Source organism: Crinia signifera, chromosome 6 (assembly GCF_055691185.1).
Source record: "Crinia signifera chromosome 6, ASM5569118v1, whole genome shotgun sequence".
Classification (NCBI taxonomy): Eukaryota; Metazoa; Chordata; class Amphibia; order Anura; family Myobatrachidae; genus Crinia; species Crinia signifera.
In genome coordinates this window covers 268,307,643-268,836,855 of record NC_139222.1, presented here as the reverse complement: position 1 = coordinate 268,836,855, position 529,213 = coordinate 268,307,643, and the positions used below count along the sequence as shown (strand labels likewise).

At 45.1% G+C, this 529,213-nt stretch overlaps 5 protein-coding genes across 9 annotated transcripts in view; 1 reads left to right on the top strand and 4 right to left on the bottom strand.

Moving 5' to 3' along the window:
• Nucleotides 1-22,617, bottom strand: part of HPS1 (HPS1 biogenesis of lysosomal organelles complex 3 subunit 1) — a 48,875-nt gene extending 26,258 nt beyond the window's left edge. The window contains exons 1-16 of the mRNA XM_083150229.1: nucleotides 22,421-22,617; nucleotides 20,433-20,544; nucleotides 19,557-19,653; nucleotides 17,479-17,592; nucleotides 17,026-17,160; nucleotides 15,094-15,236; nucleotides 14,606-14,714; nucleotides 13,830-13,990; nucleotides 12,999-13,101; nucleotides 11,639-11,708; nucleotides 10,959-11,014; nucleotides 10,700-10,867; nucleotides 6,962-7,129; nucleotides 6,056-6,123; nucleotides 1,442-1,573; nucleotides 425-557 (exon numbers count right to left, since the gene is read on the bottom strand). Of these exons, the coding sequence (XP_083006355.1) occupies nucleotides 425-557; nucleotides 1,442-1,573; nucleotides 6,056-6,123; nucleotides 6,962-7,129; nucleotides 10,700-10,867; nucleotides 10,959-11,014; nucleotides 11,639-11,708; nucleotides 12,999-13,101; nucleotides 13,830-13,990; nucleotides 14,606-14,714; nucleotides 15,094-15,236; nucleotides 17,026-17,160; nucleotides 17,479-17,592 (1,560 nt within the window). The 5' untranslated portion in view covers nucleotides 19,557-19,653; nucleotides 20,433-20,544; nucleotides 22,421-22,617. The remainder of the gene's footprint in view (nucleotides 1-424; nucleotides 558-1,441; nucleotides 1,574-6,055; nucleotides 6,124-6,961; nucleotides 7,130-10,699; nucleotides 10,868-10,958; nucleotides 11,015-11,638; nucleotides 11,709-12,998; nucleotides 13,102-13,829; nucleotides 13,991-14,605; nucleotides 14,715-15,093; nucleotides 15,237-17,025; nucleotides 17,161-17,478; nucleotides 17,593-19,556; nucleotides 19,654-20,432; nucleotides 20,545-22,420) is intronic.
• Nucleotides 22,618-52,497: 29,880 nt separating this feature from the next.
• Nucleotides 52,498-385,866, bottom strand: HPSE2 (heparanase 2 (inactive)). 4 transcript variants are annotated; one of them, XR_014444637.1, is made up of 16 exons: nucleotides 385,573-385,866; nucleotides 381,348-381,496; nucleotides 349,991-350,186; nucleotides 316,470-316,557; nucleotides 301,258-301,409; nucleotides 271,474-271,635; nucleotides 140,556-140,729; nucleotides 136,012-136,183; nucleotides 119,678-119,725; nucleotides 99,554-99,647; nucleotides 98,215-98,321; nucleotides 90,928-91,042; nucleotides 68,535-68,680; nucleotides 67,236-67,382; nucleotides 55,948-56,328; nucleotides 52,498-53,104 (listed from the first exon to the last, which is right to left on the bottom strand). XR_014444637.1 is itself a non-coding variant. In XM_083149563.1 (15 exons), exons 6-15 carry the CDS (start codon nucleotides 271,565-271,567, stop codon nucleotides 56,163-56,165), a joined length of 1,263 nt encoding a protein of 420 aa, XP_083005689.1. In that variant the 5' UTR covers nucleotides 271,568-271,635; nucleotides 301,258-301,409; nucleotides 316,470-316,557; nucleotides 349,991-350,186; nucleotides 381,348-381,496; nucleotides 385,573-385,866; the 3' UTR covers nucleotides 54,824-56,162. The 4 variants fall into 4 exon arrangements, 3 of the variants coding, with proteins under 3 accessions (XP_083005689.1, XP_083005690.1, XP_083005691.1); XM_083149563.1 differs by lacking the exon at nucleotides 52,498-53,104 and having other exon boundaries at nucleotides 54,824-56,328; XM_083149564.1 differs by lacking the exons at nucleotides 52,498-53,104; nucleotides 385,573-385,866 and adding an exon at nucleotides 384,622-385,436 and having other exon boundaries at nucleotides 54,824-56,328.
• On the top strand, nucleotides 384,759-435,842 carry CNNM1 (cyclin and CBS domain divalent metal cation transport mediator 1). Of its 2 annotated transcripts, XM_083149561.1 has the most exons (12): nucleotides 384,762-386,257; nucleotides 406,964-407,107; nucleotides 410,756-410,896; nucleotides 412,341-412,510; nucleotides 419,243-419,342; nucleotides 420,703-420,750; nucleotides 424,454-424,516; nucleotides 426,782-426,945; nucleotides 428,683-428,866; nucleotides 429,068-429,178; nucleotides 430,931-431,047; nucleotides 432,045-435,842. In XM_083149561.1, exons 1-12 carry the CDS (start codon nucleotides 384,859-384,861, stop codon nucleotides 432,119-432,121), a joined length of 2,718 nt encoding a protein of 905 aa, XP_083005687.1. In that variant the 5' UTR covers nucleotides 384,762-384,858; the 3' UTR covers nucleotides 432,122-435,842. The 2 variants fall into 2 exon arrangements, with proteins under 2 accessions (XP_083005688.1, XP_083005687.1); XM_083149562.1 differs by lacking the exon at nucleotides 424,454-424,516 and having other exon boundaries at nucleotides 384,759-386,257.
• Nucleotides 435,843-440,275: 4,433 nt separating this feature from the next.
• On the bottom strand, nucleotides 440,276-454,801 carry GOT1 (glutamic-oxaloacetic transaminase 1). The gene is made up of 9 exons (XM_083149566.1): nucleotides 454,527-454,801; nucleotides 450,545-450,726; nucleotides 448,442-448,565; nucleotides 447,544-447,656; nucleotides 446,341-446,445; nucleotides 445,096-445,246; nucleotides 444,693-444,858; nucleotides 442,268-442,410; nucleotides 440,276-441,706 (listed from the first exon to the last, which is right to left on the bottom strand). Exons 1-9 carry the CDS (start codon nucleotides 454,642-454,644, stop codon nucleotides 441,567-441,569), a joined length of 1,242 nt encoding a protein of 413 aa, XP_083005692.1. The 5' UTR covers nucleotides 454,645-454,801; the 3' UTR covers nucleotides 440,276-441,566.
• Nucleotides 454,802-500,460: 45,659 nt separating this feature from the next.
• LOC146009314 (uncharacterized) lies at nucleotides 500,461-517,675 on the bottom strand. Its single transcript, XM_083149560.1, has 2 exons — nucleotides 517,549-517,675; nucleotides 500,461-504,639 (listed from the first exon to the last, which is right to left on the bottom strand). The coding sequence occupies exon 2, from the start codon at nucleotides 503,623-503,625 to the stop codon at nucleotides 501,211-501,213; it is 2,415 nt and encodes an 804-aa protein (XP_083005686.1). The 5' UTR covers nucleotides 503,626-504,639; nucleotides 517,549-517,675; the 3' UTR covers nucleotides 500,461-501,210.
• Nucleotides 517,676-529,213: the final 11,538 nt, after the last annotated feature.

The following is a 529,213-nucleotide window of genomic DNA, read 5'->3' as shown; positions in this document are numbered from 1 at the left end:
TATCTTCCTCTGCGGGGGGGGGGGGGGGGGGTGCTAGAGTTGGAGGTCGGACAGACAGCAGATGAGTCTTCCGGCTCGCGTCCGATGAGTACGGGACCGCGCATTGGACCCGATGGGGACATCAAACAACCTCCGATTTCAGCAAGATCCCTCGGGATTGGGTGAAATCGGCCCAAATTGGAAAAGGGTATTGACAAAGAGCAAATCAATGGCTGATGCATTACTCTCTCAGGCTACAGTGATCTGCGGGTAACTGGCTGTATGCTGCAGCTACAATTACACACCCCGCTCTGTCCTTTCTTCATAGAGGAAACTGCAGGTGGGATCCATGTCCAAGTGTGGATGGAAGCAGCCACCTAGTGTCCGCTGTGGGAACTACAGGGAGCCTGTCTGAATTTCGAACAGCCACCTTTCATTACTGTCATAATTCCTCTGTCCCTCTTCCTGCTGCAGGGAAATCGGAGGCATTTGCAGATGCAAAAAAAGGATATGTGACCATCGTGATGTTTCTTTTACTCTTCACCAGCAGAAACTCCTTCCAGTCCGCCAACTTCTCCCTGGAAATGGAAACACATGAATTCCTCCTATCTCCCACACGCCCAACCTGGCTCCAGTCAAATCCCACAACCACCCATTCAAACGTCTTATCCGCCAGGAGCAGGCTTACATCATATCTCTGGCTGCACAGTCCCAGTCAGTCTCCCTCTGTACTACATTGCACCCAGGTTCCCCCCTACCTCCAGCTCTGCCATGTAGACAGGGGGAGGCAGATAACTGGTGACTGAGCACTATACAGACTGCGTATACAGCAATATTCCATCCAGGCAGCCCAGATCTCTCTTTCCAATCCTGCTTAGAAGGGGGGTCTCTGCTTTACATTTAAGTTTAGTAATGAGCCCGTCCCCACCATTCACTTACACCCATATATGTATCCTAGTCACCACCTGCACTAACCAATGTTGCAAAAGGTCCCAGGCTTACACAAGGGGGTTATTCTGGTTCACTCGCAAACGCAAATTAACTCTCAGATGGACAAAACCATGTGCACTGCAGGTGGGGCAGATGTAACTTGTGCAGAGAGAGAGTTACATTTTGTACTTCAAACCGATATCTATATTGCAGTGTAAAAATAAAGCAGCCAGTATTTACCCTGCACAGAAATAAAATAACTCACTCAAATCTAACTCTCTCTGCACAAGTCACAACTGCCCCACCAGCAGTGCACATGGTTTTGTCCACCTGAGAGCGAATTTGCCCTTGCGAGTGAACCAGTATAAGCCCCTGGATGAAGGACTTCTAAATGAATTACACAGCAAGGTAATGGTCCTGTTCTCAGAGTAACATGGTGCCTACTACAGCGTTACCAGGGAATAAAGCAGGGACCCATCACCATAATGCTGCCAGTTACCCATAGCTACCGTATAAATGTCCTGCCACTTACTGCACGCGTTTCCGGACCCGGGTCTGTATATTTAGGGATAAGGCGTGCGTCCCACTGATGGGAGAGGCCAAGAACAGCTGCCGGTACACGGAGCACAGCTGGCGCTTCACATTTTTGCATGCATGAATGAGCCTGCGAGGAAGACAGAGGATCCGTTACCCACGGTGCAGAATGTGAGGTTAGACTTATCTAACCTTCTAAAGACAAGCAGAGACAATGCTCATATCAACCAATCAGATTGCAGGAGTCGAGGGGGGCGGAAATACCTGGCTCGCTCTGTACCACCGGGGGAGGGCAAGGCTTGCTGGCCGGCTGCTGTGTGTATACTGCAGAGTGGTAAGGTGGAACACTGGCCCACAGCTCAGGGTAAGGGCTGTGGAGTGGGAGTTATGGGGTACGGGTTAGGCTGCGGGAGGGGAGGTGTTTAGGATTAGGCTGAGGGAGGAGATGATTAGGGTTAGCTGTAAAACACTTGCCAAAGATTGGCGGCATTTTCTATTCTGACTGTCGGGATTCCATACCCAACCATTATACATAAAGGGGGAGATGTATCAAACCTTGGATGAGAGATTAAAAGCACCTGCCACTGACATTGACAACACAGCCTGTAAAATGACAGTTAGAAGCGGGGTTGTCTAGTACTTTATCTCACTGCAATGTATCACTCTCCAAGCATTGATGCAAATATGCCACAGCCTGATTGGCTTGTACTTGCTTCTCTTCATCTCTCTCCAAGACTTGATACATCTGCCCCATAGGGAGACGAGGGAAGCCAGAAAACCATTGCCCAGGAGGTTTGTTAATGTCAGTGAAAAGGCAAATTCATGTAATATGCATTGTGTCATCTAGGCCAGTGGTTCCCAATATGGGTGCTGCAGCATACTGGGGTGCACCTGGGCACTTCATGGGGACTCCTTTATATTATTTATGATCGGTGTAATAGGATAAACCAGTGCTAGTGGCTAAACAGAAGGGAATCCTGTCCTAAGTCTCAGAAACCCAAAAGGCTAAATATAGTATCAAGGGCAGTATAATGGAAACTACTGAGGAGGAGGAGAGGGATCTAGAAGTCTACAAGTTACTTAAAGGCAGGTCAGGCTGCATATGGAGAGGAATCCGCAGCACTGGTACAGCCTCATCTACAATACTGTGTCCAGTTCTGTATAGGTCACTGGTACGGCCTCATCTACAATACTGTGTCCAGTTCTGTATAGGTCACTGGTACGGCCTCATCTACAATACTGTGTCCAGTTCTGTATAAGTCACTGGTACGGCCTCATCTAGATACTGTGCCCAGTTCTGTGTAGGTCACTGGTATGGCCTCATCTACAATACTGTGTACAGTTCTGTATAGGTCACTGGTGCGGCCTCATCTAGAATACGGTGTCCAGTTCTGTATAGGTCACTGGTACAGCCTCATCTAGATACTGTGCTCAGTTCTGTATAGGTCACTGGTACGGCCTCATCTACAATACTGTGCCCAGTTCTGTATAGGTCATTGGTACGGCCTCATCTAGAATACTGTGCCCAGTTCTGTATAGGTCACTGGTACGGCCTCATCTACAATACTGTGCACAGTTCTGTATAGGTCACTGGTACGGCCTCATCTACAATACTGTGCCCAGTTCTGTGTAGGTCACTGGTACGGCTTCATCTACAATACTGTTTCCAGTTCTGTATAGGTCACTGGTATGGCCTCATCTAGAATACTGTGCCCAGTTCTGTGTAGGTCATTGGTACGGCCTCATCTAGAATACTGTGTCCAGTTCTGTATAGGGCATTGGTGCGGCCTCATTTAGATACTGTGCCCAGTTCTGTATAGGTCACTGGTACGGCCTCATCTAGAATACTGTTTCCAGTTCTGTATAGGGCATTGGTACGGCCTCATCTAGAATACTGTGTCCAGTTCTGTATAGGTCACTGGTACGGCCTGATCTAGAATACTGTGTCCAGTTCTGTATAGGGCATTGGAGCGGCCTCATCTAGAATACTGTGTCCAGTTCTGTATAGGTCACTGGTACGGCCTGATCTAGAATACTGTGTCCAGTTCTGTATAGGTCATTGGTACGGCCTCATCTAGAATACTGTGTCCAGTTCTGTGTTGGTCATTGGTACAGCATCATCTAGAATACTGTGTCCAGTTCTGTATAGGTCATTAGTACGGCCTCATCTAGAATACTGTGTCCAGTTCTGTATAGGTCACTGGTACGACCTCATCTAGATACTGTGTCCAGTTCTGTATAGGTCATTGGTACGACCTCATCTAGAATACTGTGTCCAGTTCTGTGTAGGTCACTGGTGCGGCCTCATCTGGATACTATGTCCAGTTCTGTGTAGGTCACTGGTGCGGCCTCATCTGGATACTATGTCCAGTTCTGTATAGGTCACTGGTACGGCCTCATCTAGATACTGTGACCAGTTCTGTATAGGTCATTGGTACAGCCTCATCTAGAATACTGTGTCCAGTTCTGTGTAGGTCATTGGTACTGTCTCATCTAGATACTGTGTCCAGTTCTGTATAGGTCATTAGTACGGCCTCATCTAGAATACCGTGTCCAGTTCTGTATAGGTCATTAGTACGGCCTCATCTACAATACTGTGTCCAGTTCTGTGAAGGTCATTGGTACGGCCTCATCTACAATACTGTGCCCAGTTCTGTGTAGGTCATTGGTACGGCCTCATCTAGAATACTGTGTCCAGTTCTGTATAGGGCATTGGTGCGGCCTCATTTAGATACTGTGCCCAGTTCTGTATAGGTCACTGGTACGGCCTCATCTAGAATACTGTTTCCAGTTCTGTATAGGGCATTGGTACGGCCTCATCTAGATACTGTGTCCAGTTCTCTACAGGTCATTGGTACAGCCTCATCTAGATACTGTGTCCAGTTCTGTATAGGTCATTAGTACGGCCTCATCTAGAATACTGTGTCCAGTTCTGTATAGGTCACTGGTACGACCTCATCTAGATACTGTGTCCAGTTCTGTATAGGTCATTGGTAGGACCTCATCTAGAATACTGTGTCCAGTTCTGTGTAGGTCACTGGTGCGGCCTCATCTGGATACTATGTCCAGTTCTGTGTAGGTCACTGGTGCGGCCTCATCTGGATACTATGTCCAGTTCTGTATAGGTCACTGGTACGGCCTCATCTAGAATACTGTGTCCAGTTCTGTGTAGGTCACTGGTGCGGCCTCATCTGGATACTATGTCCAGTTCTGTGTAGGTCACTGGTGCGGCCTCATCTGGATACTATGTCCAGTTCTGTATAGGTCATTGGTACAGCCTCATCTAGAATACTGTGTCCAGTTCTGTGTAGGTCATTGGTACGTCTCATCTAGATACTGTGTCCAGTTCTGTATAGGTCACTGGTACGGCCTCATCTAGATACTGTGACCAGTTCTGTATAGGTCACTGGTACGGCCTCATCTAGATACTGTGACCAGTTCTGTATAGGTCACTGGTACGGCCTCATCTAGAATACTGTGTCCAGTTCTGTGTAGGTCATTGGTACGTCTCATCTAGATACTGTGTCCAGTTCTGTATAGGTCATTAGTACGGCCTCATCTAGAATACCGTGTCCAGTTCTGTATAGGTCATTAGTACGGCCTCATCTACAATACTGTGTCCAGTTCTGTATAGGTCATTAGTACGGCCTCATCTACAATACTGTGTCCAGTTCTGTGAAGGTCATTGGTACGGCCTCATCTACAATACTGTGCCCAGTTCTGTATAGGTCATTGGTGCGGCCTCATCTACAATATTGTGTCCAGTTCTGTATAGGTCATTGGTGCGGCCTCATCTAGAATACTGTGTCCAGTTCTGTATAGGTCACTGGTACGGCCTCATCTAGAATACAGTGTCCAGTTCTGTATAGGTCACTGGTACGGCCTCATCTAGAATACTGTGTTCAGTTCTGTATAGGTCACTGGTACGGCCTCATCTAGAATACCGTGTCCAGTTCTGTATAGGTCACTGGTACGGCCTCATCTAGATTACTGTGTTCAGTTCTGTATAAGTCATTGGTGCGGCGTCATCTACAATACTGTGCCCAGTTCTGTATAGGTCATTGGTACGACCTCATCTAGATTACTGTGTCCAGTTCTGTATAGGTCACTGGTGCGGCCTCATCTAGAATACAGTGTCCAGTTCTGTATAAGTCACTGGTATGGCCTCATCTATATACTGTGCCCAGTTCTGTATAGGTCACTGGTACGGCCTCATCTAGAATACTGTGTCCAGTTCTGGAGGCCATATCTCCAGAAGGATATAAATACATTATAGACTGTACAAAGAAGGGAACAAGCACTAACACTGGGGGGAGGTAGGTTCTGGGGAAATCTGTGGAAAAATTACATCACAGAAAGGGTAGTGGACAAGTGGAATAGCCTCCCATTAGAGGTGGTAGAGGTTGAGACGGTAGAACAATTTAAACATGCTTGTAGACATAAGGACATCCTTACAGAGACCTAGGGATTAATTGGGGTTGAGGTTACCTAAAGGATAAACAAGAGGGGCAGACAAATGGGCCAAGTGCTTCTTTTCCTCCAGTCACATTCTATGGTACTGATTGGAGTCATTACCTTTTGCCTATTGCTCATGTACACTGATGGTACTTACTCATCCGGTGTCACAGCCTCGTTTCTGGAGAACGCTTTGCTCTTGAATTCAGTCCAGGCGTTTTGTAACTAAAGAGATTTTACATAAGAGACTCTTTGAAATAAAATACGTTTTGATATAATGTATGTACAGTAAGGGATTACAGGAATCTATTTGCACCTTTTTTTATTCTTAACCTTTAAACAGGAGAATAGCAGAATCTTTTTAGTCCCCAATTTGCATCTCTCTATCTATCCATCTATGTTCCCCACACCTCTTAGATTGTAAGCTCTTCGGAGCAGGGCCCAATTTACTACCAGGGCCTTTTTTCTGTACATTATTTGTATTATGATCTATTCAGCATACATCTATGAATAATACAATGTGTGCGCACTTTATATATAAACAATAAGAAGACAGAATTCATCAATGACAGAGATGCCGGTATATGTATATATGGGTATTGGAGAAACGATTGGCTGTACGGAGTGAGGAAGTTTTGGAGACCAGAAAAAAAGTGTAAATTGTTCCCCCCTCTTAAACGCCAATGCCTCTTGTGTGCGCCCAATACTCTACAGTCCTGGTTAGGGTTCTCAAATTCTTGTCTCATTGCCCAAACCAGAGTTTTCATGTATTTCAGCGCACCTATCAGGAAGCTATGAGCTATGATACGTCCCGCAGCGGCTAATTGCACTAGAACGGAGCAACAATTGGTTGCCATCTAGTGGCGGTCACAGTATAAAACAACAATTAAACTCCCCTCGAAGTAGGATGGTTCCAGGTAAAACGTCTCGCACACTGCCATATACGTTGTGTTGTGTCAGTGAGTGAGATATGTGTATACCCTGGCTACAACCCACATACAGAAACTAAACAGCTCATAAAATGATATAAAAAGTGGGTAACACAACTGCAATGCGACCTCACCTGAACTTCACGCCCACCAAGACTTTTAACAAACCGGTCTGTCCTTTGCTTCAGCTCCACCATTAGCGCATGTGACCGTACAACCGGACCCTCCGTCAGCTTCTTCTCCATCATACTGAAACCATCTAAGAGCTGGTACAGGGGCAGAGCGATGTGGCTGCCGGAGAACTGTGGAGACACCAGAGATCCCCAATCAGTAAGAGCCTTATACACTAGTATGATGATCTCATTGTGGTTGTAAAGCACAGTATCATCGTCTCCATAATCACAGATTAGCCGTAGTCTGGTACAGTGCACCGGGCAAGCAGGAAACGTATGGCAGGCGGTACTTGTTCTGTGGCCACAGGAAGTGATGTCATCAGTAAGCGTCTACTTTCAGATAGTAAAGGTCATCCCAGATCACCAGGAACATTTACACTATTTTGCGCCTGCTGTGTACTGGTCTTTGCTTGAAGTATAAAGATGGAACCGCTCTCATTCAGTGGGGGTCTGGCGGTCAGATCGCCACAAGTCATCCGTCGGAAGGGAACGCGTGCATCACCTTATGACAGAGCTCCCAGTCGGTCCCCGCTGCTGCCTCCCTGCACCCCCCCCTAACCCTGCCCGCCTGCCTCCCGGAAGCGGGCAGGGTTCTAGACCCCCGCCACCTGGAAACTGGGGTGCGCGTGCGAGACATTCGCACGTCCCAGTCAGATAGAGCACCTCTCCGACGGCAATCGCCAGCAGGGGCATTCTGGCGAGCCCCGGCGCTGGCTGAGAGGCGCTCCATCTGTATGTGTGTGGCTTGAGATAGGCACTCAAAGAGCGATATCCCTTCTGTTAGCAATACATACTATGGTTGACCATAACACTGTCCATCTAGACAGCATCGATCCGCTAGAACATAACCCACGGGTATCAAACACAAGGCCTGCGGGCCAAATCCGGCCCGCGCAGCCGTCGCCAGCCTTCACCTTTTGACGCCTCCCACCCACGCGTCTGCAGAGAGGAAGGAAGGCAGGCCGAGTCGGGGGGCCGCAGCAGGACAGGCCGCGGCACAGAGAGTGGAATTGAAATTACTGGAGCCGTAGCCGCAGCAGCAGTAAAAAAGCCTGAGGGATAAAATACAGTAAGTTACATAAAAAAAACAATATATTTGGTGGTGGTGTCATGGCATTACTTTTATATGATACAGGGGGAGCAGCCTGTGGTGTCATTATTATTGTACAGGGGGAGCAGCCTGTGGTGTCATGGCATTATGCCATGACACCACAGGCTGCTCCCCCTGTATAATAATAATGCCATGACCCCACAGGCTGCTCCCTCTGTATCATATAAAAGTAATGCCATGACACCACAGGCTGCTCCCTCTGTATAATAATAATGCAATGACACCACAGGCTGCTCCCCCTGTATAATAATTTGTGTCATGGCATTACTATTGTTATATTATACAGTGGGAGCAGCCTGTGCTGTCATTGCATTATTATTATTATACAGAGGGAGCAGCCTGTGGTGTCATTGCATTATTATTATACTGCGGCCCTTTAAGGGTGACCAAACTGCTGATGCGGCCCCCGATGAATTTGAGTTTGACACCCCTGACATAACCACTTCACTGTTGCCTGCAGACACTCATAATTGTACCTATAGTAATAACCTTGTATACAGACCAAGGGCTCCACCTAGTGACAACGATAAATGGTTAAATACTTCTCTCTGATAACGGGTTCTCATTCATATTCTCAGTATATGCAAAACGTTTATATATATATATATATATATATATATATATATATATATATATATATATATATATATATATATAATATATTATATATATATATATATATATATATATATATATATATATATATATATATATATATATATATATTAGATATATATATGAAATAGATAAAGGAATCCCCTGCGCAGGTGTGACAGCAGCAGACCTGTGTACCTCCAGGAGAGCAAAGCGTTAAAGACATCAAGGGGTATATCCGGATCAAGGGGTATATCCGGATCTACCTTGGTTCAGGCTGACGCGGACGTTACATCAGGATCTGGTAGGGAATTTATGGCCATTTATGGTTTTCACTAGGTGGCGCCCTTGGTCTATACACATTTTACATTACTACAGTATTGCTTCGGGTTAAGGTTTACCAAGTGTATTCACTGTAGGTTGCCTCTTGGGTGTACATTCAGATTTACTCATTATTGTACCGCTGACCAGACCTTCGCTGAAGCCGTTCATTATCAGCACATGCGCAAATACAAATTCGCCCAGTTCCGAGTGAACCAGAATCAGGTGAGTCTATTGTCCTCAATGTTTACCGTTAGTCTGTGCTTCATTAAGAGAGCTTGAACAGCACACCTAGAAACCCCAGTCTGCTTTGAAATCTTTGCCCTGGAGAGACCTTGCTGATGCAGTATAACTATCCTGTGTCTTGTTGCTGTGCTCAGTCTTGCCCTGGTGTGTCACCTGAAACGGTCTACCACAACCTCAACTTTGTAGCAGTTTGTCTGTTCCTCACCTAGTTTTAAGCCTCCTGCACAGCGGTTTCTGTTTTAGTTACTGGCATATGAAAATGATCATTATCAACTGATTGGTTAATCATACACCTGACTATAATCCTACAAACTCCCTGACTAGGGGCCTAATTCTGGTTTACTCACAAAAGCAAATTCTCTCATGGAGCAAACCATGTGCTCTGCAGGGGGGGCATATGTAATATGTGCAGAGCGAGTTATATTTGGGTGGGGTTTGTACTTCAAACAGATATCTATACTGCAGTGTAAAAATAAAGCAGCCAGTATTTACCATGCACAGAAATGAAATAACTCGCCCAAATCAAGCTCTTTCTGCACATGTTACATCTGCCCCCCCCTGCGGTGCACATGGTTAGAGAGAGAATTTGCTTTTGCGAGTGAACCATAATCAAGCCCTATCTGCCCTAGAAGAATTAATGTGGGTTTGGAGGGAAAAGGTGGTCACACCAAATATTGATTTGATTTACATTTCTCTTCTGTGCATTCCCTTTACATTTTGTTAATTGCTAAAACTGTTAACACTACTAATTTTTAAAGCATTCCTACTTTGTATAATTTTTTCCACACTGGCATTAGCACAGTATTGTAAAAATCAAACCATATTAGTCAGCAATTGAACCTAGGGTGGCCAATCCTGAGATTGGGATCGGTGGGATCCCAGGATTTCACCTTAAAATTGCCGGGAGTAGACTGTGCGCAGTCTAATACCGGTCAGCGTCTGAGCACTCGCTCAGATGCTGCCCGGCTGCTCCCATCCTGGCTGTGTGGTTCTTTGCAGTGTGATGCGGTCAGAGGTCACGCTGCGTGTCACACTGTGCAGCTCGCCGGCCACACCCCTTGCTCTCCAGTTACTGATTCTCTCCAGTTCAGGCCTCACCTCCGGGGATTCACAGACCCTTTTGGATGTACAGCTGCTCCCAGACACTCTGCCAGTCCAGGGATTGAGCCTTTTAAATCCCTAAAAAACGCCCTGGGATTGGCCTCCCTACTTGAACCCGTTACCTGGGTTACCAGTTTCAGGTCACAGCTGATAAGATGAGTGGGGATTGTCCCTAGTAACCACTGTACTACAGGCACAAATCACCCGCCACGTTTTCAGTGCCATGCCTGCAGTTTGTGCCAGTCTATGACGTCCAGCCTCACCATAATTACATTATACTCTGAGCTATGCAGACAAGTCTCCTCAGCCCGACATTCCCGGCTAACCTTTGTCAGAAGAACCAGAGACATCCCGTGCCACAGCGGCAAGCAGTACATAGAATGTGGCATCATGGGGCAATAGCCCTCTTTCAGGTTGGCATCCAAAAAAACTCTCCTCGTGTTGGTAGATTCAGGCACAGGACCAGCCAGAGTCTTCAGACTGTCTTCCGCAATCTAAGGAGCGAGATAAAGAATCGCTTCAGTTCTGAAATCCTAAGTGGTATCTAGTAACCTAAAGAAGAGACCTTTACAAGGTAAAGTCTACCTGGATTTCAGGATCCCCAAAACTAGACGAGTCATCATCCATCCAGCTGCCACCGCCTTGTATTGCAAAGAAATAGATTATTGTTGGTGTCATATAAATAAATGATAAGACATACATACAGATATAACGGGATGTAGTTATAATCCTGGCAGTTGGGAAGCTGGCTGATGGAATCCCGACTGCTGTCAGAACACCGACGCTGGAACTTCGACAAGTATCCGGAAACCGATAGACGAATCCCAACAGCCGGCATCCCGAATGTAAGTAAGCTGGGGAGGGTTAGGATCAGGGTGTGTGTGTGAGTGTGAGATTGAGTGTGTGTGTGTGTGTGGAGGGGGGGGGGGGGGTGTAACTGAAGATCTAAAAACACAGCAACAATTAGCAGAACAGTTCTTAGTACACAATACAGCTGGGATGTAGGGAAGCAGAGGGGCAGGTGTCAGTGGTACATATGGATGAACACAAGTGAGAAGGGATGCGGGTATAGATGGTAGATGGGTAGGAGAGCTGTAATTGATGTGTGAGAAGAGGGCTGTGAGAACAGGAGGGCCCTGCTCCAAGGAGCATATAATCTAAAATATAGACACTTACATATTATACATATTAAGTATTAAAGCTGTATTAGCTGCATTAATCATGCACAGAATGTTATTGTACTTCACCGCTCTCCTGAAACTCACCTAAGCTGCTGGTGCTGGGAGATGGGTTTGGGGTGTAATACTCCTCTGAGGGTGCGTTTTCTTCTGCCTCCTGTAATACCAATAGAATGTTACTTTATATAGCGAGCAGACACTCATGTACGTATTCACACAAACATATAATGTCATACAGTACTTATTCATGTTAGGGAGTCAGGAAGTGTAAGAATATACGCTAATTCAATGTGTTACACTTTTCTATGCAAGCTTCACCAGCAGCAGTAACGTGCTTCATAAAGGGGTAACTTGTGCTCACTCTAGGATTTTTTTAGGGCAGGGTGATCACTGGGAGGGCATACCTTTGCCATGCGCACATTAGCCAGAAAGGGGGTGTGGCCTGGTAGTAGGGTTGTGGTCCCACGACAACCCCCAATTCCATCACTCTGGGGAGTTTGGCAGTGGCGTAACTAGAAATTTTTTGCCCCTCTGCAAATAAAGTTTCTGGTGCTGCGCCTCAGGTTGGTAAAACAAACAGGGCATTAGGCAATATGCCCCACACCGCAGAGCCTATAACACATTATACCATATACTGTATAACCGAGAAGATGTCTGATTGAGGCAGGGAGGATGGTGCCAGGTGAGCAGCAGCAGCTTACACGGCGATGTCCTCCTGTACCTTCTCGCCACTCTCACCTGTCCCGCCACCGGGCTGGGTGAGAGCAGCTCGCCGGCCCCGCCGCTGCGCTCACCTGGTCCCCACACCAGCCAGGTGAGCATCAATCAGTTGCCAAATCCGACATCCGGATTTGGCCGCTGCATTGAATAATGGATGCCGGATCCATTCCATCAAAAGAATTTCGGAATGGACTCGGCATCAATTGAATATACCCCTTTGTCTCTAGGCTGCGCTTACACAAACATCCCCCCAGTAATCATGCAGGAACGTAAGTAACATCCCCCCTCCCCCCCACCCCACCCCACAGTATGGACGCAGTATAGTTGTAAGAAAAACTCAGCGGATACAGCATAATACTAGTGAGGTTTGTTGCTCCACTTTACCCACACACGTTCCTCCTACATTCTTGGCTTATTGGCTAATTACGCACTTACTTAAGAGGTCAGGTGATTACAACGGTTACGTTTCACCCCGCAAACTTTGTATGTAAATGGCCCCTCTGTGTTTTAAACGAAATATGTGAATTTTGCATTACACTTTTATAACGGATTCTTTGGGGCTGCAGTAAACATTGTGACTCTGTCTCTGTACTTTCCCAGTAATGGGAACGTGCAACGCTATAAATACCGATGTAATGCGGCTGGAAATAGCTCCTCTGAGCTCACACGAAAGCGGTGCGTGCTGATCACACTGCCGGCTGCGGGGGTAAATATAGGGGAAGCTTACCGGGACACACTGCTCCTCCAGCACATTGAATCCTGGGTACAGATCCTGGACTATGAGAATTAAGGAGAGGAGGTCGGCCGGTCTCAGGGAGCTGGCATTCCGACTAAATACAGAAAGAATAGGAATCCGTTACATGGAAAAATACATGACATGTGGGACATAAGCAACCTCCTGTCCCTGGATCTGTTTATTGTACGTTTATTTGTAGCCGGAGTCTGTCAACGCTGGGAAAAATCATTTTCCATCTACTCCTCTGCTCTATGAGGTGAATTACCGCCAGTGACCACTAGACACCACTTGACTGACCAAATTTTGTGTGCAAAAAGAATAACAGAAAGTGAAAAAAAAAATTGCAGGGACACGGGTCTGTTTTGAACTTGCTGGATATGGAGAGAGCTGTGAAGACAGAGATTGGAGGTAGGAGCTGATAGGGACTGGTTGTGGGGTGGCGACAACTCAAAGTAAAAGCAAAAACTGTCACAGCTCAAAGTGAAAGTACACTGCAGAGGCCGTCACTTTTATGGGCTTTTAATTAGTATTTACTAAAGGTTGATTCTAATCAATTTCAGATCGCTTAAAAAGTGAACAATGTTAGCTTCCAGGGTTAACGCACCCATTAAGTAACGGATGAGTTTATTTCTATTTATTTTGAAATATTAGTAAATGTGTGTTCTAACCCTGGAAGCCCAAAATCGATCAAATCGTCCGTCATGTAATATAACCCAGGATCTGGGGTTTATGATCCTCTATTGCACTTTGACGGTATCTCACAGTGGGCAACAACTTGTGAAATCCATTAATACAGACAAACGTGGAGGTTCCATGTGTCACCTGGAGAAGAGCGCCAGCAGTTTGGTGTTGACCAAGATGAAGGTGTGCAGGACCTCCTCGCCGCCGCGCTCGTTGCTGCTGTTAATGTGCTGCACGATTTGCTTCTCCAGGAACTCGATGCATTGCTCGCACAGCTTCGGGTGGATCAGACGCTCCACGGCCTGTGACAGCAAAGCCCACGAGTCAATGACTTACAGTAGCATGCAACTGCTGCACCGATTGTGCTCCTAAGGCCGGTTCCGATTTCAGTCCTAGAACCGCTTTATTCTCCATGGGATACATTTAGTAAAACCGAGGTGATCAGCGCCATATTATATTACAGGGACAAAGCAAACACACTTGAGGTCACTGCGCAGACCCCGAATAGTAGGTCATATGGACAGCAGACCCCTACTCCAATCGGGCCCTTTGTGTGCCACCAAATTGATCTGTTGGATGGAAAACTACTTCTTTGGGTGCTAACTATAGCGACGGAAGTTACATTTATCTATAGTCTGTGCAAATCCCCCCCCCCCCCCGGTTCTTATGGTGGGGGTTTGCGAATGTACGAATATGCGCATTCGCAAACCCTGGGAGCAAACGCTTCCAACGGAAGGGGGCGGACGCAGGGGACCGATCAGCGTTTTATGGAAACTTAAATCAGAAGTTCAAATGTTTAAAAAAAATAAAAAAATATCATTCATGCAAAAAAAAAAAAAAAAAAGTTTTCTTACAATGAAGGAAACCAATAAAGAATCCAGAAACGTGAAGCGGAAAATTAAAGTTGGGACGCTTACCTCTATTGCAAAGCTTTGATCCTCCACGTGGAGACGGCTGTATGTTAGGAGCAAGCTCTGGAACGTTTTCCACACAAGGTTCCGCTGATCGGAATCCGATGGTCGCAGCCTGCGTCGGAAAGACAGAGACAGGTAGCTCGTTCCTATAAAGTATTACACGATTGGAAGAAAAACCAGGTCCTCGTTCTAAAGCTAGCAACATCGGCTTGTCCGGTACGGTCACCTTGCTTATGCAGTGCATGTATATGCCGTCACATAATGGGCCCTATTCAGACCTGCTTGCTAGGCTGCATTTGTCCGCAACCTAGCGAACAGGCAAACCCCCGTCTTTGCATGCGAGGGGATGTTTACGCTTACATGTCCCCCTCACATGTGGCCGTGCAAAGGAAAAATCATTCGATGTCATGTGACATCAGCTGCTCCCGCCGACCCGCCTCCGTACCCAAGGGAAAGCCCAGAAAATTGCCGGGGGAATCATGGACACGTACTCCCTTCTGATTAACTGGCTGTCCAACGTGACCAGGCCGAAGTGCACCTCGGTGAGTCTCTTCAATACAAAGAGCTTCCGGCGAAGGTCGTCCTCATTCTCGGAACCGTCTCCGTTCACGGCAATGAACAGACATTCCCCAAACTGCGGAGAGGAAACACAACAGAGTGAGGCTTAGAGCTCCAGTAAGAGATCCTATTCTGAGACACCCACCAATCCCTGTACAGTGACATTATAAGCCACACCCTGCCCGCCGGTGTAATGACCTGAGAACAGCTACCTTGCTGGACTGCCAATAAGAGATCACATTCTGAGACACCCACCAATCCCTGTACAGTGACATTATAAGCCACACCCTGCCCGCGTGTGTAGTGACCTGAGAACAGCTACCTTGCTGCACAGCCAATAAGAGATCCCATTCTGAGACACCCACCAATCCCTGTACAGTGACATTATAAGCCACACCCTGCCCGCCGGTGTAATGACCTGAGAACAGCTACCTTGCTGGACTGCCAATAAGAGATCACATTCTGAGACACCCACCAATCCCTGTACAGTGACATCATAAGCCACACCCTGCCCGCCGGTGTAGTGACCTGAGAACAGCTACCTTGCTGCACTGCCAATAAGAGATCACATTCTGAGACACCCACCAATCCCTGTACAGTGACTTTATAAGCCACACCCTGCCCGCCGGTGTAATGACCTGAGAACAGCTACCTTGCTGGACTGCCAATAAGAGATCACATTCTGAGACACCCACCAATCCCTGTACAGTGACATTATAAGCCACACCCTGCCCGCGTGTGTAGTGACCTGAGAACAGCTACCTTGCTGCACAGCCAATAAGAGATCCCATTCTGAGACACCCACCAATCCCTGTACAGTGACATTATAAGCCACACCCTGCCCGCCGGTGTAGTGACCAGAGAACAGCTACCTTGCTGCACTGCCAATAAGAGATCCCATTCTGAGACACCCACCAATCCCTGTACAGTGACATTATAAGCCACACCCTGCCCGCGAGTGTTTCTGTCTGACATTGGCAGACAGACTGGAGAATGTACCAATGTAATGCAGGGATTGGCTTTGCTTCCTGCCAGCACTGGGGTCTTGGGTTCGACTCCAACCACATGAATATTTGACCCAATATATGAGACTGTATACTATAGCACAGACACCTTGGCTAATCATATTTTTGCAAAAATGTGTCCTCCGCATTTTATATACAAGCAGGACACTGGATTATTGCAGTGTGCTGGTGAAAACCATGTGTGTTTTCTTGTCTAGACAACCTCCCACCAGCCCTTACATGTACCCATATAAGACAATAACCCAGCAACCTGCACTGTGTACTGAGGCCGGGACTGATGTGGATGACTACAGAACAGCCCCTCTTGTCACATGAGACTCTGCCAGCGGAGGGGCTTTTTTTGGACGCAAATGGCTCTTAGTGGCAACACAATGTGACTAAGGAGACCAGAAGACTGTGCTGACTAAGACATATTTTTGACAAACACCCCCCCAAATGTGTGACACCACGTCTAAGGATGGCAGTTTTGAGGGACTTACCATGTGCAGTTTCATGAGGTGCAAGGAGAAATCTGCCAAACTGGCAGCCGCGTGGCACCACAGATCCTGTATGAATGGTGGCATCGTGTGCGATCATCAACCCCAATTCTATTGATCTTTTATATAATATGACAAGGTTTTTCCATTTTCATTGCTCCAGGGAACTGTCCAGCATCAATTGAGATGTTGGGCTGCCCCAGGAGAATTGTTGAGCTGCAGTGCCGGATCCTACACTGTGACAGGAGCGGAGTGCTGCACGTAAAGTCACAGAGCAGAACTGCCTCCTGTTACTGAGGAGGAGCCACCATATCCCCCCCCCCCCCCATAGCCGTTTGCACCTGCAGTACAGGACGGGACTTACCATGTGCAGCACACACAGGTGGTCATTCTCAGTGGTAAAACACGTGTACGTATCAGTGATCTTGTCCAGCAGCGTGACGCACGAGATGATTAGAGGTGCAAAGAGCGTGTTGATGCTGTCACCAAACGATGGAGACTAGGAGCAGTAAATGGATACGTGTCACAAAGAAGCATTACATTTATGGAAATACGGATCAATACACAAAACACCTGAAACTCCCAGAAAACGTCCGGTTACTGTCCCCAAATACCATCTTCCTGTCGCTCAAATTGTGAGGGGATTGCGATCAGATCCATACTCTATCTCTGTCACTATTTGGGCTACAATCCGTACACACGCGCAGTCATTCGATAATGACTCAAATTCGCACATCAGTGATAAACTCTGAATAACCCCCTGAACCCGTATATAGTTATGTATCATATATCGGAGAGCAGGTTATTGTCACCTTACCTGCAACAGCTCATCGGAAACAGAGAATCGCCTGTTAAGGCTCCTTTCAAACGCTTCATCGGCCCAATAGAATAGGACTTCTGCGCCATCGGAGACTATGAGAACACATTTCATCTGCCAAAGACACACACATTATAATACATGAACAAGGAAATCGTCCTGCATGGCAAAAATTATATCTCCATCACGGGAATATGACTTTCAGGGGGTGATGCGATTAAATGCAAGGGTGCAATCACGGCCATTAACATTGGTACGTTGCCCTTATAAGCCACAGAGGTGAGTGATGTGCAGAGTACGTATATAGAGGATATTTATTTATTACCAGTTATTTCTATAGTGCACACCTATTCCGCAGCGCTTTACAGAGACTATTTGAATATTCACATCAGTCCCTGCCCCAGTGGAGCTTACAATCTATAATCCCTACCACATGTACACGCACACACAGACATTCTAGGGTTAATTTTGTTGGGAGCCAATTAACCTACCAGTATATTTTTGGATTGTGGGAGGAAATCAGAGTACCCGAAGGAAACCCACGCAAGTACGGGGAGAATATACAAACTCCGCACAGTTCAGGAAATTTTGGAAATAGAACCCATGACCTCAGCGCTGTGAGGCAGTAATGCTAACCATTACACCATCCGTGCTGCACCGTATATATAACACATGGTGGGGATAGAACCCATGACCTCAGTGCTGTGAGGCAGTAATGCTAACCATTACACCGTCCGTACTGCCGGGATATGTGCACAGCCGAACATTGGTGCGAGTTGCTAGGATGTCACATACCCAATTTGGGCCCTAGTAATGGCTGCTGGGTGTTCGAATCTCAAATGACAAGGGGACATGTCTCTGGCAAGTCATGTATAACTTGATGGGTATTATTTCTCTCCCCTTCAGCCATCCGGCAGACGTTTGCCTCTCGTTAAGCAGCAAACGACCTCTGCTTAGCGAGTGGTAATGAATTAGACCCTTAGAGAGAAGCATTGAGATACACTTAGGGCCGGGGTGGCCAAACTTGTCCTCAAGATCTACTAACAGTTCATGTTTCTCAGACAAATCTAGGAATCTATAGTAGGAATGAATGCAGCAGGTTTGAAAATGTGACAGTTAGTAATGACTACATCTGTGCACCAGCTAGGGAGTCTGAGAAATGTGACAGTTAGTAATGACTACAGCTGTACACCAGCTTGGGAGTCTGGGAAATATGACCGTTAGTAATGACTACAGCTGTGTACCAGCTAGGGAGTCTGGGAAATGTGACAGTTACTGTAGTAATGACTACAGCTGTGCACCAGCTAGGGAGTCTGGGAAATGAGACAGAAATGACTACAGCTGTGCACCAGCTAGGGAGTCTGAGAAATGTTACAGTAATGACTACAGCTGTGCACCAGCTAGGGAGTCTGAGAAATGAGACAGTTAGTAATGACTACAGCTGTGTACCAGCAAGGGAGTCTGGGAAATGAGACAGTTAGTAATGACTACAGCTGTGTACCAGCTAGGGAGTCTGAGAAATGAGACAGTTAGAAATGACTACAGCTGTGCACCAGCTATGGAGTCTGAGAAATGAGACAGTTAGTAATGACTACAGCTGTGTACCAGCTAGGGAGTCTGGGGAATGTGACAGTTAGTAATGACTACAGCTGTACACCAGCTTGGGAGTCTGGGAAATGTGACAGTTCGTAATGACTACAGCTGTGCACCAGCTAGGGAGTCTGAGAAATGAGACAGTAATGACTACAGCTGTGCACCAGCTAGGGAGTCTGGGGAATGTGACAGTTAGTAATGACTACAGCTGTGCACCAGCTAGGGAGTCTGGGGAATGTGACAGTTAGTAATGACTACAGCTGTGCACCAGCTAGGGAGTCTGGGGAATGTGACAGTTAGTAATGACTACAGCTGTGCACCAGCTATGTGGTAGATCTCGAGGACCAGTTTGGCCACCCCTGCCTTAGGGTGCATCTAACTCACAGTACAGGTCAGTTGGGTCAGATCTAGCTTGAGTTACGATACAGAGATGACGACGCATGGGTAACTGGCTCCAATGGATTTCTATGAAGATCTTCACCCACCGTGTATTTCCTGGATGTGTTCCTCTAATTAGTCCTATGCAGCAGTCTCCCAGGTCCGCGGTGTACAACGTACAGAAATCCTCTCCTCCCTTAGCACCTTTTACGGATGAAATACGATTTACTCAACGCGTGACAGAATAAACATTGGTACAACATTGGACATTTCACCCTTACTAGGGTAGAGGAATAAGGCAGTCCGCAGCACCGTACATACAGAAACGGAATACATAGGGATGACTGATGCGCGGGATGTCAGTATACCAACAGAGGGAATCCAGACAAGGGTACAGTACATATACTAACCTTCCCCCTGCCCCCTCCATAGCCTAACCCTCCTCCCCTGCTGCCAAACCCTGACCCTTCCCCCCAACCTGCACAGCCTAAACCTAACACTCCCCCCTCCAAAGTCTAATCCCTTCCCTCCTGCAGCACAACCCTAACCCTCCCCCCTCCGCAGCCTAACCCTCCTCCCCTACAGCCTAACCCTCCTCCCCTTCTGTAGCCCAACCTTAAACCATTAAAACCATACCCACGCCTCTCAACAGGACTCATTCCTGGAGGGAGAATATGCTCTGTTTCTGGACTTCCATGCCAGTGACAGTCCAAAATTCAGATAGGGGAACCAGACCCAATTGTCACCTTAAACACCACAGTCTGGGACTCACTGACTCCTCTATTTAAATTTTATACAGTGGTGCAGTCTCATCTCTGCAAATGTTATTGGCAAGGAAGTCCAGGAGTAGAGCATTTGGTCCCTCCTGGAATGGGTCATGTTGGGAGCTATGTTAAAACCACAGATGTCAACCACTAAATATAAAGCACAAACAACGCTGGTGGGTACCGGCCCCTAACTTACCAGTGATTCCCTTCACTTACCGGAGGATATGAAACCAGTATCAATGAGACAGAGCCCAGACTGACCCGGGAACACCCAGCGTTATATCCAGCAGTAGGAGGTAATGGCTGCCATTGGTCATCAAGGATGGGGCTGTGAAATAACAAACAAGAGACCTGTAACACTGCAGCACACTATACAACACTGAGACCAGCACAGACAAGCCAGCCACATGGCGCAAAGCAGGACATACCTACCCCAAGTGCAGTAATAGCAGGGACTGTACAGAAGTAGGCAAGCCAGCCACATGGCGCAAAGCAGGACATAGCTACCCCAAGTCCAGTAATAGCAGGGACTGTACACAAGTCTGGGAAGGAGCCTCTGCACCATTTACCATAACAGAAGTAACAGCAGCTTCCCTGATGGCAGGTGAGCAGCGGAGGTTTTACAGAGCAGGGATGAGGCTGAGGCATTGCAGAGCATCGTCCCTGCAGTAAAGAGCAGCAGCCCCTGGTCAGGGATGAGGCATTGCAGAGCATCGTCCGTGCAGTACAGGGCAGCAGCACCTGGTCAGGAATGAGGCATTGCAGAGCATCGTCCCTGCAGTACAGAGCAGCAGCCCCTGGTCAGGGATGAGGCATTGCAGAGCATCGTCCTTGCAGGACAGAGCAGCAGCCCCTGGTCAGGGATGAGGCATTGCAGAGCATCGTCCGTGCAGTACAGGGCAGCAGCACCTGGTCAGGAATGAGGCATTGCAGAACATTGTCAGTGCAGGACAGAGCAGCAGCAGCACCTGGTCAGGAATGAGGCATTGCAGAGCATTGTCAGTGCAGGACAGAGCAGCAGCACCTGGTCAGGGATGAGGCATTGCAGAGCATTGTCAGTGCAGGACAGAGCAGCAGCCCCTGGTCAGGAATGAGGCATTGCAGAGCATTGTCAGTGCAGTACAGAGCAGCAGCACCTGGTCAGGAATGAGGCATTGCAGAGCATTGTCAGTGCAGGACAGAGCAGCAGCCCCTGGTCAGGGATGAGGCATTGCAGAGCATTGTCAGTGCAGGACAGAGCAGCAGCACCTGGTCAGCATACCCTCCAACATGACCCATTCCATTAGGTACAAAATGCTCTATTCCTGGACTTCCCTGCCAGTGACAGTTACAGAGGTGGGACTTCAGCCCAGTCCAAAATTCAAAGGGGGGGTCACATCAACTGCCAGTGAGTCCAGGACACAGATTTTTTTAAAGGTGGCAGTAGGTGTGGCTCCCCTTTTTGAATATTGAACAGTGGTACAGTCCCAACTATGTAACTGTCACTGGCAAGGAAGTCCAGAAACAAAGCATTTTGTACCTAATGGAATGGGTCATGTTGGAGGGTATGGGTCAGGGATGAGGCATTGCAGAGCATTGTCAGTGCAGGACAGAGCAGCAGCACCTGGTCAGGAATGAGGCATTGCAGAGCATTGTCAGTGCAGCAGCACCTGGTCAGGAATGAGGCATTGCAGAGCATTGTCAGTGCAGGACAGAGCAGCAGCACCACCTGGTCAGGGATGAGACATCGCAGAGCATTGTCAGTGCAGGACAGGGCAGCAGCCCCTGGTCAGGAATGAGGCATTGCAGAGCATTGTCAGTGCAGGAAAGAGCAGCAGCACCTGGTCGGGGATGAGGCATTGCAGAGCATTGTCAGTGCAGGACAGAGCAGCAGCACATGATCGGGGACGAGGCATTGCAGAGCATTGTCAGTGCAGGACAGAGCAGCAGCACCTGGTCGGGGATGAGGCATTGCAGAGCATTGTCCGTGCAGGACAGAGCAGCAGCACCAGGTCAGGGGGTGGGCTGAGGCATTGCAGAGCATTGTCAGTGCAGGGCAGCTGGACCTGGTCAGGAATGAAGCATTGTCCGTGTAGGACAGAGCAGAACCTGGTCAGGAATGAGGCATTGCAGACCATTGTCCGTGTAGGACAGAGCAGCAGCACCAGGTCGGGGGTGGCCCGTGGCCGGGCAGAGGCAGTGTGAGGGAGCATGAGGAGACATACCTGGATCTTCATCTCTGGGACATTGGCTGCAGACAGTAGCAGCGAATTGTTGTGTCCTGCTGCTGCCACACTTCCTGCACTCAGACATGTGATGCACATACCAGCGTCATGTGATCTGCACCCATGGGGAGGAGGAGGAGAAGGGAAGTGTGTGCAGTGCAGACACTAAGCACTCAGCAGCACACCAAACACAGGCGCAACTTGCGCTGTAGCTGCACAAATCTCAGCAGGATGCACACCACTAATGGTATCAACAAGCTGACTAGTTGCTGTGGGCAACGTCTAAGCTTTCTCAAAGCCAGGTGTGACATATACTGTACATGTATTATGTTTACAAAATGACAGGAGCTGATTGGCTGGAGTGGTAAATGGGGGTTTAGTTTCTCCTAGGTGTCTGGTTCCCTAATACTGGTCCTAGCAAGGAGTCCCATTGCCACAAGCATGCAAAACATGTTACACCATGACCACACCTTCCCGCCTCCTGTTGTCATATGATGCACATGTATGACAAACATCCATCATAGGCTGATATTAGACGATCTTCACGATAACGACATTGTAACAATATTATCGTCCAGTGCATGTATGCTCTTTATAATTATCAATGCGCGTTCCTGCGGCTCGTCAGCGCTGTACATGCAGGAAGACAGGTTCTGTGGCAGTTTAAAACCAGGTGAAAGCCATCCACAGAACCTGTGTAATTAATATGTGTCCCGGATTAAAGGGATGAGTTGGTAACCCTACATGCTAATGCTGCAAGGTCCCCGCCATAGTCGATTATTGCGCCTGACACCGTCACCCCCCGATATTTTTACTGTTGAAGCAAATAAATACAATGAGGACAAGGAGCAATTTGGACCTGGGCAAAATCATGGAAAACTGTGTGTGCATCAGGTACGAGGTCCTGATTCAAAGGTGGATGCCTCCAGGCCGTGGAGAGGAGGTGGTAGGGATGGCCATCGTTGCCTTTGCCATCGATGGTTGCCATCGTTGGCAAAAGTGCAACTGACCATCGATAGTGTATAACCATTCTATGGATGACCATCGATGTTTTTGTATATCGATGGTCATCTATTTTCTCTGATTGAGTGGCCTGTGGGCCAATCAAAATACGGGGGGCGGGGCTTCGCAGGTGTCGGGGGTGCTGTGTCCCGGCACTGTAAGGAAAAAGCAAAAACAAAACTATTCGTTTAAGCTTTACATCGATGGTGGGAAACCATCTGGTTCTCCCCCATTGATGTCAAAACTATTCGACATCGGCCATAAAACATCAATGATTTCTAATCATCGATGGTCGATGGCCATCCCTAGGAGGTGGACAACACTGCACTTTCACTGGACAAAGGCTCCGGGGACCCCTGGAATATAAAGCCATTGCCTTATTTGTCTGCATTTTCCTGTAGACAATTTCATTCGGTGAGAGTCTGCTGTAACACACCTTTATTTTTATTTCATATTGTGAATAAATCAAGCGGTATTACACAGGACTATGTAAAAACCGGACCCGGACTAGACTCCGGACCACCGGACAGGACATCAAAATCTTCAGTCCGGAGCTTGTAGGGTCCGGTCCAGGGGGGGTGTCTTGTCCAGGGGGTCCCTGTGATAGCTATCACCAGGGACATGGGGGAGGGGAGATTACAGCTTCCCCGTGTGGTCCGGACAGTCCGGTTTTTACTACATGTCCAGACCATACAGGGAGGCTTTATTCTACCCCTCCTCCTCTACCTGGTTACAGGTGTCACAGTCAGCCCCCTCGGACCGGACACCCCCAGACAGGACACCCCCCAGACCTGATGCTACAAGCTCCAAAATGTAGGGTTTGATGTCCGGTCTGGGGGTTTTGTCCTGGTCCAGTTTTTACCCATACACGTATTACACTATACCAGCTTCATTCTTTTTGCATATACACTGAGTGGATTTGCATTGCATTGATGACTGCCCGGTGACGTTAGCGCTCCCATACAAGTGATTTATGTCTACTTTTAATAGTAGACCAACTTAAATGGTACGGGTCTCAATACTCCAAATATTGTTCCTACAGTATTTAGAAAGGATAATTAATTGTGAAAACAATATTATACTATTGTATCCCTTTTATGTTTTCATTTTGGGTATTATCCTGAGTGAGAAAAAATCGTGAAAAATACTTCTATCATCCCAAGGATTATGTTGGTATTTTTTCTTGTATCCATGGGTGTGACTACAGTTGGTGCAATGGGTGCCTGGACCCAAGTTACAAAATTGCCTGGTAAGCATTCTTGTCTAATACATTACCTAGGATGAATTGGATGACATTACAATTGCAGTGAGAGCAGTGTGTAGTGGGTGTGACTTTGAGGAAACTGTAACATTGCATAATTTGAACTGAAGGCGACTGCAATGTGGCCTAATATGAACAGGAGAGCTCCTTACTGTACCTAGTATGTCATAATCTGATATGCTCATTGTAATTCGGAGGGCACTATAATGTTACATGGTGAGCACCGTAATGTGGCACAATATTAAATAGGGGCACCATTGTGTGGCATAAAATAAGCCGGGGCACTAAAATGTGGCATAATTTGAAGGGCACTCTGATGTGGCACACTATAAACATGGGGCACTGTAATGGGAAATAATATAAAATGTGGACACTGAGGGCAGTATTGAATGAAAAAAATTCTCTGTGCATGGCGAGAGATTTTTTCTCTCGCCATGCACTCTCCCTGTTCCAGAGCCTCCTGCTCCCACTATTCAATGTATTTAAGACTCGCCGCCACTCGCGGCGAGTCTTAACCCCTGCAGCGGACGAGCGTCCGCGGCAGGGAGCTTTCAGGGAGCCGGGGGACGGAAGCAGCCAGAGAGATTGAAGTCTCCCTGGCTGCTCCAGAGGAATGTGGAGGGGAGGAGGGCTCCCCGGGACCCAGGCAGCACAGGCTGCCCCCCCCTATAGCCAGCGGGGGACCCAGTATTCACTGCACCCGATCGTGCATATTAACGATCGGGTGCAGTGAATATATGAATATCTAATGAGCAGCTCGAGCGCTTCGGCCCACATGAATAAAAATAACATGCCCCTTCACAGAAAAAAAACCTGATTTTTTGACACCAAAATTTAAAAAAAAAACCTTTTAGTTTAAAAGTTCACATTCCAGCTCTCCATCAAAAGATGGAGAATTTCTACACGGAGAGAGACGGCGAAAATCACTTAGAAAGACGGTGAATATTTCACATTGAATAGGGTGGTTCACTTTTGGAGAGGAAAATGCTCCGTCCAAGGTGAAAAAAGCAAAAATTCTCCATAAAACACAGAGAATTTTTTCTCATTGAATACTGCCGTATGTCATAATGTGAATTTGGGATACTGTGTGGCATAATGTGTAATATTAGTCCTACAATGCCACAATAAAATTAACTAGGGCACTGCTATGGGGCATAACATTAAGTTCATAAAATAAGCTAGGCACTACTATGGGGCATAACATTGATTACAGCACTACTATGGGGCATAACATTGATTACAGCACTACTATGGGGCATAACATTGATTACAGCACTACTATGGAGCATAGCATTGATTACAGCACTACTATGGGGCATAACATTGATTACAGCACTACTATGGGGCATAACATTGATTACAGCACTACTATGGGGCATAACATTGATTACAGCACTACTATGGGGCATAACATTGATTACAGCACTACTATGGGGCATAACATTGATTACAGCACTACTATGGGGCATAACATTGATTACAGCACTACTATGGGGCATAACATTAAGTTAATAAAATAATCTAGGCACTACTATGGAGCATAAAATAAACTAGGGCAGTATTCTCAGGCATAATCTTAACTAGGGCACTTGAATGATTCAGCAACTGAACAAGTGCATTACTATGTGGCATAAACTAGTAACTTCTGCAGAGAGGTGTCTCAAGAAGCCATATTTGCCTACCCTTCCAGAAACTACGGGAGGCTCCCAATTTTTGGCATAGTGACCCGAGCCCTGAAAAAGTAGGCGGCTTTCCCACATTGCATGTTATTCATGGGTAATTGTTGGAGCCACAGGAAGGGGCGAGGCTAACTGCATCATTTAGCCCCTCCCCTTCACGGCAGTGTTTCCATATGTTGGGGGTGGGGCCTAATGGCGAGACCTTCCGGGACAACCCCACTGAAGTGCACTGCAGTGTCTCCTCCTAGAGAGGAGGCTTACAATGTAGGTGGTACTGTGATTGTATGCCTTAACTTAAGGCATACAATCAGATGCGATGCGACGCGATTTTTCGGCAATATCGCATAGAATCGCATCGTGACCAAATCGCATGCGATGCGATCAATGCGATTTTCCATAGGATTCAATGTTAAAATGGTCCTGTTCATTTCCCCACTATCCAAGTGGGCATAGAGTTGATTTTATATAGCGTGGCAAGCGCAGCGAGCCACCGAGCCCAAAGCGTGGCGAGCGCAGCAAGCCCCGCGAGGAGACGCGGATGATTACTTAAAATGTATTCTGCGGGCGCTCGCCACGCTTCGGGCTCGGTGGCTCGCTGCGCTCGCCAAACTATATAAAATCAACTCTATGCCCACTTGGATAGTGGGGAAATAAACAGGACCATTTTAACATTGAATCCTATGGAAAATCGCGTCCATCGCATCGCATGCGATTTGGTCGCGATGCGATGCGATTCGATGCGATTTTTCCGACCCGATCATAAAATCGGGCACCCAGTTATTACACAAGTACCAAGTAGGCAAGAACCACTGGGACAAGGGCCCCTTCAATATGTGGCTATGGGGCCCACATTTCTTGGTTGGCAAAAAATGCATTAGGACAGACCTATACCTCCCAACATTTTCAATATGTTATTTGTATTTGTTACATGAAATGGGGGGGACCTCTGCCAAAGGGGTGTGGCTTTGTGGAATGGCATGCCCCTCTGTATTCCATTAATAGAGACAGGGTGTCTACCCACCCCTTCCATCCGCTGGACACTGCTGGGAGAGTGAGACAATCCTAACAAAACAGGACTGTCCCACAAAAAAATAGGAGGTATCCAGACAGAATATATTTATCCTATGTATTAGGTGCTCTGATTATTGTCCCGTTGCTTCTCTCCCCCTCCCTGCAGTATATGGCAAGTTTAAATCTGAATCAATTCACTCCAATTCCAGTTTCTACAGAGCGCACACACCCTGTACTGTACATCAATGTTACAAATGTAAGTATAGATTATACTGACCAGTAGATGGCGCCAAAGGACTGAGAATAGTTCATATATATTTTATAGTCTTTGTTAAATTTCTAGTAAGATAGGTAGACATTCCCTAAAATGTTCCTATGTAGGTAGTGAGAAGGGGGGTGGGCAATAGGGTGGAGGTTTGTGTGTGCGTGGGGGGGTCTAATCTGGGACCCCTGTGGTGACCTTTAATAAGATGTGGATTTAGTTTTTTGGTAATTTTTTGTAAAAAAATGGCCGAATTTGCGAGGTAAAAAAAAAAAAAAACAGTGGGGTCCCCCCTCCTGAGCATAACCAGCCCTGGGCTCAAAGAGCTGGTCCTAGTCTCAAAAAATCATGGGGAAAACCGACTAGGGGTCCCCCAGAATTTTTAAAACCAGCACCAGGCTCAACGGTTGGTCCTGATTCCCAAAATACGGGAGACAAAATGATCTGGGGTCCCCGGTATTTTAAGAACCAGCACCGGGCCCAAACAGCCAACAGGGTATGACCTGCTCACGAGCTGAAGGAGCCGCCGATCCGCCGCCGACCGGCACTGGAAAAGCACCTGATCCGCTATCCGATCGCGACCTGCACCCACTACAATGATCATTTCTGAGATCCTACCTGCAGCAGGGAGGATCTCAGAAAAGACCTAACGACCCGCGGGGCCGCGCATCGGATCGGGATCGCATCAAAAGGGCAGCGAAATGTCCCAAAACACGGCTGATTTACATACAATCGTCCGAGATTGTATCTAAAGTGGCTCGTTTTGGGCCATATCGTCCTGGTGTGTACCCAGCATAACTGTCAACATGGTGATTGGTGGATTTCTGGAACTATCCACCAATCAGAGTCCTAACATGGATCATTTTTTTTGTTTGTTTTATTTCTGAGAAGATTGTTCGAGAGGTTTTGTTTGTTTTAGGAACCTCTACATGTGTATCACTATGTAATAAAATGTTCCTAAGAGTGGGTGTAAGTGTATCTGACGTATGCCAGGCCAGACTCATATACTGCGGGTACAGGGATTCGGTATGAAATCCCGACAGTCAAAATCCCGAATGGGTCATAATCCCGACAAGGTCAAAATCCCGATATTTAAAATACTGACAAGGACAAAATACCGAAATCTAAAATCCCAACATGGTCAAAATACCGACATACAGATGGAGTACTTCCCATCTTGGCAGGGGATGGCGCTGGCGATGCCAGCCGCCATCCCCCGCCAGCGCCATATCGATGGCGAGAAGGGAACGAGCGCGCACGAGAGGCGCTTTCAGCCGCTCCCCCGGGGTCCCCGCCGCCTGCCCGCACCCCCCCCTAACCTCCCCTAACCCTGTCCGTCTCCCTGAGGCGGAGACGGACAGGGTTTCCGTCGCGCTGGCGACGGAGACTGAGACGCGCGTGCGCGTGAGACGCACGCGCGTCTCATTATGATGGATGGCGAGGCTGCTGGCGGATCGCCAGCGGGGACGTTCTGGCGATCTGCCAGCAAGGATGTAGCCTGCTACATCTGTATAGGATGTACAGGTGAAACAGTCAAAATGGTTTTTTTCACTGTTTTTTTACCCAAATGTCGACACAGTCGACATGGACACAGTTGGAAGTGAACCGCAGCCCCTCGCTTCGCTCTCTATGCTTCGGGCACGGTGCCTTGATGCGCTTAGCACACTATTTTATTCTCCCACCACCAGGGCCGGTGCAAGCCTCCCCCTCGCTCCAGGCAAATCCTCCGCCCGCCCGATGCACCCCCCCCCCTGCGCGTGCTTCGGGGGGGGGGGGGGATTTGCTGGCGATACTGCAGCAGCCGCCCGCACTTCAGGGGGGTGGTTGTGATGTGGGCAATACTGCTGCCGCAGCAGCCCCCACGTCCAGGGGGGAGGGCAGTGTTGATTCAGAGGCGGGATGGGGGGGTGGGGGAAGAGGGAAGCCCTCTGTCTTACCTGCTCCCCGCTCCCAGCTTTTTATGGTACCTCTCCTCGGCGGCTCATTACTGCCCTCCAGTGGCCGGCGCCCTAGGCAAATGCCTAGTCCTGCCTAGTGGTGGCGCCAGCCCTGCCCACCACGCCCTAGTGGATGGTAGGGCATGAAATACCGCCTGTCGGCACATTTCGGGTAAAAAAACAGTGAAAAACCCATGTCGACCTCGCGACCTGTCGACCCAAAGTCATGTTGACTGTTTCACCTGTACATTCTATATGTCGGTATTTTGACCCTGTTGGTATTTTGACCGTCGGGATTTTGACTGCATCCTGGGTACAGAGCTAAGTATGTGCAACTTTGCATGCCCACACCCTTAGTGCTGTCTCTGTAATTATACATCTGCAAACATTGCCACAAATGCCGGCCCCATAATATTCTCTAATGACTAGAATGTAAAGGAGTTCTATCATACCACAACCGCTGCATATAGTGCACACATATTCCATAGGGCTGTACTAGAAACATAGAATGTGACGGCAGATAAGAACCATTTGGCCCATCTAGTCTGCCCCTTTTTTACCCTTCAGGTAATCTCAACCCTATTTAATCCTTATTTCTTTGTAAGGATATTCATATGCCTATCCCAAACATGTTTAAATTGTTCTACTGTCTTAGCCTCTACCACCTCTGATGGGAGGCTATTCCACTTATCCACTACCCTTTATGCGAAGTACTGTAATTCTTTCTAACATTTCCCCTGAACCAACCTCCCTCCAGCTTCAGTGCATGTCCTCGTGTTCTATTACTTATTTTCCGTTGAAGAAAATGTCCCTCCTGTACTATGTTAAAACCCTTGATATATTCAGAGGCGTAGGGAGGGCGGATTCCGGGCGCTGATTGGTGGAATGGCGCCGCCGGCCCGCCCCCCCTCCGCAAATAATCCCTGCAGGTATCATACAGCAGCCGTGGGCAGCATGTGTCGGCGGCTGCCCTGCCCGGCGCCTGCTGCTCGGTCTCGATCAAATAAGTGTCTGGTCCGGGGGGCAGGGTGTCATCTGCTACACACAACTCCACCTTCCCAGGCCAGCGCCTCCCGAGTCCCGACCGTCGCAGGCAGGCAGGCACACAATGATCCTGCTGCTCCCATTGGCTGCTCAGCATTTAAGGGATATGGAGTAGCAGGTGTCAACAGAATATGTGTCTGCCTCCATAGCAGGCTACAAAAAGATGGCCGCTGTACAACCAATGGGGAGCCAGGTTTCCTTTCCATGGAACGCAGGGGTAGAAAAAGGGGGCTTGCTATCAAAGGAAGAGGAGCAGCACGATGAAGAGACACCCACGGACTGGAAGAGAGGGCAGAGGTGAGCAGTGTCTCCTAATATATATATATATATATATATATATATATATATATATTTGAAAGCCACTCCCTTAACACCCCTTTCCCTGTGAGAAGCTGGGCCACTTGCTTGTGCCTGTCCCCCAGGCTGAAAGTTGCCAGTCAGCCCCTGTTACAGCGTCTTATATAGCGCAGCAGATTCTGTTACAGCATCTTATATAGCGCAGCAGATTCCGTTACAGCGTCTTATATAGCGCAGCAGATTCCGTTACAGCGTCTTATATAGCGCAGCAGATTCCGTTACAGTGTCTTATATAGTGCAGCAGATTCCGTTAGTGTCTTATATAGCGCAGCAGATTCCGTTACAGTGTCTTATATAGCGCAGCAGATTCCATTACAGTGTCTTATATAGCGCAGAAGATTCCGTTACAGCGTCTTATATAGCGCAGCAGATTCCGTTACAGTGTCTTATATAGCGCAGCAGATTCCGTTACAGTGTCTTATCTAGCGCAGCAGATTCTGTTACAGTGTCTTATATAGCGCAGCAGATTCCGTTACAGTGTCTTATATAGTGCAGCAGATTCCGTTAGTGTCTTATATAGCGCAGCAGATTCTGTTACAGTGTCTTATATAGTGCAGTAGATTGCGTTACAGGGTCTTATATATCGCAGCATATTCCGTTACAGTGTCTTATATGGTGCGGCAGATTTCGTTACAGTGTCTTATATAGCGCAGCAGATTTCATTACAGTGTCTTATATAGCGCAGCAGATTCCGTTAGTGTCTTATATAGCGCAGCAGATTCCGTTACAGCGTCTTATATAGTGCAGCAGATTCTGTTACAGTGTCTTATATAGTGCAGTAGATTGCGTTACAGTGTCTTATATGGTGCGGCAGATTACGTTACAGTGTCTTATATAGCGCAGCAGATTTCATTACAGTGTCTTATATAGCGCAGCAGATTCCATTACAGTGTCTTATATAGCGCAGCAGATTCCGTTACAGCGTCTTATATAGCGCAGCAGATTTCGTTACAGTGTCTTATATAGCGCAGAAGATTCCGTTACAGCGTCTTATATAGCGCAGCAGATTCCGTTACAGTGTCTTATATAGCGCAGCAGATTCCGTTACAGTGTCTTATATAGCGCAGCAGATTCCGTTACAGTGTCTTATATAGCGCAGCAGATTCCGTTACAGCGTCTTATATAGTGCAGCAGATTCTGTTACAGTGTCTTATATAGTGCAGTAGATTGCGTTACAGTGTCTTATATGGTGCGGCAGATTTCGTTACAGTGTCTTATATAGCGCAGCAGATTTCATTACAGTGTCTTATATAGCGCAGCAGATTCCGTTACAGTTTCTTATATAGCGCAGCAGATTCCGTTACAGTGTCTTATACAGCACAGCAGATTCCGTTACAGTGTCTTATATAGCTCAGCAGATTCTGTTACAGTGTCTTGTATAGCGCGGCAGATTCCGTTACAGCGTTACAGCGTCTTATATAGCGCAGCAGATTCTGTTACAGTGTCTTATATAGCGCAGTAGATTGCGTTACAGTTTCTTATATAGCGCAGCAGATTCCGTTACAGTGCCTTATATAGCGCAGCAGATTCCGCTACAGTGTCTTATATAGCGCAGCAGATTCTGTTACAGTGCCTTATATAGCGCAGCAGATTCCGTTACAGTGTCTTATATAGCGCAGCAGATTCTGTTACAGTGTCTTATATAGAGCAGCAGATTCCGTTACAGTGTCTTATATAGCGCAGCAGATTCCGTTACAGCGTCTTATATAGCGCAGCAGATTCCGTTACAGTGTCTTATATAGTGCAGCAGATTCTGTTACAGCGTCTTATATAGCGCAGCAGATTCCGTTACAGTGTCTTATATAGTGCAGCAGATTCCGTTACAGTGTCTTATATAGCGCAGCAGATTCCGTTACAGTGTCTTATATAGCGCAGCAGATTCTGTTACAGTGTCTTACATAGTGCAGCAGATTCCGTTAGTGTCTTATATAGTGCAGCAGATTCCGTTAGTGTCTTATATAGTGCAGCAGATTCCGTTACAGCGTCTTATATAGCGCAGCAGATTCTGTTACAGCGTCTTATATAGCGCAGCAGATTCCGTTACAGTGTCTTATATAGTGCAGCAGATTCCGTTACAGTGTCTTATATAGCGCAGCAGATTCCGTTACAGTGTCTTATATAGCGCAGCAGATTCCGTTACAGTGTCTTATATAGCGCAGCAGATTCCGTTACAGCGTCTTATATAGCGCAGCAGATTCCGTTACAGTGTCTTATATAGCGCAGCAGATTCCGTTACAGCGTCTTATATAGCGCAGCAGATTCCGTTACAGTGTCTTATATAGCGCAACAGATTCCGTTACAGTGTCTTATATAGCGCAGCAGATTCCGTTACAGTGTCTTATATATTTCAAATGTAACATGCCAACACATGTTATCCACGCCCCCAATTCATTACCAGGGGGGGGGGGGGGGGGGCGCAAAATATGCCCTTGCTCCGGGCACCATGGCACCTAGCTACACCACTGGATATATTTGAAGATTTCTATCATGTCCCCCCTTTCCCTTCTCTGCTCCAAACTATGCATGTTAGGATCTTTTAGTCTATCCAGGTACGTTTTGTGATGTCGGCCATGCACTATTTTAGATGACTGTTGGAACGCGACATTTATATGAACAGCCAAAAGAAACCAGACATGTTTTGAGGATGACCAGCTTATCACTGAGATCAGTAACACAGCCCCAGTGTCCAACATATAATATGTTCTCATATCCAATGTCAAACATAGTTCCACATCCCTGTCCGATACATAACAGATCCTCCAATGCTGTCCAGCAGCTGGTCAGAGTCCTCAGAAGTCTAACACAGGGTCTCTCTCTATTAACCCTTAGCAAACTAATAAGACAGAGACTAGGGGAAAGAGACTGTCACTTCCTGGGCAGACTTGGATATTTGGGAAATGTTGGGTAAATACCATTTCCGTGGTCCCTGTAGACCACCCATCCGCCTGAACTCAATACACTGGCTGTCAACACCCACCCGTGTAATGGCAGTATCTGTTATCCCTGATTTAGGCCATTTAATCTACAACAGATCATTTTCCTGAAGACGTTAAAGACTGTAGCACTGATTGTATCAGACCCCAGGGACTGCACAAATCCAATAACTGTCTATATCCAGTACTCTAAGTTATTAAATCCTAGAAGCTTATTAACCCTTTGAGTGCCAAGTGAATTTGCCAAAATAGGTGTGAAAATTGCCAAAACATATTTATTCATTATAATGACCTTATATAGGAAACATAATATATTTTCACACATTTTTTATTTGAATTTATATAACAAATGCGACGCTGGCATTTTTCGACATCAAATAAAAGATTTATTTGCTAAATTGCCTACGTACAGCGTGTATATCGCTGAGTATTTGTATACGCACATGTATGTAGAGTACACTGGTCCACGTTGACAGCTTTCCGTTTGGATCTTATCCAGCTGTTCCCCACCTCGGCAGGCTCTCAGGGCGCTGTCATGCGAAACGCGGGGCTCACACGTGATATTCCTGATGCTCCGCAGAACGCGAATGTAATACCTTCCATCTGTTCTGATTTCCTATCGTTCTGTTGGGACAGTTTCTCAGAGGGCATTGAATGATGAGTTATACAAGACAGAATGTGGAAAAATATAATAGAAGCTGGCTGCTTTGAAATATATCTACTTTGGGGGCGCAGCGGAGAGGACGCTCCAAGGAAATGTGGACTCTTGCTGTTACTTTGCAGAAGGTAACGAGTAACTGAGATCGTTTGACACCTTCGCTGGTGGAGGGCTTGCGAGACACTTCAAAGCGTAAGACTCACATTATACCCATCAGAATATACAGTCATTTATAATATGTTCTGGCGCACACGGAGACATGTGCTTATTGGCATGCTGAAATCAGATTAGGCCTGTGGTCTGGTTCTTATATCAGATCCCCCTTCTCCAGCCCTTCAGCTCTTCAGATAATGGTTTCAAAGGAAACAACTGGCTGCTTTGGAAATACTGTACTTTGTGCTTTTTGTTTCAGACGACTAACAATCCATAAATCACTGATATGTGTTCTAGTTGCTGATATGGAATAGACGATCCGCAGAAGTTATTCATTAATGTCCTAAAAATATTTGATTAAAGCATATTATCACTTTGGGGTTTTATGATGATATTAGGTCATGCTGGATAAACCGCAGGATCCTGGGATCTCCCTGTTTTAGGGTAGTACTTAAAGTTACCATCACTTAGCTCTTCTATTCATGACTGTGGTCTGACATCAGGGGTCTGAGAACAATAGCACACTGACATCTTTGGTCTGAGAACAATGGCACACTGACATCAGAGGTCTGAGAACAATGGCACACTGACATCTGGGGTCTGAGAACAATGGCACACTGACATCTTTGGTCTGAGAACAATGGCACACTGATATCTTTGGTCTGAGAACAATGGCACACTGACATCAGGGGACTGAGAACAATGGCACACTGACATCAGGGGTCTGTGAACAATGGCACACTGACATCTTTGGTATGAGAACAATGGCACACTGACATCTTTGGTCTGAGAACAATGGCACACTGACATCTTTGGTCTGAGAACAATGGCACACTGAAATCAGGAGTCTGAGAACAATGGCACACTGACATCTTTGGTCTGAGAACAATGGCACACTGACACCTTTGGTCTGAGAACAATGGCACACTGATACCTGGGGTCTGAGAACAATGGCACACTAACATCAGGGGTCTGAGAACAATGTCACACTGACATTTTTGGTCTTAGGACATTGGCACACTGACATCAAGGGTCTGAGAACAATGGCACACTGACATCTTTGGTCTGAGAACAATGGCACACTGATATCAGGGGTCTGAGAACAATGGTACACTGACATCAGGGGTCTGAGAACAATGGCACACTGACATTTTTGGTCTTAGGACAATAGCACACTGATACCTAGGGTCTGAGAACAATGGCACACTGGGGTCTGAGAACAAAGGCACAGTGACATCTTTGGTCTGAGAACAATGACACACTGATATCTTTGGTCTGAGAACAATGGCTCACTGACATCTTTGGTCTGAGAACAATGGCACACTGACATCAGGGGTCTGAGAACAATGGCACACTGACATCAGGGGTCTGAGAACAATGACACACTGACATCTTTGGTCTGAGGACAATGGCACACTGATACCTAGGGTCTGAAAACAATGGCACACTGACATTCGGGGTCTGAGAACAATGGCACACTGACATCTGGTATCTGAGAACAATGGCACACTGGCACCTGGGGTCTGAGAACAATGGAACAATGACACCTGGGGTCTGAGAACAATGGCACACTGACATTTGGGGTCTGAGAACAATGGCACACTGACACCTGGTATCTGAGAACAATGGCACACTGACACCTGGTATCTGAGAACAATGGCACACTGATACCTGGGGTCTGAGAACAATGGCACACTGATACCTGGTGTCTGAGAACAATGGCACACTGACATTTGGGGTCTGAGAACAATGGCACAATGACACCTGGTATCTGAGAACAATGGCACACTGACACCTGGGGTCTGAGAACAGTGGTACACAGACACCTGGGGACTGAGAACAATGACACACTGACATTTGGGGTCTGAGAACAATGGCACACTGACACCTGGTATCTGAGAACAATGGCACACTGATACCTGGGGTCTGAGAACACTGGCACACTGACACCTGGGGTCTGAGAACAATGGCACACTGACACCTGGTGTCTGAGAACAATGGCACACTGACACCTGGGGTCTGAGAACTGACATCCCTTAACCCACTTTCTAAGTGCCTAACCCGCCCTCCCCATATCCTAACTTTAACTTTCCCATGCAGCCTAACCCAGAGTCCTCTTCTAAGGTCCAGGAGGGAAACATTCTTTAGATGAACGGAAGTGTTGGAACACGATGACATGCAGTGACACTGGGGGGAGGGCGGTTCAGGGGAATCTGAGGAAAAATGACTTCACAGAAAGAGTAGTGGACAAGTGGAATAGCCTCCCATCAGAGGTGGTAGAGGCTAAGACAGTAGAACAAGTGACACACACATGGGATAGACATAAGGATTTTCGATACGCTGCGCAAGCACATTGATGCTCAATGCTGGATTTCACTCTAGGGGGGCGGCAGTTTAACTCTGTGGAAATTTGTGGCCGTGCGCTCAGTTCTGAATTCCCCCTACGTTTCTATGAACTCCCAGGTGCGTCGTGACTGTGCTCTGTGTGGCATTGGAGATAACTGCGCTACAACTGGTTCTATTTATTAGTGGGGAATCTGGGAAGCCAATCAGGTGCAATTTGCATGCTGTTATCAGCCAACCGCACCACTCGGGGCCACATGATTGTTGAATTAGCGGACCCGTGTTATTTGTCCCACAACATATGTGCCTAAATTGGACACACATGCTGTTGTGCAGATAGGGGCCCAGATGCATTAAGCTTCAAAAATAATAAACAAGCAACCAATCAGCTCCTATCTGACATTTTTCAAACACAGTGACACATGGCAGGTAGGAGCTGATTGGCTGGCTGTTTACCACTCTACATTTTATCACTTTTGAAACTTAGTGCATCTGGCCCAAAGGCTCTACCATGTAGCTGCCTATGGGTCTTGGAGTCTTGGAGAGAGATAAATTAGAGAAAGATAAAGTACCGACCAATCATCTTTTAACTGTCAATTTTCCAGCACAGCCTGTAACATGACAGATAGCTGATCGGTTGTTCCACAGGTTCTCAAACTCGGTCCCCAGTACCCCACACAGGTCATGTTTTCCAAGTCACCTGTGGATTTTTAAAATGTGACAGTTGGTGACACGCAGTGTACCTGCCGTGTGACTTGGAAAAGATAAGTCTGATCTGACCTTTATATGGGCCGGAGATGGCAGTACATCTACAATGTCCACATGGCGGGATCTGTTGTATCCGGTACCCGGAGCAAACAGTCTGCATGGGATTCTTGCCTGATTTTGAGCTTTAATATGTTGTCAGATAAGATGGCACTCTGTCGTGCAGTGTCCTTATGGGGGAGATGCAGCAAAGCTTCTAGAGTGTGGAGTAATGGACAATAACAACCAATCAGCTTCTACCTATCATTTTATAGATTGTACTAGATAATGCTAGCTAGAAGCTCATTGGTTGCTATGGGCAACTTGACCCATTTCACTCCGTTTTAAAAGCTTTGATCCATCATTTCTCGCAGGCATATCATTACTTCTACGTCTGGATTTCCTCCTCATTATAGGCCTGTGGTGCCCGTTGGCGGAGTTGCGGTATAAAAATAAGCGGATTCTAGTTTCAGCCTCCATCCTGTACAGTAGCGTATGCCGGAGGGCACGAGCACCGAGACGCCCATTTTCTGTGTACACAATAGCACTGCTAGTGATAGCATACAGTACACCATCACGTACACCATTGGCACTGCACCTACCTATGGCATACCTTCTACGAGTATTTGTGACTGTCCCGCATCCCACCTGCGGGCAGCAGTGTTCCGTAGGCAGTTGGGAGTCCGCCTGACCAGAGGCGTAGCAAGGGTGGAGCCGGCAGAGCACACGCTCCGGGCGCCGGAAGATAGCAAGGCGCCAGAGCTGTGCCGGCACCGCCAGCATGTCTGCTCCATTGCCCGCTCCCCCACTCCGCTGTGTTGCTATGTATAATTCATATCTCCCGCTGGCAGGGCTGCCACTAGGAATTTTGGGGCCTGGAACTGATTTCCAACCTGGGCCCCCCTATTTCCCTTCCTCCCTCCCTTCACTTACTGCCTGACTCCTGCTGCAGGTCCTGAAGCACAGGTTTCTTCAATGCAAGACGCCGGTGGCCAATTAAAATGCAGCACAGGCTGGTGAGCCAATCGGAGCTCGTATACCTGCAGCCGCTCTGATTGGCTAACAGTGCACAAGCTCTGATTGGCTCAAAAGCCAGTGCAGCATTGTAGAAGCATTGTTTGCGGTGGGCAAAATGAGCAGCCTGGGCCCTTCCAGAGGATGGGGCCCGGGACAGCTGTACCCACAGCACCCCCCTGTCGGTGGGCCTGCCCGCTGGACCGCGCTAGTCAATGGGCGCTTGCAGTCCAGCAGCCAATCAACTGGTGGCTGCTGGACCGCGAGCGCCTATTGGCTAGCATGGTCCAGCGGGATATATGAATTTTACATAGCAGCACGTCTCCCGGACACATCGGAGAGCTGGGAGTGGGCAGGCCCGGCGACAGGGGGGGGGGGGGGGTTGCCGAGCGCACGCATGCTGCATCTGTCAGCCCCTGACGGCTCGGGCGTTAGGGGGGAGGTGAGCGGCTGGCTGGCTGGCTAAGTAAGGTGTAATCCCTCCCTCCCTGCTGCACACTACTGCTCCCACCCTGCTACACACTACTGCTCCCACCCACCCCCCTCCCTCCCTCCTGCACACTACTGCGACCACCCTCCCTCCCTCCTGCACACTACTGCTCCCACCCTCCCACACACTACTGCGACCACCCTCCCTCCCTCCTGCACACTATTGCTCCCACCCTCCCACACACTACTGCTCCCACCCTCCCTCCCTGCTGCACAGTACTGCTCCCACCCTCCCTGCTGCACACTAGTGGCGGTGCATTGAATTGAAAATAGCGGGCTGCTGCAGAGTTTTGTCCCCCTTGGCAACGAGCAAATTCAGTCCCCCTTGGCATCAAGCATGAAGCCTCTTGGCATCGAGCATGAAGCCCCTTGGCATCGAGCATGTAGCCCCTGGCATTGAGCATGTAGGTAAGTGGCACTTATGTGTCATATGTGTAATGGCCATTATAGTGTGTGTGTGTGGTATAATGTTGGTCCGTGCCCGCTTTTCACTGCGCAGGAGCCTCACCTACTACAAATTGGGGGGGGGGAGGGGGGGCGCGAAACATGCCCTTGCTCCGGGCGCCGTGGCACCTAGCTACACCACTGCGCCTGACACTCGCTGCTCTGCTTAGTGAATAGATGCTGTGCACACGCACCGTCTAGTCGCAGAGAAATAGCGCTGACCATGCATCCATAATAATGATGTCAGTGGGAGGCGTGGCTAACGATAGCATTTTCCTCACAAAGCCACACCCACATTCGGCTAAGCCAGGGTGCTTTAAGTAGATGGGGCTTTACAGTCATACAGATGTGTCGTCATATATGTCTGCTGCGTTTTATGAGTGTGTGATGTCAGCACCGGGCTGGATCTGCCTCTGTCCATTGCAGACACCCAGTAAGTCTGTGGCTACCCTGAGCCGGCTATGACTGGCACCCAGTGAAAAAAAAAACGTTTGATGGTGAGCGATGGGTTTTGAACAAGGTGGGATTTCACTATTGCAGGGCGGCGTCTACCAGATCTGCACATTTGCAGCCGTGCAATCAGGTCTGAATTACCCCAAATATACAAGTGGCATATATCAATTACTCAGCATAGACTCTTCATACATTCGGCCGTTTCGCTGTGTTCTGTGTAACAGTTTATACTGCTCATCATTCATCCTCTTCCACCACATGTGCAGGACACAGCAGCCAGGCAACCTGTGGATTTATGGCCCTCGTGTAACTACAAGTCCCAGCATGCCATCCAGCCATTTGCGATTCCCCAGCAGCTGGAAAGCCACAGGTTGTCCATGTGTGGTGTGGAACACGTATAATGTATTGCGGATCAGGTTACGGGAAATAACGTCCCGGTTATTACCATGAGGTGACAGGAGCGGGAGCCTGTAAAGGTTACATACATTTATTCACCTGATGAGTTTTACTTCATTTGTAGCGATGATACAGGAAGATGGATGCCGGCGTTATGCTGCTGTTGGTACTAGTTACTGACAGTGTTGCCAACTCTGAAACGTAAAACAAGCAACTGATGACTAAAAAACAAGCCCAAAACAAGCCCAATCTAATCCTAAAAAGCCCAAAAACAAGCCCAACTTACATTTGATTAAAGATAGATATTTTACGTATTATTTATACAATCTACATGTAATGTCTTTACAATGATATTTTATCAGTACAAAACTGGTTTTTGAAGAATACTATAACACTTCCTGCTTCGCCTCATTAATGAGAAATATTTACCATACATGGGGCGGGATGTACTATTTACCACATTGCTGTAGCGGTCTGCTCGCGCTGCTTTCGCAGCCTGTTCGTGGCGTTCCCGACTTCGTCTTCCCCGTATGTAACATTTTTTATGTTACTTGCGGTCACAGCTGAGAATGCAATCCACTAGTCTTGCTGGCTGCATGATTGCCGCGCATGCGCATCCCCATCTGTGGATGCCGTCATGCACACTAAAAGCCAGAGAGGATAGGAACGGGTGATAGAGTGGATGGCTGAGCGTAGAGGATGGCAGGGAGCACAACTGTGGTCTTCATTAATGTAAGTTGTGTGCCATCTGCTTTTTAAACTGTGTGCTTTGTGAATAAATTAAAGGAAAAGTGCTATACTTTGCAAATTCGCCAGGTATATATAGCGAAATTAAAATCTCTATTGTCCTCAGCGGCTGCTCTTAGTACATCCGAGTCCGCAATCTGTACATTTGAATTAATAGGCTGGAAATACCGCAACGGAAGACTCGCGGTATTTCACAATGTGGGAGAGATGCGATTTTTTTTTGTGTGGGAAACCTTATTAATACATTAGAGAACACTTTGCCACCACGGAAAACATGAAATAACGTGGCTAAATAGGATAGTACAATCCCGCCCATGGTGCGACAGGCGCTGTACGTTTTATACTATATCGCATGCATTTTGAATGCAATGAGATGCAATGCAATCTAGTGAGCACATACTTTTTGTGCTGTGCAATGTGCGCGGGAGCGCACATCACACCCGTTAAATTGTACCATGTGTGGACATCTTAAGAAAAGATAGAACAATCTTACTACAAGCATCATTGTTAGCAGCAACATAGATAATGGGAGTCATTACCATTTCTATAAGCCTAGTTCTCACCTGTGTTTGTCCCTTATCTCTGTGCTGAATAACTGAATTACAGAGAAAAACAACACCAAGCCCAAAATAAAACAAGCCCAAAACAAGCTACTAAAAAAAATTATAAGCCCAAAAACAAGCAACAAGCAACCATTAAAAAAAATAAGCAACTCACGAAAAAAACAAGCCCAAATCCGCTTGTTTCAAGCTGACTTGGCAACTATGGTTACTGTATGGACGGGCTTCCTGCATGAGAGCGGGGGCCTTCGGACCCCTGAGGGGCGGCACATATGTGACGGCTGCTGGACATAATAATAAATCACCACTGGCTGTGTGAGAAAGGGCCACAGTGGGAAGTGTGTAAGTGAGACAAGTCACTAATGTGTGCCCCTTTTCTCTGTCTGACCTTTAACCTGTAACTTTTGCAGAGAGAACCCAGTTAGGTGGGACAGTAAAACTGGAAGGACTTGGGACCTTATTCTGGTCCACACGCAAAGCTGCAAATGGATGTTAAGCACAAACATTGCTGGGGGGAAAGCCGCTCAGTGCATACACACTGAGCAACATCGCTGGGGGGAAAGCCGCCCCTCCATCGGCCCCGGGCAGGGGGAAAGCCGCTCAGTGTGTATGGACCTTAAGACACCTCTCTCTCGGACAGCTGACATCCACTGAAGTCAGCTGCCCGCCCCCCCGCACACGCACTTACATGGGAACGCCCAACGTTTTCATGGGAACTCCTATGAAATGCTTGGCGTTCCCATGGGCGCGACCCCTCGCTGCTGCACCACGCCCCCCACCCACACTGGTAGGTGCGAGCGGAACGGTGAACAAACGGTTCGCCTTACCCGCTCGCACCAAGCATCTGCAAGTGCGCATAAATGCGAATGAGCATACACAGGTGCTAAACATCACCCCTCCCCCATGCGAACGCGTGGGAGGAGCGACAAAATCAGAATCACCCCTCCCCCCTGACCAGTATTACCAGTATTACAAAGCACCGTAGCCTAGATGTTATATACTTCCACATAAAAAAATTAGGTACTTATTTCCTAGCACGGCGCCCGTCGCAGGTGATCGCTTACCTTAACTTAACGTATGCGATGGACGCGACCAACGCGATTTCAGGGCTATTTTTAGCCTTTTCCCCTACAATAAAAAAATTGCGTCCATCGCATGCCTTAAGTTAAGGCATGCGATGCGACCGATGCGATTTTAAATAGGGAACAATGTTAAATGGGCCAATGGACCCGATTTTTCATTGTATACCCACCCTTATGGGTATTTGACATGACAAATACCCCCCCCATTGTTAACGCCACCCAAAGCGTGGCGAGTGCAGCGAGCCCGCGAGGGGCGGCGGTACCTGTCCTCCAACCTTTTCATACCCCCACTATTCACGTCGGCGAGGAGTTGACTTTATATAGTGTGGCGAGCACAGCGTGCCACCGAGCCTGAAGCGTGGCAAGCGCAGCAAGCCCCGGGAGGGGACGCGTAATACCTGTTAAGTAATGCGCGTCCCCTAACGGGGCTCGCTGCGCTCGCCACGCTTCAGGCTCGGTGGCACGCTGTGCTCGCTACACTATATAAAATCAACTCCATGCCGATGTGGATAGTGGGGGTATGAAAAGGTCGGAGGACACATACCGCCGCCCCTCGCGGGCTGGCTGCGCTCGCCACACTTCGGGTTGGCGTTGATCGTGGGGTCGCGTTAACAATGGGGGGGGGGGGCATTTGACCCATCAGGGTTGGGAAACAATAAAAATTGGGGTCTGGGGGCCATTTAACATTGGGGCCAATGTAAAATCGGGTCTCAGGGACCATTTCACATTGATTCCAATGTAAAAATCGCGTCGATCGCGTTGATTGCATCGCATGCGATTTGGTTGCATGCGATGCGATTATCGCGATTTTTTTGGACCCGATGGATACAATCTTGATCGCAGGCGCCGTGCTAGGAAATAAGTACCAAAAATTATTTTGGATGTTGTAGCCTTCCATAAATTGGGTGGCTTGCCTGCCCTCCCGCCCCCCCCGCCCCCCCCCAGAAAGGTGGGCAAGCCCCTGGATCCCCTTCCTGTACCCCCTAAGCCAGTCAAATACAGTCAATTTGCGGCTCTTTGGGGAGGGAATAAAACGTGATTTTAGCCCCATCTTCTCTCCCACATTTGCTGTAATGGACGACCGGACTTAGTAATGTCCGCTGTCGTCCCCTGTCTCCCTTAAGTGCTGATGAGGATCTCCTCTACAGGCTTCTCCTGGGGAAAAGGTAGGCAAATATGAGTTGGGAGTTATGGCAGAGATCATCATTCTGGGTCACATGAAATATCTTATCCAGTCACATTCGTAATACTGACACATTGCTAGCACTACTCCCAGAGGCAATGGAGACTCATGCCTCCGGGCTCCAAGCTCTAAGGGGGCACTTGATGGTTCACAGTGGGATCCAAGTGTGACCGCTGCTCTTCCAATGGAGCTTTGTGGCGCAATCAATGGTGCACCCTCCACTGCTGCTGGACTGTGAGGTAGCACTGCCCGGTGACCATTGATTCATGCTGCAGATGGCTGAATCTGGTGAGCCTGACAATGATTCACAGTGGGAGGTGGGCACCAAATGTCAACTTGTCTTCGGGCAACTGGGATGACCTTACACCTCCGTGCTATCAGAATGATAAAGTGACTATATGCTATTCTGTTTGTGTACTTAATGGCCCACTAACTATGCGGCCACTGCTGAGGAGGGTTGGGGAGGACCCTCTGCAGGTACGTTTTTGTGAAATGTAGGCCATAGGCTGCAGCGGCGGCTTTAGCTGCTGACTTTACATTCCGTAGCTCGGTAACTCTGACCTACGGGGGCACAGTGGTGAGAAACAGCAAGAATCTGTCTGACTCAGAAGTGCCCAGTGTGCCGCATATTTTCTACATCGCAGTTTTCCGACATTTCCCATATGCAGCCACATATGATGCAATGTGTGACTCAGAGGGGCAGATGTGAGGGGCCTGGTGAAGTGGAAGGTGATAACACAGCAGCCAATTAGCTCCTAACTGTCAAGTTATGGGGTCTACACATAGGGACATTTTCTAAGCGATCTCACTAGATCGCTTAGAAAATGCCCCCACATCGCTGTGTGTGTGTAGGGGCACAGCGATAGCAATGCAGGGCTCCAGGCGCTGCTATCACCACGGCAATTCATATACAGCACGCCAGTGTTCTCAGCGGCCCTGACAGATCGCTCAATGGTACATCACTGTGATCTAGCATTGCTCAGAACGCTCAGCTGCACACATCACTACGTGTGTAGGCCCCATTATACATCTGCCTCATAATGAGGCCTAGATTGTTACTTGTGCCTCAGGGATGCAGTCAAAATCCCGATGGGTCAAAATCCGACGGTCAAAATACCGACAACCATTGACCGACGGTCAAAATCCCGACAAGGTCAAAATACCGACATTTAAAATCCCGACATGGTCAAAATCCCGACAAGGTCAAAATACCGACATTTAAAATCCCGACAAGGTCAAAATACCGACATATAGAATGTAGACAGGTGAAAAAATCAACATGACTTTCGGTCGACAGGTCGCGAGGTCGACATGTTTTTTTTTCACTGTTTTTTTGAGCCGACATGTGCCGACAGGCGGTATTTCATGCCCTACCATCCACTAGGGCGTGGTGGGAGAATAAAATAGTGTGCCCGAAGCATTGCGAGTGAAGCGAGGGGCTGCGGTTCACTTCCAACTGTGCCCATGTCGACTGTGTCGACATATGGGTAAAAAAACTGTGAAAACCCCATGTTGACCTTGCGACCTGTCGACCGAAAGTCATGTTGACTTTTTCACCTGTCTACATTCTATATGTCTGTACTTTGACCATGTCGGGATTTTAAATGTCGGTATTTTGACCATGTCGGGATTTTGACCGTCTGTCAATAGCTGTCGGTATCTTGACCGTCGGGATTTTGACCGTCGGGATTCCATACCGAATCCGTGCCTCATAGTAGGGGGAATATTCCTCATGTATAATGTACATATCTTCCATCAAGAGGCCGCAGCTTGTCTCTTCCCTACTGTTACTATCATAGCTTAAGCATTGGGGTTTTTTTTGCAACTGGCGGATGCATTTGCATCATCTGAGGAGCGGAAAGGGGGTGATGGAGGTTTCTCACGAGGAAAGCTTTCAGCCGCAGGATCCACTGAAGCTCTGGTAATAAGAAGCGTATGACCCGTCTGTCTGGACGAATGCCTGGTACGCCTTGCTTTTCTCTCTCTCTTACCCACTCAAAGTCTTTCAGTGGGGATTGCCAAAACTGCACTTGTTCCTGGTTTGTGAGCGGAGGCCTGCAGAGTAATTAGGGATGACAGGCACTACAGAAATATGGCTTTGGTTTGTGCCCCCCTCTCCGGGATCCTAATAGAGCCTCTGACAAGTTGGTGGCAACACATTACTCGGAGAGACTTTCTCCCAGGACAGCCGCGAGGATGTCAGACATTAGCGAGGTTGCTGTTTTGCTGACACAAGCGAGTATCGCATCCACAGCTTAGCTCCACGTTAAAAGAAAATCACAACTAGGAGATGATAAAGCAAAACAGAACGCGTCGCTTTTTGGGGGACTGGAATGCGGAGGATATTGACCAGAATAAAACGGTTCCATTTATGGTAAATCGCACTAATTAAATACACAGCTCAGGGTTCAGAGGTCATGCAAAATGGTTAAAGCGCTCTTTGAGTTTCAGGGGGAATAGAAGATGGCTTTTCTGTTTCCATTTTGTTCTGCCCGGACAAGTTTACCCCTCTAGGCACTTTCACTATGAAGGGTTTGGTTACAGCCCTGTAGGCTCTTGTCTGAAGACAAGTCTGACTGCGTACATCAAGAGAACCACTTGGCGCACCTGCTGGTAAGAGGGGTCTCACAGGACGCAGACTAAACTGTATCCTTCATCAGTCCCCCTTAGATCACACAACACGTTCTGTTGTTCCAGGAGTAGACTCTGAGAATCCGGACTGCTAGAAGGGAATCGGCCTCATTATATTTACAGATCTGGTTTTGCTGAAGATGGAATCAACTACGTGAAACAACTATTGCCCCCTTGGGCAATCAGTTTGGAGGAAAAGGGAAACAAATCCTATTAATAAAATAAGGTTACTATAACCAATGAGATTTAAGAAATCATTTCTCTATTGCATTCTAAAAAATTATAGACCGGATATGATTGGTTGCTATGGGTAATGCCAACACTTGTCGGTATTTAGAAGCTTTAGTTAATCTACCGCCATCTCATTGCCGTAACTAGGGGGGGGGGGGCTGGGGGTCACGCGCACCGGGCGCTGGAGGGGGGGGGGCGCTATCAGGTCCGGGGACTGCCAGCGGAGGTTCGGTCACAGGCAGCAGGGTTCCGGGTAGCCGCTGTAGCGGCAGCTTGACTCCGTCCGTCTCTCCTACTAGTGCGGTGGCGGGAAGCGCTGGTGATGACTTTGAAAAGACTTGCCGGACGCTGATTGGCTGAATTCAGCCAATCAGCGTCCGGCAAGTCTTTTCAAAGTCATCAGCGCTTCCCGCCGCTGCGCTAGTAGTCAAGCTGCCGCTACAGCGGCTACACCAGTCCCCGGAACCCCGCTGCCTGTCCCCGGACCCCCGCTGGCTGCACACAGGAGGTATGTATGTTGTCAGCAGGGAGGGGGGGGGGGCACCAAATGACTGCCAGGTGCCGGAAGCCCTAGTTTCGGCCCTGGCCATCTGTCCGAGAGGTAATGCGCATGCTTCCCGCTGGTTATCGCCGGGGACACAGATCAAAAGTGCATTGAGATCTTTGCAATTTTGACAGGGATACGGGCAGGGAGTGGAGGCAGGCTGCTGTGGATGGGCAGGAAGCGGGGGAGATGGGCGGAGGGTGCAGAATGGGGCGAACGAGCATCTCGTGTGTGTGCACCCCCTTCTGTCAGAGGACATCTGTATATAAATACGGCAAATCACCAAATTCGGCTGATTGTAAATTAGCGGATGCCAATTTACCAGCCGTATTTTACATTGAATGGGTAAGAATTCGTACCCATTCGATCTCAGTAAATTTCCCCCTGTGTACTGTATATCAGGTAGGTGGTGGCCACATTGCTGCAGGTGCTTCTGCCCCTTTTAATAGACATCAAATCTATGGTGGGTACACACTAGAAGATTTTTGCTAACAATGTGCCCAATACAGGGGCGGATTGGCCCGCCGGGAAAGCGGGACATTTCCCAGTGGGCTGGTCGAGATCTGGGCCGCCGACCATGCCGCCAGGGCCAGTGCTATCAGTGCCGGTGCTGGAGGCATCCTATACGTGGTGGCCGCCATCATGCGGCGGCCATATTTATTTTGGTCTATGCTGCCCTTCTATATGACCTGGGGTTATGGTCTACACACCCCTGATTGCAGGGGTTGCGGGCTGTGTGCTGGTGCACAGGATGCTGCTGCAGCTGCCTCTCTCCTCCGTTCAGCACACGGCACTGAGTAGTGTGTGCTGAGTGGGGGAGAGAGGCTGTGCTGCTGTGGCAGCCTCTGCTCTCTAGTCCCAATGTCCGGTCTCTGCAGCGGGGGAGGAGGGTGCTGGACATTCCATCAGACCCGTGTAAAAAGTACCCACTCCCTCTCCTCCTCACGACGGTACTGAATACAACACAATAAACAGACGCCCTTAAGTGGACCCTTAACCCCTTGAGTGGTGGGTTTTCCTGGGGTAGCCCCAGAAATACTCACCACTGAAAGGGGCAGCCGCTGCCTTCTGCAGCAGCCTCTGCTCCCCTGGGGCTGTTGCCGCTGCCGGCTGATTGTGGCCGCTTGGGGGAACTATATACTGTATGACACTGTTAATAAATAAATGATAAATAAATAACGATTAGCCGAAATGGATGAATATTATTTATTTTTAAATATTACATCACAGTTTACAAATGAATGATTGTTTCATATTTACCTATGTTTAGAATAATCACACGCTCCATAATAAAATATGATTTTTTGTGCAAAGAAAATATTAACAACTTTGAACAGAACACTTCCCTGTAAATTATCCCATCTAAACAAAATCTGTTTTAAAATCTCCCCTTTCTTTCTGAAAAATATAATTTATTACAGAACATTTACAACACAGAGATACAGCATTTAATTCCCTCTCCAATATACATCATAGAATTAATACAGAGTTATCGATTCAGAGGGAAACAAAAACACATTACCGTATAAAAGGGAGGTACCTATTGCAATATAAAAACTTATACTGTACATGTATTTCACCTACAAAAAGAAGTCATGGGGGTTGAATTAGGAGCAAGTTAAGTCCCGCAAACAGTTCTTACAGCAAATTGAATTGCAATTCAATTCCAAACTCACATTGCATTTTACGAGGAGATCTGCTTCTATTTTGTGTGCAGAACCCATGGCTTGTTATTGTTATGTTGTACTGATGGGAGGAGGATTTAAAAACTTGTAGATACTTTAGGAGCTACTGTAAAATAGTTTTTTTTCCAACGTTTTACAAACTTCTATAAAAATACAAAAAAAATTTTTCTCTATTGATACTGAATTAGACCCATGTCCTGCAAGCTCAGTTGCGCATGTTTTGTCATCCATGATTTTCACGCCCTTCCCCCCAGCTAATGGAATATCGTCCGTTCAGGTGATGTCAGCATGTTTCCCATGCCGCTGCTAACTCACACCTAATTGAATTGATCCCTTGAAAGTATAACTACTGTATGTAAAGATGATGGTATATAAGATGTACAATGTCTAGGTCTACAGTCATATGGTCGACCACTAATGGTTGACAGTGAAAAGGGTGACAGTGTCTAAAGTTCGACAGTGAAAAGGTCGACAGGGTCCAAATTTCGACACTCAAAAAGTCGAGAGGGTCAAAAGGTCGACAGTCAAAAGGTTGTCAGGGTCAAAAGGTCGACAGCCAAAAGTTCGGCATGATCAAAAGGTCGACATGGGTTTTTCATGGTTTTTTTGGTGCCTATGTCGACAAAGTTCGACATGGACACTGTCCAAGTGCACCGCGTCCCCTCGCATGGCTCCCTGCGCTCGTCATGCTTCGGGCTCGGTGACTCGCTGCGCTCGGCACACTATTATATTCTCCCTCCACGCCGTAGTGGATGGTAGGGTATGAAATACTACCTGTCGGCACCTGCCGGCTCCAAATTTTGTTAAAAAAATGCATGTCCACCTTTTTCATGCCGACCCTTTCCATGTAGCCCTTTTGACCATGTCAACCTTTTGGCTGTCAACCTTTTGACTCCCTTGACCTTTGGACCCTGTCAACATTTTTGACTGTCAACCTTTTGACCCTTACATTGTCGACCTTTGGACCCTGTTGACCTAGAGTCACTCTATCATGAGCACGGATAAGGTATGTAAAACGCACCTCTGACATTTATATTTAGGGCCAGATGCTCTAAGCTTCAAAAGTGATAAAATGGAGAGTGATAAACAGCCAGCCAATCAGCTCCTGTCTGACATTTTTCAAACACAGGCTGTGACATGGCAGGTAGGAGCTGATTGGCTGGCTGTTTATCACTCTCCATTTTATCACTTTTGAAGCTTAGAGAACCTGGCCCTTAGTACTAAGTGGTTGGATTGGCAAAGCTGCTTCTTGCCTGAGGTTCTGACCGCCTGATTTATAATCCCAATGCAAAGCCGGGTGAGACATGCGCTTAATATTATTGCAACTTTAAATATCAGAGCCAAACCCGTAAACAAGCGCAGTGCTTAGTGAATATAGCCCAAATTAATTATCACCAATAACAGTGATCAGCAAACAGCAAAACTCTCTGAATCATACCGTATATTAGGTACTAATGAGATTCAACAAGCCTTCTAAAAAAGGACGTAAAGTAGTGAAGAAGTTGCAATAGCAACCAGCTTCTAGCCATCATTTCTTAGAATATATTAGATAAATGACTAGATTAATTGGTTACTGTGCCAACCTCTCCTCTATAGAAGGTTGGACACCACGGGATTCAGCCTGTGTCCCGAATTTGGTACAGAAACAGCAGACCCCCACAAACACGGCCAGGATTACCTTCCATGCACTATGTAAGAGGATGAATGATGCTTCTTAGCAGCAGGGTTAGTGGGATACCAAGGTCCAAATGATCCATTCTCCAAGACTTGTCTAAGAATATCATTGGGCGCCTGGACAGGTCCTCCAAGAAAGACTAGAACTTTGAAAGCAACGACCAACAGATATTCTATGGTAATGGTATGCCACCAGGCATTTCTATGCACTTTCCTGGATTGTGACACAGACAGGGCCATAGACATTGGCACAGGGCCTGGGTACTGCATGGGGGTGTGGCCAAAAATATATATTATCCACAGGATACCGGCATTCAGATAGAGCTGGGGTGAGGGCGCGAGGTGAATGGGTCACCCAACAGCATCTCACCTTGATCCAAGAAGTGGGTCCCTCTTTTTTGGGCAGAACAATGGGCCTTATTCTAGTTCACTCTTTCTGACAAAATCCTTCTTAGATGGACAAAACCATGGGCCTTATTCTGGTTGGTGCGGTCCGTTCCGAATTATTTTGGAGGGCGCTTTTTAGCCGTCTGCGCATGCGTAGGCAACGCAATGCGCATGTGCCACGCATGGTCTACGTACTCGTTCTCACTAATACCGTACAGAAATGTCCACCGAATTGACTCTGGAAATATGGGCATAATATGGGCGTCATTCGGACCTACACAAGGGCGTGGTTTCAAAGTGGGCAAAACTGGGCGATAATATGGGCGTACACGAGGGAGTGCACAAACTCTGGTAGGCGTGCATTCGGACAGCAAACGAACCAACACGCATGAAATATGCGGTCTTCATAAGCAAGTTTCACTTTGCGGAGACCACTTGTTCATGCACTAGGCATTCGGTTCGCCCAATTAGTACGCCCGCACCTGAATCACTCTCAGCTGAACACAATACAATCCACTCCTCTACTCATTAGTGATTAATTACACTCTTTTCATAGCTTCAATTGGAAGCATTGCTGCCTAAATGGACCATTACTAAATACACAAATATATGCTGAAAGCACGACTACATTTTTGCTATTTTACACACATTTACACTGCAAGCAATGGGCAGAAATGGGCATAAGTGTGTCATGTGGCAGATGTATGAGTTCAGATAACAGGTGTGAGTTTTGCGGAAATACCCCGCATCGGTGCATACGGGCAGCTTCCCGTCCGTTCTGACGCTGTTAGACCGTGCAGAATCTTTGTGTTGCCACCGCACACGCACGGTTTGGTTGTTGTCCGAAAACACACCCTCTTCTTAGAGAGTGAGTCCGTCCAAATGCGGAGGACCTGTGGGCGTTTGTTCTTACAATGTCCGCACAGCGTGGCGTTCGGTCAGCTTCGAAAGAATTCGGGACGGACCGCACCAACCAGAATAAGGCCCCATGTGCACTGCAGGTGGGGCAGATGTTACTTGTGCAGAGAGAGTTAGATTTGGGTGGGGTTTTACTTCAAAGTGAGATCTATATTGCAGTGTAAAAATAAAGCAGCCAGTATTTACCCTGCACAGAAACAAAATAACTCACCCAAATCTAATTCTCTCTGCACATGTTACATCTGCCCCCCTGCAGTGCACATGGTTTTGTCCATCTAAGAAGGATTTTGTCAGAAAGAGTGAACTATTATAAGGCCCAATATTCCTAGTTATATTTGGGAAAACGACGAGGGTGCAAGATGTGGTTGGGGGACACATGTTGCCCAGTGTGTGCCAAGCACGACATTCATACGTATGTTTTCTGTTGTCTTATATTAAATCATTTTAGAAAACGTTACAGCTCATAAGCTTGGACAAAACAGGAAAACTCTTGACCCCTATTTGGTTCTCAGTCCAGTATCATAATTCAGCGAATCTCTCCAACAGGGCTGCTGCATTGCAAGCTGCCACTCTCCTGCTGTGTGTGGCGTTTAATGGAAGTAGCATTGAGAAAGATGACCCACAGACCCTTCCTGCCCGGGGAGAGCCGAGCGGTCGGGGTGCCATGTAGAATTTTAGAACAGATGTTTATGAACATGTTTCTGTCTGATCTCAATTAACATTTTACAATTTCTGCAAATTCACGGTACATAAATTATCTGTTTGGCACTGGTCTACAGCTGAATATTACCTTCGTCCATAGCCCACGCAGAAGCAGGCAGGAGCACGGAATAAAGAATTACTGGTCACTGGCAGCTCTGACCTGGAGTAGGACACAAATAATCACCGCAGAGATAAAATGTAAAACCTACAACTGCGAACTGTAACCTTATATTTAAATGAGAGTCACTAAAAACCAAATGCAACTAAAACGGTAAAATAAGACAAAAACACAACATGTTGATGGACATTTGTCTTATAACCTCGTTAAACTACAGAACTACGGTACGCACAGCCATCTTGTATGACAAAAACAAGGGGATAGGATCATTGGATACACAGCAACTAAGTCTACAAGCATTAGGTCGACACCACTAGGTCGACATGCATGAAGGTCGACATGACTGAAGGCCAACAGGGTCATTAGGTCAACATGGAAAAGGTTGACAGTCAAAATGGTCGACATGGGGTTTTTCACTTTTTTCGTCCTGAATGTTGACACAGTCGACATGGACACTGAAACGTAGCGATGCACTCGCCATACTTCAGCAATAGTGCCTCGCTACACTCGGCACACTATTTTATTCTCAAGTCGATGGTAGGGCATGAAATACCGCCTGTCGGCACATGTCAGTCCCAGAAAAAAATGTGAAAAACCTACTGCTTGTGTCGACATAATGACCCGGTCGAACCTAACCCATGTCGACCTTCCTGCATGTTGACCTTCAGTTATGTCGACCTTCATGCATGTCGACCTAGTGGTGTCGACCTAGTGCTTGTAGACCTAGACAAGAGTGCTATGGTGTCTCACTAGGAAGGAGAGCTTAGTTTTGTTACTGTTTCCCGTTGTTACATTAAAATCCAGCGTTGCAGACATCGGACAGATGTCCCTATTTGTAGAGCTTAAGTTCTTTCCAATGAAAGACTGTGTCCTGGAAATGTTGGAACTTATTGAGGGGCAGATGTACTAAGTCAGGTGAAGTGATACAGCGGTGATAACACACCAGCCAATCAGCTGTGTATGAAAAATGATAGTTAAGAGCTGATGGACCAGGGCGTTATCACCGTCCGCTTTATTACTGCGGAATCACCACTTTATCACTTGCCCAGGCTTAATACATCTGCCCCATGAATAAAAGTGTCTCTATGGCACAATGTAGAATCTTCTGCTGTGCTCCCCACAAGACTGCTATAGCCTAAGGAACTATTTGCTCTGGATTAGAACAATTGAGGGAACGGTTTGCTATTTTGGATGTGTTATTCATGACAACAGTTGGGCAGGTAATGACAGTTTGTCTGTCCTCTGACCCCTCCCACCTGTGTCAGAGATGTTACAGCCAGTGTTCCGGCATAACACGCATACTGTACACAGGGGTAGGAAATGTAGAGTGATAAACGACCAGCCAATCAGCTGTCAGGCTGATTGGTTGTGTATCACTCTGCATTTTATCACTTTTGAAGCTTAGTGCATCTGACCCTATGTGTGCTAATAACACTTCACCCCATGTAAGAAAGCAGTGATTACCAGCAAATGCCGGGGGTGCTTCACACCCGTCAGTATCGGCGCTGCTATCATAACATAGCACGCCAATATTGCAGGCAATCTATGAACAGGCATGTAACTGACCGTTCTGATAACAGCAGATATCGTATTCCACCGCTGCAACTGTCGTTACCCTATCACCACAGGTTACTGCGGGCCAGATTCTCTAAGCTTCAAAAGTGATAAAATGGAGAGTGATAAACAGCCAGCCAATCAGCTCCTACCTGCCATGTCACAGACTGTGTTTGAAAAATGTCAGGTAGGAGCTGATTGGCTGGCGGTTTATCACTCTTCATGTTATCACTTTTGAAGCTTAGAGAATCTGGCCCTGCATCTGTTAGCTCCGCGCTGCATGGGAGATCTTGTGATGCTTGTGAGTTATCACACGTGACATGCCCAGTGGAGACCGCCAGGTAGTGAGACACGGCGCCTCAGCACATCTCGTCAGTAATGCTCTCGGGAAAGAGGCGGAGCAGGAAGCGTAATAGCGGCATGATATCTGCGCTATAATGCATCTCCCCCCCACTGTCTCCAAACGCTCCTTTTACTTGCCGTACATACTCATCACAAATCATCTCATGATGGCACGCAGATTGACAACATTACAACATTATTCACAACAATAAGATGTGTCGGCATAGATTTACGGAAAATGGCACACAGGGATGCACAGGCCGCATGCAGAAAAAAATAAAGTACTCTGCAGGAGAGAAAAGATGAGGTCGCCCAAAAAGTGCAATGATAAAGATGAAAAGGATAAGAGGTAATGCCAAGTGTGAGCTATGTGATAAAATCAAGTGCTGATAAAATAATTTGGCAGGCTGAAGACAACGTGTTGTTGCAATATATACTGTACATTCATCTACAATAGGAGTGTGTAGTGGAGGATTTCCCATTAGGCACATGCCTAGGGGTGGCACTTGCTGTGTGTGTTTGTGTGTGTGGTTTGGTGTGTGTGTGGCACATGCTGGGTGTGTGGGGGGGCACATGCTGTGTGTGTGGGTGGCACAGCACGCCCACTTGCATGAGAGCCATGGCAGGAAGATCGCAAGATGGTTATTTTTACTTTGTTTTTGTCATTACAACAATTTTTATTTTGTAACCGGTGGGAGGGGAGGGGGCAATGCCAGTGAATTGTACTGGCAGAGGTGGGGTGAGGTTAGCATGGGTTTGGCCTTCAGAAGGCACTAACAAGAAAGGGGCCAGTGACGTGATGGGGACGACCAATAATGTCGTGCCTGTGGGCGGCCTGACCCCACAATTCTCCCCCGGGTGTCTGAGAGTGTTTGTGCGCTGGTTCATAGAATAGGATGATGCACGGATTGGGCAGGGAACATACAATTCTTAAGAACAATTAATCACTTATGACCTTTAAACACAGAACGTACTAGAGGGTGACAGACCTGTCATTATCGTATGTCCCATACATGGGCCTCTGGCTAATCTCTAGCCGCAGCTTATACAGACACAAAACTTGCAGATGGCGGCTTGCACATAATCTGCCCTGGAGACATTTGCAGGCCCGGGGTATTGTAGAATGAGAAATTCGGGCGTTTGGCCGTTTGGTGACTGGCGCCTTTGGTTGTAGCAGTCGTATGAAGTTATTTCAGGATTATAGCTACCGATATCTGCAAGCCACGGCATTGACATTCTTGACCACATAGAAGCCTATGCTCAGTGGTGGAATGACAAGTGTACGGCCAGGTCGTAACGGTCGGGGCTTGAGTTCTGGAAGAGTTCCATCATCAACCAACACCAGCTGCTGTCCGTTAAGCTGCACTGACCTGAGGAGGAAATATGAATTCATGAGTGCATTATAATGAGACATAGGACTTTATACGCAATAGTGTAAAGGATAACTAAACTAAACACTTACAGTACCAAGAAAATGTCAAATAGTCTAATCATTAAGAGTGTGGAGTCTGGGGGGGGGGCACTCGCTGTATTACTAGTCCTCCCCAGTGATGGAAATGGGGTGATTTCGCGAGGGCATGCCTTATCTCTATGGCCTTTTGGGCACATGCCTAGTCCCAAGCTTTGACTCTCATATGTTGCGGGTTATGCTTTTATTAGGGGATGGTATCAGGATCCCGGCACTTGGTATGCCAGTGGTGAGAAAACACTGATATTCAGGATCCCGATACAGAGTGGGTAAGTATCATAACGCTAACCCCCTATCCTTCTAACACTACCTACCTGCAGCTTACCCTAACTCCCCCTCCACACACACACACACACACACACACACACACAGAGACTAACCCTAACTCCCCCTCCACACACACACAGACTAACCCTAACTCCCCCTCCACACACACACACACACACACACACACACACCCTAACTCCCCTCGACACACACACACACACACACACACACAGCCTAACCCTAACGCCCCCTCCACACACACACATACAGCCTAACCCTAACGCCCCCTCCACACACACACATACAGCCTAACCCTAACGCCCCCTCCACACACACACACACACACACACACACACACAGCCTAACCCTAACTCCCCCTCCACAAACACACACATACATACATACATACACATACACACATACAGCCTTAACCCTAACTCCCCCTACACACACACACACACACACACACACACACACACACACACACACACACACACACACACAGCTTTAGGCATTTGCCTAGGGCGCCGGCCACTAGAGGGCGGTAAAGAGCTGCAGGAGAGCAGGAAGAAGAAAGCTCTGCGCTGCCAAGTACGGCACCTGACCCAGGAGTTCATACCAGCAGGGAGCAGGTGAGCTGTATGCCACCCGCCCCCGCCCCTGCCTGCATCCCACCCGTGGAGCAGTGTTAAGCCCACTGCCCTCCCCCCCCTGTGCTGGTCGTCAGAGTAAAGTAAATCTTCGGCGGGGGAAGCACCCGCACACATCTCCCTCCCCTGGAGCTAGTTGGCAATCAGCGGCAGGCGCCCGCTGCCCCCCCGCCTTTGATAGTAAGCCGCAGAGAGGCGCGCACCCCCCCCCCCTGTAATCCACAGGTGGTGCCCGCTGACAACCCCCCCTCCCCCATAAGCCTCCCCTGTGGACCGGGTCAGAGCGGGTGAGGGGGGGGGGAGGGTGCTGGGGCGGCAGGTCGCCTGGGGCGATGACAGGGCTTGCACCGGCCCTGGTGGTCCTCCATATACAATAATGTCGCAGTGGTGATGGGGGGGGGGGGGTATAACACACCGACAGTCGGGATTCCGACAGTCTGTAGCCCGACGTCGGAATCCTGACTGCACAGCGGGGGGAGTGCAATGAAGCGCAATGAAGGGAAACCAATCAGATCCTGTCTATTATCTTCTAGATGGTGCTAAACAAATAAGAAGTAGATTCTGATTGGTTGCCCATAGCAACAGCACATGTGATGTAGAATACACATCTTAGTAAATTTCCCCCAAAATGTCACGGAAAGTGGTCTTTATTCAGGACAAGTGCTGCATTTTCCTCTGTCCTATGCCAAGTTATTAGAGCTCAGCTTCATTAGAATAAATAATGCTCATGTATTTCTTGTTAGCTCTAAACTTGGGTCTTGACGCCCGATCCCTTTGTGTTGAGAAAATTAGAAAACACAATTAAAAAGCATAAATAAAATATGCAAATGTCCCGAAATATATATTTATTGCCTGAAACTCAAATCAAATATTTAACAGACGTAACATTTGATCACCCAGCATTATAAGTATTTCATGTTACCACTAGAGGGAGCCCTTGCAATGTGTAGGAACCAAAATAAATCTTTTCCTAATATAATATCCAATCATTTTAGCCCATGAGTTAATTATTCACATGAGTTGTTATCTATCGGAATCTGTAAATAATAATAATAACTGGTGTACACTATATTTTAAATTGAATGAGTTATGTCAATACAGAGAATGTGCACATTTCTGAAAAACATATTTATACACGCAGTGAGATTTAATGCAAGTTTATGTATTATAAGGAATAATGGGACAGATGTATTGCGTCTGGTGAAGTGATAAATTGGTGATAAAGTGGAAGGGTTATAACTGTTGTTGCTCATAACCGTCATTGCTCATAATTGTCATAATGCACATAACTGTCATTTTTAAAACCCAGTCTGTAACTCCACAGTTAGGACCTGATTGGCTGGTGCATTATCACCTTCCACTTTATCACGTCACCAGGCTTAATACATATCCCCCAATATACCCATACTGTTACTTAAAAAAAAAAAAAAAAAAATATATATATATATATATATATATATATCAAAAACAATAGTGTTATACAGCACCAAAATAATAAACGTCTTTCTTATATAGCCATAATCAACAGACTTTATCTTAAATATAAAACATTTATTAAAAAACAAGCTTTAAAACAAGCTTTTTCTTGGATTTATATTGGCCGAATTATCAGATTATGAATCATAACAAGTACCCAACGCGTTTCGTCTCTTTATGAGACTTCATCAGGGGTGTGAGTTTTTATATGAATCTTTAAGGATTCAGTAGGATTTAACATAGATGGGAATTCAATGTATTTCTCATCCACAATTGTCCAAAGTATAAAATATATGAGATTTTACTGTAGATATTTTATCCTAAACTTGTAATCTACAAATCAGTTTATCCTTTTCTTTTATCAGTTGAAGGTGAGAACAATTTTTAGGTGAGTGTTTTATTTAAAAGTGGTGTAACAATCAAAAAATATGTCCAAATATATAGGATAACCACATAAAAGGGAAAACTTTTTTGTTCTATCCTCCAAATTAGTGAAGTCCCTTTTTCCTTTATATAGCTTGAATCAGGGTTAAAAAGTCCCCTTCATGAAGCCTGTGGATGATAAAATTATGAGACTATTACTCACCTAAAAATGGTTCTCACCTTCAACTGATAAAAGAAGAAGATTAACTGATTTATTATCAGTAGATTACAAGTTTAGGATAAAATATCTACAGTAAAATCTCATATATTTTATACTTTGGACAATTGTGGTTGAGAAATACATTGAATTCACACCTATGTTAAATCCTAATGAATCCTTAAAGATTCATATAAAAAAAGTGTCACACCCCTGATGAGGTCTCATAAAGAGACGAAACACGTCGGGTACTTGTTAGGATTCATAATCTCAAGGAAAATACTGCCGATATAAATCGAAGAAAAAGCTTGTTTTAATGCTTGTTTTTTAATAAATGTTTTATATTTAAGATAAAGTCTTTGTTGATTATGGCTATATAAGAGGAAAGAAATTTAATATTTGGGCGCTGTATAACACTATTGATTGTGATATATATATATATATATAGAGAGAAACACAATGCAGCGGCACTCCCACAGGACTTTCACCCAAATAACTGTCAGACCACTCTGGGGTTCCGTTCGACGTTTCAGTCGGGTAGACTTTTATCAAGAACAAGGCGTATGCCTTGTTCTTGATAAAAGTCTACCCGACTGAAACGTCGAACGGAACCCCAGAGTGGTCTGACAGTTATTTGGGTGAAAGTCCTGTGGGAGTGCCGCTGCATTGTGTTTCTCTATCTGTGGTTCGTATGTACCCTGATGGCACCCGGGCAAATATCTTGACTTAATTGGTGGAGTGCCAGCCTATTGGATCCTATATATATATATATATATATATATATATATATATATATATATATATATATATATATATCCGGTACTTGTTTCCTATCTGGGCGCCCACGATCAAAATCGCGTTGATCGGGGGTAAAAATCGCGGTCATCGCGGGTAAAATTGGATGGTCGCGATGCCCGCGATGACCGCGATCACCGCGATTTTCCCATAGGGAACAATGTTAAAAAAGGCTGATTGACCGCGATTTCACTGTTAAATGGCTCAATTGACCCGATTTGGCCATAATAACCCTGAATTAGGCCCAATTAACCCTTAAATGTCACCCCCAAATTTTGACGCCACCCCACGATCGACGCCAACCCGAAGCGTGGCGAGCGCAGCGAGCCCGCGAGGGGCGGCGGTACGCGTCCTCCGACCTTTTCATGCCCTACTATCCACTAGGGCGTGGTGTGAGAATATAATAGTGTGGCGAGCGCAGCGAGCCACCGAGCCCGAAGCGTGGCGAGCGCAGCGAGCCCCGCGAGGGGACGCGGATACCTTCACTGTGAAGGCCGCGAGGGGACGCGCATAACTGTGAAGGTATCCGCTGCGCTCGCCACGCTTCGGGCTCGGTGGCTCGCTGCGCTCGCCACACTATTATATTCTCACACCACGCCCTAGTGGATAGTAGGGCATGAAAAGGTCGGAGGACGCGTACCGCCGCCCCTCGCGGGCTCGCTGCGCTCGCCACGCTTCGGGTTGGCGTCGATCGTGGGGTGGCGTCAAAATTTGGGGGGGATATTTAAGGGTTAATGGGCTCTGTGGCCCATTTAACATTGAATCCTATGGCCAAATCGGGTGGATTGAGGCATTTAACAGTAAAATCGGGTCCATCGCGGCTTTTAACATTGATTCCTATGGGAAATCGTGAGCATCGCGTCGCGGGCATCGCGGGTGCATTTATGGCCGGCCGCGACGCGACCGACACGATTTCAAAGTTTAACATTGGTTTCAATGGGAAATCGCGGGCATCGCGTCGGTCGCGTCGCGGCCATACATAAATGTACCCGCGATGCCCGCGACGGGCGCCCAGATAGGAAACAAGTACCATATATCCAAACCTGGACCGGCACTCCCCACGAAATAGCAATATAGCTGCGTGCCTTTGTAGAGAGATTATAAACAGCAGGGTCCCACCTTCCCACAGGTAGCTGGAACAAACCCTCTTGAAAACGGGGTGTTACCCCGAAACGGCCCGTCGAGGTCAATAAAGCAATTCCGTTATACCTCATGCTGCAGTGACGTGTTTGTTCCAGCTACCTGTGGGAAGGTGGGACCCTGCTGTTTATATATATATATATATATATATATATATATATATATTAATTAGAATCCACTTTTTCTGGTTGAATTTTTTTTTTCTCTTCTGTCAGCAGAATGCTACAGTGGGTTCTGAAGCCAAACTACGGAATGTGACAGAATTTTGGCAATCTAAGAGCCCCTATTAAAACCTATGGGGTCTTCACTTTCATCAGCACCATTTGTACCTTTAACATTCCGAAGCCAAGGACATTATTTCAGAGTCATTTTACAGTGAAGATTCTTATGGGGTCAGGGAGAAAAAACTCCACTGCCAGCAGATGTAACAGTGAAACAAATGTATGTTATGATGATATTTGGTGCAATGAATTCATTAAATGTTGGCAAATTGTTTTGGCCACAATTTGGTTGTCTGCGCTGTTTACTTATTAAAGTCCAACCCCGTATCTTTGTGGTCTCTTTTGTCTCTCGCTTAAGATATTTTGGGAGCGATGTATAACTGTTTTGTACAATAAAAAGATCATATTACCGTAGCTGGCTAAAGTGTTTAACACAAAATCCAAACATGTCCAAACCTCTTTAAGATTAGGAACATTTGTTTGGAAATGTTGGAATCTCAATTTTCTACCAATCTTTACAGAAGAGTTAAATGTTTGGGTTTGTATCCAGAGGTCTGGATGAGGAACTAAATCTCAGGACATTAATCTAAGCCAGGACTGACACACTAAACACTGCACAATATTCCTGGTGTGATGTCTGCGTTCTCCTCTCTTTCACTCTTTTAAGTGGGTCATGGGTAGAATTTAGAATTTTAAAAGCTGCGGCTTTGAAAAATGCTCCACAATATTCCAACTGGCCGTATTTAAAACACTCTTGTAACTTATTAAGGAATACAGCTACTAGCAAACTACCAGAATACACCCAGATATGTAGGGGGTGTAGTGGGGACAAAAGAAACAGCAAACCCAGCTCATTCCGATGGAGGTTTATAAATAAACGATAATAATATTAATCAACTGAGCATGTGTGACAATCTGGTTGTATGAATTGCCAAATTGGACACAGATCTGGCTGTTTGATCATCTGCCCCAAATGGTGTTAGGGAACTCTCTGCCTGTGATGAAGTGAGGGCAACTAGGATGGGTAAAAGGATTAAGGATTAAGTTTGAAGGACAGACCCAACCCTGTTCCAGATTGTGACTTAAGGTTCTTCTCTACTTCCCTGCAGTGGGAGCCATGTTAAGGGGTGTATATTCAATTAAGTGTGGCAATGGTGTAACTATAAATTAGGTGCCCTCCCATGCAAAAAGTTTCATCCCCCCACCTTTTATCCATATCAGGCACCAGTAATAGCATAGCAGTCCCACCAAGATGCAAGTCCAGAAGGGAAGCTATATAATACATAAGTGCCTCAGAGGGTTATGTGTGTGGTATTTAGATATGATAGGCTTGCCTGAAGAGGTGAGTTTTCAGGGAACGCTTGGAGGCTAGTGGAGAGTCTTGTTGTGCGTGGAAGGGCATTCCATAGGGTGGTAGCAGCCTGATAAAAGTCCTGATAATGGAAGCAGTCATGAGGCAGCCATGCTGTGTTTACATATTAGCTGTATGGTATTTCATAGCCGTGTCCCTGTGGCTATGTGATAATGTACAACACCGAATCAGGCCCATTATTCTTTAAAATGAAACAATGCAGCTTAAATACATGGACTGGACTACTGTCTTAGTTGTGTATCAGGTGAGTGATAGAAGCATCGGTCCAATGCGTTGTGCTTGATGTCACAAGTGGGCAGGCATTTACGTGTACCCAGTTGTGATGTCAGCCACCAGCGGCCTCTGTAGAAAGTGTCTGCAGACCATCAGTACACACAGACCTGCAGATATATCGGCCATTGGCTGTGCTGCAGGCCCATGCAATATATCTGGGTTCAATACTGTTAATAGACATATCGAGGATACACATGTGCTGATGCGCCTATGATATATCGGCAGTTCAGTTGAACAGCCGATATATCAGCCAATGTACAGTATACCCACCCATGAGGAGTCCACAACTCATGCATCCTAAGGTGTTCCCATCATTCTGCCTGCAGCCACTGAAAGGGGTATGGGTAAACACTGAACCGGACTGAACCCTGGAATACCAGACCGGACAGGCTTCATTCATCAATATATGTCATACCTGTCGCCAGGGAGAGGAGACGGGGGAGAATACAGCCTCCCTGCATGGTCCAGGGGTGTAACAAAAACCGGAACGATCTGAACCACACGGGGAGGCTGTAATCTCCCCTTCCCAATGTCCCTGGGGAAAGCTGTCACAGCCCCCCCCTCCCCCCTCCCCCGGACAAGACACCTCCCGGACAGGACACTACAAGCTCCGGAATGCAGAGTTTGATGTCCGATCCGGCGTTCCAGGGTCTTGTCCGGGTCCGGTTTTTACTTAGTCCCTGCTCAAATACATGCATACTGTAGTTCAGTTTTGCTGTATTCCTCTGTCAAATAGTAGACACACACACAGCCCAGCCGAGCTGTAATGATGGCTTTCTATATACATCCAGCATACATAATAAATATCACCCTCTCTCCTGCGGGGACTGTCTAGCCTTGTTTTTAAATGTCGGGAAGAGAGTGGATCCATATGAAATTGGCTTTTACTACACGAGTATAACTTGGGACAGTGCTGTAACTGGTGTCCTGCTATGCGTTGCTGGAAAACAGAGCCAGAGACTGGGGCGCACTTGTTTACATTCTACTAAGCAGCCAGTTTACTGGCATCATAAATCCAAGGAAGCTCTTAAGTACACAGTCCTATATCTGGGAGGTCTGCATTTCTCATCTGATCCAGGTTTATCCATAGGTAACGCACAGGCTGAGTGGGTGAAGTGTTACGAGAGTTATCTTGTGTACTTGAGAACTGTCATAAAAACGCATATAGTGCCATGAAAAAGTATTCAGCCCCCCCCCCCCCCCCCCCGCCCTATTTCCACACATTACAATCTGGAGTCTGTGCCTATGTGCCTGACTTCCCATCACAGCACTGGCTTCTGAGGCTCATTCAATGCCACAGTCATCTCAGGAGCGGTGTATCCTTATCCCATGTCTGAGTGCAAGGGCGGCCATGTCTGGACAGTGTGGCTGCAGTTCCCCTACTTCTGTGCCGGAGGTCCATTCATTTCTATCACAGTCAGGTGGAATCAGTGTGTTGCTTTTAGATATGTGCGTTTCGGTTTTCTAGAAATCCAAATCCTCTGAGTCCTGGTTCGAATTTTCTTGAGGTTCAAAATGTGGATTTTGAGTTCTGTGACTTTATCTGGTTTTATCGATTTTTATGAATGATTGCGATGCATCAATGAAGATGATAGCGCTGAAATTCCAACCGTTGGAAATGTAAGTCTGTGGGGTGGATTAGGGTTACGCCAGGGAAGGGGGGGTGGGGGTAGGTTTAGGCACTAGGGCTGGGCTGTGCGGAGGGAGGGATAGGCATTGTGATTCCTCATATTGGATCTGCCCCCTCCCAAAAGACCTGCAAATTGGAGCATAATGCTGCAATGGGTGGGGCCCAGGGGGTAAAGTTAGGGGAGCGGGGTGTAACTGAGTACTACTACCTGTAATGGAACTAGTTCCACCTCCATGTTGGCCCTAGACAGTAATTCTAGCAGAAAGGGATGGGGGGTGCCAAACACCCTTCCGCTAGCCATGGCTCTGCTTAACATGGGAGGGCAGAATTAGGTGGCAGAGGGAAATAAGTTCCAGGCGGAGAAACGCGTTAAAGGACTGACAATGCAGCCGTCTGCATGGACTCTATTGCCGCCTTCCTATCCGCTGCTGACACCAGTCCAGTGACGGAACCCTGAAGGGCTGCCTATTTTGGAAAAGCACCAGCAGCCGGGTCACCACGGCACGGATGCAGGACACTATTACAGCGGAAGCAAGGCTGGCGAGCTAAGGGTCGAATTAACGCACCACTCTGCACGTTATCCTTACTCACATCTGATTGGCTAATATTGGTAACTAACATTTATCCATCTTTATTGGCATGCAAGCATTTTTCAAGTTAACATCTAACAGCTGTCAGAGAGCTCGTTGACTTGCCTCTAAAAAACTGGATTTACTAACACACTAATTCTAAAGCCTACTTACCATATTAACGGAAAGTTTATTTTTACCTTTTAGAGAAATGAATATCTCTTGTTTTAATTAATTTTTTGTATTTGCTGTATATTTCTTTAAATGGCCAGTGATTGCTGTTTATTGTCTATGATAGGAAGTAAAAATGAATTGTAATATTTATCTCTGGATTGGCGCTGTTCTTTTTTTCTTGTTTGGTTTCTGTTTGATTTAAGGCAGCGGTGGGGAACCTCCGGCCCGCGGGCCGTATACAGCCCCCGGAGCCGGTCTTTGTGGCCCGCCAACCCGCCTGACGACTGTGTAGCGATTCAAGTACAGGGGAAATCTCACGAGAGCTACCGACCTCTCGCGAGATTTCCCCTGTATCAGACTCCCTGCACAGAGTCTGGACCACACGCTCACACAGACCGGCGACTCATAAACTGCGGCAGGCGCCGGAGCGTGGGACAGCTGCCGCAGGGCGATTTATAAGTTGTTTTTTTTAAATGGCCCCCGAGGCATTATGCCTCAATGCAAACGGCCCTTGGACCTCAAAAGGCTCCCCACCCCTGATTTAAGGGGTGGAGTACTCCCTTATTAAAGAAACAGCAGCAGATCCAGAGCTCCGTCACTGGTCCTACCTCTCCAGGTCCTATAAGCCCCGGGTGGGGCTCTGATTGTGAGTTGAAGGCCTGTGGTTCATCCAGAAAGGATTTCTTGGTACCCAGAAATTCCTCTTGCATACACCATGGAGAACATGGCATGAGAGGTGGTGTAGACCCCTCCATTTTGGTTGTCTACCTATAAACCACTAAACCGAGGATTAATTTTCCCAAAAGCAGCCTCACACATAGCAGTATACATCACAGTCCCCATTATAATATTTCCCTTCACCTCCTTCCAATGGTAATAGATCCCCATAATCCCATTACTTCCCCCATGTCCAGAGTACAATTTGAAGAAAACCCACCGCTCCTAGTATCTGCAAATCCCCCTAGGCCTGCAGTGCTAGAAACACTATTTTGCAATATTAACCATACTTTACACCTGGAGAGGAGAAGCAGAGGCTGTATGTCAGGGACGGGGACAAAGGCAGGTGTCATCAAGCTTGGTGCATCACTTTAGCGCCAAGAGAGAAGCAGGGGATGTGGGGGAGCATTCGGGAGACATCACCACCTTTCCAGGGGCTGCGAGGGCCACCTGATTTTCAGGAGCGTCTTGTATGTTCCTGGAGGGTAGGCAAGTATGCCACGAACCCCCCCCCCCCCAGGTGTCCACAGATAATTTTACAACACAGAGGAGAGTGTCACAGGGGGCCTGAAAATTAGTCCGTTTGTTGATCAGCCAAAGTGCTCAGAGGTAAACTCCAGTTCTCCTCTTTGTATTTAATTGTAACTTTATGCCCAAAGCATGCGCACCAGAGCACCAACGCAATTTAGCAGTGATGGTAACAGCCAGAGATCGCTACATCACTGCCTCCGAGTCAGATAGGGAAGAGATCCGTTCTGTGCAGGTGCAAGCATGGTGGACAGGGAACCAGAGGGAAGAATGAATTGGTATGTCAGATTATGCAACCCCTGCACCAAAACTATGGTACCCCTGCACCCAGAGTATGTAACCCCTGCACCCAGAGTATGTACCCAGCATCTGGAGTATATAACCCCTGTAAGCAATGCTGCCATTTCTTATACTCACTTTGATTGGATTCCCTCTGACCCATGTGGCTGGAGGAGATACTGGTGGACAATCTTATCTCTCAATGTTCCGGCCAACTTGATTTTTTTCCTTAATCGATGTAGGTTTATGATATAAAGTGTTATTGATCCTCGCACATAATTATGGCTAAAATGAAAAATAAAAAAAAAATAAAGAAAGATGTTAGTATCAGACAATATGAAGAACCTTCCATTAGATGTCTGTCTGCTCTGCTGCAATTATAGAACGCAGAGATAGAACCGGGAATTCAGTTTGTTTCTTTTTAAATCAAATGTATCTTTATGGAAGCATGACATATACTTATAAATCATTTCACAGAAGAACGCTTTCCATGTGTGTATATTACATCACGGGATAATTGTTTAAAACACTGGGCTGCCCTGTGATTGGTTGAGAGAGCTCAGCCAATCACAGGGCAGCCCAGTGTTTTAAACAAATCTGCCGCCACCGCTGACTCCCGCCGCCTGCAAGCGCTACTGCTGGCATACACTACTCCGCCGCCCCCTGCCCGCCTTCTTCCAGCACCCGATGTGCCATCGGGTGCTGACTTTTGCACCCAAAAATGTGATCGGATTTGATGGACATCGTACTACGATGTCGCATAGAATCCCATCGTATAAGTATATGGGCAGCATTAGCCCTTGGTGCATTGGTAGGCTATTATGAGGACTGATATTTACACAGCGTAGGCAGAGGCAAGAACCTCAGGCCGTGTGGACTATAAATGGTGGTTTACCCTGGACACCAGTGGGAGGTCACTGCAGTATTGATAGATAAAAAGAGCTTGCTTTCCGCAGTCAGCAGACAGTGGCCCTTATTCTGGTTCATTCACAAAGGCAAATTCCTTCTCAAATTGACAAAACCATGCTGCACTACAGGTGGGGCAGATGCAACATGTGCAGAGAGAATTAGATTTGGGTGGGGTTTTACTTCAAAGTGAGATCTATATTGCAGTGTAAAAATAAAGCGGTCAGTATTTTCCCTGCACAGAAACAAAATAACTCACCCAAATATAACTCTCTCTGCACATGTTACATCTGCCCCCCCCCCCCAGCAGTGCACATGGTTTTGTCCATTTGAGAAGGAATTTGCCTTTGCGAGTGAACCAGAATAAGGGACAGTGTGTAAGTAGTAAGAACAGGAGAGATGCTTTCTGGGCTGTTCTCTTCCTGCGCTGTATGTTTGCCACCACATTACACTGCAGCTCTGTGCATGTGTCTCCGTGATAGGGCATTCATTTGTACAACTAGTAATGGGCATAGTCTTTTGTATACGTACTTGTGGTGGCTGGTACAGTGGGCATAGATGCGCAGTTTGTCACGTATGACTTTTCCTGGGCGAGGCTTCCTCTGTATACCAGCTACGTGAACAGCTAATACTTTAGGACCTACAAGCCTCTTAAAAACGATTGCCAACCAATAATCCTAAAATAAAGAATAACAGCAATTCAGCAACAAAAAACAGCGGCCTCTTGTACAGTTAATTAACATGTTTCCATGGAAACCAATCATATTTTATTGAAATTTGTTTTCTTGAGCCATATTATTGTATTTGAATATCACAGTGACGCTGAGGGAGTGAGCACAGAAAGACATTCATTATTGCTGCCATTATTACATGATACTGGACTGTATTACAGGTATATGCCGGGAATTATTATTTGTATTATTATCCTTTATTTATATGGCGCCACAAGGGTTCCGCAGTGCCCAGTTACAGAGTACATATAATCAAACAGGAAAAACAGTGACTTACAGTTGAAGACAATACAGGACAAATAAAGGGTAACATAGAAACATAGAATTTGATGGCAGATAAGAACCACTTGGCCCATCTAGTCTGTCCCTTTTTTAAACATGTTGCCTCAAACCATATTTGATTCTTATTTTTTTGTAAGGATATCAATATGCCTACCCCAAGCATGTTCAAATTGAAGGTGATAACGAACCAGCCAATCAACTCCTAACATTTATTTTTCAAACACAGCTGATTGGCTGGTGTGTTACTTATCACCTTCTCCTTTATCACTGGTTTATAACCACTTTATCAGGCCTCTATACATACCTCCCAACATGTTCCTCTCCAGGAGGGACACAATGCTCTGCTCCTGGACTTCCCTTTGAATGTATGACATCACCTGTGTTGAACCTGATTAATTGATAAGAAAGGCGTATCACCACAGGTCCAGGAATAAAGCATTGTGTCCCTCCTGGAGAGGGTCATGTTGGGAGCTATGCCTATGTAACACCTGCACCCAGAGCATACGCAACAGCAAAAATGTTCTCCACTGGGCCCGAATTTGGCAGCGCGTCCATTTGTGAATGAGCCCCAATGTAGCGGCTGATGAATAGGCCACAGCAAGGGTTCTGCACACTCAGTATACTGTGTCCCTACCAGCAGCTGAGAGGCACCCCGATCTAGGGGCTGCTTTGATGCTGCTCATCGCTGGAACCGGCTACAGGCACAATGTTGTCGTAAAGATATTAATAGCAATTTAAGCTTCGGAACCTGGATGAAATTAGGGCCTAATGAGTAGCTGTGTCTGATTGTTCTTTTTATTACAGCAAGTGCAGGCGCAGCAGCTGGATGGAATGACTGCGATGTGAGTCATTAGTAGAAATTCAACACATGATTTCCTTCTGCTTCTTAAGTTAAACTCCCTGGTGTTAATACGCTCATGATTCCTTATTCTCATGAACATGCTCATTAGGTTCCACACTCTCTCTCTCTGCTTTGTATTAAGTACAGCCGCTACAGAGCGCTCCAGCACACGGTAATTGTCCTCCATTCACATTCTCAATCAAATCATTGGAATGTACGAAAGTTTCCTTAGTAAAATATTTAACATATTTTTTTATTTTTTTTAAGGGATTCTTTATAGACCATTTATTAACAGAATATAATTAAATCAGTTCTGTAGTGTTCCAGGTTACATACATTCCCCCATCATTTACACCTCAGCATGCAGTACATACATACCCCCATCATTTACACCTCTGCATACAGTGCATGCCCCCATCATTTACACCTCTACATACATACCCCCATCATTTACACCTCTACATACATACCCCCATCATTTACACCTCTACATACAGCACATGCCCCCATCATTTACACCTCTACATATAGTACATGCCCCCATCATTTACACCTCTACATACACGCCCCCATAATTTACACCTCTACATACACTCTCCCATCATTTACACCTCTACATACACACCCCCATCATTTACACCTCTACATACACTAGTGCAACAAAGGAAAAGTCTCACATGCACTTAAAAGTCCTGAAATATATAGGTGATCCTTCACAGGGCTCCCAGCCTTTTCTCATACACGCCCCCATCATTTACACTTCTACATACACGCCCCCACCATTTACACCTCTACATACAAGCCCCCATAATTTACACCTCTACATACACACCCCCATCATTTACACCTCTACATACAAGCCCCCATCATTTACACCTCTACATACACACCCCCATCATTTACACCTCTACATACAAGCCCCCATCATTTACACCTCTACATACAAGCCCCCATCATTTACACCTCTACATACACACCCCCATCATTTACACCTCTACATACACGCCCCCACCATTTACACCTCTACATACAAGCCCCCATAATTTACACCTCTACATACACACCCCCATCATTTACACCTCTACATACAAGCCCCCATCATTTACACCTCTACATACACGCCCCCATCATTTACACCTCTACATACACGCCCCCATCAAATACACCTCTACATACAAACCCCCATCATTTACACCTCTACATACACGCCCCCATCAAATACACCTCTACATACACGCCCCCATCATTTATACTTCTACATACACGCCCCCATCATTTATACTTCTACATACACGCCCCCATCATTTACACCTCTACATACACGCCCCCATCAAATACACCTCTACATACAAACCCCCATCATTTACACCTCTACATACACGCCCCCATCATTTATACTTCTACATACACGCCCCCATCATTTACACCTCTACATACACGCCCCCATCATTTATACTTCTACATACACGACCCCATCATTTACACCTCTACATACACGCCCCCATCATTTACACCTTTACATACACGCCCCCATCATTTACACCTTTACACACATGCCCCCATCATTTACACCTTTACATATAGAACACGCCCCCATCATTTACACCTCTACATACAGTACATCCCCCCATCATTTACACCTCTACATACACGCCCCCATCATTTACACCTCTACATACAGTACATGCCCCCATCATTTACACCTCTACATACAGTACATACCCCCATCATTTACACCTCTACAAGTCGTGTATCCCAGGGATCTATCTTTGGACCAGTGCTCTTTACTATGGTGACATCACAGATGGTACTGAAGGGAACGTATGCCTTTTTGCAAATGACGCAAAGGTTTGCAACAGGGTAGACACACCAGGAGGGGTAAATAAAATGACTGATGATCGAGGTAGATTAGAGGAATGGTCAAGAGCATGGCAATGACAGCTTAATGCTAAATGCTCCGCCGCCTCCCCACAGGTGCCTGCAGCCCCCCCTAATCCTGCCTGTCTCCCTGAAGCGGAGACAGGCAGGAATTCTGCTCCCCGCCGCCGAGAGACGGGGGCCCGCGTGTGTGTGTGAGATGCTAGTGCGTCCCCTTCAGATAGATCGCCTCTCCGCCAGCTCTTGCCAGCAGAGGGGTGACCCTGGCAAGGGCTGGCACTAAATGAGAGGCGTTCCATCTGTAGTAGTCACTATATCAGGTGACTTGAGGCAGGGAATCAAAGGAAGACAAATCAGATGCTTGGTTGCATAGGGAGAGGAATCAGCGACAGAAAGAAGTAATAATGCCATTGAGTATCACCTACATAATACTGAAATCTGAAAGGACTCATTCATTTGCCAAGAGATGTGGTATAGACTGAGACATACCCAAATCCCCACCCTTAATCCTAATCTAGTACCCTAAAACTAATACCCAAACCAAACCCCTAACCTTAATAACCTAACCCTAAAAGGAAAGACTTGATGAGCCCATCGGTTCTTATTTGCCTTCAGATTCTATACATTATTTCTATGTAGCTTCTAGAAGAATTTCCTATGACAACATTTAGGGGATGACATAGGAAACTCGACAAATAATGTTTTACGTTATAAAACCAGTAGTTCATGTCAACACATAAATCCAACCAAACATCTCCATTCTATTACACAACGCAGTTTATTGTCTTCAGTTCCTTATAACCATATGTTCCCCCAAGCTGGCTAATGGTAAAAGTATGAAAGAAAAATGTGTACATTAGGGTCCTCCTGTTCCAGCATCAGACGAAATTAATAAAATGAATAGAAAATGAAATGACAGTGGAATAAAGCCACAGGGTAGATGCAATGTATAGCACAGAATACACTGCCGGTGATCTACCAGGAGCAAGCAGTACAACATGGAGTGGTGCAGTGGAGTTTTGTGGGTTCTGCACAGAAATGTATTAAGTGCCAAGATGCCCCCTTGCCTCCCTGCCCTTCCATATGTTGCCTGTCCAGCAAATGGTTCTCCCCTTGTTTGTGACGAGCCAGTGGCGTAACTACAGAGGGTGCAGCTGCTATGGGGCCCGAACTGTTTCCAGGGCCTGCAGCCCCCTCTGCAGTCTGCACACTGAAGTCTGCCCTAAACGGCTTACCACTCCAATTCATGGCCATTTGGGGGAGGGGCTAAATGCTGTAAAGTGCCCACCCCCATCATAAACCTGTGGCTTAGTGCTGTGCTCAGGTTGCTGCAATGAGATAATGCCCCCCCCCCCCTCATTCTCTCCCATTCTCTGTCTCTCTCCCCTCTCTCTCTGTCTCCCTTTCTGTCTCTTTACCCCTCTGCCCTCACTCTCTCCATCTCTCTTTCCTCTTTCTCTCCCCTCCTCTCTCTCTCTTTCCCTCTCTAACCCCCCACCATCGCTCTCTATATAGCTCTCCCATTGGCATAACTACTGAGGGTGAAGGTGGTCCCAGAGCACTTGCAGTGCCCAGCTCCCCCTGCACCCACTCAGTTGCTAGTGAGACTCTGGAATTTTCCCAGTGCCCGCCGGTCAGTGTAGCGAGCAGTGGTGTCGAGTCACTGCCACTAATAGAATTGTGTGGCTGTGAGTGAACTTCCCCCACCGGTAACCGTTGGCTGCCTGTACTGCTGTAGGCAGGGTCAGCCTTCCAAATTCTGCAGGTACACAACTGCTACCTCATTGTGTGTGTAACTGCGTGTGTGTGTGTGTGACACCCAGTAATCCTCTCCCAGCTGTGTCTAACAGTGGACACCCCCTACCCCTGTGTGTGTGACAAAAAGTATATGGCCACATTTAGGATCCACCTCTGATATATAAGATGTAAAGTATATATAGAACCTGGATCACAGCTACAAGAGAGATAAAGGGCCTTTTCTGTCACAATCCCATCACTGTGACAGTCCATTCTAGAGGGATCTAACTGCTATCACAAGCAGCACTGGTTTGTCTGGATCTTTGGGCAGTTTGAAGGGATGATCAGGCTATAACACAACATGTCTGTGCCCTGGGACAGCCCTGCTGACCAGTGGCGTTTTGAGTGACTGGCAGTGACTTCCTATTGCATACCTCCCAACAGTCCCGTAAACCGCGGGAATGTCCCGGTTTTCGGGGACATTCCCGCGTCCCTCCCGCGGCCGGCAGTGTCCCTCGGCGAGGGGGGGGGGACTGTTGGGAGTCCCCCTGTCGGCTGGTGAGCAGCGGGGAATAAACGCTGTGCAGGGGGCCGAGGGCATGGCTAGAGGCTCACAGAGCCTCTGGGACATGCCCCCACAGCGTCAAAGCGGCGCGCAGTGCCCTGTCCCTCCTCCGGCTCCCAAGAAGTTGGGAGGTATGCTATTGGAAGTCCGACCTATCAGTCTCCCAAGGCAGTCCCATTGGTAGGTGTTCCCTCCCTTCTAGGATGCCTCTATGGCAGTGTTTCCCAAACTGTGTGCCTTGGCACCCTGGGGTGCCCTGTGGGACTAACAGGGGGCCCTGGGTTGGTGGTCCAGGACCAATTCAAGTATTTTATGTCTATTATAATAGTCAAATTGTGGACAAACACAAGGATCCTAAGGATGAGATATATTAACTTAATATTTGTTTTTGACTTTATCAATGAGAAACTTTAGCCTAATGGTGCCGCAAAAACCTTTCTGATGCTTTAGGGTGCCGAGATTCAAAAAACTTTGGGAACCCCTGCTCTACGGGCTGCTTTGTCTGCTGTCCACAGAGTTAGGGACAAGCCCATGCGCAGTACCAAGGACGGAACTGTGTATGCGCCAGTCCCGCTGCTGACCACCAACCAGGTCATATAAGAAGGGATCAGCAACAGAAGATGAGCTCTGCAGAATGCCAGATGTCATTCTAGGCAATCTGCATGCCAAATACAGGTGCCAAATGGGATGAGATGAACAGTATGCAGAAGTGTGAAGCACTGGCACTCAGTGAATTATATTAATTTAATTACAATATAGAAACTATAACCATATAAAATGCAGATATAATTCAGATATATTAAATCTAATTAATTGGTTAAAGAGGTACAGTAGTATGCCACTGGGGGCGGAGCCGACGCAATTCGCTGTCAATCATTTCATCACACTCCCTGCTGTTTAACTAGAGATGCAGAAGTGAGCAATGTACTTAGGCTGATCTGTCCCGAGTGTGTGCGTGGTTGCAGCTGGAGAACTAGATTGTCAGTTCCAGGGACTGAAAGGATGATTAAGACGCTGCTTGAATATAACGGTGCTAGGTACTTGTGGATTATCACGGTTCCCATCGCATGCCATATATAGTGGCATGCGATGGCATGCGATTGGATGCGATTTTAGCCGTTTTTTATCATTTTTACAAAATCGCATGCGATCGCATCGCATTTGATCGCATGCGGCTTTTTAACAGAAAAGCATCCAAATGCATTGAAATGTCCCCTCGCGGGGCTCGCTGCGCTCGCCACAATTTCTATTCTCAACTCCACGCCGACGTGGATAGTGGGGGTATAAAAAGGTCGTAGGACGCGTACCGCCGCCCCTCGCGGGCTCGCTGCGCTTGCCACGCTTCGGGTTCGCGTTGATAGTGGGGGTGGTACAGCCTCAAAAATGACATTTGGGGGCCATTGAACATGTTTGATACTAATTTCAATGCATTTGGATGCTTTTCTGTTAAAAAACGCATGCAATGCGATTTTTTGCTATGCGATGCACATCGTGGGAGCCGTGATAATCCACAAGTACCCGGTGCTACAAGCACAACCTAAAACTAATAGCCTATTCTGCACAGAAACAGATTAATTAATATTTTCTGCAATACAAATTAGAGAGCAATCACCGTATCCCCCCCCCCCCCCCCCCCAAATTAAACCATCTTTATCCCATCTTTATGCTCAGAGGGATGAGGCTCCTATATGTCACCAAGTGGACAACCAGCCTGTTTGATACAGCGGCGACTGATCTCGTAGTTCAGGTTCCACATCTGTCAACAGTCAGCTGACCTCGCACAAAGACGACATGTGGAAAAGTCTTCATCAGGAGCAGGAATGAGAGGTTCGGATTTCTCGCCGCTGTTACCCAGCACAGGTATGTTCAGCTGCTTTCATCTTCCTGATAGCTCCCACGGGAAAAAAGCAGCCGCTACACCTAGTCAGGTCAAAGTCTGGTCTTGCTCTTTCTTTCAGTCCCTGTAGCTTTTAAATTGTTTAACAATTTTCACCTGTCCGTAACTGTTTTACACTGTGGGACACCATTTGCCAGAATGGAAGTAACTGTTTTCAAAGCTCTGCTTTAAAGTACATTAAGCAAAGTGGGCTTGAACATGGAAAATAAATCACGGCCGTGCTGTTTTCTTTGGAGCGGACGAGTCCTCGGGGTTCTGCTTAACAGGCTCAATTTCATAATATCGAAATAAAATAAAAAGAGAACAGAGCTGTATCAGACCTCATACACATGGGCGTTATTGTAAAGCATTTAAACCTGACATTCAGGTTCACATGTAAAGTGGCTGCATTGCCGTCCTGAAAACGAATGAGGATTTCTGCCTCTGTTCGGTCAGTCCCATTTATGTGGCCGCATCGCAACCAGTATAACCGCTTTTGAGAACAGCTGTCATCATTACTAGCACACCAGCGCTATCCTGGGTTCTTAAGATCCATATGAAATAACCAGACGTAAATATTTATCTCTGAATAGACTGCAGCTCATTTCTTATATCTGCGAAAACCCTGTGACCAAACCGTTACACAACTGTCACGTTATAGGCTGGGTTTGAAAAATGATAGTTAGGAGCTGATTGGCTGGCGCGTTATCACCTTCCCCTTTATCACTTTACCAGGCTTAATATATCTCCACCATATTCCTCCTTATTTACATTACACCACACCTTATTGCTCCTTATTTACATTACACCAAACAGTATTGCTCTTTATGCACACTGCACCAGACATTAGTGCCTTTATACATGTTACACCACACAGTCGTGTACCTTATACACATAATGCCACAGAGAAATAGCGACCCTTATGCACATAAAGCCACATAGTTATGCTGTTTACACCTATGCCACATATGCTCTGGTACTGCTCCTGACAGAGCGTCCCTAGGCATGTGACTGTAAACTAGGCAAATGTCTAGGACATTTAGAATGCCTAGGAGCATGCAGCTTATAAACCTGAGCCAGCAGCAGCAGGAGGTGCCAATACAGGGAGCAGTCACAGTGGAGGCAACAAGAGACAGGGAACAGAGATAGTGGAGGCAACAAGAGACAGGGAGCAGAGCCAGGCAATGCAATAGGCTGACTATATAGTTTGACATTTAGGGTGGTTGGCTACCAAGGAAATACATAAAGGTGTGAGCCAGACCTCAACAGATGGACTGGCAAAACCAGAATACTGGGCCACCCTACCTCTAGAAGCAAGCCATGATGGTAGGGGCACCTGGTACGCCAGTTGGCCAACATGAAAATATACACAAATGTCACAGTTTTATGTTTAACTCTGTAGAAGGCCTAATGAGCCCGATGTACTAAGCTTGAAAAGTTATAAATTGAGAGTGATAAACTAGCTCCTATCTGTCATGATACAGGCTGTGTTTGAAAAAGGACAGGTAGGAGCTGATTGGCTGGTGGTTTATCACTCCCCACTTTATCACTTTTTGCAGCTTTTCTCACCCATTGTGAGAGACAGGACAAAGAGATTATAGAAATGGAAGATTACAAATGACAGACAAAACTGATACTCTCTAATTTTAAATGATACAAAATGCTGAAGATGCCCAATGGATTGGAAATGGAACCCAAATTGATGCTTAGTAGACGAACCCCTTGAAAATGTAGGTACGTTTACAGAAGAGGGAGATTGTTGTCTTTAGCGCTAAGAAACGATTAAGGTAAAATGATATTTCTAGAAATCTGGTCCTGAAGTATATCGGGAGCCAGTACCGCTCAGTAGTAAGGTTCAGAGCTGTGAACGTGGCACAGTTGTGCCCCTCCTCAGACTACTCTGCAGCCGCATAACTACAGAGGTGGCCACACAGATCCATCCAACCCGACCGGAACATGATTAAAGTGCACGTACGTAAATCCGAGCAGAGCATGTCCCAGGCACCCATACAATAAAAAGTCCCAGGGTTTTAAAAACAGGTAAAATAAGCATAAAATCTAAACTGGAGGAGACACCCGCCGGCTCCAGGCCTGCGTGACACCCGGCGGCCCCCCTAGTTAAAGCCCTGTTCATGCCCAGCTGTGTCTTGGCAGCATTACCATCCATTACCCCCAGGAATTCCATTTTTACCCCATTTGGGGAGATTTACCCCTGATCCCTGACTGTTGTTCTAAACAGCGTTGCTAGTGGAATTTCCCTCCAGTACATTTGAAATAAACTATAAAAGAACAATTATAGCTGCTAAAGAACAAAACGTGTTCTGCTAAATGCTGTTTTGCAACCAAATGGCCATGTTCCGGAGTTGGAAGTATAAAAGCGGGCGTATATCCGTATAGTTTACATGCGCTGTAGAAATGAACCGCTGACTGCACATGCACTCCACCAGTTTGCACATGGCCTGCCAAAGGAGCACTCTTTTAGTGATATAAGCGTTTCTGGGCGGCAGCTTGGCGGCTACCATGAGTGCGGGACGAACTGCTCTCTCCTGTGGGAGTCTCATGGGTGCGTAAGCGGATTTCCATGCTCATTCGTAGTGTGAGGACGCAGATGGAACACCTGTTTCTGATGGATCTTTCACATCCAGCACGAGATGAAGTCCCAATACTAATGAGGACAGCTGCCGATGTAATAACAGTGGGCGGGATGGACTTCCTCATGCAGACGCATGGATATTTGGCATACACAGGCGGATCCTCATAGTACATCCGATAGTAAACAGGCTGCCGCACCCATACTGCGGAGGTATCAGACTAACAATCTGCAGATTATTGTGTTATGTGTGAGGAACAGAGCTGGCCCGGTGGCAGCTACTGTGCGGTTCCTTCTTCTGGAAAGAGTTGTGCAGATTGGGATACTCCTTGCTAGGCCCTGATAATCACCTCTCCCTGCACCCACATCTGAGATTAAGGACCAGATGTATCAAGCTTGAGAAAGTAGAGAGTGATAAACCACCAGCCAATAAGCTCCTACTTGTTGTTTTTCAAACCCAGCCTGTAGCATGGCAGTTAGAAGCTGATTGGCTGGCTGGTTTATCACTCTCCATTTTATCACTTTTTGAAGCTTCATACATCTGGCCCTACGTCTCAGTTCTAGAGGTTTACAATAACAGCATCCCCATCATATTTCATACACCATATTTGTTTTTTTCTGAGTACATTTGGATGCTGACCTAAAGAACCCACCTCATTCCACCTTTGTCTGTCTCCAACACCTTCTAATCACAATGCTATTATAATTCATAACGGACTTATTTATTGATACGCTTTCTATTACGTAAAATCCTCAACAGGTTTGGCTCAATGGTTGTCTTGATTTCTGGAGTTAGCCATTGATTGCTTTTCGGAGGTCCCCCCAAGGGAGAAGGTACAATTACACCATTGGTGGCAGCGGCGTGGAACCCAGCCTAAAGAGGGCCCAACTCCAGCCCCAGGCCTCACTGACTCTCCCCAGGCCTCACTGACTCACTCTCCCCCTGCCCCCCAGCCCCCCCCCCCCCCACTGGTTCTCCCACAGGAAGATGGCGCCGCAAATGGCTGCCAAGGAAAATGTGCACTCAGCCTACGTAACCCTATGTCTCCCTTGTGATAACCATACTGTCTCTGCTATACTGTGCTGTCTTGCTCTATTGTTACCTACCTGGCTGCTGCAATGACCAGTGGCGCCGCTGATGGCTGCCTAGGTGCTGTGCAGTCGGCAGGTATGTGTTCCCCATGTGATAAATATACTGTCCCTGTTTATATTGCTACCTACCGGGCTGCTGCAACGACCAGTGGCGCCATGGACGGCTGCCTAGGCGTTGTGCAGCTTTGACGAGTATGTGCTCCCTGTGTGATAAACTGTACTGTCCCTGCTTATGTTGTTACCCACCTGGCTGCTGCAACGACCAGTGGCGCCGTTGATGGCTGCCTAGGCGCTGTGCAGCCCGGCGGGCATGTGGTTCCTGCATGTAATGTCTTAATGTAATGTATGCAATGCCCCCCCCCCCATCCCTGCCTGATGCAGCACTGTAATCCACAAAAAATTCCTAGTGTGCGCAAGCATACATGGCCAATAAAGTTGATTCTATTCTATTCTATTCTATATGTGTCTTGCAAAGAGATTCTCTCTAACATGTATCGGGACTGTTTATAACACATTCTACCCCTCTGCCCACCTTAATTACCAGATCAGCCAGTTCACTAGCCCTACTTATCGCAGAATTAAAGCAGATGACGCCAACTTATAGTACTGTCTTTGGGGGGGCGCATTGGTCAGCAGCTTCAGGGTAACAGATTATTTGTTATGTGCAGTGGTTTCTTCTCTTTACAGAAGATTTTAGGGCTCTTTGTCCCTGAACAGAGATTATCTAGGGTATAAAAAGGCTTTTACTTGTGATTAGCACTGCAAAAAAAAGGCCAATCAGCAAGTATGGGAATTTATGGAGACAGCCAATCAGGTGGGGAGCTCCTTAGGAGTTAAGCCCTGATTGGTTGAGAGGAGTTCCCTCAGTATTGGAGAAGAGCCACATATGAGTATATACAGCTGTGGCTCTTCCAGTCCAGGTTCTCATGGATCTTTTTTTTTTTTTAACCCCCTGGAGTGCTACTGGACAAGAGGACCGACCTGTGGGAGAGAGTATGGCAAGGTGAGTATGATTGTATGTTATTAAAGTTTTACTGTTCTGGTTTTTTTTTTGTTTTTTTAACATTGGTCATGCCATGGGACTTTTAATGCCATGCATGATGGGACTTGTGGTTTTCCAAGTCCCTGCATGCGGGGGAAGACTTGCCGGGACTCTTAGTTCCACAACACAATCCAATGTTATTTTATTATTATTTTTTTTTTACACAGGTGAGAATGTGACCTTGAATAAAAAGTGTCCCCCAGCTGTGGCTGTTGAAGCCCAGTGCTGGTTCCAAAATATCGGGAACCCCTATTCTTTTTGTCCCCCTGTATTTATGGAACCAGTCCAAGAGCCAATAGCTGGTTTCTTGAATATAAGGGGGACCCCAGTTAATTCCCCCCCCATATTTGAAAAAAAATGCACACTCCCCTTACTTATAAAATGACACCTTTACTAAAAAATTGCACAATGGTTCCAAATAACTTCTTGTTTTCCCAAGGGATGTCTCATGTCCTTGATAAGTGATAAGTGATACTTACATTCAGATGTTGTATATTGGAGCATTGTCGTAAAGCACCAGAATTAGGGCTCCAATTGTAAAATAATGTGAAGTGACAGTTAGGGCTTAACGTGACATTTATATTGTACCTAATACACATTTGCACCTCTACGATCCCACAAATGGATGCAAACAGCAATTATATGGAGGGGGCGCCCTATGAATCACTCATAAAAGACTTTAATCGCACCGTGTTTCAGAAATTCCTTATGGGCAAATCATAAATGACTTCCAGTATTGTTCATGCTAGGATTTCTGCATACTGCTGGATGTACTGGCCACTTTGGGCTTGTGGTGCTAGGAGCACAAATACAGCAACCATTTATACTGTCACTTTTTTCTACGGCAGAATGAAAGGAATCTGATAGGAGCTGAATCTGGTTGTTATGAAATACAGGACATTGTGTATATTGTACCATGTTATTACAATCCTGGAGCAGGCCAAGACCTCATGCATGGGCACATTATATTAGATTACATGTATTTCTTTCCCAACTTCTTGCTTGTTTCCAGAATTGTTTCCATTATAATAGACCCGGGAACAAGCATAAGTAATAAGCCATCGCTGCAGGTCACGCCAGTTCAGGAATCAGACGTCAAAAGTTAAGGGGAGGCCTGGGTGATATCTGTATGTAACATTACCAAGAAGCGGAGATCTCATGTTTAACAATCTTATGGTGTGTACACACGGTGCGATATGGCTTCCGATGTTGCCGATATAGTGAACATCGGAATCATACCTAACAACAGTCCCGATTTGGGCCCTTATTCTGGTTGGTGCGGTCGAGCCGCATATGCGGCTCCGACCGCACCAGACGAATCCCCGCCCACCATACGGTTCGCCACGGCCGTCCGTACACGGACGGCAGGCGAACCGCACGAAAATGGTGGAGGCGTACGCCTCCACCATGCTGGGAGCTGCCCCCTGCATTCGATGGTCGACGACCATCGAAGGCAGGACCGCACGCCGCGGCAGCTCCCGCAAGCTGAGACCACACGGACAATCGTCCGTGTGGTAGCTTGTATGGGGGCTGAAAGCTGACATCCGGCGACGTCAGCTTTCCGCCCCCATGAGTGGCGTCATGCCCTCATTACCATGCGTACGCCCCGCGTTTGCATGGGAACGCCCATGAAACGCGGGGCGTACACATAGGGAAATGAGGGGATGAAGCCCCTCACGCCCCTATACGCCCCCTTTGCGGCGTCTAAATTTTTAACACGGAGAATTCCCCTGCACATGCGCAGAGTGACCTCTGCGCATGTGCAGAGAGAAAACATCGGCGGTACGGCCGCACGCGGGCCGTACCGAGCCGATTAGAATAAGGGCCTTTAGCGGGACAGTCCCGATTATCAGGGCCTGTCCCGCTGTCCCACCCGCGGGCGGCAGTGTCCCGCGGTGTGGGGGGGCTGTTGGGAGTCCCCCCTGTCAGCTGCTAAGCAGCGGGGAATAAACGCTGTGCGCATGTGCACAGCGTCTATTCCCGCAGCCAGGGGGCTGGGGGCATGGCTAGAGGCTCACAGAGCCTCTGGGTCATGCCCCCATAGCGCCAAAATGGGGGCGTGGCCTCGCGGGGGAGTCGTGATTATAGACCACGCCCCAAATTAGCCCAACCCCCTGAAAATTTCGGCACGCCTTAGGCGCGCAGCAGCAGCGTCCCGCCTGCAGACCTGGCAGAGTTGGGAGGTATGCGGAAGCCATATCGCATGCCGATTGTGTACTTTTTAGGGCTTGAGCTGCCGATGCGCACTCCCGTGTGAGCACAAATCGGCAGCGACATAGTGAGGGCAGGCAAGACTATATAGTGCAGATCTACACTATATAGTCTTTGTGCCTTACATACTCACATAGCTCCGGCGGCCAGAGGGGCTTCTCCTGGGGCTGCAGGGCTGATGCGCAGTGAACCAGAAGTCCGACGTATAGAGGAGGGGGGGGGGTGTGGCCTCTGATGCATGCATGGGGGGGCGGCAGGGGGGAAGCTGTTGCTGTGCCGCGGCCCTGGGTGTGAGTCGCAGCACCCTGCCATCTGTGCCCCTGCCCGGCACCTGCAGCGGCGTGAGGATGGTGACAGGTATTGGTACTGTCCTCTCTTCTCTCCTTCATGCTGTGCGATGCGAGTCCCGATGTGATCAGATCGTATCGGGATTCGCATCGCACAGCATGTCGACCGTGTGTACACACCATTACAGAACCAGCAGTGAGTATCAACACTTTGCTTAGTCCGATAATCCTAGTCCCTTTACAAGGGCATAACTGGGACTCCCTGGGCCACATACCAAATTTTGAGAAGCCCCCCTCCCCTTGTACAGGGTTATACAGGGGATAAAAGGTGTCAAAAAACATTCACACAGGGTTAGGAGGGTACACAATGTGATATGCGGGAGGGGGATGTTTTTAAGGTACAAGGTGTCCAAATACACACAGACATGAGGTAGTGGGCCACAGGGGGGGTCACACACAGAGGAAGATGGTACAGGGGGTCACACTGAGGATTGGGGGGTAGGGGCGAGAAGGTGTCACACACAGGCATAGTGGGTTCAGGGGGTCTTACAGAGGAAGGTTGTAGAGCAGGGGTAGGCAAACTACGGCCTGCGGGCTGGATGCGGCACGCGACCCGATCCGGACTGGCCGGTACGTAGTGTTGGTGTAGTCGTGACATGCGGGGGGGGGGGGGGGGTGCAACTCGGGCTAGGCTCTCCGGTGTTTGCACGCATGTGCGGCGCAGTCTTGTCGAGCCTCCGCCAATGATCAGCCTGTGCCAGGCGTCAAGTGCGTCCCGGCGCACGTGCAAAAGGCTCTCACGGATGGTAGGGCTGCATTCGGCACCATTACGTGGTGTTTGCAATAGATTCAGGTCCAGTGGCAGGTGCGTGAAATAACTGAGGGGGGCATGTGTGGAATTACTATGGGGGAGGAAGTACTATGGTAAGGCCCATTTGCACCTAGCAGTGCGTGTGGGGGGCAGCCCATGAAAACGCTGGGCATTCCCATGTAAATGCACCAGTGACGCTGGGGGCGGGCAGCTGACGTCAGCGGCTGTCAGCTGCCTGCCCGCTTCCCATACAGGGAGCCCGCAGATCACAGCCAGACCAGAGAGGCGTTTTAGATCTGTGAGAGCTTGCAAAATCATTCGACGGTCGCTGTAACCGCACGCAAGGCTGCGGATGGATGTTTATGCTCCATTTGCATGTGTGCGGGATATTTGGCGTGTGGACGGCGGCAGCGGTCCACGCATAGATGACACGCAAAGCTGCATTTCATCCTTGACAAAGTGGATTCTCGGTTTAAAACCGGTTTAAAATCTGATTTGTAACGGGTGTGGGGTGTTAGGTCTACACCAATTAGGTCGGCAAGCATTGGGTCAACACCACTAGGTCGACAGGCAGCAAGGTTGACATGGGTCAATGCCGACATGGGTCAAGGTCAACATAAGCATTAGGTCGACATGGCCAAGGACGACACTCAAAAGGTTGACATGGGGTTTTTCACAGTTTTTTGACCCGATTGTCGACACAGTCGACATGGACACAGTTTCAAGTGCACTGCACTGCACTATTTTATTCTCCCACCACGCCCTAGTGGATGGTAGAGCATGAAAAATACCGCCTGTTGACTATCGACCTAGCCCATGTCGATCTATTGACCTGTCGACCTAGACACATGTTGACCTTGCTGTCTGTCAACCTAGTTGGTGTAGACCTAATGACCGTATCCCCTTGTAACTACTGACTTGAATAAGTCATATCTATAGGATTCCCTTACTCGCATGGGTTTCCTCCGGGTACTCCACAATCCAAATATACTGGTAGGTTAATTGGCTCCCAACAAAATAACCCTAGAATGTCTGTGTGTGCATGTACATGTGGTAGGGAATATAGATTGTAAGCTCAACTGGGGCACTTGCATACCCTCCGGGAATGGCCGGGAGGGTCCCGCAAATCGGGCCCCCCTCCCGGCCCCCCGGGAAGGTGGGCAAGTCTCCCACATTCTAGCCACATCCCTCCTCTCCCCCTTCCCCATGGTATATATTTCCAAATTTCACGGGTCCGCAGGTGTGGCTAAATGATGCGAATCGCGTCATTTTAGCCCCACCCATGAACCCGCAAATTAATGAGGCTGCTGGTTGTGGGGGCGGGGCTTAGTGACATCAGCCTCACCCCGCCCCCAAAACGAAGCCTCGTTTAGCCCCCCTTCACTTCTCTCCGGGCTTCTCCCGGAGAGGAATTTTCAAAAGTTGGCAAGTATGACTATAGTCTGTACAGCGCTGCGGAATATGTGTGCGCTATATAAGAAACTGTTCATAATAATAATGTTGTTATTAAATGGAAAACTTTATAAATATGCCGCTATCTGTGTGTGTGTGTGTGTATATATGTAGATTCTAGATACAGCAACATGGCACCATGCCGAACAGAAAGTATGTCCGAGCAATGTTACTCGTTCTCCAGGAAATAAAATGCTAGATCCCAGCATTATTGGGTAAGTGCTGATAGTGTGAATACCATAAATCACGTTCTCTGTGTAAGACGCAACGGGAAGCAAGTCCGCACCATTTAGATTTCTCACTTTTTGACCTCAGGTCTCACCACAAAATATCTGTTGACATTTTTGGTAACACGGTTTCTCTTCATGTGCCCAAGCTGTTGATTTGTTTAGTCGAGATAAAACATTACATTTTGTCTCATGTTTTCATAAGATTTCAATATCAAAGGTAACACTCTCCATCTGCTTTCAACATGTTCCTTCTGACATTAACTAATGTCTCCTATTAGTAGTTAAAGGGGCCAATCTGGTGAGAGCAGTTTCCAAGCAGAGTTCAAACAGGCCACAAGGAGAAGCACATTCTACGCCACCTCCTTAAAACTCTTTGTCTATTGTTTAGCCAAAAGTCCTGGGGAGCACAGGAGAGAATGTTTATCACTTATCTCTGGCATAATAATGTAAATAGACATTATCGGTGCTTTACAAATCAGCGGATTAAACTGATCTTGGAAACCTGATCAATAATGGCTTCAAAGAGGTTGACAGGAATAAGATGCACCTGTTAATTACTGATTTTATTAACCCATTAATTCTTTGTAAGTAACAAGAGATTAATGCACTCTAATGCTGTGTACACACGGGGGCGATTTTGTGTAATATCGCGGGCAATATGGTCGCTAAGCGACCATATTGCCCGCGATGGGAGTGTGCACCGGCGATATATCGCCGGGTGCGCGCTCCCGTTTTTGCCCCTGTGGTGATCGCTAGTTGCAGGAACATGCTCCTGCGACCAGCTGATTACCACTGCCGGGCTCCCCCCGGCAGTTTCTTTTTCATCAGCGACACTGCCAAACTCTAGACTGACACAGTCTCCTCTCCGCACTGTGACAATAAAATAATACATCACATCTACTGATTATAAGATACAATAAGTCACACTGATCACGTGATATTAAGTCACACCTACTAATCAACATTTAATAAATGCTGCCAACCAATCACGGAGTAATACATCACATCTACTGATCAAATAATAATTAATCGTACCAACCAATTACATGGTAAGAAGTCCTACCTATCAATCAAAGCATTGAAAATATAAAAAGTAACACATATTGATCAAATTATAATAAGTCGCTTACAAGATAATAAATCACACATCCTATCATATAATAATAAGTAACATATATCGATAACAAGATAACAAGCCACACTTACTAAACGAGAAAAAGAATACAATCTTTGGCGCAAATGAGGGCTGCCCTTAACCAAACTGGGAGTTACTTTCCCAGTGTAGAATAAACAGTGGTAAATTATCAAGTCACACTTACTGATCACAAGAACAGAAGTTGCACCTAACGATTGAAATCACACCTACCAATCAAAACATCATGAAATCACACCTACCAATCACAAAATCACACCTACCAATCAAAACATCATGAAATCACACCTACCAATCAAAACATCATGAAATCACACCTACCAATCAAAACATCATGAAATCACACCTACCAATCACAAAATCACACCTACCAATCTCAATATAAGTCACACTTACCACTCATTGTTAACGATATTGTCATCTTCTGGACATGCAGGTCAATCTGCCAATATTGCACATGCCATTTGCACCCATCGTGCAGTGTGTCAGTGTGAAATCACAATATCTTTCCTGATCAGCTCAAGGGAAATTGTTCACCAATAACTTTCGCCTTTCATATCTTCTAGTGTGTATGGGCCTTAAATTGACCAATTTCTCTGTAGGACCAATTTATGTCTGTTTTCCATGTCATTTGCTCCCAAACATTTCCAGATTTTCATTCCAACCAGCCAGATTGGAAAGATAATCTTCCAGTGTGTATGGGCCTTTAGTCTCACCTGCCAATCACAAAATAAAACACACCTGCCGGTCACAAGATAAGTCACTCTTGCCGATCACAAGATAAGTCACACCTGCCGAAAACAAGATGTGTCACCCACCAATCACAAAATAAGTCATATCTGCCAATCACAAGATAAGTTTTACCTACCACTCACAAGAGGAGTCACACCTGCCAATCATAAGGTAAGCCACACCTGTGATCACAACATAAGTCACACCTACCACTCTGTAGTGAAAACTGGGGCTTCGTACTGTATGCCCAAAACACTCTATTATTGTACTCAATTGTACGATTTATTGTATACCAAAATACACACAGAGACAAAAAATAAAAAATCAATTATCTAAAAAATGTGTCTCATGTGTGTATATGGTTTAAGCAGCGTGAAAGGGAAAATTGCCAATTCCCAATGTAAAAACACAGAAAGAGAGAGATATACACGCGCTGGAAACAATGTATGTGAAAAAGAAAATTAATTTATTATACACAAATTAGCACTGGCCAGTGTTGCCTAATATTTAATATAACAGATATAAAAAACAATATATATATATATATATATATATATATATATATATATATATTGCACATTAGTTGTTATTAAAAGACCTGACTAATGGTTCCTTTGATAAGTGTCCTCCATGAGGAAGTTACCTACCACATAGTCACCTACCACTCGCAAGATAAGTCACACCTGCCAATCACAAGGTAAGTCACACCTGTGATCATAACATAAGTCACACCTACTACTCACAAGATAATTTACATCTGCCAATCACAAGATAAGTTACACATGCGATCACAAAATAAGTTACTCCTGCAGACCTTGTGACCAATGTTTCATTAAAGGGGATATGCGTGTTCAGATACCCATGGTATTCAATAGAAAGTTAAGAAAATCGTTGATGGATTTTTACCACAAAAACCTGCGAGTAAACAAAAAATGATGCCAGTGAGCGAGCCTCCATGGACCTGCCCAGGAACACCTCATCCTGCTGGTGGCACCTTCTGTCCTCCACCTAAACACCGGCCACAGGATCCTATAGATGAAAAAGTTGGTGATCCAACACCTAAGTTGCTCTGCAATCTAATATATTGGACCAATTAGGCTAATTGGTGTCCAGGGGTACTGAAGCAAGACCCAACAGTTTTACAAAAATATTGAAAGTACCATAACCGATTTCCTTTCCTTGAATTAAACCTTGTTCCCGGAAAACTCTGCACCATGGGGGTTTTCAACATTTCCCCCGCAGCTGAATATGAACCTTCGTTATCGTATGTAATTCCTCATACAGTGGTTACAGGCTTGTGATAGAAGCTGGGAAGAGCACAGATACACATGTTTGTACTTTGCTTCATTAAATTAACTTAAAAGTGCTCTGAACCCGGTAATCGCCCAATGGCTGCAGTATGTCATTTCTCAGGATGCGGAACGTTGCGTTTTTGAAAGAGAGTAAGTGCTGCTCTTAGAAGCAAACATTTGTCATCTTCCTGGGGCTGAAGAGTAGCACCTGCCAGCACTGGGGAATGTACGGCCAAGCTGTTGAGCTTAAAGACATGTACACACTATACCAGTGGTTCCTAAACTTTTTGAATCCCGGCACCCTAAAGTATCAGAATATTTTTCACTGCACTCCTAGGCCAAAAGTTGGCTTTTAATTTCAGGGAAAGTATTATATTAGTTGTGATTTAAATGTTTTCCTTAGGTCCAGTTATGTGGTGAGAAACATGATTCACATCTGTTTACCTACATATTCTTAATTAGAAGCCACAAGCACTGTTTTTGCCTATTTCATTGGCAATAAATAACTTGAATTGGTTCTGGACCACCAACCTGAGGAACCCCTGCAAGTACTCCGATGCACCCCAGGGAGCCTAGGTGCACAGTTCCAGAACCACTGCACTATACAATTATCTGTCCAATCTGTCAACTATTTTTTCTATTCATTTGTTTGTTTGGGAGCCAATGATTGATTGTCACTAAAGCCCCATATTAGGGCCCGGAAAAGGATGGGGGGGTGGGGTGTCATGGGGTCAGGACCCCTGGGCCCCCTCTATCTATGGCCCCCTGTGGTCGGCATGTATTCTAAAAAATAATGTTTTTTTGTTTTTGTTTTTTTAGCTAATGATTTTGTGCACGTGAGTGGGATAGTGCTGCAGCTTCACCTATCTGCCAACATGACAATGATTAATGGTGCTGAGCATCAGCGGCCAAGGCACACTGACTTCACAAGTGTGCAGTGCATTACTGGGAGTTGTCCCATGAGACTTTGCACAAGAGGTCAGAGGCTGAGAAGCTTGTGCTGAGCTCTGATTGATGGAGCTCATCACATGCTTCTCAGGCCCATGGAAGACAACAGCAGCAGCAGCCTCATTATGGGAGTGTTTTTATTCAGTGGCAGTGCTTAGCCTGTGAGGTCTCCTACAGCGTAATGTACAGAGGGACAAACACAGGCTTTTCATGTGGTATGTGTGTGTGTATATATATATATTTATATAAAAGTTTATACTGCCTTTATTCTGTGTTTTGACAGTGTAATAGTCCCCCGTGCAGTTTGCGGCCTGTAATGACAAGTGGGAGGAGGCCCCCTTGTCTAAAGCGACTCAGGCCCCCCGAAGGCTTAATCCGCCCCTGCCCCATATACACAGGGATATTACAAACAATGCCGCTCATTTGGGCTTTTCATTTGTAATATCATCCATTGTGTATACTTAATATTGTTAACGATATCCCTTGCAGGTTTTTAGCGATGTCCTCCATCATCTATACATGAAGCTCAATTTGGACTAGATCATCAACAACTACATGATGTCACTGAATGATATTGTTAATGATATTGTTCAGTGTGTATGCACCATATTTTCCGCCTTGTAGATTTAGGGAAACCATTGACGATATCGTTTGTAAATGATATTGTCTAGTGTGTATGGGGCTTGTACGTTACCAGATTTGCATTTCAACCTGCCAGATTGGACAGATAATTGTGTGTACCCAGCTTAGGGCTAGTATCACACGAGCTGTATAATGACAGTGTATGAAATGTCCATTATGGTCTTTGCAGCTCCCAGGCTGCCGCAACACGCTGCAATTCTTATCCTACAAAACTATTACGTTTGCACGCTACGATCTTGAAATAAATATTCATTGTACACTGTCCGTGAACGCATATAAACGCAATGGGAAAACATTTCCCTTTTAACATAAATATTCCACTAATCATTGCTAGGCCAATCACCCTAACTGTACTGGTGGAAATATGATAGGGCCGATTCGGCCCGGCTGTAGCCCTGGCATGTCTGACAATCATTTTCATTATCCCTATAGTATCGGGAGCTAGACATTTCTCTAGGCAGAAGACAATTTGATGGCCTCATTATATACAGATATACATATGAACAAATCATTACCGTTATTATAACCTTACCGGCAGTGGGTTAAAGTTTTGATCCACCAGATGGTTGTACCCATGATCAAAGAATGAGTGCCGAATCACAACATCAATCCCTTGATTGGCTGACATTCCTAACGTATTTAGCCACCTAAATAAGAGAAAACAAAATCAGATTGAGTCGCTGTAAATAGACAAAGATGAGGCTTATTGTTTCATCAGCATCGCTTATTAGATGAAAATGACAGAGAACGAAGCTGCTGACTGCTGTTTCCTATTCTGTGACCCGGGCATAACGTGGCAGCGCGCACAGCTACCTACTAGTACATCTGCCGTCTTATAGCGTCATACTAATACGCAATCACTGCCACGCACATCCACTGCAAGCTGTGCGTCACTCCTTATACACGCAGTATGCACACAGCTGCGGCTCTCACACATTACACATTGCTTGTGGTTCTAAGGTTTACTTTAGATATGAAGTAAAACAATGACACATTAATGCATCCAGTAAGGACAATCTACAGCAACGGCCTGATTCAGACCTGTGTGCTAGGCTGAGGGTAATAGCGGCCGAGGGAAAAGGTAAACGCTGCCCGCACCCGGCCGAATGCCCGCATGTACGCAAACACATCCCCTCGCCTGCTACCAAGCGGGAGAGAAATCATTAATGTTCGCTGACCATCGACTGATTTTTCTCCTCTTCAATGATAATAATCGCAATGCCTGCGTTCTCTGGGGGACGCCCATAAAACGATGGGAGTTCACCTACTCCCGCCCTCTTCCTGCTGCCGCCCCTCCCTTCCCGCCGGAGCTCCCAGGGTTTGCGCATACCCATAATCAGGCATGCACAAACCCTGAACATTGGGTGTGGAGCCGACCGCGGCTTTAAGACCGTGGTTGCAGCTACAGGAACATGGCCGCCGGCCTCCTGCACTGAGGCCATGTCCAGGGCCGTAACTAGGGGAGGGCCCCAGCCGCGTATCTTAAGTGACTGTCACTCACTGGCAGTGACGACGCGCGGGTGATGTTATGACACCGACACCGCTGCCGCCCACCCATGCGTCTGATATGGGGGGAAGAACCGACGGGTTGAGGTGGCCGCGGCGCAGGAAAGGGCAGAGAGGCGGTAGCCACAACACAGATGTGGTGACTGGCAAAAGGCAGCAGAGACACAAGAGACGCCACACCTCAGGTGACATTATCTAAATGACAAACACAAATAGATAATATTTCTGCCGTTCGCAGCCTGTGGTGTCCTCCTGATATTATTCAGGGGGAGCAGCCTATGGTGTCCTCCTGTTATTATGCAGGGGGAGCAGCCTGTGGTGTCCTGGTATTATTATGCATGGGGAGCAGCCTGTGGTGTCCTGGTATTAATATGCAGGGGGAGCCGCCTGTGGTGTCCTGGTATTATTATACAGGGGAAGCAGCCGGTGTTGTCCTGGTGTTATTATACAGGGGAAGCAGCCTGTGGTGATCTGTTATTATTATTATTATGATTATACAGGGGGAGCAGCATGTGATGTCCTGGTATTATTATGCAGGAGGAGCAGCCTGTGGTGTCCTGGTAGTATTATACAGGGGGGAGCAGCCTGTGGTGTTCTGGTAGTATTATACAGGGGGGAGCAGCCTGTGGTGTCTTATTATAGAGGAGGAGCAGCCTTTGGTGCCCTGCTGTTATTATTAAACAGGGGGAGCAGGGGGATTTCCTAGCCCTCAATCCCCCCCCCCCCCCCCACACCTCACGTCTGATGGTGCAAATATTGAATTTTTTTTCTGATCGCGATCATAGCTATTTTGCCAAATGCTCTTGGCACTCAATGGGTTAAAGAAAAAAAGTGCAGGTGCATTTATTGATTTGACGCATTGGAGACCGAATCCCCTTTCCTCAAGACGGTCCCCGAAATGTCACATCAATAAATGCACCTGCACTTTTTTCTTTAACCTATTGAGTGCCAAGCAAATTTGTCAAAATAGGTGTAAAAATTGCCAAGCAAACATTTTTATTCATCATAATGACCAGTAATGGTTACCTTATATAGGAAATATAGGGTGACATTTAATGAAATTTGAACATGTGATTTTTGTGATTTTTAGGCAAAAATCTCACTTTTTTACGAATTCGCATATTTAATGAGATGCGAAAATGGCAAAAAATTTGAAAGTGCAATTTTAAGTCGCACCGGAACTCGCATCCAGAGGTTTTCCCGTTGGAAAGTATACAATTTGCATATTTTATGAGATGCGAATTCGGGAAAATGTGTCTAAAAATCACCACACATGCAGACCAGGTTCTAACAGGTAAATTGGCTAGAGCCCTGCACAGATCATTGAGATCTGTGCATGGTCCTGGGTAAAAAATGTGTAAAAGTTTTTTTTTTAAATGGCGTGGTTGGCCGATGCGTCTCCATGGAGACGCATAGCTCAGCCCTGATTGACTGAGCTATGCATCTCCATGGAGACGCATCGGCCAAAGACGCTAGCAGCCTCTGTAGCACTGGGACAGCGCTACAGAGGCTATTATCTGTGCAGGAGAAAGCCGGCTCACCCCGATGTCCGTGCGGGGGTAGCCGGCTCTGCAGCAGAGAGACCAGCGCTGGACCCTGGATTGGTAAATATGTTGGTGTAAAAGTGAGGTGTGTGTTTGTGTGTGTAATAAAGTTATACTTTTCTGTGTGTGTGTGTCTTAATTTAACATTCTTTTTACAGGTGGACTACAAGTTCCAGCGGGCCTATTAATGGCCAGCATGCTGGGACTTGTGGTTCTCCAAGTCCCAGCATGCGGGGAGGCCTGCTGGCACTTGCAGTTCACCTGTATAAAGCAATGTTAGGAACGTCTGATTTAACCCTATCAGGCCGGCATCCAATGCCCTGGGACGCCGGTGACAGCCCTGGGCTTCAGCCCTGGACGGGTGAAGCCTGGAGGGGGGAGGACCCCTCTATTTGGGGAGTCCCCACTTCTCCAGGTACCCTGTCCAAGGCTGACCAGCCACGATGCTCAAGTTTCAGCTGGGGGACCTTATGTCAAAAGTGTACCCCGGCTGTAGCATGACACCGCGGGCTATTAGAGCACCGATGCTGGTTTCAAAATACGGGGGACCCCCAGATTTTTTGTCCCCCAGATTTTTGGAACCAGGACCGGTCCAAGAGTCCGGGGCTGGTTTCAGAAATATGGGGGACCCCTACGCTTTTATCCCCCGTATTTTTGGAACCAGGTCCAGTTCAATGAGCCCGGGGCTGGTTATGCTCAGGAGGGGGGACCTCACGCCAATTTTTTTTAAAACACAAATTCGCACATTTCCTAAAATTCGCACATTTTCATGCCTAAAAATTGCAAATTTTCATGACTAAAATTCGCACATTATCGCACTTAATCGCACTGTTTTTGCCTGGAATACGCACCTCATTAAATATGCAAATTCACTGCAAAAATAAATAAATTGATTTTTAGAAATGTGCGATAATGGGCGAATTTGAAAATGACTAAAAATCGCATTCTATTAAATGTCACCCATAATCTTCTTTTACACAACACATTTTATTTGAATTTATATTACAAATGTTTTTGAATATCTCTGACAGAGATGTTGGCACTCAAAGGGTTAAGCTAGCATTTTGAGCGCCGCCTACCTCTTTGTAACTGTATATAGTGGTTGTATTCCCTGAAGGAGGGCACCTAAGCCAGCTACCCCAGTTGGGAACAGTTGGATTGTCATATATATATATATATATATATATATATATATATATATATATATATATATATATATATATATATATATATATATATATATATATATATATATATATATATGACTGGTGGCGTTGCTGAAGCAAATCGGTATTACATCTACCGTCTTTCAAACAACGCCATACCAAATTTCAGATTCATTCATAGGTTAGTTTTTTTTCCACCACGACAATGCACCGGCTCCCTCATCCAGAATTGTTGCGGCCAAATTGCATGAATTGCGCTATGAATTGTTGCCGCATCCACCGTACTCGCCCGACTTGGCTCCCTGTGACTTCTTTCTGTTCCCTAACCTGAAAAATTGGCGCACGGGAAATAAAATTCAGCTCAAATGAGATCATCGTCGAGACTGAAACCTACGTGAGTTTGACAAATCGTATTTTTTAGAGGGTTTAAAGAAATGGCAGGGATGTTGGGAACAGTGTATTGCCGTGACAGGAGATTAAGTTGACAAATAAAAAATTTTGAGAAAAATATTCGTGTTCATTCTTAACACAATTTTGGATATGCAAAAATTGCTCAGTGTGTATGCACCTTTACAGAAATTAACTCATTTTAGGATACTGATCAAATGTTGAAGTTTGATTTATAGGTATATAATAGTATATAGGATAAATATATTAGTGGCGTATTTCTCAGTTATGCATCTTCCTTTTCATTAAGATCATTAGTGAAGAGAACATTTATTTTGCTTTGGATTGGATGGCGTTTGATGTTGGTTTAACCCTTTTACACAGAGAGCATGGTACATAGAATTCATTTCTCCACATCATTTTTGCAAACCACGAGGATTTAGAAATAAATCTCAGTACTCCAGGAACGCTAGGTTACAGATGTAAAAAAAAATTGGACACATGGTTGTAGATTTACGAGCCAGCGTGTTTCCAAAGCCGCACAGTCATGATGGATTTAAAACGACAACAGAAATAAAAGTTTAATCAGACTTGTCCAGCATTTACTTCAATTGCCGTTTAAAATCTGTCAGCGTTGGTTAGTAAACCTGCCCCTAAAAGGTTTGACCGTAAAAATGCCACACAATCTATAACAAGAAATTAGATTCTAATTGATACCAAAGATTGTTACTGATTGATTGACGCTGTCAGGGGTTAGTTCACATTTGCACTTTGTTACTTTATAACCCCCAACGTCATATGGCTTTACTAGACTATAGGACAAAGTTTGGGCTTTCTAACCTTACCATGACAATTGATTGTTACAGGGTTAACTACAGCCACTGCCCGGATCTGTAAAATGATACACTAGACACTGGAATGAAGGCTTCTTAGCAGTCAGACTTGTTCAAATGACCTCCCGTGGAATCAATTTGAAGATGAAGACAAGCTTGCGGAGGTGTTGTGTATAATTTTCTACTCATAAATGCTTAAAGGGCCTTGTGATCAATGGAGAACTCTAAACACAAATAATTATGGCTGCCCGGGGGGCTCTCACCAAGTAGTCACCAGTAGGAAGTGTGGTTTAACTAGAGTTCTCTAATCCTTTTCTCAGTTTCTTCATTTACAATGTCACCAATGCCAAAACACGAGCTTTATTGCTTAGTTACAGGCAAATTACACCAATCTGGCAACCAATTGCCCTTTCCAACTCCAAGGTTGTGAAGACCATAAAGGAAAGCGTTCTTCTGATACCTTTGATATCTGTCTTTGTGTTTTATGTCGGCATGCTCATTAATAAATACCAAGTCTAATGATATAAATGCGGGACTAGAAAAGTCGTAAACAGCTGCGTTGCTATAAAACAGTCCAGATGCTGAGAATTATTTATAGTGTATATTTATAGTAAGGTATTCACATGCCGTCAGCATTTATATATTTCGCAGAGGTTAATGGTTTTGCGCTCGCTGAAGAGTTAACAGACGCAAAGGATGTGATTAGCGAGGGCTGACACACACGGTCACTTGTGCTAGCGGAGGTGTAGCCATTGTAATCTGTCTCCAAATTGCTTTTGCATGTGTGTTACAATAGTGCTCGCACAAAAGGGAGATGTTTTACCATGGCTTCTATCCCAGTGCAAGTATGGTGCAAGCTGTGATATCGCACAGATGTTACACGGGACCTGGTGCCAAAATATTGCATTGTATTAGCTCAATGAGGTTAAGAGGTAAAAATCAAACACAGAGAGAGGGATTTTTTGTTGTTGTTGTACGCAGTAAATGCTATTTACAAACAGTATAATGTTCAAGGGTGCATTATGGATTTGAGCAAATGAGCCTAAATATCTGCACCTTGTATACTAAGGAGTCTGCAGACATTGCAAACTTATACCCGTTTCACACAAATAACCCTTGTCCGATCCAGGTTGTATTCATGTCGATCCGGGCCTCTGTGCTGTGTGAAAGGGCCATTTGAAAATAAAAACTGGTCCAGCAACCCGGCATTCCGACCCAGGTTAATCCTGGGTTGCTGGGCAGTGTAAACGGGTAACCCAGGTCACACTAATGGGAGGAGTCAGTGTCAGATCCAAATGCTTCCTCCTTCCCTCCCATGCCCTAAATGACGCGCCACCGGTCTGCCCCCTTTCTGACGTCAGTGACCCGGCTTATTGTCGGATCGCTATGGGGGATAATCAACGCACCCCGGGAACGACCCGTGTCCGAATCCCGGATGCGACCCGGCATTTGCGATGTGAAAGAGGTATTACAGATCTGCCCCTTGGGTGCGTTATAGCTCACAGACAATGTCTAAGTCGACAGTCAATAGGACAATCTCAAAAGGTCAACATGTGCAAGTTGGAGACTAGAATGCCATGCACAATGTCGACCTGGAATATGAAAAGGACGACATGAGTTTTTCATGTTTTTTTGTGTCAGGGGAAGTGCTGTCCCTGCTGAAGTGATGGCGCAAGAACACCTACAGCTGTCAAATCGGAATTCAGTTCTCATACTGCCCCCGCTTATCGGCATGCCACTGGGAGGAGCCTGGGCCAGTGCCAGGATTTTCAACACCTCCTGCAAACTATCAATGTGTGCCCTACCTCCCATACTTTGTAAAGGGACTGTGCCCCTTATTCACTTTACGTCAAAAAGTAGTGCCCCTTATTCATGCCTTTTTGCTCACCTAGCATTGCAACATGGCTTGTCCTGGAGCAGAGTTACTTTCTTACTTTATTCCCAAATCAGATATGAGGCTCAGAGTCACTTACAGATACATATGTTGCTAGAAAGGGATGTTACATAGACAGTGTCTACATGCAATCGGAAGACAGGATCAAACGGTCAACATGAAAAAAGATCCACATGATCAAAAGGTCGACATGGTCAAATGGTCAACAAGAAAAGTTAGACACATCAAAATGTTGTGTTTTTTTCATTTTTCTTGGTGTCAATGTTGACACGTGTCAACATGCTTCACTCGCCATTCTCCGGGCCTGGTGCTTCACTCTCCTGGCACTTTGCTTGGCAGGCTTTGCCCACGTGGATGGTACAAAAAGTCCAATAAATGAAAAAATTGTGGAAAAACTCATGTTGACCTTTTCCTGTGTCGACCTATTGACTGTCTATATAGACACTTTAGATCTATGACCCAGAAGGGAAAGGTAGCTCATGTACTTACAGGAATCCTGCTGCATATGTGTCTGATAAGTTGTTTGTGCCTCTAGACCACGGCGCGCCCACTCCTCCGAGCCATACCTTCTTCCCCGGGGTGTGCATGTTTACCACCTATGTACAAAACACATCAAACAAAACAAAATGGACATAGATGAGAATGGTCCTACAGTGACCATGCAGAAACGGAGGAACTAACAATAAGATTCTCATTGCCATATGTATAGTGCAATGCAGTACAAATCCAGTTTACCCCAGCAACAGAGCTGCGTGAAATATGGCAGAGATAGTGGACATGTCTTGTTTCCTCCATTACATCCAGAAGTATGGAAGATAAACGCTCCTTACAATGGGCGCTACATAAAGGTTATTCTGCGGCCATTGTTTCTGCTAATGGTTTGTCTCTCGCTGATGGCGAATAGAAGGGTGGGGTTATGGGACCAGGATGGGAGAAATGTGGTACTTTGTAAGGTATGCAATTAACATCCTGGTGGTTTGGATGCCGGCATTCAGTATACCGAAGCAGGCATCCTATCTACCCTCGCAACATCGGGGCCGGTACTCCGAATAGATCAGGAAGCCGACACCAGAATACCAACAGCCGGGGACACAATCTGTAAGTATCCAGGCAAAGCTAGTGGGAGCCCGGGGGCGGGTGGGGAGGGGGGGGGGGGGTTGTAACTTTATGCACTAATAGGGGGACTTGAAATTAGGCTGTGGGGAGGAGAAGGGTATGGCTAGACACTAGCGGGGAGGGTTACGTAAGGCTGTGCGTGTGTGGAGGGGGGGTTAGGTTTAGGCACAAATGAGGGGATTTAGGGTTAGGCTGTGGGTAGGAGAAGGTTATGGTTAGACACTAGTGGGGATGGTTACATAAGGCAGTGCGTGGGGGGGGGGGGGGTTAGGTTTAGGCACAAATTAGGGGATTTAGGGTTAGGCTGTGGGTAGGAGAAGGTTATGGTTAGACACTAGGGGAGAGGGTTAGGGTCAGGCTGCGCGCGCGGGGAGGGGGGTTAGGCAGCTCGAAGGGAGGCTTAGGAGGGTAGGCTAGAGGATTAGGGTGCCGTTCCGAGCCCCTGTCAATATTGGGATGCCAGGGTCAGTTCTATGACTGCCCACATCCTAACTGCCAGGACAGCGTATGTATCCCACCTGTAATACAGGAAGTAAACCCAGAGCGATGTGAGCAGGGTTCCCTAACCTGGTCCAGTAATGGGACCCCTTTACTGTGCAAGATTCCCCATTTATAATTTGCACAACTTCCCCCATATTATCGTACGCACCTACCTACCGGCAGATGGGATATTAGTAAACAGAATTGTATCATTTCTAAGAGAAAAACTCACTTTCTGAATTTTTCGGATCTGGTCAGACAGCGCGTCCAGCAGTCGCGTCTTCATAAAGTCCGTAGCTTTACCCACTCGTCCGTCAATGTTATAACTACAACAAAGAAATCAAAATAGGTCACGTGAATGGCGTGACTGTATTCTCAGCAGAGTTGCTGTCAGCAGAGTACTTTGTGTGTAAATACAATTGCACACCAGCAGCAGCAGCAGCAGCGCTGCACACTACACCTACGTGTGAGAAGTCAGTTTACGTTCTGGAGAAACGAGTAGAGGGGAGCCAGAAGCCACGGGAGGCGACGCTGGTGGCCAACCACAGATAAATATATGAGCAAGAAATAAAATGTAATAACAATACCAGTTGCAGCTCGCTACTGGCTCAGCTGTGTGGGGATTTTTATAACTGCAATAATATTTTCACTGGACCTAAAGTGAAATCTGCCATGTTGAAGTATCGCTGGCCAGTTTGTGCTTTCCCAGAAGTGTGGGAGCGAGGCTTCGCTACTGTGATTCTTTGGGAGGCTTGAAGATAATCACCAATGGACCAAATAAAACATGTAGCGGGAGAACTAGAAAAGGATTATAGATATAGTATTTACAGACAGACATTTACTGCAGTACTGAGGATTTTACTTAATGACATGTATGGTCATTTTAGAAACACATTTTTGAAATAATAATCCCATACAGTGGATAGTATTGAGCTTGGGGCCCTGGAACAACTGTTATAACCGTTTATTGTACATCAGGAAGTCATTCTATATGCTTTACTACAGCGTGCTACTACTAGATTTCCAAAGAGTTTGCTGTTGCCTGTATATTATACTGAAATTTGGCAAATAAAAGGGTCTATTTATTATTACACATTGCTTATCTCAGCAATACAATCAGGACACTAACCACATCCCGTTAATTGCTAAGTGACATTAAATAAATGGGCAATAAGGATATTCTTTATTTCCCCCTAGGTTTCGACATTTTCTCATTTTAGAGCAGGGGAGAAAATACAAGAGGAAAGGCCTTAACCAGCGTAACAAATAAACCCCAAATATAGGCTTCTAAATGCGGACCCCAAGGCACCCCAATGGTCCATATCCATAGCTCTGCACAGATAAGTCTGGTTAAATCAAATTGACTGAGTACTAATTAAGGCACCTGTGGCAAAGCATGGATACACCTGGGGTGCCTTGAGGATCGTGATTGGGAACCTCTGCCAGTAGCCCCTTCTTTTCAGTGACACCTCTAAAACTAAAGGTGCCCATACACTAGTAAGATTTATCTTCAGATCTGGCTGGTTGGAACAAAAACATGGTTATGGATGAGTGACAGTTTGTCAGTTTTCCAGCATTTGCAATCAAATGGTCAACTGTCATTTGCTATCATCCATAACCATGTTTTTGTTCCAACCAGACAGATCTGCAGGTAAATCTGCGTGTGTAGGGCCACCTTTAGTTGAACATTTTGAATGATTAAACTAGCCATACTGTTTTGATTCTTCTCAGGTCAAAAAGTGTACCATAATCAAACTGCGCCAAGTAGCCATGTACGGTATCAGAGGGACCAGTACAATTACAGCTGGTGACAATAATAAAATATGTGGACAAACAGGGGAGCAACCCTGTCCACTACCACATGACTGACCCTAAGGATGACGGTTTACCACAATTTACAATCATTTTTCCAAATTTCTCAATAAGATAATATTGTCCTAGGGTGCTGTGTAAGAAACATTGATACTGAAAAGTTTAGGAACGCTGCCTTGCAGCATACCTCCCAACTCTCCCGCTTTTCATGGGACTGTCCTGACTTTTTGGTGGTGGCAGTTGGGAGTCCCACCAGAGCCGAATTTCCCATTAGGCACGTGAGGCACGTGAGGCACTTAGTAAATATGTATTCATAATTAAAGAACATGTCAGTTAGTGGCTTTTTTATAATTATATTGGCTATTATCAAATGAGGGCTTATAAGTAATCAATAAAAATAGTACAATTAGGTGGGGGAGGGGGGGCGAATGTTAGTGCTGTGCCTAGGGGTGCCCTCATCCCTAAATCCGCCCCTGAGTCCTACCCGCCTGTTGCTGTCAGCAGGGAATAGACGATGTGCGCATGCAGTGGTTCCCTGAACCCAACAGGCTGTGACCGATGTTCTTGGCACACTGGGAGATATAACAGTAGGACTTGAATACTCTGGAGATCGATGGTATGTTATCAGTCTGTGAACGGATGATAACAGGTAGCTTGGGAGCAGGTGATGTCAGGTGTGTCTGGGAACTGAATGCAGGTATTTGGCCTGGGAGCCAGGAAGGTATGTTGGCCTGTGAGCCACTGGAAGTGATTATAGGTCTGGGAACCGATGGTAACAATTATCAGTCTGGGAACCGATGGCAGAGTTCTTCGGCCTGGGAGCTTGCAGTTTGGTATGCCACGGTGGAATAATCGGTCTAGGAACCAATAGTAGCACTATCGGCCTGGAAGTCGATGGCAGGCTTAGGCTGGTAGTCTATGGTGACCTCTGCTGAAGATATCCTGGGCAAAGCACAGACTCTGCAGGTGGAACGCTGGAGACGATAAATAGCAGGAGATGTCTGGCAGGGGATGTGTTAACCATGGAGCTGGCTAGCAGCAGCAGGACACAGGTCTCAGGAACAGTTAATTGGAACAAGGATTAGCCTGAAGCCATGGTACGCTGACTTTGGAGAGTATCACAGGGAACAGACAAGTTGTTCAAGGCAATTTGGTATTCTGGGAGCCTTACTTATATCCCCCTTGGTCCCCTGTGATTGGCTGCAAGCAGCAGCAGCAATTAACCAGAACAAGGAAGTGTTACCTTTGCTCACCTTGATCATGTGACTTAGGCCCTTATTCAGATCTGATCGCAGCACAAATTCGTTCTCAAAATGGGCAAAACCATGTGCACTGCAGGTGGGGCAGATGTAACATGTGCAGAAAGAATTACATTTGGGTGGGATGTGTTGAAACTGAAATCTAAATTGCAGCGTAAAAATAATGCAGCCATTATTTACCCTGCAAGAAACAAAATAACACACATATCTAAAACTCTCTGCACATGTTACATCTGCCCCGCCTGCAGTGCACATGGTTTTGGCCATTTTGAGAACAAATTTGTACTGCGATCAGATCTGAATAAGGGTCTTAGAGCAAAGGTCAGAAAAACTGTGTTTGCAGGTAATCTGTAGGTGAATCCATGTCAGCTGACATCAGGTATCACGGCGACGCCCATGCAAGGCGGGACTGGCGTGGGATGCCGACGAAGCCCGAGGTGACAACAGGGGATAACATTGGAACATCCTGCCATGGACACTGATGGAACGGACAGCAGGTCTACGTCGCAGGACACACCGCAAATACTGACAAGAAGCCATCTGCTGTATCACATACCTCCCAACTTTTCTAAAGTGGCTTATGCAAATGAAGGTGTGGCGTATGCACATGAGGACTGCGCCCCCATTTCCCATCCTCTCAACCGCTGAATAGACGCTGTTCACATGCGCATAGCATCTATTCTGTCAGGGTGGGGGGACTTCCAACTGCCCCCCCCCCCCCCCCCACCCGCCACGGGACCCTGCTGGCCCTGGGCGGGAGGCGGACCATCCCAACAACGGGACCGTTGGGAGGTATGTATCATTATACAGAGCCAGAGGCGTAACTAGATATTCGTAGGCCCCATAGCAAAAGTTTGTAAGGGCCCCCTATTTAGCAACTGATGGTGATAAATGTATGCAAAACATATTAGTTTGACAGCAAAGATGGGCCCCCTTCAGCTCTGGGCCCCATAGCAGCTGCACCCCCTGCTCCTATGGTAGTTACGCCCCTGTACAGAGCTATCACTGCTGCTTACAAATATATGTGCACTATATAAATAACTGTCAATAAATAAATAATGTTGATCATTTACCGACATTCAGAGCGATCATAAAGTGCTATTAGGATTATGTATGGCAGCATGTACAGTATAGCCGAATAATGTTGAGCATGAGGCTAACTGGGAACTCTGGAATTCGTACATTAATTGGAGCCTAGCACAGTATTTAATCCATACATGAACTGCACTGTGTAGGGAGTCAAATGATATCAGCCCTACTCAGTGTACTGCTCTGTTCTTTTAAGTATGACATATGACAGCTCGTAAGCGCCAACAGTTTCAAGACATATATTTCGGTAACACTGGCCAGTAACCTTTCAGCACACCGTCTTCTGCTCCATATTTCCACCAAGAGCAACCTATGACCTCACTTTTGTGTTCAGGGTGTCTATGTGCAACAATACACTGCACTAGAAGGACATCCCCCACAAAGACTGAACGGAAACGCGAAATCTCAAAGGTAAAATTACCGATTTTTCTTGCCAGTTTTTTTTTCCTTTTCCAAAATGTTCTAAACCCCCCTCGTTATTTCCCAGCTAGGAAAACAATCCGTTTCTAAGTATCATGTCTGATTAGAGCAAATTAATTGACTTAAAAAGAAATTCAAGACGTAATTGTGAGCTCCTGTGAGGTTTGCGGCAATGAAACGGAGATGTGTGTATAATTGTTCCTGGTGGGGTGTCTGGATTGTGTAGCCCCAGAAACCTGCCCTGAGGAATACAGCCACAATCATGGCGTTACCATACGTTCTACAGATTGTGTTTCTGATTTGTACACACCGTATAGAAATGATACATGGAATTCTTGGGTCTGTTTCAAACATTCTCTAGTTTGGGAAACAAAATTATTCCTCGAAATAAAAGCATTAACATTTACCTTAGCCGTACTTTCCTACTTTTTGAAAACTAGTTTCAGGGAGATTATAGTTGGTAATAGAATTTTGCACAGCGGCGCCCCATTGAGGGGGCGTGTCATGCTTTACCCAAAGGGCGTGTCTAGTTCCATATATGGAGAGATTGTGAAAAGAGATTGTGGACGTGGCACCTAGAAACGTGGCTGTGTACTGTTACATCATAGCTGAGGTCAAAGAGAGAGGGGGGCATCCCACGCCACTATTCCCCTCTCCTGCAAGCCGCGAGAGGTGGCGCACACATGTCTGCTCATATCCCACAGCTACTTTTATTGGACATTAAACGAGCAACAACTGAAAATAAGGAAACAACACAATAAACCCGGCACAAACTAATAAAGTTCCTCTCTATTTATGGGGGGGGGGGGGGACGTAGAACATAATCTAGTCTTGTCTAGTTTCGTTTTCTTTGAAGTTTAATTTGTGTCCTACTGAATAACAGCTGAGTGCATTCATTTTTTCGCCTACCGGCAGAGGTCTGTCTCTTACCTCGGACTCGCACATGTCAGTTAAGACTGACTTTTATTTCTGAAGGGGAGAGAATGAATGTGATGGTCGGCGATGGTCATTCTCTCCCCTTCAGCCACATGCGAGGGGATGTGTTCTCATACACATCCCCTTGTATGCTAGCGAGGGGATGCAGGCGGGCAGGGGGAATGGGCGGCTCTGACCTATTTGCTAGGCTGCGAGTGTACGCAGCCTAGCGGACAGGTCTGAATAAGGCCCTTAATTCATCTATATAAATACTGTTAAACACATGAATAGCGAGTGACGCACAAATAGAAAATAAAGGCGGACATACACTACTACGAGGAGTCGCAGCAGTGTATGGCCATCCGATCCCCCTTAAGCCGCCGTGACATTCCCAGGTGACAGGATCGCATGTGATACATTGCATGGGGTCCTTTTAACATGTGATGTCTCACATGCGACCCAGTTCCCAGCCACTGGGAGGGGGTCTGAGTAGGAGGTCGGATGTGCAAGCAGGTCCGACCTCCGACTCCGATCCAGTGCCCATGAGACCGTGCATCGTATTGGATGGGATGTCGAACACGTGCAAATTAGGCGAATTTCACCCAATTTTTCAGCCCTGATTCGTCGGAATCTGGTGAAATCGACCCAAATCGTATAAGTGTTGGGGGGCTTTAACATAGTGACAAGATGTGCCCGTCAGGGGGCTCTATCCACTTGGTACCAACTACCTGCATGAGTATATTTCTCTTCTAGGGCTCTGTACACAGGGGCCTGATTCAGCAATGAATTGAAATGCAATGTTGTATCCAAACAGTATTATATTTCGGTCCAATATTCAGGAGGGGCACGCAGGAGATTTCTCAGTAGAAGAGACACCTCCTCATGTATTTGTGATCCTAGCACTGCAAGCTGGGATCAAACAATGGCCGTGATGTTCCACGCAAATTACCAGCGGAGTACACTCTAGTTTATTCAGCTGACCAATGAAAGCGGGGACTGCGAGGCCAGGAAAGTTGCGTGGTAACATGCAAACCCTTGGCTCTCCCCTACCCAGGGCCGTCTTTTCGTATGGGCTTAATGGCCACTTGCCCCGGGAACCCAGGTGTATAAGGGCCCTATGCTGATAGCTGAGGATCCCCTTTTTTCAGGGATACCAGACATTTGAAAATCGGCCCATGGGAACTGGAGATATCCAACTTCAAAGCAGCAGTCCTCATCCGACCTGGTAATTGCACTACTGTACTGGTGTACAATATTATATTTTTGTCAATGGATTGCTGTGGCTCCTGATCTCTGATCCCCAAGTCCCCAGCACCTCCTGAAAGTTGGGTCTCTAGGTTTTTATACTATTGAAGGCTAAGAAATCTATTTCCCTATAATGGCAATATCTGCAGTCAAACAAGCTGCCCTTCCACCGGAAAATGACGAATATTAAGCCCACTCCATTATCCAACCCTCCCCTGCATATAAAACACCCCCTACCTCCCTGGAAGTCATTTACAAGGGACCCTTCATTCAGCTCAGTGCCCCCTTCCACCCGTTAGTGTTCACCCTCCCACCACCTGTGCAGTAAAGGAGTAATTAGCAGAAGTTACTGCTCCAGGTCCTACATGTTGAGTGGAAGATAGAGCACCCCCTGCCACCCGTGGGACATCAAAGCTGCTGCTGATAGCACCCCCTACCCCTAGGAGGGGAGAATGGGTAAGGGCCCCAGTGCATTGCTTTGCCTAGGGGCCCACACTGCTGTTAATACGGCCCTGCCCCTACCAGAAAATGGGGGAAATATGCCTTCTTTCCTGGGAAAGCAGCCCCCATGCGCTCAACGCCACTGTCAATCAGGTAACATCAAAGGGGATCTAAGGGCGATAATGCAGGATTGGTTCTGCGCCTTGTCAAACCGCAGATACCCAAAAACAGGAATCTGTGTGCGACCACATGAGTGCATGGGTTGAAGGTGCTGATATTAAAAGTTGAGCTTGCACCCAGAGTTATATTACCTACTAGCAATTGACTTGGGATTGCTACACTGTCTCTATATACCCCCTGTCTTACTTCCCGTGATCATCTTCCTGTCTCCCTCTGTCACATCTGCCCCTCTCTCCCTCCTTTTCTCTCTTTCTCCTGCTTCTATTTCACTACTCTTTCCCCTGTGTCTCTCTTATTTTTAATGTCAGTCTATCAAGTAGTAAAAATAATGGAGATGTGTACCAAAGGGGAGGTTGCTTGTAGCAGCCAATCAGCTTGCATCTATCATTTTATAGCATGTGCTTGATAAATTCAACCTCGAAAAATGGTTGGTTCCAGACAGTGATGCTTATGAATGGGGCATACACCAACTGAAGCAGAGGTTACCCCTGGATTTAAACAAGACAGATGTTTTGCATGTCACAGATACTTCAGTCTCTTTTCTAATTACACAAACCTGTTACTATTAATAGTAACAGCTTATAATAAAAATCTGAAATGATTTATTGTTGCCGTTCCAGCATAGCCCTGGAATTTAGTAAATTAGGTCTCTATAAATTGGTCTAGGCTGGTTTGAAAAAAGGAAGTGAGGTCTTCGAAACTGTGTCCACGTCGCAAAGCAAGTCTGCAGCTGAACCCAAGGCAAGTTCCAGGTGCAGGCCTTTCTAGGACTCAGGGGGGAGAGGCAGAATTGCAGCTGGGTGGGGAACAGCTGCCGATTGCACAGAACTTGCAGCCAGTAACAGCAAAGCATTGTTCACCTTGCGCACAGAGTCCCAACATGTGTGTCAGGACACATTACCAGACTGGATGTGTCACAAGGATTTAGGAGTAGCAACTAGCAGAGTAATCTGACACAACACAATGGGGATTGTATTTAACTATATAACTAGGTTTGTAAATTGTATATATATTTCTTCAATATTGGGGGTAATGTGATAATATATCAGCAACGGCCGTAGATTGTCGAGATTGGGCCGTGATCACAACAATTCACACCCATTATCGGCAAAACGGGCCCGACGGCACTGAATAGGCACCCGCCGATATTTCCCCTTTGGAAAATAGCGGCGAGGATTGAATACGTCCCTTTGTCTGTGCGCCCATTTTTGTCCATTTTCTAGTGTTTGGGATCAAATATTCAGTTGTCACTGCTCATATACGTGACCAGAAAGATTGGACAGATAATTTTTAGTGCGTATCCAGCTATAGATGACACCACAAACAGTGCAATGTTGTTAATGATTTCACTTGAAATCGGTGCATGCTGTCACTGACAATATAGTCAGAAGTCTACTGCATATGTAGACAACCTATGGGGGTGTGCATATGGGGCTTAATTCACCTTGGATCGTTAATTTGCGGTTGACTGCAAGTACAGTATATAGTCGCTAACCGGGATCCACTCGCAAATCCATTCGCAATTCCCAGAACATGGAAGAGTCTTTACCATCTATGCAAATGTGAGTAGGTCTGAGGCTGCCACTAATCTGTGACTGGGACCGCCTGGAAGTGCTCAGCGCTGATATCAGAAACTGCCCACAAAAATCTTGTATAATGTGTGCCCAGCCCAAACTTGTCATCAAACAGACAGATCGATTATCTGAACATACACTGTCTGTCTGTCTGATGGTGGGTATATCCCAGGGTTGCCTACCCTCTCAGAATGGCAGGGAGGCTCCAGAAAATCGGGTCCCCTCCCGACCCCCGGAAAGGTGGTCAACCCTCCCGGATGCAAATCGCGTCATTTAGCCCTGCCCCTCCTCGAACACCTGTGAATTGCGGAATTTGCAGTGCTGGAGGTGGGGCTTGATGATGTCTACAGCAGGCCCCACCCCCCAAAGTGCTGCTGACAGTCTTATTTCCGGGCTTCTCCCGGAGAGGTGACTTTAAAAGTAGACAACCCTGGTATATTCACTGTCAGATCCAGGCACAAATTATTTGCATCTGTCTGGCATGCTGAAAGATTCCTTATTCCTGACAGATAATTGTTGCTAGGTTACATCCATACACAATTATCATATAATGGTTGCAGTGTGCGCGGTGCACACGGGTCCCTGGGTCCAGGGGGCCCACACCGCACCCATATATTATACTTACCCCTCTGGAGGCCCGTGGCGACTGTCACCGAAGACAGAAATCACTAAAAATGGCAGCCACAGCCAGAATCTAGTAACTGTCAAAATGATGGAACAAAATAGCAGTAATGTTAGTGCCTGGGCAGCACATGAATTGGTCCTTTGGGTCATACTTGCCTACTTTTGAAAACTAGTTTCAGGGAGATTATAGATGGTAATAGAATTTTGCAAAGCGCCCCATTGAGGGGGCATGTCATGCTCCACCCAAAGGGCGTGTCTAGTTCCATATATGGAGAGATTGTGAAAAGAGATTGTGAACGTGGCACCTAGAAGCGTGGGTGTGTACTGCTACATCTGAGAGGAATCTTTTAAAATGACTTATATACAAATGTAGATGAGCCACAAAGCATTTAGTAAGAGTTACTATACTTGGTAAAGTGCTGGGAAATGGTGCTGATGATTCAATGTAAATGTATCTGTCTCTCATTCCTTTTCCTCCCAAAATGTAACAGTGTAATGTGGGCTAGGTGACATGAGGGAGATTGCTAGACTAATCAGGGAGAGAGGGAGATTGCAGCTATGTCAGGGAGTCTCCTGCAGAATGCAGGAGGGGAGGTAACTATGATGTAACAGTGTAATGTGGGCTAGGTGACGTGAGGGAGATTGCTAGACTAATGAGGGAGAGAGGAAGATTGCTGCTATGTCAGGGAGTCTCCTGCAGAATGCAGGAGGGTAGGTAACTATGATGTAACAGTGTAATGTGAGCTAGGTGACATGAGGGAGATTGCTAGACTAATGAGGGAGAGAGGGAGATTGCTGCTATGTCAGGGAGTCTCCTGCAGAATGCAGGAGGGTAGGTAACTATGATGTAACAGTGTAATGTGGGCTAGGTGACATGAGGGAGATTGCTAGACTAATGAGGGAGAGAGGGAGATTGCTGCTATGTCAGGGAGTCTCCTGCAGAATGCAGGAGGGGAGGTAACTATGATGTAACAGTGTAATGTGGGCTAGGTGACATGAGGGAGATTGCTAGACTAATGAGGGAGAGAGGGAGATTGCTGCTATGTCAGGGAGTCTCCTGAAGAATGCAGGAGGGGAGGTAACTATGATGTAACAGTGTAATGTGAGCTAGGTGACATGAGGGAGATTGCTAGACTAATGAGGGAGAGAGGGAGATTGCTGCTATGTCGGGAAGTCTCCTGCAGAATGCAGGAGGGTAGGTAACTGTGGTGTAACAGTGTAATGTGGGCTAGGAGACATGAAGGAGATTGCTAGACTAATGAGGGAGAGAGCGAGATTGCTGCTATGTCAGGGAGTCTCCTGCAGAATGCAGGGGGTAGGTAACTATGATATAACAGTGTAATGTGGGCTAGGAGACATGAAGGAGATTGCTAGACTAATGAGGGAGAGAGCGAGATTGCTGATATGTCAGGGAGTCTCCTGCAGAATGCAGGAAGTTAGGCAACAATGCTTTGGGTGCTACTGTATCTAGTGGCTGCCATGGCGCAATCACTTCAATTCCCCCCATAGAGGCAAGGAGCAGCATTAGCCTTTTATTATATAGGGTTGGCTGTTCGGGTCGACAATTGCAGAGTGTAGGACATTGATAAAATCAGTAATTTAAAAAAATCTATAATCCTATTTAAATATAAACTCTCCGTCTGACTGTTGTGATAACTTCCCACTGCCAGAACCATCTCCCTGCTTCAGAGACTATGGGTACACCTGTGTATTATGTCATTGTACAACCCATCCCCCATCTAATAGCGATTGTGTGCGCAGACGAGCAGATAGACATCAACTATGTCTCCAGTTTATTCCTACAACAGCCTGTCTTATCTAGATGCCAGATTTAAGGATGTGGAAGTAACACTTATGTGCTTTCATTAGTATTGTTGCTTGAAGGAAATAGAATCTCACAGGAATCTCATATTCCAAGATATGTTCTCACAAAGCTTTCTGCTAGAAGATGGACATACGCCTCACATGTATATTATGGATACAGAACGTATATTTATCAATACTGCAATAAAAATAGAAAGATGCCACAATTATCGCCAGTTCTTCCATGCTTTCCTTTTCATTCTAGCCTTTTGGGATCGGTACATGTTTAATATATGATGCATTGTATCAGTTTCATGTGAATTCTCCAGCTGCTTCGGTGAGAAGCAGGAGGTTTTAGTGATTTCAAATTGCCGGTGTGTGGTGGAGGAGGCGGAGGAGGTATGGGGGACAGTCGGTTGTGGTACGGGACTCCGACAGTCGGGATCCCGACAGTCATTATCCCGATGTCGGGATCCTGACTGCCCGGAGTCAGACAGCACGGCGAGCGCAAAAAAGCCCCTTGCGGGCACGGTGGCTCGCTACGTGAGCCACCTATTCTATTCTCCCTCTATGGGGGTCGTGAACCCCCACGAGGGAAAATAGTGGGTGGCTGTCGGGCACCCGGCTGTCGGCATTTTGACAGTCGGGATCCCGACATCGGGTAAACGACTGTCGGAATCGCGACTGTCGGGAACCCGTCCGGCACCCGGGACAGTGACGGGCTGGACTGGGGATACAAAAGCACATGGGCGTAATAACATGGAGCTACAGCGCCAACTGGGCAACCTAATGCCAAAGTCTCCTTGACGTGCCAAAAGCATTAGATCCTACATGGCAGTTGTATGACCTTCATTACATGCACATGGGCCGTATGACTGTCGAGTTCCTGAGCACTTATACACGTGTATTCAGAAGCATTACAAGGGGAGCTACATGTGTACTAGCCTAGGGTACCTGGAACCTTTCATCAGGCCCTGGATGAACCATTGGTAGCACAATCATATGGTCTTAGTATGGCCCCAGAGTGAACACTTTGCTTTTGGTGAAGCGCCCGTGTGGCTTCCAAGCCCACCCCCATCATATTACCTCTCAGAAACACCTCTACATTTTTCATACCCTGTGTCCGATTCTGTGCTGCGTCTCTGTGCTGCGTATCTGTCCAGAGCAATATAGCGGGCAACGAAGACAGTCAAGGACCTACTACATCCTGGCCATGGCTTGTTTAACCTGCTGCCATCAGGCAGACGCTACAGGGCTTTTCCCACCAGGTCCACCAGAAGCCTAAAAAGTTTCTCATGAACGCCTCACTGTCTAGTCGCGCCATAACCCTTTGCACATAATCTAAAGGTGGCCATACATCTACAGATCTATTGTCAGATTGGGCTGGTTGGAACAAAATCCTGGTAATGGATGAGAGCAAATGACAGTTGACCATTTGCTTTGAAATGCTGGAAAACTGCCAAACTGTCACTCATCCATAACCATGTTTTTGTTCCAACCAGCCGGATCTGACAATCGATCTGTAGATGTATGGCCACCTTAACACAGTGTCCCCTCGGAATAACTTTCTGTATGACTGTACATGTTCCCCCACCTGTTTATACTGTATGCTGTTTACTTGTTACCCACCTGGCTGCTGCACAGCAAACCAAACACAAATTCCTAGTATACGCAAGTATACCTGGCCAATAAAGCTGATTCTGATTCGTACATATCGGCACTTCCTCCACCTCTGTCTCAGTCCCTTATACATGAACAAATCCTACACCCCTAGCTAGACGCATTTAGTGCTGCCAAATGATAGCTATCGCACTGCTTAGCAAAACATGCTGGAATACATTCCATTACTGTTAGGGAATAGGGGGGGTGAAGGCTACAAGAGAGCGGTTCGTGATAAGAGGGGGAGGGGGTGAATCTCATTCAAAGTGATATGAAATATTAAGTTGCCAGATTCTGATTCTTGTGTATTTTTCTTTCAGAATATAAGATTGCAGACCATGAGGTTCCCAACGGGGCTGTAAATTACTTTTCCAAGGCTGGAGAGAAAGAAAGACACCTATAGGCAAACAATTATTCCAGCCAATTTTATATTGAAGAATGCTAACATGTCATTTACAAGATAGAGTCTGAATTAATTCCTTTTCAACAGCATCTCGCTAGGGTATATTATCTATAGAAACTAGTTTTCTGTCAATCCATTCAACAAGCTCTGTAGAAGAAAAAGTCATAGGATGGTATTATACATACGGGAATATACCAATAGAACCCTAGGGGAGAATGAACTAAGATGGGAGTTCTATTGGGTAGGGGTCATTGGGTTGACCCAATGTAGGTCAACAAGTATTGGGTCAACCACTGAAGATTGACATGGCTTAAGGTGGCCATACACACGCAGATTTATCTTCAGATCTGGCTGGTTGGAACAAAAACTTGGTTATGGATGAGAGCAGATGACAGTTGATCATTTGCTTGGAAATGCTGGAAAACTGAAAAAACTGTCACTCATCCGTAACCATGTTTTTGTTCCAACCAGCCAGATCTGAAGATAAATCTTACTAGTGTATGGGCACCTTTACAGTAGGTCGACACCTGAAATAGATCTACATGGCTAAAGTCAGCAGGATCGAAAGGTTGACACAAGCATTAGCTCGACAATGGGAAGGTTGACAGTCAAAAGATCTGCTTATTCAAGCTTACATGACTTTTGATTTTGCTCTGTTTCTCAATCTGACTCTGTTCTGTTTGCATTCATGCTGCCAATGAGTCTCCGCATTGCTGGCTCACCTTAAGTCTCCTGAATTCATGCCTCAGATCGCAGATTCCCCCCTGTCCTTTCCTCCAATTAATGCAAGGCTGGGAGGAGGTAAATATCCTGCTAACAGACTCAGAAACTGTCTTCAGTAACTTGTCTACCGGCTGCATGTTCCGGATCATCATCGCTGTACAAGCTCCTCTTACTGACACCTGTTCTGGACGCTTGTTGCTATCAGACAACAGTTCTGTTGCTACTTCGCTCCTGTACCTGGATCCTGTTTGTACTTCAAACTGTTACCCGCATTTAGCCCTTGCCAGACTTCCAAGCCGCAACCCAGACCTCCGTTGCTGAGCTGCGGTACATTACCATGATCCAGTTTCTAATCGCTATTGTCGCTACCCCGTCTTCAGCAGCTATCCAGACACTGTGTGAGATCCGGCTCAGTCCCGCATCCTGTTCCCAGTCACTGTTGGTAACCTGCCACTATCCGGTCCACAGACGTCATCCGGTTTCCAGCTGGCTTTCTCCATCTAGTGCCATTAACATGCTGTCTTGTGTCCAGTTGTTTATCAGACCTTCAGCCGCAGTGCAGCAGTCAAGTCTCCAGCCCTGAGCGCCTAGCTTTGCAGTGTTCCCGGGTCCTGCTTTTGTTGCCTATTTAAGTTGTTTCCGATGAAGTTTTCCGCCGAGGAGGCCATCTTAAGTTATCCTGTATCCTTGTTTCCTGTTATTCACAAAGGAGTAGAGATGTGCGGCGGCCACTTTTTCGGGTTTTGGTTCTGGTTTTGGATCTGGATCTCCCTTCGTGTTTTGGATCTGGATTGGTTTTGGCAAAACCACCCTTGTGGGTTTTGGTTTTGGATCTGGATTTTTCTGAAAAAAATGCTAAAAATGGCTAAAATAACAGAATTTGGGCCTGTTTTTGCCCCTAAAGTATTATTGACCTCAATAACATTAGTTTCCACTCATTTCTAGTCAATTTTGATCACTTCACAGCCTACAAAATTGTTTTAATTTACTGTAGTTGGACCAAAAGGGTATACCGAGGTAGCTGGATGACTAAGCTAAGCGACAGCAGTCGGCATCACATACATGTGGACCTTACACTTCCAACCTGGCAGAGCGGCACTGCAGGGGCAGACAGGGTGGCAGTTTAATAAACTATCCCAAAAAAAGAGAACTGCTCCAAACAGCAAATACAAAGAGGTATCGGCCTTGTCATGACTGGTGGTAGCAGCTTCAGCACTCCCACTATTTCCTCCTCCATCATCCTCCAAAAATGTGTTTTTATTTATATTTATTACTTTTATTTATTTTTCTTACTTTACACTGGACACAGCCTGTCACACTGGACACAGCCCCTTGGACACTGGACACTGCCCCTGGATACAGCCCCTGGACACTGCCCCTGGACACTGGACACAGCCTGTCACCCTGGACACAGCCCCTGGACAATGGACACAGCCTCTGGACACAGCTCCTGTACACTGGACACAGCCGTCACACTGGACACAGCCCCTGGACAATGGACACAGCCGTCACACTGGACACAGCCTCTGGACACCGCCCCTGGACACAGCTCCTGTACACTGGACAATGGATATATGTCACGCTGGACACTGGATATATGCCGTCACACAATGGTTAGATGTCACACTGGCCACTGGATATATGTCGTCACACTGGACACAGGATATATGTCGTCACACTGGACACAGGATATATGTCGTCACACTAGACACTGGATATATGTCGTCACACTGGACACTGGATATATGTCGTCACACTGGACAATGGATATATGTCACGCTGGACACAGGATATATGTCGTCACACTGGACACAGGATATGTCGTCACACAGGACACAGGCATAGGCGTGCGCAAGGGGGGTGCCAGGGGTGCACAGGCACCTCCTAAATCATAGCTGAGGGCTGGGGCTTTCCAACGAGCCCAGCCCCGTGTCTCTAGCCCCCTGGGAACCGGAGATACTGCCAGGCAAAGCTGGAACGTTTTCCCTATAGGATAACATGGGACCCGCTAATTCCGACCCCCACCCAGTTCAATGGCTGCCAGTTCCCCCTTCGGCATCACTGAAGCTCGAGGTTGATTTCAGTCGAACCCAAATCGCTGGGCCTTCAATCTGATACCAGGCGGATCCATATGGATTATTTGATTCCAGGGATATTGAGGTTAAACCGTTTTTTTTTTTTTTTGTATGTGTGTGTGTGTGTGTATACTATGTGTGCGGGCGGGCATTTGCCCCTGGGCACTTGGGGTACAAGTGTCCCGTGCCCGCCACAGCCTCCTTCCCTTTTGAGCGGCTGACCAGATGCTGCCTGCCGCTGACAGGTAAAGTAGCTTCAGTGTGCGGCGTGCAGCATCCGGCCAGCAGCTCAAAAGGGAAGGAGGCTGCGGCTCCGGTGGGCATCTTATAAGAAGAGTGCACAGCGCTACCCGGAAGTGTGGATTCACGGGAGCGCTGGTGTGCAATGCGCACCCCCAGCAATGAGCATGAAACTCCCCTTGTCAACGAGCATTTAACCACCCCCTTCCCAGGGAGCATGTGACTCCTGGCAAAGAACATTTCACATCCCCCCCCCATGGCATAATCTGTAATGGCCATCACAGTCTGAGGCGTAACGTGTAATGGGCATCATGGTGTGAGGCGTAACATGTAATGGGAATTACACGTACAACGTGTAATGGGCATTATGGAATGTGGTATACTATGTAATGGCTGTGTGATGTGTAATATGCATGTAAGTATGTGTTAATTTTTGGCGCGCGCCTTCGACGTGCACAGTCCCTATTGTCCCTGTTTTAATAATATTTTTTTAAGCCCTAACATAATGTGTAATGGGCATTACGGTGTGTGGCATGTGTGATGGGCATTATTGTGCGTGACATTATGTCTAGTGTGTTTCATTATGTGTAATAAAAGGAGATGATGAACACGCCCAGTAGATAGTGATGGACACGCCCCCTCCAATGGTGCACCCCCTAATAAAACGGGCTGCGCACGCCTATGGACACAGGATATATGTCGTGAGTGACTCGTGACACTGGACAATGGATAAGATATAGGCCGTCACACTGGACACAGCCCCTTGTATTACTGCAGCCCCTGTACACAGTGTACTACTCAGCAGCACTGCAGCCCCTGTGTGTGAGCACTGCAGCACTGAGTTAGTTAGTTAAATCACAAAAACACAGGGTTCAGGGCTAAATAAATCACAACACAGGGCTTAGGGCTAAATAAATCACAACAGGGCACGGGCCACAGGACAGCCCCTGGACAGTGGACACTGCAGCCCCTGCGTGTGAGCACTGCAGCACCTAGTTAGTTAAATCACACTACAGGGCTCAGGCCTATAAACAGTCACTGACTCTCAAGTCTACAACACAGGGCAGTGAGGGCAGGTCACGGAGCACAGCACAGCACGGAGCACATGGCACGGAGCACAGCACAGGGCAGTGAGGGCACAGGTCAGGTCACGGAGCACATGGCACAGAGCACAGCACGGAGCACACGGAGCTTCCCAACCACCCTCTTCCCTCTCCAAGATTGGAGTGAAGATGGCGGGGCGCGCGTGCGTCTTTTATAAGATCCCGCTCCCGCGAGAATCCGACAGCGCGATGATGATGTTCAGCCTCGTTATTGGTCCGGAATTCAGGCGGGAACTCCCGAGCCGGCACGGATCTGGCCTGGATCCCTGATATTCGGATCTGTCGGATCTCGGGGATCCGGACCCGCTCATCTCTACAAAGGAGGCCATGTTAAGTTAATCCTGAGTTTAACTAGTTTTGTTATTGCCAAAGAGGCATACTTCTGTTGTTTTACCTAGAGACTTTGCTCAGTTGTTCCAGTCCAGGGACTCTACCTATAGGTTATACTGCAATATTCTGGTATCCTCAGATTCAGTCCGCTCCACTGTGCTCCTGTATCTTTCCGACTAAGTTATCAGACAGGAGTTCTGTTCAGTTGACTCCTCGTATACTAGGTTAACGGAGGGTACTTTCTGCAGAGGGCTGCGACCTGCTGACCAGATGCAGCCAAGTCTCTAAACTTCCTTGCAGGGGTCCCTAGTGAAAACCGCTGGTCAGTTAGACCCCGTGCCTCTGTTAGGAAGTTCTGTCAACACCCATGTTACCTAGTTTATGTGCAGACATTGTATCCACCACAGCTCACCTATGTCGAAACTGGGTTCCCAAAAATCCACAGTTGTGACACTCTTCATTTGTCCTCATCCTGCCTGCCTGTTGTTTAATATATGTTGTTCCAAAGATATGTTAGCTCAACATTTGCCGTGACTTATTTACCTCTGCCTTCCAGGTCTGCCAGACTGTTTGCTGGTTAAACATCTTCTACAGAATCCAACTTAGGGGTAGTGATCAATTAGAAGAGAAGTAACATCGGGAACAAGAACAGCAGCTTGTTTCGGCTTATCCTTACATAGTATAAAAGAGAGTCCCCTAATCTTGAAAACCGCAGTTTTCACTATTGTGTAGTGCAGTTCTTGAGGAAGTTTAAGGTATATTAGCCATTAGCCTATCCAATATGGGAGCCGAGCAATAATAATTTTGTGAACCAAGTTTATCATTGAAGCGTGCCATGCGTGCTTGCTGTTTAGCTCGCTCATCAGTATATAAAGCATAGAGGAACGAACCTGTGGGAAGCATGGCTGGGTCGTTAGTTAGAGACAATTGGAAAGGGTGGGGTGAAGCAATTAGCCACAAGAAAGCATTGTGGATAACTGAATTCCCCCTTAATCTACTTTACTCTAACCTACAAAGGCCTTACCCATTCCTGCCACCTTCATACCAAACTATGGCCCTTATTCTGGTTGGTGCGGCCAGAGCCGCACACGGTGCTCTGGCCGCACAAACCAATCCCCGCCCACGAGACGGATCGCCACGGCCGTCCGTACACGGACGGCTGGCGATCCGCATAAAAATGGTGGGGCGTACGCCTCCACCATGGTGGGAGCTGCCCCCTGCATTCGATGGTCGTCGACCATCGAAGGCAGGGCCGCACGCCACAGCAGCTCCCGCAAGCTGAGACCACACGGACAATCGTCCGTGTGTTAGCTTGTATGGGGGCTGAGAGCTGACATCCGGCGACGTCAGCTTTCCGCCCCCATCAGTGGCGTCATACCCTCATTAGCATGCATACGCCCCGCGTTTGCATGGGAACGCCCATGAAACGCGGGGCGTATACATAGGGAAATGAGGGTATGAAGCCCCTCACGCCCCTATACGCCCCCTTTGCGGCGGACGAAATACGTCTGCGGCGAATGGGGCTGCACATGCGCAGATTGACCTCTGCGCATGTGCAGACTAAAAACATCGGCGGTACGGCCGCACGCGGGCCGTACCGCACGATGCAGAATAAGGGCCTATACACTCCATCCAGTCCTCTACACTCTACCAATAAGTGGTGCCTTAGCACCCACTGATAACCACATGTAACTCTCACTTTCTCTACAACTTCTCTTGTGACCCTCATGTCCAACAGGACTGTCCATCTCCCTCTAGAACAGAGGTGGCCAAGCCTGTCCTCAAGATCTACCAACAGTTCATGTGTTTTAGGCCACCTGTGGATCAATAGTAGGAATGAATGCAGCAGGTTTGAAAATGTGACAGTTAGTAATGACTACAGCTGTGCACCAGCTAGGGAGTCTGGGAAATGTGACAGTTAGTAATAACTACAGCTGTGCACCAGTTAGGGAGTCTGGGAAATGTGACAGTTAGTAATGACTACAGCTGTGCACCAGTTAGGGAGTCTAAGAAATGTGACAGTTAGTAATGACTACAGCTGTGCACCAGTTAGGGAGTCTGGGAAATGTGACAGTTAGTAATGACTACAGCTATGCACCAGTTAGGGAGTCTGGGAAATATGACAGTTAGTAATGACTACAGCTGTGTACTGGCAAGGGGATTTGGAAAACGTGAACCGTTGGTAGATGTCGAGGACCGGTTTGGCCACCTCTGATCTAGAATTTTCAACCCGAATATTATTGAAACCTACTGTACCAGTTTTTCACATAATTATAACAATAGAAAACAATGAATCATGGTTGGCTAAAGAAAGGTGTCATTTAAAGCCAAATCTACATCCTAGTGGGTATATGACTTCTAAAAACATTATATAAAAGCTAAACAAAAGTAAAGAAATCCATTAGGAGACCTGTATAACATATAAATTAAATAAATATTTCATAAAAATCAGAATACCTACTGTTGCCAGGTAACTGCATCCACTGCTTTGCCAGCGACCTTCATGAAACTGCAACACAAAAAGAAACACTTTTTTAGTTGATATTGACATTTTTAATTGATGCCGGCTCATGTCAAAACCTTCCCTTCTGCAGCACACATCCAGTAATATGTTGTAATGTTTCTTCTTTGTGTATATATCACATGGGGACATGATAGCAAATGATATATACATTTTATATGACAATATTCAATAATAAAACATAAATGGTGGAATACAAAGATAGGTTATACCAGGCTGGATATGTTTTCAGTGGAGAAACGGTGGTTGAGAGGTGATATGATTGGTTTGTTCAACTACAGGATTGGGAATCATATGGAACTGGGAGATGATTGGTCACTAACAGGCTTATACTTAGGACACGCGGGCATGTACTGAGGCTCGAGGGAAAGAAATTCTGTACTGAATTAAGAAGAGGATTCTTCACCAATAGAGCAGTGACATTCTGGAACTCATTACCAGTGGGGGTGATTACGGCAACTACTGTTAATGTATTTAAATCAAAACTGGATACATTTTTGGCCACTAAGGGAATCTTATAGATGTGACTTACTCAAGTTAGATAGGTTGAACTCGATGGACTAATGTCTTTTTACAGCCTTATTTACTATGTTACTATGAGTTACAGTACTGTAATTTCTTACTTGGAATTGGAAAACTATTCAGGCATTTAAGCAACTAGTTGTGTATCTTGTTCCAACAGGTAACCATTTTTATTGTGTACCATGTACATTTATTCTCATTAGGTTTTTATTGTGCCTTTAATACTTGCACAACAATGTAATAGTTTGGAAATTAAATTAATTTGCATACTCTACATTATATATATATATATATATATATATATATATATATATATATATATATATATATATATATGTGTGTGTGTGTGTGTGTGTGTGTGGTTACATCCGTGCTACTCTCAAGCCAACAGGTGTGGTGTACTAGATCTAGAGTACACAGATAGATCCTCAATATGTTGACTGACAGCCCCGTCCCGGTTTCAATTCAGCTCAACATTAACAAAAATCCATTTCCAGTAATTGTTTCTTGTACAGTATATGTGCTCTTGCTGACATACGTACTCCCTTTATCACAGTTTATTAACAAATGAGTGTCATGTTGGGCCCGGGGACATAGTATATAAATGAGGCTTATCAGCTAAGACAAAAAGAACAGTAAATGCAATTTAGTATATGGAAGAATCCAATATAATAATGTTGTAATAATGTATCCATGTTTTCCAATGCAACTGATTTTTGTATGATTTTGAACCATGATTATTTTATTATGAACTAAAGCAAAACAATTTGTCAGTGGCGCCCACACCGAAGACCAATTACAATGCACACAGAGGCTACAAGCATGCAGTGTGACGCTAGCTAAAGGCCTAATAACAGAATATGTGAACTGATGACAGCTGTCTACTTGTTGCAATAAAATAGGATTACTTACTTGTTACTGATGTTCTCCACAGATCTACTCTTTTGAACAATGCCGCACTTCCATGGACCTGGCAACCACTGATGCTGTACATTGTCAACAGTCTAAGGGTGCATTTGGAACGCATTTGTCTGCCAACATCAGCCCCTTTTTTTCCCCCAAACGCGTCGATCCCATGCTACCGCCTTCACCTTTGACCGGCCGTTGGACCAAGGGGATCTGAAGATAAAGTGGAGTATGTTGGGTAAGTGCAGGTTTGTAGAGATGATCAATGCAGAGAACATCAGTCACAAGTAAATATAAAACTGGGGGAAGTGGACCAATAAGAATAGGGCTTCTTTCTAGATGAAACATTACACATTAACATTGCAGAATGGCGGAGGGGTGCTTTCCATATTGACGGCAACCTGATTTGCAAATCATTGTTGTATCGTTTCCTGAAGTCTCGCAGTCGGAAGGTTTCTGATGTCATGTATGTGTCACGGCAGGCAGTGAAAATTCACATTTTGCAAGTCAGCTCTGGATTTTCTTGCAGACAAGTTGATGTTTTTGAAGCCAATTTGATATGTTTTTTTTTTTATCTCCACCAGATATCAGTGTACCCATTAACAATGATTTACAAATCAAGTGGGGGAATTAATTGTAAAACAATTAGGTGCATTTGATCTAAAAGTACAATTCATTTTAGAATGACATTTAGCACATTATACAGTTCTGTTCTTTGACATGCATGGTCATGCTGTAAGTATTTAGATATCATTAAAGTACCTTTCGGTAACAAATTGGTCAGTATGACTCCATATTTAGATATTGTGAAACATTCAAACATATTAACTTAAGGTGCCCATACACTAGTAAGATTTATCTTCAGATCTGGCTGGTTGGAACAAAAACATGGTTATGGATGAGTGACAGTTTGTCAGTTTTCCAGCATTTCCAAGCAAATGGTCAACTGTCATTTGCTCTCATTCATAACCATGTTTTTGTTCCAACCAGCCAGATCTGAAGATAAATCTGCGTGTGTATGGCCACCTTTAGACACATACATTTGAAAAGTGCCAAGACCAAACAAATGATGTTTAAAGCTTAACAAGTATATTGGGAAGTATATTGGGAAAAAGAAAGCTACATCTCAAAAATAAATATTTAATGTAAGCCATATTCTTTCTCATCTATCTTTGCAGCAGGAACGGGTTCCTTTAGTTCCGCCCCGAGCAGGCATCACCACACCTGCATTATCAGGGGAACGCCCTGCTACCGCCCCCTGCCCGCCCCTTTCCCTCCCCTCCTCGATTGAATGGCTTGGTAGTTCGCTCTCGGGGTTTGCCCATGTGCATATAGACGCACGCACGTGAGTAAACCCCAAACATCAGGGAAGGGGCTGAATTCAGGAAGATACATGTGAGTCATTGCAGTATGATACACAAGCTGCCATACGGCATCTTTGTAGCACTGATCCGCTGTATGAATGAGACCGGTCAGTGTCTTATAGGGAGGGGTGGGAAGGATGATTTTGTCCTGGATGAAGTTCCACCACTGACCACATACACCTGCATCTTCTCCATCTTTTTTTCCTTTTACAGAAAACTGGTCCTAACTTTAATGGTACTATAACAAAAAAGAGCCTTTAACAAAAACGACCAATAATTATTAGTTAAATAAAATAGTTACTCTGGCCGCTCATGAAAATTGGAACGATTTTGGGTTGGGGGTATCGAATGGCTCACAGACAATATCTAGGTACATTCAATATTTTGACATTATGGATCGCAGACAATGGGGGTATTTAATCCCCGCCGCTATTTCCGATGGGGGAAATATTGGCAGGTGCCCATTCAATGCTGTCTTGGCTGACAGCGTTGAAGAGGCAGATCGACAGAACGGGCCCGACTTTAGATGCTGTCGGGCCCGTTTTGCCGAGAAAGGCCGTGAATTGTCGTGATCACGGATTGATCTCGACAATCCACAGCCATTTATGTGGACACGCCCACTTTTTGACTATCGGCAGGCGGGACATTGAATCCCACCTGGCGATTTGCGGTCAAGCAAAACGGAAATGGACCATGGTCACGGCTGTCGGGACGTACCGACAGTCGTGACCCGGGATTGAATACCCCCCAATGTCTAGGTAGACGGTCAATAGGTTGACATCGACAAAAGGACGACATGCACTAGGTCAACACTGACAAATGGTCGACACATGAAAAGGTTGACATGCATTTTCACAAAATGTATTTGGACTTTTTCATGCATCCACGCTAACTATGCAAGGGTACAAACTACACTTATTGGGGTTCCACATGCTCAGGGGTTGACAATGATACCATAAAAATGTGAGAAACTCATGTCGGCCTGTCCATGTAGACATTTTGTGTGTTTTAACTTTTTTGACAAACATACGCAGCCTAGAGAACAGGCCCATTGTTTGTGCATAATGGCCTTAGCACTTAGCATCGCACATTACTCATTACCATGGTGTTATGATCACAAATATAACATTTAATTGTGACGTAAAACTGGATCAGTAAAAAAGGGCAATTGTCACTATGAAATGGTCCGGGCATCCTTAGGTTTCGATGTGCAGCGTCTCAGCTGTTGCAACATTAGCAATACTGTCTCAGCGGGACAGTACTGGGAGCCTGTGGGGGTCTTTTCTTAGAAGACAAATTATTATTTTGAATATTAAAAGCCATTAGCTTGTAAGCATAGTCGGGTAGAATGGAGACATAATAAGTGGACAAGTAATCTGGAACCGTCTATGGATTTATGCTCCTCATTGTAGAGTATGTGACGTTTCTGGGGACGATGAGCAGAGCAATGTCCTGATCTGAGCGCATGATCCATAAAATAATTATCTTTTTGCAGCATGGATCAGGAAAGGGGGAAGGAACTGAGCGAATTTGGAGACGTTCCTGATTTTTGGCTCTCGCATGAGTTTTTAGCTCCACAAACGGAATCCAAACTTACTTAACCTTGGACGTTGCCGGAATCATTACTCCGTCTTGGCAACAATAATGAATACACAATCCACATTAATGTGTTCATAACCGATATCATTTAAAAATAAATTTAAATATTTGTTGCTTCAAATAATGGTCTCCCTGATGGCTCCCTACTTTCAGCAGTTACAGAAAATATAATAAGTCTCAAATGAGCAATATATTGGCATAAAGACTGAAAGGTTCTGACTAATGAGCAGGGCCACAGCCATATGTGAATTATCACATGCTTTAAGGCAGGCATGGCCAAACCGTGGCCCTCCAGCTGTTGTGAAACTACACATCCCAGCATGCCTTGCCATAGTTTTAGCATTCCATAATAGCAAAACTGTGAAAAGGCATGATGGGACTTGTAGTTTCACAACAGCTGGAGGGCTATAGTTTGGCCATGCCTGGTTTAAGGTGATAGTTCTGGAGACTGACAGCATCACTTCTGGGGGCGGGGGCCTGATGTAGACGTCATCAAGCCCTGCCCCCAGCACTTAAAATCCCCCGATTTGCAGGACCTCGAGGAGGGGGCGGGACTACATGACACAATTTGCGTATTTAGCCCCACCCCTCACCGCGAAAAGCCGCAAATCGCGGTAATTCAAGGAGGCGGCCAGGCAGATTGCAGAGGGTGAATCCGGGAGGATTGTACACCTTTCCAGGGGGCCGGGAGGGGGACCCCATTTTCAGGATCCTCCTGGCCAATCCGGGAGGGTAGGCAACCCTGGAATAACCTTCTGTAAGAAATATATACACTGGATTATTCCATGCGTTTGCATAATGTGGTCTAGAAGAATTGTGTAAGCAGAACAAAAATACTATGATATACCTAAGAACCATACATGTCCTGCTAAGTACAAAAAATTTTGACCGAATTGTTCCATGACACTTATGTGAAAATGTGCTGGGGCAGGGAAGATGCTGTTACGGTGCGGTATAGTACATTATAAATTCCACTAGTTAAAAGCCCGTGAAAAAGACTGCTTCAGCAATGTACTTTCACTTTGAGCTGTGACCATTTTTACCACCATACTTACCTACTTTTGAAAACTAGTTTCAGGGAGATTATAGTTGGTAGTAGAATTTTGCAAAGCGCCGCATTGAGCGGGCGTGTCATGGTCCACCCAAAGGGCGTGTCAAGTTCCATATATGGAGAGATTGTGAAAAGAGATTGTGAACGTGCCACCTAGAAGCGTGGTGTGCACTGCTGCATCTGTGAGGAATCTTTTATAATGACTTATATCCAAATGTAGATGAGCCCCAAAGCAGTTAGTAACAGATACTATACTTGGTAAAGTGCTGGGAAATGGTGCTGATGGTTCAATGTAAATGTATCTATCTCTCATTCCTTTTTTCCCCAAAATAATTAACAGTGAAATTTGGGCTAGGTGAAATGAGGGAGATTGCTAGACTAATGAGGGAGAGAGGAAGATTGCTGGGTACTTATGTAGTATCTGGGCTGCCGATTTTTTGATTGTATGCCTTAAGTTAAGGCATACAATCAGATGCGATGCGATGCGATATCGCATCGCATACGATGCGATGCGATGCGATGACCCGATTTTTCCATAGGATTCAATGTTAAAATGGACTGAGTCCATTTTAACATGGAATTCAATGGGAAAAAGGGGTCCTTTTCATACCCCTACTATCCAAGTGGGCATGGAGTTGGATATAAACCTGTGGCGAGCGTAGCGAGCCACCGAGCCCGAAGCGTGGCGAGCGAATCGAGCCCCGCGAGGGGACGGTATTCTGTGTCCCCTCGCGGGGCTCGCTACGCTCGCCACGCTTCGGGCTCGGTGGCTCGCTACGCTCGCCACAGGTTTATATCCAACTCCATGCCCACTTGGATAGTAGGGGTATGAAAAGGACCCCTTTTTCCCATTGAATTCCATGTTAAAATGGACTCAGTCCATTTTAACATTGAATCCTATGGAAAAATCGGGTCCATCGCATCGCATCGCATCGCATCGCATGTGATTTGGTCGGGTGCGATGCGATGCGATGGACCCGATTTCAAAATCGGCAGCCCAGTTACTACATAAGTACCGATTGCTGCTATGTCAGGGAGTCTCCTGCAGAATGCAGGAGGGGAGGTAACTATGATGTAACAGTGTAATGTGGGCTAGGTGACATGAGGGAGATTGCTAGACTAATGAGGGAGAGAGGGAGATTGCTGCTATGTCAGGGAGTGTCCTGCAGAATGCAGGAGGGGAGGTAACTATGATGTAACAGTGTAATGTGGGCTAGGTGACATGAGGGAGATTGCTAGACTAATGAGGGAGAGAGGGAGATTGCTGCTATGTCAGGGAGTCTCCTGCAGAATGCAGGAGGGGAGGTAACTAACTATGTACCACTTTTAGCCCACAAACGCTCCACCCCACCCCACCCCGCCCCCTATCTGCTCCTACCTCCATTCTCTGTCTTCACAGCTCCCTCTCTCCATATCCAGCAAGTTTATAACAGACCAGTGTCCCTGCTAAATTAGCTTTCACTTTCTGCTAAGACATCTTTTAGCACACAAAGGAGCAATCTGTTGAGTAGAGTGGCCTCTAGTGGTCACTGGCCTTACTTCACCTTCACCAGGGACTGGTTTTGTTCAAATCCCAAAACACTGACTATTTTGTAAGAAAAAAAATCTGACAATTAACTTTTGGCTTACATGTAGGTAATAAGGAAGTGAGGTAGGTAAATAGTTCTATGTAGCTTGAAATGTGCTGAAAATAATATTCTTTTATCCCAGCTGTCGATTACTTTTCTGAGCTGAGATATTGCATTTACCCGAAACATCCGCAACAGTGAATAATGTCAAACTGCACTGAAGCTTTGCATGTGCAGTAGGGACATGGGATCCAAGCCCGGAAGCAAAGTGTTAAGGTGCATACACACTGGGTGATTTCACTCAGCGTGTATGCATAGGGATGTTGGGTAAAATCACTACGCTGTAAATCGCTCATTGTGTACTCACTGAGCGATTTTCGCCCATCCAAGCGATTTTCCCGGGGTGGGCGACTTTTCCTAGTGGGGATGCTATGGAAAGCCATCCAACCCGTCGCTCGTCTGTTTGTAACACGAGGAGCTGAGCGGAGGTGGCTGGCGATGATGCAGGAGAGATCATCACCGATTATCGCAGGCCAATACACACTGGGCGGCTTTTGAGCTAAAAGCTACACAAACTGAAAGCCGAGCTGGTTCCAGCTGAAAAACGTGTAGAATAGAATTTCCTTTATTTGTCTCACAATGGAGAAATTCACATTGTTACAGCAAAGTGCATAGTAGAGATAGAATAAATAGCATAATAAAAACAAAGAAACCAAAACAAAGTACAGAACCATGGTAAGTAGAAATATGTAAATATTTATTGCACAAGATTGGCGTAACATAAGAAGTAAAGCGCCGTACACATGGAGCAATATACTGCTCAGCGATATGTTGCGGAGCAATGTATTGCTCGGTGTTCCCTTTTTCATCAGCGACCAGAGATGGCTGCTGATGAATAGCAGACATTGCCAGGGGAAGCAGCCGATTGCCGAGGGAAGCCGCTGGTTGCAGGAGCATGCTCCTGTGACCAGCGACCACCCCAGGGCTGGTCGCGGGAGCACGCTCCTGGCGACAGTTGCCCCGTGCACACGGAGATATGGTCGTTCAGCGAGTCATATCCCCGGTGATAATGGCTAAAATCCCACCGTGTGTGCAGGTCTCTAGATGTATGCAGGAATGTACCGGGAACCATGCTGGTTATATAGTCTAACTGCAGCAGGAAGAAAACACCTGCGGTATCTCTCCGTAAAACATCGAGGGTGAAGCAATCTATAACTAAAGGAACTAAGGATGCTAACTTGTCAATTATTCTCATCTCACCCACCACCTCTACCGTATCCAAAGGGGATTCCCAAAACAGAACTGGCTTTCCTAACCAGTCTGTTTAGTCTCTTGCTATCGCATACCCTCCAACTGTACCGAATTTGCCGGTACAGTACCGTTTTTTAACAGTCTGTACCGGCAAATCCAGTTTGTACCGAATGTACCTCTTTTTCTGTCACTACACTTCCTCCGAGTCCTCCTGGAGCTCCCGGGCCCGCTCCGGCGTGGGCTGCCTGGTCCGCTGGCTCTCCCTTTTCCCCCTCCCGTTCCCATCAGTGTATTGCGAGCTGGCCCGTGCATCATGACGTCACGTGCCGGCACCGCGCACCCAGGGGAAAGGCCATGCGCAGACTGAGAAACCAGTGAGGGCGCCAATCTTTGTGGGGGAGAGGGGTGCGGTGGGCAGCTGAGCCGCGGCGCATGAGGGGGTCCATCCCACAGATCTGACTTTGCAGCGGACCGTCCGGAGCCTCAGCCTGTGCCACACATCACAGATGATCCACTACAGCGCAGAGCAAGTAGGTGGCTCTGCTCAGCAGGCTACTTCACTCCAGTCTTCTTGTCTATCCATGTGACCTGTTTGCCAGGCCTGCAGCTCATGTCACAAATAAGTATACTTATTTATTAACTAATTATATTAAATAATAATTATTTAATACTAGGTGATTCATCGCGCCCTACGGGCGCTCTTCACACCGGCGTAAGGGGCTACGCCCCTTAATTTGTGAACATTTGTATTGTGAGAAATATGGTTAGAATTGTATGAAAGATGCCCTGTATTGCAGCTTCTGGCAGTGGGTGAGGGTCCAGCGTGGCAGCACAGGAGTACCGGACGGTGGCCCTGAGTCAGTGTCTCCTCCTACTGGGTGGGAGTTAGGGTGCATGAGAGCAGGAGGCTGGGATATGAGGCATGATAGGGGTATGTGGGCAACACAGCGTCAGCGATTACCCAGTGGTGGAAGTTACGGTTCAGGAGAGCAGGAAGCTGGGTAGTGATAGGGGTGTGTGAGTATACGGGGGACTAAAGAGGGTGGTGGACACTGTGCAGCTTCTGCCAGTGGGTGAGGGTCCAGCGTGGCAGCACAGAAATACAGGAGTCAGTGTCTCCTCCGACTGGGTGGGAGTTAGGGTGCATGAGAGCAGGAGGCTGGGCGGTAAAGCATGATAGGGGAATGTGGGCAACACAGGGTGAGCGGGTCTCCACTGGCGGAAGTTACGGGGCAGGAGAACAGGAGGCAGGGCAGTGTCCTCCCACATTGATGGCAAAAGTATTCAACATCGGCCATAAACCATCAATTATTTGAAAATCATTGATGGTCGATGGGCATCCCTAGAACTGGAGGAGGGTGGGGGACAGTATGCAGCTCCCGGCAGTGGGTGAGCGTCTCCTCCCACTGGGAGGGAGTGAGCGTGCATGAGAGCAGGAGGCTGTATAATAGTGGTATGTGGGCAAGACATTGATAAAAGTTGTGGCGCTGGTGCAGGGGGCAGTGGGGAACCTGCAGTGCGGCAGCCAGGGCCGGATTTCCCACCTAGGGGCGGTACCTGCTTGTGGTGGTACAGGATCCCCCATTGTCACGGGGGTACGTGAAATGCGGGAGCGGGGACCGCGGTGGTCCGCTGGGGGGTGGAATTGCTGGAAGGGGGTCTGGGGGGTCTGCAAATTGCGGGAGGGGGGGTGGTGTGTGGGGATCCGCGGTTAGCGGGAGGGGGCGGGGGTCCGCAAATCGTGGGCGGGGGCGCGGGGGGGCTTGAATCGTGGGAAGGGGGGTCCGCAAATTGCGGGAGGGGGGTTGTCGGGGTTAGTGAATTGCGGGAGGGGGGGTTGCGGAGGTCCGTGAATTGCGGGAGGGGCGCGTGGGGTGCCGTGAGTCAAGGGGGGGGTGGTGCGGGGGTCCGTGAATCACGGGAGGGGTCATGAATCGCAGGAGGCGGGGGTCGTGGGGGGGCTGCGAATCGCAGGAGGGGGGGTGTGGGGGGTTGCCGTGAATTGCATGAGCGGGGCGTGAATCAAGGGAGGGTGGGCGCAGGGGGGTGGTGCGGGGGTCCGTGAATCGCGGGAGGGGGCATGAATCGCGGGAGGGGGGGTCGTGGGGGGTTCCGAATCGCAGGAAGGGGGGTATGGGGGGTGCCGTGAATTGCGTGAGGGGGGCATGAATCGCGGGAGGGGGGGTCCCCGAATGTGTGAATTACGGGGCGGTCGCAAATCGCGAGAGGTGCCGAGGGGGCCCGCAAATCGCAGGAGGGGGGCGCTACGGGGGGTTTCGTGAATCGCGGGAGGGGGGGTCGTGAGGGGTTGCGAATCGCAGGAAGGGGGGTGTGGGGGGTGCCGTGAATTGCGGGAGGGGGGCATGAATCGCGGGAGGTGGGGTCCCCGAATGTGTGAATTAGGGGGCGGTCGCAAATCGCGAGAAGTGCCGAGGGGGCCCCCAAATCACGGGAGGGGGGTGCTACGGGGGGTTCCGTGAATCGCGGGAGGGGGCGGCGCGAATTGCGGGAGGGGGGTCGCAAATCACAGTAGGGGGGGGGTCGCGGGGGGCCCTTTTAATGCCGGGAGGGGGGGTCGCAGGGGTCCCGCGAATCGCGGGAGGGGAGGATGCAGGGGTCCTGCGAATCGCGGGAGGGGGCTCGCGGGAGGGAGGGGTCGCTGGGGTCCCGCGTTTCGCGGGAGGGGGTGGTTGCGGAGGTCCAGCGAATCGCGGGAGGGGGTGGTCGGGTCTGGGACGGATATTAGACAGCACTTACATCGACAGCCATTACATCGACACCATTAGTTCGACAGCTCAATAGGTCGACATGGTTTTAGGTCGACATACCATTAGGTCGACAGCTCATTAGGTCGACATGTTTTTAGGTCGACACTGCCATTAGGTCGACAGAGTCTATGTCGACAGTCAAAAGGTCGACATGGGTTTTTCACTGTTTTTTGGCCGAAATGTCGACACAGTCGACATGGACACAGTTTGAAGTGTACCGCAGCCGCTCGCTATGCTTCGGGCACGGTGCCTCGCTGCGCTCGGCACACTATTTTATTCTCCCAACACGCCCTAGTGGATAGTAGGGCATGAAATACCGCCTGTCGGCACATGTCGGCTCAATAAACAATGAAAAAACCCATGTCGACCTTTTGACTGTCGACATAGACACTGTCGACCTAATGGCAGTGTTGACCTAAAAACATGTAGACCTAATGAGCTGTCGACCTAATGAGCTGTCGACCTAATGAGCTGTCGACATAATGACATGTCGACCTAATGGAATGTCGACCTAAAACCATGTCGACCTATTGAGGTGTCGAACTAATGGTGTCGATGTAATGGCTGTCGATGTAAGTGCTGTCTAACAATAGTCCGAATACCGGGGTGGTCGCGGGGGTCCCACGAATCGCGGGAGGGGGGTCGCGGGGGTCCCGCGAATCGCGGGAGGGGGGGTTCGCGTGGGTCCCGCGAATCACGGGAGGGGGGGTCGCGGGGGTCCCGCGAATCGCGGGAGGGGGGGTCGCGGGGTCCTGCGAATGGCGGGAGGGGGGGTCACGGGGGTTCCGCAAATCGCGGGAGGGGGGGTCGCGGGGGGCCCGCGAATCGCGGGAGGGGGGTCGCGGGGGTCCCGCGATTCGCGGGAGGGGGGGTCAGGGGGGGTCCCGCGAATCGCGGGAGGGGGGGTCGCGGGGGGGGGTCCCGCAAATCGCGGGAGGGGGGGGTCGCGGGGGGTCCCGCGAATCGCGGGAGGGGGGTCGCGGGGGTCCTGGCAGAGGGTAGGGATGTGCAGGAGTAATGATGGATGGTGGCTGTGGAGTAATGGTGGATGGTGGGCGTGTACTGTAGCCCTGGCTGGGCGGGGGAAGGTGATGTCAAGGGGGTGGAACGTCAGACACATGAAAGTGAAACTGTTCTACACAGGAACGTTCTCCACAGGGGTTGAGTGACAGATCTGGCTAAATATATAAGAGATACTTAGTTAATAAATAAGTATACTTATTTAATATGCCCGCAGCCCACCAAGCCACCATGTGACATGAGCTGCATCAGGTGCTGGGCCGGGTGCCTGGGGACGTGACCACGCCCACTTTACAAAAGGACACGCCCACTTTACCCATGGCCACGCCCCTTCCTAAATGTGTACCGATTTCTGCCCTTCAAATATTGGAGGGTACAGTATGCTATCAGCAGATGGAATGCTGCTACCCCAGCAAACCACCCCAAAGAATATAGCTGATACCACCACAGAGTCAAAGAAAGTCCTCAGTAGTGCTCCCTGCTCGCTAGGATAAGTGAAAGCAAAACTATTCATTTTGCATATGTGAGTAACAGCATTATTATCACAAATGTGAGATGTTATTAATATACCCTCAAGCCTTTTTTTTTCGACACTCGGTAACCAGTAGGCTAATGAGCACATTTGGTAGAACAGCAACACCAGGAGGTTGATCTGCTGACTGCTGTCAATTCACAAGCCCCAGCATTTTATCTTACTGTATGTAAAGTCGGCAGAACACATCGATGCCTTGAAAACAATACTGTTTGGGCTGCAGGAAGTGAAGCGTGTGTTCTAAAACAAATATTAGTAACATTTAAAAATCGCTGAATACATCTGCCAAAACAGTGATTTGTGAGATCATTAGTTAAGGAATAAGGTCGGCTTTGGGATATCTGTACCGCAATAAACCAGAAATGAGAATTATTCCGGTTTTGAAGAACTAGATGACAGATAAAATTCAACAGGGCTTAGCTCTGCGTGCTACCACGCGTAGAAATGAGTAAGTAAGATTTTACAGGACAGAAGATAAGTAGAGGACATAACTTATGTAATATGAAAATGACGAAAGTAGAATCAGATCTGAAACACATGAGATTGCAGCATACGGTGCATCATACCGTATAGGAAATACACACTAATATCTGTAAACAATTACTGTACGCCTCTATAGACGGAAAACATATTTCTTAAATGATTTTCTGGGGGAAAAACTTTGGAGAAATGTTGCACCTCTGCAGCAAATCTGATTATATTATTTGAGGTTTAGGTGCTCAATGCCCCCAATTTTGACGTCCGATTGATTGTATGTAAAAAGAACAGATTGTGCATGTTTTCAATGCTATTTCGACCCCGACGGTCGTTTGGTCGCTTTGGAGATTTTACCTGCTGCACAAAAGATTCCTCATCGCACGATCATTGTCGTTCTGGTGTGTACCCTTCATATGTCTATTCCCAGGTAGTGTGAAAACTCACCCTACCAGCTGCAGCTGTAGCCCTCCAGCTGGTGTGAAACTACAAATCCCAGCATGCCTTGCCATAGTTTTAGCACTCCCTAATAGCAAAACTGTGACAAGGCATGATGGGACTTGTAGTTTCACAACAGCTGGAGGGCCATCGTTTGGCCATGTCTGCTCTATGCAGTAGCTTTTTTTTTTTTACCAAGCTCTGTTATGTGTCTCACAGCTCAGACTGAAGACTAGCATGTGAAACGTACTCCCACGGCAAACCTGGTGTAAATGTCATAATGTGATTTATTTCCAATTATTCTCCTTTACAATGCTGTTCCATGGAATCTCTCTTTAAAAATGACATAATCTTGACATTGGTCTGGGCAGCCGTGGAATCAGAAAATATCACGGGGACCTCGTTCCAAACCCAGATTATTATTACGGTTTATTTATATGGCGCAACAAGGGCTTTGCAGCACCTAACAATACGTATATATGAGCAAAACACAAATAATGAATTACAGTACAAAACAATTTAGGACAAGAACATGGTAAGTAAAGACAGTTGCATCAGGGGACAGGACACTGAAGCAATTATCAGGGTGGCAGGTATATACAGATGTAGCCGGCCACATCTTTGCAGGCCGCCAGCGGCCGGCTGCCGCCAGGGGCGCGCGCGCAAGAGATGCTGGCGCACCCCGCTGCCTCCCCCACCATCGGTGCCGGTCCCCCTTGCCGCCCCAACCCCCCCGAACTGGGCAGCGTCTCCCTGAAGCGGAGACGGGCAGGGAGACGCTGCCCAGCCGCCGCGATACTGGGACGCACGTGCGTGTGAGACGCACGCACGTCCCAGTCTCTATCGCCGGCGCACGCCAGTGAAAGGGATCTGGCGGGCGGTGGGAATGAATGAGCGGCACTACATCTCTATGGTGTCTTAGCTTTGCGTGTATTCCTAAGGGTAAAAAGGCGGGCAGCTGACATCCGGTGATGTCCGCTGCCCGCCCCTAGCACCCACGGCACTGGGTGAGTACCATGGGAACGCCCGGCGTTTTCATGTTCTCATGGGAAAGCCAATGAAACGCTGGGTGTTCCCATGGGCGTGACTACCCACCACCGCCGCTCCCCTAAAGCTACAGGAATTGAACACATGGTACGGTACTTATGTATTAACTGGACTCCCATGTTAAATGCACCCCATTTTTTCATACCCCTACTATCCAAATACGCATGGAGTTGATTTTATATAGTGTGGCGAGCGCAGCGAGCCACCGTGCCCGAAGCGTGGCGAGCGCAGCGAGCCCCGCGAGGGTTTTTGGTCTCATAAGAAAAACGGGAGCCCAGATATTACATAAGTACCCATGGTACTTATGTACTAACTGGGCTGCCGATTTTGAAATCGGGTCCATCGCATCGCATCCGATGCGATGGACCCGATTTTTCCATAGGATTCAATGTTAAAATGGACTGAGTCCATTTTAACATGGAATTCAATGGGAAAAGGGGTCCTTTTCATACCCCTACTATCCAAGTGGGCATGGAGTTGGATATAAACCTGTGGCGAGCGTAGCGAGCCACTGAGCCCGAAGCGTGGTGAGCGTAGCGAGCCCCGCAAGGGGACACAGAATACCGTCCCCTCGCGGGGCTCGCTTCGCTCGCCACACTTCGGGCTCGGTGGCTCGCTACGCTCGCCACAGGTTTTTATCCAAATCCATGCCCACTTGGATAGATGAATCCTATGGAAAAATCGGGTCATCGCATCGCATCGCATGCGATATGGTCGCATGCGATGCTATATCGCATTGCATCGCATCTGATTGTATGCCTTAAGTTAAGGCATACAATCAAAAAATCGGCAGCACAGATAATACATAAGTACCGAACACACTAATTTCGGTTACTGTTTTGACTTCCTTCTTATTTGATTCTCACCTGAAGCCCTTAATGTATCTTTGCTAAAGGGAGGAAGAAAGTTTCCGAATTCCAGTCCTCAAGTGTCCCCAACAGATCATTTTAGTACCTGGACATGCCTAACATGGACTGATGATACAAAGTAGTCAAGCCCTGATCTCTTACAACAAACATTATTATTATTAATTATTATTATTATTATTATTATGACCCTTGTGCCCCGGAAGCAATTGTGTTGTGGAAAAATTAATCTCATGTCGTGGGCATTGAACCAATCAAATTCTATATGTCAGCTGTGAAGATCAATGTAGTTTACACAGTCGCCAATAGCCGGCTCTGTGTACAGTCAATTGAATCAGTGGGGGGATTTGTCATCTCTGCCATGGCCGCACCTGCGCTGCGGATGACTCGCCTCTGGTGCTCAGCCAGTGGACAGCGTCAGGCAGCATCATGTCAGTGCGTCAAGCGGGTGCCGGCGCTCACACAGACCCAACTGTGGCTTGCTCCCCCAAGTGGCAGCTGGGGCTGCCTTACAGTAGTTACGCCACTGGGAGGAACGGACCTTATCCTCTTCAGTGCAGGGCAGGATGAAGTGACTTAAGAATAGCCTGTGTTTGGAAGGGGGCAATAGCCCCAATCGCCCCCCTGCTGGATCCACCACTAGCTCATAACTGAGTACTTAGATTAATGTGTGGGCCCATGTGTCACCCTGTTGAAGCTTAGAGATGTCCGTGCGACCACAAAATGTATCCGGTTGCCCGTCACTGAAACAAACATTAGTCTTGATTGACATCAGCTAATATGCAACATAATACAATTTGCAACAGTTCCCAGTTTATGGACTTCTATGCGTTACACATATACACATCCACAAATATTAGTAACTTACCCATCAAGAAGCATTATAACGTTCTTCTTGGGTCGTCCAATATTAGGGCCATATAAGTTTGCTTTGGCGTAGGTCCTGATGGACTGCAGCAGGTTCCTGAGCTGGACGTAATCCTTCCCGAGCTGGCTGCCATTAATAGCACGACTATTTAATGTCCTATAATTGTTGGGTTCTGCAGGAAGGAAATGGCATTATTATTATTATTATGGAAAATGACATCAATAAATAAGTAGAATATTTGGTTATTAACAATTAGTTGAGTATTGAGTTATTTTATAAAAGTTGTGCTTACAGATACAGCAAAGCAAGGTGTGAGCCTAAAGTAATAAAAGTCAGTCTAGGGGGCGGGCACTAGATGTCATGTGACATCAACCACCCGCTCAGAGCAGGTAGCAGGTTCTCAGGGGAACACTGGGAGTCAGGGCCGCCGACAGGGGGGTGCCCTGGGTACAGCTGTCCCAGGCCCAGCCTCTGGAGGGGCCCGGTCAGCTGCCCACAGACCCCTGCACCCACACCCAGCCTCCCCCACCTGGCAGCCAGGCATGCACAATACACAGTGCAGCCTGCAGAGCACCGAGCCTAGGACACAGAGGGGCTCGGTGCTCTGCAGGCTGCACTGTGCAGTGTGCACGCCGGACCTGACTGTGGACACTGAAGGAGCCGGCGTGGGTGATGCTACGTAATGGGGACGGGGGAGGCGGGGTGCTGTCATGCAGGGGGGAGGGGCGGACGGCTGGAAGTATGGTGCTGAGCCGCTGGGGGCCCAGACTGTAGGTCAGTCCCGGGCCCCAACATTTCTAGTGGCGGCCCTGCTGGGAGTTCCCCTGCTCCACCCCCCTGCCCGCCCCCTTCTCTCCCATCACAGTGTGAATGCCTTGAAGGCATTCGTACAGGGGGTTTGCACATGCGCATATTCACACATGCGCAAACCCCCACCAGCGAAAACAGGGATGAATTCGGACCCTACCAAACTGATCTGAATCGGCCCCAAAAATGGTTCAATTGAAGCCTAAAGGAAAAAAAACCACTTGATACATTCCATATAGGCTATGTCATGCCTTCAGCAATGTTTGTTACTGTGCATCTATCTTATCTCTGTGTTTGCATTATGTTATCAGCCCCATCTAGTGGTCAGCGCAGAAGTGCTGCAGCTCAACTGTGAGCCTCACAGCCCACCATAGTAAGGTTCTCAGTGTCTTCTGGGTAATAGAAAACTGTGATCAGAAATGGTCTTACTTCTCACATGGGACCTTATTCAGGTCCGTTGGATAGTGCACATGCATTCGCACGGGGGCACGTTCGCATGTGCAGACGCTGGGTGCATGCGAGTGTACAATGGCTGCCCAGCGGGCCCATTAAAGCAGGCCGCCGCCCAAGCTGTTGGGGCCCATCATTCTTTCATAGTAGGCAGCCATAAGGCAAGAGCTGAAGTGTCTACAAGGTGGTTCCTGTGGTTTATTCTAAATCTGCTCTGTGAAAATAAACTGTAGAAGTGATAATATGAGGATTACAGAAAGGAGAACAGGTGTCTCCGGTCGGCCACTGAATGTAATGATTATTATTCTTGGTCTGAAGCCTCCATCCTTCTTCCACTTAAAAGCGGACAAGCAGAATGAAAAGCATTCTGGTTCTGTAACCTCTGCTGCCCTTTGGGTGTGAAGTAAAACAACCTGACAACCATTAAGGTGATGTTACAAGGAGCTCACAAATGATTCGGCATTGGACAGAGCATCACTTGTAGATCATTAGCAGGACCTGCACTAAATACTTGTGTCTGTTTTATGATATTTATACATCAGCTGCCTTTGGTGAATGTGTTACATCAATCTAGAAAACATTTGGTCCTATCATCAAACCAAATGAGAAACACAGCACGATAAGCTTTGTGTAATGATAAAGGGTTCTTTAATGGAAAATCTTAGCATTCTGAAGCAGCCTGTGAAATGATGGGACGTATAATGGGTAAGAGTGATGTATCCCTATTAATACAAGTCCTGATGTGGTTGGTATTTCACAGCTGCAATGTAGCGTACCACCTCTATTGCTGCAGAAGGCATCGGTAGTATATGCTCGTCTCCTGCATACATGCATCTATGATCCAAGTATGCATAGGGCAGCACGGATGGTGTAATGGTTAGCATTACTGCCTCACAGCACTGAGGTCATGGGTTCCATTCCCACCATGGCCCTAACTGTGCAGAGTTTGTATATTCTTCCCATGCTTGCGTGGGTTTACTCCGGGTACTCCGGTTTCCTCCTACAATCCAAAAATATACTGGTAGGTTAATTGGCTACCAACTAAATTAACCCTAGAATGTCTGTGTGTGCGTGTACATGTGGTAGGGAATATAGATTGTAAGCTCCACTGGGGCAGGGACTGATGTGACTGTTCAAATATTCTCTGTACAGCGCTGCGGAATATGTATGCGCTATATAAGAAGCTGTTAATAAATAAAATAATAAATAATAATCGGACCACTATCACAGACCCTGAGCTTGGTACATGCTTGTACAATTGTTAAAAGCTCCTGGTTGCTGTACCTACTCTGCCCTCAAAATGCTTCATCGTGATCAGCTCTCCAACCAAAATGTGACAGTAGAGTTGATTGGACAGCACATTTGAGGGGTGATTCAGGACCGCTCGCAGTGGTGGTTTGCCGCTTAGAGAGCAGCTTAACGCCACCCGAACTGCACGCGGGCCTCATCCTCTCTTAGGACACCACTGAGCAACCCATTAATCATGGTGCACTATGAGCGACCTTGCTGCCCCAGATCTATATATGCGCAGACAATAAAACATGGAAATAGCATCCACATCTGAATCAGCCCCAGGGACTTCTATGTTCTACAGCAGGCAAACTGTGGCCCTCCAGCTGTTGTGAAACTACAAGTCCCATCATGACTTGCCACATTTTTGCTATACCTCCCAACTTCTGTGCTGATGAAATAGCTTCCGAAAAGGGGGCGTGGCGTATGCAAATGAGGGTGTGGCTTATGCACACAGCGTCTATTCTATTAGATTGGGGGGTCTCCCAACTGCCTCCCCCCGCAGCGGGACAATGCCTGCCGTGGGTGGGACAGCAGGACAGGGCCCGAAAATGAGGACTGTCCAGCTGTAATCGTGACAGTTGGGAGGTATGTATTAGGGAATGCTAAAACTATGGCAAGGCATGCTGGGATGTGTGGTTTACAACAGCTGGAGGGCCACAGTTTGGACATGCCTGTTCTACAGTATTCACCATGGAAGCTGGAACAGCACTGGAATTTCCCTGCAAAAGTGTAATGGTTGTGTTAGTTCTTTTCCTGGTGAAGCCATTGTAGCATAATCATGAAGGGGATAACATGGTTCTCAAAGCCATTTAGGATGGGTCTGCATTAGCCTCTCAGTGCAAACCCATTATGAACTAATACCCATGTTACCGGTGCTGTGTACTGTATATATAACAATTGTTCAAATGACTAGTTTGAATGATTATGGTTCTGTATATCAACCTGAATAATGATCGTTCACAGCCTGAAAATGGCAGAACAGCAGTCTGTATGGTTTGGTTATCAGACAAGTCCGGTCCACTTGTTCAGCCAGCTTCATGCTGTGAATGGAGATTACTTCCATACATCCTGCAGTCTACTGTACATGGAGGACAATGCCTGATCAACCAATAGGCTGATTAGGCTACTGGGGCAAGCCTTGCAGGTGACAGCTGAGGATTAACATGAAAGCCTTATTTAGTTCATGCTTGTTAGCTGTCGCCCGTCCTGATGTACTGTGGGGGGTAAAGTTCCTAGGGCGTCTCCAAGATGGCTGTGCCTATGGGGCAGATGTATTAAGCCTGGCGAAGAGATAAACTGGAGATAAAGTGGAGAAAAAGTGGAAGGAGATAACCCACCAGCCAATCAGCAGTGTTTTAAATATGACAGTTGGAAGCTGATTGGCTGATGCGTTAACTCCTTCCACTTTTTCTCCACTTTATCTCCAGTTTATCTCTTTGCCAGGCTTAATACATCTGCCCCAATGTAACTTACTGATGGAACCATTACGTTATGTACATTGTGCTACAGCGCCAGCTGGGCAGCCTAAAGCCAAAGTCTCCTTCCCATGCCACAAGCATTAGATCCTACATGCCAGGTGTATGACCTTCCTTACATGCACATGGGCAGTCTGGCGAGTCCCTGAACGCCCGTACACGTGTGCTTAGCAGCATTACAAGGGGAGCTACATGTGTATTAGCCTAGGGCACCTGGAACCTTTAATCAGGCCATGATGGAGGAGCTTTGATTATCAGGCAGCCACCGCTCCCTTCGTCCTTCGTGTTGTCTATGACCAGCTCAAGTCCTTCTATACATTGTGTTTTAATTAACGTTCTCCGTTTACAGTTCAAATACCAATATTACCGGCAACACTCCGCAAAGGACGTTTACTGGGGAAAACAAAGCATACAATCTGGCCCTGTACTTGCAATGCGGTAGATGGTAACAATGGCTGAGTGGAGCAAGAATGTTCCCCTGCTAGCGTTCCACAACTGAGGAGGCTTCCTCTTACTCACCATTTCCTAATTCCCATGAAATGTTGTACTTCTTGCTGGCGCTGTACTTTAGTAAGCTGAGCACGCTGGAGCCGTTCCAAGAATTATCCGAGTTTCGCCTAAGAGCGTTCAGTCCAAAAATCAGATGAAGTCCAGAGCAGTCAACAAAGTTATAGAGTTTGTCAAGAGACCTGGCTGGGAGGAAACAAGAATCTCGTAATGCATTCTAGCGTTTCAATAGAGAACCCAACAGCAATTCAGCAGACATGATAAAGAGATTAAATGCATTAGCTCTGGGTTCGCTCCTGTTAATGTCTTAGGCTTGCACTTATTATGTATTTATTGGACCTTGCTCAGTAACGGTATTCCAGTAATGTGATGTGTTGAGTGTCCACTACATATGTAATAAGGGGCCAGTTTCCCTCTTCGGAGAACACGAGTGTTCTACGATTTGCTAATAGGCTTAATGCTGCCGTCCAGGCTCTGATTTATATTATTAGAGTTACAGGGGATGCTACAATGTGTAACTGTAAGGATGATACTGATATGTGGCTACCGCCATGTTTCAGGGGAGCCAAGACATTAATAGGGGACTAAGTAAAAACCGGACCCGGACAAGACCCTGGAATGCCGGACCGGACATCAAACTCTGCATTCCGGAGCTTGTAGTGTCAGGTCCAGGGGGTGTCTGCATAGGCGAATCTAGAATTATGGTAATGGGTGGTCCCAGATATAGACATAACAGTAGGAAGACCTTTGACAAAAAAGGGGCGTGGCCTCATGGGAAGGAGGCGTGGCATCACAAAAAGGGGTGTGGTATTACACTTTAGACCATACACAGTAATGCCCATTACACATTTTAGCAAACTCCGTAATACCCATTACACATAAAGCCACACGCCGTAATGCCAATTACACATAAGGCCACACACCATAATGCCCATTACACATTGTGCCACATATCATGATGCCCATTACATACTATATAACAAACCGTAATGCCCATTACATATTTGCCACATAAGTGCTGCTTACCTACGTGCTCATTGCTAGGGGGTTCTTGCTTGATGGCACCATAGTACCCATTACACATGATGCCGCACACCATAGTACCCATTACACATGATGCCGCACACCATAGTACCCATTACACATGATGCCGCACACCATAGTACCCATTACACATGATGCCGTGCACCATAGTACTCATTACACATGATGCTGCACACATAATGTCCCTTACACATGATGCTGCACACATAATTCCCCTTACACATCATGCTGCACACATAATGCCGCTTACACATCATGCTGCACACCGTAATGCCCCTTTGAAATAATACCCCTTTCACAACAGAAAATGCAGGGATTTACCCGGGAATATGGTCCCAGGATCATGCAGGGACATTCCCAGGTTGACCCTTTATACACCAGCCTAGTCCCTGCATTTTCTGGTGTGAGGGGGAGAGACAACCACTCTCCTCTCCCTACCCCCCTTTAACAAACCAGCTATATCTTTGGAACCAAATGACCCATTTACATGAGACCAGTATCATATTGAAGAACTTTTGAGTTGGCTTCGAATGATTTTGGTACCGTGAAACTGGGCTGTTTGGTTCCAGAGAAATCTGCCCTCAAAGAACATAAACAGTCATGAAATGACATTTAAGAAATGAAAAAAAAAACGGTTTAACCTCAATATCCCTGGAACCAATTAACCCATATAGATCCAGCCTGGTATCAGATTGAAGGCCCAGCGATTTGGGTTCGACTGAGATCAACCTTGAGCTTCAGTGATGCCGTAAGGGGGAACTGGCAGCCGTTGAACTGGGTGGGGGTCCCATGTTATCCTATAGGGAAAACGTTCCAGCTTTGCCTGGCCGTATCTCCGGTTCCCAGAGGGCTAGAGACACGGAGCTGGGCTCGTTGGAAAGCCCCATCCCTCAGCTACAAAATGGGCTAATGGGTGGTCCTGTGCACCCCCGGACCACCCCCTAGATTCGCCTATGGGTGTCTGTGATAGCTTTCACCAGGGACATGGGGAAGGGGAGATGACAGCCTCCCCATGTGGTCCAGGCCATTCCGTTTTTTGGTACATCCCTGGACCATATAGGGAGGCTTTATTCTCCCCCTCCTCCTCTCCTTGGTGACAGCTGTCATAAACATCCATTCGCAGGCTGTGGAACACCCACATCCTTCGTTGATCGCCGACCATCGAATGATGTGAAAGGCCCACACACATCTAAGGTTACTCTCAGGTGAGTGGACATTCGGGAGGAAGTGGGCGGGCAGCTGACTTCCGGTGATGTCAGCTGCCCGCCCACTTCACCGGGCGATTACCACGGGAACACCTATGAAACGCTGGGCGTTCCCATGCACGAGTCCCCCCGGGCTGCCACCCCTTGCCCGCAATGTTGGGTCCGTGCACCCGGCAAACAGCCTGTTAGCCGCGGCCACACGCACCCGGCGTATGCATTTGCGCAGAAATGCGTATACGCCCACCATCGGTCCCCCGTGCGCTCGCACAGGGGATGCGAATGGTCCTGAATAAGGTCCGTAAAGTACATGCCATAAATTTCCAATCACGAACCTAATAAGCCTAAAAGGAGGCGACCAAAAGCGGTGCAGGGCAGCAAGTATCACCCCGATTTTAGCTCCTGTATAAATATACCATTTTTTGGTGCTGTGCCCAATATGTTTTTATCCGAACCATCAACAAAACGTTACCAGCAGCGGCCTGGACATTTTTATTTTCGTTTGTGAAAAATTAGATTATTTAATGGTGTCTCATCTCCGTTATCTCTTCTCAACAGAACTCGACTGTCATCTGGATTATATCTTCCCCAGACCGCTGACACCTGATACATTAAAGGACTATGTGAACATCAAAATCAGCGCTGATGCAGTCCAGCTCTCCCTTTATCCCCACTTACACATCTCCAAAAGATTATGAGTGGACATAAATAATGTCTATATAATACTGTAAAAATTTACACTTACTACATATATAACCACTTTAGATCTGGCGAGGTATTGGGCTATAGATAAAAGGTCTACGTGTTTGGCAGCCGGGAGAAGGGCTACACACCGACTGGATCACATCACACAGGAATATAGATACACTGTGCAGTACACAATGTACACAATTCACAGACAATCCCCAGGTCGGTCTGGCGCATAATAGAGCACACATTGTAATGTACAGTATCTTTTGCTTCATGGCCGTATTCAGTTCTCTGCGATATAGGGGGTGATTCTGTTTGACTCACAAGTCATAAAATTAGCTGCTTAGAGAGCCTTCTAACGCCGCCCGCGGGAATGCCCACCCCCCGGCCACGGTCCGCACATCCCCACCGCTTTGCGAATGGATGTTTTGCATATATTTGCAGGGGAGGCGTACGGGTCCGAAATCCTTCGATGGTTGCCGATCATCGAATGATTTTTACCCTGTTCGCAAATCTAAGTCAATGTGGACTGGCCTAGACTTGTGGTGTCCAGGTACGAGAACATGGTGGGAGGCTCATGTCCTGTGACCTAAGGAAAGGCAGGTGCCCGCCTGTGTTCGTATGGGGATACCCAGCGTCATCCACTATTTTGTGAGTACGCCCAGGAGACGCTTGTGAAAGCCCCATACCTGCCTCCATCCCACCCCCTCTGTGTGAATGCATACCTCCCACCCCCTGCCCGCGGAGGGAGGGACCCGGCGGAGGCACGGTGGCATGCGCCTGAAGGCGTGGCCTACACTTGCGCTGCTCCTGCAAGAGTCTATTCACGAGCAACAGGGGGGGGCTCTCACCTGCCCCCCCCCCCCCAAGCCGCGGGACACCGCCGGGCCCAGGCAGGCAGCGGGAACGTCCTCAAATACTGGAAAGTTGCTGCAGTAACTGGGACAGTTGGGAGGTATAGTGAACAGCACGGGGACTATGCAAGTCGCTGAAGTTGCCTGCAAAGAAGTGGATTAACATTGGTCCCCTTTACGAATTAGCTGGGGACCGGGCAGGCCAGAATGAGGACCATAATGTGTGGCTGGGCACATACCGGAACAATATGTTACCCCATATTGTTACGGAAGCCAGATTTACTACCTTATTATTATTATTATCCTTTATTTATCTGGCGCCACAAGGGTTCCACAGCGTCCAGTTACAGCGTGACCCAGATCCTGTTCACTGCAGTGAAAATACACCGCTGGGAGGTGCTGACAACTCCCAGCGCCGCCCCGGCCAAGCCTCCACATGACGCCACCCGCCCGACTTCATTCCGGATCGGGTGGCCAATGTGAAAGTGTACATTCCTGGGGTAGTGTCCCGGGAAGCATCCGGGAACACATTCCCGGGTATGACCCGGGTGTGCGAATGTGAAAGGGGTAGGAGTCCAGGGAGAAGTGGTGCTTGCGATCAGTGGTGACCAATCATTCGATGGCGAGCGGCTTGCGATGGAATTTGGACATTTTCACTCCTTCCCTAACACATCTCCTTGCATGTGGCCGACCGGGACAGACGTCATTCGATGGTCGCACACCAGGGGGCGGGCGCTGACATCATGTGACATCAGCCACCTGCCCCGAGCACGCATCGTCACGCCTGTGTGCGCAGGGGAACGATCAGCATTTTTATGGGGACGTCCATAAAATGCTGGGCGTTCCCCTGCTGTCGCCCCCATGCCTGTCCCCATTCCGCCCCTTCTGGAGCGAACGGCTCAGCGAGTGTGGAACTCACCAAAACCGTTCGCTCCCGGGGTTTACAGATGCGAGTATTCGCGCATGCCCATGTGCAAACACCCCACCATTGAACACAGGGCCAAATTCGGGTTTAAAGGAACTGTGCTGAATCGGTCCGATTATTCATGTCCATTATACAGACAGAATGCTTTGATGTTTATTAATTAGAGTAATTGCCTCGTTAGGGAGCGCAGGCAGCCAAAATGGCGCACGGAGCGGCATAGGGGGGCGGGGCAGTGGCGTACCGCAGTCCGAACGGCATGAGGGTCAGGGGGCAGGCAGGTATGCCTGACCCCCCCCCTTTTCACACCGGGGGCTCCGGCCAGCCAGTCAGGGAGAGCAGGGGGGAGTCTGGCCGGGAGGGGTTTAAATAGCCAGGCCAGTGGGGGAGGCAGCATTCAGCACAAGCAGAGCCAGGAAGCAGACCTCCCCAAGCAGCATCAGCAGCTTACAGCCGAAGCACAAGCCACTGAGAGGACAAAGGGCAATGTCTCCTTACCTAGCTTTGAGCACCAAAGGGGATATCCATCAGCCAGGGACCAGAGCAGGGTATTAGCAGTCTTTGTCATACTGCTTCACAGCTGCGGGCAAACGGCAAAAGTGTGGAAGGGGCTTCAGCGACTGAGGCAGCATACAGCCAGCATCCATACGGCTCGAGAGGAGAGGCCACAACCAGCATATCAGCAGCATGAAGACATGGCTCAGGCAGAGGATACAGACGGAGGAGCGAAAATCACCAGCGGCATCCAGCCAGGGATCGGAGCTGAGCAGCAGCAGTCTGTGTCATCCCGCCTCGCAGCTGCCGGGAAAACCGCAATAGCAACGTCGTCACCAGAAGACATGGGGAAACCTATCCACGCCATCTGAGTGAGTACAGAAGCAGAATCCAGCCATTTGCCATACAGCTCCCAGGCCTGGTTCCCATAGCCAGCATGAGCACGAGGAGGAAGTGGGGGAGGAGTCCAGCAGGACAAAGGCAGCAGCAGATTCATTGAGGAAGCGGGGGAGGATTTCAGCAGCAGCAGAGGAGTTCGGCCAGAAGGGGCTCCCCCTAGTGGCCGCATCTCATCAAAGCGTTCAACATTCACCAGCGCAGAGCAGCTAACACCACAGCGCAGCAGTAAGGGCCGGCTGCAGCCGCACACTTCGTTTAGAAGAGGCAGGAGCAATATTTTTATCAGGGTGAGCATGTTTATCAGCACAGATGGAGGGGATACAGCAGAGGGCATCAGAGTCCGCCTATGTGCGGCGTCAGGAGCCGGGCAAGGAAACACGGCGAGGCTGGGGCCTTGGCGACACTCGTGGATCACCAGATAGGAGCACATCACCACAGATGAGCAAATACCCACACGGAAGGAGCACATTCATCAGGCCGAGAAGGCATCAAGGCAGGCCATCTGGCCACAGCGAACAGGCAAGGACAGCAAAGTACGGGCACCGCTATGATCGGCGTGGCTTCAGCATTCACGTCGTCTCAGCCAGAATCCATTTGCTCACCTCCTTGCGCATTGTTCGGCGTGGGTAACGGGTGGCATGAGAAGAGGGTTTCCAAGATCGAAGCAGGAGCAAAACAAACGACGCACAGGATTTGGTAAGACAAATGTTGATAACCTGAAAAACGTGTAGTATGCCGAGGTAGATAGTATACAGAAAGTTTGCAATACTATGTACTATGCCATGAGCTGTATATACATTATCCAGAATGTTAGCAATGGTAGTTACTGTTTCCCTTGTGGTGCCTTATAAATAAATGATAATAATAATGATAATAGTATGCCAGTATGCATTATCCAGGATATAATATGCCAAGAAAGGGAGGCAATAATTACCCAGAATGTTAGCAATGCTAGGTAGTATGCCAAGGGACGTAGAATGTTTAACAATGCTAGAAAGTTATACATTATGAGAACCAGAATGCTAGCAATGCTATGGGCGACGCTGTAGGGGTGCCTAGGATGGGTTGCAAAATGCACTTATATTAAAAGGCAGGGCCTTATAGCATAACCCCTGTGGCACCATATAAAGGAAGGATTATTATAATAATAATAGTAAGCCAGTATGCATTATCCAGGATATAATATGCCAAGAACGGAGGGCAATAATTACCCAGAATGTTAGCAATGCTAGGTAGCATGCCAAGGGATGTAGAATGTTTAGCAATGCTAGAAGGTTATGCATTATGAGAACCAAATACTAGCAATGCTATGGGTGATGTTGTAGGTGTGCCTAGGACGGGTCAAAAAAGGCACGCGTCCCGGTACAGAGTGACAACAAAACAACATATGTGCAATCTATATTAAAAGGCAGGGCCTTACGGCCATCAAGAGGGGTATAATTTAGCCACCGTAAAACTGTTTTTAAGGACATTGGCTATGGATTGTCGCGCGCAATGAAGTATAATGGACAGTTTAAGTCATTCCTGAGAGACCATAGGAATTCCTTTGTTATACGGCCAGAGGGCAGGTGAGTAGTTGCCACGGTTTTCACGGCAAGAAGTAGCCCTGCTGGCCTAGGAAGGAGGGGGGAGGTGGTGTCCCTCACCCCCCAGGGTGATAACAGCCACACAGATCCTATGCTGGGTCTGGGAGGAAGGGAGAGGGGGGGGGGGTTGTGTACCTCTCACCCCCCATAGTGATAACAGCCACACAGATCCTATGCTGGGTCTGGGAGGAAGGGTGAGGGGGGTTGTGTTCCTCTCACCCCCCATAGTGATAACAGCCACACAGATCCTATGCTGGGTCTGGGAGGTAGGGAGAGGGGGGGGGGGGTGTTGTGTTCCTCTCACCCCCCATAGTGATAACAGCCACACAGATCCTATGCTGGGTCTGGGAGGAAGGGAGAGGGGGGGGGGGGGTTGAGTTCCTCTCACCCCCATAGTGAGAACAGGCACACAGATGCTATGCTAGGTCTGGGAGGAGGAGGGGGGGCTGCGTTCTCCGCACCCCCAAAGGTTGGGCAATCTGTATTGCATATGCAGGGCCATAGGGTATGCATGGTTAGAGAGATCAGTACAAGTAATGTTCTCATGGATATCATGGCATTTCAGGGAAGAGTTGGGAGGCAAGGGGGGAGTCCCGGCAGCGCAGCATCCCCTTGTGTGGAAGGGCGCAGGGGAGGGGCAATCAATCACCCCTCGTGCCACGGCAACAGCCCCAACATCGCTTGGCTGGAAGAGCCCAGCAGCATGCCCTTGTGCATGTGGAGCATTGGTAAATGGTCAGAACAGGGCAGAGCGTTAGCAAACAGGCAGGCAGAATGGATTAAGGAAAAGGGAGCGTGCCTAGGGATGGCAGCAGTCAGGTAAAAATTGTTTTCAGCACAGCAGCGTAGGTCTGCAGCCACGGTGCAAGGGGGCACCACAGTAAGATGGATGGTTTTGGGTCAGTTACAGGGCACTGACCCGAGCTACCTACACCAGCCAAGGGGTAAGGGACATTGGAACATCGGCCGAGGTGTTAGTTCACTTACATGGCTTGGTAAGCCCGGATGGAAATGCAGGGCCCTTCTTTAAAGGGCATGCATGTTTAGTCTCCAGCGCTAAGAAGCACAGCAGACAAAGGGGATAATTAGCCAGCAAGAAAATCTGCAGCATCAGGGACTGGCAAATACATGGGCGGGCTTAAGCCATCAGGGAGATTAGCACGAAAATGGCATAGGGTAGGAAGGCAGCGCCTTACCTAACCCCGCCAATTTCGGTCCCAAGGGGTACACCAGGGAGGCCCGGGCTCAGCCAGCACCCGTCATTTATTGACTCAGCGGTCAGGAGGATAAGAGCGCAGGGCCAGGGAGCACGGAGGCAGACGTTTAGACATTAATTCAGCTTTTAGGTTGCACCCTCAGCGTTTGAAGGCTTTTTAGCCTCAAAACTTTTAGCCTCATGGGAAGGAGCTTGACGTCTGTTTTCATAGGAAAAAGGTTTGGTTAGAATTGCGACATCTCATGGGTTTCGCTACCAAGCATTCGGCTCCTTCCCGCAGGAGCGCATAGGGTCAAGGGCGATAGCATGCCTCCGATGAGATCCGGCGGGGCAGGGACCCCCCGGGTCATCGCTGTGCTGTCACTTGCGGTGAAACCTACAGAATGCCAGTCCTGCCAGAGGCGCGGGGGGGGGGGGGCATTACGTTCCCCCCGTACCGGGCCACAGAAATTGACATGGTCATTCCCCCAGTGGGAGCCTGGGTAAAAGTATTAGGGCAAAGAAAGTCATGCCGCGGGCAGTCAGTATTAGGAAGTTTAAATTCCAGTTATTCGTAGATGCCGCAAGGGCCAGAAGCTGCGGAGCTGATGGTCCACCGGAAGAGCGGTGGGCGCTGAGGGGAAACCCTAGTGGGAGGCCATGGAGCAGCATGGAGCTATGCCCAATAGTTGTGCCAGCAACAACTTGGGCAGAGAAGAGCTCACCAACAGACTGAGTCAGTCTGGCGGGCGACAATCGGGCAGTTGTTCAGGCGGTGAACAGCCAGCAGGTAGCAGCACCGCCGCTCATTAGGTGTCCTGGTAGTCGGTCGCAGCATCCCGGCACAGCACCAATATTAAGTTTAGGCCAAAGGAAGGCGCCGGGAGTGGGAAACGATAGGGAACGTATTATCCAGCCGTAGCTAGGAGCACGCAAGGTAGCAACTCCCCATGCGAGCGCAACAGAACATGGAGGGCGTACAAGTCTGCCCAGTGAAGCTGGATTCAAGTGAAGGGCAGCTGCAGGAGGTAAGCTTCCAGGCAGCGGCTTGCCTGATGATTCTAAAGGGGAAGAAGGCCGCCAAGGCCTGGGTGAGCGCCATGCGGGCGGCCATAGGTGTGTCGGGAATCTAGATTAAGACAATGCAGAGTCTTTTTCAGTGCAAGCAATAATAAGGGGCAGGACATGGAAAAAGGCAAGCATTCGAGCCTCGACATCTAGGGGTAGATATTCATGCTAGAAATGTCGACAATCCGGCCAGGTCACATTCAGTGAAGCAGCACAGGGGCCTTTAGCGGTGCATGCCGGGTTACCGAGCCCCTAGCAAGAGCTAAGCTCGCTGTGGGGATGGCGGTAGCGCAAAAAATGTGGCGGTAAGCAGCAGCAGGGGCCAGTGCAAAGTGCATAGACACAAAACGGATTGGGAGGGTAGAAGCTGGGCGCAGCCGTACGGGTGCAACGTGGCAGCTGTACAGGCGCAACAAGGCCTCGGCATGCCCGGGGCAACCGGCCCCGACTACATGGAAATCAGGCCGCCGGGTGAGGAGCAATGCCGGTGCATAGCAAGGGCTCCCCCCCGGACAAGCGACAGTTTGCAGCAATTCCAAAGAGGGCATGTTGGCTAGCAAATCGAAAGGTTTGGCACACAACTCAGGCAAGCTATATGTGAGGCCGGTCATCAACAGTGCAGCACAAGCGTGCCGGGTAAGCACAGGGCCCAAAGAGGAGAGGCATGTACGGAGCGGTGGCCATTCCCGCATGAATAGGGTGGAGGCCAGGGCTGCAACTAGACCATATGGTCAGCAGCCTGAACTAAGGTATTTTTGGTCAGACAGGTGCACCTGTCGCTGGGCGATAGAGACCCGTTCGGCAATGCACGGCAAAGGTGCCGGGGGGCTAAAATAAGTGGAGGCGGCAGGGTGGGGGTTTTTCGGCCCCTGGGCAGGTAGAGGGGCCTCAGTGGCGGGAAGAAGCAGTGCGCAAGGCATCGGGACAGGAGGAGCCAGCTGAGGTTTGCAGATTCACCCTCGGTCGGGCCGCACGCCAGGCTCCAGCTGTCGACGGCGGGCCAACCGGCTGCGCGCCAGCCAACGGGTGATCGGCGGGGGCTGGCTCACAGGTAAGGGGCGTAGCCAAGGGCCTACAGCGTAGGCGGGGGGCACGCCCCACGGTTTAAGTCAATGTAGGCCATTGACAGGTTTCTTGCCTTGCCCACTGTTCTCTGTCCCTACCCTGCAAAAGGTAATTAAGGTGTGGTAAATAAACTGTGGCCAATGATTCAATCCCACGCACTGTCTCTGAGTATGATTTCGGTTGGGGTTGGGAGTGAGGTTACACGAGGGACACAGCACACAGCCCTCGCACCCTTATGCTCTTTATGCACGTTAGCGGATAGTGTATTATGAAGCATGAAAACGGAACAGAGGACTCGCTCAGCTTTTGTTAACATTTCACAATTTGATTATTTTAATTTACAGCTACCATGAGATAAAGGAGGCCCCAACAATGCAGGAATCAGCGGAGTAATAAGTAATGTGTTTATTTGTCTTACGGGATCACAGAGACTCTGTCTGGCACAGACTCTTCTTCACAGACGCCGTCATTCATTAAAAGTCCAGCCCTGTATTCAAGTCATGTTCCTGAGCAGTTTGTATGATTGTGCTGATGAATTCTTTACGGTCAGTAATAACGTTTACATAAAGTCCCTGTGTTTTCCTGCAGTTCCCCAGTGAATTTACCATTGTATACTGTCTCATCCACCAAAGCACCAGCTTAAGATGGCATCTTACCCCAAATGCTGTCACGTGGAAACCTGCTTGTGTCAAAGACAGTCAGCAATTTCATAGCAGCTTCCAGTATACAATCCATACCTCCCAACTGTCTCCCTTTCCACGGGAACGTCCCAAATTTGGGGGGATGGTCCCACGTCCCGGCAGTGGCCAGCAGTGTCCCACGGCGGGCTATTCACCAGCTGGGCAGCGGTGAATAGATACTGTGCGCATGCCCGTGGCCTTTTGGGAGTGATGCAATTTGAAGGCCACGCCCCCTTGCTGTAAGGTCACGCCCCCAAATTTCCGGCAGTCCCCTCGTCGCTGCTTGGAAAGTTGGGAGTTATGAACAATCATTACTAGGATCTAAGCTATGATGGCAACGGGTCAGCTGACACATTTGATTTGTTTGGGGAATTTTGTTGCTCTGAGCCTCAGGACAAACATTGGTTGTGTTGTGCTTTATATACAGCAGTTGTTCTGTCTATATCACTATATTCATCAATAAAGCTACATAGCTCCCAACTGTCCCGATTACAGTGGGACAGTCTGCTACTGTAATTGGACATGCTGGTCTGGACAACCTTGCAGTATATTGTAAGCCAGTATAGTATTATATATTACTCTTGGAGTCATTTGATTGGTTTGTGAAGGTACAGTAATATGGACGGGCAGATGTCTGTCGGGGGTGGGGCGGATGACATCACAGAACGTCAGCAACCAAACCCGTCTTCGTCGTAGCGATCGCAAATAAAAGTCAGTTTTCTCTTACTTCTATTTGCGAAGGCAGGAAAAATCATTCGATGGTCATCAACCAACGAATGATTTCTTCTGCCAGCGGAGGCATGCAAGGGGATGTGTTCCTGTACACAGTCCCTCGCATGGTACGCAGGGGATTCGGCATTGAGGTGGGGGGGGGGGGGGGCGGGTATTTGGCAGGGCAAGGTCTTTAAGCTGTAATATTTGCAGCTTACCGAGTCGATCAGAATGAGGACCCTTTTTCCTAATCGCTGGCTCACAACGTTCTACACTGTATATGCAATATCTTTCCATCTACCAATGCATGATGAAGGAAACTATGGACCTTATTCTGGACCATACGCACCAGTGCGAATTCGCACAGATATGCAATTTATTTTACTGGGTTTTTTTTGCGAGTGGCGACCATCGAATGATGTGGATGTCGCCCCATAGGCCGCGCAGGGTGAAGGCATGTGCGAGCGGCGGGCGGGCTAAAAATGACACGCAGCGCCGTGTGTCAACCAGAATCACTGCCAAGGAGTATATTAAAGGACTGTTTATTAATATAACCAGAACAACTTGAGGTGAACACAGCCTGTATATTCTGTTCTTATTACTGTACCTCTGTACGAAAGCAGTTCCTGTAACAATGCAACATTTAACTATTATACAGTATATTGGTATGAAATATTTTGCATTGAAAAGACAACCCATTAAGGTTCTATGTTGAGGGCATTGTGTTATGTAAGCACAGCACACCAAGATGCTGTTGTGGGGAGTGTATATTCATTTTTGTCAGCGGTGTAGACTTTGGAAGTGAACATGAATTGAAAACTTCAAAGGGGTTTAAGGGAACCTCCTAAGGGAACTGCAATTCCTCTCTTCCAGGCTTCTTACCATAGTGTTTAGGAAATCGGGCTTGTTAGCCTCAAAATACCATCATGAAATCAGTTTGGAGTTTGACGGAAGTTCTGTGTATTTTTTTTTTCCAGCTAATTACATCCTTGTTCTCTCCAACACTCTTTGCTTTCAAGAAAGAGGTGTTGGTATGAGGTTGGGAGACGCTTCAGTTTTAAGTGGAATCAGGTGTCCCTTTCCCTTTAGGGATGTCTGGAAAATGTCAGGGTCCTCGGAGTAACAGGTAATGGCAGATTAGCAGCAGAACTTTGCTCCTGCTAGGCTTTAAAGCTGCCCATATTTTAGAGAACATATTTCAACATAACAATAATAGTGCTCCAAGGTCCATCCTGACTGAGTCAGACATGCGCAGACATAGATTTCAAACAAATAATTTGTAATGCACGGGTGCCTGCTTTATGTGTTTGGAACATACAAATCTAAATCATAAACAGAGTTATGGTCTTGAAGATTTTAGTTAAAAAATTATATTACAATTATATGAAGGTATCACCAACATTTCAGCAGAGAGAACCATTCTTTCTCCAGGGCGTAGCAAGCATACTATGGATATTATACTCTGAAGAAAGGAGGTTTGAATAATCTGTTTTCATATATTCTTTTTTTCCTTAAAAACTTGCTATAACCCAACAAAATATAATGCAAAGAAAAAATAAAACAAACAAATAATGGGCCAACCTGATCCCCCAATCAAACGCTGATTGGTGGCCATCGATGATCAGGATCTGTTGGGAATTTGGAGAAATTATACATGTTAAAGTTCCCAATCAGCTGATTCAGATCATTGTTGTCCATGATCTGGCCAGTATCTGCAAATCAGGAAAATCCAACATGATGAATATTCCTAAACCCTGAGACCTGGGTCAGGAGGTTGCAGCAGATGTATGTGTAGTGACAACAGGCCTAGACATAGGCACCATCATTTTAAGATGCAGCCAGATCTTTCCTCAGGACCGTATCCTTTACAATAGATGAGGAACTCAAGAGTAAGTGAACTTTATTTCATCATTATATTCATAGACCTATAGTGAACTATAGTGCTTTCACCAGAGGCACAGGGGACTTGGGGCCATTTTTTGCTGTGTCCTGACTTCTCAGGAAATTCCAGCACTGGGCTGACCAGTTTAGGACTGGTCTTAGTTATTACAACACTGTGTTTCCCCCTTCTGTAGCATCAGCTTCCACCCTTGACTGGTCCATCCCATTGATGGTTATTGGCAATAAGAGGAACCCAACATTGGTCTTGTACAGGGTCAACAGTTAGCAATATCAAAACTACTGCTGCCAGGACTGCAAATGTTTACATCCAGTATTGAAGGAATATAATGGAATTCTAACATCAAATAAAAGTTGGGTACACACCCAAAGATTTATCTGTCCAATCTTTCTGGTTGTATAAGTCTGGTAATGTATAGGAACAAACGACAATCAGCCATCTGCTCCCAAACATTGGATAATGGTCAACGGTCATTCAGAGAGATTCCTTAAATCCATTTGATTTAACAAATTTATATGAACAATTGTTTTTTGTCCATTTTCCAGCATTTGGGAGCAAATGGTTGACTGTCAAATGCTCACTATATTACCCGATGTTTGTTCCCACCAGAAGTATAAGATGTCGACAGTGTCTTGGACAACAGTACATAGGTTGACACCAAAAGTTTGACATGCACAATGTCGACAGACAAAAGGTTGACACAATCAAAAGGGTGAAATTATAAAATGGACATACTTTTTTTTTTTTTAAATTGTAGATTTCATCACGTGGACTCCAAATGAATGTACCACATCCCCTCACTTTTCTCGCCATGCTTTAGGCAAGGTGCCTTTAACCGCTACCGCTGCACTCAAGAAAGAAAACAAGTCCCAAAAAACTCATGTCGACATTTTCATGTGTTGACCATTGGCATATTGTCCTTTTATTTGCGTCAGCCTTTTGTCTATGGGGACCTTGTGATTGCAGATCATATGGTGTTGACTCACTGACTGTCGACAATATCGACCGGATATCCAGACAGATAAATACTAACTTAATCCTTTTAGGATCTATTGCATTTAGAGACATTCCAAATAGACTATATGGACATACAGTAAGTATTTGGATGTCTGACAATTTCCACAAGATTTTGAAGTGTTTCTGTGGTAATTTGTGCTCATTCATTCTCTAGAGCATTTATGATGTTGGACGAGAAGGTCTGGTTGACAATGTCTCTTCTAGTTCATCCCAAAGGTTCTCGATGGGGTTGAGGTCGAGGCTCTGTGTGGGCCAGTCAAGTTCTTCCGCATCAATTTCATCAAACATGTCTTTGTAGTCCATGCTTTGTGCACTAGGGCACAGTCATGTTAGAAAACTATGTTCCCAAAACTGAAGCATAGCATTGTTCAAAATGTCTTGGTATGCTGAAGCATTAATATCGTCCTTCATTGGAGATAACGGACCTAGCCCAACCATTATCCCTACTCAACCAAAATTTATAGTGGATATAATGTCAGGAAGGTAATGCTCTCCCAGCATTTGCCAATCCCAGACTCATCCATCTGACTGCCAAACAGAGAGGCGTGATTCATCACGCCACAGAACACGTTGCCACTGCTCCACAGTCATCTGTCGGTTTCTTTGCACCACTCCATGCAACGCTTGGCATTGGACCTGGTGATGTGTAGCTTGCATGCAGCTTCTCGGTCACGTAAACCCAATCCATGAAGCTCCCACCCCACAGTGTTTGTGCTCACATTAAGGCCGGTGGAATTTTTGAATTCTTTAGCTATGGAATCAGCAGAGTGTTGGAAACTTTTGCGCACTATAGACCTTAGCAGTCGTTGACCATTCTCTTTGATTTTACGTGGTCTTCTGCATCGTGGCTGAGTAGTTGTCCAAACGCTTCCACTTTTTAATAACATCACTTACAGTTGACCATGGAATATTCAGCAGGGTTGAAATTTCATAAATCATCTTATTGCAAAGTTGGCAACCTATCACAATACCATGCAAAGGCGGCATCCTATGATAGCACTACGCAAAGGTGGCATCGTATCACAGTAAAATGCAAAGGTGGCATCCTATCAAGGGAGCACTCCTGAAGTTGTTGAACTTTTCAGAATGACCCATTTTGTATCACAAATATTTGCAAATGGAGACTGCATGGCTAGGTACTTGATTTTATACACCTGTGGCAACGGGTCTGATTGAAACACCTGAATTTAATAATTAACAGGTGAACAGGTGTGGGCCAATGCTATCACAGACTCACATACTCTCACATACACATTTTCTTACGAGCAGCACAATTTAAATATTATAAAAAATATATTTATATGCTAACCCACTCTAGGCAATCTGCCAAATCTAGAACCTGTTAATCTAATGGGCCCTCTGGTCTCCACTAATCCTTTGAGTTCAATTTTAATGGCACTACTAACCTACAGGTGTAACACAAATGTCACACTATAAACTTACACAAAGTGTAAAACTAACTGCATGTCTTGGGGTGAAATGTCTGGAAATAGTAATATTTTGGCACCATTCTATTCATCTGCCGGTAGTTAACGACAGTGTTCCTGTTTGTGTATGTGTTAATCCTGGCTGTACGTTCAACTCTACCCAACAAATGCTTAATTCAGGAGAACTCTGTCTCATTACCATTGTCTTTAAATAGTTAATAGGATGCAAACACCTTTAAATCAACCAGTAAGAGAATTCCCAGTGCAGCCGATAAAACTATAGTGAGAGAGAGAGAGAGAGAGAGAGAGTGAGAGGTCTGGCACTCACTGTGCCTGCCAGCGCAACATATCTCCAGGGCTGGTGGAAGGACGCACGAACGTCTCAAGTGCTTGCATGTCCCATTGGCGGACGGGGCGGCGCAGGACAGCAAATGGCATGTGACGTGCAAGGAGCCTCTCTGAAGAGAGAGACTCCACAAGTATGTTTGTATGGGGCGTAATAGTATTATGGTCATGGCCAGTGATCAGGTCATGTTGGGGTGTAGTGTCCTATGTCTGTATAGGGTGTAATAGATGTATTATGGCCAGCGGTCAGGACATGTTGGGGTGTAGTGTCCTATGTCTGTATAGGGTGTAATAGATGTATTATGGCCAGCGGTCAGGACATGTTGGGGGTGTAGTATCCTGTGTCTGTATAGGGTGTAATAGATGTATTATGGTCAGTGGTCAGGTCATGTTGGGGGTGTAGTGTTCTATGTCTGTATAGGGTGTAATAGATGTATTATGGCCAGTGATCAGGTCATGTTGGGGGTGTAGTGTCCTATGTCTGTATAGGGTGTAATAGATGTATTATGGTCAGTGGTCAGGTCATGTTGGGGGTGTAGCGTACTATGTCTGTATAGTATATAATGGAACTGTTTTATGGCCATGCAGAGAATAGGGCTCAGGTCATGTTGCAGGTATAGTGTCTACTGTATGTCCCTATTGAGTGTAATAGAATAGTACTATATCATGTCCAGTTGTCAAGTCATGCTAATGTTCTGTCTGCAGGATATATGTATTAAGAACCCTCTGAAATGAAGACTTTCTACAGTATACCTGCTCACTATAGCCACAGAAAACTAATTTCTGGCAACTAATTGAGAAATCACAGTAGGCTCAGCACCTTCCCTCTCTGTGATACTGGATGTCAGCATTCAGAGCAATGGGAGGTTTCTGTACTCCCTGAGCTGACATGAGGACAACTGCATTATGGTTTCATAAGTGTATTTCCCCAGTTGTCCATTAGTACATGTGTCAGCTGCCTAACCAGCTTCCTTGTATACACTTGGACTCAACTTAGGCTTCCAGTTCCATCTTCAATGAAAAGATGGCTGAAGTAACAGGGGGCAGGATGCTGGAGTGATAAGGAGGAGTCTGGAAAGATAGCTGGCTGGAGTGACAGGGACAGAAGGCTGGAAAGAGAGCAGGCTGAAATAATAGGAGGCTGGAAAGAGAGGAGGCTGAAACAATAAGTGGAAGGAGCCTTGAGTTACCCTGCAATGACATGGGACAGGAGGCTGGAGTGACAGGGGGCAGGATGCTGGAGTGATAAGGAGGAGTCTGGAAAGATAGGTGGCTAGAGTGACAGGGACAGGAGACTGGAAATAGAGGAGGCTGAAACAATAAGGGACAGGAGACTGGAAAGAGAGGAGGCTGCCTTGAGCTACCAAGGGTAGGAGGCTGCAAGGACAGGGGGCAGGAGGCTGGAGTGACAGGGGACAGGAAGCTGGAATGACAGGGGGCAGGAGGATCTAGTGACAGGGCAGGAGGTTGGAAAATACATGGGGCACAAAGCTGAAAAGAATGACAATGGACAGAGAGAGGCACTAGTTGCATTATGGTGGAGAGACACAGGGGGGCAGAAAGCTTGAGGGAACTTGGGGCAGAAGATGACACAAAAATACTAGTCTGGGTAAACCTCCATTGTGTGGTGATGATGCCATTGTTCCTACACAAATAGGCACAAAAGTGATCTCGAACATGAATGCTGAATACCAACAGAATACTCTGTCTGCCCAGGAACAATCTTCAGAGGTTGCCCATTGCAGAGAAACCACCATATAGGTAAGTTGTATTTTTGTAAAGTACACAAATGCACAAAAAAACTTTTCTTTTTCTTTGTAAGGGTCTCACCAAGGGGACTTTTATCCCTTTGCTCTACTTGGTCTACAACAGTCCCTACCCATAATTACACCTGTAAAAATATGGTTACTCAACGTTGAATGAGGTTAGTCCCCTTCAAATATGTAGCCCCATTAGTAGCTTTACTGTGATATCACCAGATAATATAGTTTTCCATAGATGGCGGAGGGTCACATTGTGTCATTTAGTATCTCTTCCACACACAATGCGGGCACCCTGTCTGGAAAGAGGGGAGTCTCCACTTTCAAAAGATATGACCAATTAATAGCGGAAACGCCTAGTTGGCCCCACTGCCTGGGGACCACCACCTCCTCGAGGGATCAGGTTAGAGACTGTACACTTCCATATCATTATACTCATGTTACACCTTATTATTTCTAGTTTATAAAATGGAAAGCCTTCTTGGGCTGCCATATTTTCTGTACATACGCCAAGTGTTTAAATCTGGTATATATGTACACTGCGCAGCATGTACTGTACATCCCCCGCCCCTGTCTGTTATGGTGGCTGCCGTTACTGTGTACAATTGTACACAGTAACGGCAGCCACCACATCAGACAGGCGTGGGGGATGTACAGTGCATGCTGCACAGTGTACATATATATATATATATAATTTTAAATATTGATATATATATGATGATGTGGGAGATGTGCAGCCATTGTATAGGAGTCCTTGCCATGATGTGGGGGGATGGTGGGCCACAGCCACATGGTGCTGGCGTTACACCTTCATAATTGATGTGTTGCCATGTAATATATCCACATACCCCCAACCAGTCACAGCCTCCTCTCACCCGAAAGATAATATGCACTCCCGACTTCACTGCTCCACTGCTCCCTCCCTCATCCGGCTCCTCTCTCCGGTTTCAGCTACTCTCCTCTCAGCCGCAGCGTGTGACGAGATGACGTCACACGCATAGGAGAAGCTTAAGCAGGGAGCCGGGTTGGACCAGCAGACATTGCTGCTTCCCCTGATGTCCCAGGCCATGCCCCCGCCCGTCCATTCGCCAGCCAGCCTGCCCGTCCATCCTCCCGGCTCCCGGCAAGTGAGAAAGTGAGAGTAATTGCCGCGCTAGCGCTTGGGCAGCGGCAAACCAGGCGGGCCGCATAAAAGTCCTCAGCGGGCCGCATCTGATACGCGGGCCGTAGTTTGAGGACCCCTGGTTTAAATCAAGATAAAAACCCTTTACTAAGGGGGATATTCAGTCCGTGACGATTTTTCAGAGAGTACAAAAAATCTGCCCTATTTGATGACTCTGTTTAATTTACATTCGACCTATTCAATCCAAGTGCAGATTTTTCGACAAATTTTCCGAAAAATTAGCACGTGCAATCATGTCTGAATTACGCCCTTAATTTTAACATTTTTGTTATAAATATATACCTTTTTTTTATTAACCAGAATTTTAATTGGCTAAGAGGTATGTAACAAGTTAAAATAGATAAAATTGTAAGAGATAAAGGGGCTGATTCACATTGACCCGCTAAGCAGCGTAAATTCGCTGCTTAGTGAGCCATCTAACACCGCCCCCACCACCCCCACCATCTTGTGACTGCCCGCCCCCACCATCTTGTGAACATGTCCGCTGCATTGCGAATGGATGTTTAGATAAACATCTATTCGCAGGGGTGCGTACATGGGCAAAATCATTCGACGGCCGCCGACCATTTAATGATTTTTCCCCTGTTCGCAAATATGTCAGTCATCACTGACCTAAATTTGCAATGTCCGGCCCCGAGAAAAGGGCGGGCACTGACGTCATGCCATGGCAGCCTCCCGCCCCCAGAAGCCATCGGCCTGCCTGCACTGGTATGGGGACTCCCAGCATTTTCCTAAACACACCCACCATTTTTGTGGGTACGCCCAAGAAATGCTGGGTGTCCCCACGCAACAGCCCCCTGACCGCCTCCATCCCGCCCCTTCCCCTGTGAGAACACTTTATCGACTGTGCAAGTCGCCGAAGGGGTCCGCACAGCAGCCCTGCACATGAGACAATACGCATGCGCAGAGCAAAAACATCAGTCCCCGATGCGAATACAGGAACCGTGCCAAAATGCTAGCCTATCAGCTTCTACCTTACAACTAACAGATGGTTTTAAAAAATGACAGGAGCCCATCCAAGTTTTAATACATACCCCCTAAATCACACCCTCTCCAATGTGTAAGCAGGTGCTCTCCCATTGTTGTGCCAGGTATTGGAATACTGTAGCGATACTCATACACCACAGTAGGTTTACATACGCAAAGTAACATAAAACTGATCATATAAATTCCATTAAACAAACGCTCAGACGATAGCTGGAGTCTGCAGATTGATATAACAGATTGACAGTCACCTGGCTTTGGCTTCGATCCAACTTGATCTGTACAAAAGCATATAAACCCAATCTATCCTTAGTAATGTTCCTTTTCTGTCTTTCTTACATTTCTCTGTGGTATAATAAAAGTGAATAGAGAGAATAAAAGGTGGCTGCAGACTTTGTGAAAATAATACGCTTAAAACTCAATCCAGGCCAGCAACACGTACAGTGCAGACAACCCTCTTTAAAAAGACAGGATTTTCCCCTTTGGAGCGTGAAGCTGTTTCTGTCATGCACAGAGTTTTCTGTGCGCAATGTCTTCATGTACATAATGGCAGAAATCACTTTGCTTTCCCTTCACTTGAGGATCTTTTTTAACGTTTCTGTTTAACTTATCTTTAATAGTCAAACAGAGAAACGTTCACAGTTGCAGTACTAGAAGAAGTGTGTCAGGTCCTGTAACATAAATGCTACAGATCCACGAGTAAGAAAACACTGTAAATAAGTTTCCAGTTTGACTTATACTCTATTTTAAAAATGTGGTTGGATTAAATGTTTTTTTTTTTTTTTTAAATGATGAACCATAGTTTGATGGCATAGTTGGCTACCCTCCTGCATTCTGCAGGAGACTCCCTGACATAGCAGCAATCTCCCTCTCTCCCTGATTAGTCTAGCAATCTCCCTCATTTCACCTAGCCCACATTATGTAGCTGTTTTTCGGCGAACAAGGAATGAGAGATAGATACATTTACATTGAATCATCAGCGCCATTTCCCAGCCCAGAAAGGGGGGGGGGGGGGGGGGGGGCAAGCCTCCTGGAATGTGGCCAGTCTCCCGCGCCCCCCCACCCCCCTTCCGTCGGCAGGGGGGGGGAGGGTCCGTGGGAGCAAATGATGCGAATCACATCTTTGTAGCCTGCCTCCCGCTGTGCAATGCCTTAAATACAGGCATTGCACGGTGGGGGGCGTGGCCATGAGGACACGATGATCCGCTGTCCACCCGCCGCCATCCCGCCCCATCAGCGGCCCCGCCCCCCTGCCTCACTGAACTGGCTGCCCTCTCCCGAAGTAAGCAGACAGAAAGTAGGCAACCCTGGTTATATCCCTGGATGTTTTTATCTAATAATGACTGTCTAGCCTTAATTTAAATGTCATTATTGTATCTGCCGACACCACCTCATATGGAAGAGAGTTCCATATTTTACTGGCGTGACCATAATAAAGCCTTTCCTTCCAAGTGTACTAAACCTGCATGCCTCATGTCCTAGTAACTGATTTCAAAGTAAATAGGCTGCCGTTGTAATTGCCGTTAATATATCTGTACATGTTACGCATGTCACCCTTAGGCGTCTCTTTTCTAGTGTAAACATTTCCAATTTGGCTAGACTTTCCTCATAGCTTAAGGTCTCCATCCCTTTAATCAGTTTTGGTTGCCCTTCTCTGGACTTTTTCCAAAGTTTATCAACACAATTTCATACCTCCCAACTTCTTCACTGCCCGAAGTGGGCCGGCAGTGGCCCGCGGCGTGGGGGGCAGTTAGGAGTCCCCCCAGCATGAAGGAATAGACGCTGTGCTCATGCGCATAGCGTCTATTCAGCGACACAGAGGGCGAAAATGGTGCGTGGCCCGGCAGGGGGACATTATTTCGCCCCCTTTCCCACCACAGCGCGGGGGCTCCTAAATGCCTCCCACGCCGCGGGACACTGCCGGCCCCGGGCGGGGGGGGGGGACGGGACGACCCATGCTATGCAATGCAGGCTAGGGATATCGCCCTTGTGCTTCCCACGCAGCAATGTGTGTATGGGTGATATGTGCTAACCAGTGTTCTCTGGCAATCTTACTAGATCTTGGCTACATGAGCGTCGCCGTTGCTCAGAGGTATACAAACACGGAGCGATCTGTGCTTAATTTCTAAGTGATCTAGACAGATCGCTAATAAACAGGGCAAAAATCGGGGTATCGGTAAAAACCAGAACCGAGGACAAAAGAATGACCAAATGGGTGCGCAATTAAACCAGCGTGCAGCTATAATCCAATTCACAGAGTAGAAACACCTTAGACTCCCCAAAATGCAATACAAATGGAAAGGAGGTGAATAGGAAGTAATAGCGTTCAATGGTAGCTATGTGTCAAGGTGATCAGACGGTGAATCCTGGACTGAGCCCCCCTTGTTTCCGGATCAAGGAACCCAGACTGAGGGAGGATCCCCAAACATCATTTGCCTGCTGCTGTGCCTGGGACCACATTGTTTATGCTTTATTACAAGTCACTATATTGTAAGTGGATTTGGCATATTAAAAGCCTGTTTGATTTTATTGATCTGCACTATGTTGCTTTCTATTATGTCTCCCCTGTGTGTTGAACAGGGGAGCATTGGAAAAGATTGGATAATCTGGATAATTTATTATATACAATCCACCTGTGACCTCTTGACAAGCTGTACCTGGTTTTGTATATATATTTTTTAACTTTGTTTATGCAAGGTCTGATCACCTTGACACATAGCTATCATTGAGCGCTATTACTTCCTATTCACCTCCTTTCCATTTGTAAAAAACCAGACAGAACCCTGGAATGAGGTGTGCCTGTCTGGGGGTGTCCTGTCCAGGGGGGCTGCCTGTTATAGCTTTTCACCAGGGACATGGAGAAAGGGAGATTACAGCCTCCCCGTGTGGTCTGGACTGTTCCGGGGTCTTGTCCAGGGCCGGTTCTTTCTTAGTCTCCTAAAATCGGCCAGTGTGTACGCCCCTTCACCCAGCTAGCAGAATGCAAACAAGCCATGCCGGTATATTAATGACACATTGGCTTTGCTTGGGCGCTGAAACCCAGGCACTTTAAAGCATTAAACCAGTGAATCAACTATTGTTTAAATGCAAGTTGCCCATCAACCATGGTAGAGTGAGGGGCCCAGCACAGCTGTACCCACAGCCCCCCCTATTGGCGACCCTGACGCCATTTACTATACTTTTACACCAGAGGGCACCCACCTAAGCTGCTCATACTAAGGAGAGTGCCAGGCTGTTCTGCAAAATATATATACTTGTAATATTGCTGTGCCAGTACTTCTATTGAATTATGCCTGTTTTTCCCTCAAGCAACATGGTGATCACTACAAGAAGGGTGAGTGTTTTACAATGTATTGCTGCCCTGACGAAAAAGCGATAAAGCTTTGAAACGTTGGCATCATTTGGCGTCTCCTTGGCGTCTCCTTGGCGTCTCCTTGTGTGGTTTATTTCTGAGTGCCGCCGGATCATACGTGTATATATATATATATATATATATATATATATATATATATATATACACACATGCTTAAAATTGCATTCAGATATTTTTTGTAAAACAGCATGTTATTATTAATTTGCATTGTTGGTTTGCACCAAAGGAGTGCTGATTTAATTAGCAAACCATTATTGTGATTTAGTAAAGTGACTGTGTTAATATACACAAGTGACGGAGGAGACAATGAGCAAACACTGCAGGGTAAATCCCACAGCTACGCACTAATCCCTCCACATTAATTATTCCCAGAAACATCACATTGGTTACAATACGCATTACAGTTTTTAAACAGTGTCTCTGTAAGGAGGGGGTGAAGGAATGTGTTTTACACACGTGCACAAGGAAGTGTATAATGCGGGTGTATTTTTGCTAACCAGATAATATTTTTGCTGTCACCTGTGAGGTCTGTTTGTCCCCAGCTGCTAATGAGCTTGGATAACTTCCAGAAGTCTGGGATTCATCCTCAGGTAGTAAACGTTTGGATGGTAGCCACGGGGTCTGGTTTCAATATTCAGATGGTAAAGCATTTGTATTACATGCATGGGATCTGGATCCAGTGCCCACTTAAAATCTTCCCTTCACGAAAATCAAGAATGTGTCATTGCGGCCAGCTCGTACAATCACACCAGAACCAAGGCTATCCTCTGACTACTCCTCTACCGCACACCCACAGATTATTTCTGAATGTCAAAAGATAGATACGATGACCCGAGAAATGCTCATTCCCGAACAAAACAGACTCCCGTTGCCAGCTTTTTTTGCTGAAAGAATGAGTATTTTTCCTGCGTTTTACAGCAGATGTCTGAAAATGCCTAAAATCTATGATGTGTGTTTCTAAATGAGCTGACAGCTGGCACTATTGCACTAGATCTCAGTCCTGGTTTTACACAATTTAGCTAAAACACTTTGCTGTGATCTTTATGATTTATCAACAAACAGCAGTGTCTGGAATGATTCTGAACATTCCCGAAAAGGCCAGAAATCCAGAAATTTTCAGTACTTGAAATAGTTATCTACAGTATGCAAAGAAAACATAAAATAGGGGTATACATTATAATAATCCGCCTTTGGAATATTTAGCACAGCTTGAATAGAGATAAAGGGCCTAATTCAGTACCGCTTGCTAAGCACCAGTCATTTGCTGCAAGCAAGCGGCATAACGCGAGCCGCCTCCCCCCCCGCCGAATCCCCATGCAAGTATATGTACGCTAACACGTCCCCTCGCATACGGCTGCAGGTGAAAGAATTTGATGGTTGCTGGCCATCGAACGATTGCTCTCCCCTTAAGTCTGTACTGACCTTTATTTCCTGTCTGCCGAAGAGGGGGCGGGTGCTAAAGTCATGTGGCATTAGCCGCCCGCCCCTGGCAGCCATTGGCCTGTCTGCGTTACCAGGGGAACGCCCAGCATTTTAATGGGGACAACCATAAAACACTGGGCGTTCCCCTGCTCTGGCCCAATGTTCGCACCCGCCCCCTCTAAAGCGAACGGCTCGTGAGTGTGAAACTCGCTGAAGCAGTTCGCTCCCAGGGTTGACAAATTAACCCCTTCCTGACAGAGCCAGTTTTTGCGTTCCTGACAGAGCCCTTTTTTTCAAATCTGACATGTCTCACTTAAGTGGGGATAACTTTTTTTTGCTTTTACTTATCCCAGTGATTTTGAGATTGTTTTTTCGTGACACATTGTACTTCAAATTAGTGGTAAATTTGGGTCGATACAGTCTGTGTTTTTTTGTGAAAAATACCAAAATATCGTGAAAAAATGGAAAATTTAGCGATTTGCAAAATGTTAAATTTTCTGCTTGTGAGACAAATAATCTTACCACTCAAAATAGTGAATAACTAACATAGGCCATATGTCTACTTTATGTTGACATCATTATTTCAACTTCCTTTTAATTTTTTGGGACACTAGGAGGCTTACAATATGAATAGCAAATTCTCAAATTTTCAAGAAAATTTCAAACACTGATTTTTTTAGGGACCAGTTCAGTTCTGATGTAACTTTGAGGGACTTGTATGTGAGACACCCCCATAAATGATGCCATTTCAAAAACTGCACCCCTCACAGTATTCAAAACAGCATTTTGGAAGTTTGTTAACCCTTTAGGTGTTTCACAGGAATTAAAACAAAGTGTAGGTGAAATTTCAAAATTTCTTTTTTTTTGCAGATTTGCAATTTTAATACATTTTTATAAGGAACACAGTACATTTTACTAGAGAAATGTGACTAAAAATTGATTCCCCCAATTCTTTTGTTTTCATAAATATCCTATATGTGGCCCTAGTGTGCACGGTGACCAAACCACAGGCTTCATAATAGAAGGAGCACCTACTTGATTTTGGAGCCTCCTTTTTATGAGATTATTTTTTAGGCACCATGTAGGTTTCAAGGCACCATAAGATGCTAAAAGTTAGGAACCCCCCCACAAGTGACCCCATTTTGCAAACTACACCCCTCAGGGAATTCATCTAGGGGTATAGTGTACATTTCAAACCCCCAGGGGTTTCACCAATTGTGGTACAACTGGGCAGTGAAAATGAAAAATTATTTTTTTTACACAAAAATGCAGTTCTGGCTCCAAATTTGTCATTTTCAGAAGGTATGAAGGAGACAAAGCACCCCAAAATCTGTGCCCCAATTTCTCCCGAGTACGGCAATGCCTCACATGTGACCAAAAAATACCAGTTGGGTGCATGGCAGGACTCAGAAGGGAAGGAGTGATTTTTGGATTTTGCAGCTCAGATTCTGGTGGAATTTTGGTGGGTGCTATGTCGCATTAGCAAGACCCCCCAAGCACCAATACAGTGGAACCCCCCCACAAGTCACCCCATTTTGCAAACTACACCCCTCAGGGAATTCATCTAGGGGTATAGTGTACATTTCAAACCCCCAGGGGTTTCACCAATTTTGATACAAGTGGGCAGTGAAAATGAAAAATTACATTTTTTTACACAAAAATGCAGTTCTGGCTCAAAATTTTTCATTTTCAGAAGGTATGAAGGAGAAAAAGCACCCCAAAATCTGTGCCCCAATTTCTCCCGAGTACGGCAATGCCTCACATGTGACCAAAAAATACCAGTTGGGTGCATGGCAGGACTCAGAAGGGAAGGAGTGATTTTTGGATTTTGCAGCACAGATTCTGGTGGAATGAATGGTGGGTGCTATGTTGCACCAATACAGTGGAACCCCCCCACAAGTCACCCCATTTTGCAAAGTACACCCCTCAGGGAATTCATCTATGGGTATAGTGTACATTTCAAACCCCCAGGGGTTTCACCAATTTTGATACAAGTGGGCAGTGAAAATGAAAAATTACATTTTTTTACACAAAAATGCAGTTCTGGCTCAAAATTTTTCATTTTCAGAAGGTATGAAGGAGAAAAAGCACCCCAAAATATGTGCCCCAATTTCTCCCGAGTACGGCAATGCCTCACATGTGACCAAAAAATACCAGTTGGGTGCATGGCAGGACTCAGAACGGAAGGAGTGATTTTTGGATTTTGCGGCTCAGATTCTGGTGGAATTTTGGTGGGTGCTATGTCGCATTAGCAAGACCCCCCAAGCACCAATACAGTGGAACCCCCCCACAAGTCACCCCATTTTGAAAACTACACCCCTCAGGGAATTCATCTAGGGGTATAGTGTACATTTCAAACCCCCAGGGGTTTCACCAATTTTGATACAAGTGGGCAGTGAAAATGAAAAATTACATTTTTTTACACAAAAATGCAGTTCTGGCTCAAAATTTTTCATTTTCAGAAGGTATGAAGGAGAAAAAGCACCCCAAAATATGTGCCCCAATTTCTCCCGAGTACGGCAATGCCTCACATGTGACCAAAAAATACCAGTTGGGTGCATGGCAGGACTCAGAACGGAAGGAGTGATTTTTGGATTTTGCGGCTCAGATTCTGGTGGAATTTTGGTGGGTGCTATGTCGCATTAGCAAGACCCCCCAAGCACCAATACAGTGGAACCCCCCCACAAGTCACCCCATTTTGAAAACTACACCCCTCAGGGAATTCATCTAGGGGTATAGTGTACATTTCAAACCCCCAGGGGTTTCACCAATTTTGATACAAGTGGGCAGTGAAAATGAAAAATTACATTTTTTTACACAAAAATGCAGTTCTGGCTCAAAATTTTTAATTTTCAGAAGGTATGAAGGAGAAAAAGCACCCCAAAATATGTGCCCCAATTTCTCCCGAGTACGGCAATGCCTCACATGTGACCAAAAAATACCAGTTGGGTGCATGGCAGGACTCAGAACGGAAGGAGTGATTTTTGGATTTTGCGGCTCAGATTCTGGTGGAATTTTGGTGGGTGCTATGTCGCATTAGCAAGACCCCCCAAGCACCAATACAGTGGAACCCCCCCACAAGTCACCCCATTTTGAAAACTACACCCCTCAGGGAATTCATCTAGGGGTATAGTGTACATTTCAAACCCCCAGGGGTTTCACCAATTTTGATACAAGTGGGCAGTGAAAATGAAAAATTACATTTTTTTACACAAAAATGCAGTTCTGGCTCAAAATTTTTCATTTTCAGAAGGTATGAAGGAGAAAAAGCACCCCAAAATCTGTGCCCCAATTTCTCCCGAGTACGGCAATGCCTCACATGTGACCAAAAAATACCAGTTGGGTGCATGGCAGGACTCAGAAGGGAAGGAGTGATTTTTGGATTTTGCAGCACAGATTCTGGTGGAATGAATGGTGGGTGCTATGTTGCACCAATACAGTGGAACCCCCCCACAAGTCACCCCATTTTGCAAAGTACACCCCTCAGGGAATTCATCTAGGGGTATAGTGTACATTTCAAACCCCCAGGGGTTTCACCAATTTTGATACAAGTGGGCAGTGAAAATGAAAAATTACATTTTTTTACACAAAAATGCAGTTCTGGCTCAAAATTTTTCATTTTCAGAAGGTATGAAGGAGAAAAAGCACCCCAAAATATGTGCCCCAATTTCTCCCGAGTACGGCAATGCCTCACATGTGACCAAAAAATACCAGTTGGGTGCATGGCAGGACTCAGAACGGAAGGAGTGATTTTAGGATTTTGCGGCTCAGATTCTGGTGGAATTTTGGTGGGTGCTATGTCGCATTAGCAAGACCCCCCAAGCACCAATACAGTGGAACCCCCCCACAAGTGACCCCATTTTGCAAACTACACCCCTCAGGGAATTCATCTAGGGGTATACTGTACATTTCAAACCCCCAGGGGTTTCACCAATTTTGATACAAGTGGGCAGTGAACATGAAAAATTACATTTTTTACACAAAAATGCAGTTCTGGCTCAAAATTTTTCATTTTCAGAAGGTATGAAGGAGAAAAAGCACCCCAAAATCTGTGCCCCAATTTCTCCCGAGTACGGCAATGCCTCACATGTGACCAAAAAATACCAGTTGGGTGCATGGCAGGACTCAAAAGGGAAGGAGTGATTTTTGGATTTTGCAGCTCAGATTCTGGTGGAATTTTGGTGGGTGCTATGTCGCATTAGCAAGACCCCCCAAGCACCAATACAGTGGAACCCCCCCACAAGTGACCCCATTTTGCAAACTACACCCCTCAGGGAATTCATCTAGGGGTATAGTGTACATTTCAAACCCCCAGGGGTTTCACCAATTTTGATACAAGTGGGCAGTGAAAAAGAAAAATTACATTTTTTACACAAAAATGCAGTTCTGGCTCAAAATTTTTCATTTTCAGAAGGTATGAAGGAGAAAAAGCACCCCAAAATCTGTGCCCCAATTTCTCCCGAGTACGGCAATGCCTCACATGTGACCAAAAAATACCAGTTGGGTGCATGGCAGGACTCAGAAGGGAAGGAGTGATTTTTGGATTTTGCAGCACATATTCTGGTGGAATGAATGGTGGGTGCTATGTTGCACCAATACAGTGGAACCCCCCCACAAGTCACCCCATTTTGCAAACTACACCCCTCAGGGAATTCATCTAGGGGTATAGTGTACATTTAAAACCCCCAGGGGTTTCACCAATTTTGATACAAGTGGGCAGTGAAAATGAAAAATTACATTTTTTTACACAAAAATGCAGTTCTGGCTCAAAATTTTTCATTTTCAGAAGGTATGAAGGAGAAAAAGCACCCCAAAATATGTGCCCCAATTTCTCCCGAGTACGGCAATGCCTCATGTGTGACCAAAAAGTGGCAGGACTCAGAAGGGAAGGAGTGATATTTGGATTTTGCAGCACAAATTCTGGTGGAATGATGGTGGGTGCTATGTCGCATTAGCAAGACCCCCAAAGCACCAATACAGTGGAACCCCCCCACAAGTGACCCCATTTTGCAAACTACACCCCTCAGGGAATTCATCTAGGGGTATAGTGTACATTTCAAACCCCCAGGGGTTTCACCAATTTTGATACAAGTGGGCAGTGAACATGAAAAATTACATTTTTTTACACAAAAATGCAGTTCTGGCTCAAAATTTTTCATTTTCACAAGGAATGAAGGAGACAAAGCACCCCAAAATATGTGCCCCAATTTCTCCCGAGTACGGCAATGCCTCACATGTGACCAAAAAATACCAGTTGGGTGCATGGCAGGACTCAGAAGGGAAGGAGTGATTTTTGGATTTTGCGGCTCAGATTCTGGTGGAATGAATGGTGGGTGCTATGTGGCATTAGCAAGACCCCCGAAGCACGGTGAAATTATGAACCTAATATTCCATAGATGTGTGGTATATTTTAAAACACTCCTTTATACATAGGCCGGGTTTGTCGGGGCAAGTGTCACACTGGAAAATAGTTTGCTTTCTTATTCCCTTTTTATAGCAAACTTTGCACCTTTTTTGTGTCCTGCCCTTTTTTCCAGTGGAGGGGATTTCATCAGGAAAATGCTGCCCTGGTACAATACGGGGGCCAGTACTAGAAGTACTGGGGCCCTCTGCCTGCTGGTTCCCAAATATTAGGCCCTTTATGACTTCCTCTTGAAAGTGCATAAATGTCCCCCTCTGGCCGGTAGAACGGAATAGCACGTAAGCGTTATACAGTGCCATCTGGATGATATACACGGCCACCTTCTTGTACCAGATTTTTGTTTTCCGCAGGGCACTGTACGGCTTCAGTACCTGATCTGAAAGATCCACTCCGCCCATGTACCTATTGTAATCCAGGATACAATTAGGTTTTGAGGTGTGGGTACTGGTACCTCGTACAGGGACGGAGGTGGTACTGTCTCCGTGAATTGTTGTCAGTATAAGGACATCCCTCTTGTCCTTATATTTGACCAACAACATATTTTCGGTGCATATTCCCCTGCTTTCACCCCTTCTCATTACTTGGGCAATGTGCGTTTTTGGGAGGCCTCTTTGGTTCTTGCGCACAGTACCGCAAGCTGCTGTACCTCTTGAACCAAGGGCCTTAAACAGGGGGATGCTGGTGTAAAAGTTATCCACATAGAGGTGATAACCTTTATCCAGGAAGGGGTGCACTAAATCCCAGACAATTTTCCCACTAACACCTACGAGGGAGGGGGGGCATTCTGGCGGTTGAATTCTTGAATCCTTCCCTTCATAAACCCTAAACCTGTGGGTGTACCCTGAGGTGCTTTCACACAGTTTATACATTTTTATGCCATACCTTGCCCTCTTACTGGGAAGGTACTGGCGGAATTTAACCCTTCCTTTAAAATGTATAAGGGACTCGTCGATACAAATAAATTTTTCTGGGATGTACACCTCTTCAAATTTGGCACTGAAATGATCAATGACCGGCCTGACTTTGAATAGCCGGTCAAAGGTGGGATCATCTCTGGGTGGGCACTGTGCATTATCGGTGTAATGTATAAATTTAAGAATTGTCTCAAATCGAGTCCGGGGCATGGCCATACGGTAAAATGGAGTACTGTACAGAACATCTGTACTCCAATATTGCCTAATTTCTGGCTTTTTTACTATGCCCATATGAAACACCAGACCCCAAAACGTCATCATCTCTACTGCATCTACAGGGGTCCACCTAGCAAATGATGACGTGGGGTTTTGAGCAATAAACTGCTGGGCATATAAATTAGTTTGGTCCACCATTAAATTTATAAAATCATCAGAGAAAAATAATTTGAAAAAGTCAATTTCTCTGAGACCTGTGGAATCAAATTGGATTCCTGGCATGGCCAAAAACTCAGGAACCTGGGGCTCAAAATTGTCTGGTGGTGGGGTCCATACGAGATCAATTATTGGGGGGGGGGTCTCAGCTGATCTACGGGGGCGTCTTTGAGGGGGTCCCTCATCACCAGAGGAGGAAGAGGAGCTTAAGGCGAATCCTTCAAATTCCCCGCTTGCATCACTGCCTGTGTCAGAGTCAGAGGCAAGCATGGCATATGCCTCCTCCACTGAATACATTCTCCTGGATGACTGGGAGGACATTTGGGAGGACATTTGGGAGGACATTTGGGATGCCATTTTTATTTTTGTGTTACAGGTAGTGAAATGTTTCAACACGTGTATAGTGTAGGGGGGGGTACAAACTTTATTTCAACCCGGGGGGTATGTAGGTTGTAGTGTGTATGTAGTGTGCAGGAAAAAAAAATACTTTATACAAAAAAAAAAAATGGAGGGGTTAAAAAAAAAAAAAAATTGAAGGGGTTAAAAAAAAAATTGAAGGGGTTAAAAAAAAAAATTGAAGGGGTTAAAAAAAAAAAAAAAAAAGGTCCTGCGCCAAAAATTGAGCACAGATGTTGGTCAGTAACGTCTGTCACTGAACAGCGCTCAAAGGCAACAGGAATTTGATCAAAAAAAAAAATATATAGATCAACCCTGTGCCGAAAAAGATGATCAGTGATGTACGTCACTGATCAGCGCACAGCGGCCACAGGACACCCACAAAATCACAGTGTGTGTAAAAAAAAAATTAAAAAAAGACCCCACAGCACACACACAAAAAAAAAAGGTGATCAGTGATGCGACACTGATTACCAGTGAGGTGCAGCAGGTGCACAACCTTTGGTGCAACTGACAGGTATATATAAAAAAAAAAAAACCTCTGTACCCCCAAAAAAGTTGCTGATCACCTCAGATATAGTGATCAGCACAAAAGGCGGGGGCAGCAGCCAAAAAATTTAGCACTCTCTATCACTCTCTGTCACTATCTCTCTCTATCTCTCTATCTCTCACTATCTATCACTCTATGACACTGCAGCAGCAGCACTGACAGGTATATCTATATATAAAAAAAAACCTGCGCCCCCAAAAAGTTGCTGATCAGTTAATTTATACTGATCAGCACAAAAGGAGGGGGCAGCAGTCAGTTATATCAAAAATATATAGCACAATCTGTCACTATCTCTCTCTATCTCTCTCTCTCTCTATCTCTCTCTATCTCTCTATAACTATCACACTGCAGCAGCACAAAATATAGCACTCTGTCACTAGGCCTCTCTATCTATCTCTCTCTCTCTATCTCTCTCTCTCTATCTATAACTATATCACACTGCAGCAGCACAAAATATAGCACTCTCTGACACTATCTCTCTCTCTATCTCTATCTCTCTCTATCTCTCTATAACTATCACACTGCAGCAGCACAAAATATAGCACTCTGTCACTAGGCCTCTCTATCTATCTCTCTCTCTCTATCTCTCTCTCTCTATCTATAACTAGATCACACTGCAGCAGCACAAAATATAGCACTCTCTGACACTATCTCTCTCTCTATCTCTCTCTATCTCTCTCTATCTCTCTCTATCTCTCTCTATCTCTCTCTATCTCTCTCTATCTCTCTATCTATCTCTCTCTATCTATCTCTCTCTATCTAGCTAGTACACTGCAGCAGCACAATTTCACAGGAAGGCACAAGTAGTAACAGGATCCAGGAAGCAGTGATGAAGCAGCGATCAGGTAAGTATGGAGCAAGCTATGGAGCAAGGTTCTGGTCAGTATGGCGGCAGGGAGGTACGGTGACCGCACTGCACGCTATTCCAGACCGGAATGGCGTCTGCAGTGCAGTCACCGTTAGTTTAAATCCCCCTCCTTGGCTGTGATTGGTCCGTCGGTCCGACGAACCAATCACGGCCTTTGGGGGCGGGCGGGGTGCGGTGGGGTGACACCAGTGTCACCCTTACACCCCGCGGTGATTGGTGCTGTACTTTACAGCACCAATCACCTCTGATCCCGTGTCACCGGCGAACGTTATTCGCCGGTGACACAGGAAAACGCTGTAATTGGCTGTTCACACTGAACAGCCAATCACAGCGATCGCCGACGGAGGGGCGGCATCGCAGCCCCCCCTGGGCATGCACGGACATGTCTGCTGTCAGGGACAGCAGACATGTTGAAACTGTCACCGCGTCTATAGACGCGGTGACAGTTAAATGCCATGACGTACATTTACGCCATGTGTCGGGAAGTACTTCCCGACCATGACGTAAATGTACGTCAAATGTCGGGAAGGGGTTAAAGGGCAACTTTTTTTTTTTTTTTGTGTTAATGTCGGTACCTGTTGACATGGACCCCCAATTAGTCTAGCGCATAACCTCCCATTCCCAATCAGAGTCCATGTGGATTTTAAAGTGGGAAAAAGAATGAAAATAAAAAAAACCTTTTCATGCGTTTACCCTTTTCTCATTGACATTTTGCTTGTGTCAACCGTTTGCCAATTTTGACCTTTTGCATGTCGACCTATTGGTGTCAACCTATCAACCGGATACCCAGGGCCAGATTAAGCACGGGGCGACAGGGGTGGGCGCCCCGGGGCCCCCACACATCAGGGGTCCCCACATCTGCACTGCTGCGGATGTGGCGGGTGGGTGGAAGGCAGCAGGCTCGGGCAGTGCAGGGTGGGCAGGGAGTCCCTGCAGCAGCTGTGCACTGCAGTCAGTGGCGGGGTCCCTGCAGCGGATGGGAAGTCAGCGGTGGGGTCCCTGCGGCAGATGGGAACTAGTAGCGATACTAGTTCCAATCCGCCGCAGGGACCCGGCTGCTGACTGCCCATCTGCCGCAGGGAACCCGCTGCCTCCCCAGTGCTGCATGGACCCCGTTGCTCAGGTACCACCTGCCAATTTTGTTGTCCAGGGCCCCCAAAGACCTTAATCCAGCCCTGCCGATACCAGAATGGAGACTGAGCATAGCAACCAGTATGCAGAAATCTGGCTCCGTCAGTAAGGTACCTGCTGAGAATAGTTATGAATAATGAAGAAATAAGTAGCAGGATTCCTGGTGTGCTCATTCTGCTGAGGGGAAGCCCCAAATAACGGCTTTGCCAGGAACATCCATTCCAGCGTGTCTCTGTGACTGTCTGAGCATTGGAGACAAATCTGAACTTTATAATTCATCATTAAGATGTGAGTTGGATTGACAGACGGAGACAGGTGTCTGCATATTGCTGTATACCGGCTCACTGTCATCCCCGGATAGTACAGCAACAAGTACTTTTAGATTAGTATATTTGGGTATAATCCAAAAAGAGCTTTGGGAGAGATCTTCTTTCCTGTGTTTATAAAAAATTCAAACTCATGTACCCTGGAGTAATGAGAGTTAAACAAAGCCCGAGAAAGACTAATAATGTGTAGTAAAGATTAATGAAATATTGTAATCACAAATGACTAAAAGCTCTTATTAAATAGGCAAGTGCGAAAATTCTTGTTTGAACCAGGTTGTTGGTTGGGCATGAAGCCATTCAGAAGAACTATTCAGAAAGGTCCACGCCCCCTGCCCATGAGGCCACACCCCTACCCACGAGGCAATGCCACTTTTTAACAAGCGTAAAGACCATGTGCCCTCCTGCACCAAATTTCAAAGGAGGTAGGGACAATAGTCGGCTCAACATATTTCTGCCATGTATTTAATTGTTCCTTCGATGCTCGTCAATGTTGCCCGATAGCGGCTATTCAATTGTTGCTGGCTGTCTCTTCAATGCATGCGCAGTGGAAGCCTGGATGTGCGTCAGAGTGAGGGGGGCGCTGTAATGGAGTAGGAGGGGCTTTCAATAGATGGGGAGGGCCAGGCAGACCGGGGCAGAGATTAAGGTAACCCGGACCATTATACAAACAGAAAACACATACATACATACATACATACATACATACATACATACATACATACTGTATATATGCAATCTAAATAATATGGATTTTTAAGTCTCATATGATTTTGTGTTGACATACGCTCCATTACTTAAAAACTGATCATTCAGCCACCTACTCATTTTAGCACTAGTCATTATAGTATTTTTCGGTACGGATTTAGAAGAAAATGAACTTTAGTTAAATAATAATATTGCAGAAAATGTAGAGTTTTCTTATTCCACTTTCGAAACGTACAAAGAGAAAACCGTAAGAAGCTGGTTTCATCATTACGCCTTTGTATCTGGTGCTCAAGATTTCCTTCCAGCGGCTCCCAGCGCCCTACCATGAGTTGCAAAGGCTTTATCTACAGTCTGTACGCTGGAAGCTAAACATGGATGTCACCAACCATAACAGAAATATATCCTGTGTTTACATTTTTCTACTAGTGCAAAAAGATCAGAAGAAATATGTCAGATGTAATAATAATTAACATCATTTTGTATAATTCTTTAGACACCTGTTTCTTGACTATGACATGTGTAACGTGTTAGCAGAAGAATACGGTTGGCAAATAGTATCTTGCACAGCTCTGCAACAAACCCCCCTGTATGCACATTCTTGTTCTTTTATGTACTTTACAATGCGCAATACGCCCTTAGATTACAGCTGTCATGTTATCCACCACATATACTTGTCACGTACATTGTTTCTTAATTGCAGTGCAATGATATGAACAAGGCAGATGAAATTGAGCTAATAGACTGTAAAAGAATCACGCCACACGTTCATGTATCCAATAGTTTATTTTCCTTTAGCGCACAGTGTAGACATTTACTGCACGTGTTGCCAAACCCAAGCTGTAGCAGTTGTATACTGTATGGATTTAAGTTTCCTGCCACCTGATACAGAAACGCTCTGTATATACAGTAAGTTGCCGTTGAACGATCTAGAACAGTTACATTGCTCCTACAGTATTAGTGTTTTCTTGGAACCTAACAGAAACCATTATTATACATTTATTATATTAGTTTATTGCTGTTCTTTCTACAGAGCCTGCCTAGGCTTATACAATGAAATGTCAGGACTGTCATACTTGGAAAGCACGTGGCCAGTGGCCCTTATTCTGGTTCACTCGTAAAGGCAATTTCCTTCTCAAATGGACAAAACCATGTGCACTGCAGGTGGGGTATATGTAACATGTGCAGAGAGAATTAGATTTGGGTGGGTTTTTACTTCAAAGTGAGATCTATATTGCAGTGTAAAAATAAAGCAGTCAGTATTTACCGTCCTTTATCACCCACCTATTTCCCCAGCCTCTTAAAGCGGTCCAGATTGTCTGGCTGCATTGCTCCTGGATTACTTCTTTAAAGTGGTCGTGCACAGTAAGAGACCTGTGGTGATCTTCACTGTTCAATTGATTGGGCACCGCCAGAGATTGACATCTGCTCCCTGTGGCAGTAAGAGGATAAGAGGTGGCTCAATTGCGGCGGAGGTTAAGGTGCCTAGACACTTGACCGATTTGGGCCGATTTCGCCCGATCCAAACGGATCGGGCAGAGAAATCGGCCCAAATCGGATGTGTTGGACATCCCCACCGACCCGATGCGCGGTCCCGTGCGCATCGAGTCGGACCCTACAGATTGAACCTGCTGCCGGTTCAATCTGTCGGATAGGACCCATCAGTGGCACATCGCGGGTGCTTTTTAGCCAATCTCAGCCAATCAGCACGCGGCCAGTGTTTTCAAACCCAGTAGCGCTTCGCCCGCCGCCGCCCGGCGGATATCGCTAGTTCTTTCCAAGTCACTGCAAACCCCACCAACTTAATACACAGCACCGCAGGGACCCCCCTGCCCGCTCCTGCCAGCTCCCCGGGGTTATGCCTGCAATAAATCACATGCGATTTATTGCATGTATAATTTGCCACATCAAGTGCCAAATCGTAAGTAGTGTATGGGGACCTTTACTCCCGGCGCTGGCTCTCACTACAACAGAGCCACGCCGGTTGTAGCGACTAGAAACCGCCATCTACCATCATACCGCCCCCTCCTGCCTGTGACGCTATATATCTACATTGGGGAGATGTTCTGATCCTGTTTGACGGAGCCATATTGTCACATTATATCATTGGTACCATCAATGCCTTAATCAACCAGCTGTCCAATACTCAATTGCTACAATCTATTAAGGATCTGTTATGGATACAATTCTTTAATCTGGAGCCATTCAATCCGGAAACAACGATTACATAAATTATTGGAAGCTCCCCACTTACAAACATCTAGATGCTAACTGGCATAAAGTGGGTAAGAGCTCCAGAGAATGAATCTATTAGTCTGGGGTATTAACATCAATTGGTGTGGTTCAAATATTGGACATTTTATGTTTATTATGCTTTTTATTATATTTTTGATTTTATTAGTGTAAGGGGGGTATTCAATCGCCAGCGAGCATCTCCTGTCATGGAGATGCCCGCCAGGCCCTATTCAATGCTGTCTTTCCCGACAGCATTGAGCAGGGTATCTCGGCAGAACGAGCCCAACATCACAAGCTGTCGGGCTCTTTCTGCCGAGAACGGCCGGGAAGTGATGAGCTGCCGCCTGCAGCTCGCCTCTTCCAGGCCGCAACTCGCGGCCACGCCCCCTTCTCATCCCGCTGCAGGAGGGACATTGAATCCCGCCTGCATGTTCTCGGTCAAGCTGACCGAGAATGTGACTGGGTCACAGCGGTCGAGTAAGCTCGACTGCCGTGACCCTCACATTCAATACCCCCCTAAATGTCATTATTGTGTCTTTTTAAAATGTCTTTAAATTGATTATTATATCGATTAAATAATTTACAGATCAATATATACAATCAGATGGGATTTGCACTTGAAATTTATTGCAAAGGCATCACATTTATTATCACGCATGTTGCGGTGAGAGAGAAGAAACTAAATATCACAGCAAATAATTGCAAACATATAATCCAATACTGCAGGCAACAATGTTATTATCCACACTTGCTACATTTCCCAACGTATATAGTTACTAATGTTCTGTAGTAGAAATATATGGCAACAAGCATTTAAGCACATATATGGAACTAGCCACGCCCTCTGGGTGAAGCAAGACACGGCCCCTTGCATACAATTGAACATGAAAATGAATAGTGTTAAGTGAATCTATGATGTTTCTCCTGCAGGTAGCCCGGCTCTGATAAGCAAAGAGCTGGAAGAATTGTGATTGCGTAATGCCATCATACTGATTAAAGTTCTATGTATAGGATTCTATGGAATCCCCCAAATGTGCTATGGAGGAGTCACAGCAAGTGACAATAAGGGGGAATTGACTTTGAATGGTTAAGAATTCACGGCTGGGAATTGCACATCGGAACTTTACTCAACACAAGGGTCAATTTTGTTCATTTTGGAATGAAAGTCAGGGTAGAAAACACAAGTATGAATCAAAAGTTCATTGGCCAAGCTTGGCAGGACTTTCCATAGTCACCAGGACAACTCTGCAAATTTACTATTATTTGTATAGCAAAATCGGATTTTAATTCAGCTCAAAATACGAATGGCAATTACAGTAGATCACCTTTTGCCATTCGAGTTTTCAGAAGCTTGTATGGATCAGTGAGATCCGTGCAGTGATTCTGTTTGTAAAAATAAAAGAAAGAGGTAAAATAAAATGAAAATTTTTCATGGGGTTCCTCCTCCCAAGTATTTGAGCCAGTGCTGGTTCCAAAAATATAGGGGGGGGAACCACAGTTGCAGGACACTTTTATATAGGTACCTGTGCATTAATTCCACAACTAGTGAGCCCGGGGTGGGGGTCCCTGGGGGAGTGGGGACCCCCAATAAAAAAAGAGGGAATGATTTTCCCATGGCCAACTTCATGTGGCCCGTTACAGTAAAAAAAAAAATCTTTTTGTACTCACGTCCAAATGTGGTTTATAAAGAAATTTTCTAAGTCACTAATTTTTTTTTTTTTTTATTATTTATAAGCATCAGTGTTACTAGAAAAAATGTACCCTTGCGAAACAGGGGCTGGTCACCAGTATATATATATATATATAAATATGTACAAGAAAGGATGAAAGAATGCAAATAACCTGTTTATGCTCCCTTCTTCCCCTTCTGTGTCACCCCTGTCTGTCTAACCCTCCCCTTTAGAATGTAAGCTCTCATGAGCAGTGCCCTCTCTCCTCTTGTGCCTTTCTTACAATATATAAACCTCTGCCACCCTGATAATTGTTGCAGTGTCCTGTCCCCTGATGCAGCTATCAACATTAACCATATACTTGTCCTAAACTGTCTTGTGCTGTAATTCGTTATGTGTTTTTGCTTATAACAATGCTCTGTAAAGCGCTGCGTAATATGTGTGTGCTATATAAGAAACTGTTAATAAATAAAATAAATAAATAAAGAAGGCATTCTAAAACGTTAATGACATCTAGGACTCTGTATCCAGCTTTGTGATAAGTCGCGCCGCTGTCTTGTACCTTGGGGTCATTGTGTTACACTTTCCCCGAAGGACACCAGACGCAGCATTCAGTCCTTTGTATCTTACACACATATATATATATATATATATATATATATATATATATTTATATATAATCCACCAACCGGCACTCCCATGATATTACCAATACATTGACAGTGTTATAGTCCAGCATACCATGACTGCACTTGTAGACTTTTTCAGAAATAAAGAGGCTGGATACAAAAGCACTTGTCATAAGCCTGATGACAATGTAACTAAATATACAAGTGCTTTTGTATCCAGCCTCTTTATTTCTGAAAAAGTCTACAAGTGCAGTCGGTATGTTGAAGCATATACAGTATATATATATTGCTATTCACAAATAGATCAGTTAACAACGCAAATGATCAATTAACTAATGACAGAAAAGCTCCAAGTGTTTCCCGATTGTAATTTTGTTACAGCTATAGTGGATAATTCTGCAGTATACAATGGAAATTGCCAATACTGCATTAACAAATGAACGTTGTTGTATTTATTTGAGCCCCATTATAACTGCTGTCTTGCCCTATAAGCACTATAAATCTGTTTATTTGGGCATTTATATACTATTACAAATACAAATACACCACCATACATTGCGGGGCCTAGGACTGAAGGAATAGGCAGCCCCCCACCAGGCAAATTATTATGCCTTTTAGTCTTTATGTTTGTAAATGTTTTCACTATCTGCCTCCATAGTTGGCATTCTGGGTGATATTTAATGGGATGAGATATCCCGACTTTTGTGACTTTTAGCAAAAAAAAGGTAGAAAAAGGTTTAACTTAATAGAATGCAAATTGCCGTAAAAATCACACTTTTTGCTGTGAAAATTGCACTGAACTGTTGATGTTTCAACACACTTCAATTCACATTCAGATGTTTTTTTATTAAAAAGTATACAATTCCCAAATTTAATATGATGCGATTTTGGAAAAAAGTTAACAAAAATCACAAAGCAAACAGACCAGGTTCTGACAGACGATTTTGACAAAACCATGCACATATCAGTGCAATCTGTGCATGGTTCTGTCCAAAAACATGTGTAAAAGTAAAAAAAAAAAAAAAGGTGTGGGGTCCCCCCAACCTAAGCATAAACAGCCCTGGGCTCATAGACTCCTGGTTTCAAAAAAATCACAGGGCAAATTTGAATAGGGTCCACCTTGATATTTTTAAAACCAGCACCAGGCTGTTGGGGCCCGGTGCTGGTTCCAAAATATGAGGGACCCCTATGCTTTTTGTCCTCTGTATTTTTGGTACCAGATCCGGCACAATGAGTCCGGGGCTGGTTTTGCTCAGGAAGGGGGACCCCACACCATTTTTTAAAAACTAAATACAGCACACTTACATGTGTGCAAAAAAAAAATCACACGTCCAAAAATCACACATTTTCTATACTAACAATCACACTTTTTCCTTACTAAAAATCTCACTAAATCGCATGCAAATTCTGACTTTAAATACTGGCTGCTTTATTTTTACGCTGCAATATAGATATCAGTTTGAAGTACAAACGCCCCACCCAAATCTAACTCTCTGGACGTGTTACATATGCCCCACCTGCAGTGCACATGGTTTTGTCCATTAGGAGAGCAAATGTGCTTTGCGAAGGAACCTGAATCACCCCCAGTAAGTCAGTGGTGTAACTATAAATTTTGATCCGCCCAGCCAAAAATGTTGTGGCCGCCCCCCCCCCCCTCCCAACTTTGAAAAAGGTAATAAAGTTACCGAAACGTCAGACCTAAGCAGTTGTTGGTCTGCATTTATTCTTCATATTGGAAACCCCATTTGAGTGCCGCCCCATTGTGTCTACGGACACTTACCTGTATATTGCATTGTATCAGGAGGGCACCACGGTTGTTGAAACGTGCCTATAATATAGTGCCATCTCTACCATCTGTGATGGCGGTAGATGGTAGAGATGACACTCCATTCTCATTAGAGGGTAGCGGCGTGTCAGTGCGGCGGGGTAGCGGGATGCTATTACAATGTTTATAGCACCCCCTCCCCCTTATTCACCTGATAATGACTATAGCCAGCTCTTTCCCCCAAATTCACTTGCCTGGCATCACATATCTGAAAACTTACATTAAATGTGCTGCCTGATAAGTTTTTGGTGGTGACTGCAGTGCAGGAAGCTGGATCAGCAGGGGAGGCTGACTCATCTTCTGTGTGTGGGCGCCAGGGAGGTTAGGGTGCACACACACAGACCCCACTGGTGCAGACAGGACTCTCCTCCTGTGTCAGCTCAGCCACCGGGGAGCAGCAGCCAAATGTCAGTGCGACTGTGCACTGACACCCACACAGACCTGCTGGCGCTGACACCTCCTGTGTCAGCTCAGCCAGCAAAGAGCAGCGGCACAGCCAAATGTCAGTGCGACTGTGCGCCGGCACCCACACAGACCTGCTGTCACTGACTCCTCCTGTGTCAGCTCAGCCAGCGGGGAGCAGCGTTGCAGCCAAATGTCAGCGCAACTGTGCGCCCACACAGACCCCGCTGTCGCTCGCTCCACCAAGCAGCAGCAGGGTCTGCCTTACAGTAGCTACACCACTGCAGTAAGTATTATAAATGGAAAAATATATAAAAATAAATAAATAAGAAAAGTAATGTATACGCATTCTAATCCTAAAGGGTTATGGTATAAAGTTCCATGTAAGAAGGCTTAGAGTCCTTAATAAGTCAGGGGAGCAGGGCTTAAAATGGTCATGCAGAGGTGGGGGAACTCATTTTGCTCTGCCACCTAATTACCCATCTCCCCTCCCCCCTTAGACAGAGACTGGGCCAGTGGTAGGCCATTTGGCATCCCCCTGCAAACTTGAATGCTTTTCTGTATGAATTACTGTGCAGGGTCAATGTGGAGGTTTAAATGTTCCACCTCACCATTAGACGCGGATTACTTTACATGTATTCCGCGTCCCCTCACGGGGCTCGCTGCGCTCGCCACGCTTCCAGCTCGGTGGCTCGCTGCGCTCGCCACACCATATAAAATCGACTCCGCACCAACGTGGATAGTGGGGTAATGAAAACGTCGGAGGACGCGTTTCGCCATCCCTCGCGGGGCTCGCCACGCTTTGGGGTGGTGTTAATAGTGGGGGGGGGGGGGGGCCTAAAACATCATCTGATGTCATACAATCATTTTATGGTATAGGTAATGTCATGCCATCGCACACCCTATAAAATCGCATGCGATCGCATGCGATTTTACGGGAGGTGCGATGCCATGTGGTGCGATCCCCCGGGGCTGAGAGAGCAGTGAATAAATTACATAGGAAAATCGCATCGCATCGAATTGCGCATCGCACTAAAATGGCCCATGCGATGCGATGCGATTTTCCTACACAGAATAGCCCACTAAGCAAATTGCTTAGTGGGCGCCGTGATAATACACAAGTACTCTACTACCAACTATAATCTCCCTGAAACTAGTTGGCAAGTATGCTGTATGCATGATCTGACATTCCGATTTGCCGGAAATGACAAATCATGACAACATCGTTGTAGTTTGTACCCAGCCTTAACCTCTGAGTTCATACATGCAAATATGTCTATGTTTGTTCTTTCCTGTATCATACATATCTAAGTAGAAAAAAAAAAACATCAATAGGATAATAATAATAATCAAGAATCAAACATAAAGCCTCTGCTGTGGGGTGGTGTCATGGTTGTGCTCAGCGCACTTCATACAGAGACTGCAGTGATACTGATGATATTGTTTGCACTTTCTGCACCGGGCATCTGGTATGTTTCAAAAACATAAAAACATCTAAACTGAAAACTGTCTTAAATAAAAACGGAAATGTTCCAATCCAAAATCTCTAATTCAAACCATGTCCATAATTCAGAGTAAGTATTTTTAAAAGAAAGTTAAAGAAAAGAAAATGTACTGTTGCACGTCACAGAGATCACAATAATAAACAGAAAGCCTTGCCAGAAGAGATGCCATTCTATCCGCGCGCACCCCCCCCCCCCCCCCCCCCAACTGCAGAGACATGAGAGTCCACCAGCACCGCTCAGTTCCAGGCAGAGGGTGGAGAGAATACACAAGGCACAAAAAGCAAACAGTTGTAATGCAAAACGCATGCTCTTAGCTGGATTACTGTTATGGATATAGCCATGCTGTAAAAAAATATGTATCAGAAATCAGGAAGGGTTTTCTTTTTCCTCCTCTGGATAATACTTAGCAGAAGTTTTTAGCAGTAAAAGGTTTAGTTGAAAATTGCCAGCACAGTTCTGTACATAAAATACTCAGCGTTCGTCTGTAATGCAGAGCTTTTATGTAGATTGATTAAAACAGAGCATCTGCTGTTGACAACACCAATAAAAATTGTAACTGTATTCAAAGTCAAATGTAATAAACTACCTAAAACACCAAGGGACCTATTGGGGAGGGGGGTATCCACAAAGTTACAGTAATAACAGTAAATACAGTGACTCTCCTCCTAGATAAATTCAGGGGGGGTGCCGGATGACTCGCCAACAGTTGCAATTCCAACCAACCGGGGCTACTGTCCCTTGTGCGGGTCCACGACCCCCATAGAAGGAGAAAAAAACTGTGGAGAGCAAAACGAGCCAACGAGCCCATGAGAGGCTTTTTTTGCGCGCACCCCCCCCCTACCCTGTCAGCATACCCAAAGCCATGCAACTCACGTGAAGCCACTACTGCTCTCACAAAGCCGTGCCTGCTCTCACAAAGCCCTGCCCATCACCTGAGGCCACTCCAACTCTCACAAAGCCAAGTCTCTCACATGAGGCCACTCCCGCTCTCACAAAGCCAAGTCTCTCACATGAGGCCACTCCTGCTCTCACAAAGCCATGCCTCTCACATGAGGCCACTCCCGCTCTGACAAAGCCATGCCTCTCACAAGAAGCCACTCCCACTCTCACAAAGCCATGCCTCTCACATGAAGCCACTCCCACTCTCACAAAGCAATGCCTCTCACATGAAGCCACTCCCACTCTCACAAAGCCAAGTCTCTCACATGAGGCCACTCCCGCTCTCACAAAGCCATGCCTCTCACAAGAAGCCACTCCCGCTCTCACAAAGCCATGCCTCTCACAAGAAGCCACTCCCGCTCTGACAAAGCCATGCCTCACACATGAAGCCACTCCCACTCTCACAAAGCCATGCCCGTAACATGAGGCCACTCCCACTCTCACAAAGCCATGCCCATCACATGAGGCCACTCCCGCTCTGACAAAGCCATTCCTCTCACAAGAAGCCACTCCCACTCTCACAAAGCCATGCCTCTCACATGAAACCACTCCCACTCTCACAAAGCCATGCCTCTCACATGAAGCCACTCCCATTCTCACAAAGCCAAGTCTCTCACATGAGGCCACTCCCGCTCTCACAAAGCCATGCCTCTCACAAGAAGCCACTCCCGCTCTCACAAAGCCATGCCTCTCACATGAAGCCACTCCTCTTCACACAAAGCCATGCCTCTCACATGAGGCCACTCCCCTTCTCACAAAACAATGCCTCTCACATGAAGCCACCCCCTCTTTCACAAAGCCATGCCTCTCACATGAAGCCACTCCCACTCTCACAAGCCTTTCACATGAGGTCAGCCCCTGGAGCTTGTGGAACCATATAAAAATGGTGTAACGGTTAGCACTACTGCCTCACAGCACTTAGGTCATGGGTTCCATTCCCACCATGTGCGGAGTTTGTATATTCTCCCTGTGCTTGCGTGGGTTTCCTCCGGGTACTCTGGTTTCCTCCCACAATAAAAAAATATACTGGTAGGTTAATTGGCTCCCAACAATTTAACCCTAGATTGTCTGTGTGTGTGCGTGTACATGTGGTAGGGAATATAGATTGTAAGCTCCACTGGGGCAGGGACTGATGTGAATGTTCAATTACTCTCTGTAAAGAGCTGCGGAATATGTGTGCGCTATATAAGAAACTGCTAATAATAATAATAATAATAATAATCTAAATATGTAGGAGTGATTTTCTGGGGTAATTTCAAGTACCGGAATGTGATTGCACCAATATATGAGGCAGATAAATTAATACATTCGCAAATAAAAAAGGCAAATAAGCCCCGTGCTTACTTAGAGCAACTCTGCTTTAGAACCGTATAACATGATTTAGTGGTCCATGTGTGCAGTAACACATTAAGCACCCACCATGTGACGTTAGCGGTTTTCATATCTTACAATAATCACTGAAGAGGTGACATGAGTTATATCTCTGTCCGGAAGGCATCAATATGTAGAGAAATATGTTTTCTAAAGATTACCTCTCATATCCCAACAGGTGTGAGCAGGAACTGTGTGGCCCTCTGTCGCCCTCCCACCATGAAATGTCCAGGGGGAACATGTCATTCTCTCATGATCGATCTTCTTAGATGATCATTTCCGCCAATGAGTCGGGGTATAATGACACAAAAATGCTACGCTTGACACCAAATGAAATACAGAAAATGAGGTTCTCTCAAGCTGCAGTTCCATAGATAACATTTAGCCATACACCAGTGTACGGAGAAGAATTGTTTATAATCAAAACTTTATTATATAATTTATTGGGGGGGGGGGGGGGGGAGTATTTATAGTGATGCTGCTGGTCTCAAATGTATGAGGCAGATCTGGTTTTCAGATGCTCCTTAGTTGCACACAAGCTGATTATTATGAAAGCATCCACAGGTATTTGCTATATACTGTATTTGACATAATTTACAGGTCCATTTATTAATGTTGTTTTTGGTACTAGTTTTAGTTTCATGGCGGCAGCATGGCCGCGCGTACTTCCGGGTTTGGCGCTGGTCAAACTTTCTAAAATAAACTAAATTAACTCCATGCCAATGTGGATAGTTCATACCCCCACTATCCACGTTGGCACGGAGTTGATTTTAGATAGTGTGGCGAGTGTAGCGAGCCACCGAGCCCGTAGTGTGGGTGAGCGAAACACAAACACAGGAAGGGGATTTCTGGTTGCCCGGAAACCACCCTCCTCTTAGCAAGTGCTCTTTAAATGATGACAACAATAGCACTGGTGTATCATATGTAAGTGTAATGCCGCCCATACACGCTGCGATTCCCGGCGGTGCGATGTGTGCTTTGAGGTGCGCGCTCCTGTGGCACCTCATCGCACAGTACAAAAAGTATGTGCTGCACATACTTTTTGTACTTGCTTTTCATCGCATCGCATTGCATGCACAAGGCATGCACAAGGCATGCAATGCGATGTGATGGATGCTATTTAAGCTCGGAACGCACGCCGGGATCGCAGCGTGTATGGGCAGCTTTAGGGACAAAGCAGAGCTGCTGCACATGCCCAGTGTACCAGCTTCTTCTCCCACATTTACTGCATGTGTGGACCTGAGCCCTCAAACATCGCAATGGAGAGCAGCTGCCAGGAGGAAGAGACAGGGTCATTACCATGAAGTGGGAGATTGTAAGCTTAGAAAGTGCAGCACTGGTTCTATTATGTTTGTGTATTTATTTATTTATTATGTTTATTTATTATGTTTAACCTTTTCCAGGGGTCCTCAAACTATTTGCTCTGGGACCCCATCAGACAATAAAAATAATTACAGGACCCCAGTAAGTTACTGCAGAAGGTCATCACATCACAGGTGTAGTCAGCAAACAGCACATACATGGCAGCATTGTGGAGGCACAAAATGATAGGAGGAGTCTAAAATATGCAAAAGATTTCAGACTCCTTGAATCACTGACTGAGATTAGAAAAGTCATCAGCCTGATGGTCAGCAACATGGAGTCGTGACCCTATGCTGAGAAGGTTAGGACCCACTTTGGGGTCAGCACCCACAGTTTGAGAACCGTTGCTATAGACCAGGGGTAGGCAAGTAATTTTTAATAGAGTCCGGATATTTCAAATTATTTTGATCGAGGTCCACAAAATCAAATATCTATAATGTAATATATGTCCTGATGACGAGCTGAGGCTCGAAACGCCGTAGACACAAATAAAGAATTGTTTTGCACTAAAGACCTGGAGTGACGCTTCCATCCCACAACTGTATACATAGGGTTAACTTAACCCAGGAGCTGGCACCCAGGCAAGAAAAGGACCCAGTAAGTCGGCAGAGTGACGGCCTTCTCCACAAATGAATATAATGTAATTAATGTTTTTATTTTGGTGCTGAAACTTATACTAAGTTCCTTAAAATGTAAGTATAAGTTTCAGCACCAAAATAAAAACTTGAGGCTTAAAACGTTAAAACGAGCCTGCACCGCTGGGTAGCTTGATTTCAGTCCATCTTCTGTGCCGTTTTATTTGTTTGCTGGGTGCTCGGGGCTCCTCCACATTGCGGTGCACGGAGGACTGGGATGCACGCAGCTCCTCAGCCTCCACATCTGTCACTTCCTGCAACGCCGCATCAGCCTGCTCACGTGACTCATGTAACCAATCGTTATATATTAGTGGCACCATGGTGGAGGAAGGAAGATGGATGCGGTGGCCTCTCTGCATCATTGCAACGCGACTGCTATGCTACTGTAGCGCTGCGGCACTAATCTATATTCTAGAGAAGGTCCGGTTTCCTGTACTTTGCGGCCCGGAGTCGGCCTACTGTTGCTATATAGACCATCTGTATTAGGGTGGCCAATCCCGGGATCGGGATCGGCGGGATCCCGGGATTTGGCCCCCAAAACGCCGGGATTTCAATCCCGGGATTGGAGTTTCCAATCCCGGGATTTCGGGATTAGATTGCGCATGCGCGCAGTCTAATGCCGGGCAGCGTCTGAGCATCGCAGTGTGATGCCGCGCCACCTGCCCAGCCAGCAAGCCCACCCGCCCGCCCAGCCAGCTATGAACCCGCCCAGCGAGCCCACTCGCCCGCCCAGCCAGCAAGCCTACCCGCCCAGCCAGCAAGCCTACCTGCCCGCCCGCCCAGCCAGCAAGCCTACCCGCCCACCCAGCCAGCGCGAAGCCAGCCAGCATGCCAGCACGCCAGCCCGCACCATGGACAACCCGTCCCCCCACCCAGCAACCGGACTCCTGGCAACCCTGCTGCACCCTCAAATGAAGGTAAATGTGGGGCAGCTAGGGTGTCTTTTTATTAGGAAAGCCAATCCCGGGATCCCGGGAATCCCGGGATTGAGCATTTTTCAATCCCGAATCCTGGGATTGAAAAAATGCCCCGGGATTGGCTTCCCTAATCTGTATTGTTAAATATTAATACTGTATTTTATACAGTATCCAGTGCATAAGAAGACCACATTTCAGGGCTGTTACCACTCCCTCAGACTCCCGGACTTAGGGCCTTATTCAGTTGGCCATTATGGAGCTGCTCTATCCAGATACAGCAGTCTCACCGCAGCCATTATGGATTCAAAACGAGACTGCCTCTTCCCTGGAAGTGAGCTGAGATGCTGGGGAGGAAGAGACGGAGGCTGCCTATGGGTTGTGCAGACGCACACACCACACTCTCCATGACTATGCCCAGGGCCGGCGCTACCCACTCAGCAGCTCCTGCAAAGCAGGGAGGCGCCATGCTGAAAAGGCGCTGTCTCCCTCCCTGCTCTGCTAAAGCTGCCTCAGCCCTCACTGTCACTGCCTCCTGCACGCCACCCGCAGTGCCTGTCTGACAGCGGGCGGCAGTATAGAGAAGCTGAGCAGCTCCCTGCACCGCGCAAACATTGTCCTACTCCTGTGACCTGCCCCCTCTTCCTCACGGACACTTGCGCTGAGGCATTTAGCGCTGTCTGTGAATGCCTGGATGACATAAGTCCGGATCCGCCCCCTACCCATTGCTCCCTGCGCCTGTCAGCTGTCAATCAAATGACGAAATGGAAGCAGCGCCACCTCACCTTCCTTACCTCTTCTCAGTGTGCTGTGCCAGTGCCGCTGCCAGTCCTCAACACTCCGCCCCCTCTATCTCCTCCCCTCTTCTTCCATCTCCTCCATCTCTCCCCTCCTTTTTGTACTGCTTTCGGATCGCATCGCACACACACTGCATGGATGCCGTGCGATGCGATCTAGCCCATAACGTATGAGATTCTCGCAGCGTGTATGGGCACCTTTAGTGCCTGCAACATTTTGCGGACACAGCACTGAGATGGTGTATGCATACATGTACATGCACCCGAGATCCTCCATAGGATCGCATGTTGCATACACTCCCACAATCGGGCTGCAGTTGGTTGCAATATGTATGGTTTGCAGGAGGGCGCCAGACACCCTAGCACCGGCCCTGACTATGCCAGTACTAATAGTAAGTGTACTTGCTCTTTTATGTAATATTTGAATAATAATTATTTGAGCAGTTAAATCATCCGGGGTTGGAAAGTCTCATGCTGAATACTGAATTGTGCTGCGTACTTATTCTGTGGAACATATTTGAGGTAAAACACAACCCTCGGGATGGTTTATATGTCGGCTGTTTCACGGTTTTTGATTTCACTAAGTATCTGGTTTGGCAATGTGGGAAATGTGGACAGTAGTTGAAAAAAAAAATGATTTGAGAGACATTCATTAAACGTTGCAGCTGGGATTGTTTCTAGTAGCAGCGAGAACATATAACTCAGTAGCTGTCTCAGACTCACAGGTAAAGACCCAAATTATTAAATGTGTCCCTGGAAATTTTGACAATTACATTACAATTCCTCTTAATGTCAGTGATATTAGTAATTGCATATTAATAATTGCATGTGGGTCACATTAGCAAAGGCTTGGACTCTCCTACGGCTGCTCAGCCTCCAGGAAGACGGAAGTTTGGCTGGGCGGGTATTGTGAAGGTATTTTTTCAGCTTTATGATTGGCACTTTGGCCTGTTCATTAAAAGAGAACCCTCTGCACTAACCCTTCTGTAAGCACTGTACAGCTTACTGGCACTTCAGAGTCCTATGAGGTGTATAAAAGCATTCAGCCGAAAGCATTGTGTATTTAAGCTCTAACAGAAATCCTCAGTGACTTCTATTAATTATACAGTAATGGTAGGGACTGCATTGTCCCATCCATTATCTGCTCATTTTAGAATTATGTTTATTGAGAAGAGGATGAGAGTTGATTTTGATTGGTGTGTCCCGATTTAAGGGTTCTGTCCTACAATTTAGATCAGTGGTCTCCAACCTTTTTTGGGTCGGGAGCTACTCGCGACAAAATAAACCGCCCGAAGAGCTACTAAAGTAAAAAATGTTAAAAAATCTGCATAATATAAAAAAAAATGTCCTTTACACATAATGCCACAAACTGTAATGCCCCTGACACATTAGGCCACACACTGCAATGCCCCAGACACAATATGCCACACACTGCAATGTCCAATATGTCACAAACATACCTCCCAACACTGTAGGTAGAGGTGAAGAGACTCCATTATACATATGCCACACCGTGATGCTCCATTAATCATATGCCACACACCGTGATGCTCATTAAACATATGCCACACAAATGATGCCCATTACACATATGCCCCACCTTGATGCTCATTAATTAATAATCATCAAGGTATCTGGGGCATATGTCACACACATGATGCCACACACATGATGCCATTATACAAATGCCCCACAGCGTGAAGCTCATTATTAATGAGCATCAAGGTGTGGGGCATCATGTGTGTGGCACATGATGGCATCATGTGTGTGGCATCATGTGTGTGGCATATGCCCCACACACCTTGATGATTATTAATTAATGAGTATCAAGGTGTGGGGCATATGTTTAATGGGCATTATTTGTGTGGCATATGTTTAATGACTCATTAAACATATGCCATACACATGATGCCCATTATACCTCAAGCAGTGAAAACGGAATGCAGGCTGGAGTCACCCCTAATGTATTGCGCACACACAGTTTAAAAAAAAAAAAATTCCCTAACGGAGTTGAGGCTGTGGCGTCGATAAGAAAGTGCGGCATGTGCGGCATGTTGGGGACGTCAGGAGGTCACTGCCGCCAAGTGAGGAAGCACTACGCGGCAGGAGGTCACTGCCGCCGTCAGGTCCAGAAACGTGGCATTAACTCAATTTCTGACCTCCTGCCGCCAAGCAAGGAACCGCTACGCGGCAGGAGGTCACTGACAGCCCCGAGCTACTGTAAAACACCCGGCGAGCTACCCGTCGCTCGCGAGCGACGGGTTGGCGAACGCTGATCTAGATCATAGTTACCTCCCCTCCTGCATTCTGCAGGAGACTCCCTGAAATAGCAGCAATCTCCCTCTCTCCCTCATTAGTCTAGCAATCTCCCTCATGTCACCTAGCCCACATTACACTGCTACATCATAGTTGCCTCCCCTCCTGCATTCTGCAGGAGACTCCCTGAAATAGCAGCAATCTCCCTCTCTCCCTGATTAGTCTAGCAATCTCCCTCATATCACCTAACTCACATTATACAGATACATTTTTTTGGGAAAAAGGAATGAGAGACAGATACATTTACATTGAATCATCAGCGCCATTTCCCAGCACATTACTAAGTATAGTATCTCTTACTAACTGCTTTGGGGCTCATCTACATTTGGATATAAGTCATTTAGAAGCTTCCTCTCAGATGTAGCAGTACTCACCCACGCTTCTAGGTGCCACGTTCACAATCTCTTTTCACAATCTCTCCATATATGGAGCTAGACACGCCCTTTGGGTGGAGCATGACACGCCCCCTCAATGGGGCGCTGTGAAAAATTCTACTACCAACTATAATCTCCCTGAAACTAGTTTTCAAAAGTAGGCAAGTATGATCTAGATTGAGGCTGAGTTGGGAAGCACGTTCCATTTATCTGCAAATTATGACACGAACACGCCCCCTTCTGTCCTTCTGTGACAAAGACAGGCACCCATGTCCCAGACTTCACACTCACGGTGTTGACACGCATATAAACCAGTGATAGGCAACCTGTTCAGGGGCCGCAAGAGTGACCTTCAACCGTTGCAAGGGTTATATACAGTATTGCCATTACTGACAATAATAAATAAAAACTATTTCCTATCAGTGATTTTGCAGATATAACCCCGCTGCAACAAAGTGTCCTTACAAACTACATAAAAATGGTAAGTCTGTACGATGCACAGAAGTTACAAATCCTACATTGTTTACGGTTTTAAACTATTTGAAATGTTGGGAACTGTGCCCCTATTGGGCTCCTACTACAAAGAGCTGGCAGAGCTGGCACTGTAGAGGCCGGTGATTAAACTTTTTCCTAAATAACCAAATGTGCCCAGCTATAAACAGAACATGTAAAAAAGAATCACTTAACAGTGAAAACACGTGAGTGCGGCTGAGCCAGACTTGCTCACATTGTGATAAATGATATAGATGCCTGTGAGGGATATTACTATGGTCTTCGCACATGAGCAAATGGTGATTATTATGAACGCTGTTTTGTCAGTGACAGGGGGGGTCAACGGGGACATCTGTACCCAGACCAACTTTGTGATGTGCCCCAAGGGGCTCTGGGGCTGTAAGCATGGATGCAACAGTGCAGCGCCTAGCAATGGTTTCTATGGCGCCATCCGGCCACTCAAATGCCAAGATTCCTCCAAGGGAACTTACTCGGATCCCAATCCTGTAACCACCCCTGGACACCAGTACTAAGGTGTTTAGTGACATCACACGTCACCCCAAACTGCACAACGCACAATTAGTGCCAGGTTAAGCCTTCGGGGGGCCCCCGGCACTTTAGACAGAGGAACCCCCTTGCACTTGTCATTACTGGCCTCTCAGGGGAATATTACACTGTCAAAACATAGAGTAAAATGCAGTACAATCTTGGTCAATGGGTAACTGCAGGGGGGAATAATATTATATATATACACAGTATATACAGTATACACATACATACATAAATACATACATACCACATGAAAAGCTTGTGTTTGTCCCTCTGTACCTTACACTGTAGGAATGTAGGAGACCTCACAGGCTCAGTGCTGCCACAGGCTCAGTGCTGCAGATTTTTATTACATTTCATAGTGAATATTATGTTTTGTTTTTGTTTTGTAGTAATAAAAATACACATTCAGGGGGAGATGTATGAAGCAGTGATAAAGGAGGTGCCTGGCACTTTATCACGACCAATCAGCTCCTGGCTGTTAATTTACAGGCTGGGTTTAAAAAGGGACAGTTAGGAGCTGATTGGATGGTATTTAACTACCAGGTACTTTATCACTTCTTCTCCCTTATCACCGCTTCATACATCTACCCCACAGTTGGTTGGTGCGTTATCTTCTTCCACCTTATCTCCACTTTATCTCTTCACGAGGTTTAATACATATGCCTCAATCTGAGGACCTCTCACAGCAATGTTGGCACTTAAAGGGTTAAGATAACTGACGTTGACAGCTCACGTCCTGCGTACACTGGTGGCACACATAAAACACATTCGCATCACTCTAAAAGCTATGTAGTCTTACTATTAGGCAGCAAAACAGCACTTATCAATACAAACTGCTCAAATATCAATCAATATATACTTGGAACTAGAGGTGTGCGGTTCGGTTCTCAAGAAATCTGAATTTACCCAACTTTTGTGAGGCCAAACCCGTCCTAAATCATTCAAGGAGATGTGATCCAAACCCAGTCCCAGTTTGGATCTTCCCGTGGTTTGGAATTCGGTTTATGAGATTTTTGGATCACGTAAGTTATGGTTTGCAGAAATTACGTGATTTTAGCTATTATCTCTTTCGCTGTTATTATATTTTTATCAATGATTTTCACCTTTTTTAATGATTATTAACTGAACCAAAAGCAGATTCTGACTAAAAACACTTGAGGGTGGTTTTGCCAGAACCCAAAACATGTTGAAGACTTACAATTAATAGACAGGATTCAGAGCACTTGGAATAATGTGGCTTGTAATGAGGGGTAGATTTGTTAACTGGCGATCAGAGCGATATGCACTATCCCCGTGCGTTATAGCAGGGGATAGCGCTTCCCCTGATCAGCGGTGTAGCTAGGTGCCATGGTGCCCGGAGCAAGGGCATATTTCGCCCCCCCCCCCCCGGAAATGAATTGGGGGTGTGGCTAACATGTGTTGGCATGTTACATTTGAAATATATGACACTGTAGACGAATCTGCTGCGCTATATAAGATGCTGTAACGGAATCTGCTGCGCTATATAAGACACTGTAACAGAATCTGCTGTGCTATATAAGACGCTGTAACGGAATCTGCTGCGCTATATAAGACACTAACGGAATCTGCTGCGCTATACAAGACACTGTAATGGATTCTGCGGCACTATATAAGACACTGTAACGGAATCTGCTGCGCTGTATAAGACGCTGTAACGGAATCTGCTGCTCTATATAAGACGCTGTAACGGAATCTGCTGCGCTATATAAGACACTGTAACGGAATCTGCTGCGCTATATAAGACACTGTAACGGAACCTGCTGCGCTATATAAGACGCTGTAACGGAATCTGCTGCGCTATATAAGACACTGTAATGGATTCTGCGGCACTATATAAGACACTGTAACGGAATCTGCTGCGCTGTATAAGACGCTGTAACGGAATCTGCTGCTCTATATAAGACGCTGTAACGGAATCTGCTGCGCTATATAAGACACTGTAACGGAATCTGCTGCGCTATATAAGACACTGTAACGGAACCTGCTGCGCTATATAAGACACTGTAACCGAATCTGCTGCGCTATATAAGACACTGTAACGGAATCTGCTGCGCTGTATAAGACGCTGTAACGGAATCTGCTGCTCTATATAAGACGCTGTAACGGAATCTGCTGCACTATATTAGACGCTGTAACGGAATATGCTGCGCTATATAAGACACTGTAACGGAATATGCTGCACTATAAAAGACGCTGTAACCGAATCTGCTGCTCTATATAAGACGCTGTAACGGAATTTGCTGCGCTATATAAGACACTGTAACGGAATCTGCTGCGCTGTATAAGACACTAACGGAATCTGCTGCGCTGTATAAGACACTAACGGAATCTGCTGCGCTATATAAGACGCTGTAACGGAATCTGCTGCGCTATATAAGACGCTGTAACGGAATCTGCTGTGCTATATAAGACGCTGTAACTGAATCTGCTGCGCTATATAAGACGCTGTAACGGAATCTGCTGCGCTATAGAAGACACTGTAACTGAATCTGCTGCGCTATATAAGACGCTGTAACGCAATCTGCTGCGCTATGGAAGACACTGTAAAGCATACTTGCTGACTTCTTAGCTGGGCTTTGCGGGAGAGAGGGGGCGTGGGAGCACTTAATTGTAATTTGGATAGCTCCGCCCATGGCCCCACCCCATTTACAGCATGTAAATGGGGCGGGGCCATGGGCGGAGCTATCCAAAGTACATTTCAGAGGGTACTTTTGAAGCTGCGTGGGGGTCTGTAGTGAGGGGGGCGGGGGTTTGAGAGACAGCATGAGCCTTATTAAAGTAAACAGCGTGAGCAGAGGGAGAGAAGCAGGAGGGAAGTGCCGAAGCAGCCAGCCGCTAGCTTACCATGTCATCTGCGGCGCTGCTGGGCTGCCCTCTCTCTGCTGCTCCGGAGTCCTGCTCGTGCTGCTTCCTTGGCTGCCCCATGCTGTGCTGCTGCTGCGGATCCTCCTTGCTCCTTCGATCCTCCTCCCGAATGTGCACAGTGCTACTGCTGCTGGCCGGGAACCTGCACCGCAGGAGGAGGACATGATGGACTCGGCGTGACTTTCAGCCCGCCGCCCGGCCTCACCGCAAGTAACGCTTGGCGGCGGGGACCGGGCGAGCAGGCTGGGAAGGAGGCAGGCGCCGGGCAGGGCAGCCGCCGGCGCTGCCCGGGCGTACGCCACAAGTAGCGGGGATCATTTGCGGAGGGGGGGCGGGCCGGCGGCGCCAGCCAACCAATCGGCGCCCGGAGCAGGAGCTCCGGTGGCTCCGCCCTCCCTACGCCTCTGCCCCTGATACATGACACACGCAATGCAGGTACTATATCGGCGGCGCTACGGGGGAGGAGGCTTAGCGCATCTACTATATTTTATACTGCGCGCCTGTCTCCTACCTAATGTATGAACGGTCAGCAGCACTGACCGTTCTGCCCCCTGCAGCTATCGACTTCGACAGCTGCAGGTGGCGATGCCCTATCCCCACAGCAGGGACAGCCCTGTCCCTGCTGTTGGCTCTGGGCTGCGCTGGAGATCTCGTGTGAGTAGCGGGATTGCTCGCATGCCCAGTCCATCTGGCCGGGGGGAAGGAGACAGCGTCTCAGTGTAAACTGATGCGCTGTCAACAGGTGGAGGCATCGACGGAGGGGGGAGTTTGCGCTCGGCAGGCAAGATTTTAGTACATCTTGTCGGTCTCCCCTCCCGCTTCGCCTCATTAATGAGGTGAAGCAGGAAGTGTTATAGCAGCGCAGAGCTGATTGGTTAATAAATCTGCCCCACAGTAACTGGTTTTCATTACAACACAATATGCTTTTGTCAGTTCATTGGACAAAGCTAGTCACATCATTAATAGACACATAATTCCTAATAATACAATTTCTATGGACAAGTACTGTACATGATTATACTGGAGAACTGGAAAGGCTGGATACTGCAAACCTGTCATAAAGGTGCCCATACACAGTGCAACAGGGCAGTGCGATGAGATATGCGCTCCCGTGCACAGCACATCGCACAGGTCATAAGGTATATGCTGCCCGTGCTTTTAGTACTAGATAGGGATGGCCATTGTTGCCTTTGCCATCGATGGTTGCCATCGATGGCAAAAGTGCAACTGGCCATCGATAGTGTATAACTATTCAATGGATGACCATTGATGTTTTTGTATATCGATGGTCATCCATTTTCTGGGATTGAGTGGCCTGTGGGCCAATCAAAATGCGAGGGCGGGGTTTTGGGGGTGTCGGGGGCGGAGATATGCTCCGTGTCCCGGCACTTTAGGGAAAAAGCAAAAACGAAACTATTCGTTTAAGCTTTACATCAATGGTGGGAAACCATCTGGTTCTCCCCCATCGATGGCAAAACTATTCAACATCGGCCATAAACCATCAATGATTTCTAATCATCGATGGTCAATGGCCATCCCTAGTACTAGATTGCATCGTATCTAGTACAAAAAGCACGGTGCTGTAACGCATTGTATGCTTTTTGTACTAGATGCTATGCAATCTAGTACTAAAAGTATGGATTTCATCACACCGTGTATGGGCACCTTATGGATTGTCCGTTAGGAAGTCAGAGGCTTCCTGCAGTCCTTGTATGTACTTACTGTATAATAAAGTGACACATATGCTGCCTGCTGGACTTTGATCATATAAGTAAATATGGGTGCAGGTCCATTAAAACATTGGACAACAACAGTGGCAGTTAATGCACATAGCATTGCTGGGAATTGTAAACCGAGTGCTGCAAAGACGGGTATCCGGAAAATACCTGTAACGCGAAACAATGAAAGTTTTGCAAGCGCCTTTTCCTTTCTGGGGGGCTTTCAACAGTTTGTTTCCATTAAAGCTGCAGTTAATGGCTAACATATAATTTATGTTTCAAGAATTTGTCTTTCTATAAATCGTGTGTAATGCCAGCCATCCCCCAAGCCCCAGTAATAACCCCTTGCTTTCTCCTAATTACAGACTTCAGGTGCCTGGGGGTGCTGCCTTTAGCCTCCTCCAGGTGTGAGTGTCCTTGATAATCAATTTGCGAGTCCCTAGTATATCGTACCAGACCAGCTGCTGTACTGTAGCGCGCATGTCCTGCAGTCCAATTATATATATATATATATATATATATATATATATATATATAACATTCTCAAACATTTATTCTTTACATAGTTACAATCTATTGCTCACTGCTTGCAAGTGTGTGAGTGCATGCACACAGATATACTCATATACAGTGTGCGACCAATACATGGAAAACTCTCAGTGCTTACTGTATATTTGATATTTACTGTGCACTGTATAATACTATATGGTAATGATGTCATATTTAAGAACATTAATAATGGTTTTCACTACAAGCAAATCATTTGAAAATAAGATTCAAGCATTATATGAAATAATAACTTAATTGTGATAAATATCATACCATTACTACAGTCACTTCAACACGGACAGGAAGGTTCAATAATAAGCAAAACTTTCCACACATTAACCTGAAAAGATGATCAAAAGCATCATATCCAAATATCTCTGTGCTTTGTAATGGCCCCTACATGCCCCTACGGGTTTAATACGAAATCCCGCCGAAATCCCGACAAGCGGGGGACGTGGATGGCCCCCCTTTGCGGGCTTGCTGCACTCACCACGCAGCTGGCCCAGTGCCTCGCTACGTCATGGACACCCATAGAGGGAGAAAGTGTCAGGATTTCGGCGGTCGGGATTCCGGCATCGGGATTTTGAACGCCGGGATTCCGACCGCCGGGATTATAACTGCATCCCGCCCCTACATCGCTCTGTGTGTAGGGGCCATAGCGATAGTGATGCGTGGTCCGCGTGTCGCTATCGCTCGGAGATTAAAATCCAGCATGCTGGATAAATCTAGTAATCGCCAATCAAGGCCAGTGTTCTCCCCGTAGTACACTGGCCCTGACAGATCGTCAGCACACAGCACTAACACATCACTGTGCAGAGGACAGAGGACAATCTTCCTCTGTCCAATGTCTGTGTTATTTTGCCCATAACAATCTTTTCCTTTTATTGGCCAGTCACAGATATGGCTTTTTCTTTGCCACTCTGCCTAGAAGACCAGCATCCCGGAGTTGCCTCTTCACTGTAGTCTCTAACGAGCAAACCCAATTATGTTAGCACAGATGAAAATGGGTTTGCTCGTTAGAGAAGCTATAAAACTGGCCTTCCTTTGAGCTATTGAGAATTCCCTACGCCTTGTGACTCAGGGTCATCCCGACTTCTACCAGGGTTGTCTGAAGTGTCCCATGGGGATCAGATACTACATCTCTTCCCGTGAGGGGAGAGCTTCAGTACCAGGGGATCAGAGCATCCCAGGGCAGCAGGGCACGCCTACAGCCCAATGAATGGTAAAAAAACACATAAAACATAAATAAATAAGCCCAAGCCAAAAGGCCAGGGTGGAGTTCTAAAAATTGTCCCTGCCCTAGCCAGAAGCCCGGGGTAAGGGATTGGCAATTGAATAATCACAATTCATCGTCTGCAAAGCTACTCGGTCAGTCACTTCATTGGTTACCTGTATTCTACCGTATTCAATCCAAAATTATTTTACTTACACACAAAGTCGCCATAAACCAAACTACACCAACATACATATCTTCTCTTATCTCAAAATATCTTCCAACCCGACCTCTACGCTCCTCCCAAGTTCTGCGTCTCTCATCCACACTCATTACTCGCTCCCATTCCCGATAGCAGGATTTTCTTTGGGCTGCATCCACTCTGTGGAATGCCCTCCCAAGCACAATACGACTCTCCTCCAGTCTCCAAGCCTATAAGCATTCCCTGAAAACTCATCTCTTCAGGCAAGCTTATCAAATTCCAGAACCAGTCACAGAACCTTGCATTCTGGTGGAATCAATGCAATAAAGAATATAGTATCTATTCTTAAGTATCAATGCCTATTTCCCTATAGATTGTAAGCTTGCGAGCAGGGCCCTCTTACCTTTTGACTGTCTGTAAATACCCTGTTTGTTGTATCACTGTCTCCTTTTGTAAAGTGCACCGGAATATGCTGCGCTACATAAGAAACTGTTAATAAATAAATAATAATAACTATGCCTACTTATACAAAACCATTGGCTGCTAGACCTGCAGTGAATGACAACCGAATGCGGCAGCCCACTGAAGGTGCTATAAAGACACTTGGGGAAAGGACCCCTGCACTTTAATAGTTCACAGACACGGGGCTACAATTTATTAGTAGCCAGTAGGTTGTATCGTTAACAATTCTAAAGGTGGCCATACACTGCTGTAATGTTTCGCAACAGTGTACAGTCAGCCGATACCCGGCGAGCCGTCTGGGACCTTCCCGATATGGCACTGCTCCCTGCCCGGCCCGCCGCTGGGAGGGAGGTCCCAGGTCGGGTGTTTGGATGGCCAGCAGGTCCAACCACCGACTAAGGTCCCACGCACACAGGACCGCGCATCGGACCTGAGGGGACATCAAACTGACCCAACTTGGGCCAATTTGAGGACCAGATTCGTCGGAATTAGTAGTAGTAGTGCCAGTTACATATCATGAACCCAGTAAGGCCCAGTTGTACATATCATTGTTACGTAACTTCGCTGGGTTTAGACTGATTCGACAGCTGGCAGGTGGGAAAAGGTAAGGCGTGAGCCCGCAGCTGGGACCGCTGTTTATAACGGCCACAGCGAAACCTACACTGACTCTGTTGAGTCCCCCGGGCAGATGGAATACCCCTGCAAGTGCTAGGCTTCGCCTGTAGCCGCCGCATTCGACAGAGCCAGTTAGGCCGGCTCTGACCCCGATGCAGCCAGGTGTTAGGTGTAGACAAAGGGTGAGCGATCGCCAGGGGGTATCTCAAAAGGATGGTCTGACTAAAAGGGCCTAGCTGGGAAATAACCCCTGACTACCGGCACCAGGCCAAGGACGGGGATAGCGACCCAGTCGCAGACACAAAAGATACAATAGGGAATCTGGGAACGGGGACACACAAAGACAAGTGATTCCCCAAAGCCGGGAGCAGAAGAAAAGGGGTACACCCCTGCCTAAGAAAGCTAGGGCCACAGACAACAACCAAAACAACTGAAAGGAAGACACAACAGCAAAATGGTGAGCCCACGGAGGGGAACCGCCACGGAGGGCAAAGGAGCGGAAAAGGGAAGAAACACCGGGCTCCGAAGGAGCACTTACGTGACCCACAGGTGGATGACGGATGTGGATCTGACGCAGGCTCTGATCCGAGGCTGGAAGGCAGACCAAGTCCAAAGGGGCTGCAGGAACAGAAGGACACTGGAGCTGCAGGAACAGAAGGACACTGGAGTGTCCAGGAGAGGAGGTACTGGAACTGAAAGGGCTCCAGGGACCGGGTGCTAAGGCTTATGCTTTAATCAAGCAAAGAGCTATAACCGGCGTCTGTGCCCAGCAGACGCCGGCTATTTATTTAAACATCGCGCCGCCTGCGTGACGTCAGGCGCGCGTTCTCTGACAGCCGGGCGGAAGTTCGGGGACGTTGCCTGGCAACGCCCCGACGCCCGTGCTCAGAACGAGGCTTGGTACGTTGCCCGGCAACGTCCCCCGCCTCCAGCCTCTGTGCCAGAACTGCCGTCCGTCCGGGTGCAACAGATCCCGGACGGCGGCACGTAACAATCATGTCTCCAGAAGTGCCAGTTATAGATGTCCCTAGTAGTGCCAGTTACATATTACGTCCCCAGTAGTGCCTGTTACATACCATGTCCCCAGTAGTGCCAGTTACATATCATGTCCCCTTTAGTACTGTTAGAAAAAAAAAGTACATTCTGGAAACAATGGTTTTCTGAATAATTTGTATAATGGATATTTGGATAAGGGGTTCTCAAACTACTGTATAGGAACATCAGAAGAAATAATCAGTATCCATTATCTAGAACTCATCTGTGACAGCCTTCCTGATGGATTTGCCATCCTTATGCATGCATGTGGAGTCGACACACATGTCTTGGAACCAACAATTGATAAAAGGTAGAAAGGTGGACGCTAAGGTACTGCCATGTAAAAGTATCATCAATATAGCGCATATTGTGAAACAAATGATAGGAAAACACAGAAAGGTTCCTTTAATAAATCATTACAGATCAGAGGGCAGATATAAAAAAAAAACGTAATCCATCGAGCCAACGACAAATTAAAATTCAGCAGGAAAATTCAGGAGAAAAAAAATATTTGTCTAGATTAATTGCATTATGTCGATGAGCGTGGATATTTCATGGGTGGAAGAATCTGATTTGCAGCGGATGAGTTTATTCTGCATTCCAGTCTCTAACCAGATACAGGTGATAGCCATCAGCGACCAAAATAAAACAGTGGGGCTTCACACAGAAATTAGATGTCTGCAAGATTCCACCAAGAGACCCAACATCACACGAGCAGGACCTTAGCTTGATCTATTTACAGAGAATAAGGGAAACAGTTAAGTAGGACCAGCACCTGGGACTCATTAGAGCAGGCAAAGCAGCTGGCAGCCCTTTAAAACCTTTTGTAGCCATGCTGAGGGAGGAAGGAAAATAGGGGAAGTGTTTAAACTTAGCAGACCCCCCTCGGCCCTCCCATTGCCGCGAAACCTAAGTAAGTGTCTAACGAGCAGGTTGCATTAGGAGACAAAAGGAGAACAAGGCACGTTAATCATGAAGGTGATAACTTCACCAGATATTAATGAGTAACACAGGATGTATCAACACATATTAAAGAAGTAAATTAAACAAAGTGGGGTTCATACTTGGAAACGCACCTGTAATTGTTTAGAGATGTACTGAAGCAGATCATAAAACATGGAGGAATATCATTAATAATTGGTAAGTTGTCCTATGATGTCAACAAACATGAGACAAAGCTATAGGTGAGGTATTAAATGTGGTGCAACATATGCCTAATATAAAACACAGGACAAGCTTCAAAAAGTGATAAAATGGAGAGTGATAAACAGCCAGCCAATCAGCTCCTACCTACCATGTTACAGGCTGGGTTTGAAAAATGACAGGTAGGATCTGATTGGCTGGTTGTTTATCACCCTCTACTTTTTGAAGCTTGATATATCTTACATAGTTACATAGTTACATAGTAGGTAAGGCTGAAAAAAGACTTGCGTCCATCTAGTTCAACCTGGTATAGATATCCATTGCTGATTTGGTAGGTTCTGGTATTTTACATACAAATTATATTTCTTATTTGTACCCATGGATGTTTTTCTCCAGTAAATGTTTGTCCAACTTTGCCTTGAACGCATTTAATGAGCCAGCTGTTACCACCTCTCTGGGAAGAGAGTTCCAGAGTTTGACTGTTCTGACCGTAAAGAAATTCTTTCTACTAGCTGAATGAAATCTTTTTTCTTCTAATCTATACTCATGCCCTCGCGTCCTAGATTCCTTTCTAGTAGAAAAGAGGGTGCGTGACAGTTCCTTATATTGGCCCTTGATATACTTGTACATGTTGAGCATGTCCCCCCTTAAATGTCTCTTTTCTAATGTAAATAGTCCCAAATTGCTTAATCTCTCCCCGTAGCTTAAATTCTCCATTCCCCTAATAAGCTTTGTTGCTCGCCTTTGGACTTTTTCTAATTCTATGATGTCCTTTTTATAGTGTGGGGCCCAGAACTGTACTCCGTACTCTAGGTGAGGTCTCACCAATGCTTTATATAGTGGCATAATTACCCTCGAGTCCCTAGTTTCCATTCCCCTCTTAATACATGCCAGAATTTTGTTGGCCTTTTTTGTAGCTACATTACAATGGGCACTACATCCTAGTTTGCTGTCTATTTGGACTCCTAGATCCTTTTCAAGTATGGAATTACCCAGTTCCTCTCCACTAAGGTTGTGTCTCCCAAGGTGCATAACCTTACATTTATCTACATTGAACCTCATCTTCCATTTTTTGCCCACTCATCTAGAATTGCAAGATCATTTTGAAGCATGGTGACATCTTCTGATGATTTGATGACTTTGCTAAGTTTTGTATCGTCCGCAAAGATGGATACATTGCTGAGTAACCCTATGCCAATATCGTTAATAAATATGTTAAACAAAATGGGCCCCAAAACCGCAACAAAATGGGCCCCAAAACCGAATATCTGTCCCATAATAAAATTTAACTCTTAATTGGTCCGAAAAAATATATTAATCCTCTGACTCATCAAAGGATGGACTTCACAAGACCTCTGTGGTATATGGCACCAAGATGCTAGCAGCAGATCCTGTACCTTGCAAGGTGGGGCCTCTATGACTCTGATCCCTTGGTCTTAATCAGACTGAGACCTGGGAAATTTGGAGGCCAAGCCAACACCAAGAACAGGAAGCAATATCACCAAGAACAGGACGCAATACCTTGCTGAAGGAGGCCTCTACCATCAGGAATACCATTGCCATGTAGGGTGTACATGATCTGCAATAATGTTTATATAGATGGTATATGCCAAAGTAACATCTACTAATGCCAGAACCTAAAGTGTTCCAGCATAACATTTCTCAGAGCCTTCTTCCTATGATGCCATCCTTAAACCAAGGAAAAGACGCACATGACCATCCACATGATATAAAATAAAACATGATTCATCAGACCGGGCCCCCATCTTCCATTGCTCCATGGTTGAGTTCTGACACTCACATGCTTTTTGTAGGTGCCTTCTAAATGGTATTTATGGGTCAGCGTGGGACCTTTGACCGGTCTACAGCTACACAATCACATACACAGCACGCAATGATGCTGTGTTTTCTGACAGCTTTCTAGCATAGCAAGAAGTATGGGATGCCAGTCACACATGACTATTGTATAGAAATGTGGACCCACATATATTTTGTAATGTTCAATAGGTATAACTTGGAGGTGTGCTACCGATGGACATAAAAGAATACAGATAGGTCAAGAGAGAAAGTATGTCCTTATGTTGGTGCACCAATCGTTATTAAAATGTAACTTTTATTAAGTATCATATAAAATTGCGAAATAAAACACAAACATATAAGAGAAAGATGACAAGACAAGTGTTTAAAAATAAGGTGGAGGGCAGAAAACACACTAGAATTCACTTGGATATTTAAAATAAGGTGTGCAACACTCTAGAAAAATTAGTACAGGTAGATCTCTGATTAGAATATGTTGTGCAGTGTTTTCACTTTAATACAAAACAAGTGTCTGTTAAATTCACCCCAGTTTACACTTGCATGGACATGTAATAAGTCTCTCCCTCAATGGAGTCTGCAGTACTGATACTGGGTGAATTAACGTTGACACAATGGTGAGCCATCCGTAACGGGTCTGTATTTAAAGGAATTCGACTGAGAGTAGCGCCTATGCCTGTAAAACCATCACTAGTGCCGAGATACCGTGCACTGTGATGGACAGTCCGGTGGTACCTGCAATTGCTTTCCAGACACCAGTGCCAGACTCGTGTGCACTGTGCTGGTCAGTCGTAGTGCAGGTACGTAGCGGCTCTCAGTCACGCCTGAAGCTGCCAATCAGCGATTTGTGTATTTTTAGCCCCTCCCCGAAGAGCCGTAAATGCCGGCATTTCACTGGCACAGGTAGGGGATGCGGGTGCTAATGCAGGGGGCCCCATTAATTATGGGAGTCTTGCCCACCCTTCCGGGAGGGGGACCCCATTTTTGGGACCCTCCCAGCCATTCTGGGAGGGTTGGTAATTATTGGCAGGAATTTACTCTGGCATGGCCGCATATACCTAACGCTGGGCTCTGAAAACTATCAGCTGTGTTATAAGGTAAATATGAATAAAGCCCAATGTCTGAGACCAGCTTAAGAAACACATAAGAGGAACATTAGGGCAGATGTAGAACCAGCGTTAAGTGCAGAAATGCACTTAACGCTGGTTAACTGGGGGGATTTCCTCCAATGTATTACTAGTACACCTAACGTGCACTAGTGACAGCCCGCCGAGTTATGCTCAGCGGGGTTGTCCTCTGTAACTCCCCCCCCCCCCAGTGATTAGCGGCCGGGGTGATGTATTAACAGCCACCCAGGCATAAAATTGCCCCAGCCGCTTCGCAAGCTCAGGCCTATCCCCCACTGCTGGGACAACGCTAGCCCTGCTTCTGGCTTGGTCTGCGCTGGAGATCTCGTGGTTTTAGCGAGATCTCGTGCATGCCCAGACAGCCGGGAGGGGGAAGTGCATCCTGCATGTGCAGGACACTGGGGGAGCCGTTAGCGCTGGGCATAACAGCTCTCCTTATCAGCTTGGGGGGGGGGGGGGGCGGTAATACATCTGCCCATAACGGGTGCCCGCTTCTCCACGTTATGCTGGAGAAGCGGGACCCGTTATTTAAAAAACTTTATAGGCAGTTTGATACATCTGCCTCATTGTCTGAGTGAGATCTCCAATGTTCCAACTTGATTACATGACAGAGTAAAGAACACATCTGCTGAAAGCTAAGCTTATATCTGCTTTGTCTGTAGCAGCATCTTTCAGGTCTTCATAAAGGCTTGTTCTTACTGCATACATCTTACTTATGGTGTTACATGAAGAACTGCAGGACCATGGTGAAACGAATGACAAAGAACGTGCATTTATCTGCCTTTATTCTATTATGACTGATTTTAAATATCTATACGTCAATACTTTTCTCTAAACAATGTTGCAGCGATGTTAAATCTCCCTTTTCAGCAAATCTTTGTATTTCAAGCACGTCATTAAATCTGCTTTTGGCATGAAGACAAGAGTGCAGTGGTGGCGGGAAGGTCAGTGCAATTCCAATCAGCTCTTTAACTCTGCTATAAGCCACGTACACCGGGGGGTGATTCAGGTTTGATCGGAAAGGGGCTAATTTGTCCCTGTTCCGATGGTGGGGGGTCTGTGCATGAGCATGGGCATACTTGCTGAGGTGCTTGCACAGGTAGGGGAGGGAGGGGGCATGCAGGGGCAGGAGCAGTGGAACCCCCATGTTTTATGGGCGTCCCCATAAAAATGCTGGGCATTCCCCTGGGAATGCAGATGGGCCGATGCCTGCTTGGAGTGGTCAGCTGAAATCCGCGACCATCAAATTATTTCTCTTTCCTTTGGCCATGTGCGAGGGGATGTGCTCTTGGACACATTCCCTCGCATGTTGATGGTATGCGGGTGGCACTGGCAGCGGGTGGCACCGGGGCGGGGCAGCTCTTATTCACTCGCTAAGCAGCAAACGAATGCTGCTTAGCAAGTGGGTCTGAATCAGGCCCACTGTACAATGTGCAGCACCGTCAAAATTGTTACGATATTGGTGGCACTGCTCAATGAATAACTCACCGGTAAACACGGAACAATACAGTTAATGATATCGTTCAGTGATGTCACCGATACCCACCGAACATTCAGTAACTGACGATATCACCAGATGTGACTGCATGTTCAGATGATAGGGGTAATCGTTACCGATCTGTGGGAGCGTGCATTGTTACCGATATAGTTTACACACTGACACAATGATACCGTTATCGTGCATAGCTTTCATTAAAATTGGATAGTGTGTACCCAGCTTCACAGGTCTGTTGCTACAAAAGTCTCAGACATACAGTACCAACCCCAAAGTGCTAATATGGAAGTGAAGCAACATAGTAATGTGCTCATGAAAACAACAATAAATACGGCATGATGTACTGCAACATTTAACGTGGTGAGATGTTCAAACCTCTTTACACCTGTTTAATGTTTTACTGCTGCGTATCTTCTTTATGACACCAGCCTAAGTGTAGTCAACAAGTGTATTTATTATTTATTTATTAACAGCTTCTTATATAGCGCACACCTATTCCGCAGCACTTTACAGAGAATATTTGAACATTCACATCAGTCCCTGCCCCAGTGGAGCTTACAATCTATATTCCCTACCACATGTTCACACACACACACACACAGGCAGTCTAGGGTTAATTTGTTGTTGGTAGCCAATTAACCTACCAGTATATTTTTGGAATGTGGGAGGAAACCGGAGTACCCGGAGGAAACCCACGCAAGTACGGGGAGAATATACAAACTCTGCACAGTTAGGGCCATGGTGGGGATAGAACTCATGACCTCAGTGCTGTGAGGCAGTAATGCTAACCATCACACCATCCGTACTGCCTTTAATTGTGGTTGTCGCAGTATTTAAACACTGGCAATGGCAGCCCAACTTGCACAATTGGACTAGCCGATTCACACCCATATTTGCTGAAAATTGCTCAATACCCTATGGCAGTGGTTCCCAAACTGTGTGCCTTGGCACCCTGGGGTGCCTTGGGGGACTTGCAGGGGTGCCCTGGGTTGATGGTCCAGGACCAATTTAAGTTATTTATATCCAATATAATAGTCAAATTATGGACAAACAGAAGTACATTTTGTCCATTACCACATGTAACTGATCCTAAGGATGAGATATAAACACAATTTATTTAATTTAATATTTGTTTCTGATGAGAAACCTTTAGCCTAGGGGTGCCACGATAAAATTTCTGATGCTTCGGGGTGCCGTGAGTCAAAAAAGTTTGGGAACCCCTGCCCTATGGGGAAGGGAACATTTTGAGCAGGATCCTACTGCAGTAAAGTGCGGCGGGTGTTACACGAATTTGGACAGGTGAACAACTTGTCGGCAATTGAATTTCATCCTATAAATCTAAGGGGGTAATTCAATGAGCTCGGTCTCACTGTATGACAAGAAGTCCAAGTAAAGAACTAATATTAAGAAATATGACCAGTAATAAATTCTTCCTTTGCAGCCGAAAGGTCAGTCATTCAGACAATTATCCTCTCACAGAGAAAGTCTTTCAGCTTTCTTCCCCCAAACTTGAAGTTTATTAATCTCAAAGACTGCACTTCAGTTTTAGGAAATCAAATTAACATCTTGGTGTCACAGTTAACAAGAGACCTAAAATCCTATTGTCCTTCTGTCCTTAACCCTTTCAGTGCCAAGTGATTTCTTTTATTCATCCCGTGATGTTTACCTTATATAGAAAATATAATTTCCTTTTTTTACACAAAAAAAAATTATTTGAATTTATATAACAAATGTGAGCAACGCTGGCAGTTTTAGCTGTTATTTTCCCCATCTCTAACAGAGATTTTGGCACGCAAAGGGTTACCGAGCCATTTCAAAGTGGTCAGGTGATTATCTCAGCATATCTAGGTCACAGAGTCACCGGCCTGGGAATGTCAAGCAAACTGTTTTATGCAGTCATCAAAGCAAATTTCTACATATTTTAGAATTCGGGGAAATGAATGGCCTGGTTAGGCTACAAGAAATGCAGAATGGGTATGAATTATAATTAAGTGATATATGGAGAACATATAGTAACTCACTTGATCTTGAACTGTCCATTACTCTGCCTTGTTCCATCTGCAAGCTTTATATCTAGTATTAGTTTCATTTTTGGTTTATGACTGTATCTGCATTATATCCCATTCCCTTACACCACGTTTTATTAGTACTAAGAAAAGTTTGTGCTGTTCCTCTAAATTAACCCACAGGTTTGTTATGAGGACAAACTACTGCTTCCTGCTAACCTTGCTAGAAGCCTAAATAAGTACAGTCTGCAGGAGAGCAGGCACTTTGTCGTCACCCCTTCCCAGAGCGACAAACGGGTGCAGCCCTGCACCGACTTGTGACGCCACTGTGTGTGTAGAGTGTATATAATGGGTGCAAATGGTGTTGCCAGAGTTGGGCATTGAGAATTTGGTGGCAATCTGAATGTGGCCGATTACATATTTATCAGCATGTTGGATCTCGTCTGTATGTAAAAGAAGACAAGCTTTTTCAGGTGTTAAAGTGAGAACAGCTCTTGTTACCCAAGTGGTCAGTGCCAAAATCTCCTTCCAGAAGAGAAGTGCAGCCAAAGAGCTCTAAAATATATGCAGTACTGTGTGTCACCTAATGGCCACGGTTCTCCCAACACTATTTAGACATAGCCAATCAGGACAAACAGTATGCAATCTATCAGAGGGTTTTGCCGTATTTTGAATTGTATTACTGTCATCCTGCATTCAGGTAAATAACCGCTGCCATCATTACAGGATTAACGATCTCTTATGTCTTAGATGCGATTCGTTCAGTTCAGCGCCCAGAACCCGGCTAAGGGAAAGCAGGTGCAGATTGGCCAAGTGCATGCGAAGGCCCATACACACTGGGTGACTTTGGTCTGAGTTTTGTCTTTTGAGCGGCTTTCAGCTCAAAAGCCGCCCAGTGTGTACGGTGCTGCTGCGCGCTCCCACATCATCATTTCCCAGCCGCTGATCTGCTGGTAATACCTGCAGTGAAGCAACGTGGGTGGACGGCTTTCCATAGCATCCCGCTATGGAAAGTCATCCACCCTGAGGAAAATCATTAAAACGGGCGAAAATCTCTCAATGTGTATGACCTGAGCAATTTTCAGCCCAGCGATTTTCCCCATCATCGCTGTCCATACACGTTGGGCAAAATTGCCCAGTGTGTATGGACCTTAAGACAGTTTGCATAAATGTCTGAGCTGTGACTTGTCTACAGAGGAAATAAGGTGCAAAACTCCTTGTGCATTGATGTTTCCTTATCATTCATATTATTAAGATGCATAATTCCTAACCGTTATGTTAGGAACCATCTCTGCCATCTGAAAAAGTGTAAAGATTACGGGAGGTAGAAATTGGCAGACTGTTCAGGGTTTTATCAAAGTCCAAATTTATTTATTATTTATTAACAGTTTCTTATATAGCGCACCATATTCCGTTGCGCTTTACAAAGGGGACAGTGATACAACAAAACAGGGTATTTACAGACAGTCAAAATGTAGGAGGGCCCTGCTCGCAAGCTTACAATCTATAGGGAAATAGGCATTGATACATAAGGATAGATACTGTATTCTTTATTGCATCGATTCCACCAGATCCGTAGACAGAGAAACAACCATGAGGTTTAATAGGACTACAGTTTTGTGGTATTCACTCCTTCATCAGGACGATTTAGCTGTGGAAAGCGTGCAAAATATAAACCAAACACAACTTACCCCTGCCCCCGCGCTATATAAGAGACTGTAAATAAATAAATATATACTAGGCATCTCACCTCACCTATTCATCAAAGCGTACCCTTCCACTGAATAAACCAGCTGGTTCTCCAACCCCTTGCCTGTTTACATCCTGCTATCTAACCACCACCCACTCGCTTGCACCTCTTGTAATCTGTCTGTCTCCCCTTCCAACTAGATTGTAAGCTCCTCCGAGCAGGGCCCTCTTCCCTCCTGTTGTCAAAGCCCACTTCTCTTCACATGTAACTCACAGCTCTCCTATACTCCAACACTCAGTGACCATCTTCGTCCGCATACTCATCTCCATCATTGGCCTCAAGCCTAGTTGTATGTTGATTGAGTCCTCACTACTTACATTTAAGCTGTAATGTGTATTGAACTGTGGCACTCTTTATTTGTACTGTATTTTTGTTATTTATTCAATGTTATGCCAAGCTTTGTCTCCCTGTATTGTTCCTTTGTACGGCACTGCGAAACACTTGTGGCACCTTATAAATAAAATTATAATAATAATAATCCCATGTGAAAATTTTGCATGCGAATGGGCCAAAAGTCAATTTTTTTACTTTGATTTTTAAACAAACAATACAATGTGCAATTATAAATTAACAATTCGTCAGAAGTGGAGAACTTCCTCTTGAAAATGGTGTATTTATCGATTTTAGTTAAGTATGAAGGGAGAAAAAGGGTCAATCTCCATAAATCACCTTCTATTTATTTATTTTATTTATTAACAGTTTCTTATATAGCGCAGCATATTCCGTTCTAGAAATAATATATATGATTTGGTAAATTTTATTTGCAGTCGTCATTTTCACAGTGCCTTTCTTTATACCTCTCATCGACCCTAGCCTTAATGATATCAGCATTAATAAGAATTGGTATAAGATAATATACAATGCTCAATAAAGTTGACTTTAGGAATAATGCAGGAGGTAATATGACCAGGATCTATCTGCCAGGTGCCGGATGAGTGACTGACCATCAGAATTCCGACAGTCGTTTCTCTGACATCGGAATCCCAACTGTCAGCAGCCCAGCGAGTAGTGGCGAGCACAGGGAGCACGCAAGGGCCTCCAATGTGCTCATCCCCCTTTCAGGCTCCTGCCAGTCGGCATTCTGATGTCAGAGAAACAGCCGTTGGAACTCCGACTGTCGGTAAGTTACCCGATCTGTCACAGGTCACTTGGAAAGGACTAATTCAAAGTTTAACTGTAGATGATAAATATTGGGAATTTTTCTGTGTTCTACCTGGAAATCCTTGCCTATTCCTAGCCCTAAGAGATAAGCCAATTAACTGGGATGTGTTTAGCAGGTATGCGGAAAGGATGCTGGCATTTACAATACTGACGCCGGTATCTTGACTAGCACCCAAAAGACCAGTGCAGGAATTCATCAATGAGGATACTGGTGACATAATCCATCTGCCGGCATCCCGATCGTAAGTATGGGAGTTGTAGGCTCTAGCGGGGGACTTTGGGTTAGGCTGAGAGGGAAGGTTAAGAATACACTGCGGTGAGGGGGGTTAGGCAATTAGAATGGGGGTTCTTTTAGGTTGCAGGACGGGAGGTTTAGTTTTACGCAGGAAGGGATAGGGTTAGGCTGTAAGTGAGGGAGGGTTAGACTATGGGGAGGGATGGGCAAGGTAAGCATACTGACCAGACCCCTGTCAGTATTCTCCGCTCATCTGTATGTACTACAATTGACTATAGCCTCCAAACATTCAAGCGTTCCCTGAAAACTCACCTCTTCAGGCAAGCCTATAATGTTTAAGTTCTACATGCATAACCCTCTGAGGCACTTATGTATTATATAGCTACCCTTCTGGACTTGTAACTTGGTGGGACTGCTATGGTATTACTGGTGCCTGTCCTTGTGTTTCCCCCTATATCCCTATAGATTGTAAGCTTGCAGCAGGGCCCTCCTACCTCCAAGTCTGTATGTTGTTACCCAGTTTGTTTTATCACTGTCTACTATTGTAAAGCGCAACGGAATCTGCTGCGCTATATAAGAACCTGTAAATAAATAAATAAATAAATATAGTGTTCCCGTTAGGCTGTTTTAGCGGGGCGCTGCGCCCTGCCCAATTTTTTAAAGGGCAAAATACGCCCTGCCCCTCTCGCAGCGCCCCGCTAAAACAGCCTCACGGGGAAGCCCAGCGTCGCCGTAGACGGCGATGCCCAGCGCTTCCCCGGCAGCATAGTGGCTTCAGAGGGGCCGGTCCCACCCCCTTTGATGATGCCGGCGGCCCGGGCACGCCCATTTGATGATGCTGGTGGCCCGGGCACGCCCCTTTGTTGACACCGGCGGCCCGGGCACGCCCCTTTGATGATGCCGGCAGCCCAGGCATGCCCCTTTGATGACGCCGGCGGCCCGGGCACGCCCCCAGCTGTGTCCCGGTCCGCCCCCGGTGCCCTGCCCGGTCTCCATCCTAGAGTGAACACTATGACTAGTTTCCCCAAAAAACAGTGGTGGCTCTTACCGCGATGCCAGTGCCCTCTAGCATCGCCACCGCCTGTGTCTACTAGTCCCCGCTGCTGGTCTGACCCCTGTTGCGGTCGTCGGACCGGCACTGGCGCAGTAGCTTCTTTGGTACCGCACATGCACTGGCCCCCAGCCTCTATGGACTGCTTCGGCAGCAGTCCATAAATGCATATTCACGGTCCCGGGTCAGGATCATGCGCAGTATTGTCCTCAGCATGCACAGAACGCGTTTTTATGGGTTGCTGTCGCAGCAGCCGATACAATCATCCCGGAGGGAGGGAACATATTCCAATTGGACTGCCTTGCGTGACTGGCAGAAAAGACGTCCAATAGGAATCCACTGCCAGTTACAGTGAAGCCAGTGCAGTCTCACAGACTACATCTGACTTCACAAAGTGGCGGATTCTACCTTATGCAGCCCATAGGTGAAAACCGCCACTGCCAATAACCATGTTTTCTAATACTTGTAATACAGGTTCCTCTGCCTATCAAGTTCCCATCAACACTTCATGCTTCCTATATCAGTGTGGGCAAGTGGTTTACGGTTCGCTGCAATGCAATGACAGAAGGGTAAACACAATGATACAATCAAGTGATTTCAAAAGGAAAAGTTATCTCATTTGTATACTCTTGCAGCTAGCCGGACAGCCTTGCACATGCCTTGGTTCTGTCTCGCAGCTGTACAAATCTATCCAAAACTATTTAAACAGTTTGTTTCTTGAGGTTTCTCAACATAAATACACCACCATTTAACAAGGTTGTTTACACATTGAGAAGACTTTTTATATCTTTGATTATTTCTCTTATTTTATTTTTCATCTCCTCACATGAAATGCATCAATGCTGCATTGCTAAAAGAAACCCCTTCTAATCCCGGCATAGTAACACATGTGGGGTATGACATTTCCTCGCTATACAGGCATACCATTCAGGGATGTTATAGCTGTGTTGTGGTGCCGTAGTACTAAGGGTTGTGTTCATTGGCTTACACAACAGGGAATAGATTTATGCTGTTTAAATGTTTGGCTATTTGCTGAGTTCTCTGTATCTGTAACATTGTGTCCTGTGAATGAGGACAGCCTGGACGGGCCCTGGTAAAGCTGGGGAGAGGAGGTGTGCCCTAATTACAAATGGCTGACCATATCACTTTTTAAACGACCCCAGGAAATAGGGAAGCCTTACGTGGCCTACACATGGGGCGATTGTAGCTATTTTTCTAAGCGATCTGACTCGATTGCTTAGAAAATTACCCTACATCGCTCCGTTTAAAAAAAAAAATTATTCGCCCACCATCCGGCTTCTGGTCCCATCCACCCCGCTCGGCTCTCAGCATCCCCCCAGCCCCGGTTCTCTGTGTCCCCCCGCATCGGATGCGATACATTGTGGGTGCTAAAAAGCACCCAAGATGTGCCACCGACAGCTGCACATGAGATTTATCTTACGTGCAGCACATATGATATCCGGCTTCGGTCCAATGCGCACAAGGCGGGCATCGGATCAGATCGGGAGTCATACACATTCACCCGGTCTCTTGACCCAATCTGCCAGAAACGGGTGAAATCGGGCCCAGATCGCATAGTGTATGGAGGCCTTTTGTTTATTATTGTCGTCATAGGTGCCGATTTATTTTTTTGCTGGTGGGTGCTCAAGCAAAAAATATAGAGGAGTGGCTTCATGGGCAAGGGGTGTGGCCACAAAATAATACCAATTTATATTACGGAGCACAGTTGTCTCCAATATTCAAATTACGGCAACAGAGTTCCACAAAAATGCCCCCACAGTCAGGTTCTCCGGGGACAGAATACACTCTTCCCAGCATACTGTTTCCCAGGGTGGCGGGTCCGGCAATTTGGGTGCTGCAGCCGCAAATTAGCAAGTTAATATGGCGGCCCAGCAGCGGAACTCGGGCCCGTGGGTGCTCATGAATTTCCATGGGTGCTCGAGCCCTTGAGCACCCACAGAATCGGCACCTTTGATTGTCGTGACTCATAAGAAGTAACAATTCAGGCCAGGAGTTTCGGAGTAGTGCATTTCCATTATTCTACAGTATATAAATGTAATAACAGTAATACTGGTTCCAGTGCTGTAAGAGCATACTAAAAATAAAAAATCAAGTATTCGCAAAATACTACTCATAAACCGTGTCATATAAAATCACGTAAACAGTGCTTCAGTTCCATTCACAATAAATCACAGAGCACAATCTGTGCTTGTTAAAAACGGCAATATTTCTGTCATTCATCGAAAGGTAATCTACCAAGAATAATTTTCACTTCTAAAAAAGGCATTCATAAGCACATAACTCCAAAACAAGGAGCGTGATTTATGGCCAGTCTTAATAGCGTAACATAACAACAAAATATAATCCACTTTCCTATAAACTTCATAAATCTCCCTGCTCTTCCGTTTAGGTAAAATGATACACCTGAGCACATTTATTGATAGGAATATTATGGTTTATGCCGTGTTTTCGTAATTCGCTCTGTATTTTCAGGCTCCTCAAGCAAGAATCATAAAATATAATATGCTTGGCATGAATTAATATTGTTTCCTGAAGCCTTGTTTAATACAAATGTTAACATGCATTACAGTAAATATGTAACTTTTTATTGGCAATTTAGATTTAAATGAAATATAAGTGTAATGCCCCGTACACACGGTTCGATCTGGTCTATTTTTGCTTATACGTGTTGAGTATCCCTTATCCAAAATGCTCGGGACCAGAAGAAGTTTGGATAATGGATTATTCTGTATTTTGGAATATTTTTATATTTGAATGAGGTATCTTGAGGTATTTTAATTTTGGTTGTATGAGCACATCGAATGCATGAAATACAAATATATTTTATTTGTGCATAAAACAAGGTTTTAAAACATGAAACGGTACTTGTGTATTTTGGCGGCGCCCCCGATGTCCGTCGTACGACGGACAGATCGCATCGCATCGCATGCCATGCACCCGATGGCATACGATGCGATGCGACGCGATTTTGACCCCCTATACGACCAAAAATCGTATAAGCACCCTAAAGGGTGCTTTTGAGCACCCAAATGGGTGCTTACAATGTTAAATGCACCCCCACGCCACCCCCCCACTATAAACGTGAACCCGAAGCGTGGCGAGCGCAGCGAGCCCGCGAGGGGCGGCGGTACGCGTCCTACGACCTTTTCATACCCCCACTATCCACGTCGGCTTGGAGTTGAGAATAGAATAGTGTGGCGAGCGCAGCAAGCCACCGAGCCCCGCGAGGGGACGCGGATACCTTCACAGGTAAACGCGTCCCTTCGCGGGCTTCACAGGTATCCGCGTCCCCTCGCGGGGCTCGCTGCGCTCGCCACGCTTCGGGCTCGGTGGCTCGCTGCGCTCGCCACACTATTCTATTCTCAACTCCACGCCGACGTGGATAGTGGGGGTATGAAAAGGTCGTAGGACGCGTACCGCCGCCCCTCGCGGGCTCGCTGAGCTCGCCACGCTTCGGGTTCACGTTTATAGTGGGGGGGGGTGGCGTGGGGGTGCATTTAACATTGTAAGCACCCAATTGGGTGCTTAACATTGTATAAACACCTATTAGGGTGCTTATACAATGTTTAATCGCATCGCATCGCATCGTATGGCATTGTATGCCATGTACAATGGCATACAATTTCAAAATTGTATGCCATCGTGCACTATCGTACGATATCGCGTCGCATCGCATACCATCGTATACGTTATGGTATGCGATGCGATGGGCGCCGCCAAAATACACAAGTACCCATGAAACAACGTTTGTGTACAATCCCAGACACTGAATTTGAATGGGGATGGGGTATAAACCTTACGGTGTCACCCTGCGCTTAGAACACACTTAATGCTAAGTATTTTAGCTTATAAATGAGCACTTAACGTCTTTAAATGTTAAGCACAAAATGTTTTATTATTGACTTAAAATTCTTACAACGTTATATATGCATAAAATCTTATACAAATGATAATATTTATGCTAAAATTTCTGGAAAATGTTAAGAAAAAATATATATGTGTGTATACATAAAAATATTCAATACAGAATGATATATTGTAATCTGTTATATGATAAAAAAAACTTCCTAGTACCGGTACACATACACAATGGGGTGTGGGTACGGGAAAGGGGTGGACTTACAAAGACTGACAATTTAGAGTTCCTTAGGATTCCTTTTAGCAAGGGTTTTCTGATTGATGCCGATGCAAGTGTAGGTGGTAAGGTTGTACCTTTAGTCCGGGTGTGTGGAGAGTGTCTGCCGGCAGACTCCCACTTTTTTCCGTCCTGGCGTGGGCGGTATTCAGCGGGTCTAGGGATGCACGTCCTCGACTTGTTTCGCCTATATAAAGGCTTCCTCAGGATGACTGAATTTGAATGCCAAGCTGTCATGTCCTTGCACATATTTAGTGCCAGTTACATGTTCATTCCACAGTACTGCCAGTTACAGATTTAGGGGGAGATTCTCTAAGCTAAAAATGCGGTAAAAACCCTGTTATCGGGTTTTTACCGCATTTTGGGATGCTGTAAGCTTCCCCCGCCGGGTTAACGCGGCGGGGGGCATCGCCAAAAAAATCTGGCGATGCCCCATAGAAGCCAATGGGCTTCTACCGCATCCCACCGCCGCCCCGCACCTTTTTCCGGGCAGCACAGAGCTGTGCTGCCCGGACCTGTGACCTCCTCCCTGCACTGATCCTCTTCCGGGTGCAGGGAGGAGGAGAGCCCGGCGCAGCAGCAGCAGCACCGGGTGTGGGAGGGAGGGGTGAGCCGCCGGGACCTGCTGGGACCCGGCGACTCTCACCGCAAAGGACAGCTCTTAACGCAAGACATGTTACAACATATGCGATAATATGTGATAATTATAAATGCGATGGGCGGCGAAGGGGGCGGAGATTCTTAGAGAATCTCCCCCTTAGCCAGTAGGTTTTTAGCAAAAATTTTGGATTTTGTGGTTTTCGGAATAATTTGGAATAAAAATTGAACGGTTTTCAGCTGAATAGGCTGTGCAGGCAAGACTATATAGTACAGATCTCTGCTATATAGTCTAAATTGAATGTGTACACTGCTCCGTGCGTTTCTTCCTAAATGCTAGTTGAGATAAAATCCTTATGAAGTTGGCCACAAATAGTGCCCAGAAACCAAGGCAATCATTTTGGTTTTACCAGAGATCTGCAAATTAAATCACGTGAACCCAATAAAGAAACTTAAGACGCAGCATATCATCCTAGAGTCCCCGGGAGCTTCCCAGGCGGCAGGATTGCATGCGATATATCGCATGTGGTCCAACTCCATTTACATGTGATTTATCACATGCCTGCCCACTCCTCACTGCCGGGAGGTTGTCCGAGTCGGAGGTCGGACGTGCAAGCAAGTCCGATCTCTGACTCAGTTCCGATGCACACGGGACCTCGCATCAAATCAGATCAGATGTCAAACACCTGTGATTTGGCCAGCTACTAGCCAGGTCATACACAAACAAGCGCAGTATAGATCAGTGGTAGCCAAACCAGTCCACGGTCCACGTTTTCCAAATCACCTAGCTGTTGCACAGCTGTAGTCATTACTAACTGTCACATTTCCCAGACTCCCTAACTGGTGCACAGCTGTAGTCATTACTAACTGTCACATTTCCCAGACTCCCTAGCTGGTGCACAGCTGTAGTCATTACCAACTGTCACATTTCCCAGACTCCCTAACTGGTGCACAGCTGTAGTCATTACTAACTGTCACATTTCCCAGACTCCCTAGCTGGTGCACAGCTGTAGACCTTACTAACTGTCACATTTTCATATTGTCGAGGAGATATAGGAGTATGATTCTTGGTGGGAAGAATGGTACAATGAGATTATAGAAGGCACGTTATTAGTCTATAACTGACACATGAGGAAATGCTGAAATGATGTACCTTTATACCAGGACTGTATTTGCCTCTTACTAAGGGACTCTCATTGAACCCAGTCATCATTTGACCCCTTGCGCTGGTTCTTACTAACAGGGGTGATATATGAGACTGATGAGCAACAGCAGATCCCTACCTTCTACTTCCTTCTAAAGTGCCCTCACTATTTTGGCCTCAGCTTTAACATTCTCTCATTCGGTCCGTTCACTGCCCTAGAGGCACACGGCCGAAAAGCAGAAATGGTTGAGCCCAAATGAGAGCATCTCATATCCTTATTTCTACTTCTATTTTTTGATTCTATCCCGCATATATATACAGGTTGTGAATTAATGCTCAGTATAGACATGATATATGAGTAGAAGTAAATTCATGCTCAGTGTAAATACGATATATGAGTACCAAGCCGAACCGCTAAAAGTACCGCAGAAATATATACTGTGGGTACCCCCCATGACAGTCATTAAGAAACATCATATTTCGCCATAATTTTATGGTCTTAGACTAAATACTTTTTGATTCTTTCCACATTTATTATACACCTTATTTAATTCTAAACACACGATATTTTTTCTTTTTTGTCACGCAAACAAAAAAAACAAAAAATTAAAATCAGCCAGGCGATTATAATGCCTCATGGGATGATATCCCTTTATTGAGAACATGCTTTGACCACGGCTGACACAAATATTATTTGATAAAGTTTCAATTTGATTGAATTGATACTTTATCAATTTGTTCTACTGAGTCACATACAGATCTAATATCTCTCCTTTTTCTGTCTTGAACCAAATACACCCTTATAACAGTGTTGGAAGGTGTTCAGAGAGTCCCCCTATAATAAAAACTTTTAATAAATATAAAAAAACTTTTTTAAACTAAGTTGTGCCCCAACAAAGAGAGTCATCTGTTTCTACCCTGTATATAACTGTCACATTTCCCAGACTCCCTAGCTGGTGCACAGCTGTAGTCATTACTAACTGTCACATTTCCCAGACTCCCTAGCTGGTGCACAGCTGTAGTCATTACTAACTGTCACATTTCCCAGACTCCCTAGCTGGTGCACAGCTGTAGACCTTACTAACTGTCACATTTCCCAGACTCCCTAGCTGGTGCACAGCTGTAGTCATTACTAACTGTCACATTTCCCAGACTCCCTAGCTGGTGCACAGCTGTAGTCATTACTAACTGTCACATTTCCCAGACTCCCTAGCTGGTGCACAGCTGTAGACCTTACTAACTGTCACATTTCCCAGACTCCCTAGCTGGTGCACAGCTGTAGACCTTACTAACTGTCACATTATCAAGCCTGCTGCATTAATTCCTACTATAGATCCACAGGTTGCATTAAAAACATTAACTGTTGGTAGTAGTGGCGGCTCTTACCATTTAGGAGGAGGGGGCTACCCCAATGTGCCCCCCCCCCCTCCACTGCCGCTGCCCCCGGCACGATCCCCACGCTGCCCCGGCCGCCAGTCCTCTGCACGGAGCCAGCTAATGCGCAGTAACTTCATACATGCTGCGCATGCGCTGGCCCAAGCCTCCTTTGCAGCAGCCCCCAGAGGCTTAATTCGGTTCCCGGGTATGGCACATGCACAGTATCATCTGCGATACTGTGCATGCGCAGCACCCGATTTGGGGGCTGCCGCGCATTTGCGCAGAGAGAGGCATCCCGGAGGGAGGGAACACCGCCCAATGGGACTGCCTTGAGAGACTGGCAGGTCAGACTTCCAATAGGAAGTCACTGCCAGTCACATTGATGGCAGAGCAGTCTCACAGACTGCACCTGGCTTCACTTTAGGCAGAGACACATTGGTAAATTTTACCTGGGGGGGGGGGGGGGGGGGGGGGCTGCAGCCGATCTTGAGGACTGGTTTGGCCATCCCTGGTGTAGATTATAATATGCTGGAGCTACGTAGAGAAAATATTACTCTAGCAGCCAAAGTAAAGCTTATATAGGGAATCCCGACTGAAACAGCCTCCATCTGTGATGGTAGCAATAATCCTATAGAAGAGGGGAAGGTGACAGTCAGCAGGGTCAGCGTGAAATGACTAGTGCTTTAAATGTGCCTACTAAAATTAGGCCATGCCCCATTAAAAGTACCTGGCCTCGGCCAGGATCTCTGCTGCCCTGCCCCTAATATGTAATATTCCCCATGTGTAATATTCCCCAGCTGTATTCTGCATATGGACTTTAATGCCACTTCAAGGGCACAGATCACATCTCACTGACAAGGTTACAACCAGGAAACACATTAACCTTGGACATGAGTGTAGGTCAACATGCAGTAAGGTCAACATGGGTTAGGTCGACAGGGTCATTAGGTGGACATGGGTTAAGTCGACAGTCAATACGTCGACATGGGTTTTTTCACATTTTTTGGGAGCCGACATGTGCCGACAGGCAGTATTTCATGCCCTACCATCCACTAGGGCATGGTGGGAGAACAAAATAGTGTTCCGAGCATAGCGAGCCATGTGAGGGGATGCGGTGCTATGTTTCAGTGTCCTTGTCGACTGTGTCGACATCAAGAACAAAAAAATTGTGAAAAACCCCATGTCGACCTTTTGACTGTCGACCTAAACCATGTCGACCTAATGACCCTGTTGACCTAACCCATGTCAACCTAGACTCATATTGACTTTCCTGCATGTCGACCTAGACTCATGTCGACCTAATGGTGTCGACCTAATGACTGTCGACCAACATGCTGGTAACCTAATTGATCCATACCCATTAATTTTATATTTACTAAGATTGCGCCAATTTCCAGGAAGTAATAAATGGATTCTCCTAATTTATTTGATACCTTCTCCGTTCACAACAGCCAAGATGAAGACTAGAAGAATGCCAAGATAGAAAATATGTGTCTTTAGTACCAGATGACACCGATAAAAATGATACGTCTGTGCCTGGCATTTTATTTGTTTCTACAGATTTACAGTACGTATGTTGTAATGCGTAGGAATGCTTCGCCAGGCCTTTCATGTGTACCCGTTCACTAACAAAGAAGATATAAATAGCTTTTGCTTGTACGTATATTTCTTCAGCATGTGTCAATCAATCTGCCCAATACAGCATCATATGCACAAGATTCCACTTTTATAAACTAAACATATAGAAACACATGGGCCATTATTGCTTCTTTGAACATAACCATGAAATCCAGTACTGCAAAGCAAGTACATTCCAACTTATACCCCTTTTACACCAAAAATCCCGGATCCGACCCGGCATTTGGAAGAAGGATCCAAGCCGGGTCGGATCCGGGATTTACTCCATTTACACTGCGGTGCCCACCTGCAGTGTAGACGGAGGCGGCGCTTGGAGATGACATCATCTCCAAGCGCCGGAACAGCGGTGATCCCCGCCGGATACACCGATCGCCATGCTGGGGGCAGCCCAGCACCAAGTTTAGCTGCTGGGCTACCCCCAGCCCCCGTGCACCCCCCAGCCGCCGTTCGGGAGGTAAATGGATGCCGCACACAGGCATCCGTTCACCTCCTCTGCTGCTGCCGCTGCTGTCTGCAGAGTATAGCAGACAGCAGCGCAGGCTGTCTGTGCCCCCCCCCCCACCGTCCAACCTGCGTACGCTGCGGTCCGCAGGTTGGACGTCCCCCATTGATGTAAATGGGAGCCGGGTCATCCAACGCAGTGTACCCATTTACACCGCCCTCTACCCAGGTCCTAGCCGTGTTGTACCCAGGTCAGGACCTAGGTAGAAGTCCCGTGTAAAGGGACATGGCGTGACACATTTACACCGCCTCTGACCCGGGTCTGACCCGCCGAAGACCCGGGGTTTTGAGGCGGTGTAAAAGAGGAATTATTGTTTTCTATTTTGTACCTGGCTGGAGGGGAGGGGGCCACAGTCAGCCAATTGTGCTGACTGTGGTTGGAGGCATTGTATCTTGTGTCATGCTCCAGAACTGTGCGCACACACGTATGGAGAGTACAGTCATTTGTATTTTATGTTCAATAACATAAAAGGTGCAAGTGGGCTGTAACAGTGTGTTCTCAGGTCGGCAAAGGTCAGTGAGGTCATGTCCACACAAGGTGGCCTATGCACAGTTTGATGCAGGTGGTGATAGGCCTACTTTCATGCATATATTTGCACTTGGCCCTCATTCTAGTTGGTTTGCCCCGTTGAGGATTCGTAACCGATATATAAAAAAACTTGAAAACTTGCATAGTCTACAAGGCACTCGCAGTGGAGTGGGCATAAAGGAGCCGGGCAGTACCCATGCTATTGCTCTTGTGCGCCCAGGAAAATGCTGGGTGTCCCCATGTGAACGTTGGCGGCTACCTGGCTTTGGTGGGTCAGGTGGCTGGCGTCACCAGATGTCAGCTGCCCACCCTGTTACTGAGCAGGGTGCCGCTAATCTAAGTGACCAGGGAGTGACTTAGATTAGAAAGCGCTTCTGAAATCATTCGATGGTCGGCGACCAGATTTCGAGCACCCACGCAAGGCTGCAAATAGATATGTATATGCAAATCATCCATTCGCAGCAGTGCAGGGAAAAAATGAGAATAGCGGGGGGCAGGTGTTGGGGACAATGGTAGTTGGCACTACAAAGCCTGCAAAGCAGTGAAATCATGCTATTTTGTGAGCCAACCAGATTAAGGTAAGTCTACTTACTGGACCCCTGTCGGGATTCCCTGCATTGTTCTGCCGGCCACGGTTTTCTGACTGCCGACTTCCACACCACCGGTCATTCGTATGTATTCCCTTGCGGATATACTGTATAAGGGGGTTAGAAAAGTCAAAGGGGCAACATAGGGGCCAGTCTAGAGGTTTTACAACCCTGGGCATGCATTCGAAGATTTTGGCAAAGTTCCCCCTGAAACATGGCCACGCCCAACCTCTACCTTGTAGCAGATTTTGTCCCGATCCTTAGTATATCCCCAGTGTTGATGGACACTGGAAATTTGTGGTTCTCCAACAGATCCAAAACTATAATAATCCCACCATGGAACACCCAGAGAGAGCAATGTGCCACTGAACGATCTGTCAGGGCCAGTGTTCTCCATGAGAACACAGGCCTTGACCCCGGCGATTAACTTGATTTATCCACCATGCTGAATATTAATCACGGGGCAATAGCGACGCAAGAGGATCCAGTGAGTTTGCTTAGAAAATGCCCAGGGATCGCTATGTGTGTAGGCCCCACGAGTCTATGACACTGCATTCCTTTTACAAAAGAATCTAGAAAAAGGAAAGTCTAAAGTTCGCCGAGCATTGCATACTGTTTTATAGCTGCAAGGTTTGCTGGAGAATATAACGATAGCAGATACTCAAGGAAAAAGACTTCTCACAGACCCTCTATTTGTATAACCTGTTTCCATGCTATGCCGTTTAACAGACATTTTAAATTAAACAAATTGTTCCATGTCCCTAGGCTAATTGTACTGTATTTTTGTTATCCCCCCAGTGCACTAATGGAATATAAATCTCTATGTTTAATCAGTACAGCTCTAATCTCTTCACTGAAATGTATTTGAGATTGGCAGGGATCACACATCAGGGATATCTCTATGCAATCAGCGCAAAGCACAGGTACAGTTACTTCAAAAATACAGACTCGCAGCAGGAAAACTAGATACGGAACCGCAGAGAAAGAAAATAAATGTGTTAAAAATTAGAAATGCATAGCTGGATCTCTATTTATTTTTAATCATTTCTTTAAAACATGACATTGAGCAAAGACGTTCCCATCCTAAAATAAAACAACTAATTCTTACTGTAAATTCCCCGACCCGATACTCACTGCTGTTATTTTACACTCAGTGGGGAGAGCCTTATGGTTCCAATAACGTTCATTACCGAGTTCAATGGGAGAACATAATTTAATTTAAATTCAAGTCTTTATTAATGCCAGCTTCTAGTGGAATTTTATCTGTGCTTTAATTGGAGTCATTACTTCTGAAGAAGAGAAAGTGGACGATTACATCCATGTTTGGGATGAGTATCGGTAACATCTAAGTCTGGAAAAAAAACAATTGGCCTTCCTTTAGTGATTTCACATCATTGTTTTACTTAGTATAATGATAATAATACCACAGTAAAAAGGAACCAAGACATTTTAACTTTGCTTTAAGAAAAGGAGTCCTTATCCGAAGCTAATTACTATCAGATCTCTTGCTCGGAACATTAATGCGTTAACTTAGCAAAGATAGGCTACTGTACAGTTGGCCATGAAATGTCACACTGTCTGAAACAGCAGGAACATCATGAAGCCATTACATCGTACACTGCCAATTTAACAGTCCTACTAAAGTAAAAACATCCACTGGAATGGAAAAATCATTGAAGCAGGAAAAATATTACATAATGGCGGTCCGACAAGTGTCCCAATGGCCGGAAACAGCCTTCCTGAGTTTATGAAGCCTCTGGACCTCTGGACTGTATTGCCCCTTTTATGGTGGCTGACCTGCTAACTCACACCTTACATGAAAATATTCTTCCTGTGGATTTCTGACACAAAGAAAAAGAAAAATGAAAGCAGCTTAGAATGTAATTTGAAAATAGGAAATATTATTTAATGTTACATATCGCTATTTAATGAATTGCAAAGGTAAATTCAATATAGTTGTACTTATTTAATTTGGAAGTTTCTTAGCGAAGACAATTTGGTGGTGGATACGAGAAAACTTTGCATCTCGCATTAAAGTTTACAAAATTATAATGTAATATCTTAGGTGATTTATAATAAACTTCAGTGGATTTATGAAACTGTGCCCCCTTGTGGTAATTCACATTCAAAGTGTGTGACTGCACATGTCCATCTCAAGTGTCATAGATAGATACATCCAGATGTCAATACTAGTCGTATCTTTCCAACTGGTCACATTAAACCGTGGTAAATTGTGGGAATATTTCCTATGAACCAAATTAAATGTTATTACAGCCCATTTCTCTTTTTGGTCAAGTTGCTTGTGATTTGGAGAATGTTTTGATGTACGAGGGAGTTTCATAGAGTGAAAAATCTTGTAACCAAGAATGCGAGTAGGTAATGAGTGTGGACAAGAGGAAAAGATCAAGGCCAGAACGTGGGCTTCAATTTAGGAAATATTTAGGCATAGCAGTTTAAAACGGTCCGAGTTTGCAGGAAGTGACGGATGCCGGACAATCTCAGACTTATATTTAAGCGGCAATGATTTACAAACCGTGGTTTTGCCTTGAAATGTGTTTAGCCAAGATTTGGCTACAGATGGAATTTGGAGTAAAGAGGACAGTTCCCAGCAAAGACTGACACCCAGACAGAAAGCTTTATGGGTAAAGGCTAATTGTTGTGTTGACAATAGAAATGGCATTGTTGAGCAGTTACTGTACAACATCTGCTGTATGACTGATTCTGTTATTAGATTAGTTCCTATAGACTGACTTTGAGGTGGTGAAAAGACATCCAAAATTAAATTATATAGATGATTTGATGAGACAACAAATATAAATGTGAGATACTGTATAGAGAGGACCTATATATTTGAGGATCATTCTCTTATTGGGTTTCCAAGAGCACTGTAATCTTTAATACAATTAAATATTTTCTAAACCTTTGCACGCTAACCCCTCCAACCACCATCATTGCTCAGGATATTACTTTCCACAGTACTGCAAAGTAGAAATAGACAAGTTCCAACGTGAAGTGTTCCTATCTCCTCAACCTGCTGAAAACCTCTCAAAGCCCTTTGCACCTTTTATTCCTTTGATCCCACAAGTGAAGATGGGATATCTACTCTCTTCTCCTTCCACAACCTGTCCACTTACCACTAACCACTCACCAATTGCAGCATTACCTAAAACCTGTAATGTCTCTCTATTCCCACTGCGTCTTTCCATAATTATTCAAGCACACAATAATTGCTCATATCCTTAAAATTCTAATTCTGGACTAGACTGTCTCAGATTACTATCTCACATCTCAACTACCATGCACCACTAAACTACATGACAGACTTACATGCAGAACCTATTGTACCACGTCCAGTCAGGGCCTGTTTCCAATACTTCCCAGTGACTGCACAGACTAAGGTGGTCACTACTAAGTCTACATGCCATTACTCAATCGCTCTTACACTAAGGGGTATATTTACTAAAGTGCAAGTTTTTAAAGCTGGAGACTCAAGCTATTAACTTTTAGAAGGTGTTAGAAAAATGGTAAGTAGAATTTGATTGGAGTATGGGCGCCACCTCCTCTGCTAAAATACCACACTTTAGTAAATACACTCTTCTTGTGAACCTCTCTTCTTCACTTGAAACTGTTGACCATTCGTCTCATGCAAATGCTGCATATCCTAGGTCTTATTTACCCTGTACTACACTGGTATCATCCTATTTATCAAACCCTTTTTTTCTTCAGTGTTAGCTATCCTAGGTCAACACATAACACTGACTCAAGGAAGTTTAGAAAGTGCACTTGAAGGATCCATCTATTCTACTTACAATATCCACATCATAAAGTGAAGTTTGAAAAAAACAAAACAAAGTTGTTTCTAAATGGAATGTCAATGTAAGTGATTACTACTAATTATTAATACAATTTAGATAATACTGTAACTTCATAGCCATTAAACGTTAGTGTTTCTTAATGGCTTAGACATATTTTAGTATCACGAAGACTATTTTATAATTGCCTCGACTATACACCATCTTCACCAAGACAGCTGCTGTCCTGACAATAGTTATCTGATATATAAATGCACAACATACTTTGCTATTGCTGTAATATTCAGCAATAGACCCTAAATCATTTATCTGCCGAACCTCTCTGGCAGAAAGACACTGAAGTGAATGCCACCTCTGTCCAGTAACCCTATGTCTGTGTTCACAATATTCTTGCCCAAGGGCAGTTCCTTACGCTTTTCTCAACTAATGTCTATGACATCCGTAATAGGTTTAAGTAGCATTTCCTTTGCAAGGTATCTCTTATGGTTATACTTATGGTCATTAAACTCCTTAGCATACTGAGTCTCTTGGCCTCATAGCCTACCCTACATACTGTATAGGAACCTACTTGATCAAATACACAACATGATTTAAATGACAAGTTAGGTATTAAGATAGGATGTTTCCCATGTGCATTCTCTGCCCCCCATCCCCTCAACAGCAAATTGCTGAATGTTAGGGAAATGGTGCAGTGGTAATTTTCCCCTATGATTTTCTAACTGCGCATGCGCAAAATGATGGGAAATAAGGCATCGTAGTGCTGTCGCTGCTGACGCGGGACCCCAGAGATGTAAGTACTGTAGAAATGGGTGAAGCATCTCCTGTGAGGGCCCCCCAGGACCCATGGCCCATGTGCACTTTACAGACACTGCACTAATTATAGATGCACCACTGCAGAAGGGGGTCTTGTGCTTCCCCTTAACCTTCCCATGAAGAGAATTCCAATTCACACAACTATCAATTCTATAGCATCTACCAAGAACAAACTTGGATTCCCCCTTTGTACTATTACATATGTGTCCTACCAGGAGCTTGTGTAACCAGAATGGCATAACAAGTGTAAAGTGAGTCACACCTCCCAACATATTGGTGGTGTGAAACGGGATGGAGAAGCTGTGCCAACATCCAAAAAGGGACGTGTGATTGGCAAAAGGGGCATGGCTTTGTGTTAATGATGCCATTGCGAGCCATGCCTCATTATTTTGGCATGGGTACGCCGGCCCACCATTCCCAAGGTGCGTTCCTTCGCACTGGCTGCGTATGGATGTCTTACAAAAACATCCATTGCAGCATGCAGGGGAACACCCACATCATTTGATGGTCGGCAACGCACATGTGCATGCGCAGTAATACAACATTGGTCCCCGTTCGAACGAACAGCGCAGCGAACAGACCTGAATAAGGTCCCATGTGGGGGACAGCCTAAAAAAACTTGATTTCCCCACGCAAATCGGGACAGTTGGGAGGTTTGCAGCTGTCAGTCAGGTGCCCACCAAGAACAACGCTGGTGTGGGAGGAGCTCTGACATCATTGCTGGCCCCGATCTGGCATTTTCTATCGCAGCACCCAGTAAATCTGTGGCTACTCAGCAACTGCACATACGGAGAAGGGGGGGGGGGTGCATTCAATGGTGGAGTGATTGCAAATGGATTTTGCTAGTCTTCGCATGGCAGCAATGCCATTCGGAGCTGTGCACAGAGGTGGGATTTCACTCTAACCGCTGGGCTCCAAAAAGTAACAGCCCAACGATCAGGTCTGAATTAGACTCATAGGCCCTTATTCAGATCTGATCACAGTACAAATTTGTTCTCAAAATGGGAAAAACCATGTGCACTGAAGGTGGGGCAGATGTAATATGTATAGAGAGAGTTAGATTTGGATGAGTTGTTTTGTTTCTGTGCAGGGTAAATACTGGCTGCTTTATTTTTACACTGAAATTTAGATTTTAGATTCAGCACACCCCACCCAAATTTAACTCTCTATACATGTTATATCTACCCCACCTGCAGTGCACATGGTTTTGCCCATTTTGAGAACAAATTTGTACTGTGATCAGATCTGAATAATGGCCATAGTTTTATTTAATTTAACAAAAACCAAGAACCAGTTTAAAAATCCATGGTGTGGTAATGTAAATATGTAATTTTTTATATATTTAGTCTTTTTGAATAAATTTTTATTAAATCAAATGAAGTCCCTCAACAAACTCTGCTGTTGTAGTATAGTTCCTGAGCATTGAGTGACTGCATGCAGGATGAAATCTGCTGCTGAAGACATCTTGAAGCAATAAGTCGCTCCCTCGATGACACTTCTTCAACACCTAGTAAATCTGACCTCTTCTTTCATCTGTCATTACAGAGCATCACATGACTTACTAAGCGGCAGATTGCACCCAAATTTCGCTATTTACTGCGCGAAGCGACTGCTCCCTCAGATTGATTGCTGATATTACATGTGTTTAAATCTATTTCCTGTCACCTTCAAATTTGGAGGTCAGTTGACAGGAAGTCATTGTGCTGTCATGAAACACTCGTAATGTAATTAATAATTTGTCCTGTAACTATTTCAGGCCGTTGCTGCAATGCTTTTGTTCTCCCTAAATTATATTTATTATTCACCGACAGAGATAAATATTATTGTACGTAGAATAACTGCGCTGCCACTGATGCCTGTTAGTGTATGACAAGAGCAATTACTGTGATACACTGAATGTACGGTGAATGGATTGTAAAATGCGGTAAAATGGTCAGAAAAAGCATGGGCACTAACACAGCATTCCCCTTCAGTGCAAGCCCTCCACAGATGATACTGTTATATTGTCACCAGTTATACTTAGTCAAATAATGCTGACTTAAATGAATTTAACTTATGAACTGCAGGGGGTTACGTAACATAAGTTGTATCATGAGTCCTATAAGGAGAAAAGGGTACTTATGTAATATCTGGGCTCCCGTTTTTCTTATGAGACCGCGTCCCCTCGCGGGGCCCGCTGCGCTCGCCACGCTTCGGGCATGGTGGCTCGCTGCGCTCGCCACACTATATAAAATCATCTCCATGCGTAGTTGGATAGTAGGGGTATGAAAAAATGGGGTGCATTTAACATGGGAGCCCAGATAATACATAAGTACCGAGAAAAGTGCTATATAAATATCATTATTATTATTATTATTATTATACAACAACAAAAAAAGCGACAGATTCAATTTTTTTTTTTATATTTTCACTAAAGTCTCTCTTACATTTAAAGGAGGTATTCAATTAGGTGTTAAGAAACATTGGGAGTGAAAAACATCCGCAATTTTTTCCCCAGTGTTTATCTGATATATTTTTGGGGGGTTTCATCAATTTGGTCACCTCCCCCCCCCCCCCCCCCCCCAAAAAAAAAAACACAAAGGTTCACTAAAATCTGTGTGTCTTTGCTAGAAACCACCCTGTTTTCTAATGAATAAGAACTTTGTTTTCTCCTTTATGCTATTGTTCTGTTGCAGGGTCCTTTATTGTGTTACTTACCTCGTGTACAACTTTATAGTACTTTTTTATTTTATAGTACCTGTTTTATGAATGTTTTTAAAATAATCATTTTTTTTTTTTTTACTATTATTAGGACACCTGAGGTTGCATTTTCCCCCACTTTTAATTAACCCTTTAAGTGCCAAGTGACTTAGTCAAAATGAGTCATTTGTATTCATCATAATGACCTGTAATGATTACTTTATGTAGGAAATATAATAATTAGCTGTGCTAATGTAGATGCTGCCTATGGGCCTGATTCAGACGAACTCGCCTAGTGAACATGTAAACACCGCCAGCTGAATGCCCCCCCCCGCCGCATGAATCCCCTCTCTAGTATGCGAAGGGATGTTTACACTAACACGTCCCCTCGCATGCCGCCGCAAGTGGGAGAAATCATTTGATGGTCGCTCACCTTCGAATGATTTCTCCTGCCATCGCTAAGAATTGTCAGCCTGGACTGACTTTTCAAGCGTCCGCTGTCACCCAAATTCGGGCGCTGATGTCATGTGACATCAGCGCCTGCCCCAAGCAGGCATCACCATGCCTGCATCTGACGGGGACCACCCAGCGTTTTTATGGGGTCACCCATAAAATGCTGGAGGTTCCCCTGCTCCAGCACCCTTCCCACCCCCATCATTACCACTATGGAGCGAATGGCTCAGCGAGTTCGTTCCCGCGGTTCGCGCATGCCCAAACCCCTAACCATCGGACAGGGGAGTGAATTTGGCCCGAAGCGAGCTCATCTGAATCACCCTCACTATGTGTTAAAGGAAATAGTATTCTATTTTTTTAATATATATATATATATATATCATGAGTGCAAGTAATGGTCAACATTAATTGGAATATAATTTTCAAACGCTTTGTAAAAGTTTTTCTGGCCATAAATATAATTTGTTTGAATACAGTTTAAAATTTGAGTGGATGTCAGAAATCGCAGGAAGGAAGCTGATAACTCTCCTCATAGTGCCAAAGTCTGAGATTTATACCCAAGCAAAGTATAATCACAAAAGCAATTTATGATGTATAAAGTGACAGGAGCAGTCTGGTCAAACCTTTGTAACTAAATAGAGGGATATGTTTGTAATGTTTATCTTCTGGACAGTTATACTTTACAGTATTAGAGGATAACTTGTGTTCTCTGCAATGGCTGTTGGGAATTCAAATATAATTGTAGGTATTTTATTAAACCCAACACAACACACTAAAAGCAACAGACCTTTGTATCAAATGGGTTAGGAACAGGGCTTAAAGTGAGGAAAGGTACCCAAAAAATGAAGCTAAAGTGGTTTACAAAAGAGGTATCAACAACTAGTGTAAAAGCGAAAAACCATAGCCTTTAGGAAATATAAGCAAAAACAAAATAATAACATAGAGGTGTATCTTGCCAGACAAAAGGATTCTAAGAAGATAATCAGATGTGCAAAGGTAGAAGCTGAAGAGAAAATGGCACAGTCAGTACATAAAAGGAGCAACATTTTTAGGTGTATAAGTGAAAGGAGAAAATCAAATGGAGAAATAATAAGACTTAAGGCAGTGAGAATCTGGTGGAGGATGACAAGGCAATAGCAGATCATGTAAATAGGTATTTTTGCTCAGCACTCATTACAGAAGAACAGGGGAAGGACCACAGTTCAGTTGCAAAGACACTTATAAAAATCTGGTAGATGTAAGTTAATTTAGAAGGGAGAAGGTCCTACCAGAGCAATAAAATATAATAAACGATCTTAAAGATGTCTTGGTAACACCATTTAAAAAAAAAAATAATATATATATATATATATATATATATATATATATATATATATTCAACCAGTCTCTAGCTACAAGTGCAATTCCAGAGGACTGTATTTGAGCAAATGTAGTCCCACTGCACAAAAGAAGAAGCAAGTAACTTCAGACTAGTAAGCCTTACATTTGTAGTATAGAAAGTAATTGAAACACTGTAAAAATAAATATTAGTTGAATATCTTAAATCAAACAACTTACAGCATCCCAAACAGCATGGATTTATTGTTGGATCATGCCAAACAAATGTTATAGACTTCTTTGACAACATGACTAATAGATCAAGTGGGCCGTAAATATCGCATACCTAGACTTTAGTACAGCATTTGACACAATCCTACATTGCAGACTGCTAAATAAACTCGAAAGTGTGGGATTGGATGATAGAAGTGTGCTTTTTAATATCTTTTTTGGTGACATTGCAAATGATATTGAAGGTGACACAAAGATATTCAGGGTAGACACACCGGGAGGTTTAAAACAAATTATTTATGATCTAGGTAGACTTGGTCAACAAAGTGGCAAATTAAATTCAATGCAAAAAAAATGCAATCATGCACTTCTGTGAGGAGGAGGAGGAAGGGTATTGCAACAAAGGCAAGTCAGGTGCTTGGTTGGTTGCATAGATGAATCAGAGCAGGAAAAAATAAGTACTGTAATAATGCCACTGTATGGGTCATTGGTACGACCTAATCTAGAGTACTGTGTTCAATTCTGGAGGCCATATCTCCAGAAGGATATAAATACATTAGAGACTGTACAAAGCAGAGTAACTAAAATGGTGCATGGCCTACATCACAAAACTTAGTATAGTCTGGAGCCGAGAAGGGAAACAGGGGACATCACAGAAACTTTCAAATATATCAAGGGTTTTACAAAGGTACGGAAACAAAGTATTAGAATTCAAGGTTTTGCACTGACACTGGAGGGAGGCTCAGGCGAAATTTAAGACAAAAATTCTTCACAGAAAGGGTAGTGGACAAGTGGAAGAACCTCCCATCAGAGATGGTAGAGGCTAAGACAGTAGAGCAATTTGAACATGCTTGGGATAGGCATATGAATACCCTTACAAAGAACTAAGGATCAAATAGGGTTGAGGTTACCTAATAGATAAAAAAAAGGGTCAGATTAGATAGGCCAGGTGATTCTTATCTGCCGTCAAATTATAGGTTTCTATATAAGTATAACAAACTTCTTATAAAGGGCCTGATTCAGAGGTGGGCACTAATCCCAGCATGACCTTTCACGTAGAGTGGCTGAGAATCAATGCTAATGCAATTTGTACAGAGACCCCTACTGGTTGAGGGCCAGATGTATCAAGCTTCAAAAAGTGATAAAATGTAGAGTGATAAACAACCAGCCAATCAGCTCCTACCTGCCATGTCTTAGGCTGGGTTTGAAAAATGGCAGGTAGGAGCTGATTGGCTGGTTGTTTATCATTCTAAATTTTATCACTTTTGAAGCGTGATACATCGGGTCCTAAGTCTCTAATCCACCACTTTAAGTAATAATTCCCACTTTAGGCTGCATATCAGTTGCATCATCAGACATTAGATCAGCCCTATTGCCCCCTCTGGCAGTAATAATCTGGATACATGCTTAGTGTGACACATGCGAGGTACAAAGAATATAAACATAGCGTACACCAATGAATTGGGCCCAAAGTGCAAATAGCTTGTACGCCTCTAATTATACTATTCAAGAAGAAACAGAGCTGTTAATTTTTATTTTTTTAAAGTAACAAAAATTCTAAACTTTATTTTTACAAATCAGTGTCTCCAAATAAACAGAAAAAGTCAGGTAAGGCAATAAAGCTTCTCAAAAACAGACAGATTATGGCCATCAAACCACTGGTTGTTGCCAATTTTTCAAGCATGATTTAATATTTGCATGCCGCTGAAGAGGACCCTGAAGGCTGCCGTGGACATCGGGGGATGAGATAAGTATGAAAAAAAGGGGAGGGGGTTTAACCAACACCCCCCCCCCCCCCCCCAAAAAAATAAATACATACATACATACATACGCAGGCGCGCCAATGACATCACCGGCATGGGACCAGAGATGCTGCTGAAGAGGATGGCTGAAGGCTGTCGTGGACATCTGGGGAGCATCGGGGCACCACCAGGGAACCAGATAAGTATAGAGAAAAAAAAAATATTCCAAAATCTGGAACTATCCCTTATCCAAAATGGTTGTGGTCCTGAGCATTGCGGATACTCAACCTGCACTATTCTTTAGTAAGTGAAGAGAAAAAGTGTTACTCTCCCACAGGTGCATTCTATTAGATTAGGTGACTCAGAAGTACTCACAGAAACTTTACTATTTTTAAGTGCACTAAAATCTTCCAGATAGTGGGAATTGAGGATGTGTGTTCTTGAAATTTATACCTAATAAAACAGCTGCATCCCTGCCACATTTGGGAGTTGTGGTTTTCCTCTTTGCGAGGATATCATGCAAACGCACAATGTACAAAAGGGAGGGGGCTCCGACTTGGTCTGTCCTGAAATACAACTTTTCCATTCTCTGTAAATTGGTCAAATCCTTTTAGAATTACAGAGCTAAGTCCTAGGATTTGCGAACACTCTTAAAAGTTGAACTTTGGAAGAGAGTCAAAACGGCAATCAGCCTGCTGGATCTATGGTAATATGTAGCTGTCAAGGTGAAGGCATTAAGAACAGGCAGGTTGTGAGATTTATGAAACCTATGTATACGTGTGAAGTACAGGTTGCTTATTAGCTGTGTTACTGCAAGTCGTTTATTAAAAAAAGATGTGCTGAGGGTTCTTTGAATCGCACACAGTTATCTTCTTATTAGATCGGAGGAGATAAATGGCACTCAAGAAAACCTTTGCATTTAACGTTGACATCAGTCAGAGGCATAGGAAATCCCTTGCATTGTAAGGCTGGCCCATATCCCTGACATGACTGGTGATTGTGTACCTTTATACCAAATGTTGACAATGCTGGGACTATTTCCAATACATTTATAAGGAAAATGTGTTATAGGTCCTTTAGCCTTGTTACTACTTCAGGGTGACGTGGATATTTTATGGTCCCATTCTAATGAGGAAAAAATAAAAATCTGTACTTGTTTCCTAGCACGGCGCCACCGATTTTAATTGTATGCAATCAGGTTGCAAAAATCGGGCCAATCGCATCGCATGCAACCAAAAACCCGATTTTTTACATTGGAACCAATGTTAAATGGTCCCTGAGACCCGATTTTACATTGGCCCCAATGTTAAATGCCCCCCAGACCCCATTTTTCATTGTATGCCCCCCATTGTTAATGCCACGATCAACGTGAACACGAAGCGTGGCGAGCGCAGCGAGCCCGCGAGGGGCGGCGGCGGTGGGGGTATGAAAGGGTCGGAGGACGCGTACCGCCGCCCCTCGCGGGCTCGCTGTGCTCGCCACGCTTCGGGTTGGCGTTTATCGTGGGGTAGCATTAACAATGGGGGGGCCCTGCGGTCTGTCTACATACTCAGCAGCCGCTGTCTAGACTCCACGGTATTCCCCTCTGCATTTAAATCATCGGAGACTGTGCTGTCATTCCTACCAATTAACCTGGACAGTGGACCCTGGATATGACAAACTTAAAGGTATCATGCATTAACGAAAGTTTGAAAAAGATCTGTATGTGATTGAGTTCTAACAACTAACTTATTCAACAATATACCTTTTATCCACTGTGATCATATTATTCTCAAGGATATGTCCAAAAATTAGTTTCTGATATCATTATAACTTGGATACCTGTTGCTGAGAAACTAAAGCTAATTGTGAGCCTTTAAAGAGCCCTATGAAAGGAATTTGCTCTTTATTACCAATTCAACTGCAGATATAAGGGTGGCCACCCCTCCCCACTACCTTTAGTGTCTTTTAGATATTGTTATTTACTATAAATTGTATATTTTATTATGGTGTTATATATATTTTTTTCATGAATTATATGAATAAATCATTATTGGTTTTTACCAATTAAAGTTTCATATGTGCGCTTTATCAAAAGTGTTTCTTGATAAAAATATATAATATTTTAACAAAATAAAAACACTTCAGTGAAAGAAGGAGTGTTATTTTTAATAGTGTCACACATGCGCTCTCTAAATATTTCTTGATATTTTATTTATATTTTTACGGGTTGTTTTTTTTTTGGGGGGGGGGTGGGGTAATTGCAGAAAACTCCCCATTTGAGAGCAGCAGGTGTCACACCTACCACTTTTTTTGAGATATTCTGTTTGATTCTGTGCGCCTGATTCTGGTTCTCCTGTTCTTTCCCACTCGGTGTGATAAGTTGGCGTGTGTCTAAATACATCACACGTCACTGCTTTGAATACATCGGTGAGGGGAATACACGACCCAGTTTGTATATTATAATACCCAATAGTAAAGATGGACAATTTAATCTCAAGCGCTCAAACACCGTCCTGCTGCTATTAAACCTTCCAAAGATAGCTCAACCATACACTATCGATAAAAAAATTCAAAAATATGTAAGGTATATCACAGCACTGGGCTAAATGTTTGAAATACACCTGGGCCTTAAAAAGACTTCGTTTGGAAGGAGCAGAGGTGCAGTGAACTGGGGAGCGAAAGAAAGGGCTGGAGATTTAACCAGCGCATTTACTATTCAAGCAGTGCTGCCAGGAGGAGTGCACTGTTTTATGCTTTTAGTAGCAATAAGATACCACGGGGATTCCCGGGAATAACATCTTCCCCTTGTGGTTATTGAGTAACAGCATAGACAATTACCCCAAAGGTCCGGTGGGCTCCGATTACCCATTTTGTTTCCTGCACCTGTGACTTTTTAAAAAATATTTTTGTTTTATGATCGTTGGTTTTGTGTGGATATAATAAAAGGACTTTATGAACTTTTAAAGGAGAATGTTACTTAATGGATCATCGAGATAACATATTAAATTCACTGGACTTGCATATAAAGGCAGGTATTCAATGCGGCCGGCGAGGAGGATTGCAGAAAACCAGCGATACTCGATGCTTAACTCCCGCGCCGGCCGCTCACTCTATTCAACATTCTGGGTAAATCCTCGCCGTCACTGTGACGGTGAGAATTCCCCAAAACAGCGAGACCCGCGGCTAATGCAGAAAACTCGCTGTATTTAGCCGCGAGTCTCGCTGCTTCTGGAGCCGCATACGCCGATTCCCCCTCGCTCAAAAAATGGAGTGAGGGGGAATTGGCGTATGAGGGGGGGGGCGTTGAATACTGACAGGGTGAGTGGTGACAGCGAGCAGGAAGTCCTGCTCGCTGTCGCCGCTCGCCCACAACATTGAATACCTGCCAAAGTCTTTTCAAACAACAATACCCCTAATTTGTGCTCAATAATTAATATACAAAAAGGCAGCATTCTTCACTAAGGACACTGTTAGGGAGGGACCAACATAAACTAAATAGAAACAGTAGCGAAGGCTTACTGTTTCTATATTTATATATATTACACCATAATACACAGCCACATATAAATACCACAGTGCATATACATACCATAATACCCAGTCACATATAAATACCATAAGGCATATATATATATATATATATATATATACCATAATACATAGCCACTTATAAATAAGGCATATATGTATATACTGTACACAATAATACCCACCCACATATAAATACCACAATGCATATACAGGGATTGGTACTAAATCCCGGCGGTCGGAATCCCGTCGTTCAAAATCCCGACGCCAGAATCCAGATCTCCGAATTCCCGACAAGGATCGCCCCCCCTTGTGGGCTCGCTGCGCTCGCCACGCAGCGGGCCCGGTTCCTCGCTACCCTCGGCACACTAATTTATTCTCCCCCTATGGGTGTCGTGGACACCCATAGAAGGAGAAAGTGTCAGGATTTTGGCGGTCGGGATTCTGGCGTCTGGATTTTGAACGCCGGGATTCCGACAGCCGGGATTGTAACTGCATCCCCATATACATACCATAATACCCAGCCACATATGAATACCATAAGGCATATATACACCATAATACCCAGCCACATATATAAATACCACAATGCATATAAATACCAAATGCAATGTTTCTACTGACTGACTTTAGTCTTTTGCTTTTCATTTTTATTTAGATATAAATACAATGGTTTCAGAATTTTAAAACAAACTCATTTTATTCTCAGTTTAAGGAGTAGATTTACCAAAGTTTCTAAAAGTGAAAAAGTGGTCGTAGCAACAAATCCAATTCTCTCCCCTTTATTTCTATATTGCATTCTAGAAAATGATAGAACTGTTGGGAATGTGGGTGAGCACACCAGCGGTTATTGTATAGGCAATGACCAGTCCAGCAGCTTAACCAAGCTCTGTGCTTTGTTGATACACAAGTCAATGTACAGCTGTACTCACTGTTACGCTGCTTGGATGAGTGATGGAGCAGGGACTGTGGCAGAGCAGGGGTGTAGGCAGCTCTGCAGCCTTCTTCTAAGGCAGGGATGGGGAACCTTCAGCACTCCAGCTGTTGCTGAACTACACATCCCAGCATGCCCTGCAACAGTTTTAGTATGGCCAAATATCAAAACTGTTGTAGGACATGCTGGGGTGTGTAGCTGGAGGGCCGAAGTTTCCCCATCCCTGTTCTAAGGTAATGGAACAGGGCTCTGTAAACAGTGGGGTGAAGTTGGGGTTCTCAGGAGCAAAAAGGAAAATGTCCGTCCTCTAAAATGTCACACACACACAATGGCAAGATGGCTCCACACATGCACAGATACACCATCGTCATCCATCTTGGTTAGTTAATAAAGCTTCCCCAGAGGAGCAATTTTGTGGGAGACTGCACAGTAGCGTACTTTATTTCTAACTAGAACCCCGATTGGTTGCTATGGGCAACACCACTACTTTAGAAACTTTAGGAACTCTTACCCTATGGCTTGGATTTAGGGTATGAATACCTCTAAAGCTCAGAACACTGATGAAACCCTCTTTCTCCTACAGTAGACCTCCCATTCCCTTGCTGTTCGTTATCACATGATAAGTAACTGACATGTACTGTTATACTGTAAATACTAGAATGCCAAATTCCATTCTTCATCTCCGAAACCTGCATTGCTGAAAACAGCACACGCTTACTAAGAAGCATGTTTGAAACCTGTCCTTACCTGTATATTGTACAGTAGGAATTCTGTTATTTGACTGATGTGTTGTTTAGCACCAGATGTAACATTTGGTTACATTTGGTGATTCTGCTTACTTACAGCACCTTAGTGTTTGGGTAGGATGTCATAAAAAATGTCTACATTCAGAAAGTCAGCACGGGAATGTTGACATGTAGATTATATCAGCATGTCAAATGCTGACACTGCCAGAATGTCAGCTTTGTGCATGCCGCATACTAGCCCTAACTCTAACAGTGCCCTAAGCCTAGCCTAAACCTAATCACAGCCCAACCTCAACAACAGCCTAACTCTAAGCGAATAACATTTTCATAACATAGGATCCTATGGTGGGAGCTGGCACCTGATTGGCTGACGTCAGTGGGATTCTCCTTTGCTTTCTGGGAGGAGCCGCATGGTTAAAGCACACGCAGCTCCTCAGTCTGCTGGTACGGGTCATTCAGTTTGTTTTGTTTAACCCTTGGATGCCTACTTGGACCAAAGAGGACATGATCTACAATGGAACTAGGTGAATATATATATTTTTTTCACCGGTCCATAACAGATTTCTATGTGGGAACATAAGTAAGTATGTATCAGTGTCAGAGTGCATGGATGTAATTAAAGATTTATTTTCTATGGTGTGTTTTTGTCTTTATTTTAGCATTGGTCCTGCCTTGGATCTCCAAGTATCGCGATGTGGGGAAGTCTTCCTGGGACTTATTATTCCACAGCAGAACTCAATGCTATTTTTATTGTATTTTTTTTACACAAAAAAGACTATCAATCTGGTACCCACTGCCCAGGAGTGCCAGGGATAGCCCCAGGTTTAGCCCTGCCATGGGTGGAATGGGCTGGACCCCTTTATTGGGGGGTTCCCCACTCTCCCAGGGACCCTGACCAGGGCTGACCAATCAGTAGGTAATGTTTTGCTGGGGGACTTTGCACATTTATGGTGCTAAAAAAACACCAAATACCTGGTTTGTCCTAAAAAAAAAAATCACACCTTATTAAATGTGCTTTTTATGGCCAAAAATTGCACATTTGGTATGTTTCTCAATAAAGACTGCAGGCTGACTAGAATAAGCACAGAAGAAGATTTCCAGGGACCTCCGCCTTTTGTACTACTAGTTCTTGCTGGACATAAAGGTATTTCATGGTCACTGAGGATGAGTAAGACGGGGAAAGCCATTTCCAGTAATACAATGTATGGTAAAAAAAAACTATTTTCTTATTACAAACATTTATTTAATTTATCACTGACCTAGCATGAAAACGGATACCACTGTACATCGTATATACTGTATATATGTATACTGTATATAAGTGGCGTAAATTCGTTACAGTTGCCCAGAGGCAAGATACATATTGGTGCCGCCCCCCCCCCCCCACACACACACACACAACCATATATAACCTTATATAAATTATATGTTTCTGTTAAGAAATATAGGGCCAGATGTATTAAGCCTATCGAAGAGATAAACTGGAGATAAAGTGAAAGGAGATAATGCACCAGCCAATCAGCTGTGTTTGAAATATGACAGTTGGGAGTTGATTGGCTGGTGCATTATCTCCTGCCACTTTATCTCCAGTTTATCTCTTCGCCCGGCTTAATACATCTGCCCCATAGATAGATAGATAGATAGATAGATAGATAGATAGATAGATAGATAACACATATATCTTTAAGAACTCAGCCACAGAAGCAATATCTTTGGCTTTTAAGTAACTGACTTAAACTTGCAGGCGGAGTAGAGGTGCCCCCTTGGGAGCAGGAGCCCGGCGGCAGATGACTCCATTGCCTCCCAGTGTTCTGCCTCTGCTGTATATATTGAACAAATAGTCATGTGCTTAACCATCACAGAGAATCTTATTTTACCACAATGCTGCTGCTTTCCCGTATCTGCACATTTAAACTTTGATAGAAAATGCTTGTATACCTTTTCAGAAGTAGTTTTACTTCTGTATTTATTGGATAGTTACTGCCAGAAAAATCTGCTCCGTTGGACAAACGTCATAAAGAATACCGCAAGTGTGAGCCGTGTGTGTCGGAAGGCCTAGCAACATAAACATCTTTATACTGCATTCCTAGCCAACACCTTTGTTTTAGCATGGACTGGTCTGCCCATTGGGGTTCCAATAAAAATAATCTCCTAAACAGCAAGCCAAGAAAACATATGTGATCAGTTGGAATTTAAATGTGCAGCATTTCATCCAACAGCTACCAACAGCAGGAATTCTGACTACATCTTGAGGATCACCTATTTAGGCCGAGGCAGGAACTTGATTCAAATTCCAGACTAGCATCATATATTCTTTTTTTGGCAAGTATAAGGGCCAAAACACCTGTGCTCTAGGTGTGTAGGGCCTGCTATAAATAGTATATAGCAAATAAATCACACAGAGGCAAAAATACGTGTACAGCTACATGCAAAGCCTATTAAAATATTATATATTTATATTAACATAGCAAACAAAATGCAACTTCTAAATCACACAGTTTATGTATTTAAAGCAAGGGCTCCTTCACATGTTGTCTAAGCAATTAACATGCCGGCATGGTCAAGGCATACATGCCTACCCTCCCGGAATGGCCGGGAGGCTCCTAAAAATCGTGTCCCCTTCCCGGGCCCCCAGGGAGGTGGGTAAGTCTCCTGTATGCTCCCCAATGTCCCCGCATCATCTGGAGCCGTTGAAACAAATTCCAGGATTCATGGGTCCGCGGGGGAGGGGCAGAGGAAAAAGCATCCCCTGCATATTTAAAATTATGATATTGCAGTATATATATATATATATTTTTCTTTATACTGCTTTGGCTTTGTAGTGTTTGTATTTGTATTAGTGTAATGTAATTTGCATTTTCAAACAATTTGCTTTCTGACAAACAACATGCACAAGTATATAAACACATGCAAAATAGCGTAATATGTTAACAACTTTTAATTGAAGCCTTTGGCAATGAGAAATGTTTGGAGGTATGTTTAGATGATTAGTAATGCAAGCCTCACAACTAATTTCCAGGATGTACGATTCAGTATAGTTCAGAGAGAAACCCAAAGCTGCCTTTAAGAATTTACTGTATTTCAGGGTTAGATAAAATTACTTTTGCCCGGCCATCACAGAATCATCTCCACACAGGAGGGTATCCTATTGCCGATGGTAATTTTCCAAATGGCAAAAAAGAGGCTAACTTCACGATTTTATCCTGATATTATCGGACTTTCCCAGTGGTTCCCAAACTGTGTGCCTAGGTACCCTGGAGTCCCGTGAGGTTATTGCATAGGTGTCTTTGGCTGGTGGTCCAGAACCAAAACAAATTATTTTTGTTAGAAGGTTAGGAACCACAAGGCTATCCTATTGTAGCCCATTTTTGTTGTGCAGTAAACTACCCATTATCAGCTGGAATAAGTTCCCAGATCCACACGTTATCGCTGGAAAAAAACGGGTCTCCTTGGGCTGCTTTTCAGGAACTACACATATCCCGGATAAGTGCCGGCTTTGGGGGATCGGCAGGCGGCATCAGTGCTAAAGGATAGCCCCAGGCAAATGTATTATCAGCTGTATATTACCACTGCTAATAGGATATGGCTCATAGTGTATGTTCTATTATGGTGAAATACTCCAGATTTTATGCCAACCTGTTGTTTGTTTGCTGCATGCAATGATTTGGTCCAATCTATGGTTCCTGGTCTTTTAAGTTGGTGATATAATTTTTACAATTGACATTTCCAGCAGTATATACTGTACATGGCAGTAACTAGGGCTGAGCTTGTTACAATAAACTTGTATCTATCTATCTATCTATCTATCTATCTATCTATCTATCTATCTATCTATCTATCTACATGTATAGCAAATGCAGAATGCATTAATGTACATTTAATGCTTGAGGATCCGGACAACGGGTCTACACCAAAAAGGTCTTATATAGCGCACCATATTCCGTTGCGCTTTACAAAGGAGACAGTGATACAACAAACAGGACTATTGCAATAGTCTCCTAACTGGTCTTCCCAAGAACAGACTCTCACCACTGCAATCCATTTTAAATGCTGCTGCTAGGCTGATCTTCCCTGCAAGACGCTCATCGTCTGCTGATCCGCTCTGCCAGTCCCTTCATTGGTTGCCTGTATCTTACCGCATTCAATATAAAATACTTCTACTCGCATATAAAGCTATTAACCATACTGCACCAGCATATATCGCTTTACTTATCACAAAATATCTCCCATCTCAACCACTCACAAGATCTGCGCCCTCTTCTGCACGGATCACCAGCTCCCATTCACTATTACAGCACTTTCATCGGGCTGCTCCCATCCTATGGAATGCCCTTCCATGCACAGTAAGACTCTCCACTAGCCTCCAAACTTTCAAGCGTTCCCTGAAAACTCACCTCTTCAGGCAAGCCTATCATAGTACCACACGCATAACCCTCTGAGGCACTTATGTATTATATAGCTTCCCTTCTGGACTTGTAACTTGGTGGGACTGCTATGCTATTACTGGTGCCTGTCCTTGGTTTCCCTCCTATATCCCTATAGATTGTAAGCTTGCAGCAGGGCCCTCCTACCTCCAAGTCTGTCTGTTGTTACCCAGTTTGTTTTATCACTGTCTACCATTGTAAAGCACAACGGAATCTGCTGCGCTATATAAGAAACTGTAAATAAATAAATAGATAGATAAGTTAAAAGAGAAAAAAATCTCAAATGATACAAAATCCTCAAAGAGAAATGAGGGGCCCAATACCATTGTAGAATAAGGGGAAACCTGTAACACATTCTCACCGATCTCAGTGATAGAAGACATAACTTCTGCTCTCTGTCTTTCATGCCAGCATGAGTTTTATTTGCATATCGCTACATAAGCCAATACTACATTTGATGAAAAACACATGCTTTCATCTTTCAAGAAGAGGGGAAAAAATTGGATGTGTCTCTTTCACAAATTTATAGAAGAAAAGAGACTTTAATGGGGTTCAGCTTGTTAGGAGGCAAATGATAAAAGTTCAAGAGGAGCTCTGGAAAAAAAATAAAAACCTTTTCATATACACTGTTGCAACTGGAGAAGCATGACGAATGGGAAGCATGTCTAGGTTTTTGTTTTTCCAGAGAGATCAACACAAAGGGGATTGCCTAACGTGGACTGATTGTCCACAGCTGGGAGACCACGAGGGTGCCATCTGGATTTTAGAATTGATGTTTCTCTCCCAGGTGAAGTGCCATTAAAGAGAGCAAACCCAAAAAAAAAATCCCATGTTCTTTCGTTACATCATTGATTGTCTGGGTGACAGGTGACATCCAACGTAAGTAATCGGCACTGACACAGCCGTCCGCTCACCGTGCATACTGCGAGCGCCAGTCACTTGCTGGAAACGCTTTGTTACTGGAAATGATGCTATAAACTTTTAGTGTTGGATAAAATGCTGGAATGACAGACAAAATTAGGTAGGCTCAGCCATTTGTTTCCTTCCCAGCATGATACTGTGCGGTCCAATTTTGCTTCCTAGCTCGCCCCAGACATATGCGTTTCATTAGGATGCACAGACCTGAACTTGATCATTCTTGCTGAGCTACAGAATAAAACCCTGCGCATCTTACTGTGATTTTAGTAGAAGACCAGCTACATCCTGGCTATAGACTGTTTAATATGCTGCCATCAGGCACATGATATAGGGCCGTTCCCACCAGGTCTTCCAGAAGCCTCAAAAGTTTATTTCCCCAAGAGGTCCACCTGCTGTCACTTGAACCGGCAAAAAAAGTGACTAACTAGACATTGTAATCTCCTCTGCATGTAATTTACTCTGTGTTCCTCATGATATATATCCCCCGTCCCCTCCTCCTGCTCAAATATTACCTTCCTGCACAGCAAACCAACACAAATTCCTAGTACAGGTTGAGTATCCCGTATCCGAGTATCCGTTATCCAAATTATTCCAAAAACCATACATTCCAGAAAGTGAAAAAAAAAATTTTTTTTGCTAAAAACTCACTGGGGACATTTGTAACAGCATCACTGGGGACATGATATGTAACTGGCACTATATATGTGCAAGAAAATGATTGCTTGGCATTCAAATTCAATATCTGAGATAGTACACAAATTTTGTTTCATGTTTTGAAACCTTGTTTTTTGAACAAATAAAATATATTTGTGTATTTTATGTGGTAATAAAATATATTTGTGTGTATTTTATGTGTTTATACAGCATACATGCAAGATACTTCAAAATACATAATTGAAATATTAAAATATTCCGAAATACGGAATAATCCGTTATCCAAAATTCTCCTGGTCCCGAGCATTTTGGATACGGGATACTCAACCTGTATTCGCAAGTATACAGATGGAGCGCCTCTCAGCCAGCGTTGGCGATTTAATCTGTATCTGGCCAATAAAGCTAATGCTGATTCTGATTGAATCACCCTGGGCGATATATTGTACGATACAGGTATCACTCATTTTGGCACTTCTGGGCTATATCTTTTAAAATATCGCCCAGTGTGTGCTCCAAATGATGAACCATGCGAGCTCCCATGGGCTGTTAACAAACCCCTTCCCCCCGTAATCTGTGAATGCCACCTAATCTGACAATATCATCAGCGACTGCATGCACAACCGTGGACACGGTGACGTCACTGAAGGATATGACATTGGGTACTTGTTTAGTTTCACGGCGGCCGATATCTCAGTTTGCATGAATTTTAGGCCATCTGTCTAGGTAGAACATACAGTAACAAAGCTTTATCCACATTAAACAGATCTATTCCTTTGCCATTATTTAATACTTTTATTGGTAAGCTGCTCAATCAGAGGTCTGTCATTCAGGTGCCAACAGGGAGGGGTAAATCTGGTTAGGAAAGAAAAACAGTTTGTATCCCTATTGCACACTGAATGAGAAATATACATATAATAATCAGACAATACAGAATTATTGTCTGATTAATAATAATACAGATTATTATATGTATATTTCTCATTCAGTGTGCAATAGGGATACAAACTGTTTTTCTTTCCTAACCAGATTTACCCCTCCCTGTTGGCACCTGAATGACAGACCTCTGATTGAGCAGCTTACCAATAAAAATGTTGTGCAGTTGAGAGGCATAGATGGGTCAGCAATAGGAGGGATTGCTGACACCTGAGTGCCATTGGAGAAGCCAGGGGTATCTCCAGGTAAGCTGGCTCTCAGATGTTGTAAAGCCATTATCATGTGGCCTTACACTGGGCTATTAGGCCCATAAATTTGTTATTGTGCATGGGATGGGTTTGGGAGTGTGATTCCCCCTTTGTTGGTATGGCTGGTCTGCTCCAGGGTAGCACACCCTAACACTTTATTAACATTTATGTTTTTTCCCTATTGTATGTATTATTTTAATCACACCTTCACCTCCCTACATAGCACTTATGTGCTTCTTATTTAACACTTACTAATTTTCATTTGTGTGCTGCCCTGGAGTAGTCAGCCTGTGTCGGCATGTTGGGGGCCCACACCCCAGACCCATACCCAGTGTTAGGGACCCCCAGTGACAGAGACGCCTTGACGTACGGCCTGGGGGCTTAACCCTATATCTGCAGATATATGCAACCAAGATCTCTGTATTGTCTGATTATTATATGTATATTTCTCATTCAGTGTGCAATAGGGATACAAACTGTTTTTCTTTCCTAACCAGATTTACCCCTCCCTGTTGGCACCTGAATGACAGACCTCTGATTGAGCAGCTTACCAATAAAAATGTTGTGCAGTTGAGAGGCATAGATGGGTCAGCAATAGGAGGGATTGCTGACACCTGAGTGCCATTGGAGAAGCCAGGGGTATCTCCAGGTAAGCTGGCTCTCAGATGTTGTAAAGCCATTATCATGTGGCCTTACACTGGGCTATTAGGCCCATAAATTTGTTATTGTGCATGGGATGGGTTTGGGAGTGTGATTCCCCCTTTGTTGGTATGGCTGGTCTGCTCCAGGGTAGCACACCCTAACACTTTATTAACATTTATGTTTTTTCCCTATTGTATGTATTATTTTAATCACACCTTCACCTCCCTACATAGCACTTATGTGCTTCTTATTTAACACTTACTAATTTTCATTTGTGTGCTGCCCTGGAGTAGTCAGCCTGTGTCGGCATGTTGGGGGCCCACACCCCAGACCCATACCCAGTGTTAGGGACCCCCAGTGACAGAGACGCCTTGACGTACGGCCTGGGGGCTTAACCCTATATCTGCAGATATATGCAACCAAGATCTCTGTATTGTCTGATTATTATATGTATATTTCTCATTCAGTGTGCAATAGGGATACAAACTGTTTTTCTTTCCTAACCAGATTTACCCCTCCCTGTTGGCACCTGAATGACAGACCTCTGATTGAGCAGCTTACCAATAAAAATGTTGTGCAGTTGAGAGGCATAGATGGGTCAGCAATAGGAGGGATTGCTGACACCTGAGTGCCATTGGAGAAGCCAGGGGTATCTCCAGGTAAGCTGGCTCTCAGATGTTGTAAAGCCATTATCATGTGGCCTTACACTGGGCTATTAGGCCCATAAATTTGTTATTGTGCATGGGATGGGTTTGGGAGTGTGATTCCCCCTTTGTTGGTATGGCTGGTCTGCTCCAGGGTAGCACACCCTAACACTTTATTAACATTTATGTTTTTTCCCTATTGTATGTATTATTTTAATCACACCTTCACCTCCCTACATAGCACTTATGTGCTTCTTATTTAACACTTACTAATTTTCATTTGTGTGCTGCCCTGGAGTAGTCAGCCTGTGTCGGCATGTTGGGGGCCCACACCCCAGACCCATACCCAGTGTTAGGGACCCCCAGTGACAGAGACGCCTTGACGTACGGCCTGGGGGCTAAACCCTATATCTGCAGATACACGGTATTGTCTGATTATTATATGTATATTTCTCATTCAGTGTGCAATAGGGATACAAACTGTTTTTCTTTCCTAACCATTATTTAATACTCAATTAATGTGTCTCAAATTATTTATCTTAATGGGATATTTTTTAAAGTATTTAATTAGTTTATTATTGGGGCGATAATGTTACATTGTTAAGAACATGATATTTTTGAAGATTAATTCATGATAGTAGTACAGGTTGAGTATCCCTTAACCAAATATCCGTTATCCAAATTATTCCAAAAATCATACATTCCAGAAAGTGAAAAAAAAATCTCGCTACAAGCACTTCTGAGGACATGATATGTAACTGGCACTACTGAGGACATGATATGTAACTGGCACTACTGAGGACATGATATGTAACTGGCACTACTGGGGACATGATCTATAACTGGCACTACTGAGGACATGATATGTAACTGGCACTACTGAGGACATGATATGTAACTGGCACTACTGGGGACATGATCTATAACTGGCACTACTGAGGACATGATATGTAACTGGTACTACTGAGGACATGATATGTAACTGGTACTACTGAGGACATGATATGTAACTGGCACTACTGAGGACATGATATGTAACTGGTACTACTGAGGACATGATATGTAACTGGTACTACTGAGGACATGATATGTAACTGGCACTACTAAGGACATGATATGTAACTGGTACTACTGAGGACATGATATGTAACTGGTACTACTGAGGACATGATATGTAACTGGCACTACTGGGGACATGATCTATAACTGGCACTATTGAGGACATGGTATGTAACTGGTACTACTGAGGACATGATATGTAACTGGTACTACTGAGGACATGATATGTAACTGGCACTACTGAGGACATGATATGTAACTGGTACTACTGAGGACATGATATGTAACTGGTACTACTGAGGACATGATATGTAACTGGCACTACTGAGGACATGATATGTAACTGGCACTACTGAGGACATGATATGTAACTGGCACTACTGAGGACATGATATGTAACTGGCACTACTGAGGACATGATATGTAACTGGCACTACTGAGGACATGAGATGTAACTGGCACTACTGAGGACATCTGTAACAGCACTATTGAGCACATGATATGTGACTGGCACTACTGGGGACATCTGTAACAGCACTACTGAGCACATGAGATGTAACTTGCAATACTGGGGACATCTGTAGCCGTGCTACTGAGGACATGATATGTAACTGGCACTACTGGGTACATGATATGTAACTAGCAATACTGGGGACATCTGTAGCAGCACTACTGAGGACATGGTATGTAACTGGCACTACTGGGTACATGATATGTAACTGGCAATACTGGGGACATCTGTAGCAGCACTACTGAGGACATGATACGGAACAAGCACTACTGGGGACATCTGTAACAGCACTACTGAGGACATGATATGTAACTGATGTAACTGGCAATACTGGGGACATCTGTAGCAGCACTACTGAGGACGTGATACGTAACAAGCACTACTGGGGACATCTATAACAGCACTACTGAGGACATGATATGTAACTGGCAATACTGGGGACATCTGTAGCAGCACTACTGAGGACATGATACGTAACAAGCACTACTGGGGACATGATATGTAACTGGCACTACTGGGGACATCTGTAACAGCACTACTGAGCACATGCGATGTAACTTGCAATACTGGGGACATCTGTAGCAGTGCTACTGAAGACATCTAGTACAGCGCTACTGGGTACATGATATGTAACTGGCAGTAAATATGTGCAAGAAAATTATTGCTTGACAATCACATTCAGTATCTGAGATTGCACACAATTTTAGTTTCATGTTTTGAAACCTTGTTTTATGCCCAAATCTATATATATATATATATATATATATATATATATATAAATCGATGTGTGTATGTTCCCTATGGACTCCAAAATGGCTTGACCAATTTTGATGACATTTTCATCTTCAGATTAGCCCAGCGGTTGATCCTGTGAAGTTTGGTAGCGATCGGATTAACAGAATTTTTTTTATGGCAATTAATTGATCGCACCACAAATGAGATTTCGTTCCCGCCAAACTTCTGTCAAATGCAACTGAATATTCAAGCCGTTGTCGACAACGTATTCCCAAATCTAACAACCAACTACAAAAAAACGGATTGGCTGTGCGAACGTGCAATTTTGGCACCATAAAATGATGATGTCAACAAGTTTAATGAGCAAATTCAATTGAAACTGCGCGGCAAAACAGTCAAATACAAATCGATCGACACACCAATGGATGAAGAACAAGCCGTCAATTATCCAATTTAATTTTTTTATTCATTGGAACCACCCGGAATGCCACCACACATATTAACATTGAAGGTTGGATCACCGGTGAGGCTTATTCGCAACTTAAACGCACTAAAGTTGTGCAACGGAACCAGATTGACCATCAGCACTGTACCTATAGATATCTGCTAAAACTTTGTCACATGACCGCCCCCATCCATCCACCAGAAGTCATCTGGCTATAGATAATTAGTGCTTCCCATGCGAAGCCGGGGCGGGTCGCTAGTAAAATATATTTGTGTGTGTTTCAAGTGTTTGATGTGTTTGTACAACATAATTTCAAGATATCTCAAGATACATCATTGAAATATAAAAATATTCTGCAATACGGAATAATCCGTTATCCAAAATTCATCTGGTCCCGAGCATTTTGGATAAGGGATACCATATCCTCCAACATTTCCAACTAATAAAACAGGGGTGTGGCCATAGATAGAGGGGCGTGGCCTTGACCATTTTACTTTAAACTACATGTCCAATTTCTTTAAGCGTTCCATTTTAATATAAATACTGTGCTGGCTGTCCCTACCTCGTCCACTGTGCGTGGTCTGGCCATAAGATCGCCCACTATCTCCGCTGTCGGGTTCACCATGCTGCGTTGACGTCACGCCGCACCGGAGGTGGCGGCTTGTGCTGTAGCGGCTGGGACTTGTAGTCTCTGCACAGCCGTGACACCCGCCAACCACAGTCTCTCCCTGAGCAGGGGGAGCTGAGCCTGTCACAGCCCTGCGCCGTGCACCCTGGGAGATGTAGTCCCGGCAGGCCGCTCCTCCATACTCCCTGGGGAGCAGTCGGCAGTATAATGAACTACATCTCCCAGAGTCCCTCAGTAAGAGCCAGAGCTGATGTTAAAAAAACAGTACAATCGGTACAGTTTATTTTAGCCGGTACAGATCGTTAAAAAACCGGTACTTCACCGACTAAAACGGTACAGTTGGAGAGTATGGGATACTCAACCTGTACTTTTAGTGGCACAAGTCTTTAATATAAATAAACAAAAAAATACTATTGCCTGCATCATTTTAAATGTTATTATTATAGATATTATTGTCAAGAATAATAAAATATTAAAATAATTGTGACTCACCTAAAATTTAGTATTAATTAGTGACAACTCAATAGCGGTTCACCTGTTGACACATGAACTCATGAACACCCAACTGTCTAGTTGTGCCATAACCCTTTGCACATAATCTAACACAGTGTCCCCTCTGAATAATTTTCTGTATGACTGTACATGTTCCCCCACCTGGTTATATTGTTTATTGTTTATACCATATGCTGTTTACTTGTTACCCACCTGGCTGTTGCACAGCAAACAGAAAACAAATTCCTAGTATACGCAACTTAAACGCACCAAAGTTGTATAGTGCCGCTCATCTTTGCAGGGGCTGGCGGTGGATTTGCATCGCGCCAGCCCCCTTCAGTCACCGGAAGGGGACACGCGCGCATGAGACACGCGTGCGTCCCCTTACAATGCGGCTCCCCCCCGGGTCCTCACCGCCTCGCCTCCAGTCCCCGCCACGTCCCTGAAGCAGAGATGGGCAGGGTTCCCATCCCCCTGCCGACAGGAAACTGAGACGCGTGTGCGTGTGGGACGCTCGTACGTCCCAGTCAGATATATCGCCGCTCGCCAGTGGTGGGTGGTCTGGCGAGCCCCGGCGCTGGATGAGCGGCGCTACATCTGTACCTGGCCAATAAAGCGGATTCTGTCTAGGTGGAAAATCGACTCCTTTTTATACTTGATTCCAACTCAAAATCAGCCATAATGTGTTCAAACTATTACTATTTGATATAATATAGGAGCTTTTTGTGTAGACAGCAGAGAAGAACTAGCTGCCTGTTTCCAGTCCTAAAGGTGCATACGCACTGGGCTTTTTATTTTCAATGCGTATGCCGAGCGATCATGTGAAAATCTCTGGCCGGAAAATTGCTCGGTGTATTTTCACCTGGGCCAAGGGATTTTCACAGGGGGTGAACCACTTTCCACAGTAGGAGACTTTGAAAAGTAGTTTATTAGGCTGGTAAAACAGGCCGGCGGTAATGAAGGTGCGCACCACAGCACTCTCCGCTTCTTGCCCGGCCATACACACTTGTGCTAGTGTTTTTCAGGGAACTCCCAGGTGAACGATATTGTGCATACACACTGAACGATATTGTTAACGATATCATTCAGTGACATCAACCTGACATGGCTGTCATTGCCGATTCAGTCAGGAGATGACTTCATGTAGATATGTCACACCTTCCATAGGAGTGTGTGCAGTGGCGTAACTAAGTTTTGGGCGCCCCCCCGCCGCCGCCCCGCCAGGCACCCCCAATCCCCCGCCGCCCCGCCACCCATGCAAACCCCCCCCCAATCCCCTGCAGCCTTACCTATCGCGCTGGTCCCGGCGGCTCCGTTCTTCTTCTGCGGAGGACCACCACAAAATGGCCGCCCCCATACAGCAGACAGTTTCAGAGAACTGTGTGCTATATGGGGGCGGCCATTTTGTGGTGGTCCTCAGCAGAAGAACGGAGCCTCCGGGACCAGCGAGATAGGTAAGTCTGCGGGGGACTGGGGGGGGGTGTAACTATAGCACCACAGCCCCCGGCGCCCCCACATGCACAGTGCCCCCCCGCGGTGGCGGGAGCTGCGGTGCTATAGTTACGCCGCTGAGTGTGTGGCGGAAAGGGGGGGCGCAATTGACAAGGGTCGCTTCACCAGTGCAAGCTGCTGCTTAAAACCCGATTTTAGTGGAAACAGGTAACTTGGACATACAACAAATAGCAGCGCTAGTCCCTATAACTACTGGATTGACTTTACAAAAGCAATGATAATTGAAAGGTATTATTTCATTTATTGTACCACTTCATATAAAATAGCACTGGATAAAATAAAATAATATATAAAATGACATGCAGAATTAGTACATTTAAAAAAGGGAAAAAGGCATGGCTTCATGCACAGACGATGGGGGAAGGGGGGCGCTAACGGATCACGGGAATATGCATTGTTAACGATATATTACGTACACACTAGATAATATGCATGATAATCTTGTTAACAATATGGCTATTGTGCATATTATCAGCAAAAATCGTACAGTGTGTACACACCTTAATTATTCTCTGATAATTGCTGATTTATTCAGGGGCATTTTGAGCACTTTAAAAGACTTATCTACTGGTTAAAACAATAAGGCAATCCAGGACCAGTACTGCAGGAAATAGCAAACCTAAAAGATATCCATACACCTGTGAGGTTAATGAGATTTTGGAGATGGAGCAACAGTTTTGTTCTGTACTTTTGCTTCATCTGTGGCATTTATAAATGAGTTACTTGCAGTTTTTTAACTACCTTGAATAGTACAGAGATGTACACATTTGTACAGCATATGATTTACATCATGTTTCATTGGAGGTTTTGTCCTTAGAGAAACTTGTGGAGATGTGCAGGAAAGTCTGCAAAATTGCCATACCATAATTCTTGACAATGGGACTGATTCACGGTTGCAATCAATACAATGCCGGAGACAGGCGCAGTAGATGCTGGACTGGTGTAGTGTGGATGATGGAGTGCCCGGACCAGCCCGAGGATCAGCACAGTACTCGGATAAGTGGGCATTTCACTTCTTCGACAGATAAGCTCCCACTCGTATATATGAGGAATGCTTAAACTATCATTTGCATATTTGAGCACTGTAACATGGGGGTGATTCAGTGGTTGGTTTGCAAAAGCAAACTCCTTCTTTAATGGACAAAACCATGAGACTTATGGAAAGTACGTCAGAAACTAAAGTGTGTGCAAGAATCTGCAGTTGTCTTTAAGGGAATAGAGACAACCCACAGTTTGTTGCACATTCACACTCAGTAAATCCTGATAAAGGACAGAGGTAGAAATGTTGGGGGAAACATGGGAAAATGATAAAGTCTCAAGCATCTGCGAGATATAATAAAGGTCTAAAACGGCTTGAAGGAGGAGACAGTATATATGATTATGAACCGAGGACTTGGGAAAAGTAAACCGGGCTCCAGAGAGCACGCCATAAGTTACCGTAACAATTGAAGGCTATACTAGAGAACAAAGAAAGACGTAGTGAAATGGACAGTGCTAGGTGTCCAGAAAGCTCTGCAGAAGGATATATATCTGGGCACAACAGTGTGCATGTGAGGATGTGCAGAAGAGGACTGACCATGGTTGCTGCTAGTAGCTAATTTGTCTGTTGTAGAGAATGAGAATCAATTTACTTCTGGCCATGGACATGATATAGATTTGGCAATTAGAAGAAGAAGCTAAACCAAATAAAGCCTGTACACAGAACAATATGACAAGGTTTCACATCACGATGGGATGGAAGGTGCGGAGTCAAGACACACAGTAGACGATAACGTGAACATTTTGCTGATTCTGATGGAATGACAAAATCTTCATGTTGCCAAGTGAATACACACTATGTCGCTGGTGATGTGTGCTCCACACACAGCATCAGTGACATCCTCCATCATTTGTACATGCAAGATGACTGAGTACATTGCAAGAGAGGGCCATCGGGTACCCAGCACTGCACAGTATGATTCATGAGAAAAAGAATGAAGTGCTGATGCAATAGTGCCAGGTCAGTGGCGTAAGTTCATCCCAGTTGCCCGGAGGCAAGATAAGTATTGGTGCCCCCCCAAATAGCATATTCAGTAAGGCGTCTGTCTCCAGTAGGGTCATGGGATCTAACACAGGGTGTGACATTTGAAAAAAAAATGGGTACTTGTTTCCTAGAACGGCCACAATCGCGGGCATCGTGTACCTTAAAGTTAAGATACACGATGCCCGCGATGGACCCGATTTCCTTTGAAATCAGGTCCATTTTACTGTCAAAGGCAAAATCGGGGGCATCGCGTCGGTCGCTGCTATTAACATTGCCCCCGACGTAACCGACGCGATGCCCGCGATTTTGCCATAGGCTTCAATGTTAAAATATTTTTTAACATTGAAATCGGGAGCATCGCGTCGGTCTTGTGCCATTATAATGGCACAAGATGAGATGGACTTGATTAAGTCCATCTCACATAGGAAACAATGTGAAATGGGCTAATATGACCCATTTCACATTGTATATGGCCCCGTCGTCACCCCACGATTGACGCCAACCCGAAGCGTGGGGAGCACAGCGAGCCCGCGAGGGGCGGCGGTGCGCGTCCTCCGACCTTTTCATACCCCTACTATCCACGTTGGCGTGGAGTTGAGAATATAAAGTGTGGCGAGCGCAGCGAGCCACCGTGCCCGAAGCGCGGCGAGCGCAGCAAGCCCCGCGAGGGGACGCGTATAACTTCACAGGTATACGCGTCCGCTCGCCACGCTTTATATTCTCAACTCCATGCCGACGTGGATAGTAGGGGTATGAAAAGGTTGGAGGATGCGCACCGCCGCCCCTCGCGGGCACGCTGCGCTCGCCACGCTTCGGGTTGGCGTCAATCGTGGGGTGGCGGCGTTGAGGGGGTAAAATTGAGGGTCTGGGGAATCCAATGTAAAATAGGGTCCCAGGGACCCTATTCGCATTTGATTGAATGTATAAATCGGGTCGATCGCGTCGGTCGCATCGCATGCGATTTGGTCGCATGCGATTTGGTCGCATGCGATGCGACCGATGCGATTTTTCTGACACGACCACCCCGATGCAAATCGGTGTGGCCGTGCTAGGAAACAAGTACCAAAAATTGTTAGGAGGGGGAGTCAGCCACATTAGCAATATCAACTGCTTTCATTTGACTGATTCAAACTTGCAGGGGAGGAGAGGTGCCCCCTTGGGAACAGGAGCCCGGCGGTAGATGACTCCATTGCCTCCCAGAGTTCTGTCTCTGTGCAAGGTAATAAAACAGGACCAGCACATGCCAAGAGAGGATGCACAGTACAGCCTTGTCAGAAGCTTAGGACAAAGGACTATGGGAGATGAGACCACTGTATGATAGAAGGGTGGAAAGACAGTAGAGGATGCTCTGGTTTTTGTCAGTTTTGAAAAATCACCAGAGGCTGTACCACCAGACTTGGCCCCCTTGGGGTAGGAAAGGGGCATCTTTGAAGGTAAAGCACTGGCACTCTCCACTTTAAGCTTGATGCATCTGGCCCCTTATGTCCCAGGCAGGAGTAACGATGATGTCTTGGGGACCCAGCGCAGATCTCTCCTCTGCAGACAGGACAGGCTGTGAGTGAAGGAGAGGGCGGTCCAGGCTGCCTCTAAGCTGGAATATGAGCCTAACATGGCTAGAGGCAGAGGTTCAGCCGGCGGCTGGGGCAGGAAGCATGGCTTTGCCAGAACCCTTTAAGGACACTATGGATTTATCCATCCGGGAAAATAAGGGACTTTTATTTTGTTGTTCAGTAGAAGTGACGAATACATCAGGACTTTACACAGCAAGGGTTCAGCACAGTCACCGTGTTACAGCAGCGATAACCACTGTTTAGGATGGCTGCCGTGCCTCTACACAGCCGCACCACATGGTGACAGCATAAGCTGATCCAGCTGTAACAATACATACAGCACAAGCTTGTGCAAGCAACTGATGGTGTGATTTTTCATGCAATTCGATCCCGATTTGATAGTAATCAATTCGGGATTGAATCGAATAGTACGCAAAATGTATTTGATTTGACTATATAATACAGATCTGTACTATATAGTCTTGCTTGCCAAGACTATTTTTCTATTCCATTTACACTACACGGGAGCACGCATTGGGATCGAATCTGCATCAAATGTAGAAAAACCATTCAATGCCAATTCAATTTTCTATTCGATTTTGCTTCTATAAGCAAAATCGAACAGAAAAATGGGCATATCTCACCATATGTGCCCTATATAAGACTATGGTGCTTGTAATAGAGCAGCAGTGCAGCAGCTAGTAATGATGAGTCAGTGTGATCCAATACATAAGGGGTGGCCAAACCTGTCCTCTACCACCAGATCTACCACCAGTTCATGTATCTCAGGCAACCTGTGGATCTATAGTAGGAATGAATGCAGCAGGTTTGACAATGTGACAGTTAGTAATGACTACAGCTGTGCACCAGCTAGGGAATCTGTGAAATGTGACTGTTATACCCCTTTCACATCGCACTTTTAAAACGGTAAATTGCCGTTTTTTTCCCTTTTTAAAACGTTTAAGCCTGCACTGTGAATGCACCACAGCCGATTTACCGTTTAAAGTTAACTGGCATTTCGAACCGTGTAAAAAGCAGAATCCTACACGGTTCCTTGCCGTTTTTTGTGCAATGTGAATGTGTACAATGTGTCTGAAACGGTATTCAGGCAAACAACACAAGCTACAGAGCAAAATGACAGGCAATGTTGACACTCTGGCTTGAAACGTGTTCGTGATGAACCGGTTTCACTGCTATGTTGAATGAGACTTAACCGGTATTTAAAACGGTAATCTGCGGCAATGTTAAGGCTCTGACCCAATTCAATTACCATTTTAAAATACCGGTTTTTAAAACGTGTCGGCGATTTGAAAGTGGTATTAGTAATGACTACAGTTGTGCACCAGCTAGGTGATCTGGGGAATGTGACAGTTAGTAATGATTACATCTGTGCACCAACTAGGGAGTCTGCGAAATGTGACAGTTAGTTATGACTACAGCTGTGCACCAGCTAGAGAGTCTGGGAAATGTGACAGTTAGTAATGACTGCACCTGTGCACTAGCTAGGGAGTTTGGGAAATGTGAGTTAGTAGTGTCTACAGCTGTGCCTTAGCTAGGGGATCTGGGGAAAGTGAGAGTTAGTAATGACTACAGTTGTGCACCAGCTAGGTGATCTGGAAAACGTGGACCGTTGGTAGATCTTAAGGACCAATTTGGCCAGCCCTGCATTACACCGTCTGCAGGCCCCTTAATTGCGGCAGGGTACTGGTGCAATGTACCGCTGTTAGTTCTGCCACTGGAAGGAAGGGCTGACAGGCTCAATGACAGTCAGCAGCCTCATCCTGTTCACAGGCATACTGTTTAAACAAAATACAATCCTCACAGGGAGATCGGAAGCAGAGCAAAGACTGAGATGACCCGGCATAGTAACACATATCTTTGAAGCATGTTGTGCTGTAAGTGACAACTAAAATGTGCCAGCGTCACAATGTTTATAATAATTACTTTATATTCATGATATGAATTAGGTGTGATGGGGAAAGGTATGCATATTTATTTTGTATTCTGCAGTAGGCCCCGGCAACGGGACTACATGGAGAGCCTTGCATACCCAACACTGCTAGATGGTCTGCTATCTTCCAACTCACCCAAAGCATCAAACATAAGGGAACATATACAGTATGGTGAAGATATTCTTTCCAATCGAGGCAAAAATAAAATAATAATAATAAAAAAAAAAAATATATTCTTTACTCGTTTATAGTTTATACGCACAAGTGTTTGCAAGTGCATTTGTCACACTCTTCAATAGCCAATAAACATTGATCTGGATATGATAACACATATATCTACACTCCCCATTCTAGACACCGATAACCAATCATTTTCTTTGCTCTCGTGTACAACACACTGTTGCCTATTTATATTGTAAAGTAATACAGCTACACTGATGGATGCATGAAGTCGACATGGGGTTAGGTCGACAGGGCTATTAAGTCAACATGGGGAAGGTCAGCAGTCAAAAGGTCATTGTTTTTTGAGCCGACATGTGCCGACAGGCGGAATTTCATGCCCTACTGTCCACTAGGGCGTAGTGGGAAAATACAATAGTGTGCCGAATGTAGCGAGGCACCATGCCCGAAGCATGGCGAGTGCAGCGGTGCTACTTCTCAGTGTCCATGTCGACTGTGTCAACATTCGGGTAAAAAAACAGTGAAAAACCCCATGTCGCCCTTTTGACTGTTGACCTTCCCCATGTTGACCTAATGGACCTGTTGACCCTGTTGAGTTAACCCCATGTCGATCTTCAGTCATGTTGACCTTCAGTGGTCAACCTAATGCTTGTCTGTCCAATGATCCATAGCCTTACGTAGTGCAGTTCTCAAGGAAGGTTACGTTATATTAACCATTAGCCTATCCGGTATGGGGGCCGAGCAATAACAATTTTAGTGAATCAAGTTTATCATTGACACGTGCCGCGCGCATGCGGCTCAGCTCACACGACAGCATACAAATTGGGGAGGAACGCGGCGCTCGGCCATTTACCCATCTGAAGCAGGGCCAGGTCGCTATTATTATTATTATAATGTAATTTATAAGGTGCCACAAGTGTTTCGCAGCGCCGTACAAAGGAACAATACAGGGAAACAAAACTTGGCATAACATTAAATAAATAACAAAAATAGAGTACAAATAAAGAGCGCCACAGTTCAATACACATTACAGCTTAACTATAAGTAGTGAGGACTCAATCTATTTCACAGAATATGGTTCCGAGAAGACTGGATGCTAATTTAATGTAAAATGGCATAGTCACAATTAGGGTGGCCAATCCCGGGATCGGGATCGGTGGGATCCCGGGATTTGGCCCCCAAAACGCCAGGGATTGGAGTCTAATGCCGGGCAGCATCTGAGCGGGTGCTCAGCAGCTGCCCGGTTGCTCCCGTTCTGGGCAGGGCGGCTCTGCGCAGCGTACCGACGTTAGAAGTCACACTGTGCAGGCCAAACAGGCTGCCTCCATGCTGTCCTCGGCCTGAACACCCACCCAGCAACAGACCAGACCGCCGGCGCACACCCGCCCAGCAGCGGATCAGGCTGACAAGCGGACCAGCCGCTCACCATCAACCCAGCTCGTCCTCCCACCCTGGCTCCATCTCCCCTGCTCGCCCAATCACCCGGCTCCCGGCTGCACCACGCATCTGTAAGTAAATATGCGGGGAGGCTGAGGCGGGTTTTTTATATTAGGGAAGCCAATCCCTGAAATTCTGGGATTGGGCATTTTTTGATCCCGAATTCTGGGATTGAAAAAATGCCCCGGGATTGGCATCCCTAGCCACAACGAAGAATACTGTATGCACTCGGGTTAGTAGTACCAGGGGTGTATATGCAATTATGTACAGTTTTCTTTAATATAGTACTTAATATTTTACCAGGAACTAAAAATACCCATTTAGTCACATGGCAGAAATCTTCAAGACCAGATAAAATACGCACAATTTTTACGATCTGACATTTTTATGTTTAGACACATAAAGTATTATAATCGGACAAGACGTACAGAGGACACGACTAAACAATAAATTTTATGAGCACAAATATTATTGGAATTGTGACTGTTAAGGCAAATAAAGACCCCCAGCTGACAGATTTATTCCTATTAGCAACCATTAGTCAGACATAAAAACATAATATTTAGAAAAGCTGGTTGGATTTAATAAAATATTTTCGTTACGCTTGTCTGGTAATTTCTGTTGTCTAGTGACATTATTAATATGTAAACTTGTTACAGTTTCAAACGGTCTGGAAACAGAATCAAAAGAAATATTCTTATCCTGAAAACATTTTCAATCCTGTCATTTAAAAAAGTAGTTTAGTACTAAAAGCACAATAAACTTGCTAGAAACCTATGTATCTGTTATTTTCTTCTTCGCAAACTATCATCTAGGGCAGGGGTCCACTAACTATTTTGCTCTGGGACCCCATCAGACAATAAAAATAATGACAGGACCCCAGCAAAGTACTGCAGAAGGTCATCACATCACGGAGATGGGCAAAACGGGTCACTAAGAAGAGCTGGGATCAAGTGTTTAAGTCGCGAAAAGATCCGGATCTTTTAGACGAGTCATATACTCGCTTTGAAAAAGGGGGTAATTTGATAATATCGAAGCATAATTTGTTTTACAATCATTTACTGCCATTTTTTAAAACTTTTTTTTATTTTTTTTTAAACAGTGAGCTGAACAAATAAGAACATACATGACCAAGTAAAACACTGATCGATGACTGGGTGCAGAATCGCCATCAATGGCAACCATCGATGGCGTCTGCACCGATGGCCATCTCTAGCAGCAGCAGCCTTGTTATTCCTTCTTTCACTTGCAGTCGCAGTACTGAACTCAGGGGTTTATTCTAGTTCATTCTTTCTGACAAAATCCTTCTTAGATGGACAAAACCATGTGCACTGCAGGGGGGCAGATGTAACATGTGCAGAGAGAATTAGATTTGGGTGAGTTATTTTGTTTCTGTGCAGGGAAAATACTGACTGCATGATTTTACACTTCAATATAGATCTCACTTTGAAGAAAAACCCCACCCAAATCTAATTCTCTCTGCATAAGTTACATCTGCCCCACCCGCAGTGCACATGGTTTTGTCCATCTAAGAAGGATTTTGTCAGAAAGAATGGACTAGAATAACCAGTCTCCAGAGTTAGTACATCTCAGCTGCCACAGGTGGCAGTGCTGAGCTCAGGCAAAATGCATTGTAATGAAAAACAAAACTGAAAGAATGACAGTTCACCTTTTTTGGAATCGGCGGCTCACTTACTTTTTTATGGGATCTGTCCGAAAGATCCGCTTCATTCGTGAACGACTCTTCTCTAATGTGTAGTCAGCAGACAGCTCATCCATGGCAGCATTGTGGATGCACAAAATGATGGGAGGAGCCTCCTTGAATCACTGACTGAGATTGAAAGAGTCACCAGTCTGATGGTCAGCAACATGGAGTCGTGACCCCATGCTGAGAAGGTCAGGACCCACTTTGGGGTACCAACTTCCGGGCAGGGCCGGTGCAAGGCACCGGAGCGCCCCAGGCGAGTCAGGGTGGGGGCGCCCCGGTGCCGGGGGGGGGGGGGGGTACCTGTCCTGCGGCGCTGTGTATTTAAATCTGGCGGCGGAGGCAGCGGGGGTCCCTGCAGTCCATTAGAAATAACGAGCGCTATCCGCCGGGCTATGCGGAAGCGCTTCTAGTGTGAAAACACTGGCAGCACGCTGATTGGCTGAGATCAGCCTGCGCCGTGCTGCCAGAGTTTTCACACTAGAAGCGCTTCCGCATAGCCCGGCGGATAGCGCTCGTGATTTCTAATGGACTGCAGGGACCCCCGCTGCCTCCGCCGCCAGATTTAAATACACAGCGCCGTAGGACAGGTAACCGGGCGGCACAAAATGCCGCCCTCCAGTGGCCGGCGCCCTAGGCAAATGCCTAGATTTGCCTAGTGGTGGCGCCGGCCCTGCTTCCGGGACTCTGACAGGAGGCCGAGCGCTAAGCTGCACTCGCAACAGGTTCTAGTCTCCCTCTATAGGGTTGTGGATTCCCATGACGGAGAATAGCCCTTGTCAGTCAGGTTCCTGACTGTCGGACATTTAAAAGTCGGTATTCCGATGTCAGTATAATGACATCGGAATCCTGACTGTCAGAGCATCATCCGGCTATGATGGTGAAACCGTTCATGGCTCATCTGAGCCAAAATGTGGGCGTGAGTAACTGCATGGACTTATAGCTTTCTTCGTTGAAATCTAGTAACAACATGTCACTGATTCCTTGTGAATTTATAGTATGTTACAGTGGTTCAGTCCACAAAATTACTGCCCCCGCTGTAGGTCCAATTCATACTATTTTTTTTTCTGGCAGATCAGGCCAAGATATCAGGTGAAATCGGCCCAAATCGCATGTGTCTGACATACGATCCGATGCGCAGTCCTGTGTGCATCGAATCAGAGCTGGGGGTAGGGAGTGGGAATCAAATATGATCCTGCCAACCAGGAGGGTCCTGGGTGGCCGAAGGAGGATTGGATGCAACTTCTTCCAGTGGAGAAGTCACATAGTGTATGGGCACCTTAAGGGAAAAGCCTTGAGAGGAGACTCTCAGCTGCACTTTGGGAAGCGGTGGCGGAGGCCTGTCCACATAACAGTAAATCCCACTATTCCTGGGTCTACGTGGAGGACGATGGGCTAAAATGTTGCAGTTTGTTGTCCAGAGGCTTGCCCACCTTTCTGGGGGCCACGAGGGGGACTTGATTTTCATAGGGCACAAGTGAACGCAGGCGCCACATAGCCTGAGACTTAACAGGGCACCAATGAAAAAAAGGCACATCCGGGCTAAAGCTGATGTCACACATCCTCCCCTAAGCCGGCTTGGTACAACAGCATTTTCCCCGACACTCCCAGCTTTTATCTAAGCACTCCCAAAAAACGGTCGGTCTCCACCCCCACACGCCCACTCCTTGTCAATAACCATGTAAACGGGCAGCGAACAAAACTAGTTACAGGATCTCAACGACGAACCGCCTTACGCATGTGTGATGATCGATAATTGACCGATGTGCGAATTTGCAGCCGTGCGGTCTGAAACGGGCCCTGAGGGCATAAATATATTTTTACAAACAATGTAAAACATTAACTGTGGGAATCCTTCATATAAACATGAGCGTGACTGAGAAAAGCATTAAGCAGTTGCTAACACACCAAGATAACAAAAAATAAATAATGGTATCAGTGTTTCTGTTCGCTCAGACGTTTATGCGCCTGCAGATCTGAGTGCCTATGAGACATAAGGAATATTTATCAGCGGATATATATATTTTATCTCGTTCCCGTCCATTAGTGTCTAATATATGTTACAAAAAAATGTGCCATTTCTGCGACGTTTCACCTCATAACTGTACATTCACCTGTTAATTCAAACAACACTGCCATGAACAGTACATAGCCCCGACTGTGTCTGTCTGCTATTATCCCCTTAATATTTACTGGGTTCATGCAAAGTGCACGCTCGCGGAAAGAAAAACAAGGAAAAGTCACATTTGGAAAGGCCTACACATCTCCTCTTATAGGCATTGCAGCGGATCAGACAGTACAACTGTCCTGTCCCTTATCCTTACCGGTCTATCTTGCTTTTATTTTCAGGGGGTAGACATTACAAGTTTATTTTCAATATTGTAGTTAGGGCCAAGGGAGAAATGAAGTACATTTACTATAATATAAAACTGCCTGCCAGATTTCAGATTTATTTAATGCAACGCTGCTGCTATGAGGTCATTTGGTATTTCAACCCATTAGGTGATGCCGGCGATTTCAAATAAAAAATAAATACGGGGTTAGAGGTGTCCTGCAGAAGTTCAGCTGTTGGAATTGTCTTAATCTGAGTAATATGAACCTTACTTGCGGGTGGTAACACGAATGGATAAACATTGCTCTCAGATACTGTAGTACAGGGGTTCTCAAACTCGGTCCTCAGCACAAGGACACAGGTCACCCAACAGCATACTTGCCTACTTTTGAAAACGGGTTTCAGGAAGACTATAGTTCATGGGTCCTCAAACTGCGGCCCTCCATATGTTGTGAAACTACAAATCCCAGCATGCCTTGCCACAGTTTTGCTATAAGGAAGTGTTAAAACTGTGGCAAGGCATGCTGGGATTTGTAGTTTCACAACATCTGGAGGGCCGCAGTTTGAGGACCCATGCTATAGTTGGTAGCAGAATTTTGCACAGCGCCCCATTGAGGGGGCGTGTCATGCTCCACCCAAAGGGTGTGTCTAGCTCCATATATGGAGAGACTGTGAACAGATTGTGAGCGTGGCACCTAGAAGCGTGGGTGTGTACTGCTACATCTGAGAGGAATCTTTCAAAATGACTTATATCTAAATGTGGATGAGCCCCAAAGCAGTTAGTAAGAGATACTATACTTGTTAAAGTGCTGGGAAATGGTGCTGATGATTCAGTGTAAATGTATCTGTCTCTCATTCCTTTTTTCCCCAAAAAATGTAACAGTGTAATGTGGGCTAGGGGACATGAGGGAGATTGCTAGACTAATGAGGGAGAGAGGGAGATTGCTACTATTTCAGGGAGTCTCCTGCGGAATGCAGGAGGGTAGGTAACTATGATGTAACAGTGTAATGTGGGCTAGGGGACATAAGGGAGATTGCTAGACTAATGAGGGAGAGAGGGAGATTGCTACTATGTCAGGGAGTCTCCTGCAGAATGCAGGAGGGTAGGTAACTATGATGTAACAGTGTAATGTGGGCTAGGGGACATGAGGGAGATTGCTAGACTAATGAGGGAGAGAGGGAGATTGCTGTTATTTCAGGGAGTCTCCTGCAGAATGCAGGTAACTATGATGTAACAGTGTGATGTGGGATAGGTGACATGAGGGAGATTGCTAGACTAATGAGGGAGAGAGGGAGATTGCTGCTATGTCAGGGAGTCTTCTGCAGAATGCAGGGGGGGGAAGTAACTATGATGTAACAGTGTAATGTGGGCTAGGTGACATGAGGGAGATTGCTAGACTAATGAGGGAGATTGCTGTTATTTTAGGGAGTCTCCTGCAGAATGCAGGGGGGGGAGTAACTATGATGTAACAGTGTAATGTGGGCTAGGTGACATGAGGGAGATTGCTAGACTAATGAGGGAGAGAGGGAGATTGCTGTTATTTCAGGGAGTCTCCTGCAGAATGCAGGGGGGGAGTAACTATGATGTAACAGTGTAATGTGGGCTAGGTGACATGAGGGAGATTGCTAGACTAATGAGGGAGAGAGGGAGATTGCTGTTATTTCAGGGAGTCTCCTGCAGAATGCAGGGGGGGGGGAGTAACTATGCCCAACATGTGCACTCATTACTGACTGACACATTTTAAAAGATCCACAGGTGGCGCTAATTATTTCACTTGATTCTGTGAGAGCATGCACTGTGTGGGGTCCTAAGGACCAACTTTGGGAACCTTTGCTGTAGTACATATACCCAGTCACTCTTAGACAAGTCACTCTTTTTAGATAAGAGGCAGGGACAACTTGCATTAAGCTCACATAAGTATAAAGGAGCACACTGAATGGATAACCGCTGAACAGGGCTTCCTTTAGATTCCAGAACTGTTCACCATAGATACATTTTACCCCAAAATCAATTCTAATCTTTTCTTTTGCAAACATACATTTCCAGATATCCACTGCAACGTATTTTGGTTCATCTCCTTGTCTTTAAAACATTGAATACAGATAAGGGTTTTCCAGATTGGCCAGCTGGTGGGCTCAAATTGGGGGGTGGGGGGGGGATCTGTGGTTGGCATGTTTTTAAAAAATATATACAGTATATTTTTTATATTTTTTATAGCTAAAGGTTTTGTGCGTGTGAGTGGGGTAGTGCTGCAGCTTCACCTATCTGCCAATGTGACAATGATTAATGGTGCTGAGCATCAGGAGCCAAGGCACACTGATTGCACAAATGACTTACTGGGAGTTGACAAGAGGGCAGAGGCTGAGAGGTTTGTGCTGAGCTCTGATTTGTGCTTTTCAGGCCCTTGAAGGACAGCAGCAGCGTTATCACCAGCCATTTTATCACTTTACCAATCTTAATAAATCTGCCCCTCAATAGTGTACACTCTGTACCTCATGCTGCCTTACCCCCGGTGGCACCACTATTTACAGTGCTGCCGCGTGAGTCACAGCGCTCATTGACATGGCAGAACCCCACATCTGGCTCCTCCTCCTTTTTCTGGGCTGCTGGGAACATAATGTGACCAATGTGATTTCATGCTCTCTGGTGCCAGTGCCCCCCCCCCCTCCCTGCCGCATCTCGGTCCATCCTGGCAATCTATTACTATAACTATATCTATTACTATAGCTATGATCACAGTGTAGGCTGATGCTGTCAATATGCAATAGGATCATTGTTGTAATAAATATTTTAGCACAGGAGAAATCAGATATTTATAAATCTGGAGCGTTTTCCACTGGCCTTTTGGCTTTTCACTGCTCAGTAAAATATCAAGCTAAAAAGTTATAATCAAAGGATGAAATAATATATCGATCTGAATTAGTCTTCTGAGATCAGCCAAGACACTATCATAACATATTTCTAAAATGCATTAAGGTTCTTATACACCTCTAGGAACGCTGCTCACGAGCATCATAAGATTTGTGATGGACGCAGCCTCTCGGTGCTCTGTACATCTATTGGCCTACAGAGACATGGGGGAGCGCTACAACTGGGCCAGGCTCCATAGACTTTTGACACACACCCTTAATTTTTCAATATCTCCTGCCTGAGCCATCAGTGTATGGGGCCTTGCCACAATAAATCTCAGATGTATGGGGGACACAGACACTTTGCCGGGAGCAAAACCCAAATTCTTTCATATGATAGAAGATACGGTGGTGGATCAATAAGTACCTGTGTTTGAAGACAGGTGGCATTGCTGAGGAAAGTTGGTATGACCTTCGTGAACTACCATCTTTCAAACAACGCCATACCAAATTTCAGATTAATTCATAGGTTAGTTTATTTTTCCCGCCACAACAATGCATTGGCTCCCTCATCCACAATTGTTGTGGCCAAATTGCATGAATTGCGCTATGTATTGTTGCCGCATCCACCGTACTCGTGCTTCTTGGCTCCCTGCGACTTCTTTCTGTTCCCTAACCTGAAGACATGGCTCGTGGGAAAAAAATTCAGCTCAAACGAGGAGGCGTCGAGACAGAAGCTTATGTGGGTTTGGCAAATCATATTTTTTAGAGGGTTTAAAGAAATGGCAGGGACGTTGGGAAAAGTGTATTGCCGTGAAAGGAGATTATGTTGAAAAAGAAAGAAAAAATTTTGTGAAAATTTTTATTCTTCATTCTTAACACAGCTACTTAATGATCCACCCTCGTAGGTTTTCTACAGCCGAAGATTGACTCCTCTTACATTAATGAAAATAAATAAGTAGTTTTAGCATCAAAATCAAACAGTAACCTATTGGCATCAGATTGTGCATGGCAGAGAAAAGTCCAAGACTGTGTTTGTAAAGAGAGTAGAACTGTTCGTCATAAGGTTGAGTGTACTGTCTACAAAGTGTAAAGGCCCATTTACACTGGGCGACTTTGAGCTAAAAGCCGCTCAAAACAGCATGTTTGAGCGGCTTTCAGCTCAAAGCCGCCCAGTGTGTATGCCCCGGCGATGAGTGCTGCTGCGCGCTCCCGCATCATCTCCGGGAAAGCCGCTCATCTGCTGGTAATACCAGCAGATGAGTGGCTTTGAGGACGGCTTTGCATAGCACTCCGCTACGCAAAGCTGTCCTCTCCCCAATGCAATTTTAAGTCCAGCACATCACAGACAAATAAATGTGTGCTATGTATATATAATGACATTCAAAAGGAGGCGCACATTTCATGCTCCACATCTAGCTGTCCATTAAATAATTATTATTTTGATGTTTGTTTGTAATATTGTATATGGTCCATCATATACAATATAAATACCGTACTTATATAATACTTGACAATGACATGTTTGTAATTGGATTGTTTAACAGTAATGCAAATCTGAGAGACGACATAAGGTTTATTTATCAGCATAATACATTATAGCATCTTGTGGTTATACATTAGTGCGGTGGCATGGAAGCTTGCCCCCCCCCCCCGGAGGACTTCAATCACAAAGCGCAAGAGGAGGGAACTTACACTGTCTTGTCACAAACAGCCAGGCATTAGTAAATAATCTTGAATTCTTACCTGTTAGTGTCAGGTTACTATAGGTGTTTGAGAACTGTTCCTTCAGTAAAACCAGATGCATCTGAGCTGCCTTCTCCCTCTGCAGTTCCAGCATGGTGTCTGGATGCTGAGCTATTTTGCATCCCTTCTGTTTGTCGAGTGAGATATCACTGCGAACAATATCTGTAACAAACCAAACATAATGTATGAAAAAATATCATTGTACATGCGTTTAATTCACAAGACAAGCAGAAGACGAGTACAATATTGTGCTCCTAGAGATGACATGTACACTCTTGGATGGAACCCATCCTCAGTTATGTTCCTAAGGGGTGTATAATTGATGGTGGCCAAGAGTAAATAAACTTTTTGATGATGCTGACGGTGACACAACCATAACTCTCTAATTACTTATGATTGTCTGCTGGCCTTTTGCCCATTGCAGCCAATGACAATCTGGAGATACACCAACGTATGTCCGCCATATGCTGGACACTGCTGTAAGCACCCTCAGTACGGACAGGCAGGTTACAACAGCATACAATACCTACTTTGGCAGCAGCTAGAACTCTTACAGAAGAAGACCTCTGTATCACATTTACAGCTTCCTGCTATGCTTACAAGCCAACTGTCACTTACATTGGTGCTGAGGGGGACAAGTGTCCACCATTGCAATGCTTAGCACCCCCTTTATGCAGCGCATGTCTATGACTCCCCAGATATTGAGACACTTCCCCAGATTTGGCCATACCCCCAGTGCAAGAGCCCATGTACAGGCTCAACTGCCCTGGCTGTATTCATACCATGATAGGGAGTCATGTAACAGCCTTCAATAATAAGTACAGCCGTAACTGCAGTCAGTTAGCCCATATTTGTGAGTAACCACCCACAACCAGGTAGCAGGGCATGGATCACCATTGGGTAGGCAGGTGTTTCGTAAACAGTCTGATCTCATACCAGACTGCCATTAGGAAACTTGCTTCTAGTTTTGTAGAAGTGCAGAGAATGACATGAATCCCTTAAAAGCGAAGAACGAAAGTAATCCCTTAAGACCCTTTATAGTGTTTACGCCAAAATTACTACTCTGCTTTGAACTTGGTCTTCATTGCTAATAACTCTGTAGGGTAGAGTTGTCATTGTAAAGAATATTCTATTTCCAAAATGAAAAACTTAATACCGATGATACCCCTTAGGTTGAATAAGTTGGATCTAGCACTATGTAAGAAAAAAAAAAAATTTACAGGTTGAGTATCCCTTATCCAAACATCCGTTATCCAAATTATTCCAAAAACCATAGTCTCCAAAATGTACTTTGATTTTTTGCTAAAAACCTACTGGCTACATCTGTAACTGGCACTACTGGGGAAATAACATGTAACTGGCAGTAAATATGTGCAAGGACATGATTGCTTGGCATTCAAATTCAGTGCCTGAGATAGTACACAAACTTTGTTTCATGTTTTTAAACCTTGTTTTATGCACAAATAAAATATATTTGTGTGTATTTAATGTGTTTTATGTGCTTATGCAACATAAATGCAAGATACCTCAAGATATCTCATTCAAATATAAAAATATTCCAAATTACGGAATAATCCAATATCCAAAATTCTTCTGGTCCCGAGCATTTTGGATAAGGGATACTCAACCTGTACTAGATTTCTCTGAAAAAAACAAATAGCTTTGTCTAAACTCAGATTACAGCATAAATATTGAGGATTAGATGTGCCTGACATCCTCATTTTCTCCAAAGCTGCCGCATTTTAAAATATCATTGACTGTCTTGAGTCATCTTGAGCAAGCTTTGGTGTCTCCATATGATTTTAGAGCTTTATTGCATACTCCTAACTCTTTTCTTCCTTCCTTTCGCCTTAATCTTTTTTTTGGGGATATGTATCTAGTGGGGTTTGTGAAAAAAATCATTGGGTAGAACTCCAAGTCATTATAAACATACAAAGTTTTGTGGCAATCCCAGTTTCCTGCCTGTGATTGGTAATTTTAAGTTTTCTCAATGGAAAGCCAAAGGAATTTTATCTATCGGGGATCCAGGTAATCATTTGCTTTCCTTTAATGTGCTGATCGACTTTAGCATTCCTTGCTCAGTCTATTATATGTACAGGTTGAGTATCCCGTATCCAAAATGCTCGGGACCAGGAGAATTTTGGATAACGGATTATTCCGTATTTCGGAATATTTTAATATTTCAATGATGTATTTTGAAGTATCTTGCATTTATGCTGTATAAACACATAATATACACACAAATATATTTTATTACCACATAAAATACACACAAACATATTTTAATTGTTCAAAAAACAAGGTTTCAAAACGTGAAACAAAATGTGTGTACTATCTCAGCACTGAATTTGAATGCCAAGCAATCATTGTCTTGCACATATATAGTGCCAGTTACATATCATGTCCCCAGTGATGCTGTTACATATGTCCCCAGTGAGTTTTTAGCAAAAAAATTTTTTTTTTCACTTTCTGGAATGTCCGTATTTCGGAATAATTCGGATAACGGATATTCGGATACGGGATACTCGACCTGTACTTACAACAGATTTGTCATTATGTACAATCTCTCCCAATTTCTTAGGACCCCTCTTTAGAGATTGACCCATTATTTTATCTCCTTTCTTTAGTCTCCCCTCCTCTTATAGAACTAGATACATTTATTGTGATCCTACAGTTTACTTCGATGGTGGAAAGATGGTACAAATGACTGATTTGTTGGCTGATTTACCTATTAAATTTAAATTCCTTCACTCAGCACAATTAGAGGAGACCCATCTAAAATTCCTACAAAGCGCATACATCTCACAAGAACAATGGAATCACAGGTTTCCCTCTGAGACAGGCTCATACCCCACATGTGGTGCAACAACCAATGCTTTACTAATTCCTAACTTTTGGCAATGTTTGAAGGTAAATACATTTTTATGGTTTCTCAATAATACATTTAACCTTCAAATAGAATTAGACTGTTCAGTTATGATACCCAAAAAGATCTTGCCCCTTTACTGTATGTCAGTCTCATCTTTGTGAAAAAACATAATTAATGAATGGATTGTTAGAAATCCACCCACATATTTCTAAATTACTGCTAGAGATATAGAGTGTGCATTTTCTTTTTTTTGCCCATTTTCTTTTTTTTGCGCACTCTATGTATGAAATTTAAAACCAGTTTGATTTTGCAGTGTAAATGATTGCCACTTTAAAAAAAACCTGGAGATTTCTTACCAAATCTCTCACTTTCTGAATCTCTCACTTTCTAAAGGCCACCCTATCATTAACAGTAATTTACTCTCCCTGATACAGAAATTAAAGTGTCTCACTTTTATAAGAAATGGGGCCTCTGTTAAATTGTTAGATTAATCTTTACAGTAACATATAGTATCTTAATTTTAGTCTGGTATATCTACAGACTTGTTTTGCTTACTTCTTAGGATCCTTTGTGACATTTAATTGATGATTAGTTGCTTTTATTAATCCAGAACTTAAAATACCCCCTTAATTCCTGTGACCTTATCTTGCCTTCCCATGTTATGTGTTTTGCTTTATGCATTTGTTTTTTTTTATATTTTTGTATTTCAACATTATGTTTTTCAACTAATTTTTTATGCTACATTAGTCTGTTAATGTATTTTTAAAGACCTCTTCTAAATATGTGGCACATATTCACATATATCACATGAAGGGATTCATCGGATAACTCTTCATTTTCGGTAATTTTTTGTATTACATTTTTTTTACTTCTTTACAAGTCAAGATATGTGATGTACTATTCTTGTTTAATTTTAACTTTTTTTGCAAATGTACCATTTGTTTGATCTTTAATGGAAAATTAAATAAATGCATTTTTACTAAAAAGTAATATAGAGCCTTCGTAGTGGAAGGGGAATTGTGTATTAGTGAGTAAATGACCAACGTGCTCACTGCCCAGTTATCCTAGATTGTGCTATATTGCTCTAAAAATTTTATTTAAAATAAAATACTCAGCAGAACTTACTAAAGCACAGAATGATTTCTCCCCACTGTGTCCTAATTTGATTAAGTTAGGCAAAAAACAAGCGACTGTTGTTAAGTACCATCTTTTATGTGATGTGTTTCTCCAAATATTGCTGGCTCTCCTCCGTGCTTCTCAAGATATGTCACTGTTAATTTCCTCACTACAGTTAGACAACTCCACAATACTAGTAGTAGCAAATAGGCAAGCCAATCTTGGGTTCGGGATCAGCGGTATCTTGGGATTTTGGGCCAAAAATGTTGGGTTTTAAAACTCAGGATTGGAGCCTTTAATCCATGGATTAACAGGATTAGGTTGCACTTGCGTATTTGTGCTGGGCAGTGCTGAGCACTAGTAACACTTAGCTCAGGCACTGCCCCGCTGTGTGACTTGGATGGCATTGGTTTCCATGGCGCTTACAAGGACAGGCATAGACACACAGACAGCGCCAGAGGCATTTCAAATGTAGTGCTAGTCATCAAGAAATCAGAGCTCTGATTGGCTTGTTGCCAGCGCTACATTTGAAATGCCGCTATCACTGTCTGTATCTCTATGGCTGCCGCCTAATAATATGTGCTATATAAGTACATGTACATCCATCCCACTCTGTAAACAGAGTTCCCCCCACTCTGTAAACAGTTAACAAAAGGACACATTTACACATTAACACATTAACTAACTCAGACACTGCTAAGCTTTACGGGTTTGTATATTTCTCACTTCTTATTCTTCTAGATCTCTTGGCTGCCTTTGACTTGGTTGACCACTCTTTTCTCATACAAACACTACAATCCCTAGGTCTTCAGAACACAGACCTTTCTTGGTTCTCATCCTCTCTATCTAATCGCTCTTTCAGTGTTCGTTTCTCTGATTCTACCTCCTCTTCACTACCTCTGTCAGTTGGAGTACCTCAGGGCTCCGTCTAAGGTCCTCTGCTTTTCTCAATCTATACCTCCTCTCTTGGCAAATTAATCAGCTCCTTTGGTTTTCTGTATACTGATTATACTCAAATCTATCTATCCTCCCGGGATTGGCACCATCAGTATTGCTCCGTGTCTCTGAATGCCTTTCTGTCATTTCACTCCCACCAGCCAAGAGTAGTTACCAACCTGATATCTCTATCACTGTTGAGAACACGACAATCAATTCTACTCTGCAAGCTCGCTGCCTAGGGGTCATCCTTGACTCTGAACTGTGTTTGAATGTTTGTGGATTTTTTTATTGGATTTTTTTTAAATTGTAAATGTATGTATACTAAGCATAAAATATTTAGGTATCCAAAAACTTACTGTTAAAAAGTTATTGGGTCACTTATTTTAAAATAAAATAAAATTCACTGTCCAGCCATTAGGAAATTAATAAAATCACTATAGAGAGAACAAATCCTTTCAAGCTATACAGATTGGCCCACTTATTTGTAAATTTAATTTCATCCAATTGGTAAGAAAGGATAAACAGGATAAACAATAATAGTGATAAATTAATAAAAGATTGTCTGAAAACTTTTATAATGAGTAAAGAGTCTCAATAGTTTTGAAATCAATCAATCACATTGCAGTGGCATGTGTATGGTAAATGTACCAAGATCTGGGATTCATAAAAAAGGGCCTAACCAGTGTCTGTATTTATTGTCATAAAGAAATCATTAGATGTTGTGGCCAAGAGTTAAGCTGCTACTTTGATACAGGATCGCACCAGTCATAGTGCAGTTACAATAGCACAGCGCTATAACACATTGGCCCTTATTCTGATTCGTGCGGCCAGAGCCGCACACGGTGCTCCGGCCGCACAAACCAATCCCCGCCCACACTACGGATCGCCACGGCCGTCCGTACACGGACGGCTGGCGATCCGCACGAAAATGGTGGGGCGTACGCCTCCACCATGGTGGGAGCTGCCCCCTGCATTCGATGGTCGGCGACCATCGAAGGCAGGGCCGCACGCCCCACCAGGTCCCGCAAGCTGAGACCACACGGACAATCGTCCGTGTGATAGCTTGTATGGGGGCTGAGAGCTGACATCCGGCGACGTCAGCTTTCCGCCCCCATCACTGGCGTCATACCCTCATTAGCATGCATACGCCCCGCGTTTGCATGGGAACGCCCATGAAACGCGGGGCGTATACATAGGGAAATGAGGGCATGAAGCCCCTCACTCCCCTATACGCCCCCTTTGCGGCGTAGTAACTTTATGTGCGGCGAATTCGCCTGCACATGCGCAGATTGACCTCTGCGCATGTGCAGACGGAAAACATCGGCGGTACGGCCGCACGCGGGCCGTACCGCTCGAATCAGAATAAGGGCCATTGGCAGCTGCGAGTGCCGTTTACACTTCAAATCCTTATGATGGGTGCATTATAGCGAACAAGATAAGCAGATTTTGTCTGGTATTTGGCTGGTAGGGGGAATCTTTTTAATGTGGCTGCCCTACTGTTTTAAAAGCTGAAGGTTACTACTTGCATCGCCCGTTTACTGGGATTCATCTGGGATGACTTCAGTTTCAATTTAGTTGCCTTTTATCTTTTAATTTGTGCAATTTGGTTGTGCTGTATTCCATTATGGTTATGTGATCTTATGCTTTGAAGGTAAAAGTATCTAGCGTCAATTTACTTAATTAAGCAATTACTGCACCATTTAACTATTAGTGCCACAGTTGTTGAGTATATAGAGGTGTATACTAATTACACTTTGAATACACTTTCTAAGATGGAATACATTATTAGATAAAGGTAAATTGTAGGGTCTTGATTATATTGACCTCTATTCTATTGTAATAATCTTTTTTTTACAAAGAAAAGGAAACTGCATACACATTGTACCGTATTCAATAGGATTTGAGGCTGTATCTGTCATCAAATTCTAGGTTTCTATTTCTAAAGCTTTAGAGACAGAAGTAAGAAGGAAATGAATAAGAATCAAAAAATAAAGACTGAAAAAAAATAATATTGGAAAGAAAAACATACTGTGTATGTTTAAAATATATACAGTATTAGAAAACATTTACCAAAAAAATCTAAAAACAACAGCAAATAATAAAGAAATAAATAATACAGGCAAGATTACCCCTATATTTTTGCGTTAGTTTTTCTAATTTTGCCTTCTTTTTTTTGTTTTTAGTTGAATGAAATGTTATTAGCTTACAAATTATAATTTTTTGTGATTACTCAACCTTGGCAGGTTTCTTCCTGTTGTTTTAGGAGGTATGGTACTGTGCATGTTGTTACATTGTAAGCTTTTTTTTTATAAATATATTTTTATTTCTCAGGTAGTATGCCATAACCATTTCCATCTTTGGTTAATATTGGCCTAAAATTTATGAATAGTTTTCTCCATTTTCTTTTGATGGCTACTATATTGCAGGAGGAAAGCAGTTTCACTATTCTTTTCCTATTCTTTTTTCCTAGTTACCAGCAAGGTTCTTCTGTCATGTGTTGATATATCGGTTTTGTGATCATGTCTTCTTCGTAGCCCTTTTTGATGAATCTATGTTTCATATGAAAAAAGGGAAAAAAATGGAAACTCGTAGTGTACCTCTATACATCATAATAGTGACTCATCGGAATAAAAAAATTCTATAAATCAAATTAGCAGGAGAACATTAGATGTAAAATTGTGAACATTTCAAAAGATAGATTAATAAACTGGGTTGCAACTGGTATTTTATACAATTAACCCAGACGCAACATGGCTGAAACCCCTTTCAGATAGGCGGCTAGATCCAGCTTATTCTCAGGTTGAGGTCATCACAGCATACAAGTGTAGAGCTGGTGCTTGGAGTTCAGATCATCTTCAAGCACCAAGTCTTCCTATGCTGTAAACGGGTCCGACCCAGGGTACCCATTTACACTAAGCCATACCTGGATCTTTCCCAGGAAAAACCCTGCTCATTATTTGGGTTGGATTTTTGGGCCAGGTTGAGCAGTTTCAACTGACAAAAATCTCGACTTGATGTGCATTCACATGCAATAACACAAGATTTTCATGTTAGACACTGTCATCCGTGAAGACTGAATATTGATTTGACTTGGGTTATTTTTTATGACTCCCATCTAGATAAAAATAATACATATCCCTCTCTCAAAACTATTTAATATATTACTATATTACCCATTTATTTGTCTACATGTCTTCCTATACTTTTACCTATCTGATATTTTTTACTTTATATTATATCTTTTTTTCTTTTCTCCTATATTTATTTCTTCATAGTTATTATTTTGTTTGAAATATTTTTTTTAAATGTATTTAATATTTTACATTAATATTTTGCAATGATTTAAATTTCTTTCCTATACAATTTTTTTCTCTTTTTTATTTTTACATCTCATTCTTACTTCTGTCTCTAAAGCAATAAGCCCACACACACACTACACACTTTTTAAAAATATTTCATTTAGAAGGGTCCTTCTAAGTCATATTTTTAAGAAATGTGTAATGTGACACTCAATATCGTTAATGACCACCCTTGTCATTTTGGCTATGTAGCCAATGGCCTGCATGTTCAGCAGGCCGTGGGTGATGTCTGTGGACAACATTGTCAATGATATATTCTAGTGTGTATGCACAATATCGTTCACTCGTTAACGATATTTGCCACGGTGCATGTAATCTAGTCTGAATGGGGCTTTAGACTACAGCCTTCAATTACAGGATACAGCACAATATATTTACTGTTACCTTTTCTAACAAAAATAGGCTCAATATAATCAAGACCCTACAATTAACCGACAATTTATGTATACCAGTTTTTCTAAGTTTATGCAAAAGGTGTCATTAGTATACACCAATGTATAGTCAACACCTGTGGATCTAATGGTTAAATGGTGTGGTAATTGGATTATTAAATCAATTGAAGTACTAGATACTTTTAGTTTCAAAGAATAAGAACATATCCTTTAAACATAATTGGATACAACACAACCAAATTGCAATACCAATTTCTTTGCATTATTTAAATTGTTTAATATATGCAAGCTGACTTTAACTGATATTTGTTTATATATACCATTTTATTTCAACGTATATAAAAAGGGTCCATTATTGTGAACAAAAGGGCATACATGTCACAATCACAATGCAGATATACGGGGTGAAATTTAATAGGATGAGAGATTCAGAAAGTGAGAGATTTGGTAAGAAATCTCCAGGTTTTTTAAAGCGGCAATCATTTACACTTCAAAATCAAACTGGTTTTGCAGTGTAAATGACTGCCGATTTAAAAAAAAAAACCTGGAGATTTCGGTACTTATGTAATATCTGGGCTCCCGTTTTTCTTATGAGACCGCGTCCCCTCGCGGGGCTCGCTACGCTCACCACGCTTCGGGCACGGTGGCTCGCTGCGCTCGCCACACTATATAAATTCAACTCCATGCGTAGTTGGATAGTAGGGGTATGAAAAAATGGGGTGCATTTAACATGGGAGCCCAGATAATACATAAGTACCGAGATTTCTTTAAAAATATCTCACTTTCAGGATCTCTCATCCTATTAAATTTCCCCCCATAGTATCTGAAATGGTTGTAAAAACAAAGTGTCACGGATTCTCAGCTACATTTCTCCATATATTTTGGCAATATGGTGTTATTAATCTTTTTTATAAATTATATTAATAGTTAAGTATTTTAATAATATATTCCATTTACATCTTAGAACTGATCCTTTGGCTCTCCTATGTGTAACCCTGGGAAATAAACTTGGCCCATTTATCAAGGACACAATGACTGTAGCAACAAAAAGTTACTTTACAATACTGGAAATCACGTTCGTTGACTTCACTAGTTGCTGTTACTCCGATGTGCATAACATTGCTATACTATGATTGGTGATTCACACTACTTGATATTTATTTATTTACTTACAGTTTCTTATATAGCACAGCATATTCTATTCTGCTTTACAATTGGGATATACTGTACTGTAGAAAAATGTGTAGTCAGACTTTGTCATAAGTGGGGACTTTATATCGATACTATAGACACATTCATACAAACACAAATGCTTGAATCCACCATTTGGTATTAACATAGACAATTGGGGTGAAATTTAATAGGATGAGAGATTCAGAAAGTGAGAGATTTGGTAAGAAATGTCCAGTTTTTTTTTAAAGTGGCAATCATTAACACAGCAAAATCAAACTGGTTTTGCAGTGTAAATGATTGCCGCTTTAAAAAAAACCTGCAGATTTCTTACCAAATCTCTCACTTTCTGACTCTCTAATCCTATTAAATTTCACCCTTGATGTCATAAACCTGATGTTCTATTAATCCATTATTTCTCTTCTTTTCTTTCATTAAGCATCTACATGAGGAATATTCGGGTTTTATCTGTATAAGTTTAATCTTCCCATTTCACTCTTAGGGGGGGTATTCAATCAACCACCGCTATTCTCGACCAGGGGAAAATAGCAGCAGGGCCCTATTTAATGCTGTCTTCCCCATCAACATTGTTAACACTTCACATGTGGTCTCTGTAATTGACCTTGAAAGATAGGTTTGAAAAAAATGCAATTTAAATCTACATTCAATTCATACTTGCCAACTCTCCCTGAATGTCAGGGAGACTCCCAGAAATATTAGAAATATCCTTAACTCCCTGAAGAGTCTAGTAATCTCACTGATTGCACCTTACACCAAGTATGTACATGTATATAGCCACGTTCATATACTGTCTGCCATGTTGCACGTGTGACATGTGCGGCGAAAGGTGCGCACCCGCCGTCAAGCTTATGCATTGCAATTGCAGCTCATTGAAAAGCTTTAGATGGCGCAAGTTGCACGTCGCAGGTGAAACTTGCTGCATCATGCAGGCACTAATGGCCATATTGCAGCACCAATGAATGTGGCAATATCTGTAGACATTTTACTCTTGTGAAACAATAAATATAAACTATTCAAATGGTATCATCAGTGCCATTTCCCTGCTATGGTTGGTATCGTGCAGCATGAACGGTGTAATGGCATTACTGCCTCACGGCACTGAGGTCATGGGTTCAAATCCAGCCATGGCTCCATGGTGCAGAGTTTGTATATTCTCCCTGTGCTTGCGTGGGTTTCCCCCGGGTACTTCGGTTTCTTCCCACAATCCAAAGATATACTGGTAGGCTAATTGGCTCCCAACAAAATAAAAACTAGAATTAATGTGTGTGCGTGTACAGGTGGTAGGGAATATAGACTGTAAGCTCCACTGGGGCAGGGACTGATGTGAGTGTTCAACTATACTCTGTAAAGTGCTGCGGAATATGTGTGCGCTATATAAGTTATAACTGTTAATAGATAATAATAAATAAAATAAGGCATACATCAGATCAATCATGGCCTATATGGGACTACATGTAAGTAGAACACATTACATGAACCAGCCCTAAAAAATATCTGTGTGGCGGTTTTAACCTATACGCTGCAGCTCCCCCAGGTAAAATCCGCCACTGTAGTGAAGCCAGATGCAGTCTGTAGCGGCTGATTGGCAGCGACTTCCTTTTGGAAGTCCGACCTGCAGTCCCATTGGGAGTTGTTCCCTATCTCTGGGACACCTCTCTGTGGGCTTCTGTGTGGCAGACCATAAAATATGGAGTCTGTGCATGCGCAGTACATATGTCGCTAATGCTTATGCGCGGGTCCCGATGCCTGTCATCTGTATTGTAAAACTGTGTTCCACAATGCATTAGTCAAAAAAAAAAAAGGCATATTAACAAATGCTGGGACCTAAGTAATAAGGCATATACAGTATAGAGAGTATTGTAGGAGGGAAAGTGATTCTTCTTCCCCATTCACATTTTAAGCATCTCCACAAACACCTTGAAAAAGCTTTAGGGGGTATTGAATCCCAGCCGAATTTCCTGGCCAGGCCAAAAATCGGCAATAATTAAGCCATAAGTATTCAATAACGAATGTGTTCACCCATTTTTTAGTCCAATTTTCACCAATGTCGTTTCACTTTTTTAGGGGGGCGAATCAGGATGGGTGAAAACTTCATCAAAAAAAGGGCGAAAATGGCTGTGAATTTGCCAAAGCCACGTAGATTTGTGGCAATTTCGCTGATCCACGCGGTTTTCACCAATGCTGGATTTTTCGGGCAGGTGAAAAATCAGCACTGGAATTGAATAGGGCAAGTCAAATTCACCCAAAGAAATGGGTAAAAATTAAATACCCCCCTCTGTGATACAATGAGACAAACAGATGTATTGCCCTGATAAAGGCTACAGTTGTTCTAATTGGGACATGACTCGTTATGCACAGTAGTACATCTTATTTATGATTTTTTGTTTTTAATAAAGTCTTTCATAATGAAGATATTATTTTCACACTGTTTGAATAAATATGTATAACGGTTATTTCTTCTTTATTTACCAATATTACTGCATTATATACATCAGCATTTAAATACATACCAAATATACTGTGCATTAAAAAAAATATTTGTCTAAAATATAAACAGATCTTTACGTATATTATCATCCAAATATTATCCCAAAACACAAGCAAAAATAACAATAATATAGTGATGGCAATAAGGAATATAATATATGCGAATATATGAATATATATATACTAGTAAGCCCACTTGAAGCAAAAGCTAGTCTGCTACCTTCTGTGTTTGTGCATGTGTGAGAAAGAGAACTAGATTCACTCTCTGCCAGCAGATGGCAGTGTTTCGGAGACTTATGAACACTAGACATATTTATAGATTATATCACTTTTTGTATATAGCTGTTGTTTCTTAACACTAACATAAATGAACACTTTTGTTTTCTCACTGGTGTCCTGCTCTGGGCTTCCAGGCTTTTGATGATTTTTGGGTTGCTTCACCCACGAAACTAGATATGGCAATAAAGATCTCCAATACTCAGAGAAGCCTTGACGATTGGCTTGGTGGCTTATCCATATATTTGCAAATATATGTAACCAAGATTTCTGAATTCTATTATCATGTAGTATTTAGATCTGGTTACCGATATCATTTAGTGTGCTGGAGGAAATAATGGGGCAGATGTATTAAGCCTTAACAAGAGATAAATCCAAGGGTGATAAGGAGAGATAAACGTCCAGCCAATCACATCCTAACTGCCATGTTACAGGCTGTGTTTGAAAAAAGTCAGCAAGGAGCTGATTGGCTGGACGTTTATCTCTCCTTGTCACCCTTGCATTTATCTCTTGTTAAGGCTTAATACATCTGCCCCAAAGTTTTTCTTCTTACAATATATAATAGAAGTTACTTAAGGTGCCCATACACAGTACAATTATTGTATGCGTTATGGACTAGATCGCATCGCATTGCATGTGATGTGATTTGCGCGATGCGTGGGAGCGCGCATCTCATCACGCATGGCAAGTGTACCGTGTAGGGGCAACTTTTGTCCCAGGTAAGTATCTTTCATATTCGGCAAAGCTGTGATCTGGTAATTTATGTAGTGTTGAAAAGCAAATAAATGTAAGATATCAGGACACTCTATTACATAATTGTTGCTTAATAGTAACTATTTTTAATCCTAAATAGAATGTCTACTAATATCATCTCCCTTTTTTATTTTTATTTTAATAGGATAATATTAAATTCATTGGGGGGAAATTTTCTAAGATAGAAGTTCTCTTTCATATTGGATGTTGCTATGGGCAACCAATCAGATACTATTATTTTCTACAAGGTGCTAAATAAATACGTAGATTCTGATTGGTTGCCCGTAGCATCTCATGTTAACTAGAACTCCCGTCTTAGAAAATTTCCCCCATTGTATTTCCTGAACAAATGAAATAAAAAAACCGCTAAAGAACAACTTTAAGCACATTACAATTACTGTATCAGAAGGTATAATACTACTGGATTCGGGAAGTAATCATACCTATACAGTTTTGACAGTAAGCATAAAATTCATTTCAAAACAATATAAATGAGCATCACTGGTGTAGTCTCAATATGGACTCTCAATATCGACTACTGTATAATATTAGTGCTGCTTAAGGCACTGTGTTGCTCCTGTTGTTCTTGTTAGGTACAGGCATGACATTATCCCTTTGAGCTCCAACATCTCTCTGAGAGATGAGCAAATAATCTGCTAAAAATGCCGGCGTCGCTCACATTTGTTATCTAAATTCAAATAAATTCTGTTGTGTTCAAAATATTATATTTCCTATATAAGGTAAACATTGCAGGCCATTATGATACATAAAAAATGTTTGCTTGGCGATTTTCACACCTAGTTTGACAAATTCACTTGGCACTCAAAAGGTTAAGAGCATTTAATGCTGTTTAATCCCCCAGTGCATATCTTTAAATCTGTTCTTTGTATTGTTACAGGTTGAGTATCCCGTATCCGAATATCCGTTTTCCGAATTATTCCGAAAACCATACATTCCAGAAAGTAAAAAAAAAAAGATTTTTTTAAAAACTTACTGGGGACATTTGTAACAGCGCTACTGAGGACAGTATACGTAACTGTCACTAAATATGTGCAAGAAAATGATTGCTTGGCATTCAAAGTCAGTGCCTGAGATAGTACACAAACTTTGTTTTATGTTTTGAAACCTTGTTTTTTGAACAAATACATTTTTTTGTGTGCATTTCATACAAATACATCATTGAAATATTTAAATATTCCAAAATACGGAATAATCCTGTTATCCAAAATTCTTCTGGTCCCGAGCATTTTGGATGAGGGATACTCAACCTGTACTATTTCTGACACGCTACAATACTTAACGTTGCACATTATTGCTTTTTTTTTACTCTATGCTACACATTTATGCATGGTTGAATATCGCGTATGTTCGACTACACTGAAAAATAAAGAGGTTTTTTTTTTTTCAAAAGAATTGTTAATATTTCTAAATCAATTAAACGTAGTCCTCCTTTGGGGTGATATTACAAGTAATCTACTGCAGACACTAATTTTGTTCACTGCACGTGGTATCCTTGACATGAGAAACAAAGTCTGATACATCAAAGGCTGGAGCGGTCCATCTCTCCCCAACAAGAACAAAACAGAGATGCAGCGCCGCCTTTAATGCAAAGAATGTGCAGAGATATAATGTGGCCGTTTTAATTACCTTGTTTCTCCTCTAGGCTATGGTAGCAGCCCACAGATCCTTTGAAACAATGTGTTGAATAATATGTATAACTAGCCTTCAAAGTATTACTGCTCGAATAAACAACTTATTTAAGGGATATCATATGTGGTGTGTATCATATGCCTTTATGCAATAATTCTATTCAGAGTTTAATAATTGACAACCACCCGAAAAACAAAACAAGCAGTCGTGTTCTTAGAATTTCTAAGCTTGTAGCATATAGATACTGCGTATATAACGTTAAGCCCCAAAATGTAAAAAATATGTAGAAGCAATCTTACTGAGACGAATTGTATTATCATGCCTGTGCTTGGAAACAATTCGTTACTTGTTTTCTTCATAATCTGTTTGTAAATTTGAATTCTAAATTATAGAAATTCTTTTTTTTTTAAGAATTCAGATGTAAACATAAATTTAGAAAGAATTTTCCAAAAAAAAAAAAAACACCAGAACAGTATTTTGTATATTTTTTTTTAGAATAAAGCAAAAGCAGCTGTTTCTGATAGTAAAATATAAGATAAGGGACAGCGATGAAAGGAAGGCATGTACTATGTGTTCGTACCTCTAGACATATCTATTAAGTATATTATTATTATTATTATTATTATTATTATTATTATCATGTTTATTGGTATGACATGGTAATAACCATTTCATGGGAATTCTTAGTCCCCGGGATCTTCGAAAAGGAAACAATCTCTCAAATTGCACTGTATTGTATTATGCAGGAATAAGCTGAATATAAGAGGCATTATTGCGACTCAATTAGATGTAGGCACATCCCCAGATTTCCCTGTTATCGCTGTAGTAATTGAAATTCATATTTAGAAGGGTATTCAATCCTGGGTCATGACTGTCGATCCGTCCCGACAGCCGTGACCCTGTCCCGTTTTCGTTTTGCTTGACGCATATAGGCAGGCGATCGGTGAAAAGGGGTCGTTTTCACGTAAACGGACATGGATTGTCGAGATTCGGCTGCGTTCGTGACAATTCACAGCTGTAATCGACAAAACGGGCAAGACAGCATTGAATAGGCACCAGCAACTATTCCCCCCATCAGAAAAATTGGCGGGGATTGAATACCCCCACCTTAGTTCAAACTTCATCATGCACTTTCATTGGCCATAACACTCATTTTCTCAAGAGGAAAGGGCTTTATGTCCTTTAGTAAATCAGTCTCAGAGTCATTAGCAGTTTAAGAGAGGAGGAGGCCTGTCTGCAGACTCTGTGCGGTCCCGCTTCCTATCTGCGGAACCGTGTTCTTCCAAAATGCACTTGAAGGACTCTCAGACCAAGAAAAACAAAATTCAGGCAACATGTTTGGAGGAAACCAGGCACCACACATCCCCAGGCCAATACCATCCTTACAGTAAAGCCTGGTGGTGGCATCATCATGCTGTGGCAATGTTTTTCAGTGGCAGGAACTGGGAGACTAGTCAGGATAGAGGGAAAGATGAATGCAGCAATGTACAGAGACATCCTGGATGAAAACCTGCTCCAGGCGCTCTTGACCTCAGACTGGGGCGATGGCTTATCTTTGAGCAGGACAATGACCCTAAGCACACAGCCAAGTTATCAAAGGAGTTACTTCAGGACAACTCTGGAAATGTCCCTGAGTGGCCCAGCCAGAGCCCAGACTTGAATCTGATTGGACATCTCTGGAGAAATCTGAACATTGCTATGCACTTACGCTTCCCAACCAACCTGGTGCTACAAAGAGGAATGGGCGAAACTGCCCAAAGACAGGTGTGCCACGCTTGTGGTATCAGATTCAAAAAGACTTGAGGCTGTAATTGCTGCCAAAGGTGCATCAACAAAGTATTGAACAAAGGATGTGAATACTTAAGTACATGTGATTTCTTAGTTTTTTATTTTTAATAAATTTGAAAAAATCTCCCTAAAACTTTTTTTCACATTGTCATTATGGGGTACTGCGTGTAGAATTTTTAGGGAAAAAAAATAATAAATTCAATTTTGGATTTAAGGCTGTAACATAACAAAAGGTGAGGCGCCGTGAATACTTTCCGGATGAAAAGGTCAATATGTCAACATGGTAGACTGTAGAAAAGGTAGAGAGGGTCAAAGGTTGACATGGAAATAGTTGACACAAAAATAAAAGGTTGATGATTTTTTTTACATTTTTTGAGCGTAATTTTTCGGTTTAAAATGTAGAGGATAAAATTTAAAAGTATGTGAAAAAAACGCCAAATCTTGTGTAATTATTATTGTTTATTTTTATGGCGCCACAAGGGTTCTGCAGCCCCTAACAATATATATATATGTGAGCAAAGTGACTTATATTTTTTTAAGATGTGGCCCTGCTTATAGTGGCCCCGTCCCCATCCTGTCTCCCACACAAACAACCTTTGCCGGTTCACAGAGCAGAGTACCTAATGCTGCAAATACTTTGGCAGAATCCCATCTGACATCTGTTGAAGGGACAGTAGTGGGTGCTATCTGGGGGTGTAACAATGTCTGGGGGTTTTCTGGCTGAGGAGAGGGGATATTTGTGATATTCCCGGGATTATAGGAATGAGATGTTTGTCTGCTTGATAGAGATTTTGGGGTCTATGTTCAGTCACAGTAATTTAAAATGTGGAGGTTTGTGGTTTGTCACAGCAGCTCAAAGGTCTGGGGACCATTTGACAGCCAAGCACATTGAAACCAGCGGCTTTAACACAGGTGTAGTGATGTATTTATCCCACCTGTATTGATGTTTGTTCCTCCTACATTTGAGTTGCTGCCGCCCACGTGATGCCACCTCTAGAAATTTTTCCAGGACAACTTTTATTCCCAATCTGCCCCTGTTTAAAGGGATCATCACCTGTATTAAGTGAAAACATTTCTCATTGATTTAAGGGTACATTATATGGATTTGCTGATTTTTTGTAATTCATTGTATAAAGTGAAGGTAATTAAATTACTATCATGTTGCACACAAAGCTGTCTCTTTCTTGAAACCTGGCATACTGTATGTTTTGTGCACAGCTGTCAAATGTGTGAACATAAAGGAAGAAACAAAGATTTAGCTTGTCTAAAGTCTCACATGTGTCACACTTTCTTAAAGCTTGTTAGTATAAGGGCTCAGGGCTCCTGATGCCAGCAAGTGGCCAGGCGATAGAGGGTGGTGGCAAATTGGGTTAGATACACGATGTATGCTGTTTGTAGACCGGTGCATGGTTAAGGTACCCGGTAAGCTTGCTGTGGAAAAGACCTGTTTGAATTGCTATGGAAGTAAACAGACCGCTTTTCCCTACAACTGTGTCAGTGTCTTGTCTGGTGGAAGGTCATTTGTTACACTTGTATCAATAATCTTATGCTCTCCCTCGCCTAATAAAATGATTATCAACTGACAAATGGACTGGAGTTGAGCAAAACATATTTTATTATCTATACAGACCCGACATGCAATTATAACACAGTTTGACTAATTTCAATCAACCTGTGATCCACATTTATAATATCATGGCAATGATTGACACACCATATACATTGCTTTCTGTTTTTTGGAGTTACAGTATATCCAAGATTGGATATACAGATGTAGCGCCGCTCATCCAGCGCCAGGGTTCACCAGACCACCCCCACTGGCGAGCGGATGCTACATCTGACTGGGATGCGCAATTGTCCCACGCGCAAATGCGTCCCAGTTTCCTATCGGCGGGGGATGGGAACCCTGCCTGTCTCCACTTCAGGGAGACGGGCAGGGTTGGGGGGGGACCGGGGAGGTGGCGTAACGCATTGGGGATCGGTGGCGGAGAGAGCTCCATTGTAAGGGGACGCACGTGCGTCTTGTGTGCGCACGTCCCCTTCCGGGGGCTGGCGGGGGCTGACGAATCTACCGCCAGCCCCTGCCTGAATGAAGGGCGCTCCATCTGTATGGAAAATATTCCTCTGGGTGTTTTATTTGATTAGATGCTAGATTTGGTACTGGCATAAAGTATTATTACACCTGGGCTAGTAGTATTTTCCTGAAGTAGTAGTTTTTACCTGACACTGAAAGTGGCTCTTTGTTGAAAATAGACCCAGAATGGGGTAACATGGGTGTGTGGGTGTGGTGCCCCTGGATTGCTCTGGATGGATGACTCTGAGATGGCTCATTACAGGTTGAGTATCCCTTATCCAAATATCCGTTATCCAAATTATTCCGAAAACCATACATTCCAGAAAGTGAAAATATATATATATTTTTTTTGCTAAAAGCACTACTGGGGACATCTGTAACAGAACTACCGAGTACATGATATGTAACTGGCACTACTAAGGACACATGATATGTAACTGGCACTACTGGGGACATCTGTAACAGCACTACTGGGGACATGATATGTAACTGGCACTACTGAGGACATGATATGTAACTGGCACTAATGGGGACATGATATGTAACTGGCACTACTGGGGACATGATATGTAACTGACACTAAAGGGGACATGATATGTAACTGGCACTACTGGGGACATCTGTAACAGCACTACTGAGGACATGATATGTAACTGCCACTACTGGGGACATGATATGTAACTGGTACTACTGGGGACATGATATGTAACTGGCACTACTGGGGACATGATATGTAACTGGCACTACTGGGGACATGATATGTAACTGCCACTACTGGGTACATGATATGTAACTGGCACTAATGGGGACATCTGTAACAGCACTACTGAGGACATGATATGTAACTGCCACTACTGAGGACATGATATGTAACTGGCACTACTGGGGACATGATATGTAACTGGCACTAATGGGGACATCTGTAACAGCACTACTGGGTACATGATAATATGTGCAAGAAAATTATTGCGTAGCATTTAAATTCAGTATCTGAGATAGTACACAAACTTTGTTTCATGTTTTGAAACCTTGTTTTATGCACAAATAAAATATATTTGTGTGTATTTCATGTGTTTGATGTGTTTGTACAACATAAATGTAAGATACCTTAAGATACATCATTGAAATAGAAAAATATTCTGAAATATGGAATAATCCGTTATCCAAAATTCTTCTGGTCCCGAGCATTTTGGATAAGGGATACTCAACCTGTATTCAGGGGTGGAGTGGCCCGCCGGGAAACCGGGCCATTTCCTGGTGGGATGGTCGAGATTTTCACCTGCCTGGGCCGCATCATGCATCATGCGGCGGCCATATTTTTTGGGGGCTATCCTGCCCATGTGTCCAGGCTGCGGCCACGAGCGGACGGAAGCGGATGCAGCGTGGAACCTGGTCTGTAACCCCCCCCCAGGCAGTAGCGGTAACACCCCCAACAAGCATTAGTAACTCTAATCTTTTCACTAACACAATTTTTAATTTTTTAATTACATTTATTATTTTTGTATTATTTTTTTGTATATAGCTCTGGCTTTTAAGGCACCCATAATTTTATTGTGATAACTTATAACTTCCTTTAAGCTAGTTTAACACTACAAATAAAAACACAGACACCAATAGCTGGATTTAAAAGGTAAGATGGTACTTACTGATAACTGACCCGGATTTAAACTAGATTTTATGTTAGAGGATGGCAAAGGTGCTACAAAATGCCAGCTCCAGTCATTTGACATTACCAGTGTACACGATTATTGTACAATGTTACTGTACTTTTATTATACTAGCTGTCAGTTGGGGCATTTATGTGTTTGGAGCAAAGAATAAAAAATCAGCTAACCTTGCACCTGGACAGACCTTGTTGCACATACTGTACATTATTTCTGCAAGCAGGTGGATGCTTCTGCATGAAGCCCACAAGTTCAGGACAGCAATATTGTACAGTTTATATTTCGCATAACAAAGTAGGTGCTGAAACTCCCAGGAATAGACTTTGGATTATCAGCTACAAAATACTATTAAAAGCTTCTGGCTGGATCTCCTGATATATAATTAGCATTTAAGAATGCTCCAGATAAACAAAAATGATCCTAAAATGAATTAAAGGTAAAATGAATGAAATTTGATGGTTATAATTTTGCCATACACAGGGGATCTGCAGCTGTGATTTATATCCCTTTTACACTGCTTAGCTGGGTGGCACCCAGGATTTTGTACACGGGCCCAATCCAGACCTGGCTTGAGGCCACTTTCACACTGGCGACCATTCCCGGCTTATTGCCTGGTTGGTGATGTCACCGGGGGCATGTCCCAAGCTGGTGCTTGGAGATGAGATCTTCTCCAAGCACCGGCTGTTTCATTGCTGTAAACGGGTCCATAAGCTGGGTTGAATCCGTATTCAACCCTGATCACTACCCAGGTTGAAATCGCGGGTTGCTCTACACAGGTAATTTCAACCGGGTGCTGTTACACTACACAATGGCCATTATTCTGGTTCCTTTGCGAGTGAACCATTATAAGGGCTCATATCTCGGATAGCTGCACATTGATCTGCAATAACCTGGGATATTTCTGGCAGTTTAAAAGGCGTATCATAAATTACACATAAATGATCATCTAAATCGAGTCTGACGAAACAGTGGTCATGATGTTGCTCCCTGGCAGCTGGTGCAGGCTCATCCACAGGTTTGCTCCAACAGCAACACCTCACTGTCCGTGCCAGACTGCAGGTCATAGGCACTCCAAAGCATTAGAGAAAGCTGTATTATTACCATACTAAAATGAAGAATACCCGCAACTAGCTAGCCAGCTAAGAACAGGTTCTTTACTGCAAAGTTCAACATCTCATTAAAGCCAAGACCTCTGCAGCTTCAGTACCATCACAATTAGCTGGGACATAGTGATCATCCTAAAATGCTGTTCAGTTCATTTTTTACTTGTCTGCATTACATTATGTACATGACTCATTATATTACATTATGTACTACTTTGTCAAGCAGCTATACTTTGAATGGTACCCATTAGACATGGAAGCCCATTTGCAGGCACACTCATAATCATGTAATAAAGACAGTTCCCATGGATATTGCAGTGTCATAGCAACAAATCTTTGACCCCCTTCTATAGCGATTTCCTAGCCCCATGCTGCTCATTGCTAGGCTGGTGCAATTACAGTATGATGTACTAGTTACCAGCCCGTCAAAATGACATAACAACATAACTGTATTGTTAGCACCGGCGAATGTGCACGTCAGAAACGGAGCAGCACTTGATGTGACAATTGTGTCTTGCCATGTAAAGTGCAAAGTGCCTTTACCCAAGGTGCAGGTAACAGTGCCTCAGCAAAAAAACTGAAAGGTCCCTAGTCCATGTTGGGCCCCTAGGCTTAGCCTAGTTAGCCTAACAGATAACATGATATTGCCCCCCCAACCTGGGAAAAATTCCATTAATAAAAAGACCAGCAGCACATTCAGAGAGGAAAAATGCCTACAACTGGCTGGCCATGCAGGGGGTGCAGCATTCCTCATTTGATCATTATGTGCCAGTTGCTGGTATTATGCGAGTAAGTCATTTATCATGGAGGTTTTCCTGTGTTTTTCTGTTCCCATTTGGGTCCCAATGAATGAGCAAATAACAATATTTTTTTATTGTATTTATTTATTTACAGTTTCTTATATAGCGCAGCAGATTCCGTTGCGCTTTACAATAGTAGACAGTAATAAGACAAACTGGGTAACAACAGACAGACTTGGAGGTAGGAGGGCCCTGCATTTAAGATGTTGAACTATTTTGTTTTGGCGTAGAGGGATGCTTTTTACCCAATTTCTGTAAATATTACTCTGGATTGGTAGGAATACATACCAGATTATGGAAGGGATAGAATAAATACTAAAACATAACTATGGCCCTTATTCTGATCTGTGCGGAAATTCCCGCATTCTTACGGAGCGGTCCGCACGCCACGGTGTTTTTCCGCATGCGGCCATCGTCCGTAGAAACGCCCACGTGTCCTCCGCATTCGGACGGACTCACTCTTTAAGAACAGGGCGTGTTTACGGACGACATACAAATCATGCGTGTGCGGGAGAAACACTCCGATTCGGCACGGTATTACAGAGTATTACAGAGTATGCTCGGGAATACCGCATCCGAACGGGAGCCAAGCGGTGCTACCGCACGTAAGCGGAGGATTTCCGCAAAACAACCCACTATGAAGTATCTTCTGCAATACATCACATGACCCACTTATTCAATTACCTACCCTCATAAAAAACAGCTTATTTGTAATTGGAATCAATTAGATTCCAATATATCCTTACAAGCATGCCTAACACATGCATAGCACACATTAACCCTTACAGCAATGTAAGTGCAATGGTTTCTATTAAAGCACTGACAAGCGTCCTATTAGTGAGTAATGAGTAAAGGAGTAGATTCTATTGGGTTCAGGTGTTAATGGTTGTAGTCATTAGGCGTACGTTCGCCTACCGCATGAACGAGTGGTGTCCGCAAAGCAATAGTACACTTGTGGACACCGCACATTTTTGCCCTTTTTTCATCGCGTGCATTCGGAGTGGTTTCCGAATGTACGCCCCCCAACATAAGTGTACTCCCCCGTGTCCGCCCATGTTTCCGCCCCGTTTTGCCCACTTTGAAACTACGCCCATGTGTCATTCCGCATGACGCCCATAATACGCCCCTATTTCCCGACTGATATCGGTGAACAGTTTTGGACGGGATTTGGCCGAACTGGTACCGAGTCAAGGCGTGGCACATGCGCGTAGCGTTCTCCACGCATGCGCAGACGTCATAAAGACGCGATCCGTAAGTACGCGGTAAAGTCCGCATCAATCAGAATAAGGGCCTATGATGGGACATGTGGAACATGTGGAACTGCGATGGGCACATCCTTTGCACCGTCTTATGCTAACCTCTTTGTTTCAAAATGGGATTACAATTCCATATGGTCAGACAACAGATACTGACATAATATCATACTGTGAAAACTCTTCATAGATAATATCTTATTTGTTTGGGAGATACCATATAAGAACTCAAAGAGTTTAAAGATTACATGAATATGGACTCCATTACATTTATGTTTCACCACCACTACCAGCAAAAAAGTGTAATTTTTCTTGAATTGGAGATCAGCATCAAAATGAACAGCATCATTACCAAAACCTATACAAAACCAGTTGACGGCAATAACATCTTACCAATCCATAGTAATCATCACCAAAATTGGGTGAAAAGCATCCCTCTAGGCCAATACAAGAGGATTCGCCAAAACTGTACAGATCAGGACACCTTTTTGGAACAAAGTGCAACCATGACGGAAAACTTCGTCCAACAGGGTTACAATAAAAAAACTTTGAAAAGAACAACTAAACTCATTAAAAATTATGGATCATAAAGAAACCACCAAATATAAGTCAATTAACTCACAGAACACTAAACAAGACATCATTTTCATCACACAATTCAATAGCAATCACCGCATGTTTGAAAAGATCCTTGAAAAAAAATTGCACATCTTAAAACTAGATGAGGATCTGAAACAAATACTAACAAACAGAATAATCTATAAAAAAGCAAGAAATTTAAGACAAGAATTGGTGTCAAGTTTTATACATCCAAAACAACCCAACCGGTAGGATGTGACAAAATGGCTTCTATTCATGTCTAAACTGCAAAGCATGTAAAAATGAAAAAAGAACATCAACAAAACCAATTAAAAAGTTTCACACAAATACGACAAAAAAGGAATATCAAATTAAAGAACATATTTCTTGTGAATCCGAGGGGGTCATCTATCTTATTAGCTATCCCTGAGGGAAACAATATATTGGACAAACAAAAAGACAATTAAAAATTAGGATTTCAGAACACATTTACAATATTAAAAAAGGACTAAAAACCATAGTCTGTCCAACCATTTTTTTTTTAAGTTCATGAGAAAATTCTGGTTGGTCTCCATTTCACTGGAATCAAAAAATTAAATCCACATTGGAGAGGTGGTGACCACATCAAACATCTCCAACAGATAGAAACCAAGTGGATCTTTGAATTAAAAAACATTACATCCAAATGGGATGAATTTAGATTTTGAATTCAATGTATTCCTTTAAATTATATTTTATTCAAAAATGTTATATACTTTTTTCTCTATCTTTTTCTTTCTTGCGGTCTAAATTCTATTATGCATCTATTTAAGACATATATATTTTTACCTATTACCTCTTTTATATGCCCCTTTAAGTCATAAGGAACCTGTATACAACCCATACTAGGCATTTTAACATGTGGTTTCCTCCAATTTGGATGACCACTTCTGTTTTTACAAATAAAGTTTTTGTCCTAGAAAAAAAGAAATTTGGAGCAGCAAAGACATTCTTGAAAAAGTGCGCCAAGCATGAAACGCGTAGAAAGAGCTACCACCCATGGAGTCCGCTTCCCTCATCCATCACATCACGCCGCTGAAGCCCCATCTCTGCTGCTAACGGCGATCGAGGACGGGTGGACTGAATAGAAAGAGGCTGTGTGAAGAGAACAGCAGCTGGACCTGCTCACCATCGTTCACAGTCTGTGGTCATGAAGAGGTAGGACAAATGCAGACCCACAGACTTTCCACCACCCAATAAGAGTGTAAACATTTTAACAATTATATATAGATTTTTTTTTACAGGTGCTTTCTTTATTTTTACTTCACTAATCTTTTATCTCACTATCCTCTTTTTTTCATATCATAACTCTTTTAGCGCTCATTTTACAAATATCATTGCATCATTTATTATTGAGCCGCTTATCATAAATAGTGCAGCGCTTTATTCTCATTATAGCCCTTATGGATGCACCTTTTCTGTACTCCATTTAACTCCTCCCCTTTCTCCGAGGCAACCTCTGCATTGCTAATGCTGCCGTCTTGCTCCACCAATCTATGTGTCCGGCTGAAAGCAAGGTGCCTCTGCACAAATCACAGTGCACGGTGGGAATTACCCATCATAAATTACCTTCTCTGTGCTCAAAGTGAGCAGGTGAATCCTAGACGGAAATACAGCGGATGAGCCGCACAAACCTGGGAGCTCTTAATCTAAGCTTTAAATCTCTGCATCATGCCGGATTTTGCTGTCAAAATGAAAAAGAAAATATGTATTTGCTTCAGCAGAGAGATTGATTTGAGTATGACCCTCAGCAGATTGGAAGTGTGGACAGATAATTTGTGGTTGGAATTATACCTTGAGGAAACCTGCAATAAATTTGAGTGGATTTTTGTAGTAAACAATAATTCTATATTTGTGGGGCAGGAAATAGCCTCTACCACACCTTTTTTGATTTACTGATCCCTAAATACACACCACATGTGCCCTCCCCCTGCTCTTCCAGACACAGTTGCTGGGGCTCTGTTCTGCATTTAGGTGATGAAAGCTTCAGAGCCCTACTAACAAGTTCTGTGGAAAGGTTCATAGGGAGAGCTTGCTACTATGCTTAACCAGTGCGGCGATGCTTCAGATTAACAAACCACCTCAGACAGAGGAGAGAGCAGGTAAAAGTACTGCACAAAATAATAAAAATGTAAGGAAGAATTCTACACAAAAAAATACTATGCCACAATAAAAAAAAAAAAAACATGGGAAAAAAAAGGATGTATTCCGTCACTTTATCTGTATACAATTAATTCAATTGATACTTTCAGTGCAGTAGCAGTTAATACTCTTACACAAAAACATATTTATAAAATGATTAGGGTTGTGTGGACAGTGTTTTGGCAGCAGAATCACTTTGATGCAGAAACGGCATTTGCCATGCGCTTAACGCTAGGATGACTGAGTGGGCCCTCACTTTAGATTGCTGCGGGTAACTGAATAAGAAGCTTGTGCCACTCTATAATGCCCACTGGAAACTGCCTTTACATTGTGGATGTAACATAGCTGGCGTAACACTCTGAGTTCATCCCAGTTGCCCGGAGGCAAGATAAATATTGGTGAGCTATTGGACTAAAGAGAAAGTGTTTCTTTGCACTTGCACTTTCTCTTTATTGTCCGTCCTGACGACAAGGATTGGAGCCTTGAAACGTTGACAAAATACATGGACAACCACATTGTATTTTTTCAACGAAGAACTAAAAAACTTGCCATATTAAGTGCTGTGAGTGCCGATTTATTCCGCCTTCCCCTGCCAGGGAAAGGAGGGTACCCCTGTCTATGTATATATATGCAAAAAGGAATGGAGAGGGAGCGCAATAATGAGCATTCAATAAAAACTTTTTACTCAAAGAATCAAGCTCACATACATTGAAATAAACAGCATTTTGCTTGCCAGTATAAAATCAACCACCACACTACGCTAACGGGAAGGGACCGGGATAAGCCATATCACCATCAGTAGATCTTTAGTGGTCAGGAACATCAAGCACAGCGTTGTAGATTAGGCCACGCCCAACGCGTTTCGTCATCAAGAGACATTACCCGTATTGTCAAAAAAGATTGGTCGGTAGTTAAGACGGACCCGGAACTAAAGTTATTAGACACTAAATTATTACCATGCTTTAAAAGATCTAGGAATTTATGTGACACATTAGTCAGAATTTATAATCCTGCTAATGTTGAAAAAAGAAAGCTTTAGGAAGTATCAGGTGTACCTGCGTAACCTGCAGATACATGATCTTGGGTCCAGTCTTTTATCACCCACATTCTGGAAAATCTTTGTCCATTAAACACACTTTGTATTGTAACTCGAAATATGTGGGCTATCAAATTTTATGCTTGTGTGGCCTCAGCTGCATAGGAAAGACTGAGCGGACTTTTAAAGAGCACATGACAGCGCACCGCTCAGCAATCAAGTTAGCATTGGAAACCGGGTCAAGTCCCCAACCAGTGGCGCGTCACTTTGTCTCTGCTGGACACAGTGTCACCAGCATTAAGTACCGCATGATAGATCAGGTTGTAGCATCTATCTCGGGGCGGTGACAGGGGGCAGCAATTATTACAATGTGAAGCCAGTTGGATTTTGCGGCTTATCATTATTATGTGTGTATGTTTCTATGGTAACTGGCTAATTGCACTTTATTATGACGTCACTAGTGAGCGTCTGGGTCCTGGGCGTGCACGCCGTGGACGGTAAATGCTGGTTGTTCACATATAAGGTCAGTTGTGTGGTTGTTTTAAATTAGCCTGAATAAAATACTATCAAGTATTGAAACTGTGTGAGCTGAAATAAAATATTGCGTTATATACATAGGCTGGAGTGCTACATATCACCGTTAATTTAATATATATATATAATAGTGGAGATGTAACCCACTCGGGGTGAAGCATCACACGGCACTCAAGGATTTTCAGGTAAATTCAAAGCAAGTTTTAATGCAACAGTTTCGAGGCTACTTGGCCCCTTCGTCAGGCTTACAGCAAGGCTGTAAGCCTGACGAAGGGGCCAAGTAGCCTCGAAACTGTTGCATTAAAACTTGCTTTGAATTCACCTGAAAATCCTAGGAGTGCCGTGTGATGCTTCACCCCGAGTGGGTTACATCTCCACTATTATCTACTTCTTACAAAGGCACCCAGGTATTTGGTTCCAGGACAGCGGAGTGCCGGGTCGACACCACTTTATATATATATATATATATATATATATATATATATATATATACTGTAGATATTAACATCACTATGTAATATGCAATAAATACACTAGAAGCTAATGAGGCGGGTTAATGAGAGCACATTAGTGGAACGCTGTTGTTACAAATCAAATAATTGTGTTAATATGTTATCTTTTTCATTTTTTACAGATTAGCTAAACAAATAGGTTGGTTGGTTTATTTACTTATATAGGTTTTTTTTAATACCTACCTGGTCCCAAATAGTCTTTAAGGATTTTTTAAAGATATGATAGGTTTGATGTATATATCATATATATATATATAGAGAGAGAGGTAGACGGCCTGGCACTCCCTCAGCTGGGATTCAGTACCTGGGTGCCTTCTGGAACAAACAGGTAGTCTCGTAGGAAGGAACAGACAGCGGCACTTAAACCTTGACAAAGGGGTGTATGATACCCCGAAACGTTGGTTTGCTTTAATACACGCTGTTGAAAACCCTTGGAGTGCCGCTGTCTGTTCCTTCCTACGAGAATATATATATATATATATATATATATATATATATATCCAGGGGTAAGGATCACACTCTCCTCCAAAAGGTGGCAACTGCCGGGGTGTCAGCTCAGGGGTTCCAGACAAGTCCAGTTCTCCAATATAGCCACAAAGATGAGGACACTCACCGGTCTTTCTTCAAAATAATTTTTATTCCATATCACCACATCCAATAAAGTGCAAAGTGCATGACAGTGGGCCTAGGGCCAACGTTTCGGTCTGCCAACAGCGAGCGCAGCGAGCCCCGCGAGGGGACACGGAATGTATTTTATGGAATTGCATGCAAATGGCATGCAATATTGGGGACTTGCTTTGAAACAACATCCGTGTCCCCTCGCGGGGCTCGCTTCGGGCTCGGTGGCTCGCTGCGCTCGCCACGCTATATAAAATCAACTCCACGCCCTAGTGGATAGTGGGGTAATGAAATGGATAGTAAATCTTATCCTATATCTTATGCGATATCTTATGTCAAATCGCATACAAAATCGTATCCTATCTAGTATCCTATCTGTCCTATCTAGTGGCGCCGTGAAAGTAAAGAAGTACCTATATGTCTAGTGTCCGTGAGTCTCCGAAACACTGCCATCTGCTGGCAGAGAGTGAAACAATATCTCTTTCTCACACATGCACAAACGCAGACGCTAGGCCATGGCCTATGCCATCAACTTTCAATGCTTTTGCTTTGAGCGGGCTTTAGTACTGTACCACCCAGAGTATTGTCAGCACAGGTTGCTGGTTCTTACCATCCTCGTAGTTTTTCAGGTAGTTGTCTGGCCCAGGTCCTCTCTTTGCTGGGTTCTTGACGTTCTGAAACTGTAAGAAATCTGTTCTTCTTCCCCCAAACCTCAGGTAAGCAGGGGCCAGTCCACGGGCAAGAGTCACAAGCCTTTTAGAACTGCGAAGACGAGAAACGACATTCTATAAAATAACAGAACTCAGAGATCTGACTACACTACGCACACAAGTCATACTAGGCCTGATTCAGAGGTTTACCCAATTCCCATCTAACTGTGATCACACGCGCAGTGGTTCTGCAAAAATCTGGTAATGTTGCATTGCCTCCCACAAATGTTCTTTGACTATCAATCACTCTGCGTGGAAATTCTCGCTGTGACCGCTGTTGGTAATCCATCGGGAAATACGCACAGTACAAAAAAAAAATCACTCAAATCCGCAAACATCTGCATTGCATCCACCTCCGCATTAGGTCCCTCTCTGACTGGGGATTTAAGAGATTTACGTTTGTACTGCGATGTGTCTAAGTTACACTGTGGATGTGTTGCGGTGGATTACCTATGGCAATCTCATTGAGGCTTTTCACGCAGAGTGATTGACAGTCAGAGAGCATTTGTGGAAGGCAACGGGGAAGGGGGTCGTAGACTCAAACTCAGGCACGTTTCAGCCTTTTGAGGGCATGTCTCAGCCTGCAACAGCATTTGTATACGCACTTATAGTGGCTCAGGTGTATTACTTCCAAAATACATTTTGTACAAAATGTACCTTGCTCAGATTATCAAAGGTTTCAGCATTGTGCGCCCATTGGTGCATCTTTGTATGGAAGCGATGGATCTGAGACACTACCGGTTGGCATCTCAGTACATACTGTATCAAAGCAACTGCAACATATTTTTGCGGAACTCTTGTGTATGGGATCGCAGTTGCAATGAGATTTGTTCCCACCTCTGAATCGGACCCAGAATAATGAATAATGAATAATGAATACAGTTAGAAAATAATCTAGTTATTCTCTGTGTGACTCTGCTTAGCAGTAGAAAATGTACATATACTGTATGTAGTCTTAAGGTGCATACACACTGTACAATTTTTTTTACCAATTTCTTTGAAAGACATTTCCCTTGAACCCAGTGTCCCGGACGAAAGATATTGACGACAGACGAAAGACGAAAGATCTAGCTACAATTTATAGGCTCTCTTTGAAAGATATCCAAATTGAGCTGCATGCACAGTTGACGAACAATCTTGATGAACAACTGGCGGGTATGCGCATCATCATTCGTCGTTCGTCTGTTGTCAATATCTTTCGTCAACATCTTTCGTCCTGGAGTCTTTCAACAAAATTGGTCAAAAAAATTGTACAGTGTGTATGAGCCTTTAAGGTATTACACTATCAGGCTGTTAGGATTGTTCTTAGGTTGCCCAGGGCAGATGCAGTTTCCTGTGTAAGATCTTTTATTTTTAGATATAATATAAGAAAACCCCCTGTATTATTATTATTATTATTATTATTATTGGTACTTGTTTCCTATCTGGGCGCCCAGGTTTTCAACGTACGGCACCGTAATGAAATCGTATCGCATCGCATCGGATTCGGTACGCGATGATGTACGATGGCATACGATGCTATCCGATCCGATCCGATTTCATTTTAAATCGGATCGCATCGCATGCGGTGACGCGATCAACCCCGATTTTTACATTGGAATCAATGTTAAATGGTCCCTGAGACCCGATTTTACATTGATTTCAATGTAATAACCCCGCAAACCCACGATTTGTATAGGAAACCCCCCCCCCCCCCATGATGGTTTAAAATGCGCCTCTATTGTTAACGCCACCCCAGTATTGACGTCAACCCGAAGCGTGGCGAGCGCAGCGAGCCCCGCGAGGGGCGGCGGTACGCGTCCTCCGACTTTTTCATACCCCCACTATCCACGTCGGCGTGGAGTTGAGAATAGAATAGTGTGGCGAGCGCAGCGAGCCACCGAGCCCGAAGTGTGGCGAGCGCAGCGAGCCCCGCGAGGGGACGCGGATACCTGTGAAGCCCGCGAGGGGACACGGATACCTGTGAAGTATCTGCGTCCCCTCGCGGGGCTCGCAGCTCTCGCCACGCTTCGGGCTCGGTGGCTCGCTGCGCTCGCCACACTATTCTATTCTCAACTCCACGCCGACGTGGATAGTGGGGGTATGAAAAAGTCGGAGGACGCGTACCGCCGCCCCTCGCGGGGCTCGCTGCGCTCGCCACACTTCGGGTTGACGTCAATACTGGGGTGGCGTTAACAATGGAGGCGCATTTTAAACCATTAGGGGGGGGTTTCCTATATATCCTATGGGCCAACCATAAAAGCAGGGAACTAAATCGGATCGCATCGCATCGCATCGTTCAATATCGTGTATGTGCATTTGTGGTATCCGATGCGATGCGATACGATTTTTATACGGAGAATAGCATGGTGCGCAATTAACGTAGCGGGCGCCCAGATAGGAAACAAGTACCTTATTATTATTATTATTATTATTATTATTATTATTATTACTGGTTATTGATATAGCGCACACATATTCCGCAGCGCTTTACAGAGAATATTTTGAACATTCACATCAGTCCCTGCCCCAGTGGCGTATCGATATTGGTCATGGAGCATGGGTAAAAACGAATTGTTTATCAGTAATTATTTGTGAGCATGGATTCCATTTAAGAAAGCGAATGTTGAGAAAGTATTAGGCTGTCCTAAATGTTTTTATGGAAAGTCTAGGTTGATAAATTAATCTAGAGATTAGGTTAATTGTTGTCTCTGTTCCCAAAACACTTAAGAGGGGAAAAAATCCATGTAAGATTACAAAACTGATATTATAGTTGGCAATGGTGACTTTTTATGGCTCATTTCTTAAAATGGAACATTAATCATGAAAACAATTGTTTATGCAGTATATACAGTAGTACAATCAAACGGATATACATAAATAAACAGCCAGCAATTATTAGCAAGATTTAAATGCGCACATACCAAGTGGCATTTACGTCTTTAATTAGGAGCTTTAGCACAACAACATAGTCAAATATCTTATATAAATTAAAAAACATAATATAAACGTTTGTGATCAACTTAAGCAAAACGGTTTCTCAATATCATCCAGTCCCATGCGGCACATGTAACATTACAGGCAGCTGCATAGCGAGGGAAGAATAAAGTTGATAGGAGAAATATTATGCATAAACAGAGGCTCATAAATGTTTCAGGTGTCCAGTAAGCAATTGCAGGTTGCAGTCTATTGCAAGTTAAGCTGGTTTCACATGGCAAAAACCTGCTTTCAACTCGTTATTGTAAACGTTTTTTTTAAATGGGTCAAAACCCAGTTAAACCCCTTTCACATTGCATGTTGTAACTGGTATATTGCAGTTTCAATACCATTTTTGTACCTTCAGATTCAACCCATTTCACCCATAGAAAGCCATACAATGTCATTTAAAAAAAGAAATTCCTGCTTGTGGGCGGGGATCGTGTGTGGTTATCATTTGTAGCAAATACCGTTTCTGAGCTGTTCAGACTGCAGGAAAAACGGCTCAGAAACGTGTAGGATCCTGCTTTTAACACGTTTCAAAATACCGGTATTTTGTAAACGGTAAATTGATTCTGGAGCTTTCATATTGCAGCTGCTACCATTTTAAAGCAGTTAAAAATCGGCAATATGCCGTGTTAAAACTGCAATGTGAAAGGGGCTTAAGTAAGAGAAGGTATACGCTTTATAAAGGTAAGCAGACAGGAGTTGATAAAAGAGAGCAATAGTCTGCAAATTTCTAGAATATGCCACAAATTATAAATATAAAAAGGAAATATTGGTGAGTAAAAAGGTACCTAGCAAGGTCCTACTGTATAAAAAAAAAAAAAATACATCAAGCACTGGTTAGCGGAATATCTTTCAATTATTAATATATGTGTGTGCATACATGCACATATATATAGGGTGAAATTTAATAGGATGAGAGATTCAGAAAGTGAGAGATTTGGTAAGAAATCTCCATTTTTCTTTTAAAGCGGCAATCATTTACACTTCGAACTCAAACTGGTGTAAATTATTGCCACTTTAAAAAAAAAAAAATGAGAATTCTTACCAAATCTCTCACATTCTGAATCTCTCGTCCTATTAAATTTCACCCATTATTTTTATTTTTTGATTCAACACAGTGCGGTTTAGCACAGTGGTACTAGTGTTAAAGTTGTCAACATTCTATATAGAAGTGAACCATTGAATCAAGGGCTACAGAAAATGATGGAAATATTGATACATTATATGTTCACCATTGTAACCCAGGACTTTACCGCCAAGTACCATACACTGACAGTTAACTTACTGTCAGTAAATCAAATTTTCACCCATCAGTAAGAAAAATAAGTCAGGGTCATTAAGTTTAGGACTCAATTGTGTCATGACAGTAATTCACACAAGAGTGTTACACTAGGGATTTCGGATTGGGCACGGTTGTAAATCTAATAGTTCACATCCAAACCTCCCTCTGTTATGAATGTTGCTTCTATTGTCAGTTATAGACTCATCTTTATAGACCGTAAAAATGCGCCAGTAAGGACTGACAGGCTTCAGTGCTTTATTTATAAAACTGATTGTACTAGGAAATAAATGAAGAAATTGTGTTTGCTATATAAAAATGTCTTATGTACAATATTTTTTTTAATAAATTAGCTCCAATAGAGAATCATGCAAAAACTGACCATGTCACATAACATAGTAATTACTGAACCCGGTATACATTCCATCACCAGGTATATAAAACTCATATCACTTTCCAGTGCCAATATTATCAAATTGTATAAAGGCTTGAAAGATGAAATATACTGAACCCTATTTATCATCACTGTCTTTTACTTATAGTTAACAGTATTATTCTCATTATGAAACTATTAGGATGTTTTAAAAAAGAATCATCATTGTATGTGTGCGTGTGAAAATATATATATAATCTACTATTACACTGCCCAGTCATTAAGCAATAAAGAAACCTTCTTGGGAGCACTAATGTTGGGTTCTGAGACCAGGAAGTAGAATTACAAAATAAAACTGACGGGCTGCTTTCTATGGATGAGCACTTCCTGGCCCAGACATTTGTGTCAAGTTCCCAATGATGCTGTACAATGAGATTTAACTGATGCAATTCAATCAAATAGGGATCGAATCGCACAGCGCCGTATACACATTCTTCCGTTTGGACTACACAGTACAGATCTGCACTATATACACTTGCCTGCACAGTCTATTTTTCTACTCGATTTTGATGCTGCCAGGTCACGCATCGGGATCGGGAAAAAAATCAAATGTGTTTGATTTCCGAATGATTCCTATTCGATTTAGCTTATATGAGCAAACTTGAATAGAAAAATAGACTACATCGAACCGGGCGTACGCCCTATTACACTTACTTAAGAGTACATGGCTGACGGAAACACTGCTGTATGTAATTCAAATGCTGTAAATAAAAACTTTGGTGGTTGAATCACAAGTTGGAGTGTTGTTTTCTATAGCTTAAGATATATATATATATATATATATATATATATACATATACCAAGTAGTTGCCCGGTACTCCTTTAGAAATAATAATAAACTGTTTCTTGCTGTGGTGCCATCCAGAGACCAGTCGGTCCAAACAATATCCAATAGTAGACGGCGGCACTCAAGCAGACTTGTATATAGGATAAAAGTCATTTAATTGGACCGATTAAAGAACTTTTATCCTATCTACAAGTCTGTTTGAGTGCCGCCGTCTACTATTGGATATTTATATATATATATATATATATATATACACATATATATATAAATATACACACACACACACAAACACATATACATACACACATAGTGCTCATGTAGGGGCATGTATTTAAAGTCGCCTGGACTATAAATGATTATGTCCAATATTTTCCAGAAGACAATAATATTGTGATAAGGAAGATCCTTGCTGCGTACTGCACGTGTGTTTGACCCATTGAGATGTTAAACCATTTATCCCTGGTGAGAGTCTAAACCAGGCATTCCCAACCACGGTCCTCAAGGCACACCAACAGTGCAGGTTTTGTAGATATCCAGGCTTGAGCACAGGTGACTTAATTAGTATCTGAGGGATTCTGATTAAACCATCTGTGCTGAAGCCTGGATATCACTAAAACCTGCACTGTTGGAGTGCCTTGAGGACCGTGGTTGGGAATGCCTGGTGTAAACTGTGATAGGTTATGTTAACATTTGGGCAAACAAATTTCTTTTATCAGGAGTCTGACTAAAGAACAAGGGGAAATACCTACTGTCTCACCTCAGACAGAACCATGCATCACAACTGCTGTCATGGGCACAACAAAGACTCTTCTCATCTGCTATCTACTGGGGAGAGTATAACACAGCTGGCTACTCATAGGACAGATGAGATTGCCATTTGACATTCAAATATTTTTTAAGCTATTGGATGCGTTTCTATATATGTATTTTTTTTTACAAAGCCTTTTATTAAAAGGATATTGTTTAACACACAGTTTTTTTCACATTTATGGGTATCTTTATCAGGGCTCAGACAGATTAAATAGTGACCGATAAAGTACTAACCAATCAGCTTCTAACTTCCATGTTACAGGCTGTTTTAAAATTCACAGTTAGGAGTTGATTGGTTGGTATTTTTTCTCTCACAACTTTATCACTTCATTCTTTCACTTATACCCTCTTTAAAATAGAAAACAAATGCATATATGAAAAAAAATTATTATTTGGCATGAAATTATAATTCGACGTGAATAGGTAGGTAAAACATTATTAGGATAACACAGCTAATTAGCATGAAACAAAAAAGAGCAGTTTTACAGTACAGGATTATTGTATAATAAAAAAAAAAGTCTAATGTTCAGTTAATATATTTAATATGCAGCCATGCACCTAAATACATTTTTAAAGTTAAGAAACCATCTCCAAACACAGTCTGGTAATTGGAAAGTAATCTTGCAATTTATGGATCAGGGTAAATAAAAGGATTCTGCTAATACATAGTGAACTGCACCACATTTAGTCGTTTGATGTCTGATTTTATGTAAGAGGGTAGGTTTAATTATCAAAGTAGTTTTGAATTAAACAGGCTTTACGGATCAAAAGTTCTTCAGAAACAATGTGAATGTATTTTGGCTTCTAGTATATATTTGCTGAGCCAGAGACAGGGCAGGATTGTGAGTTAGGTGGAGCCTGGATGGTATGTGGAAGGCAAAAACTTCTGGGTCGTGTAGAAAGTTCTGCTTGTAAATAAACTCATAGATAGTAAGTATAACATATATTGAGCAGCTACAGTGTGTGGCCAAGACCCCCTAAACGTGCAAAGTTGCATTAAAAAAGCCAGGACGACCAATTGTTGGGTATGTGCAAGCAGAAGGGTTTTTTCTTCAGTCATAACTGATAAATTTCTGAAATGCTTTATACATTGCAAACATGTGCATCTTAATGGGAACCAGTTCTCTTCTCCATTAGAACATGCTTAAAAAAGAGGAGGAAAGGAGAAAAAAAAAAGACCTTGTGAAATGGTTTAGAAATGGAGTATCAGTTTCAATAGCAGGACTGGATCTGTACTATTCGGGGTAGTAGCATTTACTTGCTGACTCTGGGGCTTACCTTAGAAAGTCCAGCCAGCCATCACGGATGATTGAGGGGTCCAGCTGGACAGATAGAAAGTTCTCACTGACAGCCCTTGTAGGGTTCTTGGTATTGACATCAAGGAGAATCAGTGTCCTTCCTTTCACACCTGGAGACCTGGGCACGGGGAAAGGTCTCCTTTCGCCAATTTGGGGGGTAGAGGAGACGTTGTTCATCATGATGATCATTAAGGTGAGCAGCAGGTACACGTCTATAGGATGAGAGCAGGGGACTGATGGGAGGAACATGCTGATGGCAGTTGTCGCACCGCTATCCTAGAGAGGACACTCACTGGGAAGCTAATTGTTCTTATCTCAAGTGCATGTCAGAGAGCCCTTTTTGCTATGTTTTGGTGCTGCTGGAGGGGAAACCCACGCCCCTGACCAGCCTTCAAGCAGCTTGGGCCAAGAGTCCCAGTAAGCCAGCACCGCCCATCTAAGAGATTCATGCTGCAGACTCATCCGCTTCTGCTGATGAAAGGTAAGGTGGGTGCTTAACCCAGTGCACTCCGGGGCGGACACCGCAGCACAGAGGCTGCTGCAGACGGCGGATACAATGTAACAGAGCGTGCACGGGGGCACTGCCACACTGCCACTCAGTCATACCCTGTCCTCTGCTGCTGTCACTGTATAGTGGTGCAACATACTGCTACACGACGTGGGCGTATATACAGTGCTCATTATATATATATATATATATATATATATATATATATATATGTATGTATATATATATATATATGTATGTATGTATATATATGTATGTATGTATATATATATATATATATTAATATATTGTATATGCACCTGAATAATTCGAGACAGGATAGAGAAATAAATAAATGTCAGATAGTGGATACATGTATGTGTGGTTTATTGTTTGTATTGATTGTTCCTATTACTATATTATTATATATTTAATGTCATGCTCTTATTATCAGTGTGTCTGCATCCTTCAGTTGTACTACACAAACTCTGTTGGTGCCATAAGGGGGGGTATTTATTAAATCTCCGAGCAAGATAAACGTGTGAAAGATAAATGCCTAGCCAATCAGATTCTGCCTTACAATTTACAGGCTGTGTTATAAAAATTACAGAAGCTGATTAGTTAGTACTTTATATCTCACAATGTTATCTCCATAGGTCACCGATCCATATCTCTCTATATATCTATCTATCTATCTATCTATCTATCTATCATCTATCTATCTATCTATCTATCATCTATCTATCTATCCATCCATCTATCTATGATTATTTATTTTAAATGAATTTCTTCTATCTAGCACAGTGCATAGTAGTAATAGTTGTAGCCTGGATGTAGAAGTTCTATAGAGAAGAGAACCTAATTACAGATTACACTGTATAAATATTTATTGACGCAATGAGGAGTCTTTCATTTGTGTACTATTGTCGCATTGTGTGTGTTGTGAACGAAAATTGTTATATAGTGAAGTCGGTTACTCACAACAGAATGACATTATCTGTGCGTACTGCATTCATGCTAAATTACTATTATTTATAGTGACAAATATGAAACTTTCCTAATTGTGTTACGTCTAAATGCTGTATACCAAACACCAATATATGTATTATTATGACCGATGGATAGATAGATAGATAGATAGATAGATAGATAGATCAATAGACACAAAACTGATTTATAATATAGTGTTGATTAACTATAGCTGGATAATTAAATATCTATGATTTGCTCAAACAGGGATTTCCTAGAGGACTGCACTGCTATGGGTTGAAGAGGACATCGGTTCAGAACCGCTGAATCATAGATATTCTGCAAGGTCTCCATGTGCACAACCCAGCAGTCCTGTGAAGCCTGTACATATAACGCGATTCTACACTGCAAGTACTGTTTCCATATACACCCACTGTGCAGTATATAACAGAGGATAATGTAAATAATGTGTGATTAGATGTAAAGCAGCCAGTGCCACCCAGGCAGTGTATCCCTCGGCACTGGCTGACGCCTCTCCGGTCCCTACTGTACAATATACACCATGTATTATTGATATGTGCCAGCCATTAACCATTCTTAATGGGGAGCTAGACATAGTTTGGACAAATGACAGAAAATATTATCCTGTTGGAACTGCGAATGGCGCATCTTGCGGAGAAATGCTCAGCATAGGAAGGTTGTCATTGGAGAAACGCAGGTAAATGCGCATATTAATAGTCCATGGGTGCTAGGTATATGCGCATATTTATAGTCCATATATTATGGGGTGCAGGCATCTGCGCATATTAATAGTCCATTTAGTTTGGGGTGCAGGCATATTCGCATATTAATAGTCCATTTAGTTTGGGGTGCAGGCATATGCGCATATTGATAGTCCATATATTATGGGGTGCAGGCATATGCGCATGTTGATGATAGTCCATATATTATGGGGTGCAGGTATATGCGCATGTTGATAATAGTCCATATATTACGGGGTACAGGCATATGCGCATGTTGATAATAGTCCATATATTACGGGGTGCAGGCATATGCGCATATTGATAGTCCATATATTACGGGGTGCAGGCATATGCGCATATTGATAGTCCATATATTACGGGGAGCAGGTATATGCGCATGTTGATGATAGTCCATATATTACGGGGTGCAGGCATATGCGCATGTTGATGATAGTCCATATATTATGGGGTGCAGGCATATGCGCATATTGATAGTCCATATATTAAGGGGTGCAGGCATATGCGCATGTTGACAATAGTCCATATATTACGGGGTGCAGGCATATGCGCATATTGATAGTCCATATATTAAGGGGTGCAGGCATATGCGCATGTTGACAATAGTCCATATATTACGGGGTGCAGGCATATGCGCATGTTGATGATAGTCCATATATTACGGGGTGCAGGCATATGTGCATGTTGATGATAGTCCATATATTATTGGGGTGCAGGCATATGCGCATATGGATTGTCCATATATTATTGGGGTGCAGGCATATGCGCATGTTGATGACAGTCCATATATTGGAGGTTACGCATATGCGCATATTGACAGACCATGTGCGCCTATAGCTACTGTATAACATGAGACCCTTCATTTTATTACACATTCAATTAATTTCGTCTGGGTAAAAAACGTTATTTCCTTATTTTGTTCGTAAAATAATAAATACGACGATGAAATCCTTGGGAAATGTAGCCAGCAAACCGCATATATTTGGCGGAATTAGCGAGTGGAGTCTATGTTATACAGTATGAAATTAGTACAACAAAATAAATGACGCAAAAAAACTGCCCATTGGCTCAATGTCCATGGACCATACACAAAGCAATCAATAATTAGTCAATCACTAATAACAGAGGGGGGGATCCTGATGCATACAAAACATTATATAGATTTCTTTATAATATGATTTTGTGGAAGAATTTCTAGGAGGAACAATATAATTGCTACTAGATTATTGGGGGGGGGGATGTATTATTTGGGAATACATGTGATGGTAAAACAATCATTATGCTAATGACACACAGACATCATTAGCTAATTACACACTAATAGCACGATCCTCTCCACAACATACGCCTTAGTAAATAACGCAGGGAATAAATGGCAAATACTATTATCTCTCGTGTGTGTGTGTGTGTGTGTGTGTGTGTGTATATGTAACAATAGCCATGCACATTAACAAAGAAGGGCCCACTGTAATGCCAAGCACTGTGTGATGTACAGTATGGGTTTGTACAATGGTAATGATGTAGTAGATGTGAGTCTGGCGTACGTTACAGGTCCCTGGACACCGGTCATGCAATAAAACCGGACGCGATTTCGCCATTGGCGATATATACTGTATGAGCGGTACATACGGATAGCGCTGCTCAGTGCCGTGTCGAAAAAACATGTAACGTAAAACAGTTATTTAGTAGTAACTAATCTTCCAGACCCAGACCAAAGTCAGGCTGGGGTTTCTATATATTGTGGGATTTGGTCAAATAGTGCCACCTGCTGTACAAAAAGGAAAGAGCAGGACACTGTTACCACCAAGTTATCCAACGAACAGCCAACATATATGTTTTTGTGTGTGTGTGTGTGTGTGTGTGTGTGTGTGTGTGTATGTATGTACGTAGGTATGAATGCATGTGTGTGTATATTCATGTATGTATTTATAGTTATGTATGCATGTATGTATGTATCAGTGTGTGCATGAATGTATGTATCAATGCATGTGTGTGTATAATTATGTATGTATGTATATTTATGTATGCAAGTATGTATGTATATTTATGTATGTATGTATGTATGTATGTATGTATGCGTGTGTGTATGTATGTATGTATGTATGTATATGTGTGTGAATATAGATGTATGCATGTATATAGATAGATACACACACATACACACGTGTGTATCTGTAAATATACATATATATAGTACATACACACACACACACACACACACACACACAAACATATACATATGTATGCGTTTACATTCCATATTTACTGTTTTTCCAAAAAATGCCACATTGTGAGTTAGTAAATAGGCAAATGAGAGCAGGAGATGTTGTAAAATGGATATTGCAGCGATGTGAGAAATGTATGTGATTACTGCCTGATTCGTGTCCACCTCTTATTGTACTTTAGGTTTATTTTCCAAAGCTCCAGTCAGTTCTGGCAAGGAAAAGCCATTAGTGGAGCCTCTCCCCAGAAACCCGGTGGAAGCATAGAATATGTTTCCTTTCCCCCCCTGTATTTATCGGCTTCAAAAGGAGACCCCTCACTGGGAATAGTGTCTGGGATAACCACAGCTTGTAGACCTCTAAAAGTACAGTCCGGCCACTTAACTATCTCACTGCCGGCTCCTCTAACCGGTTATTACAGTACATTCTTCAACCATAGAGAGCGGAGACTTTCTGTACACAGTATCTTTGCTCTGCCAATGCCCAGCATCTAAAGCTCGTCCCCTCTTTATGCCAAAGCTTATATTAACCAGCAATTGTTATAGTATAAATACCAAACAAATGTTAGGACATATGAAACTATTATTTGACATGAAAAAAAAAAGATGTATGCTTTTTATCAATATAATAAGTTATTATATAATTTTACCTTTAAAAAACTAAGCATGATCTGTATATAAATACATACAGTAGCTTTAAATAGTACAATAGCATCAATATATTATACAATGTGTCAAATCGTGTTTAATGTGTGTGTGTGTGGTTTATTGGCCCTTATGGTAAAAGTCCTTTTCTTTGTAAAGAAAATCTTTTTTTTCTTCATTATTTCAATTTATTTTTTACAAAGTATTTAATGTTTTTTGTTAAAGTCTTGAAATCTGCTTCTTCTGTAATGCAAATAAGCCTTAGATTTATGTTACTGGGAATTTCTTGAAATGAAGATACAAGTATAAATACTATGTATTACAGATACTAAAATATTGCACTTTTTAAAAAGCACAATTGGTTTAAAAATATAATAATAATAATAATAATCAAAAATATAATAATAATAATAATAATAATAATAATAATAATACATTGAAAAAACAACTTGTTTATTATAGAACCTTATTTTCATTATGTATAGGTGTAACTCTTTTTACAGCACGTAAGTATTTTCTTCCAATTACCATTCATATTATGAGAATGTTTTAAACATTTTAAAAATAATCATTCCTCCCAGTGACTCCTAACTTCATACAGCGATGAAAGTTGTCGTATATTTTTAAAGCTGCTCTAAAAAAATATATATTTATTTATGAAATAAACTTTCAAATAAATCGATTGTAAGCGAGCAGGGCCCTCTTACCTCTACGTCGGTTTGTTACTACCCAGTTTGTTTTATCACTGTTGTTTCCAATTGAAAAGGGCAACAGAATCTGCTGCGCTATATAAGAAAATGTAAATAAATAAATAAAATGAATGACATTGCTAGTTAAGAGATTTCTCCTTGTGAGCTTTTCTTAGACTTTATATGTACAATATGGCCCGTATAAAAATTTGCGTACAAATAAAAATGATCATCTTAGCAGTGCCGAATCGGCACATCCAGGGAAAGAACTCAGGGGCCAAAAGTGATTTTTTTTTTTTTTTTTTACTTTTACTTTAGATGTTTAAACAAACAATCCAATGTGCAATTCTAAATGAACAATTCATGGGAAGCAGAGAACTTAATCTTTGAAATGGTACCTCGTTTATCGATTTTGGTTAAGTATGAAGGGAGAAAAAGGCATTGCCACCAAAAATCACCGTCTAGAAATAATATATATGATCTCTGCCACCCTAATAGTTGCTGTAGTGTCCTGTTCCCTGTTGCAACTATATTTTTTACCTTGTACTTGTCCTTAATTGCCTTGTATTGCAATTCGTTGTTTATTTTTTTTTTTGTGGTCATTGATGTATTGTTAGGTGCTGCCTTGTGGGGCCATACAAATGATATAAATTATAATAATAATAATAATAATAATAATTTTAATTATATAATTTATATAGATAGATCTAACTAGATTGATCGATAGATGGATAGATAGATATTACAATTTGTAGAATAGAAGCAAAATATAATAACAGTTTGTAGCTTTATACTGAAATTTCATACTGAAATTGTGAATACTTCTCAGGATAAATGCATAGCAACACGAGAAACATTGACTTATAATGACCCTTTCATGCTTACATTATAATATTAAAACAGCATTCTGCGCTGTTTAAAATCAATGCATGAAATCAGACTTCCACCTTAAAAAAAAAAACATGGTTTTCCTAATACAGAATTCCATCTTCTCCTTTGTCTGGGACCCATATGAACGCTGGGAAGACAGCCTTGGGACCAATACTACAGTTTTGATTTCATAATATATTTCCATTAATTTCTTTCCTGTTAGCTCCAAGTATATTTCTATAGAACATAACTGCAAATAAATGAATCACTTAAATCAATCTTGAAATACGAATTCTTTGTTAGTAGAAGTAGCAGATTTCTGACTTACAATCCAACTTAAATCAATCTTGAAATACGAATTCTTTGTTAGTAGAAGTAGCAGATTTCTGACTTACAATCCACAAAGGACAAATCTTTTATTAATGCATGATTTCTCTAAGTAATAAGATTGTAGCTTGACGATTACTTTATGTAAGGATGTTCTATATAAACAAATTGAAAAATGTTTTTCACAATTCTATTAATCCACCTTAGTACGTTTCATTTAACTATTGTGACTCTTTGTTCTGAAAAGTATCTTAAGCGAATGGCTATTTACAATTACAAATATGTATCTATAAATTGGATAGTGGATTAAAGAGTCAATAAATGTTAAATCTGCAGGAAGAGTAAGTCAAGCGTATTATCTGTACTGTAAATTAAATGATTCATTCTTACATTTTGCAGACCTATAGCATTTAGTTTAGATCAATAAACTTTATATAATAATCAAATAACATATTATACCCATAAAGTAATATTTTGTTCTATACAGTATTCCAAAACGATTGCCTTAAGTTTACAGTAACATAAACTCTATACACATACACACATTAAATAAAGACAGCTGTAAAATGTACCTTTTCCATAGATGTATTATATATATATATCCTCTGGATCAACAATGATGGATTCCATTTCAATTCTTGAAAGATGAAGAATGTTTGCCTAAAGTAAAGTCAAAGGTATATAATGACTGTAGGAGAGATTTAGTAGTTACTGTATTACACAAGCCTAGACCTTTGTTTCTGAGACCCCTGCCTGAAAGATCTGGGATATTCTCCCTTGTAATCAGTAATGTCAGTCACAAGATTTGTTTGACTTGCTGCATGAAGGAATATTATTGGCAGGAAATGGGAAGCAAAAGCCTGGGAATAAAACCCCCAGTAAAAATCACAAAATACCAATTTCCTCCGCTTTTCCAAAATGGCTCTATAGGTATTAAAGTGTTTCATATGTCTAGCCCTATAGCTGGCATAGTAAACACTAATATATGGGATTATGATACTTTGTAACCCGCTTCTCCCTCCACAAGTGTTATTGTATCATTCAGACTTGACATTGTTAGCAATGCTAGATGTAAGGCTGAGGTCATTTTGTGGACACTAATAAATGTGGAAAATGAAAGGTGTGACAATGTTACAATATAGGAAAGAGTTACACAGCTGTTATAACTTTAATGACAACAACATATGCAAAGTAGTGTTTGTGGATCTAAATATGTGCAATAAAGGAACATATATGTGATTGTGGAGCTTTCGTGCTATAGTTACACATATTAAAAATGAAATATATATATATATATATATATATATATATATATATATATATAGGGGGTACTGATCTAAAGCTCTTGAAAATAAAATAAAATTACTCTTCAAAAAACAAGAAGCTACAAGTGTATTTCTTATTATATGTTTGATTGATTTTATTGATTATTTTAGAGGACATCACATAGTCAGGGCGCTGAAGACACTACTGTAGGTATATATATATATATATATATATATATATATATACAAGGAGATAGACTGCAGGCACTCCTGTGTGGTGAACCCCAGCCGGGGTGTGCTGTAGCTGCCAGGAGAAGGCTGATGCAGAGACAGGGGGTGCGCAGCACTCACAGGACTTCAAAGCCAAAGTAGACACAGAACCGGTACAATCAACGTTTCGGTTTAATGAACCGTTTTCAAGATCACAAAGTGCAAAGTAGACATACAAACATATATACCTTAGCCTGGAGTCCCCCGTCGCCGCCGCAGCCTATATATACTTATTACTTACAAATGAACCACCTTTACAGCATAATGTAGTTAATAGGTTTATAACACTGAATATAAACGTAAAAGATAGCAGCTCCCATTGACTTTACTAGAAAACTAGAGAGGCAACAATGTAACAATATAAGAAGAGCCCTACTTAAGAGCTTTGTTATATTGTTACATTATATACTTACACATAGAATTTTGCATTTCTCCATCTTCTTTATATAGTTTTGTGTTTGCTTCAATATTGTTGTTTCAAAATGATCTTGTTTAGGCAAGCCTTTATCTACATGCACAATGAGATTTATCATTAAAAGTAGATGGAGGATATGGTTATGATGTTTCACAAATAGTATCATGTAGTATAGTTATGGTTTATATATATACTTCCAGACGGCGGCACTCACCCAAATTTTTTTTCACAAAGGCAGTGGTTTAATCAACGTTTCAAACCTTTTTATTCACGGTTCTTCATCAGGACATAGTATATATTATTAATATTATTATATGTGTGGCACCATAAGGTTATCTCATTATAGAGCAGCCCCTAGAGGCTCCTCTAATCTTATCAGACAGCAGAGTAAGCAGGGTGCCCTATCATTACAGGATAAGTGCTACCTTAATGAGCTTACTGATGTGATTAGCAGGGATTATCAGAGATGTAAAGACTCCTGTCTCCTCCGTATAATGGAGACAGAAGCTATAGCTCATTTTGCAAACATAAAGTCATTCAATGGTACATTTTCCATAAAGGGATTGTAATGGTTTTTGTTGTGGTTTGTTTCCTCTTGTATGACTGGTTGACTGTATAATAGTGTAATATGTATTAGTGACACCATTAGCAAGGACGGCAGTGGTCTTCGTGTTTAATAGAAACCTTTCAACTAGATCTGTGGTTTCCAAACTGGGGTACATGTACCCCTGGGGGTACGCTGCAGAACGGTTGGGGGTACTTGAAAATTATATTGGTAATGGCAGAAAAGAAGTCTCCCGATGGCAGAAGAAGTCTCCGGTTGCCATGTAGATGAACCACATAACGTCACTTCCAGTTCTGTCTGCAGTATTAACAAAGTTCCCTCCTGCTTTTACCCGACCAGCAATCCACTGGGAGCATTTATCTGTCCCGTGCTGACACAGGTGGAGGAAGCAGCAGCTTTAATACAACAGGTGGGTTAACGGGAACACTGGAGACAGTACACAGCCAGCGGCCAGACACAGATGGACCTGACTCCTGACCTCACACTACCCCTCCATTACTCCTTAATATAAGGAAATGCATTCTTCTCACTTTCACTCCACTGGTAAGTACTGAGAGGAGGGGTACTCATAAATGAAAAGCCTAATCAAGGGGTAGGGGAGAGAAAAAAAGGTTGGGAACCGTTGCACTAGATGCATTCACTGGTAATCGGTTCCTGGTAAGTGGGCAGGTAGAAGTTGCTGACAAGTATGGTATAGCTAGTGTGCAAAATTAGATTACTCAGGGCCAGACTGACCCACAGGGTACAGAGGAACCCCTTGCTGGGCCCCACTGGCAGAGGTTACCACCTTCTTCTCTATGGATCATGTTCGAGACAGTATACATATGCCACATTATATGATGTAGTTCTGTATACATTATAAATGAGGTTTTATTATAATAAACTGTACTCTTTACCTAGCGCGGCGCCCACGATTTTGATCGTGGTCATCGCAGGTAAAAAAATCGCGGCCATCGTGGGCATTGAATGCACTAAAAAATCGGGTGCGATGCGACGACGCGATGCCCGCGATTTCCCATAGGGAACAATGTTAAATGTCTCAATTGACCCGATTTTCCTGTTCAATGCCTCAATTGACCCGATTTTTCCATAGGAAACAATGTTAAATGGCCCACAGAGGTCAAATAGCCACCCTGAAGTGTGAAATGGCCCCCACAATTGTTAACGCCACCCCACGATTAACGTGAACCCGAAGCGTGGCGAGCGCAGCGAGCCCGCGAGGGGCGGCGGTACGCGTCCTACGACCTTTTCATACCCCCACTATCCACGTCGGCGTGGAGTTGAGAATAGAATAGTGTGGCGAGCGCAGCGAGCCACCGAGCCCGAAGCGTGGCGAGGGGACGCGGATACCTTCACAGGTAATCGCGTCCCTTTGCGGGCTTCACAGGTATCCGCGTCCCCTCGCAGGGCTCGCTGCGCTCGCCACGCTTCGGGCTCGGTGGCTCGCTGCACTCGCCACACTATTCTATTCTCAACTCCACGCCGACGTGGATAGTGGGGGTATGAAAAGGTCGTAGGACGCGTACCGCCGATGCACAAGAGATTTTGGCTAGATGCACTGGAGATTTTGACTAAGCGATTTGATAGTCGATGATAATGATAGTCTATGATCTAGTCAAAATTGCCTTGCCTGCACAGTCAAAATATTGACTAAAGAGGTGTATGCACGGAACGATCCTTCTAAGCGATTTTGACTACATAGTCAAAATTGCTTAGAAGGTTAGTAAAGATCTCTGTCAAGGTTAGACAAATCTCCCTATAATATCTCTTAGTAAAAAAGAGTTGCAGGCAAGAATATTTTGACTAGATCGCTGACTGTCTAGTCAAAATCGCTGCTATTTACTGCTGAGGGAGATTTTCACTAGGCGATCTGCAATGAATACCAACCAAGTATGTTAATTCTAGCATAGTCAAAATCGCCCATAGACAAAATTGCTTAGTCAAAATCGCTGGTGCGCTGTTGTATCTAGTCAAATTGCTTAGTCAAAATCGCTTAGTTAAAGTTGGTAACTAGCAAAAATCGCTCTGTGTGTACTCTCCTTTAGTAGGAGATAAACTGGGAGATTTTTGGCTAACCTTCTAGGAGATTTAGTCAAAATCTCATACCAAAATCTCACCGTGTGTACACCCCTGATTGCCATCACCTGTTTTAAATAGGGTAATTGATAAGAAACGTGTTTCACCACAGGTGATGGTAAATCATAAATTAAGGGAAGTCCAGGAATAGAGCATTATATCTCTCCTGGAGAGGGTCATGTTGGGAAGTATGTCTTATATTCACCCATCCCCTCCATGTTACTTCAGCCCCACTGTCTTAAATCACCCCACCCCCAGTCTTAATCCGTCCCTAATTACACTCATTATAAATGGTCATTTTTGACTGGGAAGCCACCCTACCACTTGTCATTACTGGCTGCAAACTGCATGGGAGAATATTACACTGTCAAAACACAGAGTAAAGGCAGTACAAACTTGGTCAATGGGTAACTGCAGGTGGGGTATTAATATGGGTGCCGGACGACTCACAGACAGTTGGTATTCCGACAGTCATTACCCCGATGTCGGAATCCCGACTGCTTGCTCGTGGGGGTCCACGACCCCTATCGAGGGAGAATAAAATAGGTGGCGAGCGCAGCGAGCCACAGTGCCCACAAGGTTTTTTTTGCCCCCCCCCCCCCCCCTCCCGCTGTGCAGCTGGGATTCCGACATCGGGCTAATTACTGTCGGAATCCTGACAGCCGGAGTGTTATATCACACCCATTAATATAAACATAAATATATGTATGTATATATATATATATATATACACAGTCTGAGCCGGCACTCCAACAGAATAAAGCCTGGGTGTTTCCTCAAAGGGAAAAGTTGCTGAAGCGGTGCCCCCCGAATTTGCAGCCTTATAGACTGCAACAAATGTAGAGGTATGTTTGGGCGGTGGCACTCGGCGGAGAAATAACACACAGGTTCACCTGGCTGCTGTGTGTTATTTCTCTGCCGAGTGCCACCGCCCACACATACCTCTATATATATATATATATATATATATATATATATATATATATATAACACCACATGAAAAGTCTGTGTTTGTCTGTCTGTGCCTTACTCTGTAGCAGACCTCACAGGCTTAGCGCTGCTAATGATTAAAACCCCTCCCATGACGAGGCCGCTGCTGCTGTCCTCCATGGGTCTGAAAAGTATGTGATGAGCTCCACCAAGCAGAGCTCAGCACAAGCCTCTCAGCCTCTGGAATCTTGTGCAAAGTCTCATGGGACTTAGTCAACTCTCAGTAATACAGTCAGTGTGCCTTTTCTCCCAATGCTCAGCACCATTGATCATTGTCACATTAGCAGATAGGTGAGGCTGCAGCACTACACCACTCCCATGCACAAAACCTTTAGCTAAAAAAAATAAAAAAATGTTTTTGTTTTTTTACATACATGCCAATCATAGGTAGCCCCTAGATAGAGGGGGCCCAGGGGTACTGACCCCCTGTGCCCCCTCCTTAATCTGGCCCTGACTACAGGTTACTTATCAGTTGTTAATACACCTACACACACATATATAATCAGTGTATATGTGTATTTGTAATGAATTCTATGACCAGACGATTTATAAACTTCTGAATATATAAATATAATATATAAAATATAAAAGTTCCCTTCACTTAATTGATCATTACAAATCTGCATTTATAAATATTACATTTTAAAAATCTGCTTAGTCCTGAAAATGACTCCCACCACTATCAATATGCCTCCTGTGATGATCACAAACATCCAGTCCTACCACTAGGCACATAACATAGGTGGTCATGGTCCATCCCAAAATTAGCTTAATATTACTCTAAAGTACTTCTGCATTAGCTGTTTCCACATTGTTTTCTTCCCACAAAAAGCCTCCCAACAATCAGGTAAAGGTTATTTTCAGAGTAATATTCTAATATACACGAAATGGAAATTTCACATCTTTTGGAGTAAACTAAACTCTGCCCTCTGCCCGCCTGCAGGAAGGCTTGCGCCCCCCCCCCCCTCGCATGGTGAATATCCCCGCACGCATGCGAATGGATGTTTTGCCTAAATTTCCATTTGCAACCTTAGGTGCGGGGCTGAAATCATTCGATGGTCGCCGACCATTGAATAAAAGTATCTTTAAATAAACATATTTGATTTAAATTTCAATATTTCTCAACACAATCAAAAGCATAATATACCGACTAATAGTGCCCCCATTGATATTATGCCTATGCCACAGCATCATGCCCCAATTTATATACAACACTGTAGTGGCCCAACTTTAATCTATTCAGCCATACCCCTCAATACAGTATGTCAGCCGCATAGCCCTCTCAGTCTTGTCCCTTTATATGCTAGCCGCAGAGCCCCCTCATTCACAGTCTTTTGAATGGTCAGAGTCCCCTAAATCCATATGTCTCATTCCTCATAACCTCATGTACTTATATGTCAGCCCAGAACCCTCGTCATGACCTTGTCTTACTTACCTAACCTGCAAAGTTTAAAAAACATACTCCTGCTCACAGTCTACTTTTGGCTCATATGAACCACTCTGTCCCACCAGTCTTGGCTGCAGATTACTCAAAGAAAGGATAGACTGGAGGTGGCACAACAGAAAATAATGGCTTAGGAGTGAAATGATATGGGGGGGGGGGGTTGCAAATGTAGCATACACTTCCTCCTGACAGAGCTGTTCAAAGGAATCCTGGAGAGAGGCACAGGAGCCAGATTTCATTGAGGTGCCCGCTACAAAAAGTTATGCAGAAATGCACATGTTAAAGCGTTCCTAATATAACCTGATTAGAAACCCAGGTACTTGTTTCCTAGCACGGCCACAACGATCATGATCGTGGGCATCGTGAGGAAAAATCGGGGGCATCGCGGCCATCGCATGCACTAAATATTTGGGTGCGATGGTCGCGACGCGATGCCCGCGATTTCCCCATAGGGAACAATGTTAAATGCCTCAATTTAGCCGCGATGCCCCCGATTTCCCATAGGAAACAATGTTAAATGGGTCAATTTACCCAAATCATCATAGGGAACAATGTTAAATGGGCCATAAACCCCCCAAAACACCCCTGAACAGTGAAATGTCCCCCCAAAAGTATTTTACGCCACCCCACGATCAACGCGAACCCGAAGCGTGGCGAGCGCAGCGAGCCCGCGTGGGGCGGCGGTACGCGTCCTCCGACCTTTTCATACCCCCACTACCCACGTCGGCGTGGAGTTGAGAATAGAATAGTGTGGCGAGCGCAGCGAGCCACCGAGCCCCGCGAGGGGACGCGGATACCTGTGAAGCCCGCGAAGGAACGCGTTTACCTGTGAAGGTATCCGCGTCCCCTCGCGGGGCTCGCTGCGCTCGCCACGCTTCGGGCTCGGTGGCTCGCTGCGCTCGCCACACTATTCTATTCTCAACTCCACGCCGACGTGGATAGTGGGGGTATGAAAAGGTCGGAGGACGCGTACCGCCGCCCCTCGCGGGCTCGCTGCGCTCGCCACGCTTTGGGTTCGCGTTGATCGTGGGGTGGCGTGAACTACTTTTGGGGGGACATTTCACTGTTCTGGGGTGTTTTTGGGGCTTTCTGGCCCATTTACCATTGTTCCCTATGATGATTTGGTGAAAGTGAGGCATTTAACATTGTTCCCTATGGGAAATCGGGGGCATCGCGTCTGGACCATTTAAGCCTTTTTTAGCCGCATACGACGCGACCGACACGATTTTGACTTTTTTCAATGCATTTCAATGGGAAAATCGGGGGCATCGCGTCGGTCGCGTCGTATACCACTAAAAATGACTCCCGATGCCCGCGATTGTGGCCGTGCTAGGAAACAAGTACCAAAACCCAAATAAATAAATAAAAATAAATGCAAAGGAGAAAGATGCTCTACAGATGGGGGGCTATCTCATGCCACACAAGGCAGTGATCCTCAAACGTTGTCCCAAAATGCCACTATGCCAACATTTTAGATCCAAAAAAGGTGATTTACCAATCTGTGGACTCCCATGACACATCAGACCAATATCCAAGGAGCAGCTGGACTCTGATGATGGGATGCTGCGAAGAAAATAGCAGTCACAACAACAGTAATTTCTGACTTATATAACAGAGCAAGCTCAGGATTCGAGAGGTTAGCGAATTCGTTGACTAAACCATGGTCATTGACAACTGTGGACACATGATGCGATTCTAGCTATCGATTTTGACTATATGGCTAAAATCTAATATTCTGAATCGCACAGTGTTCAGCTACATTTGATGCCGATTTGATGCCGATGCGTTCCCTATTTAGTCAGTATCGAATAGAAAAATAGATTGTAAAGGCAAGTCTATCTTGTCTATCTCGGCTGTAGAATGCATTTGGCCTAGGGCTAAAAAGCAAGATAGTCTAAAGGTCACCATACGCTAGTTTGGCTTGTCCTGAGGACAAGTCGGACTCAATTTCCCCTAAGCTATCCCGGCAGCTCCCTTTGAGAGCTCACTTTCGATTTGGCAGCATGATTTAAAAAAAAATTCAAGACAGGCTGGCTGTTGAATGGCTGAGAGTTCTCTCATAGGCGCTGATTGGCTGATTGCTCTCAGCCAATCAACGGCCCCGCCTGTCTTTTGAATTTTTTTTTTAATTATGCTGCTGCTTTCCTCCCAGCACCTGCCGCTCAGTGCTTCCCGACACTGCCCTACCAAGATCTACCAGTACTTTTCCTCCATTAATTGGCGACCATTTTATGTGGATCCTGATAAGGCAGACTGAAGTGCTAACCAGTGCGGGAGTCTTAACTTCCAAAATCATATTGGCAATTTGTGGTCATCAATCTGTATCTGGCTGAGGCCAGCAACTACAATTGCAGAAGCAATGAGTGGTAAATATACCATATTGCCTATAGGAACAACTATTCATTATAACATCTCATTGACTGTTAAACTAAACAGAGTTTCATCTACTAATCCTTCAACTAAATTCATAAAACATCTCATTAATACTTGTCTGTTGATCAATCAGCATTAATACCAGGACTATTTTACATTATCCACAGTGCTTCATGTACTGGTTTATTTAACATTGCTAAAATATTGCTCATTTTGATTGTTTATCTTTTATGGGTTTTTTTATGTTTGATTTTAGTTGATATTGTATGTATTTACATTAAAACTTTGATTTGTATTTTGGCGCAGTGTATATGTCCTTTTTTTACGGGGAGGGGCGGAAGCTTAACCCTTTGCCAAGTGAATTTGTTAAAATTGGTGTGAAAATTGCCTAGCAAACATTTTTTTCATCATAATGACCTGTTACGTTTCTATTATATTGGAAATATATTTTTTTACACAACATTTTGTATTTGAATTTATATAACAAATGTGAGTGATACTGGCATTTTTAGCCTATATTTTACGCATCTCTCACATAGATACACTCAAAGGGTTAAATCTTAAACACGTCTAATACTTTGTTAAGGATCCCATAATTTTTTTCTCTGTCATTCTCATTTGTTTTATAGCTTTTAATATTCTATTGATTCATACATGTAATGCAACTTTTGATTTCTATTAAATATGCAATAAACAATGTTGGATGCCAATTCCTTTTGTCACTTTCCAGTTTTTCAGTGAAAAAACATGTGTTTTTTTCATGCAATGGTAACAACAAATTTGTCTATGTCTATTTTGAATGCTTCGGTGCAGTGCGTGCCTTTTCCTGCTTTGTTGAGTACTACGTGTTTATGTGTATTTCCATGTTCACTCATGATACGCTGAAGGTTCTGCTCATTGTCTGTGAACTATTAAAGTTTTTTATATCCAAATAAAGCAACGTCCTTTATTTAAAAAATACAATTTGTGTAGATTATTCACTGTACATTCTTTCCCCCAAATCAAGCATTTTTGACATGAAAAGCATATGATGCAAGTAAAAATTGCGTGATGTCAAGTAACCAACACGAAGACAGACAAAATTATTTAATTAAGGAGGTTACAGGCCTGACATAGTTTTCTTTTTAAGAGCTTTAGCAAAAAGCAGAGGAGAGATGTAATAGAAATATGTGAATTTGTCTTTCCTCCAAAACTTTTTTTTTTTTAGACCAATACATTCCGACACACTTGGAAGGAAAAACAAACAGAATGTAAGTGTGTAACTAGTTACTTCTTCAAAAGCTTTTAAAAGACATAACATCGAGACCACAATAAAGGTTTGGATAAAATTTGCTTTCAATTGGCACAGTTTATTCACGCATACATTAAGTTGCATTCGCTGTCTGCCACTGTTTGTATGGTTTGCTATGATTAAAACAAGAATTGTTAGCTACCGTGTTCCTTTTTAACAATACTTTTGAGCCCAAATTAAAAGGAGAAAGATACTGAAATGAAAGCACAATATGTAAATATGTAACGTAACTTGGAGGTCAAATTATTAAGTGACGGGTTTTGTAAGACGCCGCTTCTAGGCACGCTTCAAACTGAAATTTAAAATGGCAATGTTATTACAAATAAGACATTACTGTATGTGTTTTCTTTTAATTTTATTGCTGGTTTAAGTTTCAGGCTTAAGTCCGCCACAAGTGTTAGCTTACAAACGTTAATAGTTATTGTTAACTATAACAAAGCATTAATACAGTATACATTAAATACAGTATGCAACAGCTGTACAGTAAAAATACCATACAACACACTACAAACAGTAGGATGTACTTGTATACTCTCCGGATCGGTCGGGAGGCTCTCAAAAACCGTGTGGCTCTCCTGGCCTCATGGAAGAGTAGTCAAGTCTCCCAGAATCTCTTTACAATGGTAAATCATCTGCGCTCCTATATAAGGAAGCTGCTTTCTAATTAGATTTTTAATTAATGTAATGAGAGCGCTAATTAAGAGGAGAATAGTTAAAGATAGTATATAAATTAGATACAAGATTAAATAAAATATAAAGAAACACAAAAACTAAAGCAATAAAATAAAAATAAATAATATAGGCATAAAAGTATACAGCTCTTTTGTTGGCTTTTAGGGAGACTTCTTCTTCTTCTTCTTCTTCTTCTTATTATTATTATTATTTAGTTATAGGGTAAGAACAGCCTTAATAAGACTCCCCAAAAGCTAACAAAAGAGCTGTATACATATGTGCCAATATTATTTATATTTATTTTCATTTTATTGCTTTCATTTTTGTGTTTCTTTATATTTTATTCAATATTTTATCTAATTTCTATACTATCTTTAACTATTATCTTAATTTGCGCTCTCATTACTTTAATTACAAATTCTCCCAGATGGCCTGCTTACTTCCAGCTCTCGTCCCCTCACTTGCACTTAACCCTACCATTGGAAGGGGCAGATGATGGCACTGAATTGCATCATCTTGTCCCTTCCTCTTGCCCCACAGTGCCACAATTTCACAGACATGCCTGCGCTCTGCCCATTCCTGTCAGCATGACCCCCCCCCCCATATGCCATGCCCCCACAATGCCGAACCTGACTGCCTCCTCCCAGAGATCCCGAAGTACTAAGCTGTGGGAGCATCCGAGGTTCCAAGCCTTACCAGCACACAATGTTGAAGCATATCTACACAATTATGGGACTTGGCTACGTCAACGATTGGGGCATGACTATGTCTCTTTGGCAAGCCCGGGATTCCTTTTTTAGAACTATTTAGTTCTAGCTTCAGTTGAGTGGCAACTTGGGTCCAAACCTGCCTTTCACTCATACGGAGATGTCATTTTGCACTTAATGAATTCTATCATGTATTTTAAAAAATGATAATAATCTGCTTTATATGCAGGAAATGATGTCACTCAGCTATACCTCTACAGGAACACTAAAAAGGGTAACTTTTGCATGATTTTTTTCCAAACGTGCTAGAAGATAAGGACTGTACCACGTACTATATCATGCCATACATTTCTACTCAAACAAACATTTTCTTTTGTCAGAAAGGAACAAAATTTAGTAGGTGTTGTACTCAGTAATCTGCCAGATTCCAGTTGAAAGCTATCTTAAGTGATAAGAAGACAGGACCTCAGACAGGATAGCAGAAGTAGGATTGATCATGTTTAATATTTTGCTCTTTCTAGCACTAGATGAGGTACTGAAGTGAATACCCTTATGTGGTAAAAGCAAGAATAGTAATATAAACATGATGGCCGGGATGTAAGACGATTTTAGCATCCACAAAAAAGTCACACTAATGCCTTGTCCACACGGTGCGATTCAGTGTCACTTTCTATTTGATTTGGACTATACAGATACAAATTGAAAGTGACCCTGAATCACACAGTGTTCACTGTGTGATTCAGGAGGCGCCCCAAGCCCCCCCCCCCCCCCCGCACATTCCATCCCTGCCAATGCCCGGCGGCCATCGATATTGAATGACTATTGACGGCCGCCAGGTTAGCCCGTGTGTACACCCCACAAATTGGACATTACATGTCCGACTTTTTTCAGGAACTTGCACGATGGATCTTTAAAGCTCCAACTGCAAATGGAATCTGACATTTCAGGCACATTTTATACCAGGAAGCGTCTGACTTCTACTGACCAATTGGAATGCATCATATAGTATAACAGTTGCAGGCTGGGATGTTATGGGAACCGAGTTACAAAGTCTCACTTAAAACAGCTCTACGCTGTTGGACATAAGTAGAGCTGTGTGTTGGGGGGGGGAGGTAAGTTGTTTTCGGCATTGTTGAAAATGAATTACAAGTACACAATTACATCGCATTTACAACAAACAATATAAAAAAAAAATTTTAACCTTAAAATTTAAATATATACTTTAATATCTCGAAATAGGTTATTTTTTAACAAAATGCATCTTATTCACAACTGGATGCAATAAGATGCACAAGCTGGTTTTGCTGATTAAAATGATGCATGATGCCTATATTATGTGTGTAATGGAGGCTGCATCTACGTTTTTCTGCCAAACACTGTAACATAACTTGGTATGCACATACAGCATCAATTACAGAACATAGGCAGGCCGCATATCATTTTAATCAACAGAATGCACAGCAAGGTACATGGTCTATTTGAGAGATCAAAGTATACTTGTGTATTTGTAATTGATTTCCAACATTACTGAATACAACTCATACAGAAAAAGCAGCTCTATTGACGCCCGCCTATATGGAGCTGTTGTGTGTGAGACTTTCTATCTCGAACTCTATTACCTTGGCCGAGTTAAAGTGGAAAAACATCTATGACTTTTTTCTTTTTAAAGATTGAATTTTTATTGGATTTTCAAGAGCGTGTCAAATAGACCGCTGGGGGGGTACAGAATGAAGACGAGGGGGGGGGGGGTAGTAGGGGGGGGTGGCGACTGAGTATGACTTTTTATCGGGCACGCTTGTTCTGAGTATAAAACATTTGACTTTTTATGAGCTGGGACACTATATTGGCCGACATTGCAAAATGTGAAAAAAATAAAAATCTGACATTTCACAGAATTGAATCAAACATGGCTCCCATTACATCCCGGCCGATAGCTTTTAATGAATATGATATGTTTAACAGTTTATCAAAAAGATGCGGTCAGGAATCAGGTCCCTCTGTGTCTGACTGCTGGCTGTGCACTGTCTCCTGGTTCCCGCTAACGAATGTAGGATTACTGATGCTGCTTCCTCTTTAAACCTCTAATAACATAGACAGAGTCATGGTTAGCATTACTGCCTCACAGCGCTGAGGTCATATCATGGGTGCAATTCCCACCATGGCCCCAACTGTGCAGAGTTTGTATATTCTCCCCGTACTTGCGTGGGTTTAAACCGGGTACTCCCGGTTTCCTCCTCCAATCCAAAAATATACTGGTAGGTTAATTGGCTCCCAACAAAAATTAACCCCAGAATGTCTGAGTTCGTGTACATGTGGTAGAGAATATAGATTGTAAGCTCCACTGGGGCAGGGACTGATGTGAATGATCAAATATTCTCTGTCAAGCGCTGAGGAATATGTGTGGGCTATATAAGAAACTGGTTATAATAATAATAATAAAAAAAATATAATAATAGTAGGAATGTAAACAATGTGCTGCAATAAAGTTGAATGGATTTGCAAGTAGAGTGACATGCTTTAAATCAGGCATGTCCAACCTGCGGCCCTCCAGATGTTGTGAAACTACACATCCCAGCATGCCTTGCCATAGTATTGCTATAAGGGAATGCTAAAACTATTGCAAGGCATGCTGGGATGTGTAGTTTCACAACATCTGGAGGGCCGCAGGTTGGACATGCCTGCTTTAAATGCACTGAAATAGCTCAATCAATCAGCATAGCAGGGCTGTGAGTACACATTGGCCCTTATTTATCGCAGTACAAATTTGTTCTCAGAATAGGCAAAACCATGTGCACTGCAGGTGGGGCAGATGTAATATGTGCAGAGAGAGTTACATATGGGTGGGGTGTGTTGAAACTGAAATCTAAATTGCAGTGTAAAAATAATGCAGCCAGTATTTACCCTGCACAGAAACAAAATAACTCACACAAATCTAACTCTCTCTGTACATGTTACATCTGCCCCACCTGCAGTGCACATGGTTTTGCCCATTTTGAGAACAAATTTGTACTGCGATCAGATCTGAATAAGAGCCATTATCCAACAGAGGGGCAGATTTATTAAGCTCGGTGAAGTGACAGTGTCTGGTTTTTATCACCGGCCAATCAGCTGCTAACTGTGAAGTTACAGGCTTGGTTTGAAAAATGACAGGTAGGAGCTGATTGGCCGGTGATAAAAACCAGACACTTTGTTACTTCACTGAGCTTAATAAATCTACCCCACAGTACCCACATCTTATGACACATTATAGTGCCTCCACTTCATAATGTGCCACATTAGAGTGCCTCAGTTCATATTATATAGCATTACTAGGTGATTCATCGCGCCCTACGGGCGCTCTTCACACCGTCGTAAGGGGCTGCGCCCCCTTAATTTGTGAACATTTGCATATGAGAAAGATGGTTAGAATTGTATGAAAGATGGCCTGTATTGCAACTTGAGTTATAGGTGAAATGTGTTAAATAGAGAGCATATGATGTGGAAGGGGGTGTGTATTGTTTTGTTTAATTAAAAAGCGGTTACAGAGTAAGATGTACATTGATAGTGTGGATGGTACAGTGACATTTGTGGGTGTGGGGGGGAGCTGTGTGTGCATGTTGTTTAGGTGTGTGTGTGTGTGCAATAGTATAGTAGGGTGTTTCTGAGTCAGCGGCTCCCCACTGGCGGAGGTCACGACACAGGAAAACAGGAGGCTGGGTAGTGATAGGGGTGTGTGGGCATAAGGGGGACTAAAGAGGAGGGTGGGAGATACTGTGCAGCTTCTGCCAGTGGGTGAGGGTCCAGCGTGGCAGTACAGGAGTACAGGATGGTGGCCCTTAGTCAGTGTCTCCTCCTACTGGGTGGGAGTTCGGGTGCATGAGAGCAGGAGGCTGGGCTATGAGGCATGATAGGGGCATGTGGGCAAAACAGCGTCAGCAAACTCCCCAGTGGTGGAAGTTACGGTTCAGGAGAGCAGGAAGCTGGGTAGTGATAGGGGTGTGTGAGTATACGGGGGACTAAAGAGGGGCTTAGGGGTGCCGTGAATTGCAGGAGGGGCGCGGGGGTGCCGTGAATCAAGGGAGGGGGGGCGCAGGTGTCGGCGAATCGCGGGAGAGGGCGGGGGGCCGCAAAGCGTGGGAGGGGGCGTGAATTGCGCGAGGGGGGGTTGCGAATCGCGGGAGGGGGGTGCGTGAATTGCGGGAGGGGGGGGCACGGGGCGCGATGAATCACCTAGTTGGTTATATATTCTTGTAGAAGGATGGTAGGATGTTGCTGTCATTCAGAATGCATTTACATAAACAGTAATAGTAGCAGTAAAAGGTCTGACTTAAAACACCTACAGTAAAACAGAACATGTGTTATATATTATACAAAGAATTGGTTGATGATGTGTAGGTTGACGTGCACATAGTTCATAGTTGTCACTGGAAAAAAATTGCTACAAGAAAAAATCAACACAGAAGTTCAACACATGTAAATGTTGACATAAGTGTGGCACTTCATCGGTGTCCATGTCGACACATGAGAATGAATATGAAAACATTCAAAAAAAGAAAAATAAATCTTCAAAAACTCATGTCAACCTTTTTCATTGTCGACCATAGCCGTGCCAGTGTTTTGCAAGTGCCATTTAATCCTGGGGTTGCCGTGAATCGCGCGCGGGGGTGGGGGGGTGGAGGGAGGAGGTGAGGGGTGTCCACGAATCGGGAGGAGGGGTCGTGGGTGGATGCCGTGAATTGCGGGAGGGGGGGGTCGCGGGGGGGGTGGGTGTGTCACGGGGTGGGGCCGCGAATCGCAGGAGGGGGGGGGTGTCACGGGGTGGGGCCGCGAATTGCGGGAGTCACCGGGGGTGCTGCGAATTGCGGGGGGTGTGCTGCAAATCGCGGGAGGGGGGTCGCGGGGGGTGCCGTGAATCGCCACAAGAAAAAATCAACACAAAAAGGTCAACACATGTAAATGTTGACATAAGTGTGGCACTTCATTGGTGTCCATGTCGACACATGAGAATGAATATGAAAACATTGAAAAAGTTAAAAATAAATCTTGTCAACCTTTTTCATTGTCGACCATAGCCATGTCAGTGTTTTGCATGTGCCATTTAATCGTGGGGATGCCGTGAATGGGGGGGTGGGAGGGAGGTGCATACCTCCCAACATGACCCTCTCCAGGAGGGACACATTGCTCTGTTTCTGGACTTTCTTCTTAATTCATGGATTACCATCACCTGTGCTTAAACACCTTTCTTATCAATTACCCTGTTTAAAACAGGTGATGACAATCATAAATTAAGATGGAAGTCCACAACCCAGCGTTACAGCTCCAGACACACTTTGAGTGACAGATGTAGCCAAATATATAAGAGATAATACACTGCAGTTCCTTTTATACCCCATTCATTTCATACCATGAACAGGTCCAGGGGCGTACCTAGGTTCAATGGTGAAAAATGTAAGTAAGACTCGGTAGTGTTTATGCTAGACCGTTTTAGTAGGACACAGTGCCCTGTCCAATATTGGCAAAATGTGCCCCACTAAAACAGCATGTCCGCTGCTATACACCAGCCAACCTCAGTGTCCCACAGGTTGGAAATGTTGCTGTTTAAGATCGCCACTGAGTGGATAACTGCAGTGTATATGGAGTGCTGGGTATGCCCCACAAGACTACTGAATTGGGCATGTGTCACAACTACACAATCCCTCCCCATCTGGGTGCATGTCCCCTGCTCGGGAGCCCTTCTGCACCTCAACGTGCTGCCCCTGATCTTCTGGGAACACTACATGTAACTTTGACAGGGAAGGGGGATCCCTGTCAGTTCTGGGCACCATAACAGCTGCACCCTTGGTAGCTACACCCTTGGATAAGGATCTTTTAACAGCTGCATTCTCTGCACATATGGTATCTACACCTTTGGGTAAGGGTCTTTCAGATTATACTGATGGCGCTTGACTACAAACAATCGATGATAGTGTAAAGATTGATGTGACGTTCATATGTGGAAAAATCAAACAATAACGTGTGTGAGGTTTCTTCAAAGTGAAAAAGCAAATATGTAAGGGGAAGTGAAATAAAGTCATACCAAACTCACAAAATTTATCGTGAGGACCCGTGTGTAAAGGTTTCTTTATGGGACCACCATTCGTGGCAAGTAGTACGGGTGTAAGTAGGCTGCGTACCGTACTCACTAGAATAAAATGCTTTATCCTCTTATAACGGTTTCTTTACTCGTCAATCTAAAACTCCCTTGGTGATTTCACAGCCCCTTTTAATTCAGTTAGCGTCCATGGGCAATTAAAGATCGTAAGTTGCTCTTCGGACACCGATGGAAGGTTAAGGTGGGATTCAAAAGACTCTATCATTTGCTTAGACGGTGCAAGGGTGGCTGGGTCTAAAGCTAAATTATACAATTTTGAATAATATATAGCAAATTGTTGAGCTATCTTAGCTGGATCTATTATTTTTGTATTTTTAGATGTCTTAATATATTTAATTTTGTGTTTAGCTTGTTGTGTCCTAAGTCTCCGAGCCAGCATTCGCCCTGCTCTATTTCCCATTAGGTAGAATTTCTGTCTTCATTTATTTAACATTGCCTGCGTTCTTATCACTAAATGTTTTTGAAGTTGACTTCTGGCTGCCGAGAGTTCCTTCCTAAGTGCCATAGATGGGGTCTCACGGTTCCGTGTTTGCAGTTCTTTAATTTTGGCCTCTAAATCTTCTTGTTGCTTCATATAGTGACATTTATATCGAGCCCTTGCTTGTATAATTACTCCCCATAGGACAGCCTTGAAGGTGCACCAATTTGTTGTTATAGAGGTATCCTTTGGGGAGTTAAAGTAAGACTTAATTCCTCTATATGGGTCCTTGCCGCTAAATTCTCTAGTAGATGGGAGGAAAGTCTCCATGGTCGTATAAATGTCTGTGTCTTAGCCATATTCCATGACCACAACAGAGGGGCATGATCCGATCAGGTGATGGGTAATATATCTAGGGAATGTGACTGTTGTAGGGACCATAATAAGCGCTCCTCGTCTTATACCCTGTATGGTCATGCATAACTTCCTAAGGAATGGTACCTGTTTGGTGTTAGGTGTATATACTGACACCAGGGTGACCCATTTAGACTCTATTTGCCCTACAATGATCACGTACCGACCTCCTTTGTCTTCCAGTGATGAGTGTAGGACAAAAGGAATGGAGGCATGGAATAGAATGGCTACCCCATTCCTTTTAAATGGGCCATTAGAGAAGTAGCCACACGGGTATCTACGATCTCGAAATATAGGGGGAGAGCTTGAATGGAAGTGTGTCTCTTGTAGCATCACAATATCTGCCCTATGTCTATGGAAAGCAGATAGTGCCATTTTCCATTTGTTAGGGGAGTTCAGCCCCTTAACATTTAATGAATAGATTTGCACCATCTTTTATTGTTATTAGGTTTTTCTTCCCTAATAGTTAATGGATATTGTTTATATGTCTGAATTCGGACCTTCCCGAAAGGGAAAGCACCAGGACCAGACGGCTATATTAATGATTTCTATGTAACATTCAATGACCTTCTGGCCCCAAAACTACTAGAACTGTACAGTTCAGTTTCAGATCATGGGATACTTCCCACTGAAATTTTGGAATCCCAAAAAGTGACACTACCTAAAACAGGGAAGGACCAAGCACTGTGTAGACCTATAGCGCTTCTAAAGGGAGATGTGAAGATATATGCCAAGCTGATAGCTTCACGCTTGGCACCCCTACTTCCATCATTGATCCACACAGACCAGGGAGGGTTCATATCTGGGAGACAGGCTTCAGATAACACCCGAAGAATATTCAATGTGCTTGATAATAATAAGACCATGGGGATGGATCTTATGTTGCTTTCTCTGGACACAGAGAAAGCCTTCAACAGATTAAACTGGTCATATATGCGGGCAGTTTTGGAAAAATTTGGATTAACAGAGTTTACTTTATCTCGACATCTATGTTGACCCTATATAGTGCCCCCTCTGCTAGGGATTTTAGTAATGGGTTCCTATCAGAAGTATTCTCTATAACAAATGGAACTCGTCATTTCCCCATTAATATTTGTGCTGGCCATTGAACCATTAGCCAATAAAATAAGATCAGATCAAGCATTCTCCGGGGGATGGATAGGACAAAGTGACAATAAGCTATGTCTTTTTGCGGATGACATATTACTTTTTGTAACAGATCCTTCCCGTTCCCTACCAAGGATACATACCATCCTAGAGGAGTATAGTAAGGTATCATTTTATACGTTACACACAACTAAAACAGAAGCCCTACCTATTAATTTAACAGACATAGAGGTATCTACATTAAAGAGTGCATATCAATATCAGTGGAAGACTACCTCCATTTCCTATTTGGGTATTAATATCCCCCCAAATTCTAAATCAGTATTTGAAGAGAACTGGCCCAAAATTTTTAAAAACCTCTCATCTCTTACTAAATCATGGTTAACATATGAAATATCTTTGTTAGGGAGGTTGTCTACATTCAAAATGATGATACTTCCAAAGCTAATGTACCTTTTTCATACAATACCATATGTCGTTCCTCATCAGTACATGGGTAAATGCCAGGGCTTGATGATGAGCTATATATGGAAGAATCACCTACCAAGGTTAGCAAAATCCCGTATGACCCTACCGAAACATAGGGGAGGAATAGCCCTTCCAGATTTAGATCGATATAGGGAGGCATGTGTATTAACTCAGATGCAAGAATGGTTTAAGGAGCCATCTATAGCTGTTTGGGTGTCAATGGAACACGATAAGTGCATGGGATTTCCCCAAAGGACCTTTTATGGATCCCACAGATTATGAGACCAAACAGGATACAGTCCCTACCTACTATTATAGATACACTTAAAGTCTGGGATAAAAATAAGAGTAAAGATTCCCTCACTAACTCTTCCAACATTAAACTTACCATTAAGAATGTTGAATATCCTTATTCCTAATTTGAATCTTGTTAAATGGACCAATCTAGGTCTAGTATATTTAGAAGACATTTTTGAGGGAGGTAGAATATTATCTTTTTACGGAATTACGGACTCGATTTTCCTTGCCCAAGACAGAGTTTTTGCATTATATGCAAATACAAAATTGGACACGGAGAGTAAGAGGCAACTCAGAGATATTATATCAGGTACCAACTGCTCTCCTGACCCAATTAAATAAAGCGGGATCAAGAGGTTGTATCTCATATTGGTATGACTTTTTAACAGAAATGTGTCAAAGCCCCAAGTCCTCGGCCCAACAAAAGTGGGAAAGAGATATAGGCCTACAACTATCTGATAAACAATGGGAAGCAATCTATTCTACTTCTTTCAATATGTCAAAATGTTTGAACCACTCTGAAATGCAAGTCAAATTATTAAATAGGCTTTACTTGACCACAGAGAGATTGCTCCTATTCTGGCCCTCATGTTCAAAGTTCTTTTGGAGGGAATGCGGGAAGGTGGGTCATATTTATCATGTGTTCTGGCTATGCCCAAAGAAAAAACAATATTGGATAGAGGTTTTCGCTCTTATAAGTAAGGTTTTGGGTGTTTCATTGTCCCCCTCCCCACAAGTGGCCCTCCGATAGAAGTGCCAAGGAGTCAGGAGTATGTTCTAGGACATATCTGTATCACCGCACGAGCTGCCTTGGCCCAATGCCGGAAGCAAACCACGCTCCCTCCCATCCAGAAGGTGATTTCTAAGGTCCAGCTCCATTATACAATGTGTCACGACCACCATGTCAGCTACCCTGGCTCTCTGTGCTGTCCCGAGCCCAAAGACCTCTGATAGGTTACCCTCTGCCCTGGCGCTCACCTCTGCTGCTGATTCCCATGCTGGCTGTCTGCGCTCCGTCACTCTGTTGCCACCAGGTGACAGCGGTGGTGTGCAGTCTCATGCCATGCAGGCTTTGGGTGGCGTGAGGCATGAGCCGCCATGATGGGTCCGTGTCAGGTTAGGCCTCGGGCCAAGAGACGCCGGCTGCAGCGCCTCCGCGTACAGTCACCGCCGGCTGGTTTCTGTCGCCGCATCTGGCGGCGGCCATCTTCTTGGTTACTACAGCCTATGCTGCGCGGCTCCAATCTGTGAGCTCACACGCTAAGCCAATCACCGCTCAGCTCAGCCTTCAAATACTGATTAGCCGGGCCAGACCGGCAGTCAGTACAATGATGTCCACCCGTTAACATCATTGAGTACTCCTGGCTACCTGTAGTTCCCACTACAGTTTTATCGTGCATCCTGGTGAAGTCTACTCAATTCTCTCTGCTGATCATCCACTGCGTTACCATATCATCACGGAACCCTCTGCCGCCTACAAGGAAAGGACAAGGTTAACACCCCAATGGGTGTCATCTTCTTCTTCATTCCTGACGGTTATTATCTGTGGTCGCATCCCTGGTTCTGCAGCTACGATCCTACTCAGCACAGATTCATCTGGACTTCATCTTCTTCTTATTCCAATCCTTCAACCAATCATCCAATCCTTCAACCAATCATCCAATCATTCATCCAATAATCCAATCCTTCATCCAATCATCTAATCATCCAATCTTTCATCCAATCATCCAATCCTTCTTTCAATCACCCAATCATCCAATCCTGCAATCAACCAATCATTCAACTTATCAATCATCTTCAAAGCTCTTCAATAAGCATTGTATATTATTGTCTTCTTCCAAATTATCAAATTCTACAGTTATTCATTGTGCCATCATTCATAACTTGTACCGCAGTATCTTTATTAAAAATGGTTTCATTTTATCCAATTGCTTCACTCCCTTCTGTCTTTCATGCAACAGCCCTACATCAAAGCACCCAGCCTCCGTTACACTCCAGCTGGTATTTCACGAAATGTGACACAATGGAGACAGAGGCCATAAAAAGCCCTATACTCCCTTTATCACTGTCACGTAAATGGGGGACATGGTGTGAATATGCCATTAAAAGCGAGGGAGAGTTCTTCGTACAAAACCAGAATATGTCCGCAATTTAGCTTAAACAAACCCGAGACATATATACCTGAGTAGTGACCACGGCCACAACCCAGGTTAAGAATATCAGTCACTCCTTTTCCAAAGTGCTTCAACAGCCTGCTGCTGTCTTTCTCAAGGCTAGAAAGGCAAAGGAATGACTGATATTCTTAACCTGGGTCCACTCCAGGCCACTACTCAGGTATCCATTGTTTTTAATTGTTTTTATCTTGTATTGTGATTTTTTTATTAAATTTGCATGTTACCCTAAGACCGTTCCTATTTTTATTTTCACACCACCCAATATGTGAGACAATATCTCCGGGTGCATCCAACATCACCAAAGAAACCATTATCTACATATCATCTTCAGTCGTGCTGTAAGTGCGGTACGCAATCATTTTATTTTGAAGCCCCTCACACATGGTGTCATCATATAAAGAAACCTTTATGAACACGGTGTTATAAGATCTCCTGTGAGTTTGGTACGCCATAAAGGTGCCCTATGTTCCTCAAACCATCAGTGGAGTCATAATTGTTCTGAATTATACATTTGTATCTCTCCCTTTATATGCAATATTGATCCTTGGACGCACACCAATGGAGTTTTAGATTGACGGGTAAAGAAACTGTTATGAGAGGATAAAGCATTTTATTCTAGTGAGTACGGTGGCAGCCTACTTACACCTTTACTACTTGGCACGGATGGTGGTCCCATAAAGAAACCTCTACAAACGGATTCTCACAATTAATTTTGTGAGTTCGGTACGAATTTATTTCACTTCCCCTTACGTATTTGCTTTTTCACTTTGAAGAAACCTCACACACGTTATTGTTTGATTTTTCCACATATGAACGTCACATCAATACTTCCACTATCATCGATTGTATGGAGTCAAGCGCCATCAGTGTTGTTTCCTAGCTACAGTATTCTTTCAGGAGGCATTTCCAGTGTTCCTCCATCAACATTGAGGCAGCAAGGACTCCTGCATTGCGCCTTGAAACATTCTATTCTTCTTTTTATGTCTTTCAGATGATGTTGATGGTTCTAGTCAAGCATACTCCAAACATTGACCCTCATTCGAACATAGAAGCAGTAGAAAGAACACTAATATTGGGATTGTTACTGATCCAAATTGCATTCAAGGACGCAGTATTGGATCTTTCCCGCCACCATCAGGTGGTTTATGGAACCCGTGGTGACGTGCAAGCAATCTGTCACAGCGGCCAGGAAATCGATCCCTGGCCTCTTCCCTCCCCTTAACGACGTCAACAGTCAACATGCCTATATTTTCAAAAATGTATAATGACAATGCCCACTCTCTCCCCCAAAAATGGGATTAGACTGTCAATCACTGACAGTCTGATGCCGTCCCTGCATTCTGTGTCGCAGGACCCGTTCTGCGCATGCGCAAGCTACAGAACATTGGCACTTTGTGCATCAAAGCGTAACAACAACCAAACCTGATTATATTATATTTGCATTGAAATTATAAATATGTCATACCCAGATACAAACCCCAGTCATTGTATCAAAGCAGACAATAAAACCTAAAATAATTACATTTTATGTCTGCAATCAGGAAATAAATGGCTACTGGAACATAACTGAACTATACCTAAAAATATACATTTCCACTTAACTGCAAATGGCCAAATATCTTCTATTGAAATTATGCTTTTCTGGAATCCGGCTCTGGAAAAGAGTTTTTTTTCTGCTGATTTTAAGTGACTTCTTCGAAATACTATAAAATATTTGTACTGGCGTAGACACAGAGTACAAATGCTCAATGCTGGCAGCAGAAATACATTTGTGCAGAGATTTAGTGTGGTCATTAAAATTAAATCTCTACTGTTATGCCTCATGCTGGATTTGTGCTGAAAAATTACCAATACTATAGCAGCAAAATAAAAAAAGGCCTGATGCTAAGGGGAAAATGTACTATTCGTACCCTTTCGATGTGAAATATGTGCGTATTTCACACATCGTATAATTTACTAAGGCTGAAATGTGTACAGTTCATATTTTTTCCATTTGTATTTTCCGGTAGTTCCCAAAAAATCAAATAAATACACCATTGATAGAATACGTAGTTAAATCCCCATTCATTTCAATGGTATCGGCAAACTTACTAAAGATTTGTATTTTCGGTCACATACGGATTTTGGTGTTTTCACATTTAAATACGACTGGCTACGAAGAACAACGCCTTCAGAAAATACGATTACCATAAATACGACACCGTAGTAAATTATACGTACTCGACCGAACATGTCACACCACAAATATGTACAAAGCCGTTCGAATACGAACGACATTGCCGAAAATAGAGTTGTTAGTAAATTTCCCCCTAAGACACCCACTGCTGACATCATACAACTGAAACTAGGAAGATGCACACTGCAGCTCCAACACATGCGCACCCCACCCACTCCTAAGGGCCGACATCAAAATGATCTTGACAATCTAGACGAGTGTGCAAAAAAGTGGAAGATGAGGTTCAATGTGGACAAATGCAAGGTCATGCACCTTGGGAGACACAACCAGTGTGCTAGTTATAACCTAAGCGGGGAGGAATTGGGTAATTCAGTACTCGAAAAGGTTCTAGGAGTCCAAGTAGACAACAAACTAGGGTGTAGTGCTCAATGTAATATAGCAACTAAAAACGCCAATAAAACTCTAGCATGTATTAAAAGGGGCATGGAAACTAGGGATTCAAAAGTAATTATGCCTCTTTACAAATCATTGGTTAGACCGCACCTCGAATACGGAGTACAATTCTGGGCCCCGCACTATAAAAAGGACATCATAGAATTAGAAAAAAATCCAAAGAATAGCAACTAAGCTTATTAGGGGAATGGAGACTTTAAGCTACGAGGAGATTAAGCAAGCTGGGACTATTTACACTAGAGAAGAGACGTTTAAGGGGGGACATGCTCAACATGTACAAATATATCAAGGGCCAATATAAGGAACTGTCAAGCACCCTTTTTTCTGCTAGATAGGAATCTAGGACGAGAGGGCACGAGTTTAGATTAGAAGAAAAAATATTTTGTTCATCTAGAAGAAAAAAATTCTTTACAGTCAGAACAGTCAAACTTTGGAACTCTCTTCCTGAAGAAGTGGTGTCAGCAGACACTATAAATACGTTTAAAATAAGGTTGGATAAACATTTATTGGTTAAAAACATCCACGGGTATGAATAAGTAACAATCTGCCTTTAAAATATCAGAACATACTATACAACAAGGGATTAGCTACTATAAACATAGGTTGAACTAGATGGACACAAGTCTTTATTCGCATCACCTACTATGTAACTAAGTAACTATGACATCAGAGGTGGATGTACAGTGGTTCTGGTGCTATTGGTACAGAGACACTGTCCGACAACATCTCTGGGTCTGATTCAGTATGAAACGCATACGATAAGTTGCTCTCACCACCTCCTGCCTGCATTTGCAGAAAACTGCAGTGGGATAGCAGTTCTAGATATGTCATGCAATGTCGCTTGCAGGCACATCATCTGCAGCATAATTAACATCAGTGGCGGTTTTTACCTATGGGCTGCAGGGCTGCAGCCCCCCCAGGTAAAATCTGCCACTGTAGTGAAGCCAGATGCAGTCACTGGCTTCACTGTGACTTCCTAATTGGAAGTCCAACCTGCCAGTCACTAAGGCAGTCCCCTTGGGAGGTGTTCCATCCCTCCGGGACGTCTTGTTGCGGGCTGCCGGGCAAAAACGGCAAATGCCCATGTGCAGTATCTTTATTGGTACTGTGTACGCGCTGGTCCCGGTGCCTGTAACTTATATTGTACAGGCGCCGGGACAATGATTACTTCTATGGGCTGCTGCCGAAGCCGCCCATAAAGCCGGCCATATGCGCAGTACATATATTTGTACTGCGCATGCGCCAGTCCCGGCACCTGCAATCTTAGGATGACAGGGGATGATCATGGGAAGAAAGTGACAGCGGCGGCGGTGTTGACAGGGGGAGGGGGGGGCCTGTGGCCAGAGGCCCTGAAAGAGGTAGGAGCCGCCACTGATTAACATGCTACAGGGTTTGGGGTGCAGTATCCAGCACTGTTCTACAAAACGGAGAAATGTCAGCCACATTATAAATCTATGGATATCTGGATCCATTTTATCCATATATTGCTTTCAATAGTTCTATTATACCCCTTTCACATCACACCTCGGACCCAGTTTATTGCCGGGTTGATAATCTGGCAATTAAACTCAGGTTAAACCCGGGTTACCCTGGGTATAATGGTGACCCAGGTTTAATGTGAAAGGCACATTAAAGAACTTACAGTATGTCTAATTAACTAAAGGAGAAATTTACTTCCTATAAAAATTAAAATAAGACAATGAACTCAAAGATCATTTTATTTTAATGGAGTACATAATACAGAACTAAGTTTAATTCATTTCTTAATTGTTGGAGGGAAGAGTGCACTGAATCTCTTTCCTCCTTTTGGTTGAACGATATTGCTTAGTTGAATCAGTGGGTAGCACCAAAGTGTATAGTTTTAAAGTGGTATATAGACATCCGCTTCCTCTGTTTAATACAACATTAAATCTTGGTGTAAGAATCCTCTTTAGACAAAGACATTTGAAAAGGGATACAGGTACAGAAGGTCAATACGGTAAAAAGCTCGACATAGAAATGGTGAACACATATAAAAAAGGTTGACAACATTTTTTGTTACATTTGTTTTTGGAGGGGGTGTCGTTTTCACCATTAAATCAAATGAAACCACAACTTGAGTACAGATTTGCACGCCAAGCTTTGGGTAAGGTTAATATTCCCAGTCATAGTCCACATGCCCTCTGTCTCTCGTGAATAGATGCAAACTGCAGCCCCACCTACTGCCCCTAGGTGGGACTGCGGGTCTGTAAAAATCAGTAAAAATCCGTTGGCAGGTATACATTTTAATAAAACTGGAAAAATTTGTGTGTTCTAAAACTTCTGACTGGTATTGTGCACTTTAAAAAACAAAAAATGGGATGTAGTCTATAGCAACCAATCACATTCTGTCTATCATTTTCTAGGAAGCAAAGAGAAATGATAGAGATAATCTGGTTGCTTTTGGAAGCATATATATATATATATATATATATATATATATATATACACATATACACACACACACATTTACACCTTACTATGTATGTCTTTTATTATTATTATTCATTTTATGTTATTTTTTATTTTCATATATTGACATTGTTTTTTAAGATTATATTTGTGTACCGTATATAAAAATATTTGTATGCCTATGCTATTGTAGTATTCATAATACTCTATATTAATATTACATCAATAAGGAAAATGTACTGTAGTCAAGGCATTCATTTATATTTAATTAGATTTGTTATTGTAACAATTATTTTGTGAAACAATGCCCATTATTCTGGTTCACTCACAAAGGCAAATTATTTCTTAAATGGACAAAACCATGTGCATTGCAGGTGGGGCAGATGTAACTTGTGCAGAGAGATTTAGATTTGGGTGTTATTTTTTTTTCTGTGCTGGGTAAATACTGGCTGCTTTATTTTTACACTGCAATATAAATCTGACTTTGAAGTAAAACCCCACCTAAATCTAATTCTCTCTGCACAAGTTACATCTTCCCCACCTGCATTGCACATGGTTTTGTCCATTTGAGAAGGAATTTGCCTTTGCGAGTGAACCAGAATAATGGCCAATGTACTGTGTACACTCTTAGCCACAGTTTACAGACTAATGAATCAGTTAATTATAGGATTGAGAGGAAGAAAAGGGCCCACTGGAACTTGTCAGTCACTGGCTATACCCTCAACCAAGCAGGGCTGAGCTCATTCCTGATTGGCTGAGCTCATCCCCTCGGGAACTCCCCTGGAGTTCAGCCCTGATTGGATGACAGGAGTCTGGGATTCCCTCTGATGACAAGAGTCTGGGATTCCCTCTCAGTAGCAGGGGGAAATACACCAGTGAGTGGCCATGCCCCCTCGCATTGGCCACGGCCTTTTTTTTTTAACTATGGCCTGGCGGTACTGTCAGCGGCCCTACAAACAGACTCAAAATAATAACAACAAAGACAGACAGAATGAGGCTAAGAAGGTGATCAGCCGGGCAAAGGCAGAAGGTGGGGAGAAAATGGTCCAGTTAATAGATAAAGGGGGCAAAACTTTTTCAATTATTTAAGTGAAAGGAGAAAATCAAATAGAGAAATATGAAGACTTAGACAGTGAGAGTTTGGTACAGGGAGACAAGCCAATAGCAGATCATCTAAATAAGTATTTTTGCACAACAGAAAGGGAAGGAAAGTTGCCACAGTTAAGTTGCAAGAACATGCATAAAAATAATGTAGATGACTGTACAATTACAGAGGAGAAGGGGCCAAAGGTGCCAAGTGAGGTACATCCAAAGTTACTAAAGAGCTAAAAAAATGTGATGGTAGCACCATTAACAGAATTAGTCACCCAGTCACTAGACACTGCAATTCTAAAAGACTGATAAGGAGTGCATGTAGTTCCACTGTGCAAAAGTGGAAGCAAGGGCGACGAAACAACTATCGACCAGTGAGCATTACATCATTAGTAGGGAAAGCGATGGATACACTCTTAAAAATTTGTGGAATATCTTACATAAAACAACTTACAGGATCCAAAACACCATGGATTCACTGGGGAGATATCATGCCAAACCAATCTTATTGATTTTTTGACAAACATAATAGATCAAGGAGAGGGCATAGATGTAGCATATCTAGATTTCAGTAAAGCATATGACATTGTCCCACATTGCAGTCTAACAAATACCCTTGAAAGTGTGTGATTTAAATATAAACCAGTTAAATAGATATGAACCTGATTGTAGGATAGAAAACAAACATTTGTATTAAATGAGTGCATTTTATAGAGAAAAATGTTACCAGTGGAGTACCCCAGGGTTCTGTACTTGGACCAGTGCTTTTTAATGGTACTGAAGGGAAAGTATGATTTTTTTTAAATGACACAAAAGATATGCAACAGTGTAGACACACCAGGAGGAGGGCTGCATAGGGAGAGAGATCAGCTTCAGAAAGAATAAGTAATATTGCCACTGTATAGGTCATTGGTACGGCATCATCTGGAATTCTGTGTCACCTTCTGAAAACCATATCTCCAGAATGATAGAGAGAGTGTACACAAAAGGGCAACTAAAATGTTACAAGACCTACACACAAAAAATTACTTGGAAAGACCAAATACGTTAACATGTATAATTTGGAGCAGAGAAGGGAAAGGGGGACATTATAGAAACTTTCAAATATACATATTAGAACTTGAGGACATACACTGAAAATTACAGGAGGTATGTTTTGGGGAAATGTAAGGAAAAATTACTCCACAGGAAGTGTAGCGGATAAGTAAAATAGAGGATGTAGAGGCTATGACAGTAGAGATATTTAAAAATGCATGGGATAGACCTATGAAGATCCTTACAAAGAAGTAATGGTTCGAAAAAAGGGTTGAGATAACCTAAAGGATGAAAAAGGCTGAGATAATGGGCCAAGTGGTTTTTGTTTTTGACATCAAATTCTATGTTTCTACGCAGTGGTCGAAGTGGGGCGGTATACGGGGGCATGGCATACCCCCACTTTAATCTGAAGATAAAAAAAAAAGTTTTTTTTCCCCCTCAGGATGCTCTCTGATCACTCAGCAGCACATATTGTGCTTTTGTAATACCCCTGTACAACGGGGCAGTCTGGCAGGGGACGTTGATGGACAGGCGGGTGTCCGAAGGTGCGCACTATATTCACTCTTTACTTTTCCATACCCCCACTTCAAAATTTCCATACCCCCACTTCAAAATTTCCACTTCGACCACTGTTTCTACGTATATATCTAACATACACCGTCCCATGTGCTGGCTCAATTAAATACCGATTTTGATGTGACAGCCTCTTCCATTTACATTATTATCGCTAAAATCACCACAGATCTTTATAGGTTTACTATAACTAAATAAGTTGAATATTTACATTTTAATTTACTCCTATGCCTGGAACTAGTACATTACTTGCTGAGGAATAACTGAATGACTTACATATATTCACCTAGGCCCTATTTTACATTGGAACACTCTATTCTTAAGCTGTACCTAATCCTTTAACGAAACTCCGGAGCCAAATAAAATTGTACAAACCTCAGGATTTCATAAATCCCTGTTAAAAAGTTTTATTCTAAGCTTAGTAATCAAACACGTACATTTTATCTGGCTCTGGTTAAAATGGATATCACTGAAGTGTACAGATCAGAAAATCTGTAAGCCAACAAATAAAACAAAGAACATATGCTATATGTGTGATTGGAAAGTGAGTCAACTCGGGCGAAGCACCCATGTGTAAAAATATAATTCATCTGTGAAATATTAAGAGAGCTTAAAAACCATTTTAAAATCTGTTCATTAGTAAAAAAAAAAAAAAGAATGCTGGAACCTAATGAAGATCAGAAATCCAGAGGTGGTTTCTTACAAGTTGTAAGGAAAATTTACCAAACGTCAGCTGAAAGCTGATGAATAGTGACATTCTGCATAGCATAATTCCGGCCAAAGAGACAAATACTTCTTAATGTTGGCAAACAAGGAGAGTCTCCTTTTCAAGAGGGTATAACCATGGAAAAAAGAGGTAAACGTGGCAAGCTGAAAGCAAAAGATTAAATGCTGCAAAAGGGCTATGAAAGGTCTTTAACACACTACTTACATTTATAAAGAGTGCATCGGTAAAACTATAACTTGCCTACTTTTGAAAACTAGAATCAGGGAGTTCACAGTAGGATACTCCGCTCAAAGTGTGGCATCCTGTCGAGGGGCGTGTCCCATTTTCTCCAAAAGGGTGTGTCATTGCGTAAGTGTTTGTTGTTGTAAGGAATAGCTGTCTACAATAATGGGTTTCTTGTATGCAACTATATATTAGCTGTGATACTGTGATAAATGCAACAAACGCAATAAATTCCAACTGCAATTTGACCTTGTGTGAATTCACGGTACTTGTTTAGTTTCACGGCTGCAGCACAAGGACGCTGAAGCTATAGATATTGGCAGCTTGCCAGACTGCCTTAAGCTACGCTATCAGCGTAGTGACTGTTTGAAATTTGGTAGCTTGCCAGCTGCTTACTTGTTTCGTTTCAAGAGGGTAGACAGTGGCACTTGTGGGACTTGTACAAAAAATGCGAAAGTGAACCGACGTTTAGGAACCTAGCTCCATTTTCAAGGTGCTGGGTGAGACCCAGCACCTTGAAAACGGAGCTAGGCTCTGAAACGTAGGTTCACTTTCGCATTTTCTGTACAAGTTCCACGAGTGCCACTGTCTTGCTTTGATATCAATCTACCTACACGTCCAGGAGGCACCAGGGCAATTGAACCAGCCGAGGAGAGTGCCAGTCCACGATATTCCCTTCTTTCTCTCTCTCTCTCTCTCTCTCTCTATATATATATATATGCACAATAGTGTTAAAGAGGCGCCCACTAGGTGCAGTTAATGGTAATTACTGTCTTTCCTAATCTATTACAACCATATACAGACCAATTCTACTTTTTGTACATAAAACATTTATTAAAACATGATTTTAAAAGACAGTTTTTTCAAAATCTTGCCGTAGGAGTAAACTTTTCTTTAATTTTTGGAAGATAGGACCTGAAGCTGGAAATGGCATAGACCCCACAATACATTTCTGCACAGTTAAAAACCTGGAATGACGCTCTATTTGTAATGGCTGCATTGTTATACCTATAAGTAAGTGTATGGGAGAAGGTACCCAGGCAAGCTAATGGACCCCTAAACAAGCAAAAAGGAGTGCCAGTCTCACTGTATTTATATATATATATATATATATATATATATATATATATATATATATATATATATGTGCGTCTAATGCACCTTGATAAAAAACCCGCTGTGGTTTGAAACGTTGGAGTTTACTTCCATGGTCTCCTGGTTTTTCATTTCTTCACTGCGAGTGCCACCGTCTCACCCCCGCCTGCATACAAGCACCTGCATTGGCAGGTGTACATCACGGAGGGCACCGCTTACCAGTGCAAATTGGAGTGCCGCACCTATGAAAAACGCTATATATATATATATATATAACATTTTCAGATTTTTCACTCCTATTCCCAAAGGTATCCTCAAAGTAAATTTATACTAAAGAGAGATTGTACTCTCATAACATACATTGGGGGAAATTTACTTAGATGTGTATTCTACTTCACATGTGATGTTGCTATGGGCAAGTTAAGGGATGACCATTGTGGTTTGTTAAAGAAGTAGCAATTTTTGTAAAAGCAAATAAGATGGCCTTTAAGAAATATAAGCAGAAACACAATAATAAAAACAGAGGTGTACCTTGATAGACAGAAGGAGTCTAAGAGGGTAATCAGACGTGTAAAGACATAAGCTAAAGAGAAAATGGCCTAGTCAGTGGGTATTTGAGGAGGGTGAGAGCAGGATTTTTTTAGGACTATAAGTAAAAGGAGAAATATAAAAAGTGGAGTAATAATGACAAAACACAGAGTGTGAGTCTTGTTTAGAGAAGTAATGTAATGGAAAAGTATCTTAATAATAATTTTTGCTCAGTATTCACAACTCAAAGAGAGGGGGAGGGGACAGTATATTCATAAAAACGGTAGATACAAGTACATTTACAGAGAAGTTGCATAACTCTCAAAACTGAAAATGGCTAAATTAATGGGGCCAGATGTGATACAGCTAAAAATAATAAAAGAGCATAAAGGGTGCTGGTAGCCCCATTAACATAATTAGTCAACAAGGTCTGCAAAAGAACAAATGTTGTAACCACACAAAAGTGGATACCAGAAAGAAGCAGGTAACTTAAAAAAAAGAGTTGTAGAATATCTAAAATCCAGCAATTTTCAGTATTCCAAATTTCATGGATTTACTGGAAGGAGATCATGTCAAATAATTCTTATTGACCTTTTAAACTGTATGACAAAAGTAATAAATAGTAATAAAAAGTAAATTATTATTAAGAAGCTACCAGCTTCTGTTTGTTGCAGCCACCGGCCTACCTTTAGGTTTCACTTGCTCCTAGCTTGTCTGATATCATCTGCCCCTTTGATCGCTTTCTACCAGTCCTGGTCCGGGTCCAGTAAACCGTAAGTGCTCCATGTTCGAGACCGGGTTTAATTTCTTTACGATTTGTTCAGTTGCAACATTATGGACAGTGTCCTCATTGTTATTGAGTTCATGCTTGCTTATTTTCCTCTGGGATAATAATAATATCATAATAACAGTTTTATTGTCATTGTCATCGCAATAAAAAATTGAACAACAACGAAATGACAGTACGAAATATAGAAAGACAACTCTTCAGAGTTTGCCACAGGTCTTCGCCATTTGCTTACGTTAACCCCAGCAGTGTTGTTTTCCTGTCCTTGGTACTATTCTGTACCTGTGGGTGGTTTTGCTTTTGTGTGGTGTAATATCGTGTTTTTGTGTGGTGTTATATTTTTATGTATGCGACTAGGTCGCTCTTGGTTTGCAACAATGTCGCTTATACGTTTTGTTGCCTTTCTCCCCTGTTATTGGTAGGGTGCCTTTTGTTTGCTGTTTCTTTCAGTTAGGTCCCTTTAGTCAGCTTCACCTTTTGACAATTTTCTAAAAGATCTCTGGTACTTTGTCACAAAACAAGACCTGGTGGCACCAGAGTTGGGGCGGACCTAATTTGCCCCTCCAGACATGGCTATTATAGGCGAAGTCCTAGTATAGCAGGTGCCAGCCATCTTTTAGGAAAGGTCAACAGAGGCAGTTGGACACTGCTTTTTAACATCTTTATTGGTGAGATTGCAAATTATATTTAAGGGAATGTATGCCTAGTTGCAGAAGATATAAAGGTATGCAACAATGAAGAAACAATAGGAGGGTTTAAACAAATGATTGATGATTTAGGTAGGAATGGCCAAAACATGCACTTGGTTCTCAAAAATATAGTATTTATAGTATAGGCTAAATATAGTATTAATTGCATTATAATGTAAACAACTAAGGAGGAAAAAGATCTAGGTGTCACTTTTTCATGGCACTTAAAGACAGGTAATCAATGTAACAAATCAATGAAGAAGGCAAGTCAGATGCTTGGCTGCATAGGGAGACAAATTATAAGCAGGAAGAAAGAAGTAATATTGCCATAGTTTAAAGTCATTGGTACGACCTTATCTAGAATACTGTTCTGGAGGCCATTTCTACAGACAGCTTTAAATTAATTAGAGAGTGTGGGTATGAGGGGCGGAGCGGAACAGAACAGCAGTCATAGAAAATCTGTGAATATAGAGGTGGGTGGGACAGAAGGGGGGCAGGACATTGCAGAGTGGGGGGTCAGATTGTGGTTAGTCAGCTTGCTATGTTAAGATCACTTATTAGTATTTATAAACTAATGAAGGATTTGATATTTTTTCTTAAATACATCCTCTTTTTAATCTATAGTCTTCAACATAATGTATAAAACTTAATTTGGAATGACATAATATTCTCAAAATGCACATTAATTACAATATAACTAGTAACATGTCAATAAAACAGGAGAGATTTTTGAACCGAGGCATGTTGGGTATGTTTTCTACTACAGCACTTGAAGGGAATAATGTTACGAGGATGTTTTCATAATAAACAGCATTTTATTTTTTTCTTAACAAGAGAAAAAGTTATGGAAACTTATGGAGAGAAAAGCTGGTTTGACATCTAAACACAGATGTCTTTCAACTAAGTAAAAGGCAATGACAACACAACACACATTATGCTAATTAGAACAAGACAGAATCCTGGTCGGTTTTCAATTAACTAGTTTCTTTCATTGGGAGCCAACTCTTGGCTTTTACACTGTCAAACGTAAAGACATTATCTTGGGCTGTACATAGTGCAGAAAACAAATGTGTAGAATTGCACGACCTGTTCCACAGTTACAATTTAATAATTAACAAATCATAAACCGAATCTGTTTCATTTTACCTTTAACTATAATTAAATTATAATATGTATGGGGCAATTTTTCAATTATTGTTTTGTAGAGATGCGCTGTATATTGTCACGTGACAGTTATACCATGCTCACCTACGTTCTGGATGCACCTTCCGGGGGCGGGGGGGAGGGGGGTGTGGGCAAGTCAGCCAGATGGGAGGTGCGTAGGGGTGATGGCCCTGCCCACTGTTATGCAAGGGGGTGATTAAAGTCCTTATAAAAAAAAAGAGGCAGAGCCATGATGATGCTTTACAATGCAAAATACATCATCAACCTGATTGGAAGTCTGTGACCCCAAGATGCGTCAGTCTCCCAGAGTACAAAAGTAAGAGGACCCCCAAAATGTAGTTATTCTTATATAAAGCATGAAAAGTAAATGCCCAGTGAACTAATGTTTTGTCAATTGAGGGCCTGATTCATACCTGTTCACTAGGCTGCGTATACTCGCAGCCTCGCGAACAGGTCAGCGCCGTGTACGAGAACACATCCCCAAAGGGGAAAGTAAACATTCCATGGTCGCCGACCATCAAATTAATTTTCTCCCCTTCCGTAATAAAAGTCAGTCTGAACTGACTTTTATTTCAGCTGGATATGGTCGAAAAGGGGACCGGCGCTGACATCATGTGACCCACCTGCGTTCCCCTGCTGTCAGCCCCCTGCCCACCCCCTCCCCTGCCTGTGCAAACACCTTGGCAAGAGTGATACTCGCCAAAGGCATTCGCACTGGGGCAGTGCCAGATAAAGCCTTCGGGGGGCCCGGGGCACTTTAGACAGGGGGCCCCCTTGCACTTGTCATTACTGGCCGCAAACTGCATGGGAGAATATTACACTGTCAAAACACAGAGTAAAGGCAGTATAAACTTGGTCAATGGGTAACTGCAGGGGATAATATATATATATATATATATATATATATATATATATATATATATACATACATAAATACATACCACTTGAAAAGCATGTGTTTGTCCCTCTGCCCCTTACTCTGGAGGAGACCTCACAGTCCTAGTGCTGCCTCTGATTAAAAACCCTCCTATGACTAGGCTGCTGCTGTTCTCCATGGGCCTGAGAAGCATGTAATGAGCTCCACCATTCAGAGCTCAGCACAAACATCTCAGCCTCTGGTGCAAAGTGTCATGGGACTTAGTCAACTCCCAGTAATGCACTGCACACTTGTGCAATCAGTGTGCCTTGGCTCCCGATGCTCAGCACCATTAATCATTGTCACATTGGCAGATAGGTGAAGCTGCAGCACTACCCCACTCCCATGCACAAAACCTTTAGCTAAAAAAAAAAATGTTTTTTAAAAAACACATGCCAACCACAGGGGGCCCCTAGCTAGAGGGCGGCCCTGGGGTACTGACCCCTTGTGCCCCCATTATAATGCGGCCCTGCACAGGGGGTCTGCACAAGTTCATATTCGTGCATGCGCAGACTACCACCATCAGAAACGTGGCCGAATGAGGTCCTTAGTGTGATAGAAAAGTGAAGTGCCCGCTGAGAACCACGGCTTGTTATCAGAATATCACGTGAGCCAATTGTATAGGAGTTCTATTTCACACGTGATGTTGCTATGGGCACCCAATCAGAATCAACTTCCTATTTATTTAGCACATTCTAGAACAGGGGTGTCAAACTCAAATTCATCGGGGGCCGCATCAGCAGTTTGGTCACCCTCAAAGGGCCGGTTGTATCTGTAGGACTATGTGTCCACTCTTTATTATCATAAATTATTGTCACTGCATTCAATTATTACTGTTTTTTGTAATAATGTAAGTAATAACTAGCTCTGAAAGCAGAAACATAGTCAGAATAATGACAAGTAGATATTCATGCAGGTGACCTGGGCCTCTGGGTTCGCAGGACTCTCGCTAGAGTTCTGGACTGGTGGTGACAGTGGGACAGATAATGATAATGACCCTGGACACAGGCAGCCGCACTGCAGATTTGTGGGCTCAGGCTGCGGCTGTGTGCTGCTGGCCTGGCTCTCTGCCTGCCCGGCCACGGACTCTGGACTGGACAGACTGGTCTGGACAACCAGAGACAACACAACTGTGCCCACCCCACTGCCGAACTTACAGTAAATATACTTTACCAACTGATGCCACTGCTGCGCAGCACGGCACCACAGGCAGGAGGCAGCTCACCGCCGGGCACGTCACACAGAGACACTAACAAGTCTGTGTCCACTGTCCTGCCTCCCTCCTCCTCCCAGCGACTGTGTCACTCGACTTCCTCACGTTGTTAGGTATGTCTCTCAGTCTCGAGTCGTCATGTGAGTGTCACTGAATGTGATGTGACACTCACACTGTGATGGCTTCCCGCAGTAATGTAATTGGCGCCAGGCGAGGGTGGGTGGCAGCGGCTGCGCGGGCCACATGACGAGGTCTGGCGGGCCGGATTTGGCCCGCGGGCCTTGTGTTTGACACCCGTGTTCTAGAAGATAATAGGTATCTGATTGGTTGCCCACAGCAACATGCATTCTGAAATAGAACTCCTATCTTAGTAAATTTACCAAAATAACCGGGCCCAGATGTGGAGACTGTGGCAGGTTCCATCAGATATAGGGCCCAGATGTGGAGACTGTGGCAGGTTCCATCAGATATAGGGCCCAGATGTGGAGACTGTGGCAGGTTCCATCAGATATAGGGCCCAGATGTGGAGAATGTGGCAGGTTCCATCAGATATAGGGCCCAGATGTGGAGACTGTGGCAGGTTCCAACAGATATAGGGCCCAGGTGTTGTAACTTTGGCAGGTTCCATCATACAGTATATAAGGCCCAGATGTGGTGACTATGACAGGTTCTGTCAGATATAAGGCCCAGGTGTGGTGTGTCACAACCACTGGAATGTTCTGTCTGCAACCCTGTACCCTGGAATTAGCTTAACCCAGAACTGAGGCGCGGAGTCTAATGTGCCAGGGGTATTCACCAGGGACCCCCGCAATTTGGTCTTAGCAGCATCTGACATGCAGGTCACTGCCCTTAGTCTGGTTTTCCAGATACAGGGGCTGGTAGACTCAGAAAACACTCAGAAATGTGGCAAATGAGGCAGACCGTAAGTAACTCGGACGGGGGCAACGGGGGAAGAAGATAATATAAACTGGTATGGAATAACTTGCAAAAGTATGTGCTTGGGTAAACATTAAAAGAATCGCTGGAGTCAGGTAGGAGAGCTTATACTCTAGCAGAGGATCAGCCTTCCTGACTTCATTTTATAGGAGGAACTAACCTCTGCCCTAAAACACTAAATGGATAAAAAGAAGAGTGCTTGTCACTTTAAGAACGAGGACTCGAGATTCGCCCACTGCATGAGACCCAGAAGTGGACACAGCCCCCACATCATGACCGCCTTTCTGCCCAGCCTGCCTCTCCACAGCAGCTCCCGGACACCAGCGCTGCCGGACCTGGTAAGCAGATGCTGGAGTCCGGCACACAGTGACATGGTGACTGCAGCAGGTTATCTCACCATTAAGTGTGTTTTTTAGTGCCATCCTGTGATAAAAACCTTTTTTTTATCGTTGATTGACAGAAAGCCGGCGTTTGTGGGTGGTATCAGGACGTTTTCTGGGAGTGTCAGGGAAAATGCAGGTGTGCCAAGGCGTTTGAAGGCAAGGCGTGTGAAATCAGCTCCAGCCCCAATCATCCTGTTTCTGTCGCAGCCACCGGGTAAGTCCTGGGCTATGCACAGAATGGGAAAATCATCCGATGGAGAGTGGCTTGTGAATGGATTCACCGATCCAGCTAATTTTTTCAAGCCGTACTGAAGTCATTCGCAGGCTTGCAAAGGGCAGGATATCACTTTTATGTGGTGGTGTATACCTGGTCGCAGGTCTACAAAAACGAGCAGTCCAGTGATCAGTTCTGAATAACCCCCAATGACCACATGGATGGTAAACTATAAAAAAATTGTGAAAAATCAAGTTGGTCTTTTCATGTGTCATTTATTACTGTGTTGACCTTTTGCTTGTTTTGACTTGTCTATGTCGGCATATGCACGTTGACCAATATTGGTCAATCTATTGCCTGTCAACCTAATGCATGTTGACCCAAAAGAAAGGGTTTTGTATTACATGTAAACATTGAAAGTGTTGACATGGTCAATAATGTGCGTCATTGACCGGGTGCAGTCGGGATACCGACGTCTGAGTAATGACTGTCGGAATCCCGACTGTCGGTGATTTATACCACACCCCATTGACCATATCGACAATCATCATGTAGACACTGCTAAAATGTTGCTATATTAGAATGTTGACATAACATCCCTGGTGGCCCAGCGGTGACTTACCTGATAATATTGGCTGCAGTGGCTCCAGAGGTGTCTTCCAGGTCCCATCAGTCAAGTGAGTGTCACTTATGGCAGAGTCATCTGACAAGGCGATGTTTCAGTGAGTATTCTGGCCTTATCCCTACCCCAACCCTAACCCTCCTTTATGGTCTAACCCCAACCTCCCCCTAGTGCCTAACACTATTAACTCGGCATCCAAAATCCAGGGGGTATGGAGAAGGTCTGGTTGTCTTGGCGATGGGCAAACACTTTTTTTGCTCAGAATGCTCAGCAAGATCGCTCAGCACACACGGCCTTATTCTGGTTCACTCTCAGAGGCAAATTCCTTCTCAAATGGACAAAACCATTTGCACTGCAGGTGGGGCAGATGTAACATGTGCAGATAGAATTAGATTTGGGTGGGGTTTTTCTTCAAAGTGAGATTGCAGTGTAAAAATAAACCAGTCAGTATTTTACCTGCACAGAAACAAAATAACAGACAAATCTAATTCTCTCTGCACATGCAGAGAGTGCAGCATAGTTGTGTCCATTTGAGAAGGAATTTACCTCTGAGAGTGAACCAGAATGAGGTCCACAGTGATGTGTCAGCGATGTGCACTGAGCGATCTGTCAGGCCCAGTGTTCTCCGCTGAGAACACTAGCCCTGACACCATCACTGTGACCCACAAATCATAGGTGCTTCCTTATGTTGGGGGCGTTGCCTAATGACCAGACTATTCACCCTTGAGCCTTGAAGTGCCCTGCAGTGTCTCGTCTCCAGGACTTACAAAGTAGGTGTCACGACCACCATGTCTGCCACTCACATCTCCCATGCCATGGCTGCCCCTGGGGTTCCTAACAGGGTAGTTCAGACTCTGGCACTCACCTCCGCTATCAGTCCCCTTGTTCCTGGGTTGCGTGATGTCGCGTTGTCATCTCATGGTGACAGTGGTAGCGTGCGCGCCGGTGACATGCGGGACCTGGACGGCGTGGGGCCTGAGTTGCCATAGTGTTCTGTGTCCTGTCTGGGCCTGGCTGGACAAGCTGGCTGGTGCATGCTGCACACTTCCTGCTTCAGAAACCTGTTGCCCCCCCCCCCCCCCCCAGTGGCGGCTATCTTATTGGTTTCTCCAATCAGGCTGCACTGCCAATGTCCATACAACCAATCACAGTGCAGCTCTCCCTTCAAATACTGACTTGCTGGGCCAAACCAGCAGTCAGTACAATGATGTCCTTATACTAGGCATCTGACTCTGCTTATAGCGCTGCTACTTCTAGTTCCAGAGACTCTATCCGTTATCCTGCTACACCTGCTGTCTTCAACCATCACATCGCAGACCCCTGCTGCCGCCTTCACGGACCGGACAAGGTTAGCCCCCCAAAGGGGTCATCCTTTCTCCAGCCTGACGGTTATTACTCTGCGATCCCTCCTGGTTACAGCTTTTAGGGTTGTCAGCACACCCTTCCCGGATTCATCTAATCATCCATTCTTCCAATCATCCAACCATCCAATCATTCAATCATCCAATTCGGCAATCCAATCATCCAATTCTTCAAGTTTTCATTTATTTCTTCAAACCTTCAAGTCAAGTCATCTCTTCATCCCAATCACCTGCAAGCTCTACAATAAGTATTGCATATCATTGACTTTGTTTCACTCCAGCCAGTGCTACCAGAAACGTGACAGTAGGTATTTGGTATAATTGACATGGAATATACTGGTAGGTTAATTGGCTCCTAACAAAATTAACTCTAGAATTTCTGTGTTTGCGTGTACATGTGGTAGGGAATATAGATTGTAAGCTCCACTGGGGCAGGGACTGATGTGAATGTTCAGATATTCTCTGTAAAGCGCTGTGGAATATGTGATAAAGCATCAGCCAATCAACTTCTAACTGACATTTTAACACATCTGGTTGGCTGGTGTGTTATCACTTTCCACATTATCAATGCTTTATCACCACTTTATCACTTTACCAGGCTTAATACATCTGCCCCAAAGTACCAACCAAGCAGCATCTCAATGAGATTTGGTCTGATTTGACCCAATTTTGATGGATTGGGCAGATAAATCGGACCAGATCTCAAGTTTTCACATCCCGCCGACAGATGCGCGGTCCCGTGTGTATCGGATCTGTTAAAGTCGAGTTGCACACACGCCATTTTAGAATAGTATGGCCGCCATTTTGGTTCGCAGAGTTGCGCAAATAAAGTTTCCATACCCGAGTCTGTGTGACAAAGTGGACCAGAAGCGTAGCCATACTATCACACATAAATTCATAAGAACATACTGACACTAAATAAAATATAGTTAGAGGTTTAGAACGCCACACATAGCTTAGTTAGCATTTGATTAACAATTGGGGGCTGCGTCCGTCCGTTTCACACTCTGGAGCTCAGTACCAGGCGCGCGGCCTGACCTATACCAGCAAAAGGGTGGAAGTATTTATTATCCATTGCTGGATGGGCCAGGTCCGCGGCGGTGCAGGGTTCGAGAGGTGCTAGCGTTGAACTCGAAGTACAATAAGTGAAATCCAAAGAAACATTAAGCCACGTGTTTTAAAGTATATTTAAGTGTTTAGTAAACTGTACTTCTGCCTGCCACAAGTAGTTTAACGGGGTATAGTGTCTTGAGTTGCTTGTTCATTACAGTATATGTGCCACGTGCGATAAGGTTCGCACACGTGGAGACAAAGGCCTGTGTATTATTATAGTACATAGAGGATATAACTTTTAGTGTTAGTTACTGCAGGGCCAGGGACTCCGCCACGTGGCGATAAGTTCTGGGCCTTTTACAGTAACGTAAAGCGTCTATTGTGTATTACGCAAGGTGCGCGCGCACGTGCCCATATCGGGAAATTTTCGCATCTTTGTACGTGATTTACGGATTAAGTGCGGGATTTATTTCGCATCTTGATACGTAACTTTCGGACGAAGTTAAGGGATTTATTCCACATTTAGGCGCAATTACTGCGTATAGCGAAACCCGAGCGCAACCTTGCAAATACACTGTAGAACACGTGGGTGGCCGATTCATCGGCGGCCTGTGAACAGGTTTAACAAAACACACGTACACACGTGGCTGTTCACTGGCACTGCACATGCAGCACACATAGGAACTCAAAGGTGAACAGTATTAAAGCACTAGCTTTATTTAAAACAGTATAGTAATATACTGTGGATAAGGCGGTGATTAATAAGAGAAAATAAGTTTTTCTTTTTGTTCATTTTCTCAAAAACAAGCAACTCAAACATCATTTTAATAGATTCCTATAGCTATTTAAAAGGGATTTATACCTGCATAAGTATCTGGTGAGAAACTACCAACCTGGGAAGATTTTTCTGTACAGAAATATTTCAATTTTAAGCGTAAGACCAAGGTGTAACTAGCGCCCAGTGTGAAACAAAACTGAGGCGAACGGGTGTGTGACGGCACGACTCAAGCGCAGTGTAGTCCAGTGTAGGACAGTCCAGGTAGGACAAGGTGCACGTGACGACGTGCCCATAGGAACTGCCCCTTCCGTGGAACTACCTATTTTGATCCACTGGGAGGGTACAAGAAGCTAAATCGGAACCCCGTGATCCGATCAGCTGCTTTAGAAATACCAGTTTTTGGGGGTACAGGAAAAACAAGTTTTGCTGTGTCCTGGAAAAACTGCCGCACCTTGCAAGTTGGCTAGTAGTGCGCTACTAGTTGAAAGACTTGGTGATTGAGTACATTACCTCGCATAGTGGGCTTCACGCTTGATTGCGGAATAGTGCCATTTTGTGGAGAAGGAGTGATTGGGAGTGACTCACTGATAAAGGGGCCTCCGGTTTCTGCTAGCTGTGAACTTTTATTCCTGTAATTATGGGTAATAACAGGTCACACAGGGATACCGAGTCAGTTAGGGAGGAATCTAGTCGACCCAAAGGGTCGGCGGCTTCCATAATGTGTTGGAGCACAGTGAACGAGCAGTTGTTTAAATGGAAAGGGATTGACACAAGGCAGCAAGTTAGAATTTCCCAGTGTTGGTGGTTTCGATCCAGAAGTCTTATCAGCAGTTAGAGATCAGAAATGTTTGCTCTTGCCACTCGAGGAAAGAGTTGAACAGAATGAATGTCTAAAATTGTGGCAGAAGGAAAGTACAACCCAAAAGAAACATAGTTATCTGTCAGATGCAAGTATAATCAGCCACAGGAATACGAATGTTTCCACTCACCAACATGTAAAAAAGGGAACAATTCAAGTCCGAAGTGAAACCAAAAATAACCTGAAAATGAATAACTTGTGTACTGTTTTTACCCCCTATAAGCAAGATACAGATCCACAGGGGGGATTCCTGACATCAGCCATCCCTTGCGAAGCTAGCGGAAAGGAGAGAGAGGCTGAGACAGCCCAAACTGCTGCTGCCATTCGGGTCGAGGAGATGGCTGATGCCAGGAACACGATTGGAGACACAGGTAAGTGCACACAACACAGCACAGAGATAGTTGTTCCTGGGATGTTGTCCAATGGTGCAGGGGGGATACAGATCCACCCTCTGCACACAGTGGAACCTCCTTGTGGACGGGGAGACAGGGATGAGGTAATGCCTGTAAAGGATAGTGACGTGCACAATACGTGGACACGATTGGAACGTCATTCAATCATCAAAAATTTCCCTGATCCCAGCAAAGATCTGGCAAAGTGTCAGAAATTTGTAAGGGAGCGAGGAAATTCAGATGAGCCCACCAACAAGGATTGGCGATACATGTTGAGAGCTTGCCTCCCTTCACACATAGATGTCCAGAAATTCATTCGAGACAGTGGTGTGGAGGGCGATAAGATTTTAACTGAACAGGGCAACCAGGAAAATATACGCCTAATAAATATACAATTGGGTGTATATTTCCCAGCGACGGTTGAAAATACTCTGATGTTCACTATCAAACAAAAAGATGGTGAGTCTGCCAGCGATTATTTCAACCGTGCTTTACAGGCGTTGCCAAAACACTCTGGTATCCCCGACCCCAGGGACCACATACATCTTAAGGGAGGGATTGTCTCTGTGCTGATACAAGGTCTTAGGGAAAATCTGAGAACCAACATAGAAACCATTCACCCCAACTGCAGACAGATGTCAATACATACTTTAAGGAAATCTGCTGTTGATCTGGACAAACGATTTATGACAGGAACACAGACAAACGGCATGCAGAAACTGATAACAGCCGATAGTCGCACTTTTAGTAAGGATCCAACCTATAACATACCACACCCAAGGCAAGACACGGTAAGACAAAACCAAACGATATGTTTCAAATGTGGAAACAAAGGACACATAGCCAGACATTGCAGGGTAAGTAACCATAGGAAACATAACACATATGTAAGTAACTGGGAGACACAATGGAAGGAGACAGGTAGGTCTCAGCACATAGCCATAGCCCCACCTAGTAGCCAACGCCGCCCTAAGCATGACACATATATGCAAACAGGGAGTAGGACACACATACACCCCACAACCAGATAACATAAGACAATATCTGAGGGAGGAGCCTCAGATATGGGTAAGTGAAATGGTTTAAATGTAAAAGTTTTGTTTTGTATCAAACCCGTTAACAACATTCCCTCCTCGTCTAGGTTGTGCCAAGCAAATAGCAGTTACAATTGGGGTAACAGGAAAGGTGCAGCATTACCCATTGGTAAAACAAATAGAGATCATAATCGGGCCCTTGCATATCAAATGCTCTGTCTTATTGACTGCAGCGGCTACGATTGACCTTCCAATTACAGAACTACCTTGAAATATAAGTTATGTCTGCTGCTGGACTCCAGAGAATTCAATAACTTAGAAACAACAGGACCAGTATGCACGAACTAGATGCAAAATTGTTAGATATACCCCCATGACTAATGCTGCACTGTACTGTTATAGATTTTTTTTTAACCCATCTAAGGTAGCTAAAAACTACAGCACAAATACCGAGTTCCCTTTGAACTAAAGATGGGAAGGACACAGGATTAATGGCAACAATAGCTTCAATAGAAACCCTGTTAAAAACAGAAAGTATAGCGCCCCAAAGTACAGCTTCACCATTTGAAATCTGAGGTTGAGCTGGAAAAAAAAAACAAAAACCAAAAAAATACCCAGTAAAATAACAAAGTTCCCAAAAGAGAACTTTTAGCTAAATACCCCTAGACACAGCCCATAGTTACATTCACACTGGGAAAGAGAAAGAAAGGGAGGGCTTACAAATCAGAACAGGAGTTGAAAAGGGTAAGAACCAAATAGTTGAGAGCCAATTCCCCCATAGTGCTAAATCCTGGTGTCATCCAAATAAAAGAAAAATTTCCTGTTGAAAATAAATGTACACATTACTGTCATTAATATTTTCTACTTTTTTTTGAGTTTTTCTCTCTCTCTTTTTCCAATTTTTTCTCCTTCCCCTACTCTTCTGTTCCAGAAACCTCAGAGAGCCACCAAGCCCCTCCCTGGGTCTTGCAAGATCGCACACTGTCCTTACGGCCCACCAATGGGTAAATACCAATACAATGGGTTAATGATCTATTGTTATGTCCTTTCCTCATCCACAACACCAGCAGATGGCGATAGACAACTTCTGGTGTATCCTCCTGAGGCAGGACATAAGGTATCTCAGGACGGATTGCGGTTGCGCCTGAACAGGGGGGGGGGGGGGGAAATCTGGGACACATTAGTAACCATAAACCCACAAATCATAGAAAAATAGTTAGAAAAATCTGTCGCACTCCCAGCAGAGAAATACCTATTGTGAATATGCGGTACCCCATAAAGCGAGTAGTCAATATATATTTTTCAGGAAATCTTGAACAAAGTCCCAGTAACTTTAAGCATTGCTCTTTATGTTACCCAGGGCAACCACAGCCACCATCTTGTGAAAAGCAGTCCAAGTAGTGCACAAAGCATTCCCCTTCAACAGAATGAAAAGGGTTGTAAAACGCATTTACATATAAATAGGTGCAATCACAAAACCCATGTCTTCACAGACAGATGTGGATAGTAAAGAAGAAACAGGCCTGATTACAGCCTTTTGCCATGGGTATGACTGACACAAGAGACCATGTGATTTAGAATATTAGACCTGCTGAGGGGGCGACAGATATAGTGACGTAAGAAACCTGGTGATGCCAGCCTGACCAATGTCGTACTGCAGTGTACAATTAAACCCTATAACTTGAGCACTTCCTACTTGTCTACACAGTGTAGTTGCCATAGCACTACTGGTAAACAAAACAGAGAATGTGGTGTTGGGGTGTGTTCTAACTGTTTATGCTCCTCATATAGTCTGGACACTCCTAAAATTCTGCCTAAACATGTGGAAAAATATTCATCAGCCAAGTTCACTAAATGGGAACTTGCATTGATGAATTCTATAAATGTTACCAGTAAAATGGGTAATATTGTAAACCCAGCAACACTCTTACCAGGTGTGCCCTCCAAGGCACAAAGGGTGGATTGGTGCTGAGGTTGCTGGAATGGTGGAATTTAGTGGGAGCCGAGACGAATATGATTGCATGACATGTTTGAATCAGACCTTTGCAGCATGCCCCCAAAGGGTGGTAACAACCCATTGGAAGAGGCAATTCATTTTTTTTTGTTTGTTTTCTTTTTCTCTCCCTCGTTCCTTAGGCCCTATGGCGCCTCAGAGATGTTTTGTTTCAGTAGCTGGCACTCCAGTGGCGCAAGCGTGTAAGTTTAAAAGATTCCTGACAGTCACACAGCTGCCGGACAGAGTGGCTGTTATCAAGTGTAAAGCCCACACCTTCGATAAGGATTCAGTGTCACTTGATAATGAACATGCTGGCAAGGCAGCTGGGTGAGCCATGCGCTCTGCGGATAATGTTTGTGTTCCCCCTGTAAATGTCAGTGTATTCACATAGAAATACAAGATTTGTGTCCCCTGCAGGAGAAGCAGTCTGGAAGCCGAAGGGATGTGGACAGGAATAGAAAGATGGACAAGGAAAACCAGTGACTCTGAGAACATGCCAAACTGTCAGGGCAGAGATAGACCATGGCCTGACTTGTCTTGACAGGGAAGGTATGTGGAAAATTAGTCCGAAATTACTGGTGTGCCCACAGACAGGTAAGACGACAGGATCATGCCTTACTTGTCTGGGGGAAAGAAACTGCAACGGCTGTTCCCATAGAGCCATCTCCACATCCCTCCTCCAGCAGGATCCTCTGCAGGTAATACAAAATTGGCTTTGTACAGTCCACTCTAGAAGCATTCTAGTTATTTATTTAATTATTTTTTTAATTTATATATATATGTGTTGATGTTTGTGTGTATAGATATGGCAACCCAGAAACACCCCTGAGCATGCAAGTTTATATGAAAGATTTTAAGTCATGTGTGAACCTTTTAGGGACTGATGGTACACCCCACAATCTCTTTTTGTAGTAGTAGAATCACTCTCAGAACTCCACCTCATTTGTCCCCATCGAAACATTGCTTGGCGGGCAGCCACACGTTATGGTAATCCCACAAGGAGATCCCAGACCTCACCACGAAAAAAAGTAATGCAAGTGATGTATACACACCTGGAAAACTGCAGCAAAAGGACTTTGTTGACACCTGTTGTGAACTGTCATAACCATGAACCAGGAGATGTTGTTGTTTCCCCTGCTTTGCCATATACAGGTTGATTTAGAGTAGATTTTAACTGAACAGGGCAACCAGGAAAATATACGCCTAATAAATATACAATTGGGTGTATATTTCCCAGCGACGGTTGAAAATACTCTGATGTTCACTATCAAACAAAAAGATGGTGAGTCTGCCAGCGATTATTTCAACCGTGCTTTACAGGCGTTGCCAAAACACTCTGGTATCCCCGACCCCAGGGACCACATACATCTTAAGGGAGGGATTGTCTCTGTGCTGATACAAGGTCTTAGGGAAAATCTGAGAACCAACATAGAAACCATTCACCCCAACTGCAGACAGATGTCAATACATACTTTAAGGAAATCTGCTGTTGATCTGGACAAACGATTTATGACAGGAACACAGACAAACGGCATGCAGAAACTGATAACAGCCGATAGTCGCACTTTTAGTAAGGATCCAACCTATAACATACCACACCCAAGGCAAGACACGGTAAGACAAAACCAAACGATATGTTTCAAATGTGGAAACAAAGGACACATAGCCAGACATTGCAGGGTAAGTAACCATAGGAAACATAACACATATGTAAGTAACTGGGAGACACAATGGAAGGAGACAGGTAGGTCTCAGCACATAGCCATAGCCCCACCTAGTAGCCAACGCCGCCCTAAGCATGACACATATATGCAAACAGGGAGTAGGACACACATACACCCCACAACCAGATAACATAAGACAATATCTGAGGGAGGAGCCTCAGATATGGGTAAGTGAAATGGTTTAAATGTAAAAGTTTTGTTTTGTATCAAACCCGTTAACAACATTCCCTCCTCGTCTAGGTTGTGCCAAGCAAATAGCAGTTACAATTGGGGTAACAGGAAAGGTGCAGCATTACCCATTGGTAAAACAAATAGAGATCATAATCGGGCCCTTGCATATCAAATGCTCTGTCTTATTGACTGCAGCGGCTACGATTGACCTTCCAATTACAGAACTACCTTGAAATATAAGTTATGTCTGCTGCTGGACTCCAGAGAATTCAATAACTTAGAAACAACAGGACCAGTATGCACGAACTAGATGCAAAATTGTTAGATATACCCCCATGACTAATGCTGCACTGTACTGTTATAGATTTTTTTTTAACCCATCTAAGGTAGCTAAAAACTACAGCACAAATACCGAGTTCCCTTTGAACTAAAGATGGGAAGGACACAGGATTAATGGCAACAATAGCTTCAATAGAAACCCTGTTAAAAACAGAAAGTATAGCGCCCCAAAGTACAGCTTCACCATTTGAAATCTGAGGTTGAGCTGGAAAAAAAAAACAAAAACCAAAAAAATACCCAGTAAAATAACAAAGTTCCCAAAAGAGAACTTTTAGCTAAATACCCCTAGACACAGCCCATAGTTACATTCACACTGGGAAAGAGAAAGAAAGGGAGGGCTTACAAATCAGAACAGGAGTTGAAAAGGGTAAGAACCAAATAGTTGAGAGCCAATTCCCCCATAGTGCTAAATCCTGGTGTCATCCAAATAAAAGAAAAATTTCCTGTTGAAAATAAATGTACACATTACTGTCATTAATATTTTCTACTTTTTTTTGAGTTTTTCTCTCTCTCTTTTTCCAATTTTTTCTCCTTCCCCTACTCTTCTGTTCCAGAAACCTCAGAGAGCCACCAAGCCCCTCCCTGGGTCTTGCAAGATCGCACACTGTCCTTACGGCCCACCAATGGGTAAATACCAATACAATGGGTTAATGATCTATTGTTATGTCCTTTCCTCATCCACAACACCAGCAGATGGCGATAGACAACTTCTGGTGTATCCTCCTGAGGCAGGACATAAGGTATCTCAGGACGGATTGCGGTTGCGCCTGAACAAGGGGGGGGGGGGGGAAATCTGGGACACATTAGTAACCATAAACCCACAAATCATAGAAAAATAGTTAGAAAAATCTGTCGCACTCCCAGCAGAGAAATACCTATTGTGAATATGCGGTACCCCATAAAGCGAGTAGTCAATATATATTTTTCAGGAAATCTTGAACAAAGTCCCAGTAACTTTAAGCATTGCTCTTTATGTTACCCAGGGCAACCACAGCCACCATCTTGTGAAAAGCAGTCCAAGTAGTGCACAAAGCATTCCCCTTCAACAGAATGAAAAGGGTTGTAAAACGCATTTACATATAAATAGGTGCAATCACAAAACCCATGTCTTCACAGACAGATGTGGATAGTAAAGAAGAAACAGGCCTGATTACAGCCTTTTGCCATGGGTATGACTGACACAAGAGACCATGTGATTTAGAATATTAGACCTGCTGAGGGGGCGACAGATATAGTGACGTAAGAAACCTGGTGATGCCAGCCTGACCAATGTCGTACTGCAGTGTACAATTAAACCCTATAACTTGAGCACTTCCTACTTGTCTACACAGTGTAGTTGCCATAGCACTACTGGTAAACAAAACAGAGAATGTGGTGTTGGGGTGTGTTCTAACTGTTTATGCTCCTCATATAGTCTGGACACTCCTAAAATTCTGCCTAAACATGTGGAAAAATATTCATCAGCCAAGTTCACTAAATGGGAACTTGCATTGATGAATTCTATAAATGTTACCAGTAAAATGGGTAATATTGTAAACCCAGCAACACTCTTACCAGGTGTGCCCTCCAAGGCACAAAGGGTGGATTGGTGCTGAGGTTGCTGGAATGGTGGAATTTAGTGGGAGCCGAGACGAATATGATTGCATGACATGTTTGAATCAGACCTTTGCAGCATGCCCCCAAAGGGTGGTAACAACCCATTGGAAGAGGCAATTCATTTTTTTTTGTTTGTTTTCTTTTTCTCTCCCTCGTTCCTTAGGCCCTATGGCGCCTCAGAGATGTTTTGTTTCAGTAGCTGGCACTCCAGTGGCGCAAGCGTGTAAGTTTAAAAGATTCCTGACAGTCACACAGCTGCCGGACAGAGTGGCTGTTATCAAGTGTAAAGCCCACACCTTCGATAAGGATTCAGTGTCACTTGATAATGAACATGCTGGCAAGGCAGCTGGGTGAGCCATGCGCTCTGCGGATAATGTTTGTGTTCCCCCTGTAAATGTCAGTGTATTCACATAGAAATACAAGATTTGTGTCCCCTGCAGGAGAAGCAGTCTGGAAGCCGAAGGGATGTGGACAGGAATAGAAAGATGGACAAGGAAAACCAGTGACTCTGAGAACATGCCAAACTGTCAGGGCAGAGATAGCCCATGGCCTGACTTGTCTTGACAGGGAAGGTATGTGGAAAATTAGTCCGAAATTACTGGTGTGCCCACAGACAGGTAAGACGACAGGATCATGCCTTACTTGTCTGGGGGAAAGAAACTGCAACGGCTGTTCCCATAGAGCCATCTCCACATCCCTCCTCCAGCAGGATCCTCTGCAGGTAATACAAAATTGGCTTTGTACAGTCCACTCTAGAAGCATTCTAGTTATTTATTTAATTATTTTTTTAATTTATATATATATGTGTTGATGTTTGTGTGTATAGATATGGCAACCCAGAAACACCCCTGAGCATGCAAGTTTATATGAAAGATTTTAAGTCATGTGTGAACCTTTTAGGGACTGATGGTACACCCCACAATCTCTTTTTGTAGTAGTAGAATCACTCTCAGAACTCCACCTCATTTGTCCCCATCGAAACATTGCTTGGCGGGCAGCCACACGTTATGGTAATCCCACAAGGAGATCCCAGACCTCACCACGAAAAAAAGTAATGCAAGTGATGTATACACACCTGGAAAACTGCAGCAAAAGGACTTTGTTGACACCTGTTGTGAACTGTCATAACCATGAACCAGGAGATGTTGTTGTTTCCCCTGCTTTGCCATATACAGGTTGCTTGATAGACCTTTGGAAAGAACCACCCCAAGTCTTGTTGACCAGCACTACCTCAATAACAAAGTCGCAGAGAGAGAGATTCGGGTACGTTCGTCCTACTGCCAAAAGACCAGAAACCCAGAAGGTCCTTACACTCGAGGGCGAAAGAAAGAAATCGCTAAGAGGCACCATTTCGGGAGGACTGGAGAGCAGCTAAGGTCAAGCAACCTGTACAAGCTACAAAAGGGACTGTGACACACCCCACTGGTAACAGGTTGGAAGGATCACTAACAAATTTTTCCTTTCTCAGTTTTCTCTATTGTTGTGGGTCCTATTCTTGTCCCCCCCCACTATCCGTTCTTATCTTCAAAGTCAAGGATACCGCCGCTGCACTGCTGCCAGGCATTGGACAGACGATACAGAGTTCTGAGAGTGTGTTACCCGTCCCAGTGTAGGTCAAGGTAGAATCTATAAACTTGACACATTACCCAGGACCGGATGTTTGATAGTGATAATACCAGCATACTTAAAAGCATACCAAAAAGAGAGACAACAAAGAGTTCAAGGGTCTGTTGTCACAAACAATACCTACCAAAGGATGCCATATCTGAAAAACAACTGTATATAGTGTAACCTCCCCTGTTTTTATTTTTATCCCAAGATTTGTACATTGTCCTTCGTCACCCTGAGTAGATTGTTCGATAAATGCGGCCCATCGTTTATCCATGATCCAGGATCGGCCAAAGAGCAGATGGTTTACTCCCCTTATATGTTTGATTCACTGATCCCAATTTCTCTGTTGGGATTATGAATTTCTGTATTGTTATGTAAAATGTTTGTACTGTAACAGTTTTATATTTACTGTTAAAGGGTGGACTGTTAAAGTCGAGTTGCACACACGCCATTTTAGAATAGTATGGCCGCCATTTTGGTTCGCAGAGTTGCGCAAATAAAGTTTCCATACCCGAGTCTGTGTGACAAAGTGGACCAGAAGTGTAGCCATACTATCACACATAAATTCATAAGAACATACTGACACTAAATAAAATATAGTTAGAGGTTTAGAACGCCACACATAGCTTAGTTAGCATTTGATTACATCCGTCTGTATCATGTTTAGTACCGATATGTTCCGTTTCATATGCGCAGTATTCCGGTCATTGACAATATTTCGCAATACATACGGTCCGATAGTTATGGACAAAATCCATATTCCTAAGACAGTTTCTGTTGAAAAGTATATAACAAAGGAATCTATTAAAACCGGTTCTGACTGCTATTTACAATCCCTGACGACGATACTAACAAACAAAGGACTCCAAAAGTCCACTCCCCTGCACCTATTCAAACCAGGTGCATCATCTTACCCCCAATCACAGTGGACCTGACATACGATCTCTGACCAATAGGAATGGCCTTTGACCTCCCCCTTCTGACCCTATAAGATAGGTGACCCAGGGCGGCCTCGGTCACTTCGGCATATCTTCCTTTCCCTGACCATTGACCGGACTATGTTCAAGCCTGAACATAGTGAGCTCCGACCGGACTGCGCTGCGCTATTTCCCCTGAAGGTAACATTCGTATTCCCCTTTTATGTGATGTGGCTGATTATGATTGTATCCTGTATCTGTACTTTCTTCCCCTAGTAGAGCCTGTTTATTATACTCATTGTTAGACTATTGTATCACTTGTTATACCTGTATTCCTGTAACCCCCTTTTGTCCGTTAGGGACTTAAATACACCTTTTTACGGAGTTCCTATCTCCTTACTTCTATACTGTGGTTGTGTCTGTTTATTCGCATATAGCGATAAGGTATATTACGGACACTGTCCTTAAAGGTATATTCGCAGATTAGAGTCAGAGTACTGCGAAAGGATCTCTTATTAAGGTATTGGTTCTTTGGTGTACAATACACAATAAAGATACGCTACGCTGCGCTACGCTTTGTTCGCACGTAGCTAGGTATAAAGGGTACGCTGGTTACGGACATAATACGTAACCTGCGCTTTTCACTTATTGTTTCTTTGGTCATATTTAATCGCCATTAACAGATCAGAGTTGGGAGGCTGGACAGGCTGCACATAAGATAAATCTTATGTGCAGCTCAGAGCCGGGGGAGGAACACTGGGAGCCGGCAGGGGGGGATGAAGAGTGGCGGGCGGGGGACTCACAGAAGAGGTGAGCAGATGCTGGTGGGGGGAGCTGGACGGCGGTGTTCTCAGAGAGCCAGGCAGGGGAGCCGTGAGATGAGCTGCAGAAAAAAAAAACATACAAATGAATGGCAAATTCAGCTCGATGCCCACCGCCTAGGGGCATCAAGGACAGCCCCGGTAAGTTCTGGAGGGGGGGACCCCTTCTTTGGGGGGTCCCCGCTACCCCAGGACCCCTGCCCATGTTGACCGGTCAGAAGGATAAATGCTTTGGCCGGGGGACTTGTATAAAAAGTCTCCCCCTGGCTGTGGCATTACCCTGCTGGCTGGTTGGGCCCGGTGCTGGTTGTTGAAATACGGGGGACCCCTAGTCATTTTGTCCCCCGTATTTTGGGAACCAGGACCGGCCCTTGAGCCTGGTACTGGTTTTGTAAAATCTAGGGAACCCCAACATGTTTGTCCCTGTGATTTTATGAAACCAGGACCGGCTCTTTGAGCCCGGGGCTGGTTATGCTCAGGAGGGAGGACCCCACGCCGTTTGGTTTTTTTTACACAAAATCGAATGTCTTAAAATGGGCACATTTTCAAGTCTAAAAATGGCACTAAATTGCACAATATCGCACTTTTTTGCCTCAAATTCACATCTCTTTACATATGCGAATTTGCTGCAAAAAAATTGATTTTTGCACAAGCGATTTGGTGCGATTTTTAAACATGTCCCAAAATCGCACCCCATTACATTTCGCCCTTGGTTTACTCTCAATTTCTGTAGTACTTGGCACATATGCTCTCAATGTTGTACCACAGATGAAGAGTAAACCAGTGTGTATCTCATATTTATAACGAAAAGTTTCACAACTCTGGGTTTAGTTTATTCAACAGAATATTCCAACAGTCAGAAACCTGCCAGCAATTCTCATGGAATGGTTTTGTATACTTTGCCTGTAATAATCAGTAAAATGTATATATTGTAAAATTATTATTTTCCATTTGGTTTATTCATTGGTGGAGATATGTTCAAATCAAAAGCTATTAAGCATTTCCATTATTGTTATTTTAACTTGAAACTCAGAAATGTGCAACCAACATTCTTTTTTAAATATACCATTGATAACTGCTTATGATGTTTCACATTATATGTGGCCTGTTTTACATCGATACCCATCGGCGATCTGTCTGAAATAATTTTATGCTATTTTGTAATCTTTAGACGACACGTCAGGCAGAAAAAAAATGATGTTTTTGAATTAGATAGTTAAGAGCTAAGGCTGTGAATTTATACTACAATAATGTGACCCACAAATCATAGGTGCTTCCTTATGTTGGGGGCGTTGCCTAATGACCAGACTATTCACCCTTGCCCCTTGAAGTGCCCTGCAGTGTCTTGTCTCCAGGACTTACAAAGTAGGTATTTGCAATATAAAATGACAGATCAAAGCATTATTACATAGTAAAAAGTCCAAAGAACACACCACAGGCTGGGTAGGGTAGATTATAGGTGTGACGGGTGTGGCTCATTAAGTCAACAGTGGCTAGATCTATAGTCAATAGGTCAACCACTATTGGTCAACGGGCAGAAGGTCAACACATGACAAAGGTCAACTTGCATTATCTCAACATGTGAGCAAACAGTCAGGATATGGGAAACGAAGACAAGGGAATTGAGCGAATCACTGGGGACAAGGATGGGCCAGGGAAGAATATTGCCGGCCAGCCTGTATCTATTGTCAGCTGTGTTCTGCGGTGCATTATGTCATTGGGAACGTTCTACAGACTATTCCTATTAGTGTGGTCTAGCTTCATTTACCAGGGCTCCTACTTAGCTTCTGTGAATAGCTACATGTTCATTACTGTCAACATCAGTGTATCCTATTCAGCAATTGTATTTCTATTACTTTTCCATTCATGTTTATGAATAAATATTGTCACATTTGTACCAACTCTGGAACATCATTTACGATTGAAGCAACACAATCCAATAACACAGGAGTGGGCAATTATTTCGGCTGGGGGCCACTTAACCCTTCCAGTAAATATTCGAGGGCCGCACACAAAATATTCTGTATATACAATACCCCTCACCTGTATGTGTAATATATATATCGGTATATATTTGTCGGAGAATCCGCACTCACGGCCAGCCCCTGTCAATATATAGTGTGCTCCACTAAGGAAACATCAAAATCTATTTCAATTATAGCACAGGTATGGAGCTGTATAAGATCCACAAGGAGCACTCACCAATAAGATCACTGAATATTTTTAATGGTACTTTTCTGCAGAGGCGGCCCAAGGTATAGGCATACTAGGCAATTGCCGAGGGCGACAGCCTATGCCTAGGGGCGGCAGCTTTACCGGCATTCGGAGTTCTGTTCCCAAGTTCCCCTGGGGCCCTGGCACTGCTGTAACTACCTCCCGGCCAGCAACCAGCCAGGAGGAGGGACAGCAGTGTGTCATGTTCCTGGCCCCTCCTGCTCCAGCGGCGCAGGCGGCATCAAGTGCAGCAGTCATGATCAGTTTCTTTTCAACTCGGAGAAGCCAGCCAGCGGCCGCCGACTTCAGAGGAATACACCGAGGCCACCCAGGTAAAGTAAGAGCGATGGGTTTTCTATAATGTTGAACTCAGAGTCTGTTTGACACCTTTTCCACATTCGCGGAGGAATACGCGGCCCTGCCACCGCTTTCCCTAAATATAAAGTCTAGATCCGCCCCTTTTAATATCTAACCCTACCTCTCCCCCATGGTCTAATTTTACTCCCCCCCCAAAAGAAAAAAAAACTAATAATAATAAAAGTTTAACTTCCCCCCTAGTGCCTAGTAAGCAATCGGGAAATGCAAACATGGTAACTGCATCCCTACAGCTTATATGATACAGAATCATATATTATGTGGAATAGTTATGTTACTTGTATTAACATAGTTATCTAGCCTGTGCACTGTGGTGTTGATATATAGAAAGTCCAATTACGTAGAAAGCCATGTTGCTTATTTTTGAATATAGCAGAGCTTTGTTCATTAATAGGGATAAATTCGTACAGTATATACTCCTATCTTACATAAATATTATGATATGAGGTTTGTTTTACATATAAAGTACAGTATTATGTAAAACCAGAATTTCTTATAACTAGAAAGCAGCAGTAAACCTGGAGATGACCAGCATATGGTTTGTCCTAAGGTTATTGTCCATCCGTATTGTGTGGTAAATGTTTGTTGCTTGTTTGTGACTTTCTTTATTTAGATTTGGTGGGACAGAAGCGGAACTAGCAATGGTGCTAGGGGACACCAATCCAATTTTTGCCTAGGGCATCAAATTAGTTAGGGCCGACTCTGCTTTTCTGGATAATTTACATCTTACTTTTTCAGGTTGTAGTAGATGTTTCAGCCACTGGAGGGCTTTTGTCAAGACAAGTTACCACACATCCTTACAGCACAGAAAATCCCAGTACTGAAAAGACCCCCATGCCCCTCTCCCCCAGGACCCAGATAGCAGCATCTACCCCCTCTCCCCTTAACACAGCCGCCCCCCTCAACCCCCAACCCCCACCACAATAGGTAGAATTTTGTACCACTGGCAAGAGGGCGCAATTAATTATCTTGCGGTGCTGCTGAGGAGAGATCTATTCGCCGGGGGCAGCCGAGCGGAATTTCCTCTGTGAAGTCAGACGATGGGCGGTATGGGAGGCGGAGCCAACGGGGGAGTGTGCAACAAAGCGGCACACCATTTTTAACTGTCGCTTTGGCTCCACCCCTCAAGCCGCCCAGCATCTGACATCAACAGAGGAAATCCCGGACTCCCCCGTGACCCGATGAACGAATTATCCGCCACCCCACAGAGTAAAATCCCGCCCTGTGCAAGGCTGTGAATGATTTGCGAATGGATCGCTGAGTGCATGTCATCTGCAAATACATTCGCATCTCATTCACCATCTAATAATTTCCCCAGTCTGTGCATGGGTGCATAACTGACCCTTTTCTCAAGTCTTCACAGAGAAAGGCTGATAGAGGCTGGCATGGACATCACACACCCTTCCTGAAAATGCTCGGGCACACCTTTGTTTCTTCTGACACTCCCAGAAATATGCAGGATACCACCCCCAAATGCTTGCTTCCTGTCTGTCAAATTTGCGAGGGGATTGCAAGTAGATTCATTCACCAGGCACTGACCCCTGACACAGACACTTACTGTTTATTCATCTGCTTCATAAAACCACACATTTCACACTGTAGCCAGGAAAACACAATCATGTCAAATAATGAAATAAAACTAAAGGTGTACACCCAGTAAAGTTGTGCATAGGGTTGGCTTGATCCCTAAATCCACCACTGATCATTCTACTGCCTTCTTTAGCATATATTCTAATGGTGTGTACACACGGTGAGATTCCTTTGCAATTCAAACCCTATTCGATTGCTATGCGATTTGTGCCATTCGATTTCTGCTGTTTCGACTTTTGTTAACTCATGTGCGATTTCTTAGCGATTGTACTTTCACTATGCGCTTGCGATTTACATGCAATTTAGACTATTCAATTTTGATTTTGACTCTGCTGTAAATTTGAATAAAAGGTTGTTGGCTGGCTGGTGCAGATCGCATCGGGAATCAAATCGCATATGAATCGCAAGGCATTAAAACAGCATTTGATTCATACAATCTACATCCGATATGCATTATATAGTCTTGGCTGCCCTGTCTATTTCGCTATTCAATTTCTGTTGAATGGGAGCCCGCTTCGGCATCGAATCAGGGTTGAAAGGTTAAAAACCTGTTCGATCTCCATTCGATGTATATGTGATCCCGATCCGATTTTGACTACAGTATATAGTCAAAATCTAATGTCAAATTTTACTGTGTGTACACACCATTACACTTATTACATTGTAGAGATTTTTGGGCACAGACATCTTTGCCTTCTGTTTCATGTCATTGTATGTAATGTGTTTGTGTGATGTTATGGGTCCCCTCAAATGTATAGTGTTGTGCAATGTTTCCGACCAATCTAAACAAAAAGCTAATAAAAAAAATTTCCCAGATCTCCCAAATGTTAACAGTCACAATCATTAAACCCATATTCCCTAATTAATAATGAGATTTTAAAGCCTGTTCACACATAGGCACTGGGATAAAAAGCATTAAACACATTTTCACTGCACTTTTCATGTGTTCTGTTTTAACAAAACAATCTGTTGTGCTGGTGCTGCATGTTCCTCCATAACAAATAGTGTTACCACATCCTAAATTATAAACACAGCTTCAAAATGTTACAATGTGATGGTAGCTACGACAGCACTGACTTTTATGTGGTGGTCATGTGTTTATGTAGTGTGTAAGGTGCAAAATAAGAATAGATGTGAACCGGGCTTGCCTACCCTCCCGGTATTGCCGGGAGGCTTCCGAAAATCGGGTCCCCCTCCCAGCCCCCCAGGGAGGTGGGCAATCCTCCCGCATTGGCCAGGCAGCCCTCACACACCCCTTCCCTGCTGCACAAAATTACTGTTTTTCGCGGGTCTGCGACGAGGGGCGGGGCTAAAATGTCATAAATCGACAATTTAGCCCCTCCCCCAATTCGGGGACCTGCAAATTACGTTATTTGACTGTCATGGGGGCGGGGTTTGATGACGCCTGCCCGTCCTGCCCCCCTGACATGCTGCTGTCGGGTCTCCTCTCCGGATAAAAAAAAGGTCAGCAAGTATGATGTGAACCTTAAAGCTGGCCATACACTACTGCGATGTATCACAGCAGTGTATGGCCATCCGGCCCCCCTTTAGCTGGCCGGATCCTTCTCAGGCAGCAGGATCGCATGTGGCCCTTTCACATGCAATGTATCACATGCGACCCTGTTCCCCGCCGCCGGGAGGTACTCCGGTCAGATGCGCACAGGACCGAGCATCTGACCTGATGGGATGTCAAACACATCTGATTTGGGCCATTTTCTCGCCTGACCTGTCAGGATCGGGTAAATTCGGCCCAAACTGGACTAGTGTATGGGGACTTTTACTTTTTTACAGAGAACATTTCATCACATAGAACTGGGGGAAGCAGACAGCCTTGCACTGTCACTATCCATACCACCACCTATAGCCTTCAGTAACCAGGTGACTAGTAAAGCAGAGTGGAGCGAGCCATCGCACCCAAAGAGTGGCGAGTAAAAGCTAACCTGTGAAGGTCCATTTAGGCCCCCATGTTCGGACCTTGCTCCTCCCCCTGTCACATCAGAAGGCCTTTCTCCAACTTGGAACTAGACCTAACCTTAGATACATGTGCACTAAAGTCTTCATCTGTCTAGTAAAAAGGTTTGGTACTTATGTAGTATCTGGGCGCCCGATTTTTTGATTGTATGCCTTAAGTTAAGGCATACAATCAGATGCAATGCGATGCGATATCGCATCGCATCGCATACGACCATATCGCATGCGATGCGATGCGATGACCCGATTTTTCCATAGGATTCAATGTTAAAATGGACTGAGTCCATTTTAACATGGAATTCAATGGGAAAAAGGGGTCGTTTTCATACCCCTACTATCCAAGTGGGCATGGAGTTGGATATAAACCTGTGGCGAGCGTAGCGAGCCACCGAGCCCGAAGCGTGGCGAGCGTAGCGAGCCCCGTGAGGGGACACAGAATACCGTCCCCTCGCGGGGCTCGCTTCACTCGCCACGCTTCGGGCTCGGTGGCTCGCTACGCTCGCCACTGGTTTATATCCAACTCCATGCCCACTTGGATAGTAGGGGTATGAAAAGGACCCCTTTTTCCCATTGAATTCTATGTTAAAATGGACTCAGACCATTTTAACATTGAATCCTATAGAAAAATCGGGTCCATCGCATCGCATCGCATCCGATTTGGTCGCATGCGATGCGATGCGATGTGCCCGATCCGACCCGATTTCTAAATCGGGCGCCCAGATACTACATAAGTACCAAAGGTTTCATACGATGCTTATTTTATTACCAGCTGTCACTAAAAAATAAATAAGAATTTTCGGTACTTGTGTACTAGCACGGCGCCCACGATATTTGGTCGCACGACATATAATCGCATCGCATGGCATACACCCGATGCACTGCGATGCGTTTTAAAATTGTATAAGCCCCCTATACGATGTTTAATTGTATAAGCACCCTAATGGGTCTTACAATGTTAAATGCACCCCCACGCCACTCCCACTATGAACGTGAACCCGAAGCGAGGGGCGGCAGTACACGTCCTACGACCTTTTCATAGCCCCACTATGCACGGTGGCGTGGAGTTGATTTTATATAGTGTGGCGAGCGCAGCGAGCCACCGAGCCCGAAGCGTGGCGAGCGGCCGCTTATTACTTTACATGTTTTCCGCGTCCCCTCGCGGGGCTCGCTACACTTCGGGCTTGGTGGCTCGCTGCGCTCGCCACACTATATAGAATCGACTCCACACCGACATGGATAGTGGGGGTATGAAAAGGTTGTAGGACGCGTACCGCCGCCCCTCGTGGGCTCACAGCGCTCGCCACGCTTCGGGTTGGCGTTGATAGTGGGGGTGCCGTTGGGGGTGCTTTTAACATAGTAAGCACCCAACACGTTTAATTAACTTATAGGGGCCACTTTTAACATGGGAAAACCCTTTAGGGTGCTTATACAATTTTAAATCGCATACCATTGTATATGCGATATAATGGCATACAATGCCATACAATTCAATGGTATACAATTTAAAATTGTATAACATCGGCTGCCATCGCATCGCATAGCATACCATCGCATGCCTTGTGGTCTGTGATGCGATGGGCGCCGTGCTAGTACACAAGTACCGAATTTTCAATAATAGTATAAATGGGATTGGAATTTTTTTTTTTTTTTTTAATTAAGGAGCAGAATACAAAAAACAGCTATTAGCAGAATATAAATAACAAGTAATAACACCTGTATGTCCCTGCAGAGATCTTCCTATATTTGTGTTCTGGTTTTAGATAGAGAGAGGGAGAGGTCGACACCACTAGGTCAACATGTATGAAGGTCGACATGACTGAAGGTCTGCATGGGTTAGGTTGACAGGGCATTAGGTCGACACATGCATTAGGACAACATGGGGAAGGTCAACAGTCAAAAAGTCAACATGGGGGACTGTAACCCTTAAAATTCGGGGACAAAAACCATGCAAGCTATATCAATGGGGCAGGCTGGCAGACATTATTGATGTACTGTAGCTTCTGAGGTTTTTGTCTCCGATGACTCGTTTCCATGATTTCTTACGGATTATTGTTTCTCTTTATATGTGGTTACCTGACACGGTACACTGGAGGAGCACCCCAATGTTGCTGGATTGTTTGATGTGTGTGCACAATAATACCGAATATATATATATATATATATATATATATATATATATATTCCATGCACAATTAGACTCTCCGCTAGCCTCCAAACTTTCAAGCGTTCCCTGAAAACTCACCTCTTCAGGCAAGCCTATCATATTTAAGTTCTACACGCATAACCCTCTGAGGCACTTATGTATTATATAGCTTCTCTACTGGACTTGTAACTTGGTGGGACTGCTATGCTATTACTGGTGCCTGTCCTTGTGTTTCCCTCCTATATCCCTATAGATTGTAAGCTTGCAGCAGGGCCCTCCTACCTCCAAGTCTGTCTGTTACCCAGTTTGTTTTATCACTGTCTACTATTGTAAAGCGCAACGGAATCTGCTGCGCTATATAAGAAACTGCAAATAAATAAATAATAAATAAATATATATTGGCAAGACCTGCCCCATTCTGCCCAACAATTGGAAACACTGTGCGCCCAATATACCCATGTTGATTTCCATTCAGGGACCATTACCAAAGGTAGATGCATATGAGATCACAAAAAAAAATCAAAAACTCTCCCTGTGACATGACATGGTTGTTACTTTATTTCTTTCCACTGTATCTTACTCCAAGAATTATAGCCCTCTGGACTAGAAGCAATTGTATAAATGGACAATCCTATCATACAAAAGAGCTGTTCTTAGATCACAATGAGTACAGAAAGCAGGTTAGTATTTATTCTTGTATTCTGCTAAAGACTTGGAGAAGGGTACCATCTAGTGGAGTATAGAAGGATGTTACAGTGAGTTCAAAAGGTTGGTAAGCCACATAAATGGAGAAATTATCTGGCTGATCTCGTGCAGGTATGCCTGGCATTATTTGAACAGTTACATTGGACGAAATAGGGGGTCATGGACATGGACATTGAAAAGTAGCACAGCGTCCCCTCGCATGGCTCGGTGATCGGCATGCTTCGGGCACGGTGCCTTGCTACGCTCGGCACACTATTTGATTCTCCCATCACGCCCTGGTGGATGGTAAGGCATGAACTACTGCCTGTCGGCACAAAAAAAGTGGAAAACCCCATGTCGACCTTTTTACTGTCGACCTTCCCCATGTCAACCTAATGCTTGTGTCGACCTAAGCTCATGTCAACCTTCATGCAAGTCGACCTAGTGGTGTCTACCTAGTGACCGTATCCCGGTGAAAATTTCATCCATACTGATTGTGGTGTATATATATATATATATATCCACAACCAGTTATATTGCACTCACAGTTCATCCAATTTATATCATGGGGTGCTCCACTCTCCCATAGAAAAATTTCCGTGGTACAAAATCCAAGTAAAAGCAATCCAGAGCACTCACCACTTTTTGTAAATTCAAAGATTCTTTATTTCTCCATCAGTGCCAATGCCGACGTTTCGGACCTATGGAGGCCCTTACTCATGGCTCTGCATACACTTCCTGTCTGTTGCAGGAAGTGTAAGCAGAGCCATGAGTAAGGGCCTCCATAGGTCCGAAACGTCGGCATTGGCACTGATGGAGAAATAAAGAATCTTTGAATTTACAAAAAGTGGTGAGTGCTCTGGATTGCTTTATATATATATATATATATATATATATATATATATATATGTATATGTATATATATATATATATATATATATTTTTTTTTCATATGTGCTACTGGTCTTCCTGCGGATCCATGAGGATTTGAACATAAGAGAATGATTCTTGGGAGTTATATGTGACTGTTGGACTTTATTTGTGCAAGACATAGGGATGGCCATCGACCATTGATGGAGAACCAGATGGTTTCCCTCCATCGATGGCACAGCAAAACAATGCTTTGCTTTTTTTTAAGTGCCGGTATACCGAGCATAGCTCCGCCCCTGACAACCGCGAAGCCCCCGCCCCCATTTTTGATTGGCCCACAGGCCAATCAGTCAAACACAATGGATGTGCATCAATATGTACAAATATCGATTGTCATCCATTGCATAGTTTAGCACTATCGATGGCCAGTTGCACTATTGCCATCGATGGCAATGGCAACGATGGCCATCCCTAGCAAGACACTGTTGACCTACCATTGTTTATCATGTTTACAGATTGGATGGTTACAGGCAAGACAAGCACAGTGGAGGGAAATATTGACAAGTATATCTCCACATAAAAATGTTACCAACAAAATCAATCAAATTTTGTCCATTTACCTGTATTCTTTCCCCGTTGCTAGTGGTGTTTCCAAAAGGTGACCTTTCTGTCTGGTTCTAGCATCTAGTGGCTATTCAACGTGTCTGACTGAAAGCAGCAGCAGCAGGTTGTTGGTGACTTTTCCCTGTCCTATGGGACTGACTTTCAACTATCATAAAATACAGGAAGAATGCCTGATGTCAGAGATGGATTATTTACTTACACAAAACGATGAGAGTATAGGAAGCGTTGCAGGGCATGCTGGGAAATGTCATTATAGGTGATTTTTTTTGTTGATGAGGACTCTTAGGGGTACAATTTCTAAGATGGGAGTTCTATTGAAAATGGGATGTGGCCCATAGCAACCAATCATATTATATCTATAATCTTCTAGAACACGGGTGTCAAACACAAGGCCCGCGGGCCAAATCCGGCCCGCCAGACCTCGTCATGTGGCCCGCGCGAGGAGATAGCAAGCAGGGCAGTGTGTCCCAGCTCCTGCCTAGGCCACCTCCTCTCACCCACCCCACCGCGGCCGCCTTACCTGTTCCTCCACTGTCGGCGGCCATGTTCCTGTAGGCACATATGTATGCGGCTACAGAAACATGGCCGCCGGCCTCCACGGCTACGTGGAGGAGGGCCCGGCTGCCTGTTCCCTCTGATGCCCGGCAGTGACAGACACTGGGTGGGGACGTCATGACGATGACGCCGCCCGCCCATGCGTCTGTAGAGAAGTAGGAGCAGGCAGGGAAGCTGGACCGGGAGTCAGGGACAGTGTGGCCGCAGCAAGCAGTGAAGAAAAGCTGGAAGCCGCAGCAGCTGCAGGACAGACGGAGAAACAGTAAGTGAGGATGAGGATCACACTCACAATAAAAAAATATATATATATCTGCTGTTTCCTGAGGTGTCCCCGTGTATAATAATAATAATGCCATGACACCACAGGCTGCTCCTCCTGTATAATCATTTATGTGTCATGGCATTACTTTTATTATATTATACAGGGGGAGCAGTCTGTGGTGTCATGGCATTATTATACAGGGGGAGCAGCCTGTGGTGTCATGGCATTCATTTTATATTATACAGGGGGAGCAGCCTGTGGTGTCATGGCATTATAATTATACAGGGGGCCTACAGATACAACCCTTTGAGGGTGACCAAACTGCTGATGCAGCCCCCGATGAATTTGAGTTTGACACCCCTGTTCTAGAAGGTACTAAATTAATAAGAAATATAATCTGATTGGTTGCTATGGGCAAAATCCCATCTTTAATAGACCTTTCATCTTAGTTCCTACAGGATAGGGATTTTATATCTGTTAAATAGCTGCAGATGACGTTGGATGATTAATTTATGTAAGGAAAACGTATGTAATAGGACAGTGTAATGGTTATCATTACTGCCACACAGCAGCGCTATGCAAAGCTGTCCACAAAGCCGCTCATCTGCTGGTAATACAAGCAAATGAGCAGCTTTCCCGTGATGATGCGGGAGAGCTTATCACCGCTCATCTCCAGGCCATACACACTGGGCGGCTTTGAGCTGAAAGCAGCTCAAACTTGGTGTTTTGAGCGGCTTTCGGCTGAATATTGCCCAGTGTGTTAGGGCCTTAACTGTGTGAAATTTGTTATTCTCCCCATGCTTTCATGGGTTTACTGTGGGTACTCCGGTTTCCTTCCACAATCCAAAAATATACTAGTAGGTTATTTGGCTCCTAACAAAATTAACCCTAGAATGTGTGTGCCTGTATATGTGGTAGGGAATATAGATTGTAAACTCCACTGGGGCAGGGACTGATGAGAATGTTCAAATATTCTTGCTCTTTGATTGGACACACTCTTTGGACGCACTAGAACTTTGTGGATTCGGACCTTTCAAGTTACTGCGGTGGTGCCGAGCAATTCTGGCTCGGAACACTTTGCTTTTTTGAGCATAAACCCACCGCAATTTACCATCAGGATGAGAAATCATGTATGTTTTTATTATATGTTTGATTTCACTTTTTATTATGTCACTGTACCTGTAAAATAAAAATTGTGTTACCCATATTAAAGCAACAGAACATATTTTTATGGGGAATGCGCCAAATTAAGTGCATATATTCTTTCTGTTATGTATTTCAAAGACATAAGCAACATTCAACGAATTCTCAAAACTGATTCTGTACCACTCCCCCACATTCTCCTACACTGTCCACAATCTCCTCCGTAACCCTCACTACATTGCCCCTGCTACTTCTCTACACTGCAGCACGGACAACTGCAGGACACCCTTTCCCCTCCAGGCAGCCCTGAATGGCATATCGGCTTCTAGGTATGTCCCCAAAGTAAAATCCCAGGTCACACTGTTCAGACTTACGGGGATATTCTATATCTGCCAATATTTCCAACTTTTTCCAAAAATGCATCTTGGGCCAACCACTTACATAATAAAAGTCAAGCATGCCTGGCACCCACTGGGACACTGGGAACAATAACTGAGAAAACTAAAACCAACCCAACTAATTTATATAGATCTATGTGTTATCTGTTAGCCATGTTTTACACCCTCCAGAGACATTTGAAAAGGAGATAATTACTTGTACTCTCAAAAGCCAAATTTCTGAGGTATGGGAAGCGGTTGAAAGGATTATAGTGTCTAGATAGGCAATCAATAGATCAATACCAGAGTCGACACAGACAAAAGGTCAACATGCACTAAGTTGACATTGACAAAAGGTCTTTGATCGACACAATTAAAAAGTCCACATGGCAATGGTCTTCACATGAAAAGGTCGACATGTTCTTCACAATTTTTTCTTATTGTGGACTTTTTAGCCATGTGGACTACAGTTGGGAACGGTAAAGTGTGCCGAGCAAAGCGCCAGCGCACCAATTTACCAGGCATTTATGATAGCGAGCGAAGGGAGCCATGTGAGCGTACACTCTTCACTAATTGGTGGTCCACGTCAACTGGGGTAGACATTGACACCAAAAAATCATGCAAAAAAAATCATGTCGACCTCTTCCATATCAATTTTTTTGCTTGTATCGACCTATTGCATGTTGACCTTTTGCTGTTGATCTATTGAATGTCTACCTAGACACAGTAGAGTGGACCTTTCAGGTCACTCCAGGGGGTAAATTTAGTAAAGCTTCTGAAAATGAAAATAGATTATGTTGCTCGTAGCAGTGATTAAATTATATAATTTCTCTAATGCATCCAAGAATTTCAGTGGTTTCTATGGGCAACATGACTTTTTAGTAAATATAGCATCGGCATATATAGCATAGTACCACTCCAGCTCATCTTTACCTCACACATCTTCCTCCTCCTCCCGCCTTTTCTTGCATAACGGCTCCACGTGATGGCCCCCGCCCACCCCAGCGCGTCACTGGCCAGGTGGTCAGCGCTCTGGCCAATGGCGCGTCTCCGGGGCCTCGCGCTCCCCACCGCAACCGCTTCCCCGCGCAGTCAGTCTGTCAGTGTCAGTCAGAGGCAGAGCCCCCGCCCGGAGCTCAGCGGTCTGTCAGCGGGGAGGAGGACTCGGGAATGGCCGGTGGCAGCGGCGGCTGGTGGTGGTGCTGCGGCCCGGGCACGGTCCTCCTGCTGCTCCCGCTCCTTCCCCGTCCCGCGTCCACCCGGCTGCTCGGCCTCCGCCCGGAGGACACACTGAGCGGCCGTGTATCCCTGGAGGGCGGCACACTGCGGGCCGCCGAAGGGACCCGCTTCACCCTGCGCCTGTACTTCCAGCCCCCGCTGCCGGCCCAGCAGCTGCAGCACCCGCCCACTAACGGCAGCGGCGCCCCTAGGCTGGTCTTCATCGAGGAGCCTCGTCCTGGGGGCTCCGGGGGCGACCCGTGCCACGACGAGTCCTCCTGGGCGTCGGGGGTGGAGGTGCTGGGCCCCCTGCAACCCTCGTCCCCCGGAGGCTCGGCGGCGGTGGTGGAGGTGCGCGCCCGGGAGCTGCGGAAGGGGGAGCGGGGGAAGCTGTTCTCCCTGTGCGCCTATGACGGGCGGCAGTGGGAGCACCACGGCGGGGAGCACTTCGCGCTGGAGGTGCGGGAGGATCCGGAGGGGACGCCGGCCTGGCTGCGGGCGCTACTCTCGCTGCTGCTGCTCGCCGCCTCCGCCTTGTTCAGCGGCCTGCGCCTCAGCCTGCTCTCCCTGGACCCGGTGGAGCTGCGGGTGCTGCAGAACAGCGGCTCGCCGGCGGAGAAGGAGCAGGCCCGGCGGGTGCAGTCGGTGCGGGGCCGCGGCTCCTACCTGCTCTGCACCCTGCTGCTGGGCAACACCCTGTCCAACGCCGCCCTGGCCGGCTGGCTGTGCGCCTCCTTCCCCGCGGAGCCCGGCCTGGCCGTGCTGCTGTGTGCCGGCTGCGTCTTCCTGGGAGGCGAGGTAGCGCCCTACTCGCTGTGCGCCCGGCACGGCCTGGCCGTGGCCTCCCGCGCCGTCTGCCTCACCCGCCTGCTCATGGCCGCCGCCTTCCCCGTCTGCTACCCGCTCAGCCGCCTGCTGGACTGGGCGCTGCGCCAGGAGATCAGCACCAGCTACACCCGCGAGAAGCTGCTGGAGATGCTGCGGGCGGCCGACCCCTACAACGACCTGGTCAAGGAGGAGCTGAACATCATCCAGGGCGCCCTGGAGCTCCGCACCAAGGTGGTGGAGGACGTGCTCACCGGCCTGGGGGACTGCTTCATGCTGCGCTCCGACGCCCTGCTGGACTTCGCCACCGTCTCGGAGATTCTGCGCAGCGGCTACACCCGGATACCCGTCTACGAGGGCGACGACAGGGCCAACATCGTCGACATCCTTTTCGTCAAGGACCTGGCTTTCGTCGACCCGGACGACTGCACCCCGCTACAGACAGTCACCCGCTTCTACCACCGCCCGCTGCACTGCGTCTTCAACGACACCCGCCTGGACGCCGTGCTGGAGGAGTTCAAGAAGGGTGAGAGCGGTCGGGGCCGGCGGCATCCCCTCCTATATCACCGGGCTGCTTGTCCTGCATCCCTCCTGTATCACCGGGCTGCTTGTCCTGCAATCCTCCTGTATCACCGGGCTGGTCCCTTCTGCTTATCCGGCACCCCTCCTATATCACCGGGCTGCTTGTCCTGCAACCCTCCTGTATCACCGGGCTGCTCTGTCGCTGATTGCACTGCATCCCTTCTATTCTGGTTCTGTGCTACATCCCACTGTACATCATTCTGTATAACCAGGCTGTTTCCCTGCTACATCCTCATATCAGCGTTCTGGAGGCTTGCTGCATCCCTCTATATGACTATGGTTAGTGCTGTATCCCCAGCATCTCTCTGACTAGCTTAGTTCCCTGCTGCTTCCGTATGATACATGCCTTGTATCCCTGTCTATAACCATGCTGGTTCCATACTACATTGACTAGCTTGGTTCCCTGCTGCATACCTTTGATGCATCCCTGTCTATAACCATGCTGGTTCCATAGTACATCACCAGATGCTGGCACCCTGCTACATTCACAGTATATATATTTATTTATTTATTTCAATAATCGGGATGGTTACCTTCTATATTTCCAGCAGCTATCTACAATATATAACCAGGTTAATTACATGCTACTTTCCCAGTATCAATTTACAATTAGGCTGGTTCATTGCTACAGTGTTAGCATATCTCTATATATAGTAATCATGCTGGTGCCCTGCCATATTCCCAGCGTCAGTGTATTACTAGGCTTGTTCCTTGCTACATTAGCAGCATCCCTCTATATTCTGTAATTGGCTGTTTCTCTGCTGTATTCCCAACACCCATCTACTGTAGAGTCAGGATGGTTTCTACATTCCCAGCATCACTTTGGCTGGTTCCTTCCTACAAATCCAGCATCAGTTTATGTAATAATGTTCTCCCTGCATCATCTGCATAAGTCTGGTCCCCTACTGCATCCTCAGCATCCGTTCTGTTTTACATTCAGTATTTCTGTCTTGCATCACTCACTCCCTACCTAGGTTCATCCTGCACCTGCTGTTCGCAACGCATTCATCATCACCAGGCTCTTTCCTATCCTCAACATCTTTCTGCTGCTATTTTATCAGCATGAACCATGCTCTAATGATCACAGAGCAGCTGCATTCCCCTAACCGGCTCATTCCGTTGTATGATCTGTTTCCTGTTCACTGTTCAGCCTGCATGTTTGTTCCCTGGTACATTCACTTGTGCTGTCACCACCGTTGCACCAGTAGTTGCATCTTCATTAACTGCAATTTCTTCTGCCTGTTTTATGTTCAATTATTAACAGATGCCTATGTATGGTATTTTGTAAGTGCAGTGTTGCTGCTTTCAGGTGGCTTGTGCGGGTGTGGTATATTTTCCCGACAGTCGGGATTCCGGCAGTCATTAGTCAGACGTCGGAATCCCGACTGCACAGCGTGGTGAGCGCAATGAAGCCCCTTGCGGGCTCGCTGCGCTCGCCACGCTGTGGGCACGGTGGCAAGCTGCGCTTGCCACCTATTTTATTCTCCCTCTATGGGGGTCGTGGACCCCCACGAGGGAGAAGTCGGGATTCCGACGTCGGAGGAATGACTGTCGGAATCCCGACTGTCGGGGAGCCGTCCGGCACCCAGCTTGTGCCTAGGTTCAAACAACCACCGCAAATCTTTTTATTTTTTAATTGTATATGTATGTAAACAGTGTATATAGATGTATGTATGTTCCATCTTAACTCTGGAATGCCTGGAGCAATTTGCTCCAAACCTGGTACCCATATGACTTACAATCTGGGAAAAAATACTGTGGGTGTAAGACACACCTAGGAAGGGGGTGACGTAAAAAAAATCAAAATGACTGATATTAATGTTTAATCCTGTGTGATATGTCAGTGAGGACAGGGCTGCCTGTGGCAGTGACATGTGAGGAAGGGGATTGAGGTAGCGGGAAGCCACTCACTAAAGGCCCATACACACTGGGCGACTTTGAGCTGAAAGTCGCTCAACAGCAGATTTGAGCGTCTTTCAGCTCAAAGCCGCCCATTGTGTATGGCCCGGCGAGTGCTGCTGCGCGCTCCCGCAACATCGCCGGGAAAGCCGCTCATCTCAGATGAGCAGCTTTCAGGACAGTTTTGCATCGCGTTCCGCTATGCAATGCCGTCCTCCCCCCTCCTTCGGCGCCGGGCAGGGGGAAAGCCGCTCAGTGAGTATGCACTGAGGGGCTTTCCCCGCAGCGATGACAGCGGTCATCGCTGTCCATACAGGCTGGGCGTAGTCACCCGGTGTGTATGGACCTTTAGAGTTATATATTGGGAGGAGCAGTGTCCCCCAGCAGCACAGAGTATATCAGGAGATACATGATGTGTTGCGCTATATAAGAAACTAAATAATTTGACAGGGGCAGTGACCTGATGTGATGAGGGGAATGGAAGCAGCAGGAAGCCATAGAATTAGAGTGGGAGGAGCAGGGTCCCTAGTAGTACATAGTATAGTATATCAGGAGATGCATTATATGTCAGTAAGGCCAGGGCTGCATGTGGCAGTGACCTAATATGAGGAAGGGAATGGAGGTAGCAGGAAGCCACAGACTGCGAGTTATATGGTGTGAGGAGCAGCGTCCACAGAGCCATGATCTCTTACATATTTGTTGTCTGGTATGCATTTGGATGAAACCAACATGAGGTGTCTTGATTACCACTAAGATCTTCTCGACCCCATGTGGGTCCCGAGGGCCCAAAAAGGGGTCCAGCCTTTGCACAAAGTGGGTTAGGGAAGCAAGATATGGCATAACATAGAGGGGGTAGAGGACATGGGGTTTAAGGGGAAAAAAAGAGGTGTATGCCAAGGACACCATGGGCATGGTGAGCATGTTCAGGGCCTTCCACTGGATGGATTTGGATGAGAACTTCAGAGAGGAATGGCAAATGGTCTGGGATGCCTATTGGAGTGGCCAGGACCTCTGTCTTATGTCAAGTTGGTGTACCAAAGCTGTGGCAGCCGACAACACTGAAATAAGTATCATGGTGGCGGAAAAATTGAAGATGGTTTAAGTAAGCAAAGAAAAGCACATGAGGGAAAGGGGCCCTGTCCGCGAGAGCTTACAATCTAAAGAATTGACCCATTGGTGTCCACTCACTGTATTTGCATATGAATAACTACAGAATAACAGCCTGCGGCATCCCGGTGGCTTGTGTCAGTGTAATTTAGAGGTGAAACACTTGACCTGATCACAGGCCCGCAAATTCGCACAACGGTTGATTATTGAAACACTGCGTGTGCGTACGGCCCGTAGTATACATGCGTGAGGCCATCCTGTGATGAAATCCTGCTACTCTTTCGATTCACACGCTGTTCACAAAGTGATTGACAAGAAGTAGGAGTCTGGGGTGTAAACCGGCGGTTTAGTGGAAGTGTTAAGAAACCGCAGACATGTCCAGGAAAATCGCTTGTAGTGTCCAGGAAAATGCTAGGCACGCCTGAGCGCTTTAGGGGAGGGTGTGGGATGTCAGCTATGGGCCTGATACGCCTTTGTCTATCGCACTGCTAAGTAAGTCTTTGGCCACTCTGAGCCTGCGATGACTGCCCAGTGTAAAAATCATGGACGATGAACCTGTTATGATGGGTTTTGGACACTGGGGGATGAACAGTAAATTAATGGGGAGGGTTACTAGTGGGAAATTATAGGGAATGGAAAATGAAGTTGTAGCATGTATATAGCACGGCTAATGTCTACAATTGTCATCTGGCTAATAACACTATTTATTTACAGTTGCTTATATAGTGCAGCACTTTACAATAGTAGACAGTGATAAAACAAACTTGGTAACAATAGACAGACTTGGTGGTAGGAGGGCCCTGCTGCAAGCTTACAATCTATAGGTATATAGGAGGGAAACACAAGGACAGGCATCAGTAATAGCATAGCAGTCCCACCAAGTTACAGGTCCAGAAGGGAAGCTATATAATACATAAGTGCCTCAGAGGGTTATACGTGTAGAACTTAAATATGATAGGCTTGCCTGAAGAGGTGAGTTTTCAGGGAACACTTGAAAGTTTGGAGGCTAGAAGAGATTCTTATTCTGCGTGGAAGGGCATTCTATAGGATAAGAGCAGCCCGATGAAAGTCCTGTAATAGTGAATGGGAGCTAGTGATCCGTGCAGAAGAGAGACGCAGATCTTGTGCAGAGCGGCGTGGTCGAGATGGCAGATGTTTTGTGATAAGTAAAGAGCTATAAGCTGGTGCTACCATGTTAAACACTACCATGTTTCCCCGATAATAAGACCTACCCTTAATTCTGCAGAACGGTCCAAAATAAGCCCTTCCCTGAAAATAAGACCTAGCTAAAGTCTCCATTTTGCCCGGTCCCTGCGCTACACTACAATGCTCCCAGCTCCGCCCCCACCCACATCAAATGTATGCTGCCATTATTGATTTAACTGGTATTTAATCACAGCTGCAGCGTCTCACAGTCAGCGCAGACCCTCCCCTCGTTTTCTGTGAATGACGCTAGCGTGCATGCATTATTGAAATTACTGTCAATGTTAATTAAAATAAGACCTAGTCCGAAAATAAGCTCTATGGTGTTTTTTGGACCGAAAAAATAAATAAGACAGTGTCTTATTATCGGGGGGAAAGCTGTTGTTGCTTTTCTGACTGCTGCATATATACACAGTATGGCACCACAAGTTTTCCACAGTGCATTACATAATACATACTGTAAAAAATTACTTACAGTACAAGACAATGCAGAACAAGTACATGGTATATAAGCATTGCTTCATCAGCGTATATGACACTTTAAATAAGCATAATGTGGCAGAAACAGGGTTAGATGCTGTATGGAGCAGTGGATGATAGTCTAAAAGTAGGAACAGCAAATGAGAGGAGAGTACCCTGCACCTGACAACTTACTTTCTAAGGGGGGGGGATGTGGTATAGGGTTCAGACATTTATTAGCCCGACTTCAGGTTTCCGACTGGCCGGACTAAGACAGCATGGCGAGCGCAACAAAGCCCCTTGCGGGCTCGCTGTGCTCGCCACGCGGCAGGCACGGTACGCTACCACCTGTTCTATTCTCCCTCTATGGGGGTCGTAGACCCCCACGAGGGAGAATAGCCGGTGGCCGTTGGGAACCCGTCTGTTGATGTTTTAACAGTCGGGATCCCGACGTCGGGTAAATGACTTTCGGGACCCCGTCCTTCACCCGTGGAAGGCATTCCCAACCATGGTCCTCAAGGGACACTAACAGTGTAGGTTTTAGTGTACCCATCTTAAGACATGTTGAGTTTTTAAGATGTTGTTGAGATTTTCAAGAAGACATAGCAGAGGGGCCATTGGAGTTACAAGTAAGTGGGGGAGGAAAGGTAGATTTCAGTATCCTTAATCTACATATGATAATGAAAGTAGTTTACCTAAACAGGATATACTGGGGAGAATTTCATTGTTTTCCCCACGGCAGCCAGCAGATGGCGTACAATGTAATTATTATTTTGTAGCTCCATTTGGGTGGGATCTGCAGGTGCCGGTATTTCAGCTTGCATCTCCTGGGGGTGGCGAGCTGAAATCAGCAAACCGAGACCCGTTTGAGCACTCAAATGGGATCTTTAGCATTGCACTTGTTATTTTGGTCGGGTTTAGCTGCTTTGTGGCTAAACCTGACCTATAATCTTATGCAGAGTCTTATGTCTAAAGTTTTCACGTAGAAAGAGAGAAAAGGAGAAGTCCAAGAGAAAAACCTTGTAGGATACCTTCTGTTAGTGGAAGTTGGGGGAGGTGGAGTCATGAGAGTAGACAGAGAGGTAGGAGCCAGTAGAGCACAGTATTGCGCAGACCGTGAAGGATATGCAAGGGGAGAGAGTGGTCCACTGTGTCAAAAGCAGCTGAGAGGTCAAGGCGAATAAGCATAGTATAGTGGCTCTATACTTTACAGCAAAGAGGTAATTGCAGACTTATGTAAGGATAGTTTCAGTGGAGAGAGAGATTGCTCGGATCAAGGAGAAGGATATGCTTGAATGCATAAGGGATAATTCCTGGTGAGAATGAGAGACAGGAGGTGGGCAGGATGGGAACATGCAGAAAGTAGAAAGGTATCGGAGTAGTAGGGAGGGGATAGGGTTAAGTGGAGAGGGAGGACTAAATGAGGGCCCTAACTTCTCTAAATATAGGGGGAAAGGAAGTCAGGGTTGGCAGGAGGAATGGTCGGGAAAAGGTTGTTAAGGGTCTGGTGGGATGAGATGTCCTGACATATGAGCCAATTTTGGATGTGAAGTAAGAGGACAAGTCAGTCAACACTGTAGGATGAGAGCATACATTTAAAATGGAGCAAGACCAGCAATTTGCGCGATATCTATAATGGTGTTTACACGCTATAAATTAGTTTTAATCCATGCAGTGAAAATTTCAGATCCATTATAAAGCTCCGGGAGTGACACTAAAACATTTTCCCATGCAGCAATCCCTTCCACAAGGAGTAGATTTACGAAAGATTGTAAAAATGGAGGTGTTGCCTAGTCACCTAGCAATCATTTATCATATCCAATAAAATGATATAATCTAACTGGTTGCTATGAGCAGCACCGCAACTTTTCACTTTTAGAAGCTTTGAATCCACCCCTAAAAGCATTTCATTAAAATGTGTAAAATAGTAGTAAATAAGGCCTAATTCAGACCTGATCGCTGGACAAATTTGTTCTCAAAATGGGCAAAAACCATACTGCACTGCAGATGAGGCAGATGTAACATGTGCAGAGAGAATTAGATTTGGGTGTGTTAAAACTGAAATCTAAATTGCAGTGTATAAAATAAAGCAGACAGTATTTACCCTGCACAAAATATAACCCATCCAAATCTAACTCTCTGCACATGTTACATTTGTCCAACGTGCAGTACAGCATGGATTTACCCATTTTGAGAACAAATTTGTCCTGAGATCAAGGGGGTTATTCTGATTTAATCGGTTCCCCCCGCGCGTTCGCACAGGAGACCAATCTTTAGTGTCTGTGCATGCGCAGTTATGCACATGTGCAGACGCTTGGTGCGAGCGGGCACGGTGAACTGCATGTTTGCTTTCTCAATCCCCCTTTTGCCACCCAAAAATGCCCACTCAAATTGCATCTGTCTGCTTGCCATTTTGATATATATGTCTTTGAGTGGTAAACATGGGACATTGTGCAGTGAGACTCGGCTGCATACCCAGACTTAAAACACTGCTTGTCATGACTACATCCACCTCTGAATCAGGCTTTGTTTGTGTGTAACTATGGTATCGTGTAAAGATTGAACAAAGGTCTGCTTCAACACAAATGTATCCCCTTTCCTGAATTTGTAATGAAATCTACCAATAGCACAGGGTTGCCGACTTTTACAATCTCCTCTCCGGGAGAACCCCGCAATACGCGGGTCTCCGATGAGGGGGCGGGGCTAAATATGTGCGCTTTGCATATTTAGCCCCGCCCTCTCCACCGAAATGGCGCAAATCGCGCCAATTTAACGCTTCCGCCACCAAAAGGTACATGAGGGGGGAAGGGGACAGCCGGAATCCGTGAGGGTTGCCCCCTTTCCGTGGGACCGGGAGGGGGTCCCGATTTTCAGGATCCTGGCCATTCCGGGAGGGTTTTTCTTTAATATTAGCAGCACGTCTTGAAGAGAAACCCACCATTGAGAGTTCTATTTAACAGGCCCTGACACTGGTGACACATTGCTATCCTATTGCTATGGCCCCTACACTCGGAGCGATATAGGGGCATTTTCTAAGCGATGTAGTGCGATAGTTTAGAAAATGCCCTCAAATCGTTCCGTGTGTAGGCCCCATTAGTTTGTCACGTTTGTGGTTTAACATACAAGTGGTGTTTTCATCTCATAAACCTTGATATACCATTAATCAAATGTACCTTATAGTGACACATTTTGAACAAAAATATCACAAAATGTATAATGTTTCCATCTGAAAACTTTTTAATAGCACAAACCACAATTAAAATATATGAATCAAATAACTGGAGATCTGATACCACGTTTTCTGCCACTTTTAGTACTGTCCTTGACCGAACGCAAGCTCGTAGCAAAATGTGACATTAACGTAGACACCGATTTCAAACATTATCGCGTTTTACCCGTGTTGTCTTCATCAGGGGTGGAACAAATAACCTCTCAAAGTTTTTTTATATATAGATATTAAATTTACTATATATAGTATTATCAGAATGCAATGCTTGGTGTCTTGACTTGCACATTGGGAATATACTATCCATTTAAAAAAATGCAGTTTTATTTAGTAAAATTTTTTTTTTATATTTATTTAAAATAAAAAAAAGCTGGGAGTTGTTTTACACTTTAGCTATCGGTGCTATAAAAACATTTAGGCCGGTTTCACACACTCCGGCTGCTGCCGGACGGTGAAATCCCGCACGGCCAGGGAGCCGTGCCGCACACACTAGTTTATCATGAAAGGGATTGCCACAGCCCGGCAGCCGTCCCAGTGGTGGGATCCGGCTGCAGCCGTGCGGCCGGGCCGTGGCCGTCCCGTGTGAATGGACACAATAGTATCCATTCACAACTAATGTGTGCGGCACGGCTCCCTGGCCGTGCGGGATTTCACCGTCCGGCAGGAGCCGGAGTGTGTGAAACCGGCCTTAGAGGTCTTCTAATACTTCTCTTGGTCAGTTGATATTCTGAGTGTGAAATTTTTTATGTATGTGTTTTTTTTTTTTTTTGCTATGGTTTAGTTTGTTTTAGTGCTGGGTTGTTATGTCTTTTATTCTATAAGATGTTTATATAAACTTGATTTATGAATTTCCAAATGGCACTGCGGTTATTATTCTGCAATAGCAGGTTCTAGGTACGATCCATCAGAATATTTGAATGTGCTCTTATATGCTTGGGATTTTCTGCACGCCACTATGTTGTTCATTGATATTTGAACATCTGCCTTGACTGTTGGTATGTGTATGTATGTTGGTTGTCTATAGTTGCCTGTGTATATATTGCATATTATTCAATTTCTTTGTATTTTGGATATTTGTAGTGCTGTTGATTGTTTAATTAAAATTATTTTATTGGAAAAAAATAACATTTAGAGGTTATCAATCATATATTGCACCACCCCTGATGTCGACAATGAGGAAACGCGTTAGTGTTTGAAATCTTGAGACTCAGAACCTTATCACTGCAAGAAAAGATGACATGGACCTTAGTAAATATAGCCACGGGTCTATTTACTAAGCGCATGTTTGGAAACTGACCCAGACTGTGATTTTAATGTCTAATTGCTAGCATTTACTAGGGCATTTTGATGTCTAAATATGATCTACTGTTGTGTTAGAAATGGCAACTCGCCATGGTGTGTTCTATAGGTGGTGTATATCCAAGCCACTAGAAGCTATTTTATTCATATTCATTAAATGGTGCTCTTCTTTTTGCCAATGAAAGTATTATTTAATTGACATAATACAAACAGACATGGCTGTCCTAGATCAGTGATGGCTAACCTTGACACTCCAGCTGTTGTTGAACTACACATCCCAGCATGCCCTCCTACAGTTTAACTATTTGGCCATGCTAAAACTGATGCAGGGCATGCTGAGTTGTGTAGTTCCACAACAGCTGGAGTGTCAAGGTTAGCCATCACTGCACTAGATGGATAGTGGCCTTGATGTAATAAAACTTGTTGGTGTCTGTTAGATGGGGAAAAGGCAGTACACTAAAAGTGCAATGCTTCATTGTCACTATGGGAGCAAATATCCTAAACTAGCTGATTTGCCTGGCGTTGCCCGGGAAAACCTTAGTTTTTTTTGGGTACTTGTGTAGTTTCACGGCGGCAGTTACGCCTTCAGCGTAGTGTCCCTGTCAGAATCAGCGTAGTGATCCCGCGGTCAGCGTAGTTAGCGTAGTCAGCCAGAAGAAGCGTAGTGTTCCCGCGGCCATTTTAGCATCCCTGTCAGATCCTGAAACACCCCCACTATCCATGGCAGCCCGAAGCATGGCGAGCGGACGCGTTACGCGTCCTCCCGACCTTTTCATACCCCCACTGTCGGCGTGGAGTTGATTTTATATAGTGTGGCGACATGTAATCTTACATGTAATCCGTGTCCCATCGCGGGGCTCGCCACGCTTCTGGCTCGCTGCGCTCACCACACTATATAAATTAAACTCCACGCCGACGTGGATAGTGGGGGTATGAAAAGGTCGGGAGGACATGTAACGCGTGCGCTCGCCACGCTTTGGGCTGCCGTGGATAGTGGGGTTTGAAAAGGAGGAATTTGCAAGTATGTAACATGGAACACTGGCAAATGCCTCCTTCATTGTGAATGAGACGCACTTGTGTCTGCACCCACTCTTTAGACAGGAGATGCATGCGCTACAGAACCTCAAGCCCTGTCGGCAGGGTTAATGTACCCTGCCACAATAACTACTCAGACGCAGGAGCGTCTCATTGCTGGAGCGTCTCAAACAGAGGGAGCTCTTCTCCGCCGGCACCAGCATGATCACCTCTCCGCCAAAGAGAGGGGATCATGCTGGCGCCGGCGATGGGAGAGAGGCGCTGAGTAGGCTTGCCGGGGACAGAGATGCAGTACGGTAGTTACTTGTGTAGATTCACAGCGGCAGCCTACACTGATAACGTAGCTTAGGCTGCCGCTGTGAAACTACACAAGTAAGGCAGCCGTTAGGCTACGCTATTAGCGTAGCTTCAAACGTAATGTAAGCTGCTGCTGTGAAACTACACAAGTACCTTTTTTTTTATTTCTAAAATTGCTGTAAAATTTCGTCTTATGCTGTGCCAAAGGCCCAAGATAGTAATTTGTTAAAACCTCCACCATAATGTTAGAATGTGAACAAAAAAAGTGGCAACTACTTAACCTCGCTGAGGGTGTTCAAGTGGTCATCCAGAGTCTCTCTCTGGAAGTTATTCTCCCATATATTCCATATATCCAATAAAAACACAGGGTTAAATAACAATGTGAAGTACAGTTTAATGGGATTACAGTTTAAAAATACAAGCTAAAAGTTACAAGTTAAAATGTGCAAAAATGTACAGGCTATTTGATAGATCCACTATAGGCTTGTGCAAAAAAATAGAAAGGTGGGTTCAAATTACCGCAGGGGCTGGAAATGAAATAGAACAGTTCAAATGAGCTCTGGTTTGAATTAGGGATGTGCACCAGCCACTTTTCACGTTTTGGGTTCTGACTACCTTCAGGTTTTGGGTTCTAATGGGTTTTGCCAAAACGTTTTTTTTTTTTGCTCCTACGCTATTACTGACCTCAATAACATTAATTTCCACTCATTTCCAGTCTATTCTGAACACCTCACAATATTGTTTTTAGGGCAAAAGGTTGCACCCAGGTAGCTGAATAACTATGCAAAACCATCTAGGAGTGGCACTGCAGTGGCAGACAGGATGGCAGTTTGAAAAACTAGGCCCCAAAAAGACCCCTATCTGGCTTGATCGTGTTTACTACCAGCCGAAGAGCAGTGGGCGATTGGTGCAGCAATGCAATAGCTACAAAGGAGTGGAACCTTCTGACCACAGGCGATGACCAGCCGAGGAACAGTGGGCGATTGGTGCAGCAATGCAATAGCTGCAAAGGGGTGGAACCTTCTGACCTCAGGCGGCGACCAGCCGAGGAGCAGTGGGTGATTGGTGCAGCACTGAGTTGACCTGCGAGTGTGCTGTGTATCTGTTTTTATCAGTTTAATATCCAATAAGACCACTATCTGGCTTGATCTTGTTTACCACCTGCCGAGGAGCAGTGGGCGATTCTGCAGGCAGTGGCAGAAACGCTCCTGTCACTTAGGCCGTCTTCTGATGGCGTCTGATTGTGTGATTGCTGAGAGCGGCAGTGGTGGAGGCGGACTCCCGGAATAATATAGGGAATATACTCATCTGCATTACTGTGTCTGTGAATATGACAGTCATGTACGTGTTATCTGTGCTTAAGGTACAGATACATTAACGACACTGCAGAATGGATTCCCAGAGACATCTGTAACACCCTATCTAAGGCAGTAGATGCACCAGCAGAGAGGTATTATATGTACGGCAGTAGAACGGAATGGAACCTACTGACCAGACATAACCAGGCGACGACCAGCCGAGGAACAGTGGGCGATTCGTGCAGCAATCAATGACTCTCAGCAGTGGGATCAATGACTCAACAGTGGGATTGGTCAGCTCTGTGATTATTACCATTTGAGCGCAAACAGTTGTATGTGATTAAAGATGAGTCCACTTATCTCACATATCAATGACTCTCAGCAGTGGGATTAATGAATGGTGATGCAAGTAGGAATTGGCCTTGGGCTCTCCCACCCACCCTTATGTTGTGGAAATAGGACATGCACACTTTAACAAACCAAACATTTTAGCGACAGGACCTACAAAACTGTGGCTGAAATTATTGGTTTGTTTGGGCCCCCCCCCACAAAAAAAACAATTCATATCTCCCTGTATAAACTGGCTCTACAGAGACAAGATGTCATTGTCACTCATCAGCCTCCTTTGATTCCTCGCCCCCTTCAGTGTGTACGTCCTCATCCTCACAGAATATCAATTTGTCCCCACTGGACTCCACGATCACAGGTCCCGTTATAATCTCTGGAGGCAATTCCTGGTCTTCATTGAATAATTGATAATTAATTTTTATAAACATCATCTCCACATTTTGCAGAAGCAACCTCCTTTGCCGCTCACTGACCAGGTTTCCCGCTGCACTAAAAACTCTTTCAGAGTACACACTGGAGGGGGGACAACTCAGGTAAAATAGAGGCAGTTTGTACATGGGCTTCCAAACTGCCTTTTTTTCCTGCCAGTACAGGTGAGGACTGTCTGACTACTTGGATGCTGTCACCAAAGTAATCATCCACCATTTTTTCAATGGTGACGGCATCCAATGCAGTGATAGTAGACTTGTCAGCAATCGTTGCCAGGTCCTTTATTCCGGACCAGATGTCCAAACTCCCTCCTGCCTGCCCTCCATCCCTGCCAGCGTGTTGTGTGGGAAATCGCAGCTGTTTCCTCGCAGACACAGGTGTGGGAGAAAATGAAGGAGGACCTGGAGCCGTGTCACAGTCTCCTTCAGATGACAATCTCCTGACCAGCAGGTCTTTGCACCTTTGTAGACTTGTGTCTGCCGAAACAGAGACACAACATACGCTTTAAACCGAGGATCGAGTACGGTGGCCAGAATGTATTCCTCTGACTTTAACAGACTGACCATCCTCGTATCCTGGCAAAGCGTATGGAAGGCTTCATCCACAAGAGAGAAATGCTTTGCGGAATCGCAACGCTTTAGCTCCTCCACTTTCTCCAGCTGCTTCTGCAGCAGCCTGATCAGGGGAATCACCTGACTCAGTAATGGTAATCAGCCTCCACTGCGCTTGAGACAGGTGCTGCCCCTCTCGTCTGCCTATGTCGTAGGTGGCCGAGTAGGCTTGAATGGCCTTTTGCTGCTCCTCCATCCTCTCCAGCATATAGAGGGTGGAGTTCCAGCGCATCACCACATCTTGTTTACGTTGATGGCAGGGCAGGTTGAGAAGTTTTGGCTGGCGCTCGATCCTTCGGCAGGCAGTGGCAGAATACCAAAAGTGTCCGCAAATTTTGCGGGCCACCGCAAGCATCTCCTGCATGCTCCTGTCACTTCTGATGAAATGCTGGACCACCAAATGTATTGTGTGGGCAAAACATGGCATGTGCTGGAAATTGCCCATGTGTAATGCCCGCAAAATGTTACTGGCATTGTCCGACACCACAAATCCCCAGGAGAGTCTAAGTTGGTAAGTCACTGGGAGATGATTTCCCTCAGTTTCTCTAAGGGGTTGTCGGCATTGTGCCTCTTCCTGAAACCGGTGATACACAGTGTAGCCTGCCTTGGAAGGAGCTGGCGTGCAGGAGATGCTGCTGCGGAAGGCGATGCATCTACCCAGTGGGCTGTCACAGTCATATTGTCCTTAGTTTGCCCTGATCCACTTGTCCACATGTCCGCATTTTTCAGGGCACTGAGGACACTTTTTCTGATGTCCCTGTACATCCCGGGTAGCGCCTGCCTAGTGAAGTGGAAGCTAGATGGGATTTGGTACCGGGGACACAATACCTCCATCAACCGTCTAAATCCCACTCCAATGATGGCAGACACCGGACGCACGTCTAACACCAACATAGCTGTCAAGGTCACAGTTATCCACTTTGCCATAGGATGACTGCTGTCGTATTTCGTCCTCATGGAAAACGACTGTTGGATGGTCAGTTGCTTAGTGAAAAATGTAGCGGTCTTACGACTTCCCCTCTGGGATGATGACTGACTCCCAGCAGCAGCGGCAGTAGTAGGCGTAGCGCTGCAGGATCCTCCAGAGGAATCTCGGATAGAAGAGGAGTCAGTCATGCTGGTGACATGGCCTGAAGGACTCCCGCCAATCCGTATCAATGAGGAATTTGACAAGGGAGTTGGTGGTTTGCTTTTCAGGCACTTGGCTCCAACAGGAGTCCCTGGACTGCTAGCCACAGTTCCTGAACAACTAAACACTGATTTATGAAGGGACTTCAGGTGACGTATAATGGAGGATGTCCCTAGATCCTTACCCCTGCTTATTGGAGCTTTACATAAGCTACATATAGCAATACATTTGTTGTCCGGATTCGGATAAAAAAACGGTACTTATGTAGTATCTGGGCTGCCGATTTTTTGATTGTATGCCTTAAGTTAAGGCATACAATCAGATGCGATGCGATATCGCATCGCATACGACCATGCGATGCGATGCGATGACCCGATTTTTCCATAGGATTCAATGTTAAAATGGACTGAGTCCATTTTAACATGGAATTCAATGGGAAAAAGGGGTCCTTTTCATACCCCTACTATCCAAGTGGGCATGGAGTTGGATATAAACCTGTGGCGAGCGTAGCGAGCCACCGAGCCCGAAGCGTGGCGAGCGAAGCGAGCCCCGCGAGGGGACGGTATTCTGTGTCCCCTCGCGGGGCTCGCTACGCTCGCCACGCTTCGGGCTCGGTGGCTCGCTACGCTCGCCACAGGTTTATATCCAACTCCATGCCCACTTGGATAGTAGGGGTATGAAAAGGACCCCTTTTCCCATTGAATTCCATGTTAAAATGGACTCAGTCCATTTTAACATTGAATCCTATGGAAAAATCGGGTCCATCGCATCGCATCGCATGCGATATGGTCGGGTGCGATGCGATGCGATGGACCCGATTTCAAAATCGGCAGCCCAGTTACTACATAAGTACCAAAAAAACATCCCATACCATAGAGGTGGATTTATTCGTCCTCTGCCCAGGCATGATGATGGGCTTTTTCATCCCATGGACAACTGTTTCCCCCCCCTGGTGCCTTATTTAAGCAAACCACCTCAGCTTCCTCTTTAGCACCAGCTACATCAATATCCTCCTCTCTGTCTACATTGACACCTTCATTATCTAAATCAGGAACTGCATTGTGGGTGATCCTTCCAGCATATGCAGAGGGAGTGCACTGTCATATACACATGTCTGATATAAGGATGTAAAAAAATACACCAGCAGGGGGTATTATTAATTATACAGCAGATGCAAAAGCAGACTGGTATACAAGTGGTTAATCCTTCCAGCATATGCAGAGGGAGTGCTGAAAATGGTGGAAGGAGCCACCTCTTCCCGTACAGCGATGGGAATGTCAGGCATCGCAACCACCAACACCCTTGGACCCTCCTTGGGGGTTTGTGATAACATGTCTTCTTTAGTAGGCAGAGATGTTTGCTTTGTTTTTGATGACAGCTGAAATCTCTTCAAATTTCTAAAGGGGGGAGTAGGAGGGCTTGCATGGTCATGTGTAGTTGAACCACCAATCATGAATACAGGTCAGGGCCTTAATCGTTCCTTGCCACTCCGTGTCGTAAATGGCACATTGCCAATTTTACGTTTCTCCAATGATTTGAATTTATTCTTTTTTGGTCCTCCTTTTACTCAACTTTGGCTTTTTGGATTTTACGTGCCCCGTACTGGCCATCGGCCTTGGCAGACGACGTTGATGGCATATCATCGTCTATGTCAGTGGTTCAATAATATTGTTAATGGTTGAAGAAGAAAAAGTCGATGGCAGAATATGATTCCCATTGCCATGGCGTCAAACCACGTTGTGTAACTTCCGGTTCCATCAGCAGTGTCATCAGTATCTCCTTGTGCTTTTGCCTGACCAGCAATCCACTGGAAGCTTCCCGCGCTGCCCTCAGGCATCAGCAATCATATGCCTGCACTGAGACGGGTGGAGAAAGCAGTGCCATTAATCCTAAAGTCATTAGCGTAAGCCCTGGAGACAGTACACAGCCAGCGGCCAGGCCCAGAGAGGCCCAATTCCTGCTTCATACTACTCTTCTGCTACTCCTTGATGTTAGTACACGCATACTGCTCACTACCACTCCACTCGTAAGTACTGAGTATATATCAAATTGAAAGGAGGGGGTACTCATAAATGAAAACACTAATCAAGGGGTACGGGAGAGAAAAAAGGTTGGGAACCACTGGTCTATGTCATTACTACTTGCATTTGCAGCTGATCTCCATTATTTTTGTGGAGTTATGCAATATATTACACCACAGGACAGCACCACTGGAGTGCAAGTATATACGGCAGTAGATGCACCAATAGAGAGGTGTTATATATACGGCAGTAAATTAATTAGGCACCACTAGAAAGATATTATGTATATGGCAGTAAATTAATTAAGCATCACCAAAGAGATATTATATGTACGGTAGTATAATTAATATGCACCAGCAGAGATATTACTTTATTTAGTAGATTCACCAGTACACTGTTAATTTATTAATATTTATTTATGTAAGACTCAGTAGTACAGTAGATGCACCAGCAGAGAATATATACTAGTTAAATAAGGCTGTAAAAAATACACCAGCAGGGGGGGATATTATGAATTATACAGCAGATGCACAAGCAGACTGGTATACAAGTGGTTAATAAGTTTAACAACAGTGCACACCATACTTTCCTAACTGACCCTCTCCATGCGGAAGAAAATGCTCTGCTCCTGGTAATGTATGATTGCCAGCACCTGTGGTGAAACACCTTTACCTAGCTCCCCACAGGTGATGGCAATCATACATTACCAGGGAAGTCCAGGAACAGAGCATTTTATCCCGCATGGACAGAGGGTCAGGTATGCAAGTATGGTGCACACTGCAGCATACCTCCCAACATGACCCCCTCCAGGAGGGACACATTGCTCTGCTCCTGGACTTCCCTCAATGTATGATTGCCGTAAACTGTGCTGAAGCACCTTTCTCTAGCAATTACCCTGTTCACCACAGGTGATGGCAATCATACATTAAGAGGAAAGTGCAATGTGTCCCTCCTGGAGAGGGTCATGTTGGGAGGTATGCTGCAGTGTGCACCATAATTGTATACCTGACCCTCTCCATGCTGGAGAAAATGCTCTGTAACCCCTTTCACATCACACTAATTACCGGGTGGAACCGGCAAGAAACTGGCTTGTGCCTGGTAATTAGTTGCGACTTGAATGGGGTATTTGAAATTTAAAAAACACCAAGGTTCAATTTGCCTTGATTGAAGTACTAGAAAAAAGATAGACGATCTCGGAACAACACCACACCTGATTTCATTGCTGTCAGATCCTAATGCTGGCCACACATCAGACCAAACGGGAGGTATGCGCAAACGGGTAGCAACACGGCAATGCGACCCGGTAAAAAATAAGGGCTCTTACCAGTTCATTGCTGTGTTGCTGTGCAGTGTGAATGGGTTAAATGGGTCGAGTGACCCATTTGCCGTTCACACTATGGAGGAGGCAGCGCCAGCTCTAAGCGGTGCCTCCTCCCCCACCCCCGATGACGTCAGCGAACCGGCAATAATGCCGGTTTGCTGAGGGAATGGGAGCATTCCAATATGCAGGGTTGCACCAGGACTGAACCATTTATAAGCCCCGGTGGGACCCTGCATTTTGCAATATGAAAGCGGTATAAGTGAAATTTCGCAAAAAAGGCTCCAAAGTGCACACCACCGGGTCCAGAGGTACCTTATTGCCAAATTTGGCATCTCTGACGGCCACGGTGTGTCTGCAATGCGGCACACACACTCTCTTTATTATCAACTTATATAGATATACAGGTTTCCAGTATGTATTCATGGAATAGAATTACAATTAGCATTCTTGTGTCTGTTTTTATTGTATAAAATGTGATATTAATCAATGTGTAGTTTGGCTTTCTAGTCTAGAAAGGTTATTATTACTAGCTAAGTACAAATCAAATTTTAAATGCATATTGATTCTTTAGGGAAACATACTATTAGCATATCCTAAATATAGATTGTGCGCACTATTTTCAGTGTATGGCTGAAAACCTCAAAATAGGTGTAAAAATTGACAAGCAAACATTTTTATCATCTGTAATATTTAACTTACTAAGGAAATAATCTTTTTTACACAAACTTTTTAATATGAATTTATATAACAAATGTGAGCGACTATTTTGAACATCTCTCATAAAGATGTTGGCACTCCAAAGGGTTAAAATGGCTAATTCCCATTTTCCGCCATGCTTGCAATGTGGATGTTATTATGGCTAATGTGCATTTAACGCCTGGTTGTCAGACTTGCATTTAAATGGAATGATCCTGCAGCAGTGTTTTCTTTCCAAGGGGCAGGGCTTAAGCTGTGTACACACGGGGGCAATAGGGGCTGAAATCGCTTGAAATATGGTCGCAGGCGACCATATTGCCAGTGATGGGAGTGTGCCCCAGCGATAAATTTTCGTGTGAGCGCTCCCTTTTTCAACCCCGTTCTAATCGCTGGTCGCAGGAGCTTGCTCCTGCGACCAGCTGATTAACTCTGCGGCACCGCCGGCAGAGGTTCCCTTTCATCAGCGACCACCTCTGGTCGCTGATGAAAAGGAGAAACTGAGCAATATATCTCCCCCGTGTGTACGGGGCTTTAAAGTGGACCTGGAGCGGTGGTAGAAATCATTTCCAGTTTTGGCACCCCTGCAAACTATAAGGTTTTCCGTTAGAATTCCTGTGCAGGGCCATGGTGGTGGGTGAACTAGTTCTGCCTCATCATTACAGATTATGGAACTCAGTTGCACCCTGTCCCCCTACCCTCCCCCACACACATACACTTTAACCCCTGATGGGGGTGATATTACGTGCAAAGGTGGTGGTGGTGGAGGGGAGGGGTATGGGGCCTGAAAACTGGGGTGGGGGGGGGGGGTATTTGTGGGTGCAAATCAAACCCTACCTAGGCTGCAGACTATTGTGCCCCTTCCCCTCCAGCACTTTACTTTACCATTTGGCGGACACAGTAAAGGGAAGGCTGCCGTGCTGGCCTCTGGTGGTAGGGTGTGCTGTGGTTCAGGTGGTGGTGATGGCTAGCATCCTCCAACTGGCAGTTACAGAGGTGCTACTAGTTGTATCATGGCCCCATTGTTAAAGTGCCTACCAAGCTTTCAATATTAGGGGAATTGCTTTACCTGGACCACTAACTTTATGGAAGTGATACATAAAACTTGTACCTTCTTCAAGTGTGCATACACACTGAGCGATTTTCCCAGGGTGGACAACTTTACATAGCAGGACGCTATGGAGAACCGCCCACTCCCTCGCTCATCACCAGCAGATGAGCGGCGGAGCCAGCGATGATGTGGGAAAATGCATCAGCGTTCACCGCACATTTGTATTCCTTTACTATTTGTGCTAAACCACTAAGGGCCAAATGTATCAAGCTTCAAAAAGTGATAAAAAGCCAGCCAATCGGCTCATAGTTGCCATGTTACAGGCTAGGTTTGAAAGATGACAGGTAGGAGCTGATTGGCTGGTTGTTTATCACCTCTCCATTATATCACTTGTTGAAGCTTGATACATCTGGCCATCAATGAGAAGCCAGGCAAGTGATAGAAAATAAAGTAAGAAAAAGTTTGAACCACGGAACCAGTTAAAGCTGCTGTATTGGGAGTGTGTAAGGCTCCCTGTTTATATAATAGACAAAAAAGGAAAGTATACAGCGCTTGGGTTAATCTGAATGATGGTCAGACACAAATATGTTGAAAAAAATACAAATACATTTATTATATATTACAATATAAAGAGAATTCTCTGTATAAGAAAAGATGAAAAAATTGCGCAATGAATTAAAAATAGATGGGGGGGGGGGGGAATGATAAAAACAGTCAGTGCATGCATATGGCTCCAAGTAAACCCCCTTTACAATCTTTTTTTTCTTATCAACCCAATTTTTTTACCTCCTAAAAAATTATCTGTTTCCAGGTGTAATCACATATTTATCATAGCTGTGAAATGACATGTGTGTCTCAAAATCCTTTTTGTGACAATACATTTAAATGTGCCCTTTACTGAGTAACCTTTTCTACGAAACGACAGGAATAAGATCACCATCCAACTTGCTCTACATTGTACTTGTAAGTTGTGTGACCCAGAATGCATTAAAAACATTGGGGTAGATGTATTAAGAATGGTTAAGTGATCAAAAGGTGATAACGTGGAAGGTAATAACACACCAGCCAATCGACTTTGAAAAATGACAGTTAGGAGTGGGATTGGCTGGTGCATTATCACCTTTAATTTTATCATTTGACCAGGCATAATACATATCTGCCCCAATGTGTAATATGTAATCAATATTTGTAATCAACGAAAAATCTGTTATTTTTCAATTCCAGGTAAATCTCACCTGGCCATTGTCCAACGGGTCAATAACGAGGGGGAAGGAGACCCTTTCTATGAGGTAATGGGGATTGTCACCTTGGAGGATATCATAGAAGAAATCATAAAGTCGGAGATCCTAGATGAGACAGATCTATACAGTGAGTACAAACATTACACTGATATATTTCAGGATTTATTGTTAGGCCAGTGAGTGCATACGGTATGTATTAGGACTATTCTAAAGCTGCACATTGTCTTTTAAACAATGAATTATTTAGTTTTCATGGTTTAAAGAAAGCACGCGTAAGAGACAGCATACTGTATGTAGTAACTGGCAGATGACTGTTAAGGTGCCCATACACTGCCTGCGATGTCTTGCAGCAGTGTACGGACACCCGATACCCTGCGAGCCGCCGGGATGGATCGCATGCATCCCTGCTTACCTCCCGCCTCGCCGCCTGGAGAAAGGGTGGTCGGACGGCCTGCCGGTCCGACCACCTGGTGTGATCCAATGCGCACGGGACCGCGCATTGGACCCGACTGCATGTCAGGGAGAAGCAATTTGGTCCGATTTAACAGGCCGATTTGTCGAAATCGGACCACATCGCCTCGATGTATGGGGGCCTTTAGGATCACAGTGCCATAGTACCACCCATAGGGGGTGATTCAACATAGATCAGACAGAAACTATTCAGCCCATTCGGATGGTGGGGGATCTGAGCATGCGGGTATTTGTGCATGTGCAGACGCTGGGACCCAATGGCTTTGGCGAGTTTCATCTTGTGATGGCACCCGGTGAATACACAACGCCCCCCCATGTGTAGAGCATAGTCCATAATCCCTAACACATAAACATTAGGGACAATTAGGCAGTTAGCCTGCCATTATATTAGAGGCTGATGGAGAGGCTGGGGTGCCTGGAGACGGCCAATGCGGATGAAGGGAGAGTGTGCAGTTGAGCCGTGGTGGAAATGGAATCCGTCAGTGCTAATATTAGAGGACATTTTTGTAAATGTATCCTGTGGTCAGAAATCATTGCACTATAGAAAGATGCTATGTATTAAAATGTCAGTGCTGAGTGTTTTTTTTTTGTGTGTGGCTTAAAGACATCTCAAATGGATACAAATTGGCGTATTTTTACTAAATATAGATTTAGATTAAGCCGTGAAACCCAACAAATCAAGCAGATTATAATATCAGCACGCTGAGAGCATTGACGTACAGGCTTGCTGTTCCTGTGTGGTCTTATGCATTCATTAATTGCACATCTGGGGCGAAATGTAATGGGAGGCGATTTTTTTTTTTTTTGCGTTTTTTTCCCGCAAAATATGCAGTTTTCGGGCATTTCCCAAAAATCGCATATTTTATAGGGTGCGATTTGCGGCAAAAAGCGCATTTTTTAAAGGTGCGATTTTTAGTTAGACTAAAAATCGCATCCAGATGTTTTCCCATTAAAAAGTATAGAACTCGCATATTTAATGGGTTGCGATTTTTAGTAAAGGTTACTAAAAATCGCAAAAAAAATAGACCAGGTTCTGCCTGGCGATTTTATCAGAAACATGCACAGATCATTGAGATCTGTGCATGGTTCTGTTGTAAAAAAATAGTTAAAACAAAAAAAAAAAAAGAAAAAAAACGGCGTGCGGTCCCCCCTCCTAAGCATAACCAGCCCCGGGCTCAAAAAGCCGGTGCTGGTATCATAAAATCAGAGGGACAAACAAATAGGGGTTCCCTTGATTTAATGAAACCAGCACCAGGCTCAAGGTCCAGTGCTGGTTCCCAAAATACGGGGGACAAAATGACTAGGGGTATTTTAAGAACCAGCACCAGACCCAACCAGCCAGCAGGGTAATGCCACAGCCGGTGGAACACTTATTATATAAGGTCCCGCGGCCAAAGCATTATCCCCGTGGCTGGTCAGCTTGGGCAGGGGTCCTGGGGAAGTGGGGACCCCCCAATGAAGGGGTCCGCCCCCCTCCAGGACTTACCAGCCCATGCTGAAAGTCCGGGGCTGTCCCCGATGACCCTGGGCATCGGGCTGATGAAAAGTGTAAAAAAAAAAAAGAATAAAAACCAGCGCTGGACCTTGAGCCTGGTGCTGGTTTCATTAAATCAAGGGAACCCCTATTTGTTTGTCCCTCTGATTTTATGATACCAGCACCGGCTTTTTGAGCCCGGGCCGGGGCTGGTTATGCTTAGGAGGGGGGACCGCACGCCGTTTTTTTTTTCTTTTTTTTTTTTTTCCAACACAACGCACAGTACTGAAAATGTGCCGATTTTCATGACTGAAAATGGCACATTTTCAGGACTTAAAAAATCGCCCGAAATCGCACCATATCGCACTTTTTTGCCGCAAATTCGCATCTCATTACATATGTGAATTCGCGGCAAAAAACTCGATTTCTAAAGGTGCGATTTTTTTCTTACGTAAAAAATCGCACCCTATTACATTTCGCCCCTGGTCCTGGTCAGCAAATGCCACAGTTCCAATGCAGTTCTGATCCAAGTGATCACTGTTTTGTTGCAAGCCTTTGTAATGGTAGAATTCAGTTGCATCACTATTCGCTCAGCCGCAACACACTGGGGATATAGGAGACAAATTATGTAATCCATTGTCATGAAGAGAAAAGAGAAAATGCAGGGGCACACTCTAAATATTAAACTCTGCTAATCAGAATTATTATAATAACATACATTTGAGATGCTTATCAATACTTTGGCTAAAAATATGAGCCTACCAACCGCGACTACGTGACCTCATCTGTTGGGTCCCTATCACTAATAAGGTCCAAGGGCATGGTACTTTACATGGACTTTGTTATATTGTAGAGTTTACTATAATTTTCAGATTAGCACAGGGTTGCCTACCCTCCCGGATTGGCCGGAGGGTCCCGGAAATCAAGTCGGCCTCACGACCCACCAGAAAGATGGGCAATCTTCCAGAATTCCGCCGGACCCCCCACATCTCTCCAGCCACCAACCACCTCATTAAATTTCCACGATTCGCGGCTTTTGGGGGAGGGTGGGGCTAAATAGGCAAATTGTGCCATTTTATTCCCGCCCCCTCCCCAGAGACCCACGAATCGGGGGATTTGCAGTGCTGGGGGCGGGGCTTGATGATGTCTACTGGTGGGAAGGTGGGCTGTTGTGTGGTTGTGTCGGAACAATCATGTCACTGTGGCTCCACCCAGCCCCCCCCACCCCACTATGCAGTGCAGAAAAAGCAGGTGTATATACAGCATAAATCACATGATCAGGTCCCCCAGGTCACCCACTTGTGCTTTGTTGTGGGTGGCCAAGGGGGAAGCGAGCAGGTGGAGGGGCATGCAGGAGTCTTTCCCACCTTTCCAGGGGGGCCAGTAGCCTCCTGGCAGTTTTGGAAGGCTAGACAAATACGCAGATACCGCTTTTCAAAAGCATTCTGAGCTTTTTTATAAGCAGTGTATTTGGTTTCCAAACTTGGAGATTGTCCAGACTGGCATTTTCTATTAGTATTCTCCAAACAGAAACCACAACAGGCAAGGTACAGCTGGCTAAATACTAATGGATCGCTCTTGTGTTCTGCATTTACTACTCACACAGATGGCCGAAAAGATACAAGTAATCCTAGCCTGATATAATATGCTTAGTGGGTTTTGTAACATTGCATCAAAGAAACCTTTATGTGGGGAAGCCAATACTCCAGTGCTTGAGCATCTCTAATTGGTCCCTGGTTCTGGCCAGCTAGTGTTGTGCATCCAAAAATGACTTCTCCAGAGTTTTTACATAGCGAGTTAAACATATATTTTTATTTTATTTCCGAACAGCCGATAATAAAAAGAAAGAAAGAATCCCCCACCGGGAGCGGAAGCAACAGGACTTTTCACTGTTCAAACTGTCAGATAGTGAGATGAAGGTAAAGATTTCCCCTCAGCTACTGCTGGCAACACATCGCTTTATGGCAACAGGTTGGTACAGTTGGGGGGACATTTCTCCATGAGACATGAAAACCATGCGGCACTAAACCATTAATGCCCAGTATAGTTCTTAAATTGTTATTAACTAAGGGTGCATACACACTGTACAATTTTTTTGACCAATTTGGTTGAAAGACATTTCCATTGAACCCAGTGTCCTGGACTAAAGATGTTGACGGTAGATATTGACGACAGACGAAAGAAGAAAGGTCTAGCTACAGTTTATAGGCTCTTTTTGAAAGATATTCAAATTGAGCTGCATGCACAGTTGACGAACAATCTTGATGAACAACTGGCGGGTATGCGCATCATCATTCATCGTTTGTTTGTTGACAATATCTTTTGTCAACATCTTTCGTCCAGGACACTGGATTCAATGGAAATGTCTTTCAACCAAATTGGTCAAAAAATTGTACAGTGTGTATGCACCTTGTAATCACAATTCATCAATGTGAGAAGCTAAAAGCATAGTATAGGATAGAATTAGGTGACCTAAAATAAAATACAGACTGAATGAGCAATTGACAAGAGGACAGTGGAATGTAGAAGCTGAAGTTGAAGGTTTGGTTTACATTGTTCCAGGTGCCCTAGGCTAATACACATGTAACTTACCTTGTAATGGTGCTATACACACGTGTACGGGCACTCAGGGACTCGCCAGTCATACTGCCCATGTGCATGGAAGGAAGGTCATACACCTGGCATGTAGGATCTAATGCTTGTGGCGTGTGAAGGAGACTTTGGCTTTAGGCTGCCCGGCTGGCGCTGTAGCACAATGTACATAAAGTAATGGTTCCATCAGTAAGTTACATGGACACAGCAATCTGACTGGCAGTCACCTTACCTCCGCACCGGTACATCGGGACAGGTGACAGCTAACAAGCATGAAATAAATTAGGTCTTCATTGTATTCCTTGGCTGTCACCTGCAAGGTGCCCCACCACCCCCCATCCTGGCGCCCTAAGCTTCAGCCTAAACAGCCTATTGATAAATCAGGCACCGTTCGCTTACTAACTCCACAGCCCTGCTGGACGGTAAAATCATTCATTTTAGATTGTATTTTAGATCTTCCAATTCCACACTAAGCTGAGATGTATTTGTTTTACATGTGGAATTTGTGATTGATACAATACATGAATTGTTTACGGACATTGCTATATATAATAAAAGGCTACCGCTGCTCCTCACCTCTATGGGGGAAATTCAAGTGTAGTGCATGCTGGCAGCCATTAGGTGGCACTTGACGGATCAATTCAAGTGATGCTACATCTTGTCGCGCACAGCTGCCGGCGCTGATATTACTGATATGTTGTCATTTTGATGGGCTGGTTACTAGTATTTATATATTTGCTTGTTATGAGGGAAATGTGGATGCAGTGTTTTTTAATATCTTGTTTATAAAGGTTTTCACTAAATCCTTTCATGTTATTTCCAGAGATTGAGCCTTTCAAAGCTCCTTTTTTATCGGAGAAAATTCTTCTACGTCTGCTAAAGCATCCACACGTCATCCAAGAACTGAAATTTGATGTGAAAAATAAAAAGTCCTCGGAACATTACCTTTACCAACGCAATAGACCAGTGGACTATTTCATTTTAATACTGCAGGTACAAGCATTGTTCATACACATAACTACACCCTCTACAGCCTTTAATGTGAGCATGAAATACTGTATCTACACATTTGGGTGTTAATAAACCAATTCATCTTTATGGGGGACTCTGGTGCACATTTGGGTGTAAATAAACCAATTTGACCTTATAGGGGACACTGGAGCACTGGGCATAGAAGTTGTGCTGGAGTTTGGCCACAATGGAACAATCTATGGGAGCTGATTCGAATGAATCAATAAATTACAATGAAAAATAAAAAAAATAAACATTTATTACAATGTTTTTACATACACAAGTAAAAAAATACATTTATAACCCTTTTTTAAACACAGCAAAATTGATATTCAAGATAATATTTCGAAATGATCTATATCGGTTCAGCTATAAATTCCAATGTCTGTTATATATACAATTTTTGTCTTATTGTTTAGAAGTGGCATTGAGTAATTATTATATTTTAGTGGAGAGCTGTCGCTCTTAGCTAGATCTGACTAGATTGCTTAGTACTGGAGCACTGATCACTCCGTGTGTATGTTCTGCAGTGATGGTAATGCGTGGTCTGGCGCGTCGCTATAGCCCACATGGAATCGCAGGGCTCAGCACATCCGCTCCGTACACAGCATCACGTGTGTGCCGCGATGTGTGCTGAGCGATCATGCTTCAGTCCGTCGCTCAGCAGGAAGGAAGGGTTGCCCGCATAGGCGCCAAAACCGTGGGTGCTCCGGGGCCCGAGCACGCACGGAAAGTGAGGAGCACCCACTGACCACGGCAGCGGGGTCCTAGCAGCGGATATGCTGTCAGCAGTGGGGGTTCCTGCGGCGGAAAGGGAACTAGTAGCGGTATTAAAACCGCTGCTAGTTCCCATCTTCTGAAGGGACCCTGCTGCTGACAGCATATCCGCTGCTGGGACCCCACTGCGGCGCTGCCGCTGCCAGGATTCCTTCCGACGGCGAGCAGTGGGTGAGTCCCGGGGGGGATTGAGAGTCTGTGGAAGAACCCACTGGAAAAATCGTAAATCGGCGCCCCTGGTTGCCTGTGTGTACGGGGCCTTAAGCTGTGTACACATGGTGCGATTTGGGCTATCAATTTTAACTATATAGTCAAAATCAATAGAAAGTTAGTGCAAATCGCGCCGTGTTTGCCCACACCCAATCCCGATGTGTGGCCGTACGGCAACGGAATCGAACGTAGAAATAGACACTACAGCACAGTCTATTTCTACTATGTCGAAATGAGGGCCCCGCTTCCCAATGCAGCATGGGCCACGCTTCACCATGTGCTCTCTCTCCCTCCCTGCCAGGGATGGCCACCGTCGGGTCCCGGTGGCCATCAATATCGAATCGATATCGGTGGCCGCCACATTGCACCGTGTGTGTACACAAAATAAATTCACATTTTATACTAATTAGAAGCAGGACAGCTTGTTTCTAGAAAAGGCGATGATTCCATCATTGGGTCGACCGCTAAAAGTCGGCACATGGCTTAGGTCAACAAATAAAATAGGGCAAAACAGCTAAGGTCGACAGGGTTGGACGGTCGACACAAGCATTCCGTCGACAATGGCAAGGTCGACAGTCATAATGTCGACATGAGTTTATTACGTTTTTTAGACTGCCTACAGGTGGTATTTCATTCCCTAACCTCCACTAGGGCACGGAGGGAGCCATACGAGGGGGCATGGTACACTTTGACGATGTCCATGTTGACTATGCCGACATTCAGGACAAAAAACTGTGAAAAATCTGTAAAAAAACGGTACTTGGTTCCTAGCACTGCGCCCTTCGGGTCCCATCGCATACCATTACTTAAGGCATGGGTCTTCAACCTGTGGCCCTCCAGATGTTGTGAAACTACATGGTCCAATATGCATTGCCACATTTTTCCCTATGAGAGCATGCCAAAACTGTCAGGGCATGCTGGGACATGTAGTTCTACAACATCTGGAGGGCCACAGGTTGAAGACATGTGACTTAAGGTATGCGATGGGACCCAATCAGACCCGATTTTCGTGTTTTAAGAGCTTCCCATACAATTTTAAAATCGCATAGCATTCCATTACAATGGCATGCGATGCGACGCGATTAGACCCGATTTTACATCGTACAGCCACCCTGATGGCTGATTACAATGTTAAATGCACCCACACACCCAATTTTTAATTGTACACCCACCCTGATGGGTAATTATTATGTCAAATGCCCCCCATACTTAACGCCACCCCAATATCAACGCCAACTCGAAGCGAGGCAAGTGCAGCGAGCCCGCGAGGGGCGGCGGTACGCGTCCTCTGACCTTTTCATACCCCCACTATCCACGTCGGCGTGGAGTTGAATTCATATAGTGTGGCGAGCGCAGCGAGCCACCGAGCACGAAACGTGGCGAGCCCTGCGAGGGGACGCGGAATACATGTGAAGTAATGCGCGTCCCCTCGCGGGACTCGCTGCACTTGCCATGCTTCGGGCTCGGTGGCTCGCTGCGCTCGCCACACTATATGAATTCAACTCCACGCCGACGTGGATAGTGGGGGTATGAAAAGGTCAGAGGACGTGTACCGCCGCCCCTCGCGTACCGCTGCGCTCGCCACGCTTTGGGTTGCCGTTGATCGTGGCGTTAACAATGGGGGGGCCATTTGACATACTAATTACCCATCAGTGTGGGTGTACAATTAAAAATTGGGTCTGGGGGGCATTTAACATAGGAATCAGCCATCAGGGTGGCTGTACAATTAAAAATCGGGTATAATCGCATCGCATGCGATGCGATGCGACCCTATTTCACAGACCCGATGCCATACAATTAATATCGGTGGCGCCGTGCTAGGAAACAAGTACCAAAAAAACTTTTGACGAATGACCTTGGCATTGTCAACCGAATGTGTCGACCTTTCAACCCTGTCAACCTTAGCCATGTCGACTTATTTCATGTGTCCACCTAAGCCATGTTGACCTTCTGTGGTCGACCCAATGCCCATTTGCATTGACCCAATACCCATTTGCGACAGATGGCCAAACATCAGCATATGGCCATGCCCTCTCATAGTGGCATCTTTGGAACATCCGCAGTGCTCCAGTGTCATAAAGGTAAAAGGGAGAATGGGATTTTGACACTTGGTTTAAATTCTTTCCTTTGAGTGCAGAGGATGTAACACAGGTATAATATTGCGTTATTACGTCATATTCCGCCTTCTCCCCATAGCAGGGGCGGATTGGGGACTAAAAGTGGCCCTGGAATATTTCTGGAAGTGGCCTCATGTGGGCGGCAACAAATCAATAATGGGCGGAGCCAACATAACAGTAGGCGGGATTACCACATCACTATACTTTGACAGGCAAAACTAAAGCATCAATAGTGTCTGAATATCAGATTGATTAATATTAACTCCTCCGCTCCGAAAAAGGGGGTGGGGCCACTCAAAAGGGGGCGTGATCTTGAGTGTAGTGTACCACACCATATACCACTTCTACACATTATGCAACAAAATAGTAGACCTCATTATACCCACCACTTACACATGATGCAACACAGATTGAGCCAAAATTCACATAATGCTACAGAGATTACGCCAATACTGTATTCACAACATGCTCCATAAATAGGGACATTGCGTCAAAAATGTTCACCATTACACGTTAAGCCACACATCATAATGTCCATTACGTATAATGCCAAACACCATAATGCCAATAACAAATTATGCTACATAAGTGCTGGTTACCTTCATGCTCGTTGTCAGGGGTTCCATGCTCATTGCCATGTGGGATTCCATGCTCATTGCCATGTGGGAATTTTTTTTTGTGTCCAATGATGCTTATGCAGAAAGAAATAGTGGGTCCTGGACTCCTGGTGAGTGTGTGTGCGGTGCGGGGGTGGGCGCATTGGCACCCAGTGTTGGTGCAGCGTAGCGGGCACAGGGGCTGAGAACGGATGGATTGCTGGATCAGTGCTGTTAGCAGTGAATAGCTGGAGTAGCCACAAGTGCCCCTTTGTTCCCTGCTGCTGCAGGTGGGTGGCTTATAGCTAAACGTTATCTTTCCCCAGCAGAGATGTCCGGCTCCATTAGAGGCTGCACAGTGCAATGCCCCAGCAGGTGTCACATTATAATGGTGTGACTATACACCCATGTTTCATATGATTGCCTACATGGTGTACAGGCATAACTTTCCCCACAGAGGAACCTAGTTCTATTGTCAATGCATGCATGTCATGTTGCTCTAGCACATACATGTGCAGTATATAGTGCGGGTGCAGAGTATAGGGGTGCAGGGTGTGTGGGGCGCAGGGTGTGGGGAGTGAGAGGTGTGGAGGGCAGGGTGTGGGGAGTGAGGGGTGTAAGGGGCACAGTGTGTGGGCAGTTAGGGGGGTGGAGGTTGTGGGGGTGCAGGGTGTGGGGAGTGAGGGGTGTGGAGGTGCAGAGTGTGGGGAGTGAGGGGTGTGGAGGGCAGGGTGTGGGGAGTGAGGGGTGTAAGGGGCACAGTGTGTGGGCAGTTAGGGGGGTGGAGGTTGTGGGGGTGTGGGGAGTGAGGGGTGTGGAGGTGCAGAGTGTGGGGAGTGAGGGGTGTGGAGGGCAGGGTGTGGGGAGTGAGGGGTGTAAGGGGCACAGTGTGTGGGCAGTTAGGGGTGTGGAGGTTGTTGGGGTGCAGGGTGAAGGGCTCAGGCTGTGGGGTGATGCAGGGACCGCGCACAGAATTTTTGCTACAAAATCTTCCTAGTGTCTTCACAGCCGGGCAGAGAGCAGATAGCTGCCCGGCTGTATTGTCAGGACACTGCAGCAGCCCTAGGTTCCGACTCCCGGTTATTTTAAAACTTGCGCTGCTGCAGCTGCCTGCCGGGTCCGCAAGCCAATCGGAGCTCGCTTGCGGTCCGACAGATCAGGAGTGGTGTCTCCTGATTGGCTGCCGGACCGCGAACAAGGTCCGATTGGCTTGCGGACCCGGCAGGCTGCTGCAGCAGCGCAAGATTGATTTAAAATAGCCGGGAGTCGGGACCTAGGGCTGCTGCAGTGTCCTGACAATACAGCCGGGCAGCTATCTGCTCACTGCCCGGCTGTAAATTGTTTCCAGCGGCGGGCGGGAGGTGATAGTAAAATAAAAATATGAGTCTAGTCCCGGGTCCCTAATCAGCGGCCGCCGCCGCACCCAGTGCCCTGCCACTAGATGCGGCTTTGCCTCCTCCTGCTCACTGTTCTCTGAGTCCCAGCGTACAGTATTAGTGCGGCGTCGGCGGCCGCTGATCAGGAAACCTGGTGGGACTGGACTCATATTTTTATTTTATTGTGGTCGATGGCTGGTCGGCGCAGAGGATCCAGGAGGCGGGGCAATGGACGCCAGTCACAATAGACTAGCGCCGCTGCCCGCTGGCTCAATCTCTCATAGGAGAACAGCGGGCAGGAGGAGGCGGGTCCGGGCACTGCAGCCAGTCCAGCAGCCAGTGACAGTCAGGGTCGGAGCGGAGGCCACCCGGCCGGGGACTTCACTGGGCTGACCCTGATACTGACGCCACCTACTGCTGAGCGGCCTGAGCCAGGTGAGCTGCCGGCCTCCTGCCTGAGGCTGTAGCGCTGGCTCTGCTCAGCAGCCTGTATATGTTTGCACACTGTGCAGCGTGCTCTGTGCTGCCCCTGCTGGCTGCTGCACAATTCGGCCTCAGTAGCAGCGGCCTCCCGGGAAAGTTCCCGGTAAATAGAATGGCCAATCCGCCCCTGCCCCATAGGAAGAATGGCAGCACAGTTCATACACATCATTACATTTATAAAAGGAGAACAGTTATGCCCCTTTCAGACCGCACTTTGGAAACAGTATATTGCCGTTTTTTTACCGTTTTAAAACGGTAATCTGTGCGGTCTGAAAGGTGCAGATCCAATTAACCGGTTTGAAAATACCGTTTTTTCAAACCGGTTAAAATGCAGGGTCCTACCAGTTTCAGACCCGGTATTTTGGGATCAAAATCGGGTCTGAAACGGTATTTAGGACCCAGCCAATGAGCTGGGTCCTAAATTCAGCGCAGTGAATATTTAATGAGCGCTCATTAAATATTCATAGCACTGGAGCCGCCCGCCGACGACCCCCCCGCGCGCATTAACATTACCCGATCTCCCGGGGTAACATCCCCCGATCTCCCAGTGCAGTCTCCAGCCCCCCCTCCCCTCCGTGCAGCCGGTACCTGAGTTCGGTTGCAGATCCCGGCAGTAGTAAGGACCGATGCGCTTATAAAAAAAAGTGACTTTCGGAAAATGTCTGCCCCATAGGAAAATCCATTTTAAAAAACTGTCTTTCGTGTGGGGGCAGCCATTTTCCGAAAGTCACTTTTTTTTATAAGCGCATCGGTCCTTACTACTGCCGGGATCTGCAACCGAACTCAGTTACCGGCTGCACGGAGGGGAGGGGGGGGACGGGGGCTGCGGGCTGCACGGAGGGGAGGGGAGGGGGGGGGAGGGAGGCGGCGCTGAAGGCTGCACTGGCTTTGACCCTGTATTTGGAAAGTTTCCAAAAACGGGTCTGCCATTGTCAAAAAATCGGCACTTAAACGGTAATATACCGTTTAAGAGGTGCGGTGTGAAAGGGGTTTTACCTGGCAGACCCGTTTTTGGAAACGTTTTCAAATACAGGGTCAAAGCCAGTTATGCGGTCTGGAAGCAGCATTACTATATAACATTGATGTTACTAATACTGCATACAGTGATCCCCACATAGGTTGTTGTCACAGAGCCTGTGTTCTCTTCCTCCCCAGGGTAAAGTGGAAGTAGAAGTCGGCAAGGAGGGGTTACGATTTGAGAATGGGGCATTCACGTTTTATGGAGTTCCAGCTATCATGACAACAGTTTCCTCTGGTACCGCATTTAACCTTCAGCTTCTTATTTCAAACCTATTGATAGGTACAGCTTATGAATATTGTGGTTTTAGAACAAAGATTCCGGTCTCCTTCCTCTCCAGTCTCTGCATTCACATTAACTTACTTATCCAAGCCAGGGTTTTATAATGCTGTAGTTGGCTGCATGAGTATAAGACTCTATACCAAGGTCAGTTTATTAGAAAATACACTACACTGTGGTTCTAAAGAAACAGGATCAGCACATGGCACATTCCAGGAGCAGCAATACAGGTATGTTGTTTCCATTATGTCACCCACCCCACATAAACGGGATGCGGTCATTTGGTCTACTGCATTATGGTCGACAGTCATTAGGTCGAATCCATTAGGTCGACATGCTAAAAGGTCGACATGACTCTAGGTCGACATGGGAAAAGGTCGACATGATTCTAGTTCGAAAGGTCATTAGTTCGACAGGTCATTAGTTCGACAAGGTCATTATTTCGACATTGTCTATGTCGACATTCACAAGGTCGACATGGAGTTTTTCACTGTTTTTTGAGCCAACATGTGCCGACAGGCGGTATTTCATGCCCTACCATCCACTAGGGCGTGGTGGGAGAATAAAATAGTGTGCCGAGCGTAGCGAGGCACCGTGCCCGACGCATAGCGAGCGATGCGAGGGGATGCAGTGCACTTTAAACTGTGTCCATGTCGACTGTGTTGACATTCAGGTAAAAAAACAGTGAAAAACCCCATGTCGACCTTGTGAATGTCGACATAGACAATGTTGAACTAATGACCTTGTCGAACTAATGACCTGTCAAACTAATGACCTTTCGACCTAGAATCATGTCGACCTTTTCCCATATCGACCTAGAGTCATGTCGACCTTTTAGCATGTCGACCTAATGGATTCGACCTAATGACTTTCGACCATAATGCAATAGACCAAATGATCCCAACCACTTGCTGACATTGAGGAGGTACGAGGAGGGACGCTGTTGTGCGCTCAGAAATTATGGAGGGCGTTACCTAGTGGGAGGGGGTGTGGCCTGTACTCACAATGCCCCTGTGAGGCCACACCCCCAGTTTTACCACTGTGGGGGCATGAATAGACGCTGGGTGCATGCACACTAGACTAGAAACAACAAGAGAGAGACATTTAATAGAGAAAAGAGGTCAGCCCCAAAAACATAGGGCAGTCCAAAATACTACTAAACGTGCATGCGCATACCCCAAACATCGGGGAAGGGGCCGAATTCGGAACAGTATCAATGGGTCTGAATCGGACCCAAAATGTAAGTTTAATGTTCAATGATGACAAAGAGAAAATGAATTATGAATTCACTGTTCTACTTTGATTTTTCTATTTCCAGACAATGATGTCAGAAAGGTTGGAAGTCTGGCCGGATCCTCCTTCCTCTGTAAGTATGTCTGCAACCAATTAGGAATTGCTGCTGCGGCTAATTAAAAAAAAAAAAAAGTATATATATATATTTTTTTTTAAGTGCTTTATCGTCCTCCTCTGCAATAGCGAACAGCCTTGCTGAGTACAGTATGTCCAGTGCATCTATTGTTTTGATACTGTTTCATTTTCTTTTCCCTACTAATTTTACAGTGATGTCATAAAGTTTTAGATTTTATTTTCATTAAATTGTTTGCAAACAATAATAATTTATCATCATAGAAGTCTTTTCAGGGTTCCCATATGACACTGTACTCAGGGGATACGGTCATTGGGTCACCAGCATGATGGTCGACAGTCATAAGGTCGACATGTGTCTAGGTCAACATGCAGGAAGGTTGACATGGTCTAGGTCGACAGGGTCATTAGGTCGACAGTCAAAAGATGGACATGGGGTTTTTCACTTTTTTTGTTTGAGCCGACGTGTGCTGACAGGCGATATTTCATGGTTACAATATGGGTGTGGGTCGGCACTGGCAGGTTGAAAATTTCAATATGATAATAGCAAAAGTACATATATTGTACCAACGTAGTTACCGCACGAAAGTGAGTGAGGGGCGGTGTACGGTTGGCGGTGCTCCCAAAAGAAGTTCAGCAACTAGACTGAAAAAATGTTTTGTCACAAAGGTGACGAAGGGAGAACAGAAAGGTTTTTGGGGCACACTTGTATGATGAGATAGGGTGGATGTCTTAAAATTTAACTTTTATTATGGAGCTAAGGCTAAAATATCAGTACGCGTAACACATAATATTTATTATATACATAATGAACATGGTACGTATAGTATAGTGGTCACAAATGAACTTTTTAGTGGCAAAAATGATTCAATTCAATAGTACACTGCGTGAGACAATGCAATTAAATACCTTTGAAGTAGATTAAATGGTTTGGACAATTTTAACGACCATGTTTCTCGCAAAAACATGTACTTGACGCATGACAATAAAACCCCCATGTAAATGGACTGTGTGGCGTGATCTTCTGCTTTGAATGCAGGAGGAATGCAAGCAAGGTTGGGATAGATAATAAAGAGATAATTTGCTCCTTGGCCAAGTAGTTTCTACAATCCGGTGTATTACAGCTCCGGGTATTCCCCATCGGTCTCCTTTACGAGTACTAGCCCGGCCAATCACTGCTTAGCTTCCGAGTTCGGAATGGGAATCAGGCGTGCCAGTGATGTATGGCAGTAAATAAACCAATGGATGAGAGCGTACTGTGGGCATGAGAAGGCTTATATGTGCTTCTGCTTTCTGCTGTCATCTGTAATCTGGTACTCAGTGACATCAGTATTGAGACCAGACACATTACTCCAATTTGGAGACTTGGGTACATTTCTAGAAATTCATCCCTCCTCCTCTCTCTAATGGGGCTTCCGTGACATCCCTATCACTCTCAATCACCATTCGATGTCTAATGACAGATGGTGAATAGCAGAAGAGGGATTTCATGACACCCACACCCTTCTCTCAATCTATCCTCTACGTGGCTCTCTCATCTGCTGCAGTATCCCTTATCCCTCTGCAATACCCATGGCAACAGAGGATTAGGTGTTATTTGACAGCAGAAAGCAGAAGCACATATAAGCCTTCTCACGCCCACAGTACGCTCTCATCCATTGGTTTATTTACTGCAATACATCACTGGCACGCCCGATTCCCATTCCGAACTCGGAAGCTAAGCAGTGATTGGCGGGGCTAGTACTCGTAAGGGAGACCGACGTGCAATACCCGGAGCTGTAATACACCGGATTGTAGAAACTACTTGGCCAAGGAGCAAATTATCTCTTTATTATCTATCCCAACCTTGCTTGCATTCCTCCTGCATTCAAAGCAGAAGATCACGCCACACAGTCCATTTACATGGGGGTTTTATTGTCATGCGTCAAGTACATGTTTTTGTGAGAAACTTGGTCGTTAAAATTGTCCGAACCGTTTAACCTACTTCAAAGGTATTTCATTGTATTGTCTCACGCAGTGTACTCTATTGAATCATTTTTGCCACTAAAAAGTTCATTTGTGACCACTATACTATACGTACCATGTTCATTATGTATATTATAAATATTATGTGTTACGCGTACTGATATTTTAGCCTTAGTTCCATAATAAAAGTAACATTTTAAGACATCCACCTTATCTCATCATACAAGTGTCCCCCAAAAACCTTTCTGTTCTCCCTTCGTCACCTTTGTGACAAAACATTTTTTCAGGCGATATTTCATGCCATACCGTCCACTAGGGTGAGGTGGGAGAATAAAATAATGTGCCGAGCACGGCGAGGCACAGTGCCCGAAGCATGGCGAGCCATGCCAGGGGACGCTGTGCTACGTTTCACTGTCCATGTCTACTGTGTGATCTCTGCTCATTACATCTGCCCCACCTGCAGTGCACATGGTTTTGTCCAATTGAGAAGGATTTTGACCTTGCAAATGAACCGGATTAAGGGCCCTAGTGGAAACATGGGGTGAAATGTAATAGGATAAGAGAATCAGAAAGTGAGAGATTTGGTAAGAAATCTCCAGTTTTTCTTAAAGCAGCAATCATTTACACTGCAAAATCAAACTGGTTTTGCAGTGTAAATGATTGACGCTTTAAAAAAAACCCTGTAGATTTCTTACCAAATCTCTCACTTTCTGATTCTCTCATCCTATTAAATCTCACCCATGGTCACACATGTAGTGTGATCAGATTTCTATGTCTAAAAAGCTCACGGTACCCACCTGACAACTTTCTGGAGCTAACTCACACTCTGATCATTCACCTGAAGGAAGCTCTGAGGCTGATTTCACACACTCCGGATTTGACCGGATGGCAAAATGGCGGACAATTGTCCGTTTGAAATTCATCTCCAGTTTGTCAAAGTGTACGGTGATAACATCATGACACGGATGCAGGTTTGGGTTTGGAGCGCTGCCTCTGGTGAATCTGCTTGGTCAGCTGAACCACTGCTCACCTTGAACGTTTGTGCACCAACCCCAAACATGACATTATCACCATACACCTCAGCAAATTGGTGATGAAATCCAGCTGCTGATGTTCCCTTTAGAGGCAGAAATCTGATCACACTACACACCTCAGTGTGTGGCCATGTTCCCGCCAGAACGGCCATCTTACACCTGATGTTGGGACAGTATGACTGATATGAGGCGCAGACATGAGGGGAAGCAGCGGTCTACCTGCTCTGGCCTGGTGGGAAAATAGTATGGAATTATAGAACATTACACACATGAGGTCTTGTTACCTTACTTACTGAACCACCCTCATACAGGATTGTTAAATCTCCATAAACATAGGCAATATACATTGGAATTAATATATTCGAAGGCACTTTGGTGTAAGAATATACCTGGCACCGAATGAGTGACATTGCAAGGCGCTGTGCAGACTGCTGTTTATGTGCTGTGTATAAGCCTTAGGTACGTATGAATATTCCACTATTTTTGACAATATAAATTCTTTCCGCAGAAAGTCCTCGTTGTCTTACTAGCAGACAATAACCAACCCATTCTCAGACGTCTGTAACCCTTGTCGCTATTTGTGTGTCATTTGCCATACCATTTCCACACATTAGTTCCTCTTCCCGCTTTGTATTTACAAATATGATCTTAATCCCTCTTGTCCCTCAAACTGTTCTTATTGTAAATTTTACTTTGCCCTCTCAGTACCGGTGTCTGTATCTCGCACCTTCGCTTTCAGTAGAGGGGAATCCTTGGCTGGCTCCCCAGGTAAACGTGCATGGCTGTGGTGTCAGATCATATGAAAATGGGTTGTATTCGTAGATGTATGTGCATAATCTCAAGTTTTCCTACATGGATGTATTACTGTGTGTTTATGGCTTTATAAAATCATGTTAAACATTATATATATATATATATATATATATATATATATATGCATAAATACATACATGCACACATATACACACACACACACACACACACACACACACACACACACTACCCTTCAAAAGTTTGGGGTCACAACCATCGCTCCAGTGTTCTAATGGTACATTGTGTTTGCTAATAGTGTTAGAGACTAATGGATGATTAGAAAACACTTGTGCACTTATGTTAGCACAGCTGGAAATGGGGTTGCTCATTAGACAAGCTATAAAACTGGCCTTACTTTGAGCTAGTTGATTATCTGGAACATCACATTTGTGGGTTCAACTACACTCTCCAAATGGCCAGAAAAAGAGAAAATTTTTGTGAAACTTGACAGTCCATTCTTGTTGTTAGAAATAAAGGCTATTCCATGTGAGAAGTTGCCAAAAAACATTTTCTACTATGGTGTGTACTACTCCCTTCAGAGAACAGCACAAATTGGCTGTAATAAGAGTAGAAAGAAAACTGGGAGGCCCCGGTACACAACTGAGCTAGAAGACAAGTACATTAGAGTCTTTAGTTTGAGAAATAGATGCCTCATAGGTCCCCAACTGTCAGCTTCATTGAAAGGGTACCCACAAAACACAAGTGCCAACATCTACAGTGAAGAGGGCAACGTGGCAAAGAAAAAGCCATTTAATGAAGGTGCAAGGTGATAATGCACCAGCCAATCAGCTCCAATAAGTAAATTGACAGTTAGGAGCAATATCACCTTGCACATAATGTTCTTTATGGGGATAGATACCACTTCTCCAAGCTTCATACATTTTCTCCTCAGTCACTCTAAGGGGGGTATTCAAACACAGTCGAGCTCCCGCAGCCATCTCCCGACGGGGGAGATGGCTGCAGGGCCCTATTCAATGCTTTCTTCCCCGACAGCATTGAACATGGTTTCACCGCAGAACGAGCCCGACATCACAAGCTGTCGGGCTCGTTCTGCTGAGAAAAGCCGGAAATAGGCGAGCTCCTGGCCGGAGCTCGTCTATTTCCGTCATCAACTCGCGGTCACGCCCCCTTCTCGCCGCTTGGCGGCAGGGACATTGAATCCCGACCGCCGAGCTCCAGTCGAGCCAAGCGAGAACAGGACAGGGGCACGGCTGTCGAGCTTGCTCGACAGCCGTTCCCCTGACATTGAATACCCCCCTTAGGGTAGCCTACCACCTACAAGGCCATTAGATTAGGTGAATTGTCACTATACTGTCCTTTTTTGCCCCATGAGCATAAGAGCAGGGATACAATAGGACACAGAGGGGTACATTTGCTAAGATGGGAGTTCTGTTGAAGATGGGATGTTTCCCATAACAGCCAATCAGAATCTACTTCTTTATTTATTTAGCACCTTCTAGAAGATAATCAAATCTGAGCGATAGCCCATAGCAACATCCCATCTTTAACAGAACTCTCATCTTAGTAAATAAACCCCCAGAATGTCTGAATGTATTGTCAGGTACCACTCATGGACTGTCTCCATGCAGAGATGTAGCAACCTTCTGAGGTCCTGATCCTTTCTTTACAGTCCAGTATAAAGGTGTAACAAAACCCTTTGACTTTCTTTTTACCTTGTTCACCACCTGAAGCCTCTCACCCCCTTTGGGTCTCCTTTCAGGAGGACCCAACAGCCCCTCTCCCAAGTACATACGGGTATCCTCCTTAATGGCAGCGAACCAAGGGAGTCTTCTTCTCCCTTTGCTCGGTAGCTCTCCATATGGCCCTTTTGTCAAGCTGCCTTGTTAATAAGCACAGAGGCTTCAGATTGGATTAAATTTGGCTTGGCACCTCCACTCTCAATCACCTTCAGAATCCTTCTTGTCTCTGGACCTCCAACTGCTGGTAGACTGCTATGGGTTGCCCACTCCTAGTTGGCTTCTTTCTGAAAGCAGTACAGGAGGCAACCGGGTGTCTGGGGTAGATACATCCTCCACTGGACGTGCCATCTGTGGTTACATTTAAGTGCAGAGTGGTGCTGTATATTTTCACGCTATAAATTATATAAATGCCACGGTGCCCGTCTTGTAAAGTAAATCTCCTTTCTTGCTATCTTCTTTATCCTATTTTCTGTCCAATTTTCTTCTGCTTTCTTTTCCTCCCACCCCATGCTGTCCATAGTAAACAGATCCCCTTCTCGCTGCAGTGGTTTGAATCGTTCTGAATCCCCAAACAGAGAGCGTAACGACTACGGGGGCAGCACAAACCAGCTCAGCAACAGCAACAACAACCTCTACATTCCCGATTACTCTGTGCACATCCTCTGCGATGTCCAGTTCATTAAGGTAACGTAAGAGATGGCGGTGCCTTCGGCCTCATGCACGCGCCTTTTACTAGCATATTGGATATTGTATATCAAGATGACATTGATCAAGCCCCAAGTATTATTTAAGCAGTAAACGTACAAAGGGCCTGATTCAGAGGTGAATGCTAATGTATTTGCAGCTGCGATCCCATATGCAGATACTGTACGGTAATATGCAAATGTCTCAGCCACCTGGATAGGTAATGAGATAGAGATGGGCAAGACGGATCATTAAGCTGAGTCAGGATCCGCCGGATCTCTCGGTGAAAAGATACAGATCTTTTAGACAGATCCTAGGCTCACTTTGAGGGGAAAAAAAAGGGGGAATATACATGACCGAGTAAAAACACTGATCGATGGCTGGGTGCAGAATCGCCATCCCTGGCAGCAGCAGCTAATCTTTCTATCACTTGTTGTCACAGCATTGTACTCAGTCTCCAGAGGTAGTACATCTCAGCTGCCACCCTGAGATCAGGGAAATGAATTGTAATGTAAACGAAACTGAAACGGATCACCTTTTTTGGGGGGGGGGGGGGGGGGGGGGGGGGGGTCGTCGGCTCACCGGTTCTTGAATGGGATCCGTCCAAAACATCCGGTTCGTTCACGGACGACCCATCTCTATAATGAGACTCTCAAAGGCAGGGGCAGAACCAATACAAAAAGACAGGGGGCACCATGACAGGGGAAGGGGGAGGGGTTATTTGCGGAACAGTGGGTGTGTCCTCACAACAAGGGCATGGCCTCAAAGGGAATAATAAGGAGAGTCAGTGGATGACAGTGAAAAGGTGATGGGGAGATGCAGAGAGTGGCTGAGAGCGACAGGAGAGAGATGATGATGAGATATTAACACCAGACTGATATATGGGGTTATGTAGTGGCTGACAGGGAGAGACACAGGGTGACATATAGAAGCAGTGGGTGACATCAGGTGATGAAAGTGGGTGATGTCAGGGGGAGGCAATGGGTGACAAGAGAGAGGTGACGGGGAATAATCGTGGGAGACGGAGAGACAGTGAGTGACAGGAAAGGTTGATAGGGAGAGGCAGTGGCTACAGGGAGAGGCAGAGGGTGACAGAGAGTGGGAGAAAAGGAGAGGCAGTGGTTATGTGAAGTCAAAGTGGTAAGGAGGTAAATGAAAGGGCTAAACTGGGTTAAAAGGGTTCAGGGAAGAGAGAAAGGGAAGGAAGTGAGGGAAAGAGAAATGTAAGAGAGAGAGAGGCATTGGAGAGAGAGGGGAGGGAACGAGATGGAGGGATAGATTGGAAGGAGAGGGAGGGGAGAGAGACACAGAGATGAAGAGAGGGAGAAGCAGAGACACTGTGTGAGAGAGAAGTAGAGAGGGAGACAGAGAGGGAGTGAGAGAAGGAGAGAAATAAAGAAAGGCGCAGGGGGGAGAGCACCCTCTCTTTAACAGCCATTGGCAGTGAATCACCGCATGCGCGACTGACACCGATGCATGCGCAGTATTCCGATAGTTGCTCAGCTCCATAAATATCAGCATTGCATGTTACTCTGCATCAGGCCCATAGTTCTGTATCCCCAGCGCTGCCCTGTGACATTATGATAGAACACACATATGCAGCAAGAAGAGACAGAGACATGGCTTCTTATCACAATGGTATTGTTACTTATCATAAAGGCCCTGGGATTGGTTTGCAGAACTGTATGGAAATGAATGTGGCTTGTCCGTGATTGTTACGTATTGTGCGCCCTATAGATCACACGACTGCAGTATCAAAATGCTTTGACAGCGAGTCGTATGGACAGTTCTCCGCAGTCCCCAGAAATTGAAGTGTTCAGTGACGGAGACTCCACCAAAACAACAAAGTATCACAGAGTGTCTGAGTCTCCAAAAGACGACACGGTCACCACCTTAATGAATGACAGAAATTGCAACTTAGGTAATGAGAATTGAATTGCTGTCGCATTATGTATGTATGTCATTGAATTGGATCTTCCACTTTTCATTGAACCCCTCCTCCTATATACTGTAGCTCCCCAATATAGACGTATGATTGGCACCCCACCGCTACCTGATTGCAACAAGTGTGTGGACTGAATTCACCCCTTCAATAGATATGTTTCCTTTTACCCCCCAACAGCCTGCAGCAGATCAGACGGCTCAAAGAGCCCCAACGACTCTGTGTTCCTACACATGGATGAAATCCCTCAGATAAAGGAAGAGCTGGCAGACACGGATAACTGCGTAACCAGTACGTAGACTGAATAAAGCTTTCTCATTCAACCAATTGTACTAAAGCAGTGGTTCCCAACCCTGGTCCTCAAGTAACCCCAAAAGTGCATGTTTTCCAGGTCACCCGGCAGGTGCACTCATTATTCAGGCACATTTGAAAAGATCACAGCTGGAGCTACTTATAGCACTTGCGATTCTGTGTGGAGACCTGCAAAACATGCACTGTTGGGGGTACTTGAGGACCAGGGTTGGGAACCACTGTACTAAAGATATGTAAAATTGTCAGTACTGTCCTGCAAAATCTTCACCCTGTCCCACAGTGGGAAACAATTTATGAGATTCCCAAGCAGAATTTGGCCTCATTTCCCGATACAATCTCAGCTACACCGATCACTAGGGTGAAATAACATAGGATCATCCCCAACCTTTTCCCAAAATGCAAATGACAAACATGGGAGTGTGAAAGCAAAAACATAACTAAGCTGTTCCGCCTCTACATCGCTCATCTCTGGTTTATCCATCAGCTTCTTGAATAAGGCTATGTTCTGTATGTGCAGGTGCTTTTTTGGTATTTAAAAAAAATTACGTTAGTAGTGGGCAATAATTAAAATTTTTATTCGCAATTAATCACATAATATTTTTGTGATTAACTGCGAGTAATTGCACTGATAGGCACATAAGTGGCGCTTACCTAAAATCTTGTTGCCAGGGGTTTCATGCTCATTGCCAGGGGGATTACATGCTTGTTGCCAAGGGGGATTGCATGCTTGTTGCCATAGGTGGTACAATGCTCGTTGCCAAGGGTTTCCTGCTTGTTGCCAGGGGTTACATGCTCATTGTGGGGGGGTTATCGTCTTGTTGTCTGGGGGTTTATCTGCTTGTTGCCGGGGGGGGGGGGGGGTTACGTGCTCGTTGCCAGGGGGGTTTATATGCTCTTTGCCAGGTGGGTTTACGTGCTCTTTGCCAGTTGTTGCAGGGCCGCAGCGCTCCTAGAATCTGCATTTCCATGTAGCGCTGGGCACTCTGCACTCCCCTGACAGCCGCTAGGGGTGACGGAGCACCGTCTTAGAGATCTGCATGAGTCCTATGGAAGTTGCATTTTGTCCATCTGGCTATGGCCTCCAGAGTAAACGCCTTTGTTCATACACTCTGTGTATGGATTTCCATGCTCAACCGCATGAGCACTGGGATTACCTGTGACTCTGATCCAGAACCAAACAGTCCAAAAACTGAGCAAAATCTGGATTTTTGGATGCAAACCTTTCAGTGCTAAGACTTTAATACACCAGTCATGCCGATAGTATGATTTGGGCCAATTTCACCCGATCCAGATGGATCTGGCTGAGAAATCGTCCCAAATCAGCTGTGTTTGATGTCTGGTCAGATACTCAATCCAGTGCATATTGGAACTGAGCCAGAGGTCGTGCCTGCTGCCTGTCCCCCCTCCATCGCATGTGAAAGGACCATCGCATGCAATCCTGCCACCAGGGAAGATCCCAGGTGACGCAAGGGAAGGGGGGGGGGGATGGCCCATACACTGCTGCGATACATCTCAGTAGTGTATGGGCACCTTAAAAATGCAGTTTTTTACGTTAGTGATGTGAAATATAATAGAAATATGATGTGGTATCTTGTTACATTGTTACACCTCTCTAATGAAACAAAAGCTCGCAGAAGATTTGTTGCTTTCAGTAATAACATACATTGCGTAGTTTGGTGCATATCTAGCGTGCGCCGGATTATGACCTCATTCTGTTTGTGTCTTTTGCAGTCACTGACTTTTCCGTCGTCACACTAGACACAGAGCACCCCAGCAGTGACGTGATCCCCAACTCAGCTCTGATCAGTGCAGAGGAGACACTTGGCAAGAAGCTTCTGAGAACACTGAGTAAGCTGATTTAGTAGTTATTTTCTCTTAAGTTTTAAAAAGTTTCAATGATTTTGTCAGTATTCTGTCATTATATATTTAGGAACATAAGGAATAAGGTCTCCAGGCAGTATAATGTACATGACTAAGTATTCCGCCATGCATTATCCATTACCGTTCCCGAACACAGAGATAGGTGATGCAAAAGCCAACTGCAAGCAGACTTTCACCCTGTTTGAGGCTCATGAATGCTGGAAAGGGATTTTTTTGCTTAGCAATGTAGATGCGTATTTGTTTTCACAAGGGAGCTTATAATATCCATAAAGCATCTTCGTTATGGTGCAGTGGGACATTGCTGTGTATACATTTTCTTTTATCACAGAGCAGCAGTTACCTACACTTACCATTACTTGACTTCGAGGCCCATTTATCATTCTATATCTTTGGCTAATTCCTCGAAAACACACATCTTTGGGGATTATCCACAAATAATAAGGTTCTCCTGAATATAAGTAGAAGGAACCGCATCAGGTGTCGGTAATATATCGCAATCCATCCTCTGCCTCCCGCAGCCGTATCCCCCATAGGTTTCTAAGAAGGATGCGATGCTGCCCGATGTACAAATACCTAAAAAGAAGTGAAGCATTCTGGATATTGACGACAGCCTATTATAGTCTATGATCCTGGGCTGTAAGCTCCCGCCCAGGTCGCATTGAACATGCCATCCATAATAAATGGGTCACATAGACTTTTCAGCAAAACCATAATGGGGTGACCAGATGAGGGAATAATGTAATTAAAAAAATGACCTGTGCCCTTAGGCACCAAAAAAAACTGAGGCCTGAAGGGGTATGGGGGAGGAGGGGCCTGGGCTACACCAATTAAGTTTTATTCCTTGGTGCCTGTCGCCATGGCTCCGCCCCACACCCACTGTCCCAGTGTCCACCAGGGCACAATATAAATAATTTATTTGTTCAAAAAGAATGCTCACACTTATTACTTATTCATTTTGATACAGGTGGTAAATCCAGGAAAAAGTCAAGGGACGCTGAGAAAAGTCCGGAAGAAAGTTCTGCCCTGCACCTAATCACATGAAGAGGAATGAGTTTGAAGCCCAGTGCTACAGTGGGATTACTGACGGGGGTGTCACAGGTTCCGCAACTGTTCATGACTGGATTGAGCCCCTTGTAATCCGCGCCCTATGCACTTATTTCTACATGTAGTGTCTGTAACAACAGTTACTAGAAGCTGTAAAGTATGAAATGCATACCGACTGCACCGGCTGAGCACAATGACATCGGCCTCATTCAGATGCGGTCACAAAGCGGTTGAAGTATGCAAGTTGGTCAATGTGTTCTTACTGCACACGTGTCTAAGTGTTTTCTGTGTGTGCATAAATTATCAGTTGCGATGTCACTTGCTACTGGAGAGCCGTCTGCATCCCAGGAGAGCAGATGAGACTCTGCGCGATGACCCAATCTGCAATGATGGTATCGTTGTATCCGCAGTTGTACGCCGTCAGACAGAAACAAGGCAGCAGTGGGTGCCCCTATTCTCAGATTAGCTTCTGCCCATATAAACACATACTCGCAATTGCGGATGGCAAAAGGTAACAACAGCAATCGCAACAATAGCCACAACTGAATCAGGCCCAGTATGCAATGATACACAGGACTGCTTTATGTTTGTAAGGAGAACAAATGCACAACTGAGCAAAATCATGCTGCACTGCAGGTGGGGCAGATGTAACGTGTGCAGAGAGTTAGATTTGGGTGAGGTGTATACAAATATAAATTGCAGTGTAAAAATGAAGCTGGCTAACATCTGTGGTCTACCTGAAAAATCATCACAGAAAAAATATAACCCCACCCCAACCCTAAATCTCTGCACATGTTACATCAGCCCCACCTGCAGCGCAGCACAGTCCTGCACATTTTTTTTGCTTTACTCGCAAACATGAATTAGTCCCTCAGTACGGATTTCTGAGACAACATGTAAGTGCACCTCATCTACAAACAGTGGAGGCAGCTGGAGATTCAGCCGGTCTGTTCCCTAGGAATGGCTGAATCTAATGCGTGTAGGTGCCACGTACCCATTATATGAAGATTCTAATGCAGGGCTGGGCAACACCGGCCCTCCAGATGTTGATGAACTACACATCCCAGCATGCCTTGCATCAGTTTCAGCATGGCCACATAGCAAATCTAATGCAAAGCATCCTGGGATGTGTAGTTCATCAACAGCTGGAGGGCCACTGTTGCCCAGCCCTGGTCTAAAGGGTCTATTTACTAAGCCTTGGAGAGAGATCACGTGGATGGAGTTAAATAGTCCGATTCAGACCTGATCGCTGGCCTGCGTATCTTCGGAGCCCAGCGATCAGTTAGCCACCGCCTCCTCGCCACAGTGAGAACCCGCCTCCTGTACAAAGGCTGCGAATGCAATCACGCAGCCATGCGAATAGGGAGAAATCCATTCGCAATCACTCACCATCGAATAGATCCCCCCTGTGTGCAGCAGCCAAATAATCATTGATGCTGCGATATATAAGAGAGGCGTTTGGGGCTGTCAGTCATCTTGCGAGCGGCCAGTGATGAAAAGCCATCGCTGGCTTTGTTTGCTGGATGGTCTTGCGCACGCGCACTTTGCAGTGTGCACATGTGCGGTTGTGCAATGATTGGGTCCGTAGTCCCAACCAACAACCTACTGTTACTTTTCAAACACAGCCTGTAACATGGCAGTTAGGAGCTGATTGGCTGGCACTTATTCACAGTATTCAATGCAGCCATTTAACCCCTGTGCTAGTCGCTCACCCTATTCTATGTTCCGGAGGAATTCCCCCAAAGAGCGAGGCTCGTGGCTAATGCAGGGAGCCCGCTGCATTTAGTCGCGAGCCTCGCTGTTTTAGTGGCCGCACACGCCGTTTCCTCATCACTACAAAAACCTAGCGAGGGGGAAAAGGCGTGTGCAGGGGGACAGTTGAATACGGACTGTGCGAGCTGTGACAGCAAGCAGTAAGTACTGCTCGCTGTCACAGCTCGCAAAAAGCATTGAATATACCCATTTATCTCTTTCCAAGGATTAGTTATTAGACCCCCATAAACTCTTCATTACAAATTCTCTTCTAGAACCTTTAGTAAACATAAAGGGGGGAGAATCTCTAAACAAGAAATGCGGTAAAAACCCCGTTATCGGGGTTTTTACCGCATTTTGGGATGCTCTAAGCATCCCCCCGCCGGGTTAGCGCGGCAGGGGGCATCGCCAGAAAAATCTGGCGATGCCCCATAGAAGCCAATGGGCTTCTACCGCATCCCACCGCCGCCCCACAACGACCCCCCGCCGCCCCGCATCGCCCCCTCACCTGTGTCCGGGCAGCACAGAGCTGTGCTGCCCGGACCTGTGACCTCCTCCCTGCACTGATCCTCTTCCGGGTGCAGGGAGGAGGAGAGCCCGGCGCAGCAGCAGCGCCGGGTGTGTGAGGGAGGGGGGAGCCGCCAGGACCTGCTGGGAGCCGGCGACTCTCACCGCAAAGGACAGCTCTTAACGCAAGAGCTGTCCTTTGCTATAATTATCGCATATGTTAGAACATATGCGATAATTATAAATGCGAAGGGGGGCGGAGATTCTTAGAGAATCTCCCCCAAAATGTTTGTAAGGTTTAACAGGGAATACATAGAGGGAATTGTATTTATAGAATATGTGATATCACGCATTCAGAGTATTAATATTGCCGGAACATGCGCAACGGTTGATTTTAAAAAAGGTTGATAGTTTTCCCAGTAAGGAGATGTGCGGAAATGCTCTATAACCAAAGACTGAGCATTGGCATTCCCGGGACTTGTACACAAGCGTTACGTTTAAGCACATAACATACATATATGTTTTTATCTACCACACTTTGTTGTCACAAAGAAAAGCAACTGGAACGTTGTAGATGCAATAAGCTATGTGGAGGACATGAAGGCTATTTTAACTAGAGATTATATTTTTATAATCTAAATAGATTCAATATGTAGACTAATCTTACTACCACTAAGAACCAATGTAGGTTACGGCCATTTAAAGCATGCTTGGCGTTGTGTACTCCATAGAATGGATCTTGTTGTACTGTATGTCACACCTTCGTCAGGCCAAAGGTTTCCTATCACTTCTCATACAGTGGCAGATTTATTAAGCTCGGTGAAGTGATAAAGTTTCTGGTCTTTATCACCGCTCAATCATCTCCTAACTGTGAAGTTACAGGCTTGATTTGAAAAATGACAGGTAGAAGCTGATTGGCCGGTGATAAAAAACCAGACAGTTTATCACTTCACCAAGCTTAATAAATCTACCCCACAGTGACCTTGCATATCCATTAATATCCTATTTAATGAGCTTCTCACTCTGCACCATCTGCATTTACATTGTAAAACCAAGTGTTGCATCTAATGCATTGTACAGCTTGAAACACAAGACAGCAAGTATTTGCTTCATCTTTTATCTCTGCATTTCCGTGAGCTGGTGGTATTATAGCGGGAGACCAGTGGGGGTACGGTGACTGACTGCAGTATTTTAGTTATTACACTTTGCACTTTATTTCAGTTCGGTCTTTTCCACGGAAATTAACAGGAAATGGACACAACGCGTTTCACCAGAACAGAAGCCAGCTGCATGCAATCGCTGGTGTACGTCCTGTCCTCAACTGATCGCACAAACTAAGTCTCGTAGAAGAATTTATTTATTTTCATAAATGTATTTGTTTGAATTGCGGATCTTAATTTATTGTACACATTTCAAAATGTATATTTATTTTGAATAAAATATAAACGAAGAAGGAAAACGCGTTTGATAATTATATAGTGCGACTTTTCTTTGAGTGGATGTTTCAGTGGTAATACTGGAGTGTCATATAATAGATGGGTATTTTTTTTTTAACCCTTTGAGTGCCTATGAGAGATGTGCAAATTATTCACTAAAAAAGCCGACGTCGCTCACATTTAAATTCAAATAAAAAATGTTGGGTAAAAAAAAGATTATATTTCCTATATAAAAGGTAACATTACAGGTCATTAGGATGAATAACAATGTTTGCACGGCAATTCTCACACCTATTTTGACTAATTCCCTTGGCACTCAAAGAGTTAAAGACAAATGGAGTTTTTAAGCTACATTTTGTGCTGCTTCTAGAAAACCGCGCAGCGATGCCAGACATCAATACCTCAACAAACGGTTGGTTTCACAAGAACAAAGCTCTGGCATCCTATATTCATCAACATTCATTGTATCGAACAACCTTGAGTGGCCTACCTGTTTGTATAACAAATACGTCATAGGGCAGCCTACATTAGTTTGGGAAGGGAGACCTGATAGTATCGCACTACTCCACAGGTTCTCAAAGTCGGTCCTCAGGACCCCACACAGTGGATGTTTTGCAGGTCTCCTCACAGAATCAAGTGAAATAATTAGCTCCACCGGTGGATATTTTAAAATGTATCAGTCAGCAACGAGTGCACCTGTCTGGTGACCTGCAAAACTAAAGGTGCCCATATACGCACCGATTTTCCCGGTGCGATGTATGCGATGAGTGATGTGCTTCACATACTTTTTGTACTGTGTTTTGATCGCATCGCACGCACGACGCATGCAATGCGATGCTATTTTAGCACGAAACGCACGTCAAAATCGGTGCGTGTATGGGCTTCACGTAGAGTTATTCTGGTTCATTCGCAAGGCTGCAAATTCGCAGTCTGTCGAGTCCACCAAATCCTACCTTGCGAATGGCTCCCAGGGGTTTGCGAATGTTATACAATATCATCCATTCGCAGGGCAAGGGGAACCACCCACATCTTTCGATGGTGGCCGACCATCGAAAGATGTGGAAGGTGCACGCATATAAAAGTGACTTTCCAGTCATTTACATATGCGTGCACACTGGGAAGGAAATGGGGGGGCAGCTGACATCCAGTGACGTCCCCTCACCTGCGCCACGGCCTCTTTAGCATGAGATTGCCCAGCGTTCTCATGGAAATGCCCATAAAATGCTGGGTGTTCCCATATTCTAATGGACCAGCCCGCTGTCCTGGGTACACACGCCCTGCATATGCACAGGAATGCGCACAGCGCCACCATCGGTACCTGGGCGAACGCAGGGCGGTTGCAAAGCATCCAGAATAAGACCCACTGTGTGGGGTTCTAAGGACCCTTTGAGAACCTGTGCACTACTCAATCCCCTTAAACTATTTTAAGGGTTCTCTGTCCCATTTTAAATTGATACTTTCATTGTAGGTGCCTGTTTTTAGTACCAGTTCCTCTGCAGGTTATGAATGTGACAAGTTTGAATAGACCTGAATAGAGGCCCCAATAATAATTCACGTACGCCCCGGTTTTGGTTGATGGAGTAAGCGGAAGCTAGCAGGACATCCTGGGCTCAGGAGTGGGGAGGTTACTCAGGGAATCCCGATAGCTACAATGCAGACAGTTCAGAATCCTGATGTACCCTGGTGACTATTTCAAACATAACCGGAACCCCAGTACTTCCTGCCAGGATCCTGACCACATCCCTCATCCGCCTGCTGCAACTTCATACAAGAAAAACATTTCAATGGAGCTAAATGTAGGATTGCAACAAACCTACTGATGTTGGTTGGAGAGAAATTATACAACAGGATTACAAATATAATCTGCATGTTACCAAATAAGTCAGAGCTGGCTGTCATGCACCAAGGTTGGCTGGAGCAAATACGTGATGCAAAAGTAAGTCTTCAAACTGATTGAAGGGAATAAGAAAAACTTAGGTCCCAGAACATCGTAAGTGGTTTTCCTTTATTTTGTATGAAGCTCTTCTGGTACCAGAAGTCCCACGTGACCCTCTTTCAGTATAAATATGGATTCTTTAGCAGGACCAGTCACACTGCCTTTGAGGAAGAGTCAGAAGGGCTTGAAATGAGTCAGGCTGGTAATTGATACCTATGACACTTTTGGGCCAGTGCATGCAATTGGAGCTTGGCTGGAAGCACATCAAGATTGCTGCCCTGCCTTCATTAACATCCTGCAGGCGCCAGTTGCCCTTTCAGGGTAAGATGCCAGTCCATATCTTGTATGTTTTATGATTTATGTTAAATAAAACACCACCTTTTATCTAAGCGCCGGTGTGCATCACAATACCTCACCTCCAAGACTTACTTTTTATGGTCCAAGGGAAACCATACCATGTTGTACGTAACGGCAGCTAAGAGTGCGCAGGTCACCTATATCTGAATCTACAAAACAATTCACCCATAGAAACACTATGCTGGCTTCACGCAACACAGGTGTTCCACTTCCTGCTTGGGGTGGGCGACTAGCATCACATGACATCAGCACCCACCCCCAATTTGCAGAAGACCGTAAAGCCGAAAAGTCAGTCCTGGGCTACCCTTTGACTGCCAGCAGAGGAAATTAAAAAAAATCATTTGATGGGATGTAACCATCGAAGTATTTTTCCTCTGTTCGGGCACTTGCAAGCAGACGTGTAAGTATACACATGCGTTTGCAGCGTAGCGCGCAGATTCAGGCAGCTGGGGCACCGTTAACTTGTGCACTAGGCTCTGAATAAACGCAGCTTACCGCGCAGGTCTGGATTACCCTCCTTGGAGCCAAGAGCAACATGGTTGGGTGGGTACGGCCCAAAGAGTGGTGAAGAGCTCTTACTGTACATTCCCCCTCCAGCAGAATTAAACACTCAACAAATGGAAGAATAAAGTTCCATAAAAAGGTGCAAATTTAAAAGAGCAACGGAATCTGCTGCGCTACAAGAAACTAAATAAATAAATAATGGCATAGCAAGGCATTGTGGGATGTAGAGACGCTACAGACAAGTTTAGTTTGATTGATGTGCCTACTCCTAAACCGGTCTTCTCATTCACAATAGTTTACATTGTATGCATCTGTATCTGCCAGTATGCTGGTCCTTCATCAGCTAGCCTCCGCCAGGCCAGTTCTCATGCAGATAAGTACTTGTACTGTATATAACTATTCACCAGTCTCTAAATTAGAATAGAATAGAATCAACTTTATTGGCCATGTGTGCTTGCGCACACTAGGAATTTTTTGTGGAGCCAACAGGAAATGTACTGTCTGCAGGGAGCCAACAGGAAAAGGAGAGTCCACTTACGCTTTTACATCGTTGGCGTTCAATGACCAAGCGGTCCATGTAGAGCAGTGGTTCCCAACCCTGGTCCTCAAGTACACCCAACAGTGCACGTTTTGCAGGTCTCCACACAGAATCATAAGTCGTATAATTAGCTCCACCTGTGGATCTTTTCAAATGTGCCTGAATAATGAGTGCAGCTGTCAGGTGACCTGAAAAACGTGCACTGTTGGGGGTACTTGAGGACCAGGGTTGGGAACCACTGATGTAGAGCCATAGCATTCATTTGGGATACAGTCATTTGGTCTAAAGCAGGCATGTCCAATGTTGGCTCTCCAGATGTTGTGAAACTACACATCCCAGCATGCTTTGCCACAGTTTTGCTATTAGAGAATGCTACAACTATTGCAAAGCATGCTGGGATGTGTAGTTTCAAAACTTCTGGAGGGCCAACGTTGGACATGCCTGGTCTAAAGCATGATGGTCGACAGTCATTAGGTCAACACTATTAGGTCGACATGGGAAAAGGTTGACATGGTTCTAGGTGGAAAGGTCATTAGTTCGACAATGTCTAGGTCAACAGTCAAAAGGTCGACATGGGGTTTTTCACTGTTTTTTTAGCCGACAGGCGGTATTTCATGCCCTACCATCCACTAGGGTGTGGCGGGCGAATAAAACAGTGTGCCCGGCGCATAGCACTTGAAACTGTGTCCATGTCGACTGTGTTGACGTTCAGGTAAAAAAAAAAGTGAAAAACTCCATGTCGACCTCTTGACTGTCGACATAGACATTGTCAAACTAGAACCATGTTGACCTTTTCCCATGTCGACCATCATGCTGTAGACCAAATGATCCCAACCCATTAATTTAATGACAGAAGTACGAAGTATTTTGTGCCCAATGACAAAGTCTGATCTACTTGTCTACAGTGACCTGCAACTCATTTATGTTCTCTTGTCATTTAATACCCCCTTGAGTTGTAGCAACAGACGTACTGTATGATTGGTGATATCGTGAAGAAAACAATCCATGCCGATTTCCAGTCTACACATTAACCAAAAGCTATCGCCCAATGTTTTAGTTGGACTCGCCTGTGCGCAATATTCAGCTATTTTATCTTTTAGGAGAAAATAAAAACCCCAACATACGGCATAATTGATTTATTTCTCAGTTTGATAAATTAGGTTACAATATTTATCATTTTTCCCAACAATGACTTATTTGAATAAAGTGATTTTTGCCTATTTAGTGTTACACGAGGCAGCGGCCGTTGGTGGCTTTATTCCAGTCATATACTGTTTTGCAGCGTCACACTGCCCTGGTAGGTAAGAGGACAAGTAAACTCAGTCAGCGCTCTACAATAGAAGGCTGCGCACTAGAAGCCTATGAAATTTACCCCCCACTAACCTGTGTGGTAAGCAGAGCAGCCCTAGACCAGGACTAGCCAGCAGGCCTCCTTTATTGCAGTGCATAGAACCTAGCGTGGAGGTATTTATAGAGCAGCTGGTCTGTGATCATCTGTACAGGACATTTCATGGGACATTTCTAATACTTACTGTAGAAGCCCCCACACAGTAAACCTGCAGGGTAAGGCATAAGCAGCCGCAAACAGAACTGGTGCAAATTAGCCTCTGGCTAAAATAGAGACCACTACTGATGAGACAGCCGGGACTCCTAGGAAGTGCACCAGCAGATTGTGGCTGACCGCTGAAGTCTCCTGTATACACTATGGGCAGAAACATAGCACCCCCCAGTGGCAGAGTGCCGAAGTCTCCTGTATACACTATGGGTAGAAACATAGCACCCCCCAGTGGCAGAGTGCCGAAGTCTCCTGTATACACTATGGGCAGAAACATAGCACCCCCCAGTGGCAGAGTGCCGAAGTCTCCTGTATACACTATGGGTAGAAACATAGCACCCCCCAGTGGCAGAGTGCCGAAGTCTCCTGTATACACTATGGGTAGAAGCATAGCACCCCCCAGTGGCAGAGCCATTAATATTGCACGCACCAAGTGACACACCTACAGCCCGAGACCAATGCATATCCAAAACATATCTGCACTATGGGGAGGTCCTGATGGCTTGTGCTCATTTGAGGATTCAAGTGGTCATTAAGTACACAGCCTCAGCAAATCAGAGTCCAGGGTTTCCTCACCTGACCACATAGGAGTCCGTGATAGGGTCAGTGGAGGAGACCCGGAGCTCTGCACTGCAGACAGACAAAGTGGAACCGGGGATAGGAAGTGCGCATTAGTCCACCGCCCTCACATGTAACAAGTCTCCCTGCAATAGTTTGTTCCAATTAAAGCCATGAAGAAAAATACAATTAAAAAACAAAACAAAAGAACAGAACATTTGAGGTCTTATTGTGAGCATCAGGGTGACGGAACACATCACAATTCTAACGACACTATTCACTATAATTGTGAGCAATCTTTACTGGATTTTGGTGACGGTTTCATGAATAGACTTGGCGACGTAGTCGATGTTCTTCGTTGTCAGACCACACATGTTGATGCGCCCACTGGCCATCAGATATATATGTTTGTTCTTAATAAGGTATTCGACTTGCTTAGCTGCAAAAGGCAAAGTGTACAAGTTAGATGGCTGCTGGTAAAGGGCTCATCCCTATATAGATCTCCATTGTAAAGTATCGCAATCAAGTAGGTGGCTTTAACGACACCCTTTTCACATCGCAAATGCCAGGTAGTCCCCGAGATTTGGACACTGGTCCCTCGCAGAAGCAACCCAGCATTCGCGAGGAGAAGCTCCCCGCAGCAATCCTGCAATAAGCCAGGTGGCTGATGTCATCGGGGGATGGGGCAGAGCATCATTGGGAGCAGGAGGAGGCAGCGCTTAGAGCGGATGCTGCCTCCTCCCTGGAGGAGTATGAACGGGATCCAGGTCACTCTACCCGGGTTAACCGTCACTCTGCCCAGCAACCCGGGTAAAACCTTCTTTAAATCCGGTTTGGGTTGCTAGACCTGGGATTTTTCAAATGGCTCTTTCACCCCGCACAGTGAGCCGGATCGGACCAGGGTTTTGTGTGTTGTGAAAGTGGTATAACAAAACCATCTCCTACATTAGATAAGAAAAGGTTTTACGGTTTACGAAATCTTATGTTGATGTACACTTACGATTAAGGCCGGTGAAACTGAACATTCCTATCTGCTCCACAATGTGTTTCCAGGTTCCCGGTGTGTTGAGAGCTTCCAATCTATTTTTAAGATCGGCCCTCATGGCCAGCACTCTGTCTGCCATGGTCTTCACGTTGTCCCTCCTAAATGAGCAGAAGACAAAAGTTGGCATTATGCAACACAAGTGGGAGATGAATCTAATCCGGGGAGGGCAAAAGGAGGTGTTCCCCAGAACAACCAATCAGATGTTAGCTATTTTATATGTAAGCCTACCTCTAACCAAGTGGTTCTCATCTCTAGCCCTCGAGTACCCCCAAGTGGTCATTTTATCTGAATTTAACTTTAATTATGCACAGAGGAGTCACAGGGATGTGCTCATTAGGAAGACAACCATTATGTGGACAGCAAACATATGAAATCTGGACAGTCTCAGAATATTGACATTAGGCTGTGGGACAGGAGGGCTAGACACTAGGGGCAAGCAGGTGGGGATATGGGGAACAGCCCAGAATGCCGCTGTCACATGTTTGTGCCGGATCGGCTCCACACTAGTACTAGGACCTGCAAGACACCGCTGCTGTTGTAAGCATGTACGTGACTGTTGATATTTTAGCGCTATCCACGCGATGAATGTCCACTTTGGTACGACACATTTGAAGTTTTGGTTTCGAATACAAAGATCAGATCTACCCTTTGCCAGGGTATATTCTTGATTTACAGTTTGCCGCTGGAATTGGTTTTATACTGTATACATATAAAGTCCCAAATGAAGAACAAAGGAACCTGGTTTGGGTCAAAGCTACAGCTGCGACATCAAAGCCCTTTTTAAGCAGATCCAGATTAGTTGCACACCCCAGGGGCCAGTGCACGCTAGCATTACAGTTATGTCACATCTAGGGACTTTAATTATGCCAATAAGCAGTATGTTCTGAGCAGAAAAGGGGCTCGGCTTCCCGCGACTGGGCCTGCTGAGAGGCGCTATTTTACATGCATGGAGCAACAGCAAAAGGCACATCTGATTTTACCAAAGGTAATATTTATCCTACCCCGTTTCCAGGCATAGAAATTCGGAAAACATGACCTGTTGAGACTCTTGAAGACTGGAGTTGATTACCGCTACTTGTCTAGACCAACCAATTATGATACTTACCCTCCTTGTAAACTGGTTGCCCATATCCGTACCAGGCACAAGCTCCTGATTAACACAGCTATCCATGAATGCAGCCTCTGTGGTGCACATAAGGAATGCACTGCACCAGGCCTGGCCAACCTGTGGTTCTCCAGCTGTTGTTAAGCGACAGCTGGAGAACCAGTGAGCCCTCTCTCCTTATTAGCTACATAGACTATAATACCGCTTTCAGACAGCGGTGGCCGAATAAACAGGTAATTACCCGGCATTTGAAGCGCCGCTGTCAGACCCCCATCACACAGGAGAGCAAATCTCCAGGTCTAAAACTTAGACCGGGGGATTTGCTCTATTACACTGGGTTGTCTCCTGTGTGAAAGGGTCGATCCGGATCTTAAACTCTGGATCTCCGACTCTGGTCTGTTGCAGGGTCAGAGACCCGGAGTTTAAGATCTGGATTGACCCTGTCACACAGAAAAGGGACCAGTGTATTTCATGAAATTCCCCGGTGAAACGGCTTCACTCAGGAATTTTATTTTCTGTGTGAAAGGGGCATTACATTGTTACACCGCTACAATGTCCACATATCAGATTTCAACAGTTTTGCAAAAATTTTTTAGGACACACACTATAATGGTAATGGAAAAAATTCAAGGGAAAAAAAAATAGTTTTATAGTGTATCCTATTTTTTTTCACAAAACTGTGAAAAAAACCATTGTATAAATTGTTCCTAAGGGTATAGACATCTTTTACCTTTCTGCAATTTCAGTGCCTCAATTTCTTTCACCACTGCTGTATATAACTAGTAGTGATTTTATTGACATTCCTGAAACATCAGGTTAACCACAAATTCTTCTGTGTGGATTTTCTGTGGCACTTTTCAGTGTCATTGTATTTGTTTCTATGGGCCTTATTTTGGTTCATTCTTTCTGACAAAGTCCTTCTTAGATGGGCAAAACCATGTGCACTGCAGGTGGGGCAGGTGTTACTTGTGCAGAGAGAATTAGATTTGGGTGGGGTTTTACTTCAAAGTGAGATCTATATTGCAATGTAAAAATAAAGCAGTCAGTATTTTCCCTGCACAGAAACAAAATTACTCACCCAAATCTAATTCTCTCTGCACATGTTACATCTGCCCCCCCCTGCAGTGCACATGGTTTTGTCCATCTAAGAAGGATTTTGTCAGAAAGAATGAACCAAAATAAGGCCCTATGTTTTTGTGTGTGGTGTGTATTACATGTGATTTTTTTTCCTTTTTATCAAAGTACTTTTCTCCTTCTAGTAGAATCCACTCTCACCATTCATCAAAGAGTTCCGGTGTGTTCAGCGTGGTGGCTACAATTCGCGCCCCCTGTGATGGGGGATTTGACCAGGTCGTACGCACAATCTTCTCCATCTGAGATAGGACACGTTCAAGACTACCGCAGTCTCTGCTCACAACGGTCAGGTTCCCCACTCTCTCATCTAGGGGCGGAAATCATATTGGCAATGGGACTGCAGGCTGCATAATACTTATATAACATAATAAGTGCGATCAGTGAACGACTTCAGCTATAACAAAATCACTGAGTTCTGCCCGAGACTCCCTGCATTGCTCGGTTACATGAAGGCGTAGCAAGAGGTGGATTCCTACACAGAAATCGTTCTTCTGCAAAGTGTATACCGTCACAATGGGAGACATTATGTTGTGGTGATACTCACTGTATAAGCCAAAGTTTTTGGAAAATGACTGAGCACAGAACAGCTCGAATCCCTGAGAGACAAAGTAGCGCACAGCCCAGGCGTCCTTGTCTAGGTTTCCAGAGGCAAAGCCTTGGTAGGCGGAGTCAAAGAATGGGAAGAGATAGCGCCTCTGCAAAGGAAAAAGGATGAGAGGGTATCAAAGCAAGCAATGACTGCAGAGTTACACTGCTCTGCAGACTTACACAAGCAATAGTGGATTTGTAGAATGCCCACTCTAAAGCAATACACTATACCTTGGCATTCTCCATTCATTAAATAAAAGCAAGACCCAAGAGAGCGAGTTCAGCATGCCAACCTGCTAATAATAATAATTTGGGCGTATGCAAACGATATATCGGAACGTCATCATTCAGACCTATCGCACTGGCTGTGCTGCACAGTCAAAGGCATATATATATATATATATATATATATATATATATATATATATATATATATATATATATATATATATATATATATATATATATATATATATATATATATATATATATATATATATATATATATACACACACACACACATACACACACACACTTATATTGGCGCATGTGGCTGCGTGTCCAAGCCCATACACCAGCTGCAGCCAATGACATCACAACTGGGCAGGCAAATGGGGATGCGGTCATTTGGTCTACAGCATAATGGTCGACAGTCATTAGGTCGACATGGGAAAATGTCAACATTGTTCTAGGTCGAAAGGTCATTAGTTCGACAGTGTCTAGGTCGACATGGGGTTAATCACTGTTTTTTGAGCCGACAGGCGGTATTTCATGCCCTACCATCCAATATGGGCGTGGTGGGAGAATAAAATAGTGTGCCCAACGCATAGCGAGCGATGCGAGGGGATGCGGTGCACTTTAAACTGTGTCCATGTCGACTGTGTTGACATTCAGGTAAAAAACAAAAATTGGCTGCAATGTCAGCACAATGGCCGGTCTGCCGCCAGTCGCTGCGGTGAGTACCCAGCATTAGTCTTACATGAATTAGTGGTGATCATCTTATAATAAATGCAGAACTTCCCATCTCCTAACTAAAAGCTGCAGGGGCAACTCCAGAAACAGATCCTGTGCTTCACTATAGCCAGGAACCTTCATCGGACGGTCACAGAATTATGGCAGCAGTCAGAGCCACCTGGATATTTTATATTTGCTTCATTCATCATTACTTCTAACAAACGCCCCATTGTCTCCCCAGCGTACCTTCATGATATCGGCTATCTTCTTCCACTGGTCCTGGGTGGGGTCTGTACCAGTAGGATTGTGAGCACAAGCGTGCAAGACAAAGATGGAGTACTCCGGGGCGTTCTGTATGGATGCACAGAGGAATAACTACAGTCATCGGATATACATCATACAAATCTATTATTAAAGGTTATAAACTACAGCAGGGAACACTGCAGGTGGAGGACGTAATGGAGTTTAGCCTTCATATCACATATAAGCTGCATACATTACACCAGCCTCCAACCATATGCAAGTTTATTACTGGATGTCTACGATCTTCCCTCTCTGTATAAATTAGACCAGTAAACCTTTCTGGCACACAAAGTGATTTATCATTGGGTTCTAGCTGTCACTAGTAGTTTCTTCTTGATATTACTGTAAAACATCAAATGTCCATAACACCTAAAGCCAATCTGGTAAAAGTAGTGGGACCGCTAGGCTGTTTTAGCGGGGCACTGCGCCCTGCCCGATTTTTAAAGGGCAAAATGCGCCCTGCCCCTCTCACTGCGCCCCGCTAAAACAGCTTCACGGTGATGCCGGCGCTTCCCCGGCAGCATAGTGACTTCGGAGGGGACAGGCCCGCCCCCTTTGATTAAAGGCGGCGGCCCGGCGCCCTGCTCGAAGCCAAACCTAGAGTGAACACTAAAAAGCACTAGAGATGTGTAAATAGGTGCATGTTTTGTACAGATTGGGTACTTGATGGATGTATAATATGCAGCCTGATTCGGGTTTGATCGGACAGGGCCAAATTGGGCCCTGTATCTGATGGAGGGGGCAGAACCAGTAAAACGGCTAGTGTTTTATAGGTGCGCCCATAAAAACGCTGTCGCAGGAGTGGCACCATTAGTGCCCGCCCCGTATTTGTGATGGAAATAAAAAAGTCAGTTTCGACTTATTTCCAAAGAGAATAGAAATCATACGATTCGGCCACGTAAGAGGGGAAGCGTTCTCTGGCACATACCCTCGCATGCTAGCAGGCGTTCAGCGCTGACCTATTCTCTAGACTGCGAGTATACGCCGTCTTCTGAAGAGGTCTGAATCAGTCCTATAGTCTGATCGCAGCAGCTTTGTAATCCCGGTAGGGTCTACAAGGACACCTTGTTATCTTAAGGACAACTAGTATCTTAAAATGTAGATTTTTTTTTTCCTCCAAAAAGGTCAAAATTGGTTCAGACTCACCTCTAAGTCTTCCAACAGCCCCTTAAGGTCAAGCCCTCGATTAGCAGCGTCCCAGTAATGATATGCTCGGATATCCTTAAAGCCAGCATCAATAAACACAGCGTTGTGGTTTTCTGTACACAGGGAACAAGAATAATAAATAGGAGAGGGTACAAGAGGCTCAAATAAAATCTCATACAGAACTAAGCAAGGATACAAATCATATAGAAAATCATAAATAACATCTAGTGCTATGCAAAAGATCCCAGTTCCTGCTAGATATGTTTATTCCATTATACAGAATAAAGAATCTAAACATTTTTCCCCAATATGTAAATTTTAAACATTATTTCTAATTCAATAAGTCAATGAAGACATTTAGTTCTTTATTAAATCAATTGCTGGTGTATTTCACAACAACGACCACCAATGACCATGGATATTCTGATAGTATGTGCACTCTAGTGTATGTATACGTTGGTCAACAAGGTACAATACTGAATGTAACCGTATAATGTATGTTCTTAAGTATATTTTCAGAAAACACTAAAGCTGGTCACACACACACAAACATTATGCTATATCGTTAACTACCGATATCGCCTGAACGATATATCGCTAAACCACTTAACGATATGGTTAACTATATCCTCCAGTGCCGTCACCACGATCCCATTGACTATACAGAAGATGTAGTCTGATTTGACTGCATGTTCAGACTATAGGGGAAGGGGACGTGAAAGACCCACGGGAGCACACATCGTTCACTAGGTTGTGGTGCCCACTAGAGGATATGCACGATAAGTGTACCCAGCTTTAGTCTCCTTATGCTGAGCTTTGGTCTAACAAAGTCAGAATGAGACACACTTTGTGCTCTGATGTCAGAGCTCCGAGCAGTTGTAACACACAAAGGTCTCACCCCAAGAAGGAGAAGAGATGTAGATGGGGGTTGCAGTGTTATTGGTTCCATTGTACCAGCGCCTTAAGAACTCCGCTCCAATGCGTAGCGCCCCAGTACCACCTAGAGTCTGCACACTGCCTACCTTCAACCGGAAAAGAAAGAACAGTGATATACATATAACAAATTAAAGAAAAATGCTAGAAGCCATAATTGTCCAGTTATCTGCTTGTTGTCGGATCACCCCCCCCCCCCCCACACACACACACACGAAAATAGCAAATAATAACTCATTATAGAAGTCTGTATTATCATGTATAGCATATTATTGTAAATGCATGATACACAACCGGTACGTGCGCGCCTGTGAGGCTACTGCCTATATAACCATCTGTCCTGAGCAAATATGTTGCCTTGACAACTACATAGCTTGCGAGCAGGGCCCTCCTTCCTCTATGTCGGTTTGTTACTCCCCAGTTTGTCTTATCACTGTTTCCAGTTGTAAAGCGCAACGGAATATGCAGCGCTATACAAGAAACTGTAAATAAATCCTTTACATTCCTTATCTGTAACAATGGGTAATAAACTATAGGGGTCTTCTTGTGTGTGAGCTAACCCAAGGATCATTACATATTGTGCTTACATTTATATTTTAGACAAAGGATTCCCTGTGCCCCATATACTCTGATGCCAACCATAACTATGCAATACCACTTTGTATAATGCGCTATACACAAGATGAGAGCTCAGTCTTCATGACCAACCAGATAAATGCACAGGCAATCTGGTCTGCTGGCCCTGAGCTGTGATTGGATGGCTCTCATGCAGTACGCCTCTCCCAGATTGGCCACTCTGACCACATCTACCACCAGTGTAGGTCCAGTATGTCAGATGAATGTCTGAACTAACATCAGTGTGGAACCTGCCTATAGTTCTATAGAAAAGCTGTGTAAAAGCTCTTTTAAAGAGCTGCATTTAAAGAATAAACACGTCTCCTCCGAAAGCGGATAATCTGCAGACATCCTGTGATCTACGATAAGAACTACCACTGTAATCCGCCCTGCAGCTGTCCTGTGCTGAGCCTGCATCACGAGTCAATGCCATTCCTACTACAGGTCAGTCCTGACCCGAAGGCAGCGGTCAGGGGGAACTGGCCTCGGTCACCGGCAAAAAGGTAATGTGGCAGTGACGGGCGCAGGTGCCACCTGGTGAGGGCAGATACTACTACCAGTGGTAGGTAGTACACCTTCTACAAGTCAGCTAAGGTACAGATTTATACTATAAATAAACAAGTGTATACAATACATTACCCAAGGACATCAGCTAGAAGTAGGTCATAGCTATTTAACCTCTGTATTACATATACAAAGTTAGAACGCTGGTGCCTGACGTCATGCATGTGTCTATGCACCAGCTGAGACGTGATCAGTATGGAGAACATGTCCACTTTATCACAAGCGCAGCACAGAAACGTATTACCTGGGGAGGAAGGGGGGGGGTCTTTCCCGCTCTGCCCAGCCACAGATGTAGCAGAGTACATCCTTACATCACTGCACCATTGCGAACTACGTGATACTTTTTTTGTTACTTTATCAAGCAGTGAAAGAGTGGAGACACTGCCCAGATCAACCAATAAGTTTTGAGGTAGCATTTATCACGTACATTCTATATAAAAGGTCACGTTTTTTTTCCTGAAGTTTACCAATGGTCAGCGACGCACTGCCATGTGATGTCCCACAGTGTTCTATACTACCCCCATACTTTCTACAATATACATGCTACCACAGGGTAACATAATGAGACGTCATGGTCTGGTCTACCACTGCTAGGCAGACAACACACAATGTACAGTACTTGTCCTTTACTCTGAGTACTGAGAACCCAATAATTCTGATTCTGGTTTGCTCTGTAAGCTGCGAAGATAGATTAGATTAGATTAGATTAGATAGATAGATAGATAGAGATAGATGATTAACCACTATATTTTCCCAAATTCTCTTTTAATACCAGCAGAATTAAGCGCGTACACAAACCAGACTAACTCACACTTGGAAGCAATTTTTGTAAACAAACCAGTTCAGCACATTAATATATAATGCAGGGTTAGTGCACAAAAGCAGTTACCCGATTCTCCTTGAACGCAGGACTGTCGCTGCCCAGAGCAATCCTGGAAGCACTAGAGCGGAACTCCGGCAGCCCAAGAATGGGCAGGTACTCGTGGTTTAACGTGTGGTCGTTGGCGATCATCTGCTCCACCTTTCTCACCACCGGTAAGATCCAGGGCTGGGAGTCATCTGTGCGGTAGGCTGAACAACACAATGTGACAGAAACATTCGTTACTCTAAAATACTGTGGTGTAAATTTGCCGAAACTTCTAAAATGAAAAAAACATAGAAACCAACCAAATTCTAGCGCTCACTGTTCCAAAGTGTACTATACATGATCACTAAAATCTGACTGATATGGGAAACACCCAGTGTTGGGCTGGTCTTGCATGTACACATTGAGGATATTGCTAGTCACCTGCGGGACCGTGCATTGTTAAAGATTTAGAGGGGTATTCAATTTGGGATTACGACTGTTTGAACATCCCAACAGTCGGAATCCCGGACTGTTTTCATTCGGTTAGAGTCAGTGGTTCCCAACCAAGTCAGTCGGCAAGTTCCAAGTCAGCCGGAAGGTGCACTCATTATTCAGGCACATTTTAAAAGATCCACATGTGGAGCTAATTATAGCACTTGTTATTCTGTGTGGAGACCTGCAAAACATGCACTGTTGGGGGTACTTGAGGACCAGGGTTGGGAACCACTGGGTTAGACTGTAACTCGACCGCTGGAATTCAATGTTCTGACTGTAGGGTGTCAGAAACTCCACGGATCTGCAAAAATTAATGTTGGGTCTGTTTTGTCGGAAACTGCTTCATTGCTGTCGGTAAAGGCTGAAAACCCAACAATGCACCCATACAGTGTTCTTGTATAGGTTGGGCCTAGTAGTGGAAACTGTCCCATTGATGAACCATGCAGTAATTTTTAAAATACAGCATATCCCTGCACATGATCAACTAGGGGGTTGAGATGAGTGGAGAAGTGGACCAAAAGGAAATTTGCCCAAAGCAACCAATCAGCTTCTATCTATAATTTTATAGAATGCACTTAACAAAAAGTACTGAAAGCCGATTGGTTGCTAAGGGCAACTCTTCTACTGGTCCACATCTCTTAACTCCATGATACATAAAGCGTTAAGCTCTGTACACACGCTTAGATTTTTCCCTGTTTTCGATTCAATTTTGCTTATAGAAGCAAAATCGAATCCACATCGAATGGTTTTTAGGACACTTTCGATCTGCATTTGATTCGATGCGCGCTCCCGTTCTCTCAAAAATCAAATAGAAAAATCTACTGTGCAGCCAAGGAAATCTCGAATTCGATCCAGTAAATCAAATGAGTACATTGTGCCTACATTGTGAAATCGAAATCAAATGGATGGGATGATCTAATGCCAGATCTAATAGAAAATCTAATCTAACATCAAATCTAAAGCAAATCTAAGAGTGTGTACAGCGCTTTAGTTGAAAAACAAACTGGACATGGGCAGGTAGACCGCAAATATTGGCCTTGTCAAAGGGCAGATGTACTAAGTCTTGGAGAGAAATAAAGTATCAGTCAGGCCGCTCCTATCACTTTACAGGCTGTTGAAAAATTACAGTTAGGAGAGGATTGGTTAGTACTTTATCTCTCCCAAGGGCTTAGGGCACCTTGGTACACCCTCAGTCCCGATAGTTCCAAAACAGTAAGGAGAATGCAGCCATAGGTGTCAATATACAAAGCCTTAGAAGGCGATAAAGTAGAGAGAGATAAAGTAACAAACTACCATGTTAAAGGCTGCATTTGAAAATGACAGTTGGGGGCCAGTAAGGAGAATGCAGCCATAGGTGTCAATATACAAAGCCTTAGAAGGCGATAAAGTAGAGAGAGATAAAGTAACAAACTACCATGTTAAAGGCTGCATTTGAAAATGACAGTTGGGGGCCAGTAAGGAGAATGCAGCCATAGGTGTCAATATACAAAGCCTTAGAAGGCGATAAAGTAGAGAGAGATAAAGTAACAAACTACCATGTTAAAGGCTGCATTTGAAAATGACAGTTGGGGGCTAGTTGGTGGGTGCCGTGAAGAGCAAAGACACATCCATAAAACCACCCTGCCCCAGCATAGTGGCACAGTAAGGACACACACCTTAAGCTGGGCATTCACTACAGCAGTGTATACCCAGCTGATCACCCGTGAGCCCCCCAGCGAGGTCGCATGCAATCCCTGTTCCCCAGCGCCGAACAGTCTGAGGTCACACATTGTATCTGCGGGGACATCACACTGACCCGATTTGGGCCTATTTCTCGTCCCGTTTCATCGGGAATGGGCGAAATTGGCCCAAATCAAGTTAGTGTATGGGGGCCTTACGAAGCAGTTGTATATTTTTTTTTTACCAAAGCCTGGCAAGCTTAAAAAAGCCAGTAAAATGATGTGCTACTTCTTCATACCACCCTGCGTTATCATGTCACTTAGTACAGCATATAAGGAGAGTGCAGTTAGTGTGATTCTGCCCCTCACTGGTCCCTAGACAGGAAGAACAGTGGATGACCCAGATCTGGAGCAGATGTAGCCTTCAGCTATGATCTCAGATTGAGCCAGTGGCGGATGCACAGCAAACTCTAAATTAATTCTACAGTTTGCAACAGCCAGCATCAGTTTGTCACTGAACAGAACAAGCTGAACTCTCTCTTTCGATGCACCCCATAGGCCAGACAATGACATTCAGAGTGCTCTGCAGACACAGTGCACACGTCCTCCCTTTCGACAGTCAGACAATAGATGTGCTGTCAGCAAAATAGTTTACTTGCGACTATATCAGCCAAACTGCAAGTCAGGAACCCGCAGCTGCTCTCTGACTTCCCTGGCACATTATTTTCTAGGTTTCAGCAGAAATACCGCCTTATGCCCTTTCTAACCTGGAAATCTCCTCACCCAATGAGGTATCAACACGCAAACTCAATCATTTGCCAAGGACAAAGTGCGGCATGTATTGTACCCTAATCTATAAACAGATCATGGGCAGACTGGTGCTTTTTCTACCATGCAGGGATATATATCAGTAGTTACACAATCTTTTGGCGTCAATCCTCAGCTTACCAAATGTCCCAGCATCCCTATTACCTAGGTGACACAAGCAGAGCTGGCCCATCCATTACCTGCTAGATCCTGCTTAGGACCCATTGGGAACTGGAGATTGTCAAATGAATTAACACGGGGAATACTGCAAACATTGATTGTGCACCATGTAACCACCATCAATGGCTATCTTGCAATGGCATTGCTGTTTCCCTGCCACAATTGGATGACCATCCCTCTTTTGGTGTGTACACACTTGTACAATCTGCATGAGATCCAGATGAGATTTTGACTATATAGTCAAAATCTCATATGGATCTTATGCAGAAAGTCTTGGCTGCATAGACTATATAGTATGCATAGACTATATGTATGCAGATAGTCTAAATTGTATACATAGTCTAAATTGTATACATAGTCAAAATCTCATCTGGATCTCATGCAGATTGTACAAGTGTGTACACATCATTAGTATACATCACATACGATCTGACACATCGCTGGATCACCCACTAGCCAACCTAGGGACTTAAGTGTACTAAAGATCCTAAACATGGAGTATGTATGGGGAGGACATGACATTAGCACAACACCTCTCTGCAAGATTTTGGCACCAACTTGTTTGCCCAATAGTGCTCGAGGGCACCCAAGGACAAAGGCATTGAGTGGCAGTAAGGGTATAAACCTCCACAGCACCTGCAGATACAGTATGCACCTCCCTATACAGGGATAGAGATATATAGATAGATATAGTACCTATGTATTATATAGCAGGCTTGTAAATGTCAGGACTGGCTGATGCCTAAGAGGCCACTGCAGAGACTATAAAAGTAGTGCCTCCCCCAGCTGCTGCAGAACGACATGTCCCAGCATACCCTGCCAGTGTAGCACGTTGGGACTTGCGGTCCCACAGCCTCTACACGCCCTCCTCGGCACACACTCACCTCCCACTCCCAGGTTGACCTTGGCTGGGTCGCTGTCCTCACGAAAGTCCGCGGTGAGCTTGAACACGGCCACCGGGGGCGCCATAGGGACGTCTTGGAAGATGGACGGGGCGGCCATGGCGGAGTATACTGCTATCAGACACCCGGCACTGAGATACACTGACTGCGGCCGTCACCTTCACCTTCACTGCTAAATACCGGGGGCGGAGACTCGGAGAGCCAATCAGTGCCCCGGAACAGGACAACACCTTTCCAGCATCACCGAACGTCATTACACTGACAGCGTGGGGAGGTGACCAATCACGCAGGCGGATATAAATTGATGGTGGATTTGCACGCTCTCATTGGGTAAACGGACAGAAGCGAGTGAGACAGAGGGTTCTATTGGACGTTTGACGTCGGCAGTGACATCTACCTAGCCCAGCCGGAGCTTGACTCTGACAGGCAGCAGCAGGGCAGCACAGCGTGAATGACGTCATTGCAGTGTAGCTTCCTGTTACACTGAGACGTCCTGTGGATTGGCTGGCACGGTGGCGCGTGCCGTTAGTCAAGCGTCTGGACAGCCCAGGCTTGCTGTGCGTCGTAGGTTCGAGTCCCGGCCCCCGCGCTGGAGGCGCTGACAGTGATGCTCTGCTAGAAGTTAATAATGGACATGATTGTGTCCATTCACACCATCTAAACTTCTGGCCCCGGCTGTTGTGTCACCAGCTTGCCGTAAGGCGCGAGTCCCGGCTGTGTGGACTCGGCTGTGATGGCAGCTGTTGCTATAGGTGCGGGACCCGGCTGTGTGGACCGGCCATTAGCGGCAGCTTACAGCCGAGGAGCGTATGTACTGACAGTGATGCTGAGGCAGGGGGTGTAGCGCACTCATCTGCTGCCGGCAAGCCTATCTGTTGATGAGTTTATATAGACATGGGAAAAAAGCAAGTCCAATATTTAAAGTATGGTGGTGCATGAGCCGTGGGTTAGGGTTTATTTTATTCCATATGTGTGTGGATATAAACACAAGTGAAGAGAAAGTAGAATGTCCCCTTCACTGGCGCTTGATAGGATAATATCTCCCTTTAGATAGAGGTACGATCCTCTTCGCCCAATTAAACGATAACAAAGGTATATGAATAAATACCGTACATCCCTCTTAGTATAACAAAGTTCCTCTTCTCCGCCTCTGTACATTCAATTTCTGTGCCACCAAATTGAGTCCCTCTTTTTCTTAAGTGGTCTGTGAGTGATGTGAACTTGCCCCAGAAAGAGATTCAGAAAATGGCAAAATAGTGTGATACCATTTAATAAAACGACATGCAATACAGAAATGACACAGATAAAAAAGGAATAGGTGAGTGGTAGAATGGCCTGTTACCCGATGTGGTGGAGAACATGGATGAACAATCCAGTCCTCATAGATCGCAAAAAGAATGATGGTGATTCCAGGTTTCACCGTCAAACAACACCGCAACAGGCACAGAGTCCACACAATCCAGACACGCTATCCAAGATGAAGTCCCAGCTCCAAGCGCTTTCGACCTCCACTGAGGTCTTTTTCAAGGAGAATGCTGGGAATCCCTAGGTTCCGGGTATAAATACAGAGCTCCTCCAATCAGATTCACATAACGTACACTCTCCTAAACCATTGAGAGCCGTATCCTCAGTCCAGTTGGATCCAACTCCGGATATCAGAAACTACCTACCGGATATTATGTCACACGCCGGGCCGCGTGCTCAGCATACTTGACCGGAAGTGTAGTATCGCGGACCGGAAGTCGCGGCTGGTGCCGCATGCTTCCGTACATGCGGCCTCTCTGAACTCATCCCCTACCCCTCTGGACTGAGGATACGGCTCTCAATGGTTTAGGGGAGTGTACATTATTCTGTTATGTGAATCTGATTGGAGGAGCTCTGTATTTATACCCGGAACCTAGGGATTCCCAGCATTCTCCTTGAAAAAGACCTCAGTGGAGGTCGAAAGCGCTTGGAACTGGGACTTCATATTGGATAGCGTGTCTGGATTGTGTGGACTCTGTGCCTGCTGCGGTGTTGTTTGACGGTGAAACCCGGGATCACCATCATCCTTTTTGCGACCTATAAGGACTGGATTGTTCATCCATGTTCTCCACCACATCGGGTAACAGGCACAGAAATTGAATGTACAGAGGCGGAGAAGAGGAACTTTGTTATACTAAGAGGGATGTACGGTATTTATTCATATACCTTTGTTATCGTTTAATTGGGAGAAGAGGATCGTACCTCGATCTAAAGGAAGGTATTATCCTATCAAGCGCCAGTGGAGGGGACATTCTACTTTCTCTTCTATGCCAATTTCATGGTGTTAGGGTCACTATTCTCCAGTGTGGACCCACCATAGGCTGCTTCAGCGCACACGCCCAGTGACTTTGTTTTTGTATTCATTCTAAACACAAGTGAGACTGGCTTGTCTTGGATGATAATAATAGTGAAAAAAATAAATAAAAGAAAAAAATCAAAAAGACAATCCAGAGGGAGATCCCCTCACTTATGTATTTATCCACACACATTTGGTGTATTTATCCACACACATTTGGAATAAAATAAACACACATAAAAATAATTAAAAAATACATACAACCCTAATATGTCCTATATCGGGCTTGAACCCAAGGCTCGTACCATATTAGACCCTTTCACTCACGACCGACCCATCTCTAATACCCCTTTTACACCAAAATCCCTGGTCGGACCCTGGTCTTTGAACACGGGAGTTTCCAGGGTTGGACCCAGCTTCATACCCCTTTCAGACAGAAAAGTCTGAAAATCCAGGCAAATATACGGAATTTCAAATGGCGTGTCATTTTTCTGGGAGCAGCCTGACCCCCTTCACACAGAAGAACAAATTACCGGGTTGAAAATTTCTACCCGTTAATTTGCTGAATAACACAAGTATTTCTTCTGTGTGAAAGGGTCAACATGGGTCCTAAATCCTGTGTCCTCAACCCTGGTCAATTCCAGGGTCAGAGACACGGGATTTATGACACGGGTGTGCCCTTTCACACAGAAAAAGGACCCGTGTATCTAACGAAATTCACGGGTGGAACTGCTTCACCCGGGTATTTCATTTTCTGTGTGAAAGGGGTATAAGTGAGCTTGCCTCCCCCTGCTGACTCTGGAGCCTCCAGGGAAACTGATCACCTGCTGGAAATCCCCACCGCTGCATCTTAGTCACCTAAAAACCCTGGTGGTCTAGCGGGGGAGCGAGCAACCCGCACCGGAGCTGGTGGCCGTGATCTGCAGCCGCTTACCTTCGTCCGGCCGCGGCTGTGGGTCCCTGCTGGAGAGGATCCCGGCTGAGGTCATTCACCCAGTGGTGATGCTGCAGGCAGGAGTATTGGGGAAGCAGTGAAAATGCAGAACCCACCCAGGACACCCACCGCTGCAAACCCAAAGTAAAATAAAGAAAAAAGGCTAAAGAAAATAAGGCATCCCATATATATTATATATATATATATATATATAAAAAAAAAAAAAAAGTGCTGCTCCTGCTGAACCAAATGTAAAAATTGTCTGGCGGAGGCAGGGTATAGGAGGAGGAGGAGCTTGGGTTGGCCAGAGGCAAAACTTTTAACCCATTTGGTGCCAGGTTCAGATCCAACCTATACCAAGCATCAAGTCCTGTGTTTCCTATAGAGAATTTCTCCTGTGATATAGTGGCCGGTCCTTAATCCAATCCCGGCTATAGCCACGCAGCACGAACTATGATTATAACGTGTATTAGCTAATACTTATTATAGCATTACCCCACCACGTCAGGAGGTGGATTTTCTAGAGAAAAGTTATAGTCCGTTTTGGCCAAATCACTGCATAGATTGGTACGTAGTGTTATTTTGGGACAGAAAAGTTATTGATTGATCCAATAATCAGACCTACTGTATTTGGTCACCAGTTTTAAGAGCAAGTTTGTATCCTGAAACTGACGTCACACTAATGTACAGGTTCTCAAAGTCATGTTTTGCAGGTCTCTTCGCAGAATCACAAGTGAAATCATTAGCTCCACCTCCATTTTAAAATGTGTCAGTGAGTAATGAATGCACCAGTGCACCTGCCGGTTGACGCTGCATTAATACACGCACCTAAGAAATGTGCGATCCAATCAGAAATGCCAACTCCCAGTATACGGGAGATAGCAAACTGGGATAAGTGTATAAAAAAGCAGAACCCATCCTGGACCCCAACAAAGTGACAACAGGACCATGTGGGCCCTGAGAGTACCTGAGGTTATTAAATGGTGTTGAATTATTTTTGCACTCTATGACGTTTTTTTTTTCCCCCGGTAGCGCTCCCCACTGGGCAGGGTTTTTTTTTCTTAGAGCGCGCACTGAAAACCCCCCACCTCTGAATGTCCCTGTGCCGAGCAGCGCCGCTGAGCATTATATCATACATGGTTCTGGACAGGAAGAAATGTCACTGTGTGGTGCACCTATAGAAGGCCCATTTTTTTCTCTTAAATGAGCACTATATCAGCCACTTCCCGGCCCTACCCCCGGCTGTGTGCAGCATGACCTTACAAGGTCATGCCATACACCGCCAGGGGGAGGAGCCAGTACTGGGCAGCCAGAGCCGGGCCGCGGCTGAAGCAGAGTTCAGCGCTCAGCACACTGATGTCTTGTGTTGGCAGGTATGATAAATAATCGTCATGGAGGTGTAACCCGCTGCCATAGCTGACACAATACTAAGAAAACCACCGCACAGAGGAAATTCTATGCCAGCTGATCGAGTTCCTGCACTGCAAATATACAGTTCCCTGACTATCAGGTGTGATATATTACAGTCGGTGACTACCTGCTTCTCCAGGTGTCTGCGTGTGTCGTCTATTCTCTGTCAGCTTCCTGTTCAGTGCTGGCTTTGTCAGGGCCGGTGGAAGGCACCGCAGCGCCTCAGGCGGGGGGGGGGGGGGGGGGGGGTGTCCTGGCGCTCACCCGATCCATCAAGGGGGGTCTGATGCAGCCGTGAAGTGTTGCGGTGCGGGTCGGTGCTTTGCATGGGGGGGTGATGTGGTGGCCCGCTCCACCGGGGGTGTGTGTGTGTGTGTGTGTGCTGTGGCGCGGGGTGCCACATTGCCGGAGTGGGGGTCGGGGTGGTAATGCCAGGTGCCAAGTCGTTCCAAGGGGGGGTAGGTGGTTTGCAGCTCCATACAGAGGAGGGACTCTTGCTCCTAATTTCCGCCCTCCAGTGGCCGCTTTCATCAATTTCATTCAGACACTTCCGCGGGCCACAAAAAAGAAAAAAAGTCTAATAATAATTGCAGCTGCCCAACAGCAATCTCATACACACACACACACACACACACACACACTCACGCTCTTAGGGGGTTATTCTGGTTCATTTGCTCGGATGCAAATTCGCATCCTTGTGAGACAACCTAACCCCGCCATGTGAATGGTGGTACACTGGCCCGCCATTTGCAAGACTCACTATGGCGCATAAGTTCGCACTGGCTGCGTATGGATGTTTTACATAAACATCCATTTGCGGCCTGCGGGGTAACACCCACATCATGCGATGGTCAGCCACCTTCGAATGATGTGGAATGTGCACGCATATGCTCTGAGCAACCTTACATATGCGTACACCTTCTGAAGGAATCACCATCCAGTGATGTCAGCTGCCCGCACCCGCGTCACAGTCTCATTAGCATGACAATGGCCAGCGTTCTCATGGGAATGCCAATGAAATGCTCGCCATTCCCATATGCTAATGGACTGCCTGCCACCCCACGCCTCTCTCCGCCCCCCGCACGCTGTCCTGGGTGAGTGCACCCAGCGAACAGACCGTACGCAGCGCAAACGAAGGGTATAAAGCTAACGGTCCTGAATAAGGTCCTTAATATCCGGGCACCTCCTCCTATTTGGTCAAATGTATTAAACCTTAACAAGTAATAAAGTGGAGCGTGATAGTTATAAAGTACCAGCCAGTCAGCTCCCAACTGTCATTTTTTGAACCAAGCCTGTAACAAGGCACTTAGGAACTGATCATATTGTTGTGGGGGGGACACCAAAAATATCCTTGCTGCAAGGGTGTGGCCTTGTGGGAAAAGACTACCTTGCACCCCAGTTTATCATCCTGCACCCCCAAATATTAGCCAGCATGCAGAATACAATCCTTGTGCCATTTACACATTATGCCACACACCGTGATGCCCATTACACATTATGCCACATACCGTAATTCCAGTTGCACTATATTATGCGGCACACAGCAATAGCTCTTTTTTTTTTTTAATTGAGTTTTTATTTTTCTTATGCAAAAGACAAACATAAATACACTTAAATACAATACATGACATATACATAAAACAACGCTTACATCCCCATGGCCGGTCACTCCCCCAACTATACAGGAAAATCTACACCTATATGCTATATATATTCGGCTGTGAATGGCACTAAACCACGTAATCCAATCAGTTATAGCCCTACACCCAAAGAGGAAGGGGACCAATCATCCGTCGTTATACGATTATTACTCATGATTTCATCGTGAAAGATAAAACTTAAACCCATTATACTCCTATACTTAGGCCCCCACTAAATTCCTTGCTGTCCAATCATGATACTATAACAAAATATTATTATTAAACAGTGCCTAACTAAATCACCAAATACAATACGGCCTTTATTAAGGCGTGAGTCCATATACTTTAACAAAACATTCTGGAAATTAAATACCCTCCCCCCTCCCCAATCCCTGTAAATCTATAAACACCCCTCGTATACTGTAATCAAAATTTCAACATACCCCATGTTATGTAATATAATTTATTAAACTGTGTAGTGAAATCCAATATTGTCTCCCCCAATATCACTATCATAACCATTTCTTATTTACCTCAACTTATAATATTTCAACCATTATTATCTTTAATAACCGTGCACAAAATATTTCACTAAAAACTGGAAAAAAAAAAAAAAAAAAAAAAAAACCTTTGTTATAAACTGAGTCATTATCTCATTACAATGCTATATAGAATTTGGAAGTCGTCCACCCACCCCATACCTTATAAAATTTTGAAAAACACCCTCTTGTAGCATACATATAGCATTGACTAAATTAATCCATTCCGCCACCGAGGGCCCCACCATTGCCATCCACTTCCTAGCAATAATTACTTTGGCACATGAGACAAGGATCCTGATCAGTTGTGTCGCTTGCCCACTCTGTTGGGTATCTACCAACCCTAAAACTAAACAAATAGGACTAAAGATAGAACTGGGAATTCCCAACTCCAACATAACGTTACAGATGGCTGACCAGAATGCTTGCACACCCGTACACTCCCAAACTAAATGCCAATGTGTACCTGGCTCTACCCCACATCTAGGGCACCCCCCACTGGCAGAGCTCCCCATATGCCTCAATCGCTCCGGAGTGAAATAAATTCGATGTAAAATATTAAATTGTACCTGCTGGACCGAGAGAGACATTGAGGATTTGCCATTAACCGATAAAACCTCCCTCCAATCTATTACCAGGACATGAGGGATAACCCTAGCCCACTGAGTCCTCAGCTTATCCAACCCACCTTCTTGCTTAAAAGAGTGGATAAATCTATATATTTTAGAGAGGTGCTTCCTAGTTCCCAGTTTCCCCATAAATTCCTTACACGGAGCTTCCCTAATATTCAGGGAACCTCTCCTCATCATACAGGCTAATGCACTTCTAACCTGAAGGTAATTAAAGTACGCTTTCCTAGGGAGGTCATGCCCCTGTTGTAGTTCCTCAAAGGAACAAATTATCCCTTCCTGTACCCACGATCCTACAGCCAGCAAACCATGCGCCTCCCACAATACTCCACCTAAGTCCTTCAATTTTTTGACCTCCGACAAGGAGAAGACTGAGGACTGAGGATCCGTGTCCACAAAATTTGTCAACTTTTGCACCTGTCTCCACACGCGTATAGCTTGGCCTATCAGGGGGGGCGCTTTACCCCATAACTTCCCTGCCAACAACAATTGAAGAGGAGACAACCCTGATTTCCCCGCCATTGCCAAGGTCCTGAATTCCCCACCCTCCTCACTTCCCTTTACCCATGGGCAAAGATGACATAACTGTGATGCGTAATAATAGAGTCTAAAGTCTGGGAGGGCGAGACCCCCCTCTCCTCTATCCCGAGTCAAGATGGATAATCTAATCCTTGGGCATTTGTTTTTCCAAATGAATGAGGAAAGAACACTATTCAACTCATGAAAAAATTTAACATTAATATAGCACGGGGAGTGGAGCAGCAGGTACAAAAGTTTTGGCTGAATACACATCTTCAACAAATTAACCCTTCCCAATTGCGAAAGTGGCAAACCAACCCATCTCCGACACTTGGCTTTGATTTCACCAAGAAGCGGCCTTAGATTGTCGGCGATATAATCCCGCGGGTTATCAGAAATCATCACGCCCAGGTACTTAAATTTCCTAGCGATTTTTAACGGGCAGGCAAGCTGGATATCAGGAGTCACGGAACCCAGGAACATAACATGGGACTTGTCCCAATTCATTTTTATACCTGACCTACCCCCAAAATCATTTAAGAGGTTCACAATTAATGGGAGATCAACGCCCGGACTGTCAGACCCAATTAGGAGGTCGTCAGCATACAGAGAGACCAATTTACTCCCACATGAATTATAACAGCCCAACTTCTGTCTGAGTAAATGAGCCAGTGGCTCCACTGCCACCGCAAAGAGCAGTGGGGACAGCGGACACCCCTGCCTTGTACCCCTGGCCAAGGGGAAGGAGGAGGAGGTGAAACCATTAACCGAGATACGAGCCAATGGCTGCCGATACATTAACTTTATCCATCCAATAAAACCCTCCCCGATACCAAATGCTCTTAACACGGGCCATAAATACTCCCACTCAATTACATCAAAAGCCCTACTGGCATCGAATGAGGCAACAGCCGCACCTTTATTACCAGAATTGATAATTTGAATATAGGAAAGAACCCTCCTCAGGTTAACAGCCGTCGACCTACCAGGTCTGAAACCTGTCTGGTCCTGGTGTACTATTTCATCCAGCACTTTCCCCAAACGGTTGGCCAGTATTTTTGCAAAAATTTTAGCGTCCGAAGACATAATAGATATAGGTCGATAAGATCCAATCTGAGAGGGGTCCTTCCCCACCTTGGGAATCATAACAATATAAGCTTCTTCCATAGAGGGAGGTAACCTACCCTCAGCCTGGACACCACCCAACAGTTCCCATAGTGGAGTGGCCAGAACATTTGAGTATTTGGAATAAAACTCCCCCGGTAACCCGTCAAGCCCCGGGGCCTTGTTTTTGGGGAGGGCTTGAATTACCGAGACTACCTCTTCTAACGTAATTGGGGCGTCCAAAAGCTCTTTAGAGGCCACAGAGATTTGCAGGAGTTCCAATGCCCCCAAGTAGTCTATAATATTTCCATTTCTGTTCAATCCCTGGGAGGTGAACAGTTTTTTATAAAATGACACAAAACTGGACACAATTGCGGGGGTATCTCTTACACTATTCCCAGTATCATCCTTTATTTCAGAGATGAGGTTAGAAGAACGCTCATTCTTCGCCATCAAAGCCAGCCATTTTCCACCCCGATCTGAACTAACATATCGCCTATGATCACCAGTTCTTACTCGCCGACAGAAGGTGTCCTGGACGTGATCCCGCCATTCATTAAGAGCAGCCTGCCACGCTTCCCGCTCCACTTCCTGACCGCTGGAAACATACAAATTTTCTAACTCAACTGACCTACCCTCCAGTCTTTCCGTCTCCGCCCTATAATTCTTCTTAACAAAAGCAATCTTTTTAATGAACACCCCTCTAATATACGCTTTAAATGAGTCCCATAGGATGGATCCACAGACCGAGCCGCGGTTCAATAGGAAATACTCCCCAATCAACTGTTCCACCTCCTCCACCTCGCCCATCTGTGAGAGCCAGAATGGCTGCAACTTCCAGCTCCTATATCCAACCTGCCTTGCCAAATCGAGATCGACAATAATCGGAGAATGATCCGAAATACCACGCGACTTATATTCAACCAGCTGGACTCTATTTAAAAGGTCCTTCGAGAGAAGCACTAAGTCCAACCTCGAAAAGACCCCATAAGAATCCGAGTAGCAGGAAAATTGTTTTCGGTCCGGGTACCTTATCCTCCATGGATCTCCTAATCCAACCTCCTGAATAAACTCCCTGAACTTACTACCTTCATTTATGGGCTGCACCCCAGGCCTCCACCTATCCAATCGGGAATCCAAAACCTTATTAAAGTCACCAATGCAAATTATCGAAGCTTGAGGGAAACCTGCCGCAAATTCCACCGCTTTCTTGATGACCTCGTAGGAAAATGGGGGGGGGGATATAAACCGAAAGAATACAGATCTGAACTTGGTCTATACGACCCTCAATAAATATATATCGTCCACCCGGGTCAATTTTGTGACTACCAAGAGTAAATGCCAGGGACTTCTTGATCAAAACAGAGACCCCCCTGGACAAATTGGTGAAAGGGGCGTGCAACACAGGGCCAATCCAGGGCCGCCTTAGGGACTTAGATTTTTCTGCACTAAGATGAGTCTCTTGGAGGCATATAACATCAGCCTCATACTTTTTGCATTGCCCCAAGACCGTCGCCCTCTTGACCCTGTCGTTCAGACCCCTAACGTTCCATGACAAAAAACGCACCCCCATTCCAAGTCAGCCTTAAATGATACCTCTCCATCCACAGCCAAACAATTTTTTATTACTCCCCACACAGGTTCTAAATTCTCTCGGGGGTGACCGGACCATGTAAGCACCCAAACATACAAATGACATCGACAAACACAACCCCCCCACCCCACCCCCCCTCCCTGTAGGCCCTACCCCGGGCATACCTACCCTAACTTCTCACCCTCCCCCCCTTTTTTGAGGCTTACGCTACTTAACCACAGGGAAAAACCAAAACAACCCCCTCCCCCCCTCCCTCCGGCCTATTTTACTTACTGACCGCCAGTAAGAATCAGCCTGGCCTCACCCAACCCGACCAACACACTACAGGACATAAACTCCCCGGACAACCTGGTAACGGATACCACTATCAATTTATTTGGCCAACACTTGGCGCTTCCCTGGGTATGAGCGGTCTAGCCATTCCGCCACCTCTCCTGGGGAAAAAAAAATGTTAGACACACCATCTACCGCCACTCTCAATTTTGACGGATACAGCATGTTAAATTGAATGTTTAACTCGCGTAACCGAGCCTTGACCACTTTAAATTTCATTCTGTCCCTCTGCACCTCAAGGGGGAAGTCAGGAAAGGTGGATATCTTCTTCCCATTATAAGACAGGTCCCTTGCCATTCGAAGGAGGGAGTCCCTATCCTTAAAGTGCAAGAATTTAGCAATAATAGTCCGCGGTAGTGCCCCCGGTGCAGGGGGTCTCCCTGGGATACGGTGGGCCCGCTCAATAGAGAACTGTGGAGAAAAACTGTTCCTTCCAAACACTTGGACCAACCAGTCCTCTAAAAACTTTTCCGGTTCACTGCCTTCTACTCTCTCGTCGAAACCCAGAAAACGAACATTACTTCGTCGGAGCCTGCCTTCCATATCTGTGAGTTTCACCCTCAACTCGCCAACTTGCGAGGAGATGGAATTAATTTGAGAGCTTAAGGGTGTAGCAAAATCCTCTAAAGATGAGATTCGCGTCTCCACCTCGGTCATCCGTTCTCTCATTCTTTCCGCATCTTGCCGAATCAGCATGATGTCGGACTGGACTTTGCCCAACTGCTCGGCAAGGCGAGTTTCACATTTGCTAATTGCTTCTATAACCTGCTGTAAAGTTATGTCCGGGGTGGCGTGAGCCCCTTCGCTCTTACTGGGGGATGATACAGGGGTAACGGTACGAGGGTTCTAGCATACTTCTCGAGCCTGGCGGCCGCAGTGCTTTGCCCTGTTTTACCCATCTTAACCAGCACCAATATTGGTGCTCAAGATACTATGCAATAGTCACTGACACACAGTCCCAAACTGAGCAGTCCTTCACCAGTGAGGAGACAGGAAATATATATTCAAATGAACAGTACCGTCCTTAATATCACCAGCCGACTTACTGTACCCCACCCCCACTCTCACAGGGCCGGCTGAGTACAACCACCTCCACTCAGTACATTTCAATCGAGCAGTTTATAAGGTAACCTCCAACCGCGTACTGTTTTTCCAATGGGCCCAGAAAGCAACAGTCCCAGCACCACCCGAGAGACAGCGGGCTCCTCCAAGTAACTCTGGTTCAGGGCACTCACGGTTATGCAGGTGGATCTGTACAGGGGGGGGGGGAACAGGCGGCCTCTCCGCTTAAACGGTATGCTTCAGGCTGGCTCACCCTCCATGAGCGGGCACCCGACCGGCACCCTCCTCTTTCGCCGGTATGCACGAGGACACTGGGAAGCAGCGTGTATTCAAATGCTGTAGTGGTACCGTCAGCGTGTACACTCTCACTGTACCGCTGCCGGCGCCGACTGCTGAGACGCACGCCGGTATGCACGAGGACACTGGGAAGCAGCTTGTAGTCCAATGCTGTAGTGGTACCGTCAGCGTGTACACTCTCACTGTACCGCTGCCGGCGCCGACTGCTGAGACGCACGCCAGACGCCACACGTGGGACCACAACCCACCGGCTGGTGCTCCGACACAGCGCTCTCCGCGGCTCAGGACGCTTCACCGTCAGCGGTCACGCAAACGCCACCTTGCTGGCTCCGGGACAACACGGGTACGGGCAGGGTTAGAAACCACATTAGGTTAGCTGCTGCGCATCTGGCTTAGTTAGTTACAGCCTTCCATTCGCGCCGGAGGTGGGAGGAGGGGAGAGCGTGTCTCCCTAAGCTACGTGCGCCGTGGTCCGCCCCTTCCCCCCCAAAGCACAGCAATAGCTCTTACATCATATTATACCCCCACAGTTATGCCCCACACAGTAATGCCAGTGGTACCATATTATGCCCCACACAGTAATAATGCCCCTTACAAATTATGCCACACTGCCTGCTCTTCATATTTGCCTACTCTGCCAGAATGGCCGAGTGGTGTTGTCAGACTCCCAGGAGAGTGAGCAAGTTCCCTGGCCAACACCACCTGTGTGTACCCCTAACTCCCAACAGGGGCAAACAATCCCCCACAAGGGTGAAATGCATCATTGTGACCCTCCCCCTATACCACAATGCCTGTAATCTGTTTGAATTGTGGAGCATGAGTGGGTTAGCAGTGACGTGATTTTGCAGACATTCCCCCACTCCACCCCTCACCTGCATCATTCCCCTACTTTTTTATTTCTTCTGTTTCTATCAGTGATGGAGCCTCTCATTGGTTACATGAAAATTATTGTGAGGTTACTGAGTGCACCCTTCCATATTTGAGTGTAAACTCATTTATAACTATGCACAAGTGCAGTCCCACGGTGGAGACAATGCTCTGTGATGCTATGTGCACGAATAAACATGTTTATACAGTATGGTGTAGCTGTCATTCCAAACATTGTCTAATGCCATTTATTGACTCCACATCTGCCTCATGCAGTGAATTGAATATAAAAGTACTAAATTCACACACCTTGGCCCTTATTCTGGTTCAATTGCAAAGGCAAATTTCTTACAACAATTTTGTGTATATCCACTGGCGAGTTTACATATATATAACACTTACACAATGTGCTAAGGTATATTCGTTAGAGTCTCTGTGATCTAAAAGAAACTCAAAGGAAAAAAGACCATAGTGCAATATTGTCTGAAACAAGATGCTGGTTTGAGGTTGTATTCAATGCACTCACATTTCAGATAGATATTGTAGGCATATCAAAAGGTCTTTTCCATCCTCTCCAATCTGTCACATGAAATGTCCCTGTGGACTTGATTAGAGGTATATATAGTGCAGAGACGTTTTTTCAAAAGTACAAATTAACACTTTATTAGATACACTCACATGTGGTAGATAAAATCAAGCATAAAAAACCCCTCAGGGTGACAGGATCCCGGAACTGTGCCCTGGAACATGCAGGTCCTTCAAGCAACCGACCAGCGGTGGATGTTGGATAATGCAGCCCCTCTCTTGTGGCCTCAGGAACAGGATCCATTCGGTGGTGTTCACTCAGCTTAAGCGCGCTTTCGGGCTAGTGTGCCCTTCCTCAGAAGCGTAGTGGACACCATCGGACGGGGCCTTCTTATACCCCCCCCATACAATTAACAGATTTCCGTCAGCTGTGGCAGCTCCGATCTCCCGGAAGCCGCGCTCCGGTCTCAGTAGCCGGAAGTGACGTCACGTACATGTCCCTCTGTCAGTTTCCTGGCTGTGGAACGCAAATTTTTCTTTCTTCCGAAACGCACCACCATTACTTATGACACAGTTCGTATTCAATCCATCATTGGTGGAGTCCAGTTTAGATGGTATATCACAAATAACGGGGCATGAGTCCAATCAGCTCACGGGGTGCAGTCCATATTTTGAGGATGTATAAAAAATATATACATAAAAAACATATCAGTTACAAGAATTCATTCTATTTATACAACACAATTCTAAAATATCGATATAATGTGCAACATTGATACATATAATAATTTAGTTAAAAGGTGAAATATATATGTTTAAAAAGGAAGAAAAAACATATATAATCCATTATAAAGAGGAAAGTAGAAACATAGACTATTTTAGGATAAAAAGGTGCATGGCTACAAAAACCACTTGAGCTCAAACTCACTGTTTAAGCCCAGTGGCACTAAGGTATGTAATTTGTATATCCATTCCATTTCAGTCCTTGCTAGTCTGGAAGCTATATTGTTGTAGCGCCAGCTAGGACTGATGGTCTGGATCCCCCAAAAAGTTTTAATACACCCGGGATTCGAGCCATGTACCTTTTTGAAGTGTGCAGACACCGTGTGATTTTCAAAACCTTTTTTGATGTTATATATATGTTACGCTAGGCGGACTTTCAAACATCTCGTGGTCTTGCCTAGATATACTAAATCCACAATTGCATTCTAAGGCATATACCAGATTTCTTGTATTGCAGGTGATGAAGTCTCTTATAGGATATTTTTGGCCTTTCACTGTAAATTCTTTTATCTTGCTTGTGCCTTTTTTTTCGACACATCAAACAAAGGCCGCAGCGGTGGAAGCCTTGGCTTCTTTCACTGCTCCTTTTTGGTACTTCCATTGCGCTTTTTACTACGGTATCCTTAATCGTTTTGGATCGCCGATAGATAAAGCCAGGATGATTGGGTAAGTTAGGGCCCAAAACTGGGTCCTTCTGAAGAATAGGCCAGTTTTTCTTGAAAATATGTTCGACTTCTTTATGCTGACAATGGTATTTACTAATAAATGACCATTGAAGTCTATCATCTGCTTTTTTAGGTGGTTTAGTTCCAGATAGTAAGGAAGTTCTTTCAATAACATCAACTTTCCTTTGAGCTTCCTCTATCTGATCTACATTATAACCTTTTTCTAGGAACCTGGAGCTCATTTGGTCTATTTGTTCTTGATAAACAGATTGTTCTGTACAACTCCTTTTCACCCTCAAGAATTGGCTGTAGGGTATACCATTCAGCCAATTCTCGTGGTGCTGACTCGATTTTTCAACAAGACTATTGGAGTCAGTGGGTTTCCTATAGATTTTGATATGTAGGAGGTTTTCTTTAATGTATAGGCTCAAATCCAGAAAGCATATTTGTTCTTTGCTTTTACAGAATGTTAGCTTTATATCACAGTTGTTAACATTAAGTTTTTCACAGAAGGAATTTAATTAATTGGGATCTCCGTCCCACAGGAACAGTATATCGTTGATAAATCGACGCCATAGCACCAGGCCTGCCCCCAGCTCCCCTCCATGCCATACGGTCTGCAGTTCCCAATATGACATAAAGAGGTTTGCATAGCTGGGGGCAAACCTGGTGCCCATAGCTGTTCCAACCCGCTGAATGTAGTAGCACCCGTTAAAGTAGAAATAATTATTCCTTAAGATGAACTTTATACTGTCCAAAATAAAGTTTTTCAAATCCTCTGAATGTGAGGTTTGATTGAGAAAATATTATACCGCCTCTATACCTTTCTCCTCTTTAATAATAGTATAAAGTGTAGAGACGTTGGCAAACAAGCGCAGAGGCACCCGGTAGCACGGCCGCAAACGCCTGGCCACAGACCACCCCCTCAGAGTTCAACCCTGTACCCTCACGGCACCAAAACTCATCCATAGCACCCGCGCAATACGCAGGGTATCAACCCCAAGGGCAACAGGGGTTCGAGCACAGTTTTAGGCAGGCGGCCACTAGCCATGGGGCTTATCCCTCAATGCCAACCCAAAGGCACTACCCCCAACTCGGACATTCTTGGCAAACAGCACCACCACCTTCACAGCATCAAGGGACACAGCAAGCCAATGGGCACTCACGACAGGAAGAATTTACAACCATCAATTGCCCGCCCCAAGGTCAGCCAAGCAATAAAATGGATAGCAACACCACGCCAGCAAGCTCAAGCACGATACCTACCGGCGAGCAAGGGGCAGTAGGCAACATCACGGCAACAAGTGCAAGACGGATACCAGAGGCAGTGGCGGCAAGCACTGCCCCGGAGAATGGTCAAGACAGCACAGGAGCGGCCGAGAGCAGTGGTGAGTCAAATGCAGGGTCATCAGACTCTGATTCCGATACAGGAGACATTTATAGTGAGGCAGAGGCAGCCAACCCAGGACAGGCCAAACTCTTTAAAATGCTTAGAAAGATGAGGAAGAGGGAAAAGGACAGCAGGAAGAAAAGTAAGAAAACCAAGGGCAAGGAGTCAGAGGAATGGGAATCTCTTACATGTGCATCCACAACCATTAACAGGGGGGTGCGTAGCGCAGTGTCAAAGGACATAAAAACTGGGAAGTACGTGGACATCTTCGCCATTACAAAGGAGACAAAGAAAGCATGTGAGCTGGCTGCTAACAAGGGGCCAGCGGCTGAGGCAGAATATAAAACGTACAACAGATGGCTAAGTGGGATGTACAAATTTGCAGCGTGTTATCTCAAGACCAGGCCGAAGGAGAACATGAATGTGCTGATATACGTGAACATGATACATGACATGGTGGAAAACAGCAAGGCAAACACATGGAGGGCTTACGACGAAGCCTTCCGCAGGAAGCACAGTGGCCGGAAGGTGCTTACATTAGGAGAGAAAGATGTAGAAATGTGGCTGGATGTGACACAACCCAAGGAAGAGGAGCAGTCCAGCGAGCAGGGGAATGGGGCGGGGAGGCCTAGTTTTCAAGGGAAGGCAAGTTGCAAATGCTTTGCGTACAACCGCGCCCAGTGCACAAGAGGTCAGAATTGCAGGTTCATGCACGCATGCTCTCAATGTGGGAAGGAGCACACAGCAAAAGAATGCAGTGGAAGGGCAGGCGGTTTCCCTGGAGAAAAGTCAGAAGGAGATCAGCGGTTTAAGTAAGGCCATTACCCCAGTGAAATTGGGAGGCATTTAAAAATGGCCAAGCAGATGCAAAGAACTTGTTAAGGCAGCGATGCCCAGGGAGGTATTCACAATACCCTACAGGAACAGGGGTCTCCAGTGGTCTGTTTTCTTTGCAGGAGGAAAATGGGGAATCCCGGAACGGGGTCCAAGGGTGAGATACGGTGGGGAAGCATTTCAGTTCATGTGATGGTTATCATGTAGGTTTTAGTTTGATAGGGCGAGGGAAGGTCACGGTGAGGTGGCGGGCTATGGTTCTAGGAACCTAGCGTTGGCGGAAGTACTGCGGGCCAGCCAAAGTTTGGCACCAGGAAACGGAGGCACCCCAGAAGAGGGGGTGCAAGATCCAAGGCCTGGCGTCGGAGGGGGCAATTGGGGGACCCCGGGCGGTTACAGGTTTCAGTTGCGAGAAGGGGTCCCCCCCCCCGGGCGGCTTGATTCAGTTACGTTGGAGGGCTGGTGGACCGCAGTGCTATCTTTGCCACCTAAGAGAGTAGGATGATAATTGTTATCTGATAAAATAAATGTGACCTCAATTCGCCAAAATAAATGACTCAGTTTGGTTATTCCAGGTAAAGGGGAAAAGGGAGGGGGGGAGGCTTTAAGGGAGGGGTTGCTTACTCTCTTTAAGGAAAATGGAATGGTGGGAGCATCAGATGCTCAGAGGTTTAATAGGAGCGAGAGGCGACTAGCCGGGAGAGACCGTCAACTATTAGTCTGTGCTCCCAAGGCCATGCAGTGCTCCCATTGTCTTGCTGGTATTAGGAGGGGGGCAGGGAGATAGCAGTGAAAGGATAGTGGGAGATAAAAGGGGGGAAGGTAAGAGAGAATAAGGTGGTAGGCACCTCCCCATGGGAGTAGACCCATACTTAAGGACAGGACAGGTAAAGGGGGGAGGATCAGAGAGAGCAAGAGGGCACACCATAAGGATTGACTCACCCACCCACCCTTGGACGAAGAAGGAGCAACATCCAAATAGCATTTAGTTACAGCAGAGATTGGCTTAACAGAGGCAGAAGTACTGCGGGCCAGCCAAAGTGTGGCGCCAGAAAACGAAGGCACCCCAGAAGAGGGGGTGCAAGATCCAAGGCCTGGCGTCGGAGGGGGCAATTGGGGACCCCGGGCGGTTACATGTTTCAGGTGCGAGAAGGGGTCCCCACCCCCGGGCGGCTTGATTCAGTTACGTTGGAGGGCTGGTGGACCGCAGTGCTATCTTTGCCAGTAGGGTGATAATTGTTATCTGATAAAATAAATGTGACCTCAATTCGCCAAATTAAATGACTCAGTTTGGTTATTCCAGGTAAAGGGGAAAAGGGAGGGGGGGAGGCTTTAAGGGTGGGGAAGCTTACTCTGTTTAAGGTAAATGGAATGGTGGGAGCATCAGACGCTCAGAGGTTTATGGTCCTTAGACAGGAAGAACAGTGGATGACCCAGATCTGGAGCAGATGTAGCCTTCAGCTATGATCTCAGATTGAGCCAGTGGCGGATGCACAGCAAACTCTAAATTAATTCTACAGTTTGCAACAGCCAGCGTCAGTTTGTCACTGAACAGAACAAGCTGAACCCTCTCTTTCGATGCACCCCATAGGCCAGACAATGACATTCAGAGTGCTCTGCAGACACAGTGCACACGTCCTCCCTTTCGACAGTCAGACAATAGATGTGCTGTCAGCAAAATAGTTTACTTGTGACTAGATCAGCCAAACTGCAAGCCTGTAACCCGCAGCTGCTCTCTGCCCCATCAGTGCCTTTCCTGGCACATTATTTTCTAGGTTTCAGTAGAAATTCCGTCTTATGCCCTTCCTGACCTGGCAATCTCCCCACCCAATGAGGGATCAACACGCAAACTCAATCATTTGCCAAGGACAAAGAGCGGCATGTATTGTACCCTAATCTATAAACAGATCATGGACAGACTGGTGCTTTTTCTACCATGCAGGGATATATATCAGTAGTTACACAATCTTTTGGCGTCAATCCTCAGCTTACCAAATGTCCCAGCATCCCTATTACCTAGGTCAGACAAGCAGAGCTGGCCCATCCATTACCTGCTAGAACCTGCCTGGAGATTGTCAAATGAATAAACACGGGGAATACTGCAAACATTGATTGTGCATTCACACCATGTAACCACCATCAATGGCTATCTTGCAATGGCGTTGCTGTTTCCCTGCCACAATTGGATGACCATCCCTCTTAGAGTATACATCACATAGGATCTGCCACATCGCTGGATCACCCACTAGCCAACCTAGGGACTAACGTGTACTAAAGGTCCCAAACATGAAGTATGTATGGGGAGGGCATGACATTAGCACAACACATCTCTGCAAGATTTTGGCACCAACTTGTTTGCCCAATAGTGCTCGAGGGCACCCAAGGACAAAGGCATTGAGTGGCAGTAAGGGTATAAACCTCCACAGCACCTGCAGATACAGTATGCACCTCCCTATACAGGGATAGAGATATATAGATAGATATAGTACCTATGTATTATATAGCAGGCTTGTAAATGTCAGGACTGGCTGATGCCTAAGAGGCCACTGCAGAGACTATAAAAGTAGTGCCTCCCCCAGCTGCTGCAGAACTACATGTCCCAGCATACCCTGCCAGTGTAGCACGCTGGGACTTGCGGTCCCACAGCCTCTACACGCCCTCCTCGGCACACACTCACCTCCCACTCCCAGGTTGACCTTGGCTGGGTCGCTGTCCTCACGAAAGTCCGCGGTGAGCTTGAACACGGCCACCGGGGGCGCCATAGGGACGTCTTGGAAGATGGACGGGGCGGCCATGGCGGAGTATACTGCTATCAGACACCCGGCACTGAGATACACTGACTGCGGCCGTCACCTTCACTGCTAAATACCGGGGGCGGAGACTCGGAGAGCCAATCAGTGCCCCGGAACAGGACAACACCTTTCCAGCATCACCGAACGTCATTACACTGACAGCGTGGGGAGGTGACCAATCACGCAGGCGGATATAAATTGATGGTGGATTTGCACGCTCTCATTGGGTAAACGGACAGAAGCGAGTGAGACAGAGGGTTCTATTGGACGTTTGACGTCGGCAGTGACATCTACCTAGCCCAGCCGGAGCTTGACTCTGACAGGCAGCAGCAGGGCAGCACAGCGTGAATGACGTCATTGCAGTGTAGCTTCCTGTTACACTGAGACGTCCTGTGGATTGGCTGGCACGGTGGCGCGTGCCGCTAGTCAAGCGTCTGGACAGCCCAGGCTTGCTGTGCGTCGTAGGTTCGAGTCCCGGCCCCCGCGCTGGAGGCGCTGACAGTGATGCTCTGCTAGAAGTTAATAATGGACATGATTGTGTCCATTCACACCATCTAAACTTCTGGCCCCGGCTGTTGTGTCACCAGCTTGCCGTAAGGCGCGAGTCCCGGCTGTGTGGACTCGGCTGTGATGGCAGCTGTTGCTATAGGTGCGGGACCCGGCTGTGTGGACCGGCCATTAGCGGCAGCTTACAGCCGAGGAGCGTATGTACTGACAGTGATGCTGAGGCAGGGGGTGTAGCGCACTCATCTGCTGCCGGCAAGCCTGTATTTTGGTATCTGTTGATGAGTTTATATAGACATGGGAAAAAAAGCAAGTCCAATATTTAAAGTATGGTGGTGCATGAGCCGTGGGTTAGGGTTTATTTTATTCCATATGTGTGTGGATATAAACACAAGTGAAGAGAAAGTAGAATGTCCCCTTCACTGGCGCTTGATAGGATAATATCTCCCTTTAGATAGAGGTACGATCCTCTTCGCCCAATTAAACGATAACAAAGGTATATGAATAAATACCGTACATCCCTCTTAGTATAACAAAGTTCCTCTTCTCCGCCTCTGTACATTCAATTTCTGTGCCACCAAATTGAGTCCCTCTTTTTCTTAAGTGGTCTGTGAGTGATGTGAACTTGCCCCAGAAAGAGATTCAGAAAATGGCAAAATAGTGTAAAACCATTTAATAAAACGACATGCAATACAGAAATGACACAGATAAAAAAGGAATAGGTGAGTGGTAGAATGGCCTGTTACCCGATGTGGTGGAGAACATGGATGAACAATCCAGTCCTCATAGATCGCAAAAAGAATGATGGTGATCCCAGGTTTCACCGTCAAACAACACCGCAGCAGGCACAGAGTCCACACAATCCAGACACGCTATCCAAGATGAAGTCGAAGCTCCAAGCGCTTTCGACCTCCACTGAGGTCTTTTTCAAGGAGAATGCTGGGAATCCCTAAGTTCCGGGTATAAATACAGAGCTCCTCCAATCAGATTCACATAACGTACACTCTCCTAAACCATTGAGAGCCGTATCCTCAGTCCAGTTGGATCCAACTCCGGATATCAGAAACTACCTACCGAATATTATGTCACACGCCGGGCCGCGTGCTCAGCATACTTGACCGGAAGTGTAGTATCGCGGACCGGAAGTCGCGGCTGGTGCCGCATGCTTCCGTACATGCGGCCTCTCTGAACTCATCCCCTACCCCTCTGGACTGAGGATACGGCTCTCAATGGTTTAGGGGAGTGTACATTATTCTGTTATGTGAATCTGATTGGAGGAGCTCTGTATTTATACCCGGAACCTAGGGATTCCCAGCATTCTCCTTGAAAAAGACCTCAGTGGAGGTCGAAAGCGCTTGGAACTGGGACTTCATCTTGGATAGCGTGTCTGGATTGTGTGGACTCTGTGCCTGCTGCGGTGTTGTTTGACGGTGAAACCCGGGATCACCATCATCCTTTTTGCGACCTATAAGGACTGGATTGTTCATCCATGTTCTCCACCACATCGGGTAACAGGCACAGAAATTGAATGTACAGAGGCGGAGAAGAGGAACTTTGTTATACTAAGAGGGATGTACGGTATTTATTCATATACCTTTGTTATCGTTTAATTGGGAGAAGAGGATCGTACCTCGATCTAAAGGAAGGTATTATCCTATCAAGCGCCAGTGGAGGGGACATTCTACTTTCTCTTCTATGCCAATTTCATGGTGTTAGGGTCACTATTCTCCAGTGTGGACCCACCATAGGCTGCTTCAGCGCACACGCCCAGTGACTTTGTTTTTGTATTCATTCTAAACACAAGTGAGACTGGCTTGTCTTGGATGATAATAATAGTGAAAAAAATAAATAAAAGAAAAAAATCAAAAAGACAATCCAGAGGGAGATCCCCTCACTTATGTATTTATCCACACACATTTGGAATAAAATAAACACACATAAAAATAATTAAAAAATACATACAACCCTAATATGTCCTATATCGGGCTTGAACCCAAGGCTCGTACCATATTAGACCCTTTCACTCACGACCGACCCATCTCTAATACCCCTTTTACACCAAAATCCCTGGTCGGACCCTGGTCTTTGAACACGGGAGTTTCCAGGGTTGGACCCAGCTTCATACCCCTTTCAGACAGAAAAGTCTGAAAATCCAGGCAAATATACGGAATTTCAAATGGCGTGTCATTTTTCTGGGAGCAGCCTGACCCCCTTCACACAGAAGAACAAATTACCGGGTTGAAAATTTCTACCCGTTAATTTGCTGAATAACACAAGTATTTCTTCTGTGTGAAAGGGTCAACATGGGTCCTAAATCCTGTGTCCTCAACCCTGGTCAATTCCAGGGTCAGAGACACGGGATTTATGACACGGGTGTGCCCTTTCACACAGAAAAAGGACCCGTGTATCTAACGAAATTCACGGGTGGAACTGCTTCACCCGGGTATTTCATTTTCTGTGTGAAAGGGGTATAAGTGAGCTTGCCTCCCCCTGCTGACTCTGGAGCCTCCAGGGAAACTGATCACCTGCTGGAAATCCCCACCGCTGCATCTTAGTCACCTAAAAACCCTGGTGGTCTAGCGGGGGAGCGAGCAACCCGCACCGGAGCTGGTGGCCGTGATCTGCAGCCGCTTACCTTCGTCCGGCCGCGGCTGTGGGTCCCTGCTGGAGAGGATCCCGGCTGAGGTCATTCACCCAGTGGTGATGCTGCAGGCAGGAGTATTGGGGAAGCAGTGAAAATGCAGAACCCACCCAGGACACCCACCGCTGCAAACCCAAAGTAAAATAAAGAAAAAAGGCTAAAGAAAATAAGGCATCCCATATATATTATATATATATAAAAAAAAAGTGCTGCTCCTGCTGAACCAAATGTAAAAATTGTCTGGCGGAGGCAGGGTATAGGAGGAGGAGGAGCTTGGGTTGGCCAGAGGCAAAACTTTTAACCCATTTGGTGCCAGGTTCAGATCCAACCTATACCAAGCATCAAGTCCTGTGTTTCCTATAGAGAATTTCTCCTGTGATATAGTGGCCGGTCCTTAATCCAATCCCGGCTATAGCCACGCAGCACGAACTATGATTATAACGTGTATTAGCTAATACTTATTATAGCATTACCCCCCCACGTCAGGAGGTGGATTTTCTAGAGAAAAGTTATAGTCCGTTTTGGCCAAATCACTGCATAGATTGGTACGTAGTGTTATTTTGGGACAGAAAAGTTATTGACTGATCCAATAATCAGACCTACTGTATTTGGTCACCAGTTTTAAGAGCAAGTTTGTATCCTGAAACTGACGTCACACTAATGTACAGGTTCTCAAAGTCATGTTTTGCAGGTCTCTTCGCAGAATCACAAGTGAAATCATTAGCTCCACCTCCATTTTAAAATGTGTCAGTGAGTAATGAATGCGCCAGTGCACCTGCCGGTTGACGCTGCATTAATACACGCACCTAAGAAATGTGCGATCCAATCAGAAATGCCAACTCCCAGTATACGGGAGATAGCAAACTGGGATAAGTGTATAAAAAAGCAGAACCCATCCTGGACCCCAACAAAGTGACAACAGGACCATGTGGGCCCTGAGAGTACCTGAGGTTATTAAATGGTGTTGAATTATTTTTGCACTCTATGACGTTTTTTTTTTCCCCCGGTAGCGCTCCCCACTGGGCAGGGTTTTTTTTTCTTAGAGCGCGCACTGAAAACCCCCCACCTCTGAATGTCCCTGTGCCGAGCAGCGCCGCTGAGCATTATATCATACATGGTTCTGGACAGGAAGAAATGTCACTGTGTGGTGCACCTATAGAAGGCCCATTTTTTTCTCTTAAATGAGCACTATATCAGCCACTTCCCGGCCCTACCCCCGGCTGTGTGCAGCATGACCTTACAAGGTCATGCCATACACCGCCAGGGGGAGGAGCCAGTACTGGGCAGCCAGAGCCGGGCCACGGCTGAAGCAGAGCTCAGCGCTCAGCACACTGATGTCTTGTGTTGGCAGGTATGATAAATAATCGTCAGGGAGGTGTAACCCGCTGCCATAGCTGACACAATACTAAGAAAACCACCGCACAGAGGAAATTCTATGCCAGCTGATCGAGTTCCTGCACTGCAAATATACAGTTCCCTGACTATCAGGTGTGATATATTACAGTCGGTGACTACCTGCTTCTCCAGGTGTCTGCGTGTGTCGTCTATTCTCTGTCAGCTTCCTGTTCAGTGCTGGCTTTGTCAGGGCCGGTGGAAGGCACCGCAGTGCCTCAGGCGGGGGTGGGGGGGTGGGTGTCCTGGCGCTCACCCGATCCATCAAGGGGGGTCTGATGCAGCCGTGAGGTGTTGCGGTGCGGGTCGGTGCTTTGCATGGGGGGGGGTGATGTGGTGGCCCGCTCCACCGGGGGTGTGTGTGTGTGTGTGTGTGCTGTGGCGCGGGGTGCCACATTGCCGGAGTGGGGGTCGGGGTGGTAATGCCGGGTGCCAAGTCGTTCCAAGGGGGGGTAGGTGGTTTGCAGCTCCATACAGGGGGGGACTCTTGCTCCTAATTTCCGCCCTCCAGTGGCCGCTTTCATCACTTCTTCTCTCAGAAAGCTCAAACTATATGGATTCTTCTATTCAGTAACCTTTCATTCAGACACTTCCGCGGGCCACAAAAAAGAAAAAAAGTCTAATAATAATTGCAGCTGCCCAACAGCAATCTCATACACACACACACACACACACTCACTCTCTTAGGGGGTTATTCTGGTTCATTTGCTCGGATGCAAATTCACATCCTTGTGAGACAACCTAACCCCGCCATGTGAATGGTGGTACACTGGCCCGCCATTTGCAAGACTCACTATGGCGCATAAGTTCGCACTGGCTGCGTATGGATGTTTTACATAAACATCCATTTGCAGCCTGCGGGGTAACACCCACATCATGCGATGGTTGGCCACCTTGGAATGATGTGGAATGTGCACGCATATGCTCTGAGCAACCTTACATATGCGTACACCTTCTGAAGGAATCACCATCCAGTGATGTCAGCTGCCCGCACCCGCGTCACAGTCTCATTAGCATGACAATGGCCAGCGTTCTCATGGGAATGCCAATTAAATGCTCGCCATTCCCATATGCTAATGGACTGCCTGCCACCCCACGCCTCTCTCCGCCCCCCGCACGCTGTCCTGGGTGAGTGCACCCAGCGAACAGACCGTACGCAGTGCAAACGAAGGGTATAAAGCTAACGGTCCTGAATAAGGTCCTTAATATCCGGGCACCTCCTCCTATTTGGTCAAATGTATTAAACCTTAACCAGTAATAAAGTGGAGCGTGATAGTTATAAAGTACCAGCCAGTCAGCTCCCAACTGTCATTTTTTGAACCAAGCCTGTAACAAGGCACTTAGGAACTGATCATATTGTTGTGGGGGGGGACACCAAAAATATCCTTGCTGCAAGGGTGTGGCCTTGTGGGAAAAGACTACCTTGCACCCCAGTTTATCATCCTGCACCCCCAAATATTAGCCAGCATGCAGAATACAATCCTTGTGCCATTTACACATTATGCCACACACCGTGATGCCCATTACACATTATGCCACATACCGTAATTCCAGTTGCACTATATTATGCGGCACACAGCAATAGCTCTTACATCATATTATACCCCCACAGTTATGCCCCACACAGTAATGCCAGTGGTACCATATTATGCCCCACACAGTAATAATGCCCCTTACAAATTATGCCACACTGCCTGCTCTTCATATTTGCCTACTCTGCCAGAATGGCTGAGTGGTGTTGTCAGACTCCCAGGAGAGTGAGCAAGTTCCCTGGCCAACACCACCTGTGTGTAGCCCTAACTCCCAACAGGGGCAAACAATCCCCCACAAGGGTGAATTGCATCATTGTGACCCTCCCCCTATACCACAATGCCTGTAATCTGTTTGAATTGTGGAGCATGAGTGGGTTAGCAGTGACGTGATTTTGCAGACATTCCCCCACTCCACCCCTCACCTGCATCATTCCCCTACTTTTTTATTTCTTCTGTTTCTATCAGTGATGGAGCCTCTCATTGGTTACATGAAAATTATTGTGAGGTTACTGAGTGCACCCTTCCATATTTGAGTGTAAACTCATTTATAACTATGCACAAGTGCAGTCCCACGGTGGAGACAATGCTCTGTGATGCTATGTGCACGAATAAACATGTTTATACAGTATGGTGTAGCTGTCATTCCAAACATTGTCTAATGCCATTTATTGACTCCACATCTGCCTCATGCAGTGAATTGAATTTAAAAGTACTAAATTCACACACCTTGGCCCTTATTCTGGTTCAATTGCAAAGGCAAATTTCTTACAACAATTTTGTGTATATCCACTGGCGAGTTTACATATATATAACACTTACACAATGTGCTAAGGTATATTCGTTAGAGTCTCTGTGATCTAAAAGAAACTCAAAGGAAAAAAGACCATAGTGCAATATTGTCTGAAACAAGATGCTGGTTTGAGGTTGTATTCAATGCACTCACATTTCAGATAGATATTGTAGGCATATCAAAAGGTCTTTTCCATCCTCTCCAATCTGTCACATGAAATGTCCCTGTGGACTTGATTAGAGGTATATATAGTGCAGAGACGTTTTTTCAAAAGTACAAATTAACACTTTATTAGATACACTCACATGTGGTAGATAAAATCAAGCAGAAAAAAACCCTCAGGGTGACAGGATCCCGGAACTGTGCCCTGGAACATGCAGGTCCTTCAAGCAACCGACCAGCGGTGGATGTTGGATAATGCAGCCCCTCTCTTGTGGCCTCAGGAACAGGATCCGTTCGGTGGTGTTCACTCAGCTTAAGCGCGCTTTCGGGCTAGTGTGCCCTTCCTCAGAAGCGTAGTGGACACCATCGGACGGGGCCTTCTTATACCCCCCCCCATACAATTAACAGATTTCCGTCAGCTGTGGCAGCTCCGATCTCCCGGAAGCCGCGCTCCGGTCTCAGTAGCCGGAAGTGACGTCACGTACATGTCCCTCCGTCAGTTTCCTGGCTGTGGAACGCAAATTTTTCTTTCTTCCGGAACGCACCACCATTACTTATGACACAGTTCGTATTCAATCCATCATTGGTGGAGTCCAGTTTAGATGGTATATCACAAATAACGGGGCATGAGTCCAATCAGCTCACGGGGTGCAGTCCATATTTTGAGGATGTATAAAAAATATATACATAAAAAACATATCAGTTACAAGAATTCATTCTATTTATACAACACAATTCTAAAATATCGATATAATGTGCAACATTGATACATATAATAATTTAGTTAAAAGGTGAAATATATATGTTTAAAAGGAAGAAAAAAAACCATATATAAATCCATTATAAAGAGGAAAGTAGAAACATAGACTATTTTAGGATAAAAAAGGTGCATGGCTACAAAAACCACTTGAGCTCAAACTCACTGTTTAAGCCCAGTGGCACTAAGGTATGTAATTTGTATATCCATTCCATTTCAGTCCTTGCTAGTCTGGAAGCTATATTGTTGTAGCGCCAGCTAGGACTGATGGTCTGGATCCCCCAAAAAGTTTTAATACACCCGGGATTCGAGCCATGTACCTTTTTGAAGTGTGCAGACACCGTGTGATTTTCAAAACCTTTTTTGATGTTATATATATATGTTCCGCTAGGCGGGACATGGATGATAAAGCCAGGATGATTGGGTAAGTTAGGGCCCAAAACTGGTACCTTCTGAATAATAGGCCAGTTTTTCTTGCAAATATGTTTGACTTCTTTATGCTGACAATGGTATTTACTAATAAATGACCATTGAAGTCTATCATCTGCTTTTTTAGGTGGTTTAGTTCCAGATAGTAAGGAAGTTCTTTCAATAACATCAACTTTCCTTTGAGCTTCCTCTATCTGATCTACATTATAACCTTTTTCTAGGAACCTGGAGCTCATTTGGTCTATTTGTTCTTGATAAACAGATTGTTCTGTACAACTCCTTTTCACCCTCAAGAATTGGCTGTAGGGTATACCATTCAGCCAATTCTCGTGGTGCTGACTCGATTTTTCAACAAGACTATTGGAGTCAGTGGGTTTCCTATAGATTTTGGTATGTAGGAGGTTTTCTTTAATGTATAGGCTCAAATCCAGAAAGCATATTTGTTCTTTGCTTTTACAGAATGTTAGCTTTATATCACAGTTGTTAACATTAAGTTTTTCACAGAAGGAATTTAATTCATTGGTATCTCCGTCCCACAGGAACAGTATATCGTCGATAAATCGACGCCATAGCACCAGGCCTGCCCCCAGCTCCCCTCCATGCCATACGGTCTGCAGTTCCCAATATGACATAAAGAGGTTTGCATAGCTGGGGGCAAACCTGGTGCCCATAGCTGTTCCAACCCGCTGAATGTAGTAGCACCCGTTAAAGTAGAAATAATTATTCCTTAAGATGAACTTTATACTGTCCAAAATAAAGTTTTTCAAATCCTCTGAATGTGAGGTTTGATTGAGAAAATATTATACCGCCTCTATACCTTTTTCCTCTTTAAATAATAGTATAAAGTGTAGAGACGTTGGCAAACAAGCGCAGAGGCACCCGGTAGCACGGCCGCAAACGCCTGGCCACAGACCACCCCCTCAGAGTTCAACCCTGTACCCTCACGGCACCAAAACTCATCCATAGCACCCGCGCAATACGCAGGTTATCAACCCCAAGGGCAACAGGGGTTCGAGCACAGTTTTAGGCAGGCGGCCACTAGCCATGGGGCTTATCCCTCAATGCCAACCCAGTGGCACTACCCCCAACTCGGACATTCTTGGCAAACAGCACCACCACAGCATCAAGGGACACAGCAAGCCAATGGGCACTCACGACAGGAAGAATCTACAACCATCAATTGCCCGCCCCAAGGTCAGCCAAGCAATATAATGGATAGCAACACCACGCCAGCAAGCTCAAGCACGATACCTACCGGCGAGCAAGGGGCAGTAGGCAACATCACGGCAACAAGTGCAAGACGGATACCAGAGGCAGTGGCGGCAAGCACTTCCCCGGAGAATGGTCAAGACAGCACAGGAGCGGCCGAGAGCAGTGGTGAGTCAAATGCAGGGTCATCAGACTCTGATTCCGATACAGGAGACATTGATAGTGAGGCAGAGGCAGCCAACCCAGGACAGGCCAAACTCTTTAAAATGCTTAGAAAGATGAGGAAGAGGGAAAAGGACAGCAGGAAGAAAAGTAAGAAAACCAAGGGCAAGGAGTCAGAGGAATGGGAATCTCTTACATGTGCATCCACAACCATTAACAGGGGGGTGCGTAGCGCAGTGTCAAAGGACATAAAAACTGGGAAGTACGTGGACATCTTCGCCATTACAAAGGAGACAAAGAAAGCATGTGAGCTGGCTGCTAACAAGGGGCCAGCGGCTGAGGCAGAATATAAAACGTACAACAGATGGCTAAGTGGGATGTACAAATTTGCAGCGTGTTATCTCAAGACCAGGCCGAAGGAGAACATGAATGTGCTGATATACGTGAACATGATACATGACATGGTGGAAAACAGCAAGGCAAACACATGGAGGGCTTACGACGAAGCCTTCCGCAGGAAGCACAGTGGCCGGAAGGTGCTTACATTAGGAGAGAAAGATGTAGAAATGTGGCTGGATGTGACAACCCAAGGAAGAGGAGCAGTCCAGCGAGCAGGGGAATGGGGCGGGGAGGCCTAGTTTTCAAGGGAAGGCAAGTGGCAAATGCTTTGCGTACAACCGCGCCCAGTGCACAAGAGGTCAGAATTGCAGGTTCATGCACGCATGCTCTCAATGTGGGAAGGAGCACCCAGCAAAAGAATGCAGTGGAAGGGCAGGCGGTTTCCCTGGAGAAAAGTCAGAAGGAGATCAGCGGTTTAAGTAAGGCCATTACCCCAGTGAAATTGGGAGGCATTTAAAAATGGCCAAGCGGATGCAAAGAACTTGTTAAGGCAGCGATGCCCAGGGAGGTATTCACAATACCCTACAGGAACAGGGGTCTCCAGTGGTCTGTTTTCTTTGCAGGAGGAAAATGGGGAATCCCGGAACGGGGTCCAAGGGTGAGATACGGTGGGGAAGCATTTCAGTTCATGTGATGGTTATCATGTAGGTTTTAGTTTGATAGGGCGAGGGAAGGTCACGGTGAGGTGGCGGGCTATGGTTCTAGGAACCTAGCGTTGGCGGAAGTACTGCGGGCCAGCCAAAGTTTGGCACCAGGAAACGGAGGCACCCCAGAAGAGGGGGTGCAAGATCCAAGGCCTGGCGTCGGAGGGGGCAATTGGGGGACCCCGGGCGGTTACAGGTTTCAGTTGCGAGAAGGGGTCCCCCCCCCCGGGCGGCTTGATTCAGTTACGTTGGAGGGCTGGTGGACCGCAGTGCTATCTTTGCCACCTAAGAGAGTAGGATGATAATTGTTATCTGATAAAATAAATGTGACCTCAATTCGCCAAAATAAATGACTCAGTTTGGTTATTCCAGGTAAAGGGGAAAAGGGAGGGGGGGAGGCTTTAAGGGAGGGGTTGCTTACTCTCTTTAAGGAAAATGGAATGGTGGGAGCATCAGATGCTCAGAGGTTTAATAGGAGCGAGAGGCGACTAGCCGGGAGAGACCGTAAACTATTAGTCTGTGCTCCCAAGGCCATGCAGTGCTCCCATTGTCTTGCTGGTATTAGGAGGGGGGCAGGGAGATAGCAGTGAAAGGATAGTGGGAGATAAAAGGGGGGAAGGTAAGAGAGAATAAGGTGGTAGGCACCTCCCCATGGGAGTAGACCCATACTTAAGGACAGGACAGGTAAAGGGGGGAGGATCAGAGAGAGCAAGAGGGCACACCATAAGGATTGACTCACCCACCCACCCTTGGACGAAGAAGGAGCAACATCCAAATAGCATTTAGTTACAGCAGAGATTGGCTTAACAGAGGCAGAAGTACTGCGGGCCAGCCAAAGTGTGGCGCCAGAAAACGAAGGCACCCCAGAAGAGGGGGTGCAAGATCCAAGGCCTGGCGTCGGAGGGGGCAATTGGGGACCCCGGGCGGTTACATGTTTCAGGTGCGAGAAGGGGTCCCCACCCCCGGGCGGCTTGATTCAGTTACGTTGGAGGGCTGGTGGACCGCAGTGCTATCTTTGCCAGTAGGGTGATAATTGTTATCTGATAAAATAAATGTGACCTCAATTCGCCAAATTAAATGACTCAGTTTGGTTATTCCAGGTAAAGGGGAAAAGGGAGGGGGGGAGGCTTTAAGGGTGGGGAAGCTTACTCTGTTTAAGGTAAATGGAATGGTGGGAGCATCAGACGCTCAGAGGTTTATGGTCCTTAGACAGGAAGAACAGTGGATGACCCAGATCTGGAGCAGATGTAGCCTTCAGCTATGATCTCAGATTGAGCCAGTGGCGGATGCACAGCAAACTCTAAATTAATTCTACAGTTTGCAACAGCCAGCGTCAGTTTGTCACTGAACAGAACAAGCTGAACCCTCTCTTTCGATGCACCCCATAGGCCAGACAATGGGCGGTATTCAATGAGCCAGAATCGTTGGTCACAGTGATCCAGATTTAACATTCGCCTGCCAATCGCCGGTTTTTAGCTGTGAATCGCCATGCATGGGGATTCGTGGGGAGTCGCCAAGTCACCCTATTCAACGTGGCTGAGAATCGCCGGCCCTAACGGCGATTCTCAGCCATACCGGCGTTTCCCTATACAGCCGCATTAATGTAGTCAGTTGTTTAAAAAAATGCAGAGAAATGCAAGAAAAAAGCAAATTACCCTGGACAAACGCTTCCCATACAGCATACGGCAAACGCTGGGTAATCTGCTCAAAGGGCAAACGAAGGAGTGAGGTGGGGAGGAGAATCATGGGTAAGTGAGGTGCACCATGGGTAAGAACAGTGCTTTGTGGGAGAAAAAAAAAATACCTGAAAAAATTAAATATATATTTGTATAGCACTTCTACGACCATGACATCACACAAGGGCAGCAAATAATAATACATTAGACTTGCATAGTTAAATAGAACACTTAAAACCAATTATTTCACATGTTCCTATAAAAGTTCACCAGAAAAAGATGACGAGGGACACTCGGTGAGGAACGGCGATATGAAAGAAGAAAAAGGAATCGCCAACTTCTCATTGAATACACTTTTGGCGATTCCCCTCAACTACCGTCGATTCCGCATGTAAAATCCTATAGACAAAAACGGCGATTTGTAGAGAATAACATTTGGCGATTGCTGCTTCATTCACCGGTCGTCATCGGCGATTTCAGCACATTGAATAGGGTGATTCGCATTTGGGGCTCCAAAAATCACCGTCAGAAACGATAAAAACACAGAATCGCCATAAAACTTGGCGATTCTGGCTCATTGAATACCGCCCAATGACATTCAGAGTGCTCTGCAGACACAGTGCACACGTCCTCCCTTCCGACAGTCAGACAATAGATGTGCTGTCAGCAAAATAGTTTACTTGTGACTAGATCAGCCAAACTGCAAGTCTGTAACCCGCAGCTGCTCTCTGCCCCATCAGTGCCTTTCCTGGCACATTATTTTCTAGGTTTCAGTAGAAATTCCATCTTATGCCCTTCCTGACCTGGCAATCTCCCCACCCAATGAGGGATCAACACGCAAACTCAATCATTTGCCAAGGACAAAGAGCGGCATGTATTGTACCCTAATCTATAAACAGATCATGGACAGACTGGTGCTTTTTCTACCATGCAGGGATATATATCAGTAGTTACACAATCTTTTGGCGTCAATCCTCAGCTTACCAAATGTCCCAGCATCCCTATTACCTAGGTCAGACAAGCAGAGCTGGCCCATCCATTACCTGCTAGAACCTGCCTGGAGATTGTCAAATGAATAAACACGGGGAATACTACAAACATTGATTGTGCATTCACACCATGTAACCACCATTAATGGCTATCTTGCAATGGCGTTGCTGTTTCCCTGCCACAATTGGATGACCATCCCTCTTAGAGTATACATCACATAGGATCTGCCACATCGCTGGATCACCCACTAGCCAACCTAGGGACTAACGTGTACTAAAGGTCCCAAACATGAAGTATGTATGGGGAGGGCATGACATTAGCACAACACATCTCTGCAAGATTTTGGCACCAACTTGTTTGCCCAATAGTGCTCGAGGGCACCCAAGGACAAAGGCATTGAGTGGCAGTAAGGGTATAAACCTCCACAGCACCTGCAGATACAGTATGCACCTCCCTATACAGGGATAGAGATATATAGATAGATATAGTACCTATGTATTATATAGCAGGCTTGTAAATGTCAGGACTGGCTGATGCCTAAGAGGCCACTGCAGAGACTATAAAAGTAGTGCCTCCCCCAGCTGCTGCAGAACTACATGTCCCAGCATACCCTGTCAGTGTAGCACGCTGGGACTTGCGGTCCCACAGCCTCTACACGCCCTCCTCGGCACACACTCACCTCCAACTCCCAGGTTGACCTTGGCTGGGTCGCTGTCCTCACGAAAGTCCGCGGTGAGCTTGAACACGGCCACCGGGGGCGCCATAGGGACGTCTTGGAAGATGGACGGGGCGGCCATGGCGGAGTATACTGCTATCAGACACCCGGCACTGAGATACACTGACTGCGGCCGTCACCTTCACCTTCACTGCTAAATACCGGGGGCGGAGACTCGGAGAGCCAATCAGTGCCCCGGAACAGGACAACACCTTTCCAGCATCACCGAACGTCATTACACTGACAGCGTGGGGAGGTGACCAATCACGCAGGCGGATATAAATTGATGGTGGATTAGCACGCTCTCATTGGGTAAACGGACAGAAGCGAGTGAGACAGAGGGTTCTATTGGACGTTTGACGTCGGCAGTGACATCTACCTAGCCCAGCCGGAGCTTGACTCTGACAGGCAGCAGCAGGGCAGCACAGCGTGAATGACGTCATTGCAGTGTAGCTTCCTGTTACACTGAGACGTCCTGTGGATTGGCTGGCACGGTGGCGCGTGCCGTTAGTCAAGCGTCTGGACAGCCCAGGCTTGCTGTGCGTCGTAGGTTCGAGTCCCGGCCCCCGCGCTGGAGGCGCTGACAGTGATGCTCTGCTAGAAGTTAATAATGGACATGATTGTGTCCATTCACACCATCTAAACTTCTGGCCCCGGCTGTTGTGTCACCAGCTTGCCGTAAGGCGCGAGTCCCGGCTGTGTGGACTCGGCTGTGATGGCAGCTGTTGCTATAGGTGCGGGACCCGGCTGTGTGGACCGGCCATTAGCGGCAGCTTACAGCCGAGGAGCGTATGTACTGACAGTGATGCTGAGGCAGGGGGTGTAGTGCACTCATCTGCTGCCGGCAAGCCTGTATTTTGGTATCTGTTGATGAGTTTATATAGACATGGGAAAAAAGCAAGTCCAATATTTAAAGTATGGTGGTGCATGAGCCGTGGGTTAGGGTTTATTTTATTCCATATGTGTGTGGATATAAACACAAGTGAAGAGAAAGTAGAATGTCCCCTTCACTGGCGCTTGATAGGATAATATCTCCCTTTAGATAGAGGTACGATCCTCTTCGCCCAATTAAACGATAACAAAGGTATATGAATAAATACCGTACATCCCTCTTAGTATAACAAAGTTCCTCTTCTCCGCCTCTGTACATTCAATTTCTGTGCCACCAAATTGAGTCCCTCTTTTTCTTAAGTGGTCTGTGAGTGATGTGAACTTGCCCCAGAAAGAGATTCAGAAAATGGCAAAATAGTGTAAAACCATTTAATAAAACGACATGCAATACAGAAATGACACAGATAAAAAAGGAATAGGTGAGTGGTAGAATGGCCTGTTACCCGATGTGGTGGAGAACATGGATGAACAATCCAGTCCTCATAGATCGCAAAAAGAATGATGGTGATCCCAGGTTTCACCGTCAAACAACACCGCAGCAGGCACAGAGTCCACACAATCCAGACACGCTATCCAAGATGAAGTCCCAGCTCCAAGCGCTTTCGACCTCCACTGAGGTCTTTTTCAAGGAGAATGCTGGGAATCCCTAGGTTCCGGGTATAAATACAGAGCTCCTCCAATCAGATTCACATAACGTACACTCTCCTAAACCATTGAGAGCCGTATCCTCAGTCCAGTTGGATCCAACTCCGGATATCAGAAACTACCTACCGGATATTATGTCACACGCCGGGCCGCGTGCTCAGCATACTTGACCGGAAGTGTAGTATCGCGGACCGGAAGTCGCGGCTGGTGCCGCATGCTTCCGTACATGCGGCCTCTCTGAACTCATCCCCTACCCCTCTGGACTGAGGATACGGCTCTCAATGGTTTAGGGGAGTGTACATTATTCTGTTATGTGAATCTGATTGGAGGAGCTCTGTATTTATACCCGGAACCTAGGGATTCCCAGCATTCTCCTTGAAAAAGACCTCAGTGGAGGTCGAAAGCGCTTGGAGCTGGGACTTCATCTTGGATAGCGTGTCTGGATTGTGTGGACTCTGTGCCTGCTGCGGTGTTGTTTGACGGTGAAACCCGGGATCACCATCATCCTTTTTGCGACCTATAAGGACTGGATTGTTCATCCATGTTCTCCACCACATCGGGTAACAGGCACAGAAATTGAATGTACAGAGGCGGAGAAGAGGAACTTTGTTATACTAAGAGGGATGTACGGTATTTATTCATATACCTTTGTTATCGTTTAATTGGGAGAAGAGGATCGTACCTCGATCTAAAGGAAGGTATTATCCTATCAAGCGCCAGTGGAGGGGACATTCTACTTTCTCTTCTATGCCAATTTCATGGTGTTAGGGTCACTATTCTCCAGTGTGGACCCACCATAGGCTGCTTCAGCGCACACGCCCAGTGACTTTGTTTTTGTATTCATTCTAAACACAAGTGAGACTGGCTTGTCTTGGATGATAATAATAGTGAAAAAAATAAATAAAAGAAAAAAATCAAAAAGACAATCCAGAGGGAGATCCCCTCACTTATGTATTTATCCACACACATTTGGAATAAAATAAACACACATAAAAATAATTAAAAAATACATACAACCCTAATATGTCCTATATCGGGCTTGAACCCAAGGCTCGTACCATATTAGACCCTTTCACTCACGACCGACCCATCTCTAATACCCCTTTTACACCAAAATCCCTGGTCGGACCCTGGTCTTTGAACACGGGAGTTTCCAGGGTTGGACCCAGCTTCATACCCCTTTCAGACAGAAAAGTCTGAAAATCCAGGCAAATATACGGAATTTCAAATGGTGTGTCATTTTTCTGGGAGCAGCCTGACCCCCTTCACACAGAAGAACAAATTACCGGGTTGAAAATTTCTACCTGTTAATTTGCTGAATAACACAAGTATTTCTTCTGTGTGAAAGGGTCAACATGGGTCCTAAATCCTGTGTCCTCAACCCTGGTCAATTCCAGGGTCAGAGACACGGGATTTATGACACGGGTGTGCCCTTTCACACAGAAAAAGGACCCGTGTATCTAACGAAATTCACGGGTGGAACTGCTTCACCCGGGTATTTCATTTTCTGTGTGAAAGGGGTATAAGTGAGCTTGCCTCCCCCTGCTGACTCTGGAGCCTCCAGGGAAACTGATCACCTGCTGGAAATCCCCACCGCTGCATCTTAGTCACCTAAAAACCCTGGTGGTCTAGCGGGGGAGCGAGCAACCCACACCGGAGCTGGTGGCCGTGATCTGCAGCCGCTTACCTTCGTCCGGCCGCGGCTGTGGGTCCCTGCTGGAGAGGATCCCGGCTGAGGTCATTCACCCAGTGGTGATGCTGCAGGCAGGAGTATTGGGGAAGCAGTGAAAATGCAGAACCCACCCAGGACACCCACCGCTGCAAACCCAAAGTAAAATAAAGAAAAAAGGCTAAAGAAAATAAGGCATCCCATATATATTATATATATATAAAAAAAAAGTGCTGCTCCTGCTGAACCAAATGTAAAAATTGTCTGGCGGAGGCAGGGTATAGGAGGAGGAGGAGCTTGGGTTGGCCAGAGGCAAAACTTTTAACCCATTTGGTGCCAGGTTCAGATCCAACCTATACCAAGCATCAAGTCCTGTGTTTCCTATAGAGAATTTCTCCTGTGATATAGTGGCCGGTCCTTAATCCAATCCCGGCTATAGCCACGCAGCACGAACTATGATTATAACGTGTATTAGCTAATACTTATTATAGCATTACCCCACCACGTCAGGAGGTGGATTTTCTAGAGAAAAGTTATAGTCCGTTTTGGCCAAATCACTGCATAGATTGGTACGTAGTGTTATTTTGGGACAGAAAAGTTATTGATTGATCCAATAATCAGACCTACTGTATTTGGTCACCAGTTTTAAGAGCAAGTTTGTATCCTGAAACTGACGTCACACTAATGTACAGGTTCTCAAAGTCATGTTTTGCAGGTCTCTTCGCAGAATCACAAGTGAAATCATTAGCTCCACCTCCATTTTAAAATGTGTCAGTGAGTAATGAATGCGCCAGTGCACCTGCCGGTTGACGCTGCATTAATACACGCACCTAAGAAATGTGCGATCCAATCAGAAATGCCAACTCCCAGTATACGGGAGATAGCAAACTGGGATAAGTGTATAAAAAAGCAGAACCCATCCTGGACCCCAACAAAGTGACAACAGGACCATGTGGGCCCTGAGAGTACCTGAGGTTATTAAATGGTGTTGAATTATTTTTGCACTCTATGACGTTTTTTTTTTCCCCCGGTAGCGCTCCCCACTGGGCAGGGTTTTTTTTTCTTAGAGCGCGCACTGAAAACCCCCCACCTCTGAATGTCCCTGTGCCGAGCAGCACCGCTGAGCATTATATCATACATGGTTCTGGACAGGAAGAAATGTCACTGTGTGGTGCACCTATAGAAGGCCCATTTTTTTCTCTTAAATGAGCACTATATCAGCCACTTCCCGGCCCTACCCCCGGCTGTGTGCAGCATGACCTTACAAGGTCATGCCATACACCGCCAGGGGGAGGAGCCAGTACTGGGCAGCCAGAGCCGGGCCACGGCTGAAGCAGAGCTCAGCGCTCAGCACACTGATGTCTTGTGTTGGCAGGTATGATAAATAATCGTCAGGGAGGTGTAACCCGCTGCCATAGCTGACACAATACTAAGAAAACCACCGCACAGAGGAAATTCTATGCCAGCTGATCGAGTTCCTGCACTGCAAATATACAGTTCCCTGACTATCAGGTGTGATATATTACAGTCGGTGACTACCTGCTTCTCCAGGTGTCTGCGTGTGTCGTCTATTCTCTGTCAGCTTCCTGTTCAGTGCTGGCTTTGTCAGGGCCGGTGGAAGGCACCGCAGTGCCTCAGGCGGGGGGGGGGGGGGGGTGGGTGTCCTGGCGCTCACCCGATCCATCAAGGGGGGTCTGATGCAGCCGTGAGGTGTTGCGGTGCGGGTCGGTGCTTTGCATGGGGGGGGTGATGTGGTGGCCCGCTCCACCGGGGGTGTGTGTGTGTGTGTGTGTGTGTGTGCTGTGGCGCGGGGTGCCACATTGCCGGAGTGGGGGTCGGGGTGGTAATGCCGGGTGCCAAGTCGTTCCAAGGGGGGGTAGGTGGTTTGCAGCTCCATACAGGGGGGGACTCTTGCTCCTAATTTCCGCCCTCCAGTGGCCGCTTTCATCACTTCTTCTCTCAGAAAGCTCAAACTATATGGATTCTTCTATTCAGTAACCTTTCATTCAGACACTTCCGCGGGCCACAAAAAAGAAAAAAAGTCTAATAATAATTGCAGCTGCCCAACAGCAATCTCATACACACACACACACACACACACACACACACTCACTCTCTTAGGGGGTTATTCTGGTTCATTTGCTCGGATGCAAATTCACATCCTTGTGAGACAACCTAACCCCGCCATGTGAATGGTGGTACGCTGGCCCGCCATTTGCAAGACTCACTATGGCGCATAAGTTCGCACTGGCTGCGTATGGATGTTTTACATAAACATCCATTTGCAGCCTGCGGGGTAACACCCACATCATGCGATGGTCAGCCACCTTCGAATGATGTGGAATGTGCACGCATATGCTCTGAGCAACCTTACATATGCGTACACCTTCTGAAGGAATCACCATCCAGTGATGTCAGCTGCCCGCACCCGCGTCACAGTCTCATTAGCATGACAATGGCCAGCGTTCTCATGGGAATGCCAATTAAATGCTCGCCATTCCCATATGCTAATGGACTGCCTGCCACCCCACGCCTCTCTCCGCCCCCCGCACGCTGTCCTGGGTGAGTGCACCCAGCGAACAGACCGTACGCAGTGCAAACGAAGGGTATAAAGCTAACGGTCCTGAATAAGGTCCTTAATATCCGGGCACCTCCTCCTATTTGGTCAAATGTATTAAACCTTAACCAGTAATAAAGTGGAGCGTGATAGTTATAAAGTACCAGCCAGTCAGCTCCCAACTGTCATTTTTTGAACCAAGCCTGTAACAAGGCACTTAGGAACTGATCATATTGTTGTGGGGGGGGACACCAAAAATATCCTTGCTGCAAGGGTGTGGCCTTGTGGGAAAAGACTACCCTTGCACCCCAGTTTATCATCCTGCACCCCCAAATATTAGCCAGCATGCAGAATACAATCCTTGTGCCATTTACACATTATGCCACACACCGTGATGCCCATTACACATTATGCCACATACCGTAATTCCAGTTGCACTATATTATGCGGCACACAGCAATAGCTCTTACATCATATTATACCCCCACAGTTATGCCCCACACAGTAATGCCAGTGGTACCATATTATGCCCCACACAGTAATAATGCCCCTTACAAATTATGCCACACTGCCTGCTCTTCATATTTGCCTACTCTGCCAGAATGGCTGAGTGGTGTTGTCAGACTCCCAGGAGAGTGAGCAAGTTCCCTGGCCAACACCACCTGTGTGTAGCCCTAACTCCCAACAGGGGCAAACAATCCCCCACAAGGGTGAATTGCATCATTGTGACCCTCCCCCTATACCACAATGCCTGTAATCTGTTTGAATTGTGGAGCATGAGTGGGTTAGCAGTGACGTGATTTTGCAGACATTCCCCCACTCCACCCCTCACCTGCATCATTCCCCTACTTTTTTATTTCTTCTGTTTCTATCAGTGATGGAGCCTCTCATTGGTTACATGAAAATTATTGTGAGGTTACTGAGTGCACCCTTCCATATTTGAGTGTAAACTCATTTATAACTATGCACAAGTGCAGTCCCACGGTGGAGACAATGCTCTGTGATGCTATGTGCACGAATAAACATGTTTATACAGTATGGTGTAGCTGTCATTCCAAACATTGTCTAATGCCATTTATTGACTCCACATCTGCCTCATGCAGTGAATTGAATTTAAAAGTACTAAATTCACACACCTTGGCCCTTATTCTGGTTCAATTGCAAAGGCAAATTTCTTACAACAATTTTGTGTATATCCACTGGCGAGTTTACATATATATAACACTTACACAATGTGCTAAGGTATATTCGTTAGAGTCTCTGTGATCTAAAAGAAACTCAAAGGAAAAAAGACCATAGTGCAATATTGTCTGAAACAAGATGCTGGTTTGAGGTTGTATTCAATGCACTCACATTTCAGATAGATATTGTAGGCATATCAAAAGGTCTTTTCCATCCTCTCCAATCTGTCACATGAAATGTCCCTGTGGACTTGATTAGAGGTATATATAGTGCAGAGACGTTTTTTCAAAAGTACAAATTAACACTTTATTAGATACACTCACATGTGGTAGATAAAATCAAGCAGAAAAAAACCCTCAGGGTGACAGGATCCCGGAACTGTGCCCTGGAACATGCAGGTCCTTCAAGCAACCGACCAGCGGTGGATGTTGGATAATGCAGCCCCTCTCTTGTGGCCTCAGGAACAGGATCCGTTCGGTGGTGTTCACTCAGCTTAAGCGCGCTTTCGGGCTAGTGTGCCCTTCCTCAGAAGCGTAGTGGACACCATCGGACGGGGCCTTCTTATACCCCCCCCCCCCCATACAATTAACAGATTTCCGTCAGCTGTGGCAGCTCCGATCTCCCGGAAGCCGCGCTCCGGTCTCAGTAGCCGGAAGTGACGTCACGTACATGTCCCTCCGTCAGTTTCCTGGCTGTGGAACGCAAATTTTTCTTTCTTCCGGAACGCACCACCATTACTTATGACACAGTTCGTATTCAATCCATCATTGGTGGAGTCCAGTTTAGATGGTATATCACAAATAACGGGGCATGAGTCCAATCAGCTCACGGGGTGCAGTCCATATTTTGAGGATGTATAAAAAATATATACATAAAAAACATATCAGTTACAAGAATTCATTCTATTTATACAACACAATTCTAAAATATCGATATAATGTGCAACATTGATACATATAATAATTTAGTTAAAAGGTGAAATATATATGTTTAAAAGGAAGAAAAAAAAACATATATAAATCCATTATAAAGAGGAAAGTAGAAACATAGACTATTTTAGGATAAAAAAGGTGCATGGCTACAAAAACCACTTGAGCTCAAACTCACTGTTTAAGCCCTGTGGCACTAAGGTATGTAATTTGTATATCCATTCCATTTCAGTCCTTGCTAGTCTGGAAGCTATATTGTTGTAGCGCCAGCTAGGACTGATGGTCTGGATCCCCCAAAAAGTTTTAATACACCCGGGATTCGAGCCATGTACCTTTTTGAAGTGTGCAGACACCGTGTGATTTTCAAAACCTTTTTTGATGTTATATATATATGTTCCGCTAGGCGGGACATGGATGATAAAGCCAGGATGATTGGGTAAGTTAGGGCCCAAAACTGGTACCTTCTGAATAATAGGCCAGTTTTTCTTGCAAATATGTTTGACTTCTTTATGCTGACAATGGTATTTACTAATAAATGACCATTGAAGTCTATCATCTGCTTTTTTAGGTGGTTTAGTTCCAGATAGTAAGGAAGTTCTTTCAATAACATCAACTTTCCTTTGAGCTTCCTCTATCTGATCTACATTATAACCTTTTTCTAGGAACCTGGAGCTCATTTGGTCTATTTGTTCTTGATAAACAGATTGTTCTGTACAACTCCTTTTCACCCTCAAGAATTGGCTGTAGGGTATACCATTCAGCCAATTCTCGTGGTGCTGACTCGATTTTTCAACAAGACTATTGGAGTCAGTGGGTTTCCTATAGATTTTGGTATGTAGGAGGTTTTCTTTAATGTATAGGCTCAAATCCAGAAAGCATATTTGTTCTTTGCTTTTACAGAATGTTAGCTTTATATCACAGTTGTTAACATTAAGTTTTTAAAGAAAAGTAAGATATCCAAGGGAGGATATCTAAGAAGTCTCCCGGGTGGGGCACAGCCTTCTAAGTAATGGAACTGTTAAGACTAAATTTTATTAGTTAAAACATGACCCTAAAGTTGGGTCAGGTGAGGACAAAAAAGACAAAGACAAACAGATAACACTTATGACGATTTCTATATAAGAGAAAGTAGTGAAATATAATAGATAATTGGGTTTTTCTCTATGTCTGTGGGTTGAGAGAGGAAAAATGCCTCTAACTTTACATAGCAGTATATAATATACTTCTTGAGTGATCCTATCAGACAAGAGAACGCCTCTGCTAGCCTTTAACAATAGTGCTCCCTGTTTAGAACAGTAATTGACTGCTGAATTCCACCAAAGTATCAGTAGATAAAAAAATGGAGTAGTATTATAGAAACCTGAGTTGTTGGTTGCTAAAGGAGTGGCTGCTGCCTGTGCATGTGACAGATGTCAGTGAATGCACAGTTGAGCGGACCCCAAGAGCGTCACAGGTATCAGAATATAGGTAAGATGGTTTCTGCTGTTTCCAGGGGTGACCTGCCTGGCTCTGTTATCAATAGACAGTGCAGAGTCGGGTCTCGGGTCCCCTGAAAATGAGAGAACCCTGAATGGATAAAGGCGGTAGATAAAAGAGTACTCCCTCACTTTATCCCTGGTGTATGCTGCTGTCCTCTGTGTACAGAAATAACTGTAGTGAACAGAGGTTGAGCGATACTGCCTGGGTGGTGAGGTGTGGAAGAAAGTGTAGTCTGCACACTGATTGGAAGTAACACGGTTGCCTAGATCTTCTCCTGTTTTGTCCAAAATGACATAACAGAAAAAATAAACACTAGGGATCCCACTTACGCTGCTGGGATATCGTGCAGGGAGCAGTGGAATCAAGAAAATAGTGAAAAAAAGGAGAAGAGTGGTGGAAGATACTGATTTTATATAATATTTAGCAGTATTAAAGTTCAAAAAGATTTTTTCATAATCATGGGTAAGCTGTTTGATTTATTCTTTTTTCAGTTGCATATAGTACTGCAATGTTTAGGATGGATAATAGGTAAAAAAAATTTTTTGGGCGAGTGTGTTATAGTACAGCCATGTGGCTGTGTTGATACACTCTTTGGGTTATAATTGAGTGCATACAACACTGTAACAGTTTAAATGACAGGCACTGATTTATTGCTGCTGTGAGCTAATGCCTTCACAGAACTAGATGTAAAATATATGTAACACTGTAACAGTTTAAATGACAGGCACTGATTTATTGCTACTGTGAGCTAATGCCTTCACAGAGCTAAATGTAAAATGTATACAAAGCTATAACACTTTAAAGTATGTAAATCATGTCAGTATGGGCTGATATACTCCCGACAATATATGGAAATATAGTCATATGACTGTATGGGTACACTTTCAAATATTAATAATGCTTTTGACAATAAGGTTCCTTATTAAATACATATAACATTGACAAATGCAGTTGTGAACTAAAGCGCTCATAGATCTAAGCATTCAATGACATATAACATTGACAAATGCAGTTGTGAACCAAAGCGCTCTTAGATCTAAGCATTCAATGTACAGTACTATATTAGTTAATTGGCGTGTATGCCGCGCTACAGTGATACAGAGTTACTGGTATAGACTGATAATAATGCTTTTGACAATAAGGTTCCTTATTAGATACATATAACATTGACAAATGCAGTTGTGAACTAAAGCGCTCATAGATCTAAGCATTCAATGTACAGTACTATATTAGTTGATTGGTGTGTATGCCGCGCTACAGTGATACAGAGTTACTGATATAGATTGATACACTCACAGATCTAAGTACATATACACATGCAGTACTATGACAAATTAAGTGCATTAGATAGCGAATATTTGTATGCTGCCGCTAAGGGCTGATAAACTCACGATACTGGACCGCAGGCGATCGTTTTGCACGTGGTGGGGGATCAATATGGTAAATCCAAGCCAGATGGAGACCGCTGTAGCAGTAGAAGAGGGCTGGTGTCTTAGATATAGACACCGGCAGTTGAGGCGTATAACGCCGTATTGTCCAGGCGCCGGAGTCCAGGCACTGTGACAGGATGCAAAACGCTTTATGTCCAGGCACCGGCAGTGGGAGCGTGTGTCACCGTTTGTGTCCAGGCGCCCGGGTCCCACAATTAGATACTGTGTATTCAGGCGGGAGCCGGCAGAGATGATCAGAATGTAGAAATGTGGACGCCGGGTCCCCTGACCAGCGCTGGATATCCTGTCTCAATGCAGTCGTGGGGAGCGGCAGTATAATTAACAGAGAGCCGCTGGTCTGCGCTTTCATGAGCTATCAGGGTTAGTAGGTGGGCATACAAAGGTGCTGGGTAGCAGGCAGGTGAGGCGGTAGGGGGTCCCGCTTGTGCACAGCGGGAACCAGTCAGTCCGAGACGTACGTTTCACCAGAGGCTTTCTCAATCGGAATGCAGGTGTGCCTGGCCACCCTTTACTTAAATGATAGCTGGCCAATCCTCAGTGGGGGCAGGTGAGGGATGGGAGGGGTTAGAGACATAGGGAAACACGGTTGCAAAGGTTTTAAGATACACCTGAAGCCAAATGATGATGTTATAAGTGGTAGAGAGTTTAAATAAAAATTAAAATTAAATATTTGATGCTAATCCACTGGATTTTTATTAATGCTAATGTAGATGAGAAGAATAATACAGAAAACTTAAGGATAATAATAATAAAAAAGATAAATATAAAATATAAGTATGAAAATATAGATAATAATAATACTAAGAAGAAATAAAAATAATAATAAAAAATATATATATATAAATATATAAGAATATAAAAATAATAATGGTAATGATGATAGAATAATAATAACTGTAGAGGAGAAGGAATAATGATAAGGAGAAAAATAGAGAGATGGAAAAATGTGAAGAATAATATATGTATGTGTGAGGTAGTGTATAAGGTGATAAAAGTGATAAGAAAAATATAAAGTGGAAAAAATGAAAAAAATGAAAAAATATATAGTGAGAAAAATTGTGAAAAATGAGATTGATGCAGGTTGTGTGTTGATGACATAAGTGGGCTGTGTCTTATGTGCTAACTATTGTGGGTAGTTGGGTGGATATTTGATAATATGTGAAAAAGGATTTGTAATGTAATGTGGAGAAGTGAAGAATGAGTGTAAGAAGCTTATGTTTAGAATGTGTTAGTGTAAGTGGTATAAGAAGTGTATATAATATGTGTGTAAATATGAGCAGGTGTGTGGGATTAGGAATAGATGTATGTGGTATTCTACATGATTTTTGGGTGTCGTATGTTCTAAATAAGATATATAGAATTCTAAAGGAAGAGATAGGTTAGTAATGGAGCAATAATGGAGCAGTAGGAGAATATGGAATAATATATATAGTGATGAAGTAGTCTAAAAAAGGGGGAATGCTGTTTTAGGTGTGAAATAGATCACCCAAAAGGACTCCATTGTTGGTAGTTCAATTGTGCCCAAGAATTCGCTTGTTGGTAAAGCAGCGAGCAGATATATATTGATGTATACCAAAGTGAATATATGCCTTGATAGGGGGGAAGCTGTTATTGGGGTTTGGAGTTATTCTCCCAAAAAGACTCCATAATTAATGAATTCATTTAGGCCCATCGGGGTCACTGAGTTCAGTTTAAATGTCCAGCTGCTTTCTTTCTTTAAGAGTTCCCTAGTGGCGTCCCCTCCTCTGATGCCTAGATGTAACTGTTCTAATCCGAAGGCCTTCAGATTTTTGGGTGATCCTCCATGATATTTATGAAAGTGACGAGCCACAGATGTCAGTTTTTTGAATTTGTTGAGGTCTGTGCTGGCATTGCGGATATTACCCACATGCTCCAACAATCTCTGTTTGAGGGAGCGTGTGGTCATGCCGACATATCTAAGGTTGCATTGACATTCGAGGCAGTAGACCAGATTTTTAGTTTCACAGTTAAAGTAATGAGAAATTTTGATCTGTTTATCAAATCTATCCGTCACATGAATCCTTTTGTCTAGGAACTCACAGGCTTTGCAATGGCCACAGGGATAGGTGCCGATTGCTTTAGGTGGTGCAGGTTTTTTGTGCTTTGAAAGATGGCTTTGAACTAGTTTATCTCGCAGATTGGGTGCTCTGCGCCAGCTGAAGTTCGGACGATCACCCAGTGCCTTCATTAGTGTGTCATCATTGAGGAGAATAGGCCAATGTTTCAAGAGAATTTTCTGGAGCTCCTGCCATTCATTACAAAAATTGCTAATGAAACGTATGGGTTGCTGAAGTTCCTTGGTCCGGTTTTGTGGGAAAATCAAGGTTTGTCTATCAAGTGTGCGAGCATGGTGTTTTGCATTCTTGATACATCTCTTGCTGTAACCTCGATTGAGCAGTCTGTTGGTCAGCTCTTGACTTTTGCTGTCATATGTTTGGGTGTCGGTACAGTTTCTGCGAAGTCGCAGAAATTCCCCTTTTGGCAAGTTCTTTATGGTTGGAGGAAAATGGGAGCTCTCATGATGAAGAAGACTATTAGTAGAGGTTTGTTTTCTGTACAACTTGGTCTTCAATGCTCCATCTTGTGCCTTGTACAGGGTGAGATCCAGGAAACTGGCTTCATGTTGGCTGTACTCATATGTGAGTTTGATATTAAGGTCGTTGGTATTGAGGATATCGATGAATGTTTTGAGTTCCTCCAGACCACCGTGCCAAAGCATGAGGATGTCATCAATATATCTATACCAACCTGTAATGAGGTCAGTATAGATATCATTGGCATCACAGAAGACACATTCCCTCTCCCATGATCCGAGGAACAGGTTGGCATACGTGGGCGCGCAAGCCGCGCCCATCGCTGTTCCTCGGATCTGCAGGAAGAAGGAGTCGTTGAATGTAAAATAGTTCTTACCAAGAACGAAGCCCAAAAGGTCAAGTAAAAAAGTGTGAAAGTCATTGTGACCCTCTGTCTCCAAAAAGGATTGTACAGCGTGTAGTCCGTCTTGATGCCGGATACTGGTGTACAGGGATTCGACATCCATGGTTACGATGTAATGTTCCGATGCTAGGAAAATTCCATCGATTTTGCGGAGTACATCAGCTGTATCTTGAAGATAAGATGGTAGGCTATAAACATGATGTCTTAAGTACTTGTCAATGAATTGGCTGGCAGGTTCTAGAAGACCACCAATGCCCGAAACTATAGGCCTCCCTGGAGGTTTGGTAAGGTGTTTATGTACCTTTGGCAAAAGGTAAAAGGTGGGTACTTTTGGGTGATGGATCTGTAAGAAAGAAATCTCTTTGTCAGTGATGGTGCCTGATTGTTTGTATTTGCTAAGGATCTTATTGTAGATTTCAAGGAAGTCGTTGGTGGGGTTGCTAAAAAGTTTTTTATAGCATGTTTTGTCTTGTAATTGTTTATTAGCCTCTCCGAGGTACATTTCCATGGGCCAGATGATGATGTTACCGCCCTTGTCGGAGGGCTTAAGGACAACATCCTCCCAACCGTTGATCTCCTGCAAAGCAGTCCTTTCTTCCTTGGTAAGATTATCCTTAGCTGTATGATGGTGCTGGTTTTTAGATTTCTCCAGGTTATCCATATCTCTACCCACCATGTCCATAAACACTTTGACATTTGGACTGATATTGTCCTGAGGCATAAAGCTAGATCTCTTTTTGCAAAGGTCCAGTCGTCTTGTTTCTGGTGGGCATGTGGTAGTGCTCCCTAGTGCCAGTTCCTGTAGGGCATCGATGGCCTCCAATTCTTCTGCTGACAAAGCCAGTTCCAAGGATTCTGTAATAGGTGTAACATTAGTATGACTGATGTCAGTCTTGCTGTTATACATTTTGTGTAACAAAAGTTTCCTTCCAAACATTTTTAAGTCCTTTTCCCATTGAAAACGGTTAAAGGAGTTAATGGGAGAGAAAGATAGCCCCTTGGCAAGAAGAGATTTATGAGCTTCATTTAGAGGGTGATCTGAGAGGTTGATTATTCTCAGGTTATCATCCGCAGAGTTCATGTGTGATGAAAGCGTGGTGACTGGCGTGATGGTGTTTCGGTTCTCCACTGACGTGGGTCTCTTCCTCTTCTTCTTGCTCCTCCTCGTTCGTTTGTTGGTTTTCTGTATCTGCCTCTGGTTGCTCCAGGGCCTATCTCTAAAAAAGACATAGCATTTCTAAAAGGTGTATTCTGCGTGTCTTCTACATCAGACAATTCAGCTTCTGAAGAACTATATTGTGAATTATAATTCTTCTCTCTAGGTCTGTCAGTGCGTCTCCATTTGAAAATTTGACCTGAGGCATAATCTCGTTTATACCCCCCCCCCATACAATTAACAGATTTCCGTCAGCTGTGGCAGCTCCGATCTCCCGGAAGCCGCGCTCCGGTCTCAGTAGCCGGAAGTGACGTCACGTACATGTCCCTCCGTCAGTTTCCTGGCTGTGGAACGCAAATTTTTCTTTCTTCCGGAACGCACCACCATTACTTATGACACAGTTCGTATTCAATCCATCATTGGTGGAGTCCAGTTTAGATGGTATATCACAAATAACGGGGCATGAGTCCAATCAGCTCACGGGGTGCAGTCCATATTTTGAGGATGTATAAAAAATATATACATAAAAAACATATCAGTTACAAGAATTCATTCTATTTATACAACACAATTCTAAAATATCGATATAATGTGCAACATTGATACATATAATAATTTAGTTAAAAGGTGAAATATATATGTTTAAAAGGAAGAAAAAAAAACATATATAAATCCATTATAAAGAGGAAAGTAGAAACATAGACTATTTTAGGATAAAAAAGGTGCATGGCTACAAAAACCACTTGAGCTCAAACTCACTGTTAAACAAGGTATGTAATTTGTATATCCATTCCATTTCAGTCCTTGCTAGTCTGGAAGCTATATTGTTGTAGCGCCAGCTAGGACTGATGGTCTGGATCCCCCAAAAAGTTTTAATACACCCGGGATTCGAGCCATGTACCTTTTTGAAGTGTGCAGACACCGTGTGATTTTCAAAACCTTTTTTGATGTTATATATATATGTTCCGCTAGGCGGGACATGGATGATAAAGCCAGGATGATTGGGTAAGTTAGGGCCCAAAACTGGTACCTTCTGAATAATAGGCCAGTTTTTCTTGCAAATATGTTTGACTTCTTTATGCTGACAATGGTATTTACTAATAAATGACCATTGAAGTCTATCATCTGCTTTTTTAGGTGGTTTAGTTCCAGATAGTAAGGAAGTTCTTTCAATAACATCAACTTTCCTTTGAGCTTCCTCTATCTGATCTACATTATAACCTTTTTCTAGGAACCTGGAGCTCATTTGGTCTATTTGTTCTTGATAAACAGATTGTTCTGTACAACTCCTTTTCACCCTCAAGAATTGGCTGTAGGGTATACCATTCAGCCAATTCTCGTGGTGCTGACTCGATTTTTCAACAAGACTATTGGAGTCAGTGGGTTTCCTATAGATTTTGGTATGTAGGAGGTTTTCTTTAATGTATAGGCTCAAATCCAGAAAGCATATTTGTTCTTTGCTTTTACAGAATGTTAGCTTTATATCACAGTTGTTAACATTAAGTTTTTCACAGAAGGAATTTAATTCATTGGTATCTCCGTCCCACAGGAACAGTATATCGTCGATAAATCGACGCCATAGCACCAGGCCTGCCCCCAGCTCCCCTCCATGCCATACGGTCTGCAGTTCCCAATATGACATAAAGAGGTTTGCATAGCTGGGGGCAAACCTGGTGCCCATAGCTGTTCCAACCCGCTGAATGTAGTAGCACCCGTTAAAGTAGAAATAATTATTCCTTAAGATGAACTTTATACTGTCCAAAATAAAGTTTTTCAAATCCTCTGAATGTGAGGTTTGATTGAGAAAATATTATACCGCCTCTATACCTTTTTCCTCTTTAATAATAGTATAAAGTGTAGAGACGTTGGCAAACAAGCGCAGAGGCACCCGGTAGCACGGCCGCAAACGCCTGGCCACAGACCACCCCCTCAGAGTTCAACCCTGTACCCTCACGGCACCAAAACTCATCCATAGCACCCGCGCAATACGCAGGTTATCAACCCCAAGGGCAACAGGGGTTCGAGCACAGTTTTAGGCAGGCGGCCACTAGCCATGGGGCTTATCCCTCAATGCCAACCCAGTGGCACTACCCCCAACTCGGACATTCTTGGCAAACAGCACCACCACAGCATCAAGGGACACAGCAAGCCAATGGGCACTCACGACAGGAAGAATCTACAACCATCAATTGCCCGCCCCAAGGTCAGCCAAGCAATATAATGGATAGCAACACCACGCCAGCAAGCTCAAGCACGATACCTACCGGCGAGCAAGGGGCAGTAGGCAACATCACGGCAACAAGTGCAAGACGGATACCAGAGGCAGTGGCGGCAAGCACTTCCCCGGAGAATGGTCAAGACAGCACAGGAGCGGCCGAGAGCAGTGGTGAGTCAAATGCAGGGTCATCAGACTCTGATTCCGATACAGGAGACATTGATAGTGAGGCAGAGGCAGCCAACCCAGGACAGGCCAAACTCTTTAAAATGCTTAGAAAGATGAGGAAGAGGGAAAAGGACAGCAGGAAGAAAAGTAAGAAAACCAAGGGCAAGGAGTCAGAGGAATGGGAATCTCTTACATGTGCATCCACAACCATTAACAGGGGGGTGCGTAGCGCAGTGTCAAAGGACATAAAAACTGGGAAGTACGTGGACATCTTCGCCATTACAAAGGAGACAAAGAAAGCATGTGAGCTGGCTGCTAACAAGGGGCCAGCGGCTGAGGCAGAATATAAAACGTACAACAGATGGCTAAGTGGGATGTACAAATTTGCAGCGTGTTATCTCAAGACCAGGCCGAAGGAGAACATGAATGTGCTGATATACGTGAACATGATACATGACATGGTGGAAAACAGCAAGGCAAACACATGGAGGGCTTACGACGAAGCCTTCCGCAGGAAGCACAGTGGCCGGAAGGTGCTTACATTAGGAGAGAAAGATGTAGAAATGTGGCTGGATGTGACAACCCAAGGAAGAGGAGCAGTCCAGCGAGCAGGGGAATGGGGCGGGGAGGCCTAGTTTTCAAGGGAAGGCAAGTGGCAAATGCTTTGCGTACAACCGCGCCCAGTGCACAAGAGGTCAGAATTGCAGGTTCATGCACGCATGCTCTCAATGTGGGAAGGAGCACCCAGCAAAAGAATGCAGTGGAAGGGCAGGCGGTTTCCCTGGAGAAAAGTCAGAAGGAGATCAGCGGTTTAAGTAAGGCCATTACCCCAGTGAAATTGGGAGGCATTTAAAAATGGCCAAGCGGATGCAAAGAACTTGTTAAGGCAGCGATGCCCAGGGAGGTATTCACAATACCCTACAGGAACAGAGGTCTCCAGTGGTCTGTTTTCTTTGCAGGAGGAAAATGGGGAATCCCGGAATGGGGTCCAAGGGTGAGATACGGTGGGGAAGCATTTCAGTTCATGTAGTTCATGTGATGGTTATCATGTAGGTTTTAGTTTGATAGGGCGAGGGAAGGTCACGGTGAGGTGGCGGGCTATGGTTCTAGGAACCTAGCGTTGGCGGAAGTACTGCGGGCCAGCCAAAGTTTGGCACCAGGAAACGGAGGCACCCCAGAAGAGGGGGTGCAAGATCCAAGGCCTGGCGTCGGAGGGGGCAATTGGGGGACCCCGGGCGGTTACAGGTTTCAGTTGCGAGAAGGGGTCCCCCCCCCCGGGCGGCTTGATTCAGTTACGTTGGAGGGCTGGTGGACCGCAGTGCTATCTTTGCCACCTAGGAGAGTAGGATGATAATTGTTATCTGATAAAATAAATGTGACCTCAATTCGCCAAAATAAATGACTCAGTTTGGTTATTCCAGGTAAAGGGGAAAAGGGAGGGGGGGAGGCTTTAAGGGTGGGGTTGCTTACTCTGTTTAAGGTAAATGGAATGGTGGGAGCATCAGACGCTCAGAGGTTTATTGTCCTTAAGACAGGAAGAACAGTGGATGACCCAGATCTGGAGCAGATGTAGCCTTCAGCTATGATCTCAGATTGAGCCAGTGGCGGATGCACAGCAAACTCTAAATTAATTCTACAGTTTGCAACAGCCAGCGTCAGTTTGTCACTGAACAGAACAAGCTGAACCCTCTCTTTCGATGCACCCCATAGGCCAGACAATGACATTCAGAGTGCTCTGCAGACACAGTGCACACGTCCTCCCTTCCGACAGTCAGACAATAGATGTGCTGTCAGCAAAATAGTTTACTTGTGACTAGATCAGCCAAACTGCAAGTCTGTAACCCGCAGCTGCTCTCTGCCCCATCAGTGCCTTTCCTGGCACATTATTTTCTAGGTTTCAGTAGAAATTCCATCTTATGCCCTTCCTGACCTGGCAATCTCCCCACCCAATGAGGGATCAACACGCAAACTCAATCATTTGCCAAGGACAAAGTGCGGCATGTATTGTACCCTAATCTATAAACAGATCATGGACAGACTGGTGCTTTTTCTACCATGCAGGGATATTTATCAGTAGTTACACAATCTTTTGACGTCAATCCTCAGCTTACCAAATGTCCCAGCATCCCTATAACCTAGGTCAGACAAGCAGAGCTGGCCCATCCATTACCTGCTAGAACCTGCCTGGGACCCAGTGGGAACTGGAGATTGTCAAATGAATAAACACGGGGAATACTGCAAACATTGATTGTGCATTCACACCATGTAACCACCATCAATGGCTAACTTGCAATGGGACTATGTAAAAACCGGACCGGACTAAACCCCGGACTGCCGGACAGGACATCAAAATCTGCAGTCCGGAGCTTGTAGGGTCCGGTCCGGGGGGTGTCCTGTCCAAGGGTGTCTTGTCCGGGGGGGTCCCTGTGATAGCTATCACCAAGGACATGGGGGAGGGGAGATTACAGCCTCCCCGGGTGGTCCGGACCATCCGGTTTTTGCTACATGCCCGGACCATACAGGGAGGCTTTATTCTACCCCCCTCCTCTACCTTGTGACAGGTGTGACAGGCAGCCCCCCCGGACAGGACACCCCCGGACAGCTACAAAATGCAGAGTTTGATGTCCGGTCCGGCGGTCCGGAGGTTTTGTGTTGGTCCGGTTTTCACCCATACCCACTTGCAATGGCGTTGCTGTTTCCCTGCCACAATTGGATGACCATCCCTCTTAGAGTATACATCACATAGGATCTGCCACATCGCTGGATCACCCACTAGCCAACCTAGGGACTAACGTGTACTAAAGGTCCCAAACATGAAGTATGTATGGGGAGGGCATGACATTAGCACAACACATCTCTGTAAGATTTTGGCACCAACTTGTTTGCCCAATAGTGCTCGAGGGCACCCAAGGACAAAGGCATTGAGTGGCAGTAATGGTATAAACCTCCACAGCACCTGCAGATACAGTATGCACCTCCCTATACAGGGATAGAGATATATAGATAGATATAGTACCTATGTATTATATAGCAGGCTTGTAAATGTCAGGACTGGCTGATGCCTAAGAGGCCACTGCAGAACTACATGTCCCAGCATACCCTGCCAGTGTAGCACGCTGGGACTTGCGGTCCCACAGCCTCTACACGCCCTCCTCGGCACACACTCACCTCCCACTCCCAGGTTGACCTTGGCTGGGTCGCTGTCCTCACGAAAGTCCGCGGTGAGCTTGAACACGGCCACCGGGGGCGCCATAGGGACGTCTTGGAAGATGGACGGGGCGGCCATGGCGGAGTATACTGCTATCAGACACCCGGCACTGAGATACACTGACTGCGGCCGTCACCTTCACCTTCACTGCTAAATACCGGGGGCGGAGACTCGGAGAGCCAATCAGTGCCCCGGAACAGGACAACACCTTTCCAGCATCACCGAACGTCATTACACTGACAGCGTGGGGAGGTGACCAATCACGCAGGCGGATATAAATTGATGGTGGATTTGCACGCTCTCATTGGGTAAACGGACAGAAGCGAGTGAGACAGAGGGTTCTATTGGACGTTTGACGTCGGCAGTGACATCTACCTAGCCCAGCCGGAGCTTGACTCTGACAGGCAGCAGCAGGGCAGCACAGCGTGAATGACGTCATTGCAGTGTAGCTTCCTGTTACACTGAGACGTCCTGTGGGTTGGCTGGCACGGTGGCGCGTGCCGTTAGTCAAGCGTCTGGACAGCCCAGGCTTGCTGTGCGTCGTAGGTTCGAGTCCCGGCCCCCGCGCTGGAGGCGCTGACAGTGATGCTCTGCTAGAAGTTAATAATGGACATGATTGTGTCCATTCACACCATCTAAACTTCTGGCCCCGGCTGTTGTGTCACCAGCTTGCCGTAAGGCGCGAGTCCCGGCTGTGTGGACTCGGCTGTGATGGCAGCTGTTGCTATAGGTGCGGGACCCGGCTGTGTGGACCGGCCATTAGCGGCAGCTTACAGCCGAGGAGCGTATGTACTGACAGTGATGCTGAGGCAGGGGGTGTAGCGCACTCATCTGCTGCCGGCAAGCCTGTATTTTGGTATCTGTTGAGTTGAGTTTATATAGACATGGGAAAAAAAGCAAGTCCAATATTTAAAGTATGGTGGTGCATGAGCCGTGGGTTAGGGTTTATTTTATTCCATATGTGTGTGGATATAAACACAAGTGAAGAGAAAGTAGAATGTCCCCTTCACTGGCGCTTGATAGGATAATATCTCCCTTTAGATAGAGGTACGATCCTCTTCGCCCAATTAAACGATAACAAAGGTATATGAATAAATACCGTACATCCCTCTTAGTATAACAAAGTTCCTCTTCTCCGCCTCTGTACATTCAATTTCTGTGCCACCAAATTGAGTCCCTCTTTTTCTTAAGTGGTCTGTGAGTGATGTGAACTTGCCCCAGAAAGAGATTCAGAAAATGGCAAAATAGTGTAAAACCATTTAATAAAACGACATGCAATACAGAAATGACACAGATAAAAAAGGAATAGGTGAGTGGTAGAATGGCCTGTTACCCGATGTGGTGGAGAACATGGATGAACAATCCAGTCCTCATAGATCGCAAAAAGAATGATGGTGATCCCAGGTTTCACCGTCAAACAACACCGCAGCAGGCACAGAGTCCACACAATCCAGACACGCTATCCAAGATGAAGTCCCAGCTCCAAGCGCTTTCGACCTCCACTGAGGTCTTTTTCAAGGAGAATGCTGGGAATCCCTAGGTTCCGGGTATAAATACAGAGCTCCTCCAATCAGATTCACATAACGTACACTCTCCTAAACCATTGAGAGCCGTATCCTCAGTCCAGTTGGATCCAACTCCGGATATCAGAAACTACCTACCGGATATTATGTCACACGCCGGGCCGCGTGCTCAGCATACTTGACCGGAAGTGTAGTATCGCGGACCGGAAGTCGCGGCTGGTGCCGCATGCTTCCGTACATGCGGCCTCTCTGAACTCATCCCCTACCCCTCTGGACTGAGGATACGGCTCTCAATGGTTTAGGGGAGTGTACATTATTCTGTTATGTGAATCTGATTGGAGGAGCTCTGTATTTATACCCGGAACCTAGGGATTCCCAGCATTCTCCTTGAAAAAGACCTCAGTGGAGGTCGAAAGCGCTTGGAACTGGGACTTCATCTTGGATAGCGTGTCTGGATTGTGTGGACTCTGTGCCTGCTGCGGTGTTGTTTGACGGTGAAACCCGGGATCACCATCATCCTTTTTGCGACCTATAAGGACTGGATTGTTCATCCATGTTCTCCACCACATCGGGTAACAGGCACAGAAATTGAATGTACAGAGGCGGAGAAGAGGAACTTTGTTATACTAAGAGGGATGTACGGTATTTATTCATATACCTTTGTTATCGTTTAATTGGGAGAAGAGGATCGTACCTCGATCTAAAGGAAGGTATTATCCTATCAAGCGCCAGTGGAGGGGACATTCTACTTTCTCTTCTATGCCAATTTCATGGTGTTAGGGTCACTATTCTCCAGTGTGGACCCACCATAGGCTGCTTCAGCGCACACGCCCAGTGACTTTGTTTTTGTATTCATTCTAAACACAAGTGAGACTGGCTTGTCTTGGATGATAATAATAGTGAAAAAAATAAATAAAAGAAAAAAATCAAAAAGACAATCCAGAGGGAGATCCCCTCACTTATGTATTTATCCACACACATTTGGAATAAAATAAACACACATAAAAATAATTAAAAAATACATACAACCCTAATATGTCCTATATCGGGCTTGAACCCAAGGCTCGTACCATATTAGACCCTTTCATTCACGACCGACCCATCTCTAATACCCCTTTTACACCAAAATCCCTGGTCGGACCCTGGTCTTTGAACACGGGAGTTTCCAGGGTTGGACCCAGCTTCATACCCCTTTCAGACAGAAAAGTCTGAAAATCCAGGCAAATATACGGAATTTCAAATGGTGTGTCATTTTTCTGGGAGCAGCCTGACCCCCTTCACACAGAAGAACAAATTACCGGGTTGAAAATTTCTACCCGTTAATTTGCTGAATAACACAAGTATTTCTTCTGTGTGAAAGGGTCAACATGGGTCCTAAATCCTGTGTCCTCAACCCTGGTCAATTCCAGGGTCAGAGACACGGGATTTATGACACGGGTGTGCCCTTTCACACAGAAAAAGGACCCGTGTATCTAACGAAATTCACGGGTGGAACTGCTTCACCCGGGTATTTCATTTTCTGTGTGAAAGGGGTATAAGTGAGCTTGCCTCCCCCTGCTGACTCTGGAGCCTCCAGGGAAACTGATCACCTGCTGGAAATCCCCACCGCTGCATCTTAGTCACCTAAAAACCCTGGTGGTCTAGCGGGGGAGCGAGCAACCCGCACCGGAGCTGGTGGCCGTGATCTGCAGCCGCTTACCTTCGTCCGGCCGCGGCTGTGGGTCCCTGCTGGAGAGGATCCCGGCTGAGGTCATTCACCCAGTGGTGATGCTGCAGGCAGGAGTATTGGGGAAGCAGTGAAAATGCAGAACCCACCCAGGACACCCACCGCTGCAAACCCAAAGTAAAATAAAGAAAAAAGGCTAAAGAAAATAAGGCATCCCATATATATTATATATATATTTATATATATATATAAAAAAAAAGTGCTGCTCCTGCTGAACCAAATGTAAAAATTGTCTGGCGGAGGCAGGGTATAGGAGGAGGAGGAGCTTGGGTTGGCCAGAGGCAAAACTTTTAACCCATTTGGTGCCAGGTTCAGATCCAACCTATACCAAGCATCAAGTCCTGTGTTTCCTATAGAGAATTTCTCCTGTGATATAGTGGCCGGTCCTTAATCCAATCCCGGCTATAGCCACGCAGCACGAACTATGATTATAACGTGTATTAGCTAATACTTATTATAGCATTACCCCACCACGTCAGGAGGTGGATTTTCTAGAGAAAAGTTATAGTCCGTTTTGGCCAAATCACTGCATAGATTGGTACGTAGTGTTATTTTGGGACAGAAAAGTTATTGATTGATCCAATAATCAGACCTACTGTATTTGGTCACCAGTTTTAAGAGCAAGTTTGTATCCTGAAACTGACGTCACACTAATGTACAGGTTCTCAAAGTCATGTTTTGCAGGTCTCTTCGCAGAATCACAAGTGAAATCATTAGCTCCACCTCCATTTTAAAATGTGTCAGTGAGTAATGAATGCGCCAGTGCACCTGCCGGTTGACGCTGCATTAATACACGCACCTAAGAAATGTGCGATCCAATCAGAAATGCCAACTCCCAGTATACGGGAGATAGCAAACTGGGATAAGTGTATAAAAAAGCAGAACCCATCCTGGACCCCAACAAAGTGACAACAGGACCATGTGGGCCCTGAGAGTACCTGAGGTTATTAAATGGTGTTGAATTATTTTTGCACTCTATGACGTTTTTTTTTTCCCCCGGTAGCGCTCCCCACTGGGCAGGTTTTTTTTTTCTTAGAGCGCGCACTGAAAACCCCCCACCTCTGAATGTCCCTGTGCCGAGCAGCGCCGCTGAGCATTATATCATACATGGTTCTGGACAGGAAGAAATGTCACTGTGTGGTGCACCTATAGAAGGCCCATTTTTTTCTCTTAAATGAGCACTATATCAGCCACTTCCCGGCCCTACCCCCGGCTGTGTGCAGCATGACCTTACAAGGTCATGCCATACACCGCCAGGGGGAGGAGCCAGTACTGGGCAGCCAGAGCCGGGCCACGGCTGAAGCAGAGCTCAGCGCTCAGCACACTGATGTCTTGTGTTGGCAGGTATGATAAATAATCGTCAGGGAGGTGTAACCCGCTGCCATAGCTGACACAATACTAAGAAAACCACCGCACAGAGGAAATTCTATGCCAGCTGATCGAGTTCCTGCACTGCAAATATACAGTTCCCTGACTATCAGGTGTGATATATTACAGTCGGTGACTACCTGCTTCTCCAGGTGTCTGCGTGTGTCGTCTATTCTCTGTCAGCTTCCTGTTCAGTGCTGGCTTTGTCAGGGCCGGTGGAAGGCACCGCAGTGCCTCAGGCGGGGGGGGGGGGTGGGTGTCCTGGCGCTCACCCGATCCATCAAGGGGGGTCTGATGCAGCCGTGAGGTGTTGCGGTGCGGGTCGGTGCTTTGCATGGGGGGGGTGATGTGGTGGCCCGCTCCACCGGGGGTGTGTGTGTGTGCTGTGGCGCGGGGTGCCACATTGCCGGAGTGGGGGTCGGGGTGGTAATGCCGGGTGCCAAGTCGTTCCAAGGGGGGGTAGGTGGTTTGCAGCTCCATACAGGGGGGGGACTCTTGCTCCTAATTTCCGCCCTCCAGTGGCCGCTTTCATCACTTCTTCTCTCAGAAAGCTCAAACTATATGGATTCTTCTATTCAGTAACCTTTCATTCAGACACTTCCGCGGGCCACAAAAAAGAAAAAAAGTCTAATAATAATTGCAGCTGCCCAACAGCAATCTCATACACACACACACACACACACACACACACACTCACTCTCTTAGGGGGTTATTCTGGTTCATTTGCTCGGATGCAAATTCGCATCCTTGTGAGACAACCTAACCCCGCCATGTGAATGGTGGTACGCTGGCCCGCCATTTGCAAGACTCACTATGGCGCATAAGTTCGCACTGGCTGCGTATGGATGTTTTACATAAACATCCATTTGCAGCCTGCGGGGTAACACCCACATCATGCGATGGTCAGCCACCTTGGAATGATGTGGAATGTGCACGCCTATGCTCTGAGCAACCTTACATATGCGTACACCTTCTGAAGGAATCACCATCCAGTGATGTCAGATGCCCGTACCCGCGTCACAGTCTCATTAGCATGACAATGGCCAGCGTTCTCATGGGAATGCCAATTAAATGCTCGCCATTCCCATATGCTAATGGACTGCCTGCCACCCCACGCCTCTCTCCGCCCCCCGCACGCTGTCCTGGGTGAGTGCACCCAGCGAACAGACCGTACGCAGTGCAAACGAAGGGTATAAAGCTAACGGTCCTGAATAAGGTCCTTAATATCCGGGCACCTCCTCCTATTGGGTCAAATGTATTAAACCTTAACAAGTAATAAAGTGGAGCGTGATAGTTATAAAGTACCAGCCAGTCAGCTCCCAACTGTCATTTTTTGAACCAAGCCTGTAACAAGGCACTTAGGAACTGATCATATTGTTGTGGGGGGGGGACACCAAAAATATCCTTGCTGCAAGGGTGTGGCCTTGTGGGAAAAGACTACCTTGCACCCCAGTTTATCATCCTGCACCCCCAAATATTAGCCAGCATGCAGAATACAATCCTTGTGCCATTTACACATTATGCCACACACCGTGATGCCCATTACACATTATGCCACATACCGTAATTCCAGTTGCACTATATTATGCGGCACACAGCAATAGCTCTTACATCATATTATACCCCCACAGTTATGCCCCACACAGTAATGCCAGTGGTACCATATTATGCCCCACACAGTAATAATGCCCCTTACAAATTATGCCACACTGCCTGCTCTTCATATTTGCCTACTCTGCCAGAATGGCTGAGTGGTGTTGTCAGACTCCCAGGAGAGTGAGCAAGTTCCCTGGCCAACACCACCTGTGTGTAGCCCTAACTCCCAACAGGGGCAAACAATCCCCCACAAGGGTGAATTGCATCATTGTGACCCTCCCCCTATACCACAATGCCTGTAATCTGTTTGAATTGTGGAGCATGAGTGGGTTAGCAGTGACGTGATTGTGCAGACATTCCCCCACTCCACCCCTCACCTGCATCATTCCCCTACTTTTTTATTTCTTCTGTTTCTATCAGTGATGGAGCCTCTCATTGGTTACATGAAAATTATTGTGAGGTTACTGAGTGCACCCTTCCATATTTGAGTGTAAACTCATTTATAACTATGCACAAGTGCAGTCCCACGGTGGAGACAATGCTCTGTGATGCTATGTGCACGAATAAACATGTTTATACAGTATGGTGTAGCTGTCATTCCAAACATTGTCTAATGCCATTTATTGACTCCACATCTGCCTCATGCAGTGAATTGAATATAAAAGTACTAAATTCACACACCTTGGCCCTTATTCTGGTTCAATTGCAAAGGCAAATTTCTTACAACAATTTTGTGTATATCCACTGGCGAGTTTACATATACATAACACTTACACAATGTGCTAAGGTATATTCGTTAGAGTCTCTGTGATCTAAAAGAAACTCAAAGGAAAAAAGACCATAGTGCAATATTGTCTGAAACAAGATGCTGGTTTGAGGTTGTATTCAATGCACTCACATTTCAGATAGATATTGTAGGCATATTGTAGGCATATCAAAAGGTCTTTTCCATCCTCTCCAATCTGTCACATGAAATGTCCCTGTGGACTTGATTAGAGGTATATATAGTGCAGAGACGTTTTTTCAAAAGTACAAATTAACACTTTATTAGATACACTCACATGTTGTAGATAAAATCAAGCAGAAAAAAACCCTCAGGGTGACAGGATCCCGGAACTGTGCCCTGGAACATGCAGGTCCTTCAAGCAACCGACCAGCGGTGGATGTTGGATAATGCAGCCCCTCTCTTGTGGCCTCAGGAACAGGATCCGTTCGGTGGTGTTCCCTCAGCTTAAGCGCGCTTTCGGGCTAGTGTGCTCTTCCTCAGAAGCGTAGTGGACACCATCGGACGGGGCCTTCTTATACCCCCCCCATACAATTAACAGATTTCCGTCAGCTGTGGCAGCTCCGATCTCCCGGAAGCCGCGCTCCGGTCTCAGTAGCCGGAAGTGACGTCACGGGCGTCACGTACATGTCCCTCCGTCAGTTTCCTGGCTGTGGAACGCAAATTTTTCTTTCTTCCGGAACGCACCACCATTACTTATGACACAGTTCGTATTCAATCCATCATTGGTGGAGTCCAGTTTAGATGGTATATCACAAATAACGGGGCATGAGTCCAATCAGCTCACGGGGTGCAGTCCATATTTTGAGGATGTATAAAAAATATATACATAAAAAAACGTATCAGTTACACATATAAAAGAATTCATTCTATTTATACAACACAATTCTAAAATATCGATATAATGTGCAACATTGATACATATAATAATTTAGTTAAAAGGTGAAATATATATGTTTAAGAGGAAGAAAAAACATATATAAATCCATTATAAAGAGGAAAGTAGAAACATAGACTATTTTAGGATAAAAAGGTGCATGGCTACAAAAACCACTTGAGCTCAAACTCACTGTTTAAGCCCAGTGGCACTAAGGTATGTAATTTGTATATCCATTCCATTTCAGTCCTTGCTAGTCTGGAAGCTATATTGTTGTAGCGCCAGCTAGGACTGATGGTCTGGATCCCCCAAAAAGTTTTAATACACCCGGGATTCGAGCCATGTACCTTTTTGAAGTGTGCAGACACTGTGATTTTCAAAACCTTTTTTGATGTTATATATATGTTCCGCTAGGCGGACTTTCAAACATCTCGTGGTCTTGCCTACATATACTAATCCACAATTGCATTCTAAGGCATATACCAGATTTCTTGTATTGCAGGTGATGAAGTCTCTTATAGGATATTTTTGGCCTTTCACTGTAAATTCTTTTATCTTACTTGTGCCTTTTGTATTTCGACACATCAAACAAAGGCCGCAGCGGTGGAAGCCTTGGCTTCTTTCACTGCTCCTTTTTGGTACTTCCATTGCGCTTTTTACTATGGTATCCTTAATCGTTTTGGATCGCCGATAGATAAAGCCAGGATGATTGGGTAAGTTAGGGCCCAAAACTGGGTCCTTCTGAAGAATAGGCCAGTTTTTCTTGAAAATATGTTCGACTTCTTTATGCTGACAATGGTATTTACTAATAAATGACCATTGAAGTCTATCATCTGCTTTTTTAGGTGGTTTAGTTCCAGATAGTAAGGAAGTTCTTTCAATATCAACTTTCCTTTGAGCTTCCTCTATCTGATCTACATTATAACCTTTTTCTAGGAACCTGGAGCTCATTTGGTCTATTTGTTCTTGATAAACAGATTGTTCTGTACAACTCCTTTTCACCCTCAAGAATTGGCTGTAGGGTATACCATTCAGCCAATTCTCGTGGTGCTGACTCGATTTTTCAATAAGACTATTGGAGTCAGTGGGTTTCCTATAGATTTTGGTATGTAGGAGGTTTTCTTTAATGCATAGGCTCAAATCCAGAAAGCATATTTGTTCTTTGCTTTTACAGAATGTTAGCTTTATATCACAGTTGTTAACATTAAGTTTTTCACAGAAGGAATTTAATTCATTGGGATCTCCGTCCCACAGGAACAGTATATCGTCGATAAATCGACGCCATAGCACCAGGCCTGCCCCCAGCTCCCCTCCATGCCATACGGTCTGCAGTTCCCAATATGACATGAAGAGGTTTGCATAGCTGGGGGTTAACCTGGTGCCCATAGCTGTTCCAACCCGCTGAATGTAGTAGCACCCGTTAAAGTAGAAATAATTATTCCTTAAGATGAACTTTATACTGTCCAAAATAAAGTTTTTCAAATCCTCTGAATGTGAGGTTTGATTGAGAAAATATTATACCGCCTCTATACCTTTTTCCTCTTTAATAATAGTATAAAGTGTAGAGACGTTGGCAAACAAGCGCAGAGGCACCCGGTAGCACGGCCGCAAACGCCTGGCCACAGACCACCCCCTCAGAGTTCAACCCTGTACCCTCACGGCACCAAAACTCATCCATAGCACCCAAGCAATACGCAGGGTATCAACCCCAAGGGCAACAGGGGTTCGAGCACAGTTTTAGGCAGGCGGCCACTAGCCATGGGGCTTATCCCTCAATGCCAACCCAGTGGCACTACCCCCAACTCGGACATTCTTGGCAAACAGCACCACCACCTTCACAGCATCAAGGGACACAGCAAGCCAATGGGCACTCACGACAGGAAGAATCTACAACCATCAATTGCCCGCCCCAAGGTCAGCCAAGCAATATAATGGATAGCAACACCACGCCAGCAAGCTCAAGCACGATACCTACCGGCGAGCAAGGGGCAGTAGGCAACATCACGGCAAAAAGTGCAAGACGGATACCAGAGGCAGTGGCGGCAAGCACTTCCCCGGAGAATGGTCAAGACAGCACAGGAGCGGCCGAGAGCAGTGGTGAGTCAAATGCAGGGTCATCAGACTCTGATTCCGATACAGGAGACATTGATAGTGAGGCAGAGGCAGCCAACCCAGGACAGGCCAAACTCTTTAAAATGCTTAGAAAGATGAGGAAGAGGGAAAAGGACAGCAGGAAGAAAAGTAAGAAAACCAAGGGCAAGGAGTCAGAGGAATGGGAATCTCTTACATGCGCATCCACAACCATTGACAGGGGGGTGCGTAGCGCAGTGTCAAAGGACATAAAAACTGGGAAGTACGTGGACATCTTCGCCATTACAAAGGAGACAAAGAAAGCATGTGAGCTGGCAGCTAACAAGGGGCCAGCGGCTGAGGCAGAATATAAAACGTACAACAGATGGCTAAGTGGGATGTACAAATTTGCAGCGTGTTATCTCAAGACCAGGCCGAAGGAGAACATGAATGTGCTGATGAACATGATACATGATATGGTGGAAAACAGCAAGGCAAACACATGGAGGGCTTACGACGAAGCCTTCCGCAGGAAGCACAGTGGCCGGAAGGTGCTTACATTAGGAGAGAAAGATGTAGAAATGTGGCTGGATGTGACACAACCCAAGGAAGAGGAGCAGTCCAGCGAGCAGGGGAATGTGGCGGGGAGGCCTAGTTTTCAAGGGAAGGCAAGTGGCAAATGCTTTGCGTACAACCGCGCCCAGTGCACAAGAGGTCAGAATTGCAGGTTCATGCACGCATGCTCTCAATGTGGGAAGGAGCACCCAGCAAAAGAATGCAGTGGAAGGGCCTGCCCTTCCCTGGAGAAAAGTCAGAAGGAGATCAGCGGTTTAAGTAAGGCCATTACCCCAGTGAAATTGGGAGGCATTTAAAAATGGCCAAGCGGATGCAAAGAACTTGTTAAGGCAGCGATGCCCAGGGAGGTATTCACAATACCCTACAGGAACAGGGGTCTCCAGTGGTCTGTTTTCTTTGCAGGAGGAAAATGGGGAATCCCGGAACGGGGTCCAAGGGTGAGATACGGTGGGAAAGCATTTCAGTTCATGTAGTTCATGTGATGGTTATCATGTAGGTTTTAGTTTGATAGGGCGAGGGAAGGTCACGGTGAGGTGGCGGGCTATGGTTCTAGGAACCTAGCGTTGGCGGAAGTACTGCGGGCCAGCCAAAGTTTGGCACCAGGAAACGGAGGCACCCCAGAAGAGGGGGTGCAAGATCCAAGGCCTGGCGTCGGAGGGGGCAATTGGGGGACCCCGGGCGGTTACAGGTTTCAGTTGCGAGAAGGGGTCCCCCCCCCGGGCGGCTTGATTCAGTTACGTTGGAGGGCTGGTGGACCGCAGTGCTATCTTTGCCACCTAAGAGAGTAGGATGATAATTGTTATCTGATAAAATAAATGTGACCTCAATTCGCCAAAATAAATGACTCAGTTTGGTTATTCCAGGTAAAGGGGAAAAGGGAGGGGGGGAGGCTTTAAGGGTGGGGAAGCTTACTCTGTTTAAGGTAAATGGAATGGCGGGAGCATCAGACGCTCAGAGGTTTATGGTCCTTAGACAGGAAGAACAGTGGATGACCCAGATCTGGAGCAGATGTAGCCTTCAGCTATGATCTCAGATTGAGCCAGTGGCGGATGCACAGCAAACTCTAAATTAATTCTACAGTTTGCAACAGCCAGCGTCAGTTTGTCACTGAACAGAACAAGCTGAACCCTCTCTTTCGATGCACCCCATAGGCCAGACAATGACATTCAGAGTGCTCTGCAGACACAGTGCACACGTCCTCCCTTCCGACAGTCAGACAATAGATGTGCTGTCAGCAAAATAGTTTACTTGTGACTAGATCAGCCAAACTGCAAGCCTGTAACCCGCAGCTGCTCTCTGCCCCATCAGTGCCTTTCCTGGCACATTATTTTCTAGGTTTCAGTAGAAATTCCATCTTATGCCCTTCCTGACCTGGCAATCTCCCCACCCAATGAGGGATCAACACGCAAACTCAATCATTTGCCAAGGACAAAGTGCGGCATGTATTGTACCCTAATCTATAAACAGATCATGGACAGACTGGTGCTTTTTCTACCATGCAGGGATATATATCAGTAGTTACACAATCTTTTGACGTCAATCCTCAGCTTACCAAATGTCCCAGCATCCCTATTACCTAGGTCAGACAAGCAGAGCTGGCCCATCCATTACCTGCTAGAACCTGCCTGGGACCCAGTGGGAACTGGAGATTGTCAAATGAATAAACACGGGGAATACTGCAAACATTGATTGTGCATTCACACCATGTAACCACCATCAATGGCTAACTTGCAATGGGACTATGTAAAAACCGGACCGGACTAAACCCCGGACTGCCGGACAGGACATCAAAATCTGCAGTCCGGAGCTTGTAGGGTCCGGTCCGGGGGGTGTCCTGTCCAGGGGTGTCTTGTCCGGGGGGGTCCCTGTGATAGCTATCACCAGGGACATGGGGGAGGGGAAATTACAGCCTCCCCGGGTGGTCCGGACCATCCGGTTTTTGCTACATGCCCGGACCATACAGGGAGGCTTTATTCTACCCCCCTCCTCTACCTGGTGACAGGTGTGACAGGCAGCCCCCCCGGACAGGACACCCCCGGACAGGACACCCCCCGGACCGGAGGCTACAAGCTACAAAATGCAGAGTTTGATGTCCGGTCCGGCGGTTTTGTGTTTGTCCGGTTTTCACCCATACCCACTTGCAATGGCGTTGCTGTTTCCCTGCCACAATTGGATGACCATCCCTCTTAGAGTATACATCACATAGGATCTGCCACATCGCTGGATCACCCACTAGCCAACCTAGGGACTAACGTGTACTAAAGGTCCCAAACATGAAGTATGTACGGGGAGGGCATGACATTAGCACAACACATCTCTGCAAGATTTTGGCACCAACTTGTTTGCCCAATAGTGCTCGAGGGCACCCAAGGACAAAGGCATTGAGTGGAAGTAAGGGTATAAACCTCCACAGCACCTGCAGATACAGTATGCACCTCCCTATACAGGGATAGATATATATAGATAGATATAGTACCTATGTATTATATAGCAGGCTTGTAAATGTCAGGACTGGCTGATGCCTAAGAGGCCACTGCAGAGACTATAAAAGTAGTGCCTCCCCCAACTGCTGCAGAACTACATGTCCCAGCATACCCTGCCAGTGTAGCACGCTGGGACTTGCGGTCCCACAGCCTCTACAAGCCCTCCTCGGCACACACTCACCTCCCACTCCCAGGTTGACCTTGGCTGGGTCGCTGTCCTCACGAAAGTCCGCGGTGAGCTTGAACACGGCCACCGGGGGCGCCATAGGGACGTCTTGGAAGATGGACGGGGCGGCCATGGCGGAGTATACTGCTATCAGACACCCGGCACTGAGATACACTGACTGCGGCCGTCACCTTCACCTTCACTGCTAAATACCGGGGGCGGAGACTCGGAGAGCCAATCAGTGCCCCGGAACAGGACAACACCTTTCCAGCATCACCGAACGTCATTACACTGACAGCGTGGGGAGGTGACCAATCACGCAGGCGGATATAAATTGATGGTGGATTAGCACGCTCTCATTGGGTAAACGGACAGAAGCGAGTGAGACAGAGGGTTCTATTGGACGTTTGACGTCGGCAGTGACATCTACCTAGCCCAGCCGGAGCTTGACTCTGACAGGCAGCAGCAGGGCAGCACAGCGTGAATGACGTCATTGCAGTGTAGCTTCCTGTTACACTGAGACGTCCTGTGGATTGGCTGGCACGGTGGCGCGTGCCGTTAGTCAAGCGTCTGGACAGCCCAGGCTTGCTGTGCGTCGTAGGTTCGAGTCCCGGCCCCCGCGCTGGAGGCGCTGACAGTGATGCTCTGCTAGAAGTTAATAATGGACATGATTGTGTCCATTCACACCATCTAAACTTCTGGCCCCGGCTGTTGTGTCACCAGCTTGCCGTAAGGCGCGAGTCCCGGCTGTGTGGACTCGGCTGTGATGGCAGCTGTTGCTATAGGTGCGGGACCCGGCTGTGTGGACCGGCCATTAGCGGCAGCTTACAGCCGAGGAGCGTATGTACTGACAGTGATGCTGAGGCAGGGGGTGTAGTGCACTCATCTGCTGCCGGCAAGCCTGTATTTTGGTATCTGTTGATGAGTTTATATAGACATGGGAAAAAAGCAAGTCCAATATTTAAAGTATGGTGGTGCATGAGCCGTGGGTTAGGGTTTATTTTATTCCATATGTGTGTGGATATAAACACAAGTGAAGAGAAAGTAGAATGTCCCCTTCACTGGCGCTTGATAGGATAATATCTCCCTTTAGATAGAGGTACGATCCTCTTCTCCCAATTAAACGATAACAAAGGTACATGAATAAATACCGTACATCCCTCTTAGTATAACAAAGTTCCTCTTCTCCGTCTCTGTACATTCAATTTCTGTGCCACCAGATTGAGTCCCTCTTTTTCTTAAGTGGTCTGTGAGTGATGTGAACTCGCCCCAGAAAGAGATTCAGAAAATGGCAAAATAGTGTGATACCATTTAATAAAACGACATGCAATACAGAAATGACACAGATAAAAAAGGAATAGGTGAGTGGTAGAATGGCCTGTTACCCGATGTGGTGGAGAACACATCGAGAACACTTGTTATACTAAGAGGGATGTACGGTATTTATTCATATACCTTTGTTATCGTTTAATTGGGAGAAGAGGATCGTACCTCGATCTAAAGGGAGGTATTATCCTATCAAGCGCCAGTGGAGGGGACATTCTACTTTCTCTTCTATGCCAATTTCATGGTGTTAGGGTCACTATTCTCCAGTGTGGACCCACCATAGGCAGCTTCAGCGCACACGCCCAGTGACTTTGCTTTTGTATTCATTATAAACACAAGTGAGACTGGCTTGTCTTGGATGATAATAATAGTAAAAAAAAAAATAAAAATAAAAAAGACAATCCAGAGGGAGATCCCCTCACTTATGTATTTATCCACACACATTTGGAATAAAATAAACACACATAAAAATAATTAAAAAATACATACAACCCTAATATGTCCTATATCGGGCTTGAACCCAAGGCTCGTACCATATTAGACCCTTTCACTCACGACCGACCCATCTCTAATACCCCTTTTACACCAAAATCCCTGGTCGGACCCTGGTCTTTGAACACGGGAGTTTCCAGGGTTGGACCCAGCTTCATACCCCTTTCAGACAGAAAAGTCTGAAAATCCCGGCAAATACACGGAATTTCAAATGGCGTGTCATTTTTCTGGGAGCAGCCTGACCCCCCTTCACACAGAAGAACAAATTACCGGGTTGAAAATTTCTACCCGTTAATTTGCTGAATAACACAGGTATTTCTTCTGTGTGAAAGGGTCAACATGGGTCCTAAATCCTGTGTCCTCAACCCTGGTCAATTCCAGGGTCAGAGACACAGGATTTATGACACGGGTGTGCCCTTTCACACAGAAAAAGGACCCGTGTATCTAATGAAATTCACGGGTGGAACTGCTCCACCCGCGAATTTCATTTTCTGTGTGAAAGGGGTATAAGTGAGCTTGCCTCCCCCTGCTGACTCTGGAGCCTCCAGGGAAACTGACCACCTGCTGGAAATCCCCACCGCTGCATCTTAGTCACCTAAAAACCCTGGTGGTCTAGCGGGGGAGCGAGCAACCCGCACCGGAGCTGGTGGCCGTGATCTGCAGCCGCTTACCTTCGTCCGGCCGCGGCTGTGGGTCCCTGCTGGAGAGGATCCCGGCTGAGGTCATTCACCCAGTGGTGATGCTGCAGGCAGGAGTATTGGGGAAGCAGTGAAAATGCAGAACCCACCCAGGACACCCACCGCTGCAAACCCAAAGTAAAATAAAGAAAAAAGGCTAAAGAAAATAAGGCATCCCATATATATATATATATATATATATATATATATATATATATATATATATATATATATATATATATATATATATAAAGTGCTGCTACTGCTGAACCAAATGTAAAAATTGTCTGGCGGAGGCAGGGTATAGGAGGAGGAGGAGCTTGGGTTGGCCAGAGGCAAAACTTTTGGTGCCAGCTTCAGATCCAACCTATACCAAGCATCAAGTCCTGTGTTTCCTATAGAGAATTTCTCCTGTGATATAGTGGCCGGTCCTTAATCCAATCCCGGCTATAGCCACGCAGCAAGAACTATGATTATAACGTGTATTAGCTAATACTTATTATAGCATTACCCCACCACGTCAGGAGGTGGATTTTCTAGAGAAAAGTTATAGTCCGTTTTGGCCAAATCACTGCATCGATTGGTACGTAGTGTTATTTTGGGACAGAAAAGTTATTGATTGATCCAATAATCAGACCTATTGTATTTGGCCACCAGTTTTAAGAGCAAGTTTGTATCCTGAAACTGACGTCACACTAATGTACAGGTTCTCAAAGTCATGTTTTGCAGGTCTCTTCGCAGAATCACAAGTGAAATCATTAGCTCCACCTCCATTTTAAAATGTGTCAGTGAGTAATGAATGCGCCAGTGCACCTGCCGGTTGACGCTGCATTAATACACGCACCTAAGAAATGTGCAATCCAATCAGAAATGCCAACTCCCAGTATACGGGAGATAGCAAACTGGGATAAGTGTATAAAAATGCAGAACCCATCCTGGACCCCAACAAAGTGACAGCAGGACCATGTGGGCCCTGAGAGTACCTGAGGTTATTAAATGGTGTTTAATTATTTTTGCACTCTATGGCATTTTTTTTCCCCCCAGTAGCGCTCCCCACTGGGCAGGGTTTTTTTTTCTTAGAGCGCGCACTGAAAACCCCCCACCTCTGAATGTCCCTGTGCCGAGCAGCGCCGCTGAGCACTATATCATACATGGTTCTGGACAGGAAGAAATGTCACTGTGTGGTGCACTTATAGAAGGCCCATTTTTTTCTCTTAAATGAGCACTATATCAGCCACTTCCCGGCCCTACCCCCGGCTGTGTGCAGCATGACCTTACAAGGTCATGCCATACACCGCCAGGGGGAGGAGCCAGTACTGGGCAGCCAGAGCCGGGCCGCGGCTGAAGCAGAGTTCAGCGCTCAGCACACTGATGTCTTTTGTTGGCAGGTATGATAAATAATCGTCAGGGAGGTGTAACCCGCTGCCATAGCTGACACAATACTAAGAAAACCACCGCACAGAGGAAATTCTATGCCAGCTGATCGAGTTCCTGCACTGCAAATATACAGTTCCCTGACTATCAGGTGTGATATATTACAGTCGGTGACTACCTGCTTCTCCAGGTGTCTGCGTGTGTCGTCTATTCTCTGTCAGCTTCCTGTTCAGTGCTGGCTTTGTCAGGGCCGGTGGATGGCACCGCAGCGCCTCAGGTGGGGGGGGGGGGGGTGTCCTGGCGCTCACCCAATCCACCAAGGATCGGGTGAGCGCCAGGTGCTCACCCGGTTCTTTGCATGGGGGGGGGGGGGGGTGATGTGGTGGCCCGCTCCACCGGGGGTGTGTGTGTGTGTGTGTGCGCTGTGGCGCGGGGTGCCACATTGCCGGAGTGGGGGTCGGGGTGGTAATGCCGGGTGCCAAGTCGTTCCAAGGGGGGGTAGGTGGTTTGCAAGCTCCATACAGGGGGGGACTCTTGCTCCTAATTTCCGCCCTCCAGTGGCCGCTTTCTTCACTTCTTCTCCCAGAAAGCCCAAACTATATGGATTCTTCTCTTCAGTAACCTTTCATTCAGACACTTCCGCGGGCCACAAAAAAGAAAAAAAAAAAGTCTAATAATAATTGCAGCTGCCCAACAGCAATCTCATACACACACACACACACACACACACACACTCTCTGTCAGGGGATTATTCTGGTTCATTCGCTCGGATGCAAATTCGCATCCTTGTGAGACAACCTAACCCCGCCATGTGAATGGTGGTACGCTGGCCCGCCCTTTGCAAGACTCACTATGGCGCATAAGTTCGCACTGGCTGCGTATGGATGTTTTACATAAACATCCATTTGCAGCCTGCGGGGTAACACCCACATCATGCGATGGTCGGCCACCTTCGAATGATGTGGAATGTGCACTCCTATGCTCTGAGCAACCTTACATATGCGTACACCTTCTGAAGGAATCACCATCCAGTGATGTCATCTGCCCGTACCCGCGTCACAGTCTCATTAGCATGACAATGGCCAGCGTTCTCATGGGAATGCCAATGAAATGCTCGCCATTCCCATATGCTAATAGCCTGCCTGCCACCCCACGCCCCTCTCCGCCCCCCGCACGCTGTCCTGGGTGAGTGCACCCAGCGAACAGACCGTACGCAGTGCAAACGAAGGGTATAAAGCTAACGGTCCTGAATAAGGTCCTTAACCCCTTCCCGACATTTGACGTACATGTACGTCATGACTTCTAACTGTCACTGCGTCTAGAGACGCAGTGACAGTTAGGTGATGTCTGCTGTCCCTGACAGCAGACATCCCCCCCTCGCCGCCCAGGGGGGGCAGGGGTGCCCCCCCCGGTCGGCGATCGCTGTGATTGGCTGTTCAAATCTGAACAGCCATTCACAGCGTTTCCTGTGTTACCGGCGGCTAAGCCGCTCGGTAACACAGGGATCGGTGGTGATCGGTGCTGTCAGGTACAGCACCGATCACCACCGATGTGCAGCCCACCCCTCGCACCCGCCGGGCACTCACCCGGCAGCAGCAGCGGCTCCAACGGCTCCCCCGGAGCGTCTGGAGCGCACGCAGCGCTGCCCTCCTCCCCCCTCCCCCCCGCAGCAGCAGCAGCAGCAAGCTGCTGAAAAAGGTGTACAATAAAATATATGCACTGAAAATTATATATATATATATATATATATATATATATATATATATATATATATATATATATATATATATATATATATATATATACATACATACATACGTGTGTGTGTGTGTGTGTGTGTGTGTGTGTGTGTGTGTGTGTGTGTGTGTGTGTGTGTGTGTGTGTGTGTGTATACCCCACCGATCGCCAGCCCCCCCCCCCCCCTCCCACCCGGCAGCCCCCCTCCCTCCCACCCACCCGGCTGCCGCAGCGCCAGCACCCCTCCCACCCCCCCGCCAGCCGCAGCGCCAGCCCCCCTCCCAAAGCTGGTGACTAAAATGGGGTCACTTGTGGGGGGTTCCACTGTATTGGTGCTTCGGGGGTCTTGCTAATGCGACATAGCACCCACCATTCATTCCGCCACCAAAAATCACTCCTTCCCTTCTGAGTCCTGCCATGCACCCAACTGGTATTTTTTGGTCACACGTGAGGCATTGCCGTACTCGGGAGAAATTGGGGCACAGATTTTGGGGTGCTTTGTCTCCTTCATTCCTTGTGAAAATAAAAAATTTTGAGCCAGAACTGCATTTTTGTGTAAAAAATTACATTTTTTTACACAAAAATGCAGATCTGGCTCAAAATTTTTCATTTTCACAAGGAATGAAGGAGACAAAGCACCCCAAAATCTGTGCCCCAATTTCTCCCGAGTACGGCAATGCCTCATGTGTGACCAAAAAATACCAGTTGGGTGCATGGCAGGACTCAGAAGGGAAGGAGTGATTTTTGGATTTTGCAGCACAGATTCTGGTTGAATGACCCCCGAAACACCCATACAGTGGAACCCCCCCACAAGTGACCCCATTTTGCAAACTACACCCTTCAGGGAATTCATCAAGGGGTATAGTGTACATTTCAAACCCCCGGGGTTTCACCAATTTTGATACAACTGAGCTGTGAAAATGAAAAATTATTTTTTTTTATTTTCACTGCCCAGTTGTACCACAATTGGTGAAACCCCTGGGGGTTTGAAATGTACACTATACCCCTAGATGAATTCCCTGAAGGGTGTAGTTTGCAAAATGGGGTCACTTGTGGGGGGGTTCCTAACTTTTAGCATCTTATGGTGCCTAGAAACCTACATGGTGCCTAAAAAATAATCTCATAAAAAGGAGGCTCCAAAATCAAG

Bases quoted from the DNA above. Each gene is read 5' to 3' on its own strand.
- HPSE2 (XM_083149563.1), bottom strand. From the start codon at position 271,567: ATGCTGGAACTGCAGAGGGAGAAGGCAGCTCAGATGCATCTGGTTTTA. The intron at 136,184-140,555 runs GTGAGTAAGAGG...TCCTTCCTGCAG, and splicing joins TTCATGGGAATTAGGAAATG to AACCCAACAATTATAGGACA. The intron at 98,322-99,553 runs GTGAGTTTTTCT...TTTTGTACATAG, and splicing joins AGATCCGAAAAATTCAGAAA to GTGGTAAACATGCACACCCC.
- LOC146009314 (XM_083149560.1), bottom strand. From the start codon at position 503,625: ATGAACTCTGCGGATGATAACCTGAGAATAATCAACCTCTCAGATCAC.
- CNNM1 (XM_083149561.1), top strand. From the start codon at position 384,859: ATGGCCGGTGGCAGCGGCGGCTGGTGGTGGTGCTGCGGCCCGGGCACG. The intron at 386,258-406,963 runs GTGAGAGCGGTC...TTTCAATTCCAG, and splicing joins GCTGGAGGAGTTCAAGAAGG to GTAAATCTCACCTGGCCATT. The intron at 419,343-420,702 runs GTACCGCATTTA...TTCTATTTCCAG, and splicing joins CATGACAACAGTTTCCTCTG to ACAATGATGTCAGAAAGGTT.
- GOT1 (XM_083149566.1), bottom strand. From the start codon at position 454,644: ATGGCCGCCCCGTCCATCTTCCAAGACGTCCCTATGGCGCCCCCGGTG. The intron at 450,727-454,526 runs GTGAGTGTGTGC...TGTGTTGTTCAG, and splicing joins GGTCAACCTGGGAGTGGGAG to CCTACCGCACAGATGACTCC. The intron at 442,411-444,692 runs GTGAGAGTGGAT...CTGCTCATTTAG, and splicing joins CCGGAACTCTTTGATGAATG to GAGGGACAACGTGAAGACCA.